The sequence below is a fragment of the Miniopterus natalensis genome, chromosome 15 (assembly GCF_054644295.1).
Source record: "Miniopterus natalensis isolate mMinNat1 chromosome 15, mMinNat1.hap1, whole genome shotgun sequence".
Classification (NCBI taxonomy): domain Eukaryota; kingdom Metazoa; phylum Chordata; class Mammalia; order Chiroptera; family Miniopteridae; genus Miniopterus; species Miniopterus natalensis.
In genome coordinates, this window is record NC_142095.1 from 33,109,072 (window position 1) to 33,682,084 (window position 573,013).

At 42.5% G+C, this 573,013-nt stretch overlaps 4 protein-coding genes, 1 long non-coding RNA gene and 3 pseudogenes across 32 annotated transcripts; 3 read left to right on the top strand and 5 right to left on the bottom strand.

Annotated features, from left to right (window-relative positions):
* Window positions 1–14,691: 14,691 nt before the first annotated feature.
* SETD5 (SET domain containing 5) lies at window positions 14,692–93,293 on the bottom strand. Of its 20 annotated transcripts, none has more exons than XM_087824996.1 (26): window positions 93,130–93,293; window positions 62,503–62,560; window positions 59,556–59,742; window positions 55,064–58,741; window positions 54,677–54,782; window positions 54,142–54,293; window positions 53,748–53,806; window positions 53,069–53,247; window positions 52,094–52,132; window positions 48,623–48,865; window positions 47,473–47,621; window positions 46,974–47,091; window positions 46,152–46,261; window positions 45,011–45,260; window positions 44,331–44,414; window positions 43,325–43,582; window positions 42,381–42,701; window positions 41,731–41,973; window positions 36,961–37,090; window positions 27,973–28,217; window positions 24,706–24,762; window positions 22,322–22,792; window positions 19,416–19,714; window positions 18,220–18,353; window positions 17,655–17,743; window positions 14,692–17,344 (listed from the first exon to the last, which is right to left on the bottom strand). In XM_087824996.1, the coding sequence occupies exons 4-26, from the start codon at window positions 55,153–55,155 to the stop codon at window positions 16,736–16,738; spliced, it is 4,437 nt and encodes a 1,478-aa protein (XP_087681122.1). In that variant the 5' UTR covers window positions 55,156–58,741; window positions 59,556–59,742; window positions 62,503–62,560; window positions 93,130–93,293; the 3' UTR covers window positions 14,692–16,735. The 20 variants fall into 20 exon arrangements, with proteins under 20 accessions (XP_087681122.1, XP_087681115.1, XP_087681117.1 ...); XM_087824989.1 differs by having other exon boundaries at window positions 54,142–54,350; XM_087824991.1 differs by lacking the exon at window positions 93,130–93,293 and adding an exon at window positions 92,346–92,713 and having other exon boundaries at window positions 54,142–54,350.
* A 10,121-nt stretch (window positions 93,294–103,414) lies between these two features.
* On the bottom strand, window positions 103,415–124,578 carry THUMPD3 (THUMP domain 3 tRNA guanosine methyltransferase). The gene is given in 10 exon segments (XM_016210008.2): window positions 103,415–104,255; window positions 104,258–104,384; window positions 104,577–104,700; window positions 105,533–105,643; window positions 107,748–107,863; window positions 111,166–111,235; window positions 113,754–113,884; window positions 115,931–116,404; window positions 121,622–121,699; window positions 123,585–124,578. Coding segments are annotated over 10 exon segments (1,518 nt in total). The 5' UTR covers window positions 123,840–124,578; the 3' UTR covers window positions 103,415–104,223.
* Window positions 124,579–125,777: 1,199 nt separating this feature from the next.
* Window positions 125,778–196,158, top strand: LOC107534789 (uncharacterized). The gene is made up of 4 exons (XR_015715716.1): window positions 125,778–125,981; window positions 132,653–132,780; window positions 145,648–145,702; window positions 196,044–196,158. It is a non-coding gene; the product is annotated as an uncharacterized LOC107534789 (long non-coding RNA).
* LOC107534788 (small ribosomal subunit protein uS12 pseudogene) lies at window positions 167,352–167,779 on the bottom strand (annotated as a pseudogene).
* Window positions 196,159–199,807: 3,649 nt separating the features above from the next.
* On the top strand, window positions 199,808–415,827 carry SRGAP3 (SLIT-ROBO Rho GTPase activating protein 3). 2 transcript variants are annotated; one of them, XM_087825009.1, is made up of 23 exons: window positions 199,808–200,578; window positions 309,368–309,560; window positions 329,491–329,653; window positions 346,834–346,896; window positions 355,184–355,369; window positions 359,216–359,344; window positions 361,108–361,329; window positions 362,969–363,070; window positions 365,325–365,522; window positions 367,831–367,915; window positions 374,357–374,384; window positions 376,867–376,953; window positions 383,504–383,534; window positions 384,636–384,696; window positions 386,382–386,459; window positions 391,902–392,036; window positions 394,934–395,039; window positions 395,241–395,468; window positions 398,595–398,674; window positions 406,538–406,718; window positions 408,369–408,518; window positions 410,495–410,822; window positions 415,037–415,827. In XM_087825009.1, exons 1-23 carry the CDS (start codon window positions 200,512–200,514, stop codon window positions 415,448–415,450), a joined length of 3,315 nt encoding a protein of 1,104 aa, XP_087681135.1. In that variant the 5' UTR covers window positions 199,808–200,511; the 3' UTR covers window positions 415,451–415,827. The 2 variants fall into 2 exon arrangements, with proteins under 2 accessions (XP_087681135.1, XP_016065491.1); XM_016210005.2 differs by lacking the exons at window positions 376,867–376,953; window positions 383,504–383,534 and adding an exon at window positions 379,342–379,444.
* Window positions 415,828–427,977: 12,150 nt separating this feature from the next.
* RAD18 (RAD18 E3 ubiquitin protein ligase) lies at window positions 427,978–504,500 on the top strand. 8 transcript variants are annotated; one of them, XR_001602968.2, is made up of 14 exons: window positions 427,978–428,077; window positions 432,137–432,218; window positions 437,763–437,824; window positions 439,040–439,110; window positions 444,885–445,225; window positions 447,431–447,530; window positions 452,288–452,472; window positions 461,801–461,877; window positions 463,141–463,201; window positions 472,116–472,253; window positions 476,978–477,134; window positions 487,018–487,156; window positions 490,717–490,829; window positions 490,952–491,014. XR_001602968.2 is itself a non-coding variant. In XM_016210013.2 (13 exons), the coding sequence occupies exons 1-13, from the start codon at window positions 428,027–428,029 to the stop codon at window positions 504,076–504,078; spliced, it is 1,488 nt and encodes a 495-aa protein (XP_016065499.2). In that variant the 5' UTR covers window positions 427,978–428,026; the 3' UTR covers window positions 504,079–504,500. The 8 variants fall into 8 exon arrangements, 6 of the variants coding, with proteins under 6 accessions (XP_016065499.2, XP_016065500.2, XP_016065501.2 ...); XR_001602969.2 differs by lacking the exon at window positions 490,717–490,829; XM_016210013.2 differs by lacking the exons at window positions 487,018–487,156; window positions 490,717–490,829 and adding an exon at window positions 503,979–504,500.
* A 9,581-nt stretch (window positions 504,501–514,081) lies between these two features.
* On the bottom strand, window positions 514,082–514,455 carry LOC107534689 (small ribosomal subunit protein uS8 pseudogene; annotated as a pseudogene).
* Window positions 514,456–541,922: 27,467 nt separating this feature from the next.
* LOC148091447 (E3 SUMO-protein ligase PIAS2 pseudogene) lies at window positions 541,923–545,032 on the bottom strand (annotated as a pseudogene).
* Between the last annotated feature and the right edge of the window lie 27,981 nt (window positions 545,033–573,013).

The following is a 573,013-nucleotide window of genomic DNA, read 5'->3' on the forward strand; positions in this document are numbered from 1 at the left end:
TCACCCCCTCCTCCTGGGCAAACACCTTCCCCCAGTGCTCTGCCCAGCACTGTGCCCCCCTCTCTCTGGCTCCTACCAAGCCCTGCACTGCAGCCCCCCGCTGGCACCTTCCTCAGCAGGCTGCCTGCAGGTGGGGCTGAATACAAGGGTCCCAGGTGGAAGAGGAGGGTGAGGGGAGCCTTGTGGGAGGGAGGGAGGGGGGGCAGATCCAAACCAAAGCCCAGTGTTGGAAGGCTGCAGAGGGAATGGCCCCGTGAGCAAGTGATTAGGAATGGGGAGAAGACAGGTGGGAGAGAGTGGGACAGGAGAGGGACATGGAGAGGCAGAGACAGAGTGAGGAAGGGGGGATTCAGAGAGGCACAGAAATGGACAGAGAGGGAGAGTGAACAGAGAGGGGACCCAGAGGGACAGGGTGCCTGGGATGGGGAGGGGAGGGGCCTGGAAAGAGGAGGGGACTGGGAAGGAAGCAGATGGAGAGAGGGTTATGGGAGACCAGACTGGGATGCAGGGAGAAACGGAGGGGGAAGGGGGGATAACGGTGGCAGGAAGATGAGGACTGAGGGAGCAAATGTGTGTGTGAAGGGGGCCATCAGACCTGTGGCCTTGTGCAGAGGTTAGAACCTACCCTCTCAGGCCAAGGACAGGGGCCCAGGTGGCCTCGCATCAGGAACAGTCCAGGTGATTGCTGAGGGGGTTAGTGTCACTAGAGTGGGTGAGTGGTAGAGAAGAGAGGTTAATTCCCTTTGGGGCCATGTGACAGTGCGTCCATGTCACCGTCCACTCAGCCAGCTGCCGCCCTGGCCGAAGAATTTGGGGTTAGGAAAGCAGGGGTGGGTGGGCTGAAGGGACACCGGAGTAACAGGGAAAGAGGGAGGAGTGGGGACCAAACCATAGCTCTGTCCCTGAGGCTTCAGCAGAGGTGGGAGCAGAGCGGGAACAGGTGCTTCAGCCAGGGGCCCCAGGGGAAGCCGAAGTGTGGCCCAGATGGCTCCTGGGGCAAGGAAGCCATCATGGCCGGGGGGCGTTTGTGGAATGCCCTTAGGCCAGGCATTGGGATTTAGCCTTCAGGAGCAGAGGGAAGCAGAGATGTCCCTTGTACTCTTGGTCCCTGGAAGCTGAGCTTTGAGCAGGTCTCTGAGTTGGTCCTCCCAACTGGGACTGGATCAGAGGGGTCTGGCACGGCCCAGCTTTCTCTGCCCTGGTTTAGGGATTCCTTCAGCATAGGCCAACGTGGCCACAACCTAGCCGTGGTTCAGAGTGCCGGTTGGTCAAGTCCTTCTGGGTCCCTGGGATGTGAAAACTTTCCTCTTTGGGGACCAGTACTCATGGAGGAAAACACTGTTTTCCTGAGGGTGTGAGGACCATGGGTAGAATCAAGATTCTTGTCGTGCCTGGAACAGCGAAAAGGGGAGCTTACGGACAAGGCTGTGGGGGGAAACTCCTTGGACTTCTTTTGGGATTCCTGCTTGGGCCCAGGGCATTCCCCCTTCTCCAGCTTCCCGTGTGAACTGAGAAAGGGAGACCCTTTCTTTGGAGAAGCTGGGATGTTCCCAGCACAAGAAACTTCCACCGGCCTCTGCCAGGCTCAGGGTTAGCCTTTGGGTGGGATTTCGGTTTCCTGAGAAAGGAACAAGGGAGCCACAGTCCTTCCCAGAGCTCTGACCGGCGGACCTCAGAGGGCCTGTGCTGTGTGATGTTAGGGTAGCTTGGTGTTGTCTACGCCCCATTAGTAAGTTCTGTCTGACTGTGTCCTCACTGTTCTTTGTCCAATTTGGTAACACTTACTTCGGTCCAGACCCCTTCTGCTGCTGCTGGATTTGAGCTTCAGTACAGGTGGAGTGACGTTCAAATAAAGAGACACTTTGTATCACCCACGCTGGCCTCTCCTTCTCTGAGTCGCCCCCGGGGATGGGGGGGGGGGGCGGTCAGCCTGACTCTGTACCAGGTTTGGTGCGGACTAACACAGCCCTGCTGTTGTGGCTTGACAGGATAGCTGCTTTTCCCATTGCAGGAAGTCTGGAAGTAACCCAACCATGACCAGCGTGGCCCACAGTGTGATCAGAAACCCAGGCTCCTGTCATCCTCAAGGACACCTCAAGGCCCTAAATGGCCGCTTGGCCCCTAGTCACGTGGTCCACATTTCATTTGAGGACGTCTGGGAATCCCATAGGGCTGAGTCACACAGCACACCTAGCTGAAATGTAGTCTGTGAACTGGGCGCATTGCCACCCCAAGTAAAACTGAGGTTTTGTTACCAAGGGGAAGGAGAGAATAGACGGAGTGGGTGCCTGGTGTGGTTTGCCAGTAGTTAGCTGACTTACATGGATTTGAAAGCTGGCAGTCTCTGCACACGCCTGATGGCATAGGCTTGACTTTGGACTTAGGACTCTGACTAGAGCAGACAAGACTCTACTCTTTTCTGCCTGTGTTGACCTGGACAAGCCTCTTCACCTCTTTCTAAATCCCCATTGAATGAATGTGGGTGACGACAGTGATCTTGAGGAAGCTGTAAGGAACGAGGGAATGTATGTGGATTGCTTTGTAGTGTCTGCCACATTGTAACATGCTCCACATGGCAGCTATGTCGATTATCATTTTTGCGCTTGGGAACCGCGGGCACTCAGTGTAGACTAAGCACTTACGGAACAAGAGCTGACTTAATGGCCAATCTGGTTGGGGAGGTCACATGTACAAATGTAAAATGTGCTAGGTGCAGGGTATTGTGGGTGCCCCGAGTGGGGATGCCTTCCACGGCTTTTGGTGGCGTGGGTAGAGCTGGGGAGAGGTTCACCGTAGGATGACTAGGACTCAGGCAGGCACGGGTCAGGAAAGCCGTTCAAGGAAGAGAAGGTGGCTTGAGGAGAGACTGAGGTAAAAAACTGAATGGTCTGCGCAGAGAACTAAATGCTGAACTGTAAAGCGTGAGGCAGGGAGGGTCAGAGGTTAATGTGGAGGGCAGGCAAAGGCCACATGAGGACAAAACTCCAGGCCTGAGAGCAATGGGGAACCACGGAAGGATTTTAAGCAGCAAAAGGACACAATTAGATTTGCTTTTCAGAAAAATCAATCTGCTCGCAGTGTTAGGGGTGCTGGATCAGAGGGAGACAATGTTAATGAAAGGGGAATCAGAAGTCTGGTCTCAAGCAAAGTGGTGGCAGTGTCCCTGAGAGTTAAGGAATTCAATATTTAGGAAGTAGAATTGAGGACACTTGGGAACAGATTGATTGTGAGGGTAAGGAGTAGAGAGTGGGATCAGGACAACACTTAAAAAGAAAATTTGCCAGTAGAGCAGGGGAGCAAGATGAGACATGCTAAGTTTGAGATGCATGTGGGGCAACCTGGTGCCATTTTCCAGTAGTTAGCTGACTTACATGGATTTGAGAGCTCAAGAGAAAGATCTTGGAGAAAGTTTTCCAAGAAACATGAGCATGCAGGTAATGGTTGAAGTATAAAGCACAGATGAGCTTGCTCAGGTGATTGTGTAGTGTGAAAAGACCATGGGCTATGGGATTCTGGAAAACACCAGCACTGAAAGGTCAGAGGGATGGATGTCCAAAGGGAGAGAACAATGACCGAGTGATGAGAACTGTGCGAATGTGCTGTTTTCGAAAGCAAGGCTTTAGAGTTCAAGGGGAAGGTCAACTGGTCAGGTGGTACAGAGAGGTCCAAAATTCGGGACTGAAAAATGCGTCCACTGGATTTGGGAACAAGCAGACCACTGCCGAAGAGCATGTTCAGAGGAGTGTGGGGAGAGGCAAACTGAGGTCTGCTCAGGGAGACCATGGGAGGTGACAGAGTGAGGACCACTTTTTGGAGAAGTGCAGAATAGAAGGGGAAATAGTTGGAATTCATTCAGGAAATATTAAGAACACACAGTGAACCAGCAGTGGACAAGGACCAGCATGTCATCTAGAGAAGCATGTGGAGTTTCTTCCTTTGGCTGTGGAAGAGTTCTGAGTGTTCCTAGGTCGTGGCCAGGAGTTTAAAGAGAGGATGATTAATGGAAGAGGAGGGAAGCCTCTTTTTTGGAGAACAGGGAAGTGCAAGGTTTAGGGAGCCCTTGCCTGATGGCATCCTTTTTTCTCAGTGAAGCAGGAGGCAAAATTGGGTACTCAGAGAGAAGGGGATGGGCAAGGGGTTCGAGAAGAGTGGTGAAAGCTTGGAACAGTTGCTAAAGGAGCTGTCAAAGGATAAAGGGCTGATGGATGACTATGAATTTGTGGTGGCACCAACAGATATGTGGGCAGGCACAGAGGTTGAAGGTAGTTTGAGAGGTTGATGCAAGGCAAGCTGAGTGTCTTGAGAGTGTTTCAGAGATTCCCCGTGAGATCTAGGTTGGGTATTGAAAAAGAAGAGCCCAGAACGAGACAGCTAGATGGAGGAGATGGAGGAACTTAAGGGATTTGAGGTTGAGTGAAAGGGGTGGAAGGCCCAGGAGACTGTGGTTAGAAAGCTGAGTGTTTGACCTGAATATTCTGGGTAATTCTTTAAGACTTTGAGATGTGAAGCGTCCTGCTTAGGATGTCCACCCAAATGACAGAAATTGGACGGAAGAGGAGTTAAAGTTCTCCAAGAATCGAATCAGAGTAACTGGAAGGATGAAAGATGACAGCAATGAAGAGGTCTTTTCAAAGTGCAACAACCAGACGTTGTGTGCTTCAGGAGCAGCAGGGATTTTTATCTGAGGGACAAGATGTATTTATCTGGAAACATTTGGGGAGAACCTCCATGCAATGGGATGAGAGAGAAGGAGCAGCCTCCACTTAAAAGGACTGCAAAGGAGGTGGTGTCCTAAGGAGAGGACCACATTTCAGTAGAAGGCCAATAGGCAACATGGAGGTTTGTCAATGAAAAGAAGCGTGACCCAAGATTTCGCGTGTAGGCTTTGCTAATGTGACAGCAGGTGTCTGTGTCTAGTGTCTTATCATCAGATTGCATCAGACTTGAAGTGTCCTTTACTTGAACTTTTGGTAATAAAATACTTTGTCTCCTTTCCTAAAAAAAAAGATGTCCAGAGAGCATGGCAGAAAGGAAGGATGGGACAGAGAAAGGGAACCACATTTTAAGAGTAAAGAGCATTGTGCAGTCAGATGACAAACTCTCATTTGGGGAAGTGACTGAAGGCAACAGGAGCACGAAGTCGGTAGAATTCACCAGACTCACAGTTTCCAATAGAGTTCTAGTTTGGAACCGCGCTCAAGCCCACTTAGGCAGTGCAAAAAACTGGAAGCCGAGCTGCTGTCCTTCAGACAGGTCTGGAGGTGCTGGAAAATGCCTCAGACTTAAGCACATTTCCTGTATTTGGTTCCATGAAATTAACTCCTAATTAATGCTTAAAATGTCCCATCATTGGTCAGTAGAAGCCACTTAAGTTGGTATATCTTTTAAACTTAACCATAATTATCTGATAATATCCTTGCTCTCTGGTATAACAAGAGGTCCTAGGCCGATCTTGTACACTTCCTCCCTCGAAATCAGCCATCTCTCTAAGAAGCCCCGTTTCTAAGCCTTTCCAGCTGACAGAGCTAAGACACAGATACATGAAACTTACATATCTATGTGACCTATCTATCATAAAACATACTGCATGAGCTACTCAGGATACATAGGCGGCTTTGGCTTAACATCTTCTATCTTAACATGTATAACCCTTTCTCCCCTACACTGAGAATCCTGCTTCTCAAGGACGTCGGATTCTTTTGCTTTCCCCCACATTAAAGCCCTGAGATATACTATCACCAATATGATTACTAAAAGCGCATTCTCTGCTTGCTCTTGGCTCAGTCTCTATATTAATCCATTTTCTTTGGCCATAAAGTGTTTCTATCAATGCTTACTTTCCTTTCCATTATAAGTAATTTTTGTGGGGGCCTGGGCACTCCAAAATTTTTCCTTTTCGTTAAATTCCAACAATTTCACTAGGATGTCTTGGTATTGGTCATGCTGGGTAGAATTTACTAGGCATGCAATATGCTTTTTCAATTTGTAGTTTAAAATATTTCAGGAAAGTTTTCTTGAATTGGAACTTTTGGTATCTGTTCTGTTTCCTTGTATTTTTGTCTTTTATACACATGCTGTGTCTTTTTATTTTTGCCTGTCTCTATATTTGTCACTTTCTTTATAGAGCAGTTTTAGGTTCACAGCAAAATTGAGGAGAAAGTACAGAGATTTCCCATATTCTCCCTGCCTCACACATGCAGTCTCCCACATGATTAATAACCCCCAGGGAAGTGGCACATTTGTTACAACTGGTGAACAACTGGTGATTAAAAACCCCACATCATTTTCACCCAAAACCCAGTTTGAACAAATGTATAATGACATGATCCCTCTTGACAGTATCATACAAAACAGTTTCACCATCTGAAAAATCCTGTGCTCTTCCCATTTGTTTCTCTTTCCCAACCCCTGGCAACCAGTCTTTTACTGTCCCAATAGTTCTGCCTTTTCCAGAATGTCCTCTACAGTCATGCACCGCCTAAGGACAGCAGTTGAGCAATTCTGTCCTTGTGTGAGCATCGCAGACTGCACAAACCGAGACGGTACAGCCTACTGCTCCTAGGCTGCAAGTCACTGCACAAAACAACAACACAACAGTAAACACAAGAGAAAAGACAATCGAAAGATGCAGTGAACACTAGACGTATGAGGGTGCTGCTGGCATGAGGAACGTTTTCCAGCAAACTTCATCTTTAAAAGTGGAAAGAGTACACACTAAAATAACAATAAACATACAGTACAGTAAATACATAGACCAGTGCCAGGCGTTTATTGTCCTCGGGTACTGTGCATACAGTGGTATGCGCTATACTTTACACAACTGGCAGCGCAGCGGGCCTGTTAACACCAGCATCAGCACAAGCACACCAGTAATGCGCTGCTTTACAATGTTGGGAAGCCGCCATGTCACTAGGCAGTAAAAAAAGGTCAGCTTCATTAGAATCTTCTGGGACCGCTGTTGTATATGTGGTCCATCATTAAAATGTGATGTGATGTATGACTGTGACTGGAACCATAAATACTGGCTTCTTTTACTACTAATAATATTCATTAGATGTTCTAACGTGGTTTGTTTTTTTTGTTTTTCTTTCTCATGGCTTGATGGCCTCATTTCGTTTTAGCACTGAATACTCCATTTTCTGGATGTACCGGTTTATTTATGCATTCACCTACTGAAGGACTCCTTGGTTGCTTTCCAGTTTTGGCAGTTATTAATAAATTACTGTAATCATCCATGTGCAGGCTTTTGTGTGAACATACGTTTTCAACTTCTGTGGGTAAATACTGAGAAATGCGATGCCTAGATCGTATGGTAAGAGTATACTTAGTTTTGTAAGAAACGTCACGCTGCCCGGCCGGGCGTGGCTCAGCGGTTGAGCGTCGACCTAGGACCCAGGGGATCGGGGTTCGATTCCTGGTCAGGGCACATGCCCGGGTTGCAGGCTGCAGCCGATCAATGACTCTCTCATCATTGATGTTTCTATCTCTCTCTCTCCCTCTCCTTTCCTCTCTCTGAAATCAATAAAGATGTATTTAAAAAAATAAAAATAAACTTTGAAAAAAAAAAAAAAGAAACGCCAAGCTGTCTTCCAAAGCATCTGTACCATTTTGTATTCCTGTTGTTCCATGTTTAGTGGTATGAGTGTTTTGGATTTTGGCCATTCTAACATGTATGTAGTGACATCTCAGCAACACCCTAACGACATATGAGGGGTATCTTTTTAAATTGAAGTGTCTGTTTAGCTCTCTAGTCCATTAAAAAAAAAAAATCAGGTTTTCTTTTTTGCCAAGGATATGACAGAATTCTGCATTTAACCACAAATAAGGCTTTATTTGAAGAACTCTAGTAGGTTTACACCTACTGGTAGGTATTAATACCATTGGAGCTTACATTTATGTGTATCTTGAAGTAGAGCCTTTAAAAACCAATGTGCCCCTGATTTACTGAACATTTTGTTAGTAAATTAAACACAGATCGTTCTCCTCACCCTTGTTTCCACTTCATGCTTCTCCAGGCAGACATTTTCCTTAACTTGTACTTTATGATATCAACTTTATCTACTGGATCTTCTAAGATATTAGGAAAATCAATTTATTTCTCCAGGAGGTTATATATTTCCTTTCCTTCTCACCTCCCTTCTGTCAGTTTCTCAAAGAATGAAGAATGATCTGTATGCAAAACTGAGAAGAATGAACAGAAAAGCTTGACCTTAAGGAAACTATAATCACGTTGGGAGACATAAAAGATTCAAGTAGAGGAAATAAGTGTAGGCTAGACTTAAAGTGAGACGGCCATGTATGTCTGCTGTTGCATTCTTTATTTATTTATTTATTTATTTATTTATTTATTTATTTATTTATTTATTTATTAAAATATATCTTTACTGATTTCAGAGAGAGGAAAGGAGAGAGCAAGAGCTGGAAACGTCAATGATGAGAGAGTCATTGATCAGCTGCAGCCCGCAACCCAGGCACGTGCCCTGACCGGGAATCGAACCCTGATCGCCTGGATCCTAGGTCGATGCTTAACCGCTGAGCCACGCCCGGCTGGTGCATTCTTCATTTTTTAAAACTGAGATATAATTGACATATATCATTAGTTTCAGGTGTACAACATGATTCAATATATGCACATGCTGTGAAATGATCACCCAGATATCTAATATCCATCACCATAATTACAAAATACGTGGTGAGAACTTTAAGATGTACTCTTTTAGCAACTTGCAAATATAATTACAGTATTATTAACTACAGTCACCATGCTGTACACCACTAGGACTTCTAACTGCAAGTTTGACTTTTTAATCACATTAATCCATTTTGCCACTCCAGCCCCCATCCCAGGAACCAAGGTATTTTCTGTAGTCATGAGTTTATTGTGTTTTTGTTTTGAAGGTGCCACATTTGAGACCATATGGTATTTTTCTTTCTCTGACTTATGTATTTAGAATAATGCCCTCAAGGTCCACCCATGTTGTGGCAAACGCCAGGATTCTTTCTCTTTAATGGTTGAGTAACACTGCATTGTGTGTATGTATATGTACACAGTTTTTTTTTTTGTTTGTTTGTTTGTTTTTAATCCATTTATCCATCAATGAATACTCAGATTGTTCCCATATCTTGGCTACTGTAAGTAATGTTGCTATGAACATGGGGGTGCAGGTACTTTTTTGAGTTAGTGTTTTTGTTTCCTTTGGATTAATACCCAGAAGTGGGATTGCTGGATCATATGGTAGTTTTATTTTTAATTTTTTGAGGAACCTTCATACTGTTTTCCATAGTTGCAGCAATTTACATTCCCACCGACAGCGAGCAGGTTGCCTTTCTCACCACATCCTCTCCAACACCTGCTAATTCACGATGTGGTCACCAGCACTGATGTCCCAGAGCTTACCATCCAAGCTTTCCTCAGGAGTTTTATGGTTTCAGTCTTACATTTGTCTTTAATCCATTTTGAGTTAATTTTTGTGTTTGGTGTTAGGGGTCCAGTTTCCCCAGGACCGTTGTATACTCTTGGAAGCTTTGTCGAAAATTAATTGACCATACATGCCCGCATTTATTTCTGGGCTCTGTATTCTGTTCTATTGTTTTGTGTGTCTGGTTTAAAGCCAATGCTATACTGTTTTGATTATAGCTTTGTAATATAGCCTGCTTTTGTTATAATTCTGTAAACAAAAAAAGACAAATTTTGATAGGATTGCGTTGAATCTGTAGATCGCTGTTTTTTTATTGTTGAGTTTTAAGAGTCCTTTATCAGATATATCTTTTGCAAATATTTTCTTTCAGTCTATGGTTTGTCATTTTCTTTATAGTGCCTTTTGCATAAGTTAATTTTAACCAAGTCCAGCTTACCAATTATTTCTTTCATGGATGGTGACTTTGGCATTGCAACTAAAAAGTCATTGCCGAACTCAAGGTTTTCTAGATTTTCTCCTGTTTCGTTTTTTACACTTAGGTCTGTGATCCATTTTGAGTTAAATTTTGTGGATGTCAGGTCTTTGTCTAGATTAATTTTTTTGCATGTGGATGTCTAGTTGTTCCAGTGCCATTTGTTGAAAACTTATCATATTGGCTCTGCTTGTGAAATGCCAGTTGACTATGTTTGTATGGGTCTGTTTTCAGGCACTGTATCCTGTTCCATTGATCTCTCTGTTCTTATTTCAGTAGTACACTGTCTTGATTACTGTAGCTTTATATTAATTCTTAAAGTCAGGTAGTGTTAGTCCTGACTTTGTTTTTCTCTTTCAATATTGTGTTGGTTATTCTGGGTCTTTTGCTTCTGCATGTAAACTTTATAATTAGTTATTTGATATCTACAAAATAATTTCCTGGAATTTTGTTTGGGTTATGAATCTATAGATCAAGTTGAAAACTGATATCCTGAAAATGAGTTTTCCTATCCATGACCATGGAATATTCATTTTAGTTCTTCTTTCACCAGTTTTGTAGTTTTTCCCATAGAGTTCTTGTACATGTTCTGCTAGACTTCATTCCTTCAGGTGTTAACGTAAATGATGTAATTTTCAAATTCCAATTTTTTGTTGTTGGTATACACAAAGGTGATTGACATTTGTGTATTAACCTTGCATCCTGCAACCCTGCTAATTAGCACATTAATTCTATAAGTTTTTTGTTGTTGATTCTTTTGGATTTTCTACAGGATGATTATGTCATTTGTGAACAAAGAGTTTTATTTCTTCCTTCCCAATCTGTGTACATACTTCCCTTTCTTGCCCTATTGCATTAGCTAGGACTTCCAGCATGAATGTTGTAAGAGTGAACATGTGTCTCATTCCTGATCTTTGTGTCAGAGGTCCTCGTCTCTCTTGACTAAGTAGGACGTTAGCTGTAAGTTTTTGTAGCTATTCTTTATCAAGTTGAGGAAGTGCCCCTCCTCCCTAGTTCTTGGAGATGCCACTTTATCTGCATGCCTCTAGCATGTCTTTACTCTGTGGGGATATTATCCTGTTTTCATTGGCATTTCACTTTGATCCTTTCTGTTCTGCATATTTGAGTTAGTTTTTCTGCAATTTTAAGGAGACAGGATTTATGAGTTTTCCTAGTTTCAAGTTTCTGCAGTACTTTTTGTATGTAAAACATTAAAATATGAAATGTGCAAACCACCACTGTTTGAACTCAGCACAGAATATGCCAGGACTTTATAACTGTTTCTCTCAGGAGTTAACAAGGTAAGTTGTTCAATATATTGCCCCTAGAAGGACAATACATCTTGGATTTAATGGGTCAATCCTAGTTTCACTTTTATTCAAAATACTTCACTGAATGTGATCTCCCAACCTCATCTCTCTTTTGATTGTCCTGATAAATTTGGATTCTATTAGGAGTATCTTTTCAACATCGAGCTCTGTCCTGGGGGCGTTGCTGGTTGTAAGTTTTTTGGGCGCAGACTGCTCCAGCCCTTTGGCTTAACCAAACATCCTTGGTACCCAATGCAAACCTCTCCCAAATTTTGGTTATAGTTCTCAAATTGGCTCATTGAACTTTCAAGTGAGAACTTGTTTTGGAGTTGAGATTCATCAGATGCTCCATTGCTTCTTCTGGAACAGGAGATACCATGAAGGTCTTGTGGCTCTTGGTAGTTTATTTCTACATACCTTATTTTGGTGCTCATGGGGATACCTAGTTTTCCTGTAATGTTGCCTAAGGTTTTGTTTTGCTATCATGACCACTCTTCTGTGCACTTTTATGAGGGATTTGAGACATATTCAAAGAATATCTCTGCCTGGTTAAGTTTTGAATATAGAACAGGTAAAAGTTATAGGGGAACACCACCTCCTTCAACAGCTATGCTTTTCTCCAAGCTGTTGCCTTTATCAATCTTGAGCACAGGGTATATATATTGAGAACCTTGGCAAAAAATCCTCTTATCTCTTTGAGCCTCACAGAAGGTTATAGGGGTTGTCCCAGTTCTGGTTGATGAGTTGATAATCTATGTACTTTCAAAGAAAATGGCCTACTTCATTTAGACAATGGTGCACTTTTTTCTTCAGGGTGACTTCTGCTAAACAGAGAACTCTGTACCATCACACTGATGTCCGAGGGCCAAAAAGGCCTGACTGCTGTTTACAAGGTAGAAAAAGGTATGACATTTTTTTCAGCTAGTTAAGCGATTTCTAGTCATAGTTTCACAGCAACTCTAGCTTTCTCTATTTTTTCCTGGATAAACCGCAAAATTTCCAAAACTCAGTTTGGGCCTGCCATTTAGAAGAGAGAAATCTTTGTAAGTTGTATCCTCTAAAATTCATTGAAAAATTATAAATAAAAAATAATACCTTCCTTATGCATTGTTAAGTGTGAATCAGCTAGCTGATGGCATAAATGGAAGAATCTGGTAAACTGGAAAGTCATAAATAAGATGCATGATCGCACTAGTTTAATACTGTTCAGCTTCTTACATTTATTTATTTATTTATTTATAAAATGTATCTTTATTGATTTCAGAGAGAGGAAGAAAGAGGGAGAGAGAGAAACATCAGTGATGAACGAGTCATTGATCAGCTGCCTCCTGCAGCACCTGACTGGGGATCGAGCCCACAACCTGGGCATGTGCCCTGACCGGGAATCGAACCCCGATCGCCTGGATCCTAGGTTGGCGCTCAACCGCTGAGCCATGCCCGGCCAGGCCAGCTTCTTACATTTAGAGTATAAATATAAGTATATAAATGTACCTAGTAATAGAGTAGGTACTTGATAACAATAGCAAATATACTAATTCCTAATAGCCAGATGGCTCTTACCTTCACATTCCTAGCACCTTACATATAGCCCAGCACACAGCAGGTATTTAGTAAATGATTATGGAACAGCATCTTCCAATTCTGGCAATAATCAGATGAGCTTATTCATAATCAGAAGCCCTAGGGTACAGCTGGAACACTGCACCAGGCCTCAATTTCTTATGTTTAAGCATCTGACTTGCTTTCAGCACAGAATTATGAGACCAAGTAAGACACTACATATGGAAATGCTTTTTAAAGACGACTATGTACCTATTTTCCTTTTACCCCAGGCAGAATTCAGTTGTGGCTGTTGTAAGGTTACCTAAGTATTCCTATAGGCATTTGGGAAAGGTCTTCTAAAAAGACAATCATTTTTATTATGTCTCTAATTGGTTATTTTCTAAGCTCCTTTAAGAAATGGGCAGCATTTTCTCCATCTTTGAATCCCTTATATGCTTAGCAAAATGTAGTCTATTGTAGGTCTCAGTCAATATTTGTCAAATGTTAGAGCAAAACACTTTCATAGCAAACCATCAGCAAGCACTGCTGTTTAGCTGCAAAACATGCCAATTCCAAGTCCTTCTCCTTACCCATTATTATTGTCTTAATAGAAGTCACCACTGTATTGCTGCTTGCCTGAAACACTGCTATAGCTTCCAAACTGGTTTCCCGGCATCTATTTCTCTCCCAATAGGATCAAAACAATCAGAGTAATTTTAAAAAACTACCCAACCAACAAAACATAAATTAGACCATGTCACTTCTCTGCTTAATATTCTGCAATGACTTTCCCACTGTACTTAGAATCCAGATTCTTTAAACTAAGCCCACAGGCTGTACCTTAAATCTGGACCAGCAAATCTGACTAGTCACATATTTCTGTAAATATAGCTTTACTGGAGCACAGCCACATACTGCCTACGGCTACTTTTGTATTGCAACGGCAGAGTTGAATAGTTGTAACAGAGACCATATGGCTTGCAAAGCCTAAATATTACGTGGCCCTTCATAAACAGTTTGCTGACCCCTGTGCCACATGATCCAACCCCTATCTTCCTGTCCTACTGGATATCTACCACACCCTGCCCTGGTCATTCACTATATCCTAACCATACCATTCTTGCTTTGCACCTGCTGTTCTAACTCCCCAGGAATGATCTTTATTCATATCATCCCATGAGAACCTCCTTATTGCTGAGGCCTCAGCTTAAATGTCACCTTCTTACCCTGATCAATCATTTTGGAGTGGCCTCTTAACCTCCCTAGTTACATAACAGCTATGAAACAATAACATGGTAATGGCTACTTGAAATTATGGACTGGTTTAGTTCTCACCCTGCTTCAGATTGTAAGCACTAGGAAAGCTGAGATTTTATCTGCCTGCCTCATGCCCCATTTTAATCACATAAACCCAACAAAAACAATGCCTGGAACTGTTTGAGAAGAAAAAGGCCAATTAATAGATGCTGAATGAATAAGGTTAAGGTCAAGGTCGGGAACTCTAGTCTGGTTCAAGTCAGTTTGCAATGTTCAGTCCCACTGCTGCAGGCTGACCTGCCCTTAGTCACCTTAAAAGGCAGAAGGAAGATCAATCCATATTCTTGGCCCCACTATGGGCACAACTACATCAAAAGCACATTCTCCTGAACGTGGGTATACCTTGCTCTCCTCAGGTAAGGAAATAGTTAGGAGCCAGGCTGGGCGTGGCTCAGCGGTTGAGCACTGATCTAGTATTTAGGAGATGGTGGTTCGATTCCCGGTCAGGGCACATGCCTGGGTTGCAGGAGGCAGCCAATCAGTGATGGCTCTCTCATCACTGATGTTTCTCTCTCTCTTTCTCTCTCCCTTTTCCTTCCTCTCTCTGAAATCAATAAAGATATATTACAAAAAAAAAAAAAAAAAGTTAGGAAAACACTGCAAGGCAAGGTCACAGAACTGGACAAAGAAGTTCTCAACTTTATGATTATTATGGTTAAGAATTTTATTATCAAAATTATTACATCTCTTGTGAAAGTTCAAATGTTACATCAAGGTGTAAACACTCCACTTGAGAAAGAAGTGATACTTCTTCCCTTCCAAGAGTTCCCCCCACCCCCCGCCCCCATCCCCCCCCAGAGGTCTGGTCTTGACAGCACCCTGCCCACACAGAGTGGCTGGGGTCTCTGCACGTGCCAGGCAGGGTGAGGGCCGCCTGCCTGCTGGCCTCTCCCCTCGGTTAACAGCCAAGGGGAGAATGCAAACCCCAGCCCAAATGGAGAGACATTTACATACGTTTTATATAATATACAAAGAAACCAGCATCCCAGGCAACATGATTTCCACTCCCAAGGCTCTCCCAGACTGATGGGTTTGTGGGGGAAACAACAAAAAGAAAAGTATTCTGCTGAGGTCTCAGCATTAAAAAAAAGAAAAAAGAAAAAAAAATCTCCCCTCATTTGAGCAAACACCTGATTTCAATTTTGAAAAAGTGAAATTTTGTAACAGTCACACACAAAGAGAGAAGACTGTGCATATGATAGTTGTAGGAAAGGTAGAAGGAAGGGGATGCAAGAGGTGGGGGAAAAAAGAAAACTGGAGGGAAGGAAGGAGGGAGACTCACAGTATTATCTTGTCCAAAAGAAAAGAAGTAAGGTCCACTGCAGCACCAGGGATTACACCTGTCATAGATCTGCTACCCCTACCATGGTTATAACTGAATACAAAATTAGATAAATAAAAACACGCCGGATATTACAGTAAACAAGTGAAAGAAATAAGCTGGCAACCGTATGGAATTTAAAAAGATTGTGTACCCCACCTGGGCTGGCTCCAGGGCTCCTCCAGGGGTGTACAACAGGCACAATGCACTGATGGGGAGAAGCCAGTCTGCTCTTGTCTCTCATCCAGAACAGTGTTAGGTGTGTGGGTGGCTTTCTCACTGTCTCACCCATGCCACTCTCAAATAAGCATCCCCCAAAGAAATGTGGAACACGCCCACACACAATCACAGTCCTGTCGGCACCACTCCACACATCTTTCCACTCTTACCCTGCAGTCACGAGTGCATGCTCCCCAATCATGGAGGCGGTCCTACTCATGGGATCATCAACTCCTGATTAATTGGGAGTAGAAAAAATAAAATTCAAAGAATTCCCAAACCACCTGGGATCCTTCCTAATCAAATTTATTGCCAACAGCTGTTAAGTAGCAAGTGGCCCATCTCACTCTTTACCTACCTACTTCAAGGGTTACTGAGCTGTGAAATAGCTTGGGGAAGGGGAGTGGGATGGTAACAGATGGGGGCTCAGACAATCTACTAGGTTAATCTGCTCCTGAATAATCAAGAGTTGACCACAAGCTTTTCTTCAGAGAGCCAGGCACCCCTTAGTCAGAGCACATTCCAAGCTTCACTATCCCTGCCTATTTCTCAGTGATTCAAAGACAAAGGTAGGGAACATTCTTGGTGGACACATCTTAGCTGGATATCTGCTTTTGGAATGGTTGTCTTACGGTGAACATTTATATACCTACCTTTTTTCTTAAGTGCATAAAACCCTAACACTACTCAGATGGCTTGGGGCTTTGAGATTGGCTGTTTTCATGTTTGTTTTTTCCCTTTGAAAACTTTTTTTTTTTTTTTTTTTTTTGGATTTTAAAAAGATGTCCTCACTGCACAAGTGACTACAGGCTACAGGCAAGGATGGGAGACGGAGGCTTCAACACAACTCATTGCACTTAGAACCGTTACTAACCGAAACACCATTTGCTTGTCAACAATGTACCCTTAACAGCAGGGAGAAACTTCTTTATAGTCTCTGCTTCAGACAAGATTTACATCTTTCTCCAAGGCCAGAGCCAGCTGTGACCACAAGTCTTGTTTCTTGTCGACCAGACCCAATCCTCTGGCACCTTGTACCCCCTTCCCCAGCAATCTGCTTGGCCTAGGTTCCAGAGGCAGCTGGAAGGAAGCAGCTATGGGCTCATTCAGTTTTGTTTGCCCAAATCCAGAAGCCCTAGGAAAGTCCTGTCTGAGTCTTGACTCCCGACCCTTGCAACGGCTGGAGTCGGTACTGGTGCACACCCCCACTTCCACGGTGCGGGTAATGCTGTGAATTGGAAACCGCAGATACCCTGGAGGCCTGGTAGGCAGTGGACTGCCCAGCACTGGGCAGACTGATAGTCCGTAAGTCTGATGGCAATGACGACCTAGAGTTCTGAGGAAAGGAGGTGGAACTCAGAGTTCCTGTGCTGGATTGGGAAACCGAGTCTGAGGTCGGTGAGTCTGAGGGGCCCTGCGGGGTAGGGCTAGCAGCGCTAGAAGGGCAGCTCCTCCTTGGAAGATTGCTGCCCGTGCTGTTTCCAGAATGTGGCTGGCTGCTATAATACCCTGGTGTCCCCGTAAATGAAGCCAATGAGTCTGTGGACACAGGGTGGGCGGGGCTGGAATAGGACGTAGAAGAGAGGGAAGATTCTGAAGAACCGTGAGAGGGGGGATTTCCAGGTCTCAGTGCAGTAGTTCGGTAACTGTATCCTGGAGATTGGGTTGGATGTCCTCGAAAGGGGGAGGAACTTTGTTGAAGGAGGCTTTGTGATTCTGTCCGTGGACTATCACACTGCAGGAGCTAGAAAGAGTTGAGAAGAAAAGCATAAAGTGGTGAAAAAGTCCCTATTTAAGCTGTTTAGGTTTGTGAATATTTAAAACACCCTACTTTTTCTTTATTTGCTTAATCATTTGTTCTTTTTAGAATACCAAAGACAGTAAAATGGCTATTTCTGATCACTTTATTTTTCTAGCATGATTGATTACCTGAAGGTGAGTAGACGATGGCTTATTTCTAAGGCTGCTGAAACTATATGCAAAGATGACATCTCAAAACATTTGGAACCCAGAACACACTCCAATGCCCATAGATGAGCAATTTCTTGTCTCACCTGGTAGCTGTATCGGGAAGGGCTGTAAACGGCTGCTCCTTTTGAGAGTGCTAAGCTCAGTGTCTCTGGGCCTTCTCCATCTGCGGGGTCTGGAATATAATACAAAATCAACTTGGCTTCTTAGAAGTGAGAAATAGCCACTGTTTATTCCAATCACTAATGCCATCACTAACCCATGCTGCTCTCTTTCTGACAAATCACGTGAGTGCAGCACGCCAGAAGGGCAAAAGGAGTGGTTAATTATGGGCTATGTCTTAAATGCCTGATCTGTTTCCTGTCTCCTTTCTCTTCATCCTTCAACAAGGTGGATTTCAGACCGTTGGAGAGATGAGTTACAAAAAAGTATTCCTTGGGGGAAAAAAAGCACACAGAGAAAAAGCAATGCTACATCTTAAGAATGCTTTAGCCCAAAAGAGTAAAAGCAAACTAAGCTGGAACCTTGCAAACAATGAAGCCCAACCACATAAGAAGCTGACTCACCTCAGCCTAGTATCTGTTGTAAAATGTGTGGAGCCTGGGTCACATGCCCCCGAACCTGGTAGACAGCACAAAGCCATAGGTTTACCTGAGTCTTTCTCTGTGATGTTACTCTCCCACGTGGGAGAAGGCTCTCCTTTTTGGGCCACCCTCACACTGCTTCGGAGGACTTTGGGGATGCTTCCTCCTTCTCGGAGTCGTTCTACTGATGTGGGAACCATCCTGTGAAGGCAACAGGGTGCAAGTTTATGCCACAGGGTTTCTGAATCAAGAGGGTGGAACAACTGAATCTCTGACAAAGATTGTACAACATATTCTCTTAAACACACCTTCTTAGACATTATTTTCTTCAGGATCAATTTAAAACGAGGTTATTTTCTCTGCCTCAAACTATGTTAGGCACAAAAGAAAAAACACTTTTAAAGAAAAAGCAATGAAGGAAAAAGTAAATTTAAAGATGTCTACTTTTTTAAACCTCCATCTCCACCCCAAATTATAAGAGAAAGTTTAGTTACAGAAGTAGTAAAAGTGAGCCACAGAAGAAATGGGCTCAGGGAACAAGTTACAGAGGCAAAAGAAGGGCCCATGGAACTTAGGAGAAAGGCAGAGGTAATGCACCTGGGGGCAGAGGGGAAAGATGTGGACATGCTCCTGAGAGGGAGCGTGTGCTTAACTCCCACTTTGAAATGCTAAGTTTTCTCTTCTGTGAAGTCATGTGCCTGGCACATAGTACTTAATACGTTTCATAGATTAATAAACATTATTTGTTTGAGCCCCATCTCTTTCGCAGGCTTCATTTCTTCCGTTCAAGATCCCTGAACTGCGTCTTCTTCTATTTCGCTCATCTGATACTCAGTACTTGCCACCAGTATTATGTGTGGTCTCCCTTAAGCCAGACAAATTCTTTCAGAATACATCTTCTCTCTCTGTATATGCTGGCTGTGTGGAATTGAGACATCTGTTGTCAATTTAAGTGGAACTGACCTGAACTCCTAAATTACCTTTCATACAAAATAGGAAAATAGAAGAGGCAGTGTTAGGGCCCAGCAAATACTATATAGCTTATCTGTGTCCACAATTGTATGCAGTCCAAAGTGGTGTCCCACAGGATTGGTAGCAAATGTTTGCTTCTGTAAGGCTGGGAGGTTCTGGCTGATATTATTTAATCAGCTGAACAGGAAAGAGGGAGCTGTTGTCTGGCTTTCTCAGGTAAATGTTCACATATGTTTTAGGTAAAACTGGGAATGATCCATTTAGTTATTAAAGCATCAAATATCAACTCACCACCTACTGCTGATATTCTCTTGAGGTCTGCAGTGAGATGAAGTGCCTCTGGAATCGGATGGGCTTACCGCCTCCAAATGGGACAAAGAGGAATGAGATGGGGAGAACTTTTTGTGAGGGGAAGATGGGGTTCGGGCTGAGGATCCCTGCACACCATGGGCACCAGTGTCAGAAAGTGAGTTACTGCTGCCTTGCCCAGCTCCTGCAGATTTGCTTTTGCTCTGTGCAGAGTCACCTCCCCCACCAGCAGAATTCTCCTTGGCTTCCTGTTTCCGTTTGCGGTACTCCAGCAGGGATACCTACAAAGGAAGTAACAAACAGGACTCTAGAAACTGGTAGTGGATCAGTAGCAATGGGGAAAGATGAACCCTAGTACACCATTAGCAAGCCATGCAAACAAAGCAGACACCAATATTGGCGACTTTTTTTCAGGTGTGACAAAGATCTCAGCACAGCTACCTATTTACATCAGTCAGATATTGGGAAGGAGAAGAGAAGACACCAGGAGATAACATTTTTGAAGACTGGTGTTCACCAGTAGATTTCAACCCTTTTTCTGCCTTCAAAAAAAAAACCTGTGAGATTACAGTTACCCCACAACAGAAGCGTGCTATCATAGTTATCTGCAACAATGGTAGCTCCTAGAAAAGGGAGCTTATGTAGTTTGAAAAAGCCTCCCAGGTGATTCTGATAGCTCTTTCTCACTTCCTAGAAATCCCTAGAGATAGCTGTTAAAAAAAAAAGAGAGGTAAAACACCCCAAAACAAAAGAAAAAGCCAATTCTTTAGGGTTCTTAAATGTGCTTAATTTTCCAAGATACACGAGATTCATTAGTGTTTCTTTCTTACACATAGAGAAACTAATGTAAAAGGAGAAAGGAAATAATTTCGGTTCTTATTTTAGCAAGCCAGCTCTATTAACCCTATACATACTTGGAAATTTCTCCCCAGCTCGTCGATCACCTGCCTCATTCTTTCTGATTGCTACAACAGAATCCTCTCCCTGCCCTGCTTGGCAAACCTCCTCTGTGGCGTTACAGTGCATTGAGCTTACACCATTAGCAGCCTGTTAAAACATCTTGCTTGTTTCCCCACTAAACTGTACGTTCTACAGGGCAAAGTTTATTTGTTTTTTTTTTAATCTTTAATATCCAGCACAGAACTTGGCCAATAGCAGGTGCTCAGCAATAGTTCTGAAATAAATCATGATTTCAATCACTTTTGCACATAATAAAAGCAGAAATCCAAAGACTATTTCCATTTTTGTTCCTGATAGTCAATGCTGTTCATGCAACAGTCTTCAAAATTCATTGCTGTTTTATCCCAAATTATCCTGTTAGGGCTCTCAATATAAAATATAACAAAACTCAAAATAAGACAATTTTATATACGCATTTTTCATACACAATCTGGGAAAGGAGTTAATAATAATGATTTTTGGTAATGTATTTTATTGTAATGTAAATGTAAAAAAAGCCACTAGGCTACATTTTACCACGAGTACTACAGATATTTTGCAATTATGTGAGAATCACACACACATAATATTTAGCTTCTCTAGCCCTGCCCAATAAATAAAAGTTGCTATGCCAACCCTCAAATACTCCCATGCATATACAAGTGCACCTAGTTGAAAACCACTGGTATAAAAAGCAGACTTTTGGCTTCATAATTTCTAGAACATGCATTGCTTAAAAGCCAAGTCCCAAACCACTAGCCAAGCTCTGTATGGCTTGGCCTTGCTCATCTCTCTTTATTCTCCTTATTCCCCCCACCCTTCCTCTGACACCACAGCAACACTCAACTGTTTGCAATCACATCACATCCCTGCTGCCCATCCAATGGAGTGTCACATAATTACTTGTTCTGCTCCCTCTTCTGTAACATCCCCATTTGCTGGCTGATGGATTTCTACTTTTTGTCTAAGATTAACTAAATCGGTGACCTGTCATCTCTCACTCCACCACCCCTCAAACTGGCTAAGAGCCTCTTGTTTGTTCTTTTGATAAATCTTTTTTTTCTTTTTTAATCTTTATTGATTTGAGAGAGGAAGGGAGAGGAAGAGAGAGAAATATCAATGATGAGAGAATCATTGATCAGCTGCCCCCTGCATGCCCCCTACTGGGGACTGAGCCCACAACCCGGGCAAGTGCCCTGACAGGGAACTGAACTGCGATCTCCTGGATCAGAGGTCAATGCTCAACCACTAGCAATGCCGGCTGGGTGTCTTGTTTGTTCTTAAAGCACCGTCCACATATCTGACTAGCCAGGTTCTCCTGTTAAGATGTTCTAACCACATCTGAATAACTCCTTTGGAGCATCCATCACCATTAAAATTAATAACTTATTAATATAATTATCTGCTAAACTCAGTTTCACTTGCTATAAGCTCCATTAGGGCAGAACCTAGGAGGCAATATAGCATGGTGGCAATAAGAGCGCGCAATCTAGAATCAAACAGACCTGGGTACTGTCCTGGCTCTTCCATTTACTAGCTGTGTGACCATGTGCAAGTCACTCAACTTGCCTTAATTTTGCCATCTGCAAAGTGGGAAATTACCTATCTACAGGATTATTTTGAGGATTAAGTGCATAAGAAGAGCTTAACAGTGCCTAGAACATAGGGAGTGCTAAGTAATACAAGTAATCAATAATATTCTTATCCACTGCTCTAGTCTTTGAACTGCCTGTGTGCTGTACATACATGATAGGCATTTAAATATGCTAATTATTTACAACATTCATCAAATTGTATTAAAACAGCCTGACTTTTATTGGACATGGCAGACCACGTCTTACTTATCTTTGTTTTCTTCACACTGAGAACAGTGCTGAACACATAGCAGTAACTTCATAAATATCTATTGTTAGTGCTCTTCAAAAGGGCCTGTGTCATGTGAAACTTACCTTTTTCCTCTGTGGTGGGTTCTGGGGGGCAGATGGGACTCCTTCACAAGCCCTTTCACCACCAGGTGACATGGATCCACGAGAGACATCTTTCATAAAACCATGTTCATATCTGCTGGGAAACCCTTCTGCAGGGGAACAATATCCCCCGTCCAAATGTAAAGGCTTCCTATCCCCTACCAGGGGAGACCCTCGATATAATCCATCTGCTCGAGGCATAGCGTTCAATGGGGAATAGGCATACATTAAGTTAAACTCTGTCCGAAATGCCTGGTCCGAGTTTCTCATGAGGGTCTGATGTCCATCCCCACTCCTGCTGGGAAAGCCAGTCTCAGAGGTGGGCCCGATGGAGGGATGAGGAGTCAGGTCAGAATGAGCCGAGTTGATGAGGGAAGGTCTGTCAGCACAGCTGTTAGTGTTGGAGTCAAGGTAGCCTACTTTTGTCAAGTCCAGGTCTTTTCGGTGGCAAAGCTGAAAGAATAAAAATCAATGGAGACATGGGGTAGGGAAGAAAGAAAAAAGTCAAAGGGCAGAAAAGAAGGGGGTAAGAGAGACACAAGTGAACAGCAAAGACAAGAGGGATGGAAGCAGAAGAGAGAATGCCATTAACATCTGTAAGAGTCCCATGTAGCAACAGTGTATACAGGCCATATCACTAAACCACCCCCACCTTTCCCAAATTACTTTCAAGTCTTTCTGGAAGGGAATACTGGAAAAATCAGAATTAGATAATTGGACAAATGTGACTACTTTGCCTGCTTAGCCTTTCATCAGGTTTGCTGAATCACCTTGCACTACATTAAGGGATTGGCAGTATAATTTGGGATTTATCTGAGCCCCATGTATGATACAGCAGTGAGACCAGCTGGTGTCTTAAGATAACTGGCTTCTGGTGTTATTCATTTCTAAGTTAATATTGATGGAGGGTGGAAGGAGGGAAAAGTCGAAAGAAAGTAGAAAGCAGATGGAAAGTTAAGTATTTAAGGTACTGGTTCAGTAAAGGAAAAAGGCATCAAAGACATCAACCAACCAGCTCTCCATTCACTTTCACTACTAAACAGATATATTTCTCGTAAAACCTCCTGGCCACTCAGTTCTTCCTCACCTTCTAATCTATGTCAACATACCACAGCGCCACTAACGCCCCTCACTGCAGAGTATCAGAAATGCTGAAATGTATAAAAAATAAACCCCATCTACTGTTTGGTTATCTTTACCTCCTAACACCAAGATTTTCCACCACTAGGTCAACTAACTCACTCTAGAAAGAATGGTTCCAGAAACCCAGATACCACACCATGTCAGCCTCCAAAATATGCTATCTTAGAGCCTTTAGCACCTGAGGAGAGAACACTATACTTTCCTTAAGACAGCAAAAACCACCCAGAAAACCTTTAGTACACTGGAGTACAACCTTTCTCAGATTCACACTGATCTATAAAATCCTACTAATTGAGAGTTTGGTCAACCGTCAATGTGTTTAATACTAATTTTTTATTAGAAGGAGGGGGATTAACAGTTTAGTTAATTTCTAAAAGGTCATTAGGGACTATAATTTTCTCTTCAAGAGGAAAAAGACTCCATGTGGATTCATGGAATTATTCATTACTACCTCTGTCCAAATTTTCTAATAGTTAAGAAATGCTAGCACTAAAATCTGAATTTTACATCTCCAGAGCAGCAGGTTTCTGAGCAAAGCACTCAACTGATATCCTAAGAGATACCACTTGTATGGCAACCATATCCCAACCACTGCAGAATGGAGGCCTGTGCCACAGAAACCATGGGCTGCGTAGTTTCCTTGTGTACCCAATGAGGAGCTACAAAAGTACAGAAAGTCAAGAGGCTTAACTGTCCCGTTTTAAAGAAGCTACTCAATCTACCAACCAAAACCCCAAACATGCAGTTAAACAGAGCTCTCATATTAACCCAGGAAAAAGGCATATATCACTGCTTAACTTTTCCAACAAGTTGCTCCTTTATCAGCCTAAGATAGTATCAAAAGAGCTCCTACCAACTTTTGATTCAACTTTTCTTATTTAACAAACACACATTATTTGTTAAGACTTTAACAAGGCTCCTACATCTTCAGCCTCCTTTAAACTTTTCTTCTAGATACTACCCTTCTTTTAAAGTAACTCTTTAGTCACTCCCTCCCCCAAACAACAACAGAAAGAACCCCCCCCATAGCTACTTTATTTTCCTCCACCTACATTGACAGTTCTGAGTAACCAGTCATACATGGGAAGATTCATTCACCTTAGTGACCAACTGGCCACCCTCCAGCCCATCACCCCATTCACTTGGATACCCCAGCCCTTCCCACACACTCATGCACACTCACTCTCAGCCTCCAAGTGTGATTGAGATGGTGTGATAACTACCTCGGGTGACAGGGACTCGGGCCTATTCGCAGGGTAACTCTCAGGGGAGGATATGTTCTAGAGGAGGGAAAAGCATCTTGTTATTCATCTACTTGAAGTCAAGAAGCAAAACAAAACAAAAAATAAATTAAAAGCAAGCACAGATAGTTAGCAACAACTTTTTTGGGTAGGGTGGGGTGGGAGGGACAAGAATGCACAGGAGAAATGCTTAACTGCAGAATTCATCTCAATGAACAGAATGACTTGTTAAAAATGCTTCCTGGTGCCTTTGAAAGCATTTAAGAATAAATTGGTTATAATGTTTCATGCTATAAGAAAACATCTCAAGCAGTATCAGGAAAGAGGTGAAATTTCACACTATTATAGTTGACCCTTGAATAACACTGGTTTGAACTGTTTAGGTTCACTTATACATGGATTTTCCCCCCAATAAATATAGTACTGTAAATGTATTTTCTCTTTCTTATGATTTTCTTAACATTTTTTTCTCTAGCTTATTTTATTGTAAGAATATACAATACATATAACATACAAAATATGTATTAATTGACTTATCATTAAGATGTCTAATCAACAGTAGTTAGTTATTAGTAAAGTTTTTTGGGTGGGGGTGTCAAAAGTTGTATGTGAATTTTTAAATGAGCATGAGTTGGTACTTCCAACTCCTGTGTTATTCAAGGGTCAATGTCTATTTCTTTCTACGTCAGATGAGAGTTTAGCAACCTATAGTATTTGTTATTGGGCACCCCAACCACTTATTCCTCCTTAGGGGAACCTTTTTCCTTCACCCCACACCCGCCCCTGAACATTACATTTCTTCATTCTCCTATGTGACTCTGGCCAACCATCGTTTTCCGGGGAAACCATTTAGCATGCTGGAGGATGACAGGACTAGGGAGATGGTGAGTTCCTCTTGAATATCAGTTCTGAAGATAAGACTGATGGACTCTCTAGCTCACAGACTACATAGTTCTTTTCATAAGCTAATTGGTTCTGACCACACCTACCAACATCCTCTGATGTTAAAATCCATTGTACTTTTGAGAACAGAGGGGGGGAAAAAGCAGATGTGTATATCCTGACCCCTGCTTCCTAAACAGGTTTACCCTTAGGGCTTTCACCTGAGGCATCACTCTCCTAACAAACAGAAAATGGATAGTGAACTCTGATGGGAAGATCTGAATGGTAAAAGTGGAAAGAATGATGGTGGTAACAAGAATTCAGGGTGACACGAGTAAGGTAAGGGGGGGGAGGTTCCTAATGTTGTATACTATGCACAACTGAGTCTGTGGTAGGGGAAATAAGGCTGCTTCAGCAGAGCAGGGTATTGATTGGCTGTTAATTTTACTTGGTGGGATAGGTAGTGTGTGTGAAATGGACAGTAAAGAGATCACAAGGCAGAGAGAGAAGAGTTATTGTGGTGGAAAGGGGAAGCGAATTAAGTGTGCCTCCTCAATCTTGCTTTGTCTCTTTTCTTGATGCTTTCCCCTCATGATCTTGTTCTCTTCCACTAGTGTCTCCTCAACTCCTTCACTTGGAGTTGGAAAAATGTCTCACTTTTCTCCTGAAATGTTTATTTTTCTTTTCAAAAACATTTCCCCCCCAACCAAGCTGATCTTTACTTGTGACACCTTTTGGTATTTCTCTGTGTCAGTCTTGGGTGGAAATAAGGCTCCTTACACCTCCTTATACTAGGAAATAGGAAAGAGTACGGCAATGAGAATGATAAGCATGGTCAGAATGGTGAGGTTTGTCTTTTAATTGATCAGAAAGGCTAAATTTCCTCAGTTAAATAATGAGATTAAAACAGAAACATACACTGAGCTTTTATATTTCCCCCCCCCCTCCTGGTATTCTAATATGCTTTGACTATGCACCAATAAAAGGATCTTGATTAAAAAAAATATATATATATGTAACACCTTACACTTTCATAGTATTTCATAGTTATCCAAAATGCTACAAGGGGGTAGGAAAATGCACTGAGTACTAAACTTAGCTGTTTGGGAAGGTGACTTACCTTCTAATTTCACCTTTAATTATAATAAAACCTACAGACAAAGTATGAATCCCTTTTCCTATAATATACTGCCCTCCAGGGAGAATGTCCTCTCATAAAATTTTATTAGCAAACTCTAGTTGCTAACGAAGTCAACTGCAATTAGACCAGGTAAACTTTGTAAGGCCTGAATTAGCTGCTTTACTATCTGGCTAAAAAGACCACCACGAGGAATTAGAAATCAGATATAACAAGGAAAGTTTTTTACCCACTAAAAAGAGGTTTGCTCCAAAAGTCAAGTTAATAGCTTAGGTATAGCTGCTATCTACCTCTTTCTGAGTTAGCCATTTACAAGTCCAGGTATTTTTAATCCCCATGCTCTCATAAAAGCTCAACAGAGAGGATGACATTGGTTAGGATATTCATGTGGAGAAGTGCAAACTAGGGGCAGAGCTGAGTTTGTTTAGTGATCAGAACAACATTTTCTGAGAAGGAAAAGATAGTGTATGTCTAATTTAATTATAAATCAAAGCAACATGCGATAGATGAGGTATTTTTTATACACATGGAATCTACTAGGCAAATCTGCTGTCACCCAAGCTTGAATACTAAACTGATTCAGAATTAATGTTTTGAAACAGCTGAGATATACAATTCTAACTTAATCCAGAGAGTGAATGTAATCAATGTCTTTATAAATGTGTTGCTAGTTTCTGTCTCACTCCTAACACATTGTAACAAAAAGGGAAAAGAACCTGGAGTAGGAAAAAAGCCCTCATTTGCCATAAACCATATGCTTTCTCAATCCCTTTTCACTAAGGCCATACATGAGAATACAAAACAGGGAAAGATACTTTACTGATTTAAAGGCCTAGAAACAAAGATACAAACAGTATAATCAGAGCTCTCAGGCTGGTGTCATTAATGATTACTAGGCAGCTAGAGGCCTGTTTTAACCAAGTAGAGAGAAAAGACAAAGATGGAGATCTAGCATGCTTATTATCTGAAGTTAAAGAGACAAATGGACTGCATGCAAAAGGCAAATGAATGTCATCTGTGGTACAACTTTTCCAATTTTGGGAAGTATGTGGACTGCCAAGATGAGAGGCTACCAGGTAATAGGTCACACTGACCATGAGGTTTCCCATTCTCTTGCTAAAACAGGCAAGGAACATGGTAAAGAAGCATTTGGAATGCTATTATATTTGAAATGAGGAGGTGCAAATGATGACTCTATTCAGCACTCCCCCAAACCAAACCCAAATCACCTCAAACTGCAGAGGAGTATTGCAGCGACTAGCAGTAGTAAGAGACGTGATTGGTGAGAACATGAGGCTGTATCCATTTCGACATTCTTCTTCTGGATGAGATGGGCCAGGTGTGGTCAGCTGAGGGCTCTTTGAGCCTGGATTGGGAGGGGGTGGTGTGACTGGAGATAGAGGCCGAAGTAACTTAGTGACGTTCTGCTCCATCAGATAGCGAGACTTCCATTTCTTTAATGGGCTCAACAAGTCTGTGAAATACAAAGCTCTGATGAGAGGCTGAAACTACAGTTTAAATGGAGTAAAGCCATTAATTTGTAGCCCACAATGGCTCTCAACTCCTCTTTTGCCTCATCCAATAGTTATCTCCTGAAATCAACCTAAAAGCCCAAAGAAACTCTTTAATTGACACTCTTAATTTTCAAAACTATCTCCCAGAGAATTTCCAGATGAATCTGACACTTCTGGAGCTAATTAATCTCTTCCAGTGGAAAATATAAAGTAACTTTTACACTGAGTTTCCAAGAATCCCAAATTTGTGTTACTCTGTTAAAATCATCCTCTACTTAACATGTCACCAGCTCAAGCTTCCAGAATGCGAACTACATACTTCTTTTATCTTCTCTTACACATTTTTGCCATTTTTCAGCTGCATCTATGACATTCTTCTTTAGTAGGAATGAGGTACACATGAATACCTGATCCATATCTAGCCACTAGCTTTAGAGCGCTTCAAAGTGTGAAACAACTTCTATGAAAACCCCTAACCATTTAAAAAAACTAGGCTGGAACTTTTTATCATTAGAATATCCAATTTTCTATACCTTTTAGGTCCACTTAAAAAGTAAGTTACTATTGTATATATTTTAGTGACTACACCGGCCAAAGTACCTATATCCTACTTTCTCTGAGGAAAAAATCTACTTATTCATCTACAACAGTTAAAAGGCATTTGTTTACTTAATATCTACTATATGAAAACCACTGAACTAGGTTTAAGGGGGGATAGAAAATGGTCATTATATAATCTATTTAAAAGGTACTTACAAATTTTTTAAGAAACAGAAAACATGTAAAACATGTTTAGTATAAATTAAAAATATCAACAGAGGTGATCATACTGCTGTTAGTAAAATATAATTATACTTTTAACTGCTTATTACATACTTGGCACTATATTACATGCTTTGTGTGAATTAATCAGATTTAATTTGAACAACTCTATAAATTCAGCACTATTATCATCATCCCCATTTTAAAGATAAGGAATTCTGTGTGTAGAGAGATAAAGTCTAGGTGATCTGGTTTCCATCTACATTCTATTTTATTTATTTACTGTTTATTTAAAAAAAAAATTTTATTGATTTTATTTGGGGAGAGAGAAACATCTACTTGTCGTTTCACTTACTTATGCATTTCTTGACTGATTCTTGTATGTGCCCTGACCAGGATAGAAACTGCAACCTTGGTGTATCAGGATGATGCTCTAACCAACTGAGCAACCAGGCCACGGCCCCATCTACATTCTTAATCACTAGATTAAATTATATCCCCAGGGCTTGGTGAATGGAGTAACATTTACCCCAGGCCCTTAAGAAAAAGTTCTGGGACAGAAGGTCATGATCAGAGCTATGCACCAGGAATATTATTCTAGTAGTAATGGTTAGGATGAGATTAGAAGTGGGAAACTATTTCAATTAATGGAATAGTTAATAAAAAGAATTATGAGTCACTGAACTAGAGCAGATTTTAGACACAGAGGAAGAATAAGTGCAAAAAATACTGGAGATGCATATTTTCCTTTCTGATATCTGAGAATTAATTTTCCTAGATTGGAAGTATATTTGTAGTTTCCTTTTGTTCCAGATACTAAGTTTTCTTTCTTATTTCTCTTTTCTCCTTTTGAAAAGTGCCTAGGTATAAAAACACAAGTGATTTGTGACTTATATTTAGAATACCTTTTCTATATTTCAAGAGTCTTAAACAGTGAATTTTTTATTTTATTTTTGTTAATCCTCACCTGAGGATATTTTTTTCCATTGCTTTTTCAGAGAGTGGAAGGGAGGGAAGGAGTGGGGAGAGAGGGCGAGAGACAAACATTGACTGGTTGCCTCCCACAGGCACCCTCTCTGAGGACAGGGAGCAAACCTGCAACCCAGGTATGTGCCCTTGACTGGGAACTGAACCCGAGACTTCGGTGCACTGGCCAATGCTCTAACCACCAGCCAAGGCAAAGAGTGAATCTTTTAAAAGACTGCTATATAGCTAGGTACAACCCTGTAACTACTAATTATATAAGTGATAAAGTTCATTGCAGAAAGCTGGAAAGTTCAGGCGAACCCACCCCCAAATCAATTTACAGATCATTTAAGACATATTTACTGAGTACTTACTATGATATCACAGTCAACAAAACAGACCTGATGAAGTTTATGGGCCAGTGGTCAATTGCATTTTTTCTAGTTTCATTTTTCCTTTGCAGTATATAGCTTTCAAGTTTTATGTAGTTAAATCTACCCATCTTTTATGTTTTTCTTTTACCTTTACTCAAATACTTCCCAACATTATATAAACAAATATCAACATATGGAAACACAATTTAAAATCACAACCTCAAATTAATGTACTGCTAATATCCTGGTGTATTTTCTTTTTTAAAAAAATATGTTTTTACTGATTTTTTAGAGAAGAGAGGAAGGGAGAGGGAGACAGAAATACTGATGGGTTGCCTCCTACACGCCCCCTACTGGGGATTGAGCCAGCATGGGGGGGGGGGGGGGGGGGAGAAGAAAGTGCCCTGATTGGTAATCGAACCTGTGGCCTCTTGGTTCATGGGTGGAAGTGCAATCACTGAACCACACCGACTGGGCTATCCTGGTGTATTTTCTTTCTTTCTTTCTTTTTAAAAATATATCTTTATTGATTTCAGAGAGAGGAGAGGAGAGGGAGAGAGAGAGATAGAAACATCAATGATGAGAGTCATTGATAGGCTGCAGCCCGCAACCCGGGCATGTGCCCTGACCGGGAATCGAACCCTGATCGCCTGGATCCTAGGTTGACACTTAACCACTGAGCCACGTCCGGCCGGGCTATACTGGTTTATTTTCACGGTCTTATTGACTGGACTAAAATCACACTGCACCTGGCTGGGCATGGCTGAGCAGTTGAGTTATCGACCTAGGATCCAGGCAATCGGGGTTCGATTCTCAGTCAAGGCACTTGCCCAGGTTGCAGGCTCGATCCCCAGTAGGGGGAATGCAGGAGGAAGCTGATCAATGACTCTCTCATCATTGATGTTTCTATCTCTATCTCTCTCTCTCCCCCTCTCCTTTCCTCTCTCTGAAATCAATAAAGATATATTTAAAAAAAAAAAATCTAAACTAAAATTTTAATGGCTGTAGTATGACATCCATATTGTCAAAATTTAACCCACTTAAGTATTTTTCATGTTTTTTTTTTCCTCCTCAATGAGCAATAATTTTGCTCTTACATATTTCTGCACTTGTTTACTTTTTAGGACAAATGTCTAGATACAGAATTGTTAAATCAAAAGAATATTTCTATAGGCTCACTGGCTTTAGATTTATTCTTGTGTGAATTGTCCATTCATGTCTTTTAGACTGCATTCTATAGGGTGCTGATCTTGATCTTCATTTGTAAGGGCTCTTTAAGTAATAAGAATGTTGACCCTTTGACAAAAATGTTACAGTGTCCTGGGTGGTGTGGCTCAGTTGGTTGAGTGTTGTTCTGTGCACTGAGAGGTAGCTGGTTCCATTCCTGGCTTTCAGGCTCGAGCCCCAGGTAAGGGGTGCACAGGAGGGAGTCAATCATTTTCTTTCACTCAAATCAATCAAAAAAAAAAATTAGCTATATTCTCCCAGTTTGCTATCCGCCTTTTAATTTTATTAATAGGCTTTTTTTGCCTATACAATGTTTTATCTCTATATTTAATTTTAAAGTTTAACTCAAATAGAGTGTAAGGGAGTGATCATCCTTTAACATGCCAAATGGCTAGCATGTTTTTCCAAAATCTTTTGTAATTATAGAATAATTATAATTTCTCCACTGATTTGAAATATGACATTTATCCTATTAGAGTCTTACATATATACTGGGTTTAGTTCTGAATGTTATTCTGTACACTTGATGTCCAAATGGCATCAATACTGACATAACATTTTAAGTAAAATTGTTTGGGCAATACCAGCAATTCTCCAGCTTTCCAAAATATTTTGGCTATTCTAGCATACTTGTTCATGTCAATGAGCTATAGAAACCATTTATTAAACATGTTGATCTATTAAAAAAACAAAACCAAAAGTAGTTAGAATTCTGATTGGAGTTGTATTAAATTCACAAGTAATTTGGGGAGAATTCTCAGCACCATGGCATGATCTTTCAGCTACTCATACCTTCACTTATATCTCTTTTCAAACAGATCCGTCACATCTTTAATTAACTTTACTCTTTAGTGTTCTCTATTTTTTGCTACTACTATAAACTGCATGTATTTCTCTGTTATCTAAATGGTATTGTTAGCATATTGATCTCAACCAGTTTTTCAGTTGAATTTTTTTCACCATGAAGCACAACTATCAACTGTTTTGAGATAAATGTAAGAAAATTAAGTATATTATTTTATTATATTTATCATTAAATTCATTTACAGTGCTATTACTTTCCCTCCTCCATTTGGTCTCCTAATAAATTAATTATATATATAAATTTCCAAATACGGAACTAACCATATATTCCTAGGAGAAATTTTATTTAGTCATAGTATACTACTCTCTTAATATTCTTAAGAGATTCAAGACTCAGACCACTAACATCTAATTCAGCCCGGCTGGAATGGCTCAGTTGGCTGAGCACTGTCCTGTGTACCAAAGCGTTGCTGGTTCAATGGTTGCTGGTTCAATTCATGGTCACAGCACATGCCTGGGCTGCGAGGGTTTGATCCATAGTCAGGGCATGAACTGAAGGCAACCTATCCATCTTTCCCTCTCCCTCTCCCTCTCCCTCTCCCTCCCCCCCTCCCTCCCTTTCTCTCTCTCACCGAGCATGTCCTTGGGTGAGCTTGGGTAAGGATTAAGAAAAAAAAAAATCTAATTCAAAAGTAGTATTCTGGCCTTTGGCTGGGTGGCTCAGTTGGTTAGAGCATCACCCTGATATGCCAATGTTGCGGGTTCAATCCTAGTCAGGGCACATACAAGGAACAACCAATGAATGCATAAGTAAGTGGAACAACAAATCGATGCATCTCTCTCTAAAAATCAATCAATAAAATAATTAAAAAAAAAAAAAGCAGTATTATGCTTTTGATTCATTTTATCAGATTAACTTAATCTGATAAACCAACCAAACAAAATTCTAACATTTCCTTATTGACTGAAATCCAGGTTGTTTTTATCCTATAAAATTTTGCAATTATTAATAATTCTATGACTAATGCTTTGTATAAAAATTTTGGTCCACACCTACTTCTATAGAACAGATACCTAACAGAACTACTACTAGGTTAAGGAGTATGAATATTTTTAATGCCTATGGTAAATCTTACCAAATTGCTAGTAGGGATAATACTGTCATTTTTATTACAAATCATTTCTCCCAATATATTTGTCCCTGTTAATTCAGAGGAAATATGGAAAGACACATTGTTTATACAAGTTTGATTAAAAAAAAAAGTCAATGTGCCCAAATTTGCTTTGTCAAGAATCTAATTCTTTTCAATCCCCCCAAATTCCAGAATAATTTACATCTTTCATTTATATAAGGCCTGTTTCTGACTATTCTGTTCTATATCTATACACAGATCTATCATTCTGTCATCTATCATCTATCTATCCATCCATCATCTATCCATCCATCATCTATCTATCTATCTATCTATCTATCTATCTATCTATCTATCTATCTATCTATCTATCTACCTACCTACCTACCTACCTACCTACCTACCTACCTACCTACCTATCAATCATCTATCATCTATCTATCATCTTTATTAATTCTTGGACCAGCACTGTACTAATTTAATTACTAGCATCCAGCTTCATATTAGAAGCTGGTTTCATGCTTCTAAGGAAAGTATGTCTTATCATTATTCTTTTTCGATTTTTTTTCTTGGTTGTTTCATGTTTATTTTTTAGATAAACATCAATTTAATTTAATCAAATTCCACAAACCAGCTAGTTTGATAGGAACTCTATGAAGTCAGAGAAAGAAAGAATATTGATTATATTTATTCTTTCCATTAAGGAATATGAAATTTCTCTCCATTGCCTCAAGACTTTAAAAATATTTCTCAAGCCTTGGCCAGTGCAGCTAAGTGGTTAGAGCATTGGCCCACACACCAAAGGGTTGCTGGCTCTATACCTGACCCTGTGGGTGTATCTCATGGGAAGCAACCAATCAATGTGTCTCTCTCACATCAATGTTTCTCCCTCCCCCACAATTTCCTCCCCCTTCCATTCTCTCTAAAAACCAATGGAAAAAATATCCTCAGGTGAGGATTAATAACAAAAATTACAGTAATGGGCCCCGCTGGTGTGGCTCAGTGGTTGAGTGTCGACCTATGCACCAGGAGGTCACAGTCGATTCCCTGATTCCTGATCAGGGCACATGCCCAGGTTTCGAGCTCAATCCCCAGTGGGGGTAGGAGCTGGGGGGAGGGTTGGGTTGTGCAGCTGACTGATGTTGATGCATTGATGTTTCTCTCTCTCTAAAATCAACAAAAACATATTAAAAAAAAGTCTCAGTAATAGTTTGCTCCATATGCTGCTACACTAATATATTCCTAGGCAGTTTCTTAGTTCATAAATAATGAACGTTACACTTCCCCCTAAGCTGACTAATAATAACTTTCATTTCTATACAAATTTAGCTTTTAGGAATTTAGAATTTTTAATGTATTGTAGTATCTAATTTCTGTAAATGTTCCATAAGAACAAGTATTTTGTGAAGAATAATGACAGTAATTATTATTCTGACATAATAATAATAGGGTCTGATACTGCACTAATAAGTACTTTATACATATAATTTAATCTCCTATCAGTTCTATAAAGCAGATATTACTATTCCCATTTTATAGATGAGGCTAAGAGATGTTTAGTAACGTGCCCAATATCACATAGTAAAGGGTAGAGCTGGTCTTCAAATTCAGGTCTGTTGGGAGTCTTTCTACTACACCAAACTGTTTCCCTTTCTTGATTAATATCTCCCTGGTCTTTTTGGGAAACAAACATACAAATCCGAAAACAACAAATAAAAATAATTCCTCAGGATTTACACTAACTTGTAGCAATATACAAAGTAACCCATCTGACTAGTGCTTGGTTTTAATTAAATTATTTTCCTTTTGTTTATGTTGCTCCTTACTAAGGCAAGGTGTGTCTTTTGCATGTTCCTCACTGCTAGAGGCAGGATCAGAAGTTCAATAAAGGTTGGTGACTAAGAGTTTTAATTCCATTCCAAATAAGACACATAGTAACAAAGGCACTTTCCCTATGTCTTTGCCAGTCAGGACAAGAACTGCTATACAACTGCCTTTTCTCAGCCTCAAATATGTACACACTTAACACACAAACCATACACAAATACAAATGGGCATTATATAGATTTGAAATGTATACCAGATAGAAGATTTCAGTTAAATTATATTCTCACTCTACTGTAAAAGCTACCACAAATTGATAGTGATGGAAATCTGGTTACTGGTATTTTTTTTACATTAATCTGGTTTGAATAAATCTTCATGATACATGATAAGAGAGTAAAATATTTTAAACACATGTATCATTTATCTTCCACACTGGGATTTTATTATCCTGGGGTTATACACATGATAATTTATAAGGCATAATCCAATCTAGAGACAAAAGAATAAACAAAGCCAATAATTTAAAAAAATATATAATTTTAGCAGCCTATTCTTTCCCAAATACACTATACAAAATTTAAACACAAAGCAGATTATTAGCAGACAAATGTATTTATTTAATTCAATTTTATATTTACTCAGCAGGTTAATGAATAGAAACAATGAATTTTTATGAAAATCTCAAATATCATCATGTTAGCTGTAGGCTTAGATGGCTTTTAGCATCTATTTATCTTGGTATTTTGTTTTGATTGTATCCTATCCATACAACTGATTTAGAGATAAACTTACTGAAATCACAGAGAACTTTTCAATTAAGCTGATCTTGGCAGGAGAAACTTTGGTAAAAAGTTTGTCCCCAAATAAGTTGGTATCACAAGTACATGCCCCAGTGGTTTCAACTGCAACTCAATTATACCCCCAGTAAGAGTAACTGTAAAAACCAGTGAACTGTATGATTTTTCATGGCTCTATAGTTTAAAACCTAATGAATACTTTAAATTGGATTCAAGGTTGTGTCTTCTAAAAACTTTTACGCTAACAGTGCAAGCCCTTTTTAAAACAAACAATTCCTAATAATTTCTCGTTTACTTCTTTCATCCACTGACCCTTCAACCAAGCCACACCCAACTCTATTACCTACAATCGTGATTCATTCCTGAACAGTGTCCCACATATTTTTTATTTCCCCTTTTATAAATATGAATAAAGTTTTCCTAAGCTTACTACCTGAAATGTATCTAACCTTTTTATAACCATTTCTGCTGTTATCTGTATACTGTCTAGTTCCTTCTTTGTCGTCCTAGAAAAATGATCCCTGACTTGAGATCGCTCTCTTTCTCTGTTGTAAAGACAGATGTAAACTATTTAGAGAACAATGCTATTTCTTTTTTTTGAAATCACCTTTTCAGTACTCATACTGAATTTTTTTATGTGGACCTGAAATAATCATTGCTCACTTCCTCTGTTGTAAAGACAGATGTAAACTATTTAGAGAACAATGCTTTTTCTCTTTTTTGAAATCACCTTTTCAGTACTCATACTGAATTTTTTTATGTGGACCTGAAATAATCATTGCTCATACATTCAGAAAGGTTTGAGACACGTACCTGCATTGTCTTTGCAGATACTAGAAGAGTTACTATTCTCATTGCTTTGGTATAGGTGCTGAGTTCTAGTCTCTTGGGGTACAGATGATGTTTGAGTCATCCCTTCTTCCAAGGCTTGCTTTATCCAGCGCTATAATGGGGGAAAAAACCAGGGAATTATCAATAATAATTTAAAACTATTCAGTATATCTATTTAAAATGCATTAACCAGATCATTATATATCAACTGGCGAGAGATGCAATCCAACACACTCATTCAGTTCCACAATTATTTTTTTTTTGTGTTTCAGCATACTGGAATATTACCCATCAATTCCTCTACTGGGCAAAACTGAGAAAACCTAGATTACACATAATGAGATCCTATTAAAAAACTGAAAAGAATAAAAAATGATTACTCAGCTTTTCATACTGCTTAGAATGGGGGAAATGGAAAGAGATAGGAAGAAACCTTAGCACTTATTTAAGAGAGACTAATAACACAGGATAAAACTAGCACGTAAAGTAAGTGCCAAGAAGTAAGATAAAAGATCTTGAGCTGTCTATCCCATGGTGGGAACATCTGAGATAAAAGAAGAGATTCACAGAAAGACTTTGGATGAGAACAAACATCTCTTCACTACAGGTCCCAAAATACTTCTAAAAGGTCTACTCTCAGATGGAATATCCTGTCAGTTTTTTCTCCCTATCAAGTAGTTTGTTAAATTATGCATAAATAATGCAAATCACCAAAATAAATGATCTTCTGTAGAAATCAAAAAGGGGAAAAGTCACATTTTTTGTAGTGAATATTGGAATCTAAATGATGAGAAGTAAGTTTAGGTCAGAAAGTAAGCCTATAAAGATCAGGATAGTAAGACTGTGCATCCTGTGGAAGAGAGAAAATTTCTTACCTGTAATTGTGTTCTCTTAAGATACACAGTTGTAGGTTGCTCACCACTCTGTGGCTCTCTTGCCCCAACATAAGACAGATCGAATTTTGATAAACATCAATTTCTGAGTCAGACCCTCCCCCAAATAGGAAGAGCAAAGGTGCTTATAATTTCACACCGTTAGAGAACAAGTATTACAGGTAAGTAAATATTCTCTTCACTAAAGAGAGCAATTCTAATAGATATACTCTCTTAGAAACTTAGAAATAATGTGGGAAACATTTCACCAAGAAAAATGTTACATCATGTAAATGGCATTATGGACTGCCAAATGAAAGCAAAAATAAAGTTGCAAACATGAGGAGAAAACAGTGAATAAGTATATAAAAGAGATCTCAACAATCAATTGAATCACACCAGCACTGTGGGATATGACCAGGTCTCTAAAAAGCCCAAACAAGACCAGGAATGAACTCTCTTAAACACAGAATATTGATGTAAAGATGAACTGTCAGAGCCACAGCCCCGTATGACTTAGAAAAGATATTAGATGTCAAGCTGTCCAAAACACTCAGTGTACAGATGAAGAAAATTTGGGTCAGAAGGAAATGAGTGTAAAATCCTTCATTACAGATACCTTTAGTATAGGTTTTTCTTTCCAGAGCAGATGACAGGACTTACTTGGGGTTACCATGCTTTCCTCCAAGAGAAAAGCAGATGAGCCCACAAAAGAATTTATATTCTGGATCTGACGACTACAAAAAGGAAAAACAAAACCAGGACAGGGTATTCTAAGGAATAAGATGCTGCCATGGTTAGATATAAGATCAAACACAGCAAACATGATCTAACCTATTCCTCCTGGACCTACTATATGTCTACACAATTACTTTAGGGTCCATAAAAAAGGAACATGAACATCTGTATCTAACAAGTTTGAATCACCCCTATAGATAATAAATTAACATTAATTAGACACCCCCATCTCCAGGTCCCAGCTATGGTTATTAAGGCCAAAAGAACATTTCTTCCTTCTCTGAAACTATGTATTAAAAGAGCTTTTTAGGAAGCTCAAAGATGGAAGAAAGAAATGTTTTAAAGAATTAAGAGCAAGAAAGTAATTTGGGTTTTAGAGTTCGAAGATCTGTCTTGAAACTTCGCCATGCCTTTTACTAGCTGCCTAACTCTGGGCAAGTTACTGAACCCTTCTAAGTCAAAGCTTCTGATCTGTACATTCACGCCAATAATCCCAACTTCACAGCATTGTCATGTAGGCAAAGCGAGATAATGCATGTGAAGAAAGTTTCTAGCAGAGTACTTAGCATACCTGTTCAGTGAGGACTCATTCAGCTTAATTTCAATGCTATGTATAGAGATACAGAGATTAATAACCTTCCACCAGTGTATACAATGAAATACCAATGCAAAGCACAGTGTTTCATTTTCAGTCAGGATGGTTTTCTAAGAAATCTGGGAGATCAAATGCCCCACACGTATTATGCCTTCAAGGTCCTAAGTTTAGAGAAGATTTAGAGAGAACAAGGAGGGATACTACTGAAAGATTTGTTAGCCACTTATAAATGCTTCCATTCTAAAATAAGAAGTGAAGCAAGATCCAACAAAAGATAGACATACCATAACATGCTTTTGAAGAACTATGATTCAATTTACTTTAGAAATTCCAGGGCGATCATAAAATGTTCTGCCAAATATTCTAACAATCTAGGTGTAAATACACATAGGAAATTTTACACTGCTTTTTACTTATGAGGCCTGTACCTCCTTTACTTAGATAGAAAACAGTAGGCCTATTAAGAATATACACTGGTTCTAACTAATCTCATGGAGGATGGTTTTTCTCATCTAACTGTTTAAACTTACATTCTTCTCTAAGGGATCTTCAGAAATTTATTACAATTTTGTTTAATCACAGGTCCTGCACTAGATGAATATTTTCTAACCAATCTACAAATAACTTTTCTCCATTTCCACTTAGGGTAAAGCTGAGTTTGAGTGCTGGATAAGAGACCCAATTTCATTATTTTTCCCCATAGAAAGCTATATTCTGGTTTTGTAATATAATGTTGATATGTTAACAGCAAATACTAAAGCTGTGATTGAAACTTAATTCAGACCTATACTTAAAGACCCAATTTAAGTAAGGTAATTCTGCTATGATAATTCAGAGTACATAGCCTGAACCGAAGACTGGTTATAACACATATAGATGAAAGTGCCTGAGCAGAGCCTATATAAAACAAGACTAAGGATGGACAAACACATTTGGAGAATATAACATGAACATAAGTTAAATGGGATTTCTATCTATTGCCAGTAGAGATATAAAGATGAGTCATAGATACAAGCTCTAAACCATAACTAGGTAAAAAGACCTCTAAGAAGTGGATTTTCTATGAAATTTTAAGTCATATTTCTACATGTTTTTTGTTTTCACAGGACACTGCTAGTTGGAAAAGCAAGATGGAAATAGAAAGACCATAACCCAGCATCAGAATAATCAAGGCATCATTTCAAGAATCTAGTCCATACTATTTACAATTCAGACTTCACTATTAATCTGTACTAATTAACTGTCTACCCTTCATAAAGGACCAAAATAGGAGATTCTACAATCTGGCTTGATAAGATGCTTCAACAGTTAACATCCTCACAAGTCTAGTAGTCTGTTATTGCATTATCTCATGGTCAAATTGCTCTTTAGGAGTTCTAGGAATTTCCCCCAAATAAACCAGTAAGTGACTCAAATACTTAGTTGGTAAGATGTGCGATTAGGAAAAGACTTTCTTCAGTGTATGTTGCTCATTCAGTGGTAGGGCCCTTCCTTTGTGCACAGATCCCTGTTGCCCTCCTCCCCTCCATATCCCACACCACTCTGGCTCATCTTTTATGCCCCCCTCCCCCCAAGAAATAATTTCTGCTCTTTGGGGAAAGAGAAAAGCTTTAAGTTTGGAGGAGTCAGGGAAGACCTGCCTGGAGTTGGAGACTTCATCACATCAAATAATCTACATGCAGCATCCTCATGTACGTGATGCCAGTGGAGGAGGGCAATGGCAGACACTGAGGAAGGCAGCCTGAATCCAGATCTGAGGATAAGAGAAAAGGGTGTTCCAGGGAACAGACTACCTCAAAGGAAGACCAAATGAAAGGGTGTCCTATACTTCTAGAAACACAAAAACGACATTATAGTCTGAGGGAGCGATCTATTCCTGAGAGACACCTTTGGAAAATATTCAGGGCTTCTGGGAATTAAGAAAGAGCATTCCAAAAACAACTCAAACACTACTGCCACTAGATCCAAAAACAGTATGTAACTAGAGAGAGTAGAGACAGGAAGAGAAAGAGAGAGAGAGAGAGAGAGAGAGAGAGAGAATGAATTTTATAGTAGGTTCCATATTCGCTAGGGATAAAAAATCCAACTTGTCATTTGATCAAGGAACAGGAATTATGCCAATTGTAACAGGACATTTCCTCTACTTGAATTCAAATGATAATAGTGACTGAATTAATTTAAAACACAATTCGATCATTTTTTAACTTATGCAACAGTACTCTAGAGTACCTGGGGCCCAATCTCACTCAAAATCACAAATGGACATGTTAACCAATACCACAAGAGCACACACAGAACATCCCTCCCTACCCAGGCATCAAATGCTGTGCGCTCTCAACTCAGTAACCTCAAGGGCTCTCTGAAAAGACAACAGTGAATACTCACAAACTGAGCACCAAAAATGCAGTATGCATCCCATCTGCATCAGTATTCATGGCTGAACAACTAACTCATAATGAACTCACATGGGCAGAGTGGCTATCTGGAGAACATGTTAGGTATGTTATGATCGCAGGCAACCTAGGTTAAAAATAAACATTGACATACCTTTTTACAGGAGCTGAATGTGCCATCAAGCAGAAGGGGCCTTCGACGCCTCTCAGGGACAAAGGGTGAGCCAAAGCGAATGTAGTGTTTGGGGGTGGTGCAAATTAACGGGGAATGGATAAGACCAGGTAACATGTTCAGGGTCGTTGCCAGTACAGTTGGGTCCGTGGTGATACGTAAAGGGCACTCAACAGGGCATTCTTGCTTCTCTGCTTTGTCATTCAACCATTCTGTAACTAGATACTAAGGCAAAAAGAGATTGTTAGTTGATGCTGCAGATGAAAAAGCCAGAGGCAGCAGTGCTAGATGATAAAGACAAACCTCATCTAGAAACTAGGACACAGGTAGATACAGCAGCTGCAGAGTATGAATTGGGCATTCAAAATGCAAGGATATCTTCCCTTCACCCTCTCTGTGAGCACAAAGGGAAGAATAATTCCAGGCATCAGCATTTAATTCTGGCTAAAAATTGTAGGAACAAAAGAACTATAGTAGGACAGCTTTAGCCCTCTGTGTCAAAGCATTTTATCTACAACTTTCAATTAATAATACTGAAGTATTTGTTTCTTCTGGAGAACTACAGATCCTCTAACTTTACTGAGACACAGCCCTTGCCAGACTAGACTTATGAAGATGTTTTTGTGACTTACCTTTTTGGTTTTGGGGTATTTAGATGCTGCACGGTTGACATGGGATCCAGCTACTGATGCCACAGTTGGGTCAGATCCTGTTAATTGCCTGTTTTCTCCTGAACTGTCTATACTTCCAGCTTCAGTAGGAGTTACTGAGCTGTTATTTCCTCCCTCTTCCAAGGCAGCTTGTGACAACTCTGCTTGCTGTGCAATGGCCTGCTTCTGACGCTTTAGTCTTTGGGCTGAACTGGTCCGGTACCGAGAAATTCGACTCTTCGGTCGGGGCCTAGAAGGCTTTGCCGGAGGTGGTTTGGGGACTGGTTTTTCTGCAGCAACATCCTGTAACAGCAGCAGAGTAAATGCTTACCATAAATTTTTTACCAGCAAACATTCTATCTTGTCTCTTATTCACTTTAAGCATTCTGAATGTTTACTGGTGAAAAAGTAAGCATTTAGAAACACCAATTTCAAATGTAATCCTTATAAAAACTTATACATTTAAATTCAATTAACTAAAATAGGTAAAAAATCAGTTGAAGCCACCTAATTTTAGGGTTCTTAGCAAAGAATACAATTCTTCCCTTTGTTTCTTCCCCAGACACTGAAGTTTTAGCTTAAGGCTTAGAATTCAGGGCTGGGGTAGGGAAGGGAAACATGAGTTTATCCTGAGAATCCTATGAAAGGGCAGCTGCATAACTGTGCTTTACAGAAGGGCCAAAATAAAAACCAAATGATTTTTATGAACTCACCACCAAGAATTCATAAACAGTATCATGTTCCATTCTAAAGTGTCTAGTCATTCCAATTCTGTCCCCCTGCATCCCAAAGCTGATTAAAAGGCCTTATTTATTGCAATATGAGATAAAGCTGAAAATGTGAATTTTAACACCATTCCCCAAAACAGGTAATTGACATTAGTAAAAGCAAGGATGTCAAAGGCCTGGAGTATTTTCTTCTCTTACCCCAGCTTGGGAAGACCTTCGGGTGTTCACCCCAATACTCTGTGGGGTGCTTTGAATGGCCACATTCGAAGCTGAGTTGCTAACTTCAGATTCAGGGGCTTCAGTTTTTGTTTCTTCCCCTACAGGTGTCTCTGAGGCGGTGGTAGTAACCTCTATGTCAGAGTTGCTTTGTTCTAAGGACTGATCCCGTCGCTTCTTCCTTTTCTCTAAGTTTTCAAAAGCATGCATGATGGCTTCAACCTTCCTATCTTCCCGGGTCTAGAAAAAAATAGCAGTAGCATAGAAGGAGGTCTCAACCAAAAGGAGGGAAGAGCTTTTCAGAAATATTAATTATGAAAAGTCATAGACATTTACAAAAACTAGCAGTATATATATCTTGTAGAACAAAAGATAAAAACGAAAATTAAATATTTCAACTAAGTGCTAAGAGTTGTAAAGGAAAGTCAAACTGTAACTTTTCAAAGAAGGCCAGCTATTCTGAAACTTTAATATAACAGAAAAATAGCCATCAAAATCAGTATTTCTCTGCATTTTCAGAGTTCAAAAATAACCAAGTAGATTTTCCTGAACTTCTTCTCAGGGAAAGAAATAAACATGGATAGTTTCAGCAAAAAAGTAGACTTTAGAATCCATATGACTGACAAGGATTTTTAAATGTCAAAACTTGTACAAACTTAGGAAAATTCCTAAGTCAGAGTAAGTAGTCCAACAGACACGTTTTGTACTGACCAGGCAGTTTTTGGAAAATGAGATTGTTAATAAGAGGCTTCTAAAGACCATCATCAGATAATAGTCATTAGACAACTACTATGTGTGTCTGTGTATAAAAATAAATGTAAAAAATCCTTAATGGAACTGACTTTATAGAAAAGGCCCAAATTATAACCTACAGATGCTGGTATAGCATGCCGTGGAAGAAATGAGATGATACAAACTCAGAAGAGAAGGGCTTCATACACTGTAGGTAGGAGTCAGCACGAACAAAAGGATGTTATAAGGTACCCACCCTCCTGCTATGAGCTGGGTTCTCTTGGTCATCTGTAACCTCTTCTTTCTCTTCTTCTGCCTTTTCTTCTGGATTGTCTGTTTCCTTTAAGATAGATGCAATATTCAGCTGTACTCCTAAGTTCTAGGAAAAATCAATCTTTTTTTCTCCCCTGGCAGCTTAAAACTCTAAAAACAATTTCTAATGCTTGACAGTGTTACTCATGTGAGGCCACATGGTAAACACAAGATGATTAGCCCCATTCTCTGGACTAAAACCTAGAAAGTAGCTGAAATGTTCTTGACATTATTTCAAAAAAAAAAAGAGCCCCTAGCCAGTGTGGCTTAGTTGGTTGGGTGTAGTCCCATGACCTGAAAGGGTGCCGGTTCAATTCCTGGTCAGGGCACATGCCCAGGTTCTGAGCTCAATTCCCAGTAGGAGGCATACAGGGGGCAGCCAATGTTTCACTCTCACATCAATTGTTTCTTTCTCTTCTCTCCCTTCCGCTCCCTCTAAAAATCAATAAAGATTTTTTTTAAAAGAAGAGAGAATGGAATGAATGAACATGCATGCACCTTGATATGAAGGGCATTAAATGTTACCATAGATTCCCTTCATAAAACAACATGTGGTAACCTGGGATCCTCTTCATTTGGATATAATCAATACCATGGCAACAGCCTCTGGCCAAGGAACATTACCTCATGGTCACTGGATACAGTCACTTTCTCAGGAACTTGTTCTGCTTGTGGGTTGCTTTCCTCCTCTACAGCCTCATTCTGCTGCTCCATCTCTAGTTCTTTCCGCCGTGCTTTTCTCCGTCTTGTCTCGGCTCCAATGATGGGTAGGCTTGGAGGAGGTGGGAGTGGCAGTTCTGTAGCATTGGGATTCCTTTTCTGTATAGGGCAATTCCGGTTCCCCTTGTGACATGCACAGTCCACTTTATAATTACTGCTCCAAAGAAAAAAACAAAAATGCCTATCTCAGTACCCTTGAAAATCAGTTATATTACCCATTCACTCTCTTAAAATATTAGTAATTTCTTCTGGTATTATCTTTGAATAAGTTAAACAGAGACATTAGAGGGTCCTATGAGTACTTTCAATATGCCGTGCTTCTATATAACCCAACTCTTCCCACTGACATATGGTCAGTGGAAAGAAAAGAAAGCCTCCACTAAATTCAATTCTCCCAACTGTCTTTATGCTACTTATTGGGCAGTGAATCAGTGACAGAGACTAAAGTTTTACTCTCACATTGATAAGTGGCCATACTTATCTTCTGTCTACATTCACCACTAACTTTTACCCACTAATTCCCTACTTATTAACCATAACCTTTTTTGCCTATAAGAGCCAAGTAAGAAAAAATCTGTCACATATTTATCTGTGATTTGCATCTCTGTTTTTCTGCACTGTCATACATAACTAGATTACGTGAGTTGAGTGGATGGGGTGAATCTTTAAATTCTCATTTTATATGACCCTGGCACAAGTGCAGTGTGCACAGCAACTGATGCTACTGCAATTTCTAGGAATGTTATACATACCCGTTTTTGCTATTCTTGCTATGAAAGTGTAAACCAAAATACATTTGGTTAGCAGACTTTTGAGCAGTATTATACTATGTACCTATGTCTCATAAAAAAACAAAACAAACAAAACCGAAACCCAAAAAAACCACCCTAAGTCTGTCTTTCTCTCCACAATTTCTAGGCAGAAAATGCAATATGCAGAAAAGATTAGTTAAAAAAGATGAAAATGGCAAGAAACAAAAGTAGAGTTAATAGTTTAATATATAAAACAAGGTTATTCATGTTAGGAAAGATTTTAGAGGTCTTACCAGTTACTGTACTCATAATCAAATGCTATGGTGACCTCAGCATCCTTGGTGATGGCAGACACAGCATAGATACACAGGTGAATCATCCCATCTGCAATCATGTGTCGAACCTGTGTGAATAAGGCTTATGGTTGATGATTTATCACAGAAACCAAAAAACTCTCCAAAAGAAGAAAAAACCCTTTTTATCCAAATAATTTCTCCCCACTTAAGAGTTACAGTGGTCTGTTATTTAAATCCATCATTTCATTTGAAACTATTATAAAGTAACTGAAAAGTTATGATACTTTAATAAACCCTGAGATGTTAGCAATCAAGGTAGGGTCACTATTCTATATCTTAAAGCTGTTTTCAGAGAATTAAAATTCCTTAGCCTGTAAGAAAAGCTCTGTGGATTTTCTTGTTTTATTATGATATGGCTGCACTTGAATAATCAATTCTAAAAATGTCTAGAAACTCTTTTAAAGCACTATTAACTAAAATCTAAAAAAACTGCAACCATACGGCTTAGTTTGGGGCCAATGACATTTTTTATTATATGGCAACTTCTTTAGTATAGACTCTTTAACTTCTTATCCAGTCTAGCTCTTTCTCTTTAGCAAATGCTTTCCTCACTTCTTCCTCTCTAAAATAAATCCATTCCTTGCTCCCATCCTGTCAGAATAAAAGCATCATTACTTTTGTTTTTTGTCTCTCTCTTACAATGAAAGATCATAACCATTATCTACAGACCTTAATCTGGGTGAAGTTTTCAGATTGTTTCTTCAGTAGATTTATTCTTTGGTGATTCCATTCAAAGAGAAGTTGCTACAGAAATCTTACCTCTGCATTTGGTGTACATGATCTTCTGATGAACCGAGCATCATTACCGAAAGTACGTGCATCCACACACATCTCTACACCATTGAATTTTGAGTAGAAGAGCACAAAGGGGTATGGTCTAGGAATATAATTAAAATTCCTGTAATTCTCAACACAAATAGAAAGGCCACCCCATGACTTCAAATATAAAGCACATGCTGACAGAAGAAGCAGTAGTCTTTTGCAATGCTTAAACTTGCAAAATATCACACGCTTGTCTGCTTTTGATTAAAGAATAAGTACAAAGCAAGGAATGTTTGGCTTGGAGTCATTACCACTTATACATTAAACAATGTGCAGACTTATTCCCACTTCTCTAGCAATGGCAGACAGGCATGACATTATTTGAGCTGTAATCTTTTCCCCAAGAGAGTATCCTATCAACCAGAATTGTTTTTATAGACATACTGCTCAGCCAGGCCCACTTTAGCCCTCACTGCTCAATAAATGATATTCTTACTTTTTGAAGAAATGCCCATTGACCTCAAATTGTTGTCGTAACATGACTTTCCCTCGATACTCTATTATAAGAGTGTCCAAAGCCAAATCTCTTGCAGCCCTCAGGATCTTCCGGTGCTTTTGAACACGAGTGACTCTTCCCAACTGTAGCTGAATAAAAGCAGAGTATTAACATTAGACAATAGCAACAGCAGCTTAATAGACAATAAAAATATTTTCTAATTGAGGGAAAAACACCAATATTTTTAGGATGTATTTGTATATATTATTTAGCTCAATGATCAGAAATTTTAGATTTGATAAAAGGTAGTGAACCTGTCACCACCCCCCCCCCTCACAGCTAAGTATGGGCACAATGACATCAAGAAAAGATCTAAGCACAGCCAGTATGGCTCAGAGGTTGAGTGTCGACCCATGAACCTGGAGATCATGATTTGATTCCTGGTCAGGGCACATGCCTGGGTTGTGGGCTCGATCCCCAGTGGGAGGTGGGTAGGAGGCAGCCAACTGATGTGTCTTTCTCATCATTAATGTTTTTTTCTCTCTCTCCCTCTCTCTGAAATCAATTAAAAAAAAAAAAATCCAAGAAAAACATAGGATTATTTTAGTGGTCGATGTCTAATGTAAGAATGAGGGGGGAAAAAGCTTAGCTTTCTCTTAATCTTAATAATGCCTACTGAGGCCGAATAAAATTTCCTATCTTCATTTAACTATTTTTTTTTTTTAACATATCTTTATTGATTTCAGAGAGAGGAGAGGAGAGAGGGAGAGAGAGATAGAAACATCAATGATGAGAGAGTCACTGATTAGCTGCCTCTTGCACGCCCCCGACTGGGGATCGAGCCCGCAACCCGGGCATGTGCCCTGACCGGGAATTGAACCCCGATCGCCTGGATCCTAGGTCGACGCTTAACCGCTGAGCCACACCCAGCCAGGCGAACTATTTTTAATTAATAAAGATAGTTTAAAAATATGTACCTGGATAGTTTCCAGTTACTAGAACCTGCTTTTTGTTAAAGAAGCTCAGTAGCTAGCTAATCTGTTATTCTAAGTCCTTGGACATTTGAAAGATATGGTAATTCCAATATATACCCTCTTCCTGGGTTCTTAAAAATCAACTACTTAAGAGTCATTAATCCTTTGATCCTTACCTGCATTTGGGAACCAATTACTGTATTATTACAGGCCAATTCAGTCTTATTGATAGTGTCTAAAATAGCAGGTTTGCCCACAAATTCCTTGCTAGAATGTAGATGTTGTTCAAGGGCGTTCTGTACATCTGCACTGTACTGATTAGTGAAAGCTTCTTCATACTGATCAGTCCATAGTCTTATCCGATTTTCCCATCCCTCAGTTGTATTCTCATCTAAATTCTGTGCTTCAGAAGGAGAATTCTGTAGAGAACAAAGGTCAGGTAGGTTAGCAGAGTCCATGAATAAAAATGGGAGGGGGGGGAAAGGTTGAGTCTCAGAAAATTTGTTTTCGCCTGGCAGTTGGTGTGGCATAAAAGAATAATGCCTGGGAGTCAAGGGATCTGGCTTCTACCACGGTTTCATTACCAATGAGCAGAGAAGCATTAAACAACTTAGAAAAGCTCCGTTTCCTCATTTCAAAAGTGAGAAATTAATCTGGATCATAGTTCCATCCCATTACTGGTTTTATGACCATTTTTAAGTCATAAAAATCAATTTTGTTATCAGAAGAATGATACCAAGTTAACAAGAAAACTTTCATGAAAATGAATAAGAGACTCCTCAAATATTAAATCACTTAAATTTCAATACTTCTTGATCATCTCCATTAGTGTGCCAGCCCAAACTATTTTACTTCTCTTCAGGAGAATGTTTTTGTGAGACTTATTTTCATTATACAATTAATACATGTTCATTCGGAATATACATGTGACCCAAATAAATAAATAACTCATCATCTCACCTCCCAAAGAAAAAGTTACCATTCTGGAGTGTATCTTTCTAACACTCTATTTTCGACAGTTTAAATAGCCACACTCTGAAGAGGTGAGGTGAGGAGAGGGGGTGGGTAGGTGGAGTCTGGAAAATGCTGAGAGGTACTTTGCTATACTTCTCTAGGAAAACCAATGCCCTCTATGGTGACAGTACTGAGAAAAGATTATTATATTACATAAACATTTTAACCAAACAGTTTTTTATGTGCCTGAACTAAAGGCAGAACTTAAGTCTGACACATGTTCTCCTCCCTGGTGCTCAAGAGTTAAGGTGCCATCAGAAAACAAAACAAACACCGACTGTGATGATGTCATATTAGTGATGACTAGAAGGAAAAGACAGTAAACAAAGTTACTTATAAATCATGTCCAAACTAATCTTGCAAAAATAGGCTTAAGAAAATTAAATATATTTTCCATGAATGATACAGAAAACATTTATGTCTATTGTAATAATTGCTTTCTTTCATTTTTGTGTTACTGTTTTAACTGACTGTTGTCTAACATCCTTTCCCCATGAAACAGGAAAATATTAATACCATTGTTTTTTCTATATACTAAAGTCCAAAAGACCGAACAACAAACAAAGGATATAAGAAACATCTAAGGCCAACACACTGAGAACAGAATATCATCTGCTTGAGATGTCAGTTAACAGCTGAGCAAAAGAAAAGTGCAAAACCTAAGACTTAAGGGTGCTTGCTTATAAGACTGAGGATTATGGATACCCAAACAGTATTCCCAAGTTTAAGGACCCAGTAGGGATCACTAAACTTTTGTCTTGTTAAACTTAATGTATACTGGAAGCCTTTGCCACAGTATCGTATGTTATTGATGAATACAACTCTGTTTATTCTGCTGTCCCATTCTTCTGGGTACTGAACACTCCATCTCAGTAGATTTAGAACAGTGGTTCTCAACCAAAGGTAATTTGCCCATAAGGAGACATTTGGTGATATCTGAAGTCTTTTTTTATTGTCACACCTGTGTGTTACTGGTACCTAGTGGGTAGATGCCAAGAATGCTGCTAAACAGCCTACAATGCAAAAAACAGCTTCCCCCAACTGCCCCAAAATTTCTTGGTTCAAAAAGTCAATAGTGTCAAGGTTGAGAAATTCTGAGTCGTCTCCAAGTAGAGAAGTATCTGACTTTGGGATTAAAAATCCAAATGATAAATTCTTCCAATTCTTATATCTCTCACTCAGACCTTTGGCGAAGTTCTTATTAATAATGAATTCTGAGTACAAAATTTGCAACTCCAGTTAAAATCCTGGTATGAGAATTAAAATAAACCTACTAGTATTTTTTTATTGTCTAAATTTTAGCACGTTTATGGGACTGTCAACATTTAGAAATAGCAAGCAATATTTGGGATTTATGTGTAGTTTTCTGGGAGAGTTGGTCAATAGCTTTCAAAACATTTCAAACTTCTAAAAACAAGTTACAATAGCTGATAAAACAAAAAAGGGCTTGAAAGCTAGGATCAGGGCTTTGTCTGTTCCATAGGTCTACTTAAGGTCCCCTGCAAGCAAAGGAGACAAAAATACAGAGGCAGTTAAAGCAAACTTGGCCCCTTGCAGGAGATAATAATTAAGTGGTGTTCTAAGATACCTCACGACTCTGATTCTCTTGGGCTCTAAGTCTTCTTCTCATCTCTTTTACAGATATGTGTAAGTCTATTTAAAGGTATATACAAGGCAAGACCTTCAAATTTTAGATAAAGTGCCACCTGTAATCTTTGTTAACATCAGTCATGTTGGTGGCTCCATATACATATCCTAATAAAAGCTTATCCTTACTAGAAGATTTTAATGTTTTCCCCATATAACAGTCAACAGGAAAGATTCTGCTTTTATGTCATTTACACATTTAGGGATATGAATACTTATAGAATTAAAATAGATCTTAATTACAATTAAATGCTTTGAAGTCCTAAGTAATGGTTTGGGAGGTATGATGCTCTCCTATATATATATATAAATAAAGGAAGATACCAGACAGTATAATCAAATCTCCTTTGGGCAAATTCTGTTTTTGTCACCCAGTACCTCAAAGTCCATTGTACATAATTTCTCTATTTTCCAACTGCTATCCAAAAATTATGCCTCACAAGCTCTTTTATTTGTTAACTGAAGAGACAAAACACATGATCATCATCAGAATCTTCCACACCACGTAAATATGCCAGGAGACACGGTTCAAATATAAGTAATACCAATAAGAGTAATTCCTATCAATAAATACTACTTTCCTACTGATGAAAATTATCCTTCCAACTGGTGATTAAAACCCACATGGTGCTAGTGTAGAGATGTAGCCTATATCACCAGAAAAACCTCAGTCCTGAGGCTGAGGCCAATCACAATAACAGAACACATCACCCTCATTTTACTTGGCAAAATGTCACTTACCCCCAGAAAAGCAGCTAATGAAAAACCAACAAATGAAGGCTAATTACAGAAAGAGAAAATATTTCAGAAAATGGCCAAGAAAATCTACTTTGGAGAAAGGCTCTATGAAAACCAAATGGCAACAATTACAAACTAACAAAAAGCAGAATCCAAGATTCCCAGACCATCAATGTCAGGAAAGAAGCTGACCAAAATGCAAGATCACAGTGAAGTAAAACACAGCATCAGGGAAGAATACCCCTTACCTTCATCCGCAAGGACTTCCGGGATCCCTCTCGAAATGCCTATCCCAAAGAGGAAAACAAGTAGAACAAAACAAAACTTGGTACCAAGAATGACAGTTATACCTATCTGAGACTAAAACTAACGCAAGAACTAGTGTTCTAGTCTGTCCCCTTTTCCCTAGGTAACAAATACACTTGAATTCCCCGCACTATTATCAAGAATAGGGGTAGCTCAAGGCGAGTGAACTCTGTGGCTAACTCCAGTACTTATCATTGTGAACCTAGGTAATTAACAGGGAAGAGCATGCACCACTTAAATCCTATATGCACCTGTGACACTAAAAGAAAAAGTAAATTAAAATGTTAAGTAAGGTGGCAGATTTACCAGTTTTGAAATTAAGAAGGAAACAAAGACCAATCCCCTTAAACAAGGGATGGACAAGTCACCTAGGAGCAACAAAGTTGCTGTGATGGGGAAGAAAGAACACAAAACAGAAGAGGTTTCTCCTGGAGACTTTTTAGTTGAGAATACAGGAAAGTGACCACAACACTGAGGAAGCCTAGACCATTCAAGAGACATTTCCTGATTTTTTTGAAACAAGGAAATAAATCAACCCAATCACATGAAGTAGGCATGTACCAGGACAAGAATCTCAGACTGCTTTGGGCCGAGGAGGCAGGGAGATACTGTAAGGATTGTGGAAGCCTAGGCTGGAGGCTGTAGCACATATGGGCTTGTGCCAGGTGGGGCTGGGGTTTCATACCTGGGATGGGACTTGGAGAAGAAACTTTGTGCCAGTTGTGATGGTATGGAGTGGCAGAAGAGAGGTTGGTCTACATGTTCACAACACAGATTAGCCGATTTTTGCAAGTAGAGCAAAAGTGGCCCTTCAAACATCTGGATCAAACTTCTTAAAAGAATTTTCGTGCATTCTTGGTCCAAAATTTGAGCTATTTTAGATATATTTCTATTTAAGATACTTTTACCCTCCATACCTTGATTTTCTTTGTCTTTGGTGCTGCACGACCCTTTTCTGGACTCTTTTTCCGCTTCTTGGGTTTGGTTCTTCTAACAGTTAAGGTGATGCTTGTAGGTGTGTGCTGTGTTGCTGTATACAACACAGTGGAAGGAGAAAGCTCCTCATCCCAGCTTTCTGTTGCACTGCTATCCCCACCTGGAAGTGTTATTTCATAGTTCACAATGTATAAAGAGTCAAAAGCGCATTAAAGCAGCTTATTCTGTTAGATTTTTCCCATATCCAATAAGTCATTACTTCTACTATTAACTATCTGTAGAACAACATAAATACCCACCTTCCATTTGAAAACAAGACTCTTTCTGTATCATTGGCAATAAACATATAAACTGTGTTTTACATTGTATATATTTGTCCCCTTATAATCAGTCCCAAAGTTCCACTGCCTCAATATGTAACACAGAAAAAGGATCTGATTTTTTGTGCTCACAAGGAATATTTTGATTGCTACAGGGCTAAAATGTCATTTATGGATACATTTAATTCACACTAAGAGGATTACATGGTAGTCTTAAGAGGACTTCAATCTTTTCCATAGAAACAGCTAGGGATCATGAAAACTTTAGAAGAAGCTGAGACAAATATTTAAAATACAAAATATTATGTCAAAATATGGGCATAACCCATCTTCTGCTCACCTGATATGTTGTCCTGCTTCCGCCGATGAAGTCTAATAACCTTCCCCCTGCTCATTCCCCTAAAGAGGGAAAATAAACTTAAAGTAGTCCTTCCAACACCATGCAGAACATCATTGCACACATGGGAGATGTGTCTCTGCATACACTACCCCCTTCCTCCCACCTACCAAAAGTTTCCAGGACATTAAATTTCATATCAAATTCAATAGCTTTAACATCAATTTCTCATTCCTTGTTGACAGCAATTCTCACCTAGTGCAGAGAATTCGAGCCAAGGAGCACTAAGGAATCATCTACATTAACAAACACAAGAAAGAATACTTTGAGCTTTTCCCTACTAAGAAACCCTAATCCCAGCAACCCAGGCTTGAATTTAGATGGAACATGATCTTACCTGCACTTGTCACAGTTGAGAAGGAAGCCATCCTGAGAAAGACCACAAGGACACCAGGTAGGAACAGTCTCTCCTTCAGAGTTCGGGCTGTCTCCACAGCGTTCCTCTACGGGCGACGGCAGGCCATTCAGGTCAGAACGAGGGATGATCGTCTGGACAGGGGGAGAAGCAGGAGGTGTCGGAGGAGGAGGGGCTCCGTAATTATGATCCTGAAAATAAGATTTTTTAAATCAACAGTGTCCAAACACTGGCCCCTCTCTCCCCTAAAGTATGGTACATATGGAAAGAAAGAAGAAAGTAGTACCCTTCGTTTTTTGGCTTCAACCAGGAAAGTGATAAAACAAAATGCCAAGGTCAACTGGGACATAAAAACAAGAACAATGATGCAGGGCTAGACGTCCGCTGGAGGCAGGGAAGTGCAAAAGGGGCAACTTCGTCATGCTGCATATAAACATTGCAAGAAAGTCACAATGTATAAGAATGGATTACACTCCAGGAAGATCACTGCTTTGGAGAGAAACAAATGCATACTCACAGCATAAGGCAGTCCTCGACACCCATGCCTCTGAGTGGTCCCATAATTATGAGTGGAATACACGCTCTTCTCATTAACTGCTGGACTAGCCTCCACAGATTCAGGGCTGCACAAAGGCGAAAAGCAATGCATGATAGCATAACACCTAATCTTTCCTTAAACTATGACTTAACTTCCCATTCTAACCCCTCCTCTTTCCACAACCACCAGCTACTAGAATAAAGAAAGAACTCAGTGAAAAAATCTGATTAACATAACTATGCCTATAAATAACACTAGGAGTGTTATTAAATGTGGATTTGTGTGTAACATGAAGCCAGTACAGGCAGATGTCTCAAGGCAGGCACCTGGGATACAAGGTGTCCCTAATGACAAACACAAACGTACCAGCTGAGCAGGGAGTTTCCCCTAGAGAAGCCACTCTGGGCTGCTTTAGACTCAGAACTATTCTTCTTAATTGGATCTCTTAATACTTCCATGAAACCTCACATGACATTTGCAGTGAGTGAGATGATGAAAGTGCCTTCTGCACTGCCCCAGGGACCAGGCCCTCTTCCATTCACTACCAAGACAGGATACCCTGAAGAAAGTACAGGTAAAAACAATGGCATCTTATATTTATACCTCTCATCTTGATGAACCCCCAAACACCTTTCAAATATTAGAGTAATAACTTCTCATCCACCAATGACATGCAAGCATATCAAGGACACAATTATTTTACAGCTGCATAATACAACAGAACTTTAAAATAATGTTTTGTTAGTCTAATGACAAAGAGCAGTAGTGACTACCACTTTGAATTTCCCACTATTTTCTAGGTATTTTATATATATTAATTCATTTACTTTACAACTACTAAACATGGTAAATATCACCCCATATTTACAGAAGGGTAAAACTAAGGTGGTGAGTTTACAGAGAGCCAAGATTTGAAACAATGTCTGACTCCAAAGCCTGTGCTCTCTCCACTCTGCCTAAATGGTTTGTAAACCAGGATAAGATTCTACCTTTAAAGAAAATTACATGAGATCTTAAGTAACCAGGCTTAGTAAGAAGCTTGGTTAAGTACCTTTAGTATCCTCCTTGAGTGGAAAATAAACAGTTCAGGCACAATTTATTGATATAAAAGAATTATAAATGTGTTCAAATTTAGGAATTCAATGTAATCCGTTACTTAGTAATAAAAAGGCACAGGTGGCAAAGGATAAAATTTAAGTTTTAGGGTAAAAAAAGAACTTTAAGTGGTTAGGTTTGGAGGAATTTTGAAAGATATTAAAGAATGCAAATGCATGACTGCAGACCTGAATAACAGGCTGAATAATAGATTATCTGTCATTTAAATTAACCAGAACAGACTTACAAATTAGAAACTCCAATGACACCACTCATAATTCAGCCTTAGAGATCAAAGGGTCTTTTAGGAAATCAAACAATGCATACTGTTTGCCTCAGGTAATGTATGTTTTTCCTGCTTGAAACATACAATATATAGTACTACTTGGCAGGAATAAGGTGTGAGGTTCAACATGGCACAATGTCAGCCGAAAAGTGAGGGATAAAAAAAAAAATTCTGATATATATATATCCAACTCACCCAGTCATATGCTCCAAAACTGTGAGAAGGGATCTTATTAATAACAGCAAAGGTAATTTCTAGGTGAAGAAGAACTTTAGACATAGGAAAGTATCCTCTGTTAGTGAAGTGCATGCATTTTATTACTTTTAATTTTTAAAGGAGTGTCTGCAAGATGGAAACTGTGGGGAATACATCAAGAATGTAGGTCAGTATTCTTGAGAAAAAGATGATCTGAACATGGCTCACTGAGAGGCAATCAATTCTGAGGTATTAGGAAACAGGTGGGGTTTCCTGAATGAAACCAAAGGCAAACAAGCATTAATAAAATGAAGGTAGAATTTAGTTTCTATGATGGACAGTCAAGAGAAAGTAACAGTTAATTTACTTGGTAAACAAGTATTCCAAAGAGCTGTACATATTTTATATAAGAGATTTTGTACCACTGAACACATAGGGTGAAACATGACAGCTGTTTATTAAGAATGGCTTGTTTGTTGTTGCTGTGTGTTTTTTTTTGGACAGGGGTAAAAAGGAAAGTGATATGAAATAAAAGATGGCCATGGAGATGTAGCTATGTTGGTTGTATCTTACCCATCTCCAAACTGGGTAAATATGAACATATGCAATTCATGTGCAAGTCTAGGGAATAAAAATAAAATGTATGTTTTGGAGGTTAAAAGGCCATCCCACTGCACAATACTTTCTAGTCAAGCACAGCATTTGATATATTGCTATGCATGCCAAATACTAAAATTTAAGCTCATATCTTTTGATGAGGAAACTTTACAATTTCCATACTGATTACTGATTCAATACACAGTTATATGTTGACAGGTAAATACAGGATATTTCTTAGGATATGCCTTGACATATATATCAGCTCTTATGTTTATTTTAAATAGACTAAAACTTAAAAGTGCTAGGATTGCATCTCTTTATTAGTCAACCATTTAACGCAAATGTAACTATAGCCTTTCTTCCCCTATGTTTGAACTATGACAGTTGGACACATACATAGAACCCATGCTTACAACAGATACACTCCATCAACTGTGTTCTAAGTACAATATGCAACCTGCTGCTATAATGCTATCTCTTGGGAAATGTCTGAAGTTCATTTACAGCAAGATTGTAAAATCAGAAAAACCTTTGCTTCCATTGTTATATCTATCTAGAGTTTTTCCCTACAAATAAATAGATCTAGGTCTTTTTTTTTGGTTGAATTATCTTGCCCTTCATACCAGATTTACTCTTCATACTAGTGCCTAGAATAGTGGAATATGCATGACAGTAAAATATGCATGATGAAGCATAAAAATATATCATCAATAATTTAACAGAATGGTACATAAGCTAATTGCTGACATTCTCTTGCTTTGTAGAAATATTAACAAATAACTGTGTAATTAGTTATGACCACAGTATCAAAAATCTGCCTGGAGATTGTGAATGAAATGTCTCAGAAAATAGAAACATTGCAGGCAAATTTTTATGCCAGAAGTATTTTTTCTTTCTGCAATTACTTCTGGACTTCCTAGCAACATTTATGGGCAGTCATCTGTTTACTCTGGGAAACATACCAGTTTTAAGAATAATTGCTTTCAGTCTTTTTCTTATCTACTTACCCCAAACTCACTGATTTAATCTGTTTATTGAAATTTCTCACAAATGTTAATGCTGTTTATCTATATAGTTTGCTAGTCAATCCATATAGGAGGCTAGTGGCTAACTTTATAAAAATCTATTAACACTATACAACTAGTTACCTACTAATGCACGAATATTTAAGTACTTTACTTGGGAAATAGTTATAAAACTGGAAACCTCAGCTATTGGCATAACTAAATCTCTTCGGCATGCAAAAATATAAAAACAAAACAGGGAGGGGAAAAAAAGAAAAAGAAAAAAAGCCCTGGAAGAAACACAATCCCCCCTCCCAACTTCCTTTTTATATGGGAATAAGGCCAAAACTGCTTTAAACTCTAGACTACCCCAGAATATAGTACACTGCTACTTAGAGTAGCTTCATTTTAAGCCTTCCTCTTCAAGGAAGTTAGTAAACAGTTATCCTAGGTGGCTTTATGAAGAAATATACATGCTCTTTACTAATATTCTCAGTTTTAAGGAAGAAAACCACTATCAATCAGGGACGCAGTTGAACCCAGAGTTCTGGTACAGTTGCTTTTCTTTGCTGAAGGGGGAAGAATCCCCAGGGACTGTGAAAATGGCAAGAGAAACAGGGGAATTAGAGCAACACCCACCTCACTCAAGAAGTGGCTGTGGGATCAAGAGTCTGAACTGGACCTGAACATATTCAAAACACCAGGATTTTTCCAGCCCAGACCCTAATCCCTGGTACTGCCTGGAAAAGACTTGGCTTCTGGGGGTGTGCTGCCCCCTAGGCCCCTTGGGTCTCTTTCGCTGGACTTTCACATCCTTGTGTAGTGCCACTTCGTCTTGAAAGGTAGGGGGCTTCCACTTCCTTTCTGTAAGCAAGGAAGATTGGGTACAAGGGAGGTAAAAGGACAAGAGGGGGAATCTGTGAGCAGGGGGAATCTCGGACACTTAAAAGAGAAGGGGTACAAAAGGCTAAAATTTTTAAAACTGTGAATAATATATAAAGTTTTATAACAAAGGCCTACCTTCATTGCCATTTGGCATTTAAATTCTTCAAGAATTGAGAGTCTATTTTAGGGATTGGACTTTTCGACAAACTCTGAATTCCTAAAGCTGCTCTTAGCTGAAAAAAAAGTTTGGTACCACTGATTTTGAAGGTCCTCTTTCTAGGCAATGAATATTATCAAAAACAGATGACACTATCTTTCCACAATTTCTACCCCAAAATGTCAGAAGGTTTAAGTAACCTGCCCATATAAAGTTTCAGCCCCTTTACTCTACCACGAGATGTACATAGGAAGAGGCCTTCAAGGAAAATCAGTTGGAGAGAACTCCTCTTTATCTCCATCCATCAGAATAATCATTAATTCTACAGAAGCAGGTAGTGACATCTACTTTATTTCAATCTTCCCCACCCATCAAAACAAATGAAAATGTAGTCACTACTTTGCAAATTTCATTACATTATTTACTTAGAGACCCCCTCCCCAATTCTTTCCCTCCCCTTTCTAACTCTTTTTTCCCCCATCCAGCTTCTATGGGAGATAGGGAAAGGTCTAATGTCATTTACAGTGGGCTAGGCTTGGGTTTAAAAAATACTACATATTTATTATTAGATACCCATAAGAAAGCTGTCTCCACACAAACTGGTAATTCACCTACTACCTAGGAAGTAGCACTTACTCTGATCCAGCAGCCATATCTGAGTAGGATGTATCTGGTGTGGTGACTCCCAGAGGGATTGCAATGCTCATGACGTCCAACACAGCAGAAAGTGGAAATCACGGGGTCCAATTAATGGAGACTGGCCACTCTGAGAGTGGGGGTGAGCTGTAGAGCCTCAACCAACATGTTATGGACATGAGGAATTCTGCCATAGAAAAGGAAAATATCTAGTAACCAGATAGTTCTTTAAATTTATCCTAAATGCTACTAAATATTTTTCCATTTTTTGAATAAGGCCTTTAAAGGGCTAAATACAAGGGATCTACACATTGTCCCATGTTTACTATGTAATGCATTAATGAGGTGGCAAAAGTTATGCCTTTTCTTCATTTCTATTTTATTCCCTCCTTTCAGATAAAGAGAAAGTAATAGTCTGCCCAGCTCACTAATAAGCACATTTCCCCCATTCTATAACTGCTCATCAAACAAAAATGTCCAGTAGCCTAGGACCTAACCAACAACTTTAAAGATATAGGCTGATTAATAGAAATATCCTAGTTTAATTTTTGACAATTCAAGATCTTCATTTAAACCCTGCCCCCCTACCCCTGCTACAAATTGTTTTTCCAAGCAGCCAATGTTGTTTCTTTCAAATGAAATATGATAAAGTGGATCAATTTGTTTCTAACTGATTGGACACAGATGTTTCTTGCCTTCATCACAGAACACTCTATTCCTTTTTAAAAACCATTTTAATTTTAACTGTGATTTTGGGAGAAGATACAATTATTTTAACAGTATTTGTGAGGTAATATCCATCGCTAGATATGAATAAAAACAAACCACGAAGAGTACAGTTTCATGATAAATATCAGAAAATTCTGTATGGAAAAGCAGTGAGGATACCTTGATTTGGCGACCATAACCAATGGAATATGGGAACAGAAAGACTCACAAACTACTGAAGTATAAAAATACAACAGCAGATTAAGAGATTTAGAGGTACAGTAAAAAGGGAAAAAAGTTTCCTTTGAATGATTTTACATTGGTGGTTTTATACTGTAAAAAAGACACATTAAAAGGATGAAATAAGAAGCATTTTATGTGGGAAGAAAGTCAATGTTAAAGACCTGGATTAATAAAGATTTCTATACACACACATACACACGACTTAAAAGTGTCATGAATATACTGACTCATGATAAAATAAGATGGTAGAAAAGTCAAATAAATAAAATAAGATTATTTATACCAAAAAAAAATCACATGGTGTGAAATGTATATGATATTTTAAATGGTAGACAATCTGAGATGCTTGAATCTTATTTTGACATCTCTAAGCAAATTAATGCAGATAAAAATCCCAATTGTGATCAGTGAATCAAGCCAAGACTGTTAAGAATGCATAAAGATAATATTCCTCTTTTGTGTCATTGTTTTAGAATGCTAGAACAGCTATAAACTGAGCAGTCCTCTCTGGCATCTACACTTTGCAAGAGCTTGATCTCACCAATGGATCTAGGACTTTCCAAATATGGGTGTGGCAACAGATCTGTTCCTACTCAACGGAAGGTGACATGTTGCTAAGACTTGGGACTAAAATGAAAGGGCAAATCTTATCTATTTATTGCTCCTTCACAGCTCATAAAAGTGAGTAATCTAACCTTCTGCCTTTGAGACCATCTTACACATAAATGTTTCCTTTCCCTAACAATATATCCAAAGATTTAAGCAGTACAGTCTTAAAGTCTCTGGAAAATTGAAATAAAATCTACAAATGATAGAAGACAGAACACATCAAATAAGTGCAAAGGGCATAACATTAAATATTGAGGATTGTTGGTTCAACTTTCTTTAATTTTAGAATCACTGTATAATTTGAATTACAAAGAAGAAAAATTGAAAAGCCCCCAAACGGCCTGGTTTGATAATCAAAAGAGCCTGATAAAAACTATACTTTCCCTGACCAATGCAGGAATCTGAATCATGTATTATATTTTCAGTAAAGAACAAAAAGAAGTTGCTCAGCACCATTAAAAATCCTCAGTCACAGCATTATAATCCTTTAAAAAAAGTAGGCTTCTAGATAAAAAACAACTTAAAAACCTATGCTGTTATTTTTCTCAGAATAATTTTTTAAATATATACTAAAAAGAAAAGATGGAAAAATTACTTCAGATAATACCTCCTAAATAAATGAATAATTAATATTCCTTAATAAAACCCCAACTCAGTTAATTCTGACAGCTGAGAAATAACTTTAAGAAATATTTAGTTAACTATGAATTTCTCTTTTCATTAATTGCTAGACTTTCCATTTGTCTAGTTTTGCATGGCTCTTCCACTCTTCTGATGAAAGCAATCACAGGTTAGCTTGGCCATCTTGTTCTAAATGCTTTTACAATACTGGGGCTTCTTAATTCAAAAAAATGGTAACAAAACCAAATTTCTCATATAATCCTGAGGATAATTCCTTCCTTAAGTAACACTCTTCAAAATGTAGCTACTCAAATGTTAACTATAAAGAACTTTTAATAGATCATCTATATGCAGTATTTTCTTATCATAATGACACTAGTTTTATAAGCTAAGACACCAGATTCCTAGTATAGTTTACTAAGCCTAGGAGTTACAGCAGCTATTAATCCATCACACAGAGATGTGCCCTAGAGAGACTGAGAAGAATTAACACTGACTCTGAGTGAAACAATTTCAGGACATGTTTTACTCACTTGTCAATCTGTCCCTCTCTTACTACTAGAGTATAAACTCTGGGAGGACAGGGATTTTGTGCTTTAACCTCTGCTGTAGTTCCATGTCCAGAACAGGTGCCTAGCACATACAGGGTTTCTGAGAAATATCTGTTGAGTGAATTTTGATTCTTCTTATTCTCAATATATGATTTTACCATTCATCAAAATATAAAAATTAAAACAAATTAAAATAATTTATTTGGCTCAGTCACCTTTTTATAGACCTCTGAATATGAAGTCCCAAAAAATTATGTCAGTAGCTCTGAAGACCTAGAAAAAGTTGAGACACAAATTAGTATAGAAAGAAATAACACTGATGAACTTACAGAATAGAATTCTACAGAAATAATATTTTAATGGCAACTGTGTTTCATCTCTGTATACTGTGTTATTTACAATCCTATGTTCCACCTAGTAATATACACACACACAGATATATATATATTTTTTATTTATTTATTTTTTTAATCCTCACCTGAGGATATGTTTATTGATTTGAGAGAGGAAGGAGAGTAAGACAGAGTAACAGAAAGAGGAAACATCAAAATAAGAGAGAAACATTGACTGGTTGCCTCTTGTACATGCCCCGACCAGGAAGCAAACCTGCAACCTTTATGGCGTATGGGACGATGCTCCAACCGACTCACCCGGCTGGGGCTTTAGTAGTCTATTTTTTATTCTTTAACTTTTACATCCTATTTTCCCATAAAATCAGATGTAAATAAAGGGTGGAAAGGGAAATTATCTTTTTATTTTTTACTTAAGTAGTAAATAGTTTATTATGTCACTGGATATTCCTTTTCTTTCCTTCAAATTAGAATTCTCTCCCATTTCACAAGGGATTCCTTCTTTTCTCCACTGACCCCTTCCCAAATTCAGAGGCTTTTCTTTAATCAAATGTTAAATTTACTCTCTAGTCAGACAAGGACCTACCATGATCCAATAAGTTCATATTACTACTTTCCCCACCCCACTCCATCCCACTTATATCCTCTTGTCCTACTACAGAAAAAGATTGACAAAAGAGATCATTTCTATTTGTGGTCAACTCCATAATAGAAACACATGGAAAAATAAAGCCTTAATCAACTTTCTACCCTCCAAAAAAGAAAAGGAAAATAGGCAAGATCTAGGAATTTTGGGGGGAAAAAGTGAAATTTAACATTAGCCAGAATGAGGTATTAACAGCTGAAATGTTAATATATCATATATGTGAAAGAGCTGTTGATGGTATTTCAGTTACCAAGGAGAGGAAATGTACTTTATATTATTTTATGAATTTCTAACTTATTAAAAATTGGAAAATAAACTATTCTTTAGAAATTATTCACAGAGCATATTAGGAATTATAAAAATAAATGGATGAAGGTAACAGTAAAAGGAACAACAAAATAAACTAAGGTGTAGACTTATAGCAGCAACAAATAAGATAAGAAATGACAAGGCAAAAGAGAAATAAGTATGAGTGGTGTACAGTAGGGGGGAAATGAATGGCATCAGAATTTCAATTTCATTTCAATTGAAGTATTTCCAGAACAATCCATCAGAATCCACAAAAACACTAGTACGTTCTTTGATTCAGAAGCAGAGCTGGTCTGTCTCCCAGTACTGAGCACTCTTTTGAGTAGTAACCATTTACATACAGGTTCTTAGGAAAGGCTGTTACATAGAACATGCCAGAAATAGTTTATAATTACCCCTATCTTTTTAATTGTGTTCTGAAATGGTCAGTGGTTTTTGTACTTGTCATTCTGACAGTCTCTTCTCTATATATGACTTGCTGAAAGCCAAGACCCATGTAATTTATCTGGTCACTCTCAGAAGACAGTGTTTTAAAAATAATTCCAACAGAGATTTCAGAAAAAGAAATTGCATCAGCCAGGTGAGCCGGAAGCAGCTGGGAGACAAGAGCCCAATAAACAGCCAATTCAATGAAAGAAATTCAGAACAAGTCTGCTTCAGTAACCCTGTGAAGAGGACTGGCAGGAAGAGGAGTGCCGTTTTAGAAAGAGAACAGGCCTCATATGCTTCAGACAGTCTTTGTACTGAGGCTGTGGACCTTGGCCATTCTCCCAGAAATGATGCAATCCTGATGAACAAGATCTGCTGCCAGAGAAACAATTGTTAACAGCCTATGCAGAAAGCAAGACAGCCAAGGAGCAATCTCTGATCAACTTCACAAACCAACAGAAAGCCAAATCTCTTCCCTCAGTTTTGGTCTCTAACAAAACATGTAAGTAAATATATATTTAGATATATATGAACAGACCATTTTCTCAAAACGTCCCTTGTCTTTTAATTCCTTTGGCTTTACAACATCTATCATCCATCATTAAATTTTAACTAGAACAGTGAGACCAGTTTCACTATGAATATAATTCTCCAAGCATATTAACAACAAGGTATTTACATTGAAATTTTACAGTTATTTTCCTCACTCTCATAAGAAAATCTTTTGGGAAGTAATGACTTTCCTAAATATGAAAATCACTCTGGAATCTAGGGCCCAATTATGAGACTTAAAGTAAGGACAAATATGCACATGCACAAAGGGGTATTTTATAGACATCTTTGAAATTACATGAAACTCTATGTTAAAAATAGGCATGTTTTAAAGAAAGAGAAAATTTCTTCTTGCTTAGATTGACATAAAAAGTAGATTGAATATTATTATACAGGAATACCTACTTTTCTCAAGGGCAACAATATTACTTCAGATCATACAGAAGGGTTAATAACTATTTTCATCCTATTAGCCACAACTTATCTAGCTTAAAAATATCCTAAGTTTAAAATCCTCTCTAGACTCATCTCCTAGGCCTCGTTTCTTTTTCAGAGCTTTGGTATCAGGTTGTTCACATAGTATTGTTATAAAAATTATGAGGATTTTTTTCTCACTAAATAAATGACTCTGCATACAACACACTTCAGTTCTTTAAATTCCAACTAGCCACAATTAACCAAATTTCTTCCCTTACGCAATAATTCTCAAAACTGAGATTCACTAAAAACAAGCATCTAAAATATATCCTGCCTGGCAGGGCGTGGCTCAGCGGTTGAGCACTGACCTAGGATCCAGGCGATCGGGGTTCGATTCCTGGTCAGGGCACATGCCCGGGTTGCGGGCTCGATCAATGACTCTCACCATTGATGTTTCTACCTTGCTCTCTCTCCCTCTCCTTTCCTCTCTCTGAAATCAATAAAGATATATTTAAAAAAAATAAAATAAAATAAACCCTGAAATCAATATATTCAGACCAACCTATCTCTATATTTAAACTATTAAATAATGAAAAGTAACAGCTGATATTCAGAATAACAGATATACAGAAGCCATAAAAAATCTTTAATTTAACTTGGTTAAGGAGAAGAAAAAAACATGTCAGAAAAATTTTCAATTAGGGTTAAAAGAAAATAGTCATTAATTTTAAGATTCAATTTCTGAACTTATGGATTAAATTTTATTATATATGTAAGCTGAATTTATTCTTAAATACTTCTATAATTTCCTTCTTTTGAATGACTTTACAAAATGATAAAAAGGAGATGGGGAAAGAATACTAGAAGGTTTTTTGGTATGATTATTACCCTCAGCTTAATTTTTAAATCACAGAAAAAAATGCAATAAATATACGAATGTATTTTATTTACATGACCAACAAGTTTTAGAACTAATGTGGCAGCTGCATTATATGCTTATCTTCTGTCTCCAATCCAAATTAAAATACTGAGGCAGAACACTGCCGTTGTACTGTAACATAGCTTTTTACCTTGGGAAAAGAAAAAATTATATTAGGGGTTAGAAAATTTGAGTTGTAGCCTGCAACTTAATTAGTTTGGTGATCTCAGAAAAATAACATTTTATAGATGAATCTTAAATTCTTCAAAGTAAAATTTTCATTAGGCTTTTTCCTGCTCCAAATTTCTATGAATCCTGGCACTCACTTATGCAATTCATGCAATATCTCAAGTCTCAGTTTTCTTATCTGTATAACAGAAAGAATAATACCTGTCCTGCTGACCAGTGTTTGTAGCAAATAAATGGCTCTTTGGAATCTTTAAATATATGTGAAGAAAGAGAAGCTGCTACTAACAACATGAATGTGGCTAAAAATGACTTTCACTCATTCTCAACAATGTGTATTTCAATCTTGCTACAGTAAATAATGTGAGAAGGCAATAAGTGAAAAACATGAAAAAAACCCAGAACAAAACAGTATGGGAGAGAGAAGTGATAAACATTAGAAAAAATAAATCCAGTGAAAAGTTCGTATAATTGGGATAGTATAAATTCTAAGTTAGGCTTATAATCTGAAGCAAGTTAATGCAGACAAAGAGTCTAAGAGAAGTTCAGCGCTGAAGAGAAAAAAGAAAAGAGACATTGGGGTAAACAATTAAGAGACTAAAGTTTTCCTTTTCTCCCACCTCTTCTCCTGCAACACTTGTTTATCCCTTGGCACTTTGCCTAAATTTATACACCTTCTAGGGACTACTGGGCTTGGTACAACAAACCAATGACTAGAATAGGAGGCAATTAAAACACAGTTTTAAAAAAATCCCATTTTAGTCCATAGTAAAAACTTCTTTCATCATGAAAAATTTCATTAATGGCAATATTATGGAGGCAAAGACATACTTACTTAGTTGTACTTGGAGGGGAGGGGGGAGTGGTGGTAGGATAAGAGTACATGCCATAAATAATGAAACTAAATACATACTACAATTTTAAATTTTTAGGTTGACATTATAGAAAAATATTTTACTTATAACTCATTTAACAATGATAAATAAGTATTTACTGCTAAACTAACCAAGGATACAGACTATTCTTTTTAAAAAATTTTAAAATGTTTTTATTGATTTCAGAGAGAAGAAGGGAGAGGGCGAGATAGAAACATCAATGATGCGAGAGTCATTGATTGGCTGCTTCCTGTATGCCCTCTACTGGGGATTGAGCCCACAACCCCAGCATGTGTCCTGCCAGGGAATTCAACAGCAATCTCCTGGTTCATGGGTCGACACTCAATCACTGAGCCACACTGGCTGGACCAGACTATTTTTAATAAGAATCAATTAGAAAAATTTTAGGCTTCTAATTATCAAATAAAGACAACATGAACTTTGATTTACCTTTTTTTTTTGGTTAATCCTCACCTGAGGATATTTTTCCCATTGATTTTTTTAGAGAGAATGGAAGGGAGGGGGAGAGACAAAGAAACATCCATGTCGATTGGCTGCCTCCTGCACGCACCACAACCGGGACTGGGGATCAAGCCTGCAACCGAGGTAGGTGCCCTTGACCAGAATCGAACCTGTGACCCTTCAGTCTGCAGGCCGGAAGCTCTAACCACTGAGCAAACTGGCCAGGGCTGATTTACCTCTTTAAAGGGTGATATTCTCAAGACTTTATGAAGGTTCTGTCCTACTATGTTTGGAGTCTTAGCACATGCTTTAGAAACATGTACCAGACCAGATAGGAAAAGAACCTCTCATACCTCTACGTTTGCCTCCTCTGTCCAAACCTTTTTCATTTTCAAACACTGAAATGGGAACCAGGTTTACTTACTCCAGAAGTTGGTTCTATAAATTTATAAGGCATTATCTGTTATACTTTCTGTAGTTTAGGTAAAATTTCTCCAGTTGATAAAAAATTTAGTTTTAGGATTGAAATCTAATTCATTATTTTATAGATGAAGAAACAGACTAAAAATATATTAACTGTAAGAAGGCATATACATACAGTGGTGGAGAATTCAGAAAAAATTAGGATTTAATGTATAGCTTCTATTTATTAAAGTAACTAATACTTTAGAGAGCAACATCTGAATTAAAAAAAAAAAAAAAACCTCTAAAATTAAGCAGCAATTATTGGTGCTATGTTAGACAAACAAGTACAGATTTAAATTCCTGACTCTCTTGGAATTTATATTACCTAGATTTGCCACTTTTTCTTCATTCATTCAACAAACATGAAGTAACTACTATATATAAAAGCTATGTTACATGCTATTTTAAGATGTTTTTCTTATCCAAAGAAAGGGGAAGCAATTTAAAAACTCTTTAGGTTTACCCATGTTCCAAGTATTGCATTTTCACAACCATGACTGAAAAAAAAATTCCTAAAGTGTGCCTTTACATTTAATGAGTCATTCTGAAGGGAAAATACCACCCTCCCCTCAAAGAAAGAAAACCCCCAAACCATTCCCTCATTTACCAGTGACAGAGGAGTCTCTTATGGAAACACATTCTTTTATAAATCTCTTAAACTGTTTAGATAGCCCGGCCGGCCGTGGCTCAGCGGTTGAGCATCCACCTGGGATCCAGGTGATTGGGGTTCGATTGCCGGTCAGGGCACATGCCCAGGTTGCGGGCTCGATCCCCAGTAGGAGGTGTGCAGGAGGCAGCCAATGACTCTCTCATCATTGGCGTTTCTATCTCTCTCTCCCCCTCTCCTTTCCTCTCTCTGAAATCAATAAAGATATATTTAAAAAACAAAACAAAAAACAAACAACAACAAACTGTTTAGACAAAACTTACTGACTGGTCTCATGAAAAATTCTATTAAGAGTGAAGGACAATGGACAGCAAGAACCTGCAAAACACAGATGAACAGAACCTGACCATACACGTTCTGTGATTATTTGGAAGACCAGGTATTTAAGTATACAGCAGTAAAGGAATTTGAAGCTTAATAATTCTGATATGCACAATAGGATTCCCCACACCTCCAATAGCTGTATCAGTATTTTTATTATTTAAAAAATGCTTGCAAAAATTATGCAAATATAATTCTTACAATTCCATTTCCCAAAGATATTCCAAAGATAAAGAAACAATGCTACTGTTCTATAATCTGCTTTGTTCATTTAGCAGTAAGTTTTAGAACTATTTCTATATGCAAAGGAGATGTACAAACTTAACTTCTTTAAATGATGGCACAGTATTCTATCCCAAGGATCTACTATAATTTAAGTCAGTCTTCTGCAGGTGGATGTTTAGATTGTTGCTAGTTTTCCACTACATATGCAATGCTGCACTGAATGGTATGTACATATGCCTTTGTTTATACATGTGCACAACCATTTCCTTAGGACACATTCCTAAGTGTGGAACTGCTAGAATGGCATGAGCGTATTTATTAGTGATGCCGAACCACCTCCCAGAAAGTAAAAACCATTTTACACTTCCACAAACATAGTGGGAAGCCTACATTTTCTCATAACTTTTAAAACTAAATTCTCACCAATTCTGTGATACACTTTTAAGACTATGGATTTGATTGATATGCTGTTGTCCTCTAATATTCTATAAATAGGAAATCTCAGTTGCTTTGTCACTAAATTTGGGCTGGGATCTTCAAAATAAAACCTAGATAAAGCACTGTTTCAGAACCAAAGTATTTTCTTACAGTTGTCCCACGAGATAACATTTAATTCTTTTTTGTTTGTTTTTGTTAATCCTCACCCAAGGATATTTTTTCCATTGATTTTTAGAGAGAGTGGAAGGGAGGGAGGGAGGCGGAGAGAGAAAAACATGATCTGAGAGAAATACACTGACTGGTTGCCTCCGGCGCATGCTCCACCGCTGGGTATCAAACCTGCAACCCAAGTACCTATCCTTCACTGGGAGTCAAACCCAAGACCCTTTGGGTGTAGGGGCTGACACTGAAACCACTGAGCACCACCGGCCAGGACAACATTTAATTCTTTTAGTAGCATGCACTAAGCTCTAAATTTCTTCTTCCAGTAATTAAGAACAAATTATGCTAGCCATCTATACTCTCGCTGGCACCTGTATGGTTCTGACCGAAAAATCAAGTAACCTAGATGATCTGAGCTTTTTGGTTTCAAACAGGTTATCAAAACTGTTCTAAGCAGTTGTGTCTCAGTAGTGTAAAATAATGCCTTGATTTTTAATTACTCTTGGAAAAAGAAAAAACTGAAATTGTAAGAGGATTGTCAATACTGATTTTCTAAAAGATAGAGCCAAAATATTGACTAAATTAGTATCGTAGCTACAAATTCATTTGGTATATTCCATGATGAAACCAGATGAAAACATGTTCCAAATATAAGTCCTGTAGAAATGAGGCAAAAACCTCTCCTTTTCGCTGTGCTGGGACTAGCACTTGACTAAGAGCCTAGATGCAGAGCCATTCTTTCCCCTTTAAAATGTTTCACATACGATTTTTTACCCATCCATTCACGATCTTTTATCCATTCATTCACCAACACTACATACTTGAAGATTTCATGGTTGCATTATAGCAATGAACTGTTCTCCCTCACCCTGAGATCTCAATCCTCCAATCTATTCTTCATTCTTCCATGACATTTACTTTTCTGAAATAGAACTTCTCTACTATCAGAAATCTATATTGGCTCCCTAATGCCTACTGGGTTAGTTCAAACTCCTTTGTCTAAATGGAATACGACTTTCCTTGTTAATTAGCTATTAAATGGTTTCTTCTTCAAAAATTTGTTCACACTATTTATTTATCCTGTATGATATGCTATTTTTGTATCTTTAAAAAAACTATTGTGAAAAATTTTCAAACAAATAAAAAAACCCTGTAATTAACTCATGGACCCTACCCAGCTTTAATCAACAATCAACTCAAGCCTATTTTATTTGTAACTTCTCTTCTTCCACAGGATTACATTACAGCAAATTTCAGAAATATTGGTTGTTCATATCACAACTGCTGAGTGACACTGTTCCTTTTTTATCATAAAAATGGGTGACTGGTTTACTTATAATGATAGGTGGTGGTGATAGGAAAAGAAAGGCCATTATTCTTTTGCAAAATTTAAGATGAAAAAAGAGGTTAATGCCGCATGTTTACAGTTTACAATTATATGCTTATGGTTATAAAAAAATGTCTGAATCTTTTTTGTTTTGTTGACCCTCACCTGAGGATATTTTTTCCACTGATTTTTAGAGAGCGTGGAAGAGTGGGAGCAGGAGTGGGAGTGGGTGACCCAAGGGAGCAACCCAAGACTCTTTGGTGTGCTGGAAGATGCTCTAACCATGGAGACACACCGGCTAGGGCTCAAACATTTTTTAAGAAAAAAAATCATTGGAAGCAATTACTTTTTAGACATGAGTTTGATGACGATAAAATTTCTTGTGTTCTTGGGAATGCAAATATTTCCTTATATAGCAGAGCTAACTGTAAGTACACCCATGACCCACAGCTGTGACATAGCAGTCCTATGTATGCTATATGTCAATAAATAAAAATAGATAAAGCACAGGAGAAACACTCCAAAGCAGGTAGAGTATGATATTCTATTAAACCTGTGTATTAAAGATAAGGACAGATCACATCATAGAACCAAAAGCTCATATTTCAGGTAGTAACCAGCTGGTCTCATTTTTAGTGAGCATCTTCTTAGCATGCTAGGGGAGTCTTAGAATGATAACAGTGTAAAAAGGTTCATCCTATTTGAATGAGGCACATTTTCCAGTTAAAAAATAACTCAGTGATAAAGGTGAGCATCGCAGAACAAAAACATTTGGGATGTATATGGATGATTCCAATGTGTACCAAAAAGCACATGCATCTTAAGGTTCAATTAGTGAAAAATAGGCACAAATCAATGTCAATGCAAATATAAACCACTACAACATTCTATTACCAAACCACTCACCAGAAGCTATATTGTTAACAACAGAATTAAATTTAGAATAATTTGTAATTTAAAAAGTAACAGTAATGAAAGACATCAACTAAAAACAAAACACTGACATACATGGGTGGGCAAAAGTAGGTTTACAGTTGTTTGTATGGGAAGACATGCAGGTTATGATTATTACAATAGCTTTATTAAACTCAAAAGAATGTCATAATGGCACAATGCATTTATGTACAATCTCATAAATGCTCAAATTGCTGGTCTTCATTATTTACATATTCTTGTAGTCTACTTGCTATATTCGAGGACACTTTGACACAGAATTCTTTACTGCCATCAATAACTCTCCTTTTGCCCACCCCTGTACAGTGTTTAGCCTATGCATAAAACTAGCCTATGTTTACTCATATAGTAGGTTACTGAGCAAAATGAAATCTTTGGAATGATAAGTACATTTTTTCCCTGGAGGATGAACGTCTATGGTAGTTTGTTATGAGACCCAAGAACTTCAAGAGTTCCCATCATACAAAACATCAAAATACTGCAAAACTTTTCTCTGGAGATCTTTAATATAAAAAATGATTTACAAGCCCTGACATGGATGCTCATCCTTGATCCAGTTTAAGTAAACATTTCAGCTGTATTTAGGCCAAAATTCTCATTAATTAATTAATACTTATAAATTAGCCCCAGGACACTGACAAAATAGTACTTTTTAGTTAATGAATACAACTGGCTGCTCCAAATCCTTATGCAAAAAATAATCAAAATCATATACTATGCTAAATTTTCCCAGTTATTTTATTCTCCTTTAATCACCTCTGTGGGGTTTCCTGTCATATCAGAGTTTGACCCTAAATAAAGCCCAGAATTCTAGCACTGAATAAAGTAGAGTAAAACAGTAAGTGTCTTAGGATTTACCTGTTATTTTCCCTTTTTGTTAAGAAACCTATTTACGAACTTATTTTCCTGAGTAAAATATTTCTAAGTGCTGAATCTTACTGTTTTTGAATATTGTATTTCATTTTCCAGTATTTGGTAACCAAGTACTTAGTAAGCAATATAAAAACTAAGACATCTTAAAAAAAAATCCTATACCCCAGGTTATGACAAATCTCTTGTAGACCACCATTAATAACTTTAGAGTAGTGGTTCCCAATCTTTTGGAGGAAAAGGATAGTTTTTTTAAAGTGTAAAAATCTGGGGGTGGCTGGGGTAGGAGAAATTGGGGGAGGGGATCAAAAGGTAGAAACTTCCAGTTATAAAGTAAACAAGTCATGGGAATACAACATACAGCATGGTGACTAGAGTTAATAACACTGTATTGCATATTTGAAAGTTGCTGAGATTAGATCTTAAAAAGTTTTCATCACAAGAAAAATATTTTTGGTAACCATGTAAGGTGAAGAATGTTAACTAGACTACTGTGATCATTTCATAATGTATACATACTGAATCATTATGTTGTATACCTGAAACCAGTATGTCAATTACACCTACCTCAATTAAAAAAATTTTTAGGGCCACTCAGTGGGCCCTAATCCAATATGATCAGTGTCCTTATATGAAAAGAGAATTTGGACACAAAAAGAGATGTTAAGGATGCATGCACACAGAGAAAAGATGATGTGAAGAGGCAAGAGGGCAGTCACCTGCAAAGCAAGGAGAGAAGCCTCAAGAGAAACCAATCCTGACGTTCTTGCCCACAAATAATAGACAACTGACCATACTTCTGTGCAAGATCCTTTCATCTTATATCCTTAAGAACCATTATTTATTTAGCCATTACAGGACTATACAATGTATACTTTGGTAAATACATCAGATGATGCTTGGGTGACCAAAAAAAAAAAAAGGAAACAAAGACTTCTACCTAAAAAGGTACCCTCTTTGACCTAATGGGCCAAATCACCAGAAAGCCCCTAATAAGCAATGATGTCTTCATGCTCATCTCTGAATTCTAAAAAAATTCACATGACCCATGGCTCTTCAATTAACTTAGGATTTCTTAAGAATCTATGAAGAGTCAATATTGTTTCATGTTTAAATTCTAACTCTTCCCCTATCTGTATATTAAAGCAAGAAGGAAACTCACTAGGCTTCCATTTGCTCTAGTATCAATATTCAAAACCTGATTCTGAGTATTACTTTTTTTCTAGCAGATTTCAAACTTTGTACACGCATACTTATATGAATTCCTACCAACCCTTCTTTGGTGAACTGCTCAAAGGAGACAGTATTTGCCTAATCTTTTCTTTGAGGAGATCTACAATGAACGTTTATTTGGCTATTAGCTTATTACAGTACAAAAACACGAATTTACAGGACAATGTTTGGAAGCTCCTTGTTACCATTCCTTATTCTACCAAAACACAAATTCCTTTAGGAAGTCTTATCTGACTTGTAGACCTATTATTAATTAATGCCTTCCTTTCTAAAAAGTATTTTCTTTTGGAAAAAATTACTGAGTTTACCAAAGCACAGCTGAGTGTGCATCTTTGTCAAGTTAATACAAATAAAACTAGGCTTCAATCTTTAGCAGCAAAAATGTTTGAATTTTCAACTGAAATCACAGGTCCTTCCTTTATAAGAAAACAAGTATGCTCACAGTGGGCTTTGTGGTGGTGTTCAACTTGGCCCAATAGGTCAAAGGGAGGCACCTTCCCAGGCCCAAGAAGAATTAACAGAGTCTAGTGTATTCTTGCTTTCTCAGGAAGCAAATCCTAGGGTATCTCTATTTCTTAACCTTTTTGAAGAATGCTCACAGATTTTTGTTAGATTCTGATAAGGACTATGAACATTTTCCTCAGAAAAACACAGACAAAACTTGTAAAACTTCTAGGGATTCACAGGCCTTTGCTCTATACCCCTTCCTGAATTGCAGCCAGGCTGATATAAGAAGCCTGTAACTGACTGACTTATAAGAAAGGTATGGGTGTGATTGGAAGAGGCTCATTAACTTTTTTTTTTTTTTTAATACCAAGAAAGACAGTTTATAATCACTCTAGTAGAGGACAATGCCCAATAAAAACCCATCTATTTTTCTTTTTTTTAAAAAAGTATATCTTTATTGATTTCAGAGAGAGGAAGGGAGAGGGAGAGAGACAGAGAGAAACATCAATGATGAGATTCATTGGTAGGCTGCCTCCTGCACACCCCCAACTGGGGATCAAGCTGACAACCTAGGCATGTGCCCTGACCGGGAATCAAACCCTGATCGCCTGGATCCTAGGTCGATGGCTCAACCGCTGAGCCATGCCCGGCAGGGCTATTTTTCCTTTCTTAATCCAGATCCAGGAACCCCATCCAATTTCAGGCAAAGAATCCTAAAGAAAAAAACCATCAAAACTATAGATGGGTAGCAGTACCCAAAGACAGGAGGAGAGAAAAGGGCAAGATTATACTGGTGAAGGTGGAAGGCTTTAAAAAAAAAAAAAGGTAATATGGTACAATAAAAAGATTCTGGAGTCATAAGGAGTTGACTCACCCTATTACTAGCTGTGTCATCACTCTTGGTTCAGTTTGTTCATTTGTAAACCATCCCACAGCACTATTTTGAGAATTAAGTGACATAACATTCATAAGAGAATTTAGCAAGATATCTGACACATTGCAAGGACCCAACTCTTGGTATGCAGGGTTACAATATTAAAGAAGTCAATAGAAGAAATAAGGAATGCAAATAAGAACCACTTTCCTGCTTCCAAGCCAACAGTATGAAGTGGAGGAGGAATTTACAGTTTGAGTCCTGTTGGTAATTTGCCAAATCCACTAATACTAAGATTTGCTAATAGTTACAGAATAATCTTCACCCTTAGTCAAATATCCTATTAACTTTCTTAGAGAAATCTCGACTGTTTCGCACTGATCTATTAAACACATTGTTAATTTACCCATTTGCTTCTTCAATCTTCCTGTCAGGAATACTTCCAGAATCTATATAGACTTCTTTAAAATATTAACATTGCCTTTTAGTAAAAAGTCATTATAGCTATGTAGCAACTCTATTTTCCTGTTAATTGAAAATACGTGATAGTCACAAGAGACACTGGGTTCAGAGGACAAGTAGCACTGATGGGGAGAGACTGAAAAATCTGAGTATGTTTACCAGCCTGCTGTAACAAGATCCAAAGTCAAGTCTATAGATACTTTTAAATTTTGAAACTTTTCATTGTGAAAAATTTCAAACAAATATAAAAGTAAAATTTTATAAAGAACTTCATTTAACTTATCATTAATCAACAATTATCAACTCATTCCATCTTGTTTATCTGTTACCTCTCCTCCATTCTAAAGCAAACACCAAACAACGCATTTCATCCATAAGTATTTTAGCATGTATCGCTGAAGAGGTGTACATTTTAGTTCCTGTTTTGCTTCGTGGGGAAGGGAAAAGATAACTTTAGCCCACCATTTTGTTCTTCCCTATAACTCTCCATATCTAAAATAATAAGATAGGGCCCTGGTCAGGTAACTTTGTTGGTTAGAGCATCGTCCCAATATGCTAAGGTTGCAGATTTGATCCCTGGTCTGGTCACATAGAAGAAGTAACCAATGAATGTATAAATAAGTGGAATAATGAATAGGTGTTTCTCTCCCCCTTCCTTCTTCTCTCTCTCAAATCAATCCATAAAAAAAAAAAAAAAAAAAAAAAAAGATAGGTAATAAGGTATAATGAAAAGATTCTAGCTGGAATCCTAAGGATTTATAATCCAATCAGAATCCATTTTTAGCATTCTTCAATCTCACTCTAATCCTAATGTATTAAAAACAAACAAAACTGCCCTGGCTGGTGTGGCTCAACTAGTTGGTTGGAGCTTTGTCCCACACACCAAAAGGTTGCAGATTCAATTTCCAGTCAGGGCACATACCTAGGTCTTCGGTTTGACCCCTGGTCGGGGCAGGTTGGACAGTTGATGCCCCCCCCCCCCAAAATCAACAAACATATCCTCGGGTGAGGATTAAAACAAACAAACAAACAAACAAAACTTCCAAAACATCAAAGAGGGAACACTTCCAAACTCATTCCATATGATCATCTGAGTAGATGCAGAAAATGTATTTGATAAAATTCAACATTTTTTTTGATAAAAACTCTCAACAAATTAGGTTCAGATGGAATGTACATCAACATAATAAACGCCATATATAACAAACCCACAGCTAGCATCATACTCAATGGTGAATAGCTGAAAACTTCTAAGATCAGGAACAAGACTAAGATGCCCACTCTTACCACTTTTATTCAAAATAGTACTGAAAGTCCTCACCAGAGCAATTAGCAAGAAAAACGAGACCTCCAAATCAGAAAAAATAAAATTCTGCTTGCAGATGACATGGTACTACATCTAGAAAACTCTAAAGATTCCACCAAAAAACTGTTAAGACTAAACAAATTCAGTAAAGCTGCAGGATGGAAATCAATATACAAAAATCAGTTGCATTTTATACACTAACAGTGAACTACAGGAAAGAGAAATTAAGCTTTTACAATAGCATCACAAAGAATAAAGTACTTAAGACACAAATGAATGGGAAGATTTTCTGTGCCCGTGGATTGAAAAGTATTAATATTTTAAAAATGTCCATACTATCCAAAGTGATCTATAGATTCAGTGTAATCCCTATCAGAATTCCAATGGCATTTTTCATAGAAACAGAAACATCCTAAAATTCCTTTTATGGAACCACAAAAGACCCTAAATAGCGAAAGCAATGTGGAGAAAGAACAAAGCTGGTACATCACACTTTCTGATTTTAACCTATATTACAAAGCTATAGTAATCAAAACAGTATGGTACTGGCATGACAACAGACATCAATAGAACAGACTAGAGAGCTCCAAAATAAATCCATACTATATAGTCAATTAATTTTTGACAAAGGTGCCAAGAATATACAATGGAGAAATGATAGTCTCTTCAATAAATGGTGCTGGGGAAACTGAATATCCACACGCAAAAGAATGAAACCAGAGTACTATCTTATACCACACAAAAATAAACCCAAAATGGATTAAAGATTTGAATGGTAAGACTTAAAACCATACAACTCCTAGAAGAAAACAATAGGGGATAAGGTCCTTGATACTGATCTTGTTAATATTTTGGATTTGCAAGTGGGACTACATCAAACTAAAAGCTTTTGCACAGCAAAAGAAACCATCAACAAAATAAGGCAACCTATGGAATGGGAGAAAATATTTGCAAACCACATATCCAATAAGGGGTTAAGATCAAAAAGTATACAAGAAACTAATACAACTCAATAGCAAAAAACAAAAGAACAAAACAAAAAAATTTTTTATGGGTAAATGACCCAAATAAATATTTTCCCAAAGAAGACATAAAAAAGACCAATAGGTCCTTGAAAAGGTACTCAACATCACTAATCATCAGGGAAATGCAAGTCAAAACCATAATGAATCCTGGTTGGGTAGCTCAGTTGGTTAGATCATCGTCCTGATACACCAAGGTTGCAGGTTCAGTTCCCAGTGAGGACACATATAAGAATTAACCAATGAATGCATAAACAAATTGAACAACAGACTGATGTTTCTCCTTAAAAAAATTAAAACAGACAAACAAACAAATGAGATATCACCTCACACCTAGTAGGATGGCTATTACCAAAAAGACAACAGATAAAATGCTAGTGAGCGTGTGGATAAAGGGAACCCTTGTAGGTGGGAATGTAAACTGGTACAGTTACTATGAAAAACAGTATGGAGGTTCTTAAAGAAATTAAAAACAGAACTACCATATGATCCAGCAATTTCAGTTTGGGAAATATATCCAAAGGGGAAAAGAAATCACCATCTTGAAGAGATACCTATACTCCCATTTGTTCACTGCAGCAATATTCACAATAGCTGAGGTACGGAAACAACTTAAGTGTCTGTCAAAGAATGAATGGATTAAGAAAATGTGATATCTAGCTATCTAGTAATTTACCTACAACAAAATATTATTCAGCCATAAAAAGGAAATTCCGCCACCTGTGACAACATGGATGAACCTCGAGGGCATTGTGCTAAGTAGAGTAAACCAGAGAAAGATAAATACTGCTGGTATCATTTATATGTGTAATTAAAAAAAAAAATCAAATTTATAGAAACAGTAGAATGGTGGTTGCCAGGGGCTGGGGTGTAGGAGAAATAAGGAAACATTGGTAAACAGGTACAAACTTTCAGTTATAAAGACTAATAAGGTATGGAATCTAACGTATAACACAGTGACTCTCATTGATAATACTGTATTTATTTGTATAACTGAAATTTGCCAAGAGATCAGAACTTAAGGATTCTTACCCCTCCACCCAAGAAAGGGTAAATATGTAACAGATTAATGTGTTAATTAACTAAATTGTTGGGATCCTTTCACAATGTATATCAAATCATCATGTTGTACACTGTAAATATATTACAATTTTATTTTTCAATTCTACCTCAATAAAGCTAAAACAAACGACAACACCTGAACTAAAGAGCAATCTAATGTTAAGAAAATGTTTCCTTAAAGCTCCCATACCTATTATGTGTTTGAATGTGATTATATTTACATAGTAAGTGCTGGCACATTATAAAGTTAGAAGCCTCAAACAAATTTTAGTTAGACCCTGATTATTCCTTTGCTAGCAGTTGGTTCTTTTCATATAACTAATGGAGTCGTGAAAATAAGGTGGTATATTTACAGCATGTAATAAGCATTACTTACCCTAAGTAAGGTGCATATACAGTTTAAAGAATTGATCAAATATTCATAACAATAACAACTTTCAAATAAAAGCTAACATTTACTGGATGCTTATTTTGTACCAACCAATGTGTCTTCAATCACTTTACATGCAATGCCCACATCATCTTTAAGAGGAAGGTATTATTCCTATTTAGCCAAAGAATTCAACTCACAAGTTAAGAAACTTGTCCAAGGCCAGAGTACGAAAACCGCAAACTAAAATCTGAACCAAGTTCTATACAATTTCAGAACCCTTACACTTTGAAACACTATTGCTTCACCATTTGAATAGCCTGATTTAATATTTTTTAGCCTATAATACAAATACATCATATTAGAATGTGACATATATTGAACTATGATACTGCAACTTCTTTCAGCTATTAGAATAAAATAGATTTAATATTTAACAGGTTTAAGATTTAATTTAAAACTTATAAAATTAAGCACTTTGAATTTTAAATGACTAAGTTAAAAAGTACATGACATCCTTTCTTTTTTTTTTTTTTAAATTAAATTAAAATTTTTTTTAATCTTTATTGATTTCAGAGAGAGGAAAGGAGACAGACAGAAACATCAATGATGAGAGAGTCATTGGGGATCAAGCCCGCAACCCGGGCATGTGCCCTGACCGGGTATTGAACCCCGATCGCCTGGATCCTAGGTTGACGCTCAACCGCTGAGCCACGCCCGGCTGGGCAGATGACATCCTTTCTAAGATGGTATATAAATTTCAGATTAAGGGTGAACCATTTAAGAAATGTTAACTGATGAGCTTTCTATTGCAAGTAGAACCAGTGTCCCAAGTGTTAGTCGGATTTAGTATCTGAAATCATCACAAATGGAAAGTAATCTAGTGTTCCAAGAGAGATAATTTTTATTTGAGAAAGGAAGTTTCTTATCTTAACTAGTTATATTAAAGCAAAAACTGTGGTCACCAGAAAAACAGAAAAGTCCATGTTCCTCTTCCATGGCCTAAAAATACTTATTAGTTATTGAAAAATCTAAAAGCGGATACTTTCAGTAAATAAACTAACTTAAATGCTTCTTTTATTACAATAAAAGTACCATGATAAAAAACCACACACTTTAAATAATCATGAATTATCTGTCATAACTTATATATAGGGACAGAAAAGGAACAGGGTATAAAAACTAGAAGCCAGATTTCTCTGACTATATACAGATGTAAATTTCACTTAGTAACCATGTTTTATGTAATTATAAAACAAAAAGCAGTCCCTAAAAAATCTGAAAGTGAAATAAAAAAAATTAACCTCACTGTGTATCAAGTTGGTGGCATAACCACATAGAGAACTATTCCAAGTGATTTTAAAATATTATAATTTGACCGTGTATTTTTAGAGGGACATATCCTAAGGACAAAAATAAACAACTCTATTTTCCAGTAATCATATTGTTCTGAGATTCTAAAACTGCCGTATATGTACTGTGGGACAAATCTAAGAGTAATTACATTGGTGTTACCGAAAATTGGAATTTTGGGTGTGGGGAAAGATTAGGTTTGCTTAAATATCATGTAGTGCTGAATTCAAAATAAAATTTATCAAACACCAACAACTGACATTTAAAAAAAGAAACAAAGAGGGCAGAAATCACTTTTCAGTTCTGTCCACTGAAAAGGTCTAGAAATAAGGACCAAACCAAGAGCAATGACTGTGGTACCATTTCCCATTAAAAGAAACCAGAGTTTTGCAAATATGACTAGTTGCAGGTTTGGGGCAGGGAATGTAAAAAATGATCCTGGAACATCTTGTTACACGAGAAGGCAAAGAACCAATTAAAAAAAAAAAAAAAAAAGGCCAGGAAGCAATTGAGAATGAGGAAAGAGGACTTAGGAGCCAAGAGCCAATTGTAGGACAATCTGAATGTCAGAAACAATAACTGCGAGGGACTGAAACACATAAATATATTTAAAACCACAAGTACACAATAATGCCCTGGCTAGTGTGGTTCAGTTGGCTGGAGCATCATCCCATACACCAAAATGCTGTGGGTTCGATTCCTGGTCAGGGAACATGTGGGAGGCAACCGATCAATGTTTCTCTCTCATATAAATGTCTCTCACTCTCCCCTTCTCCCTTCCTCTCTTTAAAATCAATAGAAACATATCCTGGTGTGAGGATTAAAAAAAAAAAGTACACAATAGTAACACTTCATTGATCACCTTTGGAGGTTGCTAGGTTACCAGCCTATTATTTAGAAAACTAGTAAAAGGACAAAATAGGCACCAATCTTGCCTTTATATTCAAACTGCATCTTAGGGTAAGCAAATAATTACAGAAAATATCACTTCACAACCATAAAGGAAATAAAGGATCTAGGCCTGCTCTCAAAGTGTGGTTTGAGAACTCCTGAAGTTCCCGAGACTCTTTCAGGAAGTATGTGAGGTCTTTCCCTTTTCAACTACTTATCTGTGTGAAGACAGATTTTCTTCATACTCTTCAATCAAAACAAACACAAATTAAATGCAGAAGCAGCTGTGAGAAAGCAGTTGTCTTCTATTGAGCCAGACACCAAAGAGATTTGCAAAAACGGAAAGCAATGCCACTTTAAAAAAATCATTTTTCATAAAAATCATGTTACTTAGGTCAGCAGGATTTGTTACTGTTATTTTTAAATTGATAAATAATTAAAAAATTTGTTTTAATTTCTAATCTGGTAAATCTTGATATAACCCACACAAACAAAAGGTCTTTGGGGCCTTTCATTTTTAGAGTGTACAGTTTAAGAATAGCTGACCTAGGCAATAAATATCAACAGCTGCTTAACATCACAAAGACAGGTAGATGTTAAGTAATTCTCAATGGAAGTACACAGTACTCTTATAAAAGTATACCTGCAACTGATCTAATCATTGTTTACATAAAATATGGGTGTGTGGAGGGTATGTTAAGTGACACCATGTAGATGCAACCTCCAATATCCAAAGAATGAGAACTTTAAAGGATGATAAATTCCTTTAATAAGTATATTATATGCAAATGAAAGGGAGAACCTATAAATGAGTCAAATTTATCAACCAAGTGCAATATATGGACTTTATCTTGATCAAATGGAATGGTTTAAATAAAATCAAAAGGGAGTCCCTTTTTCTATTCCATTTTGTTGTATTTGACTTTTTCATAATAAAAAAATTAATCAAATATATACTTATCCCCTCCCTCACCAACTACAAGGAAAAGAAAAAGGCATTCTAAAAACTGCTCATGTAAAAAATGGGGTTCACTGAAGAGAGGCCAAAGATAAATCCTAGCAGAGAGGAGAATCAGAACTGTATGAAAGACACATAAATGGGTTACTATGTAGTGACAAAAAGTCCCATGATCCTCTATAATTAGGTAGAGCATATAACTTATGGTCCAAATTGGGACATTTTTGACAAAGAAGTGCTATTACTAATTATGCAGTAGGCATAAACCAGGACTGTTCCAGGGAAACCAAGACATATGGTCACTCAATTTTAAAGATTCAATTTGAAATCATTTTCACAAAAGATATTTAATTCAATCCTTTGGGTAACTATTTTCCACAGAAACACATTCCTAATACTAAGTTTTCAGAAAAACTAAGATATTTTACACAAAAAACTTTTCAACTCTCTTGCCTGGCACATAGTTGTTTCATAAAGAGAGATATGTCCGCTACTCTTATTGCTCAGTGTACTCTGAAAAATTCCACCAATTCCTTTTCATGATAAACTACAAGAACCTTACTTCTCTAAAAATACATGTCTGCCCATGGGTCTTCACACATGGCCCAGTCAGATTCCTACTCAATTTATGAACAGATACTTTATTCCAAGCAACACTTCCAATCTTAATAGCCCAGGGGTTAAATAAGGAAGAGATGTAAAAACATCTGGGTCAGGTCAACCAGCCTAGGCTCCAAAGCAAGAAGAGCCTTGGAGCTGGTATTATTACTTATTTGGTCTAAGTGGTAGAGCCAGAGTAACTTCAGAGCTTCATATATGATGTCAGCATAATTTCCATTTTTTGGATTTTTAGTAAATACCTGATTTAAAAAATCTGATTACTGTTTATATAATGTGCCATCAATAAGGTAAATACCTGTTCAATCTGTGAATACTTTATGCCACTTCATAAGTTTAAAAATTTTTGTCCTGGCCCACATGGTCAGCGGTTACAGAATCAGCTGGCACACCAAAGGGTCTTGGGTTGCATTCCCAGTCAAGGGCATGTAACTCAGTTGCGGGTGGGTTCAATCCCTAGGCCAGGTGGGGCCGAGTATAGGAGACAGCTGATCAGTGTTTCTCTCCCCCTTCCCTACTCTCTAAATATCAATGGAAAAAATATATTCAGGCAAGGATTAACAAAAAAACAACAAAAAGTTAAACTTTTAAAATAAAAGTAGTCTAATTATGTAACAATTTGGTACAATTTTAGCCTCATCCTAAAATGTGCATTGGCACCATGTCAATCTATCCTTATTTTGTTCTATTACTAATCTATGACAAAGTTCTAATTGCCATAAATAAAACTAAATTTGTCTAGCAACAACAAAAACAACTAAAAGGGGACTTCAAAAATTTGGACTACAGCCTTGGCCAGGTGGCTCAGTTGGAGTGTTGCCCTGTACCCCAAAAGGTTGGGGATTCGATTCCGATCAGGACACATTCCTAGGTTTCGGGGTCCATTCCCAGTCAGGGCGAGTATGGGAAGCTTTTCTCCTGACATCAAAGTCCCCCCATCTCTTGCTCTGAACATATTCTCAGGTGAGGATTAAAAAAATTTTTTGGACTAGCTTCTATATTTCCCTCAGATTTGTTATTTATTATTTATTTACTTACTTATTTAAAGTCATTCCACCTAAAATTTTTCAGGCTGTGGGAAAAGACAGCCTGAAAGACATTTAATTTGCACGGTTACAGTAGTCTGCACCATAGAAACTGAGAAAATAAAAATTTATGCATTCATGCAATAATCCAATGCTACGTTGAACATGCGATCAATCATACTGCCACAATAATTCTTTGTTCTATTTAGGAATTTAAACTCTTTCGTCTTTAGAACTAAATAAAGTTTTTAAAAAATGTGCCCTATGTTTCTATCCCAAATGTTATCATAATAAACATTTTTTAAACAACCATATCTAACTGTGGCTTTACCCTTTCTGTCTGGTTTCTTATAAAACAAGTTAACTCTCAACAGACTACGTTAATAAAGGAGAAGGTAACATAAATGCAGAGGCAGGCAGTCTAACTGCCAACAGGTCCTTCCAGGTTCTTCCTCATAAATAAAACCGTCCTTGGATACCAAGAATGCCCAGACAGTTGATTATTAACTTCAGATCATCCTCCTTCACAGAGCTGTGAAAGTAAAAACTGTATGTGTTGTGGCATGCAGAGGTTGGTGGGAGGAAACAGAATTTTTTCAACACAGGCCAAAGATCATATAACAGGACAGAGATACAAAACCATGGAGATGGGGGGGTGGGGGGGGTGGGGGGGTGGGGGGGGTGGGGGGGGGTGGGGGGGTGGGGGGGGTGGGGGGGTGGGTGAGGAGGGGGAATGGTGGGGAGACAACATCATATAAAATAACAATGGGCGCAAATCTAAAACAATGAGATACATCTGTACATATATTAAAATTAACATGTCAACATTATTAAATACGCTAACATGATACTGAAACAGCCTAATCAGATCACAATTTCTAAGAATTATAAAATAATCTTCTTACTGTGTTCAGCAATGCACACATTATTAGAATCCTGGATTTTTTAAGTCTTCACATTTCAGGAGTGGGGAGGAGAAAATCTCAGCAACAGAAGACAATAAAAATGATAAAAATAAAATTTGGCTTTTTTTGGGGGGTGGGATGGTGGTGTGGGAAAAAGGAGCTCTGAAGAACATTAATTATGCAGTTTGAAGAAACAACTCTGACCAATGAAAAATTTATATTCTAACGATTTCAGCTCCAAGATAGAGGTAAGCACAAGGTTTGACTTTTTAAATCGTATTTTGGTTATAAATCTGAGTTACACAAATCAGTAATTCTCAATACAAATTGTAAGTATTACCTACAGAAGAGTCTCTCCCTTTCTTCAAGCTAATAATACAGCAGCATCTGGCACTAATAATGATTGTGTGAACAGCCAAAGAAAATTAAGTATACTTAAAAACATTTTTTCTGTAAAGCTGAGAATCTGAAATGGTTTATCAAGAAAGAAAGCAGAAGATACTTAAGTTATAAAATCTCTTTCACTACTGACTTTTAAGAATAGGACAAATGAGCTTTGTATTTCAGTACATATAAACAAACCTATAACCATAGTAAAAATCATATTAGCCCATCCAATTTTTCCCTTTCGTCCTAGTTTCTTTTTTGATGGGGACAGGGGTTGTGGGGTAATAACAGCAGAAAATAAGGTGGAGCAGCTGCAATGGCAAGATGTGGTCCAGTGCTACATTTTACCTCCATTCTAGCCTACTGCTGGCTGGGTATTACTGAAAATTAGATTAGTTGTTTGGGGAGCCAAAACAGTTATCAATACCTTTGGGATCAAAATGTGCTCCCCCTCCCCACCTTACTTTTGCCAGGAACTTTTTAGGGCCTCTGGCAAGATTCAGGTAATAGGAGCAGAAGTTACAATGAAGAAATTTCTAATTATCTGGGAAGTGGGGTATATGTATGTGCTCGGAGACAATGTTTTCCTTAGAGCTAGCAATGTGGGTCTTAGAACATGTAGAGAAATCTGGAATGGAGGCAGGGATTGAACTAGATGGCTTCTATTTTAGTCCCACAAATCTATGGAAAAAATGCATGTGAATGGATTATAAAGAAACCACTACCCTAAATTTCTATAGTAATAGAAAATATAGCCTACTACCTTTCATGTTAACATTATTTAACTGATAAAAGTTCTAAATGACAATAATTAAGTCATTCAAATTTCCCCTTTCAGACAAAATATATCATTGCTGCCAAGACCAATACACACAGAAACTTAATGTTAAGTAGGTAACACATGTATCTTTTTTTTACAGAGGGAAATGACACAAAATTTGGTCAGGCTTGCTTAATATTACAATGTGCACCAAAGGTAGCTTTTAGTTATTTTATTAAGTTAAAACAAACACTTCTTCTTTGCTAACAGTCACAGGCTCTGGATGCATAAATTAAAATTAGCATTCCAGTTTCCTTAGTCTTCTGCAGTCTGGATAAAAGGAAAAACTTTAAGGCTAGTTTAATAACACTGCAATACAGGTGGCATCTCAATTTAAGCAACGGATTTACTCTTGGAAAACTGAGTTCTGACCAATTATTTCTAAAAGTCAAAATCTCTTAAAATATATTAAACATTTAAAAAAACACACAGCATACACTCCTTTATTAAGGAGGAATCCTTTTGCAATCCAAATAATTGCTATCTAACTTGTCTATGAATGCAATTCTTTAATATCTTGGTTTAAAAAAACCCACAGCTAGCACACATGCATTGTCTGATATTTATTTTAAAAATAACTAAAAATACTGTTCGGTACACTCTTTTAACATATTAATGAAAACTTCCATAGGGGTCCAAACTTTGAAATATTTCATTGTAATTTTGCTTTAAGCGCCAGATAAACCACAGATCTCTTCCAACTCTAAGATTCATATTAATTCTAATAACATGAATGCAATCGCCCCACTTTTAGTTAGTTGGGAGTTGAGCACAAATGTATCAAACAAGGTTGTGCCAACACTAGAGTGTGGGAGGGAGAAATCTCCCGGGAATATCAGGTTCTCCAGGAAGTAGGGTGAGAATGAAACAGTAAGTAGCTTTCCTCCAGTTAGCATTTTACATGATGGTGAGCCAAAAATCTAAATGCTGGAGGGTGCTCTCTATATCACTGTCAGGCAACTTATTTCACAAAGGGAAACAAATTATTTTACCCTAGGTTGGTCTAATCCCAACCCAAATAAAGACAATGTGTATGTTGAAATATAAGTTTTACTCCGATAGAATATTCTTTTCCATTTCTTAATGAGAATTCTGCTCTAGATGCTCTAGAACTGGTCTACTCAGGAGGTGACTTGTATTTAGGAGGGTGGAGTACATGGAATTTATTTTCTTCTCACCTACACAAAGCTTTAATTTTTATTTTCCCTTGGAGGAGAGGATGGGTCCCCACCAGATATTCAGGGATATACTAAATTTCAAGTTAACAGTATATAGTTGGCACAAATTCAGTGCTTCAGTAGGAATTACAAATAATTTCTTTAATTGTATGCTAAAGTGAATAATCTCCCAGGGAAAAGAACCTCCCCCCTCCTGTCTTTCCTACCTCCTCCCCCTCCCCCACCAACATTGCCTCCCTGCTGTGCAAAGAGCCCTTTGTCCTGCCCCACACTTATCTAGCTGTTTGGCCATATTGACAGACCAACTAAAGGCATAATAAGGGAGTCAGTATGACATAAGCAGCTGGCAATTTGAAAAAAAAATCTTCCTTTCTACTCAGACCAAATCCTGCAGCAGAGGTCTCAGGCTCCTCCCATGCTTCCATCTTTTTTCAAACAGAGTAGCAAGGAATTCGGCATTTTTCCCTCAATTAGGTAGCACAACAAAAATTTGTTCCCCAGACAGAAACAAATTCTGTATAAATTCCTATATCCTCTGCTTTTCTGTGATTCATAACACAGGTCAAGAAGTATTCCCAGCTCTGGGTGTGTATACATAACTAACATGGCCAAGGAAATGGTTCTTATTACTTGACTTCAGTTTGCCATCAAAACTCTGAGAATTCTTATGGTATGAAGATGGAAGAGCACAGAAGAGAAAGCAGTCAGACCAAACCAACAGTCGAATGCATGAGGCAAAACTGGCCAATAATCTTAATGTTTTAAAAATACTAAGTCATATTCCAATAAGCAGAAAATTCCGATCCCCTGTCTTTATATCAAAGATAGTTAATGTGACCCTTACATTTCTCCCTGAGGTATTCAGCAAACAAAATCAATATGATGGAAAAACTGAGCGAGGCAGGATGGGATTACAAATTCCTAGCTCAGTGAGGGTTCATACAAAGTAGACTGAGATTTAGCTTCATTGTTCCTTTATTAGATTTCAAATTTGCTTCATAAAGTGTTAAGAGAGTTTGAATATATTTTGTTAGAATAAGAGAATTCTCTAAAGTGATGTTTTCTAACAGCCTCCCCCTCTCCCAAGTTACTGGGTATCTTTTACTCAATTTTGACGAATATACAATAGGATATTTTTCATAAGAATCCGATTTAACAAAATATGTATTGATAAATGAAAGAAATGATATTTTCTCACCTTTCTTGAACTTCCCTGAATCTTTACAAGGGAAATCAATCACTGCATCAAGTGAAAGGTTAAAAATGCCACTTTACCACATATGTTTGAGTTTTTGGCTGTAAAAAAATGGTACCAATCACTGCTTTCATTGGTACATTACACTTATTTTTTAAGGAGTGTCTCTGAAAGGATGTTTTAGGTCAAATTGCAAATAACCACCAGTTCTATTAAAATATACATCACCTCACACATTTTGCAGAGTAAATTCTGTTTGTCTTAAAATATTCCTATCAAGAAGTTTTAGTTTCCAATACCTGAACATTTTTTATAAACAAAATTCACTGCTAGGCCTTTTAGTTTCAAATTAAACTGACAAATCACTAGAGTGGAGCCAGAAGTTATAAGAAAATTGTATTTCTATTCATGATCCAATTTCTCACTGAAAAGATGTACCCAATAATCACTGCCTGTCCTTAACTATGGCCTAACGTTTCATAAGTAATTTCAATATGAAAAGGACAAAGTAAAAGTGGTTTTCTGCATATCTGCATTTTACCCTATGTTATTTTCCTGTCTAAAGGCAAAATTAAATAGCCACTCTTCCTCAGAAAGGCCAGAACAACTTCAGACAGTATGTAAGTTCCTGGACACCAAACAGTATCAGAAGATATACAATTTTTCAAGCATACTGGTTAAATAAATCCTATGAAAAAGGCCTCCTAAGATCTTTCAGAAAATGATCGCATCAAGATCACAAAGGGTTCCAAACAACAGGAAATACAAGTGAAAAAGCGATTTTATAAGGTAACTTTAACATACAACTAAAAAAAACATATCTAAAATGTTAAATAGCTACTATGAGTGAAACCATATTTATCTGATATGGCATCTTTTATATATGATAGTAAAAAGGATTAGAACCACCTAAAAATATCCATGAAAGGTTCTGTTTCATTAGTCAGTGTGTATCACTGAGAGACAATGCAAGCCGCATTTGTGAATGACACAACTCATTTCCATTCTATTTGGTTCCCTGCCACAAATGCCACAGTCATGCTATACATTCTAGATGACTGGGATTTAAGTATATTTACACAAAGCTAAACATATCAAAATCCTGAAGGGAAAAAATACAGCATGCAATAGTCTTGCAGGGTGGGGGTGGGGTGGGGAAGAGACAACCCATCTGTTAAGTACTGTAAAAAATTGGTGGTATATTTGCATGGTGGCTCTCCTTCAAGTGCTTCCATACTCAACAAACTGTTCTATTTAATCAGAGATCTTCCTAATGTGGAGGAACTGTGGCGGAGGGGAGACCACATAAGGGACTAAGAGGCCATCTTCTCAAGTATCCTATACACTACTTATTTGATTTCTAATATTCCTTCTGGTCTGTCCTATGTTTCAGATGGATCACAGCCAAACATACAACCTTGTGGTCTTAGAAGACTACATCCAACACACAGATAATGAATCCATTTTAAAGGTCAAATTCCAAAGAAATAATTTAATCTGGAGAAGTCTATTACTGATACAGAAATTAAGAAAATACTTCTGAGATTTTTATTTACAAATCATTCTGAAAAGGGCACTTCTTTTTAGAGTTTAAGATTCCAAATTTAGTGAAATGTTTAGCAAACATCTATTCAATAAGGTAAATATGGCCTAACAACTGAAAGGAAGGAGATAACACAAAAAACTATTAAAACTGAATTAATGATTAGAGTTGGAGGAAAACATGTCAGTTACAGAAAAAAAGAACTGATATTTTCCCCATTCTGGTTCTAAGGAAAATCCTTACATTTTTATTACTTTGGTTTCAAATGGATTGAAAAAAATTAAATGGAACTTTCACTCCTATTCAAGCACAAATCTACAAATAAAAACCAAAAATCTGCCCAAAAACAAACAAAAAAGAAAAAAGTCTCTAACTATGATCCAGCTTCCAGAGGCTGACATCCATAAATGGGTAGAAGGTTATGCACTCTCATCTCCCCACCAATAAAATGCAAACCAGCTCAGCAATGAAAATTCCCAGGAAAGCAAGGTTTCTTCTTAGTCCTAAAGCAGCTATTGCCTAAGTGTAGCTCCCTGCAGCCAACAGCATTAATGGACGCTGCACTGCTGTCCTTCCCTGGAGACAGCAGCCAGCACTACTCAAGCTTCTCACGTAGCAACCAGAGCTCCAGAGCCAGCAGCTGCTGCTGCCTTGTATACTCACCCCTGTGATCCAACCCAAAGGAACCACCTTCTCCTTACCCCACCCCCACTCCTTACATACCTTTTTTTTTTTTTTTGGACCAATGCTCCATGCCAGAAGGGCTGGAATTATGTTTTTAGAAAGAAACAATCCTAAGGTCACCCTTTTAGTTTTACACTAAGGGCCTTTTATTAGAAAAACCAATATTTACCAAATTCCAGATATCCATTTTAATTAAGCCAGCAATTTGGGAGTGAAGATTAAGCTTTAGTCTTTAAAAGGTCAGTTTTCCAAACACTCTCTTTACAGTCAAATTTAAATTTGCAGCTAGAGACAGAGCCTTGTGTCATGCCCTACCAAAGGACATAATTCATTTTTGAATCTTAATGACAGTCTGAGTAAACCTTAAAGACTCTAATCCCAAACTGACCAGAATTTTTGGTTATAAAAGAAAACGAATGATCCTCCTGAGAAAACTGGAAGAAATCCAATAATAAAAATTTCCTGTGTTCTCCAAGAGGCCCAGAAACCTCTATGTGAATATTTTCTGCTTTAGTCCTAGCTCAGATTCCACACATCTAAAATTACAACTTATAACTTTTTTTCTGAGTGACCTAAAAGCATCAGTGATATAAAATTAACCACCAAGAAATTTTCCCAAATAGGGGGTACACAAACATTCTCCTGAAAAGCCCATGATGCTCAACTCAGCTGGATCTTACCCAATCAAAAGATAGCTATGTAACATCTGCCGCCGCCCCCCCCAATTTAAGTATGACCTTTGTAAAAAATAATTCATTTAAAAGTAACTCCTTTAGTCAAATGAAGAAAGAAATTAGCAGAGAACCTGGGGATTCTTTTTGTGCTATGAGCACGGGGAAAATGGGAGAAATGAACTAAAGTATAGACAAAGCTCAATGGAACCCAGAGATCTGGGCACGAAACGAGTTACTGGTGAACACATTGCACAAGTAACATGAGAAAGCAGAAAATGCAGGTCATACATGCACCCCTGACCCAGACCAGCAGAGCTGGCTGCAGCATCCGTATCCAAGGGAAAGATCAGTTATTCCTAAGAAGTGAGACAAGCAGAAGAGCTCTATAGAATAAATTAGCATAGAGGGGGCTTTCCCAACAGTTCAACTTTCCCTCTCACGCGATTCACCTACTTAAAAACCAGGGCTTTTTCTCACCGTCATTCGCTTCGCATCCCTTAGCTTCCACGCAGGGGGAATGGGAATTCATAAAGGGTAAATTTTTCTGCCTTTAAAGATATTCTCAAATGATCGCTCTCCACGCCCAAGGCTGGGAGAACGACACAATCTGGCACAACTCCAAGCTCGAGCCCTACAAATTCAATAGGACTATTTCAGAGATACTGGGGGCAGACGCCACTGAGAACCCAAGAATGTGAAGTGGGGGTGGCGAAGGTAATGTCTTTAGTGTGGGAAAGGAAGCAATCATCTGAGATGGGGACCCGAGAAAGAGAGGGAAGGCGTCCAGAAACATTATGAAGAGGAGACAGAGGCCCCCATAACGACTGGAGTTGTCACCAGGCCGCGAGAACCGGGTTAGGGGTGGGGTGGGGGCTTGGGGAGGGGGGGAAAAGTATGCCTGTGTATTTAAGAGTACAGCGAAAGGCCTAGCCTCAAATCAAAGGTAAACGTGGACTAGGCAGTTCCCAGGAAAAGGGGTGAAGAGACGTTGGGGGAGGGGAAGCGTCCTGACCCAGGAAAGACATGAAAAGGGTAGCGGGGTCGACTAGATTACGAAGGGGGACTCTCTCCCTGGGAAAGAGGGATGCAACGGCGTATAAGGGAGTGACGAGGGGGGTGAGAAGGGGCAGCATCCTCCTAAGAGCCTGGGAGGGCCAGGCCCAAGTCCCGAAAGCGAGCGCGGGGAGACGGAGGAGGTGACCCTTCCCTCCCCCGGGGCCCGGTCGTGAGGGTAGGTCCCTCTTTTCTGTCGGACCCTTACCTTGTCCCAGGCGCTGCCGGGGCCTGGGCCCAGGCTGCGGCGCACGGCACTCCCGGGAGGCAGTAGGACTCGAGTTAGGCCCAACGCGGCGCCACGGCGTTTCCTGGCCGGGAATGGCCCTTGCCCGTGAGGTGGGGGTGGGGGCAGAAAGGCGGAGCGAGCAAAGGCGGGGTGGGGGAAGGGCCAGGGGAAGAGGGGGGGCGGCACTACAATGTTGGCGGACTGGCGGGACTGGGGCTGCGTGAGTCTCTGAGCGCAAGCGGGCGGCGGCCGCCCCTCCCCCGGCGGCGGCTGCGGCGGCGGCGGCGGCGGCAGCAGCTCACTCAGCCGCTGCCCGAGCGGAAACGCCACTGACCGCACGGGGATTACCAGCGCCGGCGCCAGGGGCACCTGGGACACGCCCCCTCCCGCCGCGCCATTGGCCTCTCCGCCCATCGCCCTACACCCATTGGCTAACTTGTCGCCAATCAGCGGAAGCCGCCGGGGCTGCCTAGAGAAGAGGCTGTGCTCTGGGGCTCCGGCTCCTCAGAGAGCCTCGGCTAGGTAGGGGAGCGGAATTCTGGTGGGAGGGTGGTCCGGTGGATACGGCGGGGGAAATGGGCGGCTGAGGTGGTCTGACCGGTACTTGGGGGTTGCCTTCTCCCGCGGGAACTCGGCAGTATGTTTGTTACGCTGGAAGGAAAAGGGATCAGAGGCAGGCGGGAATGCGGCCCGCCCGGCGGCAACCGGAGGGGGAGGGAGAAGGAATGGAAAAGGCTGGAATCCGGACGGAGCCATTGCTACTGCAAAGGGAGGAGAGCTTTCGGCTCAGCTCTTGTCACTGATTGGCCGCTTCTTCTCCCGCCGTGTGTGAAAACACAAATGGCGTGTTCTGGTTGGAGTAAAGGGCCTGTCAGTTACAGGCTCGGGAGTGCGCAGCCGCTTAGGGACTCTCGCATTGCTCTCTGGGTTGGGTGGGTAGGTAGGTGGGGAAGAGTTGGACCTACGGGCGCGGTCGGCCTCCCGCGGGGTGTATGCGGGGGGCAGGGACGAGGGTCAGCGAAAGTGGCTCCTGCGCGGGTTCCGCCACCCTCCCGTTCGGGGGAGTCGGTTCACCCGCCGCCTGCCCGGTCCCGACATCTGATTGGTTGCTGAGTCCCGGGGAATGGCCCCTTGCTATTGGCTCAGGTCCGAAATGAGCGAAACCACTGCGCGGGTCGGCGGGGGTGGCGGGGAGGCTGCCGTTGGTATGTTCCTCGTCGAGGCCCAGCGCCGCAGTGTCTGGCCCCGCGCCGCTGCGCAACGTGGCAGGAAGCGGGCGCTGGAGTTAGGGGGGGGCGGGGGGTTTGCCTGGCTGAGGCCTCTGGGTGGTGGCGACCGCGGCTCCGCCCCGGGCTCCCGCCGCCTGAAAATTTATTCGAGCCCCATCTGCTCCAGGAGCCGTGCGGGTGGGGAAAGGAGCGGAGGTCGGTCCTGCTGGCTTGCGGGTGGGAGGCGCATACTTTAGGAAAATCGGCTCGAGCTGTTACCCTGAAGGAGCTGCAGTGGAGGAGGCGGAGAGAAGGCCGCACCCTTCGAGGCTGGGGGAGGGGAGTGCCGCAATACCTTTATGGGAGTTCTCTGTTGTCTCCTGTTTAAGGACCGCCCTGGGCCTAGAAGAATCCCTCCCTCCCCGGCGATCTCGTCATCGCCTCCATGTCGAGTCGCTCCTTCTAGATTATGGGCAAGATTCTTTTGCCCAGGCTTAACCTGGTGCCTGGGTGTTGTCCCGAAGGGGTTTGAGCAGGTGTAAGATTTTGAGGGTGAGCCCAATTTCTGTCTTCCCAAAGACTCGAGTTAGTGTAACAGTAATGGTAGGAGTGGAGGAGGGAAATGGAGTCCAGGCATTCACCTGGGACTGATTTTACAGCAAGACTGCGTGTTACTACTACTTAAAATCCTTCTAGCTTTTTCCTGGGGATAAAGTGAGAGACTAAATGCAGACTGAGTTTTATGCTCACCTCATTTAAGACCCTTACTAACCCCCCAAAGTATAGCACCCGTGGTTAAGTCTTAATCTTAAAATTTTAGGCTCCTTTCCTTGCATCCCCGGGATCAGGCACCTTACCAACTCTCACTCTTTCTTTGAGCCCACTTTCTGTTTGTTTTACTTGCTCATCCAGTCTGCAGACAAGCCATTGGCTTTCTCCTCTCCTGTTTTTGGTAGCCTGGTGAGTCATGAAACCAGACAGATTGGTTCCACCGCCAATTAAGGCCACCCAACCTGAACAGAGGCCTTACTCTTACCCAGTATTGTCTTTTCCTCTGCTGGGATTCTACCCCTGACCCTCTTCACAATACAGGTGATCTTGACTACTGCTTTACAGAGAATTGGACATGAGGTTCAGCAACATCTCCCTTTTACCTCCTTTGAATAACCTCTCAGTCCATCCCATGATTTCTGTTCTCATCAGTTATTAACTGAGTTCAGTTGCCATAATGCTAATAGCCTTCAAACCAGTGTCTCTGCCTTCTGTTTCCTCTTTTGATCCATCTTACATGTTGCCAGGACAATTGTTCTAACATACAGCTAGAGCATGCAGATGACTGATTTAACTCTTTCACTGTCTCCTAACTACTTACATGATGAATTCTATCATCACTAATGTGATAAACAAGGTCCCTCAATGGGCTAACCTCATCTGTTCTTAACAGCTTTTTCATTTGCTGCAATTTTTCACATATACACACCAACACTACCTCTGCTCAACTCACGCTGAATTTGTTTACTGTTTACCCAAGTCACAGTTACATAGTCATACCATTTTGTAGGGTCCTTCCTGCTGGAATGCTACCCTTGATACTCTTTACCCTTCAAGACTTAAAACTCAAATATCATCTCTCCTACGATCTTGCCGTCTGTGATCTGTTCTAATAGCTAGACTCCCCTAAAAAGTTAGCGATGCTTTCTCCTGATCCCATAACAAGCATGTTGAATCATAGCACTTCTCAGGTTGTTGTCATTGCTTGTTTAAATTCTCTTAAACTACTCTGAGCAGTCTCTTGTTGAGTCTTGTACCACTAAGCTCCTAGTATATTCCTTCATATGTAGCCAATCCTAAATAAAGTGGAGTGACATGTAGATGTCAGTAAAGTTTGATAGATTATCGACCCCTTAAACAGTTCTTTGTATGTTTGCTAGTGCTCTAGGTTAGCACTATCCAATAGAACCTTCTGCAATAATGGATATGTTCTTCATCTGTGCTGACCAATATGGTGACCACTAACCATATATTAATATTGAGCACTGGAAATGTGGCTAATATGACTAAGGAACTGAATTTTTAGTTTTATGTAATTTAAATTGTTGCTATAGGCAGTGTAGCTATAGCCACAAACTTGTGGATTGCAGGATACTTAATATGGAAGTTGATAATTTTCTCTTCATACTGAGCAGTAAGGAAATAAAAGTTGGACCTCTCTGACTCATTTTGGACCCCCCCCCCGCTTGCTTTATTTTACCTATTTCTATACTTAAGCTGAACCTAGCTGTGAGCTAAATCCAACAAGCCCATATTAAAGATAAATCTTCTTTGGACAGTGTGTTGAAAGCAAGTATTGACTAGTTTATTTCAAAAGAGAATGCATAATGAATTTTAGGAAAGTGGGATTTCATGAGATGATAATGGTGATAGGACTATCTCTGATGTTAATGAAAAACAGCCCTAAATTTCAGGCCCCCAAGTTTTCATTTTTGGAAAAACATCAGAGGAGGCCCTAAGTATCACATCCTGAGTTACAGGAAACCATCACAAAGTTAAGTTTTATATTGATGAAGTATAAACTAATAGACATTTTAACACTTAAATACTTTTTATGTGCTAATATAGCATCTTACAGATTTCAATTATATTTTTAAAAGTTGTTTAAAATTTTTCCATAGAATATGAGGCCCTTCCTTAGGTTAGGGGTCTTCAAACCTTCAGTGCACACAATTGATTTGTTTTGTAGTGCAGATTCTCACTCAGTCCCAAATGAATTCAAACTTCAACAGAGGGGAGGTGGGCACTAAAATTACATTCTTTTTCAAGTTCCTTATCTGCTTCTGATGTTGGCAGCCCTGAAACCACACTGCAAAAGCAGCCTGGGACTATGGTATGCCTATTTATCTGACACAAATGATTACAACTTGAGAAACACTTCTGGGCCAGTGTGTCCCCTCTACTTTGTCCCTAACTTATTCCTCAACTGAGCTGGGGTTTTTTGTTTTGTTTTTCTTCTTCCAAAAAACTGAACTTGAAAACATTTGGAAAGGGAAAGAGTAGTGATAGTTAATAGTTTGGAAACTTGCAGGTTAGATTTTTTTTTAAACAGGATGTTAAAATATTCCAAAGTACTGTTTTTTGAACATGAAAGTTAACTTTTTTTGGTTTGTTTTCTGCTAAATGTATTCCTCAAGGATACAGATTTATTTTTTGATTCCCCAGTGCCTGAACACGAAGTTGGTACTCAATAAATGCTGGTTTTATTAATTTGTGAAAATTTTTTTCAAATAATAGTTTAAGACCACAAAACACAGAAACAAGACTCCTTTTATGGAGAAACTTTAGGGTCATACTTAATCCAAGTCTCCTCATATCCTATTCATAAAGGAAACTGATGCCTCATGGTCTGAATACATCTGTCCACTGTTCAGCCCCTCCGGGGATTTCCTGTGTGACCCACTGCACTTATCCTCTTCCTGTGCTTTACTTCCGTGGGCTTTATAACTTTTTAATAAACCAGCAACCTATCTCCTTTTGAAGTAGATTCATATTATTTCTTCTAGGACAAAAACTAATTGTAGCACTTGTACTTGCATGAGAGAGTTGAAGGTTTTATAAGGGCTTTTAATTTTTTTAGATTTGCAAAATTTGAAGTACATAATGTTGCTTTCATATATGTTGCTTTTATGCGTGGAGGAGGTTTGGTACAATTATGGTTTGCAACTGTTGATCCAGAATATGATAGGGATCAGCATCACAAGATTAAGACTGGTTTGACTGTTTTATGCCACTCTTATTTGTAGAGTGCCTTGTTAGGTCACTTCTAGAAGTCTGATACTTTACTTTGCATGCTGGAAATTCTTGCTTTTATTACTTTACCTAGTGGCGTTCTATTTTATATTGGAGGACATACTTCTACATAGCTTTTTCTTACTTATTTATGACTCCTCACTCTTGGTGGGAGTGGGTGAGAAACTGGATTGTTTCAGAACTGTGTTACTAGCATACAATCAAATATTTAGGTTTATCTAGGCCAGGGTTAAACCTGTTGAATTATTCCTGGTATCTATACCTTCATGGTGACTAGAGAGACTATTTCTGCCTCTCTGATTATATCTCAAAAGACATGGTTACATGTAATAATACAACTTTCCAGTTTTTCTCCTAGAATTTAGTCATCACAGATCTTTAGTTTGTCCTGGTACTTAGTCACCCTTTGTTTTCTAATCTTTTTTTCCTTTTTTTAAATATATCTTTATTGATTTCAGAGAGAGGAAAGGAGAGGGAGAGAGAGGGATAGAAACATCAATGATGAGAGAGTCATTGATTGGCTGCAGCCCGAAACCGGGGCATGTGCCCTGACCGGGAATCGAACCCTGATTGCCTGGATCCTAGGTCGATGTTTAACCACTGAGCCACGCCTGGCCGGGCTCTAATTGTTTTTTAGCATGTTTAAGATTGGCTTTTCCTGCTGACATTTTCAGATCATGTATATAGAATTGGTTATTTTACCAGCTAACTAACCCCACCTCTATCTAGCATATGAATTCCTGTTGATTCAGTCAACACTCCTTACAGCCTTTCCTCTTTTTACTGACCTTTGGTTAAAATCTCACCCCACACTTTTTATTATAACAAATAATGGCAACATATGCTAGTGCACACTATAGGCAAAAACTAATTGGAAGCATAGTTAAGTTGAAGAAATTAATATTTATTGAGTGCCAATTGTGTACCAGATAGTGGGCCTCTGTTCTTGTAGTGTGGTGCTGATGCATATAAACCCGAGTTACAGAATAGGAAACTAAAAGTTGAACAACTTTCCTGTAGATATAGACACACCAACAAATAAATTAAGGACCAGGGATTCACTCTGGTCTGAATTGCATAAGTCTGTATTCCTTACCAGCTTATGGTACTACCTTTCTGACAGTCTTAAGAAATTGAATCTGGTTGCAGGATACAGGATGGATTTTAAGAGTGGAGAAATTTGAAGGCAGAGAGGCCGATGAGTTTCTTTCGCAGTAGTACAGACAAAGTGATGAGGTCTGGTATAGTGATGGCAATCAAAATGGAAAAGTTGTTCAAGGACTCAATAATTGACCAAATGTCGGTCACTGAGAGGGAGGACAGTCAACAAATCACGTTAGGAAGCCTTCCTTGATGTCGTCAACTCTGCTATTTTGGGTCCCTACTTGAATATTGTCATAGCAGCTCTCACAATTGTAATTAAATTAGTGGTTGGGTGATTGGGGGGGGAGGGAGGGTTGTTTTTACATTTTTAGGCTGCTCCTTAAGGGCAGGACCATACTTGTTTTATGGCTGTTTCGTTGCCTAAGAGGTCTTCCAAGGTGAAACAATATTCATAATACTAAGCTATTACCTTCTTGGAATTGTGTAAAGGCTACCAGATGGGTGATGAGATAGATTATTACTGATGTTAATTGAACGGAGCTGAATGTTCTTGAATTTTCTATGGCGGTAGGTTTAAAGTATGACTGTTTGTTTTTAGGAATTAACTTTTTAGATTATACCTTCTGTAATCCCAGCAACCCTCAATATTATGTAATTGTTAATATAAAATTGTGTCATTTTCTTTGTGCCTAAATATAACCATTAAGTTCATCCTGTTGTCTTGTTATGCAGTGCTTTAAATACTTGCTCAAAACTTCTAAAGTTTTAAATATAACTACGACTTATTTTACAATTTAATAACACAAAATAAATCAATTTGTATTATTTAAGAATGGATCATTGGCTTAAAAATTATAGGATTACTAGCTTCTGTCTAAAAATGCTAAAAGGATGAATTTAAGATGTTGCAGAGCTCTCTTACAAGAATCAACTTCAAAGAAACTATAAGAAAAAGCTACTGAAATAAGTTACTGTATGACATTGGCTGGAGAAACAAACACAATAGCTGAGAAACAAAAAGCCATATACATTTGACACTACTGACTGCTGGATGAAAAGTAAAAAATCATGGTAGTGCTACTTTTTAACAATACAGTATATTGTATATTAAAGATTTGTGTGCAAACATAAAATCTGTGTTAATATCTTTGTAGAAGTGTACTTAAGCCTTAAAAATGGCTGAATCTACAAACATGGCTAGGCTTGTTATTGTACTGATACAAGGTGGGGCAAAAGTAGGTTTACCGTTCATATGGAAAATAATACAATAATAAATAATAATACAAGAATAAATCTGTGTACTACGTGCACTCATAACTGTAAACCTACTTTAGCCCCACCCTGTATTTGTCCAGCATCAGCTAGTCAGAGACTCTTAAGTGAAAGCTTGGCAACATACAAAACATGTCCTGAAATAGTCAAAATGTTGAATAACTTTAAAATCTCATGGTTATCCAGATATTTTCACTAGTAGTAAAAAGGTGAAGGTGGGTAAAACTGTCAGTATTTTGCATTAATCAAGGCAGTGATACCAGACTGTAGTGGTTATTCTTCCCTGCCATGCATTTGCAGTATACACCCAGGGGATAAGAAGCTGGCAGTATCACTTCATTTCCTTGTGAAAACAGTAAATTTTATTATATCTGGATCCTGAGTATATAGCTTTAATGAGTGATGAAATGGAAAATTTGCATATAGTATTTCTGCTTGCTAAAGTACAGTGGTTTAAAGGAAAAGCACTTATGCAATTGAGTTGCAAGTTGAATTAGGTACTATTTTCTTGGTACACCATTTTTACTTGGAGAGAATGACTGTCCAATTTTGGTTGTTAGAGTTAGCTATTTGGCAGACATATTTTGGAATTTAAAGGAAGTGATCCTTTCAAGGAAAACGGTTGACTGCGGTTGTCAATGATAAAATTCAACTTTGAGGTGAAAATTAGAATTTTGGGAAAATGTGTATGTACTGTCAGGGAGCTTGACATCTTTCCTGTACTTAGTTTTTTGTGTTTTTTAAATTTTTCATGAGATAATATGATTTTAAGATATACAATGAACTGGGTCAACATTTGGGAGACTTGTATTACTAAGTGAACCAATATTTTCCAAATTACCAATACATGAAATAACCAAAAGAATAAAAGAAAATGCAAAATAATTACTTCTATGAAAATGTTAATGTAATAGTGCATTTGTTACTAACTTAAATTTTTTGTTTCAGTTTCTAGTATGGTAAAATAATAGTAATCAAAGCAATTTGGGGCCCTTAGTTTTTAAAAAGGGGTTCTAAGACCAAAAAGTGTGAAAAACAGCTGCTCTCCCACAATGTAAACACTCAGATGCCTATTGAATAACTAGATGGAGTTTTAAAAAATGACTCCCATATTAAGGTTGGATGACTGGGAGAATTGGGTATGCTAGAACATAGAGCAGGTTTTAGTGGAGAAAGGTATGTTCTTGTTGAGTTTGAGGTGGGACACACAAGGATAACTATAGTGGGCAGTTGGAAATTTAGAATTCAATCTTGAGAAAAACTAAAATACTATTTTCCTTTCCAGTGAAAATTGCTTTTATCATTGTATATATTGAATATCTACAACTTCACAACTCATTAGCAAACGTTAGCTTTGGTGCAAAGGTTATAAGGGTGACAGAGTAGGCCTCTTTAAACAGTGACACTTTTTCCCCCACATTGTGCACATTTTAAAAATTTGGTATAGGTTTCTCTTTAAAAAATGTTCCAGAGTACAATAATTAAATGTGATTTTTTTTTTTTTTTTTTTCTCCTCATAGAATTTTCAAACTTTTACCATATCCCCACTAAAATTCCCACATAACCTCACCTGAAATTTTTGGAAAAGGCTATGCTGAGAATTAAGGATGTTTTACTTTTTCTATGCCTATCCCACTGCTTTGTTTTACTTTAGGTACTCTACAAGCCTTTTAAAATACCTCCTTTTTTTCAGTCTTCAACTTATCTTTTTGTTCTTGCAGTGGAGACCTGAGCTATATCTGACACTGAATATGCCCAGAATATACAGCTCTGGCAGTTTCCAGAAAGTCTTACTACCATTTTTAAAGAAGTGTCTAATGTTTCCTTTTCTTGCCACTAGTATTGCCAGTCTTTGGGAGATAACCATCTTCCTTTAATTTATAAAAATCTGTCTCAATGTTTATATTGGTATTTTTCCCTCTAAAATATATTGACTCTCTGAGTAACAAAATGTCTAGATTATAACTCATTTTGTGTTCAGATTAAGATTACTTTCCCATTTTTTCACATTTCCATGGTGTGAGACACAATTCAAAGGTTCAAAACCAAGGTCACAGAACGAGTTAGGTGGCAGTGTAATAACTCAATCCCAGCTCTTCTGAATCCTGATAGCCCATTTCCTGCTCCTGCCACCAGATTACAAAACATAATACTAGGGAGGAAATATTTCAAACTATTGCAGATAATGTTCTACATATTTGCATCATCTTAAATCAGTCTGGCCATGTTTTAATGGTGGTACTTAATAAGACTACAGCTATGAAGGATCAGGCACAAATCTGATATTTAAAAAATAAAACTATGCAAAAAATACTCATTTGTTTATCAAATATTAAATGTCTACTCTAGGAGGTACTGTGCTGAGCACTTGGTAAACGGTGTACATGGATGTGGTCCCTGTACTTTCCATTTCTGACCGACACTTAGTTTAAATGGTTTCTTTTATCAGAGGTGAAAAGTTGTTTTATCTTGAACCCATAATACAACTACGTTCTGATGATGGCACTCATTCTTAAGTGTGAGATAGTGTATCAGAAAGAAAACCTGACTAGGAATGTTGGCTGTGCTACTAATGTGAACTGTTCTTTCAAAGAAGTACTGTGTCCTTTTATTCTAAATGTGAGACATCAAAAGTAATTAGTATTTAATATGACATTGAAAATCTAAGCTCAGTGTAGCCAGAATCTATAAAATAAACTGAGTACTATAAAGAATTTCACATAAAGCCCAAGTACTGTGTCCCAGGGAAGTGCTGTTTTTCACAAGGACTTAATAATGTTGAGGTCATTTAATTTTCCACTATCTCAGGAAGGCCATTCTGCAACTGGAAAAGCATCTAAATATGAATAGTAACCCAAGAGAAAACAACAAAGAACTAAGGTGAAGTTTTTAATTCAAAGATACACCAGTCTGTCCTTTTAAGAAACCAAAAATATTTTGACAGGTTTATGTTTGACTTTGAAAAGTAACACCACTTTTGTGCACTGAAAAATAAAATTTCTTTAAAAATTTGACTTGTTGGTCCCATACATCACCTACCAATGTATTTGCTGCTATTTACAAATAAAAATGTATCTTTGTAATTCCTCTGCTAAATCCTAGTCCTCTATTCTATATATTAACCTGAATAACATGCATATTTTAATTTTTAAGGCTGATGGTAAACTTTCCTATAGGTCTTGTGAGATTTCATCTTGTCATGGGGCAAAGACTATTTCACAAAATGTAATGCTTCATCTTTTTAAGGTTGAAGTAAAAAGAACTTGAGCAACTAAACAGCAAAACTACATAGGCAATATCTTTGTTGCCTAAGATGCTATGATTATGTTCTCTGCCTTTCCATTAGGCCAGGTAGCTACAATGGAAAACAGGAACTGGTATAAAGCCTGAAAATAAAATGTAAACCCAAATCCCAGAGCATATTAGTAGGCTTGGCATCTTTAAAGCATTTCAGGAAAAGTACCAATTGCCCAGCTACCTCTTCACAACAGCTCCAAAGAGAGAAATATTCTTCTCCTATAAGGCTTTCAATTCCATGATGTTACATTCACACCTTTTGCTAACCAGGGTGAAGAGCTTTAGACCAATTTAAACTGTGAACTGCTCTCTTGTTAATACTATTTTTCTCTCAAAGCAAGATCATTCTGGCATTTCCAGTGTTGGGAAGCACAAATACTATTAATCTTCATTCTTTGCATTGCCAAGAAGTTCCTCTTTATCTTGTTCTGAAGGATGAACAAAAGCTTGAGGTGTTCGGTTCAGAAGGTAAACTGCAGCATGAAGACCACCTATGTTCACCCAGACAGTGTGCACCTTCCGCCATACATGTTCCATTCCAGATAATGCCTGTGCACACACAAAAAAAGGCATAAAAGTAATTAGTTTCAATGACCTACCTGCTTCTAGACCAACCAGGGGTCTTAGTTGCCAATAAGAAACAATGGGGGAGGGAACACGAATCCTGCTCAAACTAATATCCCCAGGTCTACTTAAGATCCTAAAGTTGCCACAGGCTGTTCTTAAGTTACTGTACAGCACCTTGGTAAAGCATTTCTTGTCCTGAGTAAGTAGTGCAGCTCGGCCTGTCCCTGGTTTACATACACGGCTCATCTCCCATAGGCAAGCTGGATAAAGGTTCCAGTTTCTTTTCTTGGAGCCCATCCTATAAAAGAAGGTCCCATGAGTCAAATGTGCAAAAAAATATCTAGGACTATGTGAGAAGTTATTAAAAACTGCATGCTTTTGGCTGGTGTGGCACAGTGGAGTGTTGGCCTGTGCACCAAAGGGTTGTGGGTTCGATTTCTGGTCAAGGGCATGTAAGGGTTGCAGGTTCCATCCCCACCCCAATTGATGTGTCTCTGGAGTCGTTTCTCCATTCCCCTGTCTACCCTCCCCCTTCCATTCTCTCTAAAAATCAATGGAAAAAATATCCTTGGGTGAGGATTAACAACAACAACAAAAAACAACACAAAAATCTCATTTCAATAAGATCCTGAGCAGTTGCCATTAAGAAGCCAGAGCTTTGCCATCATACGTCAATGAAATGAGTGGTCAGACTTAAATTGCAGAGAATTTTGAATTGGACAAATTAGTTTAGAAAAAAACACTGAGAACTGTTAAGTATATAAATTGCCCTTATTGAGCATGAGCAGTCAAATTTTAGAATCCAAATCAGTGATTACAAATAATTTATACTGAGAAATGTACCCAAGTTTTCCTCAACCTTTCTGTGTGAAGTTTGTAATTCAACAATGGACTAGAGAGAAGATGAACTTACTGTGATGGTCAGGAATAAAATGTAACACATTCCTCAGTTTTCAAAAGAAAAAAATGAGTGAATACATTATCATATAATGCTTTAGTGAAAATTGCTGTGCTGACAGTCTGCTAAAGGAAAGAATTCTGACAAAAAGAAAATACAACAGGTTTAGAAGACACAGGTATTAGTATAACAAGTGAAAGTAAAACTCATATTTTAAAAAAGTAAGTCCCACCTTTTTCCAAATGGCATGTCTGTTACAATAATGTCCACAGAGCCAGTTCTCAATGGCAGATTGCAGATATCCCACTGAATAGCATCTATGGGCAAGCCCCAGGACAGTTTGCTGTGGGGACAAAGGAAACGTGCTTCAACACATGAAATTTAAAATAAACTTTTTCTGAAGAGACTGCTATAAAGCACAAAATGCTACTAAAATATCAGTTGATATTGACAATAAGCAAAATTTTAAAAGTAGAATGTAGAGAAAGCATAAGTTTATAAGATAAAGCCAAATCTGTAAGAATGACAACATTTTTTTAATGGTTAGGATTAGCTTGCAAAAGATTACATCTGCTTCATTTATGATTTAAGAAAAAGGATTAAGGGGAAAAACAAGATTGCAACACAACTGTAATAGACAACTATGAAAACGATTGCAACAGTAAATTATGTAACTGGTGATGTAAGACACTGATAAAAGACAGTGGATTAGCGCTTAAGAGGAAAAAAAGGTGAGGTGACACACATCTAAAGGATAAAGTTTGTTAAAGCTACTTAGTAATAACAGGAGACCTGAAAACACATGTAAAATTAGTAAATATGGAGGTACTTGATGATTAAAAATATATATATACACACATACCATACTATTAAGCAGCAAAGAAAGTTAAGATTAAAAAAAAAGGACAGGCTCAGGTCAGGTAGTTTAATTGGTTAGAGCGTTGGTCCCACTGCGCCAAGGTTGTGGGTTTTTTGATCTCTGTTCAGGGCACATAACAAGAACCAACCAATGAATGCATAAATAAGTGGAACAACAAATCGATGTTTCTCTCCCCCTCCCTTCTTTCTAAAATCAATTTAAAAAAGTAAATGACAGAAGACAGTAAAAACATAATTTAAATCCCATTAAGGCAAAGCTATTGGTTTAAGAAATAAAATAGAACAGGCAATGATACACAGGCTAAGAATCAAAGGAAAATCAATTATGAGCAGAAATGAAGGGTTATACTATTGATATTTAATAATGAAGAGTTAAAAAAATGCAGTGAAGCAATCACGATATAATGAAGGGTGGGGAGAAACATACTGAAAATAGAGTTTCACAATCACAAACACCAATAACTACAACAAAACAATATACGCCAAAAAACATTAAAAATCTACATAAGTAGTAGTACAGTTAGAACAGACAAAAAGTGAAGGTGCAGAGGGTCTGAAAAACAAAAATATTCAGAAAGTAGAAAAATGTTTTAAAATGGCTATCAGATTTCAAAAAAGCCTGGTCATGTACTAAGTCTCAAGAAAATCTCATATGAAACAAAACATACCATAAAAATTCATAATAAAATATAAGTAATCAAAAATAAATTAAAACTATCCTTGCTACTCAAAGCTGAGCCACAGACCAGCACCATCAACATTGTCCAGAAGCTTGCTAGGAAATACAGAGTCCTAGGTCCCATTCTAAACCTAGTGAATCAGAATCTGTATGTTAATAGGGTCCCAGGTAATTCATAGGCACATTAAAGTTTGAAAAGCATCATTCTAAACAACTGATCAGAGAGACCATCAAGTATACAACTAACTGTAGAAAGTAACCAAAATAGAGAATTATCAAAATCTATAGAATATGGTCATCAACAGGAGTACTTTGCATAAAAGTCAGCTGTAATAAAAAAAAAGTTTCCTCATTAAAAAGATATTTATAGCCCTGCCCAGCATGGCTCAGTGGTTAGAGTGTCATCCCAACATGCCAAGGTTGCAGGTTTGATTCCTGATCGGGGCACATATAGAAATCAACTAATGAATGCATAAATAAGTGGGACAAAAAACTGATGTTTCTCTCTCTCCCCCTCTCTAAAATCAATCAATAAAAAATAATCTTTTAAAGTTGAAATGGAGTCTTGATATGTTCATTTTGGTTAAATGATGTCACAATGCACTGGAGGTATTCATAAAGTCAGTGTCTAAGCCGAAGCGATGCTATAGAAACTTTAAAATGTTTACCCTTCTTTGCCCTGGCCGGTGTGGCTCAGTTGGTTGGAGCATTGACCCGTATACAGAAAGGTTGTGGTTTGAGTCTCAGGGCACATACCTAGGTTGTGAGTTTGATCCTGGGTTGGGGCACATACCGAAAGCAACTGATGTTTTTCAGTCTCTCTCCCGTCCCCTCTCTCTAAAAATCAGTAAGCATATCCTCAGGTGAGGATTAAAAAAACAAAATTTACCCTTCTTTAATCTGGCTCTTGGTCAGTAAAGATGAGATGTTATTTGCTGCTCTATTCACAGCCAATGGGTTATTATCACCAGCGATATGAAAACAGTTAGACCATTCCGTAGCCCCCTAAAAGACAAGAGTATATATTGAAACAGAAGTCACAAACTGCAAAAAAATAAAGAAAAAAAATCATTTTAATCAACTGTCAATAAACAAAGACATCCAATCCAATAGTCCAGTGCTTTTCAAAAGTGGCAAAACACTTCATATTGTCAACTTTGCTATTCCCCCTGCTTGAAATGCCCTCCTGTTCTTTCTCTGCTTGCTGAACTACTCATCTTTCAAGACCTAGCTGTGTGACATAAACCCCAACTCTAAGCTGCCTCATTTGCCCCTCCCCAAGGCACTGTGTACATATCTCTGTCATTGCACTCGTTCTCTTTTAAATTACTTCTATACCTGTCTGATTCAACAAATCAGAGAACTCAGGTCTGGAATTTTATTCAGTCTCTCACCCAGCAGTATCTGGCACATAATAGGCCTCACAGACCTTAAAATACAAATGTAGTTTGAAAAAACCACCAAATCAAACTGAACAACTTATGTCCTTTTGTGAGTATGGGATTTTACATAATCTGACATGCTGGAATATTTGAGAATTTCAAAATAAAATGTAATCTCCATTGTATAGGGTTTTGAATGATAACCACCATATCCCTGAAAGGAATTTATAATTTTAAGTCAAAAACATGTCAGCAGAATGTAAATACACAGCTGTTACATATCATTTGTGGAATGAGGTGACATACTACCCTAGGCCTGAACAATGTTCTATGCAGATTAACAGGCTTCTGAAATGAAGGCAGTGAAAGTTCTGTGCTCTGTTTAGGGATGAGTAACGAGCACCTCTTCCTTTTTAAATGGTCATACACTCTCATCTGTGAACACAGTGCTTCACAGCTTTTTCTCTTGTCCAGACACTTGAGGGCGATGTAGGGGGGTGGTGTACAGGGGATGTGGCAGAGACCTAGAGAGTTTGATGAAAGCCTCTCAGGTGATACTGATTCCCCAACATTCATTTTTTCCTTCAACACCTATTTAGATGTCCAGTCTCTAAAAGAGATGAGTTTTGTAATACTTCCAAGTTTTAAGAGGAGTATTCTAAATCAAGTATTTTATACTTTGATGAACAAATCTATACATACACCTTGTCAATTCCTTTGATAATTTCATTCATTTTGATCATATATCAGCTTAGGTTTTTCTGTATTTACATCCTCATGTCTACCCTTACATGGAAATGCCTTAATGTTGTTTTTTTTTTAGGGGGAGGGCCTTTTTTGGACTTTCTAACTCTGTTGTGTATGTGTGTGTGTGTATATGTACACACACATATATATTTTTTTGTTAATCCTCACCTGAGTTATTTTTTCCATTGCTTTTCAAAAAGAGTGGGAGAGAGGAGGGGGAAAGGGAAAGGGAGAAAGGGAGAGAGAGAAAGAGAGAGAGAAACATCAATGCAAGAAAGACACATCAACTGGCTGTCTCCGGCACGTGCCGACCAGGGTTGGGGAGCAAACCTGCAACCCAGGTCCGTGCTCTTGACTGGGAATTGAACCCCTGACACTTTGGTGCACTGGCCGACACTCTTAACCACTAAGCCATGCTGGCCAGGGTTGTTGTATATATTTTGATGTGTAGTGACCTTCCCTGCAATTTCATAGAAACATCATGGTTTAATGCTAAAGAAAAACTCTGCTTTGTTCCCAGAATTATTCTTGACAACTGAGTTTTCAATGTGTGGGTCTCTTAAGCCACAGTAAATTTCTCTAGCAGACATGAGCAGAAAACAGTAGTCACCTAGACTACTGTGATTTCCTTCTGGAATTTTAACTCCCAAATGACAGATGTCATTTCCTAATTGCAGTCTGGATTACTTTTCCCTTTGTGGGTTGCTTTGGACTTGCTCATCTATTCGTTTTCTGCCCACTCAAAGAATCTATGGCAGCGATTTTCAACCTTTTTCATCTCATGGCATGCATAAACTAATTACTAAAACTGTGCTGCACACCAAAATATATATTTTTTTATTTGATTGATTTCAATAATAATAATAATAATAATAATAATAATAATAGTAACTATCTACCCTTTTTGCTCCAAAATGACTTAAAAAAAAGTCAGGTGCCTATACCTGCATATAAGGATTTCTGATACCAAGAATTAACCAATCAGATGCAACATTATGTGATGTGACCAATAAGATGCAACTCTATTATTATATGACCTACATATTTATGGTTCACACCAGACGGGTATTGTTGTGTTGGCTGTTATAATTTTTTTATTTGACAATCTAAGGGAAATGAGGTCAGTGCCCCTGACCAAATAGTCAGGTATTGCATGTTTTAAAAATTCTTTTGGCATACTGGTTGAAAATCGCTGATCTATGGTGTCTCTCCCATTGGCTTTAGGTGTACTACATGTAAGAATTTACAATGTTTCACAAATTTAAGCAATTTTACTGGGAGTTCTCTTTTCCAAATTTATTTATAAAAGTATACATAACATTGCCCTGGCTGGTGTTGCTCAGTGGTTATAGCATCGGCCCATGTACCAAAGGGTCGAGGGTTTGGTTCCTGGTCAAGGGCACATACCTGGGTTGCAGTCTTGATCTCCAGCCTTGGATGGGGCATGTGTGGGAGGCAACCAGTTGATTCGTCTCTTTCACATTGATGTTTCTCTCTCTTTCCTCCCACCTTCCTCTCTCTAAAAGCCAACAGAGAAAATATCCTTGGGTAAAGATTAAACAAACAAAAATATACATAACATTGATTCAAGAAGACTCTTCTGTTAATTGTTCTCCACTCAGAAAATGCCTTTCCATGTCTTGCTTTACTTTAGGCTATTTTTGAGTCCTCTCAATGTCACAGTAATTTTGAAAACTACTTAAGAACATTTGGTATGTAACCTTGATAGACTTCCTAAAAAAAAAATCTAAATATTGTCCATAGGTTTCCCCTTTTTACAACTACATTTACTCCAAGAACCTAAGTGGATTAAGAAACATAATTTTATAAAGATGAAATGCCTTCCTTCAGTTTATGCTTATGCCTTCAATGATCTTTTCCATTCAATTCTACCTGCTTGTCTATTACAGAAAAGGGACTCATCAGTTTGTAATTCTCGGCCTCCTCTTTAATCCACTGAATAAATATAATTTACAATCTACCTAGTTCTTGGCTATTTGTAATAAGTGGTTACATCCTTTACACAAAAGTTCCAGCTTTACTAGAGTAATTCTTTCAAACCCTTGGGTCCACTTACCCAATCTTGGTGATCTCATTCATTTTGTCTAACGTGCCCATGGGTTCTAGGACATTCCAGATGTAACATTTGTTTATTATAAGCTAAAGAAAAGTTATTACCTCTATTGGTATTGCCCCTGTTCCACACATCGGATCAACTATTATATCAGAAGGTTGAGGAGCACAGAGCCTAGGGAAAAGAACACAACCTATGTGAATAGACTTCAGCCAACATCTGAGGCTTCTACAGTGACTATTTCTGAAGCTATAAAATCAAGGACCTGTTTATATTAGCATGAAGAAACACCAACCAGTATTCATTTAAAAAATCAATTTGTAATTACATGTTGACTCTATATCTTAGCAGTTAAAAAAAAGCATTACATATAACTAAAAGTACCCTCTTACTATTATACAAAATCCCATTTCATTCCAGATGGAACTTAGTTTCTAGATCTTTTAATATACATGTATGGCTTTAGAAAGCACATTATTTTGCATATAAACCTGTATTTTACATTTTTAAAAAACCCCGAACATGTTTCAAGTAGAACATGTACAATGTAAGCTGAGTGGCAATTAGACATTCAGTATTCATTTCCTTATAAATTTTAAAGATAATAACCTTGCTATAAAAATATTTGTTGTACTTAGTACAGCAATTCCTCACTTGATGTCATTAATGCGACATTAAGCGAAATGACATAATGGAACCAATTTTACCACAGGCTAATGGCTATAAACAAGAGATAAGTTCCTACAGCATGTCTGGCATCTCATCAGTGCTACAAAGAAACAATGCTATTTGAAGACCTGCTGTATTTGCCAGGCATGGATTTAACTCTTTGCTCACATCATCTCATTTAATCCTTTAATAATCCTATTAGGTAGGTCACTATTATTATTTTCATTTTACAGATAAGCTGATGCAAAACCTGTCCATAGACATAAAACTAACAGGTGATAGAGTAAGGATTAGCGACATTACTGTTAGTGGCTAAAATGTCACCTCCTCTGTGAAGCACCCCGTCCTCTGACAGGTCATTAGGTTTCTCCTTTTATCCTGCTAGTCCTTTCACATTCTATTATGGTATTTATTACAAGTAAGATAATTATTTATCTCCCTCACAAGACTTCAGATTCTTGGGAATAACACTGGATTCTTATTTTAATACCTGTCTAGCTCTACCTCCCTGTTCCTGCCCCTCAACACATGGCAACAAAATCGTTGGCAACCCTGTTGGCAGTAAGCAACCCTCTACTCCCAGCCACTGCTGCCAGGGTCTGGGTGAACACTTGACTAAGACTATGTCAATCAGATTCTCTCTTCCAAGAACTGGGAATAAAGAATTAGAAGCCCTAGGCACTATGGAGCTAGTCATTTGAAATTGGAAATACATAAATGTAGATGAGGGGCAGCCATTTGCACACATGAGCAGAGAAAAGAGCACACAAACTCCCAGGAGAGACAAAAATGACTGCCTAAGTTTAAATGGTAGTTTTCCTCTTGAGTAGGAACCAGATCTTGGCTTTCAGTTTTTCTGTGGATTTCCAAAGATTTCTCAGTATTTTTCCAATAAATCTCCTTCCCATGCCATCATTACTTTTTTTTTTTTTAATCTTAAACTAGCTTACATAGGTTTTTAATAGTTGCACACAAAATAACTATCCATATCCCTGGCTCCTACACCAAATAGTACATGCTTGTTAAGTAAAGGAAGAATTAATCAAATGGCCCCAGTTTTCTATTATTGTCATCAAATTGATGGGTTCTGTGTTGAACTGTGATATGCCAGACACTGTATTCAGGAGGTATTTTGCATATGTTTTTGCACTGACTCCTCACTAATACCCCTTTAAGTCTCACAGCAAATTCATTTTGCACTCTAAAAAACAGAAACCTAGAGAAGACAACTTGTCTGACTGGTGGAAAGAAGCACCTAATATAAAAGGGAACAGGGAAAAGGAGAAAGCAAGCTGGGTCTTGCATTTGGAAAAGTGGAAAATTCCAGGATGATTCCTGGGCTGCAGTGATTATAAAATTTAAAAATATAAGTAAAAGCTGTGTTCATTTACACATTAGACACTTAAAAAAAATCTCTGCTTTCATCTGCTTCACTGACAGAAATGAAACAAAGTAAAATTTTCTCTATTTCTCAACATACAGTATATTCTTTCTAAACAGAAAAGTGGCAACCCCATTCAATAGGTTGATGAAAACTATCGTTCCCATTTTTAAATCAAGAAAACTGAGACAGGCCCAGCCGGCATGGCTCAGAGGTTGAGCATTTACTTATAATCCAGAGATCGAGGTTCAATTCCCAGTCAAGGCACATGTCTGGGTTGTGGGCTCGATCCCCAGTGGGGGTGTGTGCAGGAGGCAGCCAATCAATGACTCTCTCAGCACTGATGTTTCTCTCTCTCTCCCTCTCCCTTCCTCTCTCTGAAATCAATAAAGAGATATTAAAAAAAGAAAAAAAAAAAATTATACAAAAAAAAAAACACCCTGAGACAGTAATTAAGTGATATTTTCAGGATCACAAAGAATCAACACTGGATACAAGGGAAAGGAACAGATCATTAGCTTTTTATCCTATTCTTTATCCACTAAATCCCAACATAGTACCTCACAAGAAATTAAAGTGTTTTGAAGGGAAACTTGAAACCAAATTGTCACTTTAAGCTAGACTGCAAACCCACTCTCTTACCTTAGCATCCCATAAGCGAGAGTAGATCTAAGAGTTGTAGGTCCAAAATGTGTGATATTTCTTCGGTGGAGACTCTCTTCTGTCAATGCAATGCCCACAATGACTTCATTATCATGGATATTCAAAAGCACCTAAAATAAAACAAGGTAAAATAGTTTTAGAATTGTTCAAACTGCACTTATTACTAGGATTTTTAAATTTCAGGCTTTATTAATTTTTTAATTTTATTATTGAGGTATACTTCACATACAGTAAAGTACACAAATCTTAAGTATGCAGCACAGTGAGTTTTTACCTATATATACACTGTAACTGCCACTCAGATAAAGATATACAATATTTCCAGCACACCAAAAGGCTCCCCTTTGCCCTTCCCAGTAATTATTAACCTGAGCACTTCCACCATATATTAGTTTTATCTAGTTTTGAACTTCATATAAATGAAATAGTATATATAACTTTTAAATTTTAACATCTATTTTATTCTTTTATTTTCATTCATTGTATTTGTAAGTTAGTTAATATGTCCCCTGAATTTTATAATATAAACGTATTTTGAAAGTCTAGGGGTTTCTTAATATATGTTTTTTAAAATTTTAACTTTTAACTAATTGTTAATATACATTTGCTTTATCACCTATTATTTTCTTACTAGTATTTTCAAAAACTTGACTCAATGTGAAATGTTTTCTGTCCTAGTTATAGCTTTTCTAACACAACAACATATAAACTATTCAAATAAAAATAAAAGTAAAATTTCCTCATCTTAGCAGCAGCAGCTGATATTTATCTAGCCATATGCAAGCCAGTGTTCTACACACTTTACATTCATTATCTCATTTCATAGCCACATCCTCTGAGCTAGGTACTATTACCCTCCTTTTTTAGATGAGGAAGTTGAGGCACAAAGATGTCAGCTTATTTGCCTAAAGTCATACAGCTCGTATTTTGGGATCTGAACCCAGGTAGTATGGCTCCAGTATCTGTCCTCTGAACCTCCTTGCTAACTTTGAACATTACAGTTCTAGTTAGCCTATTCATTCTCATAACAGTTGTTATGAGGAAAAAAGGAATGGAGAATTCTTATTCTAATTTGATATGCAATAAAATTAAAAGTTACAGAGAGAATAAATGGCTTGTCCCAGATTCAAGTGTCCCAGAAGCAACAGAAAACGACTTCTCGGTAAAAACATCAGCTGCTAGGGACCTTTTAAGCTGTCAGAGATTTAAAAACAATTTAGTATGGTTCACATGTGAATCACCTGTGTAGTAGAAGACTGAGATTAAGGAAGAGTAAGCATGCTAAAATGAAATATCTGGGTTTGAGAATCAAGCCGAATTTAAGAAAGAGGAGAGTTGGCTCTAGAATGAGTATTAATACTGATGTACTTAGTATTTTAAACAAAAAAAAAAAAAAAAAAAAAAATGATGTACTGATTTTAGGAGGTCAAGGTTTGTTTTCAAAATGTACTCCAGGAGCATTTGAGATCTTGCTCCCAGCATGTGTTGTCAGTTTGGCTGAAATAAACTCTTATAAAAATTCTCTAGCCCTGGCCAGTGTGGCTCCATTGGTTGGAACATCATCCCATACACCAAAAGGTGGCAAGTTCAATTCCTGGCCAGGGCACATACCCAAATTGCAGGTTCAATCCCTGGTGGGGGCATGTGCGGAGGCAATCGATTGATGTTTTTCTTTCTTTCTCCTTCTTTCCCTCTCTTTCCCTTCCTCTCTCTAGAATCAATAAAGAAAAAATTTTTTCTCTAAAAAAAAAAGTACTCTAGTTGAATTTTATAATCTGAAAGTCAATGTAATATAAAAGTACTAGATTAGAAATTACAAACTCAAGTTTTAATAGTTCCCCTTTACTGAGCACATACTATACCAGGCATTGCAACAAATACTTAAAATGTATTATCTCATTTAACCTTCAGGACACACTTAGAGGTATATACTACTACTGGCTCTATTTGAAACACAGGCTCAGAGAGATTATCTTGTCCAAAGTTATATAGTACAAAACCTAAATTTGGATCTCGATCTGTCTCCATAGCCCATGCACTTGTTAGCCACACCCTATAGCTCTGTGGCATCAGTTTAATTGTCCATAGATTCAGTCTGAAAATTCTACAAATCTATGATGATGGCCTTCTTAAATCATTATAGAGCCTGTACCTACCTCCACATCAAAGTTGGTCATGTCAGCCTTCCATTTAAAATAATCTTGAACAGCGCCCCCAAAATCTCTTGCAGCCTCATTTGAGGAAAAGCAATGTTTCTCTCCTGCCCTGTTGCATGTGACTCTAAACTTTAGCACTTCAGGATCAGTTTCTTCTTTTGAGCTCTCATCAGTCTCATTTTTGCAAGATGCCAAATCATCACCAACTAGTGTTGATATCTCTTCTTTGATGGCTGGCTTTTCATAGTAGTCTAAAATATGTGAATCTAAGGCATTGTTAGTCAACTCTTTTTTAATCTCTCTCTCATCTCTTTTGTCTCGTCCATTATCAGTCTTCTCTTTACTTGAATTCTGATTTATCTTTTTGCGCTTTGTCTTTTTTTTCTTGAAATTGGTGTTGATTTTCCATACTTTTAAAGGGTCTGACCATGGAAGCTTCCCAGCCAATTCTTCGAAATCCTTTAGGACTTCTTCCTATAAGGGACAGAGAATGAAATCCATTCTTTTCTCACCAAGTAATAATGGTTGTAATTGAGGAAATAAAAATCTCATTGAAAATTAAGATATATACAAATTAAGCCACTAAAGAATAATACAAGACAGAATAGTAGATCGGAAATTGGACTTCAAGATTAATTAAAATGTAAGCAATAAGAAACTACTAACAGTGGTTACCTCCAGGGAGGGGAAGTGGGTGGATGAAAGACAAATAGGAAGGGCAACTTACCTCTCTCTCACTGACTACCTTTTCAATTTTGTGCTGTGTATACATATTAATTATTATTGTTAATCCTCACTCAAGGATATTTTTTCTATTGATTTTTTTTTAGAGAGTGTGGAAAGGAGGGAGGGAGAGGGACAAACATTGATTTGAGAGAGACACATAGATTGGCTGCCTCCTGCACACCCCGACCAGGGCCGGTGATCCAGCCTGCAACCTGGGTCCGTGTCCTTGACTGGGAATCGAACCAGAAACCCTTCTGTGCACGGGCCGATGCTCAAACCACTAAGCAACACTGGCCAGGGACATATTAACTATTTTTTAAAATAATATTTTTTAAAAGAAAAAAATCTTAAGCAGTTTAAAATGCATCTATCCAATTTCTAAATAGTATGGAGAGTCATTTTTAAAAAAAGTAAATCTGATCATGCCCCTCCCTTGCTTAGAGTCTCTCAACAGCTTCCCAATGCACATAAAAAAACTTAAATTCCTTAAAAAGCCCAACATAATCTGGCTCCTGCCTACTTCTCATACATCACTTTAGGATCATTCTCTCCCTCACTACCTCTGCTTGGAAGACATTTTGTTCACACAGTCTCTTTGCACTGCTGGCTCCCTTCTCATTATTTAATAGCAATTTAAAACGCATATCCTCTGAGAGACCTGCTCTACTTACAGTAGTTCTCTTAAGTAATTTTCTTTTCTTTACAGAGCTTAGCATTATCTAAGGTTACTAGGTTTATATATTGTTCACCATCAAGGCTCCTCCTAGAAGGTAAGTACAGGGTGGGAGGGACTTTGCCTGTCTTGACCATTGCTATAAGCCACATGCCTAGAAAAGTGCCTGGTACACAAAAGGTACTCAAGAAACAGCTGTTGGATTAAACATGTGATTAAATGTTAAAATGGGTGGTACAGAGCCATGCTGTCCAATTCAGCAGCTATCAGCCACATATAGCCATTGATATTAAATGATTTAAAATTAAAAACTCAGCTTATCAGTCACATTAGCTACATTTCACACACTGGTGGCCACTGTCTACCATGCTGGACAGCATAGACACAGAACATTTCCATTACAAAGCTCTCCTGTAGAGTGCTGGTAGACAGTACATGTTATTGAATATCAAAGCAGAACAAAATCAGTGCTGGCTGATGGAAGTGAGACTTGAAATGGAAATGAGTGAAGGCTTTGATGCTACTTGAAACCTGATAAAATAATGGTAAATTTCAGGTTTGGCAAATCAAATTCTATTTACAAATAATTTTCCTATAAAGGGCATCTAGATTTAACACAGTGGAATAACACTGATACAGCCCATTTCTTTCCTCAGAAACCATTCTAAAAGAAAAAACAACAGAAATACCAACTTTATCTTAACAGGATCTGCATGATATCCATAACCTTGAAGCACAACATGGGCATTCTAATGTAAGAATTCTCAAGTGCACTGAAGGTGAAACAGGTGCAGGAAGACAGAAAGGAAGAATGCCTATAGATCTCAAATAAAGGGTAGAGCAGTCTGTATAGTAGTCACATATAAACTCATCTTTGGAACAACAGGAAAGAAGTAGGTATACTGGACTTTGTTTGTACCAAGAAGCAGGGGAGAGAAATGGAGACTGAACAAGGAACCTCACGGACAAGTTCTATTTGCTGGAAACAGTCCATTGGTGAGGCAGAATTGGGGGGAGTACTCAATATAGTAAATAACCCCAAAGCTGCTAATCTCTTTAGCCTAGGGAGAAGTAATGGTTAAAAGAACTCATTTAATAGTATGGAAATTATCTCAGTAAAGCTATTTACAAAAACAAAGAAAGAAGAAGAGAAGAACTCATTCACCCATGGCCCTTTGTCAGAAGGAACGTCACACACAAACACCACAAAAGGAACTTCACAGTAAACCAGAGGGATTTTTTGCTGACCTGGTGTTAACAGTTTCTGGCTTCTCCCAGGAGAACCTCCTCTAAATAGTAGGTCCAAGAGGAACTCTCTCATTCAAAGATAAGCAATTGTCAAACGTTATCAGCACATGATTTACAGGAACATAAAAAAGGAAAAAGGAAGAAAGGAACAGAAAAACAAATAGATTAAAAAAAAAAAACTGACCAGAAAGACAATGCCAAAGAGCAGCTGAAAGCTATAATCAAACATATTGGCATAGATATACCTTTGTAAAAATAAGAGCTCAAGACAGAGATAGGAAAGAGAAGGTGAGCCACCAGAAGAAGAAACAGGAGCTTGTACAATTCAAAGAAAAATAAATCACAGAGGCTAGCCTTTAAAGAAAAACAGGCTAAAAATTCATGATATCATATGAATACCCATTAAAATACTTAAACTAATAGACTTTTTATAAGACAGGGGGAAGTATAATGCTACAAAGAATAAAACTGATGGTCAACAGAATAAAAGCTAGAAGCAAGTGTTTAAAGGCAATGTTTTACTGGATATGCTGCAATTGAAGTCCATAAAGTGAAGGACTTAATAGTTTTTCATGGTCATACACAACAGAAGTTGCCCATGCACAGATCTGAAAATCTACTTTAATACTTGCTGCTCTTCTTTTGGGACTTCCATCGGCAACCTCTTTTGTAGTTACTTACAAAGCAACCCTGAAAAGCTGGCTCACATAGAACCATTACATAATATCAAATTTACCTCCATTTAGAGATCAAAAACACCAAAATAATACAAACTCTAAGATGGAAAAAAACACCATAGGTATTGAAAAGAGTATTAATAATGCCCTAGCAAGTTAGAGGCAAGAATTTAAAACTCAAAAAAACCCCCTTAATTTTAAATACTCTTAACATTTATTCATGGCTATTAAAATTTTGAAATACTTGGAAGCAAAAATGTTCAGTTGCCTGCCTATTTTTTACTAGTTTCACAGATATGATTCAGTTGGCAATGACCATCAGAAATGTGAAGGGTTATACTAGTATTGAAAGTTACATTTTTGGTTATTAAATTTTTTATCTATTTTCAGTCTGAATTCCTTTAGGTCTAGTTTTATTTTTTCTAAGCTGGGGGTTTATACCACTTTTGGTTTTTTTGCATATATATTTTTTAATCCTCACTCAAGGATATGTTTTGTATTGATTTGGGGGGGGCGGAGAACATTGATATGAGAGAAACATTACATCGGTTGGCTCTCGTAGGTGCCCTGAATGGGGATCGAACCCACAACTGACTGGGAACGAACCTGCATCCTTTTGGTAGATGGGGTGATGCTCAAACTGAGCCACCCAGCCAGGGCGGATTGATTTTTTTTTTTAAATCCTCATCCAAAGATATTTTTCCCATTGCTTTTCAGAGAGAGTGGGGGCGGGGGAGAGAAAAAGAGATATCAATGTGCCCCTGTAGGGGCCAAGGATTGAGCCTGCAACTAAGGTACGTGCCCATGTTCGGAATCGAACCCAGGATCCTTCAGTCCAAGGGCCAACGCTCTAACCACTGAGCCAAGCCAGCTAGGGCAGGGCTGATTGATTTTTGAATGATATTTTGGAAATCAGCCTGTTGCCAATAAATAAAAATTAGAGGATTAAACAGCATATCATAGTTTTTAAAAACAGGTTATTTCTCATATACGCAATAAAACTAACAGAAAAAAGTTTTCAAGCATCTGATTCTAGAAACCTGACCAAAAAGCAGTGTGGAAAAATACTAAAGCCTTACTGAGATCTATTTTCAACCTTCAGCTTAGGCAGCATCTCAACATTTACAAATCAGATGCTAAATACAAGTTGGAGACAAAGCTGTTGTCCTAACAACTAACGTAGTATTTGGATATTTCTTTGGATTTCAAAAAATGGAGTCAGAGAAAAAAGCTGGGCAAAAGCAGAATGGTGAGGGAAAGTGTTACTTGTAGATGATACAAACTGTCATTTGCTCTTTGGTACACAGTCAGGAAGCAATTCTATTTTGAAACCATATATATCAGCAAAGCTAATCTAAGGTCTATATCTTTTATAAGAAAGTCAATTTGTTTTATTTCTTATAAATTTTGATGTTTTCAATGTTGATTTTTATTTATTGATTTTTAAATTTTCTTATTCTTTCATCTTTTAAAAAAATAACTGACACATAACATTTAGTTTTAGGTGTACAATATTTGTATATATTGTGAAATGATCATCACAATAAGTCTAGTTAACACCTGCCACCATACATAGTTAAAAAAAATTTTTTTCTATGATGAGAACTTTTAAGATCTATCTCTTAGCAACTTGCAAATATGCTATACAATAATAACTACAGTTACCATGTTTTAAATTGCATCCCCATGACTGACTTATTTTATACCTGAAATCTGTACCTTTTGAGCCCCTCCACTCATTTTGCCCACTCTCCACCCCCTCCAATACTGATTTTTAAAAATAACTTTTGGACCCTGGCCAAACAGCTCAGTTGGTTAGAGCATTGTCCTGATACGCCAAGGTTGAGGGTTCAATCCCTAGACAGGGCACATATAAGAATCGATCAATGAATGCATAAGTAAGTGCAACAAAGAATCGATGTTTTTTTCTCTCTCTAGTCAATTAAAAAACCCCCACAAAACTTAGACATAACTTTTGGAATGGACTGTTAACAAATCTCTGGATTTTCTTGTCAAAAGTTTCCCAGTGCCCAGCCAGCGTGGCTCAGCGGTTGAGCATTGATCTATGATCCAGGAGATCAAGGTTTGATTCCTGATCTGGGCACATGCTCAGGTGGCGGGCTCGATCGTGGAGGACGAGCAGGAGGCAGCCGACCAATGACTCTCTCATCATTGATGTTTTCATCTCTCTCTCTCTCTCTCCCTTCCTCTCTGAAATAAGTAAGACATATTAAAAAAAAAAGTTTACCAGTATTTTATATTATAAAAGCAGCAGTAATGCTAAATGATAGAATGTGAAAAGTAGAAATAATCTCTTTGGGTAATGATGGCTGAAAATCAACTACCATGCTGGCTGGGATAGCTTACCTTTGTTTCTTTGAACTGGTAATCTTTAAGCTCCTGAACAACCACAAATAAATTATCAACTGATCTCAGACGATGAACCTGGTAAGGAAAAAAAATGTTAGGAACAAATTTCTGAGAAAGCTTCTGAATCATACAAACTACTGACATTTAAATATAAAAATTATGTACAAGACTTTAAAGCAGCTAATACGGTCTAGTCCCTTCTCATCTGTGGTTTTAGTTTACTGTCCAAAAATATTACATAGAAAATTCCAGAAATAAAGAATTCTTAAGTTTTACATTGCATGCTGTTCTGGGTAGCTTGATGAAATCTCATGCCATCCCACTCAAGACATGAATCATCCCTTTGTCCAGTGTATCCATGATATATATGCTAAATGCCCATTAGTCACTTAGTAGCCATGTCATAGTATCACAGTGCTTGTGTTCACCTAACCATTATTTTCCTTAAGAATGGCCCTAGCCCAGCCAGGTGTGGCTCAGAGGTTGAGCATTGACCTAGGATCCAGGAGATCTCAGTTCGATTCCCAGTCAGGACACGTGCCCAGGTTGCCAGCTTGATCAGCGGCGGGGGCCGTGCAGGAGGCAGCTGATCAATGACGACTCTCTCATCATTGATGTTTCTATCTCTCTCTCTCTCCATCTATCTCCCTTCTTCTCTCTGAAATCAATAAAGATATTAAAAAAAATAAATAAATAAATGGCCCTAAAGTGCAAGAGTGGTGATGTTGGCAATTTGGATATGCCCAAGAGAAGCCATAAAGTGCTTCTTTTAAGTGAAAAGGTTAAAGTTATTGACTGAATAAGGAAAGAAAAAACTGTATGCTGAGGTTGCTAGGATATACAGCAAAAATCAATCTTATATCCATGAAATCATCTAATTCATAAATTAAACTTTATCACAAGTATGTATATATAGAAAAAACATAGTACATATAGGGTACTCGGGTTCTTGGAACTTGTCTCCATGTGTTTGGAGTGGGGGGGGTCTACTGTACCTATAATTTTTTAAAATTCTCAACCAAGGATATTTTTTTCATTGCTTTTCAGAGTAGAAGGGAGACACACACATTGATTGGTTGCCTCCCACACATGCCTCAAAGGGGGTCAGGGATTGAGCTTGCAACCAAGGTATGTGCCCTTGGCTGGAATCCAACCCAGAACCATTCAATCCAAGGGCCGACGATCTAACCACTGAACCAAACAAGCTAGGGCCTATAATTTGTATTTAAATTTTTTTCCATTTCCCCAGTTTCCCATCTTTTTAGTTATCTATCAGTTTCTATTCCTCTAGAGAAAAGGAAGGAGGACAGATGGAAGAACAGAAGCTTAGGGTGTTATGTGGGAAACAAAGATTTGGGGGAGAAGGTAAAGACAAAGACAGTCAAGTGAGGCTTTATCATTATTTCCCTCATAGCTCTCTGGAGTATACTCTATACTGCAGTTGTTAAGGAGATAGGGCTTGAGCTCTACACACACACACACACAGTCTACTATATGCCAGACACTAAGAGCTTGGGAGACATTAAATAAAAAGATAACCCCTGTCTCATGTTGCTTAAGTGGTAATGAGATATAGCTTAGCTTTTTTATACTAGTGGGATGGCAGTTTGCTGACCTTCACTTCTCACCTGCAGTGATTCCTAATTACTTCTGAGCAAGTATTTTTTGATACAGATTAAAAAAAAAAAATCTCTCCTTTTATGCTTCACTCCCAAAGTCTAAACTTCAGCTAGATGCTGAAGAAAATAAATTCAAACTTGTGTAGCAGATACCCAGAGTTTCTTCATACACACAGAATTTTTCTGGTGAATTCATCCTCAGGAAATACTAGGATCACTTCTAAAAACAGAACAAACCTACCAGTCAAAGTTATAAATCAGTACCCAATACAAGATTAAATTGAAAATATCCATAAAATGAGCTATTTAGAAAACTATTTTAAATATTGCTTCATTCAAACCTGAGCCAGACTTTCCACTGAAATGTCAAAATATATCTTGCCACGATCTTTGCTGATTTTGCATGATGACCTCAATTTCTCTCTCACTTCATCTGTAGCTGCTTGCTCAAAACCAGTAGGTACAGTGGCTCCAATAGTGACTTGAAGATGCTTGGACTCACTTCTGGGGCCACTTTCTGTCACATGTATAGACCTCTGGTTCTCATAAAGGTTCACATGCAGAAGTTGGTTAGTGGCTTCTTGAACATCAGACATGCTGGCAGTGCTTCCAAGATCCTTGATATAGTCCCTTCGAAAGCAGTACAGAAAAGAAAAAAACGAATAATCTCCAAACTTTATCACCTCATATTTCAATTATAAGTAAAATCATCTGCTTTGGAGGGATAGAACAGGCAACACATCTGATATAGCCATATTCAGTCAACACACTTGAATCAGTATTCACTAAAAAAAAAGGATTGAGTAACATGGGCATAAATGTAAAATATATGATTAAACAAGCAATATAGACACTATGGAAGAAAAAGAGAAAGACAAATAAGAGAATTTCCATGGCACACGATGTTTGGTTTGGGATCATATGTTGGTAATAGCCATCTCATAACTACAATAGTTAACAATCCAAAAACAGAGGCTACTAGAGCACATTCAAATATATTTCTGCATCTTTTCCTTTTTTAGCTAGCAGTCAAGAACATGGGAATTGGAACTTCAGGCATGGACTTGAGTTCTTGTCCCCACCATTCATAGGTTGAATGACCTAAAACAAGTTTATTCTACCATGCCACAATTTCCTCATCTGCAAAATGGGAACTAAATAATACCTCTCTCCTAGAGTTGTTGGGAGACTTTAATGAGAATAGCATATTGCCAGGCCCATGATTAAAAAAACTTGGTAATAGGATACTGGTCTTCCTCCTGTGAAGGACATAGTGATTCATGCGTTAAAAAATGATAAACTGAACATCTACTGACTAGAAATACTTGAAAGCCTATTACTGGCCAGGCTCTGGGATCCATGGCTGGGCATCAAGAGAGATCTGTGAAAGAGCTGAAATAATAAGCCAAATTTCCAGTACCTGAGCATGGATGGGGCTGGGATTAGAAAGGCGGGAAGTGGGGATCACTCTCTCCAGATTTTCAAAGGTTTTGCAACCTAAAACACCTTAAGTAGGCACCAAGTACCTACATGGTCCTTATTCTGTAACCCGGGAGAAGCGACAGTGTTTAACATTAATAAAAAATAAATTCCTGCCCTTAATGAGCTCACAGTCTGTACTGTGAATAATACCTCCAGCTTCTAAATCAGGAGGCCGAAGCTCGTAAAAGGACGTATCCTGCCCAAGGTCAGAGAGCCAAACAGTGGCGCAGGCTGGAATGAAAATCACGTCGCCGGGCACCCACCCGCAGGGCCCTCGTCACAGGAATCCCGGGAGGCGGTCAAGGACAGGGAGAGGCAGCGAGAAGGGCTCCACAATGACACGAGGCTGAAGTCCAGCCGGTCCCTAGCTCGAGTATCAAGACGAAGGTCGCCCCTCCCTTCCAAGGGTTAGCGATTCCACACCCAGCCACTCCCACCCGCCTCCCGTTTACCGGCCAGCGGCGCAGACCCTTCCGGCTTCGACCAGCCGCCGACCCAGCGCTCAGGTCACGCAGCCGGAAGCCGCCTCGATAGCCCCGGAAACGGAAGTCAGGCGGCGAGGTCACAGCGGCTCCGAGCGGGGGGGCCGGCGCCGGCGCAAGGTCGAGATGAGAGGAACATGCGCATAAAGGTCTGTGCCCGGTGGCGGCTAATACGGAGCAGTCCGCTCCTGCAGTTGGGGACAGTATCCTCCGCACGCTGGACCTGCAGAGTTGCGGGCCTCGTCGCCTGTCATGTAATGGCTGTCATTTATAGAGTGCTTATCCGTGCCAAGCACTGAGTAAGTGCTTCACATGCGTCATTTCATTTGTTTCAACAACTGCTTGATGTGGCCTGGGCCTGTGTTAAAACAGGAGAAACTTAGTGTCAAAGAAGTTAAATATCTTGACTAAAATGTCAGTCACAGCACTTTCCAGAAAGAGCTGGGGGAAAGCTTGAGAGTCAGAAAAGAAAAAAAAAAAAGGGCGAAGGCTTGAATATTTCTCCAAATGGAGATACACTAACAATCACATGAAAAGATGGTCAGCGTCACTAGGCATCAGGGAAATGCAAATTAAAACCACAATGAATTACCTGTTTGAGTGGCTATGTTTTTTGAAAAATGGACATTTCCAAGTTCCAGTGAGGATGTGGAATGATGGAACACTTACGCGTTGCCGGTGGGAGTGCCTTTAAAACTGTACAGCCACTTTGGAAAACAGTTTGGCCTTTCTCAAAAACATGGAATTGCCCTATGACCCAGCGGTTCTACTCAGGTATATACCCAAGAGAATTGAAAACAGACGTTAAAGCAAGTGCTTATACAGGAATGTGTCTAACAGCATTTTTCATAATGGTTCCAAAGTGGAGACAACCTAAATGTCCATCAGCAGATGAATACGTAAGAAAATGTGATTTATCCATACAATGGAATGTTACTAGGTCATAAGGACTAAAGGGCTGATACATGCTACCACATGGAGGAACCTTGAAAATACTAGGTTAAGTACAAAAAGCTAGACCCAAAACACCATATGTATGATTCCATTTGTATGTTATATCCAGAGTAAGCAAAATTATAGAGACAGAAAGTGGATTAGTGGTTGCTTGGGACTAGGAAGAATGAGGAGATTGGGGATGATAGCTAAAGATTTTGGGAGTTTCTTTTTGGTGTGATGAGAACATTCAGGAATTAGACAGTAGTTATAGTACCACAACATTGTGAATAGACTAAGGAACAGTGAATTGTACACTTTAAAATAATGGAAATGGTGAGTTTTATGTTAATGTGAATTTTGTCTCAAAGGAAACTCATCTGCAGTCTCCTCATATGCAAAATGCTACTTCTCTCATAAGAGTTGTTGCAAAATTTAAATGAGATTAACATGTTCACAGGCACATAATTGAAATAGATGGTGCCCTCAAAAGTAAATACAACGAAAACAAAACAAAGTTATTAAATTTTAGCCAGATCATGTTCCCTACAAAAGGCTCTTAGTAGGCTCTAAATGTAAGGTCCATTCTCTATTCTTTAAAGGGATAAGTTATCAAGCATTAGCGACAAACTTGCACTAAATGAGACTTTCTTGACAAAAGAAGAGGGATTAAAACAATCTTCAAAATTCTCTTTACCTGATTCAGTGTTATTTAATACATACCTTTATACTATTTAAAATCATCTCCATAAACAGGTCTCACACTTAGGGAAACATTGTTCTAAAGACACATTATCTATCAGTAGTATCACATTAGATCTGTTATTTAGCAGAATTTATTGATCATCTCTGGAAACAGCCCAAGTGCCCATCAGTAGATGAGTAGATAAAAAAGCTATGGTACATTTACACAATGGAATACTTCTCAGCTATAAAAGTGAAGGAACTCTTACCTTTTCAGACAGCATGCTTGGACCTGGAGATTATTATGCTAAGTGAAATAAGCCAGTCAGAGAAAGACAAATATCCCATCTCATTTATTTGTGGACTCTAATGAACAGTATAAACTGACAAAACAGAACCAGAGGCATGGATACACAGGTTGGGCAGGGGTGAGGGGGACTGAATGAAAGAAGGTGAAGAGATTAGCCAAAGAACATATATGCATAGCCCAAGGATACAGACAACAGTGTGGCAGTGGCCAGAGGAAGGGGGATTGGGGCTCACTGGAGGTGGTTAAAGGAAGGGTGGTGGTGAATGAGGAACATCTGTAATAGTGTCAACAATAGATTTTTTAAAAAGATTTTATTGACCAGCTATTACATGTGAGGCACTCTTTTAGGCACTGGGGATACAGCAGTGAATAAAAAAAGTTTCTAAATCTCTGACCTCCTACCTAGAACTTATATTCTAATTAAAAAAACAACCCAGACAATAAAGAAAATATATGCATAACATTCCTGTGATGTTCAGTATTATGGGGGGGAAAACTAAGCAAGATGGGAGGATAGTGCTGAAGGGATGGAGAGAATGCCTGTATTATGTCAGGTGGTTAGGAAAGTCATCTTTTTAAGGTGACAAAGCAGAGCCTGAGGGAAATGAGAGAGCAACCCATTGGATATCTGGGAGAAGAGCATTCTAGGCAGAGAGCAGGAACATGTTCAACAGGGTCTAGGAAGAGCCAGGAGGCCAGTGTGGCTGGGGAGCAGTGCATGAAGGAGAGAGGTTAAAGGTAAGATGGGGTGAGTACATCATAGGCCAATGTTCTACACATTATCACTATGAGTTACTTTTATAAAGGATCCCTCTGGCTGCTGTGTGGAGAATGGTAGTGGGCAGGAATGGAAGCAGTTACCAGGCTATTTCAATGGTCCAAATGAGAGATGATGATGTCTCAAACTAGGGTATTAGGGGTGAGTGTGGTGAGAATTGTTAAATTCTAGTGTATTTTGAAGGATGACTTGTCTATTGGTGATGGGTTGGATTTAGGTTTGAAAAGCAGGTAAAGAACAGAGTTTGAGGTTCAGATCCAGCAGATTTGCTGGTCTAGAGTGCTCTGTTTTGCTGGGTGATGCATGCTCAAGAACCTGGCCTAAAGTGTAACAAAGGAAGTAAAAATAGACACATTTGCTCTTTAGAGTTCTGGTTCTGGTTTATTGCAGAGTAATAGTATTTTAGCTTACATCAGAAAAACCCTGATGATCTGCTGTGAAAATATTGACTACAGTGGATCCTTGCTTGGAAATGCCAGTTTTGGATAAGTAACATATACATGTGGAAATTGAAGCCTCTAATTTCTTTCTATTTAAATTTTTTTTTTAAATCCTCACCAGAGGATATTTTTTTCCATTGATTTTTTTTTTTTTTTAGAGAGAGTGGAAAGGGGGGAGGGGGAGAGAGAAAGAGAAACATTGATGTGAGAAACATCAATTGGTTGCTTCTTGCAGGCGCACTGACCACTGAGGTCAGGGATCAAACCTGCAACCCAGGCATGTGCCCCTGACTGGGAATCAAACCTGAGACTCTTCAGTGTGCGGGCCGATGCTCTTAACCACTGAGCCACACTGGCCAGGGCTAATTTTTAAAAAAAATTATTGATTTTGGAGAGAGAAACAGACATTCATTTGTTGTTCCACTTATTTATGCATTCATTGGTTCAATATTGTATGTGTTTTGACTGGGGATTGAACCCACAACCTTGGTGTATTGGTGTAACACAGTAATCAACTGAGCTACCTGGCCAGGGCCTAATCTGTTTCTAATTGGCAGTAGTGTTATATAAACAAGCAAATAATTGAATTTTATAATTCCTGTCAGAGGTAGTGACACAAATTAGGAACTTAGTGGTAGTTGTGCCCACGAACCCAGATAATCTATTTTACCCTAATAGTTTTTTATACTTGCCTGTTCTTAAGGATAAAACAGTCATGGTTAGAAAATCCAACAGTGCGACCATTCCTCATCCCTCCCTCTCCCTGACTCTTCTGTAGAAGTGAGGACTATTAACCACTTTTGCCTTTCTCTCACCTGGTGATTTACTCTCTCTCTAAATAACAAGCTTGTAGTGCTGTTTCTTGCTTTTTTAATTTTAGGGATTATTTACAGACTCTCTATGGTACTTGAGATTTGGCCTATAGTATCACCACCATCCTATTTCCCTCTCCTTTCTCTTCCCATTAAAGTTATAATCCAGTATAACTTATTCCTCTTTGTTAAATTGATATATTAAACATCTCCTAGTTCTATCAACTCTAGACAGCATCTCTTGATCCCCCACACTTTAAGATGAGGGTTTTATCAGCACTCCTGGCCTTTCTCCTACCTCTCTGCCCTTCTGTGTACCTCCTAATCTGTTTTGTTAAGAGAGCATTCCACTTGGTAGGCTGGATTTCTGTGGGGATGTAATTGAAAGAAGGGATGCCTCTACATTTGCTTCTCACTCAAGAAGCTACTGAAATTCCATCTCCTCCAAGAAAACCTTTTGGGACCTCCTTGCGGAATGAGAGATGTGTCTACAGTCCCATTAAAGAAATGATAGCCTATGAGTCCATGAACTCTTAACCCAATCAACCTTTGGCCTATTGGGAGTTAACAGCTAGAAGAGGGAACAATCAGCTTTGGCCATGCCCTAAACTAGCTGAGGTTTATTTACTTTTCCCATGCCCTTTCAAGCCAAAGGTTATAAAACTGCTTTAGTAATATAACTCCTGTGAGAGCTTTCCCATGGAATTAGTGACATCACAACGAATTTTCAAGAGAATGTACATGAAATTTATTGTTCACCTTGAACTTCATGTGAATAGCTAAGTTGATTTAAAAGCAACTCATTCCTTTTGAAAGGAACTGTATCTTGAACGTAATTGAGATTACAAAGGGGAAGAAGGAAGTGAGCTGAGGAGTGAAACATCCCTGCCACCTAGTGGTTACTCATTCTGAAACACTGTAGTTCTTTCAAAGCACAGACAACAAAAAAGGAACTGAAACATCCAGGCGAAGTCCTGAAACTGGGAAACTTCCATTTCCTCCACCCATGTTAGAAAGGGATGTTAGTGAACCTTTTGTAAGTAGTCAAGGACAGAACAAGGTATTCATGGTATTAGCCTCTGAGGGCTGCTCTCCCTTGTGTAATCAGAAGAATTAACCGAGTATTGACAAGGGAGAATGTTGAAGGTAAACGTGGATAGCCGCCAGATCTCTAGCATGAAGTGACAACTACAGAAGGAAGCAGGAAGTGCAACAAATGAGCAAAGAGGGACCACAGTGAGGCAGGACCCTTAGCAGTGGTCAGTGTAGCAGCAGCATGGATCCAGAAGCAAAGCAGAATCAGAAGCAAGGCCAGCAGGGACAATGATGATTAAGTCATATAGACTTATGATCATTGGTCAGCAACAGCCCTGGAGACCATTGTCTTGGGACTGCAGTACTGCTTGCTTGAGGGTAAACTAATCAGGACACATAATTAACATTTAGGGAGCATATACTCTATCCAGGCAGTGCTTGACCTGCATTATCTCATCCTGTTCTACAGATGATGAACTTGAGGCTAACTAGTCCAAAGTCACAGAGCTAATGAGATTTAAGGCCAAGATTGGAACCAAGGTGGTTTGACCCCAGGGTCTGAGTTCTTAACTACAGGGAGAGGGAACAGGAGGTTCAACCACGCTAACTCTACTGACCCTCATGGTTGTGAATTGGAACTTTAAGGTGATTAAGATCTGCTTCTAGATCTGTCACCTACTTGCAGTAGGTTATTTAACATTTTAGAAACCACACTTCCTTAATTGTAAAGCAGGGATAAAATGGAGACTATTGATTGAGTTGCTGTGAAGATTCATTGAGATAACGTATACTGCCTGGCACATGGCAAATGAGATGTGCCAAGTGGTTGCCAACAGTTTTTCTCATCCTTCTCAAGTACCACTACTCCTCCCAAAAAGAGGTGGGATCTATTTCCCCTAGAATCTGGGCTGGGCTTATGCCTTCCTTTGACATCTCAGTAATGTAGCAAATGTGTCACTGGCCAGTTCCAAGCCTAGGTCTTAAGCAGCCTGGCAGTTTCCATTTTTGCTCCCTTGGACCACTCATCAGTATAAAGAAACCCAGCCTGGACTCTGATATGGTAAGAGACTGCATGGAGAAAGAGGCACCAGGGAACCAGTGATCCCGCAGAGTTCATCATCTGAATGCAGCTGTGTGAGTGAGCCTAGCAAGACCAGAACCCACAGAATCACAAGAAGTGAATAATTTCTGTTAAAATACTAAGTTTTGAGATAGTTTGTTATGCAGCAAATAGAAAGGCCTCAATAAATGGTATTTATTAGTATTATAATTGGTGTTGGTGAGGGATTCAACTAAATACCTGGATCATCTTTTCTTAGGTCACTGACCTTTTCCCTGCAGTAGGCTGGGAGAAACAAGGCTTACATGAGCAGATGTTACAAACATGTCTTTTTATTAAGACAGAATATTGCTGGATATCTACTCAGGAAGATTTTGTTAGCATTTCAAATTGCCATATACATTTGAAATAATGTAGAAACATATTTCTTCAAACATTTACAATTCAGACTTTTCAGTAAATTGGTTATGGTGGGACCTTCCAAAGCCTTTATGTTGGAGGATTTGAGGCCTCAGCAGAGACTTATCCTTCTAATCTAGCATGTCAAAGCCCAGAGAATGACACTTTAACTTTTACTTCCTTTATGTCTTCTTTCCTAAATCCTTTCTTTTTCTGTCCACATATATATGCCTTCCCTTCTCACCATGCCTTTCTTATCTCTTTTCCTTATTGTGATGAATAAATAAGATCTTCCCTACTGAAACGTAAGCTCCAGGAAGGAGGAGATGTTTCGTCTACTCTCTGAGGAACATTCTTTGCTTAGAACAGTGCCTGGCATACAGAAGATATGCAATGAATGTGTGTTGAATGAATTAAGTAATGCATGCAAAAGCACTTAGAACATGTCTGGCATAGGGTAGGCGGTGCTCAATAAATATAACCTATGACAGTGAAGGCTGTAATAAATGAGACCATTCATATTTATCTTTAAAGTATTCTCTTACATTCAGTCTTTCTCCCTTTCCTTTCCAGTCTTTGTTCCTTTCTTTTTTCTTTCTGTCATTGCATCTTCTCTCCTACTCTTACCCGTGGTCTTCCAGGGACCCACACAGATGTTGTTTTGTCTTACCTCAGAGGATGTGCAGAAAGTGATTCTGGAACTGGATGAAATGGAACCATTTGTGATTTATAGCTGACTTAGGTGTTCACATAAAATTCTGCCATTGAGGTGAGTCCAATTCTCATGCACTGAATATTTTAACTAGCGCCTAGATTATGGAAAATAGCAAACTTACTGAGTTATAGCCTAAGAAATGCCTGACTGTTCATGTTTCTGTGCATGTGGGTGTTTCTAGCGCCTGTTGGTGAGTAGCCATGCTGTTCTTGGCAGTAGAAATGTGAGCGGAAAAGATAGAACTGATTTAGCCAATTTTCTCTTCCCCCTTTTCTCCAGAAGTGGATGGAAATGTACTATGACACAGTGGACCAGTTCTTCCTCAGGCTGGTAACATTATGAAATCCCTGATGAAATGCAAACTGGATTGGTGGAAATCAGATTCCCATATCCTCTCATTTTTCAAGGTAAATCCCCTATGTTTTAAAATCATGACTTCCTAGGGCTAGATGGGAAAATAAAGAGCTTTGGACCTATCACCAGAAACAATTATCTAGATGTCTCAATTTCCTCAGATAGTCACTCATGTAGGAAGATCTCTCTTCTCTTTCTGGCTAGTCTTTCAGATTCAAATCAGGAGTGTTTCATGAGTCTACAGGCCAGTGACTGGGTAGCTTGGGCTGAGTACAAAACAGTATTGATGCAGTTCTCAACACAGCCTTTTTATGTTTCAATTAGCCTAATAGGTAACTCAGACTTCTTAGCCCTGCTAATGTTCCATCGAGTACTGTTATTTAGTCATATAACATATATTCCTGCATATATTCTTCTGTCACATGATACCAGTATTTGAAAACCTGAGAGTTGGGAGTAGAAAGGGTGAGCCTGTGAGCCTCCTGTCACCTTTTCTCAAAATTGCTTACAGCCACTCTATTTTTTTTTCCTTCCTCCAACCATCTGATCATTGTATAGATAATAATTTACCAGGCCTCTTAACTAGTTAACCAATCTAGTAAAGCAACCTAGACTCAGGGTAGGAAGATTTTGAGGCATTCAGACCATCAATTCTCAAACATGTTAACTTAATTGGCATAAAGGACACCACAATACATCTAATATACCCCCATCCATTCCAGTTCTGGTAGGAAAAGATTTTGATGATAACAAAGAATTAGGAGCAAAACAGGAATCTAAAATGGCAGCATCATAACATTTATGCATGAACAAAGTCATCAAAAACAGAAATAACACATACCAGGAGGGCTATATTTGAAACTCAAGACATTCTGGAGTCCTAAAAAAAAAAAGCATCCTTCTTGAAAATTGTGGAAATTCCAGCAATCTATGTTGTTACATGTGCAGCAGGAAATTTGCATCATTGCCAAACTTTCTGTGGCAGCCAAATTGAGAGTACTGCACTTTTTTGGAGGGGGTGAATATAAAATTTTAATCACTCTTAATACTTAATGAAGGAAGCTATTAACTACTTAGTCATATATAAAAATGAAGGTCCCTGGTCTTGCATGGCATTTGCTCTAAGAGTTGAAGAAAGAACTTGCATATTTTGATCTTTTCATGGTTTGTTAGGAAGACTAGTGGGCCAAAACTGTACTTGGAAACATGCTGGTGTAAACGACTATGACAGTCTTATTTATGAGCCTTCTCTGGTCTTGTGTTCTTAAACCTGCAACTTTCCTCCAAGTCATTGAGTAACAGTCTGATTTCTACATTAAAATGATCATTCTACTAGCAAAAGTATAATAAATAGCTAAAATCTTTTCCAGGGACTATTTGGCAACAGGTTTAAAGTCTTAAAAATAAGTATCCCTGTTGACCCAGCAATTCTACTCCTAAAGAAATAATTATTAATATGAACAAAGATGCATGGACAAAGATATTTATTACAGCATATTTTGAAATATTTGATTTGTATCTATTCATTAGAAAATGACTGGAAGTATATATTATGCTACGTTAATAGTGATTATCTTTTTACAGTATTATGGACTTATCTCAAATATCTACAGTAAACACGTATTACTTCTGGACTAAGAAAAAAGGTATTTAAGTATACTTGAAACAAAAAGATGATTTTGGCAGCAGTGGTTAGAAGAATATGAATGAGGGAGATTGGATGAAAGGTTATTGAAGTGGTTCAGGCAAAAACACAATGCAAGTAGGAACCAAGGATTGGCAATGTGGATAGTGAAGGAAAAACTGAATGAAGACATCTTCAGTAGTCCTGTGAGAACTATTATCATAGACCACATTTATATTCCTATAGTACCTTTAAATATACATTGAAAGAAACTCTGAGCCAACTCTGATGATAGAATTTTGGTTTTCTGGCTTGGTCAGTGAAGTTAATGGAGGTCCAGTTAACCGAGAAAGAGAAAGTAAGAGGACTGGGTTGTGGAGGGAGAGAATCAATTCAGTTTGGACATGTGGAGTTTGAGAGGTATGTACTAAGTGTGGTATATGAGTCTGAAGTTCAGGTGTGGTCACCAGATACAGAATTAAAGATCATCAATATATGAGCAATTGTTGAAACTGGGTGGTTTTTAAGGTTGCCTAGAGAGTGAACAGTGAGAAAAAGACTGGGCAGGGACCCCTGTGGAACCACAAAACTTCAGGGCAGGACAAGGAGTCACTGAGAAGATTGAGGAGTGGTGAGCTAGGCCAGCCTGTAGTATGTTAATCCGGGTTCAAAGCTTGGCAAGAATGACCAGTTGGACAAGTTCAAGCTTGCTTTCATTTTAGCTTACTTCCAAACCTGCAAGCAAGCACTGAACCAGGCACAGGAAATGAGAATGAAAGTGAGTGTTGGACTTTGGAGTTTCTTCTGCTCCTTATGGGCATGTGACGAAAATTCAGGGGTCAGCACAGTCCCTCTCAAGTCTGATCTGTCACTCACCACTATTCAGGCTGGGGAAGGCCTGGTAGCCCTCAATGGTCTAGTTGCTACCGCTTAAGGCAATTCCTTGCTGCTCCAAAGTCACATCCCTGTGTATTCTCTCCTTACTGCCTCTTCACTGCACCAGGATCAGCCATGACATACCAACAGTGGTCCCAGGGAGTCAGAGGGAAAGGAATTTAAGGGAGAAGAGAATTTCAAGGAAGGAATTGTCAACAATATCAGATGCCAGATAATATATATGCTCGATAGTTCTCACTACATTAGGCAATTTAGAGGCTATTGCAACCACACATAAAGGGTACTACCATGCTCAGATTCCCAAGAAAGTTATTTTATTTTCATGAAATATAATAAAAGTATTTTAGCTATGGTATTTTGTTATGGCAGCCTGAGCTGACTAAGTCATTCACCCTGTCAGACTCCTTCATTTATGGTGATTTTTTTCTTAGCGGCCCTATTGTCTCTTCTAATAGTCCAGTCTTTTTTAACAGTTACCTGTCATACAGGGTTGTAGTATATCCCAGTTGTGGGCTCTATTCAACATCTCTTCCATAGGGCTCTTGTGTCCCATATACATCAAGGAATGTGGCCGGGTACCAATTGCACTGTCACCAAATTTTTCCAATAAGTAAGAAGACTATTGGATGTTGGTCTTCCCAGACTTGGACTTCTAAGATGACTCAGGTCTGTTAGAGTCATTTCTGACTCATGATTGCTCAGTTACCCTTAAGTGGCAAAATAAAAGAAACTCAGTAAGGGGGGAAGTGTGGGCGTCTAGCACAGAATTATAATTACTGGGTTTTATAAACAAGGTGAATGTCAGTCAACCATACTTATACTCTTCTGGTAGGGATGAGGCAGCTCCAACCTTGCGTCTGTTAAGTCAACTTCATCGGGGCACCAAACTGAAGCAACATACATTTCCATATCTTTTTACATCTGTCATTGTTTATTATTGGTTTTCCATCTGCCCTGCTCTGAAGCAGGAGGGGGAAGAGAAGACAGAGGGAAACTGTGAGCTCTTTAGAGGAATAGTGCCAGATATTAAATCTATAAACAAAATAGATTGAACCAGAAAGAATGAGTCAGAGACAAAGGAAGCGTTAAAGCCGTGTCACACTGGGAAAATATCACCTGAAAGTGCTGACTGAATGTTCCCTGTGTGCTTATGATTGGCCCTTTAAGTCCCATCAGCACAATTTGGTTCCTGAACTGCTTGTGCCTCACTGCTCTGTTGAGTGCTTTTTCATTGTTTCCTCATATGGGGCCCTTAGATTCATTTATATAATGCAAACTGATGACCCGTAGTGAGATTGTCCCTTCCTCTGGTGATAATGATCCTGTCACACCAGGTTGCTGTTTCATTGGAGCGTGAAGAGAGTTAGGCTGATTGATTGAGCCTGAGCTGGAGTGAAATAAGGATTTTACTGGAGGTCCCTTAGTCTGCCTGCATAATGTCTCAGAGGGTGCTTAAAATGGAGTTACCTGAATGCCCTGCCTTCTTGGGATTAGTTTGTAAAGGAAGCTGCAAATGGGCAGCCCCCGGACTAGATGTATTTATTTGCTCTACCCAGGGTTAGGAATTTAGTGGCCGACTTTGTTTCTCTTTAAAACCAGAAGATCTGTAACATTGGACCTGCATCCCCTCCTGGAAATGATTGGCTAATGCTAAGTGGATCACATCAAGGCACTTGAGTTTGTGTCCCATGGTCTATATAGGAAGGAGGTGTAGGGGAGGAAAAACCATTTTTCCGTTACCCTCTTAGATTCACTGGCTGGGCCCTCGAATCAAACTGATAATAGATTAACAAGAGAAAAAAGACAGTTTTAATTACATAGGTACACATGGGAGTTTCACAAAGAAATAAGACTCAAGGAGGTGGCCAGATGCTTGAGGAAAAGGGGTTTGGGACTTCTGGGTGGGGGAAGCAAGTTTTGGGAAGGTATAAGAGGAGAGAATATATGGTAAAGATGGGTTGTCTGGGTATGCAGGTGATAAAAGTTGTCTCTCTTCCTGATTCAGAGACACCTTTATAAATGAAAATTTCCTTTATAAATGTAAACTTCCTTACAAAAGGGGAAATTTATACTCTATATTTAGGCAGTTAGGGGTAGGTAAAGAGCTTTCCTTGCTTTTGCTGGTTCTCAGTTGACTTTAGCTCAAAATGATCCATTTGCAAAAGAGGCATATTTTGGGGTGACTTATCCAGTACCCTTCAGAAGGAAACTAGCATTTACTTTATGCATTCCTTCTATGCAGGAACCACTATGTCTTATAATTCGCACATACGATTTCATTTGATTTTCCAAACAACCCAGTAAGACTTCAGCTCCAATGCTATAGAGGCCATGCTCCGGGTAAACTGGCTTTTCATTATTTATAAACACCTCTTAAAGAATTCACCTCCAACCTTTGTCCAGACTGTTTCTTTTGCTTAGAACATAGCCCTCCCTTTTCCTATACGTTCACATTCCACCCAGCTCTCTCTCTTTATCTCTCCGTCCCTCCCTTCCTTTTTAATGTTTTAAAAAAATAACCCCCCCCAAAAGTCCAGAAAGGCATTGAACTGTGTTCATCCCTGAGCACTGTGCTCTGTGGTAAGTGATTGGAATGCTAATCTGCTAGAAGTTAAGGAAGGAAGACCTGGAGGAAGTGTCCACTATAAAAGAGAATTTAAGAAAGTGAAACTTTCCCAGTCTTTTCATTCCCCAATGCTCTCCCCCAGAGACTTCTACAGTTACCAGTTTCTTTCCTCCCTTGTTTTGAGGCCCAAGTGAAATCCCATAGCTGCAAATTAGAGTCACTTGCAGAGCATTTAAAAATCCTGATGGCCAGCCTGCACCTCAGACCATTTAAATCCCGAATTGTTGGGGGTGGGATCCTGGCATCAATATTTTGGGAAGTTCACGTGACTCACAGCCGGGAATGAGAACTGCTGTAAAGACTTCCTGATCAGAAGCACTGAGCTCTCCTATGGCCCTTTTGGTCTGTATCACACAATCTGGCTTGTTGTGATCTCATCTTATTAAAAGTGGGAGCCTGGCCCGGCCGGGCGTGGCTCAGCGGTTGAGCGTTGACCTAGGATCCAGGAGATCGGGGTTCAATTCCCGGTCAGGGCACATGCCTGGGTTGCGGGCTTGATCAATGACTCTCTCGTCATTGATGTTTCTATCTCTCTCTCTCCCTCTCCTTTCCTCTCTCTGAAATCAATAAAGATATTAAAAAAAATAAAATAAAATAAGTGAGAGCCTGTGGCTTGCCTGGTGGTGCTCAAGGAAGAGAATTTCTCTAGTTCTGAAAGGTAGTCTGTGTATCCTTTCCACCCTTTCTCTTCCCAGCTATGAAGAGTATTAGTTCTCTAGTGTACATCAGATTCACCTGGAGGGCTTGTTAGATCACAGATTACTGGGCTGCACCCCAAGTATCTAAATCAGTAGGTCTGGGGTGGAGCCTTTCGAGGTAAGAAATGTCCAAACCTGTAGAGAATTTGAGTTTATTTGAATTAAACTGATGACATATTCCAGGGAGCAAGGTCTCAAATGCTCCAGAGAATAGGTTTTGCAGCTTTTTTAATGCATTTGAAATGAAGGAGGGATTACATGGAGGTAGGAGAAAGCAAGGTAGGGTTTGGATTACAAGATTATGTGCTCTCTTGAGGGTGGTTATTTCAAAGGTGTGTTAACCTAGATGCACAGAAACAATGGACAGAACTTGCTTAAAGCAAACACATAAACCTTTTACTAAAAAGTTATATGCCTGGGGTGTGACTATCCACCATGACCTGCCCAGCTGTGAATTTATGATAAGATCATCCTGTGAGGTTCCTTTCTATAAAGCCCTTTTTACATCCACAGGCCCAAGAATCTTCATTTCTAACAAATTCTCAAATGATGCTCACACTGTTAATCCATGGATCACATCTTGAGAATCATTGACCAAGAGGACCTGGACTAAGGAGATAACTCAGATGGGCCTGATATGGCCCTTTGGGACTGAAGAAAACAAGGGAATGGACACTTAAGTAAAGGCCAGTTGGAAACATTACTTTACATGGGGGTTACCAATTGACCCAAACTCTAAAGCCAGTCCACAGATGTGTTTTCTAGGGTCACACAATGTTTTTCATTAAAAAATTAGTTAATATTATTTAAGAGTCAGGGACTTACACACATTTACACACACACACACACACACACACACACATATTACAATTTTTCAACAACAATAGGTTGGCAGCAAGGGGCCCAATTTCCTACATGGCAACATTGAACATTAACTAACACGAAGTAGCTGCCCTAGTATGCCAAATGAGCCAAGCCTCCATCCAATCATCCAAATGAACTTAGCTATATCAGTGAGCCCAGTCAAAACCAGCAGAAAAATTACCCATCAAACCTATAAAACAGTGAACAGTAATAAACTGTTTTTGGTTTAAACCACTAAGGTATAGGGTGATTTGTTAATGCAGCAATAGCTTACTGATACCATAGTTGGCAGAGTTCCCACAGCCCCACTTTGCTAAATTATGTTACCTCCCTGACCCTTGTAGGCAAGTGAATGCCAGCCTGAGCATTACCCTGAAGAACACTCAACAACTTGAAAGCCTTTTGCATATCCATTATCCCAACAACCTTACACAGTCAGTTGGTATTAAATCTCCGTTTTGTAGATGAGGAAACTGAGGACTAGCAAGCTAAGGGACATCCCTAGAGCCACACAGCAACAGAGCAGGATGAGAACCCATCACTTTCCACTTCGACTTCAGTGCTTTTTTCCCTGCCTTCCATCTGGGCAATCGACTTTTATTCTTTCCAGGCTAATACACTTGATAGCCACTGTAATGCCAAACTCTGTAAGCAGGGTACAATGTTTTCAAGAAGGGGAACCCTTTATCTAGTCTTTATTTATTGAGAATATTGTCTGTAAAGTACCTAACATAGTGACTAGTACATAGAAGGGGCTTAATGAGAGATAGTTACTGATATATTAGCTTTTGTTGTTGTTTTTTTAAAAAAATATGTCTTTATTGATTTCAGAGAGAGGAAGGGAAAGAGAGAGAGAGAAACATCAATGATCAGAGAGTCATTGATTGGCTGCCTCCTGCACACTCCTGACTGGAGATTGAGCCCGCAACCAGGGCATGTGCCCTGACCAGGAATTGAACTGATCTCCTGGATTCTAGGTTGACGCTCAACTGCTGAGCTACGCCCAGCCGGGCAGTATTTCTGTTTTATAGCATTCCTTGATGTCCTTTTCCTTTTTTCCCTACTCTCCATACCCCTGGCTGGATAATTTCATCTCTCCTCTAAGATCTGGTACATTTTCTGTATCTCTATTACAGCATATAATCACACTGAATTATATCTGTATTATATATTTTTACATGTCTCTCTACTCTCTCACACCTTGGGTGCTTTAGTTTCAAGGGATTATAGATTCCGTTTTATTTTCAATCTCTAGCACAAGGTAGGTGCTGAATAAATGCTCACTGAATGTAATTGAAATTCATTTGCACAGTTGCAAGATACATTAAATCATATTCTAATTTGATGCGTAATCACCCTGTGAAACAAGTATTATTGTTAATATCATTATACCCATATTAAAAATGGGGAAACGGAAGCTCAGAAGCATCTGAGAATTTCTTTTCAATTGGTGATACTCAGGGGTTATTTACCAGGTTTTCCATCAAACAGTTGACTGTTGTTCCTCTTTGTTTTTCTTTATAATTTCTGCAAAGTTTTCACCTTAATGGCAGAGCCTTATGTGGGTCTCTATCCCTAGCATGAGGTTTGTCAGGCGTAGATGCTTGTAATTGTTGATTTGAATTTAATCTCCACTTCTATATGTAGAAGCTACGTCTGTTACTACTCTAGGGAAGTATTTGAAAGATTTGCTTAAAAGTTGCTTATGATTAAGTCTACTTTCAATCTGTCTGAATATCACCCAAATATACTCTCATTTTTTTATTACTGGTGGGATGCCTTGGAGAGACAGAGACAGAGACAGGTGCAGAGACAGAGACAGGGACAGAGAGACTTGTATCTTTGAGAAAAGAAGGACATGGGAAGTAGCAGGGTAACAGGACCCTGCCTGAGAGAGAATTCTTTCTTTGTACTGACACCAGAGAAATGCAGGGCTGTCATGTGAGGAGCGGTTATACTCTGTGTATCAGGTAAGGCAGAAAAGAACGGACTAAGGTTCAAGGAAAGGAGGAATTAGAAGGGGCCAAGTGATTGAAATCAACAAAGTGAACAGGCCAAGAAATATGAGAAATGGAGAGGAAGGAAAGGCTGAGAGGGTGCTCTGTTGATAGCATTTAAAAGAGAGTAAGGAATGCAAAGTGACCTGCTGTGAAGGAGCCACAAGATACCATCTGTATTCTTTTTCCTGTGAGACACTTTCTTCTGAAAAGGATTGTCATCATTAAACCCCAAATGCCACTGCAGGATTTTTTTGGTGGTATTGCTTTTAAAATGTAGACTAGAATTTTATTTTCAGAATTTGATTAATTTGTGATAACATTCTGGTATTTTGTAAAACTGAAAAATGCCAAGTCATCCTGTCAAGAGAGAGAATAAGTCAAGAAGCTCGAGTGTTTTTCCCTATCACCACGGTTGCTGATTTCAATAGAGAATCACCCACATCCAAGAAACATTTCCTGGTATTAGGAGTGGGTTTCATATCATGTTTTGAGCTAATACAGTTTTCTGGTCAAGAGTGATATGCGTCTGATAAAAATGACAGCTGTCGTAACAATTTGTCGTATTCTCCTTGCAGCAAGTTCCTTTCACTCATGAGTCTGTTATTATTGAAGAAGAATTTAGTTGTAGGTAAATGACCCTTACCTTCTGTCTTTAATTGAAACGCAGACTGCCACAGTTAATATGTTTTGTGACTCAATAAATCTTGGAAGAAAAACCTAATGTGCTGTAAAAGCAAAGAAAAAAAATTAATTGGTTTCAGCACACATTTTCCTATGCAAACAATTCCTTGCTTTCATATAGAAAGAGCTCTCTTGACTTTTTTTGTTTATTTGGAAGGGAGTGTGAGATTTATAATCACTCTATGGACATGGAGTGTGGACTTGATGTATGTTATTAGGAAAAGAAGTGCAAGAGGAACTCACTGAAAGGGCTAGTTTTGTTTGTTTTATAAGTAATTCACATTCCTTGCAGGAAAATCTGAAAATCTAAAAAAGCAAGAATAGGAAAAAATATTTCAATTTACCCACTATCTTACCACCCAGATTTAGCCACTATCAATCTTTTGGTGAAATTCATCTGGAGTCTAGACTTTGTTTTTCAATGTATATACATATATGAATAACAATATGTTAGAAAGAGAGAGAGAGACAGAGAGAGAGACAACACAGAGAGACAGAGATTTGTGTGTATTATTAGTTAGATACATAAAAAATTTAAAACCACAGAAATACCAATTTTTATTAATTGTAACCTTGGCAACTGGCATTTGTAGAAGGTGTTGAGACTGCAGTGTTAAGTAATAAAATAGTCCCCCTTTATCTGCAGTTTTGCTTTCCCAGGTTTCAGTTACTTATAGTCAACCACTGTACAAAAATATTAAGTGGAAAATTACAGGCATAAACAATGCATAAGTTTTAAATTGCACGTTGTTCTCAGTAGTGTGATGACATCTCACAGCATCACGACTAGGACATGCCATATTCCTTTGTCCAACCTATCCATGCTGTAGACGCTCCCTCCTAGCTCCTTAGTCATTTAGTAACCATCTTGGTCATGAGATGGACTGTAGCAGTAACACAGAGCTTGTGTTCAAATAACCCTATTTTACTTAATAGTGGCCCCAAAGCGCAAGAGTAGTGATGCTGACAATTTGGGTATTCCAAAGAGAAGCCATAAAGTGCTTGTTATGTGTAGTATGGTCAGAAGGTCAATAGTAACCTAATACTACGTTGCTCACCTCACTTCATCTCATCATGTGGGCATTGTATCATCTCACATCATCTAAAGGAAGGGTTAGTACAGCCTGGCCGGGCGTGGCTCAGCGGCTGAGCATCGACCTTGGATCTAGGCAATCAGGGTTCGATTCCTGGTCAGGGCACATGCCCAGGCTGTGGGCTGCAGCCGATCAATGACTATCATCATTGATGTTTCTATCTCTCTCTCCCTCTCCTTTCCTATCCCTGAAGTCAATAAAGATATATTTTAAAATAATAATAATAATAAATAAATAAAGGAAGGGTTAGTACAGTACAATAAGATATTTTGAGCACTGGCTGGTGTTGCTCAGTGGTTAGAGCATTGGCCCACACTCAGAGGGTTCGAGGGCTCCATTCTTGGTCAAAGGCATGGCAGTAGGGGCACATGCGGGGTGGGGGTGTGTGCACAAGGCAGCCAGTCGATGTGTCTCTTTTACATCGATGTTTCTCTCTCTCTCTCATTCTCTCTCTCTCTCTCCCTCTTCTTTCCCCCTTCCTCCCTTCCACTCCCTCTAAAAATCAATGGAAAAAATATCCTCATGCGAGGATTAACAACAGCAAAAAGATATTTTGAGAGAGACCACATTCACATAGTTTTCATTACAGTATATTGTATTGATGTTTCTATTGTATTAGTAGTTATTATTGTTAATCTCTCACTGTACCTAGTTTATAAATTAAACTTTATCAAAGGTATGTATGTATAGGAAAAAGCATAATATATATATAGGGTTGGGCACTATCCACGGTTTCAGGCACCCACTGGGTGTGTGTCTAGGAACGTATCCCCATGGATAAGGGAGTACTACTGTACCTGATTCCTACTGCCATTTTAGTCTTTTCTAGATCCCAGATATCAGGGCACCAGCTCATACCTGTAACCAGATCTGAATTTCCCAGAGCGAATCTAGGAAACACCAGGTTCCCGAGATGCTCTGAGAAAAAAAGATTCCTTGGTCATTAAGTTAGGGAAATGCTGCATATTCTCTCCAGTCTTTGAGAATCACAGATGGTCATTTGGGATTAAAGAAATATTAAATTAATTAATACATATTAAATATGTGATTAAAGCATGTAAAGGCTCTGAGAAGTCCTATTGTAAAGTACCCTATTTCACTTTCACCCCAAATTTAACTGAACTCTTTGTTATTTTATTAAAAAAATACATATTGCCCTGGCTGTGTGGCTCAGTTGGTTGAGCGTTGTCCCTTGCACCAAAAGAATGCAGGCTTGATTCCCAATCAGGGCACATGCTCAGGTTGCGGGTTCAGTCCCTGGTCTGGGTATATGCAGAGGCAACTGATCAATGTTTTTCTCTCTCGTCAATGTTCCTCTCTCTCTCTCTCTCTCTCCCCCCCTCTCCCTTCCTCTTTCTCTAAAAATCAATAAAATATATTTTAAAAAATTAAAATAAAAAAATAATACATAGTGACAGTTCTATGAAAATTTTACACATATATATAGATTCATGTAACCACCACCACAATCAGGATGTAGAACAGTTTCATCACACCCCAAAACTCCCTCATACTAACTCTTTATAGTCACATCCCCTACTCCCCAACCCTTGGGAACTATCAACCTATTTTCCACCTAAACGGTTTTATTTTTTACAAGAATGTTATATAAATTGAATTATGTACTGTGTAACTTTTGAGACTATCTTCTTTCACTCAGGTAATACCTTTGAGACTCATCCATGTTGTTGCATGTATCAGCAATTAGGTCTTTGTTATTGCTGAGTAGTATTGCATGGTATGGGCATACCACAATTTATCTGTTGAAGGATATTTGGGTTGTTTCCAGTCTTTGGTGATTATGAATAGAGTTGCTGCATACAGATTTTTGTGTGAACATAAATTTTCACTTCTCCAAAATGAAGCAAACTCTTTTTTTCTTTTTTTTTGTTAATCTTCACCTGAGGATATTTTTTTCCGTTGATTTTTTTTCTTTTTTTAGAGAGAGTGGGAGAAAGGGAAGGAAGGAATGTGAGAGATACACATCTGTTGGTTGCCTCCTGCACACACTCTGACTGGGGCTGGGGATTGAACCTGCAACCCAGGTACATGCCCTTCACCCTTCCGTGTGAAGGCTGATGATCTATCCACTGAGTCACACCAGCCAAGGCTGAAGCAAAATCTTTTTATTTGTTTAACACCTAGTAAGATCCCACATGACCAATATTTCCAGAACATACTATTAGCATCCTCTAGACCTAGTATTCCACAGAATGCACTTTGGGAACTAAAGCTTCAGGAAGGCCTTGAATGCTGGGACTCAACTCAGTGCTGTTTTTGAAAATCAAATCCATCTCAAATTCGTCCCACACACCCAAAGTTTACTTAGGCTCAGCCAGGACTCCCACCACACTCCCATTTGTTGAGAACCTACCTTCAGACATTTGTGTTATGATCTCATTTAATTTAACCCTCACAACAATCCTGATTTTGCAGATGAGGAAATCGAGGCCCAGAGAGGTTAAATGACGTGCTGAAGTTCCCACAGCTGGTAAGTAGCTGAGATTTGAACCTTTATGTCTTATCTCCAAGTTCAGTGCTTTTTCTGCTACATCCTCTACCTGCCTTTCCCTCTTTGAATGTTTTTAAAATTTCTTTCTGGGTCTGTAGTCAGTTGCCTTAGACCAGGATTGGCAAATAAGAAACACAAGTGCTGTCACTTCCTGTTTCCACGCTCATGGCAGATGTCACTGATTTAATTCCATTTTCTCTTCCTTGCTCAGCCTCATGCAGCTTTCTCCAGACAACTGTCAGTTGACTAGAGTTAGCATTTGAGCTAATAGCCATTTGTTACTTTGTTCTTAGACTTTGTATTAGTTATCTATTGCTGTGTAACAAACTATCCCAAGACACAGTGGCTTAAAATGGTAAAAATTATTTATGATCACTCATAATTTATATGGGTCCAGAATTCATATAAGGCTCAGCAGAATGGCTGTCCCTGCTCCCCCATGTCTCAGGGCATATTCAGTTGAAAGACTTGGACTGAGGCTGGACTGAGTCATCTGAAGGCTTGTGTCTAGTGGTTGATTCTGGTTGTTGGCTGAGGGCCTAACTGGGTCTATAGTCTGAATATCCTCATGTGTCCTCACTATGTGACCTGGGCTTCCTCACAATGTGATGCCTTGGTTCCAAAGGCTAGAATCTTGAGAGAGTGCATACCATCACAGAGCATCCCTTCTACCACATTCTGTTTCTTAGAAATGAGTCACTAAGTGTTGGCCATTTTCAAGGAGCAGTAAATTACTCTACCTTTTTAAAGGGAGGAGCATTAAATAATTTGTAGACATATTTTAATACTACCGGATTTAAGCATATATTGGACATAGCTGGTGTTTGTGCAATATTCTTTGCGTGGTCCTCATATAGCACTATGAATAACTATGTGTTGGAATTAAGGTTTTTGTCGGTACCTTTGGGAGCTAATATTATTCAGAGCCTTATACACAGCAAACCCACACTAAACAGGTGCTGAGTTGGAGAGGATTACCTTGGGATCTTAACCTCTCTGCCCTTCCTTGGGCCTTAAAGACAACTTCCCCTAGTCAATGAGAGGTTTGGCTAGACCCAGAGATAAGACCTCTGACAGAAAAAGCTGAGGAAAGTACATTTAGGGCTTGTTCCTTGTGTGTAATCCCACAAAACAATGCTGTGCCTTTAGCACTTCTGTCTGTATTTTCATTATTCAGTGCAATTTTTGTGCACAGTGAATTAATAAGAACTCTTTCAGAAAGTAAGAGATAACCAAAAGAGATTTATTGGTTCACTTAACTAAGAAGTTCAAGGGGATGAATTTGTCATGACAGGATCCAGGGCCTCGAAGAATGTTCTTGGAATACAGTTTCTTTCTCTTCTGGTCTGCTTCTGTATTTTAGCCCTACTTCCTGCTCTGTTGGCTTTAGTTTCAGGTGAGCTGTCCCCAGGAGGCAGTCCAGATGGGCAGCACCATTCCCAAACTTACATTCTACTGGCTTCATAAGCCCAGTAGACCAAATTGTGTCTTTTTCTATAGTTCCAGAAAGCGCCAAGGTTGACGCTTGTCACAGTCTGTTTGAGGTACTATAACAAAATACCACAGAAAGGGCAGCTTATAAACAACAGAAATTTATTTCTTACAGCTCTGGTAGCTGGAAGTCCAAGATCAGAGTGCTCGCAGATTTGGTGTGGTAGCTGGTGAGGGCCTGCTTTTTGGTTTATGAATGGCCCCTTCTTGCTGTGTCTTCACATGGTGGAAGGGGCAAGTGATCTCTGTGTGGTCTTTTTAAAAAGGATACTCATCTCATTCATGAAGTCTCCACCCTCATGATCTAAGTACCTCCCAAAAGTCCCACCTGCTAATACCATCTATGGAGGTTAGGATTTTAACATATGAATTTGGGGGGACACACAAACATTTAGACCATAGCAACGCTGATTGACCTATGCTGGGTCACGAATTCACCTCTAATCCAATCACTGTGACATGGAATCCTGGCCTGGCTTATAGACAGTTAGTCCCTCTTGAGCCCATGAACTAATATTGGGGTAATTTGTTCCTCAAAAGAATGAGATGGATTTTGTTATCAGAAGAGGGCATGCCAGGTGGAGGTAACAAATGACTTGCCTTTTACCCTGAGGACATGCTCTCCCATTCTCGTCCTCGCTTTCCATTCAGCTATGTTTTGACTCCTCTGCTTGTAAGCTCTGAGTTTCCCAGAACAACTGAAAGGCAAATACACCTTTTCATAGTCTTAAGGTCTAGCTCCTGACTGCTGATGCCTTAGTTTACTACCATGACTCCCTGCATTCCTGATTCCTAGTCTGCTCAGGATTTGAGGGGCACAGAACATTTTGATTTTGGTCTTAACTTTCTGGACTCCTAACCTGTTTTTCATAGGCAGGATATGATTATTCCTTGACCTGTGGCCTTGAGTTTGGGCCTCTTGACTCCTTGTCTCTGGTGTTTATAAACCTACTGACCCCTCACTTCCCTTGCATCCTGTCTTGGTTTATTTTAGCACTCTGCCTTGTTACTGTACATGTCTTGGTTTAATAGTATCTTTTGGGCCAAGTAATTTCCTAACACACATCCACTGATCCATGTAATGGGCTATGCTTTCTCCATTGACAGGCCACCTTCTCTCCCTTCTTTTTTTGGAGGACAACCTGAGATACAGTGTATGGGAGTCAGAACCAGAAGTCCTGAATTCAAAACCTCGCATATGTGACTTTAGGCAAGGATTCTAATCTCTTTGAGCCCCAGTGTTCTCATCTTTAAAATGTGTAGAATAATGTCTGCTTCACAGGATTGCATTGAAGACTATATAGGAGAATGTAGGTATTGCAAGATAATAATAGGTAATTCTAAAATGCTAATATGTGTGTATTTATTTAAAATTAATTTATTTTTTCTTTCTTCTAAGCATCTTCCCTTTATGTAGTTTTCCCCATTCAAGTAGGTAGTCCATTCTGTGCTCATTAACTTAGGGAAGGAAATGTCAGAGCAGAAAAAACAAATAGGAATCTTTCTGGCTTTGGTTTTCAAAAGCCTAAAGCCCTTAGGGGGATATTGAGAGCCCTGAACATGGCCAAAATGAGTGAGAGCAAGGGGTTTGAAGAGAGACATGCCCCTTCCGACTGGCAAAGATTCCACTGTTTTGGGTAGAGGAGAGGGATAGGATGAGGAGGAGAGACAGAGAGGTGTGATGAAAGCAGATATGCATTACATCCCCGAGCGAGAGGGGCCTTGTGTCCTGCTTTCTGGATACAGCACTGGGAGCAGAAAGGACATGGCCTGCAGATTCCATGTTTCCAAGTGTGACCCAGAAATGGTGCCAGCTGGAAGGGATCATACAGTCTAGGGGTGAGGGACATGTCAGTGATGATCAGTGAGGATTTAAGCATATGGGCCAGACAAGGTAGTGATGATTTCAATGGATAACTACATGGATAGATGACAGCAAGCACAGGAATCTACCCTCCACACCTCTCCCCCACCATGATTCTCTGTAAACTCCCAGACTTAGTGGCATTCCCTGAAAGTGGGAGGAAGACTTTGAATTAGCTGAGGTTATATTTTTTGCCACTCTAGTGGAATAGGGTGCTGAAGATGAAGTTGAGTTATAAAAATATTATTTTGTATGTAAGTGTGTGGTAGACTCACAGCCATAACCACTACCATAAAAAGCACTCAGCCTGTGTCTGTATGTAAGTACCAAAATATGTTTATGGAGTCTGAATCCAGAAATTATTGAGCCTTTGACTATATCTAATGTCCTGCTTGGTGTCTGAAGCCTGGGACAGCCACTTGCTACAGCAGGGGTTCTCAAAAGATGGTCCCTGGACCAGGGGCATCAGCACCATTGGGCATTTGTGAGAAATGCACATTCTCAGGGCCTCCCCCAGAATTACTGAATTAGGAACTCTTCCAGGCCATTCTAATGCATGCTAGAGTTTGAGAGGCACATCTCTACATCATTTCTGTTACCTCATCTTACTTACATCCTCAGTTTCTCAGGCTTATTCCAACACAGTCATCAGCTTTGGGCCAGCCAGATATTTTAAGTTTCTCATATGAGGGCAGGAGAGCTTCTCATTTCCCCCAGAGTTTTCCTCACAACCATCCCAGTTTTATTTCACTTCATTGAGGATCCAGTTCCTGGGAAGGAAAATACAGGGGAGATGGGGAGGAGATCCTTTAAGTAAATGGAGAGAGGGAGTCATAGGCAAACACAGTCTAAACCTTTACTAAATCTGAAGGAGCTGGTGAACTTCAGAGGGAATGATTCTGTGGCCAGGCAAGGTCCTAGGGAAATTTATGGCAGAAACATTTCCTTGTTTCTGGGTCAGGAAATGATAGCACACAGATGGAATTTACAATGGGAGTATAATGGAGTGGCCCCACCCAGGGGCTCAGCAAAGGCTCCTTTCACTGGCTCTGTTCAAATATAATGAGTGCTCCCCAGGCTCTTCTGGCTGGCTGCTTTTTCTTTTTCCTCGACTGCTTTCACTTTTTCACAGAGGACTGCCCCGATTGCTGGCCACTTGGGACTGGGGTGAGCCTTGATTTGGCAGGAGAAAGGAAGAAGTACACGGTGGCCTACTAAATTGAATCACTCTGCTTCCCTGGCCCTTTCCTTGAATAATAGGCCTTTGTGCTTCGAAATGTAGGGAAGTCCCAGTTTCCCAGGCTTTTAAAAAACCAAAACCTTCCTCCAACCTCCTCTCTGCCTTTAAGATGCTTAGCAGGGAGTAGTTAAGGGACAGAACAATTATTAAATCAAATGTTTATTGAATAATTTTTGAAATTGCTTGGACTGTTGACTTCTCAGCAAATATATTTGATGCATTCCTTCAGATGGACAGAAGTATTGGATCAGCTTAAAAATCCTGCGTAAAAAAATCACATGGGACAAATCACTACATTAAAAAACCCCAACAAAACAGAGCCTTTTTCCTCCCTCTAAATTGCATTACCAGAGAGGAATTCAGACAGTGTTTGGAGTCTGTTGTAATGGGTTTTTGATAATAGACATTCATTTCTGTTTTCCTTTCCCTAATTTCATCCTGCTTTTTCTGTTCTTTTAAAGGTGTATATTAATAGCATTACATTTCTTTTTTAATCCCAAAAGCAAATTATATTGAAAAAAGGGACATTTATTCTCAAGGTTATCTGCAGTACATGAAGCAAACGGGGAAAAAAGGTAGTGGAGCTGACAGAGAAATAGGGATCAGAGGCTATTTCAGTTATTTACCTCTGCATAAAGAACCACTTTAAAGAAAGTGCTTGGACTATTAAATCAAATGTTTATTGAATAATTTTAGAAATTGCTTAGGTTTTTAAAAAACCAAAACAACAACAGTTTATTATTTCTCATGATTCTGTGGTTTGACAAAGCAATTCTTCTGCTGGTCTCACCTACAGTACCTCTCGTGTGGCTGCTCAGGCAGGACACTTGGATGGCTGGGCCTCTCTCTCTGTGTGATTTCTCATTATTCACTTGTCTCGTCTAACCTTCCTGTGCAGCAACTGGGTCCCAAAAGGGAGCATTTCAGGATGATGAGCTCCAGGGTGCAAGTGCTTATCTAGCCTCCATTTGCATCACACTTGCTAATTTCCATTGGCCAAAGCAAGCCATATGGCCAAGCCCAGAGTCAGCGTAGGACCATATACAAGGATTTGAATATCAGGATGTGAGGCTCCTTGGGGGCCACCTATAGAGGCTCAGGGATCCTGGTTTCTAAACCTGTTGAAAGAGTGGAGCAAAGTTGTATGTGATTATGGATTGTGGAGTTGGGCTGGAGTGGAGAGAGGCCAGGTCAAGAATGTTCACCACATTCCTGTGATCTATTTGGGTCCTCTCTCTCTGTTTCTTGATGAGCCTGGCTAAAGGTTCATCAATCTTGTTTATGTTTTCAAAGAACTAGCTCTTAGTTTCACCGATCTTTTGTATTGTTTTTTCAGTCTCAATGTCATTTATTTCTGCTCTGATCTTTATTATTTCCTTCCTTCTACTTACTCTGGGATTTTCTTGTTCTCTTTCTAAGTCTTTAAGTTGTAGGCTTAGAGAGTCTATTAGAAGTTTTTCACATTCCTATGATCTAGTTGACAAGCTTTGTCGTTTGGTAGAGAGCAAAAGGGTCACTTGAGAAAATGATAGTTCTCCATCATTTCCATTAGCCTCTGCTTCCTTTGATATGAATAATCAGCATCATCTCAGTCTTATTTAAGGTCCTTTGCAAGCACAGCTTCAGAACAAGCCCCAAAGCTGAATCCCCAACTAGACTGCTGCCTTTAAGCTTCATCTAGGTGTAAATTGTGGAGTTACCGCTGACCCTGTAAATAAAAGGAAATGCCATCTAGTGAATGTATCAGGTGAACCAGTGCCATTCACCTGTATTTGAAAGGAGTTGAGATGAGACCACAGGAATTGGTATTCTGCGAACACAATCGTTTATTGATTCATGCAACAAATATTTGCTGAGCACCTATTATGTGCCAAGCAAATGATGTTACAGTCATTAAAAACATTCTAGAGAGGACTCTGAAATCTATTTGTTGAGTCTCTAACAATTGGCTCCCAGTGATAATTGCTTCTTTGTTAAATGTTTAGAAAAAATAGTTTAGACAGTCTTCCTTCTTTTGGGTCATTTCAGTGCTTTTTTGGTTATTTTGTTTTTCAAGGTAAAAATAACTTTATCCACCCTTTTTCTTGAGTTTATAAATGATATATGCTTGTTTTAAAATACCCAAGGAGTATCCTCTCCCTCTTGGGAGCGCACTCACACTTTTCTCCCCTCTCAGGTGCGTACCTAAACTCTAAGGGTCCCCACAAGAGTTGCAACCAGGGAAGCAATGGGCAGCGGCATCTCGTCCCCGGCTAACCCCCTGAACCTGTCTTCATGGCCCCCTTTCTCTGACTTTCTGGTGAGCCAAAGCGGTCCTGTCTAGGCCCATTTTTCCCCCCTATAACATTTCTAAAGAGCCGAAGCAGCCTGGTCTAGTCTGTCTACTGCTGCTTCTTCTATCCTAAGCCCTTCACTGTTTCCAGCTTTAATAAACGTACTCTCAAAGTCACACAAAAATTAAAATACCCAAACACACAGACAAGTGTAAAGAATAGTGTAACAGTATCTTTAAATTCCACCACCCAGAGGACACCACTGTTAACATTAGTGAACAGCCTTTAGTCATCCCTCAAAGAGTACATGCGAGATACAATGAAAAGGATAGCACTATAAACTGATTTTTAAAAATCTCAAATTGTGAACATGCATGTTCAATCCCACATTGATGGGTATTTAGGTTGTTTCCAATTTTTGTAATGAGGATTAAGTAATTTTTTGATTCTCTGATTTCAAATCTTTCCTGTTTTCTCTGTTAGGGACATTTTGCTGAAGATATCATCTGTGTAGACCCTTTTTTTTGTCTTGCTGTTTTGATCACTGACATACATTTTGTTTAGGGCCTGTAATAGAAATTTCTAAATGGCTGTCAAGTAATATACAATAGACTTTTAAAGTCTTCTTTCAATCTCTTCCTTAAATGTAGCGTACACTTAGTTGACTAAAAAGTTGTGTGGTACTAGCTGTGTGGTAGGTTCCGAGGCTGGCCATGTCCTCCACATTGTTGAGTTGAATTGTGTGTAACCATGGTTACCAGGCTTGCTACCATTACCTCCTTAAAGTGATTTCATATAATCAGCATTTCCAGCCCCCTTGTTCCCTAGCTGGTCTGTGTGTTCAGAGGTTAAATTCCCTCCAGAAGTTTGGTGCTCTGGCTGAGGGAGGGGGGTGAGGTGGGTAATGACAAAAGCTAGCTGGAACTCTGTGGGCTTTTGCCCCACTTTTTGGCCCTCCTTACCCCTGAGACTTAATTCTAACAGTGCCCTACCACTGTATCACTTGTCTAATCCTTTGTGATGTGACCGCCTCCCTGACCCAGGTTTTGAGCTTCTCAAAGAGTGAGACTTTTTTTATTGGCCTGTTACCCAGATATCCTGTGTAGTACCTGGAAAATATTTGCTGAATGAATGAATGAATGAATGAGTGAGTGAGTGGCTGAAGAGTGAAAAAATAGTCCTGTTATGACAGCAGGCAATATTTGGGTGCCCAGTGCAGGAATGAGGAGGCAGGCAAGAAGCCAGGGCAGAGAGGAACACAGCCTGATGAAGTACATGGGCTTTGAAGTTAGAAAACCAGGTCTTAAATCTGGAGCTTCCAGAATCTTATGATTCTAGGAAGGTCTGAGTATGGAGGAGGAGAAGCCTGAAAGGCAGGCCTCGAGCACTGTCTCTCAGTGACAGTAGCACTAGCCACTCACTGAAGCTTGGAGGAAAGAGCCAAGGGCAGCAGAACATGGTTGTGAGATTTAAGATGATAGAGTGTTCAGCACAAAGTAAGTGAAAACTGTTAGTTTTCCTTCCTTCCCCCACAACATTTTCATTCTGTTGTATTTGGAATAGTTAACATTAGTGTAACTTCTCTGGGTTGGAGAATTATAGCTGGGGCCTGGCCTAAAGAGCCACTGCCCTGATCTCTGTGGATTGTTGAGGAGAAGAAAGTCTGTGGAAACAGAGAAGGGAGGGCACTGGGCCACAGAAGAGGGCTTTCTTTGGACAAACAGTATTTATGAGCAGCCACCATGTGCCAGCCCCTCTGCTGGGGGCTGGGTTTATGAAGGTGATTAGGACACAGGCACCACTCTTAAGGAGCTCAGATGCTAATGCCAATGCTGGGGGTGAACTAACAGGTCTGTAATTAGTGTGCTGCGTCCTAGGATGAGGCAGACACACAAAGCTTGGGAGCATGTGCCCAGGGCTTAGAAATAATTTGAGGCATTTCTCCGCTCCCAGACTGAGTGAAGCTCCTGTGGCTCCTAGGTTTTTCCATAGCTCACACTCATCCCGTGGGCATTCACTTGTGTCTTCCTTTCCTGCCAGATAGAGGACTCCAAGAGGATGCGGACCCGAGTGCCCAGCTCCCATGCACCCTCAGGGCTGGGCACACACAGGCAAATATGTGTTGACTGAATGGTCTTCCGTCTCCCTACTGTAAAACGAGGGTAACAACATTGATACATGAGTAGCTGTGTGGATTTCATGGGCTCATGTGTATTGAATGTAAATCACCTTACAAATGTCATTATTGTATTTTTCTAATTGGTGCAATGTCTTGTGGATTAATGTAGTGAGCTGTGTGGTCTTTCTGTACCTGTCTCATGTGGTTATTTGGAGGATTAAATAAGTTAATATTCGTAATGTTAGAACAGAGCCTATCATGTAATAAATACTCAGTGTTAGCTAAATCAACAGGTATAAAGTATCAGTTGTGCAAAATGAATGAGTTATAGAGATCTGCTCTATAGCATAGTGCAGTATAGTTAACAGTACTATATACATTTAAAAATTTATTAAGAGAATAGATCTTATGTTACATGTTCTTACCACAATTAAAAAAAAATGCCCCTAGACAAAAAAAAAGTGAAGGAAAAAATATATATAGGAAAAAAATAGAGGCAATGTTACACAATTTATCAGTGTCCAGAACAAATGGTTTATAACCCATTATTTATTTATTTCAAAATAAAGTGGTAAAATAATGTGGGGGGAAAGGTGTTTGCTATTATAATATTATTATTTCTAGTTTTTTGGTGTCATTTTACCGATCAGAATTCTGAGATTCAGAGAGTAAAGCATCTTGCCAGAGACGACATAGTTATATATGAGCAGAGCAGTAGGAACTAGGTCTGAGTCCCTGCCCAATGCTCTGGGACATTCTTGGAGTGGCTCGCTAGGTGGCACTCTTCTCCCGGTGTGGGATCTGACCAAAGCCCCAGCAGCTAGCTAGCCTTTTCTCACATGGAGAACCTAGCATTCTAGAGATAGCAGGGATTTGGGGCGTGCCTAAATTGTTGTTTTAGAGGGAGAGAAATAAAGCTCCGAGAAAGTATGTCTCTGGGCCCATATTTACCCATGGTCACGAGGTGGTGCTGGGGTAGAGTCCCAGTTTGCCCACTTCTGAATTTCATTTGCTTCTTACCTCCATGTGGCACCCTTTGCCCACTCGCCACAGCCACTTTTGGATCCTTCTTTGCAGAGCTAGGTGCTTCCCTGCTGGGTGGTTGTAATGTCTGCTATATGGAGGTGGAGAAGGTGTTTGGGAGCAGGGCAGGGGTTTGAGGCAGGCTGGGGAGGCCCCCTTCCTTCCATGTCTTACCCTTCTCCAGAGTTTTTCAGGGGCAGTGTGTATACTGCTAAGGGTGGGGATCCTGGAGCCAAAGCGCCTTTGTCCAAACCCTCATTCTTCCCTTACCAGTGGTGTGCTTTGGGCAATTAGTGAACCTCTCTGTCTCATTTTCTCACCTATAGAATGGGAATAATAAAAACCTCAAACCTTGCAAAGGATTGAGTTAATATACGTAAAGTACTTGGAACAGTTGTAAGCATGTAGGAAGAGCTGTAAAAATGTTAGCTCTCAGTATTTTAACTCACCAGCATCCTACCTCCAGGGTATAGGAGTTTATGTGAGAGTTTCAGTATGATTCATCATATTCCTCTCTTACTCACCCCATAACTTCCTCTCATGATAATCACTGTTGTTTATTTGCAGTTTGCTGTGCAATATGCTAAACTATGATTTGATTACCTCAGTTAATCCATAGAACAGCCCTATGATGTAGGTATTGTCACTGTTCACATATCAGGGTTGAGGGTCATACGGTCTAAGTCATTTCTGTGGAATCATGCAGTACATGACAGAACTGCGACTCACACTCAGGCTTGTCTGCTGAGACTTTTACTACTACACTGACCTCTTTTTGAAGTCAATTAAAAACAACTGACACAAGCACCTGGCATCAGCTATGCTCCCTGCATCTCTGCAGGACCTCTCTCTCATGGAAGCCATCCTTCTGTAGGATGAGGTTTTCTTCCACTCTTATCCTGGGGAGTAAAGGAACAGATTTCACAGGAAAGAGACGCAACATGCTTTTGATGGACAAACAAAGAGGCCTCTTCAGATTAGAGCTCAGTTAGCCACGCAGCCTTCAAGGGCTACGTTCCCCCATCTTGTTTCTTTTGCAGCTTGCAGACCTCCTACCTGGCAGGCGAGGTGCTTGCTTCCGGGACACGTGAGTTCACTTGAGTTCTGGGCAGTCCAGGATGTCACGCAAGCTCTCAGTAATTCAGGCCAGCCTATCTGGGATTTTTCCTTTCTTGGCACATGAGAGAGCCTGTGCGGCACTGACATCTTTTAGCCAAGGAAGAAACAGCAGGCACCAGTCTGCAATTGCAAAATTATAGAATGTCAGTCAGGGCTGGAAGGGACTGTAGGATGTGGAAAATAGGACCCTGAGGGGGGAAGAATCTTGATCAGCATCACATGGAGCGGGAAAGAAGGCGACCAGATTTAAGCCTTTACTTGTCCTCAGTACCCTTCGTGGTAGTCTCAGCATCCGGAAGTGCTAGGAAGAGGGCTGAGCTGGGTAGCGTGGGGATGTGCATATAAACCACTGAGCATATGTGCATACAGCCAGTTGGTCCTCTCCTGAGAGCATATGCAATGAGCCTGTAAAACAGAGTTTCTCGGCCTCAGCATTATTGGCATTTGGAACCAGATAATTTCTTGTTGTGGAAGCTGTCCTGTGCATTGTCATTGTCCGACATTTAGCAGTGTTTTTGGCCTCTACTCACTAGATGCCAGTAGCATATCCCGAGTTGTGTGACAACCAAAAACGTGTCCAGGCATTGCCAAGTGTCCCCTGGAGGACAAAGTTGCCTCCCTGCATGTTCCCCATGCCTGTTGAGAAGCAGTGCTCTAAACGCAGCTCCTTCTCTTCCAGGAACAGGTACTAAGAGCTTGCTATGAGCCGTGCTCTGTTGACATGTGAATCAAGCATGGGCTCTGACCTTAAAGGATTCAGAGTCTAGCTAGGGAGACAGACAAGGCCACACAGGAGGCAAAGTATGGGAAGCCCCTCCATAGAGACAAGAGCTAGATGCTCTTAGGAGCACAGAGGCAGACATTGCATTGAGTAGGGAGATCCAAGAATGCTTCACAGAAGGACAGGGCCAATTTTCAGGCAGACAGGGTGGGTGAAGGACATTCCAGGCAGAAGGAATGGAATGTACAAAGGTAAAGAATTGTGAAGTGTGACATGTTGGTGGGAAAATGTATGTTAGTATGACTGTACCCCGGAGTGCACATGTTTGGGGAGGAGAGAGAGAGACAGAGACAGACAGAGACAGGGCGAGAATGATGATGATGATAATGGTTAACACATATTAAACACTTACTTTATGTCAGACACTGTTCCAAGGGTCTTATGTATATTATTTCTTAATCTTCACGGCAGTCCTTTGAGGAAGGTACTATTATTACTGCTACTTTACAGATGGGAAAAATGATGCATAGATAAATTAGGTAACTTGGCTAAGTCACATAGACTGTGAAGGTTAAGGAAACTTGGTTTTGGAGAGCCAAGGGTTTTAAGTAGAACAGCGTCAGAGTCAGTGTCTCAGTTATCTTTTGCTGCGTAATAAACCATCCCAAACTTATTGGTTATACCAACATCATTTTATTATATCTCATGATTCCATGGATTGGCTGGGGCTCAGTTGTGTGGTTCCTATATTGGTCTGGCTTGAGGTCTCTCATGCAGTAAGGTGGTGGCTGGGGTGGAACCTTGGGGCTGGATGTCTACACGTTGGTGTTCCTTCATGTTGCTTCCCTCTCTCTCCATCCCTCTTGGCCTTTTCCCATAACTACTCACTCTAGCAGAGTAGCCTGTTTTTCTTGGCGACTCAGAAGCTGCTAGACCTTCTTAATGCCTGTACTCAGAAGTCCCAGGATGTAATTTCCTCTATATTGCACTGGTCAAAGCAGTCATAGACACAGTGCAGATTCACATGGGGTCCATCTCTAGTGGGAGGAGCAGTATGTTTGTACAGGGAGGGGTAGAATTGTTTGAAATCATCTTTGGATACTAGAATCACAGCCAGATTTTTATTCTAGAAATAATGTTCTGGTAGCATTGTGGAGGTGGATTGAAGAGGGCAAGAATGAAGACTTGAAGATGAATTACGAAGTCATTGTTATTGCTCCGAGAATTTTGGTTAAATAGTCACTCAGCTTCTCCCTTTTATTCTGTTGCTGTGGAAAGACCAGAGCAATTATGTAATAATAACAAAATCATCATACTAGCCTACATTTATTGAGCATATACTATGTGCCAAGTACTGTAATAAGTACTTTTCTACACAATTTAATCTTCACAATGATCTCATGAGGTATGTATATTCCTATTTTATGTTTCAGAAAACTGAGATCAAGTGTATTAGTTTCCTGTGGCTACCATAACAAAGTATCACAGACTGGTTGGCTTCAGCAACAGATAGTTATTTCCTCATAATTCCGGAGGCTAGAAGTCTGGGATAAGGTGTTGGCAGGGTTGGTTTCTTCTGAGGCCTCTCTTTTTGGTATGCAGATGGTCATCTTTTCCTCTGTTTTCACATGGTCTTTTCTTTGTGTGTGTTCGTGTCCTAATCTCTTCTTATAGGGACATCTTGTTGGATTAAGGACCATATGACTCATTTTACCTTAATTACCTCTTTAAAGACCCTATCTCCAAATAGTCTTATTCTGAGGTACTGAGGATTAAACTGCAATTTTGAGGGGACACAATTCAGCCCATAGAATCAAATAATTAGCTTATGCTCATGTAGTTAATAGGTGGGAAGCCATAATTTGACCTGAGTCCGACCTCAGGCTCGTGTATTAATAACTGTATTAATAACTCCTTAAAATATTACCAAAAATTGTCTTTAGTTCTTGTCCCAAGCAGAAGAATAGCAAGGTGGAGGAAGATAGCAAGTCCGCATCGCTTTGCATAAATAGCTAAAAAGCTATTTATAACTTGAGGAGCAGGGATTGAATTCCACTTGCTTGTTCTGTGTCCTTCACCTGTAACTCTATCAGAATGATCTTTCTGAAAGGACATTGAAAGGTGGCAGGCATGGTATACACTGACAGGACTGTACCTGGGAATGATATTAATGATCACTAATGATTATGAATGTTTACCGTATGCCAGGCAGAATGCTAAGTACTTTTCATGCATTATTTAATTCTCACAATAATCTTACTAGGGAGGTACTGTTATGTTTTCTATTTTACATATAGGGAAACTGAGGCAGACTGATGAATTAGCCTGTTCAAATTCACCCTGCTAATAAGAAGTATCAGAGTCAAGCTGAGCACTCAGGAAGTCTGAATCCAGAACCTGTACTCTTGACTATTATGCTTCCATATTGCCTCTGGGAACCTGGGGAAGAATGAATCTATGCCATTTCCACAAAAATAATCCTAAGTCAAAGGAGACTCCTTAGTCCATCATTTTTCAAAAAGTTCTCAGGTGCAGCCATCAAGGTATTTATTGTTGCGTGTCAGAATAATATACTGATACTGCTGTTTCTGATTTATCAGTTTTGGAACTCACTATCTTGCTGTTATTTGAGATAAAAATGTCTGTCTGTTACTTACCACCTACCCTTTCTTGCAAGCTCCTATAATCAAAGAATTATTTTTTGTTAAATCAATATTGATTATTATATTTATATAATTATTATCTATTTCCAAGCCAAAAAGTGTACTATGATTATATTTCCTTCTTAGTATAACTTTTTTTTAAAAAAAATTTCTGTATTGATTTCAGGGAGAGGAAAGGAGAAGGAGAGAGAGAGAGATAGAAACATCAATGATGAGAGAGTTACTGGTCGGCTGCTGCCTGCATGCCCTCAACTGGGGATTGAGCCCGCAACCCGGGCATGTGCCCTGACCGGGAATCAAACCCCGACTGCCTGGATCCTAGGTTGAAGCTCAACTGCTAAGCCACGCCTGGCCGGGCCCTTCTTAGTATAACTTTTTGTTTTTCCTGGAGTTGATAATGCTTTTTTGTTAGTTTATTTTACTTGCATTACTTTCCCTGTACCTGTTCTTTTCTTTCTTTCCCGTTAGAACTCTCATGACCTGTCAGTAGTTTTCACACTAAATTGTATACTCTATGTGATTGTTCCTTCTTGAAGCCCTCTTGCTCCGGTACAGACAGGTTTTTCCTTAGGCCTTTCCTAGTTGTTATTCTGGGAGTTCTCTTTGCTTCCCTTTTTATGTTGGAACCTCTGTTTCTACCCTTACTCTGAATTTGCAGTTTGACTATACTGTATAGAATTCAGATGGCGAATTATTTTCCCTTGAAGGCATTGTTCCATTGTCTTCTCAGCTTCCAGGGTCATTTTTGAGAAGTCCGATACCATTTTAAATCCTATTATTTTGTTTGTAACTTATCTATCTGGACACTTCTGGTTCTTTTCTGTATCATTCATAATCTGACACTTCACATTGGTATTTTTCATTTATTGTGCTTTCAACTGGAGACTCATGTCCTTCAGTTCCAGGAAAGTTTTCATAAATTATTTCTCGATAATTTTCTCCTTCTCTGTCTTCTTATTTGGACATTGAATTCAATCTATTCCCTAAGTCTTTTATCTTACCCCTGTTATTTTCCATCATTTTGCTTTTTTATTACTTCCAACTTATTAACTTTATAATATTGACTATCATTTTTAATTTCCAAGGGCTCTTTTTATTTTTCATAATATCCTGTTTGGTTTTTTAAAAATTGATGGATGCGCTATCTTCTCAACTTTCTGGGGGGTATTAATTGTAGTTTTTATTTGAAGCTTTCTTCTGTTCTTAACACCATCTGTTTCTCTTTCTTTTTGTTTGTCTTGGTCTCTTTCTTTCATGATGGAGGCTTTCCTCAAATGTCTGGTGATCCTTAGTTGTCACTTTATATTTTGGAGTAATGCACAAAACTTGTTGGAAGGCCTGTGTGCGTAGACAGAGATTATCAAGTGGAGGCCTTAACTACTGGGTTTCTGATGGGAATTTTTGCTTTCCCTGGGGAGGTTTAGTTTCTTATGAGAAGAATCCTCTCATGTTCTGCCTAGGAGTAAGACGCATTGCCTGCATTTGGGAATAGAATCAAGGAAGAGGACTGGGGGTCTTCCCATTTCTAGACCTTCTCTCACTCGTGCTGGCTACTGTGCTAGTTGTGCTGGAAGCTAGGGCCTCATCAGTTCAGATTCCCCAGGGGGTAAGCATCCCTTCTCCTGTTTGGGTGAGGAGTGACTGCTTGGCTTTTGGGGCAAAGGATGTTTTCAGCCCTGATCCTCAACCTGGTTCATTTTTCCATCACAGTCTGAATCTTTCAGAGCTTTTGTGGGGGCAAATCAGTTTGCTTCTTATCTGTAAACCCCTGCCCCTTGCTCTGCTGATTACCATTCCGCCGTCTGCTTTCCATCTTTTAAAAAAGAATAGAACAAATGCCAATAAGCACATGAAAAGCTGCTCCGCATCACTAATCATTAGTGAAATATAAATAAAAACCACAGTGAGATAACACTTCACACTCATTAGGATTGCTGTTATCACCCTCCCCCCCAAATGTGTTGGGGCAGACATGGAGAAATTGGAACCCTTTTGCACATTGTTGGTGGGAATGTAAAAAATGGTACAGCTGCTATGGAAAGTAGTCGATGGTTAAACAGAATTACTGCTTGATGCAGCGACTTCACTGCTGGGTATATACGCAAAAGTTTTGAAAGCAGGGACTTTAATAAATATGCAAACACCAATGTTCATGGCTGCATTTTTCACAGTAGCTAAAAGGTGGAAACAACCAAAATGTCCATTGATGGATGAATGGATAAACAAAGTGTGATATATCTGTACAGTGGAATATTATTCAGTCTCAAAAAGGAATGAAATTCTGTTGATTGTATCCCAATAAAGCTGAAAATAAAATACAATCTGATTTAGTAGGGGGAAAAAGAAGGAATGAAATTCTAACACATGCTACAACATGAAGTTATGTTAAGTGAAATAAGCCAGACACAATAGGACAAATATTATATGATTCCACTTATATGAGGTCCTAGAGTAGTCAAATACATAGACAGAAAGTGGAATAGTGGTTACCACGGGCTGAGGGGAGGGGGAATGGGGAGTTACTGTTTAATGGGGACAGAGTTTCAGCTGGAGAAATAAAAAAGTTCTGGAGATGAGTGGAGGTGATGGTTGTCCAACAATGTAAATTAGTGCCACTGAACTGTACCCTTAATAATGGTTAAAATGGTAAATTTTATGTTATGTATATTTTACCATAAGAAAAAAAAACTAAAGAAAATGGAAATCTCTTGCCTACTGTGGTATCATTTCCTGTTCTTTGTCTATGTGAACATATTCCTTTTTTATTCTTTTATTGTCATTTTAGTAGGGTCTCAGGAAAAATAGGCAATAAATATGTGTGGTCAATCCACCACATATAACGAACTCTCCTCAAATATTTTTTCAATGCCTGCTACATGGATGGCACTGTGCTAGAGAATATAAATATAATTGGTTTCTATGTAAAAAAAAGTAGCAAGCACAACACTCCTTCTAAACTTGTGTGCTAGCAAACACAGTTTTGGTTCTGAGGTCACTAAAGCATGGAGAAAATGTATTTGCTGCAATATTTAATATATTTGCTGTCATCTACAGCCCTAAGTTGCTGTAGCAACGGACCAGAGCAGGAACTTCATTAGAGGAAGAGCTCCTTGGACTTTAACAGTGTTATTCAATCAGGCATGAGTGATTAGGGGGTAAACCATCACATGGCACCCATGAGATCTTTTACTCTCATAAGCTGTATAATTAGCTAAGTCTAATAAGTCTTTGGAATGAGTGAAACAACAACCTAAAATCTTGCTCTTTGCATCCATTTTGAGTCATGCACGGTCAAAAGATTTTCTTGGCATTGCCGTGGTGGGACTATTCAAGGCAGTACTGGCAATAACATTTGAGCATCCCGTTCATCAGCAAAGGGCAGGAAAGGCACCAACAGATTAATGATGGATAACAACTTACTGTTATTGGCATTTTGATAGAAGATGACTGGCACAAGCATGTGATCAAATAAAGAAATCATAATAGTTAAGTTTTAGGTCTTTGTCACCAGTGGATGGGGAGCTATTTCTTGGAAGAAAGGCACTTTCCCAAATGGGTGCACACACACACATACACACACACACTCTCACACATATACTCACACACACACACACTCACACTCACTCACCCTTGAGAAAGCTTCAATAGCAGTTCCAATGCCACATGAATGAGTCCATATTGCTGAAGGAATTCAGAATAAAATGTGACCAGAATCAGGTGAGGTTGGGGTGGTGGTAATCAACAGCAGGGATGGCTTCCAGGAGGACAGGAGTTTTAAGTAGAGTTTTGGAAAAAGGAAGAGCCACATACTCTTGAGGAAGGCAACGATATTTCTGATTCATTAAGGCCTTACCATCACCCCAAATCCTCAGTTTGCTTTTGATTCAGTCTGACACATTTCAAACATTTTCCTCTTACCAGCCTCCCACGAGGCACCAGGCAGAGCAGTCCAGTGGAATCATATCATAGTGAACTAAGTACTTATTTTCAAGTCTTTTTACCAACCCTGGAAATCAATTGTTTTGTTGACTTATTTTCCTCTTCCAAAGGGTAACTTTGGAGTTTAACTCACCTATTTACAATCCTGGTCTATTTTACTGCAAATGTTCTTTTTGTGTTGCTTTCCCCTGGAGACCATTGTGGAATAGTCACATATAAATGAAATAAATTTTTTGGGAGAGGCGGAAGCAGTTGCTAATTCTAAAACCCTGAGCATGGTACTGTACAATGAACAAGGAAGGTTCAGATGCAGCTCCTTGTGTGCTTAAAGAACAATAATAGAAGAAATGACAGAAGCCTATCAGTGATGAATTGCCAAATGGGTGATAGATACTGGTGGTCCCAACCTGAGCTTCCCAGCCCCCCAAGGGCCTTAGATAGCAGTAATGGGGGGAGACAGGAGGGGTGCCTGTGAGCTATTTTCAGTACTTCAAAAAGACTAACCAAAAGAGCTCATATTTACCAAAGATCAGATGCACGGGCTAATTAAACGAAAACATCAGGTTTCTTTGCTCTGGGCTAGAATTATATCAACTCAGTCTAGAGACACCAGTTACCCCATGCTGACTGGAAGCTCTGATTGGCAGTTACCCTTCTCTTTGATTAATAAAACATGAGAAAGTGAACGATTACTTGGTACGTGTGTTTAGTTTGATAGACAAAAAGTATTTCAAAGGATGAGACTCGTGAAGGGAGAATAAGGACATGTTTGGTTTGGGTGAAAAGAGTGGAAATCAGTGAGACGGGCAAGAAGTGACTAGGAGAAGTGTAATGCGGATAGAGAGGGCGGAGAAGGCTTCCTGGAGGGCAGAGAAGGACGACTCCCCTAATCAGACTGTGAAAGATGTGTGGCGTTGATCTACATAGTAGTTTCCAAAGTTGAGTCTGCACCAACAGCATCAGCACCACCTGGAAACTCACTAGAAATGCAAATTCTTGGGCCTCACCTGCTGAATCAGAAACTCTGGGAATGAGGCCTAACCATCTGTTCTAACAGGACTTCCAGGGGATTCTGATGCACACTATAGTTTGAGAACCACAGATCTATATAGTCATTTCCCAAAGTTTCAGATACTAATGAAACAGGAGGTGATTCTAAGAGGTACCTGTGCAGCCTTAAGACAAAATGAACTCACCATCGAGAATGTTATTTCCTTTTCCAATCTTTCATGCCTTTTGAAAACATCATGGAAAAAGACTTAATTTGATCCTAGTAGGTCTTTAATGAGAAACACTCAAGTCTCTCTTTTTTTAAACAAAGAGAACAGACTTCATTTGGATTCAGAGCCTTGGCAGGTAACAGAATTTAACTTGAGTGTGATAATTTGGTTCTACTTCCCTAACATTTATTTTTACAGTTACCTTTTCTTTTGGCAAGTGATACTAGTTTTCCATTTATAGAAGAGATATATAAAGTATTCTTTATGAAAACTTTTAAAATATTAAAATATGATTAGATTGAAATAAAAAAGATAGATAATAGTACCAGAGGTATGTGGAAATTGAAAACATAAATGCATTTTGTGAATGATTGAAATTCGTGAAATATTATTTAAGGTGTGTGTGTGTGTGTGTGTGTGTGTGGTATTGATGCTTGAATGTATGGATTTGTATTTATCCTTGCGTATTGTTTTCTTTTTGGGAGACTATGCCACAGATATAGACCCATTGAAGTAAGTACAAGTGCAAGGAAAAAAGTATCCAAATAGCAAAAGATGTTTGTTTCAGGCTACAACCTAAGATCACTGTGGGAGCAATATTCAATACAACAAAATCCTACACAGCAAAGGGACCCACTCAGTCTTTGGAGTTAGTTGTGCCCAGATTTTGTGATACTTCATCTCCGTAAGTGTAGGGTTGCTGAGGTATAATGAGAGCTGGAACATAGGCTTTGTAATCTCTTGAGGAAAAAAAGGAAACAGTTCTTGAATAGGTGACAATTAACAGCATGTTTCCACCCATACCAGGTTCATAGAGATGCTTTTTCATCACTTCATTTGGAGTCAAGAGGTGCCAAAATTAATTGATTTATGTACAAACATAGCTGTGTCCCAGCATGCTATGGGCAGGGTTAGTCAAGGGGAGATTATACTGAATTCCTTTCCCTCACAACATTTTAATTACAGATAAAGTCTGATTAAAAACAATATAAAGCGCTTCCTCAAAGGTAATGCTTCTTTAACCTCAACACAGGAAACATATTTTGCGGCTTGGCCCACTGAATGTACTCGCACAAACACACACACTTTATAATACTTAAACAGAGGTTTAATGCAATAATACTTATCTTTATAGCAAGGGACACAATGTGAGGTCTTACTCTATCTCATTGATAAATGATTTCCTAGTCCACCAGTGGTCTCATTAGCAGATTGAAAAGCACTGCTCTAACCCAGAGTTTAATGTGCATAAGGTTCACCTGCAAGCTTGTTAAACTTCAGATTCCCCGGTTTTGCTTGTCCCCCCTTCGTTACCCCTCCTCTCTGGGGAGACTTATTTAGTAGGTCTGGGCTGGGACTTGGGAATCTGCAAGATTTGATAAGTGAATCAGATGATGCTGATGCAGGTGAAACTTGGCTACACTTAAGGGAAACAATAATAGAATCCTAAAGTGTTAGTATATGAAAAAATTTATGAATCTTGTGGTCCAAATTTGGAAATACTTCCATTACCTGCTGGATAAAGTTCAAATGCACATTGTCATTCAAGGCCCTTCCTTCATTGGTCAGTCCCTACTGAGCTTTTGGGTATATCCCCAGCTGCAATCATGTTGCCCTCCCTCACTCCAGTTCCATATAACCAAACCATATCAGACAATCCATCATTTACACACCGCATGCTTTTTTTTTTTCTTCCAATATATCTTTATTGATTTAAGAGAGAGGAAGGAAGAGGGAGAGATAGAAACATCAATGATGAGAGAGTCATTGATCAGCCACCCCTGCACGCCCCTGACTGGGGATCGAGCCCAAAACCCTGCATATGCCCTGACTGGGAATTGAACCAGGATCCCCTGGATCCTAGGTCAATGCTCAACCCCTGAGCCACACCCGGCTGGGCCGCATGCTTTTTAAGCATGTGAAAATTTATTACTACTTTGTTTTCACCATCAAGACTTAAGATCTTGGTCTTTCCTTCGTGCATTTGTGTAAAGCCAAAAGAAAGACATTGGCTACTTTGACAACCTTAAAGTGGGCACCAGGAATATCACCAACAGCGTGAACTTTGCAACCAAGTCCAGCAACCAGAACTTCTTCATTTTCCTCAGTAAAATTCAAACAACCATCATTGGTACAAAGGCTGTGATATTTTTTGCTGTTCTTGATCAGCTGGACCCTGACACACTTCCCAATGGCAGAATCTGGCTGTTTGGCTTTAACCCCTGCTTTTTCCAGCACAATTCCCTTTGCATGGGAAGCGCCTCCAAAAGGGTTGGCCTTCAGGGCTCTATCCAAATGGACTTGTATTGTTTATCATGACACTTTTGATCTCATTGATGGCTCCAGATCTTTCTGGCAGTGTGGGAACTGTGACACTTGCCCATCTTTCTGGGGCCATGGCCTGACCAAAAGAGCCACACTGCATGCTTTCATGTGAACTTTCATGTCATGCTGGAGGGTGGAATGGCTGTCTTGACCGATCCTCCTGCTGGAAAGAATTTCGTGTGCTCGGTAACATCAAAAGCCTTTTAAAGAAATGTGTTCATGATCCAGTAAGTTATCAAGGAATCCTCGGAGGCAAAAAACTAGGTTAGAAAGGTAAGCAGCTGCCTCTTGCCTCATGCACACTTGCTGAATTGGGTGATTTTTCAGCTTTGGTTTTTCATGGCCTCAGTCATAGGGACAGGAGATGAAACCTAGAACCTTCTCAAGATAAGGGTCTAATAGGACCCAGCCCATAAAGTTAGGATCTCGATGGCCATACCTCAGTGTAAAGGTGATTCAGTGCAAGGGTGATTTAAAAACCCACTTATCACTTGAGGGATTAAAAACAATTGCTTGTCTTGAACATTGAGCTGAGGAGAGTTTTTAAAAGTCTTCCCTGAGAATTTATAACCACAGTTCAACCCTTACAAGGCTCTATAACATGAATTCACCCAACTAAAGTGATGCTAGATTGGTAGAGTCCCTGAGATGCCTCGTAGAAACAAATACACCTCCCCTTAGAGGAACTTGTCTTCCCCCAGGCCTCAAGGAATCCTTCATGATAGAGATTTAAGAAAATTTAGCTCATTACCAAAATTATGAAGTAAATAAGGAAGCAAGGCAACATGAGTATTGAGCCAGCAGAAATAACAGCAGAATCAGACCCATGAAGACTGTAGATAGTGGAATTATCAATCACAGAATAGAAAAGAAGTATTTTAATATAATTAAATAAAATTATGAATAAAGAATCAGAATATAAAAGTTACAAAGAATATTTTTTTCAAAAGAATTTCTAGAAATGAAACATAATGGATTCAACAGTTAGACACAGCTCAGGAGAGAATTAGTAAGCTAGGAACAGTTCTGGGAAAAAAATTCAGTATGCAGCACAAAGAGATGGAAAATACGAAAGAGAGGATAAGAGATCTGGGAAATAGAATGCAACAATCAAATACATGTATAATTGGTGTTTTAGAAGAAGAGGAGAGAAAGAATGACGCAGAGACGATATTTAAACAGGTAATGCTTGAGAATTTTTCAGTATTGGTGGAAGACACCTGTTCACAGATTCAGGAAACCCAGTGAATCTTAAGTAAGAAATCCACACTTGCATATATCATAAATGTAACTGTAGAACATGAAGACAAAGAGAAGATCTTAAAGCAACCAGAGGTAAAATGGATTATCTTTAAAGAATGGCGATTACAGTTATCCTCTCAACAGCAATAATAGAAACCACTGAAATATCTTAAAAGTGCTGAGAGAAAATTTCTATGAACCTAGGATTGTATTACAGCAAAAATATTTTTTAAAGGAGGAGGAACTAGTCATGGCTGGTGTGGCTCAGTTGGCTGGAGCATTGTCCTGTACACTGAAAGGTTCCAGGTTCCATTCCTGGTCAGGGCACATACCTAGGTTATTGGTCTGATCTCTGATTGGGGCACATATGGGAGGCAACAGATCGATGTTTCTCTCTCATATGGATGATTCTATCTCTTTCTCTCTTTTCCCTTTCTCTCTCTCTCAAATCAATAAACATATCCTCGGGCGAGGATAAAAAACATAATAATAAAAATAAATGAGGAGGGAATAAAGACATTAGCAGACAAAATCTGAGCTAAGTCATCTCCAGTAGACTATCACCAAAGGAAATTCTAAAAAATGTACTTTAGGCAGAAGGAAGGTCTGAGATGCAAGAAGGAATAAGGAACAAAGAAAGTGCTAAATACATGGATGAGTAAAAAATCAACTCTATAAGACAACAGTGTTTTTTGTTGTTGTTCTCAACCGAGGATATCTCTTCCATTGATTTTTAGAGAGAATGGAAGGGAGGGAGGGAAGGAGGGAGAGAGAGAAGGAGAGAGGAGGGAGGGAGGGAGGAAGGGAAACATTGATGTGAGAGAGACACATTGATTGGTTGCTTCCCACACTCACCCTGACTGGGGCCAGGAATCAAACCTGCAGCCCAGGTGTGTGCCCTTGACCGGGAATTGAACCCACCCATGACCTTCGGTGTGCAGGCCAACACTAACCACTGAGTCACACTGGCCAGGGCTACAATGTCTTGTAAGGTTAAAAAGAATGAAGATAAAGCCAAAGTATATGAAAACAGTGGTTCAAAGTTTGGAGGAGAAAGTGACTCAGGTTGAAGAGTTATAATCCTTATTTTTTGGGGCAGAGGAGGATTCAGATACTGATTAATTTTGGATTTGGACAAGCACCCATGCTAACATTTCTAAGATAGTCACTAAATGAACAGAAATAGAATGGTTGCCATCTCTTCCTTATACAATCTGTGGCTCTAATGCTCGTAGGCTCCTGTGTCGTACTTGGATCTGTACTTCTGGACCATGGTGTACAAGTGGGTATCCATGGGAAGGGTCTGCCCATGTAGGGAGGAATATTTTATCAGTGACATTGTTTGGAATTTCCAGTCCATAGTAAAAACAAAGCATACCAATTTTTCGTGGGTTTTATTATTGTGTTTAAATCATTAACTCCCCCAACTTCATGGCACTGTTTCTAGATTCTCGTTGATAACTTTTCCCTCCCCATTAGAGGTCTGATTACTCAATTTGCAGATGCCTGGCTCTTTGCTTCTCTTCACTCGTTCTTCCTTGGGTTATTTCCTTGATCAGCGGCATACTGTAGGACAGTGGTTTTAAAAGTATGGTCCACAGACCTCTAGGGTTCCCCAAGACCCTGCCAGGGGATTCTCAAGGTCAAAACTATTTTTAGGTTAATACAAAGACCATCATTTTCCATTTCACTGTGTTGATGGTTGAACTAATGGTGCAAAAGCAATGGTAGCTAAAGCAGCTGGCACCTTAGCAGAAATCAAGGCTTTATTTGTGTTACCTGTGTTGCCTACCAAAGCAAGATGATCGTCTCAGGAAGTGCACTTGTGCAGCTGTTGAGTTGTGAGCTAAACCAGCTGCTTTTTTCACAAAACACCATTTTTTACAAAAGAATGAGTGACAGAAGACTATAGGGAAGATTTGTGCTTAAAGGAAAACTGTGCCTTGTCTATAGCCCATGCTTAGCTGATTCTGATTCTAAGGAGCTATTTTACAACTCCATAAATTGTAGATAACTGACAGCAATGCAAAATCGTTCATGTCTATAGATATGCAAATGAATTCTGCTGGGTGAGGTATGCCCCTTCCCCCACTATAAAAAACACAACAGTTTTGTGCTATTTGCACATTCATTTCGACATTCTTTTTATCCATTATAAATTTGTGCACCTTTGACTTCTCCTTTGAACTGATGAAAACATCTGCCTGGCTCCCTCATTATGAGTTAAATAAAATTTTTAACATGTTCATTTTATATCTGTATGAAAGTTATGATTTTATCTTTTTTGAAAAAATTATCTTTTAACAAAAACAATAGTTACTCCAGTTGGAGTATGTGGCAGAGACTTTCTCAAAAATAATTGAAATGAGCTTGTCAAGGAAAATACTAACAGTATTTGTTACCAAAGATAAAATCCAAGCTTTCAAGTGAAAATTAGAATATCTGCTACTATGAACTTTACAGTTTCCCAATACTTAAAGACTTACCTCATGTGACTTGTAGGAATGTTAATGAATATGATCTTGTATAATAACAACATTTGAAATATCTGAATAACTCAGTCAGCCAGTATTCTCCAAAAGACCAATACATGATGTTAAAAGATCATGCATAGTTAAAAAATCCATTCAAAGTGCGTTATATGCCAATCGATTTTAATGTAACAAGTATGAAAAGTTCATTGATATGGTTTCAGATTCTACATGCATCTGATATTTAAGAAACTACCATTTGCTGAGTTTTGATGTAATATCAAAGAAGAAAATTCAAAATGATCTGAACAGTCTATTAAAATATTTTTTCCATGTTCTGACTAGTACGTATCTTTGTGAGACTATTTTCTTCATATACTTCAAACAACAAATCATAGTAGATTGAATGCAAAAGAAGACAGAAGAAACTAGATCTTTTCTATCAAGCCAGACATAAGGAGATTTGCATAAATGTAAAACAATGCCACTCTTCTTGAAAGGTTTACATGGTGGTTTGAGGGCAGGCTAAATAGCCATCTCACACAGGTGAATAAAGAAAAATTAAATTTATTAAAAGGTGATGGGGATATCCAAAGGGAAGGGCTGCATAGCACTGAGCCAAAGGGTACTGGATCCATGATGGCAGCAAAAATATACTTGGAACAGTGAAACGATAAAGAGTATAGAAGAAACAGGAGAGCCTAGGCAGGCTGCTTTGGTTCACTGAGAAGTCAGAGAGAGAGAAGGGGGCCTTGGAGACAGGTTCAGGGACCTTGGAAACAGGTTCAGGGGGTAAGCCTGGGATGAGCTGCTGAAGCCCATTGCTCCCCTGGTTGCAAGTGTCGTGGAGTCCCCTCTGAGGGAAGAGGGGGATGGAGATAGCGCTGGTGTGCTCCTCTGGTGGGGATTGCACACTGGATCCTTTGTCCTGAGCATATTTCTCTTTCTTGCAGGTGGAAATCTTAGAGGAGGTCTCAGGGGAGTGTCTCAATAGAATATTCATCAGCTTTCCAGGTGTGCTTTTCCAGGGTTGTGATCTCTACTGAATGTCAGTGACAGGGTAGGGGGTTATTCGTCAATGTATCTGGTCTTAAGGCATCTGTGGTGCCACTTGTCTGGTTTCGCTGCTTTTCTGGGCCTGCAGCTGAAATACAACTGAGGCCTAGATGTTATCTTTAGGGAGGAATGCTCAGGAGTTCAAAACTGAATGACCAGCGATATGCTAGGGGAGGATAGATTACCCTGGGGACAAAGTTCTTGTTTTCGCAGTTTCACCCCTTTCTAGGCATCCGGAGCTTCCTGCCCTGGTGAGTCTCTATACCCTAGTTTCTGTACCTGGCCCATCTAACACTTCTCATTAATTTTTTTGACCTAACTTTTTCAAACTATTCCAAAAGAATTGAAGAGGAAGGAAGGCTCCCAAGCTCATTTTGTTATTGGTGGAAAACGTGCCTTGTCTTCCTCCATTGTTAGTGCGAGTGGGGTTCTAAGGGTACCACTGGAAGAAGCATTTCTGGAGGGCCCCCACAGGAGGATAAGTGATTTTTATTTGTGTGGAATTAAATCCTATGTTTCCAAAGTCCCATTTCCCTTAGTCCAGTTATAGAAGAAATATAGCAGGAGTTTCAGTAAAGCTAAAAGCAAAGCCAGTGTCCAGAGATTCCTTTCCATGTTGGAACGGGGTCCAGTTCAGCATCAGGCTAGTTACAGTCCATTAGTCCATTGTATGTGCAGTCCACATAGCTGTGGGCCATGTGGGTGAATGTAGGGAGGCAGGAGCAAAAGAGCCCCACAAGTTCAGATTCACAGGAATCCCAAGAGAGCAAAGAACATAAGAGCACAAGAGAATGAACTCCTTTGTTTAAGGGGTTAAGTATCCTAAATCTTTGCAGGCTTGCATTGGCCACCTCAGTCTGGCCAATGACCTCTGTTTTCAGGTGTGACTAACAGCAAGCACCTTCCCTATATCACCCAGCTTTACTGGGCATATGTCTATCTTCCCTTTGTCCAGTCCCCTTCCCCCACTGTTTAACAGGGAACATGCCTATAATGTCTGGGCTTCCCTTTGTGCCTTTCCTGTTATTAATAACTAGCTAATTACAAAAGTATTATTTTTATGAGGCCAGAATTACCCTGATTCCAAAACCAGACAAAGACACACAAAAAACAATGATAGACCAATATCCCTGGTGAACATACATGCAAAAATCCTCAACAAAATAGTAGCAAACTGAATTCAGCAGTACATTAAAAAGATCATACACCATTATCAAACGGAATTTATATAATTATGATGCAAGGTTGGTTCAATACTACAAATCAATTAACGTGATACACCACATAAACAAAATGAAGGATGAAAATCATATGATCATATCAATAGATGCAGAAAATCCCAGCATCCATTTATGATAAAAACTCTCAGCAAAGTGGGAATAGAGGGAATATACCTCAACACACTAAAGGCTATGTGTAACAAAACCACAGCTAACATCAGACACATGGTAAAAAGCTAAAAGCGTTTTTGTTAAGATCAGGAACAAGACAAGAATGTCCACTTTCACCACTTAAAAAAAAAAAAAGTTTTTGGTGATTTCAGAGAGAGGAAGGGAGAGGGAGAGAGAGATAGAAACATTGATTAGCTGCATTGAGCCTGCAACCCAGGCATGTGTGCTGATCAGGAATTGAACCAAGGAACCTCCTGGTGCATGATACTCAACCAAGTGAGCCACACTGGCCAGACACACTTTCACCACTTTTGTTCAACATAGTATTGGAGGTCTTAACCACAGCAATTAGACAAGAAAAAGAAATAAAAGGCATTCAAATTGGAAAGGAAGAAATAAAACTCTCATTATTTGCAAATGACATGATAATATATATAAAGAACCCTAAAGAGTCCACCAAAATACTGTTAGAACTGGTAAATGAATTTAGTAAAGTAGCAGGATACAAAATTAATATACACCAGTAACAAACTAGCAGAAAGAGAAATTAAGAAAACAGTCCCATTTACAACTGCATAAAAAACAACAACCTAGGGCTAAATTTAATCAAGGAGGTAAAAGACCTGTACTCAGAAGAAAACTGAAGAAGATACAAATAAATGGAAGCATGTACCATGCTCATGGATAGGAAAAATTAACATCATTAAGATGTCTGTACTACCCAAAGCAATCTATAGATTCAATGAAATCCCTATTAAAATACCAATGGTATTTTCTACAGAAATAGAATAAATAATTCTAAAATTTATATGAAACCACAGAAGACTCCAAATAGCCAAAGCAATCTTGACAAAGATGAACAAAGTTGGAGGTATCACATGACCTGACATCAAACTAAACTACAAAGCTAAAGTAATCAAAACAGTGTTGTGCTAGCATAAAAACAGACACATAGATCAATGGAACAGAATAAAGAGCCCAGAAATTAAACCCACACCTATATGGTCAATTAATCTATGACAAAGGAGGTAAGTTTATATAATGAGGTAAAGACTATCTCTTTAATAAATGGTGCTGGGAAAACTGGACAGATACATGCAAAAAAATGAAACTAGACCATCTTCTTACACCATATGTAAGAATAAACTCAAAATGGATTGAAGACTTATGTGTAAGACCTGAAACCATAGAACTCCTAGAAGAAAACATAAGCAGTAAACTCTTTGACATCACTCTTGGCAATATTTTTTTCTGATACATATCCTCAGGCAAGGGAAAAAAAAGAAAAAATAAACAAATGGAACTACATCAAACTAAAAAGGTTTTGCGTAGCAAAGGAAACCATCAAGAAAATACAAAAAGACAACCTACCAATTGGGAGAGATATTCTCCAGTGATACATTTGATAAGGGATGAATGTCCAGAATATATAAAGTACTCACACAACTTAACACCAAAAAACCCCCCAAACAATATGATTAAAAAATGGGCAGAGGGCCTAAATAGACATTTCTCCGAAGAGGACATACAGATGGTCAATAGATATATGTAAAGATGCTCCATGTCACTAATCATTAGGGAAATGCAAGTCAAACCCACAATGAGATATCACCTCACATCAGTCAGAATGGCTATCATCAATAAATCAACAAACAGGTATTGGCGAGAATGTAGAAAAAAGGGACTCCTTATGCACTGTTGGTGGGATTGCAAATTTGTGCAGCTATTATGGAAAACAGTATGGAGGTTCCTCAAAAAATTAAAAATAGAACTACCATATGACTCTACCCCTGAGTATTTATCCAAAGAAATCTAAACCACTAATTTGAAAAGATATATGCATCCATGTGTTCACTGCAGCGTTATTTACAGTAGCTAAGATATGAAAGCAACTTAAGTGTCCATTAATAAATGAATGGATAAATAAGTGGTGCATACATACAATGGAATAATACTCGGTCATAAAAAGGAATGAAATCTTACCATTTGACACAACATGGATGGACCTAGAGTGAAATAAGTCAGACAGAGAAAGACAAATACCTTATGATTTCACTTATACATGGAATCTAAAAACCAAAATAAATGAATAAACAAAACAAACAGACTCATAGATACAGAGAACAAACTGATGGTTGCAAGATGGGAGGTGGGTTGGGGGCTGGGTGAAAAAGGTGAAGGGATTAAGTACAAACTGGCAATTACAGACTATTCACGGGGATATAAAGTACAGCATAGGGAATATAGTCAATAATACTGTAATAACTATGTATGGTGCCAGGTGAGTACTAGATTTATCAGGGTGATCACTTCATAAGTTATATAAAAGTCTAACCACTATGTTCTACATCTGAAACTAAAGTAATATTGAATATTAACTGTACTTTAAAAAATTAAGAGGTAGCCAAAAAGTTTGGTTTTGTTTTGTAAAATAGTTATATTTCATAAAAATATGTAATTAATGTTAAAAGGTAATGTTTATTATTGTTATTAAAAAATAAACTAAAAATTATTTAGAAAACCCATATAAAGAAAAGCTCATTGGGAATCTTTAATAATTTTTAAGTGTGGAAAGGGATACTGAGACCAAAATGTTTGAGAATCACTGCCTTAAAGAAAAAGATTATTAAAATAATCTTTTAATAATCAGAGGATGGGGTATGGAAAGAAGTGGGACTATGGGTTAAGATGAAATTGAATTTCCTGTTGCATTGTGCAGAAGTTTTCTGTGGAGTAATTGGTCTAGTTCTGGCTTTGCCAATAATAATAATAGTATCAATAATTTTGGGGTCACTTATTCTATGCTAAATATACTATGTGGATTATTTATTCCTACAACAATCTTAAAAGGTAGTCTCTTTTCTTATTCTTATTACTATTATCATAATTATTCTTATTCTTAAGTTAACCCAGGTTCAAAGGTTAAGTGACTTGCCCAGAGTCTATAATTGCTAGGATGCAAACCCCATTCTGTCCTGCTTCATAATCAGAGGCCTTAGCTGGGAGCTCATGTCATCTCTTGATTTTGAGGGACAATGCTCAAGTCTCCTAATTTTCCTGGGTCAGTTTCCCCATCTATAAAAACAGACGAGGTTAGATGGAGCTTCACCCGCCATGGTCAGGTCCTCAGCCCTATGGAGAACATTCTTCTGCCTTCAAGAGGCCTCCAGTCTGGGCGATCCCTAATGTCTGGTCAAGCTACCTGTTTCTGTCATTTTCACAACCCATATTCTCAGTACTGTCACTGTGAGTCCTGGGGTTTGAATAGCTTTGTGGTTGGAAGTAAAGAAGCCCAAGCAAAGGATGAGAGGCTGCCAGTTCATTAGTGTGGAGAGGCAAGATATTAATCCAGTAGTTAATTCATCCTGCCATTGAATCGTAGAGGCCTAAAATATAAGCTTGAAGCTTCCACTGCCAGAGGAATTTTATCCTCCCTCCCCAATTCAGGAATTGCTTTCAGCTAACATTACCTCTGCTTTCTGAGCACAAGCCAGGCTATTGTGCTGGAAATAATGTGTTAGTCTTATTGGAGTGGCTTGTGTTGCCATAGTTACTGTTTGGGTTCTGTGCACCTAAAATTTCAAGTATATATCAGGCAAAAAGAGTTTCCTGATTTTTCTGTTTTCTCTTTGGAAAATCAGATTGGAAAGGAAGCAGATTTTATATCTTGTTAAATGTGTCTGTTCTGGGTGGGTACTGTCATACCCAGTACTGAAGAGTAATGGTTAACTCTCCAGTGGTGAAAAGTGGGCTTGGCCACAACCTTGAAAAATGCAGTTATCAGCATCCTGCTGAGGACCCACAATCACTGCCTGGTGATGGATGGAAAGGCAGGGTTGTCATTGCCAGTTGTGCAGCTCAGGAAATTACACGACACAGCTGGTTATTTATGACCGAGCAACACAGAGCTCCTTAGTATGTTTCCCAGTTGCTGCCACTCTGTACATGGTCACTTGTCATCCAGCGCTGAGGCTGGGTCAGAAGTTTGCACAGAGATGGGGAGGGGAGGTGGACGTAAACTAGTATGGGCAGAAAGAGGAAACCTGGCCACCTGGCACACGTGAGCAACTAGAAGTACAACACATGAAGATTCGGCTTTTACAGCCATGTCTGTTTGTACTGCCTATTTGCCTGTCTGGTTTTTCAGACTCTGCATCGGCCCACATTTGAGCCCAGAAATAGTCCCCTTTGCTTGGTCGTCATGAGCCAGACTGGTCTTTATGTGGCTGTCTCCTAGGAGTCCAAAGCTATGCCACATGGCTGGAAGCTGTGTTTACAAGCTTTTCATCCGTCTTCCTTAACTTGTGGTTGCTATGGTTTCCTTTGCCTGCTGGGCCTGGCCTTTTTAAGGGGACAAGCTGTCCACTCATCCAAAAGCCAGAGGCACAGCTCTGCCAGCATTGGCCTTTTGGCCACAGTCCCAGTCATATCTCACCACCTGCACACACCGAGCCCTAAACCTCCTTCCTCTTGGGGCTGACTTTGATTTTTGCCCCAGCACCAGAACAGTGTGGGGTCCACTACCTTACAGGACCTGTTGCATTTGCCCCAATCAGGGTGCTCATTTTGCTTCTTGTTTCACTGAGTTCTCAGTAGCTCGAACTCTGCTTTGCAGAGCTCTGTTCTCCTCTAAAAGCATCAGTTACTTACTTATATACAAGGCTCATTTCAAGTTGGAGACAACTCCACCTGGAGACGTGTTGCTGCTGGCCCAGCATCCATTCTCCCCCTTTCAGGTAATAGCACTTTGTCTTTTGGGGAACCACTCCACTGACCCATTTTCAGCTTATAGGTTTCTAACAGGGCTCATTCCAGCCCTCTTATTCCAGGGCCTGGCCAATCTAAATATTATCTCTCACCTTCAATGATTGGTCCAGCGATGGACACATGGTCCAAGCCCGGTAAATGAAAATTAATTTTGGAAAATTTGCAGGAAAGATGTTTTTTGCTCTGTGGTTGTTCAGGGGGTTGGATGTAATCCTGATGTGCTGAGGAGGAGGCTTCTATTTAAAGAGAATGAAACAATGCAGCGGAGAACAGAATTAAGAGGTCAAGAGAGCCTGTGGTGACTGGGTGACATTGTTTGCATGCCTTAACTGTAGTCCAAATACTTGAGTGAGAATAAACTCCCTGTTTATGCAAATACCTGTTTGAGTTGTGTTTTCTGTCACTAGCAACTGAAAGAGTCTGATATATCACCATTCATGAGGACACTGAGGCTCCAAAAAGTGAAATAACCTACCCAGGATACCCAGCTACTGCAATTTGACCCCATTTCTCATGGCTCCAAAGACTCTCTTTCACCATCCCATGCTGACTTTAAAAAGTAACCTTACTATTTGTGACACATTTCACAATAGGCAGAGTACTTTTACATGGCTTACATCACACAACAATTCACTGCTCTCACCATGTGTTCCCAGCACAGGACTATTATTGTTATGAACAGCATTATCATTCCCATTTTCCAGATGAGGGTGTTGAGGATCGGTTACATGTGCACTTAGGTAGTGAGTGGCAAAATGGAGCCGCTTCTTTTAAGTCTGGTTTTATGTTCATTCCATTCTTCTCCATTGCTTCCTGAACATGCCACGAAGAGAGATTGCCTCAGCTGGAGGGCTCTTGTCCATTACTTTTTCCCAAGGAGCCTTGACCACTCCATACCTTGGAGGTAGTTGCCTTTAGAGGAGGCCTGACATGATGGAAATGGTGTGGGATCTGAAGATCAAACAGACCCACATTTAGATCTTGCTTCCGCCACTCACTGGCTCTGTAACCATGGTCAAGTTACTCGCATTATCCTAACTCTAGTTCCTTTTCTGTAAAACCTGTGAGTCAGGAAGAATATTTACCTTGCAATATTTTTGTGAGAATTAAATAAAGTCAGTGCACATGAGCAGTAATAATAATAATATCAACAATGAATTGAGCATTTACTATCTATATTATTTACTATTATTATCTGTATATTCCATATGGGGAAACTGAGGCACAGAAAGGTCAAGTGACTAGCCCAAGGAAGAGCAGTATTTAACCCAAACATGCTCGTTAGGAGCCCTTAATCACAGGGCTTAGCACAGAATAAGTGTTTAAATAACAGGAGGCTCTTTCTTCATCTCACTCCCATTTCTTTGGAAAGCTCAGCATCCAGTGTTCATGACAGAACTGAAATAGTAGAACTAGGGTAAAGGAGGGTTATGTCCGGGTGGCACAGATCAGAGTGGGGCTTGAGGCCATATCAGACAGATAGTAATGCTCAAAGCACTTTCGTGGACTGGAGACCCAGAAGACAGATGGGGCCTAGATGCCAATGAAGGAGGGCCCAGCAAGACAGGTGGGCTCAGGAATTAGAGATGTACAGGACCAGAAAAAACACACCAGGGGACAACTTAGTGACTCAGAAGGCTCTGTGTCTCAGTCCCAGAGCTTTGCTATGGTTTCTGTTAAGCCAGAAACCCACTGAAGAGTGGTTGGTTGGGACCCTGCAGAAGAAGGGGTTAGGATTAGGGGAAATGGCAGCGTCTGGCAGGCATCTGTGTCTTGACATTGAGTAAGTCTTCATAGTGATGATCTCAATTCATTCATTCAATATATCTTTGTAACCTGATGGAGAAGTCTTATTTTCTTAGCAGTGGATTCTCCTGTCTCTTAGCACCCTACCCTCCTGCCTCCGTTTCAGGAGATCCACGTAGATGGGTGAGCACTGACCGGCTGCTTGGGGTAGGGGTAAAGATGAGCTTCTAAGCATTAAGCTTGAGGAACAATAGCTAGATGGTTCTACTCCATTAACCAACCACCAGGCTGCTATTTGGCTGAGTGGGTTGGCACTCTGAGGCTGAGAACTGAATAGCTTTGGAACAACAGAATATAGTTTTTAGAGGCTGAGATAAAGGAAGAGGAAGAGAAGGAAGAAAAACGAAGTAGCCTGTAGGGGAGAGGACTTTGAAGGAAAAGAAGAGAAATATTTAAAAGAACTTTTATGAAATATTGCCATATTATATTTAATGTAAGCTTTCCTTTCTGTGTCCTCAAGAATTTTTTAGTAAAATAGACATTCCTTATTAATGTGTTGTGGAGTTTAGTTGCTTTTGAGAATGCATTGAAACGCTGAGTCTCAGTTCAAGGTGGGCATGTGATGAGCAAAAGTTGCTCACCAGGATCTTGCCACATCTGGGTCACATTTTTGGAGCATGTACTATGTGCTAGACCCAATGCCAGCCACTAAGGTTACTAAGACAACCAGACATGGTCTCAGCTCTTAAGGAGCATGCAGTGTTTTGGCAGAGCATTTGAAAACAGATTACAGTGGAAGACCTTTAATTTGGGAGGCCAAACATCAAAGTTGTTTTAAAAGGATATTAAAAGTTATCACTCACTTAAAGATAGACATATAGACTAATGGAATAAAGAACAGAAAGAAACTCAAAAATATATGATCAAATGACTTCCAATTAGAGTGCTGATACCATTCATTGGGAAAAGGGCAGTCTTTTAACAAATAGTTTTGAGAAAACTGGTTATCGACATGCAAAGGAATGAAATTGGACTCTTACCTTACACCATATACAAAAATTACCTCAAAATGGATCAAAAGTCTAAATATAAGAGCTAAAACTATAAAACTCTTAGAAGAAAACATAGGGGAAGACCTTCATGACATTGGATTGGATTTGGCAATGATTTCTTGGATATGACACCAAAAGCCCAGGCAACAAAAGAAAAAAATAGATAAATTGAACTACATAAAAATAAAAAACCTCTGTGCATCGAAGGACACAATTAGCAGAGTGAGAAGGCAACCAACTGAATGAGAGAGAATATTTGCAAATTATATACCTAATAAAGAGTTAATACCCAGAATACATAAAGAACTCCTACAACTCAACAGCAGCAGCAACAACAAAACGATCTGATTAAAAAATGAGCTATGCCCGGCCAAGTGTGCTCAGCGGTTGAGCATCAACCTAGGATCCAGGAGATCGAGGTTTGATTCCCTGTCAGGGCACATGCTCAGGTTGCGGGCTCGAACCCCAGTCAGGGGTGTGCAGGAGGCAGCCGATCAATGACTCATCATTGATGTTTCTATCTCTCTCCCTCTCCCTTCCTGTCTCTGAAATTAATAAAAACACGTGTAAAAAAAAAAAAGAGCAATGGACTTGATAGACATTTCTGCAAAGACGAAAAACAAATGGCTAATAAGTACATGGAAAGATTCTCAACATCACAAATCACTGGAGAAATGCCGATCAAAACTGATAAGATATCACTTGACACTCATTAGGATGACTACTATCAAAAAGAAAATAACAATGTTGACAAGAATGTGGAGAAGTTGGAACCTTTGTACACTGTTGGTGGAAATGTGAAATGGTGAAGCCACTGTGAGAAACAGTACGGCAGCTCCTCAAAAAAGTAAACATAGAATTACCATTTCATCTAGCAATTACATTTCTAGCTATATACACACAAGAATTGAAAGCAGGGACTTGAACAAATATTTATGCACCAATATTCATAGCTGCATTACTTGCAATAGCCAAAAGATGGAAGCAACCTAAATGTCCATTGATAGATGAATGGATAAACAAAATGTGGTTTATACATACACTGGATTATTATTTATGCTTTAAAAAGAAAGAATGAAATTCTGACACATGCTACTATATGGATGAAACTTGAGGATATTATGCTAAGTAAAATGTACTAGTCATAAAAGGACTGTATGATTCCACTTATATGAGAGAACTATAGTAGTCAAAATTAGAGACTGAAAGTAGAATAGAGGTTACCAGGAGCTGGGGAATTTAATGGGTATAAAGTTTCAGTTTGGGATATGAAAATGTTCCTGAGATAGATGATGGTAATGGTTGAACAACAGTGTTAATATAGTTAATGTCACTGAATGGTACACTTAAAAATGGTTAAGATGGTAAATCTTATGTGTATTTTATCACAATTTTTTTAAATTTAAAAAGTTATTATTCAATTAAAAATCATATCACTGTAAAGACTGAGAACATTTTGGACTGTGAAGAGTTGGTGTGATCTAGTGGATTATATGAATGAGCGGTGGGTAAGGTGATTGCTGTCTAAATAATGCAGATTGGACAATGGCTATGATATTGCAGTGGACTCTTGGCAACAGAAATTGTGAAAGTTTTTAGACAAAAACTGTTTGGCAGGGAGCAATGCCTTTAGTTGGATCATTGTTAAACTAAACAAATTTTGGCATTAAGATATCCAAACTCTGGAACTATCATGATTTCTTAATGGAGCAGGTCTCAGACCTTACGTGCAAATGATCTTCTGTTGCGATTACAATGTAAGTGTTGTAGAGATATGAGTACAGTACCTATTTGTTCATTCATTCTTGAGACATTTCCTATGGATTTAATATGTTCCAGGAGACAAGACAGAGGAGTAAGTTCCTAATTCTCTCTACCCTCTGATGTTCTGTGCGTTCTTCTATGGGCATCATGCTTTGGTTGTAGGGTTTATTGTCTTTGATAGCAAGGCTGATATAATGGAAATCCAAGCCTACAAAATGGCACCTTTTGTTCAGTGGGGAAAACAGTTTGTGTGCAGGTTTATGGGACTGCTGTCAGCAACACCACCTGTGAGGGAGTGAGGGCAGCAGGATTAGCTCAATAGGAAACTCTGAAACTGGGATGGTCTTTTAGAGTTGTCCAAAGTGAGGCACGTGGGTAGAGCCACCTGTCCTATAGTCACTGGTGCAGGTGCCCAGGGAAGGGGACATAACCTGGAATGAGTAGCTCTCCTTGTGAAGAGCCCTGCAGGGGATCTGAGTGGAGGGCACCCTCATAGACACTACACCAATTCTCTGCTTTTGTCCTCAGGAATTACTGGAACAAGAAGTTGGCCATTTCCTAGAAATACTATCAGCATGAACAAAACAGGAGTTGAGGTTTTGTCTATTTTTTAAAATCTCTTGCTCAAACAATATAGCAGCAGATACAATTTTATTAGATTTTTACCTTCCTGCTGAATTACTTGTTTTTCTTTGCTGTGCTATTATCTGGTCAGTATCCTTATGCACATACCAATTTTATATAGTTATGATTATAGGTATTACATCTATTTGTATATATATAATATTTGTATTATATGTACATAAAAATACAATTTTTCTTGATCACAGTGTTCTTTTTTAAAGTTAAATTTCACACAGAGAAATATACAGATCTTAAATGTATAATTAGATTAATTTGGATAAATGTATACACCTGGGTAACTACCACTCCAGTCAAAGTAAACATTTCCATCACTCTAAAAAGTTCCCCAGTGACCCCTCTGTCAATCCCCACCCCCATAGGCAACTGCTGTTCTGATACACTTTTTTTTAAAAAAAAATATATTTTTATTGATTTCAGAGTAAGGAAAGGAGAGGGATAGAGAGAGATAGAAACATCAATGATGAGAGAGTCATTGATCGAGCCCACAACCCGGGCATGTGCCCTGACCGGGAATCGAACCCTGATCGCCTGGATCCTAGGTCGATGCTCAACCACTGAGCCACGCCCGGCCGGGCCTGATACACTTTTTTAAAAAAACTGATTTTTGAGAGGGAAGGAGGAAGAGAGAGAGGGAGAGAGAAACATCAATGTGAGAGAAATACATTGATCTGTTGCCTCCCATACACATTCTGACCAGGGATGGAACCGACAGCCTGGGTAGGTGCCCTGACTAGGAATCAAATCCACAGCCTTTTTAGTGTACAGACAATGCTCCAACCAACTAAGCCACACTGGCCAAGGCTGTTATGCTAGCATTAAATTTTTTCTCTCTGGTTTTGTTAAGATATAATTGACACAAAGCACTGTATAAGTTTAAGGTGTACAGCGTAGTGACCTGATCTATATATTTTTGAAATGATTACCACAGTAAGTTTAGTTAACATCCATCATTCTATATAGATACAAAAAACTGTTAGGATTTACTTTCTTAACAGCTTTCAAATATAACAGCAGTGTTTGCTATCAGCCTGCTATACCTTATGTCCCCCAGTAGTTATTTATTTTATAACTGGAAGTTTGTACCTTTTGACTACCTTTCTCCAATTTCACTGACCGCCCTCCCTGAAGGTCCATCCATGTTGTTATAAATGGCAGGGTTTCCTTTTTATTGCTGAATAATATTCCATTGCATGTAAATAACACAACTTCTTTAGTCATCTGTCAATGGACATTAGGCTATTTCCACGTCTTGGCTATTGTAAACAATGCTGCTGTGAACTTGGGAGTGGAGAGCATATATCTCTTCGACATAGTGTTTTCGTTTCCTTCAGATATATTCCCAGAAGTGAAATTGTTGGATCTTATGGTAGTTCTGTTTTTGACTTTTTTAGGGAACCTTCATACTGTTGGCATCATGGTTGTACTATTTCACAGTTCCATCAACATGGCACAAGGATTCCATTTTTTCCACATCTTCCCCAACATTTGTTATCTTTTGTCTTTCTGATAACAGCCATTGTAGTAGGCACGAGGTGATATCTTGTGGTTTTGATTTGCATTTCCCTGATGATTAGTGATGCTGTGCACCTTTTCTTGTACCTGTTGGCCATTGGCATATGCATCTTCTTTGGAAAAATGTTTATTCAAGTTACTTGCCTATTTTTAAATTGGATTGCTTGTTGTTGTTTTTTTGCTTTTGAGTTGTATGAGTTCTTTATATTTTTTGGCTATTAACCCCTTATCAAATATTTTTTCCCATTCAGTAGGTTGCCTTTTCACTTTGTTGATGGTTTCCTTTGCTGTGCAGACTTTTTTTTAGTTTAGTGCCATCCCATTAGTTAATTTATTATTTAGTTACTTTTTCTTTAGGAGTCATATCCAAAAAAACCATTGCCAAGACTCTGATTTCTATCGCCATGGATTAGGTTTGTCTGATTTTGAATTTTACATGGAAGAGAACATAGAAAATTGACACTTTTGACTCACACATATTTAAAAATTTACTACTCATGAATTTTTTTTTGATTATAAAAAAAGATGCCCTTTATCATCAACATTCACTAATATAGTATAATATTGTGTAGCATTAAAAATGATTGTTTTTAGATCCACTTCCTATAGGTAACCAATGAATCTTGGCATATTTTATTCTAATAGTTGTTCTCAAAGTTTGGTGTCCACACTAACAACATCAGAGAACTTGTTAAAAGTGCAAAATTTCTGTCCTCATCACAAGCCTACTGAATCAGAAACCCTAGGGGTAGGGCCCAGCATTGTGTTTAAAAAGTCCTCCTGCCCAGCCTGGCGTGGCTCAGCGGTTGAGCGTCGACCTGGGATCCAGGCGATCAGGGTTCGATTCCCGGTCAGGGCACATGCCCGGTTGTGGGCTTGATCAGTGACTCTCTCATCATTGATGTTTCTATCTCTCTCTCTCCCTCTCCCTTCCTCTCTCTGAAATCAATAAAGATATATTAAAAAAAAAAAAAAAAAGTCCTCCTGGTGTCTCTAATACATATACATGTATTGGAGAACCATTTCCTTAGAATGTTTTTCTTTCCTTTCCTTTTTCTTTCCTAGATGAGATCATGCTATATTCACATTTTTACATTCTGTCATTTCATGTAACAATTTATCAGGAGCAGTACCATGTCATGATAGGTAAAAAAATTTTATGTGGTCTGTAAGTATGGTAATGATGCTAAATGTGACCTGTTTTCACTTTTGCCTTCTCTTGGGATAATTATTTCCCAGCATGACCACATTCATGGACTGCTTCCTTTACTTGCTGTCATCACCATATAGCATGATGATACTGGAAATGTGTTTGGGTACAATGATTCCAGTTGTACTTGGGAAGATTTACAAGCAGATTTTGTCTCATGTAGAACTGGCAAGTAACAATTTTATCCAGGCAAATAACACAGCAGGCTGACATTTGTGGTTTTCAAATAAGAATCAGTCTCAAGGAGTCTAGGTAGGCAGACACAGCCATGCCTATGGGAGAGGCGACCTCTTGAAGGAAAGATAACTATGTGGCTCTTTGGAGGACACTGTCTGGGTCCTTCGTTCTGGTTGAACAATAACCCTCTCTCTTGCTTCATGACATAGCACTACTGAGGAGCACTGCATCCATTGGTAGACTCAGTTTGGCAGGTTTAACTTTGGTCCACCTTGGAGAATGCCCATTGACTTTTCTTGTCTTGAGATAATATTTATAAGGCTGAAAGAGGAGGGCAAGGAACCTTATCCACAATTGTTCCCAGAGTATAGCCCTCCACATAAAGGCTTTCCTAGTCATCTTACAAGAAACAATCTTTCAAGAGATGGCCTGTGAGGACTCAAATTTGGGAAGTGACTTGCCCAAGGTCACATAGTTGTTGTATGCGAGCCATGCTGTGATTCTAATCCAATCACCTAATTCCAGATTCTGCCTGCTTTCCACTCTGTGTTGCTGCCTCCTGAAGTGTGCATGGTCCTGTTCTTATCCCTGGTGGACAGGGCAGCAGGAAAAGGAGCAGCATCAGACTGTTTCTGAGCAGTAGGTTCCTGTATTGGTGCTTCTGGAGAAAGAGAAGGAAGAAAATGTGAAAGGCAGTGTGAAGGAGTGCAAAAATAAGTGGATTCTGGGACCAGGTTGACCTGATTTAGAATCAGAGCTGAAGCACTTATGGGTTGTGTGACTGTGTTAGTTTTTTATTGCTGAGTAAAAAATTACCCCCAAAATGTGGCATAAGAACATACACATTTAGCTCACTTTCTGAGGATCAAGAATCCAGGTACAGCTCCTCAGGGTCCTCTGCTTTAGGGTCTTTCACAAGGTTGCAGTTGATGTGCCACCTGGTGTTGAGGTCTCATATGAAGACTCAACTGGGGAATGGTATTATATTAGTCAGCTTGGGCTGCCAAAACAAAGTACCAGAGACTGGTTGGCTTAAACAGCACACATTTATGTCTTCACAGTTGTAGAGGCTGGAAGTCTGAGATCAGGGTGCTAGTATGGTGGGCTCTGGTGAGAGCTCTCTTCCTGGCTTGTAGACAGCTACCTTCTTGCTGTGCCCTCACACGGATGGAGAGAGAGCGAGAGCAAGCTCTCTGGTCTCTCCTTATAAAGACACTAATCCCATCATGGGGCCCTGCCCTCATGATCTCATCTAAATTTAATTACATCCCAAAGGCCCCATCTACAAATAATAGCACTTTGGTGTGTAGGGCTGCAACATATGAGTTTTGGGAGAACACAATGCAGTCCATGGCATATCTGATTCTAAGCTGATTTATGTGGTTGTTGACAGGATTCACGGGTTGTTGGACTGAGAGTCTCAGTTCCTTGCAGCCTGTTAGTCAGAGGTCACCCTCAGTTTCTTCTGTGTGGGCCTCTCCAGGAAGGCAGATGACTTAACTTCTCTGAATCCTCCTCTTTTTCACCCTATAAAATGGGGAGAGCTGTAGTTTTTTTAGAGTTGTTATGGGAATTCACTGAAATTTTGTAGAAAATGGCTTTGCGCAGAGTCTGACACATTGTCAGGGCTTCCTATATGCAACTATTGTTACTATTATTATAATTTTTAGAGCATCTGATACTCTGGAACCTAGCTGTTGTCCAGATAGCACTTGGGGATATGCTCCCTGTCCCCTACTATCACATAGAGGCTTCTCAGGTAAAGAATGATTTCTAAACTACAGAGAAAATACAGCTCTTTTCCTGAAGCATCTCCGATGATGTGACTGGTCGTGCTGAGAGATGCGCCAGGGAGCGTAAAGTGGTCAAGTTTTTTGTTGTCCCTCCATATCAGCCTTGCAGAGCAGGTGCATGAGTTTCTCACCAATGGAAACCAGACCCCTTATAGCATCCATTGCCTGTGCATGACATGGATTCTCCAGGAAGTTCAACTGGAGCCTCCTTTGTGCAGTTGATCTGTTTGTCTTGTCTCTGAAACCATTGTCTGTTCTGTCTCATATTTGTTACTATCTCAAAGCATCTGTGTCTGCTCCTTTCCTATTTGATCCTGAACACAGTTAACAAGGTGAAGCAATGTTTCTCAGAGGCCTTAGGAGCCATATCTTTCTCAGTCATTGTTTGGGGCTATTACAAGGGGAAGTATAACTTTATTTTATTGCCATGGGATTATGTAGATGTCCTAATCCTCGCTGGGTAAAAATAAGACCAGACTGAATGTCTGTTCTGAATTATCTTTCTGCCTAAATGGAGCCCAGGAGGAACCCGAACTTGCAAAAAATATATTATTCAGCCCGATGTTGATTTCATTTCCTAAAAGAGATTGGGTCCAAATAAGACTTTAATTGAATTCAGCCTCTTGACCCGACACTGACTCGATTCTCCCTCCTAGTGCCTTCCAACATTAGACAGGGGAGGAGGAGGAATAGACAAATAAAGTGACCCACGTGGGTTTATAGGCCGAGCCACTTCCACATTCCATAAAGCCCAAATGACTGTATAGGAAACAGCTGCAGTATTTACTGGGGCCTGGTAAGGCCTCATTACCATCCCACCTCCTCACAGGGGGTGTTCGGCTCCAAATGGAGTGCAGTGGAGGGAGTAATTGTCTCTGCTGCCCTGGCACCTGGTGTTTCTGCCAAATGCCTGAGGTCACTATAGCAAACAACTTCCCCCTCCCCTCTGGGTGGAGGGAGGCCTCAGGCCTGCAGCAAGAGGGGGAGAGCAGTGCCAAGAGGAGGTCAGAAGGGATTTCCTTGTTCATTTGTTCGTATCTTTGTCCATTTACGCAAGAATCATTTATTGCCCACTTACTACCAGGTACTGTTGTAGGCATGTGGGACAAGGTGACAGACGTGGTCCCTGCCTTCTTAGAGCTTACACTCTAGAGCTTCTCTATCCAGTACAACAACCACTACATTTAAATTTAAACTCGTTAAAATAAAGTCGAATACAAAATTCAGTTCTTCAGTCACACTTGCCACATTTCAAGTGCTCAATAAGCTGGTGGCTATTGTGTGGGACAGCACAGGTACAGAACACTTCCACTATCATAGAAAGTGCTATCAGACACACTAGTCTACTGTGGGCGGGGTGTGGAGGGTCTGGAAAGAGTCATTAACTGAACAAACATATACATAAATACGATCACTTTGGATGTGGTGGTACTGTGAAGAAACTAAACTAGAGGAAGGGGTAGAGTTGCCCTTTGAACAGCGTGGTCTGGATGGGTTTCTCTGAGAAGGTGACACATTGGCAAAGGTCCTGGAAGATGCTGAGTGACAGGAAGTCCTTGGAGCCTCCAAGAAGTACAAGAAAGCTACTGTGGCTTGGAGTAGAGAGCCATAGGGAGAGCAGTATGAAATGGGGTCAGAAGCAGGGTAGCGGCCTAATGGTCTGGGGTCATGGGAAAGACTAAGCATATAACTCTTAAGTGGTGGAAAACCATTGCAGGAGTTTTACCAGGGGAGGGGTCATGTGATCTGATTTCCATGTTAAAAGCTTACTGCGGCTCCTGGGTTGATTATGGATGGTAGGGAGGCAGAGGTCCAGGAAGGAGGCTGTTAAAGTTGTCCAGATGAGAGAAGCTGGGGTCTGGTCATCAGGGACAAAGAGAGAGTAGCTAACCCCAGATGGGCAGCTCTGCAGTAGATAATTCCTCATCTGAAAATGTAGGGACAGTAATAGTACCCAGTGTGTGCCATTGCTGATACAAGGATACAGTCAACCAATGTTTGTGAAGTACCCAGTCTTCACAGTACAGCAGTACATGGCATTATCTTGTGTAACTTACCTTTGTGTCTCCCCTAAATGATGCTAACAGCCTCTCCTCTGCTTTCTAGTCCTGTCTTGCCTAGTCTAGTCCAGTTTCCACATTGCTTGCTGGGGTTACCTTTTTTGAAAGGCAAATCTGATGAGGTTAGTTCCTTTCAGGGGCTCCCGACTGAACCCAAGCTAAAATTCAAACTTGTTAGCATGTCGCAGGAGGCTCTTCACACCCTGGCCTATGTCTCTCTCCAGCATCATCTCCTCCATTCTCCACAGGAAGCTTGGGTTTCAGCTACACCCATCATCACGTCTCAGCTCATGCTACTTCCTCGTCTCAGCTCATGCTACTTCCTCTGTCCAGAACACTTTTCTCGGACTTGCTGTCTCCAGCTCTCTGTCTTTCTAGGCTCAGCTTAGAAATTTCCACCTGCAAGAAGCTGTCTCTGGCTCTCCAAGTCCAGATCAAGTGCTCTTACCATGAAATCCCATGGAACCCTATACTTCTCCATCACATTGATTTATAATTGCTTGTTTACCTGTCTCCTCCATTAAACTAAGATCTCCATGACAGTTGGACTACGTCTGTTTGGTTCATGATTGTGTCTCGCTCTTTGCATGCTTAGCCCATTCGAAGTACTTAAGATACATATGTTGAATGAGTAAGTAAATGAGTTAATAAAAATCTATTTATATTCTTTGGTATAGTTATTTTCTTTCCCTATGCCATTCCTTTTTCCATTATTATTATTTTGAATCTAATAATAGTTGATTTGGGTTTCTTAACCTGAGTGCCTTACCTCAGGCTGCCATAACAAAATACCACAGACTTGGTGGCTTAAACAATAATAATTTGTGTTCCCACAGTTTTGGAGGCTGGAACTCTGAAATTAGGGTATCAGCATGGTTGAGATCTGGTGAGGGCCCTCTTCCTGGATTGCAGATGGCCACCTTCTTGTTGTGTCCTCACATGGCAGAGGAGGGGGGGTGGAGAGAAAGAGCAAGCTCTCTGGTGTCTGTTTTTGAAAGGGCACTAATCCCACCATGAAGCTCCACTCTCAGGACCTCATCTAACCCTAAATACCTCCCAAAGGCCCCACCTTTAAATACCATCACATTGGTTGTTAGGGCTTCAACATATGAATTTAGGGAGGGACACAAACCTTCAGTCCATAACACTGAGACAAGGTGAAAATTTAACATGAGTTCCCTGTTTCTTATTCTGATTTCCTCTAGATCTCTTATGAATCTACTGGCAGTTGATGGCCTGCATGATGTAGTAGAATCAGATGACCAAGTTTAGAGCCCAGCTTCCACATTTATGAATTATAAGACCTTGACCAAGTCACATCATCTCTTGTTTCTTGTTTAGACTCCATAGATGGCATCTAAGGTGACCAGGACACACTTGTTAACTGCATACACAGGCTCTGTGGGCACTTTAATAATTTCTCATATCTACGAGATAAGACCTCTCATTCACTATCTCATGTACTCCTTCCAAGAACCTTAAGAAGTCATATTATCCTTCCAGTGCAGAGATGAGGATGCTGAGACTCTGGGAGTCTCTGGTCAGTCTCTTTGTCCTGATCCTGGAACATCCTCCCTATGAGCTTGTTTTGTGGTCTCTTTCACTTCCTTACCCGTCTTATCTTGAGGATTTATTACCTGGGCAGGCATCTACTGGTCTGCAGGCTTTGGCTTGAATCCTTATACTGTGGTGTTGTAGTCTGAATGGTTTTGCCCTCCCCTCCCAAAATTCACATGTTGGAATCCTAACACCCAAAGTGATGATGTTAGGAGGTGAGGCCTTTGGGAGATGATTGGGTCATGAGAGTGGAGCCCTTAGAAATGGGATTAGGCCCGGCGGGGCGTGGCTCAGCGGTTGAGCATCGACCTAGGATCCAGGCAATCAGGGTTCGATTCCTGGTCAGGGCACATGCCCAGGTTGCGGGCTCGACCAATGACTCTCTCATCATTGATGTTTCTATCTCTCTCTCTCCCTCTCCTTTCCTCTCTCTGAAATCAATAAAGATATATTAAAAAAAAAAAAAAAGAAAAAAAAAGAAATGGAATTAGTACCCATATAAAAGAGACTCCTGATAGCTCTTTACTTCCTTCTGCCTTGTGAGGATACCAGAAGTCAGTGACCCGGAAGAAGTCAATGACCCACCTGACCATGGTGGCATCCACATCTTGAACGTCCAGCCTCCAGAACTGTGAGAAATAAATGTTTGTTGTTTATAAGCCACCCAGTCTGTGCTATCTTGTTATAGCAGCTGGGATGAACTAAGACCTCTTGGCCACCTGACAAAACACCCACGACTATGCATTGCTGTGATTACCTCATGCCTCACAATTAAAAACCTTAAAAAGCTGTAAGTTTTAAAAAATTTGTATTTTTCCACTACAGTTTACATTCAATATTATTTTGTATTAATTTGATGTGTACAGCATAGTGGTTAGACAAATAAGGCAGAAGTTCTTTAGTGTTGGACTTTTGTAGGGTGAGCATGTCATACTTTTCTTCCCTTCCTTTCCAACTGACTGAGAGTAGATAAAGGAGACAGACAGATGAAGATTTTTTATTTATTGAAGAAACACGCATGTGGTACTTACTGGGTGCCAGCCAGCAACTTGCTCAAGGTCATGCAGCTAGTAGGTGGCAGAGCCAGACTTCCAAACCAGCTCCAGAAATTTCTTGTTATTCTGCTTCTCAAAATGTAACCTTTATTCATGATAAAACTAGACCAAAGGACATGGTTTAGGTCTGTGTCCAAAAGGGCCGGCGAGTTAACTTTTCATCCATGAATGAGACAGACTCTCCCAGCTAGTTGGGGCCACCACAGGTGTTCTCCACAGGGGCAGAGCTGGCTGTGCTCCTCCTGCAAGGTGGAGAGAGCACAGCAGAAAACACCCTTCCTGTAAGCAGACAGATCCAAAAAGAGAGGCTAAGGAGTGAAATCAGTCTCTCCTCCCTGATTCACCAATTGGCTAAGTCATTTTCCTCCTCTGGGGAGGAGTGAGTGACAGATGGGGAGAGTGGCCAGTGCTCATCTAGCAAAGGTCTCACCAGATGGAATAAGTGTTCCCTTGAACCTTACGGAGGCTGAGAGCCAAAGGCCTCACCATCCTTGAAGTGAGCAACTCTGTTGGTGATGGAGTCAAGGGCTTGGATATTTTAAGGTTCCTCTTTCTGTTTTTTTCAGGATTAGGATTCTGAGGCCTGGCTGTGACTCATGATCCCTGTGGATGGGCAAGGGGACAATTGGGCTGTATAACTGGAAGCGCAGTTCTTGAAAAGCTAGAGGACTTCTGCTGCATCAGCTGGCAACTCTCCTCAGGCTTAGTGACAGGTTATGATTACTAAGAGACTGACTTCCTTCCTTTTCCTAACAGAGCCAAGTAGGCAGGTACCTGAGACCTGTGAGTTCCTATGTGCACCACAGTGTCTCTCAGTAAAATGTGGCACCTACATGGTTAGGGCAAAGAACACCAGATACAGGGTCAGGTGCCCTGGTTCCTTGCCTGACTTTCCCGTTGGGAAAGTCCTTCAGCTTCCCCATGCCTTCATTTACTCATCTGTAAAATGGGAGTAATATTACCTATCTTAAAGGGCTATGTGAGGATCAAGATGATGGATGAGAAGGTGCTTTATAAACATCAAAGCTGGATATATTTAAGCTGCTTTATTACATTTTCCATGGATCTCTTCTGTGAATTTCCCTTCTTTCCCACATTAAAATTTTTTATTTATTTATTGATTCAAGAGAGAGAGAGAGAGAAACATTGACTTGTTCCATTTATTTATGCATTCATTGGTTAATTCTTGTATGTGCCCTGACCTGGGATTGAACCTGAAACCTTGGTTCATTGGGACAATGCTCTAACCAACTGAGCTACTTGGCCAGGGCTTTCCCACATCCTTTACATAGCAGATACACGTTGATTTTGCCTATCTAGCATCCATTCTTTCTCCTTCTGCAATAGCGCCCTGATCCTCTTTTGGGAATCTCTCTGGCCATGTGGATTGTTTGGAACTGACCCTATCCCATAGCTTCAGGAGCAAATCCATGATCCAGGTCTCACCAAGACATTCTATTCCCCTGGTCACAGTGATTGGTTCAGGGATAGCTGTTCACTCTAGCCTGGGCCAGTTGACCATTCCTGGGACGTTTTCTGGAATTACTGGGAAAGACTCTGCTTTCCTTGCTGGAATTGCCAAGCTGGGGGAATGCAAGCCTGGAGCTGTTGGGGGCCACATTTGCCATCTTACAGGAAGAGCCTGCCACCATACAGGAAAGCAGAACGGAGAGCTGGAGGAAGACACATAGTATCCTGTCCACATGGTTAGAGTCCCTAGATTCAGCCATGCCTGATTCATGTTCATTAGGAATGAGGTTGATTAACATTTCATATGTATTTCCCTTTCTTTGAAGTGTTATTCATATTCTTTACTAATTTTTCTACTGGGCTGTTGTTCTTATAGATTTGAAGGAACATTTTTTAATATTTAATTTTTATTGAGGTAAAAGTTACGTAACATAAAATTAACCATTCACAATTAGCAATTTGTTAACAATTCAGTGGCATTTAGTACATTCACAATGTTGTACAACCATCACCTCTATCTAGTTCCAGAACATCATCATCACCAAAGAGACCCCATATCCATTAAGCAGTCACTCCCCATTTCCCACCTCTTCCATTCTTCTGCTCTCTGTCTCTATGGGATTATCTATTCTGAATATTTTAAATAATTGGACTCAAACAATATGTGACATTTTATGCCTGTCTTCTTTCACTTAGCATAATGTTTTCAAGGTTCATCCATGTTGTAGCATCATCAGCCTTCATTCTTTTTTTATGGCTGAATAATATTCCATTGTATGGATTAAACCATTTTTTAAAATCTATTCATTTGTTGATGGACATTTGGGTTGTTTCTACTTTTTTGGCTATCATGAACAGTTCTGCTATGAACATTCATGTACAAATATTTGTTTGACTTGTATATCAGGGAAATTAGTATGTCTTTGTATATCAGAGAAATTAGTCCTTGGCCTATGATAGGTGTTGCAAATATTATATTTCAGTTTGCCATTTGTCTTTGACTTGGCTTATGGTGGCTTTTGCCAGGCAGAGTTCTGAAAAAATTGTTATGTAATTGAATCTGTCAGGTGGGTTTTGTGACACAGTTAGGAAGGTCATCCTTATACTTGAGGTTATAAAATAATTCTCCCATCAAAGCTTCCATTTATCCACTCATTTCCTTATCAGTCAGACAGGGATTAAAAACAGCCCCACTTGTCCCCCAGGGTTACTGTGAGTATCAAATAAGAGAAATGATATGAAAGGGCTTTTAAAATAGCAATATATACAAATAAGCATGTTGTAATCATCATTATTAATTGGATCAAATTCTGGCACTAACTAGCTGAGTTCTGTTTTTTTCTTTCATTTTGTAGAGCAGAGATTGAAGGACAGGATTATTCACTGAGCCGGCCAAGGATACTTCAGTTGGTAGCAACATGGAGAATGTCACAAAAGATGTCAACTCTTATTAGTCATCTTAGGAGGGTTTCATATTTGACCAGAAAAATAAAATTGCCTTAAGCCAAAAACTATTCTGGTCCTCTTCCTTCAAATAGTCTTTTTTTTTTTTTTTTCCCTACCAAGAAAAGAAACCAGTTCAGTGGATTTTGTGTAATTCAGCTGTACTTGTAATTTAAACCTCATCAATGGCCACTTGTGACATGCTTTCCTTGTATTTTTAACCCAAATTCTTTAAAAATATATATTTTGTTAATTTTTAGAGAGAGAAGAAGGGAGAGAGAAGAAAGAAACATCAATGTGAGAGCATAACATCAACTGGCGGCCTTCTGCATGCTCTCTACTGGGTATTAAACCTGCAACCTGGGCATGTGCCCTGACTGGGAATTGAACTAGCAAGTTTTTGGTGCACGGAACAATGCCCAACCAACTGAACCACAGCAGCAAGGGCCCAAATTCTTTTTTGTAAATAGCAAACTTTAGGTGGAACATTATCGATTGAAAAAAAATCTCAATATTTAACAGCCATTATTCGTATGACAATGGCTCTGAGGTAGAATCATGTACTGGTTAAGTCCTTGGGCTCTGATGTTGGTCAGGCCTGGGCTTGAATGTGACTCAGTATCTAGGTGTGTGATCTTGGGCAGATTGCTTTACTGCTCTGTGCCTCTGTTTCCCCACCTGTAAAGCAAGGATGATTATAGCACCTGACCTATTGGGCTGCAGCAGAAGTCAGTGATAAAATCTATATAGAGTGCTTGGCCTAGTGCCTGTATGAAACAAAGGCTCCATAAATACTAGCTATTAGTATAATTCAGGAATATCTAAAAGAATTCAGGAAATGAGCCCAAGGAAAATGGAATGTACCCCCCATCCTGTGAGGTTGGCACACATCAATGGTAGAGCCCCTTTTCCTGCTGCATATCTCATTTATTTTGGGGAGAAATCTGGTTTCTGTTACTGTCATGTGGGGGATGAACATCAGGAATGGCAGTTGGTTCTCATATAGCAAGGAAGAAGTGGCCACATAGAGGGGAGTGTCACAGAAGGGCAGCTGGGAGACTGGAGTAAGCTGTGGGAAGGACTGGAAGGAAAAGGGTGAGGACACTGTGCCAGGGGACCTGCCCAGGTCACATCACCTGTTCTTGGGCAGAAGATTCCCAATGATGTGATTCACTGTGTGCGTTGATATATTTGCCAGGGAAAAACAATTTTCTTTCTTTCCCTTTTTCTTCTTTCCTCTCTTCCTGCTTTTAACCCAGATATCTGTGGGGCCCCCAACTCTTGCCCTAGGTCCAGCATGGTTGAGCCCTAAAAAAGAAATAACATCTGTGGGATTTCTGCTATATGCCAGGCACTTTAAATCCCCGATCACATTAGGTCCTGTGCAATGAGTGAGATCATCATCATTTTATAGATGAGGAGACTGAGTCTCAGAGAAGGCACAGGAGCTACCTAAGGCCTTCTACAAGCTGGTAAGCGGCAGAGCCAGAATTTAAATCGCCATCTGTCTTACTCCACAATCCAACTTCTCCTGCCATTTAGCACATAACTCTATACCATACTTTGCTTCGAACTCATATGGATTTTTGTGACATTCCTGTGGCTCAGTGCCCTACACATGCGTCTCCCAGAGATATTTGTGGATTTGAAATTTTAGTAATGAAGAGAATAGCTGACATTTACTTGTTCCTGCCTCAAATGGGCAAAAAGCAGGTTAAGTCACTTGCCCTAGTTCTCAGAGCAGATCAGTGGCAGAGCCAGGTAGGGGATCCAGTCTGCTACATGCCGAGGTGTGCAGTGCTAACTCCTACTTTTCTTTGAGAGTCTAGGCTTGAGGCAGGAATGGTAATCTTTGAGCTCATCTTTCTTAGGTAACATGTGTGGTATTCTCTGCTTTAAACCAGTCCAAAGGGGAACCTAAGAGGGCCTGAGTGTGCCCATGGGAAGGGTGAGGTGGGGGGGGGGGGTGATGGCAATGACTGTGGGCCAGTTGTGACGTATGAACTTTGTGACCTCCTGTCTCTGGGCACAAAGCTGGAATAAGCCCTGTGATTCAACAGCTGGACTCCTCCCTGTGCTTTCTCCAAGCAGGTCCTGTACGTTCCCATCTGTAGACCTTAGCTCATACTGTTTGCTCCACAGGAATGCCCTGCTGCCCACAACCCCCTAGCCATGCCTGTCTGGGGAAACCCATTACAACTGCCACCCTCTCTAGGAAGCCTCAATGGATTGGCATGGATAATCTATTCATTTCTGAACTTGAGTCAAGTAATTTATTATATATTCAGAAAAGGCAAAGGGAAGACTATTCTGGGAAATTTGTGAAACTACCATTCTCAGGATAATGCATGTTAATGATAATCTTAATATGTGAAATTCCAATGGTCAGTGACCCTATATGGTGCTTGATTTCATTTTCTAATCTTATTCCACCTTAATGGCACGTGAAATGGGTTTCAGCTCTCCAGTAGAATGCAGGAGACTTTGAGCATTTGCATGGGCAGAATCTGGTGTCAGACAGCCTAGGGTTGCATGCTGGTGAACTTATCTGTGCCTCTATTCCTTCATCTGTGAAAGAGGGATACTTATGCTATGTTGTTAGGTTGTTGGGGGATATCATGGGGCAGTAACAATTGCTATCTCTTATTGAGTTCTTCCTATGTGCCAGGCACTGTGCTAAACTTGGCTTTATATTTTTGTTGGCTCCCAAGAGCTCCATCATTCCTGCATCACTCCTCCATCATTCCTCCATCCCCTACCCTGCAATATTTTCTTCCCCATAGCATTTATCATCTTCTGCCATACTAATAATTTTCTTACTCTGTTTATTTTTCATCTGCCCCTTCCAGGGCTTCTTGCCTTGCACAACTCCAGGAGGCACCATTCGCACTGTATTCCGAGTTCTGCACTGGGCTGCTTTTATTAATGTGGTGAATTCTTGGAGTTGTGTGATGTGGAGACCTTGGAGCTCTAGGAGGGCAAAGATTTTTTTTTTCTATTTTGATCATTGCTGTATCCCTGTACCTGGAACAATGCCTGACTTATAGTAAGCTTTCAATAAATATTTGTTGAAAGACAGAATGAAAAAGCTCCCAGAGAGCCCATTTTATTGGTGAGAAAACTGAGGCTCAATGAGTAATTAATTTGCCTAAAGCCCAGCAAGAGACGGAGGCAGCTGGGTGTTTCCAGCGTCCCTGCCCTCAGTGGGTTTGCAAAGCTGCATGTTTGAAATGCCTGACATTGTCCCTGCCACCCTGCAATTGCTCAACAAATATTAATGAGCTTGCCTACATGGGCCAGCCCCTTGACTCTGCTAGACAATCTCCACAGAGTGACAAATTGTCACATAGCTGTTGCTTTGAGAAATAGGATAAATTGCATGGTGCAAAGAAAAGGTGGACCTTTTAGAGATTTTGGAATAAAATTCCCTAATCCTACTGCTAATGGTAGGAGTTTACAGGGACCGCTCTGACCTTCCTAGCCCTATTCTTTTTCCTGCTGCCTTCCCTTTTGTGAGCGTCTCTTCCCCTTTTTTGCTTGCAGTGAGTTCTGCTCTCCTGTAGGCTACAATGTGTCAGTTGTTATAAAATCCGGGAGGTGGAGCTTAGTGACGAGGGCGAGGTTGGTGGGGGAGTGCTCAGCCAGCCCTGCAGGGCGAGCAGTCCAGCTCCGGGTTCACCAGAGCTTAAGCCTTGCAGCAGGAGAACTTCCTTCTCGCTCTTCTGGCTTTGATCCTCACTGTACATCAGACCAGAGGCGCTGAAGGGAGGGAGGATGCGAGATGACCGGCCCTTTGGCAACCTGACCATCTCTTTAGCAGAGCCTTGGAAAGCCAGCCAGGGGCTGACTGCACGACCGAGGAGGCGCCGCACCTCTCCTGGATGTGTATTTGTGTGTGTGTGTGAGCGGGTGAGTGGGTGTGAGTGAGGGTGGGTGTGTGTGTGTGTGTGTGTGCGTGTGTGTGCGCGCGCGTGTGCCTTGTGACTTTGTGTATGTGTGTGTCCAGATGAGTGTGCGAGTGCACGCGTGAGAGTGTGTGTGTGTGTGTGTATGTGAGCGAGTGCTCTTGATTATTATTTTTTGTAAGAAAAATCTTGAAAATCTGGGGCAGGTTACCGTGCTCCTTGGTTGGTGATTCTTCTTTTGCAAGAGGAGGTGACCAGACCAAGTGACTAGAGACATTTTTCGGCGAGTAAAGAGAATTTTCCTTCCAGAAGGAGAGGGATTTTTCTCCTGGCTCTGCAGCCAAGTAAAAGAGATTAGCCCCTAAACCTGTGAAATCGATCAGAGCCGTGTGATTACCAAGGCTTGAGAGAGAATACGGGAAGAAAAGGAGAAATAAATTAAATAGCCTGCCAGTGCCTTTGGCCACGTTGGAAGATGTCATCTCAAACTAAGTTCAAGAAAGACAAAGAGATCATTGCTGAGTATGAAGCCCAAATAAAAGGTGAGATGCGGGCTGGGGAGTCATGCCTCCCCCCCCCTTTCCTTATTCCCTTGCTTTGGCTCCCCCCCTTCCTCCCTGCCATGATGAAATGTTGTTATGCATCAATAATCTTATTGTGAGGAGAAACAGTGGCAGCTGTACAAGTCCAGACTGGTTTCAACTGCAGAGAGCGCTGGTGCTGGGTGTATGGATTATGGAGCGGCAGCGATCACTGCATTGCAGGTGTGCGAGGAGAATCCGACCCCGGCTTTAGGAGTGTCTTGGATACTCCATCATCTTGGCTGTGACATGTCACTCTAAGGCCATTTTGACAGTCACACCTTCCCCCTCCTAAAAGTCCCTTAACATGGTTTCTATTTTTTATGGTCTGCTATGTTTTTTCTTTCTCCTTTATGTTGTTGCTTTGCCTCTGCGCCTTTCTCTGGGCTGGAATTCACATGCATGTGCATAGGGAAGTAGCTCAGGGAGGCTGCACTGCTTTGTCGGAGTCTCTTGGCTGGCCTGGGTTGCAATGGATTAGCTGTTATGGTGCATATTGATCCAAACTAATGCAGGCATCTAGGTATAAAGAGGGAGCTTGGTGCAGAAAATGTATTCTCTTGCAGTGTGCAGCCCCAGTCACCTTTCATGCACTAGTGTTTAGGGTCATCAGCTTTCATTCAAAGGCAACAGCTCAGTGCGCTGTGTAGGCTGGTAGGCGCTGCCTGGCTTTCGTGGTGCCAGGGGAGACCTGCTAGGCGGGTGAGATGACCTCTGGCTGCTTGTTCCAGCTTTGGTGCCACTGGGCACACACCCCTCTCAGAAGCCGCTTCCTAAATCCACACTAGCAAGGCAAAATAGGACACTGGACACAATCGCCTAGACAGATGCAGGCGGAACCCTCATTCAGGCCAGGCTTCTCCCACCCTCAGGAGCTCTAGGCTTAGCTTTGGCAAGGAAAACCTAAAAGCACCATTCACCATGCTCACCCTTTCTCTGAGGTTGTACCCACCCTTAGGGAAGCCAGGGCTTGCCCCTTTTAGCAACTGTTTTCTTTCTGGTCACAGTTCTTGCTGCGACACAGGGTGTGTTGTGGCCTGTCATAGAAAGAGTAAAGACAGAATACATCTTCAGTGAATGTTGATGCCTCCCCTTGAGGTGATGAGTGGACTATTGAGCAAGTTGGTTATTTGGAGCTCAGGCGATCTGAGGTTGCCACACCTTCTAGGTGCTGCTGCAGCTAAAGACTCAGTGACCCAGGAAGGCGATCACCTCCCCAGGAACAGTGGGAGGCTGGGCAGTCACAGCTGCTGTACACGCTTCAGATGCTTGGGAAACTTTGGGAGGGGAGCAGTCATCAGGGGAGAGCTTTGGTTTTTTTCCAGTCTCGCCAACTGTCTTGTTCCTTTTAGTTCTGGTCGACCCTCGCATGCTAATCACCTCTGGGTAGACCCCAGGGTGAAATAAGCAGAAAACCCTCTGGTCTCCCTTTTAGTTTTCAGTTCAGTGTAGAAAACAGTGACGTATGATGTTTCAGCCTTGCTGAAAATTTAGAAACAAGCCCTGGTCAGAGATTTGAATTCACCTGACTACTCAGTACAAAAGCCCAGTTATGGAGTTTATGTTTTCTAAGACTAATTGGTCTGATTTTTTTTTTTAAAACTGAGGTTCCAATGAAAAATGCCATAATAGAGAAGAGGATGCTGAGTTTTGGACAGGCTGGGGTTTTTATAAGCATTGTCTTGGTAGGAAATGTGCTGATAACTTTGAAGGATTGCTACCACTGGGCCCGTGAACTTTGCTGGAAGATCTGTTAAGCATTTATTGCTCTGGCTGATTCTTTTACTCTTTACATTTCACCTTTTATTTTAACAACTAATTTGCAAGTACAAGGTAATGCATTTCAGCAGGAAATTTGCCCAAATGATCTTGTCTCTTTAGACTCTAAACGCCTCTGCATTCTAGTTACAGGAGTTTAAATTTATTCCTATAGCTTTGACACCCACACGATTAAGGCCAGGATGCTGCTGTGCCCCAAACCATCTGGAATCTTTTCTTTCAATAATTCTGTGTTCATCATCATTATAATTATTGTGTGTACAGGGCTCTCCAGTTTCTGTGGCTCACTACCAGACATCACTAATCTTGGTCTACACAGGTACAGAAAGTGTTCATATGCACTCAGTTTTAAAGATGAGGAAACTGAGGCTTCATAATGTTTAATGACTAGCCCAAGGTCACAAGACTGGAAATGTGAAGGCAACTGGTTTTCTGCCAGGCCCAGTATTCCCTGGTACGTAGTTTGCCGGCAACTGCCCCTGGAAGGGTTGATGTCAGTAGCAGATGGCAGTTTTGTGGTGGGGCTGGCTGCCTCTTGATGGCATTCCATTGTCTTCCCTCTTTGATCCCTTGCCTTTGTTGCTTGCCTTTGAAGAATGTTTGACCAATCACTAAAAATAATGCCTGATGCCAGTTACCTTTTTCCCTGGGTAGCATTTGACCAATTTGTTGCAAATACCCCATCTAGTTAGACATATTTTTTACTCTGTGAATTCTGTGAGGGGAACTTTTGATTTTTAAATATGATACTGAGTTCTTTGTAAATGTACTCTCTTTTATCTCTTTGTGAAGAATTAATTAACCTAACAAAGGGAATGTTTTAAAGCAGTTTTCCTTCCTGTTGTAAAAAATTTCAGACTCATGCCTTCTCTTGCTTCATCAGATACTTGAATTCCTTTGATTAAATACCTGCAATGCAGTAGTATACCATATGTTTGCTCATTTCCAGTGATGGGGAACTCACCACCTCCAAAGCCCACATACTCTATCTTTGGACCGCTCTGGCTGTTTTAAGTGGTTAGGTTAAATAAGTCTCTCATCCATTTATTGGTTCTACAATATCTGCCTCTTGGGGCTTCATAGGACAAGAAAGATGCTTCTTCCCCACCACTGCCCATTGGATGTTTGGAGACTCTGATCATAGCCCCTGGACTATGATTATCCTCCTTTGCTGATTTACAGTATTTCACTGCTGCTTATCTTCACTCTCCTTTGAATCTTCTGTATCCTGGGTTGCAAACTCCAGTGCCGCTGGGTGGTTGGCAGGTAGAATAAATGAGTGATGATGGACAAGGAAGATGATTTGTGGCAACTGGTCCACTACCTCAGCGAGGGCAACATAAGAAGGGGTGGTGGTGATTATGATGGGCCAGAGAGCACAGGTCCTTTACTCTCATGTCAACTACCTGGATTCAACCAGTTGACCATTTAAAAATGTAAGCCAGCCAGGTCTTTCCATTTTTCAACAGATGCCAGAAATCTGGATGAGAGCTTTATGCTTTTAAAGAGGTTTTGCCAAATAGACTTCCAAAAGAGGATATTATCAAAAGCGTTCTTCAAGAGTGGTACTGAGTTCTAAATGAGATCCTCTAGATGTGATCAGAGAAAGAGAACAACTATTCACGTCTCTTATGCTGTATGTAATGCTTTTATTAATATAGCTCAAGGGTTGAATTAGCCTTTCTACTGCCCACCCGTCACTGCACTATATATATTTATATCTGCTATATTTCTTCAATCCACTAGGCTAGGATCCTTGTCAGAGAGAAGGAAAATGAAATGAATTTAATATGATTTGTTCTTAGTGACCCTGTGCTGGCTCCAAATGGACAGTACTTCCTGTCTGAGGTGCTCACAAATGTCCCTTTACAAATCTGTTCAAGAACCTTGCCTGAGAGTGACATCATATTCTCTAGCCGGGAACTGGCAAGTTATAACTTGTTCCCCTTTTGAAATTAGAACATTTGCCCATCTACAGCTTTTTGGCACCTGTCCTATTTTTCACAATTCCCTCAAAGACCACTGATAGTATTTGGTAATCTTATTTGCATGCGTTTTCAGTATCTTGGGCTCTAATTCATCTTGCTGTCAGACATAATGGTCTGTTCTACATTTATTCAGAATTCCCATTTCCATTTCAACCTAATGGAAAATTGAAATAGAAATGCAGTGATTGACTTTAGTGTTTTATTTTTTATTACATACCTTTAATCATTTTAGTCTATCTTAATAGCAAAACTCTAATTTTGGGGAAGAAAAGCAGGTATTGAAGAATATTACAGAGAATGCATTCATTTATGCATTCATTCAGTAAACATTGAGTATCTACTTTGTTCTTAGATTTGTGCTGGGTGTTGCGAGAGATGCAAAGTATATGATACATTCTTGGCTTCCTAAGAATTTTCTTGGAATATGGTGATAAAATCAGTGAAGAAAATAAAAACAACACAAAACACAAAAAACTTCTGATTGAGCACCAGATGGCTCAGTTTTAAAGAGTGTGCAGTAGAGTGATTGGACAACCTCCTTCAGAACCCTTAGATGCTTTCAACAGGATTCAATGGGAATGCAGCCTGGGTTGGGGAAGCAATGGGGAGTCATGGGGACTGTGGCTGATTAGGAAGCTCACCTAGAGGAGGCAGCCATTGCTCAGCTTCAGTCTGTTATGGCCATGAAATGTGAGCCCAGAATGGTCAGTTCTTTCAGTGTTTCAAGGGAATCTTCATTATCATTCATTCATTCACTTTCCCATTCATTTAGTGATTTTAAAACAAAATTACCTGATTTTTATTTTAAAAAATTCTTATTAAAATTAAACTGTAAGCATTCTTTATATGTTCTTCATACAAGTCCTTTTTCAGACGTATATGATTTGCAAATATTTTCTCCCATTCTGTGGGTTGTCTTTACACTTTTTCAATGGTGTTCTTTGAAGCACAAAAGTTTTTCATTTTTGTGAAGTTCAGATTATTCATTTTTAAAATTTTTCCTCATACTTTTGGTGTCACATCTAAGAATTCTTTGCCAAATCCAAGGCCATGAAGACAATCTCCTGATTTTTAAATGGCAGCTCAGATAAAAAACAACAACAACACACACACACAACACTGCAGTGTCTGAACAAACTTGTCAGCAGGACAGTTTGAGCTCATGGCTCACCAGTTTGCAACTTCTGGCCTACAAGGTGAAGTCTGTATAAAGTCTTGGTGATGGGGCCTCAGCCAGTTTTCCTGTTTCATTTTCAGGTGTTTTCTCTATAATAGGCCTATGCTCTTATAACCACATTAGATCAATCCATTGTCTCTGAATTTTACATATCCTCTTCTACCTCCCAATCTTTCCCTGTTTGTGCCTTTGTTCTGCTTAAAATGTTTCCCTCTCATCCCTCCTCTTTTTGTCTCACCAACTCCTAACCATCCTTTAATGCCAGCTCCAATGATACCCTCTTTCATGATGTCTTCCTAACTCTCCTAGGTAGAATTAGTGGTTCCCGCACATCTGGCCTTCTATTCTGAGCCTTACTATCCTTTATTACAATCTTGTGTTTAGTCCTTTGCCTGTGAACTCTTGAGGGGCAGAAATACTTATGTTGATCTTTGTTTCCCAATGTGCTTAACACACGATTGGTTGAGGGAATGGCTGATAAGAAGTTTTACTCTTATAACTCGTGGCTCAAGCAGTTATTTTCTTTGTAGCTTGTCTTAGCTCCAGCTGCTATAACAAAATACCATGGACTGAGTGGCTTAAACAACAGACATTTATTTATCACAATTCTGGAGGCTGGGAAGTCAAAGATCAAGGTGCCAGCAGACACAATTCCTAGTGAGAGCTCACTTCCTGGCTTGTAGATGGTTGCCTTCTTGCTGTGTGCTCACATGGTCTTTCCTTGGTGTGTGATGAGAGAGCTCTAGTTCTCTGTCTTTCTCTTCTTATAAGGGCACTAATCCCACTGGGAGGGCATCACCCTCGTGATCTCGTCTAATCCTAATCACCTTTCAAGGCCCCACCTACCCCAAAATACCATCGTACTGGGGGTTAGAGCTTTGACATTTGGATTTGGGGAGGGGGGACACAAACATTTATCTTATGATAACACCCATACCTTCTGTACAACTGAAAACAGGGGTTTTATTGGTAAAAGAAACATTCTTCATGATTTGCTGAATTTCCTTCTTTGTCCCTGATAGGGGAGATGTTTATTAGTAGGGATTTGGTGAAGGCTGATATGTTGAAAGCCAAGGGAATGTTTGATGAGCTGATGTTTGTCAAAGTCAGGGTGGGGTGTGGCTGAGGAGCACTGTATTTCAGGTGCCTCCCACTCTGGGGGAATCATTGGACCTGGTGTTCTACATTGGCCATTTCTGGAGTTTTCCCCACTAACATTTATATGTTAGGGATGACCTTTCCTTTCCAGAAATCTCTATCATTCATTCATTCATTCATTCACTCACTCTCCCATTCATTTAGTGATTGTTATAAGACATGCTTCAGGCTATATAGCTTTATTTAGCAGTGGGAGGTAATTATTTTTTATTTAGCTCTAGGTCTCAGTCATGTAGCCAGTATCTCATTTTGTGATCTCAATAATTCTGAGAGATAGTCATTATTAGTCCCATTTTATAGATTAAAGGCTAAAGTTTGGGGAAACAAAGTAAATTCATAAGATTACACAGCAAACAGTGGCAGAGCTAGTGTAAACCAGAGTCTTCTTGACTTCTGGGAGGCACAATGCACACACCAAGGCAATGTGGCTCTGAAACCCCGGGGTTTCTTCCTTGGGGAGCCAGTCTGGGATGGGTCTTAATCTTTGACTTCCTAAACTTTCTAACAATTTCACACTCCTTCTTATCCAACCTCTCCTAGTCCCCACTTGATGTCCCCTAGTTGTGTCAGGTCCCTTCACTCCTACCCCAGGGAGTCATCTTTGGAGAACTAGCCGACTGGAAAAACCCCTGTAGACTTGACAGAGGCTGATAAATCTACCTCCACCAACCTGGAAATATAGAAACAGAAATCTTAGGTGTCTTCTAATCCAACTCTCCTACTTTTTTTCCCCAGATGTGGAAACTGATGTTCAGAGAAGGGCTCTGGCTAGCAGACACTTCTAGACCATATTTCCACGAGGGCAAAAGCTCAATCTGCTTGGTTTATTGCTGTGGCCTCCTATCTGGCATCTGATTGGCGATCAATAAATGTATGAAGTTGAATTGCTCCGGTGGGTGGGGCAAGCCCTGATGGTGGTTTCACCTGTAGATGCTTCATTCCTGATGGCTTGTTGGTGTTTATAAAATATTTTGGCCCACTAGGACATGTTGCCGGGAGGCAGAACTGAGTGGTACCTTGGAAAACAGAATGAGGCAAGTATATGACGGGGTAAGGATTGGAGAGATCAGGAGGAGAAGAGGTTAGACTGGTTCAGAAACTGGTCCCTTCCTTGTAGGTGACAGGGGTTGACCTTTTTTTTTTTTTTATCCTCACCTGAGGATATTTTTTTTTCATTTTATGTTTGGAGTAGTGTCCTCTGAGATGTATTCTGTGAGACTGGATTTAAAGAAGCTTTGGGTGAAAAAAAATAGTTTTGTGGTCAAATAGGTTTTGGACGTTTTAGCATAAATTGAATGAAATAAGTTTGTTTCCCACAGGACTTCTGGGAACCTTGAATGTGTTAAGTGAATCTCCAAGAAGGGATCATGGGCTTTCTTCAAACTTATTTCATCTTATAGACCCTTTTCATGGAACATCTCTGAAGACTCTGTTCCTAAGATTACATTTTGGAAAATGTCAAGCTACATGGTTTGCGGATTATCCAGATTCTTTCTCTTTTTGCCCATTTCCCTAATTTTTATACTTCTTTCAGAGGACAGTTTGAAGAGGGGAAGAGGTAAAACAAATGCGTATGCAGCTCAGCTAAGTGATATCAGTGTGCTGTTTTAAGGTCACATAGAAAATGTGGGTTTTGACATTTCCAATTACAGAGCGCTCAACCATTGATTTAAATGGTAATTTGGTGACAGCTCACCCCTGATCAATATGCGTGGCATGCACACATGTACCCATCTGTGCGTGACAGTTAAGGGGGTGCACTAGGCTGTGGGCAGTGTTCAAGGGGGCCTTGAATGGACCTTGGTGCTGCCCCTGGGATTGCACAGTTGGTGCGAGAAGATAATGGTGCAGATGAACACAGAAACCCATGGCCCGTTGCACCTCCGAGTGAGCAGATCTCAGTCACTAATCCAGGTGCACAAGAAATATGTTTTTCTTTATATTTTGTAACTTGATTTCCATTTCACATCTCTATTCTGTTGGAGGTGGCAGCAACAAATCTGAATCAATTGGGGATTTCCTATCTGGTTCTCTTCAGTGTTGTGTCCCAAATGCAGATTGATGGCGGCAGCACCGAGGACATTTGTTTGGTTTGGCACTACTGATCTATTCTCTGTGACAGCAATCCTCCTTTTCCAAATCCCGAGGCTCCTCTGCAAGTCCCCTCTTCAGCTCCTTCCATGTGATTTGCAGGCACCAGGGGTCATCCTGGGGCTCGCATGGCCTGCTGGCAATGAGGGACTGGACATTTGTCTCAGGCCTTTCATGCCATGCCCAGCACTCACTTCTCCTTCAGTCCTCCCTGGGGTCTGCCTGGGGAAGTGGCCCAGCTCCTCTCTGTTCTCACATTCTGCAAATCTATAAGGGGTTCCCTTACTACCCTCTTGCCCTGGGCTTGTTTGGGGTGACCAGGGTGCAGGTTATTTTCTTATAGATGCATAAAATCTACATACACGGGACTCCCTGAAATCTTTATTCATGTGTGAGGCAGGAAGGGGAAAGGGGGATGAGAGGGCTGATAACCCGGCACTTAGTCATTCAACATTCTCTCACAGCTTTTGTCCACAGTCCACATTTCATTTTATTCTCCCTGAGGGCTAGGCTCTGGAAAGTCAAAAGCCAAGAATTGAGTTTTTCTATTATTGTCCCTGAGGCAATGAACGTAGAATGCCCTCCCTGTCTAAGAAAATATGGAAGAAAACCTCCAATATTTCAAAATATTAATTGCAGTGTGTTTCTTCCCTTCTCCATCTACACCATCCTGGCCCAGGTCACTATCACCTCTTATTGGAACCATAGCAACATCCTCCTAACTCAGAATTTCTTAAACTCCACACTCCTGACGTTCTGGGCTGGATCATTTTTTGTTGTGGGGGGAGTGTCCCGCACAATGTGGGATGTTGAGCAGCATTCCTGGCCTCTGCCCATTAGATATCAGTAGCTCCCCTTCCCCAAATTGTGACAACCAAAAATGTCTCCAGATATTGCCAGATGTCCCCTGGGTGTGTGTGTGCAAAATAGACCCCAATTGAAAGACACTGTCCTACATGGTCTCCCTGCTTCTTCTCTTGTCCTCATAGTCTGTTCTCCCCACAGCAACCAGCAGTAATCCTTACACAGTTTAAATCTAATCATGGCACTCCTGGGTTCCAAACCCTCCAGTAGCCGCTCACTGCATGAGAACCAAATCCAAAACCCTAGCTCGGCTTACAAAACCGTGCTCCGCTTACCTTGGCCACCTTACCTGTCCACTTTCCTGATTCCTTGAATTCTCCAAACTTGGACCTGCTTTGAGCCTTTGCACTTAGCTTTTCCTTCTTTCTGGAATCTTCTTCTTCTGAATTGTCACATGACTGCTCCTTTTTGGTATTTAGCTCTCAGCTTGCATGTCAGCTCCTGACCACTCAGTCTTAAGTAGCTGTGGAGTAACTACGGGGTCTGCTGACATGAATTCTCAGCAGAGCACTTATAGCTATATATTTTCCCTTCTTTGTTTATTTCTTCTTTTTACTAGAATTGAAAGTCTGTAAGAATAAGACTTTAGTTTCTCATCTTCATTTGTGTTTTGCTAGCACCTGGAATAGCACTTGGTATATAACAGGTGATCCTAATATTTGTTGAATGAATGAATGAGCATAGATATCCTTGTGATGGACTTTGCACACAAGCAGTGGTAGATATTTTGGTTTGGGGTGCATGAGATTGGACTAGGAACTGCAGCCTAGAGGCACATAATGAAGCAGATCTAGGCTTTCCCCAAACCATGACTAAGAAATAATTCAGGAAGATGAATCCACAGAAGGGACAATTGCATCTATGCAGAGCCATCCAGTTGATGGCTTAGAGGGGAATGAGATAGAGAGACCAGGTGTCACTTGCAGGGATACTGCAGGGAATCCATTATTTTTTGTTAGTTGAGTATGTGTCTGATACGGGGACACAAGAACGGGTAAAATATAGTCTTCATCCCTGTCTTTGATAGACTAATAGTTTTCTGGGAAAGATAGTTACCGAAAGAGATTAATCAATTACAATCAGTAAGTACTGGAATAGCATACTGCAACCATACACTATGGACAGCTTTGCCTGGGAGAGCTGGAGAAGTTCTTATAGAAAAAAGGACTTTTGAGTAGGATTTGGAAGGATGGGTAGAAGCTCTCAAGGTGGTAAAAGGCATTTCCAGAAGAGGAAGCAGCATGTACAAAGGCATGGGGGCCTTGAAAGGGCCTTGGGAAATGGTGAGAAGTTTGATGTGACTGAAATTCAGAGTAGGTAGAATGGAGTGAGGATGGGAGATGAGATTTGAAATGAGAGGAGCTTGAAGGTCTTTTCTAACCATTGGATCCTATGAGTCTTTGGATGAGTGTGTTTTTTTAAAAAAACTTTTTTTTTCCTGATTATGGCTGTTTACATGCTCATTATTATTAAAGTTTCAAAAGTACAGAAAAATATAAAAAAAAGAATCTAGAAGCCACTACCTGAGATAACCACAATAAACATTCAATATATTACCTTCCAGATTCCATCTCTCTATTAAATCTGTTTTATATCTTTGTGTAACAAAAAATGGGATCATAGATCTTTTATGGAAAGTTATAAAAATAAAGCTGATAAATCATCATAGGCCTGTAGACCTAGGCCTTGAAAGAGACAGAGTATGGCCTAAAAATAAACAGATGTTGTCAAGTAAGAACATCAGTAAATAAGCATTATCTTCCATGTGTTTGGATGGTCCTTTAGGGTGGGGGATTGTGGTGACTGGCTTGTGTTGGCCACTTCTGTCCTCACAAATTTGTATAAAATTGGGGGAAACTGAGCTCACTCATCAAGAACTTCCCCCAGTCCCACATCTGTTCCAGCCACTTTCAGCTAAAATTTTTCCCCTTCTCAGTCCCTTATAGTCTCATTTCCCTGTTGGTATCCAGGCAATAGTTGCTGCCTTTGACAGGAAGTACTAAAAAGAGAGTCTTGTCACCCGGCCTGTGTGGCTCAGCGGTTGAGCATCAACCTATGATCCAGGAAATCACGGTCTGATTCCTGGTCAGGGCACATGCCTGGGTTGCAGGCTCGATCCTCAGCAGGAGGCATGCAGGAGGTGTGCAGGAGGTATGCAGGAGGCAGCGGATCAATAACTCTCTGATGACTCTCAAATCATTGATGTTTCTATCTCTCTCTCCCTCTTCCTTCCTCTCTCTCTGAAATCAATAAGAATATATATATATAAAAAGAGAGTCTTGTCTAAAGCAAAGAATTTAGCCTCAGCAACAGGTTACCCTCTCTGCTGGCACCTTTCCTCTGGTTTACCTTTCTTTGCTGTTCTCTGCCGGAGTTCCTGGTCATCAGTGGTACTTTTGGGATTCTTGATTGCTAATCTGTTTCCAGCAGTGGTAACCTGTTCTCCCCTGGCTTATAATGGTTGGTGAGGGTATTTTCAGAATACCATTTACTATAGATCAGCATGTTTTCCAATTTTTTGTCAGACAGAAAGCCCTGAAGGCATGCAAAGTTCTTAATGAAAGATTGGAGAGTAGAGGGAGGAGATAGTGCTGTAGGGGGACCTTCCATAGCTTAGAGTGCCTTAAAAGGAACCAGAGAGAGAGATGACATGACAGGCACATACCAATGAAACACTTTTGCCACCTTCAAGGACACAAAAGAGTGGATGTCGCCTCTTTGATTTTATTTGTACTAAAGAATGCAGACTGGCTGAGCAGCGTGACTGCTCTCCAACTGTTGTCCCAGTAGGACATTTCCAAACAGAGTTGGCCAGTATGTTACTTTTTATTTTACACGGTCTTTATTTTGATCAGTGGCCTCTCCAGACAGTATTTTTGGATCTCCTGAAGATATATAATCTTAGGGAAACTGAGGCAGAAAAAGTCTGTCCCTGGTTTCTGACACCTGGTAACTGATTGCTCCTTGACCTCCTCCCCTGACCACTTGGACTTCTGACGTTTTGCTTGGTTGTGGTCTTTTGAGTTTGTCTATTGACCCTCAGCTCATCTAGGGCTTTAGTTGTGGCCCAATCCTCCTCCTTCAGGCCCCACCCTGAGTATACTGTCTTGCTGGATCTTATACTTGGCATAATATTGTCATTGAAACTCTGTGCCAAAAATGACAAAGGCCCCACTGCTCTCTGCCAGAAACACAGAATTGTTATGCTATTGGGAAGAGTGGGAAAGAAATGTTGAGAACGTGGTGGGCCAGTGTACTTCGATTTAGTTTAACAAATATTTATTAGTTCCTGCTATGTTCCCTGACTCCAAAGAAGGAAGACAAATTTTAACTTGTAATTACAAAAATGTTTAGTGTTATGAAAGGGTGGTACAGAGTTCTTGGAGGAACTTATAGCAAATGGATATAAATAGTTGAAAATGCTGTAGGCAATTTCTGATATTGATCTGTAAAGCTGAGTTGGCCAAGATTATTCCACTACCATTATTTCCTGAGCTATTTAGGACCAAGACAGAACCATCTTTTCATTTAGAGAGGGGTCGGAAGCCATCAAAATATTTAAGGGGTCAGGAAGATTGGTACTTCTAAGAGAAACACACAACTCCTGGTATAAAAGATTGAAATGGTTTCAGAAAAGGAATTTTATAATAGTTTTACTCAAGACGGTAAATACAGTCATGGGATAAGTGCTTTTCAGGTGAAATTAAAGCCAGGGATCAACTGAAGAGGATAGAAATCCATCCTGGTTGGATAGAGTTATGCTAAAGTCACAGAAAGTAAGTGAGACAAGAATATGGATTGTTAAAGGAGGCAGCTGTGATATGGCAGGGGGCGGGGTATCCTCTGGATGGAATTGCACAGACCTGGGTTTGAGTCTTGGCTTATCAGCTGAATAACCTTGGATAAGTCTTTTCTTATCTAAGAAAGATAAGAAAAATAAGGATAATACCTCATCAGTTTCCTTATTTGAAAAAATGGGATAAAAATAGCTCACTTTGTGTGTGTGTGTGTGCACGCGCGCGCGTGTATAAATTAGTTGAAATAACACACATCAGAATTTCCAGCACATTGCTTGGCATATAGGAGCCTTCACTGAACAATGAAAATGTTAGTTAAACCAGTAAGAGAGTGAGTCACCAGCATTCAGAGTCCTGGACAGTGAGCCTGAGCTTACAGGTGAAGCATTAGAAGTGTACCTGGTTGGAAAGGAGAGGAAGATGGGCAGTACTAAAAAACCATCAGTAGAAGTGGAGTTGCCAGTATGGGCAGCTGGGAAAGGAAGGTTCTACTAAGTCTTAGGCACGATGCTTTCTTTGTTTGCTTCAGGGTTTTTCCCAGTGTGGCTGCTGGGACACCAGCATCAAAATCACAGAGAAGGAATTTATAATAAATTCAGATTCTGGGGCATCACCCCGGACCTGTTGAATCAGAGTTTCTGGGAGTGGAACCTGGAAACCTGTATTTTACAAGTGCCCCAGGTTTCATGAACTTGAAATATTTGGGCTTGGACTATAGTAAACACTCCCCAACTTGACTGTATATCCTTTTTGAATGCAAAAGAACACTTAGTAATCATGTAGACTACTGATGAATGAGGGAACAAAACCCTGAACTCTCAGTGTATGTGTGTGTGTATCTGTGTTACAATCCTGTTTTTTTAAAATAAAAAAATGTGTGTCTTTATGTACTTGGGTGTGTATAAAAAAGAGTCTGATAGTTCTTACTGATTGATAATGATGCTTTCTCTTGGGGACTAGGAATGGGGTAGAGTCAGTTGGGGGCAGGATGGTAGTGACAGGAAACAGTGGAAAGACCTTTCCCCTTATATTTTTCCATTTTGATTGACTTCTAAAATAATGAGTGTGATTACTTTTCTAACTTAAAAACCCACCAAGTTGACAATAAAAGTAAAGAATTTGTTGACAGATTTTTCTGCTATGGAGGATGCTCAGACATCAGCTGAACTATAGGAGAAAAGAAAGAAAAAAAAGGAAGGAAGGGAGGGAGGGAGGGAGGGAGGGAGGGAGGGAGGGAGGGAGATATTAGCAAGAGATTTTTAAGTTTTGCTTAACATCTTGTGGTGTTCATTATGTATTGTAAGAATGATTGCTGATATTAACTGTATTACTTTACTGGATTATCCCCCCATGCAGCGTGGAAGGTGTTTTTTTTCCTTTGCTCTTTTAAAATTCTAAGAGGTGGGTATAGGGGTGGAATAGTCAAGCCCAACCATTTAAGTTATTGGGCTTAAATCAGGAGCCATTGTGGTGCTGTGTCCAGAGTCTGGGATTTAGAGTCATAAGACCTGCTTTTCCATCTCTGATCTGTCTTTTGAGTGAGGCACGTCTCCATTCTGCATCCTTGCATCCTCATCTGTAAAATGAGGCATTATCTACCCTAAAGGCTAGTTGCCATGATGATCAAATGAGGTGGTGTGTGAGAAAGTAAACTCTAGAGTTGTGCGGAAATGTTAATTATTTCTATTTTTGCCTAGCTCCTCCCCAGGCATGCTGCTATTACCGTGGGGTTGTTTATGTGTCTGTCTCCCTGCGAGTTCCTTAAGTGCAGGGGCCTTTTTTTTCCCATTTGAACTCTTGTGCCCAGTGCCTGCCACACAGGAGGCATTCAAAGCAAGTTCTGGAATAGCTATCAAGCATAGAAAAATACATGCACAGTTAGGTTTAGGTTTATGAAAATATTAAGGTGCTCTTCCAGGAAATAGTGCCTTCTAGTTCTACTTAAAGAAATTAAAAAAAAAAAATCAGCTAACTCCAAAACAGAAATGATATTGTTGGGAGAAAGTAAAGAACTTCATTAAGGAAAATTTAATTGCCCAGTTTCCTAAAGAGGCAGAGCCACATCTCTCCATTCTCATTACTGTCAAAGGCTGGATGGCTGATTCCAGGAGGGCAAGATGAATGAAAAGGGATTGAGAAAAGACAAATCCTGATATTCCTGGAGAAAAGTCTTCCAAGAAACAGGAATGCCCCCTGGATCACCAGTTTCCTTTATTTGTCAGAACCCTGGAATAAGCCTTCTCCAGTCTCCTCAGACAGAGACCCTCTTTGGCCTCTACCCCAGACTGTGGTCGGTAAACCACAAAGTCCCTTATTTCCCCTGGAAGTGGGAAAATGGCCAGTTGCTTGATAAAACTGGAAGGATTATCTGAATGAGGCTCAATCTGGGGGCTCCTGTACCTCTAAGACCCAAATAATTATCCTCTGAGCGGGTGGGGGAAGGACTGGGGCCAAGCCTAGAAACAGCCTTGGTGTAGTCCTGCAGTTTGGAAGGAGGGAACCAATCTCAGCGCTGGGCCTCTGGGCCCTTCTCTAGTACTGCCATGTAGCTGCACTTTCCTCTCCCTCTCCTGCATGAGTTCCCTAAGCACAGGTCAGCCCAGGGGCATCATTAGATGGGTTCATAATTGTTGAAACAAGTGGTGATTGTTGCATGGACTGCTGTTAGCATAGGTGAAGCCTTTATTGGCCTGCACAGAGGCTCAGCTCTGTTCAGTGTTTCAGCTGAATATTTGGATGAGGACATGAGCATGCCCATCCAGTTTGAGAATGTCAGAAAACCAAGCAGGCAGGCTTAGTAATTGGGAACATGGTTGTTAATATCAAACTGCCCCAGGTTTGCAGCCCAGTGCTGCTACTTTCTAGCTATGTGACTTTAGTCAAGTCTTTTAATCTCTGTGAGCCTCAGTTTCCCCAACTGTAAAGTGAAGATAATAATCCAGTCTCAAAGAGTTATCTAGGTAGTTAAATGAGATAATGCACGTAAAGCCATCTGCACAGGGCCAGGCACTTAGTAAGGACTCAGTCAGTGTTAGTTATCATTATTAATAATCACAATTATAAGAAATACTGCAGGCTCTGGAGTCCAGTAGATCTGGGCTCAGATTACAGCTGGGCCACTTACTAGTTGTGGACAAATTGTTTAACTTCTCTGAAGCTCAGCTCTCTGTACCTCTGTAAAACAGGAACAATATACCTCCCTTAGGCATTTTTGTAAAGCATTCAGGTCAGAACAGACACATGGTAGGTGCTCCATAAACAGTGATTACCATTAAGAGAAACAGCACATTCTGTGCCAAACAGGACCAGGAAGCAGAGAGATCTTAACAGAATGGGATAAGGCACTGACTCTAAAAATGTAAAGTTTAATAGTATCTTTAAGAGAACACTTCCAACTCTTCAATAGAAGCTAAACTTTTTTGGATATTGAGCCCTGAGAGGAATTTCTCCCATGACTGGATAGAAATGTAAATGGGGTAGTAACAAATTGGGTCTTTGGTTAGGATATCAGATCTTGGATCCTGACCCCAGCCTTTTCCCTTGTCCAGGTGGTGCTTGGCACTTTCCTAAGAGGGTCCAGAGGGAAATAGATGATAGAGGCCACTCGCTGGGAAATGAATACCTGTCCTGAAGCTGCGGCTCAATACCCTAATGTAGAAGTCTGATGAGCTAATCTCCACGTGGAAAACTTCTTTGGCCTAGGTGGGTTGGGTACACAGGCCTCCCCTCCAAGCCCATATCTGAGTCTCTGCTCTATTGCTCCAGGGTAACCAAAGCTAGTTTGGAGCTCAAATTCCTGTAGGGACCAGCTTGAATAACTGCCCTGACTTCTCTTGAGATGCTACCAAGTCTAACCAGCCACAGGGAGAAAAGAGAGTTAGACGTCTGGACCCACCCAGACTTGACTTTTAACTTCCTTGGAAGTATAACGTCTAGGAATTTTGGTCCAGGAATGTGCTCTAGAACCTGGCTAGTCCATGGTATCATTTCCTTCCAACTGGTGTATTTCCATGCCCTTAATCGCGACCCTGACTTGGGTGGAATGAATAGAGTTGGCCTTCAGCTCAGTAGAGGTCAACATCCCTGTCCCTCCCCATTTTTGTTGATCTTTCTTCTAATGCCCCCACGAGCTTAACAGCCAGGCCTATGATCAACTCAGGGTGTGACTATCTCCCTCTGTGGAAGAAGTCAGTAGAGAATCAATGATGTTCAGCCTTCAGCCTCACCACTGCTCCATAGTTTGTCTGCCATGAAGTCAGGATTTGGGTAGTTTAGGCCCCAAGGATTTAAGAATGCCTATTTGATGTCCTTCTCCTTCTCCAGATGTTCAAAGGAGCTCAAGACTAAATTGAAAAATTCAACTGTTTTCTTCCAGACCAACACTGATCACCAAGCAAGTGGTGGTCTGCATGCCAATGATGTATTTTGTTGAGATGTACAGCAAAATTAGGCAACTTCATAGAAAAATATGCATTTTTGACTCTTTGAAAACAAATTGGACAATCTGGCTGCACTGGGCCCTCATTCCCGCATGGTCACCCATCAGCCAGAGCTGAGTAGAAGCTGCCATTTTTAGATGGGGCATGCACTTTTCAGTCTCTTCCACTCCTGGGCAGGAGCTCTTGAGGCCCCACATCTCCTTACCTCACACTCACTGCTTCACTCATTTACCTAAACTTCCTGGTTTCTATAGGCAGCTGGGTTATATTCCATCTTTTGTTTCAAATTATGCTCCTCAGAGGGTGGTTCTATGAGAATTGCATGACAGTATAGCAGATGCTTCAATGTCTATGATATAATAATGCCGCTAACTTGCCATCCTGCTTTCAAAGTTGACAATGGAGACTCACTGGCATTATTTTAAGCAAAATACTTAAGGATAAGTATGAGGCTGGAGTCAAGGGCAAGACAGTCTCCCCCAAAGAGAAGTGCTGTGACATTTGCCTCTGACCCCTTCTTGAGGAGAACCAGGGGAGTGTGGGCAGGAGGGCCCGGGCCCTTCAGCTGCTGGATGCTATAAGGACCCTGTGCTGTAGTAGGTGTGGCCTTAGTCACCAATCGTAGTCACCACAACACATTTTTAGTAGTTAAAAATCCCTCATTGTAAGTTGATAGCTTGAACAATTCACTGACAGCAATTCTGCTCAGTGTGCTCCAATAACTCTGCATTGGACTCTGAAGTCAGACAGACCCAGGGTCGAATGCCAGCTTCATCACTTACTAAGTTTCCACCTCTGTAAAATGGGCACTTCACTGGACTCGTGTGAGGATTAAATGAGATAGTCTATAGTTTTTAGCCCAGTGTCTGGAACATGGGCAACACTTAATAAGTGCTCTCTATTATTATTCCTACCCGGATTTAAAAGGCTTGGTTCAATCCAAGAGTGAAATTTAGAACATCTACAGCTGAACAGCGGCATGCAGGCAAATGTAGCCCCACTGGTGTGTTTTGTTTGGCTTTTGGAACATTTAAAAAAGTAAATTAGTTTCCAACATTAAAAAATCAAGAAAGTTTTCAAGAAAATCAGAAGAGTTCAAATAAAAATCCAGATTTCTGGCATTTCTTAAGAAGTAGGAAGATCTAGAAACACTAGGCCCTCATTCTCAGACAGAGGCCAAAATTGGCTGCCCCCTTCCAGCACGGCATAGGCTCTGCTTTGCTCTCGGGCCCACCTGGTCCACTTCACTCTTCTGTTGCCTGCTTAGCTCCTGTGGGTGTTTGAGTTTTTTGATCTGGAGGAATGGATCAACTTTCATTCAATCCTTCATAAATATTTCCAGCAAGCAGGCTTTGGAGAAGGTAGACAGTAGATTATTTTAGTGGCAAATGCCCCGGTGCCTTCTGTGTTATCAATTACATGCAGAGTTCTCAGCTTCAGCAATCCGTGGGGAAGAGGTGGGTCAAGGTCCTTATGCTAAGCAAAATAAACCAGTCAGAGAAATACAAGTATCACATGATCTCACTCATATGTGGAATCTAATGAACAAAATAAACTGATGAACAAAATAGATCCGGAGACATAGAAGCATGGAACAGACTGAGGGATCTCAGAGGGAAAGCTGGGGTGGGGAGAGATTAACCAAAGAACTAATATGCATATATGCATAACCCATGGACACAGACAATAGTGTGGTGAAGGCCTGGGGAGGGGGTGGATGCAGGGTGGAGGGGGTCAGTGGGGAAAAAGGGGACATCTGTAATCCTTTAATAATAAAGATAAACAAAAAAAAGAATGTGGCAAACTAACAAAGATTTGTACCTGTGAATGGATGGCCTCCTCATTGCAGCACAGAGGTGGGCTAAAATTTAGTAAGAAAAAAATGTAAAGTCTTGCCCTTATGTCTAAAAACCCAGCTGGCCAAGTACAGACTAGGGAGAATTATGCTTTAGCAGCAGCACTTGTGAAAAAGACTGAAGTGTCTCATGGACAATAAATTTGTTGTGAGTCACAGGGAGACAGCTGCCAAAAAAAACCTAATCTGATTTTGGGCTGGGTCTATAGAAGTCTAATGTCTGGAAGACCTTTCTAACAGTTAGAGCTGTTTTAAAGGGACAAGAAGGCAGCCTCAGGAAGCCTTGAGGTCCCTGACAGTGGTTGAGGCTGGGCGATATGTCCCTGGAAAAGACTGTCAGAGTGGGGGTTTAGGCAACAGAGGGTGATTTGCTTTAGGTGACATACAAAGTCTCTACTAACACTAAGATTCTGTTTTCTGTATCCCGGTGAAAGAAGATAATTTTCGTAACAAAAGTAAAAATCTTGCTTTCTGATGAAGGGAAGCAGGACATGTTGAAGAGGCTGATTGGATGCAGCTGTTTTGATCAGACTCTGTCAAAATGGAAATGTAAGCTTCCAGTTCTTACTTAGTAATTTGGACAACAGATAGCACCAGCCGTACCTCATCCCAGAACCTCTTTTCACCTGCAACAGCATCCCTGATCCCCTGGCTGCATTTCTCAGAGGTGGATGGGGTGAGGGGGAAGGATCTGTTTTGTGCATTACTGGTGATAATTTGTTTAAGCTGAACTTTTATGCAGAGCTTGCAAACTGACGGCACACGGGACAAATCCAGCCCTCAGATGTGTTTAATTTGGCCTGTACTGTGTCTTTGAAAAATGTGAATTAGATGCCAGTATGTAAAAATGAGGAGATTTCATGTAAAATCTGGATTTTTAGCACCTTTTTAAAAAATCAGAAGGTCTGGCAGCTCTGGGCCTGCGTTCCCATGTGGCAGCGCAGGCCGGGGCTGAGCCCATTGCCTTTCTTTGACAGGATTTGAGGTCATTTGGCCACTGTCCTCATTCCCCTAACCCTACCTGCTCTATTAGTTCACCTGACTTTCCAGTTCTCTATAGGCATTGGAGATAGTGACCCCTGGTGTGGTGGTGGTGTTTTTTTTTTTTTTTTTTTTTAAATCAAAATGTCATTGAACTTTATTTTCATTATATAAAAGTGACTGATGAATTTTTTCTGCTAATTAATTTGGAAGAACTACCATGTTGGAAATCGTCTGACTTCAAGTATAGCCTTTGTGGTATACCTGGAATTTACTTTCCAGGAGGCAGGTCAGTTGGGGCACCTCAAAGAGAAGTAGGTGCCTTCAGAGCAACTGGAACTAAGATAAAATCTGTATCTCTGGTAAGACTTGCTATAGGTGTCAAGACAGTGCAGACCAAGAATGCAGACAGCACCAGCATGAGCATCAAATTGAAAACTTCCTCCCAGGGCTAGCTCTACATCGCATGTTTCGCTCTAAGGAGCAGAAGAGAGCTATGTGTTTATTTAAGCATGAACAATTCATTAGATACTGATTTGCTTTTAAAGCTACATCAAAATGCCTTGCATGGTCAGAGTCATCCTTAAGGTGCAGTTCTGGACTCTGCTCACTCATCTCTCCAATAGTTAGGTGGGTAGCTGGGGGTCGACAGGGGAGGGGTGGGGGAGCAGAGATGCTTCTAAGAAGTACCCATGGATCATATACCACCAGCCCCAATCTTGCACCCCAGTGAACACCCCCAGTTCTTTTGAACTACTCCCAAGACTCCCCATGGTTTTCCTTATACTGACCCAAATGTTAATCCTTGTAACTCTCCACTCTGAGCAAGTTCTAGAGCCGTGCATAACAATGGCTTCCTCTTCCACAGCACAACCTACAGATATTTGCAGACACTGGGCTCACCTCTGAGCTGGCTGCCAATCCTTGCCCTGAGGAGGTAGAATGGGAGGTCAGGCCATAGAGAGACCAGGTGCATTTGATGGAGGTGGTCGAGAAATCTTGCCCTCAAGTGGGTCATGAGCTGGGTGGCTTCAGCTTGGAAGCCTAAGTTTCCAAAGGCCCTTTTGCCAGCCTCAGAACCTTTCTCTCAGCTGTTGGGGCCTGGGGGAGACCAAGAAGTGAATCTTCTTATGAAGCTTTGGGATTGGTTGTAGAAATTGCAGGAACTTCACCAGAAGCAGGGATCATCAAGGCCTGTTAGCTTAATGTCTGATGGCTGCTAGGAGTTGAGGGGAGTGAGTTCTACCTGAAGGCCTATTGGTGGGCTTCCCCACTCCATGGGAGAATTTGCTAGACCCTCACCTTGCTTGAGTCTGTCTCTCTGCTCTTAGGTTCTCAGACTGAAATTGGCCAACCTGGGACTTCAGAACCCTTAGGGCCACTCTCCAGTACCGCTGCCTTGTAGAGTGGGCCCCTACCTGCTTGGGACCTCAGGCTTATTACTTAGGAAATGCCCTGCTGATCTGGGTTACTTCAGTGTAAACAAAGGTCTTGTTTGTCTCTGCATGGTACAGCCATCTGGTAGCAATTTTGTATTTTTACTATAGTTGCCTCTGTGAATCCTTTTATTGAGTCATCCTTTGAGTGTTATTTCCCTGTCACCTTTCCCTAAAGGGGAAAGTGACACCTTTTTTCTTTTTCTTTTTCTTTTTCTTTTTTTTTAAAAAAAGGACCTGCCCTTACTTAGGGCCTTTTTTTCCCCACAGATAGAAATGGTGTTAGTGAATTGTGGGAATTCCAGGAGAGTGTTATTTATTTATTGTTAATCCTCACCTGAGGATATTTTTTCCATTGATTTTGAGAGAGAGTGGAAGCTAGGGAGCGAGGAAGAGATAGAGAGAGAAAGAGGGAGTGAGGGAGAGAGAAACATTGATGTCAGAGAGACACATGGATTGGTTGCCTCCTGCACTGGCCCCCACCGGGGCCAGTGATCGAACTTGCAACCCAGTTATGTGCCCTTGACTGGGAATCGAAGCCAAGACCCTTCGGTGCATAGGCCAATGCTCTAACCACTGGGAACACTGGCCAGGGCAGGAGAGTGTTATCTCTTGAGAATGGCAGGAACTCCCTGTAATTATATTTGGCATCTGGAAAAGCTTGAGTCTGTATGGGGTAGGGGGGAAGATGGCCCCACCATCTTCACTGCGTGGAGAGGGTGGGGGCTGAGGGATGGTGTGTGGGTGGGTGGTGTTTCCACATGTCATCTCCATGCCTCCTTTCTTCCCTCTATTCTCTTCCTCACAGTCCACACTTCTTGTTTTGGAAAAGCAAATGGTGGCATGCATGTGTAAATGGGATGACATCTGGGCACAATGTCACTGCTGCTTCCTACTCATTGCTGGATGCTTTCCATTTCCTCCCTGACCTACTCAGCCTTCCCTGGGTGCTTCCATGGGTCTGAGTCAGAAACAGAGAGATCTTGTGTCTCAGTGATTGCTTTATTAACTGGGCTTGTCTGACACTCTGTGACAAAATCCGGTTGGTACCGTAGGAGTTATGTGGAAGGGGTAAGGGGCTTGTATGTGTGGAGCATGAGGAGGGCTCTGGGGGCAAGGTCAGATGTTTCTTCTGCAGGAGCATCTGTCCCATTCAGAACCCCATGGCTTTGAAATGGCTTTGCGCAAGCAGTCTATCTGGAGCCCATGCCGCTCCAGTGTAGTGTGGGGAGCTAATCAAAACTTCAAGAGAAGTGCCTATCTTCCATCCAGAATCAAGATTAATTGATGTTCTTTAATGGAAACAAATTGAATCTCTCAGCAACCCTTCCCATTTAGCTTACAGTCATGCACTTTTCTATGAAGACCTGGTGAGTTCTTCAGAATCAGCAGGTTCTTGGAAACAGTTGATCCCTTGAAGCCATTTGTGTCTTTCCTCTGAGTGGCTATTGGGAAATGGAGAGAAAAATGCCTTCAAGTTACTGGGCTGAAGGTATAATTCTCATTTGTCACGGTTTACACAACCGACTCATGTTGTTGCATTTGACCTCACTAACGGCCCTGTGATACAGGTGGAGTTAGGGTTATTATTATCTCTGTTTTACAGGTGAGGAAGTCCTCTAGACTTTGGAACACGAGTCCCTCAAGATGCCTGCTGTAAAAAGAGCTCTCCATTCAAATAAGTGTGGGAAGCTTCCTAGTGTGTGCTCAGAAATTCATAGCACACTTCCATATATTAAAGGCTCTGATATGTCCTGTAGAAAAGAAATCTATTTAACCCATTGTTTTCTGACCTCATTAACCTGGGTACTGTTTTTTCTTTAAGGTACACATAATTGGCATCTTCTAGATGTACAAACTTTTTCTGTAAAAGGCCAGCTAATAAGCATTTCAGGGTTTGTGGGCCATATGGTCTCTGTTACAACTACTCACCTCTGCTGTTGAATGCAAAAGCAGTCAGTGATGATCGAGAAATGAATGGGTGTGGCTGTGCTCCAGGAAAACTTTATTTACAAAAATAGGCTGTGGACCAGAGTTGACTGACTCATGGGCTGTAGTTTACCTACCCTATTCTAGAACAAGCATCCTGCAGAACAATCTTTGGTAGATGCTGCTCGAAGTGTCCAGAGAGTCTTAGGTAGGGACTGTATTCTTAGCCGTCAGAACAGTTGGCATGGGTGGCAGTGACTTACAGAGTGTGGCTCAGAGGTTGAATGTCTTGCTTAGGGTGTATGACTGCTAAGTGCTATCACAGAGATATCAGCCAGGCTCTTGCCTATAAATTCTTCTTTTTTAAAAATTTATTGTTGGGGGCAGAATGCACTGCATGCTGCTATGTGCAGTTGAAACAATGTGCATGTTGGTGCACATGCAAATTGGTCTGAGTGTGACCATGGTATTTGCGTTATTAAGCATGAATGTGGCTAATAGGTTAGTTACCCAGCTAGAGGTCTTTGTTTCAGAGCACCCAATGGAAGATGCTAAAGAGATTCACTAGTGCTATTTGAATTGAAGTCTGTGGCAAGAAATCAGGAATATACTCAATGTGCAAGAATTTACTAAATACCTAGCATGTGCCCTTGCTTTAATTAGAACTTTTAGTTGCAAGCAACAGAAACCAGCTGAAGCAGGTGGCAGTGAAAATGGAGTTTATTAGAAGCACCCAAGGTGTTCTGTGGAACCCAGATGCGGAAATGCAGGTGGCCTCAGAATGGCCTGGGACCAGAAGCAGGAGTGCTAGGGAGCCCTGCTCTGTTCTAGATGCCAACTGGTGTACTTTCTCTCATTTTGGCTTCTCTCTGCACATCTGCTTCACTCTTCCTTCTCATCAAACCGGCTATTTCTGATACTTCTACATGACAGGTATACAGTGGTTGCCCAAAGTTTCTAAGTTCATGTTTCAGTTGGAGGCGATCACATGGAAAGACTTCCTCCTCCTCCTCCTCCTTCCTCTCCCCTCCTTCCTCACTTCAGTATTGCTGGGGAAGGGACTCTGATTGGCCCAGCCTAGGTGGCCCCTGAACCACAGTCGTCGTGGTCAGGGAGGTAGGATGAACACACAGCTGTGCCAGGCAGGATCCTACCCCTGTCGGTGGGGGAGGCACTTTCCAAACAAGAGGATCTACTACAGCCCTTCCCTGGCTAGGCGCCTGCCAAGCAGGTGCAAAGTGAAGTAGAATATTTTTATCCACTGATATTTATAAACTAGTTGGAAAGTAAAACAAATACATAGTAGTGATGAGAATGTGAATGTCAGATGTGCTAAATTGTTTCATTAGACAGTGAAGAAGATACTAGTATAAAAAGGAACTAATTTTGCTGTCCAGACATTGAGACTAAAAAGAGACAGGAAAGGCTTGTGTGGGCTGACATCACCAGGAGAGCCTTCCAGCAGCAGGTGGGAAGCAAAACAGTTATTTGAGATTCCTGGGGATTCTGTCTTGTACCCCAACCCCCGTTCTCTCAAGTCCTGCCTTGTCCCAGCCCTCCTGCAGCAGTATCTGTCTTATTCCCCAGTGCCTGGATCTTGCCCCTGAATTACCCAGCCTCATGACCAGACCCTGTTTTTTGCTCTATCTTGCCAGGCCTGGGGAATACCCCCATCTCAGACACCCGACAGTCACTTGTAGAGACCTAAAACTGCCAGCTTGAACTTCCTTTTACCTGTGTGGAGCTGGGCGTCTTTCCCTAGCACACTCCCTCCCCCAGGGGGTGTAGTTCTAGCTTCCAGCCCTTCCCATTACAGCCTCACCTGCCCCCTCCTGCTACAGTTAGCCAGACCACAGTGAACTATGTCCCTAGCAATGTTTGTATTTCCTACTGCTCTCTAAAGTTACCTCCCTGATCTCGTTAAGGAACCAGACCACATTTACATCTATCATTCTGTGTCGTTATCCATCTCCCTCCCAAAGCTCAGGTCCTCGCAGCCAATGATAAGCTAATCATCTGAGGAGTCAGTGATTGATGCGGCTTTTGGTGTCACCTCATTTTAGGGACTTTTGCATTGGAAAAGAATGACAGTGTCTGGGATTTTAGGACAAAGAAAGTAAGCAAAACATCAAAGATTCCATCTGTGCTCCTTTGCCGAGAGCACTCTTGCTTGGGGATAGAATGAGCGAACAAGGTAGCTGCCATCCAGCAGTGAGGAGCTTTGGCCCTGGACCTGAACCCTTACAGAGCAGCAGATATGGAGCCATCAAATAACTACTAGACAGCATCTCTAGGGAGGAAAAGCAGCTAGAATAGGCACCATCTGAGGACCAGTTAGCTTTAGGGGAGGCCTCATCTTGGTGTTTGTTTGCAGCTAATAGAGGCTGGTGGAAAACATGCAGTGCTTGGAGTCTCAAGGTCAGGATTTGAATTCTTGACCCACCACTCTCGCCCTGTGCGAAGTAACTCAATCCCCCTGAGCTGTAGTGTCCTCCTCTGTAAATGGAGGTCCCAGTATCCACCGTGATAGCTTGTATGCCCATCCCTGCCACATATTAAGTGCCTAGTACAGAGGTATTACATCTGAACCTCAAGTCTTACTTAGAATCACAGAATTTGCCCAAATGCCCACCCTTCACAGGAACCCCTGACAGCTGTGGAGCTTCTGATAGGAACTTCCAGTGGCACGAGACTGACCACCTCAGAAATCCAACTGTCCCATTGTTGGAAAGGCTACTAGACAGGTCTTCCTTGAATAGAATTGCAGACACCTCTGTCCTTTAGAACAACCCGAAATAAGTCTAAGCTGGCTGACTCATAACATTTTCATTGTTTGAAAACTGCTTTCACGTACTCCTAAGTCAGGGATGGGGAATAGCTCATATCTGATGTGCCAGCTGTGGTAGATTATTAGTGGCTGCTGGAGGGCTGTGTTGAGAAGGCTTCTGAGGCTGTGCTCCAGGATTGGACCGGAACAACAGCAGATCTGCCATGGGCAGGGGGGTGAGTCGTGGTCATTATACATGTGAGGCTTTTTTCCCCTCTGCAAAGCATTCTCAGGCTTAGATTCTTTTGTGCTTTAGATGACTTGTTCTCACCCTCTGGTCTCTTTTTCCTGCCACATTTCAGCTTATCAACATTTTAAAGAGCCATCTGGCTGCCACATCTTCCGCTTAATTCATTTCTAGGGTGGTTTTAACCAGTCTAGCTAGCGGGCTGGGATCTCTCCTAGAGCAGTGTTTTCTGGGAAATCTTCCCAAATATCCAAGGATCATTTTTGAGTCTGCAGTCCACTGATAAACCTTCCAAGTTATTACTATCCCTTAAAATGTGGAGCCCAAGTTAAGCACCATCTTTCAGAAGTACTCTGGACAATATGGAGGCCGTTGAGACTAATCATACATCTTTTGATCCTGTTAATGCAGCTTAAAGTTGCGTTAGCTTTTCCCTGTGTTGGTAAAGCTGTAGGTCAGAGATTCTGCTCCTGATTCTGAGGAATACGGGGAGCGGGAGAATGGAGGAGGGGGCCGGGAGGGAGAGCCAGAGCGAGTTGGGGCAACATCTCCTCCTGCCCCTACTGTGCCAGCCTCCTGTGCTCTGTTCCCTTTTTGCATGGGTAATTACCACTGGCACATGGCTTATGGGGGGGGAAGAACTTCAGCTTAGGCTGGGTGACCACCCACCTGCCTCCTTTCTGCTATCATGATTCTCTGAGCCCCCTGTCCCCTCCCCACCTCTGTAAGGTGAGGCCTATCAGGACTTTGTATGCCTCCTGGGTGGGTCTGGAAGACACAGTCTGGCACTGAGGCCCAGGATTGGGCCATGGGTGACTTTTTTTAGTAGTTTAAATTTCCCACAGCCCAATTTATTTTAAAGGTGGTGTTGTTTTCATTTATGTCCTAAGTCTAGGGTATAATTTAAGGAAAGTAAATTTTGGATTTGGGAGACTCAGTTGACCAGAGCCTGCTTTGTCAATTTTTAGCTTGGCTCTGGCAAGTGACTGAGCCCCTTAGTGCCTCAATTTCTTTGTCTGTTAAATGGGAACAGCTGTGTCCTTTTCCTTGGGTTGTTGTAAATCTTGTTTATGACAGTGTTTAGCTACAAGGATCCATCAAAGCTGGGTTATTGTAGCTTCTTCTGATAACATTCAGCCAGTGTTTACCAAGGTTTCTACTCTGCGGACAGTCACATTTTGAAGGGTTGGAGAAGATTCAGAGAGGCGATGCAGAGGTGACTAGGTGGGGGTGTTGCACCCCTTGCCCCTCCCTACTAAATGCTGGTAGTGCTCCCCAGTTACTGTGACACCCCCCCAAGTTTTGCATTCCCCTTGGGGGATGGTCCTGCTTCCAGGGGAGAGCCATCTGCTGAGTTTGTTGGAATGGTCTAAGGCATTAGGGAGACGAAGTACGGAAAAGAGAAGGCTGTAGAGAATGGCCTGGTGGGCTAAACTGTGCATATTAACAGTTGGGTACAGGTCCTCTGAGTATCGAACAGAGAAGGAGCTTGGTGTCACAGGACGGGCACAGCACTGCAGGCAGGGGCCCTGCACTCAAGCTCCAGCTTTGCTAGTAACTAGCTGGGGGATCTTGAGAAAATCTCTTCCCTTCTCTGGGTCTCATGTGTAAAATGAAGGATTTGGAGAGGATGGTTCTTTTCAGCTCTGTGGTTTCAGGATTTGAAGGGGGAAATGGCTTAGATATGAGTGAGACCAAAGGAAGAGCCTTCTACCTGTCATGTTGCGAAGAGGGAGAAATAGACCTGCTTACCTTTGCTTGGTTTGGGAAAGATGAGATCTGGTAAGGAGGCCAGATTGGAAGAGCAGACCTGTTGAAATTGTTTCCTGTACCTTCTTGTTCTCTCTGATTTATTTGTTTGGTTAAGTTTAGCTCATTTTTCAAATATGGAATCTAGACACACATATAAAGCACTTTAAATACAGTAGAAAGCATGCTTCCCTGCCACCCACCCAGCTCCCTTCCCCAGAGGCACTTCAGTCTACCCTTCTGGGGAAATTTCACTCTTACTTTCTTCCACCCAGGACGGAGAAGAAAGTTTTAAACATGCCTGCGCTGTTATGCTTTCTGGTCTGAAGGGTGAGAAATTCAATCCTCCTGTAGCATGTGGTTGGTTTCCTGTGATGAGTTTTCCCCTATTAGTCATAGTTTCTTTTTGCCACTCTTGGGTAGAAACACAGTCTTTTTCATCTCCCTTAATATTCCTCTACTCCCAAGTTCCCTGTGCTTCATTTGAATCAGGGAATTCTATAAGAACAGAGCAGGCTTGAGGTATGGCATCTGGGCACCTTGCAACTTCTCCATCTGTGCATTTTGGTTGGAGAGGGCTCATTTTCCATAATTGTCTATTTTGATGATTTCCAAAATGGTTTCATAGCCTTATATTTTCTTTGTCTTGGAGCTTAACAATCTTAGTGTTGTAAAGCTTTTGCTTAGTGGGTGGGAACCACTGTTGGATGTTAACTGCATATTGAAGGAAGAACTCTGAACGTGGAGGGAGAAAACTGGACTTGAATGCAAATTGAACTTCTCCCTTGCTGTGTGATCTTTGGCAAGCTGCTCAGCCTCTCTGGACCTCTTGTTTTCCTCATCTGTAAAATGAAGGATGTGCTATTTGCCCTATAGGGCTGTTTTTAAGGTCAAGTAAGGCAATGAATGCAAGTATAGTTTGCAAACTAAGAGCCTTACAATGATAATTATTCTAATTCTTTACAAAAGTATTTTACTAAGCTTCTGTTGTGTTCTAGATACCAGAGATAGAGAGGGAAATGAGCTTATATTCTGGTGTGTGTGTGTGTGTGTGTGTGTGTACGGGAGAGTTGAGGTAGTGTAGGGGAATAAGAGAAGGCAGGGAGACTTGCAATAAAAAGATTAATAAGCAAAATAAATTCAGATAGTGATAATCATTACAAAGAAAGTAAAGCAGAGTAATGGAATAGAAAATAAGGGGTTGGTGGGAGGCTGGAGTTTCTGATAAAATATCAGGAAAAGCCACTCTAAGTTGTCATCTGAATGTCATCTAAAAAACTGGAGAAGAGAATCCAGAACTGGGAAGCAGCAAGTGCAAAGGCCCTGGGGCATAAACAGCAAGCTTGGAGATTCAAAAAAAGAAAAAAGGGGAAGGAACTGTAAGAAAGTAGATATGGCAGGAACAGAGTACGACAGAATGTCACAAGAACTGGTTGGAGGCGTTGGCCAGAACAGAGTCATAGAGGGCCTTGTGGACCATGTTAAGAGCTTTTATTTTATTCTCTGTGCCATTAGAGATGTTAAGCAATGAATGACATGATCAATTTTCTCCTTTAGAAAGATCCTTCCTCCTAGAATGTGGAAAATGAATTGTTGGTAGGCAAGGAGAAAGCAGTGGGATCAGTTAGGGGCTGTTGCAGCAGTCTAGGGAGGAGATGATGCTTGCTCACCAGAAAATGTACAGATAAAATCATCCTTGAGGTATTTGGATATGAAATTCATGTAACTGTTTTCATATGAAAAGGGCAGTCTCCTGGTATAAAGTAGGATGTTCTCGCTTTTGCTTTCTCCCATCTGCTTTGCTCTCTCTTAGGAGTATGGAGGGAGCTGAAGTGGGCAGGGGGAAATTCTGCACTTTGTTTTCAGATGCTGAGGGTTTGGGATTACGTGGTCCTATAATGAGTCAATAAGCATTTACTGACTATCGGAAGACTTTTCTAGGCCTGTGGTTTTCACTTCAGGTCAGCCTTTCCTGTGGACAAACTGAGCATTTGCACATAAGCCTGGCAAGGAATAGTCTACACGATTTGTATTTTCAGTGGGCACAAGAAGCAGCAGTGATACCAACACAGGGCCACCAATATGGCAGGTGCAGATTGTCGCTTATGCCAGGGCACCTGGCTGAGAGGTGGCACCTGAAACCCAGTCCAAGCTCTGCTCACTAAGCAATCTGTCCTGGTGTGGAGCTTTATCAGCAGGGAGAAAGGTCTGTCTTTTTTCTAACTGGCACAAAGGCATCATCTGGGTTAGCAGTAGCCCTTTCCAAACCCTTGGGGTTTCTGCTCTGTGGCCTAGTTTCCAGGGTCTGCCTTCTCCTTCTCTGTTCCAGTCAATCAGCATTTGTTTTAACAAATATTTAATAGTACCTACTTTGTATCAGCACTGGGTTTACACTGATGAACAGACAGGCACGCTTCTTGCTCTCAAGAAGCTTGTAGTCTACTGGAGGTCATTCCATCTTTCTTTCTTCATGGTAGCTGGAGAGCTTTCTTTTGGGGAAGCCTGAGCTGATCTCAGCCCCTGTTCTCTGAGACATGAGATATTGACACCTGACCTGGAAAGCACCTCTTGGGATTGGGAAGTAATGACCACCACCCACAACACACATGTATCTTATTCCAGACTTTCAGGGAGATGGGACCATTGAGGCTATGGACTCTTATTAGCTCAGCTCCTTCATTTATCTCTGATTAAGAGAAGGAAAAAAAAAGTGGCACTATGGTTTCCATTGGAAAAGGGTAAGATTTATCCTTGAGACTTAGAGTTTTTATAAAAATGCTATTTAAAAAAATACACATTTTTGTATGTTTATTACACTTCAATAAATAGTTAAAAAAATACTACTGAAGTTTGCTGAGCTGCCAGGATCTGAGCTTAGAGAAATCAAAACAGGGAGGTGGGTTGGGCATATAGGGTAGGCCTTCCTTGGGTCTCTGTATCTTGACAGGGTCCTTGGGCCCTTGACCCCATTCTTTAGCTTACTGAATAATCAGATTATCTTATTAGCCTTTGAAGAATACATTAAAAAAGAAATTTTTTTTGCCAGCGAAACTCACAAGAAATTGCTTTATAAGCTATGGTATTCATAGGTAGGCTAACACTGAGGGATACACCTCTCTAGGACATTCACTCTCCCCAGCTCCAAGGTGGCTGGGAAACAGAATTAGTCATAGTTTGCTTGGGGAACTTGGAATGAGAGAAAGACAGAGCTGGGTGGTTTTCAGATTTTTTTCCCCAGGCTGTGGTGGAGCCAGGAGAATGAGAGATTCCATACATCTTGTGACCAGATGTGGCAACTTGAACTGAGCAGTATCAACAAAACAGAGTCAATTTTAAACAACACTCCTTGACCTATTTAATATTTGCATTGTGTTTTTTTAGATTGTAAAAGTAATGCCCACTTTCCCCTCAGCGTTTTGTATATATTCCTTCAGAGTTTTTCTTTATGTATATATTAACATATATTATTATTTTTGCTTTAATAACCATATAATGTTATTCATACTATTTTTCTTTTTTTTTAAAAAAATTAACAGTTTATCTTGGACACTTTTGCATGTGAGAATTTATTGATCACATTCTATTTTAAAGATAGTTTTACTGAGGTATAAATTATGTACACTAACATTCACCTGATTTTTTAGTAAACTTTCAGAATTGTGCAGCTAACACCGTAGTCCAATTTTAGAACAGTTTCATCACCCCTGAAAGATTCCTTTTGCCCATGGTAGTCACCCCCATCCTCATCCCTGTCACCAGGCAACCACTTAATCTATTTTCTGTCTATGTAAATTTGCTTTTATGAGCTTGCGTATAAATGAAATCATAACTACTTTGTGTGTGTGTCTACCTTCTTTTAATGAGTATAATGTTTTTGAATTTCATTTATGTCGTAGTATGTGACAAACCTTTGTTCCTTTTTAATAATATTCTATTGTATGATATACCCCATTCTGCTTATTTACCAGCTGGTGGATATTCGGGTTGTTTCTAGTTTTTGGATGTTATGAATAATGCTGCTACAAACATTCGTGTACAAATCTCTGTGTGGATACATATTTCATTCTTTTTGAGTGCCTGTATAGAGCTCCATTTTATGGCTGACCCCACTGGTGGCTATTTACTTGGTTTCTGATTTTTTTTATTTTTTATGAATGAATGATACTATATTGGACAGCCTTGTACATATAGCTACTCCTTGTGTTATGATGGGGTTTTGTCATGAAAATCCATTGTAAATTGAAAATATCCTAAGTTGAAAATGCATTTAATACACCTAACCTACAAAACATCATAGCTTAGCTTAGCCCAGCCTCCCTTAAACATGCTCAGAACACATATATTAGTTCAAATTTAGGTAAAATCATCTTGCTGCTGCTGCCCACTATAATGAGAAAGTATCACACCTCATATCATTAGCTTGGGAAAAGATCAAAATTCAATATCTGAAGTATGATTTCTGCTGAATGCGTACCACTTTTGCACCATCATAAAGTAGAAAAATAGTTAAGTTGAATCATTGTAAGTCAGAACTGTCTGTATATATTTGTGTGTATGGGTGTATGTTTTTGAAGGATATATATTTAGAAGGGGAAGTTCTGAGCCAACTAATGTGAACATTTGAAATTTCAATAGCTAGTGTCAAATTATCTTCTGAGAGAAGCTGTACTAGTTTATACCTCCCACCCCCAGCAGCGCAGGAGAGGGACTGTTTTCCCATGTACTCATCAATGTAACAAGAATTAATATTTTCTCTTCTCACAAGTGAAGAATGTCTCATTGTCATTTTAATTGCTATTTCTTTCATTATTAGGTTGTTGACCACTTGTATGTCCATTTCTTAATTTTCTATTGGTCTGTTTATCTTTTCCTATGGCTTTGAAATAACTCCTTGTATTTTGGGAAATTAGCTCTTTGCTTATGAAATATACTGCAAATTTTGCATTTCTCAGCTTATCCTTTTTTCCCCTTTAAAAACTCCACTCGTGGTAGTTGTGCTAAACAGATGTTTTATATTTTAAGTAATCATAAATGTCAGGGGGGAAAAAAAATCTGTGAACATTTTATAAGTATCACTTAGATATTTATTATAGCCCCACAAGGAGGTGAGGGGGTAAAATATTGATGGGGAAAAAAGCCCAAGGAATGTTATTTGTGCTTTATCTACCAAACATCTGGAAGGTCAAGAGATTTTTTTCAACCTTTTATTTAGTTGTTTTTGGTGTCATATAAGCACAGCCTCCATATATTAGTGCAAAACCTGAGAACTAGATATTTTTTTGCCTCTCAGCTTCTTGCTAGTAATAATTATGACAACTGACATTAATTGAGTGCATACTGTATGCCATTTGTTCCCATTAATCCTTGCAATCACTCTATGAGATAAGTACAGTTATTTCCCTATGGGAAAATACCAGGATCTTCAAGTAACTTGCTCAAAGTCATACAGCTGGCAGATGCTGTGGCTGGGACTCACCCTTCCTTCCTAAAGTAGTCAATGAGTTGTCCAATAAGGGGATGCTTCAGGAGGGCTTGAGAAAGGGATGGAGATCCTCAGGAAGGTGACAGGACTTATAATGAGAAGGCCACTGACTTGAGCATGGGTGGCAAGATCTGTGGGTTCTAATCTTAACTCCCCCAAACTCTTTTCTTTTAATGAGGAGAGAAGGCATGCTTTTGCAGCAAAGTCTGGGGAGTGAGAGAAGGAAGAGTGGAAGAGTCCCTAAAACCCTTCTGGGTTTTCTGTTTGCTACATGGCAGAAATGAGCTGGCTGTTGGCAATTAGAACTTGGCCTAACAAAGAGAGATTGGGGTAGTTGGAGAAGAGAGGTGCTTCAAGCCCCAACTCTGAAGTCAAAATGATTTCTAGGTGAGTATTGTTCTGCCTGGGCTATTTTGACATGGGTAGACTAACCTGGATAGGACTGGGGCTATTAAAGGTCTAGCAAGGATATGGTCAAAACCCATAAACATCTTGGGGATCCAGGAGAGGGTGGACATACTCTTGCTCGGTTAGTTGCCCAGGAAACCTAGGTTGCCAGGGGCAACTACCGGAGGGGAACGAAGATGAATCAGCTGTGGTGCCTGCTCTCAGGGGACTCACTGTCTAGGTAGGGAAATGGGATCTGTTCAGACATCATTTGAAATAAGGTAGAGGTGGTAACATGAGAGGTTCAGACAAAGAACTGGGAGGCAGAGCAGAACGACCTCAGACTTTGCAGCAAGGTAGACCTGGTCTTGAATTGTGTCCTGTGAATATGACAGCAACAGTATCATTTGTTGAGCATTTACCATGAGTGTTGCTTGGTGTGGTAGACAAGGACGTCTCCTTCAGGGTTGAAGGATTTATCCCTAGTCCTGGGGGACTGTTGGATGCAGAGAGCAGCCTGGCCCAAGATTACAGCCCCAGGTATAAAGGCCCAGCTCCTTCCCCCAAACCTGGGATAATTGTGAAGGGCTCACTCAGCTTTAGCACCTCCACTGGGACTGCACTGTGGCTGGCACCTCACCCTAAAAAACCCCTGTGTGATCATCTCCATCTCAGAGTTTGCTTCCCAGGGAGCCCAATTCATGACATACAGATGGTCTGACTGTGACCTCATGTTAGATCCCTGGGCTGGGATTACTTTATTTTATAGGTGGAGTGATTGAGATTTAGGGAGGTTGAATGGCTTACCCATTGGCAGTATGTGGCAGATCTCAGGTTCAAACCAACTCTAGGTGTACCCAAAGCACAACCTTTCTATATTGCTACCCTGTAGGAGTGTGGCTTTGAGCAACAGAAACCATGGGGTTATAAAATCAGATTGCTGGAAGGGAACTCAAAGTTCATGTAGCTGCAGCTCCCATTCCTTAATCTCTGGATCTGAGTTTCTTAGATCCAGCACTGGAAGTCTTACATCCCAGAGACCCCTTTACTCCCTGGTGAACCAGGTGGTTGGTCACCCTATGTGAGGGTTGACTGAAGCACTCAATGAATCCATCCATTCAGTTACTCATTCAACAAACGTTCGTTGAGTGTCTGCTCTGTGCCAGGTACCACTTTAGGGACCAGTGTCGTGTCGCCTCTTAGCAGGGAGAAGCAACAGCAATGAAATAGACAAATAAGTACATACTATAGTCAAACAGTGGGAGTGGCTGTGATGGAAAAAGAAGAGCATAGGGGAATGGGCTGAGGGTGAGGAAGCGTAGAGACGGGGGAACAAAGAACCCTTCTGAGGTAAGGCACCTTTGGCTAAAGACCTGAATGAAAGGAGGAACTGGCCACACAGATATCAGTGGCAGTGCATTCTAAGAGGAAAGAACAGCATGTGCCAAGGCCCTGGCCATTGGCAGGTTTAAGAAAGATGAAGGAGGTGGGTGGCAGGGGCATGATGAACCAAGGGAAGGATGAGATTGGAGAGGCATCGAGGGGCCATATCCTGCAGGGCCCCGGGGGCTGGGAATAGAGAACTTGGGTTTTATTGCAAGTTAGTTTGGAGAAGGCGAGTGGCATGCTCAAGTTTATGTTTCAAAGGAGGTTTTGTGACTGTTGTCCTGAGAATAGATTGTAACAAATGTTATTTCCATTTCTTTTCTGGATTATTCCTATTTTTATTTCAACTTCTATTTCCATTTCCATTTCTATTTGAGAACACCAGAGAGGTTTCATGGAGGACATCATGTTTAAGAGTACAGTCTTGGGGATCAGACTCCCCGAGTTCAAATCCTGGTTCTGTCACTCCCTGGCCGTGGGACCTTGAACTATTTGCTTAATGTGTTTAAGCCTTGGCTTCCCCATCAATAAAACAGATAATAATAGTACCTACTTCATGTTGTAATGATGAAATATGATGATGCTCATAGTTTAGGATAATACCTGCCTTTTTATGGATTTTTTATTGTAGTAAAATATAATATAAAATTTACCATTTTAACTATTTCTAAGTGTACAGTTCAGTGGCATTAAGTACATTTACACTGTTGTGCAACCGTCACCACCACCCACCTCCAGAGCTTTTTCATTTTCCTAAACTGAAGCTCTGTGTCCTTTAAATACTAACTCCCCATTCCTCCTCTCCCAGCCCCTGGCAACCACCATTCTACTTTCTGTCTCTATGAGTCTAACTACCCTGGGGACCTCATATAAGTGAAATCATACAGTGTTTGTCTTTTTGTGACTGCCTTCACTTAACATAGTGTCCTCAAGGTTCATTCATATTGTAGCATATATCAGAATTTCCTTCCTTTCAAAGGTTGAATAATATTCCATTGTATATATACACCACATTTCCTTTATGCATTCATCCCTGATGGACATTTGAGTTTCTGTCACCTCTGGCTATTGTGAATCATGCCCAACATTTTGTCAGCACTGGATTTATCTTTGCCATAATTTTTATCCTGGCTTGCGTAAGTATGGGGAAATGATAGGTGCTTAGGACTGGGAGGCAGGAGATGGCCAACTCTTTTATTCAGTATGAGCCTCAACTCTCTCATCTATGAAATGGTGATGCTAACTCCTATTTCAGAGGGCTTGTTGAAAATATCATATTAGATACATTCTGCAAATTTTAGAGCTATGCTGTCCAATAATGTAGCCACACCCACATGTGACCACTGAGCATTTGAAGTGTGGTTAGTCTGAGAAATAACAAATGTTGAAGAGGATGTGGAGAAAAGGGAACCCTTGTGCACTGTTGGTGGAAATGCCGATTGGTGCAGCAGCTATGGAAAACAGTATTGAGGTTCCTCAAAAAATTAAAAAGAGAACTACCATATGATCCAGTAATTCTCCTTCTAGGTATATATCTGAACTATAAATGAATGAATACACTAATTCATAAAGATATATGTACCCCTGTGTTCACTGTAGCATTGTTTACAATAGTCAAAACACAGAAATTGACAGATGAATGGAAAAAGAAGGTGTGGCATATATATTTACAATGGTATGCTACTCAGCCATAAAAAGATGAAATATTGCCATTTTGTGACAATATCCATGGATGGATATTGAGAGTATGATGTTAAGTGAAATAAGTCAGACTGAAAGGATAAAACCTGTATGATTTCACTCATATGTGGAAAATAAAACAAAACAAACTCATAGACATGTAACAACAGAATGGTGGTTACCAGAGGGGAAGGTGGGTGGAGGAATGCCAGTTGGATAAAGGGGGTCAAATATACGGTAAGGGAGGGAAACTAGACTTTGGGTGGTGTGTACATAACAGAGTATACTGCTATTGAATTATGATGTCATACACCTCAAATTTATGCTATTACCTCAATAAATTTAATTTAAAAACATCTGTGAAGCACAATAAAGCAAAGTGCAATTAAAGAAAAAAAATCAGTGGGGTTAGTCTGAATTGTGACCTGCTGTAAATGTAAAATACATACGCATTTTGAAATCTTAGTACAAAATAAAGAGAATGTGAAATATCTCAGTACTAATTTTTTATATTGATTACATGTTGAAGTAATAATATTTTGAATATATTATTGGGTTAAAGAAAATATATTATTAAGATTAATTTTACCTCCTTTTATTCTTTAATGTGGCTACTAGAAAATTTAAAATGACAGGGGCAGCTTGCTTCATATTTGGATTGGATAGTTCTGGTCTAGAGCTCACCACGTTTTTGGGTCACAATCAGCAGTTTTCTGGATGTTCCTTCCTGGGTCGGTTGGGGTCTGGACGGAGATTCTCTCCCAGAGCTTCAGGCGGACAAATGATTTACATCACTGAGGTGCTGCAGTCTAAGTGGTGATCGATGTTTATGGCTCAGGGAAGCTTAAACAAGCCGAGAGAATAGGCCCCACACTGCTGCAAATAACGTCCAGCCATTACCGCGCAGCCTCCTGGCTCCCTCCACAAAGGGAGGCTTCAGCATCACCACTCTGCTGGGATTTGTGATTTAGCTCCGTGTTCCCCAGCGACAATAGATTTCTTCATTTCAAAGCCCAACTCCTACGAGACCGGGCTAGGGGGTGGGGAGGGCCGGCAGTTTCCCAGCTAAGGCCTCTATGTATCGCTAATTGTATTATCACAGTTTCTTTAGGGAAAAAAACCATGCATTCGTTTAGGACTTTAAAAAAAAAAACCCCAAAAAACCCTAGGGAGAATTAAGGTCTATTTGGTAGTGTTTGGTGTAGAATTTTTTTCTTCTATGGGGCAGAAGAGAAAAGAATTTCTATTTTGCAGCTAGAAGAGAGCTTTTGTGTGCAGGCTCCTCCCTCTTCCCTCATTTTATCTCCCGACCGACAGGATATTCAGGGAGCTGGGACAGTGAGTGTTCAACACAGAAATAGAGATAAATTCAGAGCCAAGCCAGTGGAAGCAGAGGCACTAATCTGGCGCTGGGAACTGGATGGGCCTCGGGGCGTGGCTCTGCTCAGCAATAAAACTCTCCCGGTTCTCTGCTCGGTCAATTCTAGGGCCACTTCCAGGCTTAATGCCCCTGCCCAGAGCTGAGGCCTTTCCTGAGGCTTTCACTCTTCGCCATTTCAGTAAGCCCCTCTGCCTTCTCCAGCTTTCCTGACTGTCACCTACGGCCCTGCTCCCTTGGATTTTTGTCACATGTGATATTCTGACTTGGGATCTGTCAATGTAAGAAACATTCAAACCTGTAAAGAATTTTTGTGAGTTTATTTGAGCCAAATTGTCAACAATTGCCCTGAAGCAAAATCTCAATGCAGTGAGATAATGCTTCAGAGAATGGCAGTTTTGCACCTTATTTTATACATTATTACAATCAAAGTAGAAGATGTAAGTGGGTTACATGAAATTCATTGGTGATAGATTAGGGAGACTGGAGAAAGGAAGCAGGGAAACCTCTGGGGTTAGATGGAAGGTAAAATGATACATCTTTCACATAGGTGGGTACAGGATAGTTAATAGTCAACAATTAACATGATAAAAATAACAATGAGAAGATTTGTAGGCTCTGCTCCAGTGCATTGGTTGTGCCTGGGTGGAGGGGTGAGGGGGTGGGTCTGGAAAAAGGGAAGTTAGCCCAACATTCCAAAGGTATGTTATCTTAGATGCAAAAGACAATAGACAGGCTCAGTTAAGGTAAAGATTGACTTTTGTCAAGGAAGATTCTAGCCTAGGACATGACTACCTCCCATAAACGGCTTTTAGTTAAAAAGTTTTAATTTCAGACCATCCTTTGTGGTTACTTTAGGTCTCTGAGTTTGCAAGGCCTTCACGCAGGCCTTCCCTGAGCTTGTCAGGTTAGCATGTGGCCACTTTTCATCCACAGGTCTAAACAGTTTCCAAGTTAGGGCCCAGATGGATGGATACATCATGGCTTTGTTCATTCACTGTTAGAGTGATGGTCTCCAGTGAGGGAAGTCATAGATCCAAAGAGTGGGCTGGGGTTGGTGGATGTCAAACTGTGTATGTGAGGTCTGCTTCTTCCTGTTTTGATGATGGAGCGGGATGGAAGGGAGATCCTCACTGAGCAGTCAGGAGACCTGGCTCCAGCAGGGTGCAAGACCTTGGTCTTTGTCTCTTCATCTGCAGAATGGGACCATGGTTCCAGCTCTGCCTACCACGTAAGGTTATTATGAAGACCAAATGGACTGGGTATGACAGCAATTTGCATTTTGTAAAGGGCTGTATGGATGTGGGATATTATCTTTGCTTTTCCTGCAGCACCTAGAAGTCCAGTTTACAAATATTTTTATATCCTTAACCATGGGCCAGGCCCTGAACTAGGCATAGAGGGTATAAAGGTGAATGAACACATTCTCTGCCCTGTTGGAGCTCACGGTCCCCTGGAAAGGAAAGGCGAAAGGCAGGTTATTACAATCCAGGGATAAGAGCTACAGGAAGGGTAAAGTCAGGGGCTGCAGGAACATAGAAGAAGTGACCTACCCTACCTTTGGGGGGGGGGGGGGGCAGAAGGGCTTCCTGGAGGAAGTGACATCAGATGGAGTTGGAGGGATGAAAACATGTAGTCAGTTCTCAATTAGGGTTTGTTGAGTAAATAAGATAATTAAAATTGCTATGAGCTACAAGGCTAACTGCCCCAGTGTTCATTTATCAATGTATAGATAGGAAACTGACTTGGAGGGGATAAATAATTCCCTCTGGTGCCCAGCAGTATGTAGTGGAGTTAGGATAAGCATCAGGGTGATTCTCCTGAGCTTGGGAGAGTGGCTGATTGTTCCTGTATAGGGATAAGCTGCAGCTGCAGGAACAAGGGATATGGTGCCCTCCAGTTAATGACCAAAAATGTCATTATGAGGTTGGAGTCCCTGGGAAACAGTCTCTGAGTTTGGAGACTTCTGTGCAGCAAGTTTACTGGGGATTGCTCTCAGGATCAGTGTCTGTACAGAAAGTTGGGAAGCAAGACTAGGCAGAAGAGGAGAGAAGCTCAGCTGTGATGTGGTCACATCAAAAGCTTCTGCTGATCTCATGGGAAGTGCTGAGGCTGGCTTGGCCTTCAGAGTTGTCCCAAATTGAGGGAGGCTGCTGAATTTATACTCTCACATCAACCTACCCCCTGGAGTTGGTCCCCCCAAAAGGGGTTGTGACCTTTGGAGAGGCCTAGAGCATGTCTGGAGAGGGACTTAGCTAAGGGCTGTGTGACACCAACCCTGTGGGCAGCTGGGGAATGGTACCATGGTCCTGGCATGGGGAATGGATGCTGGCAGGAGAAACAATAGAGGGCTAGGCTGTGAAGCACAAAGTCAAAGGCCTGCAGGCTCAGTGGAAAATCAGGCTGAATGTCAGCTTGGGGGATTCCCACTGAGTTAAAGAAGGGTTTCTATGGGGTGGACAGAGCTGAGGCAATTTCCACCTGGAGGTCTGAGCAGGGTAGTAAAACCTCCTCTCCAGACAAGAGTTCCTGGGTAGGGCCCCGGTCTTAGCTAGAACGGGGGGTGGAGGGGCATGTAGGTCAGCTAGTGAAAGCCAGAGTGGTTTTCAGCCCCCTGGAATTGAGTGCTCAGAGGCTGATTATTGCTCGGCTTCTCAGAAAGCCTGGTGTTTGGATTGGCTAGTGTCTTGGGCGGAGACTGAGCCTTCAGGTGGTCCAGCTGTGGGTACAGGGAGGCAGGGGCTGAAAAATGAAGTGGGAGTTGACACTACTCTCTCCATCAAGGAACCGTCTCCAGAATCCCCAATCCAACTGCCTCAAGGGTGAGCTAATTTGGCCACAGCTCCCACCATAGCTGTTTCCATGGATACATTTCAAGCTTCAGTCTGGTCATCTTCAAAAGCATCAAAGGCAGCAAATCTCATCCATGCATAATCTTTTGTTACAGCCCCACAAATAGCTTTTGTTATAGCCCTTCCCCCATCCCTCCCATCCATCCTCCAAACCAAAGAAACTGGCTTAATTATGGCACAGTCATCTCTCAAAGAAGCATTGGATTTTTTCTAGAAGTTTAGAAAACCTGAGTTTGAATCTCAGCCTTATCATATGTAAAATGCAAATAATGATACCTAGGGTATAGAGCTGTTACAAGGATTAAATGAGATAAATGTATTTTAAAATGCCAAGCACATTGCCAGGCTCATGGTGGATCCTCATTAAATGTTAGTTTCTTTCCTCTTAAGTTGTCAGTTGTGCCACTTAGAAATTACATTTGTCCAGTAGTATCCACCTTGAGTGTCACATGCACTTGATACAGAATAAGTTGTCCTTGATGTCAGTTTACTTCCCCTGATGGCAAACATCAAGTCCTATGACTGCAGCCTTTTAGGGTGTCTCTTGACCATTCTGTTTGCTGGCCCTCAAGTTTGGGAGGAATCAGTTATAGGGCCCTGAATGCAAATGGACCTGTGTCTTTCTCTCCCTTCTTAAGGCCAGGCCTTTTGCTGGGAGCATGCGGAGGCGCACAGAGGTGGGGGAAGCCCCCTACCTCCAGAGATTCTATTCCAGCAGATGGATCTGCTGCAGCTCTGCTTAGGAGGTTAATGGACACCAGATGTCTCGGCAGGCAAGCTTTTGTTTTCTCCTGGAACCGCTTAATTTGGTTGAACATCTGCCTTGGCTTCCGGGCTTTTCCATCACCTGAGCTTCCACACTGGTTCAGTCACCAGTGGGTGTTGGAGGAACTCTCTCTCCTTTCCTCATTCAAGGTCTCGGGGTATACCAGTCTGATTTGTGGGAGTTAGAGGTGGTGGTGGAGAGGGGACAAGAGTGGGACATGGTTGGCTCCTGTCACTGTCCTTGGTGTCTGGTTTGTTGTCACTGAGCTTTCCTGTTGGAAAACCAATTTTAATCAACAAAATGATGTTTGCCTGATTAGGGGATATATCCATCTGGACCAACATTGGCTGCCTGTCAAGGGTGGATGGGGGGTTAGGGGTGAAACATTGTAAGTGATTTGAAGGAGGTACCTACGTGTTCACCCCTCTCCTTCCCCATGACCTCTGTTGGTGCATTTCCAGATCATTCACAGCTCAGGGGGCAGTTGTGACTTGATTTGTGCTTGGGAAGTGCCATTTTGTTGTTGGTACCATTGATTTTTTTTTTAAATATATCTTTATTGATTTCAGAGAGAGGAAGGAAGAAGGAGAGGGAGAGAGAGAGATAGAAACATCAATGATGAGAGAGTCATCATTGATCAGCTGCCTCCTGCACGCCCCTAACTGGGGATCGAGTCCTAAATCCAGACATGTGCCCTGACCCAGAATCGAACTGTGATCTCCTGTATCCTAGGTTGATGCTTAACCGCTGAGCCTCACCCTGCCGGGCAGTACCGTTGATTTTTAAACGTTGGCCTGTGTCAGAGTAACCTGAGTAGTTTAGTAAGGGGCAAACTGCTGGACCCCAGATGGGCCTCAATAGGTCCGTTGTGGAGACAGAATCTCTATTTGAAACAAGCACCCCAGGTAATGCTGATGCAGGTAACTTTAGATTACTAGGAATAATGTGGGCTGGAACCCTGTCTTTTTGGGGATCTGGAGTTTCTTCTGCTTTCTGTCCCAGGGATGTCACACATGTTCATGTTCTTTCTGCTTTGCCTGGGAAACTACTAATCCAATAAGATCTAGATCGAAAGTGGCTTCAACTGTGAAGCCTTTTCTGAACACACCTTTATTGGGTAGAATTACTCGATTCTTCCTTTTGTTTCCACAGCACTTTGCAGGTACTTGAATGCTTTCATGAGGCAGCACAATGCACGTTTATCATGGGCTTCTGTGTGCTCCTTGAGGGCAGGGAACTCATCATCTTCATCTTTCTGTTCATCCTAGAATATAGCAGAATAGCATGTCATAGGCACAAATAAATATTTATTGACTCAACAAGAGAATCCTTGTCAACCCCTTTAATAACATACTCTTTCTATATATATGGTCTTCATAAGGTATACTCAAATAAATAATTTAGTTTTGATAATATAGCTTATTCATCTTAAATATGTTTTTTAAAAATTGATTTTAAAGAGAGAGGAAGGAAGAGGGAGAGAGAGAGAAACATCAATGTGAGATTGAACCTGCAACCAGGGATCGAACCCACAGCCTGGGTATGTGCCCTGACTGGGAATCAAACCAGTGACCTTTCAGTGCATGGGACGACGCACCAACCAACTGAGCCACACTGGCCAGGGCATGATAATATAGCTTATTTATCTTAAAATATATAGATGACATTTAAAGGACAAATACATTTTCTTTCCATGACTCATGGCCCTAATCCCCATAGGACACAGTTTACTATCTTCCTAGCTGTGGCTTTCCCCTCAAGTACACAACCGATGTCTTGCTTATAACTGCCACACTATCAACCTCTACATTAATCAGTTTGCTTTTAAATGCTATTTTTCTGGTTACTAGTCAACCTACTACCTATGTGGCATTTTGTAATTCTTAAGGCCTTTTAGAAAACTTGATTTTTTTCCTTAAACATTTATACTTTGTTGACTGGGGTGATATTCGTCTCCCACTTCTTTGTCATAGTTCCTCTAATAGCTCAACTTGGTATCTGTCTAAGTGGCAGGTTTCTAGTGGACAGGGACCCTGTGTTTGCAAATTTTTTTTGGACAAAGCTTAGCATGTCCAGTCATAATGAAATTTGTAGAGTGCCATATAGTGTATATAGCACTTTCCCATCAGCAATGCTTTGAGTCAGAGAATACTATTATTTTCCCTCTAGGGTCTCCCTAGCTAGTAAGAAACATAGCCAAAATTTGAATGCAGTTCTGGTGTCTCAAAATCCCTCTCAAAAGTGATCATTGCAGTACTATTTATAATAACAAACTAAAGCACAATCTATGTAATGTCAAATAGGATAATAGCTAAGTATTGGATAGCATCTTGGTCAGCTTGGGCTTTGATTTTAAAAAATCAGCGGTTAAAGCGTTGGCCCTGGGACTTAAGGGTCCCGGGTTCGATTATGGCCAAGGGCATGTACAGGCTAGGTAGCAGGCTAGATCCCTAGCCCCGGTCTGGGCAAGTGCAGGAGGCAAACATTCTTACATCGATGTTTCCCTCTTTCTCTCTCCCTTCCACTCTCTCTGAAGAGCAATGGAAAAAATATCCTCGGGTGAGGAACCTCCCCCCGCAAAAACCATACATTTATTTCTCACAGTTCTGGAGTCTGGGAAGTTCAAGATGAAGATGTCAACGTGGTCAGGTTCTTGGTGAGGGCTCTCTTCCCGGCTTCCATAGCTGCCTTCTTGCTATGTCCTTATATAGCACAACAGAAAGGGAGATTCAGAGACAGATAAACACTAATCCCATCATGGGCTACACCCTCATGACCTATCTAAATCTAAATACCTCCCAAAGGCCTCACCTCCAAATACATTGGGGATTAAGGCTTTACACATATGAGTTTGGGGCAGACACACATGTAGTCCCTAACAGATGATCACAACCATTTGATGGAATATTAAAAACAAGGCCTCTGAAGGCGATGTAGCAACATTAAGAATTATTTATTGCCATGGCAATGATATAAAATGAATAAGGAAGGAAACATGGTAAAATGAATACCATCTAACTGGTGGTTGGGGTGAAAAGCCATGACTTTTTAAAAATTTCTGTCAATGTTGCTAGAACATCAGTGTTATTGAAAACAAAAACACAAAACTGGACACCCTCCCCTCCCTCGCCTTTGTCACTAAACATTTGCATTTTATTAATGCTTCTGAGGTGCTGATGAAGTGAGAACAACTTTCAGCTCCCGAGAGCCAGTGTGTGTGCATGAGTCACAGGAGTGTGGCCTGATGCAGATGATTAAGCCCATGGCAAATGCAGAATTAAGTAACTCTGATAACAGAACCCTGGAGCATCCTTCTTAGAGATTAAACCTTTCAGACTGTTAGCAGCTGAGAGGTTCTGGGGATGGGAGATAGCTGGCTTAGGAAGGAGAGGAAGGGGGGTAGATGCTGGATGGGGATGGGAAGGAAAATGCATCACATTCTTGTTAGGGCTCTCGTTTCTGAAACCTGCTGTCACCTGAAGAAGCGGTGGAAAACGTACCATTATCTGGGGAGAGGATGGGTGTCTGCCTGCTTCTTATCTTTCGCTTGTTTGCATTCCTACAGGCTGGGTTTTAATTTCATGACTGGCCTATTCTTCCAGCTGGTTTGTGTGTGAGTGATCCTGACTTCAAAATTCAAGGGTGGTCTTAAGCCTTTCTGGGAAGAGGAGGGACCAGACTTCACCTTTTTGCAGGCCTTTCCTTGTACCTGATTGTTCAGTACGTACGTAGTTTGCCCCTTTCTGGTGCTGGACACAATGCTAGGTGCTGGGAGTAGACAGATAAGGCCTTTTATGGAGCTTTCAATTAAACACTAGTTGCTCAGGACTGGCTACATAATTTTCAGGGCCTGGTACAGAGAATGAAAATGCAGGACCCCTTACTTAAAAACTATTAAGAATTTAAGACATTGCTGGCAGAGCAACATGCTATGCACCCTTCTGAGAGATGGGTGCCATGTTGCTTGTATGTGTACAGGTTGCACACCCAGGAAGCTGGCCCTGGGGTTGTTTCTCGAGAGCACCTTATTGTGATTTTTTCCTTCCTTATTGCCCTAATCCTCCTTATCACTGTGTGTGGGATTCAGAAGAAGAGGGTAACTTCTTTGACTCAGTGGTCCTTCATAGAGACAACAGAACACAGATAAAAGGCAAGATAAATAAGTATTGCTGGCTTGAGACATGCAGGTAGGCCACATGGATGTATAGAGGATGCTCAACTTCTCTGAAAACAACTGAACATAATCAAATATGATAGCTTTTCCACCTGAAGTTTTGCCCTGTGGAGCAAATACATAAATTGTGATCTAATTATTATAGACATGAAAGACAGCCTTTATAAGAAAGGCTTGTTCTCTGTATGGTAACACAGAGTAGAGAGTTTAGCATTTCTATAAAGCAATAGACACCTAACAAAGTAATAAATAGAACTAAGAGTAACTACAATAGGATAGTTTCAGATTTCCCAAAATGTCCTCTAGAATATTAATTTTAATGACCCTAGCTCAATTGGGTAATTTGACAAATCAGTTTTAGAAATGCTTCAAACTTTATTCCCTCTAAGAGATTCACAATTCACATGGAAATCCCACAGCAGCAAAGAAGCCCTGAATACTCCTGACACAGCAGTATTTGATTACTCTTTTACAAAGTGATAACTAGCAACTCTATAGATATCTATACCTATCTACAGGATACATGTAGTTATATATATAAAACTACAGTAGCCCTATCTATCTATATCTGAGATTCTGAAGAATATGCTTTGGGAAACATTGGTGATATACTTCTGAACTTTAAGGTGGGTGGTCTGGGGTCACAGGATCTGGTTTTGAGACCCAGTCACAATCATGAACAAGTTACATGGCCTCTTTCAGAAAGTCTCCCCATTTGTTAAATAATAACACCCACATCATGCAATTGTACAGATTAAGTGAGACTAGGTCTGAAAAAGCATTTTGTGAATTGTTAAGTTGTTCTGCAAAACATTTAGTGGTCATTGAGATGATATTGAAATAAATAAGAACTATTATCTCTATTTTAGAGGTAAACTGAGGCCTGGATAGGTTAAGAAGGGAGTCTGTTGTTCAGAGACATTAAATGGCAAAGGCAAGCTCCTGATTTACAATTCTTATCAAGAAGCATTTTAGACCAACTCTGCTAATAGATTTTAGTTTATAAAACAGATAGGCTACCTCTCTGACAGGCGTGCCCCATGGAATAGCTGGAGGCGGACGCTGGCATCAAAATGCCAACTTTCCTTTCTAGCTTTGACATCTAATGTTAGCAGAATGATGAAATCAGAGGTGACAGATTTCAAGAGGATTTGTGTCCCCGGCAGGCAGCCACACCCAGTTATCTATATGAATCCCTTCTCTGCTCTGAAAACCATCAGTGAGGTTGATTTAAAAGGCAGAGTGACTTTTTTCTGCCATGAATGAGAAAGAACCTGGAAGGTTCTCTGTTATTATCTCTTATGGGAAGGACAGAAACTGCGTTTTCCTTCTTTCTTTAAGGAGAAGCAGGGCACAGTGGAAAATGTGGAAGCCAGAATTTGAAGATCTGGGCTCTAGTCCTGTTTCTTTATTTAACTAGTCACGCGATCTTTGGCAGTACCCTTCCCCTTTCTGGGTTCAAATTAGAGTATGGGCTAGTTTGAAAAATGTAGGTTGTTTTTTTTTTTTTTTGTCTGTATGTTTTACCTTTGTGAATTTTCCATATGGGTATCACCTTTTAGTTATTTTCTGCATATTTTTCCTTAAATAGATCTATTCTGTGCAAGTTATTTTAAAGGGAAGCATTACATAGTTCTGCAAATGAAAAGTTAGCATTGTTGCTATATAGTGAAGGTGACTTTAAAAACAAAAGCAAGGAATTGTTTAGATGATAAATTTTATGCTAATGTGTATTTTACCACAATTCAAAAAATTTAAAGTTCCAAAGCAAAGAAAATATAACTACTAAAATAAATAATGTTTTCCTTGTACTGCTTCAAATCTTTCATCCATCAGTGGCACTAGATGATCCAAAAAGCACCTTCTAGTTCCAAAGATTTCAGTATGCACGATGTTTCTAGTGCAAACCAGGATGCCATAATGTCCTTACCAGAGAGCCACACATCTTGATGGACCAACAGTTTAACTTTCTCCATCATGCTGTAGCCATGGAAACACCCCCGCCTTCAACTTTGGCAGTCCCTAATGGGTGGCCCCAGGGCCCATGCCTTGTCCCTGTGAGAACCCTGCTCAGCCTGGTATTTGGATGTATCATCTGCATGGTGGTTGGTGTAACCTGAACTCAACCACTCTCTCCATCTGGAGTATCCTGTGGCCTTTTTTCCCCAAACCTAAATCCACCCACCTTTTGGATCCCACCTTCTTCAGAGAGCCTCCTGGGATCCTTCCAAAGCCACTTTCTCCCTAAGTTTTTACTCTGCACAAACATTTTAGGTTGGATTTCTTAGAAGCAGAGCCTGAGACCAGGCCTTGGGTGCATGTGACTTGTTAAAGGAGTGTCCTTCGGGAAGAACCTGTAAGGGGTGAGGGGATCTGGATAGGGAAGGGAGGAGTCGAGGGGGAAAGTAGCCCCATGTCAAGTCTGGCCTTGGTTTGACACACTGTTGGCTCCGGAGTTTGTCTTACTGCAGAGTTGTTCCCTAGATGAGATGCGGGGCAGCCTTCGTCCTCCTGTCAGGCACTGGCCTCAGGCTGTTGGGAGTGGGGTAGAGAGCAAAGCAGGGATGTGCGGGATCTGGGCCCTACGGCCTTGCAGGAGCCAGCTGTCATAGTTTTAGGAATTCTGTGAGCCTCTAAACTCATAATTAAATAAATAGTATTAAAAACAGTGGTAATAAATGGCCAAAGCTCACCACTTCCTAATAATTTTACTGAAGTTTTCTTTTATCAGTACTCTTGTGGTTATTTTTTGTCTGTTAGAGTCTTGTGGTAGAAGTCCCATGTGATGAAGAGCTACTCGTGTATCCTCGTAGCTCCACATTCAGCGATGTTGTGTTGACAGCTTGAAATCAGCCATGGTGGGAGTATTTACAGCATGGAAAGTGGCAAACACTCAAACCAGGGCTCCCCCTTCCCACTACCAGAAAGCTGGTTGTTAAACACTTGCCAGCCCGGCACTGGGTGTAATCTCCTGGGTGAGGCAGCTTCCATCAGCTGGGCAGGAGGGATGGAATTGTCCAGGGTAGGGGGCAGCTGCGAACCACTGGCAGCCAACACTCACAGCAGCAAAGGGTTTGGGGAAAGGGATCTGGACAGGGCACCAACAGTTTCCTCTGTACTACAGCAAGTCACTTGCTGTTTCATCCGTGTCCTGACTCGTGGCATCCTCTCTTTTTGTTTTTGTAAGTTTCCATGAAGAGGAAAGAACAAGGAAACAGAAATCTGAAGCCCTGGGTTCTGGTCTTGGCTTTGCCATTACCTTGCTCTGTGACCTTGGGACAGCTATGTGACATCTCTGTTTCCTCACCCATGAAAGAGGGAATCAAATGGTCTCTCAGGAGGCATCCAGCTCTGCACAGCCTCAGACTATGTGATCCTCTTAGCCACTTGGGCCTTAGTTGCGAGTGTTACAGTAGCCTGGTCTTACTGTATTTTCTACAGTACTTAACACTCAAAAGTTTCCTTTCTGATCCCCAAGCTTAGAAAGACAACAGTAAAATTAGGTAACATTTATTGAGCACTTAGTATATACAAGGCATTTTAGGTCTTAGCTCATCTAATTAATATATATCCTATAGGGTTTGTTTTCTTATTCTATTTTACAGATGAGAAAACTGAGGCTCTAAAATATTAACTAACTTGCCTAGTCACAGAGCTAATAAATGTTCACTTTGGGATTCCAACTCCAGTCTGCTTGATTCCAGAGCCTGTGCTTTCAGCCATTCCCCGTTTCCCCTTATTGGGAAAGAATTTGTCAGAGGCTTTTGTTATGTCAGGGTCCCATTCCCCCTCCCCCTGCTCCCTGCCTTTCTCATTCTGGGCCCTCTCCTGGGTAGAATGGGTTGTAAGCCCCTTTGCAGCTCAGGCTTTTGTAACTGTTGAATAAGCAAATGAAGGAGAAAGGCCAGGGGGATGGAATCCACCTGTACACTTAGCCATTTGTCTGGGATGCACAATGATGGGGCATAAAGAGCAAAGAAGGCCTGTAAAGAGCATTTCCCGGTAATGCCTTGGACAGGGTGCTGCAGGCTCAGAGCTGCTGTTTGGGGCTGTTGCAGCTGTCAGAACACAGTCAGGAGATGTCGCATTTGCCCTTGGACTTACCAAAGGGTCAGATCACCTTCACCCAGAAGGCCCAGCTACTCTTTTGTGAGGTCTGGTCCTGGGGCCAAGTGAGGAGGGATCACAGCTCACACTGACTTCTTGCCACCTGGAAACCCATAAAGTATAGCTTAGCACCCGGCCAAGGAAGACTTTCTGTGCAGACCAAAGAGCCTTTATTTCTCACTGTTTCCTTCATCCTTCACCCCCATTCCAGTGTAACAGGGATCTGAGTCTCACCTCATGAGTGTCTGGCCCAGGACTACATCTTGGTGTTTGAAATCTCACATATTCATTGTCTCTTTAGGCTTCTGCCACCCAACCTGGGTGTCTCCTCTGCCTAGCTCCCCATTTCGCAGAAGGTGCTAATGCCTTTCTTGTGATTCTGCCAGCAGGGAAATCGAGGTCAGGGAGATCTGCCAAGAACATCTTTCCGTGGTTTTTAAGGAGGAGCGATCTGTAAACGATCACTGAAGGCAGAGGGCTGAAGGGATGGTTTCAAAAAGAGAAAAAACAATGGCTGAAGCAACCTGTTTACTCCTGGATTATAGAAATGAAGAAAGCGAAAGAAGCTAGACTGGGTTTGGGAGTCAGGACATCCCCAAACTTCTCCCCTCAAGATTTCCCATTTAGTCAGCCATATCATCATCCATCCAATTGCTCAGGCCAAAAACCTGGGCATTACCCTTGACTTTCCTCCCTCACCGCAGACCTAATTTGTTACCAAGCCTTGTTTCTTCTACTTCCTGAATATCTCTTATTTCCGTTCTTCTCCATGGGCACTGCCCACTACCAAGGGTTCCCCAGCTCTTACCTGGACTGGTTTAGCAGGCTTCTCCCTGGTCTTCCCACTTCCAGCCTTGTCTCCTCCTCCCATCCATTCCTACCTGCAGCCTACAATATCTCCCAGAAAGGGCTGACCTTGTCTTCACCACCCCACATGTTAGAAACCTTCAGTTTCATAACGACTGCCTCCAGGGTAAAGTTCAAACTCATTAGCCTTGGGCAAAGTTCTTCTTGCTCTGCTCCTGCTGAACCCTCTGTGATGCGGGGAGGAGATCCCCAAGACCATCCTTAGTTTGATGACTGACTAGAAGGACTCAGGAGAACTCAAAAGACCTGTTGCACTCATAGTTACAGTTTATCATAGCAAAAGGATACGGATTAAAATCATCAAAGGCAAAAGTGCATAGGGTGGAATCCAGGGGATACCAGGTATAAGCTGCCAGTTATCCTCTCCCAGTGGAGTCATATGGACAGTGCCTAATTCTCCGAGCAATGAAGTGTGACAACACATTGAAATATTGCCAACTAGGAAAGCGCACCCAACTCTCATTGTCTAGGGTTTTTATTTGGTATCAGTCACGTAGGCATGGATCACCTGTGTTACTGACCTTAGCTTCTCAGCCTTTAGTTCCCAAAGAGTTCCCCAAGCAAACAAACACAGGCCTTCACCATAAACCACATTGTTAGCATAAACTCCGGTGTGGCCCAGAGCCCAACATATACAAAGACACTATCAGGCAGGATATTTCAAGACCTCAGAGGTTATCTCCTAGGAGCTGGTCAAGGACCAATCTTTTATTTGGAATGTGCAGGGTTTGAACACTCCAGGCCTGCTGAGTTAACCCTTTCTCACACACCCTTGAGCCTCACATCCACCACTGTCTCCCATGCACCCCACACTCCAGCCATATCATTTAACCTGTACTCTGATTCCTCTGTGCCTCTGCATGTACTGTTCCTTTTGCCTGGAATTCCCTTCCACCTCTCCTGCCCTAGTTTACCCACGGAGCTCTCACTCATCCTTAAGTCTCTGGGCAAGCACCCCTCATGTGAGAGGCCTTCTTGGATGCCCCCAGGCAGGCTGAGCCCCGTTCTGTGAACTCAAAGCACTCTATACACCCCTAGGTCATTCAGTGTCTGTTTTCCACACAGTAGGAAACACTGTTAGTGCCTTTAGAGTGGGGAATGAGGGTGGCCCACACTCATGTTCTCTCCCATCCTCCTTCCCCCTTCATTCCAGAAACGTGTGGAATGGGCTGAGAGCTAAGGACATAGAGTTGAAGAAAACGCCCTGGCCCTGAGGTGCTCACTGTGGTGAGGGAGACAGACTAGACAGATTGCTGTGGTGTGAGAAAGTACCACGAATAAAGGTGTTGGCAGCTCTGGCCAGTGTTACTTAGTGGTTAGAGTGTCAGCCCCCACACGGAAGGGTCTCGGGTTTGATTCCAAGTCAAGGGCATGTACCAGGGTTGCAGGTTCCATCCCTGCCCTGGTTGGGGCACGTGTGGAAGGCAACTAATCGATGTGTCTCTATGACATCCTATGTTTCTCTCTCTCTCTCCCTCCCTCCTTTCTACTCTCTCTAAAAATTAATGGAAAAAAATACCCTCAGGTGAGGATTAACCAAAACAAGCAAACACATACAGAGGTGCTGGCAGTGTGGAGAAGGAAGAGTAACTTTTTAAAAAATTTTTTATGCAAGAAGTAGAGATGAAGTAGGGATGGAGTGAGGGGAAACTTCCCAAAGAAGTTGACATTTAGGTTAGGCCTAAAAGGTTTTGCTTAGGGAAGGAAGAGGTTTCCAGGCCAAGGTCTTGGAACAAAGGGGAGTGACTGGCAGTGTGGGGCCTGGGCTGGCTGAGCTCAAGGCTGTGGGGCTCTCTTCCCTCAGAGTCCTCAGCCCTCAGATGTGTCACACCACTTGGATGCCTTTGATCCCAGGCAGGGGTTGCTCCCAGAGGCCTGCCCTTGCCAAGCTGCTGGCCTCAAGTTCTGTTTTGGCCATGGGCTTCTTTATCTTTGTTTTATTGTCATTTGGCTCTAGATATGTGTGAAATTGTAATTCAGGCTCAAAATAGCTGGCTGATTAAAACCCAATGAAACAAAAAATTGGGAGAAATGTGCACTAAAACAGATGTCGAACAACCCAGGTAGCTTAACTGCATGCCAGCTTTAAGCCTATAAATACATCTTTTGGCACATCTTTCTGGTCTGAAACAGCAAGCCCTGGGGATCAGAGCCAGCCGGTGCTATTCCATTATACCACATTTTTAGTTTGGAGGAGTCTTTTGAGCAAAATAGGACCTTTAGGGGCCGACCTGTCATGCCTGAGATCATGATGAGACCTGTATGTTCATGCCAAGAGCTCAGTGTCCTCTCTGAGTCCTTCTGATTCACCTGTTCTCATCTCCTGTCTTCTAAACCACTCACTGCTGCTCCCTGCCCCTGTAACCAGGACCTTTCACTCCCTATTCTGTAGCTTTTAGGCTTTGAAAAAATCACTAGGCCCCATGGGGTATTTTTCCAGTGAGTAAGTTTTGTATGTGTTGGTGAAATGACCAGAATCTTCAACTGATTATATGAGGATGTTTCTAATCCTGTTTTTTCTATCATCCTATCCTATCCTGTCCTGTCCTGTCCTGTCCTGTCCTGTCCTGTCCTGTCCTGTCCTATCCTATCCTATCCTATCCTATCCTATCCTATCTTATCCTATCCTATCCTATCCTATCCTATCCTATCCTATCCTATCCTATCCTATCCTATCCTCTTTTAGAATTTCCCCTTCTCTCTGTGTTTAAATCCCTTCATTGCTACTTACTGGTCCGGGATTGTGGGCAGGTAACTTAACCTCTCTTGTGTCTCAATTTCATCTGTAAAGTGGGGATGATTATAGCACCTTTGTCACTGTGCTGGCAGGATGAAATGGGATTTTTTGAAAAGGACTTAAAACAGTGCTTGGCACACAGTAAGCACTACTCACTGGTTTTGAATATTATGATGATCCATATCTCCAAACTATACTCTCAGGTTCATCTCCTATCTTAAAATCTGGAATAAAAGGAAAATAGGAAATACAGGGAGACCTGGGTTTGAGTCCTGGTTCCCACCTGTGTCTTACTCAGCGTCACAGAGTAAATTAGCACTTCCTCTTAGAGCTTCATTTGGTCATAGTAAAATGACAAGGGCGGATTAGATCAGGAATGACAGATATAGGAGGGCTGTAGAACTTATGGGATTTTCTCACTCATTTTCTACTGGTCTCAGATATGATCTCAGAATCTTCTGAATATAGCTCAGCTCTCCAGGGCAGCCATTAAATATTGATTAGAGGGCACCTAATTTGAAATCTGTTTTCTGTCCTTGGGCTAGATGATATTCCAGCTCTGATCATCTATAATATTAAAAAAGAGGTAGGTGGAGCCCAATTTTTAGGCTCCACAGGTAGCTGATCTCCCTCCCGTATAACTCTACCCATTAAGTATGACAATAGATAAAAACTGACTTTCAAAAAGGATTCCTGAACCATTTAGCTGAGGATAAGCAGGGGCTTGCCTTATTGGCTGCAGCATTTTGTAAACTTTAGTTTTCTTGACATGATATTCAAGACAGTCCTACTGAAGGTCTGAACACACTTTATTTCTACCTTTAAATTTGGCTTTAAGTCAACTGATTAAGTATTTGCATCTATATGCTCTCTTTTAGGTGGATGTGGACAGGGCTTGGACTCTGTCCCCAAGGAGTTTTAACTTTATAGGATGGGATTGAGGAACACAGAGCAATGAAAGAACAGTACAGGGTTGCATATAATCAGTTGCTAAGTTAAGTACTAAAACATATGTTATAAATCAGAGACAGGAAAACACAGCCCATGGCAGACATAACTAATCAATTGCTATGGTCTTTCCTAGTAACCTCAGGTGCTGCCTAATAATCCTTCTCAAGATGGAATTCCAAGCAGCCACTACCATAGGTCAGAGTTGGCACATGAAGTAAAATCTATATGCCAATCTCTGTTAGTTGTAGCTGCTATAACAAATAAATCTCAAAATCTCAGTGGTTTAGCACAATAATAGTTTATTTCAAACTTATTTTAAATTGGTAGGGAAGTCTGCTCCACACAGTCATTCAGGAACCCAGGCTTCTTCCATGAGGCCTGTGGAATCTTTCCTATTAAGCCATAGTCAGGGAAAGAGAGAGTGAGGACCATGTCTGAGGTTTCTTTATGGTCTAGGCCTGGAAGGGGCATGCACTACTGAACTCACCTTTCATTGACCAGAACTCAGGCACATGGGCACACCTGACTGCGAGGAAGCCTAGGAAATGTAGTCTAGTTGTGTGCCCAGAAAATAGGAAAGAAATGCAGATATTGATGAGCACTAACAATTTCTGCCACACACCCTGGAACAGCAAGAGACTTCCAAAAGGAGTGGAGTTGTCAGAAAAGGCTTTGAGAAGGGCTCTGGAAAATGTATAAGATGTGACTATGTCATGGAGTAGGGAGAAGGGAGGGCATTCCAGGTGGGGCAAAGCAGGAGTTAAAGATTAGGGGTGAGAATCATTGGCTTTATGCAAAGATGCAAAGGAGACAAGATTGGCTGGAATTAAAGGTTTGTGGGAGGAAATCCTGTATGGATGGGATTAAGTGATGGTGAATCCCTGATTGTGATGCTGTTTCCTATCTAAATGGCAGAAATTTGGACAAATGTTTTGTCTCTGGCTGAAGCTACAAAAAAGGAAAAGACCCGTAGCAGTCACTGGTCTGATTCTTTCAGCTTCTGTTTTCCCTTTTGCTGTCCTTCAGTGAACCCAACAGCCTATTTAGAAATACCACCCATTCTCAAGTTTCCTCAAAACCCTTTTTTTAAAATGGTATAAAGAGAATTCCCAATGAGAAGAGAGCAAATGGGGTCAGGGAGCTGGGAGCACTAGTTCTTAGCCCAACTTTGCATCTTTCCCTATTTGCATGTATTATTGTGCACTAATTGTTCATAGAGAGCCTTGCCCTTTGTGAGTCCGCATTAATTTAGATTGTTTTTGAAAAGCAATCAAGGAGGGAATTAAGTGATCATACATTAAAGGGAAAAAAGACTTGGCGCTAAAGCCAGGGAATGTGTTTTGCTGTAACTGACCACATCAGGCCCTCAGGCCGTTGTGAGCTATCCTCTAGCCCAGGAAATGCCAGCAGGTGCACCTTTGTGGCCCTGTTTGTCACACTTTTGATCGATATCTCAGTGGATCAGAAAGTAGAGGAGGCGTATGTAGCAGTGATCCCTGGACTGAGGCAAGACTCTTTCCCTCCCTGAGCCTTATCTATAAAATGAAAAGGCAGGTTAGTTAATCTTTTATGTCCCCCCCCCCCCAGGTCTACAACTCTCTGTCAAAGTCTTTTTGAAGACTTATAATTGTGTAACATTACACATGGACACACTAATTACCTGCTCATAAGCCATAAAGTTTTCCATGCTCAGTCTTCCCACGGGCATCATTAGGAACAGGAAAGTGAACTAATATTTCTATATCTCTCTCCTGCATCAACTGAAACATGGACTTTTCAGCTGTTTGCCTTTTGTCTTATTTGGGTCTTTTAACACCTGTGTTTGTAAAGTAGTATAATACACATACAGAAAAGTGCACATTTGATCAATATTTAGCTTGATCCTTGCTTTTTGTAATTATTTTCTTGTATTCTCTTCTCCTCCCCCACCCTCTTCTACTTTGGGATGGACACTGAAAGGAACTGGGACAAGAGTCCCAAATCTCTTGCTACCATAGGCCTCTGGCACAGGGGGTGGTTTGCTGAATGAGGGGGACTTGCTGTGGACCTGGTTTGTTGCTCTAATCACCATTACAGTGAATGCAAAGGTGTGCAGGGGTCCTAAGGTCATCACTGATTGGTATAAGCCACATCTCACACAGGCTCAGATGAGATCCTCAGGGAGCAGCCATCCAGTGAAATGAGACAGAGGCTGAGCATAGGGCCTTGATTGAAGAGGTTGGCGGAGGAGAAGGAGATGGGAGGAGGAGAGTGAGGCTGAATGGAGCACATGCTGTCAAAAGGAACAACAAAGGGAAAGAAGCAGCAGAAACTAGATTCGTACAAGTCAAGGGGATCAAGGGTGGGGGCATGGAGGTGGCAAGTTCAGGAAAGGAAGAGAGAGGATGAGGAGGACCAGGACTGAGACAGGCCTCTGGATTTATGATTAGGTGGTTGGAAAAGATGATACTTCTTTAAAGAGGTGAAAAGGAGGTAATCTGTGGAGAGAGAACGGGTGTGAAGCACTTAGCATAGTATGTGGTTCCAGTGTAGTTCTCTCCTGAATTATCTCCCACTGCTGAGCTTAATGATTAAATTCTGCATGTCTCCTTCCTCAGTTAATCCACCAAATGGGCCACCTCTCTTCCACTTTTTATCTTGGAGGCACATTGCCTTTTAGAGAGATAGCCACTAAAGATCTTTTTGCAGAAGAAATAGTAAGATACAGGGAGAATTTAGTACCCACCTGCTATTGAAAGGTCTAATTAGCCGTGCTCTGGGGCTGTCCAAATGACAAGCTGCCCCTTTGTAGAATAACAGATGCCCCTGATGTTTATTAAAGAGCAGCCTATCGACTGGACGGACTCAAATGGAGTAGATTTCAATAACTGGAGACAAGCGTCTATTTGGGCTACCTGAGGAGATGGCATAATTATTCCCAGGGTCATATGTATGTGCTGGGGTTTAGAGAGAGGTAGAGTTCACCTGGTCAAGGTGTTCCATGCTTTCACCTGACATTTAGCTGAGGTTGTCCAAGGGACAGTCTCCTTATCTGTAAAATGGGGCGATACTTAGCTTGCAGAGTTATATGAGAATTAGATGAGATTTCCTATCTCATGTACCTGGCAAGTAGTAGACATTCGATAAAAGGTGGTATTAATAGCATTTATTGAGCATCCCAGGTGATGTTATAGAGTGAATAATACAAGACTCCTGTTCTTAAGGAGCTGGCAATATAGCAATAAAGAGAGATTCATAACACAGTCAATGTGGTAAATATTGTAATAGAGGGGCACTCAGAGTTCTTTGAGAACATGGAGGGGAGCACAAGGGATTCTCTCTGGGAGAGGCAGACAGGCTTGGCATCCAAGGCTCATTTGTTTCTAATCTTTTCCCTCCTCTATTATCGGACATCAGTATTTCTCAACTTTTGCCCAGCGACTGTCTTACAAATGAAGTGCCATTGGTATGCCCTCCCCTCCTACAATCAACCCAGTTCACAGATGGCTCCTTCCCCTGAGCCTCCCTCTTTGGCAATCCAGACTTGATCCTCTCTGCCCTCTCTTGGAACAAAGGGTAGTTAGTGAGAGGGGCTGGAATCTGGCCTAGATGAGGTAGGCATCTGGGGGATAGAGGGGCACCACCTGGTGGAAGAGGCATGGCATGGTGTCCAGTGGGAGATTGGCATCCAGGCAGGCAAAGGGATTTGCAGTGTTTCTGAAACCACAGACTCCAGGCCCCCCCCCCCCCCCCCAAGTAGGTGGATGGAATACTGCAAAGGGTAGTCTGGGCCTGGGACCCTTGGGAACCCAGGGTGGGGCCTCATAGAGGAATACCCCAGTCTGGGAAGGGAGGATGGTAAGGGCAGGATACATCAGGCAGGTGACTGCAGCAAGACCCACATCAGGGCCTGGGAACAAAGTGGGTCTTGGCTGTCTGGGATGCATGGTGTGGGAGCCAAAGGGTGGGGCCTGAGCTAATTCATACCTCTGTCCAGTAGGGATCCTTCAGTGCTAGAGGAAGGAGCCAAGTTGGCTGGACAACCTCCCTCTTCTAACTTCTCTTGTAAAGCAACTAACTAGATGTTTACTATTTGTTTGATCCTTAGCCTCCAAATGTCTTTCATATTGTAGCCCAGTCCTCATTGAATTTTCACGTGGCTCTGTCTAGCTCCCATCTAGACCATAAATGCTTGGAGGGCAGAATCTGTGCCTGCATTTCTAATAGTAATAATGACATAAAAAAAAAACCATTTATTGAGCACTTTCTCTAGGTGCTGGGAGATTTACATGTATAAGTCATCCAACCTAATATTAAAACCTCGAGGCAGACTTATCGCCATTTGACAGATGAAGAAACTGAGACTCAGAGAACTAAAAACCTGGTGTTGAAGATCACAGAGCTAGTAACTAGCAGTTCAGTTTCAAATCAAGTCTGACGCAAAGCCTGCACTTTAACTCCCTGTGCTATTCTGTGAAACAAAATCATTTCAGCTCATTGAAACAGGTCTTTGTTAAAGGACATGACTGTGCAGTGCATTACCATGTGCCTACCTCACCTGGGCCTCTGGCATCCCCTTGCTCAGTAATCTCTATACGTGAATTAATTGACTGAATTGAGGTGGAGATTTAGAGGTTGTGCAACTGAGAGGCACCTGGACTAGTGCCCTTTGCTTCCTTGAGCCCCCCAGTGTGGGGACCCCTGGGAGCAGATGGAAGTGTCTGCAGAGAGTGTTTTTCAAACAGCCCCCCAACGCGGTCTGCCTAGCAACAAAGAGCCTTTCAGAACCCAGCTCCTGGAAGAGGAGGAGGAGGAGGAGCTCACAGCAGTGGGGTGGGGGTGGGGGGCGGGGGGGGTAGCTTGCTGGAGTCACTGCTGCCTCTGGCTCCACAAAAGAAACAAGCCACAGAGGATTGAGTTTCATCTGGGGGTACAGCTGCGGAGACTGAGGGGCTGGGGCTGGGGCTGGGGGTTAAGGCTGATGAGAGTGAGAATGGCTTTAGGGAACATTCTCGTGTATGTGTGTGTGTGTGTGTGTGTGTGTGTGTGATAGCATATTTGTGTTTCAGGATTAGAGCACAACTATGTGGGTGTGGAAGGACGTGCTTAACTAGTTTCCCAGGGAGGTATGTGTTTTTAATTAAGAATAGTTTTAAATGATAAAAGTAATATATGCTTGCTGAAAAAATTGAAATATAGAAACATATAAACCTCTAAATAAAACATTGAAATCTCTTGCCACTCACCATAAGTAATCACAGTTAACAATGTGGAGTGTTTTCCCTCAGACTTGTGTGCCTGTGTGTGTGTGCATGTGCATGTGTGCATGTGCATGTGTACTGTGCTCTGTATATACATAATTAAACATCTGTACAATAGATATGTAATTATAATGACTTACGATATGCTAGGCTGTATAATAAGTATAAGGTATTCTTTATTTTCATTACCTCATTTAAGTCTTACATTTCTATGAAGTTAGATATTAATGTAATCCCCATTGAAATGGTAGGAAAGTGAGACAGTAAGGTGCAAAGGGGTGGAAGTGTGCTGCAAGCCATGCTTCCCTGCTAGCCATGTATATGTTGATAACAAAGCGGGATCATATTAGCTCTCTTTGCATTTTGGCTCCTGCTCTGGGCCACTTTCTAGGCTCCTTCACCTTCTCCTCCTCCTCCTTTCCAGGTTCCCAGTCACTCAGGGCCCAAGGATGTCTGTGCCTCGATTCCCCGGGAACTTGTGAATGTAACTTTACATGGCAAAGGCTCTTTGCAGATGTAACCAAGGTTAAGACCGTTGTATAAGTTTCTCAGGGCTATTGTAACAAAGCACCAAAAACTAGGTGGTTTAAAGCAACAGAAATTTTTTGTCTTACAGTTCTGGGAGGCTCTAGTCTGAAATCAAGATGTCATTGGGGCCATGCTCTCTTTGCAAGCTCTGGGGAGGATTCTTCCTGGCCCCTTCTAGCTTCTAGTGTTTGTTGGCCCCCCTTGGCATTCCTTGGCTTATAGCTGCATCACTCCAGTTACATGGCCATCTTCCCTCTGTGCACCTCTGTGCCTGTCTGTCTCTGTGTCCAAATTTCCACTTTTATGAGGACACCAGACACATTGGATCAGGACCCACCGGAATGACCTCATTTTAACTTTGTTAGCTCTGTAAGACCCTATTTCCAACTAAGGTCATATTCTTTTTTTTTTTTTTTTAAATATGTCTTTATTGATTTCAGAGAGAGGAAGGGAGAGGGGGAGAGAGAGATAGAAAACATCAATGATGAGAGAGTCGTCATTGATCAGTTGCTTCCTGCACCCCCCTGACTGGGGATCGAGCCCACAACCTGGGCATGTGCCCTGACTGGAAATTGAACTGAGATCTCCTGGATCCTGGGTTGATGCTCAACTGCTGAGCCACACCTGGCCAGGCTAAGGTCATATTCTGAGATATTTGGGGCTTAGGGCTTCAACATATCTTTGTGGGGGGGTGGGCACAATTCAAACCATAACTATCTTAAAATATGGAGATTATTGTGGATTATCTAGTGAGCCCAATCTAATCACATGAGCCCGTAAAAGCTGAGTACTTTCTCCAGCTGGAGGCAGAAGAGAAGTGCAGCAGACGGAAAGTCAGAAGGACATGACACACTGCACAGGCCCTGGCTCTGAGATATAAGGGCCTGTCCAAGTGCAAAGGTTGCAGACAGGACTGTAGGAGCTAAGCATCCCTCCACCCCCACCCAACACACACACACACCCAGAGCTGACAGCTAGCCAGGAAGTTGTGACCTCCTTCCTACAATTGTAAAGAACTAGATTCTGCTACAACCACAATCCATGAAGAAGTGGATTCTTCTCAGAATCTTCTTGTAAGAGCTCAGCTAGCCGACAGCTTGATTTCATCCTTGTAAGATCCTAAGCAGGAAACTAGCTGAGTCAACCTGTACTTCTTATCTACAGAACTGTGAGATAGTAAATTTGTGCTATATAAAGTTGCTAAGTTTGTGGAAATTTCTTGTAGCAGCAATAGAAAAGGAATATAGTTACCTTTCCATTTCACTGGCCCTTCACTGCCTTAAGCTAAAGAAATGGCCAACGCTAGGAATTCCTTGGGGCCTTATGTTTACTTTCATGGATAGTTAAATAATACCATCCCCCTGTGCAGAACATGGTATTTCCCAGCATATTTCACACAAAATTTCATTTACTTCTCTCCACAACCCTGCGAGATGTAGGGAGATTATTCTCTCCAGTTTCAGAGGAAAAAAACAGATTTCAAAGAAGTGATTTTCCTAAGGCCTCAGAACTGGGGTTGCAAGCCAGGTTTCCTGCTTCCCAATCACATGTGCTTCTTGCCACAGCCCACTGCTGCTCTGTTTCCCAAAACATCTGTTGTCTGAATACAATTAGGGCTGCCCAGTGGGCTTAGCCCCCTTGTGAGGCTGTCAGCTTCCTTTTGCTGAGAAATGGTCAAGGAGAAGCTGTGGAGAATTTACTTGGGATGCTGAGGAAGGAATCCCTGCCATTTGTGGGAGGATGTTGGCAGGTGCCTCCTAATGCCTTTTTCAATTCAGTGTCTACAGTGGGAAGTGGGATAAGCTTTTGGTACTTCAGTTTAGACAAGGGAACGCTCACTGGGAGTCACATTGGCCAGGAAAAGGGCTCACAGAAGAGGTGAGATCTGCCCTAGGATGTGGAGAAGGAGCAGGGCTTAGAGAGGATGGCTGTGTTTGTGTTTCTGGTGTGACTGCAGGGTATGTCTTTGGCCCATGCCTTCTAACTCCAGTTGCTTTGGGGAAACTTGCAGGCAGGAACTGGGTCAAACAAACCTGAAGTGAGCATGAGCGTGCCCCATGTCTCTGGCCTGCTCTCCCCGCCCCACCTCCAAGTCCATTGCGGTGGCTGAGAGCACACCATGCGGTTGACTGCTTCTGCAGCCAGAACAGTGGTGGGAGAGCAGAAGGGTAGGGGAAATAGAGGCCAAGAAGAACTTCCTGCTAGGCCTCACTTCCTGTGGCTTCTCTGCTAACCCATTGTAACTCTTAACTCTCTGGCTTTCTGTGGGTGGAAACCAAGTGGCCTGTTTTTTGAGGTTATCTGTCCTCCTATTAAAGGTTCCTTAGCAATTTCCACTTGTCCTTCTTGAACCTGGGCTGTCCCCTCCTCAGTATGTTCCCTGCATGGCTGAGGTGACTTAACAATGTGTCTTTCCCAAGCCAAAACTCTCCTGGGAGCTCCAGTCCTTTCCCCCGCATGTCCTGGAGTGCTGTTCAGTTCGGGAGTTCTCTCTAACACCCATGCCAGGCACTGTGGGCATGCCCTGGAAATACTGGCCTAGAGGCTTCAGCCAGGGAGGCAGCATGGCACTGTGGAGAGAACTCAAGTACTTATTAAATACCTGTTGTGTGCCTGGCCTTGTGCTCACCCTCAGGGACACAGCACTGAGTAAGACAACTGGAGGACCATGTGCGTGTCTTGCTTGCACCCCTTGCTAGCTTTGTGACCCCAAGCTAGTCACTTCACCTCTGTGACTCAGTCATGTCTTGCAAAGACTGACATGGCCCTTTAAAGTGTGTTGTAAACTGTAAAGCTCTGTGGAGGCGATATTGCTCATTATTATTCTCTCACTTGTCCTCTCAGTTACCTCGTGAGATTGCACAGCAGCCTTTTGTAAACCCATTTCACAGATGAGAAAGCAAAGCCTCAGAGAGGTTGAAGAGCGAGAACAGGAACAGGAACTAACCCTTCTTGGTTGTTGGCTTCTTCCATTTTACTGTGTAGCTGTAGCCCAGGAGTGACAGTGTTTAACGACATTTTCAACAACAGCAGCATTAATAACCAACATTCATCAAACGCTTACTATGTGCCAAGTCCTAGGCTATAAACATGCCTATTATTATCATCACCATTTTCCACGTGAGAACATTGAGGCTCAGCTGGGATAATTCATTTGTCCAGGGTCACTTTTCTAAGGAAGAGGCAGACGCAGGATTCAAACAGGGTGTATCTGACTCCAGAGCCTAGACCTAACCTCTGTGCCATCTGCTTATACAGTTGGGCATCCCAACCTGACATGTCCAAAATAACCAGAAAGCATACCAGAGAGTAGGAAGGGCTGTACTGTGCCTTACACCCACACACAGAGGTGTGACCCAGGCGGCAGAACAGTGGGCATCAAAAAGGGGTGGCTGCCTGCAGCCTGGAATTATTGGGAAAGTGGATCTTGAAGCTGAGAAGGGCAGAGGCTGGGGGAGGAAGGGAGGAGATGTGGGGGAGGAAGGGAGCCGAGGAGGGGGCTCTGGCTTGTGGGTGCATTTGGGGGAGCAGTGGAGACAAGATGGGCTTTAAATGCAGCAGGGGAGCTAAATGGTTCCAGCAACTGTTACAGCTATGGCCTGAGGGTTAGAACAGCTGCCCACACCCCGGCCACCAAAGGAAATTAGTACCCAGAGATGTCTTCGGGTCTGGAGTGGAACGAAGATCATGTACTTTTTGTTGTTTCTCTTTTTGGGGCCTTGAGGTCAGGAAAGAAGGGCAGGGCTGCTTCACCCTAGAGCCAGGCGGAGGAGGAAGGAGGATGGAGGGATCCGGGCCAGGGAGGCATGGGGGAGGGTCGGCATGCCAACAGGAGGGCCTGTGCCAGACAGCTGCAGGAGCACTGGGCTGGGGGTCCAGAGACCCAGGTGCTCCGCTCCTATGTAGCTTTGTGCAGTTGCAACATTGATTCTTCTTTGGGCCTCAGTTTTCAAAACTGACTTAAGAGATGTATCAGTAAGAACTGGTTGCAAGTGGGCTGAGAACAAAGATTTTTTGACTCATGTGATTGGAAAGTCCAATTCTGATTCTAGGAAAGGTTGGATCTGGAGGTTCAAATGGTATCATCGGGTGTCTGTTTCTTTTCACCTTTTGGCTCTGCTGTCCTCTATAATGCTTTCTGTCACAAGTTCACCATTTGAGATCTCAAGGTGACTGCCATCTGCTCCAGGCTTGCCTCCTACTAGGTGTACAGCCCATAGGAGAGCATCTGTTATCAACTCCTGAAGAAGTTCTAGGGCAGCTGCTCAGTGGTCCTACCCCCATCTCTGTGTCTATTCCTGTGGCCAGAGTTGCCTGCCTCTTATTGATCAGACTGTAGTCACATGATCTTCCCTATAGTTAGTCCCACAGAGACCACATGGAGTGAAAATGGGAAGGAAGGGATGATTCCTCCAAAGGAACATAGAAGTAGTGCTGATCCCAGAACGTGCAGACAAAATCTGCAGATGTCCTCCTCGACATCCAAGGGCTGGTCTGACTGTATTTATTTATTTATTCATTTATTTATTTATTTATTTATTTATTTAAAATATATATATATCTTTATTGATTTCAGAGAGAGGAAAGGAGATGGAGAGAGAGATATAGAAACATCAATGATGAGAGTCATTGACTGGCTGCAGCACGCAACCCGGGCATGTGCCCTGACCAGGAATCGAACCCCGATCGCCTGGATCCTAGGTCGACACTCAACCGCTGAGCCACGCCCGACTGGGCATGACTGTCTTTAAATGAAGCCACTGACAATGGGACTTCTCTAAATTGTGTTAAGGTCACAGACCCTTTGAAAATGCAGTGAAAGCCATGAGCCCCCTCCTCAGAAAGATACATAAGTCAGGACTCCCTAGCATGGCCCCTGAGGCACTGCACTGTCTCTCCTGCCTCCCCTTTCCCTCTCCCACCCAGCCTCCTAGCTGTTCCTTGTGTTCACCATGCTGCCTCCTTTCAAAAGGCCTTGAACTTGCTATCTGTTCCTTCTGACCTAGTTAATGAGTCCTCTGTGTACGTTCTCATTGCACTGTGAACCTCTCCTTGGTCCCTATTTCAGTGGCAATTTTAACTGATTATTTTGTTAATATGTCTACCACCAGAATGGAGGTTCTGTGGAGGAGGGCATTGGTTTTGCTCCCCTTCATATCTTTAGCACCCAGTGGAGTGTCTGGCACATAGTTGTTGCTCAGTAGTAGATGAGTGAATGTTTGCCCTCAAATACACAGTTTTCTCTGAAATTTTTAGTGGCAATATAGCTCCCTAGGGTCAGTCTCTGTACCTGAGGTCAAGAACCACAGAATAAAAAATGGGAAAATCAAGGCATTGGTGGTCAGCTCACTTAAAATGGGGCCATGCAAATGAGGATCCCCCCCCCCCCCCCCAACCCTGCCTGGTTTTTCTGATAATCTTTTTTTTTCTACTTAAACTCCTGTCTCCCAAGTGGAGTCCCATGGATGATGAGTTCTGGGTAAAATCTGTGGTCAAATGAAGTTACCAAAAACTGTCTAATCTAATATATCCTCCTCTTGGACATTCAAACTTACATTAATAAAAATAATATATCTTTCAAGATTATCAGTATAACTACCATTTATTGAGGGCTTACTATGTGCCAAGTACCTTAATAGGTTCTTCGAATGCATTTTCACATTATGTCATAACAGTCTTGTGTGATAGATGCCATCGTCACCCCTTGTTGCAGAAGAGAAATGAATGATTTGGGAGGATTATGAATCCCAAGCTATCTTCTAGGAAGTGGTAGATTTGGAACTCAAACCCTGGCAATCTGATATGTGTCCAATCTCCTTAATCACTGAAGGTGTGAGAAATCCTATGGCGGAACCAGTTTATCTTCACTTAACTCGTATTTATTGATAATGGAACCTCTTTTCTCTCCAAACACTGAGAAGATCCCAAGGATCACAGCAAGTTAGGGACACGCTGGTAAAGTGTTGATTCATGTTGAGTAGGACTAAGACCAGAAGAATGTGGGCCTGGCACAGACTCAATTCCACAAGTATTTAAGGAGTACCCCCTGTGCCAGACGTGGTGCTGGGAGTGCCAGGAGTGTGGGTTTAAAGCCACATCCTCATTGCCCAAGGGTGTTCAGTGCCCAACTTATCCTCATGACAGGCCAGTCTTGCTCCTGGGCTGCCCCACCCAGGGCCCGCCCATCTCCAGGTCATCCTAAGACCATTCAGTTGTCTCTCCCCTCAGTGGAGTGTGGCTCTGAGTCATGTCTACGAATTAGTTCAGAGCAAAATGCACATTCATTCTGTAAATGTTTATTGAGGACCTTCTGTGCTCCAGAACCTGTGCAAGGGATTGGGGATATGGAGGCAAATAAAATAATGTCTCTTTCCCCAAGATATCCATTGTCTAGTGGGGGAGGCAGATTAGTGTATAGGAAACTATAATAAATCAGAGAACCTGATAGACTGAGATGTGTCCCATTAGAAACATATACCAGTGTACCATGGGAATTCTGAGATATGAGTGGTTGCTTTTCTGTGTTTTTTTTTTAGTTAACCAAATTAATTTTGTTTTGGGATTGATGCTTATGCCTAAATGATGCCAGAACATCTGTATGAAGAGCAAGGCCAGATGTTGGCTGACAGCAGTGAGCAGCCATGTGTTTTGACGTGTGTTCCAAAGCATCCCGGGGAATTCTTGCCCACCTGCCCCATGGGCAGGGAGAGACATGTGAATGAGGTGCTGCCTCACAAGGCTCCCTTGGGCTATGCCGTGGATCACTCGAAGGCAGCACCTGCACACACAGAATGCCATTGCCCACTGCCCTGCATACAGTCCTTCCAGTCCACAGAAGGATGCCTTCCTGGTGTCCAGTGTTGCCAGATCACTCCCATTTCCCTAGATTACTCACCTGAGCCCCCAGGGACAAGCATGGACTTTTCATTGCACTGACCTCAGTTTTCTTATCCATCAAATGGGAGTAAAGATTCCTCCTCCCAAGGTGGTTGGGAGGATCAAATTAGGTGAAGTAATTGGAGGAGCTCTTCAGATGTCACATATTGTTAAAGACCTGTCAGGAGTCCCACTGGAGAAGCAGAGGATTATGGCCCCTTTAGCCCCCTACTTTGTTCTAAAGCATGCGGGCAAGGTCAGGAGGGGCCTTAATTCTTTCATCGCCCTGAAGCCTTCACCTCTAGGTCTTTGCGGTTACATTTGCTGAGATTGATCAACATGAAGATTTAGTGTGGTGCCTGCATGCAGAGGAGCTTATTGCATGGGGCTGGTTGTTGCTCCTGCTGCTCTTGTTCTGTTCCCTTCTCTTTTTTTCCCACTCCCTCCACTTGGCTCCCTCCCTCTTGCCCTCCCTCCTCCCTTTCATCCTCACTTCCTCATTTATTTATTTAACAAACACTTTTTTCTTTTTTTATTATTTTAATTGTGGTAAAATATACATAACATAAGTTTACCATCTTAGTCATTTTTAAGTGCACGTTCCAATGGCATCAAGTACATTCACGCTGTTGTGCCACCATCTCCAGAACTTTTCCATCTTCCCAAAATGAAACTCTGTCCTCATTAAACACTACTCCCCATTCCTCCTTCCCCAGCCCCTGGCAACCACCATCCTACTTTCTGTCTCTGAATCTGACTCCTCTAGGGACCTCAGATAAGTGGACTTGTACAGTATTTGTCTTTTTGTGACTGGCTTTTTCACTAAGCCTAATGTCCTCAAGGTTAATCCATGATGTAGCATGTGTCAGGATTTTCTTCTTTTTTAAAGCTGAATAGTATTCCATTGTATATACATATCACATTTTGTTCATCTGTTGATGGACACTTGTGTCATTGCCACCTTTTGGCTCTTGTGAATCATGCTGCTGTGGACATGAACATGAGTATGCTAATAGCATTTTTTGAGCGTTACCACATACCTGGCGCTCTGCTGGGGCTGCGGTGGGGAATGAACTTGGTACCACCACTCAACGGAGCTTATAGACTCCTGGGCAACATAATAAAACAGAGAGACAAACGGTGAGCGTGCAGGTGGAGGTGGGTGGCTGCGGTGATGAAGAGGTCTCAGGAAGTGGCCTGAAGGATGAGGAGGAGAAGAGGGGAGAGAGGGAGGAGAGGAAGGGAAGGTAGGGGAAGGGAGGGGGATGATCAAGGCAAAAGGAACAGCCTGTGTGAAGCCCCCAAAGAGTGACAGAGTTGGCAATTGGAGGAGCTGAAAGAAGTTAAGTCCTTCAATTGTCACTTTGTAAGTTATGCTCTCCTCCAGGAGCATCCTGCCAACCCCCAGGCCCAGCTGCTTACTTCTCCCTCATCACTTTCTCCACCCTGGCAGTTATTCCAGTTCATTCAAACTGCCCCTTTGTTCAGCTGTTTCAGCCAGTGAGCTATACTTCAGTGCAGAAACTATGATTTTATTTTATTTGGGGGGCTTGCTTGCATATCTTGGTAGGTGTCAACAACTCTCAGACACTCCCCTGAAGGAGATCAGCTGTTTCCCTGGCAAAGACCCAAGAGCATCTAAACGAGGAGCCTTATACCATCTGGGGTCTGCCAGAGCTGGACATAGAAGCAGCGTTAGTGTTTGGCACAACATGGAAGCTCTTCCTCTGTGCTTTTGCCCACGATGCGCAGTGCACTTGGACACATCAATGTGCAGTAGGCCTGTTTCAGCTGCTGGAGCTTTTCTGCACTGTTGCCTCCTAAGCAGGGAATGTGGGAAGCATCCTGCCTAGGGCTGGGCCAGATTGGCCAAACCTTTCCAGCGGTGTTTGCCTCTGTCTGCAGATGTCCAAAGTCACTGTGCCAGCCCAGCTGACTTGGCCGGGCCACAGTGCACACTGCTCAGGGGTTGGTGGCTGTGAGCCATGCCCCGCCACCTCTCCTGTTGGTGTTGGTAGCTTCCCAACTTCCTCTCACATGACTATCTCTGTTTACTTCTCTCTTGGGCCTCCCTGCCTGTGGCGTCCCCATGCCACCTCTAGTTTAAGATGCTGCACTATACACAGTCCCTGTAATGGCCCCTTTCAGGCAGCCTCATTCCAGAGCATGTGCTGTCTTTGGCTAACCCCCTAGCCCAGACTCCTCATCCCCACCCCAGATCTCTCTGCCACCATGAAGGAGGATCTGTGCATTTTTTCATTTTAAACCTGTGATGTTGTACCTCGGGCTCCTCCATCAAGTGCTCAGGAGGTAACTGGCTCCTGGGGGTGGGGTGGGGGGAGGCAGAAACAGGTTAATCTTGAAGTCATGGGATGAACATTGCACGGTGAGCAGCGTAGCCCAGAACTTGACTGAAAACAGATGAGCGAGGTAATCAGTGGGGACGCAGACAGGAGCTGGGGATCCAGGCTCTGAGCACCCTAGGGAGCTGTGGGAAGGTGTTGGCTATGGGTTGATTTGTGTCCCTACAAAAGATGAAGTCCTGATTCTTTAGTACCTGTGAATGAGACCTTATTTGGAGATAGGGTATTTACAGATGATCAAATTTAGATGAAGTCATTAGGGTAGGCACTCCTCCAATATGACTGGTGTCCTTATTTAGAGGGGGAGTTTGGACACAGACACACATACAGGGAGGATGCCATGTGAAGATGAAGGCAGAAATGGGGTGATGCATGTATAAACCAAAGAATGCCAAAGATGGCCAGCCAACCACCAGGAGCTAGGTGAGAGGCATGGAACCAATTCTCCCCTAAAGCTGCCAAAAGCACAAACCCTGCCCACACCTTGATCTCAGACTTCTAGCCTCAAGGACAGAGACAGTATATTTTTGTTATTTAACCCACCCAGTCTGTGGTCCTTTGTTGTGGCAGCCCCAGGAAACGAATATAATATTTGAGCATCTTCAGACCTCTCACCTCTGATTATGGATCAGTGTGCTTTAGCTGTTGGGTTTCTTCACATCTTATTTAGTTTGGAGACATAGGGGCTATTTTTAGATATCCAGGCAAATATTTTTAATAATAAAAATAATAAAAACTTTTGATAAGATTCTAACTAGAATTGTAATAAGATTCTAATAAGGAACTTTTTGCTATCCTTCCAATGGATGTGGAGCTGGGCAAGGCATAGTAAGACCAACTGTCCCCATATACTTTTCTAGGGCTTTCCAGTTGATAAAGGCTTTCTTATTTGTTATCCCAGGTGAGGTTAAGCTCACTGCAAAGTGGCAGAGCTGGGATTTAGATATCGGTCTTCTGACTTCAATCTCATGTTCTTTCCATGCTTCACAGCTGCCCCTGAACTTGGAGCAGGTATGACAATTTGAGGGCAGTGGAGCCCTTCCCTGGTGATCCTTTCTCAGGAGCAAGGAAGAGGAGACATCAGCCAGCCAGGACCTTTTCATGTTCTTGTAGGGCTCCATGGTGGCCACGGGGGCCTCGGGGTTCTTGTGATGGTGCTAGAGCAATGTCCAGTTGAGAGTGGGCCCTGATGGGGTCGTTTATAGTGGTGCGTAGCAGGCGGGAGAGAGGCTCCAGGCAGGAACTGACTGCCCAGGGTAGGATTAGCACCCATCAGATGTCCAGCCATCCTCCTGCAAAGGGACTGAGCAGAACCAAGTCACAAGGCCCTGACCCTTTGCAAGCTGGAGAATGATGATGCTGTGTGGTCCCAGGCCACTTCATAGCCCTCCTCACAACTATAAAAGTGCTTGTTACCCTCCAGGAATTGGAGGACTGAGTTCAGGCCTCTGCAGGGTGTAACATCAGGCCAGTGCCTTAACCTCACTGAGAGTCAGGGCTCACACCTGTGAACCGGCTGGATGAGTGCATCCACCTAACTGGGCAGAGGCCAGGAGGACAGGATATGGTGGGAGCACTTTGTAATGGTTCACAATAATAACAGTGAATGCCCTTGCATCTTTGGGAGGAATGCCCTAAATCCTTCTGTCCATGAGGAGCATCAAGAACCACGGTGACTTCCTAAAGAGGAGGCCCTCCCTGCCCGCTTTGCCTCCCTCTTATTGTGTCAGGGTGTGACTCAAATTCTTTTGCAGTTTCTATCACCAGAGAGTTTCTTTCCACTCTGTCACACCCTGCCCCCTCCCCGCCACCATGCTCTGAGGTTGTCATGTGAGTGTTTTCCATGTAAAAAATCTGGAAAACTCATTCAAGCCAAACAGAAAGACAGTATTACTTAGTCTGCAGTCGATCGAGTTTGTCTCACTGCCCTGGCGCAGGACTTGTGCAGGCTTGAAAACTTCTCCAGTGTCAGAAGGTTTGTCAACTCGAAGGGGTAAGACTGAGGGGCTGTTCGTTCTGAAGCATTTATGGACACAGCCCACATACCAGTGCTGTTTCAGTGGCAGTGATCAAACCTCCCTATCCTCACTTCAGTGCTTCCTGTAGGTCTGCCACTGTGTGAGGTGATTAATATATATTAAAATCCCCATTTTGCCTTCTTAAACATCAGACAGGCCCCTCTGACTCTAAAGTCCAGGCTCTAAACAGTTATGGTATACTGTCTCTGAAGAAACTCTAGCCCAGCCCCTTCATCTGGTAGGTGAGGAAGCTGAGGCGCAGGAAGGAGGGCGGTGACTTGTCTAGAAGGAGGGGCTGGACCCCAGGTGTCCTGACTTCCTGGGTTTTTTCTGCTGCCCTGTCCTCCCCTTTAGGGAAACACTGAATTGCTGCGAGTAGTTGGCTACTGAGTACCAGCAGGAGCCCTGATTCAGCGATGCTCTAGCAGTTACATCCCAGGTTCCAGTTACACCGGGCAAAATGGTAATGGTTCATTCAAGCCCTTGGTTATTTCCAAAGGCTTTGGTCTCATTGACCCAAAGTACAGCTACTTTGAGTTTCAAAGTCAAGAGTCTGGGCCCATAAGTTTGGCACCTAGAGCGAGTTATTTGCTGAGTTACTGTGCACCTGATCTCAACAAAAAAATTCATAATTAGTAGTTAATAGTGTGGGAACTTCTCAGTGTTTCTTGAACATGCAATGGCATGTAATGACGTGTAACCCTCATTTCCTTTGTACACACTGTTCTCAAAGCCCTGTGTGCTCTCCTTCCCGCTCCTTACCCCTTATTCTCAGCTTGGTTAACTCCTACTTGTCCTTTAAGAGCAGCGTATTGATTGACTCATGTCCTGCCACTCCTCTCCCTCAATCCTAGGCATAAACAGGTATAATACTTCCACAGTCTGCCTCTCTCACCAGACTAAACTCTGTGAGGACAGGAACTATGTCTTATACACAATGACAATAATGGTACTTACAAAGTGCTTCCCGGCAGCCAGGCTCTCTGCTCACCATGTTCCATGTATTATTTCATCGTCCATGACATTATAAGATAGATGCTACTACTATCCTTATTTCCTAGATGAAGCTATAGATTCATAGAGAGGCTCAGAAGCTTGCCTGAGGTTACACAGTAGATGGCAGAGTCGGGATTGAGATCAGTGCTGCCATGTACAGTTGGGCTGGCTGTGCACTGCACCCAGCATCTTGGGGAGGGGCCAGGAAGGCTGAAATCTTACTCTCACCTTGGTGCAGAGCTGTGACTGTTGGGAGGAAGGGCACACAGGCACCGTGTGGTCTGGATCTAGGGTTCAAGCTCTTAACCACTGCAACACACTGGAAATATAAATATGCAGATTCACATTGCCAGCATCTGACACAGAATAGGTGCCCAAACATGGGTGAAAAGGGAGATTATAAACCAATAGGCTTTCCCTTTTTCGCCCTTCCCTTTTTACTCATATCTGCAAAAACCTGTTATCACTTAACATGTCACTTGGTTTAAGAAGCACATCTTTTAGTTGACTTGCCCCTTGGAAAGTAAAAAGAAATGGCTGAAAATCCAGAAAGCCGTCTGCATTTGGAGCTCTAAGAGTTACACAGGAGTCTCCTTTTCTAAGTAAATTCATTCTGCCCCCTTTGGACCTTTGGAAGTTGTTTAAATAGTTGTTCAGAAGCCACAGGTGAGCTGAAACAAAGGCTTGATTTTGAGGCCAGCTGCAAGAACTGTGTATTCTGCTCACGAACAGCGTGCTGGGTCCTGGTTCTAGTTCTGGTGCACGAGCACTGGTTTCTCCAGCAGGGTCCCAGTGCGGGTCCTCAATGGGAAGGACTTCCTGCTGCCCAACCAGGTGACTTTCACAGCATAAGTGCAGCAGCTGGGAACAGCAGAGCTGATGGTTGGGCCTCTGTCATAGACAAAAATGGGGCCTTAGGATGTAATGTCCACAGAAATGTCTGAGTTTGTCCAGATCAAAGCAAGGAACTAGGGAGGCCTGGGGACAAAATTCTCTTTGATGGGCCTTTGGGCTGAAAAGTCAAGCTGTGCGTTTTGGTCCTGGCTTCTGTCTTTGTAACATCTGTTGACACAGAGGCCTGCCACTTGCTAGTTGCATCCTCAGACAGGTCTCAGCCTCACTGGACGTCTGTTTACTTCCCAGCAATAGGAGGAGAAAGCCATGTACTGCAGAGGATCGTGGTGGGGAGTCAAGGAGCTAATATTTATGAAAAAAGTACTTTGTGAATTGGAAGGGGCAATAACTACCATTATTTGTCATTAGGAAGTTTTTCTTACCATTCTCTGGGGGCATTTTTGTTCCCAGTGGCATCTGCTGAGTGGGCTTGGAGGTGGTGTTGAGGGAGGAGTAGGGTGGAAAGAAAGGCTTGCTGAGGACTAGAGGATTTTTAGGGTGGGGCTCTTGTTTAGAGATGGAGAGAATGGTTTTTGCCTTTTTCAGCCTCAAGTGGGAAAGTTAATGGTTGGTCTTTAACAGATGCTTTGAAGTTGAGTTCGGGAGCTGGAATCTCCTTCCTTACATTGCTTCCTGGATGTCTGGGGATGTTTCTTTTTTTCTTTTATTTTTTAAAAATTTTTTATTGATTTCAGAGAGAGGAAGGGAGAGGTTGAAAGAGAGATAGAAACATCAATGATGAGAGAGTCATTGATTGGCTGCCTCCTGCATGGCCCCTGCTGGGGACTGAGCCCACAACCGGGCATGTGCCCTGACCTGGAATGAAACGGCAATCTCCTGGATCATAGGTCGATGCTCATCCACTGAGCCACGCCGGCTGGGCTAGGGATATTTCTTAAAACCAGCACATCCCAAAGATGGAGCCAGCCCAAATCCAGCTTCTCCTTTCTCTAGGCTGTTCCCTTTGCTCTCTGCCAGTTGCTACACTCTCACACCCAACTCCGCATTCTGGCTCCGATGTTCCCTCCACCAAGCCCATCCTTCTCATGCCTGTCCAAGTCAAATTGTGCTGCAGAACTATTCACATCTCCATTCATCCCACAAATATGTGTTGAGTGCCATGTAAAGGAATGAGAGAAAGGGCAGTTCCTGGGAGTTGACAAGGTCAGGGTGGGGCGATGTGAATGGAATCTGAGGAGGGGTGGAACGTAAGACTTAGATTAGTGAAGATCAAAAAACGAAGTCAGGGTGATAATTGGTTAGTCAGCAGCATGGATGCTGAAATGGCCCCAGACAATGGCAAGAGTATGTGTCATGAGTTAGCTGTGTACCGGTAGTCAAATCCACATTTGCTCTTGTGGGTGTGGCTTGGAGTTATGTAAATGACGACATGGTAGGGTAGAGACACCCAAATATACTGGGCTTAAATACTATAGATGTTGATTTCTCTTTCATGTAACAGGCCCACTGGCTCCAGAGAGGCCCTGATTGAAGTCATTCATTATGGCTCTGCCATTTCCTAGGGTGTTGTGAATATGGGTCCTATGAAGTGGACCCATATTCCATTGGAAATCACTTAGTCACAGAGTCATCCTTAGCTGCAAGAGAGGCTGGGAAATTTCTGTCTGGGGCAGCTAGGAGCCTGGTTAACATTCTATCCCCACAGCCAAAGGAAAGAACAGAGTTTGTGTGACCATCTAGCAATCTGTCACAGATGGCTTTAAGGACAGGAACTCATTCATTCAACAAATATTTATTGAAGACCTCTTACATACTAGGTACTAGGGTTGCAGAGCTGAAGGAGACAGGCATGATGCTGCCCTCATGAAGCTCACAGCCTATTGAGTGGTATGGTCTTTACAGAAGGAAAATAGGGCTATTGGGTGACAGCTGTAGGTGAATCATGTGAGAGCCTGGAGATGGGCAGCTTCATAAGAGTGGGCTGTGAAGGGAAAGGCTGTGAGAGGAAGATTCACTCATTCATTCACTCATTGTTTATTCACTAAGCACTTAATGATGGGGATAGTGATAAGTGAAAACAGGTACAGTGCCCACTCTCGTGGGGTTTTCTTCCTCATTAATCAGTTAATCACATTATGGGATGGATAATTACAACCTGAGATAAGGCTTTGAAGGAACTGAATTTAGATCTGTGAGAGCATTTAACCAAGGGATCTGACCCAGATGGAGGGTTCAGGGAGGGAGTAACGACAATTTCAAAGATGAATGGATATTAACTAGATGGGAGCATGCCAGACCAAGGGAACAGCATATACAAAGGCCCTGGGGATAGAGGGACTGAAAAATGGCTCGTGTGACTGAAGCAGAGTAGGAGTGGTGGGGAGGAGGTGCATTGGAAAGGTTATCAGGGGTAAGCACACACAGGGCCTGAAGTTTCTGTTGGAATTTTGGCCTTTATTCTAAGAAGTAAGGGAAGCCACAGATGAGTTTTAAGTAGGAGGAGTGACATGATCAGAACCCTAAAAAGGGTAAATCCATGAGGCATTGTCTTTGTAGAAAAATAGAAGATACAGGACAAAAATCAGAAAGGGGTCAGAAAGACTGAGACGACAGGGTGGACAGAGGGATGCCTTGGTAGGTAGGGTTTATGGCTCATAGGGACAGTGAGGGTGAGGAGTTGAGCAGATGGAGGGACAGAGAAGGGACTCATTAACCTCAGGGTTCCATCTGGAGCTGGGGTGTGAAGCTGCATGTCAGAGCCTTCCCCAGGATGGGATCCATGGCTAACTGTTGTGCTGGCTATCACGGTGGGCACCTTGCCCCAGCATGGCCCCTTCCCAGATGGTATGACCCTCCCTTCCTGGCAGGAGAAGACCATGGAAAGATGCACTTCTGCTTTGACCCTTTCTCCCTCTGAATAAGGCATTGGTGACTGGCAAGAACCCAGGCCCTGGGGGCTTCTCCGGGTCCAAAGGCCTGGCCTTCCACCCTCACTGACCCCAGTTTGTCTCCAGATCTCCTGAGGAGAACCACAGGGCTAGTTCCCAAACTGATAGGATCATGGGACTCCACTCACTGGAAGGCCAGGCTGGTGAGCACAGTGACCTACTGGGAAGGAAATGAGCTGGACCGAGTGCTGCATTTGGAACCACAAGGGAACCTCCATCTGGGTTACTTATCAAGCCTGGTACTTTCCCTCTTTTTCTCTCTGTAAAAAGAGGGTTTCTATGAGGATAAAAGGGAAGATGAACTAACAGTAAGGTGCAGCATGAACATTGTGGATACTGATGATAATATAGACTATCTGGAGTAGAAGTGGCTCTGACACTCACCCGAAATGCCTACATTGTTGTGGCAATGAAGATGGTGGTGTTCACCACACCTGATGTTACCATTAGAGATGATTTTTGTAATACCTGTGTGTGTGTGTGTGTGTGTGTGTGTGTGTGTGTGTGTGTGTAAATGATCTGGATGTCAGGAGATTTGGGGTCCAAGATCAGTAGCAGCAGTAGTTGCTGGGTGATCTTAAGCAATTCAGTTCCCCAATTTATATGGTAGATTACAGTGTTTAAATGCACAATCCTGAACAAGATTAGCCTAGTTTCAAATCCTGCTGAGCCATCTATTAGCTATGTAGTTTATAATAACATAAAAATAACAGTTGCTGCTGGGAATTAAAGGAGATGCCATATCTAAGGAACTTCATACAATCCTGGCACAGTGGGTATGCATTAAATGGAAACAAACAATGGGCCTCAACTTCCTCATTTGCGGAGTTGAACTGAGTCTATCCCAGTGGTGACAATGACAAGGGTTTCCAGTGGGAATGTCAGAGTTTCCTATGAGTGTTTCTCACTGGTGGGATCCCGGGATCTCTGACTCACCCCAGCATGGCTTGTGCTCAGGCCCCAGTTCCACAGCACATCTCCTTGTGGGAGCCCTGGGGCACTCCCTGTAGTGGTCCAGGCCAAGCCTGATCCCAGCAGTGTCCAGAAGCCCTTTAGTGGGTTCTGCCTCATTTTTCCTATGCTACCCCTGGCCCCCACCTCCCCTGCCCTCTGCTCTGAAAGCAGCAGCCTTCCAGCTGGGCCCAAGAAGCAGAGTGGCCTAAATTTAGCCCCCTGGGTTTAGCGGTGAGCCACAGGTGAAGACCAAGGGGAAAGCAAAGAGGCAGTCACATTTTCAAAATACCTTTTGCTCAGGACCATAAACAGAGCAAATGTTAGCCCACAGATGGGCCCACACCCTCTGCTTGTTTTTGAGGGAAGATTAGCAACAATCTTCATTCTTTCTCCTCTGCTTCCTCAGTGGACCCACCCTCGCCCTCAAGAGCCTTGGCTTGGAGCAGCCTGTTGGAAGTGTTCTGTACCCTGGAAGTGGGGTGCTGGGCTGTGGGAGCAGGCCCCTGCAGCCTGTGTTTGGTTTGGCCAGGTCTAATTTGGGTTTGACTCAGACAGACCAGCCTCATTATGGGGGCTCCATCTCCCTCAGTCTCAGACAGGGCTTCTGCCTTAGGAAGCCTGCTCAGACAGGCCTGGGGCAGATGAACACTTGCTAAGTACCAGGCCTTGTTCTAACAACCTTACCTCCATCAACCTACTTAGTCTTCCTAATAACCTAAGAAGTGAGTACGAGGATCACTCTCTTTTTATAGATGAGAAAAGCAAAGCACAGACAGGGTAAGTAACTTTCTCAAAATCCCACAGCTAGTAAGTGGCAGAGCTGGTATTGAAATTCATTCAGCCCGCCTCCAAAGCCTGACCTTGGACCACTACAAGACATTGCCTCTCTCATGTAGCATCCCCTTTTTTGAGTCATTTACTGTGCCAGGCACTTTTAATGCTCAGAGATGTCAATCAACTTGCCCAGGGTCTGGACAGGAAGCTGTGGGGTAACGAGTTCAGCTCATTTCACTAGGTTGTAGAGCTCATGCTTCCTAGTCTTTCCCACCCCAAACCAGCTTCCTCATGTGTGCTCCCATGGGCCAGAACATCCTGGAACCCTTGTCCCCATGTTGGAAGGGTTGTCCTCACTGTGCATTATCCCGTGGGCTTTGTCACAGCAGCCTGCAAGTGCAAAAGAGGGAGCAGGGACTGCCCAGGATGTGAAATTGTAGACAGGAAACTCCCTGAATGGACGCTGCTCCCAGAGCTACAAATATTGGGATTGAAATGGTCCATGTGTTCCCCAGGCGTAGGGATTCTTTGCAGTCATCTTGGGGGGAGGTGTTCAGGGGAATCTTAATATCCCAATCCCTATTTTTGCTTCATCTGTTGCATATACTGAGGTACTTATTTATTTAATTGTGGCAAAATGCACATAACATAAAATTTATACTTTCACCATTTTCAAACATACAGTTCAGTGTCATTAACAATATTCATATTGTTGTACGGCCATCACCATTGTACGGCCATCACCACTGTCCATCTCTGGAACTTTTTAGTCTTCCCAAACTGAAACTTAGTACCCATTAAACACTAACTCTCCACTTCCTCTCCCCCAGCTCATGGCAACTACCACTCTACTTTCTGTCTATGAATTTGACTCCTCTAGGGGGCTCAGATAAGTGGAATTGTACAGTATTTGTCTTTTTGTGACTGGCTTATTTCACTTAGTAAAATGTTTTCAAGGTGCCTTCATGTTGTAGAAGGTGTTAGAATTTCCTTCCTCTTCAAGTCTGAATAATACTCATTGTATGCATGTACTACATTTTGTTTATCCACTCATCCATCTATAGACACGTGGGTTGTTTTCACCTTTTGGCTATTGCCAATAGCACTGCTATCATATATTGAGGTTTTGTGGGAAAGTTCACGTGAAAAAAAGTTGGCTGCTAAAAGAAGTTTGAAAACCACTGCTCTGTCTAAAGTTGGGAGAAATGAAGACTCAACAAGTATAAGGTACCTGCTACACATGAGGGCAAGAGCTAAAAGTACAGCCTGTAGACTCTACATGCAGCACTTTTTCTTCCTCTGACATTAGAGGAAGGAAGGAGAATGCAGCTCTGTTTGCAGGCAATTGTCAGAAACCTCCTAGAGCTGCAGGAAGGACTGGATTCCACATTATTAACAAGTGCCTGAGGGAGCCAGCCCAATGTGGAGGTAGGCAGAGCAGGGGTTGTGTCCTACCTCTGTCTCTTGCTGATGGATTGTGTGACCTTGGGCAAGGTGTTTCACTTCTCAGAGCCTAAGGGCATTGTGGGGATCAAATGAGACAATACGTGTCCAGTGCTTCTTGGTGCGTGTCTGGAACACAGTACCCAGGAAACAGGAGCCACCCTTCTGCAAGGCACTGCTGGGATAGAGATGAACAAGACAGGCTCTGGCCCACGGGAGGTCTCAGTGTGTGATATCAAGAGGCACATGGCCTTGATTTGTCCCATTACTGGTGCACTGACATTTATCAGTTGATTAAAATGGTATTTGCCAGGTTTCTGCATTGCAGTTAATTAACAAGTGTTTTGTACTCATTAATTAATTAGTATTTAATAAGCATTTGGGGGGAGCTACTTTAAGACTATGTAAATATTCTATTCCTCATCAAACTTTCACCTGTAGTTTCAGCATCATGTTTAGCCAGATGATGATTTTATAATTCCATCATTCCTTCTGCATTTATTATTTGGAATTCTACTGCAAGATAGAGATTTTCTCCATTATTTATTTATTTATTTATTATTTATTTATTCATTCATTCATTCATTCATTCATTCATTTATATCAGTACAGCCTCATGAATTTCTATTTTATTCAGTGGGTTATAATCTGTAACGATCGTTATTTATTTTGATGCTTAAATTATTTTTCTCTAACTTAAAATACCTGATAAGCTTGGAGAATAGTAAATAGTCTTGTGTGGTTATAACATAAAATAATAATAATATAGAGCCCTTTCCAAGTGCCAGGCACTAAGTCTCTTTATTAACTCTTTACATATATTAATTCTTCACATACGTAACTGTTATTTAATGCTATGAAACAAATTGTCCCAAAATGTAGCAGTTTAAAACAATAAACATTTATTTATCTCCCAAAGTTTTTGTGGGTCAGGAATCATGAGTGGCTTAGCTGGGTGGTTCTGGCTCAGTGTCCTTCATGGACTTATAGTTGAGACCTTGGCTAGGGCTGGAGCCAGCTCAGGGCTTAACTGGGGCTACAGAATCCTCTTTGAAAATATCTAACTCACATGGCTGTTGGCAGGAGGCCTCAGTTCCTCTCCAAACGAGCCTCTCCATGTGGCTGCTTGAGTCTCCTCACAACACGGCAGCCGACTTCCAGAATGACTGATCCCACATAGAAGAGTAAGGAGGAAACCACAATGCCTGTGTGGCCTAGTCTTGGAAGACATACACTATTACTTTTGCCACATTTTAATCATTTGAAACAAGTCACTGAGTATATCCCACACTTAGATGCTCGTAGGCCTCTTGAAGAAAGGAAGCCAAAGAATTTGTGGTAGTACTATAAACCTACCATAAAATATATGAACTCTTAACTCTTTCATCTGTACCATAACCCCATAAGGCTGGCATTACTCTGAACAGTTGTCTTACCCCAGCTCACATAACCAGCCATTGATAAAGCTGGGATTTGAACCCAGGCAGCCTGGCTCCAGGGCCCATGTTCTCAGCCACTACCTGATCTCACAGGCCCTTGAATACTTTGCTAAGCTGAACCAAGGAAATAGAGAATTCCTAAAGGTATTTGAGGAGAAACAAATATGATCCAACTCAGTTTTTGAAGGTAACACACAGCAGAGTGGAGGGTGATAGGATAGGGGAGTGTCCAGCTGCCTTTCAGGGAGGGCTTTCAAACAGATCCATTGTCTTCCTCTGTAGCCAGGAGGCCTGTCTTTCCTCCTAGTGCTTTCTGTCTGTTCATTTAGCAGGCAGACATTTAGAGAAAAGCAGTGGAAATCCTAATTTTAAAAAATGGGCAGGATGGTGGTGCTGGCCTTTATTTCCTGGCAAACACTGGGGGAAGGCTTGGTGTGGAGCACCTATACGGGGGACGGGGTAGGAGAAAAAGATGGGACAATATGGTCTTTACCCTAGGGAGCATGTTGCCTACAGAGTAAGACCAGCATATAATCATGAAATTATGTACGGCTCTGGTTATATGTAATGCACTGTTAAACAGTAGGGCCCAGGGTTGTGTCTTGGACGCCTTTATATCTCATCACAGTGCATAGCAGGGTATCCCACCTTCCTTATTGATTATTAAGTGAACAAAAGACAAATGAATACTATGATGGTGTCCTACCATGGCACTGGTGGCAGAGACAGGAAGGAGGTGGGTGGTAAAGCCAGGAGAGCCTGCCAGAGGAGGTGAATGTTATGAAGCATCTGGCCCCAAGAAGAAGGATTGGGTAGAAGTTAGCAGGGATTAACAGCTGAGGAGGTATCATAAGGGTCTACAAAGATTGACAAGCACCAAAAATGGCTTGAGAACTCCAGGACAGGAAGACACCAGCAGCCTGGAGGGATCTGGCAGGGCGAATCTTGGGGTAGGCAGGTGTCAGCACCGGGAATCTAGGTGAGCAGGCAAAGACAATTAGTTATAGCCCTAGGACCAGAGCTCAGAACATGGGCTGGAGTCCAGGGAAGACATACTTTGCTTTTTAGTGCCCTTTGTCCTTGTTTGGGCCCGAACTGGTGTCAGATTGGAGTGAGGGTGAACCTGCTCTCAAGGTATTTTTAGTGTTGAATTTCTTAGGAGGCACTCAGAACCTACACTGCAAATGAGACCCAAACAGCATGGCCACTGTGGAAGCCTGTCTGCAATTCTGTCTCTTCCTGCTGTGCAGAGAGATAGACTAGCACCTTAAATTCTCTACAGGGAAGGTTTCAGCTTGTGATTTGAGCCCTAGCTTTGCTACTTCCTTCTGTGGAATCTTAGACAGGTGACATGGGCTAATTCCTCATCAGGGACATGAGGATAATTAATACCTACCTCCTGGGGTTTTGGGGAGAATAAATTCAATCACACATGTGAATATAATTGTTCGAAAAGCAAAGTGCTATGTGAACCTAAGGGAATAGTACTGTGAAATAAACTCTACAAATACTGTCAGTGGAACTGTCTTTACATAGGAACCTGGATGTCCTAGTCACATTCACAGAGGGGCTACAGAAATGATGTGCTGCCCTTCTCTGGCTCATGGAACAAAAACTCAAGGAGAACCTGGTTAAGAAAATCTTTCAATTTGACTAGAATTCTTCCCCACCCGCAACTTTTTATAAAGGCCATTATCTTCTGTGAGGGTCTCATAAAGAGCCCTCCTGGTTTGAGCAGACAAGAGAGCCAGACAGAATCCTGGGTGGGCCACCTGGTGTCACTTCTGCTAGGAAATGACTTTGTACTCACACAGCCCTGGTGTCCAGACAGGTTTCTTACTTCTTGAAAATACCTGAGAGAGTTATTTTAGTTGGACTTCCGTAGAGATAACAAAAGGATTAGGTGAAAATAATGACTGTTATTCACTGAATGGTGCTAGAGCAATCTGAATCTGAGTTTCCTGTGAAGAATCTTCCCTCAAGCCTAAAAATACTCCTCGAGGATTACAGTAGAACCTTGATTCTTGAACTTAATTAGTTCTGGAAGGCTTTTCAAAAACCGAATCATCCCCCCACCAAGAAATAATGTAAATTGAGTTAATCCATTCCAGGCCCCAAAATGATTCCCTGTTTTAACCTTTCTTATATGCAGTACATGTCTAATGTACTATTTAATCTATAAATAAACACTTTAAAAACAAAAGGACATGAAATGTAAATGAAAATTTAACAAAAAGGAAATGAAATGTACAGTAAAAAATAAAAATTTAATAATGATAAGCAGCAACAAAAGCAAAAAAATGCAAAAATATTCACAGCACAATTTCCTGAGATGTTGACAATGTGAGGTTAAGCAGTAAACTGACTCATACTCCCGCATTCTCTCCTTTGTCTTCTGAGAGACGTGTGACTGATCACACACATATCAACATGAAAAGGTTGTCAGGTTGAGAAGCAAATTGTTCGAGATGGGAGATGTTTGGGAACCGAGGCTTGACTGTACTTCCTGTGTTACTTCTTGTGTAACAGGAAGTTGTCCCCCCTGTCTTAGAAGTGTGTATTTTAAATGACTCCATATGTGTGAGCTATAGATGTATAACTCTTTTGCCTGGGTTTCATTTTCCTCTTTTGATTCTCTTACTTTAATTCCTAGTGTCCCCCAGTGTAACTTAGAGAAGGCTCACTGTGTAATGGCCAAACTTCCGTTTCCCCTCTCATAAAATGAGGATAACAGTATCTGCCTCATGGGTTGTTTTGAGGCTAAGAGGTGCTAATGTGTGTAAAGTACTTAGATGGTACCTAGTGCATACTGAACACTCAATAAGTGTCAGTTATTGTTTTTTTTTCCAAGTAGCACATATGGTATTGCTTATCCTCAAGAAAAATATACCTCCTAGAAATATAAACATCTTGAAAGATTCAGCTAAATCCATGGATCCATACTTGGAATATTTAAGAAAACTAGGGTGCTTGGGAATATGGAGTAGGGTCCTGATAAATATTTTTATTTATTTGGAAATAAAGGATAGGGGCGATGCCCCTTTGAGGTGCTATCTCCTGTTATGCTTGGCTGCCTCCTGTCTGTTGAAATACTCATCCAGGTTTTTCCCTGCTATTATCATTTTTGCAGAACTAGTCAAAGGCCCCTGGGAAATATGTTAATAATCTTGTTCCCCAACCGCCAGTGGAGTTCTTCTCCACTCCTGGGCTGGAGCCTCAATGCTCTAGTGACAATATCAAGTGGCAGCTTGCCCTGCAATACATTATGTGGAGGGAAATGGGTACTTAAAGTTCCCCGTGAGGGTCAGGGTTCTAGAGCCAGGTTTATTGCTTGAAATCTGGGGCTAGAGTAGGATTCCTTCACCTGGGAAAGAAGGTTGGAAAAAAGCTTCTCTTTCTTTTTTCTTGCTCTTAGAGAGAGGAAGGGAGGGAGAAAGAGAAAGAAATATCTGTGTGAGAGAAACATCCACTGGTTGCCGTCTGCACAAGCCCTACAGGGGATTGAACCTGAAACCTGCGTATGTGCCCTGACCAGGAATTGAACACAACCTTCTGGTGTATGGGATGATGCTCCAACCAACTGAGCCACACCAGCTAGGGCAAAAAGTGTCTCTTGATTGCTGCGTAAGGCTATGACAAATAAAAGGGCTGTAACAACATGTCATTGCAGACGGTACCTGGTAAGTCACCCAGCAACTCAGTAGAAAGACTCAAAATGTCCCCCAGTATAACTATGTTAATTAAGCTCTGCTACTGGGGCCTGGTTCTACACTAGGGACTCTGGTGGGCCAAGAAAAGCCAACTGCAAAACTCACAGTGGGGAGAGGTTTTAGGAAGAGAGACGGAAGAAGAGAGAGAGAGAATATGCAACAACACAGTACAAACCTCCCACTCAAGATGAGCCTGCAACTCCAAATTCTAAAGCACTTTGGAGGAAAACTATTGCTAAGGCAAAGGAAGGGAGGGAGGGAGGGAGGGAGGGAGGGAGGGAGGGAGGGAGGGAGGGAGGGAGGGAGGGAGGGAGGGAGGGAGGAAGGAAGGAAGGGAGGAAGGAAGGAAGGAAGAAAAGAGGGGAGGGAGGAAGGAGGGGAGGGAGGAAATAGCCAGTACCATCAACAAGAAGATGAATTTACTTTAGACTACAAGAAATAAGAGCAAAAGATGAGGATCCTCAAAGGGCTGAAGAAAGGAGTAGAATTTGTAAGAAAGAATAAGAAATAATGGAATAAAAAGTAAGCAGAAATGAAACAAGAACACAGGCATATTAAAAGCAACAATTAGAAATCAGGAAAAATATCGTTTTGAATTTCTTAACAGAACCTCAGTAGAAAGGATAGACTCAATACTAGACATAACTGAAGAAAGAATTTGTGAATTAAAGGTCAGTACTGTGGAGTCCATCAGACACCCAACCCAAAGTGATACATTTAAAATATGGAGGAGCAGTGAAGAAACATCAAGAATAAATAAAAGGATTCCAGTGTATGTCAGAGTTCCAGAAGAAAATAGAGGGAATGGACAAGAAGCAATATTTGATAAGATAGTGAGTGAATGCACCTTTCCCCGTAACTGAAGAGACATGAGTTCTGGGATTGAATAAAGTACCATGAGTGACAAATAAAAATAAATCCACACTTAGACATATTCTTAGGACATAGACAAACTGTTAAAAGCTCCACAGAGAAAAGACAAATTACCTACCAAGGAACAACTAGCCTGACGACAAACTTCTCATCAGCAACAGCAGCTGCCAGAGACAATGAAGAAGTACCTTGAAAGTGCTGAGGAGGAATAATTGTCAGCCAAGAAGTCTATACCAGCCAAACTAGCTCTTAAGAGCAAGGATGGTATAAAGGCACCGAATATACAAAAAGAAGAAAGTTTAGTACACACCGACCCTTGCTGAAAGAAATACGAAAGGATGAACTTTATCCTGAAGAAAAGTGAGTATCAAGATGAAAAGATGAAAAAAACAAAAGACCGAGCCTAACAATTGGTGAAATATGTTGGTTGCAAATTTACATAACCATTGATTGTTTTTTTAAAAAATAAGTAAAACCAGAACTTTTGTGGAGAAGAAAAAAAAAAGTGCAGAGAGGGCAGTTTCTACTTTTCATCTGATTGTTGCCATATACGAAGTAAGCCCAGTGTTTCCAGCACTGATCTTTCAAGACAAGCCACAAAGCCAGAATTTTATGTGAAATCTCTTGATTTTAAGGGTTTGCAACAAATCCAGAAATTTTTAGCATGCCAGGCTCTTCAATACAGGCTCCTCAACATTTTGTAGATCAAATAAAACTTTCGCCAGCTATTCAGCCTGTAGCTGATGACTTCAGGCGTAGGCAGTACTCAAATGTCCCTTTGGCCCTCTGGTTTCTGTCACAGGAGCAGGGAAGCCTTCTTAGAGGAGGTGATACTTGGACTGGGAATTGAAGGAAGGATGGAATTTATGTAACTGGAGGAGACACTTGAGACCTAGAATAGGAAAGCATTTGGAGCGGCTCAGGAAATAAGGAATTTGATGGGAGTGGCTTTGGAAGGAGGAGGTGAGGTTGGTTGGAGCCAGAGATGTTTGGATATTGTCCTGTATCCTTGTGTCCTCCTTAAAATCTGAAAGCTGGTCTATTTTGAATCACATTGTTTAGGGTCTTACATCATTCCCCAGGGATGGCGGTGGTGAATAAATGAACACTACTTGGTGATGAGGGTGAGAATGCCAATGAAAAAGGCAAGAAGGAGAAATCCAGGGACATCTGGGGGAATGTGTGGTGTGATGGTATCCTTCCCAAGGCGCTACGTAATGTGTCAGCCAGTCCTTTAATTAGAAACAGCGATCTCGAGAGCATGGCTGCAGTGTGGCAATTCACATGGATTTCTCAATAGCTTGAATTTTTCTAAAGGGCACTGTTGCAGTGCTCTGAATCAGCTTGGTTTCTTTGAAATAAAACCAGATAAACAAATGGAGGCAACATAGGTGGAAGAAGTGGAGGGAAGCTGGATCAGGAGCTGACCCAGATTCCAGTTCTCTCCCTGCTGTCAGCTCCTTCAGAGGCAGAACTTGTCTCACAGGGGTTTAGATCCCCAAGTCAGCATGCCAGTCCTTGAAATTTCTCCTCAAAAATAATGTACATGGTGGAGAGTATATACCATTATGCAGTAATATTTATATATGTATAAGGTATATAGTAAAGCATACATATAAGAAGATAATTTATTGTGGAGAAAGTTATATTATTTAAATGGTTTTTATCACTTTTTTTTTTCCACATATATATTTTGATTTTGTAAAAGTTAAATGCTCATATATTGCAACTGGACAGTATGACCTTGAGCATAAAAAAGTCATCCGTTTGGGCCTCAGTAAAATAATATGACTGACCTAGATAATTTATAGGACCCATCTAGCTCAAAATCATTGACTCTTTCTTTGACACTGTAATTGAGTGATTCAGGAGGCAGGGTTGAATGTAGTTAAGGACACAGGTTCTGGGTGTTCATATTGTTCATATTGACTTTACCCCTGCTTAATTGTGAGGCTATGCGAAAGTGTGCCTCAGTTGTTTTCTTTTTAAATCTGCAAAATGGGGATAATAGTATCTGCCTCACAGGGATGCTGTAAGAATTAGATGATCTTTGTGAAATAATTAGAACAATGCCTGGCACATAATATTTATTCAATAAATGTTACCTATTATTATCCTTATTGCCATTGTTTGCAAAACATCATGGTATGTGCTCTTGGAAATATAGAAAAAGGAGTCACCACAATTGAAATGGATTTTTATTAATTAATTAATTAATTAATTAATTAATTTTTTATTTTGTGTTTATTTTTGTTTAAAATATTACAAATGTCCCTTTTTCTTGAAATGGATTTTTAAAAAATGGGTACCATCAGTCTAGTCAAGACTCTCTCAGGCTGGCTGATATATAAAAAGTTTATTGTAAGGATTTAATAGATAACGTTATGGCTGTCTCAGGTGGGGTTTCTTGGGAAATAAGTGCTAAGATGGAGTTTAGGTTGCGGGGCATTATTGGGGAGTTACATTGGAATCAGCGCCTATGGAAGCGAGGCAAAGGCAGTGGTATTGGGCCGAAGGAGCAGTTGAGCTCTGATGCAGTCCCAGTGAAGGGTCAGCTGACTCCGTGGGACATTCTGGAACTTGGGGAGGTTCTTCAGAGTTGTCCTGAGTTGGAGCAAGGGTCCAGGCCTTTCGGCCCCCATGCTGAGCAGTCATGGCTGTGGGCCACCTCTGGAAGGCAGCATGACCCAGGTCGAGGCAGTTTTCTTTAGTCTTCATAGAGGACAGTCTTCCAGCAGCACTTCCAGAGCCGGGGGAATGAGGCCTTCCTTCCTGAAGGGAAATCTAGTGGCTCTTCCCTGTACCTCCACAATGCCCAGGGACTGAGAACAAAGTTAAGCCAGTCCTGCCAGGGTTAGAACTGGGGGGTTAGGAATAGACGCCACTCTGCTCACCTCTCAGAGGTTGTGTGGGATTTGTCTTTGCTTCTCTCTGCTCCATTCTCCTAAACACCAGCTTCCTCCACCTGCTCACTTTGCAAATAGCCCAAGATGGCTACCAGCCCAGAGTCTGCATGGCTTTAAGTCTCCAGTGTCCATCACCACTGACCTTAACCATTGTGTCTTAGTTCAAATGTCTGAGAGAGACACACAGAGAGACAGAGAGACTGGCTGGCTTTGACCAGTCTATGAGTGGACATCCTCTCTCTACCTCCAACTTGGATCACTGTTCATTCAGTTGAGTTTCTCGGGGTGGGAGGGGGATCATGTTGTACCTTCATTTTCCAGGGGTTGTGGCCAGGTCCGGAACTGTAAAGATATGTCTGTGGGACACTTAACATGGATTTACTTAGCACCTCTGCAGGGCCAGTTAGTATTCGGGATATGGGGGATACTGCAACAAATCCAGCAGACAACGGGTCCCTGTCCTCAGAGAGCACATTCTGTTCGGGGAGATTAGCTGTGAAGAAATCAATACGACCTGATCAAGGCAGAGGTGGAGGGGTCTAGAAACAGCATTTTCTTAGGGCACATGTGAAGATGTGGAGGAAGGCGTGGGAAGGGCTCCTCTTAGAACCCGGTTCTGTCATTATCTTCTCTCTCGCAGCTTAGTTTCCTTTCAACTGCCCCCCTCCCATTGCTTCCTTCTCCTTCCAAACCTGTCCTGTCTTTCAAGAACAGCAATACTTTTCTTACCTTTGCTCTCCTTGCTGATGCCCCTCAGACAGTTCCACCTGACCATGTCTGACAGCCACCCCCTCCTTTCCTACTGCAGTGGACTTCACAGTGACCCTCACAGATGTGGAATCTGGGGATGACCCGCGGCTCTGCTCTTTCCATCCAGCCAATTGTCAAGTCATTTGGAGTCTGTTTCTCACATCTGTCTCCTCTTCTCCGACCAGTTCTGGCAGGATCTTCTTAATTGCTCCTTCTTGGCTTCAGTCTCTCCTTTCCGACCCATTTCATTAGTCAGCTAGATTAATATTCCTGAAATGCACTCCCGTTGTCACATCCTTTGACTCAATATTATCTTTTTGATAAAGTTCAACCTCCTTTTCTTGGCCTCTAAGGACTTCTTTAATCTGGCTCCAACTTGCCTTTCCAGCTGACGTTCCACCTTTTCCATATTGTTGATCCAAGTATCCAGAATGTGTCCCCAGGTAGGTTCCAGTCTTCCTTCCTCCATGCCTTTCAGCGATTTCCTTCCCCCAAAAGACCTTTCCCCTAGTTTCCTCAGTCCTTGACTCATCTTTCTTCGAAGAAGTCTTGCCAGATTCACTCAGCCAGATATGGCCATCTAGCCCTTATCTGAACTCCTCAAATTCCATGGTATGGGGTTGGGGACTTGCAGAATGTGGCCAGTTAGGGAGTGCTTGCTGGCTGAACAAATGAATGGAATGAGTGAGTGCCACTAACATATAGCCTCCCCTGGGATTTTCTCTTTCCTTTTTGTCTCCATAGAGGTGAGGCATACAGGGTTAGGCAGAAGTAGGTTAATAATAATAATAATAAATAATACAATAATGAATAAATAAGTAATAATACAAGAGTAAACTCTGTTTCGCATAGTCGCAGCTGTAAACCGACTTTTGCCCACGCTTGTACTTTCCCCACCTCCAGTTGGCTGTTTTAGCCAGTGTTGTAGATTCCAGTGGTAAGCTTTCATTTCCTGACTCAGGTCCTATGGTAGGTAGCAAATGTCCTTTACAGTTGAAATGTAAGAACTCCTCCTGCTGCCCCCAGAAAGCTGTCCCCAGGCACTGCTCCATCTGAGTGTGCACTGGAAATGTTTTGTGGCCTTTGCCTTCATTTCTCCAGCTGGGCATGGAAAGGGTTCCTATTTCCTCTTCTGGATTCACTTGGCTTTGAAAAGAAATATGGAAAAAGTACCTGGGGTGATGATTGGATCCTCATGGTGCTAGCTTCTCTGGACTCACTTTTCCTATCCCACCTTCTTACTTCTGGCCTCCAGCCAGCCAGTCCCCTACCTCATCAGGTCTTTGCCAGGCCGTGGTTTCTGCTGGGAATATTCTCCCTGACACCACTTTCCTAACCCCGCAGGCTCCACTTCGGCCTTTAAATTTCCACTTAGATGTCATTGCTTCCAGGACGCCCTCCTGACTGCCTGTCACCTACCCTCATCTCAGTCAGTTTCATCTGCCCTGTCCCCCCACTGCACCCTGTACTTGCCCTATGCCTACCCCAGTGTTCATCTCAGTTGTTCATCTTCCTCCTGGTCTGCACACTCCATGTAGGCAGGGAAGGGTCTGTCTTGCTCACCATTGTGTCCCCAGTGCCTGGCACAGTGCTGGACACACAGTAGGTACTTGGCAAATATATTGAATCAGTGGATGGAGGCATAAGTGGATGGATAGGTGGATGAATAGATGAAAATAGGTGCCATGTTTTCGTTAGCCACTGCCATAGAATTATGCATGACAAACAACGCCATAACCTTAGGGGCACTGAGTAACAAGTGTTAATTGGTCAAGCATCTGGAGTTATCTGGAGGTCAGCTGTGCAGCTCTCTTGATCTTCGCTAGGTGCATTCACATGTCTGAGGTTGGCTGTTTTGGCTGGGGTGACTAGGGCAAGTAGAGCAACGCAGCTCCTCTCCTTGTGTCTCTTATCCTCCCACAGGCTAGATCAGACATGTGCTCCTGCTGATGGCAAGGGCGTAAGAGCAGGTGGGAATACTCAAGGTCTTTTGGGGCCCAGGCTGGAACCAGCACACCACCTTCGCTTGGCCAGAGCAAGTCATAGGCCAGCCCAGATTCAAGGGGTGGGGAAATAGATTTCTTCTCTTCAGTGGGAAAGGAACTGTAAAGTCACATGGCAAAGATTGTGGGTACAAGGAGGGATTGAAGAAGTTTGGGGTTCTTAATGCAATTAATCCGCCACACTGTGCATCAAAAATCCTGGGCTGTAGTTCACAACTCACTGGGACCTTAGGGAAGACACACATGTCAAATGGGTTTATGAGCTTCAGTTTCCTCACCTGGTAAACAGAAATGATAATTTCTATCTGCTCATCTCACATAATTACAAGGAATTTTTTCATTTTTTTCTTCAGCCCACACTCAGAATTTGGGAAGGATTATAAACTGTAGAGTGCTGTGATGTGGGAAGCAGGACTGCTCTTTCGTGGGCACCCACCCAACAGAACTGGCAAGGAGTGTGGAGAAGTGGGGAGACAGGGAGATGGAAAGACAGAAACCCATCTGCCAACCCCACATACTAGGCTTCCAGCATCTCAGGTTCTCCATTGTGAATTAGAAGCCGTTGTGAGGTCTAATAAATAATGGATGTAAACAGGTTTTGAAAAGTACCAAGGATTATGTGGTCATCAGGTATTATTAGGTATGGGACCACCTTTGCCAGAGCAGCTATATGACAAGTCTGGATTTACCACATGGCACTTCCTCAGTCTCCCCAGGAGATGAGATAGTCAGGAGCAAATTATTCTGTAAAGATGTTCTTATAGTCCAAGAAAATCACAAGCAAGACTTATTCCGTACTCTTCTGCATGAGCACCATGAAGCTTGCCTGGAGAATTGCTGGTGATTGTACCCAATGTTCTCCTGTTGTCTGCTCAGGGTAGAGAAATGCTAGGGGTTGTGCTTTCCCTGGGGTGTCTTCTTTTTCCAGTCCTACGTGGTCATCCCCTCAGATAAAAGTCTGTGTTTCTGGAAGTGAAGCCGGCATCTCGATGATTCTGAAATGATTCTGCTAATGGGTAGTTCACTTGGGCCCTTCAGCTAAACTGGATCTGGGGGCGTTTCTCCCACTGGCTTTCTAGGAAAACACCCAACAGAACAACAGCCCCTCTCTGGCTCTGGAGACAGTAACGAGTGGAGGGTTGGGCCTGAGGTCTTTCATTACCAAACTCAGAGAGAGAGGAGAGGTGGTTTGAAAGTTAGATCTGCAGGGTGGGAAAGAGAGGCCAGAGAATGGTAATAAATTCTCAGGGTCTGGGCTCCCATCTGAGCCTGCGCAGACACTGGCTTGCACTTTGTCGTCTGTTTTTGTGGCTCAAGTGCAGGCTGCATTCCTTTCTCTCTGAGGCTACACATCTCTCCTGAGGCCTTCACTCTGGCTGGCTGTGTGGAAACACCTGGCTCAGAGTGCGTCCAATTCCCAAATTGTAGAAGGAAGTGCTCGAATGCTTCTCGCTGACAGTACGTTGTTCTTTCCTTTCTCTCATGAATCACTGCCTGTAATCTTCCCGGGAAGGGTTTATCTGGCTAATGATTCTGTCCCCAGAATTGGGGACTCTGGCTCACTGGTGAGCGACAAGTCAAGGAGGCTGAGATTCATGGGGAACAAGCCTTATTGGGCTCACACAGTCCTGGCTCGGGTTGTGGCTGCAGGACATGCCAGCAGCGTGGCCTTGGGGAGCTCATTAACTGAGCCTGTTTTCTCACCCACAAGCTCCTCTAGGTTTGTGGTCTGCGTTAGGTGAGATCTGGTGTGTGAAATTGCCGTGCACAAGTGGGTTTTGAGTCTGACTTAAGGGATCAACCCTTGATCCCTCACCCCACTTCTTTGGTGCCTACCCATGTTCATATCCTCTATGGAAGGGGAAATACAGTTGGGGGCCCAGCAAGGGCCAACTTCCAGAAGGTATCGCCTGTGTGCCCTGAACAAGTCTGCTTGTGCAGTGGTTAATGTCTGCTTCCTGCCAGACACCTATAAGTGAAGCATTGTCTCCTTGCCCCTGCTGGGGGCACCCTCATGGGGTTACTGCTTCTGTTCCAGCACCTGGTCCTGGTGCTCTTTAAGCTGCATCCTTCCAGGTGCCAGTGTGTCCCTCTGGTCTGCGTTGCCCCAGAGCCATCAGTGTTCTAAGCCAAAGTGTGGAAGAAACCCTTCTTTTCCACTTTGCCAAGCTTTGTCACAAAATCTCATGGTGTCTCCCATGGCACATCTGAATTGGGCCTTAATGTATGAGTAGGAGTTTACCAGGTGAGGGTAAGTGTAACACTCATATTTTACGTTGAAGCTACCTCTTCTCCCAGATTGACTTCCTTTTCATAGGCTCATGAAATCGGTTATACAAATCAATGCTGGCTTGTCTGCCTTATTCCTCTAATCTCATTTTAGGCTAGGAGCTACTTGTGTTGTGACAGCACCAGCACATCACTGCCTTTATCCCACCAGCCACAGCTAGAGCAGGATGCTGAGCTGCACCTCATGTGACATTTATTGACTACTCAGGCACTGTGCCAAGCACTTGATATGCATTATCTCATTTAATGCCCTTACCAACACCGAGAGGTAGTCATTCAGTTTCTCTAAATCCAATACCTAAAGGTAAATAGGAGTCAGATGGGATAGGAGGGAGAGTAGAGAGAAGAGAAGGGCATTTCAAGTAAAAGAATAGCAAGTGCAAAGGCCCTGAGGCAGGAAAGAACTTGATATGTTCAAGCACCAGAGAAAAGACTGGGGTGGGGGTGGGGCTGAGCAATAATAAGCAGGGGGCAGATAAGACCATGGAGGCATTAAGAGACCACATCATGTAGAGTCTTGTAGGTCACATTAAGGCTTGGTCTGTTATCCTAAAAGCATGTTAATATTTTGGCCTTTATACTAAAAGGAATGACAATCCACCAAAGGATTTTAAACTGGAGGTTCAGAGTGGGGAGGATAGGGAATTGTTGGTGGCATGAATTAGATTTTTAGTTTCCAAAGAAAGATTGATTTGAAAATATTGGAAGGGGGGCCAAAAGTGATGTGGGTACTGGTTTAGGAGGCTGTTGCAGTTGTCCAGGTCAGAGATGATGGGGACCTTCGCTAGGGTGATGGTAGTGGACATGAAGAGAAATGGATGCATCTAGAAATGCTGGGGCAGGAGAATGGAAAGGACTTGGTGATGGATGGGATGGAGGCGTGGAGGTAAGGGAGAGAGGTAAGGCAATGGCCAGTTTCTGTGTCAAGCAAGTAGGGGAGTAGAGGTGCCATTTCCTCACATAAGGAATATTCGGTGGCGGGGAGGCAAGTTTCAGGGTAGAAATGGGAACATCTCATGGGCTCAGGGGCCTGTGAAACTCCCTGGGATAAATGCTGGCTTTGATGATCACTAAGATTCCTAGAATTTCTGAAATTAGGACCCGATCCAGACCACCACTCTCCCTAATGGTGCTTATAGGTCCATTATGCCCCTTTCCTATGGGAAGCGGGAGATTCAGCCTCAAGATGATTGTAGTTTTGCCCATAGCTCCTCGCCCTTTGAAAAGACAGACACTGAAAAGGAATCAGCATTGCTGACATCAGCTACATTCCTTTTAGTATTTTTATATTCCTTACTATGAACTACTTTCAGGATCCTAAATGCCTGGTCCTGGAAACTGGAATGCAAAATTAGATGGCATTTTATTCATTCATTTTCCCCATAAGCTGACCCACAGCAACCTCCTTCATGAAGGAGGGAGAGTGTAAGAGAGTTGAAAAGATGGGACCAGGCAGTGCTTCAGATGTTAGAATCTGTTATTGTTGTGTTCTTGCCAGAGCAGACTGCACCGACAACTCACCTTCGTGTTAGGGAAAAATTATTGGCGGCCAAGGGTAGAGGAAGGGGAAGGGTTAGGGGCTGGAGTTCATTTTCATGCAGTTGGCGCAGGTGGTGGGCACCTTGGCTGGGAGGTGATTCCCATGGGACTGTTGAGCATATAACCTGATTTATGTCCAGACAGGGCACAGAAGTGTGTTAGACTAAGAAATTGCCCATTTGGTTGACATCCAATAACCTCTTAATGCTGAAACAGACCTTAATCCCACAACCCCACTTTCTGCAGAATTTGAGGCCCAGAGCTCAGTTCACAGTAGGACAACAACAGCAATCCACTGACTGACTAACCAAGAGTAGTGAAGCTATTTGCTCCAAGCCTCGTGAACCCAATAAAGTCAATAAAAATATATATAAAAGAATTATTGCCTGAGCAGGGCACAGAACCCCCCCCCCCCCCCCCCACTACTACACTATGCTGCCAGTGGCAAGATAATAAACATGAGGTTTTTTTCCTCTTTGGTAATAGGACCCAAGACATGAAATATGAGCTTGGCAGAGAGTCCCATATTAAGTTAAACGGACAAGTAGATTTATACTGGGGTAGTAAGTGCTCACTCTGGACCCAACTGTGAATGATTGGATTCCAGCCTGAGCTTTAAAATTCGCTACCACACTGGGAGACCTGTTGGGTCTGCTAAGGGAGCTGCAATCTTTTCCTCTTTGGTTAATTTTTTGTCACTGTTGCAGTCAGCGATGTGCAAGCAACACTTTGTACTAATTTGCAGGTGATGGATAATAATTATACCACAACAAAGAATCACACCCATTTGTAAAATGGTTTACCGTTTATAGAACTCTTTCATAGATGTATGTATTTCCTAATTAGATTTTACCACAATTCTTAGGTAGGTATCTTTAATCCCAGGTTACAGATGAGGTTAATGCCTTGAAGCAGAGCTGGGATGAACCTAGAACTTTTTTTTACCAAGTCAGTGTTTGAGTATGAAATAGTTACCAGACCATAGCACATACATTATGGGCACATAGGCTTGTAACCCTTTACTAAGACATTAGGCAACTGTAACGATTTTGTGTTTTTTTGTTTTTTGAGGCTTTTCCTAAAAGTTTGCTGGATGCAACATTTGAGAAGGTACTTCTCTGGATTCTTTTTCTTATGTCTTGCTGCACCTAGTCTGTTTCAAAGGCATGGAGGGTCCCCTGAAGAGTGTCTCTTGAAGGTTCACCTATTGACAACAGAATTCATAACCGTAATTATAAGGACTTGCTTGACGTGCACTGTAAAAACAAAACTATTTCAAATAACCAGGCGCCACTCACTGACCTTGAAAATTTAAACACACACACACACACACACCCTGAAATCAGACCCTTTTTGTTTCCCCTTCTTTCCTTTCCAAAATCAGTTGGCAATAATTTGCAAATTTGCCGGGATGAGGTAATGGGCAATAACTCACATGGCTTTCAGAAAAATAAATCACTTTGCCTGAGGTAGTGCCTTTCCATCCCGTGGCAGGCCTTCTGAGCAGTAGTTGCAATGTGCATAAAATATTTGGGCCTCACTGTGGCCTTGGATATTCTTTCATGTGGCATTCTCATCAGAAGGTCAAGGAAATTCATCCTGCATCCTGTTACTGTCAGGTGAATGTACACATGGCCGGAGGCAACTTCTCAATAAAGATTAGCAGGTCTTGCCTGGGCTGGACATTTCAGCTCAAGTTAATGGGGTCAAGGTGGGGACAGCTGAGGCAGAGTGAGTGGGGGCCTCCCTGCTCTGTGTTTGAATCCAGTAGGACTGGCACTAGCTAAAGTGACATTTGATAGGAGGGTTTTCTGGAGTCATAAGCTTGAGGTTTATATATTGTTTAGCAGATACAGCATTAACATTAAAGAGTGAATTTGAATATATTTGGTCAGATCTGTGCTCTCTGAATTGTTTTATTTCAGGCCTCTAATCACATTTTGGTACCTGCCTAACCCCCAGGGATATGTGAGGTTATCACCCCTACAGGAGATGTTACCTTACTGTGACCCAACCATGGTCTTCCCAGGGCCACTGATACTGGGCATTTAAAAGAATTTCTTGCCCCTCTCCATATTAGAAAAGAACTGTCTGTCAAAAAGAAAGCAGATCTCAGGCTACAGAATCTAGGTAGAATTTAATAACATTATTTTGTGTTCATTGTATTTATTATTACAGTGACCTTCCATTAATGGCGAGTGATTAAGGTTTTTCTAGTGATGGCAATACTATGAATCATCTGATATAAAAAGCAAGGTGATTTAAAGAAGTATATTAAATAAATATAGAACAGATGGTTTTTAGAGAGGACTCGTTATGAAAATGGCTCTAAAGTTTGAGGAACACTTAGATGTTTCCAGAGCATGGTAGGATTGAAAACATAAAAAAAAGCATTGCCGTCAGAGGACGCAGCTGGAAATTCAGCATTAATGAATCCTGATCTCTTCCCATTTAAATGCATCTGGTCCTTCAGGGACCATTGGGCAGCAAAGCCGTGAATATTAATATCGTGTTGAAATTGATCATGGCCCTTTATAACTCAGAGCTTCTGGTAGGAGGAGGCATAGCCTTATTATGACCCTTCTTTGCATCTGAGCAAACATCAGGAAGACAGGAAGGGAACCTCTGACTCCTATTTGAGAGGGAATGGCTATTACTTGGACATGGCACAGATGCTGTGGGAAAACCCTCTCACCAACCCACTCTACTTTTCTCTTTCTGCTCAAGGGAACTGGTTGAGCAGTCCAGGTGGGGTGCTCAAGGGGCTGCGGAGCTGGGTCTCTGCTTTTGGACCATAGTGGGAAGTGGGAATCTCCTGTCTCCCATTTCTTCAACTACAAATGTATATCCAGTGCTAATTTCCTAGTGTGTTTGGAATAATATAATTTCTTCTTACTTAGAGGAAGATTTTTCTGGTTGACAGGTAGCATCGTCATCACCATTATTAAATCAGTCTTATTTTTTCAAAACACGGGCCCATATACTGTGCTTTCTTTTGCGGTGAGGGAGTGGTGGTGAGGAGTGGAAGGGGAAGTGCCAATCATTTCACCCAGCTTCTTCCCAGCATATGTGTTTCCCCAGCCCCTAAGAAAGTTGGAAGCACTTATAATCTCCTTTAAGGAAGCCTCAGGAGTTGATGTGCTTTGATTATCTTTGCTAAGCCTGGCCTTTGCTGCTCTGAGTAATAATGAGATGGTTAAAGACATATTGTAAAAACTTGGCTGACTTGGTCTAGTACATATGGCAAGTGCATAGGGACCATTCCTGGCAAGAGGAACAAGATTTGGAGCCCAAAGACTTCTTAATGTTCAGGTGAAATTAGGCAAGTCACTTCATCTCTCTGCCTCAGTGTCTGACTCCGCAAAATGGGATAACAGTGTAGCTCCTCTCAAGGTTGTAGTATAATATTCACAGCTCTGCTTAACAAGGAGACGGTTTGTGGAAACACGCAGTGCCATAAATGTCTGCTGTTATTCCCTGCATTTTACAGATGAGAAAGCCAAGGCCCAGAGAGGTTACTGACTTGCTGAAGGTCAAGCTTCAAGGCTAGGCTCTGAACTCTGCAAGTCTGTTTTTTTGGTACTGCATCAACCAGCCACCCATTTAACAGTCTCATGCTGAGGCTTATTCCCTCTGGTCCATGGGATCAGAGCTAGACCAGGGCAGTGCCTGGCAGAGTCAGGGCAGCTGGAGTTGGAATCCCGTGATTAAAGCATGTCCTTTCTTTTCTCTTGGGCTTCAAGTTCCCCATCTGTATAATGGTATGATACCCACCCCCTTTCTGCAGCCCTCTTCTGAGGTGAGAAGTAATGATGGATGTGAATGGGCTTGGTCAAGATTAATAAAAGACAGACCAATGTCATTGGTAGGGGTCTTTAGCCTTATGGGGGAGACCATACAAGACTCCAGGAACCACTGGCATCTGCAGAAAGAATGCACAGAGGAGCTTACTCCCAGTTACCAGGCTGACTCCACCCAGTGTGGAGGCAGCAGGGACAGTGACTGGCATGACTGGGTGGGAAATGGTTGCCGGGGAAACGGCATGTGGCGGCTATGTCTGGCCCGGCAGCTGGTGCCCTCTAAGGCGTGGAGTCCAGGAGCCCTCTGGGGCACAGGGCCCCCACCACAAACCACCTCTTCACATGCAGGAGGCTGGGAGAATGGGCGGGGATGCGTAGCCTTTTGTGTAGGTCCCAGAGAAAGAATGGAATGTGGGCCCAGGCTTGCTTGGAGGGCAGGGAAGGAGGAGGGGATCCAGCCAGAGGCCAGGGGTAGGGATGGTCCCAAGTAAGTCAACCCTCCTCCGGGGTTGTGGAGGGAGGACAGGAGAGGGGCCTGGGCAACACCCAGCAGGCTACATGTTCAGTCCGGGTGGCTACAGCAGCAGTGATGGCTCGTTCCTGCTATTTATTGCTTATCTACTCTGCACCAGGCACTATGCCAGCTACTTAGTAAGCATACCATCTCTCTTGACAAACCCACCAGGAAGATATTATTATTCCCCATTTTATAGGTGAGAAAACAGACTCAGAGAGCTGACGCTACTTCTACAAAGCAGATAAAACTAGGTTTGAAGCCCAGGCTGGCTGTCCCCAAAGCCTGTGAGTGTGTGCCACCTCTCTGTGGAGGCTGTTTGCAGAGGGTCTCCTAGGTGCCTGGCACATTACTTGCATTATTGTTAGTCTGATCCTTGCAGCACCCTGCAAGATGAGCATATTTACCTGCCTTTCACAGGTGAGAAAACAGGTCAGAGAAAATGACTTGCCTGACTAAGACTTGACCTGGCAGAGGTAATACTTCACCTCATGTCAGCAGCTGGAGTCTAGGCTCTGGGTCTATCCACTCTGCTACACAACTCCCGTCCCCTACGGCTGGAGCTGGGCAGCAATGGACTCCTTCAGGAACCCCTTCAGGATGCTGGGTGTTGGGCTGGTGGCAATGAGAGCGAGTCTGCATCACTGTGCTGTTCTGAGGGCCTCACAGACTACATTATGCTGCTTTTGTCAGGGAGGTTGTGCACGAATTCTTAGTACTAAAACAGGTGGGTCATCTCTGCTTCTCAGGATCTTATTTTCCACCTGAGAAGATGAAAAATGGTCACAAAAAGCAATAACTAAATGATAATTACAGCTAATCTATGTTATTAAGCCTCTCATACAAGTGCTGTCCAATAGAAATTTCTGCAGTGATGGAAATATTCTGCAATACAGTAGCCACTAGCCACATGTGCTTTTGAGCACTTGAAATGAGGCAACTGTGATTTAGGAATGCATTTTAAAATTTTTAATCAATTTAAATAGCCACATTTGGCTAGTGGCCACTGTGTTGGACAGTGCAGTATTAAAATAGATGAAGTGCCCCGCCAGTGAGGCTCAACAGTTGAGCATCAACCTATGGATGATCCAGGAGATCGTGGTTCGATTCCCAGTCGGGGCACATGCCTGGGTTGTGGTCTCGACCCCCAGTGGGGGGCATGCAGGAGGCTGCGGATCAATGACTCTCTCATCATTGATATTTTTATCTCTCTCTTCCTCTCCCTTCCTCTCTCTGAAATCAATAAAGATATGCATATAAAAATAGATGAAGTGCTGTGCTAAGAGCTTTATCGAATGATTACTTGTCATCCTTACAATAACAATATGAGATAGATTATTATCACTGCCATTTTACAGAGGAAACTGAGTCCCAGGGAAATGAGGAAACAAGTTTGCCCGGCTGAACATGTGGAAGGACCAGGATTTGAACCCCCTGGGCAGGTAAACCCAGAGCCTGCTACATTATGTTACCAAGCAGATGTTTTCCTCCATCACAGGAGGGCTTGAGGTCAAGGCCAGGTAGCACTGGGACGGATATACGATGAAAGCTGGGACCGGTGAGAATGGCACCAAGGTGACAGATGGAGTGCAGGGTGGAGATAGGAGGTGGAGTGGGACATTGGATCCCCGGGGAAAGCACCTTGACTTGGAGACTGGGTAACCTTCGTTTCTGTCTGCCCCTTACTCTGGATTTGAGCCCCTGAATCCACCACTTTCTGGGTGATCCTGTGCAAATTACTATGACAAGACCAGTATAATTGATATACTGCATCCTCCTTGAGTCTCAATTGCTTCATCTGCAAACTAGGAATGATAGTAGTCCCAGCCCCGCTGGATGTGGTGATCATCAGGCAGGATTGTACACAGATGTGACGAGGCTCTGCCAGCTGTAACATACCATACAGTTCGCCTTCCTCTTTAGCTCCTGAAACTACACTGAGGGGGATATATGAGGGACCAAACGCTCACGTAGTCTTGATTTTCAGGACGAATATGGACTGCAAAAGCAGGGCCTCACCATCTCAGGAGCTGTCAGAAAAGTTACGTCATTCTTAGGACAGGGTCCGAGAATTAGAATTGGGTGGGGCCTGGGAAATTGCATTTAAAATTGCTCTTCTGGTCACACTCTGGCCCCTCTTACTAACCCAGGACAGCCTTCCGCAGGCTGGGGCCAGAGGCCTCTGGGGACAATTACTGGCATTCCTAACTGGTCAGACCTGCTAACCAGAGCCGCGGGCTTTGTATCAGGTTTCTGGCTTTGTCTGCCTTTCTTTTTTCTCTTTTTTATTATGAAAAATTTCAGACGTTACGAAAGTAGAGAGAATAGCATAGCAGGCCCTTTCCAGTGTTCATTACTACAACTGAAGTTCAAGGATTAAGGCCAACTCTGTGTTACCTGTAACCCTACCACTCCCAGTCCCCCACCCAAGGTTATTTTGAAGCAAATCCCAGCATGCCTTTCTTTTAAATAGTCCCTGTGACTCTCATAAATTTCTGGTGGGAGTCAAATCGGTACCATTTCAGAAGAGGGCAGTTTGGCAGCTTCAAAATCCTACTGCAGGTGCCTTTTGGCCTGGCACTTCCCCTTTTCACAGGTGATATACCTGCACATGTGTGGAATGAAGCTTGTATGTGGTTGTTCGTTCTAGCAGTGTGATGATAGTAAAAGATTATAAAAAAGAACATTCAGAAAAGGGGACTGGTTAAGATTTTTTACAGTGGAATTCTATAGTGCTGTAAGAAGGAATGAGGAAGTTCTTTACGAAATGATCTGGGCTAATCTCCCCGATGTAGTCTTAAAAAGGTAAGGTACAGAACGCTAGGAATGCTATGCTATAATACGTATAAAAAGAGGAGAAATGATATACTTGAAATATGCCACTATTTCTGGAAGGAAGCAAATGAGCCTGATGATTGGGTTGCCTTGCTACAGGGGAACTAGGGGGCTGGTGGACAGGGGTGGGAGAAGGACTTTTCACTTTATACCCTTTCTACCTTTTGAATTTTGTACTAATTTTTTAAATTCCTGTATTTCCTATCTAAAAATAAAATTCTCTTCTTTTCTGTAAACCTAAAACTACTCTTAAGTGTAGTTTATTAATTAATACACAGGTATTTGTCCAAATGAGTTGGAAACTTCTGTCCACACAAAAACTTGCACGAAATATTCATAAGTGCCCCAAATTGGAAGCAACCAACATGTCCTTCAATGGGTGAATAGATAAGCTGAATATTATTCCAAACAATGGAATATTATTCAGCGATAAAAATAAAGGAGCTATCAAGCCATAAAAAGACATGGAGGAACCCAAATGCTATTGCTAACTAAAAGAAGCCACCTTAAAAAGCCTATATAATGTATGATTCCAACTGTATGATGTTCTGGGAAAGGCAAAATTATAAAGATGGAGTAGAAAGATGAGTAGTTGCCAGGGGCTGGGGAGAGGAGGAAGGGAAGGATGAATAGGTGGAGCATTGGAGATTTTTAGGGCAGTGAAAATACACCGTATGCAACTATAATGATGGATATGTGTCATGCATTTGTTCAAACCATAGACCGGAAAACAAAAAGAGTAAGCCCTAATGTAAACTATGGACTTTAGTTAATAATATGTATCAGTATTGTCCATCGTTTGTAATAGATGTACCACACCAATGCAAGATGTTAACAATAGGGAAATGTGCAAGGGAAGGAGAAGGGGTATATGGAACTCTGTACATCTGGTGAACCTAAAACTGCTCTAAAAATGGACTATTAACTAAAAATACAATTCCTAATTACCTGGGTTCTGAAAAATCTTCCTGTGCCCTCTGCCAGTGAGGTTGTGATTGTGAGTGGGGAGTGTAAGGAAACTTGTCTTCCCATAACGTGGGTCGCCCTGGGTATTGCCATGAGTGGCAGAGTTGACACAGGCACAGTGGGCTTTGTTGAGACTGTTGCTTAGAGAGGAAGCAGGAGTATTATTAGGGATGTCAGAGGAGTTTGGCCTTGATTCTATAAACAATGGGGAGCCACAGCTAATTTTATCAGGAGAGTGACACTGGGAGAGCTGTGCTTCAGGATACCTGGACTGCAGAATTAGTTTTGCCTCTTCTCTGGGCTTCATGCCTCTGTCTATAACCCAGGAGTCTGCACTAGGCCATCAAGAAAGTCATCTTCAGCTCTAAGGTTCTGAGATCCAAGCTTTTCTTGACTTTCCAAGACCCTTTTCCTCCCTGCCCCACCCCCTTTTCATTTTTCTGCCACCCATGGTTGTGCTGTGACTGGAACAGCCCCCTAGGGGAACGTGTGCTGAACGAAGTCTGTGCCTTGGGAGCAATTCTGTTTTATTTTCTTGCTCCTTTTGAAATCTTCAAGGAGAAATACCAAATCTGTGCCTGCCCCAAGGAGGAGCAACTTGGAAGGGAATTAGAAAGAAAGAAACGGGTAATCAAACCCTCTCAGGGTTCCAGGGCAGTCGGTGCTCCTGCCAGGGCCGCTTCCTGCTAGAAAGACTTGACTCTGAGGAGTCCAAGCTGTGAGGAGTCCCGCGCGCAGCCCAGCCTGGAAGGCTCCGGCTGGTTGTGTGAATTGGGGGAGGTTTCTCTGCTCCTTCCAAATCAGCTGCTGTCATCACAATTTGATTTATGAGCTTTTCCTCTAACTATGAGAACATTGGCTGCTGACTATGTCCTGTAATGATGGAAGTCAGTGGCTGCAGCATTCTTGATAAAGGCTGTCTCTCTAGACCACCATCTTGTTACCTAAAAGGCGCAAGAAGTTGAATACAGATGGGTTAAAGTCTTTTTTTTTTTTTTTTAATAACACGGCCTCAGTCTAATGGGGTGTCAGGAGGGTTATTGCTCCCATCTAAAGGCTCTGGGCTTGATTTCTAGCTTAATTGCCACATACCAGCTGTTGAAACCAGAGGCTACTGCCCAGCCGGGCGCGGCTCAGCGGCTGAGCATCGAACTAGGATCCAGACGATCGGGGCTCGATTCCCTATCAGGGCACATGCCCGGATTGCGGGCTCAATCCCCAATGACTCTCTCCTCATTGATGTTTCTGTCTGTCTGTCTGTCTCTCTCCTTTCCTCTCTCTGAGATCAATAAAGATATATTAAAAAAAAAAAAAAAAAAAGAAACCAGAGGCTACTTACCTCTGAGCCTCCACTTCTTCATCTATGGGGAGAAAGCGGGGGAACACTAGTAGTTCACACCTTATAGGGGATGCTGTGCAGATTATGTGAGATAAACATCTGAGGAATTCAGCACAGGCCTGGAACAGATGATGGGCTCTGGAAGTGCTGGGATTATTGGGATTATTCTGAGTCCCAAAGAGTGGATGGTCCCAAAGTAATTTGAAAAATATTTGAAAAGCATTTTTATAATTATGTGTTGATATGAAAGGGCTTGCACTTGGAATGACGGCATCTCAATCCAGTTCAACAAGTAGGCCGTGTCGTATGTGTACCTGTATGGTTTGTTACAATTCATAGAACAAAATGTGACCCTGGACAAGTTCCTGATCTTGGTTTACACAGAACCTTGGCGTCTTCATCTGCACAAATGTATAATAACAATACCCATGTCTTGTGTGCGCTTCGTGTGTGTGTGTGATGTGCGGGGTATGTGTAGTATATGTGTGCTGTGTGTGTATGGTGTGTATGTGTGTGGTGTGTGGCATGTGGTGTGTACGGTGTATATGTGGTATGTGTGAGTGATGTGTGGTGTGTGGTATGTATGTGTGTGGTATGTGGGGTGTATGAGTGTGTGGTGTGTGTTTACGGTGTATGAGTGTGTGTGGTGTGTGTTATATGGTGTATGTGGTGTGTATATGTGTGGTGTGTGTGTTATATGGGGTGTGTGTGGTGTGAGGTGTGGTATGTGAGTGTGGTGTGTATGGTGTGTGGAGAGACTCCCATAATCACAGCGCTTAATGTCCTTGGGGAAAAGCAGTTGGTAAAAGTAAATAATAACTTGCTATACAGATATTTATATCCTGATGACCCATATGTGCCAGGAGAATCCACCCTTTGAGCTTAAATTTCATTTGAGGAGCTAAGGCAGATAAGAAACATGTACATGAACGAAGTAAAAAACAACAGGAGGTGGTCTGAGACTAACTTAAGTACCATGGAGTTCAGAGGAGGGTCATGAGGGCTGCGCAGTCTAGACTTCCTGGGAGGAGCAGTGCTTGACATGGGCTCTAAAGCAGTGGTTTTGGTTTTAAAATGTTTTTGCTTGCCTACCCTCTACATGAACTTCGGGAGAAAAAAGTCTCTGCTTCACACATTTTAACTCAACATCTGAAAAGTTTCTTTTTAAGTTTAAGTAGTTACAAAGGATATAATTTCTGCCATATTGTAAATATTAACCTTGTAGAATAAAATTACACTACTCTCTTAAATGTACCAAATTGAAGCTAAATAACAGCAATTTTTAGTTTTGCTTTTTTATTGAAGTATCGTTTATATACAATAGAATGCACAGATCTTAAGCATGGAGCTCAATTAATTTTTACCAGTGTACTGACCACCTTATAGAAGTGAGGTATATATATCCAGCATTCCTGATGGCACCTTTGTGCTCCCTCTTAGTCAATATCCCTCCAAAGGTGACCATTTCTCTGACCTCTGTCATCACCATATCATCATATATACCACCATAAACTACTTTGCATAATTTCCATTTTTCTGGCCTCTTTCAATCAACATGAGGTCTGTGAGAATCAAGCATGTCATGCTGCAAGTAGCAGCAGTTCATTTTTCATTGTTGTATAGTATTCCATTGAATGAATATTTCACATTTAAAAAAATCTTATACACTCTTAGTGGACATTTTGGGTTGTTTCTAACATTTGGCTATAAAGCTACTATGAGTTTTCTTCTCTCTATATACTTTGTGGACATAAACACTGATTTCTTTTGGGTATGTATCCATGAGTGTAATTGACAGGTCATAGGATAAATATGGTAATACATTGGTTTCCACCACCATTCATCAAAAATTACCTGCACAAGTCATAAATTTTACATTGTTCCTTTCTTTACCTTCTTGAACTCACATAATTCCTTTCTACTTCCTTCAAAGAATTTTATCTTAATATATTTTTACACTTGAAAAACTTCTTTATTGATTACCCTATCATATTTCTTTTTACCCAAAATATGTATGTGAATGGAAATGGATGTTTAAAAAATGTTCTTTGACCATAAATCTCTAAGTATCTTTCTTTTGGATTGATTTATCACATAGCTCTTCAAAATAATATCAATATTTCATAATTTGATAAACAATTACTAAACATAAAAAGTAAGATAGTATGGGAAAAACTTCTCCTAATGTGGTGAACAGGGTAGTTGATGGCAGTGCTTCTCGTATGTTAAGGTGTATAAGGACCATCCGGGGATCCTGCTAAAATGCAGATCCTGATTCAGAAGGTCTAGGTTGTACCCTGAGGTTCGGCATTTCTAATACACCCACCAGCTGTGCCAATGCTGCCAGCCCATGGGTCATATAGATTTGCCAACACTAACATTCTCCAGTGTCCATTTTTTTGGCACCCAGATATCTTGACACTTAGGGACACTGCACCATAGTCAGTTCTGGATAAGGGAAGAGTTGGTCTTCTGCAAATAGGGAGAAGGGCTACTGTGGAGAGGGAGGCGGGAAGAGAGACAGGTCATGCCATCTAGACTGAGACACATTAGGGAGAGCGGGAGAGTGGGAATGGAAGTAGGATCTCTAGCTGCTTCCCTCATAGCTCTTCCTGCCTGTGAGCCCTGGGGGAGTGTCTGTGTACCCCAGAGTAGGGCTGCCCACTCTGAAGACCACTTCTCTGAAGGATGTTAAGATGGTGCCACCACCACTTTAGACAGGGTGCCCATGAATGCAGGTGGGACTGGGCACTTCAAGGACCAGTTTGGATGGTTTTACAGCGTATTAGGGGTAAATCCTGAGAAAGTAAGTTTGGGGCCGGGTAGTAGATGGCCTTGAATTCCATGCTAAGGAGTTGGACCTAATTCTTAGGCAGAGGGGACCATGGGATGATTCGAGCAGGGTGCTGGCATGAACAGACTGCTGTGGGGAGACTGCTGTAGAGCAGCTTGTGGGACGGGCAGGAAAGAGTTAATGCAATGACAACACTGTGGGCTTGATGATAAGGTTGGTTGTGGTTACTGGGATTTGCTGGCTGTGATTTTTATCTCCACCACCCACTCACCCCCAACTTTCGATCTTGTGCCCTGGTTGCACAGACCCAGTTTGCTCTGTTGGTATTTCCTGAAGTGTGGGCTGCATTCCGCTAGTGGTACCTGAGACGTTTATGCACGGAGCTCAAGATAATTCAGAGTGGAACACTGGCACGGCCTTAAATAACACTGAAACCCAAGAGCGAGTGGCATCCCCTCTTGGCCTTCTGAGTCACAATGACATCTTTCTTTCACAACGTTCATGTTGTCATTTTTCTTTTGTTGATAGACAGTGAGCAGTCTAGGCTAAGGGCCTTTGATAAGCAATAGTCTCTAGAGAGAATTTTACAAAATTTTTGTTTTCATTGAATTGATTTTCTGTGTAGCAGGATGGCGAGCGGTCCTAGTTTCCCCTTACTGTAGTGATATGAAACTATTCATTTTAAATAAGCTCATTTCAATAAGAAAAGTGAGCCAATTTACTAGAAGAAGTAGTAATGCTGGAGGCGTGCAGATATGGCAGAAGCTGTGGTGGTGATATGAAGCGGTTCAACTTTGGGAAACATTGGGTTAGAACGTGTGGCAAAAACTGGCACGTGCCAGATCCTTGCGCCAATGACTGAAGAGGCTCTGGGTGGTGGGAGCCGGGGAGGGGGCAGCCACTGGGTCAGCTGGGCCGGTCCCACTATTGTCCCACCACCAGCCTGATGTCCCATTCCTTGCCTCTGCCTGCAGAGATCCGCACGCAGCTGGTGGAGCAGTTCAAATGCCTGGAGCAGCAATCGGAGTCTCGGCTGCAGCTGCTACAGGACCTCCAGGAGTTCTTCCGCAGGAAAGCTGAGATTGAGCTCGAGTACTCCCGCAGCCTGGAGAAGCTGGCCGAGCGCTTCTCCTCCAAGATCCGCAGCTCCCGGGAGCACCAGTTCAAGTGAGAAGGGCCAAGGGGTCTGGGGATGGGAGGCGGCGCTGCAGTGGGAGGTGGTTGGCCACAAAGGTAAAAGGAGGCAAGGACTCATTGGAGGTAGACAGCTGCCTCTGAGGTCCTGGGTTTGCAGGACAGTACCCCTCTAAGCCTCAGTCTTCCTTAGTGGAAAGTGAAGATAGAATAGTTCCTCTGCATAAGGATGCTGCAGGGGATAAATGCGTAACCGGAGGAGACTGCTTGTCACAGACAGTAAGTGCTCAATTAATTGTTGCTGTCATTCTCATCCGACCAGGCACTGTGCTAGTGAGCCTCCATTCGGGCCAAGGTGACACCCCATCTCCTTTCAGGGCATCCTGGCCCTATCCAGTTCTCTTGTATTTCGGGGCTGGCCAGCCCACTTCCGAATTCCTTCAGCACAAGGACCTCAGAATTTCTTCTCCATGGAACTCATGCTCGAAGCATTCTTCTTCCTTACTCCCCTGGAGGACCCTTGTCAGGGCTCTTTCCCTGCCCCGTTACTTATTTGCGACACACAAACCCTCTGTGTGCTAATTTCTCACACTCCAAGTGCTGAGTTTCTGAAGGCACTTAGGTATGTGGGGACTCTGAGTCTTCCAGCTACAAAACCTTCTATGCTCACAATCTCCTGAGTTTAGGCAGAAGCTACAGCCTCACTGGGACACATCCACCCCCTGGGCAGCAACACTTTGCAGCCTTTTCATCTCCGCAGAAGAAAAGATGTTTCCCCTCCTCGGAGCATCTCTCCAGCAAATGACCCTCAACCTCAGGAGGCCAGAGACTTGCTTCAACCCACCTGACCTGATCCTCCGTCCTCTGTGTTCAATCTTTTCCTCCCTTTCTACATATTTTAAAATTGTGATAAAATACACATAACATGAAATTTACCATCTTAACCATTTTTCAGTGTACAGCTTAGTGGAGTTACACACATTCAGCTGTCGTGCAACCATCAGCACCATCCATCCCCAGAACTTTTTTCATCTTCCCAAACTGAAACTCTGTGCCCATTTAACATTAACTGCCCCTAGCTCCTGGCAATCACCATCCTACTTTCTGTCTCTATGAATCTGACTACCCTAGGGGCCTCGTGTAAGTGGAATCACGCAGTATGTGTCCTTTGTGACTGGCTTATTTCGCTTAGCATAATACCCTCAAGGTTCATCCATGTTGCAGCATGAGACATATTTCCTTCCTTTTCAAGACGGAATAGTATTCCATTTATGTACAGACCACATTTTGTTATTCAGTCATCTGTCAATGGACTCTTGGGTTGCTGCCACCTTCCTCTCTGTAATTTTGCATTCCACTCTGGCCAGGGAGCACACTTCCTCTAAACTCCCCTAAACATCTTCCTCACTCACTTTTGTGCCTTCTTCTTTGACATTTGGGAATAAGAAATTGCTATATTAAAGGGCAAAATTCATTACTCCCTTGCAAATACCATGCTTGTTTTTCTACCCAGTCGCATCTCTTTAAACTCGCTGCAGAAGGAAGCTTCTATTAATAACTTCCTCCCAGGCACTGTCTAGGTCCTTTCACATTATTAATCTCATTTTTCTGATACACTTTTTGGAGAAATTTTGTGTGTTTTTTCCAAGTGACAAGAGTAAAATGCTCATTGTATACAATTTAGAAAGTACAGAAAAGTAGGAGGAAAAAAATGCATAGTCCTGCTGCTCAGAAGCAACTGCTGCTCATGTTTTGGTGCCTTTTCCCCTGTCTTTTCATCTTAGCAACAGCAATGATAATTTATTGAGTGTGTTAACTGAGCGCTTATTTGTGCCAGGTGGATGTTGCTACCCCATCTTAAAGATGAAAACAGTGAAATTCTGAGAGAGCAGATTGTCTGAACATGTCTGTGGACCAGTTGTTGGAGGCAGAATTGAACCATCACGCTGGTTCTGCCTCCTTGGCCTGAAATAGGAAGGGGTCTGGATGCATCGTGGGAGCAGCCATAGAATCTGAATATTCCCCTAAAACCACAGACACAGACACACACTGGGAAACCCAGGTCTCGGGCTGAGTTGTCACTGGAGCCAGCCAGGGCTGTGCGGTTGGGCTGGAGCATCAGCTCCTGTTCCTCTCCTTCTTCTTGGTTTGGAATCATCTCCCTTCCCATTCTCAATGTGAACATGGAGGAGAGGGGAAAGGCAGGGTCCCCTGTTCCCTTGCATCGCCTGTAATGAGCTTGGCCAGCCCCTCATGGGTTCATTAACCGGAGCCACCAGACGGAACGGGAGCCCCAGCTGGCAGTCGGGATAAGCAGGCAGCTTGACACAGTATGAAAGTCTAATTAGGGAGTGGGCCAGGCCAGTGCAGCTGGTGTGGGCCCTCCGCACGATGCTAATGTGGTGGTAGAGCCCCCAATGGCTTTTGGAAGCGGAAATCTCTAGAGGATGTCTGGACTTGCCCTTTGACCCCATGGCCAACCAGCACTGACCCCTGGCTGCCTCTTCTTTGGATCTCAGCACACAGGGTCTTCATCCTTACTGTCCAGAGAAGCCTTGTCCTGCTGTCTTACAGACACTTCATTTAAGAGTGTCTATCTCTGTTCTAGGTAGCCTCTCGGGGCCTTGAGGGCAGGGTCCCGGTCTTGTCATTTTATTCCCACTGCAGTCAGCCCAGTGCTGGGCAGAGATGGGGTGTTTGCCAATGAGTGGGAGAAAGGGAGGGAGGGGATTTACTCAGTCTATAAAATTCACTCTGGCTGAAAGATTTGGTTTAGAGAGGGAATTGATTTGTTCAAGATCTCACAGCAAATTAGTTGCAGAACTGGGATGGGAACCATCTTAGTCTATTTGGCTGCTATAACAAAGCACCATAGACTGGGTGGCTTATAAACAGAAATCTGTTTCTCACAATTCTGGAGGTTAGAAGTCTGAGATCAGGGTGCCAGCATGGCTGGGTTCTGGTGAGAGCCCTTTTTCGGCTTACAGACTGCTGATTCTCCTTGTATTCTGCTGTGGCAGAGAGCAGAGCGATGAAGCAAACTCTGGTGACTCTTATAAGGGCACTAATCCCGTTTGTGGGGACTTCACCCTAGGATTTCATCTAATCCTAATTACCTACAGAGACCTCACCTCCTCGTACCATCAGATTGGGGATAAGGTTTAATATAAGATTTTGGGAGGACACACACTCAGTCTATAACAAGAACTCAGGTCTCTTGGCTTTAAGTGCAGTATTCTTCCTTTCGCAGTGGGCCCCAGCTGCTCCCTACACACCTAGACAATAAAACATCTTACAGTTGCCCAGGAGGCTCTGTGTCCAAAGCTAGACTTACCTGTGTGGCACATGATTCAAAGAAAGGCAGGTTGAATATTGAGAGAATAATACCATCACATGTTTCTTTTCTACCATTACATATTTCTAGTCTAATCACACCCTTTTCAAACACTCTGCCATCTTTGCTGTCTTATAATCCTGATGATAAGCCAGGAGCATAGAGAGGAGCCAGTGGTTTTTATCTCAAGCCAGCAGAGAGCCAGACAAGCCGAATGGCTTATTTTACAAAGGAACCCCAGCAAGCTGTTGAGTGGGAAACCCCACAGTTCCTGACTTCCAGCTTGGTCTCCTCTCTCCAGGAAGCCACGTCAGTCATTTATTTGAAATGCATGTAATGAGGACCTCTTATTTTCTTGGACTGTGCTCTGTGCTGAAGACACAAAGATTAACAAGACAGAGTCGCTGCTCTCAGACATGCTCTCCTCTCTTGAGAGATGGAGCACATGGCTTGGGTGATGCCCGTGGTTGGTATGATTGGGGTAGGCACCCAATCCCTATGGTTCTCCTCTTTGAGCCCTGCCACCTGCTTGCTCTGCAGGCCTCAGCGTTTAGATGTCACTTTCTCCGGAAACCTATCTTGAGCCTGAGTCTGACCTGGTGCTTCCTCTGTGTGCCCATGATATTTTGTACCTGTGGATTTGCTTATTCAGCTAATATTATTGAGCCCATGCCATGTGCCAGGCCCTGGTTTACGGCGGTGAAGAAGACAGACTTGGTTCCTGCCGTGGTGGTTTAGCACCTAGTGGAGGAGCGAAAGAAGGACTCAAACACAAACAATAGAAAAGAAAGATGACACATCGTCAAATGATTGCTAGGATGGAAGTAAACGTAATAGGCCGTGTTCTGGTGATCTAGTCTATGTAACAGCAGTACCCCCCAAACTTAATGTATCTCATGATTTGGTGGGTCAGGAATTTGGACAGTGCTCAGCTGGGTGATTTTTTTGCTTTATGTGGCATCAACTTGGATCACTTGGCGATATTCAGCTGGCGGCTGCTCTGGGCTGGAAGGTCCAAGATGGCTTCACCCATGTACTTGGCGCTTTGGTGGGGACAGCGGGAAGGCTGTGCTCAGCTGGTGGGCTGTCTCCTTCTCCATGTGGTGTCTGGGCCTCTCTGCCTGGTACTTCAGCCAGGTGTTGGACTTCAGGCATGGTATCTCAGGGCTCCAAGAAAGCAGTGGGGAAGCTGCAGTCCTCTTCGAGGTGGCGCTTGGAATGGGCATAGCATCATCATCAGCCCAGGCTCAGCATCAAGGGGATAGGAAATAAAGCCCTCCTCTAGTTGGAGGACTGTCAAAGGATTTGCAGCCCCCCTTAATCCTCCACACTGAGCTAGGATGGCAGTCGGGGAAGACTTCTGGAGGCAGTGGCATTTAAGCAGAGACCTGAAGGATGAGAAGGAATAGCCATGGGACAGTGTGAGCGGGAGAGAGGCCAGTGGAACTGCTGTTGAGGGTCGAGTGAGAGGTCACTGAGGCATCATAGTAGGGAGTAGCATGATCCAATTTCTATTTTTAAAAGATCACCCTGAATTGAAGGGGGCAAGAGTGGAGCTGGGGAGACTAGTGGGGTGGGTGGGAGTATCGCTTTCCAAGCAGCTGGCAGTGATCGCCTGGGTAACAGCAGAGCAGATGAGAAGTGGACAGATGCTGGGAAATCTTCCAGAGGTAGAATTGGGGAAAAGAGGACTCAAAGATATCTCCCATTTCTGAGTTGAGCAATGGAAGGACTTGAGGAGGGGGGTGAGGCAAAAGCTGCCACCCCTTTTTGTAATTATCCTTTTTCTTGGCTGTCCCCTTTTTGACAACCACTGGGCTACAAGCTTTGAAGTAGCAGAAAGGGTGGCTGTTGACCTGGGGTCCCTCGCATCTTGCATCAGGTTTGGCATATGGTTGGCTCTCACTAAATGTTTGTTGAATTAATCAATAAAGGTCAAGTGATCATTAGAGTTGCTCTGGGGTGGGGGTGGGGAGGTAGGGAAAAGGACATTTACCTTCTGGCTGCCTCAGGAGCTTGGTGAGTCCATTTGGGCTACGGGCCATCCACTTCTATACCTGGAGCCTGGCTCAGTGTTGCTGAGAGGATAGAGTGTGGATTCCCTGATGGGGGCATTGGGACCACAGAGGCTGGAGCACTATTTTACAAAGTATGGTTCTGACCAGCAGTATTAGCATCTTGTGGTGCTTGTCAGAAATGCAAAACCTGCCCTGCTCCCTCCTCCCCCAGACCTGCTGAATGAGAAACTCTGGGGGTGTGGCCCAGCAGTCTGTATTTTAACAAGTCCTCCAGGGTATTCTGATGACTATTCATGTTTAAGAGTCACCTAGTATGATGATTTTCTAGATAATAAATTGTTTACAGCTGACTTTCAGGCCGTGCTGGCCTTCGTGACCCCTCCTCTTCCCCAGTGTAAATCCATATTCCCCTGCCCTTTTCCAGCCAGGCCTGGCCTGAGCTTGGCTTGTCCTTCTTAAGGCCTGGAACTGGGACCCCTTCCTGAGCAGGAGTATGGTGTAGAGTGACACAGGGGTCCCAAAACCTGCCTCTTGGGGAAGGTAGATGTTCGCCATCAAGTTGGATAGTTCTAGGAAGCCAGAGGTTTCCTGGGACTAAGGAAGGGAGAGGAGAGGGAGGAGAGGGAGAGACACAGAGAGGGAGAGAGAAGGAGAATGAATATGAGTGGAGTTGGGAACAACTCCCACTCTCTACATTAGGATCTGGAAGGCTCTGAGAAGTTTTGCAATAAATAAGCCTGTTGACCTCTTTCTGAATGCTATTTGACCACAGAATTCTCCCTCCCCTATAGTATCAATTAATATTTCCCCAAACTAGCACTCCTTGTTTGAAAAGATCTGTTCTAGACAAATGCCAGATTCCCTCTGGAATACTGCATGCAAACAGTGCTCTGTAGGTGAGGTGACAGAGCCTCTGCTATTCTGACTCCTCAGTTTTGATATCCCTCAGCTTTCAGGGGACATACCTGATAAAAAAATGCTCTCTCAGGCAGTGTAGGTTGCTGCTATTTGGACAGTTGTAAAAAAAAAAAGCAACAGGGAATTCTATTCAAATATGTTTAAAATAAGGGAAGTCAGAATTTGGAAAGATCTGGGAGATGCTTGGCTAGTTAATGCATAATGCTTACTATTCTATGCAAAGGAGGGTTGCTGTATCTCTCAGCTTCTGGAGCAGTTGGGAGGGAGGGTTCCAGTGAGTGACTACTTTGATTGCCAAGAATGTGCTTTTGGGGGAGGGGCGTGTAAAGCTTCTCAGACTTTTTTTTACAGAGGTAGCATTTCCCTAAAAAGATGCTATAATTTAGACATAGCCCTTCAGGTGAATCCTAAGCAGAGAAGCACTTTCATAGCTGGTAAATTGAACCTATAAAAGTGCAAAGGATTCAGAATGAAAAGGTTTACTCAGAATGAGGTGGGGATAATGGGGCAGGCCCTCCAAATGGGGTTCATGTCTCTATTCATAGCTACTACTGTTACTTTCCAGAGCTGCTATTCTATTAGTACGGTGTGCAGTACGGATTTTTCCTGGCCGCTTGGTGTCTGTGCGTTGAAGGTGTTTAGTCTTCCAAACACCTCCACATCCACATTACCACATGCCAATGGCTCTACTACGTGCTTTTCGTGCATTCTCATTTTCACAGTAAATGGTATGACCTTTGAGGCAGGTGCTCTCTCTGTATTTCTGGTTGAAAACATTGAGTAATGTGTCCAGAGGGACACAGCTAGAGCAGGTTAAGCAGCATAGCTAAGATTCTAATCTTGGGTCATCTTGCTCCAGAATGCAAAACTGCTTCCAGCTGCATGACTTTGGGTATGTCCTCTCACCTCTCTGGGCTGGTTTAGTGTTTCCTGACAATCACCCATTAGTCCAGGCCACACCGTCCTTGTCTGGGCATCAGGGGTTCCCTCCTTTCCTGCTTGTCAGCTCCTACTCATCCTATCAGGGCCAGCTCAGAGTTCGCCTCTGGGAAGCCCCTGCTATTGATCCCAGACACATAGTGATTTGTGTGTTGCTCTTACGGGGCTTGGGGTAGATTATCAAGGAATGTTCCAGTTTGTAGGTCTGGTTCTTCCACTTCAGTCTGCCAGCTGCTTGAAGGCAAAGGACCATTTCTAGTTTCTCTCTCTCATTTAATAGAAGCTCTATCAAAGTTTTTAAAAACCTTTTAAACATTTTTAGTTATATCATTTTTTATTTTTCAAGTACTGTTGACATACAGTATTATAATAGTTTCAGGTTCACACCCCAGTTGATTAGACACTATATAACTCACTAAATGATCATCCCAACAAATGTAGTATCCATCTGACACCATACATAGTTATTAGAATATTACTATCGTCCCTATGCTGTACTTTACATCCCATTACTGTTCTGCAGCTACTAATTTGTACTTCTTAATCCCTTCACCTTTTTCATCCAACTCCACCCAACCCTCCCCCCCTAATCTGGCAATCATCAAAATGTTCTCTATATCTATAAGTCTGTTTCTGTTCTGCTTGTTTGTTTATTTTGTTTTTTAGATTCAATTGTTAATAGATATGTATTTATTGCCATTTTATTGTTCATATTTTTTATCTTTTTTTTTTTCTTCCTCTTAAAGAAGACCCTTTAACATTTCCTGTAATACTGGTTTGGTGGTGATGAACTCCTTTAGCTACTTCTTGTCTGGGAAGCTCTTTATCTGTCTTTCGATTCTAAATGATATCTTTTCTGGGTAAAGTAATCTTGGTTTTAGGTCCTTGATTTTCATCACTTTGAATATTTCTTGCCACTACCTTCTGGCCTGCAAAGTTTCTGTTGAAAAATCAGCTGGTTGTCTTATGGGAGCTCCCTTGTAGGTAACTAACTGCATTTCTCTTGCTGCTTTTAAGATTCTCTCTTTACCTTTAACCTTTGGCATTTTAATTATGATGTGTCTTGGTGTGGGTCTCTTTGGGTTCCTCTTGTTTGGAACTCTCTGCACTTTCTGGACTTGTACGTCTATTTTATTCACCAGGTTAGGGATTTTTTTCTGTCATTATTTTTTCAAATAGGTTTTTCAATTTTTTGCTCTCTCTCTTCTCCTTCTGGTACCCCCATTATGCAAATGTTGGTATGCTTGAAGTTGTCCCAGAGGCTCCTTACACTATTCTCATTTTTTTGGATTCTTTTTTCTTTTTGCTCTTCTGATTGGGTGTTTTTTGCTTCCTTATCTTCCAAATTACTGTTTTGATTCTTGGCTTTATCTACTCTACTGTTGATTCCCTGTAAATTATTCTTCATTTCAGTTAGTGTATCCTTTATTTGCAACTGATTCTTTTTTATGGTTTCCATGTTCGTTTTTTATGCTGTTGAAGTTCTCACTAAGTTCGTTGAGCATCCTTATAACCAGTGTTATGAACTCTGCATCTAGTAGATTGCTTGTCTCCATTTCGTTTCTTTTTCTGGAGTTTTATATGGTCCTTTTGTTTGGGACATGTTTCTTTGTCTCTTCATTCTGGCAGCCTCCCTGTGTTTTTTTCTATGTATTAGGTTGAGCTACTACATCTCCCAGGCTTGATAGAGTGGCCTTATATAGTAGGTGTCCTGTAAGGTCCAGTGGCACAGCCTCCCTTATTACCCAAGTTGGGCACTCCAGGTGTACCCTGATGTGTGGGCTGTGTACACCCTCCTGTTGTGGTTGAGCCTTGATTGCAGTTGGCAAGTCAGTGGGAGGGATTAACACCCAGGCAGATTGGCTGCAATGACTGGTTTTGACCACTGACCACCGTGGAAGATCAGCTGTTCAGGGCCCCACCCCATGGAGCAGGACTTACTTCAGGGGCCTCTGGTGCCCGCTGAGTCTGCCCCTTGAGTGTGTAGCTTGTGGATATGGTTGAGTGGTGCTTCAAAATGGTCTGAAGCTGTCTACCAAGTGCTCTGGCTCTGGGGCTTCTTGGGAGTTGCAGGCCAAGGTCAGCTGCCACTTGTGTTCTGCCCAGGGCCACCTGGAATGAGCTATAAAGTGATCTGAAGACGTCTGCTGCTTGTGCTGGGCTTGGAGGTGTCCAGGCAAGGCCAAGCTGGGAACCAAGGCTGACTGCTGCTAGTCCTGGGCCTGCAGCCACTTGGTGAGTGGTGTAGGATATGCTGAGGCCAGATTTTGCTTGTTTGAGAGATTTTAGGAAAGTCTGAAGCATGAGCCAAGACAGGCCATTCTATGGAAAAGACACTGGAAACAGCTTGGGTGGGCCTGCAAGTTGGGTGGGGCAGGGTCTCAGGGACTCACCAGGGTGGGCTAACAGATTTAGCCAGGTTGATGGAGACTCAGAAATGGTGCTGGCCTGCTGGCTCTGTGGGGGGGGGGGGGGGGGGAGGAGGGTGGTCTCAGAAAAGGAACAATGGCCTCAGCCAGCACTTCTGTCAGGGAGAAAGCTGCCCCTTCAGTTCTTGTCCTGATGCCAATTCAGTTCCTCCCTGTTTGCCCCTGGTGCCTTTCAAGCTGCTTCCCCAGCGCTGGAGCTCAGGGGGAGTGAGTCTGTGTGCTGGCCATTTAAGAGGAATGCCTAGGACTCCAGAAGCCTCCATTTCCCTCAGCCACAGTCCCTGCTGGTTTGTACAGCCAGAAGTAATGGGGACTTCTCTTCCTAGCACTGGAACCCTGGGATGGGGAGGGTGTCTGGTGTGGGGATGGGACCCCTCACTCCTCAGTGGGGACCTCCATAACTGAGCTATCCTTCCCAAATTTTATCCTGCTGATGCAGGACCAGCCCATTCTGCATCTCTGCCCCTCCTACCAGTCTCAATGTGGCTTCTTTAAATTCCTATTTGTAGGACTTTCATTCAGCTTGATTTCAGGTGGTTCTGAAAGGTGGTTGTTCTGTAGTTAAGTTCTAATTTTGATGTCTCAATCAAAGTTTTTTTAATAACTTAAAAGTCCAAATTACGACAAAAAAGCTTTCTTCAAATACATGAAGAAAAATAGGCTTATTTTGTGCAGCTGCAGGAGAGAAGTGAGGTCCAAAATAGCATTTTCAGAGAAGCCAACTCCAACCTAACCTTGAGAACATTCCAGGAGCTAGAGCTGCCCAGCACACAAAGGGCTGCCTTGGAAGGTGTGAGTTGCTAATCTGTGGAGGTGTATACTCAAAGGCTGGGTATTATCGGGGCACATTTCTGTAAGGTGATGGATGGTCAGACTGGATCAATGCTCCTCAAAATGAGGGAGGGATCATTAATAGCACATGAACCATAAATATTGAATTATCTTTTCAGTTCCCTTTCCATCTTTGTGGTTGCCTCCAAGAGAAAGTCTCAGTTTGGTACTAGTGTGTTGCTAATGCCGCTCTACTCTCCCTTTCTACAAATTGAGGACAGACCTCTGACATCAGCATCTGCCTGGGACTAGTGATGCAGTTTTGTTTTCCTTAAACTTACTTTTTCAGTCACCTTTTATTTATGCCAAGGGAAGCTGGGTTTTTAAAAAATGTTATTTTAACTAATACCAGGGAAAGTCCTTTAAAAATATGCTCAGTTAAGTAAAAAAGGTCAGCCAACAGAGAGGTATTGAGTATGGTGGTGTGTGGGAATGGCAAAAGCCCTGAAGCCAGCAGGACGCCCCTGGGACCCCTCCTGGAAAGTGAACATTGTTCATCGCAACCCCCTGCATCCTCCAACTTCCTCTTTTCATTTCTGGGAGGGGTTTTGAGGCGGGAGGCTCAGCCTAAAGAGTGGTCTTTGCAGTGGCTACAGCCCCTTTTGTTCCTTCCAGTTTTTTCTTCTGGTCCTTCCCCAGATGCCACCCCAGGTTTCCTGGGATCCTCAGAGACTATAATCAGCGACTTCCAAAGTATTATCTAGACTTGATTTATTTATGTATGATATGCTTGATACACGTGACACAAGCATATCATTTAAATTTTATTCTAAAATGGAAAGTAGATGTTGTAATAAAGGAGATTTTACCAAGCTGTAATAAGCAAGGATTTAAATTTGACTCGATTCCATTAAGCAAATAGGATAATCATGACCTTTGACGATTATACAGTACACTTTGCATAGTGCCTCCCAGACGTTAGCTGCTTAAATCCTCCCAATATCCTGTTGGGGTTTGGGGGTATCAGGGAAGATGTCATCATCCCCACCCGACTGGCAGGGGAGAAGGCCAGACAGGCTGATCCTGGCTTAAGATCCTCAGCTAACCAGTGAAAGAACTAGGCAGAGGAGCCATGGGCCAGGGCCCTTCCTCTGCCTAGCACTGTACTCACTACATGGTACACCCATTTTGCAGGAGAATAAACCAAGGCAAAGAGGGCTTCGGAAGGAAAGAGAAGATGAGGTTGACCAGGCATTGCCTGGAGGCAGGGATTTTCATTCTGGTACCAAGAATACATTTAGCAAGTCCAAGGGGAACTCAGAGGTAATACACTAGACCCAGTGTGCCATCCCTTTGAGGTACAAGGGAATAATTCTGCCCCAGGGTAGAGGGGGACTCACAGGACCATTTGTACTGGGCATTGCAGTACATGTAAGAGTTTGCAAGGGGGAAGGTAGTAATGAGAGGAAGAAAATCAACATTTGTAGAGAACCTACCATGGGCCATACATCTACCTGTATACAGCAGTCATTGGATTTTCCCAACAGCCTAGTGAGGTGCTGGTGGTAACAATAGTGATGATAATAATTATTTTTATATGCGGGGTTCAGTGCTAATAGCATCCCACGAATTACCTCATTTAATCCTTAAAATGCCACTGTGAGGTAAGTGTTATCAACCCATTTTGTAGATAAGGAAAGAAAAGGCTTAACTAAGTTGCCAAGTTCATGCAACTGTAGAAGGACAGAACTGGTATTTGAACTCCAGCTTTGACTTCATAGCACCCCAGCATGGTAAGCAGAACCTGCTTCAGCCAGGTGACCTAATGGATGTCCTTCTGCTTCTGAATTACTCTGTCTCAGGGCTGGCATCAGCGAAAGGCAACTTTTAAGTCAGTGTATTTCAACTGGCATGAAAGGGGCACCCCTGCCTGGAAACCTCATGCCTACTGTCTCGCACGAAGTAGCTCTGAGGCAGAGCCCCACATCAAACTCTTCCCCATCACCCAGACTGCTGCTCTGCTTCCCACCTGGCCTTCCTGCCCCTGTGACCACATCACTGGCCCACTTAACACCTTCATTCAGCCTTGACCTGTGAGGCCCTTGGTGATCCGGCACAGCTAGTTGCCTCTGTTTCCACTGTGCCCTGCTTCACCCATCCTACTCAGATAGCCTCAGAAAAACCCACGCCTGACTTCATAGCTTCACACCCACATTTCCCTCTGCCTGCAGGATGCTCTTATCTCTCTTTGCCCTTTTCACCTGGCAAACTCTTATGTGTACTTCAAGGCCCAGTGCAGATGTTCCTGTGACTCTCCCTCCACCCTGAGGCAGAATTAACCACTACCCCCCCCCCCCCCCACTTATTCCTCTGCTATCTAATTCTTCACAGAGCATAACATAGTAGACATCTGTTACTCTCCCCTGCAGCATCTTTCCCCCCTTCTTTTGATAACAACATCTAGATTTTCCTCTGGGGAATCATCCCTGAGCAGTGGTGAGCCTGTGACCAGCATTGCATCATCTTGGCCACAGAGCTTTAATCTAGGGACATGCATTTCCAGGCTTTTTCGTGGAACACTTGGGGAAAAGCTCTCTCTCTGTGGGGATTACTAGCAGTTAGGGTCTTTTTGTTCTGGAGAGGGCCTACCTAAGAGTGAAGCCAACAGAGAGAGGAAAGCAGAACCAAGAGATGGAGAGAGTAAGACTAGGTCCTGATGACATCCTTTGAGCCCCTGGATCCAGCTATGCCTGAAGCCAACCACCTCCTATTTCTTTATATTTTTTTATTAAAATTTTTGATCCTTTACATTTTCCCTCTTCCCATTACTATCATTTTTGCTTAAACCAGTCTGAAGTATTTCTGTCACTTCAACTAAAGGCTTTCTGACCAGTAGCCATAATTCTTGGTTGGTGTTAATCGCCTCTAATAGATTGTGAGCCTTCTCAAGGCATATCTAATCATCTTTTTAATCCTCTGTGACTAGCACAGTGCCTAGCACATAGCAGACACTAAAAATATTAGAAGAGTGAATGAATGAATGAGTGAATTGGATTCTGCCAAGGGCTCTGGAAGGATACAAGGAAATATAAGAGATTGTTGCTGCCTTTAAGGGGCTTATAGAATAGAAGTAACTGAGTAAAAATGAGCTCTTTAGTGTGGGCCCTAATGCAACATGACTAATGTCCTTATAACAAGGGAACATGTGGACATACACAAATGTACAGGGAGAATGCTATATGAATATGAAAGCAGAGATCAGGGTGATGTGTCTACAAGTCAAGGAACACCACAGATTTCCAGCAAACTACCAGAATCCAAGGAAAAGCCATGAACAGTCTCCTTCACAGCCCTCAGAAGGAACCAACCTTACCAACGTCTTGATCTCAGACTTCTGGCCTCCAGAACTGTGAGACATTGCATTTCTGCTGTTTAAGCCACCCAGTTGTGACACTTGTTACAACAGCCCTGTGTACAGCAGGACCAGCCCAGGTGGCCATCCTGTCCTTTAAGGACTGGCTCCTGCAACCTCTGGGGCCTGTCTTCAGCCCTCCCCCTCCCCTCTACCCTCAGGCCACACTTACCTCCTCTCAGTTCTAGAACATACCCATGCTCACGGAGCCTTCACACTTACTGCTGGGAATGTTCTCCCTATCCCTGTGTTGTGTTGAAACCTACCCAAGCTTCTGGTCCTAGCTCATCCTCTAGGCACTTTTCACCTATTCAGCCAACTGTGTGCCCAGCCCTGTGTGGCCCCAGAGACCCAGTGGTGAACAGGACATATGTAAGCTAGAGAGGAGTCAAATACCAGAAACAATGTAAATGAATAAGACAAAGTTCAGGCATGGTAGTGCTGTAATGACAATAGAATAGGGTGGTGTGCTAGAGATGGGGGGTACTGCTGGGGGTCAAGGAAGGCCTTGACTAGAAACATCTCAGTAAGGTCTCAGTGACAAGAAGGACCAGCATGGTTAACTGACACCCACCTCTACCTTCCCCGGGTAGACTCTCAAGGCACCAGGCATTTTCTTTCAAAGCCCCTCTGCACCTCTGTTGCAATTTCCTCTCTATTTATGTGACTATTTGATTGACACCTGAGGCCTGCAGTGGATTATAAACTCCATCTCCATGCATCAGGGAGCATGCTCACTGCCTGGCACAAAAGATGGCACTCAGTTAATACTTGCAGAATTAATGATTCATGCTCCAAGATAGGGTAATTAATTCTATTTCCTGCTTGGGGCAGCTTAAGTAGCAAGAGGTTAACCACACTTTTTTGGCCCTATATATAAGGGAGCACTTTTCAGAGGCAGCTTTGCTGGCAAATGCCCAAGCAAGCCCAATGTAAAGCCCAAGACTGTTCTGGAAGGGAGCAGAAAGCCAGAGCCAGGGACTTGGTGTCTAGGGGATGGTGTCAGCTGTAGGAGCTCACATTCCTCCCTGAGGGACCACGGTCCTGGGGCAGTAGATTTGGACCCATCTGCAACATGGGATTCTGCAGGTCTGGAAATGGGTTCTGTTTACTAAGCAGAATTTTCCAGCCCCCAGCTGAGAAGCCGGAGAAGCTGGCTCACTGCTAATTTCATTTTTCTAGCTCACCAGTTTGGCAAGGCCTCCCTCCTCTAGCTGCATCTTGTGGAGCCTCAGACCCAGCTCCCCTAGCCAAGAGAGAAAGCTGTGACTCACCAGAAATTTTCATTGCGATTTTCTGGCAAAAACGAAAGAAAGAAAAAATATATATACATATATATGAAAGTTCTCGCATTATGCCTTAGCTCAGCAGCTTCCACCTGCTGTGTAGATGTGCAGATGCTAGATTGGAAAAGTAGAAAGGCTGCTCAAGATGCACCTCAGATGAGAGAGCACAGGTCCAGTTTTTTTCATTTTGACATCCTCCAAAAGTGTGGCTGCAGCAGGCAAAAATGGCTCTCAGGTCCAAGGGGTCCCACTTCCAAAAAGGACAAGTAACCCCTGAAAAGGGAAGGACAAAACTGAAGGTCCTCAAAGGCCAGTGTCCAGCTCTGCCATCTGTGGCTTGAGTGCTTTGTTCTGCTGTCCCTGAACAATCCAGAAGGCCGATCCATGTGCTGGTCCTGCAGGTGGAAGATCTTGCACCTACCCCCTTCTCTGCTTTGTTTTCTGGGCTCCAGCCACATTGGCCTTTATTCGGTTCCTTACGTTTACCGAGTTCCCTGCCCCTTAGTGAGCCTTTGTCCATTCTGTTCGCCCTGCCTGGGACTCTCTCCCCCATGTCCACACTCCTGATCCCCTTCACCTTGCTCTTTCCAACTCTCCCTTTAGAGTCCAGCCGAAAGACTCCTTCCTCAGGGACACTTCAGTGACCCCTGAGGTCTGGCCAGGCCCCCTTGTTATGGGGTCTCATGGCACCATGCTCTCTTCTCTAGCACTTTCTGCAGTTTAACTTCACACACATTTGCTGAACTCTCTGAGGCTTATCGCCTCCCCCGCTAGACTGTGAGTTCCATGGTGGCTCCCGTGCTTGTCTTTCTAGCCCAGGTGTTTCCATGTGGATGTTCCACAAGCCCTTGAGACACGTTGTGTTCAAATAAAACTCATCATCTTCCCTCCCTGCCCCTCCGCTCACCTGCTCCTCTTCTTCTCAGCAAATGCACCTCTGATCTCCCTGGGGCCCAACCTGGAAAACTGGGGAGTTGTCTTGAACATCTTTTTCTCCCTCCCAGCTCCAACCCTAACCCCGTTCAGTCTCCAAGTGCCATCAGTTTACCACCTAAGTATTTCGTGGACCCCTCACCTTCTCTCTTGGCTCCTGCGAGCCCATCTTCCTCATGGTAGCCAGAACGAGAGTTTGAAAATTCAGTTTTACTCTTTCACTCCCCTGCGCCAAACCCTTCTGTGGCTCCCCGCTGACCTCAGGACAAAGCTCAAACTCTCTAACGGGACTTAAAGGCCCTCGGCTTTGTGGCCTCTGCCTAATTCTCTAACCTCGTTTATCATTCCCCCCAAACCCCAGAACACCATGCTGAAGCCCCCCTCAGCTATGTTCAGCTCACCAACATGCTCTCTCTGGCCTCCACCTGAGCCTTTGTTCATTATATTTCTCTACCCTGAAAACTGCCCTGTAAAACTATTCCAGCCTTTAGTTCTCAGGCTAGAATCTGCTTCCTCCAGGAAGCAATCCATGTCCACCTCACCACCACCTCCTTTGCTCCACAGCCTCCTTCTCATCATTTATGAGGCTGTATCATGGTCTTGTTTCCTTGTGTGTGCCCCCCCCAGAGGAAGGCTTGTGGGATCAGGGTTTTGCCTGTTCTGGCGTCTGCTGCATCCACAGCATCCAGCTGTGCCTAGTGCATGTATGCAGACAGACAGTGCAGAAATGAAAGCCCGAATGAACCAGGACTTCATCTTCCCAGCAGCTGCTTACTTGGGCAAGTGCTTGGTTGCTTTTGGGTAGCTTCCTCCTCTGTGCCTCCACTCATTCTGCCTCCCCTGGCAATTCCATCTAAGGCTGTGTTGCCTCCTGCCCACAGCTTCTCATAGGGAAAGTGCTGTCCTTTCTGCTCTTTCTCTTATACAATCTTTCTGACCAGGTGGCCTAATTAATGGCCCCTCAGCACTTCTGTACCCTTTCAAGATCTCCCCCCCCTTCCCAAAACTCACCTCTGGTTGTGACTGCCATAAATTTTGCACATTTAATTCCCTGGTGCTGTTCAATTCTCGCATCCTAGGCTGAGATAAGCCACCAAAGTAATTTAGGTAACAGCTTAATTATCTCATCTCTCCTTTACTCTAATCTTTCTATTTCCTTCATCGCCTAGGAAGCAGTGAAAAATGGGATCTGTAAAGTATTTTCTGCCCAAACCTGTCTCTCCCCTTGCAGTTCTTATCTTGCTTCATGCCATCAGCATCCACCCAGTTGCCTGAGATCTGAGCCTCAGAATCACCATTACCCCTCCTTCCTCTTCTCTGTCCAGGATATCTGCAAGATCATCTGCTCTCCTATTGAGGAGTCTCAAGTCCAGCCTTCTCTGGCCACCACTCAGGCCCTCATTATCTCTATTCTCCTGGACTAAGCTCACCTCCTGATTGGTCCTCTTGTCTCCAGCCCCATGCCTATGCCCACACCCATCCACCCATCCACCATCTACTCATTTATTCACCCACCCATCCACCCATTTACTTACTCTTCCATCCACCCATCAATCCATTCATTCACAACCCACCCATCCTCCCATCCATCCATCCATCCATCCATCCATCCATCCATCCATCCATCCATCCATCATCTTTCCATCTTTCAATCTGCCCTCAAGGATCTTTCTAAGACACACATTGGTTGGATCATACATCCACTTAAATAACTCCCATGACTCCCCATTGCCCACAGCAGGCATTTTTAACCCTGGATACACATTAGAATCTCCTAGAGAATGTTTCAAAAAATACCAATATCAAGGCTCTACCTCGAGAGATTCTGTCTTAATTGGTCTTGGATGGGACCTGGGTCTCGGTGTTTTTAAAAGCTCCTCCAGGTGATTCTAGTATAACTCAGGTTGAGAACCATGTGGCCTAGAGGATCAAGTCCCAGCTCATTAGCTTGGTGTTCAGTGCCCCCAGCGCCCAGTCAACCCCCCTTAACCTTTCTCCCAGCCCCATGTCCTACCAGTCCTCTCCTACCACATTTGGAATTCTTGCTTTGCTGAACTACTTCTCTTTATATCCTCAGTTCCCTCTGCCCACAATTCCATCTTTCTCTGCCTCTCTATTTGGAAAACTCTCACACATCCTTCAAGACCCAGCATGAATGTGACCTTTTTTATGGGTCTCTCTTTCATAGCACCTCCTCTGTGTCAGGCACGTTGCTGGGCACTGGATGTGGTCACTAAAACAGAAACAAGCCCTAGTCTGAAAGAATTTATAGGTGCCTCCACCACTTGACAAGGCAGGTCTGTGTCAGGTTCCTCCAGAGCCCACCTGAGACCCGACAGAAAGTAAATGCTGAGGGATTTGGGTGGAGTGGTTGAATTTTAGTGTTCTGGCTTTTCCTCTAGGCTATAAGCAAAGGAAAAATCTGTTTGTTTCTCCTAAGCAGCATGTCTCCTCCCTTTTTGTTAGAGTGTCCAATATATCTATCCTCTATCTAAACCAACTTCCCTTCTCCCAAATTCCTGCTACCTACACAGGTTTTTAGCCCATTTTGTGACGGAAAGAAAATACCTCTAAGTCAAACGGTAGGGGCTCCACCTACCCTTCCCAAGCCCAGGGTTGGGCAGGGGAGGGGATGGGGGTGCTGCGGGAGCATGTGGCTTTGAGAGGATGATGCAGTCATAGTACGAGTCAGCAGACTTCCCTTCCTCAGAAACGCTGAGAGTGGGAGGCTGAGAGCACAACATGGCCAGCCCTCATAGGTGCCCACCCTTAGGGCACGGGTGGAGCAGGGCAGGCCTGGGGGACCCTGAGCTGACCACCCTCAGGTGGAGGATGAGCCTCTCCCCCACATCCTGCCTTTCCAACATCTCCTTCCCACCCTGGAAAGCAGAGGAAGGGAAGAGGCAGGGTCAGAGGGCAAGATGGTCACATGGGACCATGGGTTTGATTTTGATTTCTAATTGCCCTTCCCTCTTTCTGCCTGGAGGATAATATATACATATATATATGTATATATACACCCTTTACTGAGGCTAACAGGGAGGTCTTTGAGAGAGATATTCCCCAGTTTCATTTTTTGGAAGTATACTATTTCCCAAGCTCTGGGAAACAATGGTATATAGATCTGTGATTCCCTGACTTGAGTATGAATCAGCATCCCCTGGAGGGTTTGTTAAAACCCACATTGCTGGGTCTACCCTCAGAGTCTCTGATTCAGTAGGTGTAGAGTAGGGCTCGGGAATCTGCATTTCTAACAAGACCCCAGGTGCTGTTGCTGTTGGTGGTCTCAGGACCACACTTTGAGAAACCCTGTTTTATCATAATGCTCAGCCAGAAGATGCTAAGAATCTACCCATCATTACAGGACAAAGATTCACTTGCCTTATGTGTACTTGACTCAAAGCAGCTTTCCTTACCCCCTGCCTCAAATACAGAACCTGAAAGCCTTTAGGCCCATAGTCCTGGGGGAGGGCAGAACAGTTAAGAGCCTGAGGGGACCCCGGGGTTGGGGGAGACAGGAAAGGGAAAGGCAAGTGTCCACATTTTGTTCTTCCAACTGCATAGTTCTAGAACTCATACAAGTATTTCAAACACAGCTGGTTTAGTGTTGCTTAGCCCGGGGAAAGGCAGCTTCTTCCCAGAAGGGAGAGATGCATGTAGCAAATGCCATATGCAACGGGAGAGTAGATGGGGTAGGACTTAGAGTCAAAGACCTGAGTTTGAGCCCCCAGCACTGCTCTGTGACCTTGGGAAGATTGCTTCAGCTTTTGTAGTACCCGTTTCCCCAACTATGAGTGTGTTAGAGTAAAACTGAACTTGAAGGGGCCCCGTGAGGGTCAGAAAACCACAGTGAATGACACTGTAGAACACTGTCTGGATGACAGTTCCAACGAAGCCAACCCAGGCTGTCTTGGTCTCCACAGGAAGGACCAGTACCTCCTCTCGCCGGTGAACTGCTGGTATCTGGTTCTGCATCAGACCAGGCGGGAGAGCCGAGACCATGCGACCCTCAATGACATCTTCATGAACAACGTCATTGTCCGCCTCTCACAGATCAGTGAGGATGTCATCAGACTCTTCAAAAAGGTGGGCAAGCAGGCCACCTGACCTGCGTGGGTCTTTGCCCCTAGGCTGGCTGTGGCAACACTGTGCCAGCCAGGGTGGAATGTGGTTTGGGGATATGAGACCAGGAGGGCAGGCGTGTTGAACGGTGCAAGGGGCTGAGGCTGGACTTGGCATCCCATATCCTGAGTTTGAATCCTGGATATGGCTGGTGGCTCAGCCACTTTAGCATCTACCCCCAAAATATAAACCTTTTCAGGGTAAAGTAAGTGGTACATGTTTGTTGTAGGAAATTTGGAAAAATGGAGATGGGTACAAAACAAAAGTTAAAATTACCTACAATGTTATCACTCAGCAGTAGTCACTTTGGTGTCACAGGTATTTCTTTATGCAAATACATTTTCTATGAGTGCTCATATTTATACATTTTCCAGTATACATATGCATTTTCCCCAATGATCAGACTGCATATGATTTTGCAGTCGGCTTGTGTCACCTAAAATATTATAGAACACTTTATTACAGAATTTCCCCATGTCAATAAATATATTCCTATAACCTTTTTGAATGATTAATAATATTTTATTATATAACGCACCCTAATTTATTAACCAATCAATGTCTTATTGTTGAACACAAGTTATTCTATTCTCTTACTCTTAGAAACAGTGCTTCTGTGAGCAATGTTTTTATATATATATATATATATATATATATATACCTTTGTATATTCACTCCTGTTTCCTAGGATCAGTTTCTACAATGAGAATTTTGGGGTCAAAAGTTTACTTATTTTTAAGTCTTTCAACAGACTGCTCTGTTGCTTTCAGAAAGGTTTTACCCACAGGAAGCGGGGGTGAGGTGGGGGGGGAGCAGTCACGATTTATGCCCCCGAGGCCTCTGTATTCCAAGCTTCTTGCACAGTGCCGAGCAGTCACCAGGTGCTGTGTAAATGTCTGTGGAACTGAACTCACATCTGTGAACTTCAGTTTTCTCATCTGTAAAGTGGGCAAATCAATTAGTCTTCGTGAGCCTTATCCTCTTTGTTTCACAAACGGGGTTAAGATTGCTACTTCCCAGCGGCAGTGTGAGGGTTAAAGGAACAGAGAAAAAGGAAGGTATTGAGAAGTGGTTCAGGGTATGGTCTTTGGGTCTATAATTCTTGAAATTCCCAGGGTCATAATCCTGGTTCCATCATTAGCTTTCCATCATTAGTCTTTGGGTTTGTTCCTTCTACTCTCTGTGCCTGTTTCCTCATTTGTGGGATAGGGATAGAAATACCCACTGGGCAGTTGGGTGGCTAAGTGCTCAGGAAAGCAGGCTATTGTCATACGAATGTAAGAGGCTGTTACTGCTAAAATAATCCAGCTCATTGCTAGGTGCCAATTTTAGGCATTAGGTGACCTGGGATTTCTAGAAGCACAAGGAATAGGCCAAGTTGGTTTGAAATATAATAATCTCTGCATGGTCTGTATTAGGATTGTCCACTCTGAGGATGACTTCTATGGCAAAACTGTAATCACAAGCTAGTTGTGTCCTGCCACACAGTATGCTCTGGTGTCCTCCTGGGGCTGTGTTAATGAAACATAGTCTAACTTTAATATTTGCATAAGCAAACATAATTAGGAAGGTAAATACAGTGCAATAAAAGAAACTCACACAGCGCTTTGCAAAGCCACACTGAAGTGATTCAGGTCACTTGGTCCCATCACAAGCCTCTGCCTGCTGCCACTGTCACATCTTTTTTCCTGGGTAGGAGTGACTCAAAGAGAAAGGGTCATCAGGGCCTTTAGGAAACGAAGGGTCTTTTTCCTGAGCTGAGCCTGGGGACAAGTGAGATAAATCTTTTCAGTTCTCATTTAGGCTGACAGCAGCCTCACTTGTGATGGAGGTTAACAGGGTGGAAAATAATGAAAAAATGTCTACAGCTGAGCTCCTGGCTGCCTTGTTACCAGGCCTGTGCCTGTGGAACAAAGGAAACGCCCCAGCCCCTGTGGGCTGGGAGAGAGACGGGGACAGGGCCTCGCTGGCTGAGTTAGCACAGCATGGCCCCTTTGTGTCACATCAGTTATAGATAATCTCGGCACTGAGCCTGTGCTCCTTACATAATAACTGTTCCTGCAGGCCTCATAATGACTGCAGGGCCGATGTCTGGTCAGACTGGGGAAGAGGCTCGGCCCTCACCCATTTTGTAGATGAGGAGGTGAAGCCTGAGAAGCTGCAAGGGGATCCCAGACTTGGTAACTTTGGGCCTGTTGTCATCATGGGCAGGAGGCAGCGTGGCTAGGCTTTGGAGTCGCAGAACTATCTCTCACTGACTGTGTGACCCTGGGCAGGTCTCCCTGAGGGTCAGTCTTCTCATCTGGGAGGTGGAGATGGTGACAATGTCTCCGTCAGGGGCCTGTTTCGAAGAGTTGATATAGGCCAGGTATCCTTCCTGGGCTTGGGCCTGGGGCAGCTGCCTTGATTACCAGCTTCTCAATGATGCAAGATGCTATTTGACTTAATAGCTACCTTTTCATGATTCTCCATTTTCCCTTTTGTACTGGAATCTATTCTTATGACCATAGGAAGCACTTCAAATTCCAGAAGCCATTATAGGATTCATCTGGTCAAATGGACTTATGCATGTGGATGGCCCTTGCTTTAAGCGTGAGGTGTGGGTCCACCATAGCAGAATGGAACTGACGAGATCTTAGAGGTCATTGTAGGGGTCAGGACTGTTACAATTACAAACAACAGAAACCCAGTTCAGCCTGCTTGAAGGAAGAAAAGGAATTTACCAGTTCTCTAGAGCCAAGCTTGGCTTCAGGCATGGGGGACTTTGAGGGCGCAAAGGAAATCAGGCTCTCTGCAGCTATGCTCCCAATTCCCTGTCTCCCTTTTAGGGGGGACAGTGAAAGGCTCTTTTGTAGTCAATTTCTCTCCATGTGATGACCAGATGTTCCCTGGCAGTTCCAGGTTTACATTCTACGTGCTCCAAATTCATTTGAAAATGAGATCTCCTTTTTCCTAGAATTGGGTCTTGTGGGCACTGATTGGCTCAGTGTGGGTCCCATGAGCACTCCTGTTGCTGTACCTGTGGCTGGGGGTTGCAGTGTGGACTGACCAGGCCTGAGAAACACACTCACACCTGAAGCCAAATGTACACTCAACTTCACCTGATGCATGGGACAGAGAATGGGTGAGGGGTGGTTCTCCAGGAAACACTGATGTGCAATAAATCAATAGATGTCTACTAGGCTTTCTGTTCCAGTCCTTTTATCATCCTCTATGAGAGTGATCATCCTCCCTCTGCTAGATCTCCCTCAATAAAGGGCATTCATTACCTCTTAGGACAGCCCATTCCATTTGGGGATAGCTGTGATCAATCGAAAATTCTCCCCAATGTTGAGATGAAATCTTACAGAGTTTCCACTCACAGCGCCTGGTCATACCCTTGAGAGCTTCATAGGTCAAATTCACATGGAAACCTGTCAGTTGCTCGAAGACAGAAATCACGATCACCTATCCAGGACTTTCCCATCTCTGAGTAAGCATTCCAGCTCCTTCACTCATGCCTCTGTGATTTGGCTTTGTTCCCTCCCCACTTGGGATACTCTCCCTGGGTCACTCTCCAGGTCTTCTCTGACCCACAGAAGTTAATATTCAGGACCATTCAGAATACTCCAGAGAGGTCTGGCCAGCTAAGATTAGAGCAGGGCTGTGTTGACTCTTCATTTCTAATAAGGAGATCTATGAAGGCGGTTTGCCTTTTTCATGACAGTCTCATCACATGGTTGACTCACTGAACTCTCAGCTCAAATCCCAAGGTATTTTTGTCCAACTGTTTTTTAATCTAGCCTATGAATTCTGCACTTAGGTTTTTCTATATTTGCCCTTTTAAAACTTTATTATATTAGATTCTGGTCAAATGGGATCAGTGTCTTTATTTAAGTGATTTTTCAAGCAGCAATGGGATAACTTTTCCAAGAGATCCTAATTCCTCCTCTGTGGGAAAAGCTTGTTTGTGGGAAAAGCTTGTTTTATAACTTCTCCATATCTTTCTTCTTGGTGGTACCTTCTTTTATGTGTCAATTCTTTGGCCCTGTGTTTGATTCTTATTTACCTTCTTAGCAGAGGGGTGGGACATGGGACAGAGAGTTGAGAATGAGATACAGTTAAGGTGACTTTTGAGTTGAGTACTGAAAGATAAATAGGAGTCTGCCAAATAAGGAAAGGAAGTTGAGAGTTCAGTGTTAGGAGAAAGGCAAGAGCACAGTGGGTACAGTATATCATGTTGGCGGTCCAAGGCAGCTCGGAATGGAGTCTGCAGAATGGTGGTCCACAGCTGAATTTGGTTCTCCAGGGTAATCTGCTTGGCCCTCACTATGTTAAGAAAATGAAATCAACATTTAAAAATTGTGGGGTTTTATATAAAAATCAGGATTTTGTATTTCTCTTAAAAAATCAGAAGCTCTGCCAATACCAGATCCATGAGAGTTCATACTTGGCGATACTTGGCTGGTACTGAGTAGCTGCTGGCCCTTTTAGTCAGGGCACACTCTCTTCCACTGCACCAGGGGCCCTGCTGTTGTCCAGTGTAGGACACCTTCCTGGCTCCTTTATTTTGCCTCCCTGGCCCTTTATGCATTTGAATTTGTGGCCTCATCTTTAAACATTATCTACCAGTGGTTGGTTTGTCAAGTTTAGCTTCAGAGTCACCTGGGGGACTTGTTAAACATAGATTGCTGGGCTCCACCCCCACAGTTTCTGATTCAGTAGGACTGAGAGAAGCCTGAGAATCTGCATTTCTAACAAGTTCCCAGGTGATGTTGATGCTGCTGGTCTGGGGACCACACATGGAGAATGACTTACCTAGTCCAACCTCCTTGTTTTCCAGGTAATGAAACTGAGTGCCCCTCCCCCCTCTGGTAAGCTCAGAATCTGGCCCCAAAGGCAGGTTTTGAACTCCAGGTCTGGTACTGAACCCATTACCCCCTGTGGCACAGCAGTGGGAGGTTCCATCTGCATCCTGCTTACTCTCCCTTCCCGCCCCAACCATTTCTGAGAATGGGCACTGAAGCCCATTTCATTTCCAGTCTCAGCTTCCTTAACAATAGCCACCCATTATTCTATGCTCTGACGCTTGCAGAATTTAATTACTTGCTGGGCAGTGAAGTGAATTTGATTGTTGGAAGCTGCTGTGTTCTGGAGGAAGCACTAATGAGGAAAGACTCTTAGCAGAGAAGAGGGGGCATTTGGGGGGCTTGTGTTTGAAAGCAGCCATTCACTGTGTGTCAATAAGGGCTTGGTCTTCAGTGAGCTTTTTCGTTCCCACCTCGAAGATGTCTGTCGCATTTCATAAATAAATCAGGGCTTTTGTGTGCAATAATTGCTTTGCTTTGTAACCAAGATCAAAAGCACCAATGGCCTTGAATTCAAAGCCAAGTTTATTTTTTATTATTGGGTTGAAGGAGAGAGTGAGGGTTTGCATGCTGGAGGGTCCAACTATGAGGTCTGCAAGGAGAAAGAGAGAGAGAAAGTGGGCAAACTGCCAAGGCATGAGGGACCTTCAACCAGTCTCTTCCATATCCCAGGGAGATGAAGTCGTGAAGTGCTCACTCTGCTAGTACAGCCTGCTGAGCTGGTCACCATCAGGCATTCCAAACTCATTCAATAAACATATATTAGTACTATCATGACAGTAGGTGAACAGTAATTATAGATAACAAACAATTAGTGAGTGCTTACTGTGTGCCAGGCTCTGGGCTAAGCATTCTATAGACATTTAATTCTTAAAGGAGAGTAAGATGCTGTCATCACTTAATTTTATAGATGAGAATGCTGATGCTAGTGTAGGTGGAGCTGGAATTGCAATCTAGATTTGTCTGACTCCAGTGCCCAGTGGTAAAGGCAGGTGCTAAAGAAGACAGAGAAGCCAGTCAGACATGATGCCCTCTCTCAAGGAGCTCACAGTGTAGAGTGGAAATGAGACACTGTTTGAGTGCCATTGGATTGGTAAAGCAATCCTAGGTGCTGGCAAGAATGTGGAGCAGCAGGGGCTCTCGTGTCCTCCTAATAAACCTCTAAATTCATCTAGCCCTTTTGAGAACAGTTACTAGATACTTCTAGTAACAGTGAAGTGAAGGCAGAGATGCATACCCTGTTACCCAACAATTCCACTTCTAAGTGTAACCTAAAGATGCTTTAGTATATCTGTGTGCACACATGCAAAGCCCCGTACAAGGATATTTGCTGCAGTAGTGTTTGTAATAAAGAAGCAAAGAGAAATCACCTAGATGTCCTCCATGAAGGGAATGGTTGAGTAAGCTATGAATAGTCATACAATGGAATGTTATGCAATAGTTCAGATGAAGGAACTAGATCTACATGTATCAATGTGGGTAAAACTTGAAAACACAATGTTGGATGAAAAAAACAAGGATCACCATGATATTTTTATACAATTTAAAACATAGCCCGGCCGGGCGTGGCTCAGCGGTTGAGCGTCGACCTAGGATCCAGGCGATCGGGGTTCGATTCCCGGTCAGGGCACATGCCCGGGTTGCGGGCTCGATCAATGACTCTCTCATCATTGATGTTTCTTTCTCTCTCTCTCTCTCTCTCTCTCTCTCTCCCTCTCCTTTCCTCTCTCTGAAATCAATAAAGATATATTTAAAATAAAATAAATAAAACATGAATTAATAGTTTATATTGTTCATATTGTTAGACACCTGTCTGACATAAAGCTATCCAAATGTTGACTGTGTAAGAATACATACCAGCTTCAGAATAGTAATTGAGGTGTGGGGGAGTAAGAAAGGCGATGAAGAACACTTCAGCTATGTCTATAACATTTTGCTTCCTAAGAGTAATTTGGAAGCAAAAATGGGAAAATATTAATAGGTATCTAATTTGGGTGGCATGTTCTTGGTTGTTTGTTATTGTGTCCTCAACTCTGCAGCATGTTTCAAATATTGGGGATATTTAATATTTAGATATTTAAATACCAGAGAACTGAAATTAAGAGGGAGGGGAGTGAAGACAGATTAAGGAGGCCCTTGTGTGCCAGAATGAGAATCTGGGCTTTATTTTCTAGACATTGGAGAACCATTGCAGGTTCTTGAATAGGGAGCGACATGATCAAAGCCAAGTTTAAGGATGATTAATTTGGTGTATTTGATGGCTTTGAAAAGAGAGATGCTCGACTCAGGGAGAGTAGTTACATGTTATTAATACATATATATGAATATACAGATTAGTGGTGGAAGGTAATAGGAGCCTGGGTCAGGGAGGTTGATATGGGAATATAAAGGGAGGAAGGGATAGATGCGTGGTGGTTAGGCGAGTGGATGAATGAGTGGATGGGTAGATGCATGGGTGGGTGGGTGGACTGATGGATGGATGAGTAGATGGGCTAATGGGTGGAAAGGTGGGGAATAGATAGGGGGATACATGGCCGCAGACATTTTTGAAATGCCAGTGCAATCTTCATTACATCTTATTCACAAACAATGCAAATGAAATTGAAGATAAGGTTATAAAATGACAAGGAGTTTTAAGAGATGTCTCAGGTGAGTGATTCAGCAATGTGATCAGTAATGTTTTAATCCAACAAATGAGCCAGACAACAACCAGATTCACGTTGAAGATTGTGTAGAGAGGGAGAAAAAGCTCAAAACTGAGTGGCCTCAGGTTTTCGTGGATATTGATTTCTCAGGAAGACGGCTTTGTCGTGTTCCTCAGGACACAGACTCTCCACTGCCGCATGAACCTTTCACTCCTTATCTGTAAGAGATTCGTGGCAAAATAAACAAACAAAAAAACCCCACCCAAAACCCCCAAAACATAGGCCAACATGAGGGGCATAGTCAGGCAAGATTACTCCTGAGTATGTTCTGCCTCTGCAGAGACTCAGCCCAGCAGTTCAGACCATCTCTCCTTCTGCCTTAACCTGGAGGCCGGGCTGGAATTTGGTCACAAATAACAGGAGATTATTGGCACTGAGCACTGCATGTTATTTGATATTTACGATGATCTAAAGCAGAGCCTTGTAAATATCAGTATGCTTTTTATGCTAAGGCAGAGGAGTATCCATGTTTTATAATTATCTTGGAATGTTGGCGGGGGGGATTCTAAAGTCATGTAGAATGCTAGCTCTCCCAATGGAGGAAGCAGAGTGGAATGGTTGAGGGAATGACATTTACTAGCTCTGTGATCCCGGGCAACTAACTCACTCACCCCCCTGAGCCCTGGTGTCCTGATCTTTAAAGTGGGGTTAATGATAGTGCCTCCTATGAAGGGGCTGATATTAGGCTTATGTGAGGTATTACCTGTAAAGAAGTTATCATTGTGCCTGGCACATGCTAAGATACCAAGAAACAATAGCCATTATTGTTATTATTAACTATAATGATAAGTATTATTATTAGTAATAGTACCCAGCACTATTATTAACAATGATAACTATTATTATTAATAATGTCTAGTATTAGTAGAGATCTAAAACACCCAGCCTGACCACATCAGGTCACCTGTTCATAGCCATCCCAAGGTATCTTCGGACTTCCTCAGGCCTGTTACTTGAAGCATTTCTGAAACTGAAGGCTTTCAGTGCGAACAGAATCCCAGAGAGATGCTGGGTTGCAGGCACGATGCTAGGCTTCTTGCCTCAGCTCATTGCTGGGCTTCAGTGGGGCCCACCACTGCCAAGAACCTATGATGAGTGGTTCCAGGACCTTCCTATTTCCTTGCAGCCAGGTATCTCAGCCCCAGCAACACGGGGGAGAGTTCAAGGCTCAAATCTGCATTCCAGCTTCTTGCAGAAATAACATGTAGATGACAGCATTTGGAGTGGCAGCAACAGGAGACGTAAATCGGTTTGGAAAGGGGAGGAACAGAAGGGAGGTGTCCAGGAGCAGGGAAGGGAAGAAGGTGGGGCGGGGGAGAGGAGTAACAAGGGTCCAAGTGGAAGGTGGGGCAGAGCGTAGGCTAAGGATGGTGTTGGGAGGCAGAGTGCTGACATGACAGAGTGCAGGCAGCCCAGTTATTGGCAAGCTAGGACACAGCCAGGAGAAACAGCCAGCTAGCTGTCCAGGCTGCCATGCTCAGCGATAAGCTGACCTTCCAGGAACAACTGGAGAAGCCCCATTCCACTGAGACACGCCTTTCAAGCCTTTGCTTTGGAAATGAAAACACAATCGCTTTGGGAGATGGCCAGTGCTTACATATACCAGATACTTAAATAGGGAACATCTGTGGGTCTCAAGTTTTGCTATTTGATGAGAAAACAAGCTGGAGTGTGGAAAAGCAGTGGGATTTACAACTACAAGAGAAAGAAGTTTTTGTTTTTATTCAGTTTTGTTCGTTTATGGTTTGCTTGGAGCCCCAGAACTAGGAAAACCATGGAATGTCCCCAAAGGTAACCCTACATGAGAACATCTAGGCAAGCAAGAGTGAGAAGAGAGACGGGCCTTGCTGTAGCAGGGTCTGGTGAGATGGAGGAGAGGCCTGGATGCCCCATGGTAACTGGGGGTTGAGGAAGGCACCACCTTATTTCCTGCATTTAAATTTTCTAAAGGATTGTTTGGAATGGTCTCCATTGGAGAAATGAATGGGGAGTCTTTTTGTTAAAACACAACATTTTAACATGGCATTATTTTCTAAATGTAAAGAGTGACTTTAGCCAAAGGAATGACCCACTTTTGAGTTCATTTGAGGGAGACAGAGACATGCCCTTTAATAACAGCACATTTCAAATGCAGCTCATAAAGCTCTAGGACCTATAGTAATAGTTTTGAGGGTTTTCCATAAAAGCATGATTAACCATGTATTAAAAACTAAATCAAGCAACCCATCGCAAGATTTTCATGGTGAAGAAATTTAACTCAGGAAACACCATGTCAAAAAAATTTAGTCAGCTGGTCCCATCTTGACATGACCCTGTGGGGGTTTTGTGTACAGGCATTTATAGAGCTCCTTGTGTATGCCAATCTTTGTGGTCTGCATTCTGGGAAGCCAGAGTGCCAGCCTTCAAGGAGCTTATGCACCCTCTGATCGGTTGGAACTTGGTTCTTTTGCAGGAACTGGGTGAAAACTGGTGCTTGGTGGAGGGTTTGCAGAAGGCTGTCCCACTCCGTCGTCATTTTGTCACTTTCACACTGACATAAGCACATGTTACGTCAGTATTCTTTCACAGAAGCAAAAATGAAAATTCTCTGGATCCTGTAAGCTGGAAAAGTCCAGAGGTCAATCTTACCTAGGAATCTCTAGATGGGGACTCTAATGCTGTGATCAAGGTCCTGATTCTCCTCTTGATGAATAGCCCAAGACCCCTGACATCCTAGCTCGGTGACTTCAGAGGAGAGATTGTCTGAGAATGTGGTTATTAGAAAGCTCCCAGGGAAGATTTGTACTGACTCAGCCTGGAATACATTTCCATCTCTGACCCAATCACTAGACACAAGGAGCCTGGCCACACTGGGTCCCATGCCTGATGGACCATCTTACATGACCAGGCACACAGGGGTCAGTCCCATCACATCTCATCACCCATTATCAGAAGGAGGAAAGGAGAAGCCAGGATGGCCAGCATGGCTAATTTATTCTTAACAGGGCAGGTGGGCCAAGAAGGACCAGGCAAAGGACAACTAGACATGCCTGCAAGTGGGGGCAAGGATGCTGATTTCTGCACAGGTGGTGAGAAAGTGACTTGGACAGGCAGGTGGTGTCCAGAGGGTATGCTTTCCTTCATACCTTTCTTGTGGCCTGAACTCATCTCTATTACAGCATTTCAAGGGCTTCTTTTCATTTGTGTGCCTACAGAGGAAGCAGACAACAGAAAGTCATTACAAGTGCCAGCTTTGGAGTCAGACCAACTAACAGCTGATTGCTGGCTCTGCTACTTCCTAGCTGTGCAACTTGGGCTAGTTGCTCAACCCTTCTGAGCCTGCAGCTATCATCTGTCAAGCGGACATAATGTTATTACTTACCTTAAAGGTTTAAATTAGAAAATGTATGGAAGTGACTTTGGACAGTATTCAGCAAATGGAAAGTGCTCCATAAATGCCAGCTGCCATCAGTAGAACTGGGGCTGCGTCTCATTCAGCTTTGTAGTTGATATCTAGTTGGAGCTGGTATCTAGTAGGTTTCAGTAAGTGCTGGTGTAAATCGAATCAAAGCTAGGTGAAGAATTGGCCACAGAGGTACAAGAGGAGGTAGTGTCAGTAGGAGGATGGGCTCAGGGGTCACTAGGATTCTACACAGGCTTGCTGTTGGGGTCCACAGGGGAACCAGGAGGTTTGGTCTCAGGAAGCGGACTCTTCAGTGACTCTCAAAGTTGGAATATAAGGACGTTGGTTAAAAAGGCACTCTTACAGGTTCCAATTTGGCAGGTTAGCCATGGCTGTCCTTGATGAGTGCCAGGGGATTCAGATGGTCACTCTCTGTGAGACCCTACTGGTCTCTGAGTCAAACGCCCGCATGGGCCAGATGAATGATGTGGACGAGCGGAGAGAGATTCTGGGCACTTGGCCAACTCGAGAGTACAAACCTCATGCAAAGGGGCCACCATGCTCAAAGTGGGGGCCCAAGATTGCTGGATCTTCTAGTTTTCCAAGAGAAGCCAAAAATCTGGATATGTAAGGGAAACTTTCTGGTTTTTAAAAGCTGGGAAAAGAACCAGATGATCTGAAAACACTAAATGGCCAAATAAAACACGTCTACAGGCCAGAGAAGCTGCCACTTGGAGCCCTTGGTCTAGGGCAGTGATTCTCTGCCAGGGCGAGTTTGTCCCCCAGGGGACATTTGGCCATGTCTGGAGATAATTTTTGTTGTCACAACTTGGGGTGGGGTGGGGATGGGGAATGCTCCTGGCAACTAGTGGTTAGAGGCCAGGGATGATGCTAAACACCTTACAATGCCCAGGACAGCACCCGCCCCCATGAAAGAGTTATCTGTCCCTATGGGAGTTTAACTGGCATTAGCTGTGGGCAGAAGAAAGACGCAGGGCCGGGGCCACCTGCCATCTGATTTTACAGACAGTGCTGTACCCGTTCAACCCCAAAGAACCACGGTTGCCATGGCTGAGCCCAATGTAATCATTTTCCACAGTCCACACACTTCCTGTGCATGAAGGAAGCAGCCTGCCACCCCCGACCTCTGCAGGCATGAAAGTCATGTGAGAAATGTGCACGAAGAGTGCTAATGTATTGCCACTTGGGTCCCCAAGGGCTGGGTGTGATGGTCTGCTAGAGATTATCAGGGTTTTGGCCTCCTGTTCCTGGTGGAATGTTTGGTTTGGGCTCCTCATTCAGTAGTTTCTGGAACTGTGGTTGAGAATATTTCCCTTCCCAACCAACCCCAACCATAGAAAAATAAAATTCCTTTGAGTCCTGTACACTTTAGTAACTATTTGCTGAGCACTCACTCTGTGGCCAGCCCTGTACTTGGTGCTGAGAGGGAAATGAGCAGAGACTGAGCAGGTTCCACCTGGTGACTTACTGTGCCGTTGAGGAAACACAAGAACCAGACCTCCAGCTGCTCCCCACCTGTCCGCCCTCCATGCACGCCGTCTTCATCTTCCCAGAGAAGCACAGCTCTGGCCATCACCTGCTGCTGCTCACAGCCTTCAGAGGCTCTGGGGTCCACTCTGAATGAAGCCTGCAGTCCACGAGCCCACGCGACCGGCCCCGCCTCTGTTTCGAGCTTATCATCTGCTCTTCTGTGGCTGTGCTTGTCTCTTTGCAAACCAAGCTTTTCCTTGTCCCAGCCTCTGTGCCTTTGCTCAGGCTGTGCCCCTTCCCCGAGTGCCACCTCCGTCTCTGTCCATTCATGCAGGTGAGCTGGCTCTGGTGGTTGTCCCTGCATCCTCTTCATCACTTCAGCCCATGTCACCTTGTCTGTCACTCTTGTGGCCTTTTCCACCACCTGCCTTAAAATTATTTGGTTCTTGACTCTCGATCCTGCCAAACTGGGAGATTCTTAAGGGACAACTTAAATAAAAAATTCAACTTGTATTTCCTTTTCTGGACAACTTCCTAGCCTTGTCCCTGGCATCAGGGGGCACCAATTCAACCTGCACTACTATTCCCCAAGCTCTCCATTGATGCGAAGTGCTGCCATTTGGGTTATCTCCTTTCATCCGTACAGGGATTCCATGACACCTGTGACATCACCCCACTTTTACAGATAAGGAAACTAAGGCTTAGAGGAACTCTCCCTTCATACTTTCGTAGATTTATTCAACAAATGAGCACTCACTATGTGACAGGCTCTGTGGCATTGCACGGAGGATAGGGGAAGCTAGATATTGCAGGTTGGGTACCCTGGGAAGCCAGCTCTGACATCTGAATTCAGCATCTAACAGAATAATTAGGGAGAATTCTTGGGATCCACACCAGGGGAGGGGAAGGGAGGGGAGGGGAGGGGAGGGGAGGGGAGGGGAGGGGAGGGGAGGGGAGGGGAGGGGAGGGGAGGGGAGGGGAGGGGAGGGGAGGGGAGGGGAGGGGAGGGGAGGGGAGGGGAGGGAGCATGGTGAAGACGAGCCATGATGCAGGCAGCCTTACTGGAAGTCTTAGCCAGCCCGGCAGGGAGTTCTACAGATGGAGTGACACTCAGTGCTGTCCAGGTTGATACAGAGAGGCAGGCCTCTCATCTTTGGATGAGGTGTCAGTCTTTGGAAGGTGCGTCACCTTGTCCTCTGAGGCTATCCGTGAAGGGTGCTCTTGGCTAGGGGCTGTTTGCTGCCAGCCCTCCTAGCAACTGTGGGAGTTGAGCATGTACCACCAAAAAGAAAGTCTCTTTCCTTTCATGGGGTTTACATTCAAGTGGGGGGAACAAATGACAAATGAATAAATAAATAAACAAGCCAGATCATTACACTTCGCTTTATAAGTGCAAAGAAGGACAGTGACAGGTACTATTTTACAGATAGGGGAGCTGAGGTGCTGAGAGGCTAAATGGCTTAAAGCCCTATCTCCAGTTCCCATCTCTGTGGCCCCAAAATACAGCCCTCTCTACTGTCTAACCAAGCCAGTGCTAGTAGCCTAGAGCCTCACAGTCCAGCTGAAGAGCTGGATCTTGATCCTGTCTGTAGACATCGAGGAGGCTTTGGAGGCACACAGCGAAATACATTTCTAGGAAATTATACTGGCACAGGCATGCAGAATTGGGGACAAGAGTCGAGGACTTTGCTAGAGGGCAGCTTTAGTAATCTGGATCCCGCAATGATGACATGCTTGCTCTGGGATTGGTGGTGGGAAACCTATCTTTTAGGATGCTTTTGGCTGCAAGTAACAACCCCAACTTAAAGTGGCTTAACCAATAAAGCCACAGAAGTGGAAGTTCACTGGGAGGCAGGCTTTTGATAAGGACCCAGAATTCTTTTGTTCTATCACCCAAGACTGCTTCCTCTTATGGTCCTAAGATGTCTGCTGGTAGCAGCTGGGATTCTATGGGTGTTTTTGTTTTTGTTTTTGTTTTTGCTGGCACTCAATAGAAAAGCTAAAACCTTTCTCTTAACCATCTAAGTCATCCTCTTCCATCCAGTTAAGTCACACCCTTGGGCTAACAACATTCCAGAATCCATTATCTCAGGTTGAGATGGGGTCATTGTCCTTGGAAGAACTGAGCTGGAGGGTTGAATGCAGGGCCAAATTCAGGGCTATATTAGGAAGGAAGAAGGGCAAGAATGGATGTTGGGGAGGGAACTAGCATCACCTGCTACTGAATACAAACGATTGGACAGTTAGAAGGCAGGAGGCAGTGACAGATTAGATTGAGGAGGAAGGGTGTTTTTTTTAAAGTGTCAATAACTCTAAATTTTCCAGTTGCCATCTCTGGGAAGATATTATCCCATTGACCAAACTCAAGGAGGTGGAGGGAAGTTTAGGAGTTTGCTTTTGGATAATTTGAGTTTGGTGTGATGAGGAGACATCCAGACCATACTCTTTTACAACAGCTGAAGATATAGGTCTCTGAGTTTGGGCTCAAGGTCATGCAGGACAGAGCCCAGGAGAGAGGACCATGGAGATGGTGACATGGCTGCCGATCACCAAGAAGTGGGAGCTGAAGTCAGTAGTGTGTGGGGAACCGGCTGGGGCAGAGACTGAGAAGCCAATGCTGGTGGGAGTTTTGAAGGAAGGACTCTTCCCAGCACGGCCGCTTCTAAGAATTTACTTGACAGGGATCTCTGCCGATGTGCACAGTGATAGAGTACAAGGATGTTCACTGCATCATTGTCTAAAATATTGGGAGACTGGAGACGACCCAAATGTCCATCACTATGCAGCTGGTTAATGAATTATGATACATCTGGTATGTGGAACCCCAAGCAGCTGTCAAAAAGGGGGATGCAAGAGCTACATGGGCTGTGAAGGAAAAATCTCCCATATATTGTTAGGTGGGAAAAGCGAGATGCAAAGGTGTCAGTAGAATACCTCCATTTGTGTTTAAAAGAGAAGATACACTACCCAAATGCGTGCTTGTATATCCATAGACTGTTTCTGGATGGCGTCAGAAGAAACTTTGACTAGTAGTTGACTCTGGGCAAGGTCTGGGAGCCTGAGAGGCTTCTCTTCACTTTTACTGTGCTGGCTTGTAGGGCCCTGTAACCATGTATATTTAGTACCTTCAGAAAGTGAGCTCATACAAATAAATACAGAAGAAACTGGGTCTTGGGTGTCAAAGATGTTGGTGAGAGTGAGCACCGAGGGGAGCCACTGTGGGTGTCAGAGTCCAGGGTCAGCAGTGGGGCAAACATTGGGGGGAGGGGTCATAGGAGAAACTGAGGCACAGATTGAAAATCAGGGGGAGACTAGAAGGAAATGGGGATAGCTAGCTGGATTCATCACACACCAGTGTAGATGCATGGGATGGAACTGAAGGTTCCCTGTGAGCTCTGCACCTGAAGTCCTGCTGTGACTCTGCTGTGCTGTTGCATTGGGTCCCTTTTCTTTAGTCACAGAGCTGGAGCGAGGTCTGAGGAGATCCCTGGAATTGCCCCAGAGCTTTTGCTGTCTCTTAAGAGAACTGATATATGCAAGGGCTGCCTTCAGACATGTGATTCTTGGCAAGTCCAGGCCCAGAAGCTGAGAGAAAAGCTGTGGGTGAGGAGAAGGAGCCTGGTACTGAGCCTCCCCCAGCTACCATTGAGCCCAGGGGCTGCTGACCTGCACAGGGCAGGATGGAGGGAGGCTGGTTTCTGCCAGTCAGCTGCCTGTCATGCCTGAGGCTGAGGATGCTGAAAGGGAGAGCAGGGACCCTGCCCAGTTGTCAGGGAGCAGGGACCAGGACTCCCATTTTCAACACAGAAATTTCACACGCTGGTCCAGGCATCAGAATATTTACAATGATAATAATAATAATAATAATAATAATAATAAAAGTGACAGAATCCTAGACTCCTCAGGCTGGAAGGAATTTGGAGATAATTTGTTCATTGTTTTCTGAATTATGTCCCTCAATAAACTGAACATTTAAGTCACCTTGCAGAAAAAGGATTGAGGTCAACTAAACTACACTCTGCAGTCCACCTTAGAAAGTCCATGCATGTGAGGGTATAAAAGCCCCTGAAAAGTTCTGCAGTGAGAAAACCTGTCTCACTTTAACTTTTCCCAAATGTATTTGGTCACAGAAACTTCTGTCCCCTTTTTTAGTGTGGCACCCCCAGAGCATGCTTTGGGAAGTGTTTCTTTAGTTTGTTTTTTATTTTATAGATATGGTAACTATGTCTCCAAGAGTACATGGCCAGTTGGAGACACAGTGCAGGCGAGAACCTCAGTGTTCTGCCAGTGATCCAGAGGGCTATTTACCTGCACTGCTCTGATGAATTGAGATGCCAGAGCCTTATTTCTCAAACTGTGTTCTATGGAACTCTCATAAGATGTTAATGAGTGTTGAACTAGGGACACATATTCTAGTCACATAAACGTGGGACACACAGAATTAAAGAAAGATAAACAGGTTGATTGGCTGTGGGGTTTCTCAAAATCTTTAATACCGTGATGTCTCTGTGAATCACCAAGTAGGGTTCCCCAGTTTATATGGCCAGAGAAGGCTTTGTTTCATGGACACAAGTAGAGGAATTCAAGCTTAGATCAATAAGGTTTGTGTTGATTTCGGCAGTCTCCACCCCAAGCATTCCTGTCCTTACTGTGTCGAAAAGGAAATTTAATGCAACCAGTCACTTCTCTCCCTCTGACATTTGCTCTTTCATATTCCAGAGCAAGGAGATTGGCCTGCAGATGCACGAGGAGCTCCTGAAGGTCACTAATGAGCTCTACACAGTAAGTCCTGCTCAGCCTCTGCTGCCATTTGACATTGGGCCTCCTTTCTTCAGTGCCCAGGGCTGGAGGGAGGCTAACCGGAAGTCTGGAAGGACCCTGGGCCTTTTTGCTGTCGTGTGCCTGAGTGACAGTGAGTCATTATGGTGGAATGTAATGATTCACAACCCCAGCTCCTCATTCTCTACATATGGGGAGGGCCCTGGGCATGTTTACTTTGTAAAAGTTCCAGCTGTGGGAATGTGTTACCTACCAAAGCAGAAGACACAAAGTTGGGGTGGTGAGGGGCCATGGACACACAAGCTCCAGAGGAAGGAGTGGTGGATTTGGAGTCAGGTAGGACAGGCTGAAGTCAAGGCCTGCTCCTTGCTGACCGTGGGACCTTAGGCAGGCAGGTAGCTTGTGTGTGCTCAGTATTCTCATCTGCGAAATGGAGCACTGTTCTGAGAATCACATGAGGTGATGGGGGTGAGCATGCCTTGCCATCTCCAGGAAATAATTTCATAACATCACAATTTGTCCAAGAACTAACCTTGCTATCTGCTTGGAGGCAAACTCTAACTGGACTTGGGATGAATGTTAGAATCCAAGAAGGTGAGTGAATGGGGAACACAAGCACACTGGTTATGGTGCAGGAATTTCCTTGGAAGGTGATGCAGCAGGATTTCAAACCCAGATTTGTCTGTAATCAGTTTGTTCTGCTGGAATTCTACGTTACCTCTCCTGCTAAGAATTCCCTTTCTCTTCCTTTTTTCCCCTCTGCTTCTTGAATTCCTACCCATCCAAGCTCAAAACTCACCCTTGATCACAGAAGCTCAGCTGGAGCCATCACTTTTCTGAACTCTTAACCAATCTCTCATGCATGTGCACACTTCTCTCTCTCATTTCTTCTCTCAAATATGTTTTGATCGCCAGCCATGTACCAGCACTTCTGGAGGCTCTGGACACACTGTGAGAAAATGGCATAGCGCCCCCCACAGGCTTACCATCTAGACACCCTCCCTCCCAGGCCACATATCCAGCACATACTATGCTCTGTCTTGGGCTACTATATCATCCTTTCACATGCTTTACTCTTATCTCCCTGCCCAGATTCTAAACTCCTTGTGGGCAAACCAGTTTCTTTCATTTATTCATATATCCCTCTCTCCCTCCCTTCTCTGCTTCAGTAAGCACCCTGGGAACACCAGGGGTGTACAAAACACTTCAAAGACCAGCTCATGAAATGTTTGCAGCCTGCCGCTGTGCCTCTTGCAGCACTGAGTCCACAGCAGGCAGCTCCTGAATTTAAATGAATTTCTGGGCAACTACTGAAGACTCAGTGTGTAGTCAACAAGTGACCTAGGGAGAGGGTTGCTTTGCTGTTGGCACCCCAGTGTTCTCATTCTGTTGGTGGCGGTAACAAACATGGCACCAGGTGTTAGACTGATGGAATCAGACAAGACCTCCGTTCAGCCAGCTTGGTGCTTGAGTTCTGGCTAAGAAAGAATTCAGAGTCAAGACTCAAACTATAAGAGAAAGTTTATTTAGAAAGTAACAGAGGTAGAAGAAGTGAGTAGAAATGGGTAGGGAAGGTAGGGAAGAAATGGGCTCAGGAAAAAAGTTACAGAGGCAGAAGAAGGACTGTTGGAATTTGAGAAATGGTAAAGGTACAGGGCCTGGGGGGTGGGGGTAGGGAGGAGTGGAGGGGGAGGGGAAAGGCCCAGGCATGCTAGGGTGGAGATTTTAGAGGAGGTCCCGGGGGAGAGTCTCAATAGAATATTTAGCAGCTTTTCAGGGGTGTCCTTTAAGGGCTGTGGTCTCTACTGATTGGTTGACGCCAGGGGATCTTTAGCCAATGCAGCTGGTCCAGAGGTCAGCTGTGGCATCACTGGTCTGGTTTTGCTGCTTTTCTGGTTTTGTGGGTTTTCTGGGCCTGGAGCTGAAACACAACTGATGCCTAGATGTATTTGATGCAGGTCAGAACCTCATTGTCCTGGGGGCTTAATGCTTAAGAGCTATTCCCTAGCCCCCTTGTTTGTACTCCCTTTAAGGTGGTCTAACCTGCCTGACTAGCAACATGCCAGGGGAGGAGAGGTAAGGGGAGGGTCTGAACCTCATGACCAGCAATATGCTAGGGGAAGACAGGCCACTCTGGGGGTGAGGTTCTTGTTTTCCCAGTTTTGCCTTGGTGACCTTCTGTACCTGGCCCATTGTCCTTGCTCTGCTCATGCCCGTCTCACTGCCTACCACAACTCTTCTGCAGCAAGCAGCTCCTCCAAAATACTCACTAGATCAAAGGCAACAGAACACCACCTCCTCCATCTTATCCTATTTCCTCCCTCACTTTTCCTCCCTCCTTCCTTCCTCTCTCTCCTTTCCTCTTCCTTCCTTTCCATCTGTCTGTCCACCCATTTATCCATTCATCCATCCATCATCCATCATCCATCATCCATCCATCCGTCTGCCTTTAGAAATCAGCCTTTCTCCCTCTTTTGGTTTTGTTTTCCTCTGTGCTGCTTTCATGCTCAGGCAGGCTTCTCCTATGTGGCCACAAAGATGGTCTCCCCCACCCAACCCCACTGTAAGCTCATTTCCTATCAGCTTAGCGCCCCCTAGTGGAAAGAGAACAGTCCTTTCTAGTGTTTCCAGCAAAGTTTGGGGCTGTCTCTAATCTGCCTGGCTGGATCACGAGATCCATACACGGTGGTCAGATTAACATAATGTTACAAATTGGGCAGGCCTGGGTCTCATGCCCACCCTCAGGATTGGAGCCTGGTTTCAGTTTCTTATCAACCACATGGACTGAAAATGGGGAGGGGAATTCAGGGGATTTCCTCAAAGAAAATCGGGAAGTTGTTCTAGAAGAAGGAGGACTAGATGACCCTAGGCAGAGGAAAAACAACAGATGTCCACTGAGGAGTAGTTGGGGGGAAATAAGGAAGTAGCTCCATTGACTAGTGCTGAAACAAACCCTGCTTTCTCAAACCTGTTCAGCCCCTGCTCCTTTGGGACTTAATGCTCACACTGCTCCCTTTGTCTGGAATACTCCACCTCCCCACCCCCACTCCATGCGCTGTTCACCCAGCTAACGGCTACTTTTCTTCAAGGTTCAGTTTAGATGTCACTTCCTCCAGGAAGCCTTCTTTTAGTGCCTTGTACTTCCCTCATCATAGCACTTATCACACCATGTGTTAATCACTTATATAATTGTATTCCTACTAGAGAATGTATTCTCTGAGGGCAGAGACGCTATCTGTCTTCCACACTGGTATTTTCTAGTATAGTACCTAGCACATAATAACCTATTCAATAAAAATGCAATTATTGAAGGTATAGCTAGGCCCCACCACCATGTATATTTACCAGATCGAAGGCAGTAAAACTATACTTCCCCCATTTTATTCTCCCTCCTCCCCTCCCTCTCTCCCTTCCATTCACCTATCCATTCATTCACCCACCCACCTACCTATCCATCCATCCACCTATCCATCCATCCATCCACCCACCCACCCACCTGTTCATTCACCCTTCCCTTCATTTATCCATCCATCCATTCATCCATTATCCGTCCATCTATCCATCCACCTATCCATCTATTCAGCCATCAAACTCATTCATTCATTTATTCAAGCAAGCGTATGTTGATACTTGCTGGGCATCCATCTCTGCTTTAATACAGGGAATATGGCCATAAACGGGGCCCTGACCTTCATGGACTTTAACTTGAGTTGGGATGAGGCTGTTTATAAATATGCAAAATGAATAAATAAGATAGTGATGGTAACTTCTGTGGAAAACATAGGCCACACAGAGAGTGGGTGGTCAGACTGAAATTTAGGGACTTCTCTTTTCCTTTAAGGATGTCTTTGGTATGCATCAGCTCAGGGCCTCACCCACACACAACTCTTGGATGGCCCAGGGATGGCCCTGGGATATAGGAAGTGCACTTGGACTACACTGTTGAAACCTGTTTTCTGAACCTTATCGTGCCCCAGCGTGTCCCTTTATTGATATTGTCAACTTCCAGATTGCCTTTGACTTCTTTTGCATTTAAACAAGCATCTGAGGGGCTGTGCAGATAATACTTTCCTGTTTTCATGATCTGAGGATTTGGGAAGATGTAAAAGGCAAAGTGTACACAGCGGAAGGCAGTGTGATTACCAGAAAAGACAATGTCCACTGCTAAGAAGGCCTGCTGTCCCACTTGCTGTGTGGCTTTTGACAGTACACTTGCTATTTCTGGGCCCTAGTTTCCTTCAATGATAGGTTAATACACCAAGATTTCTGGAGGGTCTTTCAAGTACCTATGAAACTAATCTGGGTCCAAGAACAGTGTACTCAACTTCCATGTTCCTGTGCAGTGCTTCTCAGCCTTTGCTAGACTTGTTCTGAGGCACCCTCCTGGTAGGGTCTGGAGGTCTGGGAAGGGAACCCCCATCTGGCATGAAACCAGGTGGGTGTCTCTGAGGGGCCCTTTAGCCATCCCAGTTTGGAGACTGGGCATCAGCTAAACTCCTGCATCCACCTCTGCTCCCTTCCCAGCCCAATACTGCTCTCAGCCAGTCACTTTATAGTCACAATTTATGGGGCACCTTCCTATCCACCTCCCATCTGGTCTTCACCAGGCCGCACAGAGAGGCCAAGCCTCAGCCATTGTCACCCAGCAAGTGGTGGAAGTGTTGAGTCTCAAAACCAAGACTCCTGGGTGCCTGTGGGGCAGAGGGTCCTTTCATCACTGTATTGTGGTTTCCTCGTCTATAAAGCAGGGATCACATGGTACCCACCTCACAGGGTTTTTTTGTTTTTGTTTCCCAGTGAGAAATAAGTGCGTTCCTATATGTAAAGTCCTGGCAGGTCATAAGTGTTCAGTCAGTGTCAGCTGCTGTTGTCGTTGTTACTGTTAACACGTCGCCTCCCAGGATCGGACAGGGATGAACTGAAGTGAGACTTGGAGATAATAAAGGAGAGGCTTGCAAACTCTGAAGTAATAGATAAGTTTAAATATCAGTTAACATATCCTGGACTGGCAATATTGAGCAGACTATTCTAGGCTATTGAACTAAGGACCTTTCATGCTGACTCCTATGTTTCAGTTAATAAAAGAAATATATTTATCTAGAGGATTCTGGGTATAAGTAGTTAGTTGGGCTCATTTCAGAGAGGTCCCCAGGTAAACTCTTTTGTGACAGCTGTTGGACATAAGTCACCCTGGGCGTTCCAGTTCACTGATATTCTTAGGGTCAGGAATTACCTATTGGACCACATACCCTGTGGCCTCAGTGTGGTCAGGGCTGTGTTCTCCAAACATGGGATTTTTGCAACACAGTTCAGAGACTGCACTGGGAAGTTTGGCTTCTGGAAGAGCAGGAGGAGTGCTCTGTAGTTCAAGAATAGTAGAAAACTGGGCAAAGGAAACTATGAGAAGCTGAGAACACCCTGCTGGGATGCTGGCCTCGAGTGAGTAGAAGGACGCATGCATGGATGACTGGGCAGGAAGATCTAGCTGCAAATAGAAATGCTCTCTCTTCCTCTGAGCTACCCAACACAGATGATAGATTTAATGTTGAGATAAGCAGACCTCAGCAGCCGAAGTAGAAAAGTGAATGTAAGCAGGAATGATTGAACCCAGAAAGGGTGGAGTCCAGAAATGAACACCACCACTAGCATGGTGGAGAAGCAGAGGACCCAGTGGTGTCTGTGAATGTGGAGGGACAGAGAAAAGCTTCAAGAATGGGAAAGGCAGGCATCCTGGAGACAGACTTTAGCAGGCATTCCCAGCTCTTAGCCGCGTAGGGTCCTGGAGCCATGGCGTAAAGGAGATGGTTGAAAACAGGCAACTGCTTTGGTTATCCATAAGCCTGCAGACCTTCCTTTTGGCCACTAGATGTCAAGAACGCCTCAGTCCAGCACACTTTCTGGTGCCTTGAGTTTGAAAATAAAGCTTAGTGGAACGGGCATACGGAGTGGATGAAATCAGCAAGAAGAGAGTCTCTAGAGCTTTTAGGGCAATTGCAAATAGGCAAAAAATTGGGTGGAATGTAGACAAGGGGTCTTCTCACTAAGACCCACCTAGGAAAATGATTGCATTTTAAATTCATTTATTGTTTTGAAATTGAGGTTTTCAGGTTCAAAGAAGGAGGGAGAAACATGGTATAGAATATATATTTTTCCACAATAGTTAATGTGCTCTAGAATTTGCAAACATTTTCCTGAAGTCAAGTGAGTTCAGGGCTCTCAAACTGTCAGCCTAAACAGGGAGGCTGGTGATAATGGTCACTACAGTGGTGATAATGGTCACAAGCAGCTAATGCCTGCTTGGCTCTTACCTGTGTGACAGGTATTGTTCTCAGCACTCATCAAGTGCTCACAGCAAACCTATGAGGTAGGTACTATTATCGTCATTTTACAGATGAGGAAGGAGAGGTCAGAGAGGTTACGATTTGCCCAAGGTCACACAGCTTCTACAAGGCAGCATCAGGATTCAGCCCAGACATTTGGGCCCAGAGTCCATATTCTTACCTACCATGTTCTACAATAGATGTTGCTCCTGTTGACTCCTGACCCCTGGTAGAGGGAACTTTCTGAAATACAGATCAATGCTGTGATTTACTGAGAGTCACAGAAGAAATCCTCATTCTTATAAACTTACTCCACAAGAATTTAAATGAGAATAAATAAGGTTATAATGTTGGCCAGTATTTCATTCCAAGTTCCCTGACTTTTAAGGTCCTGGTTAGGCAGGAGCACATCCCATCCCCAGTGGAAGCCTCTGCTCTATTAGCTGCTGTAATTATCCAAACAACAGGAGAAAGGAATGAACAAGGCTGAGGAGCCATGGATTCCGGAAATTTCTTGTGTTTTTTAGCATAGAAAGATGATCATAAACTTGGCATTGCAAAGGAAAGTGTACTTTTAGTTGGGGACCAGGAGACAGGATATTGCTTTAAGGCTTCCAAGAGTATTCAGTTGCTGAGAAAGTTGGAATAAATTAAGGAAACAGTATGATATGTTAGAAAAATGGTGTATTAAAAGTCAGAAACCAGATTTCTAAATATGCACTTACTATATGACTCTCCACTCCACTCCTAGGTGTTTACCTAAGAGAAATGAAAACACATGTCCATGCGAAGAGTTGTACAGGAACATTCATAGCAGCTCTACAAAACTGTAGACAATTCATATAACTATCAACATATGAATAGATAAACAAATTGTGGTGTAGCCATAAAATGGGATACTACTCAGCATTAAAAAAGAACTTCAGATACATACAACACCATGGGAGAATCTAAAAAAAAAAAAAATGATGCTGAGTGAAAGAGGGCAGACCCAAAAGGGTTTATACTCTATGGTTTCATATATTTGAAGTTCTGCTGTGACAGGAAGCAAGTAGTGATTGCCTGGGGCTGGGGTAGGGGTGGGGATGGGCTATGGAGGGGCACGAGGATTTTTAGGTGTGATGTAAGTGTTCTATACCTTGATTGTGAGGTTGGCCACATGGATGTAAAGTCTGGAGACTGCTGATAATACTGTGCGATCTTGGGGAAGCCACTTTGCCCTTCTGGGCCTCAGTTTCCCTATTTATAAAATTTGGTGGTTGGATTAGATGGCATCTAGGATTTCCTCTGACTCAAAAATCCCCTTGTTATAACAATATCTTACTTTTATTATGGACACAGAGTAGCAACGGGCAATATGCTTTACAGAAAGTCAATGTATAGCCAAGGATGAGTTTAGTTCAGACAGCATAGAATATGTATTCGGTTACCCAACAGTGCTCCTTTTGGGAATTCATTTGTAGGCCAATTCTACTTTAGGAAACAGCTGAGAAAATAATTTTTATGTGAGTAAAAAGGATGTTCCCATGAAACTCCATAAGTACCAGAGGAGGGGCTTTCCTAGTGACTCTGGGGGAGGGGGCAGGGACATAAGAATAGTGGTGGGCAGACAAGAGAGGGCAGTCGAGGAAGAGCCAACTTTGCCATATCACCTCTGCGACCCCAAATGCTTGGGGACTGGTTGCCCTTTTAAATTTTCTATTTGTTAGTCCATTCCTGGCACTTAGTAAGGACTTAATCATGGTGGTGGTGGTGGTGATGATGATGATGAAGCTGCTACTGATGATCATCATCATTTCCAGTCCTCAGAGTGTTTGTGCAGAAGTAAAGAGCTGTGGGAGCTCAGAGTGTGTCGCAGGAAGAGGGCGGCCCGAGCCGACTGGACCCCAGAACTTAGGGGGCCAGGAGCACTAGAGCCTCCTGGGCTGGGCCCTCGCAGCCTGCTGATTCCTGCACTCGTGTGTCCCCAGGTCATGAAAACCTACCACATGTACCACGCAGAGAGCATCAGTGCGGAGAGCAAGCTGAAGGAGGCTGAGAAGCAGGAGGAGAAGCAGTTCAACAAGACAGGAGAGCTCAGCATGAACCTACTTCGGCACGAGGACCGGCCCCAGCGCCGCAGCTCCGTGAAGAAGATGGAGAAGATGAAGGAGAAGGCGAGTAAGGGCCCTGGGCAGGAGGCAGGCCGTGCTCCCTGGCAGCCTCGGCTCCCCTCTGCACCCAGAGGGCTGTGAGGGTAGAATAATGCTGCCTGCATCTGCTTTCTTAGAGGTCAGTGTCGAGGAGGAGGCCTGGCCTTGCGCCAGGGTCATCAGGCAGGGAGAGGCTCTCAGCTGACAAGAGAGATGAACTGTGAGGAGACTAACACCCTGCCAGCATCCTCCCCCTGGGGCAGGAGTCACCAGGCATTAGTGGGCCCAGGGGCTTGCTCTGGGGTCAGTTAGGTGGCTGGGGCTGGTTGGGACTAAGTGTGACCCAACAAGAGGGAACAGCACTGGGCTACCACCCAGGACCTGGGACCTTGGTAAAGAACCATCCCGAAACTGCCATTGCCAGAGCAGAGACGGGTGATTGGAATCACTGTGTATCAGTGCTGGGAAGTGCTTCAGTAGGACGTGGTGAAGGGAGTGCCGGTTGTGGAGTCAGATGCCACATCCATTACACCTCTCTGAACTTCAGTTTTAAAAGCTGACAGTGGTGGCAGATAAATTTCCCCTCTCATATCAACTCTGATGGATTGGTAGTGGCTGCCCAGAGCTCTGTATTGAGGGTCATGAGTCCTCTCCAGGCTTTAGCTAACAACAGTGCTGTGATCAATTAATAATGTCTGCCATGGCCAGAATTTAGAGGGGCAGTGCCCAGGTTGCTTTTTTGTCATCCTAGACTAGGTGACTTCTAAGGTTCTTTTCTTCTTAAAAGGCTATGATTTCTTGTTGAATTCTCTGCATTCATTCATTCCATGGAATCAGCAAACATTTCCTGAGCTCTTTCTATGTGCCAGACATTGTACCAGATGTTTATTTGGGCTTCAATGAGATGAATTCTATGATGATATGATCCTACAGCTCTTAAAAATTATAGGAGATTGAGTGGGAACAAGATCCAGCAGGACCTGGGTAAGCTGCAAAAGTAACCAGAGGCAAATAAAATAAGATTTCAGGGTGATTGCCAAAGGCAAAGAAAAATAGGCTCCACAGTATTCAGGCAGAGACTCAATTAAAAAAAATGGGCAAAGGATTTGAATAGACATTTCTCCAAAGAACATGTATGAGTGGCCAATAAGTACATGAAAAGATGCTCGGCATCATAAGTGATTAAGGAAATGCAAATCAAAATCACAGTGAGACACCACTTCACACCCATTAGGGTGGCTGCAATAAAAAGGCAATGACAAACATTGATGAGGATGTGGAGAAAGTGGAACCCCGGACACCGTGAGGGAGTGCTAGCATGGTCCAGCCACTTGGGAGAATATTTTGACAGTCCCACAAAATGTTAAACATAGGCCAAGTTACCGTATGACTCAACAATTCCACTCCTAGGTATCACTCAAGAGAAATTCAAATCTGTGCCCATACAAGGCAGATCAGGTCCTGACTTGCACATGAATGATCTTAGCAGCATTATTCATAATAGCCCCAAAGTAGCAGCAACGCAGATGTCTGTCAGCTGATGACTAGAAGAATAAAATGTGGCCTGTCCATGCAATGGAATATTATTTAGTTATAAAAAGGAACGGTGTACTGATTCATGCTACAACATAAATGAATTTTGGAAACAGTATGCTAAGTGAAAGAAGTGAGTCACAAAAGGCCACATATGTAGTATTCTATTTCTATGAAATGTCCAGAATAGACAAATCCATAGAGACAGAAAGTAGATTAGTGGTTGCCAGGGGTTGGGGAAGAGGAGAATTGGGAGCGACTGCTAATGGGTACAGGATTTCTTTTTGGGGTGATGAAAATATTCTAAATTTAGATAGTGGTGATGGCTGTATAACTGTGAATATACTAAAAGTAAAGAAATACTTTTAAAAGATAAGCATACAGAATTACAGAACCACAACATAGCGGAATATATAATGGGTTAGAGAGAATACTGGCTGGGAGTCTGGAGGCTAATTTATTGTTCGGAGTTGTGTGTTAATTAGCCCTTTAGCTCTTGGACAAGCTACTTCTCCCCTTCAATTCTCATTTCTTCACCTATAAATGGATGAATTAAACTAAGATACCTTTAATATCTTTTCCAGGTGTAAACTTTTGTAAGTCCATGAAGGGCTGAAAGTGGTCTCAGGGTCAGTGTAGCCCCTTGCAAATCTGTCAGGAGTATCAAAACTTTCTGTGAGGGTTGGGTACATAACTGGTACAGGATGCAACCACCAGAAGTCTGTTTCTGGAAACTTCCAGAATAAATGAACCCTGGAGAAAGGTCAGAGGAGATCTCTGGGGACACCTCTACTTAAAAGCTAGGAGAACGCAATCTGGAGTAAGGAAGGTTTAGGAATGTCTAGGCGAAGGAGGAAACCCTGTTCCTTTAAAGAGAGCTGTTATTTTACCCAGCAGTGGGACTCATTATTCTGAAAGGGGCAAAGGGACAGCTCTCCAACCTATGCACTCTTTACTCCTTCCTGCCTGGCTGGCTCAGAAGAAAAGCAGCTTCACAGGCAGGCAGTCCATTCCTAGCCAACACTGTCCCTGGGGCTGCCCTACTCTGTCTCTCCCACCTCTCACATCCAGACAACCAGTGAAAATCATTGAATGACTGCCTTGTGCAGGGACTGTCTGGGTGCTACAAGTCCAGCAATGAACAAGGCAGATTAGGTCCCTGACTTCATAGTGCCTACTTTCTAGTGGGGGACACTGAAAATCAGCAAGTACACAAAGAAGTAAAAAATATAATTTTGAGTGGTAAAAAGTGCTTTTGAAGAAAAATAGGGCAATCACCTTCAGTAGATGTCCTTCAGTAGGTGAATGGATAAATACACTGTGGTAAATCCAGACAATGGAATATTGACTAAATATTCAAGATCCAAAAAGAAATGAGCTAGAAAGCCATGAAAAGATATGGAGGAACTTTTCCCAGCTGGCATGGCTCAGTGGTTGTGTGTCGACCCATGAACCAGGAGATCACAGTTCGATTCCCGGTCAGGGCACATGCCCTGGTTTTGGGCTCGACCCCTTTGGGTGTTGTGCAGGAGGCAGCCGATCAGTGATTCTCTCTCATCATTGATGTTTCTATTTCTGTATCCCTCTTGCTTCCTCTCTCTGAAATTAATAAGAACATTAAAAAATAAAAAAGACATGGAGGAACCTTAAAATGCATATGACTAAGTGAAAGAAGCCAATTTGAAAACGATACAAACTGTATGATTCCAACTATATGACATTTTGGAAAGGCAAAGCTATAGAGACCGTAAAAAGATGAGAGGTTGCCAGGAGTTGGAGGGCAGGAAGGATGGAAAGGCAGAGCCAGCAGGATTTTAGGGCAGAGAAACTACTCTATGATCCTATAATAGTGTCCAAACCCATAGAATGTACAACACCAAGAGTGAACCCTGGGGTAAACTATGGATTCTGGGTAATAATTATTAATGAATGTACCATTTTGGTGGGGATTGCTGATAATGGGTGAGGTTGCATGTATCTAAAGAAGGGCAGAGAAGGCTGGCGATGAGGGAGAGCGTGGAGGAAAAGAGGCTCGAGAGGTCACGGGGGCCATTTTCACAGTTTGGGGAGCCATCGGGGTCTGTTGAGTCTTATTGACAAGCTTTGGTAGAGGCCAGTAACAGGCTGCTGTTTACCCATAGTGCTATCACTGGTTGCATGTGGGCAATGGAAGGTCAGCTTTTTGAGCACAGGGTCCAAATCTTACTCACCTGGCATATGAAGTAAGGTATTGCAGCGGGGTTTGGTGGATTGAATCACTGGCAATGACCATGAAGAAAACCCCAGAAACCTGCCGTCAGTGGCTGAGCTCTCACACCTGCTCTTTCCTTCTTCCAGAGGCAGGCAAAGTATTCTGAGAACAAGCTGAAGTGCACAAAGGCCCGGAATGACTACTTGCTGAACCTGGCTGCCACCAATGCAGCTATAAGCAAATACTATATCCACGATGTCTCCGACCTAATCGACGTGAGCACCTGGAGTCTGGGACTGAAAGGACCCCACCCCTGGGCTGGCTCAAATCATCAGCTGAAGGAGGGGCTGGCCCCTGTCCTTAGCTGACATTCCAGGGTGGAGGGGAAGGGCAGGGAGTATGTGGGGCCTGGGAGATGAGTTTCTACTTCAGTGGGTGGGAGTGGGCCTGTGGCAGCCCCTACACGGTTAGGTCGGGCAGTCATATATTCAGCATGTACTTCCCAAGTACCCTCCTCTACACTAGGCTCTTGGCTGGGTTTTGGGGTACAGGAGTGATTGTCCACAGTTCATGCCCTAGGGATTTCCCAAGGTGGAACAGACATGTTCAGTACCCCCATGTCTAGTCTGCCAGATGTACACACACACATGAAAGAAAATAGTGAATGAGACAGAATTACCGTTGACCCTTGACTAACATGGGGATTGGGGTGCCAATCTCCTCCTTCAGTCGAAAATCCACATGTATCTTTTAACTCCCTCAAAACAACTACACTGGTCCTTCGGTATCTGCAGATGCTCAAGTCCCTTATATAAAATGGTGTAGAACAATGCATACAGTTGGCCCTCCAGCTGCACTGATTCCCAACCCTGGATTGAAAATACTGTCTTCAAGCCATGGATGGTGTAGTCTGAGGATGTGAACGCTGGGATACGGAGGGCCGACTGCATATGTAGTGGAAAAAATCCGGGTATTAGTGGGCCTGTGCAGTTCAAACCTGAGTTGTTCAAGGGTCCACTGTACACAGATCAACTTTACTTGAGGATGTTATATTGGAGAAATCAGGCAGTTTAAGTGAAGTGAGAATGGAATACTGACTCCGAGGGCCAGTTGCATAGGACAGGCTGGAGGGACAGCTGTGCTGGAGAGACAACCTTGTGAGCGTCGTCATCAGGGAGAGTCTCTGTCACCTATGTTGGAACTGAGGCTGCTTCTGATGTCTTCCCTCCCCCACAGATGGGGATCTGGTCTAGTAGATGCTCAGTAAGGATTCCATACTGGTGAATGGATCCTTTTCCTCTGGCCTTGGGGTATCCCATCGGGAAGTCAGGAAGGCTGTGGGGGGGACCTGTTATCACCATCCCCAGGAGAGGGATCTGCTGGGCCCTGCCTGTGCCTTCCAGTGCTTGAGGCCAGACTCCTCGTCTTTCTTACAACTCTCCTTTTCACTCTTTCCAGTCCTCTTATTTTTCTGTTTACCAAATTTTTATTGAGCAGCGACTAGCTCTAGGTCTTGAGGTGCTACAGTAGACAAAAGCCAGTGGTTCTGTCCTCATGAAGCTAACCCTGCGTAACCCTGACATGTTAACATGCAGTCAAAAAGCCACGAGTCAGGTGTCATAATGAGGGAAGTGGAGGGAGATGTGGACCCATAGCGGAGGGACATCTGATGTAAACTCTGAGTGGGGAGAACATCAAGGAAGACTTCCTAGAGGAAGTGACCTCCAAACTGAAACCTGAAGGAAGGGTGTTTAGGCAGGAGGAGAGAGACAGGGTATGCCAGGTAGAGGGAATGCATGTGCAAAGGCCTAGAGATGGGAAAGTTCCGCTCTTGCCCAAATTGCAGTCTCCAAGTCCCCCTGAAGGCTTTGGCATGATTTGTGAGGTAGGATTGCAAAATGCCCAGGGGCCCCCAGGATGAAAGATTTTGACTGTGGAATGAGAGTAAATCATCATGCTGAGATAGGAAATGCTGGTGGTCCCCACCTTCACATCATAGCCCTCACCTGCACCCTCCTGTTGTGTGCCTGTCTCCAAGTGCTGTGATTTGGGCTATCATGCCAGCCTGGCTCGCACCTTCCGGACCTACCTCTCAGCCGAATACAACCTGGAGACCTCTCGCCACGAGGGGCTGGATGTCATCGAGAATGCGGTGGACAACTTGGATTCCCGAAGTGACAAGCACACAGTCATGGACATGTACAACCAGGTCTTCTGTCCTCCACTCAAGTTTGAGTTCCAGCCCCACATGGGGGATGAGGTAGGTTCCTCCCAGAAGCCAATGCTTGAGGCTGCTTCTGCTGTTCTCCCATATGCTCCCAGAACACTGGTGGGAGGGGACCATCAGCCCCCGATCCACATGCAGGATGTTTATCTCAGAGGCCTGGCCTCAAGCTCCTGGTTCAAGGGCTTTCCCAGCCAAGGAGTTTACCACCAGTACTTTAACCTTGCTGGCTCAAGTTTCCCACCTGCAGAATTGCAGGACCTTAGTGCTCCCTGAAATCCCTCCCAGTTATGTCTAGAAGACCCCAAGAGAGCCCCACATCTGCATACATTCTTCCCTTGGATCACAGGAGTCTGGGCCTCATCACAGCCACTCTGACCAGCATCCTCCCCAGGGCACTGTCTGCCCTCCAATGCAGGAGGCATACCACCCACTGAATTTCCTTCAGTGCTTGTGCTGCTCAGATCCTTACTATATTCTGGGGGGGGGAAGAAAGGGATAACGCACTTGTCACTGGCCCCAAAGCAGCACACTAGTTACCCAAGTTTCACAAAATCCCTTATGCAAATAGTTTCTCCCTCTCTCTAGGGCTCAGTCTGGGAACTGATGGAGGGTAGCTACCAGACGTCATATCTGTCTCCCCATCTCCATTACCTCTACCCCAGGGATATGTGCACAGAACTTTCTCCTAGTGGCCCCTATTTCTCCATCTAGACATATCCCCCCATGCACATGGGAGTTCGGGGGACCCAAACCAATAGTGTACAAGACCCCAGCCTCTGGATCCTATGGGAGCTCAGTTGGGCCATCCACTGAACTTGCTTGGCAGGAAGCAACAAGGAGGTTCCTTAGCAGGTGGCATTTGCTGGACCCTCCAGATGGTTCTATCTACTTTCTTCATTTGCAAAAGAGAGGCCTCTGCAGGGCTTTCTGCAGCACCTGCCCCATCCCTCTGCTCTCATGTCCAACCCTTTTGGCCCATCATCTGGACCTGAAAATTCTGACCTCATGGTGACCACTGGTGACTGCAGAGTTTGGGTTGCCTAGTTAGTGGCAAATAACTAGTAAATAACAGAGCCCTACTGTCCCTTATGTTCTCAGCTGAGTCACCGTAGGCAGCCCAGTTTACAGGTGGTGACAGAGCCCTGGGTAGAATGGATGTAGGGAGAACAGTAGTTCTCTTAGCTCTTTTCTCCTCCACCTCTCACCCAATCACCCTGCAGGGGAAGATGGTCCATGAGGGGCAATGGCTTCACAGTTGCCTCTCTGAAGCACCTTCCTGCTGGGGAATAGGAGCATCCGGCTGATTGTTCCCCGGTCACTGTTCTTCTCATTGGCTTCTCTTGGGCATTTGCTTTCTTACTACAACTTCCTGACTGGAAATTAACTCAGTAGTCTCACTCAGTGAGATTATGTCAGAGCTCTTAGTAAACCCTCAAGAATGCAAAATGTAGAAGACAGTGACAGAGGCCACACCTTGCAGTTTGGTAGGGTGGCCTCTGGTTCCCATCCCATGTTACCAGGTGTAAGCTGCGTTACCATTGGTAGGTCACTTAAGCTCTCCAAGCCTGTTTCCTCAGCTTCTGATAGGAATGTTGGCGACAGCTCCGGCCCTAACCCCACATAGGTGATCAGGACACTGGGCAACCGCAGGTGGGGGCTGTTATTTCTACAGGTGTGCCAGGTCAGCGCTCAGCAGCCCGTCCAGACAGAGCTGCTCATGCGGTACCACCAGCTGCAGTCCAGACTGGCCACTCTCAAGATAGAGAATGAGGAGGTGAGTGAGCCCCTCCGCCCTGTAGGAGACTTCCTTACAAAGGCCTAGCTTGTCCTGGGGAGTCCACACTCGCTGAAAAACACAAGAAATTAGGGTTCATCTGCAAGGTGGACTTTTACACAGCCATTAAAAGCATGCATACCAAGAATCTTTCATGGTAAGGGGGAATGGTCATAAGATGTTAAGTTAAACACAAAGAGAAAGTAAAACTGTATGTCAGTGTTACCTTAACTTGGGTAAACTAGAGTATGTGCATATGTATCTGTGTGTATTCACAAGCATAGAAAAAAGACTGGAAGGAAATACTTCAAAATGTTAATAGGGGTTATGTCTGGGTTGTGGGTTATAGGTGACTTCTGTTTTCCTGTTTTCTTTTTTGTGCTTTTCTCTATTTTCTGTAATGTTATTTATGTTATTTTTATCAGCAGAAATAATAAAAGGTATTTTAATTTATGCAATTAAGTAAATAACCCCAGGCACACTAAATGTGTCATGGATTCTGAGCTCCAAGGAACTTCTGTCTTTCCATGGCCACCATGCCTCCCATGCAGCTGGTGGCGCAGGATTACCTGTGGGAGGCTTCAAGTGGAAACCCCAGCTGTGGTGGTTCCATTCTGATGTGGACCGATGAAGCCAGATGGGAAACATTCTATTTCAGCCTGGATGCCTCCATGCAGGGAGGATGTCAACCAACCGGCAGACACCAGGATGTGAGGAGTGTTACCCGAGATCATGGGCAGGTTGTCATTGAGAAGTGCACTCACAGCTGGAGATGGGGAGCTGTGGTCCTGTCTTCACATCTCAAGAGGGCTGTCCTGGGCAAAGAGGGTGGTTCACTCTGTGTCTCCACAAAGGACAGAGCTAGGACCAACGTGAGGCAGATTGTCACTCAGGCTGATGACGAATCAAAGCAGTCCCTGTGGGGAAATTAGTGGAGACAAACTATATATGTTTTCCCAACCTGGGAAGAGAGAGGTGATGAGCAGAGTATTTTCTTTCTTTATTCCTGCCCTACATCTTTCCCTGAGGCATTTTAAATTGTTTTCGTGGAACACTGTATGGGTAATGATGTTAATGGAACTGAAATTGGAAATCAGGGCCACAGAAAGAGTAAAGAAAGTGTTGCTCTGCAGAGGCTGTTCATGGTCATGGAACTTCTGGACTTGGCACCTGAGCTTCTATCAGGCTATGTTAGAAAAGACTGACTTGGTCATTCATTCATTCGACAAGTGTTTATTCAACAAATACTTACTCAAGTATTTCATAAGCACATACTATGTGCTAAACATTGTGCTAAATGCAGAGTAAAGTGAGTGAGCAAGATAACATAGTAGCCCCTCTCCTGGAGTTTATATTCTAGTGAGAAAAGACAGATAATAAAGCACAAAAGCAAGCAAACCAATAAGTGAATGAGTATGTAGAGTGTTAGACAGGGATAGGCACTAAATTAGAAAATAGTAGTCCAGGGGGCTGATGTCACCAGGAGGTGACATTTAAGTTGAGACCTGAGTGACAAGAAAGAGACTTTGAGCAACAGTAATGTAATGGTGAATGTAGGTGCAGTTTCTCCTGGAAGTGTTTTTTGGAATGACGTTCCATCAAAGTATAGGGTTCGCTGTTTAGGCTCAAATCAGCGACGGGATATTGTGAGGTGGGGGCTCATGGGCCCTGCAGGTGTAGCCTTCCAGGGGTCCCATCAATCCCAAGATGGAAGCTGGAATCCTGGAGAAATGACTAGACAGTGGTGTCTCAACATCTGTCTTCCCTGAGAGTCTCTTTTCTGTCAGGCTTTTGATTGGACTTAGGTGGCAGATAGCTGGAGAGTTCATTCATTGAGGATGGCCACTCACCTTATCCAGACTTTGTCCCCTCCCTGAAGAGAACTAAGAGTATTTCTAGTGTTGTCCCTCCTCAAGGGACCTGCCTCTCATTGGAGGGGCTAGTTTGGGGCTATATAACCAGGTAAAGAGAAACAAGCCTGGAAACCTGAGTTCCTTGTTCCCCACAGTATTCTTCAAGGTTCTCTCTCGCCCAAGCAATCCAGTAAAATGACTTTAGAGTAGACAACCTGGATTCTTACCCAGCCAGCTAACTGGCCTTACTTTGCTCATCAATATAATGGGAATGATCATCTTTGTCCTGCCTGCCTCCTAGAGGCTTTGTGTGGAAGAAATAAAATAACAGTTAGGAAAAGGACTTTGAGGTGTCAAAGGCATTCTGAGACTGAAGGATTCTTATTGACATGTTTTCTCAGGTGAGAAAAACCCTGGATGCCACCATGCAGACCTTACAGGACATGCTGACCGTAGAGGACTTTGATGTCTCTGACGCCTTCCAACACAGTCGGTCTACAGAGTCCGTAAAGTCTGCCGCCTCTGAGACCTACATGAGCAAGATCAACATCGCCAAAAGGAGAGCCAACCAGCAGGAAACAGAAATGTTTTATTTTACAGTAAGTAGACCCAGAACCCACTGTCATGACCACTGGCATTGACTTTCGGGGAGCAGCCCACGCTAGTGGAAGCCAGCGAAGACACGTGGGTCAGTTAACCCTACAGTCCTTCCAGCATGCTTCTCAAATTAAGTTGCCTGGCTTGGCTTTTTGAAATGCAGAGATTGAATTACAGAGTTGTTATGATTTGAACAGAGTTGTTCAAAACATGCCATAGTGATGGTATTGGCATTGATCTTGAATTGACAGTTTTTGCAACTTTCCTGTTCTAGGAAAAAAACAGAGTATGTTCAGTAGGGTGAGAAGAAAATGGTAATGGAGCTAAGTGCAAGCTCCAAGTAACAACCCTAAAGTTTAGTGGATGGTTGTCATGTTGCGTTGTCTTAAATTGGGGTGCGGGCTTTGGAAACAATGCCCTGCGTGATCCGTGCAAATTGCTGGTGAGTTGCCAGCCCTTCATGTAAAATCCCAGATGGCTAACATTCCACTCATCCAGGGACAAGGAGGAACAAGGATAAGGGGCATCAGGGCTTTAGTTCAACCTGGTTTAGTGAACATAGAACTTGGGGTTGTAAGGGACCTTAAACCCTCCATCTGATGCTTGATCCCAGAAGTATTCAGTAATCTGCCCAAGGTCATACACTGAGTGGCCATGGCTCTGAGCTCCAGTCTCCTCCTGGGTAGAATGGAAGTGACAGTGCTCCACCCATTTGCTATCCAAGATTGTGGTGAGGACCGAATGGATGTATTTGAAACTGTCAAGTGGTCTGTAGATACAAGGGAGAATGACTGCGAGCGACCAAGGGACAAGGTTCTAGGAGCTAAGAAGGTGAGGGGACACTACAGCTTTCCACCAGCCCAGCTATTGCAGAAACCCACTGAGGTGGGAGCAGGTTCAGGTGACCCCAGTCTTCCCTGTGCACCTGGCAGCCCCACCCCATGGCCTTGCCCCTACCACTGTATTCATAGGAGGATGGTGATGTTCCAGAAGCTTCTTTACAAGTCACATTGGGGCATCCTGAGCCTCCATGGCTCATTTCTCTGCTCCTCTGCACCCCTTCCTGACCATTCTGGCTGGGGCAATAGAATGAATTTCTTTGTGAGAACCTAGCTGGCAGAATTGGGGCAATCACAGTCATCCCCGTGCCTTCATTTTCGGGGCTTTTGCAATTGCTTAGAACACTCCTTCCCCAACATATTTACAGGGCCCTTTCCTCACCTCCTTCAGGCCTTGGCTTGCATGTCAGCTTTTCAGCGAGGTCTGCCCCAACTCCCAGTCCTCCATTTCTGCCTTATTTTCATTCATAGCATTCGCCACCATCTGACCAATTGTGTATTTTATTTACTTTTTTGGTTAGCTTATTGTTTCCTCACTCTGCTGCTTCAGCTCCACCAAGTCAGAGATTTAGCTAAATCTCTCAGCATATACTATATGCCGGCATATAGTAGTCACTGAATTGGGTGTGGACCACATCTTCAGTGGCTCACAGTCCAGCAAAGGCATACCCCAGCAGAGAGGGCTCCAGCCCTGTGATGTGAGTGGCCGGGGAGCCGAGGAAAGCTGGTACCTGTGTGGAGGTGTGGCTGAGACCCTGCTGAACTTGGGACAAGTAGATGCATTTCTATTCTGGGTGGGCCTGTCTCTCCCCACTGCTCAGAGTGCATTGTGCTTGGCCAGTCCCCTGAGCTAGAGGCAGCCTGGCAGTCCCAGGGACCTTGAGCACATCACTTCCCTGTGCCAGCCTCACCTGTCTCATCTGTAAAATGAAGAAAACCCCAGTGCAGTTGGGGCTATTTTGATAGGACCGTCTCTGGGGCCTGCAGAGCCCTTCCTCCAGAGTGGGCCAATTGAAAGAAAGACTTGTTCCGAAGCGCCTCTCTGACATGTCCGATAAAGCACTCCTGCCTCAGCTGTGTGCCCCAGGGATGGTTCCGTCTTTATTGCTCTTGGCCCAGAAGCACAGTGGAGCTTTGATGAGTAAAGAAGCCCTCTGCTCAGAGCTCCACAGTCCTCACCTGACAAAGGCACTTCTCACTGCTCCCATTCCCCCTGAGCTTTCTTTGTGTTCCCAGAACTGACCTGTAATGCCGGGACCCCTCATAGAACTGGGCAGCCGCACTCGGCAGAGCTGGGGATCTGATGGAGAAGAGCAAAGGAGCAGCCAAAGAGGCCCCTCTTTCCCCACTCAGGGTCCCTGGGGTGACGGAATCTCCCTTTGACCTCCCTGTCCCAGAGCACTATACCATAGCAGAGATTGTGGGACTTAGCCCTGCAGTCTGTAATGTCCTTGTGCCTTGTGTCTTACAGAAATTTAAAGAATATGTGAACGGCAGTAACCTCATCACTAAGCTGCAGGCCAAGCACGACTTACTCAAGCAGACCCTGGGTGAAGGTGAGTCAGATGGTGGAGGCCTTTGAGGAGGGGCTGCCTTCCCCAACTTGTGTTGTGACCCCTTGAGCTGTTTCAGCTTGAGATGCTGGCCACTTGGCAGAATGAGGCTTGGTACTGGGGGGCCACCTTCCAGGACTGGGAAGGCTGCTACAGTTTAGTCTATAGCCCTGGTACAGATGCTGAGAGGGGTCCAGTCTGGCTGCAGAAAATAGGGGGCAAGCACAAGTTTTGGTTTAGGTGATGGAGGAGGGTCTGCAGTAGAGAGGGTGTGGGAATTGAGAGACATGGAGGTCCACATTGATGCTTTTCAGCAGGTATTCTTTGCCAGGAATACTGTTGGAGTACCAGGATTCTGGGTTCAAAAAAGAAAAACCCATATGTGTAAGGCAGCGTTTGGTCCTTGAGGGGCCTGAGGACTAGGCTTAAAACTACCCAAAGGTTTCCACTGATAGTTGGAATAAAATCCCAATGGCTCTCATGGCACATGAGGCCTTGTATCATTTGACCTCTGCCTTCCTCCCTGACCTCATCTACCATTCTCTACTCCCTTACTGTTCTCTAGCCACACTCAGCTCCTTTCTGCCCTTCAAAATCCATTGAGCTTACTCCTGCCCCAGGGGCTTTGCATATGCTGTTCCCCCTGCCTGAAATGCCCTTACCCCAGATCTCAGTATGGATGGCTCCTTATCTTTCAGTTGACAGCACAGATGTCATGTCCTCAGTGAGACTCTTTGCCACCTGACCTCAAGGAATCACCACGTCTGTCCCAACATTCTATTTGGTTTTCTTCATCTCACTCACCATCATGTGGATCATCCTGTTTATTATTTGTTTGCTTGCTTATTGCCTTTTGTCATGCCCTACCCACTCCAGCAGTATCATATCTTAACCAGAGTAGGGACTTTTTTGCTTATTTTGTCCATCACTTTATCCTCAGTGCCTAGAACAGTACCTGACTCATAGTTCGCACTCAGTTAATAGTCACTGAATGAATGTTGAATGGAAAGGTCATTAGAACATGAACTAGGACCCAAGGTCAAGGATGGTTTACGGCAAGTCCTGGTGGCCCTAGAACCTGATGTGAGGCTCAGCTATGAGATGAGGAGCTGACCTGGGGTTTCTGAAGCTGCTGGGCCCTGCTTGAAGCACTGTGAGCCCCACACTCAGATATGTTCTGTGTTCTGTTTGGAGAGGGCTGTTGACTGAACAATGTACTCCACCAAAAGGAAAGGAAACATAGGGTCCAGGAACTGGGGAGCCAACACAAGAGAGATGAAGGGAATTTCCAAGGTAATGATGCCAGTACATCCTGAGACAACAGCTTGAAGCAGGCCTAGAGGTCACCCAGGAGTTTGAGGGGGCAGGGCAGGAAAAATATTATAAGATGAGAGTTGTGCTGGGGCACGGGGCTGGTGCTCATCAGCTGTCGGGTGTTTGCCATCCACAGCAGGTCTTTGCCCATCACTGGATCACTCTCTTCTTGTGGGTGCACATCCCAGTATCTGCTCTGGCCACACAAGACCTCCCTAACACTGTCCACTCAGCAACTCTCAAGTGGGCTGCTAGATCTGCAGATGCTTGGCATTTGTGAGCCCATGCTGTAGAGAAATTAAACCACTTCTCAGCCCCAAGGTACTTATAATGTAGCTGGGAGACAGCTCATGAATTCATAAAAAACTGAATAATGATAACGTTGTCGCACAGAAAGACTGGATGAATTGCGAAGTGAATAGTACAGACTCTGAAGGCTGTGAGTCAGGAGAGGAAGGGGTCACCATGGGCCCAGGAGAGCTGGAAATGATTCAAGAAGGATGAATAATTAGGGGTTGGAGGCATAACCATGGCTTTAAAACTAATACCAATGGAAAATTTTCAATCAACTTTATTGATAGATAACTTATATACAGTAAGATGCACCCATTTTATGTGTAGAAATCAGTCTCATGAACATATACACTCAGGTATAAGCACTCACATCAAGATACAGACCAGCTCCATCACCCCAAAATTTCCTTTATGCATCTTTTCAGTCAATCCCCCATCCTTCACCCAGAGCAACTACTGCTCTGATTTCTGTCACCATAGATTAGTGTAGTGTGTTCCAGCTGATAAGAGCTGGGGAATTTTGTGAGGTGATGGAAATGTTCTGTATCCTGATTTGGGTGGTGGTTATATACACAAGGGTATATACTTTTGTCAAAACTCATTGACTAGGGGAAGAGCAAGCTGCAATAGCCTCTTCTTCATTCTGCCCATCCTGACACTTCAGTGTTGGGCCAGGTGAGTGGGGCCATTGAGGAGTGTGGGTAACAAAGAGGGAAACACAACAGCAGGAGTGGAGTGAAAGGGAAGAGACAGGGAGGAGATTAGTGAGTGTATGATGGGGTAGCTTCCCCGACTGGTATGAAAGAGGAAGATTGGCCTTTATGGTCATGGGACTGAGGGCTGGGGGCTGTTTCTCATGTCATGTTTCTCGTGCTGTGTAACACGTGAGTTGGTGGCTTCTTATATTTTCGAAATCAGTTGCCCTGGATTTAGAAACCTAGGCATTTTTTGAAAAAATAAGATCTCAGATGAGAAAGTACTTCTCTCCAGCTCCCCTGTGAGTGCTCTCAGATGCCATATCTTATTACTGCCCTGGCCTGAATGGCCTTAATGAAATAATAATAATAATAGCTTTGGTTGGCATAGCTCCTGACCCATTTGGTCTTCCAAATTTATTGGGCCCTCCTCTACACCTTACTCTCAGATGTGGATTAACAGTCCTTTCTCTGAGTTTTGAGCTGAATAGCAACAAAAAATTGCAGGAAAATCCAATTTCAGAAGTATAAGCGTAGCTTAGAAAGAGTCATTTGGAAGACTCACCATAGTCCTGTTCCCTAATAAGCCAGCAGTGGAAAAGCCCACAGTGTTTCTTTTGATAACTGGGATGGGGAAGTTTTAATAGATTTTTTGTTTTAGACTAGTTTTAGATTTACAGAAAAGTTGCAAAGCTAGTGCAGAGTTCCCGTGTACTCCATGTCCAGTTTCCCGTTATTAATATCCTACATTAGCATGGTGTATTTGTCATAATTAATGAATATTGGTACATTATTATTAACTAAAGTTAATACATTTCAGAATTACTGAAAAAACTGAAGCAGAGACCAAATCTTGCTGTTGTTCATTGCATGATAAAGATATATGTGGATTCTTAGGGCATTGGGTGAAAACGGAGAATTTTCACCCAGGAGAATTTGCACCGACTTAGATTGATAAAGTTCTTGCCCATTGGGCAAGGGGAGGTATGAAATAAGCAGGCCAAAGAGCTCAGAATTTGGGCTAATTAATTTTTCCAAGTGTCAATAGATGGTTTACGCATTGACTTCCATTTATTAGAAAGCCCTTCTAAGAGTGGGGTAGGGTAGGGTTACACCTGCTTCAATGACCTTCTTATTTCATCTCTGAGCTGTTTTGTATGGGGAGGAACAATCTGGAAATTTTGAAAACAGGTGAGAAATGTAAGCCAAGTGGAATACTTTGACTGAAAAGATACAAGTTTTTTTTTTTAAATGAAATAAATTAAAGTATCATGTCTAATGCCTTGCCAGCATGGCCAAAAGAAATCATAAGTTAGAGGAAACATGAAGTCTTTTGGATCAACTTCCTTAGAAATGAATTTTTGAACATGATTGATCCCAGATACATAAGTAAAAAAGCTTCCATGTATGTGCCCCACAAATCAGCATTCCTTGTTTTAAATAATATCACTTTTACATGTTGGGAACAAGAGTACCCACCCTTTTGTGCCGTTGGCTGTAGCTATATTGTTTTATTGGCCAGAGAATTCTTCGTTTATCATCTCTGAGTCTTAGATTGCTCTGCATAGTCTGTAAGCTCCAGGGCTTACACCCGAGATACAGGTGGTTTTTCAATTTACCAAAGCCCCTCAAAGATGAATAGTGCATCATCTATAGAAGGGATGGGACATAACCTTTCAGGCCAAGATTTAATAGCCCATTACAGAACACAGTGTCCACCTGGACCAGACAGTCTGACCTTGTAGAAAATGACTGAGCCACCAACTATAAAATATTTCTTTTTAATCTGAACAGGTCTCAGAAGGTAAAGGGCAGAGCAATTTTGATTTCTGATATTTGTTAGAAATTGAGACAACAGATTCCAAAAGATGTTGGTGATGGGGCTCTTGAGAGCTGGGGGGGGGGGGGGGGGCATCTGAAGCTGAAGGAGTGTGTATTAGAGTCCTTGCCAGAGGAGAGTCTGCCCGAGTGTGTGCTGACATTCCACTGCAGGCCCTACATCTCTGATCCTTACCTCTCCACTTCTCCCCTCCCTGCCCTGTCTGTCCATTCATCTGTCCATCCTCTATGTATACAAGACAGACAAGGTTCCTACCCTTATGGGGAAGAGAGACCTCAAATGGTAAACAGACTATTAAGTAAAGAATTATGACTGTGATAAGTGCCATGAATGGAAAATTCAGGTTGAGATAGAGAGCAATTGTGTGTGTGTGGGAGGGAGGAACAATGGGGTGATCTTCTTTAGGCTGGGTGATCAGAGAAACCTCAAAGGTAAGGTGCTGTTTAAGCTGAGACCGAAAGAGGAGAAGGCATCAGCCACATGAAAAACTGGGGAAGGAGTGTCAGGGCAGAGGGAACAGCACATGCAAAGGTGGGGAGGAATGTGGTGGGTCAGAACTAAAAGAAGGGCAGCGTTGCTGGACCATCGTGAATATACTGAGGAGGTGAGGTACTGAATTATGCTACATGGGAGAACTTCAGAAGCGTTAGGCTAAGTGAAAGTTGACGAACGCAAAAGACCACATATTTCATGATTCCATTTGTAGGAAATGTCCAGAATAAGCAGATCTGTAGAGGCAGAGAGTGGATTAGTGGCTTCCAGGGGCTGGAGGTGAGAAGAAGGAGTGACTGCAAATTGGCACAAGGGATCTTTCTCATGTTGTGGAAATGCTGTAAAATCGAATTGTCGGTGATGGTGGCACAACTTTAAATAGGAACTAAAAATTATTGAATTTTACATTTCAAGTGGGTGAATTTTATGATATGTAAATTATACATCAGTAATACTGTTCAAAATTAAAGAGGGGGAAATCTGGAATTGCAGGGAGATGTGGGATCTGGGGATAAGATTAGGGAGTCCTCAATAAGCATTTGTGATCACCTGGAGAGGGTGCACAGAAAGGGAAGGGAGCGAGGTCTGGGTATGCCTCCTGGGGGCATTCCGACATTCAGAGGTTAGAGGTGGGCAGGTGAGGTGACAACTGGAGGAACAGCCCGTAGGGCAGGAAGGACACCTGGGAAATGTGGAGCCGTGGAAAACAAGAGGAGAAAGCTTTATAAGAAGAAGGGAACAATGAGCTGAGTTGAATGGTGCTGAGAAGTCAGATAAAGCAGAGGGGACATTGGATTCAGCCACAGAGAGCGGGGTCCGTGGAGTGGTGAGGACAGAAGCCAAGTGCAGTGGGGTGAGGGGAGGAAGGACAGAGTCCCTGGACAGCTCCACCAGGAAATTCTGCTATAAAGGAGAGCTGAGAAATGGGGGTGTAGTTAGAGGGAGAAATGGGGTCAAGGGGAGATTGAAAAGTAGCATACACATATCCAGAACATGTTTATATACTGATGGAATGATCCATAAGGGAGATTGGTGATGCTAGCTAGAGATAAGGGAAATACTTGCAGGAACAGAGCTCCCGAGAAGGGTAGAAGGATGGAACCCAGAGCACAGGGAGAAGGCCTGGGCTTTGGCAGAAGCTGGGTGCTTCCTCAGGAGTACCAGCAATAGCAGGTGAGTGGGTGGGTGCAGGTAGGTGGGTGGGTCTCTTGGAGGCAACACCAACCCCATCTTACTGATTTTTCTTTTCCACTGAAGGAAGTGAGCAGGTCCGGAGCTGTGAATGAAGGCAGCAGGGTGGGAGGAGGGTCACAGGGCTCAGGAACAACGACAAAGTATCTTGTGGCTGGTACACTTTAGGGCCAATGAATCTTTGTTGATATAAAGCAATGCATAGTCATCGGGCTTTAGCATGCATGGACAGACTCGCCTGGGGTGCGTTAAAATATAGATTCCTGGGTTCTTATCTCAGATTCTGATTCAGGAGGCCCATGGGAGAGCCCAGAAATCTGCATTTTTAACAAGGGTCCCAGGTGACTCTGATGCAGTCAGTAGACTATAGTTTGAGAATCACTGAAAAAATGTCTGTGAACAATAAAAAATGAAACGTATGTGAACATAGCCCTACGAATAGGAGGCACTTGGGATTTGATAAGAGGCAGTTCTTTCCAACAGAACATACCTTAGGCATGATTTTGCTCTTTATTTCACAAATAATTAAGACCAGTTGTTTTTAGTTTTTAGAAAAAGATGAATGTTTTCTGGTTAAAAAAACAACAACTAAACATCAACATATACTTTTGTTTCCAGGGGAGAGAGCAGAATGTGGCACAACCAGGTAAGAGCTGGGCATCTTGGTCTCTCTCACCTGTTGCCCTGAGGTGGGGAGTGGGAGGAGGTGGGAGGAGCAGGAGAGGAGGGGAAGGTGGAAAACAGACACTGCTGAGAGCTCAGACAGGCTGAGGTATTCTCAGAGGCAGCTCTTCACCATGGTCCCAAGGGGATGGTGTTTTGGAGCTGCTCTGCTGGTTCTAGCCTTACACTGAAGCCGTGCCCCCTCCAGCCTGGTGATGGGGAGGGGCTTTCAGAGCCCCTATGGGTCAGTGGCGTATTCCCCCCTTGATGGCACTGTCATCAGGTGGGATGGTAATATTTATTGCAGTGGCTGAGGGCAACCAGTAGAGGCCAGAGGCTATGGGGTAGCTGTTGACTTGTTTTCCCATCTGTTATATGGCTGTTGAGCAAACTGCCCAGCTGAAGCAGGGGTCCCAGCCTAGGGTCCCCATTTGCCAAGGCTTTGGATTTGGCTGGAATTGCACACATCCGGGCATATGCATGCGCATACCCACATACGCGTGCGCAGACGCCCCTTTTGCCCGCACCCTGGCTTTGGACCTCACCCGCACCTGGATGGGGAGTCCCTTGTTGGGAAATAACAAATGGGCAGCTCTGCTTCCTTCCAGCTTGCTCCACATTACCCTTTGCGCTTTTCCCTGAGCAGACCAGAGCCAGTGAACACTTTCCACTCAGCAGCTGGTAGCTGACGGCTGGCTTCAGCGACTGGACCTTTCCTCTTGTTTCAGAGAGTTTAGATCCATAAGCAGGCCTGTCATTGCCCAAGCTGTCCCTTAGAGCCCACCTGTTTCAGGTTCCCAGCAATTGCCATCCTACTGCCCACCATAAATTCAGCTGTGACTCAGGCCCGCAATTCTCCATCAGGTGGCTGAGAGTACCCTTTGCCTCATTCTGGGCCAGGCAACCTGATGACATCCTTTCCCCACAAATTTCTTCCCCGTGGCCCAGAATCCTGGAAAGCTATCATCCTTGGCAAAAGAGAGGATGAACCCTGAACTCTCTCCTCACCTGGAAGAGAGTTGGCTCGAAAGAGGCTTGGAAAGCCCTGGGGTTTTCAATTTGCCAGGTCCAGGATGCCAGAGACTGAGAGCTCTCCAGAAGCTTGGCCTGTGCAGCTGTTCCCCTGGGCCCGGAAGTCTGGGAACATCAGGATGATTCATAGTGCCAGGCGGGGACCTCCGGTACATGGGTCAGCAGATGTGCAGGGTCACTTTGTAAGAACCTCCTAGAAAGAAACCCCTATTTATTTATTTATTCTGGCAAGAGGGTGTTATCATAGTCCTAAAACAACAGAAGCCACATTTTATTTACAAATGGTGAAACAGATGGGGGATGCAGTGAGCTGTCCCTCACTTCCTATTAATTCCTAGAATTTATGTGGGAAAGATTGTTCCAGCAAGTCACAGGAGAGAGCTGTAATCAACTTGGCCAGGTCCCAGGGTCTACCTCAGAGAAAAGTTGAGGGTTTTGTTTTGTCTTGTTTTGTTTTGTTTTTTAATAAAGCCCACTGAGATGTTGTCTTCCACACTTTGACCTAGGGCCTAGGAAATCCAAGTTAGGATTATTAGGCCTCCCACTTAGACACATCGCACTAAGTTGAAAACCCAGCCGTCTGCACTCTGGTCCTTGGCCAAGTTCAAAGGCAACTTTGTTAGTAAACTAAAAGCTTCCCCTTACATCCACAAATCATTTTTTAACTTGTGCAATGAATTGTCAACTTGGTAATGGTTTTTAAGTTAATGTGAAAGGCCCTGGATGAAATGTTTCTATATGGTAGCTCTCTATATCTTCCATAGCTTCCTGTCAAGATCAGTGCCACTGTGGACGATCATTTGAGCAGGTCCCCTCAGCCAAGTCACTGCTAGTCTTACATAGATGAGCCAGTTTTTGCACATGGGCTGTGATACATTATATTTTTCTCACACTTAAGAACCTTATCTTATAACCCAAATTCATAATAACCCTGTAATTTAGGCTGAACAGATGCAGTAATGCATTTGAAAAGTGCATGGTCAATGTCAAAGCCAGATGAAAGTGTAAGGTTTGACAGTAGTTATTCAAACTAAAGACTGGCTTCCCTAACCCAGGTTGTTTGCCCCTGTGGTCTGGATTAGAGGTGAAATCACTGGAGATTTCTGTCCAAGCAGATACAACCCAGTGCACACCCATGCACAGCCTCCAAGAGCCTGACCACCATTGAACTGCAATATTGCCGCCATTGTGGACTTTGACACCCATGTGTATTGGGTTATCTAGGGAACACTCTAATCACCGTCCTTTTGGTCACAATAATTTTGAGGCCAAGTGCTGTGTTGCCAGCATACGCTAACTTTCATCTTGGTCGAAAGGCAGAAAGGGGACATTGGTCTCTGGTTTCTCTTTCTTCCTCTCCGTGGCTTTCTCTGTTCCTGTTTTCCCTGCCTCTCTCTCTCTCTTTCTCTCCTTTTTGCTCTGCAACTGAGCAGCAGAAGAGATGGAAGGCTTAGGCTGCCCCACTTTCCTTGGCTGAGCTGCCCCCCTGCTCCCCACTTTGTGCCCCACCCAGCATTTCAGTAAGTTGGTATCGATTTGATGTCATGCAAAGTTGGGATAGCTACGTTTCCTTGTCAGAGATTCCAGCCAGTGAACAGAGCACCACACAAAGCGAGAAATTCTGGTGTGATTCCAGCAGTCCTTTGCTTTCTGTATTGGATAGGAGAAATAGAGACAAGTATCCCATTTTCCCTTTATTCCATTTTATAAACTTAAAGGGAAAAAATCCTTAAGACTTCTTTTAAGGGAATCCACCAGCTGGGCACCAGGATTTTTTATATTCGGTGTCCAACACCTGCATTAAGAGCCTCTACTCTTGCTGACCATGGGAGTTTAATAGATAATTTAATGCTACTGCTGGATGTTCTGTGATAAAATCAATTTCCCAATTTCATATTCACACATGAACCTGGAGTAGGAAGAGCTGAATTCTATTCATTCCCATGACTGTGGGCAAGTTTCTTAATCTCTCATCAGCTCATTTGCCTTATGTCTAAAGTGGGTTTAATAATTTTTGCCTAATTCACAGAGTTGTTGTGAGTGTATCATACCATGTGAGATAAGGAAATGATCTGAGAATGTTCAAAAACAGAAACCCAAAACTGTGAGGACAAGGTAGCAAAGTTGCTATCCTCAAGTTATTCCTAATTCCAAGACTTGAAACCTATGGCCTTGTGTCACATTTTTGGCACTCTCTTTTGGAATTTGGAAATTCAGAAACAGATCTGTTGTGAGAAATAGCAGCCCCATATACCCACATCCCCAAAAGATAAGTAACTTACGAAAAAGAAATGACATGGACTTAGCTAACCAAATTGACAAAAGATCCAAGATGGGCTCAAAATAATCTTGCCTGTTGTTTCTTTTCAAAATTTTGGTCTGTGCTATATTATATTGGTTCCGATGTTTGGGTGGCATGATATCTGGACCCAACTGTGTCTTTGCCCATGCATGTCCTGGAGCTAGCCGCATTTGCTCAACACTCAAACGCCAAGGAGAAATTGGTTAGAGCTTCCAGGATGGCTGGGCCATTGAGGAGACATGCACAAGGCCCGTGGGCAGAGGCTGCATGACTCTCATTCACCTTGATTGGCTCCAAAGCCCATAGATTTCTTGCCATTTACAAAACTCAATCAAGACCTGTGGACCAGGTTTTGCTCGTCATGTGTGGACACTGTCTGTGCCTGGCTGGGTCCCCACTTGTTGTTTCCCAAATTGTGCACCAAGCCATTTGAAAATGAACTGCCTCTTTTGGTGAGGGACCCTCCTCCTAACCTCAGAGCCCTTTGCCCTGGAAGCCTGGCAGCATGAGTCAGGCCAGCTCGGGTGGTGACAGATGAGCAAATAAGCCAACACAGGCATATGCATGGCGAGCAGCTCTGGAAACTGGTCCAGTGTTTGTGGCTGTTTCACTGTTCCTGGTGAACTGTGGTGTGGTTTCCCCTCCCTGTGGCCTAGAGTGGAGCACAGGGAATGGAGATCCTAAAGCAAAGCAAGACACTTTCAACCTGACCCCATGGGTCCTCCACTGGCAAGGGTTAATGGGAAGGGCGAGTCCTGGGCTGGAAATAAAGTGCCCTAAGGCTCCATGACTGGCTCAGTGGGAAAAATCTTGGATTTGGAGCCAGAGAAGCCTTGGTTTGGGGCCTGGCTCTGCCAGTTCCCCTCTCTAGGTCTCAGTTTTTTGCCTCTTTAAAAGGAGGCCATACATCCAGGATTGAGCTGATGTTAAGTGTGGTAATGGATTTGAAAGCACTGTAATCAAAGTGTACTTAACTAAAGAATAGGATATAATCATCTTCCTGGGTGATCCCAGGACCCCAAAGAAGCTGCAGCCTCCCTCTTGGCATCAGTTTCTTCATCTCTACAATGAGAATAATAATTGCCTGGCTCTTAGATCACTGAAATAAAGATTAGTCGAGTGCATTTGAAATGCCAAGAGGCATTAGGAAGATCAGTGTCCTGGTACATTGGGAGTTGAGGCTTGGTGATAAATTTAAGCCAAAGTAATGAAAATTAACCCTTCCAATCTTCGTTGGAAGTCTCTTGCTTTCTCAGGCTACAGATTACATGTCTCTCCCCTGATTCCCCCTCCATCTGGTCAGCTTTGCAGGGTAACAGCCTCTGATAGGAGGTTCAGTGGTTCTCTGGACACGTATTATTTCCCTGCTATGATTTAGAATGCATCTGCGTTACATGGGTGTTGGTCCCACCTGACATGTGGATAAATTAAGATCCCCTGAACATCCAAAGGCCTTCAGATGGAGCATTGGACACCAATGTGCTGGGGGCTCAGGGGCTTCCATCTGCATTTTGTGTTCTCCGTTCGTAGGTTTTAAGAGCGTCATTCCCAGTTGTATATTTACATTGGTTGCTTTCTTGATTTCTTTTGTTCCATTTTCCCCTAGGCCCCCCTGTCTTCCCCCTAAACCACAGAAAATGAGGAGACCTAGGCCTCTCTCAGTGTGTAGCCATAAACTATTTAACGGCTGTATGGAAGCGTTCATTAAGGTACTTGCTGGGAGCCGCAGAGTCCGCGAATGCGCCCAATGTAATGGCAGCCTTTCTCCATCTGCTCCCCTCAGCCAGCAGCCCTGCCCCCATCTACCGGAACTTTCCATCTGTGCCCTTGGCCAGGCCCTATGGCGAACTAGTTCCTCCCTGCAGCCTGCGCTTAGCTTCAGTGAGGCTTCTAATCAGGGCTGCTTTTGTCTCTGACCAGTTGCTTTCCCTGATTCTCAGGGGCAAGATCATGCAGAAACCCAGTGAAGTCCAAGTGGCGCTGAGATGCCAGTGCAGTGGTCCCTGCCAGCCCCGCGTTGTTGCTTCAGGAACTGTGGTTCTCACTAGCTGAAGGGACAGACAGAGAAACCCCCTACCTGGCTTCATACCCACATCTCCAAGAGGTGTTGGGTTGGAAGCAACACGAAGAAAATCCCTTTGGGCAACAGCATGATTTTATTTTTTCAGTGAAGACTATACCAGCAAAGGAGACATAAAATTAGTATGACAGAATGCTCTCCCACCCAGTTTTGCTTCTTGTTAGGCGGTTTGGCGGACTCGGGAGAAGAGCTGAGACAGTCTCTTTAGAATTCCCAGTTAACTCTTTACACCTTAGAGGAAAGGCAAAAGCTGTTCAGCTAGGTGAGTTTCTCTTTTCTTGCTTCTTAGACACCAAGAGTACAGGATCAAGTTATCTCAGACAGAATGGCTCAGGCAAATTCAGATAGTGATGGAGTTGAAGAGGGCAGCAGGTGGGGAGAGACTGAGGAAGCGGAGATGCACTCTTTTTTTTTTTTTAAGACAAGTTATAAATACACATGACATTAAAAAAAAAAATGTCTTTGTTGATTTCAGAGAGAGGAAAGGGAGGGAGAGAGAGAGCTAGAAACATCAATGATGAGAGAGTCATTGATCGGCTGCCTCCTGCATGACCCCACTGGAGACCTAGCCCACAACCCTGACATGTGCCCCGACCAGGAATTGAACTGGGATCTCCTGGATCCTAGGGCGATGCTCAACCACTGAGCCACGCCGGCTGGGCAAAATGCACTCTTAACATTAGTCAGGGGGAGCAAGAGAAAAGGTCCCTGCCAGCGATTTCAGAACTCACCACCATCCAATGAAGACACTTTCTGCAGAAAAGCAGACTCTTGTCAGTCAGGGGGAAAGTAAGGGCTCTTGGGCTTTGCTAATGGTTTTGGAGCAGTGGGGGCTCCCGTGCCCTGCCCTCTATCTTCCATCTTCAAGGTGCACCCAGGACTTGCGGGGGTGGGGTGGGCAGGATGCCTGGACCTCAGGACTGTCTCTGTCCATGGGCTGAGTTCTGGGGAAAGGACAGTGCGGTGCAAGTGAGACCACCCAAATGAGAACAGCGGGAGCTGCTTCAGGATACCTCAGAGGAGTGAGGCATAGAGTCCCAAAAGGTGGGGTGCTGCTGGGTGCATCAGGAAACAGGTACTTTTTGGACGTGTCCCTGAGTGAGCACTTTGCCATCCCATAGCTCAGGGGAGGATGAGGCTGTGTTGAAAGAGTCCTTCTTTCTTCAGCCTCCCTCCTCTCTGGACCTCACACTGGGCTTGGAAAAGCTGCTCTCCATAACTGAGCAGGGGCTGCAAGGCGTGGAAGCTATTCTCCCTGCCCTCAAGGAGCTTTGTGTCAGTTGAAAGGATTTCGACTCAGAAAGCTGAAAGTGTAAGGTGACTCACATGAGCACTTGGTGACTTACGGGAACAAGTTCTGTGCGAGCTCAGAGCAGAAAGAGCTGTGAGCACTAGGGCACAGGGAGCTTCTGGGGGTAGGATAGGCTTTGAAGGAAGGGTAGGGATAAAGCAGAGAGTAGTAGGACAGAGGAGTCCCTGAAAGGAGGAACAGAATGAAAGAAGGCTCAGAGACAGGGACGCCTTCTCTACTTTGCTCAGCTCTTTGGAAATGGGTGATCTGTGAGAACACGCGGAAGGAGCTGACTCTTACCTGTTAGGACTGGAAAATTAGGTGTTCTGTCTAAGGAAATAGTCTCTTAGTAGACAGCTCCTACATAACATGCATGACTATCAAGTCACCTGACTTTCTCTTGAGAGTTTGCCCCTTGGAGATGGTCACCTTGGGCAGCTGCGTGCTTATTCTAAATATATAGCTATTGCTTCAGTTGGCCAGTCTTCCTTAGAGGCTGTAGCATGGCCTTTGTCAGTGGTGCCAAGCTTTGTATTAGAATGGACACCCTGGTCTTTCAGAGCTCAGCTTTGCAATGCCACCGGAGGCACAAAATGGCAAGAGGCACATGCTAGAGTGAGGCTGGTGGACTGGCTCTGAAAAGAGCCCCCAAAGAGGGACACTCCAGAGCAACAAGCCATGGCACAGCCCCCTCAGAGGACTATTTGACTGAGAAAAGAGATATTCAACAATTGCATTTCTGTATAGTTACACTGTGCTTATGTCACATACTGTCCGTGCAGCAAACTCTTTTGCACACCTGCTATGACCCAGGCAGTGTGTAGACATGGTCTTACTCTCAGGATTAGTAGCTTTCAGAGAATGAAAATGCAATGTGATATAGTCAATTCTTCAACCTCTGTGAACAGAATTTAACTTTCTCTTATGATTCACATGCTATCTGGAAGAACATTCTGCATGGACTAAGAATCCCCAGCTTTGAAATGCCAAACCTGTGAAAAGTTTTCCAATAAAATAACATCACAGGGACTCCATGATTATGATGGTTTAGAGGGACAAGAAAGCATCCCCAGGTTATGAAGAACAGATAAGTGTTGGAGATGCGTAATAAATTTCTAGAGCCCCACCTGAACTCGTCCTTCTCAAAATCCTTGATTTTTCTCTCCTCTCAGATAGAAAGAAACCCAATTTTTATTATAAATTTTGAAGCCTGGAAGGTCTTCCCCTGGGGCAGAGGGGAGTCCTCATCCTGTTTCTGTAAAACGAGAGTGGTTATTACTACCTAGTGAGTGTGGATACTGTTAGCACAGATGAGCCGATAGACGTCATGTTTCTGGAGCACTGCCTGGCACACAGTAAGCTCCATGGAAGTGCTGGCTGCTCCTGTTGCCATTAGCTGGTAGGAGATTGTGCACAGAGCCCCATCTGACGAGGCTGTCCGCTCAGCTGTAGGAGTTGGGTAGGTTTCGCCAACATATGATCATTCCCGTGGTTGAGATGCCTGCGAGTGGACAGATGACACCTGCTAGAAGGTGCATCTCCTCCATTTTCTCAGTTCAACCTCCTCAGAAGCCTGGATGAGACACAGCACCCACCCCTGGATGAGCCGCTGCACTAATGGGAAGAAAGCGTGCTCCCCTGACAATGGGCAGCTCAGTGGCTTTAATGAAAGCAAAGGCAGGATGGTGAAGGCCTTCTGACTCTGCCCTCCTTCCACCAGCCTTTCTCAGCTTTGGGTTCCCTGAGGTGGTCTCAGTGCTAGGGTGAGGGTTCAGAAGAAGAAGGAGAGCAAAGCCATGTAGATACCCAGGAAAAACTACCAAGCTGTCTGGTAGGAAAGCACTGGAAGCTTTTTGGAGTTTGAAATCAGGTGGAATCCTGTTGGGACCCATCCAGAGGGCACATGATAAACATGATCTTGGTAAAATTCGATTTTTACCAAGAATGAGGTTTCCTGAGCTGAATTCCAGGGACAGCGTTGCAGGTGTGTGTCCCTCCTTTTTGTGGGCAGCTGGGCTAACCTTAAGGGGGCTTAGGTGGGCTCCTGCCCACTGGCGAGTGAAGAACCCCTGTGTTGAGGAGAAGCCAGGTATGGGATGAGGGAAGGGCTCAGTGCACACTGTTCCTGCACTGTGACAAGGACTGAAAGAGGTCCCTGTGTTGCCTGGTGGTGTCCAGTCCTAGGCAGCCACACTGGAAAAAGCTCCCACGAGGCCCTGAGGTACAGGGAATCCCTCCCGCGCAGGCTGGCTGGCAGCCTCCCCAGGACCTTTGCTGGCTGCCATCGCATTTTGGCGTTCACGGACTCTGAAGGATCTGCTTACTCTAACTGATCTTACTCCTGCATAATCTTTTCTTTTTCTCCTGCTCTGCTGCCTGTTTATTTTTTGTTATCAGAGGAAGAAGAAATGCTCGAACCAGGAACCAGGTATTTACTAGAAAGGTCCGTTAGCCCCATTCAGCTGGATGAACCTGTCTTTAGTACTGACTTCTGAACAGGGCCCGCCTTGCCTGTTGCCGGTGGGTCTGGGTTATTCTTTCCCTGACCACAGTCAGTCAAGGAAAGAATTCCCAGGTGGGGTGTGGAGGAGCCCCGAAAATATCCGAATGCCCTTTACAAGAGCATATTGCATATGCCTTGCTGTTTCCTCACCTCCTGGGGAGGCTGGTAATTTAACCTGCTCCCCCCCCCAAAAAAGAAAGTTTTTAAAATATTTTGTGCTCTTTAGTGACCAGAAGTAGCAGAGAGGCCAACGAATCACAGAATTCCAAAGGAAATTGCCTCTTGCCCAGCCCTTGGTGGCATGGGCCAGCCTAGAAAGATATGATTGAAAGCACATTCACACCCTAGATGCCGGTGTTTAGAATTGTATTTTATTCTGCCTCTTGTACTAAGGTTGGCCACTCAGTTGTCAGGAGCTGACATTAGCTGTTTCTAGAACCGTCCTTCATAAGGTGTTTACTCTTAAATGAAGTATCTGTCTGGGCTGTGTAGGTTGTAACATTCTGAGTAGAATTGGTCTTCCCTTCTCAGAGCTCAAAAGGCCCCCAGGGCCAGCCTTGCTTCTCCCATGGTGTGTTCTTAATTCTGGCATCGGGCACTGCAGTCCTGGGAGGAGGCCTTGACCCAGCTTTTTTGTCCCTGAGCGCTGGGAGAACAGGCTTGAGCCAGGGCAAAATGGAGTGGGAGGCAGAGGACTCTCCCAGAGCCAGCTCCAGCGGCTACACGCAGGGGGTTCCCTCCCCTTCGGATTGCCTGTCAATCCTCCTGGGCCCTGAGTCCTTCCCAGCCGAGTAAGAAGACAGAGCATTTCTTTAAAATGATCATAGCTATGCCTTTTTCTGCACATAACTAAAGACTTTCTACTTTAACTGTTTGTGGAGACTTTAGGATTAGCAATTCCTTGCTTGTTTTCCTACTAACCGGATGGTACTAATATTCTGGCTTGAGTTTATAATCTGTGTTTAAAATGTTTGTTTTCCCATGGTGGTTGCCACGACCAATAAAACTCATAATTTTTTTCTTAAGGATTCGGGACAAGCTATACCGCTTGTAGTTGAGAGCTGCATCCGATACATCAATTTATACGGTAAGCTCAGGCGCGGGGCAGTGTTTTCAGCTCTCTCCAGAACAGGTGCTAGGCTGTTCTCATAGGAAATGAGATTCTAATTCATCAGGAAGACTTCCTGTCACCACTCTGCTTCCGAGAAGGAAACGTTTTGCAGGACAGCTGCTCTTCTGAGTGCTGTCTTTTGAGCCTTGTGTGACAGGGGATGGAAAGACCCAGAAACTAGGAAAACTGGGGAGCAGGGAGGACATGGGCAGGAGAACCATTTTAGCCCCTTCCTCCCTCCCTGCCAACCCCAGAACTCTGCTTTGTGCGCTGAATGCAGTTGGCCAGTCAGTTAATACTGCAAGTTTGTAGTAAGCTCCATGAAAGAAGTACAGTGTCTGAGATTTGCTAACCATGGTATCCTCAGCACTTAACTTGTGCTTTCATCAATTTATTTATTCATTCCTCCAAAAATATTTTTCAGAGTGCATAGCAGGCACTGTTTGGACAAGGGGAGTACAGGCTTGAACAAGTACCAGTAAGGTACCAGCCATAGGTAGCTTACATTACCAATTAGAAGGGCAAGGAAATAAACAAGCAGAGAAATAAATAATGTAATTTCAGGTAGTGATAATGCCAAAAAACTAATGCAGAGAGAATAGAGAATGACCGGAGGGGGGCAAGGCTGGATTAAGGCTCCAGGACCCTTTAGGACTCTAGGGAGTAGAGGAAACCAGCCACGTAGTCCAGGTGTAGAGAAGGGCAAGTGTAAAGGCCTAATATGGGACAAGGCCAGTGTGACTGGACAAAAATGGGCCAGGGACATAGGTGGTAGAAAGTCAATGTTGGTTAACGAAAGAAATAAAAAAGCATCTATTGAGCACATGCTATGTACAAACCAAACTTTGATGAAAGCCTGCCTTTTAAGAGTAAACACTTTCCTGAATTATAATGTGGAGAGTTGTCTTATATAGAAAAAACAAATCCCAGGAAAAGGATCAGAGTCTCCCCCTTTAATCCCCATTTAAAAGGAGGGAGGCCCTTCAATTCCCTCAACCCTATAGACTGCTGTATGTCATTGCTGTTGGGTCAGGTGTCAGGATCTCCTTTGTTCTGGCCTTGTATTGACACTTAAGAAACCAAGATTGTTTTTCTTTAATGATTTAATCTTTCCTAAACTCCTCGATCCCAGGCCAGCGTGTGCTTTAGAATCTAGCTTTTCTTGAAGGAAGACAATGTCAGTGTTAGGGGAGGGAGGGATGGGACAGTGGTACTGATCCTTTTTGTTCAAAATCTCTGAGGCCATTCCATTCAGATGGCATTTATAAACTCAGGCTAAGCTCCTTGGTGCCAATGCAACTAGTAAATTCGGTAGCAACAAGCATTAACCATTTATCTGCCTGAGCTGACTTATTAGTTAAATTGGAAGTTATCCACTGACCCAGTCTTGATATGTTTCTTGTGGCCTTTTTCTCCAAACCCAGACAAGAGACACAGACATATGAAGCAGGATGTGTCTGAGTATTTTGGCCAACCACAGTTCATTGCAAAGGCTATTTGGGGCTTCTACCAGGAGACCTTCATTGGGAATGACTCTCTTATAAAGGGTGGTGGGAGAAAGAGACAAGCAGTGGGGTGAGTCACCCAAGTCCCCAGTGGTCTGATGAGCTCAAGGCCTCATGGCATTTTTCTTTCTTTCCTTTTTTTGTTTTTTCTTATAGGACTCCAGCAGCAAGGGATCTTCAGAGTGCCAGGATCTCAGGTTGAAGTGAATGACATAAAAAATTCCTTTGAGAGAGGTAGGTGCAGAATGACCAATTCAAGCTTGTGGCCAGGGAAAGCCAAGGCAGGTGTTAACACATGTCTTAGAGCCAGTGGTGTGCAGTGACTTTATCTTGGTAGTTTCAAATCAACCGTGGTGGGAGTATTTACACCACAGAAATGGGAAAACACTAAGATCTTTTCTTTTTCTTTTTCCTCTCCAACAAATTAGCTGTTAAACATTTACCAACACACATGGGTGACTTTTTCTTGTGGGCTGTATAGTGGTTGCTGGGAAAGAGGGCCTTATAAAAGCACTCTGGAATGATTATACAAGTCTGCAAAGGCTACTGTGTTTTAGAAAAGTTGAAAGAACATAGATAACACTGAGTGGCTTTTAGAATATCCTAATTCTTCATTTCCTGTGTAGTATTTTTGGCAAAGCTACACATTAGGAGGAAGAGACCATACACTTTTTCCGCCCCCAGTGAGGTTACCTAGTTCTCACTTTAATTAACCAAAGGTATAGAAGCTTATTAGAAATGAAGCGACCACCAGAACAGGAGCACATGTGGCTTCTTTGGTGTAACCCTCCTTGGCCTCAGATTCCCTGATGGGGACAGATAGATGGAGAGTGACTGTGTCCATGCAAAGTAAGGACTCACTGCGTCAGGAAGAGTTCATTTCTTAATCCACCTCTGCCTTTTTATAGTAGGTGCTTATCTCACATTCTATAACATCTCTACTGTCAGTTTACCAGCATTTTAGAAGGATAACATTTCCACATTTACATAGGACCCAATCCCAAACCCATTTACCCACAGTATATCACATCCCATTTTTTTAAAATCCTTACCCGACGATATGTTTATTGATTTTTAGAGTGAGAGGAAGGGAAGGAGAGAGAGGAGGAGGAGGAGGAGGAGGAGGAGAGAGAGAGAGAGAGAGAGAGAGAGAGAGAGAGAGAGAGAGAGAGAACATCCATATGAGAGAGAAATATTGATTGGCTGCCTCCCTTACATACCCCAACCGGGGATCAAACCTGCAACCTTTTTGGTGTATGGGATGACACTCCAACTAACTGAGTCACCTGGTTGGGGCTATCACATCCCACTTTACAAAGCAATTTTTACCCATTGTTCTAACCATGGGAGGGAGGTATGTAGTTTTTCCTTGTTGGCTATGCTCCGAACAGGCCTCCCCCTGAGGTTCCAGCCCTAGAATTCTCCCTCCTTATTACAGGGCTTCCCCTGACAAGGCTGCCTCTTGTGCACATTCACCCCCTCCCTAACCTACCACTTCCATCCTGAGGTCTAGCTCAGAATGGAGGAAGCATTCTGCTAGCCCAAGGCGGTCACCACCACAGCCCCCAGCACAGACCTCTGAGGCCCTAAGGCACTGACTTGGAACCAGGTATAGAGAGCAGGATTTGGCTGGATGGGGTACTCAGTGGCCTCCTAGCGTCTGGGGAGCTTAAGTTCTGGAGTTCATTCCAGCATCTTGGGCACTTAGAACCAGAAAGCCCCAGAATTCCCCTGCTCCAAACTCTTACTCTTTATTCATCCACTTATTTACCCATTTAAGCAGAATGCATTGAGCCCTACACTGCACTAGGTACTGGACTAGGGCCTGAAAATACCACAGGATCAAAAGACCGTCATTGCTAGTGGGAGAGCAAAGACAGCATGATCAGTGGAAGGATGGAGGAAGCACTGGGCAGCATGCCCAGCTTGGATGGAGCGGGGAGGAATGGCAAAGCCCAGGAGACTTCCTGGAGGAGGAAATGCCTAAGCTAAGCTTAAAGAGTAAGAGCCAGGGAAAGGGGCTTCTATACCCAGGGAACAGCATGTGCAAAGGCCACAAAGCAAGAGGTAACTCATCAGCATCCCTGATGGAAGTGTCATTCATCCTTCCCTGAGCTTCCCTTGACCACACTGGACAGCCTAGTCTAGAGCTTTGTTTCTTCATTTTCCCAGCTCCTTAGCACCTTTGCTGCCCTCTGTTCTTTGTAAATGAACAGAAACATGGTCTGCAACCTTTGCTGGTTCCATCCTCCTGGGCTCATCCCATTATACAGAATTCCTTGAATCTCATGGGTAAACTCACTGCATGGTGCCTGCAGCCTGGCGAGCGCCCACCCTGGCATTTTCCTGCTTCCCCACATCCTATAAGTAACCTCACTGGGGGCGCCATCCCCACCCCAGAAGCACTGCTTTCTTTCCTTCTTGAATGTGGTTTTCTAAGTTTAGCACCTTCTGTCACTTGCGTGGGTGCCTTGCAGGTTGATATGAAATTTAAAAGAATTCTTTGCTCCTAATAAGCCTTGGACCACCCCAGGCAGAGCTCTGCTGGGCAGAGATCACCTGACCCAAATCTCAGCTGCAAAAAATATCTGCTTTTTCTTTGTGCTGTGTATGCAGTTGGCTCCTTTCCCTCTCCACCATTCCCAAATGACTCTCATTCTCTTGCCGGCCTGTCCTTCTGCTCCACCTGAGCATACAGTGAAGCATGGCTTATTCTAGAAGAATCGTTCCTGGTATGTCTTTTTTGAGAAAAGTCTGTTCCTGGCTTCTTTGGGCTGGCTAGGGCCCAGATTTCTCACTTATTCTTTTTCTGTTTCTTGACATTCACCAACCAGCTGCCCTGGGTTAGACTCCTCACCCAGCTGACCTGGGTCACCTCCTTCCACCTTTCCTGAAACTCACGGTGTTTCTCCACCCAACCCCCAGCCCCCAACAACAACCAGGTGGCCTGAGCTTATGCAGGGCTCAGCATTTCTCCTCGCCCACTCCTCACATCCCACATGCTCTAACGTGTGACAGAACTTTACAAAACCAGTACATTGTGTGTGTTTTTTTCTTTTATTTTCTAAAATTCAAATCCCCCAATCCCTGCAGGGTACCTGACCTTTTACCACTTGTTCAGAGAGCTGGGTCTTCTCCTTCTGCGGCCCCTTCTTCTCTGGAGCAGAGGTTCTTGCCCACATTTCCTGCATCCAATGGTTGAAAGAAGCACCGGTCTCTTTTCCGTAATTTTCTGGAAAGCCACTCTTGGCAAACACATCAGGGAAGGGCAGGATTCCGCAGCTGTGCCTTGGTGAGAGCCACTGCTTGCTGTCGTTTTCCAGGCCCGCTTTCCACCTCTCTGTATCCCCCACAAACCAACCCCCGTCCTCACTGTACATCAGGGTGAGGGAATAGCCAGTGGTCTCTCTTATTGGGAGTGTGGCTGGAAAGAGACCAAATGACCCTTTCCCCTCTGCACGGATCAAGACAGGGTTTGGATTTGGGGCTGAAGTGATGGCCTGTACCGACTGACACATCCTAGCCTCAACCTGGCCTTTCTGAGACTGTTTCCTGCCCCAGGAGGAGGGGTGTGGCCAGGAGCCATGGGAAGAGCTGTTATGTTGAAGAGCTTCAGGAGGGGCTCGAGTGGACCTGTAGCCACAGAGAACTGCCCTTGTGAGAGAGACTCCCTGCATCTTCCTGCCGTGCCCCAGTCCAGCAGCAGGTTCCCCTTAAGCATACACTGTGTTCACACTCTTCCCTGGACACAGCCCTGCCTAAGTCTCCGGCAGTGCCCAGGTGACCTGGCTGAAAGTTGTCTGTGGGAAGGGCTGTTTCGTAACAATTCTAGCTCCCCAGGACATTCGCTAGCAAAGTGCGAACACAGCTTTCTCTCAACTTGCCCGGCATTTTAGCTCTAATTGTCCTCCTGGAGGAAGCCATCTTTCACACGAACTATCCTGCTCATCTCGAGCTCTGGAATTCCATTCATTTCTGGAGCCAAAACTGACTAGTCTTGCAGAGAGCCAAAGGCCTGGGCTAGGAGGAAGGAATTTTTGGACAGCTCCTTTTACAGACTGTGTGTCTACTGAGAGGCAGAGCAAGAGTGAGAGGTGTGTGTGTATAAAGTCAATGTGTTAATCACACTTAACAAGGGGGGGGTTAATATGGAGACAAAAATCCATGCACTTTTGCATCATGAGAATACAGGAGTAATGTGTGGTAGTAACAAGGAAACAGCTTAATATAGTGCAGTTTTAGATCGCGTATGGTCCTTCAGAGGGGCCCGAGGACTGCTATAGGGATAGGGAGGCTGAGGGGATAGGGCTTGGGCCTCTCCTCTGAGTTCAGCTAAGACAGCTTTGTTCTATATGTTGAACATTCATAGGAACTGTTTTCTTGAAAAAGAAAAAAAGGTTGAGATTCTACTGTAAAGGAAGAAGGGAGGGAGGAATGGGAGGAAGGAAGGGAGGGAGGGAGGGAGGGAGGGAGATAGGATGCATGCAGGCAGGCAGACAGACAGAATTGAAAGGGTAGAAGAAGGGTGATCTCCCAGGTAGTATGAGATCCGGGAGTGGCTGGTGTCTGCTCCTGACTCTGTGAATGTGGATAAGTTGTTTCACTTGCTGGGGCCTCAGCTTTCTCACAGCAGAGAGTGGTGGTGTTGGAACCATGACTCCCTCAGTGCCTGCGATGCTGTTGTGAGGATTAAGAGAGATCACATATGTGAATGTACTATGTCAGCATAGGAAATTATTTTTTAAATGTTTTCTCTCTTTCTTCCCCATGAGAAAGTCTTGTGGGGGAAGCATTCTCTCTCTCCCCATGGGAACATCTGAGAGATCCTTCTATGGAGCACTGGTGTCCTGGCTGCCACATACAGTCATTCAGGTTGGGCACTGCACAAGGGCACTCAGCCAGGAGGGTAGGTGGGAGGTGGCTCTGGCCGATGCTCTGTACCCCACAGCCCAGCTCAGGAAGGAAGGGGGCTCTCTCTAATTAGCACCACAGCATGCTGGGGCTTGCCAAGGCCCTGGCAGTGACACACATTCTCCTCCTGTGGAGGCAGGGAAAAGAGCCAAGTATGGCCGTCCCGTTCTGCTCTTCATTGCTCACCTGCCTTAGCGCGCTCTGGGCTGTTCCAGGAGGAGGGCAAGAAGCCATTGTGCAGACTTCTCTCAGCACCTTCAGGGAGGTGGCAGGTTGCGCCCCGTTTCCTCTCACCTTCCCCACGGAAGCCATCCTGGTGGAGAACTAGCTCAGCAGCCCCTGCTGAAATTGAAAAGTGCTGTTCTCCTGAGGGATCATTTGCCCTGTCCGATTAAAATGCAGCAGGTTGTCAGCATTCCGTGGGCAGGGCTGTGGGAAAGAAGCGTCTTCCTGGGTTGCTAGGAGGAGTGTAAACCATGCGCCCCAGTAGAGAGAAAGCAGATGCAGCAGCGTGCGTGTCAGTGGATGAGCGTAAATTGATGAGTGTAAGTGAAGGGTGATGGGTGGTCATTATTTTGTTTTTACAACATTTCTATAGATTTGAGCATTTACAAAATCAGTTGGCAGGGAGAGCTCTAACCTTGCTGTGTTGAGGAGGTTGTCCCACTGCCTCCTCCAGCCCAGGCTGGCCTGGCCATCTCTTCCGCCGTCTGCACTCTCCCTGCCTCCTTACCAAGCTGGATCATCACCCCCATTTCCTCACAGGCGAAGACCCCCTTGTGGATGATCAAAACGAAAGAGACATCAACTCAGTCGCTGGTGTTTTAAAGCTGTATTTCCGAGGACTGGAAAACCCACTCTTTCCTAAGGAAAGGTTTCAAGACTTGATATCGACTATTAGTAAGTATTTCCCCCGTGGAATGATCATTTCCTTGATAAACCTTTAGTGAGGTTGCACGATGGGCTCATCACTGTGCTAGACACACAGGTGGGACAATGTGAAGGAAGCAGCATAGCCCTTGTCCTCATAGAACTTAAAACCTAGTTGTGGAAATATGGTGGTTTATCCTGGAAGAGCTTGTGGGCATGGTACACACCTGGGTATGGAAGGGGCTTCAGAAGAGAAGAGGAGAGAAAGACTTAGCTTCTCAGATCATAGCTGAGAGTGATGTGAGCTGAGTCTTCAGGAGGCATGGACAGAGGGGGATCCTGGGAAGGGTCGGGGACACACAGACCAGTGGACGGAGCGGGAGGGTGTCCCGCGTCCAGTGCATGGTGCAAGAGACTGGAAGGGTCCAATGGAGCAAGAGGGGGAAGACCTTGAATCCCTTGCAAGGACTCCAGAGATTTTCCCCTTGGGTAATGAGAAGCCATGGAGGGTTTGGGAGTCAGGTCAGCAAGATAACAAATAAGGGAAATGGTGAGAACAAGTTGACTTGGGGCTTCCTCTGATCACTAGCCATTGGAGTCCTTCTTGACTGGTATGTCTGTGGATGAAGGCAGGAGCCCAGTCGAGGCACCTTGACTGCAAGATGCCAAAATCCAAGGCAACCTTTTGGGAATGTTTTTAAAATAAACTTTTAATATTAGAATATGAGAATTTTAGTATTTTGGAATAAACTCTTTAATATGATTTACAGAAAATTAGCCCACACCCACTTTCACTAGGGATGCTCCTCACAGTGCTCTGAGAGAGATCAGCCATGAAAGTGCCCCAGGAAGCTGATGGGAGCCTAGGGAGGCTTCACCTCTCTCACCTGCCTGGTGTAAAAGACCCTTCCCCCACCCTCTGCCCTCCATACTATTTCCTGCTCATCTTTCCAGACCCACTTCAAGCTCCAGATCAGCTCTCAGAAATTCCAGGCCACAAAGGTCCAACCTTGTCTGAGCCCTGTGTCACTTGCTCAGCCAGTATTTCCAGTTCCCAAGCAGGGTCCTCAGCAGACAAGGTCGTTGACCTCTGGCACAAGCTCATAACATTGGGTAACTTGAATCACACCATGAGAAAGAATGTCCCTTCTCAGTTCCTTCCCAAACCCTGTGATTATTTACATCAAGGAGAAAACCTCATGCGTCAATCTCCCTTCTACAGGGAGAGATGGAATTCAGTCTCAGGAACTTCTGTATAGAACAATGTCTACCTAAACTTTAGTAACATTGTTTTCTTCGCATTGTATCTATTTTTATGTTACCTTCTAATATGGCAAATGATCCTGGTTTCTCATTTACAAAGTGAGGTCAAGCCTCCTTTTTAAAATGTTTTAAGAATAAATTAATAAATAATAGTGGAGGTGGTACTAGGTAGGGCACGATGACTGAAGCTGAGGACGTGGAGGGGCAATGGAATCAGTAAAGGTGCAAGAGCTTTAACTCTGTGGGAAGGCTTCGGCAAGGATCACTGGAGCCAGACCTTGAAGGTGTAGGCTGGAGTGTGCCCAACAGAGAAGAGATATCAATAGTGTGTGCAAAGGCCCAGGGGCAGCCAAATCCTTTGTGAGAGCAATGTGGTGGACAAAGTGGCCTGGCACAGAGTTTCTCAAGGGGGCACTATTGGCATTTAGAATGGGCAGTGCCTTGTTGTGTGTTACTTATACTCAGGACAGTTAGCACCTTGCCCCCCTGGATCCCAAATGCCAGTAGCACCCTCCAGTCACTATGATAACCTCAGACAATACCTCATATATTTGTAAATGCACTACTACTTCATTTGAGAAGCACGGCTCTAAATCATCTTCAGATACTTTGGGAAGGGGCCATGACTAGCAGATGGGGCATGCAAGGTTGGATGAAGCCCCATCATGAAGGGCCTTTGATGCAAAGGAGAAACAGAAGTGGTACATTAGAAGAAACATGTTTGACAGAATGTGGAGGCTGGAGGGAGGGGCTCTGTGAGAAAAAAACGTATTTTCTGAAAAAGAAACTGACATGGATTTGTGTATCAGCCCAGCATCAGCCCTGCAGCTAAACATCAGGGCTTCAACAGCTCATTCTTCTTAGCACCATCCTTTCCTCTCCACGAGGCAAAGCCCACAAAGCACTTTTCTCTCCTTATCAAGCCCAATTTGCTGCTCCCACCCCTAGCTTGACTGATAAAAATACCAGCGTGTCTAGGATTGACCTGAAAACGAGTCAGAGACGAGATCCCAAGCATCTGCCAGGCTCTTTATCCAATATATAGCTTGAGAGGCAGTTATTTATTCAACACTCTCTTCCTGAGTGCCTACAATGTGCCGGCCTGTCCTGTAGCTGGTATTTATAAAGAGTTTAATGAAACATGGGCAACCTGTATTCATCAGGACTCATAAGTTACAGGTGACAGAAACTCAACTTATACTAGTTTAATCCGTAAAAGTGAATGTATTGGCTCACATTCCTGAAAAGTTTAGGGCCCTGCTGACGCAGACTTCATGTGGCACCAGCAGGAATCTGTCCCCTCTATCTCTATGCTGTCGTCACTTTCAGGCAGGGTCTTTTTCCCTGGGATCCCCCAGCTGCTTCACACTTCCCCCTACCCAGTTTCAAGAGGGCGCCTCTCTCTAGATTTTTCCAACCCTAAGTCCCAAGGATCAACTGCGCTTGGTTCTCATTAGGACATGTACCCTTCCCTGGACCTACCCAGGGGCCAGGGCAATGTGATACTTTGACTGGGCAGGCCAGGGTCACATTTCAGTCCCCAGAACTGAGTACAACTGGCTCCCTTGAACTACATGGGCTGATCTAGGAGGTGGGACTTGCAAATGTTGGCTGCTTGACCCACTGAGGTGATGGGCAAGCCTGAAAGCCCCTTTATGTTGCAGAACTGGAGAGCCCAGCTGAGAGGGTGCACCAGATCCAACAAATCCTTGTCACCCTTCCTCGCGTGGTCATCGTGGTCATGAGATACCTCTTCGCTTTCCTCAACCAGTGAGTTGTCTAGCCAGGGGGCCCCCTCCTCTTTCACTCAGCCCTGGCCTCCTTTGGGAGGGGGGTCCTGAGACTTTTGCAGGTACAACTGTTCTTAGAACATGGAACCCTCCCGGATTTGAGTGGAGCCCCAAGAGAAAGAAACCACAGGGGGAGGCTTTGCCTTCCCCAGATGACCTGTGGGTGCCTCCTGTCTTGTAGCCTCTCTCAGTATAGTGACGAGAACATGATGGATCCCTACAACCTGGCCATCTGCTTCGGGCCCACCCTCATGCACATTCCTGATGGGCAGGACCCTGTGTCCTGCCAGGCACACGTCAACGAAGTCATCAAAACCATCATCATCCATCATGAAGCCATCTTTCCCAGCCCCCGGGAGCTAGAAGGACCTGTGTATGAAAAATGCATGGCTGGAGGGGAAGAGTATTGGTAAGATTCCATTCCTCTTAATGTTATTATTATCATCATCATTGTTATTATTGAACAGGAACAGTAAGAAACCCTTTAATTTTATCACTGCTTTATAGTCTGTACTGCCAGACACATTTTCTCATTTGAGCTTCACAGACACCTGACGTGAACTACATGCATCAGTCAAGACTATTAATTTATAAGGGACATAAATACAAGTCAAATTGTCTTAAGCTAAATGGGAATTTATTGGTTTACTTAAAAAGTCTGAATCATGGCTTCAGGGATAGCTGGATCCAGGGGTTCAGCTATCATCAGGACTCGGTCCTGCAGTCTCCAGCCTGTGGCTTTGCTTTCTTCCATGTTGGCTTCATTCTCATGCAGCCTCTTTCTTGGTTGTTTCAGGGCATCTGGTAACTCCAGATTTAGAGCCCATTCTCTCAGCATTCCCAGTGGAAAAAAAAGCTTCTCCTTCCCAAATGTTCCAACTCAAGCCCAAGAATGATGTCTCCTTGCTGGGGCTAGAGTCTGGTGAACTAATCATATCGGTTAGCAGATAAAATGCTGTCCTTGGCCAGGTGAGATATAAGCACATCTCAGGCAGCAGGAAAGTAGATAATCCCCACCTCAAACTCTTGAACTGAGAGTAACACTCCCTACCATTGTCCCCATCCACCCAGGAGTTCTGAGTTCTCTTTTCCAGCAAAGTGAAGTCACTGTCTTTGGGAGCTCCACACCAGGTCAGCAGTTGCTAGTTAGGCATCTACACGGGGTCTGGGGAGAAATATGTCAGAACCTTATCAAATACAGGGCTGACTGCCTTCCCCAGGCTAAGGCCTTAAATGTGGTAAGATAGAAAATTTTCTTCAAATGTGGAAAAGACAGGAGATTCAGAACACCAGCTGACAGAGACCAGTCAAAGGGTTCACACTCTTTCTTTATTCCCAATCCAGGATGAGATCCAGCTATATATTTAGGCATTACCCACACTGCTTTGAGCCAGGTGCCTGCAGGAGTGTGTCTTTTGATTGTCAAAGCATTCCTCGATTCTTGAATCGCTTTAGTTCTGAGGGCATATTTGGGCAACTGCTTCAAAGAAGAGAGATCTTTCAGCTCGTTTCTCCGCAACACTTCCCTGCACAGAAAGCCTAGGTCCTGGTGTTATCTAATCACAGCTCTCTAATCTCATGTGAGGCCCAAGGAGCAAGTCTGTCCCTGTTCTGTGACGGAAACATTGAACCACCAGCAAGCAGACTTTCTAGACAAAGGGAAGCTTTTCAAGTTTTTGTAATCATTACCAGTTCTCTGTTCTTTTTGCAATATATATATATATATATTTATATTTAGTGTTCTGAGAAGGGTCCTGCAGATCTTATTGTACTTATCAAAGAACAATACACAGTCACCACACTTTTCTCAGTCTCACTGGCATCCCATGAGAAAAGAAACTATCAATTACATGGTCATTTTGGAGACATTTTCAACGCCCAAAAGGGGAATATGGCTGAGGGTCTCATCATAATGGACAACATTCATTGATTCAACAAATGGTTACTGAGCATCTGTACTGGCTCAGGCCCTGGACTGGGGCAGGGGGGATGTACCCCAAACAGGATTAACCCCTGATGTAGGGAGCTCTGGCAGAGGAGGGAATAGTGGGGCCCCTGAGCCACGGAGGTCAGGAAAGGCTTCCTGAAGGAAATAGTGGCTTAATTGAGACCTACAGAATGAACTGGAATCGGCCAGATGGGGAGCAGGCAAAGAATGCTCTAAACTGGAGCATTCAATAATGTGGGGCCCAGCCGGGCGTGGCTCAGCGGTTGAGCATCGACCTAGGATCCAGGAGATCGGGGTTCAATTTCTGGTCAGGGCACATGCCCGGGTTGTGGGTTAGGCAGCCGATCAATGACTCTCTCATCATTGATGTTTCTATCTCTCTCTCTTCCCCTCCTTTCCTCTCTCTGAAATCAATAAAGATATGTTTTAAAATAATAATAATAATAATGTGGGAAGCATTTCTGCATGTCCGGAGTGTTTCATGTGACAAGGAAGTAGTGAGGGAAGACGCTCTGCAGGCCAGCAGGAGCCGAGTTATGAGAGGGCTTAAACAAGCCATCGTGCAGTCTGGACCTTATTCAGGAGGCAACAGAGAATTTTTTATAATAAAATCTATATTCCTTTAAATAGTGTTGCAAATGTCACTGAGATGCCTTCCCTGACCACTCTATGTAGGTCCCCTCTGCTGTTCTTGTCTCTGCTCATTTGTTCCTATATAAAACATTTCCGTTTGCAGTTTTATTTCCTGGCCCATGGGGGCAGGCCTGACCCATCAATACATCCCTCCTGCCTAGCACAATGTCCGGCATACATTAGGACTCAATCAATGGCTCAGTGAAAAAACAACTGACCGACTATGTGAATGAACCCCGGCCTCAAGAAGCATATAATCTTGCTAGAGGGTAGCTGTTGGTGAAATTATCCCAGTGCATTAATGACTCAATTTGACGGGCATGGATTCATTCTACCACCCTGTCCATCAGGGTTGCCGGCCTGCTGCACCATCTGGACTGATCTGGGCTTTTGCATACAGCATCATAAGGCAGCTCTGAGGACCCCTGCTCCTCGTGAGCTTCATTCCACTTTGCTGGGTGTGTCATCCCCCTTGTAAGACAGGGAGCAAGGCTAAATGACTCACAGCACTTCCAAACTTTCTTTCTTTTCTACCCTGTGGTTCTTCTAAGGATACAGGCCAGAGTTTTAGCACTGCCCTCTGGATATTACAGAACACTTTGGCCTTGCCAAGGTGCAGATAAGCAACCTGGATAATATGGGCCCAGGGCCCAGGGCCAGCATATCCATTAGGCATAGTAGGCACAGTGCCCAGGGCCCACAATACTTTGAAATTCCTGGGTTGGGGGCATCTGGGGGAGGTTATGCAGGGAGGCATCCTGACCAAGGGGTTGGAAGTGGTTTTCTCTTATGAAGGAGGTCCATGGATAGTCAGATGGAAAAGACTGGATCAAGTGGACCTGGTTCTGATCTGGGTCAAGGCCCAGAATAGATTGGGCTGGTGCCAAGGGAGGCTAAGGGCAGTGTGAGGGCACAAAGCACCCCAACGAGTTCCCTTCCCGTGTTTCTTTGCAGTGACAGCCCGCACAGTGAGCCGGGGACCATTGACGAAGTTGACCATGACAATGGCACTGAACCTCACACTAGTGATGAAGGTGAGTGAGGGAAAATCTGGAACCAAGAAACCCGCCCGGGTCCTCTCATGCTGACACAGGACTGCCCACTGCTGGGCTGGCCCACATAACCCCCTCCAGCTTTGCAAGTCAGCACATTGTCCCCCAGAATAGATGGGGACTCAGAAAGACCTCAGAGGCTTGTGCCCTCCTGTTTATCATGTTCCCACCTGGCAGCCTCATCCCTTTCTGTGTCCTGCTGGCCCAAGTGCAAATCCAAGTGACAGGAGTTTCCTAAGTGGGAAGCATGCTTTGTCCCTCCGTTCCTCCCCCACCAGGAATCTGTTCTGTGCCCAGCCTGTGCTGAGACCTTGGGACATATCTATGAACTAGACAGGGGTTGTCAGGGACCTCCAGTCTCATCATCTGACACGTTGGGAGCAGCTCCCCATGATCCTGGACTACAGCTGCACCCCCAGGGTGATGGGTGCTGGAATATGAAGCCTAACAGGGGTGACCCAAAGGAGAGGAGGGAGAGAGGGGAAGGCCAGCCTGGGTTCTGAGGGGCTCGACTGGCCCTCCCTCCTCTTCTATACAAGAAGAAAAGAGCCAGGTTAGTCTCGAGGGAGCCTGGACTGTGCAGATAAGAAACCTGGATAACATGGGCCCGGCGCCAACATATCCATTAGGCAGAATATAGACAGTGTCCAGGGCCTAAGCTACTTTAAAATGGTTTACTTTCTTTTAAAGTAAGAAGAAAATGAATATGATCCAGTCTGGATTATATTCATCTTTATGCCAATACGGTTGTCAAATTTAGTTTTTAATGTTTTTTTTTAATGGAGGAAGGAATCCATGCAAGCAAAGTGCAGAGTGCCTGAGAAAGTCATCATGCAGCCCAGTGTAGACTAAGCACAGCCCCTCTTCTCCCTACGATAGTTTTGCTCTTTATAAATCATTATTTAGTAATTCTTTCATTGACCTTTGTGTTTCTTTTGTGGGACGATCCCAGGCCCTGTTGGCCACCATATTTGTGAGGACAGCTGGGTATGTACTCAGATGTGGTTTCTGGGAGCTGGTGAAAGAAGCAAGACTGATAGGAGGGTTTTCACATTCCAGTAGGACTATTTTAATTGCTAATGACAGAACTTCCAACTCAAACTGACTGAAGCATAAAGAGATTCAGATCATATACCTGAAACTCCTGGGGTAGGCATGGCTTCAGGCATAGCTAGATCCAGGGGCTTAGTTGATCTTGTCAGGGATTTGTCTCCATCTTGCTTTTCTGGCTCCCTGTGTTGGCTTCATTCTCAAGGAGGATATCCCTGCATGATAGTCTCTGGCAGTTTCAGACTTTCACCATCTCTTTTACACCAAGTCCCACTGGAAAAGAGCTTCCTTTTCATAACCGTTCCAAGAAAGCCCGTGGGGTGGAGTTGCACTGGGCTGCCTTGGGTCACGCACCCAGGCAAGAACCAATCACTGTGGCCCTAGAAGGAACCATTGGGTCAGGCCTGGGTCACAGATGCAGAAAAGCAAATCTAGGTATAATGTTGAGCTCTGCCAGCACCCTTAGAGGCTAAAGTCATCCTGAGAAAACTGCCCTCAGAGCCCTTGTTTGGAGATGTGAAGGCTGTCCCCTTCTGCTTGTTTGTAGCGATTTGCTTTTCTCTCTCCTTCTTTCCCTCTCTCTCTCTCTCCTGCCTGCAATTCCCACTCGCCCCCTACCACTTTTAACACTCCCACCCTTCTTGTTCTCACCATGTGTCACTTGCTTTATTTCTCTGGGGGGGGGGTGTCTGCGCACGCGCGTGCACACATGCATGGGTACGTGCGTCTCCCTCTTGCTCCACTTCTTTCTCTCAGCCTCTCTTCTTCCACTGGGGGAAAACACCTTTTGTCCAGTGAGACAGACCAATTTTTCAGAAATGAGATGTGCTGGGACTGCTGCTGGTGGAGGCAGCTACGTACATCCCCAGGAGGGCGGGTCAGGTGCCCTTTGAAGACTCTTGCAGCCCACCTTCCTGGGGCCTGAGGGTGCTGTCAGTCATCCCGCACCTGTTCAGTTTCCCCGAGCTCCTCAGCATGGGGGTGGAGGCTGCTGTGGGAAACTGGACTGAGGAGGAGGGCCAGAGAGAATGAGTCTCGCTGTGTGAGGAGAGAAGCAGCCACAGTAGGCTTCACCCCCCCACACACACTGAAAATGCTGCCTCGCTTCTCAGAGCAGACGCATAGTACCGCTGGAATCGGATAAGTCAGAGCTGCGTGTCTACTTCCCCAGAAGATCTCTGCTCCTGTAGATCTTTGCCCAGCTGCTGGTTTCTGAAAAGACAAAGGCAGGAAGGATTATCCTGAAGAGCCACCCCTGGGAGAGCCAGTTTCCTGCTCCCTGAAGGTTCTTACTGTATCCTGTGGGTTGGTGGGAGATGCTGAATCAGAGACATTCTTTGGGGAAAATTAATTGCACTTTCTAAAGGTTTACATTCTGACCCCACCCAGAACAGTCACAGAAACACTGAGCTGCAGGAGCAGTCAAGGGACACTGGACTCTGAGAATGGAGATCTGGATGTGAAAGGCAGGGAGAGAACTTTATGGCCTTGCGATCTGTGGCAAGGGAATGATAAAGATTGGGGTAGAAGTTAATGAAATAGAGAAAGAAAAATTACAGAGAAAATAAATGAAACCAAAAGCTGCTGCTTTGGGGGGAAAAAAATCAATGAAAATGACAGGCTTTTAGCTACCCTAACCAAGAAAAAAAAAGAGAAGACAAATTACTAGAACCAGAAGTTATAAACCCAGCAATACATTGTTATAATTATTTCCTTACCATCTGTAGTCTTTCCCTTGGCCCAGCTCAGCTTTACTCTCGCCTCCTTTGTGCTCTATCCACATATTACAGTTCTATATGCTACAGGCCCCAAAATACGTTATATACATATTTTATATACTTGCTTTTTAAGTCAATTAGGAGAATAAAAGAGAATTAAGAGAATAAAAGAGAAAAGAGAATAAAAGAGAAAATCATAAGAGCTTTACTGTTATGATTACATAATTACATTTTACTGGTGCTCTTTGATTTTTTTTAACTTGATTTTTATTGTTGACACTATTACAGAGGTTCCTGTTCCCCTGCCTTTGCCTGCCTCCACCCAGTCCCCATTCCCTCCTACCCTCTGGCCATAACCACACTGTTCTCTGTGTCTAAGCATGCTGTCTGAGGTCAGTGTTTGCTCTTTTTTCTGATCCCAGGAGGGCTCCTCTCAGCTGTTTTAATTCCTGGTTATCTTTTGCAGACTATCTGGCCTACAGTCCAGGCTGTATCTTCATTAAATCCACGAACCTGCCCCCAATTGCCTTTCACCATAACCTCCACTACTCTTGAGAGCACCCTTAGGCTTGGACTTCTCCAAGCTCTGTTGGCAATGAAGTCAGTTCCTTTGGGAAGAGATTAGCAGTTGTTTTATAGCCTGCTTCTTCCCCCAGGAAACATCTCTGAGGTATAGCTCTGGGCCCCAGGTTATCAGGGCCCTAATAGTCTCTGTGGTGCTGTGCCCAGGGGAGACCTTTCGTTCCATGAGGGAGGGTTGGCGGAAGAAGGGAACCCTCACCTCACCACTGCACTCACCTGGGACTTAGCTGCAGCAGCAGGTAGCTGGTGCTGAATGAGAAACACTCACCTCCTGTTCTTCTAGAGAAGAAAGCCGTCCAACTGGAAACGGAGGGAGAGGAGCCCCACGTTTTGGGCTGCAGCAGTCTGGAGTGGAGTCTCTGCCTTCCCTAGCTTGGGGGAGGGGACTGGTAGCAGTCTTGCTTCAAATTGCACAGATTCTCTTCTTTCTTACTGAATTTTTATCGATTCTCTTGAATAGATGTTTCTTTCTTTCATATTTTCCCTCAGGACCGTTTCCAGGGCTTTCAGTATCTATTTGTTTGTTTGCTTGTTTTTTTGGTGTGTTTTTCACAAGTTTCAATGAGGAGTGGGTCAGCAGACCTCACACTGTCACACCAGGTTGACCTCTCTCCTTTCCCCTTAAACAAAATCTAAATCATAATACTAGCTGGTGCCAAAGCCCGAGGCAATGGAAGAACCCAAGGCCATGAGTGAGAGAGGAGAGCAGAGGGGCCCCCTGTGGACAGGCCCCAGGTTATTTCATTACTTTAGTTGTAGAGAAGATGAGAGAGAAGAGAAGGCACATCCACGTTCCTAAGTTTAACATGGTGACTGTGGCCTCTAATACACTAGCCTGATGAGATTAACATTCTCTGGGCAGAGACAGTGTAGGGGTGAGGGTGGGGTGGGCAGGGGGCAGTGAGGCCGTATTTTGAGAAGAATGGAGGCATCTGCTGTCCTATACGGGCAGAGTGTGTGACCTAAAACTGTGTTCTCTGATGTGGCATCATTGGACAGGGCCATTGGAGCTTCCTGTCGGGACAGGCAGAGGGTAACGAGTGTGGGACATGTGAAATGCCCAGCTGCTCATTCTGAAATTAAAGGGAAGCTCCAGTGTGTGTTCATCTCCATGGCAGGCACCTGGATTTTTAAAAATTTATCTTTATTGTTGAAAGTATTACAGATGTCCCTTTTTTACCCCCATTGACCCCTCCACCCTGTTCCTGTCCCTTCCCACTCCCCCTCCCTCTGTTTTCACCGCACTGGTGTGTGTGTCCCTGGGTTATGCAGATAAGCATACAAATTCTTTGGTTCATCTCTTCCCGCTGCCCCACTCCCTTCCCTCTGAAATGCATCAATCTGTTGCATGCTTCCATGTCTCTGGGTCTATTTTGTTCATCAGTTTATTGTGTTCATTAGGTTCCACATTAAGTGAGGTCATGTGATACTTGTCTTTCTCTGATTGGCTTATTTCACTTAGCATAATACTCTCCTGGTCTGGCTGCTGTGGGGAGAAATGGCTCACCAAGTAAGAATGAAAGCAAGGAGGCCAGGTGGAGGGACAGCAGTGGCAGTGGAGGTGACTCAGGGGTCAGCTGGAAGGGGTTGCTGATGGATTAGATGTGGGACGCTCAAGAGTAAGCACAAGGGCTTGGCTGGAGCCAGTGAACATGGTGGTTCTATTTCCTAATCTGAAAGCTGAGGGAATTAAGTAAGTTTGGGGAGGGGTGTGTGGGAGAGTGGTACAGGGGAGAATCACATGTTTTATTTTAGGTATGATAAACCCAAATAATGGATTTCTTACTAACTGGTAGCTATTATTACTCTTCCCACCACACACACTTACATAATGACATCTGCACACGTATTTGCTCTCTGCTATGGCTCAGCTCTGCTCCTCCCATTTTCTTATTTTCTTCCATTTTCCATTTTCTGTTCCTCCTCCACCTCCCCACCCCCAACCCCTAGCACCAGACTACCCCCAGTGACTGCTGGAGGCTCTGGAGATGGGAAAGGCAGGAACTAGAAACCTGAGGCAGCCCCTACGTGCTCTTCCAAAAGTGAGCAATCCTCTGCTCAGGTCAGCTGCTTTATCAGCCAGATCAGCTCAGAGGATGCCCCTGGAGTGAAAGCCAAGGGAGCTGCAGCCAGCCGGGTTCAGCGCCTGGTCTTGCAAACCCTCTGGCCTTCCTGTTCTGGGTAGCTAGGCTGGCAGGCAGAGCCAGCACATGGCTGGCGGCAGAGTCAAAGATGCCACAGAGACCAACGGAGATCTCCCGGCTTTTCTGAGAAGGTGACTGTGTCAAGATCTGAGTTATGCAACCCATTTAGCTGTGCTCTCATTTTGCATCAATTGCGTTAGGATAGCACTTAAAGATATTTGTCAGGGAGCCAGCTGGGAAAAGCCGACTTAATTGTCCAAGGCCCACTCCCCGCAAAATGCTGTCCCAGGCACCAAGGACTGGGTGCATCCAAAGATGACTGCATCGCATGGGGGCACCGACACAGTCATCCTGATCCAGCTGCTTACAGAGAGAGCCCAAGTGCACGCGCATGGTGGAGATTAGTGGGGGAGATGAACAAAGGGGTTTGCTCCCTCTGTTCTTTGATTTTCTATACTGCCCTGGCCCTTAAAAGTGTGTCAGTTCTGGTAACAACAACTAACTCTCATGTGAGTTAACTATATGCCTGCACCGTTGCAAGCACTTCATGTATAGTAGCTCATTTAATCCTCATAACAACCCTATAAGGTATAAGTACTATTATTATTCATTCCCATTTTACAAATGAGGAAACCGAGGCTTAGAAAGGAGATCTAAGTTGCCTAAGGTCACACAGCTAACAAGCAGCAAAGCCAGGTGTTCTGGACTCAGCTCCTTAATGAACAGGTAGATGGCTGGATGGACAGATAGAGATAATCCACCAGGAATGGAGCAGACAGGGGTTCCCAGGGATGCTCAGCATAGGGAAGGTATCTGCAGGCTAGAGGGAGCAAGGGTCACTTTTGTTACTCTTTTATTCTATTAGAATATAATATGTCTACATGTATCATTGATATAATGTTAAACATCTTTGTGCTTGTTTTAAAATATAAAACATTAATACCTATACACAGTTTTCTACCAAGTATGGGCACTTCTTAGGGTATAAGCTGTAACAAGGTTAAATCAATCGTAGGCATAACTTTCCTGCTCCCCATACAAACATCATCAGCTCTATGGTCATAGGAAAACCACTTAAACTCTCTGCAGCACAGATTTCCTATCTGGACCTACCCCATAGGCTCAATCCATTAGTAATTAAAACTACAATCATGAGAGCATTATCAACTGAACACCTAATGTATGCCATACTCTGCTGTCTTTCGTGCACTCTCTTAATCCTAACAGCCCGTACAGATAAGGCAGCTGAGGTGTTCAGAGGTGATGTAACCTGCCTGAGGTCCATACAGCAGGTGAGCCAGCTGAGCAGTAGGAATGCCTCAAGGGCAAGAGCCGTACCCACGTTGTTTGACCCAGTCAGGGCCTGTCACTGCCCAGAGAAGAGCAAATGTTTGGTGGGTAAATGCGTATGTGCAGAGAGATGTGCGTGAGCTGTGGCCCCAGTAAGAATTCTCCCTCCCCCAACGTTAAGTCCATGGATGAGTGTATTAGTCAGCTCCGGCTGCTGTAACAGACACCACAGACCAGGTAACTTAAACAACAGAAACTTGTTTTCTCACAGTTCTGGAGGCGGTAGAAGTTCAAGCTCAAGATACCATCAGGATTGGAAATCTCTCTTCATGACTTGTAGACGGCTGCCTTCTCTCTGTGTCCTCACATGGCCTTTCCTCTGTGTGCTTGTGGAGAGAGAGAGATCTATGGTGCCTCTTCCTCTTCCTAGGGGGACACCAGTTCTATTGGATTAGGGCCCTACCCTTTTGATCTCACTTAACTTCAATTACTTCCTGAAGTAATCTCCAAACACCATCACAGTGGGGGTTAGGGCTTCAACGTGTGGATTTGGGAGGGGTGCAGTTCAGTCCAAAATGGTGAGCTTCGAGGAACCCTTAAAGGGTTCTGGGAACCCTTAAAAATGTATACAACATTTTGCATAGATGGGAGTCCACATACACCACCTGTTTAACGTCCCAAAAGGTAAGAATCACTAAAAATATTGTATGTGGACAAAGAGGGAAACAGTTCATGGAAAAATGGAAACAGAATTTGTCTTAAGGGGTAGAAGAGAAATTTCTTATAATATTGTTTTAATAAGCACTTTGAAAATGGAGAATAAAAAGGGCAGTGGAAAATAAGGGTGTGGCGTGTCAGCCCCCACTTTCCATTCTGAGAAGTTAGATGGCCTGCCTGAGGCCACGGCGTGGGAGAGCAGGTCTGAGCCTTGAGCCCTGGTGTCCTGACCCCAGGGCTTGCAGTCTGTGCTGCCCCATAGAAGCCAGGGTCACCTGAGCAAGGCTCCCGGGCTGCCGTTCTGCTGACCTTATGGATGATCTTCTTTCTTCCTTTCCCTGCAGAAGTGGAACAGATTGAGGCCATCGCCAAGTTTGACTACGTGGGGCGCTCCCCACGTGAGCTGTCCTTCAAGAAGGGGGCCTCGCTGCTATTGTACCACCGCGCCTCTGAGGACTGGTGGGAAGGTCGTCACAACGGCGTGGATGGACTCATCCCACATCAGTACATAGTCGTGCAGGACATGTGAGTGGGAGCTGGGCCTGACTGTGAAGAATACCACAATCGAGCTCTAGAATGTGCACAGGAAGGGCAGTGCTAGGTCATATGCCGGGGATGTTTTCTTGCTGATATTATACCCTTGGCCTTCTGTAAGAACAGATCCCCTGAAATGCTGATCTGTGAACAAACAAGCACATTGCTCATGCTTCAGAGCACACGGAGATAGTGTTTGGTGCCCTTGGTCCCCATCCTGACCCCCCCTGACAGCTTCCAGAGCTTTCATCACCCACCATGGTCCTCAGCATCCAGTGGATCGTGCCACATGCCTTCACCTTTCTGGCTTTCCCTGCAGCCAGTGGCCAGCCCACCATCCCCTTAACTGCCCTCCATTCTCCACCCCCAAGGTGGTGCTCTTGGGATGGGCAGGAACAGTCATCCCCTCATTTCGAGTTAATAGGGCACTATTTTTTTTATTGAGGTATAATTGACATATAATGTTATATTAATTTCAGGTACACAACATAATGATTTGATATTTTTATATATTGCAAAATGATCACCACAATGAGTCTAGTTAACATCCATCACCACACAGTTACAATTTTCTCATATGTGATGAGAACTTTAAGATCTACTCTCTTGGCAACTTTTAAATATGTGATATGGTATTATTATCTATAGTCACCATGCTGTACATTACATCCCTTGAACTCATTTAATTTATAACTGAAAGTTCGTACCTTTTGACTGTCTTCACCCATATCACTCCTCCCCCCCCAGCCCACCTCTGGCAGCCACCCATCTATTCTCTGTATCTGTGGGTACTATTTTCTTTTAAACAATTTTAGGCATTTAAAAAAAAGCCCTGCATCCAAAATACTAGGCCTACCAGAGGGCCCAGAAAGTCTACACCTTCCATTCTCTGACAGCCATTGAGGATGTCACGCACGCTCCCTTGGAGCTCTGGTCAGGCTCAGGTGGAAATGATCTGTCAAGGAGGCAGCCACAAGCTAGACCTCAATGGAAGGGGACCAAAGGCAAAGTTTTGATGGCAGAGGGAACAGTCTGAAGCCAGAGATGTCCAGGAACAGGCATACCCCACAAGGAATGCCACAGGGCAGGGCTATCGATAGGCCTCTGTGGACAGAGACTGGGCACTGGAAGGGAGAGGGGAGTGGGAAGAGACTGGCAGGGAACTCCCAGCTAGCTCAAGCCACCCTGAAGTTGTCACAAGCCTTGGGTGAGGAGGGGAGGGATGGCGGCATCTTCTTCCTGCCTTGCTTAGCCCTAAACCACTTCTCATGGAGCCACGTGGAGACTCAGCATGCGGTGCCTAGTGTGCAGGGCCCTCCCTCCATTTCTCCAACACACCCTCCAGCATTTAGCTTGTCCTCACCCCCGGGAGAGAAGAAGAACCTAGAGGAGGGGAGAGGAGAGGGTAGGCATGGGGTGGTGGGTCAGAGGAGGAAGTTCTGCTGGAGAAACTGACTTAGGAGCATAGTCGTGGGCATGCATGGTGGGGAAAGGGGGAGTGGGAGGTGGCTCACCCTGAGCTGCGGGCATAACTTAACCATGAGGCATATGCTGATCCAGCCCCTCAGACAGGTCTCGCGGACCCCTGTGCGTCCTGGGTCCTCTGGAGCACTCCCAGTTCACACCTGTCCTTCTCCCCAGGGATGATGCCTTCTCGGACAGCCTGAGCCAAAAGGCGGACAGCGAGGCCAGCAGTGGGCCACTGCTGGATGACAAGGCCTCCTCCAAAAACGACCTCCAGTCCCCCACGGAGCACATCTCGGATTACGGCTTTGGGGGGGTGATGGGCCGGTAGGAAACACAGATTCATTTTTTTCTGCTAGTGCCAGGCCCCTTGGTATCTGATTGGGAAGAAACAAGGGGGCAGATGGGACAGAAGTAGGCTGTTGTGGCCCCTGATCCCCTTGGGTGATAGTGAGTCACCTGGGTGGGCTGGCTGGCCCTGGCCTAAGAATGCCAGGTGTGAAACATTCTAGCTTGGGTGGTGGGGTGTAGAGAAGAAGGAAGGAAGACATATTGGCAAATCAGTGCTTTTTATTTAAAATAATAATAATAAGTGAGGGAGAGAGAGAGTTACAAATTGGCAAGTATTTTTCCAACCTCCCCCACTTTCTGTTGAGTAGTTATATTTAAAATTTTAAAGCTCATGTACTCCCTGAAGTGTGCTGCATAAACAGAAAACTCACGCCCCCTCAAGTGTGGGGAAAATTGACACTCGACTCCACCCACTTCTCTGGTGGGAGCACATTTGTCCATTTCTTGCCTCCTCGTGTGTGGGCCAGCCTGTGTCACGTGACCTTTCTGCCAAAAAGGGAGCTGTGCCTATTCTGCACACAGGTGTAGTCCAAAGTATGTGGTGGTTTAAAAGATAATAATAATAAGGAAAAGAGAAGAAAAGACCCAAAACCCCACAGTTTCTCACTGCTTTCTTAATCACATTCTCAAAATGTAATTTTCTTTGTTTTCTCGGTGGAGAGGTCATGGGACCAACCCACACATATGGGTACTTGCAAATAGAGCCCAAAATATCCTTCACAATGGGAACATACATTTATGAATTTATTTCAGAAGTCCCAATGCCTCCTTTCAGCATTTTCTATTCCATTACGCAAACAGTTCGGGTCCTGTGGTAGATAATAGAATTGGGGGGGGGGGCATGGAAAGCTAGGGTAGGTAGATGACAAAGTCATGGTCCCTTGACTTCTAGGGGGCCATATCTCCTCCTGCCTCGATTTTCCCTCTCTCCTCCCTCATCTCCTTCCCTCTTGTTCTTTCTTTCTCAACACCTCTTCCTCTCCAGCACCTCTGCTTTGGTCCTGTTGGGGTACCTACAGGCGATGCTTAGCTTGGCTGGTGGCAATAAGACCTAAAGCGCTGCTGACCACACTGAACTTGGTCCCCTGGTCACAATCCATCCCAGCACTTTGTTCCTCCTCCCCACCCCTCGATACTGCAGCCTTCCCTCCCCTCAGCAGTGTCTTAGAATTTTGGGTGACCTCCATGAGATGTAGCAACACCTCCAGTGGGTGGAGCCTTTTATCCTCAAAGTGCTTTCACACCCACCGAACCTCCCTCAAAGGTGGGCAAGGAATATTATGCCCATTTAACAGATTAATAAAACGGGTCTCAAAGAGGACACAGGAGAGTCTGTGACAGACAGGGCAAGGACACCCTCCCGATAGACACTCTAGTCCCCTTTCGATCAAATGCATGGAAGGCATGTTCAATGGTGCACTTTTCCCTTTTGAATGACTAGTTTCCCAAGATCTGGAAAAGCGCCCTAGAAGGAGCCCTTGGCTGGGGAGGCTGGGATGGGTAACCATGTTGGACTGTGTTCGGTCCCCAGGGGAGGGGCTCCTGTGCTTGCAGGAGCTGGTAACTTTTGGTACAGTCAAGCCTCAATGCCTCAGACCAATTGTCTGAATTGCTTAAGAACGTTATCAGAGCCCCACTAACCCTCCCCAAAGCGGTCCCAGATTGAAATCTTCCTGGCCTTAACAGGTTGCCAAGCTTCATTGCGTAATTACCACCCCCTCTGCGGCTGGGAAACGGAAAGCGGGATCCTTCCCGCGTGCAGATTACGCCTGCCCCCTGCCGGCGAGGCCCGTGCGCGGCCGCGCTCTGGCGGTGGAACCGCGGTGTGGCTGAGCGAGGCTTTACTATACCACCCCCTAGACTAGCGTGTAGTGCGTAGCCGGGGCGGCCCGGCCCGTCCTGATGGCCGGGTTGACCTCTGCCCCATGCCCCGCCCCCTGGCTCCTTTGCAGGGTGCGGTTACGGTCTGATGGAGCAGCCATCCCCAGGCGCCGAAGCGGGGGCGACACGCACAGCCCGCCCCGGGGCCTGGGCCCCAGCATAGACACGCCGCCCCGGGCCGCCGCCTGCCCCAGCAGCCCCCACAAAATCCCCCTCACCCGGGGCAGGATCGAGAGCCCCGAGAAGCGGAGGATGGCGACGTTCGGGAGCGCCGGCAGCATCAACTACCCTGACAAGAAGGCGCTCTCCGAAGGGCACTCGATGAGGTCGACATGCGGCTCCACCAGGCACAGCAGCCTGGGGGACCACAAGTCCCTGGAGGCCGAGGCCCTGGCAGAAGTAAGGCCCGGCGGGAAGGCAGGCTGAGCCAGCGGAGGCCCCCAGAGGGCAGCAGGGTGGGGGCTTGTGGACTGGGGAGCCACTTTGCCCTTTATGCCAGGCTCAAGGCTAAGTCAGAACACAAGATACATAGGGAGCTGGCTTCCCCTCTGCCTGCTGGCCTCCCCTGGGAGTGGAAGCTGGATGGGTGCAGCTGCTGGCTAGGGATCCTGTGAGGACTGAAGACACCCTGAGCCACCCAGCCTCCAGGGCTGGAGGGGGGATTCCTGTACAGGGGCAAGGCCCGCTGATGGAGATGTAGTAATGGCAGGTGTCTCCACAAGATGGCATAACTGAGTTATTCATTCATTCATTCATTCTTTCTTTCATTCATTCATTCACCTTTTCATTCGTTGGCAAATATTGATTGAGCACTGGTTGTGTGATAATCACTGTGCTAGGCACTGAGAGTACAATGATGACCTAGAATGAACTCAGGCCCTGCCCACCTGGAGCTTATAATTTAGAGAAGAGAGAGCTCAACCAATAACGCAGCTGTGAAATGGTAGCTGGGTCAGGAGCTTTGAATGAGCGGTACTGTACATGGTATTTTGAGAGCCTAGAATGTGGGGATTGCTCCTAGGGGGAGAGACTTCCCTGGGGGCTGGAGGGATGCTATGACCTGAGATACAAAGGGTAGGTGGAATAAATAGCTGAAGCTGGAAGGGAAGAATGTTCCAGGCTCTTCCAAAGTGATGACTGTCTTTGGGGTTTTTTTCCTTAAGTTTTTAAAAATTTCGATAGAAAGCTGTGTGATTTTAATACTTAACCAAACAAACTTGTTTAACACATTTTTTGAAACAACTTGTTTATATTGTTTAATAATTTGCACATCTGTTTTCACGTGTTTTTGACAGTTCTGTCATATTTACAAAAGTTCCCATTTTTTTCTCTCTGGAATTTGGCATGGGTGCCATTATGTGTCCCCTCCCCAGTGTTACCTCTCACTTAAGGTAAGAGATACAGCTAGGACCTTCTTGGCTGTGAGAATTGCTCTTTAGTGAGCAGCATTTGAATCCCCAGAACAGGGGAAAGGGAAAGTTGTGGGCTTGGGGTCTGTGTTCTAGAGAAGGCCAGGGAAGGTTCCAGGGGGAAACCAACGCAGAAACAGCTCACTCAGCAACTCGAACTCCTGTTCACACCCACAGGGTCTAGCTTGGCCCCATGTCCTGATGCCCAGTCCCTGAAGATCAGCACCTTGGCATGGTCCTGCAGAGGAGGACCTACTGGTCCTTCCATTTTTGAAGGCCGTCCTCATGGGGAGCATCACCGTAGCATTCACCATCACCTGAAGTTCTACCAAGAGCCATGATGGGGAGTGGGTTCCCCAAGGCCTGGCCTAGAAGCCTTTTACATCAAGAATCAAATGCAGTCTAGGCCAGTGTTTCCAAAGTAGCTCCCACAGTAGACTAGTTTACAGGATATTAAAGGGGGAAAATGTATTTTGTGGTCAACAAAATTTGGGGAATACTGGTCTGACAAAGTCAAATGGCTTGTCTACAAGACTTTTTAGAGCCTTTAAGTATGTTGATGTGCATTGTGAATCCCTAGGGAAGAGAACAGGGCACGCCCCATCACCCAGACCTCTGAGTTTTATTCATAGACCATTCACAAGACCAGCCTAAAGAACACACTTGGGGAATGCTGCATACATTTTCCTCCGTTCCCCAACTTATCTGCACTCTCTAATTTGATAGCTGCCGTTCAAGAGCTCCTTTCATGGACAGAGGTAAAATAAGTAGATGATATGTAAATAGCCCAAAGGGGATGCTAGATGGCCTCCAGCCTGCTTAGCATTGACACTGACTTCGCAGGCTACAAAGAGGAGCTGTGAAACACCAAGTAGTCGGTGGAGTTACCCAAAATTCTCTGGTCTCAAAATATCCCTTAGGACTTAGGCTTGAACCCAGCGAAGAGGCCGTTTGGGGAACTTGCCACACTGCCATCCACAGCGGGAAAATATAATTTGGGAGGAGGTGAAAAGTGCTCACTTTCCCCTGCAGTCTGTCACCCCCCAGCACCTCTCTGCAGCTCCACTCTGGAGATCATGGCCTCACCTCTCAGACTAATGCAAGGCTCCTGCCTAACTACTCAGCTGATCTTTCTCCGAGCTTTCTGTCTTTCTGGCTCACACTCTGCCAGGGTAGAGTGGTGGTGGTGGGAGGAGTGGTGGTGGAGGGGGATAATTGCATTTTATTTGTTGAAGTTTTACCTTTCAGCTCACACTGGAGTAGAGCAAACAAAGAGTAGTGATGTCAGTAGAGGAATTAATTTAAGCAGAGCAGGGCTTTGAAAGCAGGCTTTATCACTGCAGGATAGGGGGATGGCAAAGATGGGGAGACAACTGCCATTTCTCCCATCATGCAGAAAATCCTCCACAGCTAATCCTTTTGGATAAAGGCCCAAAGACCCTTTCTTAAAGGAGCCAGTAGTAGGGGCAAAGGACAAATGTCATGGGGAAGCATAAAAGTTAATATTAGCTTTATGTTAATATCAGCCATTAGCTGATTATCAACAGTCTCTTAATGGGGCAAAAAGGATAGGCTGGGACCTTGACTGTGGCCAGATTGGAGCCTGTCATGGGGCCCAGGACAGGCATTAGGCCACCTGCTAACAGGAGGAGAGGAGGTAGAAGAGGTGGGTATGGAGAGGGGCAGCCAGGACATCTCCAGGCTTCAACTCCATCAGTCTGACCAGACTTGTAGATTTTCCAGATTTGCCCTGGAGCAGAAGAGCAGCATGTTTTAATAATCATCATTGTCACTGAGGCTGTGCACAGACCTTCCAACAGTGGTTTTAACAGTATCCCTATTTGTCCCCTCAATGGCCAAGCCTGTGGGACTCTGGCCTAGCTCAGCCTGAGTAGCTCTCTTAATGTGTTTGATGTGGAGGTGTCCTTGTAAACCCTGTGTGGACCAAGGACTCTGGCTAAAGGGACTTTAAAAACCACTGTCTGGTGGTTTACAAAGCTTCATCACATCCATTATCTCATTCCATCCTCACAGTAAACTTGTGGGCTTTCAACAGGTGAACTAAGTATGGTGCTGATCGACTGAGGCTCGCAAGTGGCAGAGGGGTCTTTGCTCAAAAGTCGCAGCCCTATACCCTAGCCCAGGGCTCCTAGGTTAAATACTGACTTCTAGCTCCAGCGCCCCCTCCTGGCTGGAGGGGGAGGGAGGCCTTGGGAAGAGAGAAAGATGAGCCCAAGTTGACGAAGAGCCCCTCTGCTCACCAGGAGGGTCCTGGGTGTGCCATAATCTCTCTCTGTGTTATTTGAAGCACTCTCATCCTCATGAGATTAATTATTAAAACTTCCCTAGGACTTATGTAGGCAGATAAGGGTTTTTGATGCTTTGTAAGACTTCCATTATTTAAAAATCAAAATTTTCTGATTATAACACACAGAAGAAATTAACAGTCCCATCATTTTGAGGTGAACATTTTGATATAATCTCCAGAGAATTTTTCTGTGGGCAAGGATTTTTAAAAATAATAATAGTTAGTGGCAAGGACTTTGGAGACAGATTGCCTGGGTTGAGACTTGGACTGTTTTATTATAACTAGCTGTGTGACCTTGGGCAAGTTACTTAACCAGCCTGAGCTTCCATTTCCTAATGTGTGCACTAAGCTTGATGGTAGTTTTTACCTTATAAGTGTGGGGATTGAGTGAATAATTCATGGAGAGAGGTGGGATTGGTACTCAGTGTTAGCACTTCCTGCCCTTGTGATTATCATGATTTGTGAGTGCTTTTTGTGTGCCAGGGGTCATGCCAAGCTCTTCACAAGGAACATACCATTTTATATTCTTGTCGAGCCCCTGAGGTCTGTATTCTAATGATCTGTAATCTGAGAACTCAGAGAGGTAAGGTAACTTGCCCAAGTCATGTAGCAAGGAAGGGGCAGAGCCAGAATTTGAAGCCATGTCTTTCTGGCTCCAGAGCTTGCCTTTCTTAACCAGTAGTCTGACTTGTCGTCTTTAAGTCGGCTTCTTGCTCAGGCAGTGTGCGGGTCCCAACCGTGGGGATTCCCCAGTTGGTGACACCCTGGGGATTTAATCTCCATCCCAGCTATCAGGCCCCTGGGGAAACCTCCCTCAGAAGCCCACAAGCTGCCGAGGAAAGATTGGACTCCAGGCCTCCAGACTTGGTGCTGACCAGGGATTTCTCTGCCCCCAGGACATAGAGAAGACCATGAGCACAGCTCTGCACGAGTTGCGGGAACTCGAGAGGCAGAACACGGTCAAGCAGGCGCCAGATGTGGTGCTGGACACCCTGGAGCCCCTGAAGAACCCACCAGGCCCCATCAGCTCCGAGCCCGCCAGCCCCCTGCACACCATTGTCATCCGAGACCCCGATGCCGCCATGCGCCGCAGCAGCAGCTCCTCCACGGAGATGATGACCACCTTCAAGCCAGCCTTGTCTGCCCGCCTGGCCGGCGCCCAGCTGCGCCCGCCCCCCATGCGGCCCGTGCGGCCCGTGGTCCAGCACCGGTCCAGCAGCAGCAGCAGCTCGGGTGTGGGCAGCCCGGCCGTGACGCCCACCGAGAAGATGTTCCCCAACAGCTCAGCGGACAAGTCAGGCACCATGTGACCCACGGGATGGGGTGGCACTGCCCTGGCCCACTGTGGCACGCCATGGCCAAGGGTGCCTCTGTGACTTCCACATCCTTCCCAGTGCTCCTGGCCTTGGCTGGCGGGGCCCAGAAGGTCAGCCTGAAAGAATGTCTATGCAGAGCTGAGGCCTCGGCGCCGGCCGCAGCTCGCATCCAGGCCCCTGGGTGTAAACAGGCCCAGAGGAGAGCAGGAGCGGGAGCAGGGCCAACCAGAGCATTTCCTTAGGTTGTGGCAAAATGTTAAATGGCTTCGCCTGCATATCATCACTGGAAAATGATTCTCTCGACATTCTCTACATACATAAATATGTGTGTATATATGTGTGTGCATATATACACCTATATATGTATGTATGTGTCTGTAGGTGTGTGTATATATATATATTTATGCATCTATATACATATACTAGATCTGGAAACACATACTAAATGTATATAGGATCTCCTTTTTCTTTTTATGAAACTTAGATTTACCTCAGACCCATGCCACCAAACATCTCCCGCTGTTATTTGGTGGGATTTGCAGGGACTTTTCTGGGAGAATTTAGAGGCCCATAGTAACTGCGAATGAAGCAATATATCACTAATTTGCAGAAAAACAAAAACTAGTCTCCTACCGTCTCCAGAAGTTGTGGCCTTCCAGAACAGTCTGCCCCTAAATGAAGGGTGGGGCAGGCAATACCCCAAGCAGGCTGCTCCCAGAGGTGGGGAACCCCCCTTGTCCACCCCAGAGACCCTGCCTTTCCACCTGAAGGCCAAGGGCCAACTGTACCCCCAAAGGCACGGGAGGGCATTGGCGAGAAGTCCCCTGACCACAGCATCCTTGTATTTGCACGTAGGAGAGGGGACAGTGAGAACCTAAGCCCCACCGTAGCGCAGCATTGTGTGTGCCTGGGAGTAAGGAAAAACAGACAAGACCACAGTGGTGCGGAGCCCCTCAAAACCTAGAAGCGCTGTAGGAATTGTTCTGGTAACCGTAGAGGTTTAACTTACACAATTTTCAAAATATTTAATTTTATCTCTTCCTCTTTCTACTAATTATACTGTGTCAAATGTGGAACTAAACAGGCAAGGAGGTTTTAAGTCGCATCGTTTTCATTTAAAATCAGGCCATGATGCACTTTGGCTGGTGCCCTCTTGCACGAAGTGCATGAACCATAAGTGCCCGGCTCAGACCAGGGGCTGAGGAGGGGCAATCCTTGGCACTGTCTGCCCTAGAGAATGCTTCCGTTGAGGTTATGCAAGTGAAATAGCTTCCCTTTCTCACTTCCCTTCCCTTCTCTTCCCTTCCCTTCCACCCACCCCCTCCAGAGCATTTGATGTAATTGAAAATACGGTGAAAGAATTGGGGGGTTGATCGTTAAGTATCATGAGTAAGGCTTTCACCCCTTGGCTGGGAAAAGGCCTCCAGAGCACCCTCATTTGATTCTGTTTTACTTCCTCTTGGGACGGCCTCGTTTCCCAGAGATGGCTGTTTCCGGGTAGTGGAACGCAGGCAAATTAGATTCTAATGGGACCACTTTTACTCACCGCCCTCATTCCAAGCCAAGGGTTTCCTCCCTACTGTTCTCAAGCCTCATCGCTCTCTTTCTCAAGGCCTCCGAGTGTGTCCATGGCTGTGGTTTAGAGTGAGCAGTCCTGTGTTTGTGTCCCAGCCACCCCTGGGGAGCTATGGCACTCTGGGCACCTCCCTGCACCTCATTGAGCCTCCGTTTCCTGGTCCATAAAGTGAAGACAGTAAAAATAAAATGAAAGCAAATAAGCTGTTTAAACTAGAAAGCACCGTGCTGGCACCATTATTCTTTTTATTGTCATTAGTAAGGTAAATATTTTAGCTCAAAAACCATCCAAGACCTTCCTTTTGAAACCGCCTAATGGCATTTGAGAAGTAGGCAGTGGAATTTTCCTACCAGCTTCACCAGATCCCCAAAGCACGGCCCTACAGATAATCACCTATCGATGCTTGAAATTCCATCAATACCGTTTCACCCTGTTGGATGAATTTTGCCTTGTCCTCTGGTCTTCCATAAAAAGGCAAATACACCGTAGAGGGAGGAACCCACGGAGTCGCTAAGACCTGGGTGTGTGGCAGTGGTAAGCCATTCTGCCTCCCCTGAGGACTGACGTGGAGAGCACACAGTGGAAGGAGGAATCAAGAAAGGGCACGAACAGAGCATGCCGGCGAGGGGCCAGGGGCAAACTCCACCTTCCCTGTTTTGCCCAGAGCCAACCATTCTCTCTTAGCTCCTGCATGTGAAAGCACCTCAGAACCAGCTAGGAGCCCTCCACCTCTGTGAGGAGTGTGAAGATATCCCCATTTTATAGCTTAGGAAAGAAAGCAAGGCCTTGGGAAATGCTTTGACTTGCCCACGATTTAATAGATGTCCGTGTCAGGTGCGGAAAGTCATTTATTTGCAAGGATGCTATGCTGTCCAGCCAGGATGCAAGACACCCATTCCTTCCCCACAGGTACTCCCCGACCTTAAATGTAGTAGCCTCCTGGGCCAACTGTATCATTCTCTGTCATGACTACCAAACGGAAGGAGAAAATTTGAATTGACAGACCTGTTGCCTGATATACATAACACCAGTCAGACCATGTGGCTTTTCCTCTGAATTGACTAACTTCATTTTTCTTTCCTGAAAATGGACCTGCCTTTTACCGAATTACCTGAAGGCAGAGCTGTAGCTGTTTTGTTTAAGCACCTGTTTTTCCATTGGGAAGAGGCTGATGAGTTCACATTTAGAGAAGCTCACACCTCACTCATCCAGCCCCAAATCTGAGCCTTGACACAGAACCAAATGGAAAAATACTTTCCTGCCCCCACCCCCACTTCCTCATCTGGCACTCTGCATGTCTCCGTCCCCTCCACGGGCACCCAGTCCCACCCACGGTCACTGAGCATTGGCATTCTCTTCCTGACTCCTGCCTGTGTTAGTCCACTATATATTGCTGTATTTGCTTAAATGCTGGAAAGTAACTGTTAAAATGTGAAATTGTAATTTTTAAAAAGGTGACAATTAAATTATAGCCAATGCCACTCACCAAATCTTTGCACCTAGTAGATAGTTCAATGTAAAAAAAACAAATACCAGAAACCTAACTGTACAGTGAGTGTGGGGGAAATGTAGTAACCTAGTTCGTAGTCCTCAATATAACCAATTGTACAGGGGAAGTGGTGTTTACCTGCGTGTTCATCACCATTACTGAGAGCTGTACTGATCAGTTCGTCAATAACGGGCATTTTTTTAAAATTCTTTTTTGCTTCACATAATTTCTTTTCTTAACCTTCTACTTACCCTGAGGTCAAGCCTTTTGTCTTTATGTGTAACCAATGTTCAGTCTATTTTAGGAATGAACCAGCAAGTTGTTCATTTAAAACTGACCAAAGACAATTCCTTCCTGGTCTAGTTTCCTGGGCCTCGGGGCCCAGCTGCCGCTAAAGACCTTTCTCGGATAAAATTGAGAACACGCCGTGCTTCCTACCCCACTTGCCCTCTCTCCCTTTATTCCCCCTTCCTCTTATAGAGCTGCTCTGAGCTGTGGGATTCTATGAAAAATTCTTGCCTTTCCTTGTTTTCAGTGCTAATGATTTCTCACCTTGAAGCGCCTTTGAACCCGGACAGAGCGCCAATGGGAGGGACCCCTAAGCTTGGGCTTTAGACTTGGGAGTCTGTCCTCTGAGGTCACCAGGCTAAAGGACAGGAAAGAAGTGTCTTCCCAAGGGATAATAGGTTTCTATTCAATGAAGAAATCAGAGTGGGAAGAGACACAGGGAAATGGAGCTATCCTTTGGCCACCAGCTGGAACCAGCAGTTCAGAGACCTGCCTTATAAACCCTTCAGAATTGGTTTGTGGCACACAGAGGGAGCCAGTGTGGGGAGGGGCCTTGACCTGGGGCTGGCTTCCCTGTTGGAGGCCCTCGAGTGCCTTGTGGGGTATATTTCTTTCTCATTCAGGAGGCTTGAGTGCAGAGGACTTCCTGGGACCTGGTTGTTACTTGGCACTCAGCGCACGTCCACGGCTGATGGAAAACCACAAGGACTAATGTAATGGTTCTTCCTCTCGATCTTTCTATTCCTAACTTTTCACACATCCAGAAGGTTCCACACTAGAGCAAATGCCTCAGTCTCCTGAGAAACCCAGACAGAAGAGTGGCTGGCTCACAGCCATGGTGGGGGGCCCTGTTGGGCTTGGGGGCATGGCGGGGAGGAAAAGGCAGGCAGGGGTGAGCCGAGGTGTTGCTTAGCTGATTTTCTGCTATGCAGAGCTAATGCTGACGTTTCATGTCAACTTCCCCGGTTCTCTGGGGTCTCCTCTCTCCTGGCAGCCATGTAGAGAATTCCCCACATACCCAAAGCTGCCCAGGGGAGCTGAGAGAAGGGACTTGCTGTCAGGTCGGAGTGCTCCTGGCCTCTCCGAGGTTGATCTGCCAGTGTCCCGCTGTCCTGTCCTCTGGGACTGGCCGAATGGCCAGCGCTGCCCCTTGCTGACACCTCCTTTCTGTGTGAACTGTCCCAAGCAAATAACAAAGCTGTTTCTTGAACCAGAACAACCAGAGCGCACTTTGCCTTCCTGAGACGGAAGATTCTGCTCGAGTTTCTGCTCACGCTCTATCCAGTTCCCGGCAGTGTGACTGTTCACACGGTTTGGCAATAGGTTTGGTTCTGATTGCTTCAGAGTGGCTGGTCTATTTTGTTTCCTTTGTTTTCCTCTTCCCCAAACTGTGTCAGGAAAAAAAATGAACCCACCCTCGGAAATTGCTGGTTGCCTGTCCCCATGTGATGAGAAGTGCTGCCCTCTTCCGATGTCGTTTCTCTACCTTACAACCAAACGCCCGTCCTATAGAGTGTCCGACTGGGTCCTCTGTCGCATATTCCGATGGTGCCTGCTGGTTTGATGTGGAGCTATCCTGTGAAATAAAACAGCTTAACTTTTCTCAAACACGTGCTTCGGTGGCTTTTTGAAAGGGCGAGGTGGCCCATGGCGGGAGGTCCCAGGAGGGTGTTCCTGCCCTCCAGTCCACACTGTCTTTATGCTTCACCCAGGAAGCGTCCCTGAGAGTCCTTTAGCTCAGACCCTACAGGGGGAAGGGCAGGGTTTCAGGGAGGAGGGCCTCCACCTTGGGGCTCACTGAAGGAGGTAACTGGGGCGCACCGGCAAGCAGGAGCCTGAAGTGCCAAAGCAAAGGCAAGTGGGAGGAGCTGTCTGCAAAGTGCCTTCAAAAGTTTAAAACACCACCACAGTCCACAGGACATTGACTTCCAGTGTGAAGGCAAATGCGACATTTTAGCACTTGTTGTCTAGTTTCTGTGTGTGTGTGCATGCGAGCGTGAGAAGTGTTTCCTGATCACTCGTTTCTGTCCCAAGTCCTAGATTAAGCCCTTTACATGCATTTTCTCATCAAATTCTCAAAACAGCTATTGAAGGTAAATACTGTTCTTAAACCCCATTCTGCAAATGAGGAAACTGAGGCTCTGAGAGGTTAAGTGGCTCACCCAAGGTTAGGCTAGGAAGTGAAGGAGCCAGAACTGGAGCCTAGTCTATCTGACCCCAAAGTCATGCTCTTTACAAATTCACTGTCCTGCCTGTCACTGAGCATGCTCATTACCCCCGGATTGGCCGCAGGATCTCGTGATTAAGGTAGCTTGCTTGCTGCCTGCCACAATCAAGGAAAACTCCAGGGCCCTTCCTTTCTGATGAACCCTCTGGTGGATCTTCATGCAGGGGCCCCTTTGCAGAACAGAGTGAGGCCTTCTGCCAGCCTCAGGGAATCCTTTATTCCCACCGTAGCCACTTGATGCTGAGTGGAGGCCTCTTGCTAGTTCCAGGTCCAGTACTGTGTACCTGTGCTAGTGCCTCTTCCTCTTTAGGGGGCCTTACATTCAATGCCCTTATTTGGTGCCAACTGAGTGGGTTTCTATTTCTTGCAATCAAGTGGAAAAAGAGGAAGCAATATTAATAGCCAACATGTTTTGAGTGATTACTATGTTTCAAGCATTCTTTTGAGCCCTTTCACAAGTAAAAGCCAACTCACCAATACTCTTGACCACCCTACAAAGTGGATCTTCCCAGTTTATGTATGAGGAAATAGCACAGAGAGGTCAAGTAACTTGCCAAAGGACACACTGCCAGAAGTTGGAGCTGGGGTCCCACTTAGTCTCCATCTGGAGCAGGTCTTCGCCACTCTCTCCCTGGCCCGAGGACTATACAGGTCCCCAGGCATGATTTGGAACAGAGAACAGTGTTGAACTGTGAGCTTCACTAGGCTGGGTTTGTTTGCCCCAAGACACCTCCCTCAGGGGGGCCTTGTGCCAGGCACAGGGCAGCTGTGGTGGGACAGGTGGTCTGCTGCTATTCGCTCTGCTCAGACAGCCTCAAAAGAAGGAGCCGCGGTAGATTCAGTGTTCTCCCAGGCCATCCTGCCTCTGACACGAGCGAGCATTTTATATTGATTCCCCAGAGAAAGGAGTGGGCAGGGGGAGAAGCCTAGAAATGGCCCTGCTACTGTCTCCATGCACAGCCACAGGGGACTTGCCCCTGGAGAGGCCGTAAGAAGAGCTTTCCCAGTGAAGGTTGTGGAAAAGATGAGGGCGGGGGCAGAGTAAAGACCAGCAGCAGCAGCAGCAGAAGTGACAGCTTTCCTTTTGGCAGTGAGGGGAGGTCATGTTTAAATAAAGGGCTGTAAGAAGAGGCAGAAGAGGGGATGAGAATTCCTCACTCCTTTTCTTGAACGATTATTAGCCTCACGAGGTTCAGAGAGGTAAAGTGACTTTTCCAAGGTCATACAATTGATAAGTGCAAATCTGAATGCACATAGGAGAGGTCAACTGCACAAGTGGCAGCTCCCCCACGCCCCGCCCCGGGGAGGCCAGCCTGGGGTTCAGGAAGCAGATGATAAAGGAAGGATGTCTTACAGAACCAGCGCTGGGCCTCACCTGCAACCTTCCTCAGCAGCCCCGCGGGGCCTGGAACCAGATCTCTGAACCCCTCCCTGCGGCCCACAAAGCCCCCTCCAGGACCCAGCCCCTGCCCATCTCACCCAGCTTATCTCCTCTCCCTCCTCCTCGTTGCCCACCTGAGCCCTCCTCTCCTGGGTCCCACTGAGGGCTTCCTACCTCAGGGCCTTGGTCCTCAGTCCTCCACCCGCGAGGCTCTTCCCAGCCTCTTCTCCTTTGCCGCCTCCTTCGCTCCCTTGCAGCGTCTGCTCAAACGTTACGGCTTCAGAGGGGCCTCCTCTGACTGACTTGTTTAGAGCTGCCCCCTCCCCGCGTCGCCTCTGGGTTTAATTTTATTTTCCTCATCGCGTGGATCACCATTGACTTTGTTCATTTGTTTACTTACGCGTCTTCAGCAAGCTTCTGTCTCTCCACCTCCCATCCTTCTTCAACAGAAAAGCTATAAGCCATGAACTGTTATTAGCCCCATGAGGTTCAGAGAGGTAAAGTGACTTAGGTCACACAGTTGATAAGTGCAAATCTGAATGCACGTGGGAGAGGTCAACTCACACAAGCGGCAGCTCCCCCACGCCCCCCACCGGCCCCTCCTATTAATTTCTTTGTTTCCGATATGCCCAGCCAAGGTCTCCAGTCCAGGGACATCAAACATCGACACCCGTGTCTGCAGGGACCCACGCAGACAGGCTCCTGGTGACTGCCCCTTCTCGACCCCCAGGCACACCGTTTACACAGGTGGCTGCAGGAGGGCAGGGGCAGGGGTCACCTTGACGCTTTGTCCTCAGTAAACCCAACTCAGGGCCCTTCAGGAAGTCAAGCACAAGGACGGGAGGAAACAAATGAGTGAAGAAGGAATGGGGGTGATTGCTCTTCCTCTTTTCTTCCTCAAAGCTTGAGCCCACAGCCAGCTCGATGCTCTACTGTCCCCATGTGGCCATCTGTCAAATGGCAGGCGGGACGAGTTCTCTGCAGTTTTTATTGTGAACATTTTCAAACTTACAGAACACAGAGAACAGTGTAATTAACCCATCACGTCTATTGTCTAGATTTAACAATTATTTACACTTTTCCAAATTTGCTTTATCTATTTAAAATTTCAAATAAATCGCCGACGTCATGACATTTTACCCTGAAATACGTCAGCACACATGACGTTTTTCTACATGACAATCCCCTTATGACACCCAGTAGGAATAGTAATATTTTGTCAGTGCAATGTCATACCTAATTCATACTCAAATCTCACTGGTTGTTCCCAAAAGTGTGTTTTTAAAGGTTGGCTTGTTCAAATCAGGATCCAAACAAGGCTATAACAAGGTCATCTTTTAATTCTTTTTATTCCAGAACAGTGACCTCATGTCCTGTTGCGGAACCCTGGTTCATTTTCTGGTACAGTGCCCCAGGATCTGGGCTTGACTGCTTGCTTCCTTGAGCTGTCAGCTCCCTGGTTGCTGTTCTCCATCATGTCTTGTAAACTGAAGTTGGATCTAAACATTTGATAAGATTCCGTTGCACCATTTTGGGCAAGAATGCTCCCTGCATGATGTGTCCTTCAGATTACATCAGCACAGGAGTTATACGCTGTTTGGTGCCCACTTTTCTAATTTTATCATTTCTTCTACATTTGTAAGTTTGAATTCTCATCAACAAAGGCCAGTATTTCCCTGAAGTATAGTTCCTTTTGGAAGGGAAGACTAAATGGTTAATTCCTTCCCCTTTATCAGCTCTTAGAGTGAGAAGTTGATACGATCACTACCACCTTTCTTCTGCTGAGACTCATAAATTCCTGGATTTTAAAATAGTCCATGTGGTCCAATCAGGCTAGTGCAGTCAATAGTCTTTTAGATGCTGAAGTCAGTGGGGGCAACTGCAAGCTGGCTCCTGTGTTTTTTACATTAGTTTTTGACAACTTCCTTATTTTGGGCACAATAAGATGCTCCAGGTTCATCTTGCACCTACTCTGCTCTGGGCTTAAAATCCGCCTTGTCTCTAAGAGCCCTGGCTCCTTTTCGTGGGGCCCACAATTCATGCACTAGTAAGTGGTGGAGCTGAGATTTGAACGCAGGCAGCCTGACTTCAGAGCTAGAGCTCTTAACCTCCATGCCCTCTGGTTAATAATGTGTTTTAGTGATAACAACAGTAACGATTATAACGTTTACTCCAGCTGCCATAGCCAGCCACTCGTTATGTGTCAGACACCCTGAGAGGTGCTTCCCAACGTCTGAAGTTGTATTTATTATAACACCCCTCCGCGGTGGGCTTTATTATTCTCATCTTACAGAAGCAGAAATTGAGGCTCTGAAAGGTAAGGGTCTTATCCCAGATCACATGGGAAGTGGAAGAGCCTGGATACCAGTTGAAGTCTCTGTGACTTTAAACCCTGTTCCCTGAGTCCCTACAGACCACAGCGGTTGGGGAGAATTCTGACTTTGGTGATTTCCACTCTGTCTCCTTTAAAGGTTTGCTTTATTCCCTTAGCCCCAGGCACTCCCTGTATCCCAGGACCCCAGAGCCCCAGGCCAGACATCATCTGGTATCTTCCCAGGTGATCTACCCAATGAGCATTTGTTGGGCCCCTGCTACACTCACAGCTGTGCTAGGACACAGAGGGTCAAGTCGGGGAGACTAAGCAATTGCCATACATCGTGTTTGTGCTGTAAAGTAAGAGGTGCCACCTGCTTTAGCAACCCCAGAGGAGCATTCAACTCTCCCAGGGGGCTCTAGGGATCTGAACAGCCTTTAAGAGCCAAAGAATTGGAGCCTGAATGGGGAAGCGGTGCCCAGACACCATGACAGATGGCAGAGACTTCCCGGCACAGGACTCAGCTGTGCACCCTCCAGTTTGTTCCAGGTAGATGGCTGCATTCTTGTAAGGAGAAATGCCTGGGAGCCTACAGAGACAAGGAGAGTTGCATAGGAGTTGCTCCTGTGCTTATAGCAATATAATAACAATGACAGCTGACACTGTGCTTGTTAGGTGCCAGGCACTGTTCTAGGAACTTTATTTACAATAACTCATTTAATTCTCACAACATCCCTACAAGATAAATACTATTATCATACCCATTTTACAGATGAGAAAACTGAGGCACAGAGGTTCAGTAAATTGCCAGGGTCAACATGGATTAAAATCCAAATTCTTTATCATCACCAGGTCCTTGCCTGGCTGCCTCTATCTTAGCTATTGGGTCCTAGCACAAATGTCACCTTTTCAGAGAGGACTTCCCAGACCACCCAGTTGATAATGTCTCCCCATTCTCTATTACAACATCTTCTGTTTTCACATCACTTAACGTTTTCTTAAATTATCTGTTCATTTGCTTATATCCCCGCAGGGGGTCAGCTCCTTGTGAGCAGAGAGCATGACTCTTGTTCACCTTTGTAGCCCAGCACCTGGCACTGGTGGATAGCAGCTCAATCAACATTTGTTAAAATGGAAGCAAGAGCAGAGGCAAGAGGAATAAGGCCTGAGCCTCCCTGCCATGTAGAATGGGAGTGGGTCCCGGAGGAGGAGAAATGGAGGCTAGAGAGGAAAGGGGGGCCTGGAGAGGAGCGCAGGGCCCTGGAACTAACCCCTCAAGGTGCTGCCAGGCCAGGCCCCTCACTCAGCTGGGAGAATGGGCCCTCAATTAGGGTTGTCAGATTTGGAAAACAAAAGCTCAGTTAAATTTGAATTTCAGATAAACAGGGAATAATTTTTAATATAAGTGTGTCATGTGCAATATTCAGGATGTACTTATATGAAAAAGCTGTTTGCTATTTATCTGAAATCACATTTGCTTGGCATCCTGGATTTTATCGGGCGGCCCGATCGCAGGTCCTCACTTTGTGCTGACTGTTGTGGGAGGTTCCACTGAGCGCTAGCTTGCTTTTTTATGTGGAACATTTTGTTTTTACTCCTGAATAAGGAAGTACAATCTCTTTATTGCTTTAACAGAAGGAGGATATCTGTGGAAACAGCAGCATGTTAGAGGAGACTGGTTCCCGGGGTGGGTAAATATCAGGGGCAAGGCAAGACTGATGCCTTGTGCTGACTCGAGGTGGCCTTCAGAGCTGCTTGTGTCCTGGGACTTTGCTTCCCAGGTCCAAGGTGGGCTTTAGGGGGTGCTGTTGGAGAGAGCAGGCACAGGACTGCTCAGCCTGGGTGGAAAGGATTTATGGGGATGTGAGCTTATTCCGGTGATTCACTCGTTCATTCCGTCTCACTGAGCAGCTGGTGGCAGGAGCCCAGAGATGAACAGTGCTGAGTGCTGCCCTGGAGGCTCCCCACACTCAGGAAGATGGATCTGGACCCCAGGACCAACAAATGATGCCTCCCAAATCTGTCTTCACGGCTGAGCGGAAATCATGGATTTCTTTCCCTTCTCTCTCCTTCCTTTTCCATTATTTTTTCTTTTCTTTTCTCATGTCCTCTTCTCTCACATTCCAGGCCTTTGTCACCTAATTAGGAACCTAATTACTTTGTAACCAACTAGTACCAGAAAGGGACAATTACTGGTGCACTCAGGTGGGGACCTGGCCTTTGTCTGAATTCCCGGGCCTCTTCAAGCCCTCTCCACTCTCCCAGCGCCCAGGCCTAGGACGGCAAAACCACCTCGCTCAGCCTGGGGCTCATTTGCAGGCCCTTTTCTGATTGGCTGATTTATATAGTGTTTTCGTTGGCAGTAGTGAAAAATTGGAAACAACCTAAATGTTCCTCAGTATCAGAGTAGATAAATGGCAGAGTATCTACATTATGGACTATGCAGCTATTAAAAAGGAGGTAAAGAAAGCTATGTGTATTAACATCCAGAGGTCTCAAGATCTATGGTTATATAAACAAACAAAAACTGAAGTTGACAGAGCTATGCATTTAATGCAATAACATTTGTGTGTGTGTTGGGGGGAACATATCTATGTACCTGCATAGGAAATATCTGGAAAGATACCTAAAGTTAAGGTGGTTAAGAAAAAGAATAACTTAAAATTGAAAATTTAATTGCTAAAAGAGCACCCATTTAAAGTCCAGAGGTCTTGTTTGTATAATCTGGGCAATGACACCATGTGACTCAAGAAAACGCTATTCAATTTATTGAGCGGAAGCTTCCTTTTGTGTAAACTGGCAATGATAATGCTTACCTCCCAGGACCGTGATCAGGTTATATGAAATAATAGATGTGAAAGCCCCTGCTCAGAGCGGGGACGGATAATGACAGCAATCAGGGAGGGCAACCTGAAGGAGAAGGCATTAGCCTACACCTTGAAAGATTTGGTAAGGTCTGGATTTGGTTTGATTCCTGGCTGTCTTTCCCCAACATTCAGCAGGCATTTATTTATTAAGGGTCTAATACAAAAGCGGATGTGGTACTTTTTATCCATTTACCGCCTGCAGGCTGCGAAGGGGCGGGGGGGGGGGGGGGCTGTCTGGCGCGTGCGCAGTAACAGCATCTCCCGCCGTACTCCGCCCACGTACTACAACTCCCGGCAGGCTCCGCGCAGGCCGCGGCCGGCGTCGTCGCGGTCTGCTGTCGTGGCGCAGCAGCGCGGGGAATTTCGAGTGGCGGTGGAGCGCGGGAGGCCAGTGGGCTGAGGAGCCCCCAGCGTCCTTTGGAGAGGCCATGGACTCCCTAGTCGAGCCTCGGTGGCCTCCGGGCCTGGAAGTCATGAAGGTGAGAGCTTCGGGGAGGTTGGGGGCGCCCGGGTGTCAGCCGGCGGCCAGCCCCGTCGTGAGAGGACCAGGCGCGAGCGGCCAACTTGGGCCGGGTGCCCGGCTCCGCTCTGCCATTTGCCCTCTGCGGGGCTCTGGGCCTCAGTTTCCTGGGGACAGGCCTCGGCCCCTTTTGGTGAGCTGAGGTTGGCGGTCTCAAGGAACCGGGCATGCTGCCTGCAGTTCAGCCACAGCAATAGCTGTGACCTCCAGAAAATGGTTACGCTCAACAGCGAAAACCACCGCGACCGCTCACGCTTCGCGGGGGTTTGCTATGTGCTCAGCATTATGTAAACTCTCGCAGGATCTTAGTTGAGAATTTCCCAAGTGACACTCGACATGATTTTGGGTAGACCTTGCATCAAGAACCATTTACTTAATCACGTAGCGAAGCAGCTGGCCCCTTTTACATTCTCTTTAATTTGTTCTAATTACCCTCAAGAAGCCTAGTTCTGGTTTACCCTGACTCCTTCCTCATGCGTCTTAACTCCTAACAGTTGTGCACGTCTCTCTTTTCAACAGAGAGATCGGGACTCAGGCTCGGTACCAGCCAGCCTTTCATTTAATTGAATTATTTCGCTTAAATGGCATTGATTTTGTGGCTACCTGGTTTTTGCCAAGGCGTTTCAGTCTCTACTTACAGTAGTGGTGAGCCCAGGATTCCTGATGTATTTGGTCAAGAGCAAATACATTTTGCTGTGCTAACTAAGAATCTGTCACTTGGTTTTTCTGTTTGTGGGCAAGGTCACTTTCTCATGCTCTTCCTCAGCTTTATAAACTTGGGGATTACGGTATCTGCCCCCCTGACTCTTAAGGCTGACTCTGAGAATTACTCGAAGGGACTTGTGGGAGGTTAAAGTAAGTGTGAGCCTTATTCTTCCTGTCATCATCTGTGTCATCCCCATGGTGAATGCTGGCATTGTGGAAAGGACCCAGGAAGCTGTGGTTTTGAAGTTGTGGTGGCCTTGGCACCAGGGTACAGTGGAGAAGAGCATAGATTTGAATTCCGATGATCTTGGGTCAAATCTGGCCTCTGCTTCTCATTTAACTGTGTGACCTTGAGTTAGTTACTAAAAACTCTGAGCCTGAACTTCCTCAACTATAAACTGGAGGCAAAAACAGTTTATAAGGTTGGTTAAATGAGTTGATGTGTGTGATAGGGATCCTGTCTGACTTACTCACTGTACTTAATGTGTGGTGCATAGTGGGTGCTCAAAATTATTTGCCAGTTGATTGAAGGTATCTGGAAGTTTAGCATTCAGTTGATTATCTTATTATTAGCACTTAACGTATGTTAACTTTTCAACCCCTTTTTATTTATTGTTGTGAAGATTGAATTAGATAAAGGAAGTGAAAGCTCTGTAATTTGCAAAGCTACCTGTTTGTAGATTTAAGCATATTTTATATATTACTACAACTTCCACAGTGTTCTTTAGAGGCAGGTTCCCTGTCTTCTGTGGCTTTGCTGTTGAACCACAGCACTGAATTGAGGGTGTTCAGTGATAGACTTGATTGAGCCCGTGTTAGAGTCGTGAAATCTTAAGGTTGGGAATCCCTATTTTAATCCCTTTTATAATGTATTCTGCCAATTTCTTATCTCGTTTTTGCTTGAACTCCTCCAGGGACAAAGAATGAGCTGCTCCCAGAAGTAGCTCTTTTTGAAGTTCTTTCTTATATTGAATCTAGGATCCATGGAAAGACTTTGGTAACTGGATTATTTATAAAATTTTTGTCCGTATGTGTTCTTTTCTGAGAAGAGAGCCCATGGTTTTAATATATTCTTCAAAGGGATCTGCGACCCCAAAAAGTTAAGAACCTTTGCTCTGATTATTGTCTTTTCACCAATTCTCTAATTCCCCCTTCTACTTTCACTAAGTTAAAGAAATCCTGGGATATCCATTTGACTATTCTCTATTTGGGTCAAGGCACATGTGGTGTGCATGCTACTCACTTGAAATGGCATGACTGGAAATTCATACAAGAATGTTACAGTTTGTTTGATGTGGTGTCACCTTTCACAGATCTTGCTCAGCAGACCTGTCCGAACAACAACTCCACTAAAAGAGGCTGGTTATATAGAAGAAAGTACAGTAGACTAGATGCCAGGGCTCTGTCTTCCAGTTCTGCCTCTGCTCTTAATCCATTTTCAACACAATCCTTTTTTGTGTCAGTGGTAGCTTACCATAAAAAAATAATGGAAGATTTTGGTATCTTAATGTTTATTTCCCTGGTTTAACCATAACAAGAATTTCTGGCTTTAACAGGTTATAAATGTATATGTATACAGTAGAAAAAAAAAGTCAGGGTAAGAGAAAGGAGTAAATAAGAGTTACCCATCATCCTATCATCTGACAATAACTACTGTTTTACCTTTTCTCTTATTTTCCTTCAGTTACCTTGTGTGTGCTCATGCCCACACATGCCCACAGTGTGTATATGTATTTAAAATTTGGGATCACTTTGGAGTCAACTTCTTGGGTTTGATCCAACCACTTTTTAGGCTTTATAGTCTTAGTCTGCAAAACGGGGATACATATGCTATAGACTTCCTAGGATTGCTATGGAGATTAAACTACATGGTTCTGTTATTACATAGTATTGTTGTAGGTTTGTTCTCTGATTTTTTTTTTAAAGTTTCCATTAAAAAACGAACACTTTCCTATGGCATTTTTCTTTGGAAGCAGGTTTTTTTGTGTGTGTTTTTTTTAATGACTACATAACATTTCATCATACGGACTATTAGTGACAGTCTTTTTTTGTTTATGTTTTAAAAATTTAGGTAATATGCTTACATGGTTCAAAAAATACATGAAGTGAAAAGTCAAAGTCCGCCTCCCGCTTTGCCCCTCTTTTATCCAGTTTCCTAACCTCTGCGGGCACTATTTACTCCTTTCTTGCGTGTCTTTCTATAATTTCCTCATGCCTATCTACAGGGTGAAAATAGGGTGGTTTTGCTCTCTCTCAAGCAGAAGGGAGCGTGCCGCTTGCACTGTCTCACTTCGCTTCTCTTGGCAACCTTTCCTTACCAGGGCATAGCAGCGCTCCCTCTTTTTTGTCTTCTCTTAACTATCTTCTCAGTGTTTTATTGAAAGGAATAACATTTTATTTTAAATGATGTCAAGATTTTGGGTTGCAAGAATAGGTCATTTCCTGTTCGCTTGCATTCCGACTCTTCACCCCCCTCTGCTGTCCCTGGCCCCAGTCTTCCCAGGGCTCCCTCATTTTGCTGCACTGTAGAACCCTGCGGAAGCCAGCAGGAGACAGGAAGCTTAGCCCTGGCTGGACTCATGCCCCATATGTGTTCCTGCCCTGGGTACAAGTTTCCTCACTTGTGAAGTAAGGGGTTTAACTAGATAATTTCTGGTGTTTGGCTTTTATATTCTCTGATTTGTTTTTTAACCTGTGTGCTGACTGGCTACTGGTACCTTTCCCCTGGCAGTGACTGTAGGCCAGGAGATGGGGCCTGAAGAGGAGGCGGTTTGGAGTACAAACGGGAAGCACTTGGGAAGTGGAGCAGGAGTAGAGTAGTCCTTTTGTGAAAGGGTGACGATATTGCATAGGAATCTGTACACTGTTAGCTTTATTTGTCTAAAGTGTCTTGGGGCCCGGCCGGGCATGGCTCAGCGGTTGAGCGTCGACCTAGGATCCAGGCGATGGGGGTTTGATTCCCGCTCAGGGCACATGCCTGGTTGTGGGCTTGATCAGTGACTTTCTTATCTTTGATGTTTCTGTCTCTCTCTCCCCCTCCTTTCCTCTCTCTGAAATCAATAAAGATATATTTTAAAGTGTCTTGGGTAACCTGAGATTTGAATATGTGAGTCACTTGGGGGAAGTTTTTCTGTTTGTTAAGATCCCCTGCAGTTTGTTTATGTGGAGTTTGCATATTTGACAAAGAAGTATTATTAAATTATTTTTTTAGGGGATGGAGAAAGAGTTCTGTGCCAGACTTCCCAGTCTTGGTGTCTCTCTGAGATATATATATATATATATATGTGTGTGTGTGTGTTTTTTTGCATTGCAGACAGTAGATGACTTGCTGCGGTGTGGCATTTGCTTTGAGTATTTCAACATTGCCATGATGATTCCTCAGTGTTCACATAACTGTAAGTATGCACTGCTTCTTCGAATTAGTAAAAATGTGATTTTTATATAAGGTAGTATTAATTTAACACACATTTATTTCTCACTTTTAGCTCCATCTTTAAGTTTTCAGAAGGTCTTTTTCTACCGCTTCCTCTTGAGTATTGAAGGATTTACAAAGCCGCCTATATTTTCTACCACCTCCCTCTTGGATGTTTTTATGCTTTTTATGACATTTATGGCAATAAAGATTTTGGTCACAATATATGTATGGTTCTTTATTTGCCAAGCACTTTTAGGTGTTAAATTTCAGAATTTTTGTTTTTAGCACGATAGCAGATAGGTGGTTCAACTAAGTAGTAGTTTGTGTAGAGTTTCAAAGTTTAAAAATCCCAGTGAGAGAATTCTGCCACTGAAGAGGTATTACAGCTTTACCACTTGCTTTGTGATGCTGGACAGACTCTTATATTGGAATCTGCTTGCACTTCTCTTTATGAGTCTAGTAAGTATTTTTTATACTTGAGGCATTTAACACATAGGGGTGAGCCTGGACTGTTCAGAAGCTGGCTATCCAGTTTATGGATTACCTAAGTTTGTTATTTTTCCTCTATTTTCAAGTTGATTTGTCTTGGAAAGTTAAAAAAAAAACCAAACCAGCAAGTTTGATTTTAAAAAATGATTTTAGTGGATAGTAAGCTTTGGTGGAAACATTTCTATGGAGAAGACAGGGAATGGTCGTGGTAGCATCACGGGCATTAGAGATATACTTAGGCTTGACTCTTGACTCCCACTTACTAGGTTGATGAGTTTGCAAATGCCCAACATTTCTTCAAAGGTAAAAGTCTGGTGAGCATTTTCTACCTTAGAAGATGGTTGTGAGAATTAAATTTGCAGAGCCCAGTGTCTGGCACATTATAGGCCCTTATTAAATGTTAGTTCCCTTTCCTAGGCCAGATTCACATTAATAACCAAGATAAGATTTGGGGATTATTTCTAAATATGTGTCTTTATTTAGGTATAATTTACATAAAATAAAATACATCCATTTTAAGTGCATAGTAAAGCGTACAGGTGTTAGTGAGTTTTGACAAATGCGTATACCGTGTAACCACTACATTAAGCTGCTGAACATTTCTATCACCTGATTGAGTTTTCCTCATCTTAGTCAGTAGGGCTGCAGGCAATCATGTGTGGGCCTGTTTCTGGACTCTTCTATTCCATTGATCTACATGTCTGTTTTTGTGCCAATACCACCTTATCTTAATTTTTGTAACTTTTAGTAAGCCTTGAAGTCAGGCATTGTAAGTATTCCAGCTTTGTTTTTCTTTATTCAAATTATTTGGGTTTCTAGTATCTTTGCATTTTATTTATTATTATTTTTTTTTGATCCTCACTTGAGGATATTTTTTTCATTGCTTTTCAGAGAGAGTGGAAGGAAGAGAGGGAGAGAAACATCAGTGTAAGAGAGACACATTGATTGGTTGCCTCCTGCAGTCGCCCCAGCCAGGGCCAGGGATTGAACCTGTAACCCAGGTATGTTCCCTTTACCAGGAATCGAACCGCAGTGCTCAGGTTGATGCTCTAACCATTGAGTCGCACCAGCCAAGGCTAATTACCACTGTTTTAAAGAGGGACCAACAATCATTTTTATTTTCCTTTTGTGGATTTTGACTCACAAAATTAATTGAGGCCTGTGTTGAAATATAAAGCACCTTAATTTCATTTTTAAAAGTGAGATAGATATGAAGTTTTCCATTTAGTGACCTTTGCTAAATTAAGAGACGGTATACTATTCTTTTAGGCAAATAATGTGTTTTTCTCTTATATGCTCAGGAGGCAGCAGTGTGGAACAAGGCAGGGAAGAGAGATAGCTATACACACAGAAGGGACATAGAATTATTCAGAGCTGCACTGTGGAAGTGCTGGAGTGCTGGTTGTTGGAAGGATAGTCTCCTCTTCTCAGCTAACTGGTCACTTAGCACTGGAACCAGAGGTAGAGGCCAGCCTTCTGAGCTTTCCAGGACCTGGATTTTTTGCTTTAGCTGGACACTTCAGAATTATTTTTGAAATGATTGACTTTCTCATAAAATCCTTAAAATCACACATAAAAAGGGTTGGTTTAAGTTTTAGAAATTTGCTTTTTTACTGCTAGGATACTGGGCTCTTGATATTTGAAAGCCAGCAGGTAGCTGTACCCTGTTTATGATTAGAAATGCCTCCTCCCTCAAGGCTTGGATATTTCTGTGAAGCTACCCTTTTTGTCATTGTTTAATCATTGTTTAATTCTACCCTCCCTCCTCACACTGCTCATATTTGGGCTCTTGGGTGGAAAAACAAATTTCATAGGCAATTTAAATAAAGCCACCTAGGAATACATGGGTCTAGAGCTCTTTTAACTGCTCTGATTGAATGGAATAATATGGTTGCTTACTAGGGAATAAATTATGTTGGTCTGCAGTTCCCGGTACATATTTGGTAGTAGACTGAAATTAAGCCAAGGGCTTGATCTACTTTGGATTAACATCTGGTTCTTCATATTTCAAAACAAAACACTCAAGATTATACAAAAGAGAGAGCATTAGCCTCATTATACATACTCTGGTACCTATGATCATATTAATTACATATTAAGTAACTATAATAAACACATTTTATAAATAAATTATAAATATTTAGAATAATTAATTAGAATTATGTTAAGAACATGAGCTCTGTTACTTGCCTTTGTTACTTATTAGCTCTGTGATCTTGGGCAAGTTGGCCAACTCCTGGGCAGTATTTTCCTTCTTGTAAAATGGAACTAATATTAATAACAACCTGAGGGGTGCTGTAAGGATCAAAAGAGTTAATACATGTAATGTGCTTAAAACAGCACACAGTAAGTATACAGTATTATGTTAAGCACGAGAAATTGCCAGTGTTTGTCTTTTCTTTTACATTTCCAAAATGATTTTCATATGGTTTAACCTAATAGCAAAAACATACTAAGTTTTTTAAAAGAACAGTAATATTGTTGTTCAGTCAGAATCACATATGAATGTGATTTACTGACCAAAATCCAATGAATCAGTATGACTTGGGTTAGGGCCTTGGAAACTATATTAAAATCAACAGTAATCTGCCCAGGTGACTCAGATGAGCAGCCAGGTTTGGGAATTCTTGACTTATGCTAATGCTCAGGAGACTTCTTGTTGTTTGAAGAGAGTAACTGATAGTCAAGCGCATGAGTCTGGAGTGGAATTTTGCCTCAGAATGAATCAGGATGCTGGGCTCTTTTGGTATTTGAAAGCCAGCAGGTAGCTGTATCCTGTTTGAGATTAGAAATTCCTCCTCCCCCCAAGGCTTGGATGTTTCTGTGAAGCTGCTCTTTTTGTCATTGTTTTAGTCTACCCTCCCCTCCTCACACTGCTCATAGTTGAGCACTTGGGTGGAAAAGCAAACTTAAGGCGATTTAAATAAAGCCACCTAAGGATACACGTTTCATCCATATCTGATTTTGGTGATATATAGATGGGACTTTGGACTTTAGAGTTGATGCTGGAATGAGTTGAGACTTTTGGGGCTGGTGAGATGGGATGGGTGTGTTTTCCATGGGAGGACATGGATTTTTGAGGGCAAGTGGTGGAATGTATGGACTGAATTGTATTTCCCCCAAATTCGTATGTTGAAGCTGTAATTCCCACAGTGATGGTATTTGGAGATGGGACTTTTGGGAGATAATGTGCTTACATTACCCATCTGTTCTTGGCTGCCTGTCTGCTTTGTTCATTGAAGCCTTTAGCATATTAATCACAGTTGCTTTAAATTCCTGGTCTGATAATCCCAATATCCCTGCTGTATTTGACTCTGACTCTCATGCTTTCTTCAGACTGTTTTTTGCCTTTTGGTATGCCTTACAATTTTTTCCTAATAGTGGGATATGGTGTACGAGGTAAAAGGAGCTGCAGTAAATAGGCCTTTAGTAATGTGGTGAGGTGTGGGGTGTGGTGAGGTTTGTTCTGTAGTCCTATGATTAGGTCTCAGCCTTTTTAGTTGGCCTGTGCCCTTGGACTGTGCCTTTTCAGGTCCACGCACCCCTCCCACCCCAACTTCCCCAGTTGGACAGAACAGCTAGAAGAAGCTGGAATTAGTTGTTTCCCTTCCCCCAGGTCAGCTGGGCTCTGATAAAACCCTAACAGAATAGGCCCTGGTAGAATAGTTTCTCTTGAGGGCAGGCTTTGTTAAGAAGAGCACAATGCTCCAGTGTATTTCAAAATTATTACTTTCCCCTCCTCCTGCAGAAGGACTGGGGGATTTTTGTCTGATAGTCACTTTGAGAACCTGGTAGAACTCATAGTTAAAACTCACACCCTGTGAGTGCCCCCGCCCCCACTCAATGTCTGTTGCCTTGGAGTTTTTAAACTCAGACTGTCCACGCTCAACCTCCAGCAATTTTTCAGTTACAGTCCAGGTTTTCCTGCCTCTGCTCTGGTTCCAGCGGAGGCTTCCCTGATTCCCATGCAAGGTTCTGGTCCTGGGTTTCTACTCTGGAAGCCGTGACTCCATATCCAGCCTGTCTGCCTCTCCAATTTGGGGGGCAGTGGTTTGCCCTCTGACTTCACTTCTCTGATGGATCTAAGAAGAGTTGTTGATTTTTTAGTTTGTATAGCCTTCTTCTTGTTGTTACGTAGAATGATGACTTCTAAGCTCCTTACATACCAGACCAGAAATCAGAAGTCCCTTTTGCTCGCAAAGAACTTAACTCTGCTGGTTTTATCTTTTTTATAAGTTCTTTTGTTTTTCCTCCTGGGTGCTCATACTGAGGGTGGCACAACTTGTTCATTTAATGGATATCAGTATCTGAAGTCATACTGTCTCCTCCTCCTTTCACTAAACTGAACCCTTTTTTTAATGAAGCCCCTTCACTGGCAGAATTTGGGCTAATAGCACATTGCCTACCAGTAAGGTACCATTCTATTAGTCATACCTATTTTTTCTTTGGGAGACCATTTTGCACCGTCGTGGGTGTGAAGAATTTAGTTAATGGTGATTTCCTGCTTAAGTGGTTGGGACTTACTGCACTGTAATTGCTTCACTATTTTGTTAGTTCCTTGAGGTCAAGAACTTTGCATTATATATTGTTCTGTTCTTAGTGTTTGCCACATAGTACTTGTTAAATGTGGGGTGATGGACATCATTTATAGAGTTAAAATTATTTCAAAATTTATATTTTAGAATGTTAGTAGAGATATCTGATGTGTTTATACAGTTTCCATCCTGGGCCTTGCATGTATGTTTCCTTCATTTTACAGATGGAGGATGTGGAGAGTGATGCATGTTGCTTAGGGAGGTGTGATGTCCTGGGGACCCAGGATTATTATTTGATATGTTTTTCTCTCCTAAAAATGCTATTTTGTCACATTTGCAAAAGTGCATAGGTAGAGTAGAGGTACTAGAATTTTGAAATTATAATGATATACTTTAGATGATGGAAATACCCTACAGCTTAAGTCACGTTCTATTAGAAGTCAGAGTCCTATATTATTAATGCAGCTTAACTGATTTATGTTGCATTCATGTTTTTGCAGATTGTTCTCTCTGTATAAGAAAATTTTTGTCCTATAAAACACAGTGTCCAACTTGTTGTGTGGTGAGTTCTTTCTTTTTTTGTTTTAAAAATACTTATTCTTTGGTGCAGATATTTCTGCTTCATGTGTACACAAAAGCCCCAAGGGAAGATGTGTAATTATTGAGTTAAGCTATATAAAACACATTTTCAGAAAGGACCTCTAAAACACATAATTGGAGAACTGGGCTTCGTTCACGTTTTTATGGGGATTTCTGATAACCTAAATGCATTTTAGGAGGAAAAACTAATTTTAAGATCAGAATGTAGTGCTCATAAAATCCTAAGACCCGTGTTTTTATGGTTTTTCGCTTTTTATTCTCACATTGGGTAGAAAATCTGATGGTAGGATTATTTACTTGCAAGTGCCTGGTGTAAGTATTTGTGCTGAAGGCAAAGATTCCTGGCCATTGGGCTGAACCCAGCCTAACTGATCCCTTACGTTTTTCCCAAAACAAGCCTTCAGGGACAGCACTAGGAAATTTGTTGTTAGTGGTTTCTGAAGCTTTTCAAGTAGTGGAAATAGATGAAAAGGTAGGTTAAAAGGGAAAGTAAACATACGTAGGAATAAAGAAAGAAGTAAAAGAGACAGTAAAGTAACAGAAAGGACACTTAGACTAGTTAAAGGGTTTGAGTTCTGATGCCTCTGGTAGGTGCATGGTATGAGGATGTCGTTGAACTTCTCTGAGCTATTATGTAAAAACCCTGTGTAAGAAATGATAGTTTGGTTCTTGAGTCTAAGCTCTTACAACTTCAGGCACACTGTCTTTGTCAAGGTGGTGTCTCCACGGAGATGAATTGTATACCATTTATGCTACATAACTACTGGATTTACCATGTTCCTATTGCATTCCTGAAAACCAATCTTGTTTTTAAGCTCTCTTTGGACACCTAATGCCTCTCCCAGTATTCACTTAAAGGAGCCTCTCTTCTGTCTTCAGGAGAAATTTTTGGCAAAGCTGAGTGCTGGCATTCTTGCTCATAATTAGGTTTTACCTTAGTACAGAGTATATATGATTTTACCACATGCTTTGGAAAGCTTTTCTCAGACTTCCAGTTGGCTGATAGTGATTCAGTGTCTTTAAATGCCATATTAGTATGAGACAAATAAACTTTATTTTGAGGCTTTCCTGGAAGACTAAATGGGATGGGGAGTCTTAAGAGGATGGGTCACACATTTGCAAAAACAAAACTATGACAAGTAAATTATTGTTTTCATCTGTTGTTTTTCTTTTCTAGACAGTCACAGAGCCAGACCTGAAAAATAACCGCGTATTAGATGAACTGGTAAAAAGCTTGAATTTTGCACGGTATGATTTAATTTTGTGACTAACCACTAACTACTTTTGTCTTTTATATGTGTCCCCTCTTTACTCTGCACTTTTGGGGATTAGGTAATGCAGGGTTGCATATTTGGGGTAAAGAAGGGAAGCAGCAACAGTTATTAATCACACATGGACAATTCAGTGGTAATGGGATTTTCTCCCTTTACTTAACAGAAATCTACCTGTTATGAAAAACAAGAGTTAAAATGCAGATTTGAGCATGTGCTTACTTTTGGGTACTACAAAGATACTCCAGCTTTAATTTTTATTTTTCCTGCCCTAGCTTTAGAGTCAACCATTTTCCCAAGAAGCCCTAGTTCCTTTTATTGGAAAATGGTGTTTAGAAATTAGGATCCAGAATGGGCTGTGTGCTTTGTTACTGGGGTATTATTGCTTCTAGGCCCTCTCTGTGGACAGAGATGGGGGACATGTGCATGTATATTTATGTGTTTACTAATCTATGTATACACATACATCTATAATTGTTTCTGTGTCCATTATGTATTAATCCATTCAGTCTTAACCTGATTTACCTAGCATGTATAAAAGACATGATGATGTACCACTTGAAATATGTAGTAGCCACTTTTTTAAACTCAGAAATGTAGCTTTTCTTTTTACCTGTCAAATGCATGATGGTGAAGGTTGAGTGGTCACCCAAAGGGATATAAAAAGTCATGTTTTACCAAACGGTATCTTGAATTATTTTTCATCATGCAAGTCAAGCAGGAATTTTTATTAGGAATATACTGTGTTTAGTTAATGGTTAGGTGTCCAGGTACTTAAGTGTATAACTTCCAGGCTTTTTGGAGCATTCTTGGAGGTACATTACATTGCTTCTAGAAGTGTAAAGAGACTTGTTCCAATAGAGCTGCACAGTTACTGATCCTAAAAAATGATCAAATGTAGTATTCTGAACTTACCTAATATGACATTCTATAAATTGGCTGGTCAGTTATTTCCTGATGTAAAGTCATAAAAAGTTGGTATGCTTTCCTAAATTAAGAAACTGAGATTCTCTGATTCTCATAATTAAATTTATTGCTTTTTTTATTTTAAAAGTCTTAACACCAGTTAGTCTTTCAGTCAGTTAGATTTTGAAGTCTTGAAAAAAGATGGGGTCATGTCTTTGGAAAGAAACAGTAAAACTGTATCTCAAGGCTTATTTTTTTTCTTCAGGTGGTACTGAAAACATAACCTCCCTGCTAGGAAAAAGGGAGTGTTACAAAGAATAGCATCTGTTTCTGGAAGAGAAGCAATCAGTATCTTTGGGTTCACTGACCTTTTGGTAACTTAAAGGGAGGCCTTGGAATGATTGAACTCTCCCCTTCCTCCCTCCCTCCTAAAAGGAATGGGCTATTTGATTGTTCATTACAGTGGGGGGTGGAGGGGTGGAGTGGGAAGTGTTCTCTGTATACTTGGGGTGGATTTTATCATTTGCTTCTCCCTTTGTTTGCCTTCTTGGAATTGCCTTATGGTAAACATGCCTTGACATTTGTTATGTCTAAAGTGCTGTGTTATCTCATTTGCAAAATTAGGAATGAAATTCAAGCTAATCAATTTCATTACTTGTTTAAAATCCAGTTTGAGATTGACGAGGGAAGAGTTTTAATTTTATGACAAAATGGAAGATATTTATATTGTTTGTTGATTTTGTTTCTTCCTGTCTTTTCATTGCCATTTTATGACATGATTTTTAAAACTTGAATACTCTAAATGGAATAACAAAAGGGTATTGGAAATAATTCTAGAGGTTTTCAGACATAGGCTGACATGCACGTCTTACATTTTCTTCTAACTTTTGCCTTTTGTTTTTAAAGAACAATGTTGTTTTTTTCTCGACTCAGTCTTTTTTAAAATAATGTTCGTAAGAAACTGTAGTGTCAAAACAAAGTTTAATTAAAATATGTTTGTCTTAGTGGATGTCATTCTTGATCTAAGTAAGAAAATATTGTTTCTGTATTTTTATAGCAGCCAGTCTACATCTCTGTCATTACTTTTATGACTTGAGAGTGCAGAGCATAATTTAATACTTTGGTTTGTTCACCATTGAAGTATGAATCTTTCTCCGTGTATTTATTCCACATTTAAGAAGTTAAACATTTTAGATCATTGTAATAGATAATTCCCTTAGTACTTCACAAGAGTATGGAGAATATAATTTCACCTTTTCTTATGGTATGGTTTAAAGCATACTGGCTTCAGATTCAGGCAGAAGTAGCTTCCAGTCTTGGCCCTCCTAGTTCTGATGTGAATGTGATCAAGATGTTAAACCTCTTTGGCCTCTGTTCCACATTTGAAAAATGGGAACAATATTGTTGATACATTGAGGGATTGTTGTAAGGATTAGAAATGAAGAGTTATACTAAAAGATACCCAGTATAATACCTGGAACAAAGGAACCTACAAACAGATCCCTATTATCATTATCATATATTTTATCTATATTTATATCTTGCTGCCCTATTATATGTTGATGCCCTAAGGTACTATAAGAATTTGTGCTTCGGTGGGCCTCTGCTGGTTTAACCAAATGTCCTAGGTTGCTGTTTGCATGTTTCAGATCAGAACAAGCACTTGCAGGGAGTTTCACTAGTTGCTGAAGTCCATGGACTTGAGGGCATGGATTTTAGGTCTGCCCCTGTCCACCCAGACACCTATTTTGACTCTTGAGTCTTCTTAGCTGCATTCTGAAGAGGTAAGGTTATTGTAGAGCTAACCAATGGGCAAGATTTAATGTTCTAAAGTCCATAATTTGCCCCCTAAAATATATGCATGTTTATGATGAATGCCTTTAGGCATTGTAATACCAACTCACTTTAATATACATTCATAGAGTGATGGAAATTATAGGAAAAATTACCAATTTAATTTAACTCTAAATATCAATTTTGGATTAATGTTTTTACATAACTCATTTAAAAATATTTTTAAAAGCTTTACTGAGATATAATTAACATACAATAAGCTGTACATATTTAAAGTGTACAATTGAGTAAGCCTTGACATGTGTTCATATGAAATTAACACAACCAAGGTAATGAACCTACCCATCACTCACAAGTTTCTTTGTGCCTCTTTGTGATCCCCTCTCCTGACCCTTACAACTCTGTCCCCAAGTAAACACTAATCTGCTGTAAACACTATAGTTTGCATTTTCTAGGGTTTTATAAAAATAGAATCACATATCATAATTTTGTATATGTTGCAAGGTATCTACTGTCCATTTGTTCTTTGTTTTGAAAATATTATTCCTCCTTTTCTGCCCTTTTGTTGATATTATTTTTATTATTTTATCTCCTTTGTTAGTATTTGCATTATACTTCTTAGTGTCACTTAAGTGATTGCCCAAGAAATTAACATATTATAGTGTACCACAAATTAGTACTCTTATCATGTCATGAACAATGTGAGAATATTACATTTGCGTGATTTAATCCCCCCTTTTTGCTATGTTGTGAGAGATCTTATTTCCATACATGTTAAAAATCCCACAAGACATTGTTAGTGTTGTTTTCAAAACAGTCAATAGTCTTGTACTTAGCCATATATTTACCTTTTCTGGAACTGTTGATTTTTGCTGATATGTTTGTGCTTTCATATAGAATTATTTTCCTCCATCCTGAAGATTTCTTGTGGTATTTCTTGCCTACTGGTGAGGAATTTTCTTAGCTCTTATTTGCTTTAAAATGTCTTTATTTCATTTTGGATGAATATTTGCAATGGAAATAGAATTCTTGGCAGTTTCATTTTTGTTCTGTACTTTAAAGATGCCATTCTATTATCTTTTTGCTTCCATAGTTCTATGAGTCTGTCTCTGTTTTGCTTGTTAGTTCATTTTGTTTATTAGATTCCACATATGAGTGAAATCATATGGTACTTCTCTTTCTCTGACTGGCTTATTTCACTTAGCATGATTCTCTTCAGGTCTATCCATGCTGTCTCAAAGGTTAAAATTTCCTTTTTTTTTGTTTTTTTTTACGGGCAAGTAGTATTCCATTGTGCAAATGTACCACAGCTTTTTTATCTACTCATCTATTGATGGGCACTTGGGCTGCTTCCAAATCTTGGCTATTGTAAATAATGCTGCAGTGAACTTAGATAGGGGTGCATGTATTCTTTTGAATTAGTGTTTTGGGTTTCTTGGGATATATTCCAGAACATTTGGGAATCACTGGGTCATAAGGCAGTTCCGTTTATTATTTTTTGAGGTAACTCCATACTGAGGAAGCAATGATATTTCTTACTGTTGTTCTCTTAGATCAGTGGTTCTTACCTGAGAGTGATTTTGCCTTCCTTTTAGCCCCTCCCCGAGGGAACGTTTGGTAATGTCTGCATGTATTTTGGTTTTCTCAACCTGTTTGGGAGGAAGGAATGCTACTGACATTTGGTGGGTGCTGTAGTTGCTCCTAAGCTTCTTACAATGCACAGAACAGTTCCTTTCAACAAGAAATTACCTGACTCGAAGTATCAATAGTGCCAAAATTGAGAAACTATGTTATTTTTTTGTAAGTTACTTGCAAGACTTACTCTTTATTTTTCATTTTTCAGCGGTTTGATTATGATAGGCCTTTGTCCTTCCTGGGGTGGATTTTAATTCCTTCTTACAGTACACTGTCTTTGTATCCATTTGTTTATGTTTTCATTTTTTTCCTTCAACACACTCGTCATGGTTACTTTGAAGCTGTTATCTTCTGATGCTCCTCTGGATGACTTCTGGGTCTGCTTCCATTGACAATTTTTTCCCTTGATTATTGGCTACTTTTCTTGCTTTGCATGTCTAGTAATTTTTAATTGTGTTAAACATTGTGGGTGAAAATATGATAGCGACTCTAAGTTACCTTTCTTTGAAAGATGCTGAATTTTGTTCTGATAGGCAGTTAAATTACCAGCTCTTCACTTTTATCTTGTCTGTGACTGGGTTAGTGTTTTGTTAGGTTTGGTCATTTTAGTTTTATTTATATTCCTAGGGAGTGGTCATTCTTCCTAAGGTGTGGCCTTTGTGGGCTTACAACTGAATGTCTGAGGTCTTGCACCAAGGTCTCTCAGCTTTGGCTGGGCTCAAACTCCCAACAGCTTTCTAGCACTGACCTTTGGAATCTCAGCTTCCCGGCATCTGTTTCCTGCCAGGTTTCCTGGTTTCGTCTTAGGCTTATGCAGCCTTGGAGATAATCAGGAATTGATAGATTTTCTAGGCAGACTTCTAGGGTTCCCTTTCCATGGCTGACCCCTATCCAGCATCCTGTCCCTCTAACCCTAGGCACCTTTTCCTAGAACTCTGGTCTCTGTTCCTTCTACCCAGTGAGATCACTGTTTTGATTTTAGGTTAATATACAACTCCCAGAAAATGCTTCTAGGGGAAATCCTTAGGGAAATATTGAATCACCTCATGTTTCTTTTCTCTCAGGGATCATAGCCTTATCTTGAGTATAGCTCATGCTTACAAACAGTTGTTTTATGTATTTTGTCCTGATTTTAAAATTATTTGTGATTGGAGATTAATTCTCAAACTAGCTATTTTCCATCACCAGAATCTGAAGTCTCAGTTTTTTTATAGACAGATTAACTGATTTTTAAAGTCAGATACATTGCTTTGTATTTATTTTATTCTAGAAGAAACATTTTGGTTTGGTTGTCATTATGGAGTAAGTACTATATTTCATAGAATTGAGTGTTAATTGGGAAGACAGCTTATGTTAGTTAAATTATTATACATTATTTGGTTTCTTAATTATCCATTGTGTTTTTTGTGCTTAAAGGAATCATTTGTTGCAGTTTGCCTTAGAGTCACCACCCATTTCTCCTGCTTCCTCCTCTTCAAGAAACCTTGCCGCCAAAGTACACACTCCTCAAAGTACACACAGACAGTCTTTAAAGCAAGGAAGCAGGTTAATGGAGAATTTCCTGATTAGAGAAGCTGGTGGTTCTACATCAGAGTTGTTGATAAATGAGAATGAAAGCAAACTCAGCCTTCAAAAAGAGGTGAGCACTTCTGCAAAGACCAAAGAGACACCTTCTTTAGAAAAGACACCTTCAGGCATCTCGGATGCTGATGTTCCTGAGGCACCCTCTACATCGACTTTGAAACAGGTTCCTAAAGGTAGGAAATTATTTTCACGTGTTTATTTTCTTACTTAGTGGGGATCTTCTCATCCCAAAGGACTTAAGAATAAATAAGCAGCATTTTTGAGGGGGGAAGAATTTGAGAAAGGGCAAACCAGATCTCACCTTATATTAATCTCAGAGATCGATGTAGGCAGTGCTTCAAGATGTGTGTGTTCTGTTTCTCACAGAATAGTAGTTCAGGCTGTTTGCTACAAAAAATGAAGCAGTTTTAATTCATACTTTGAGTATGGCAGTAGCTTTCTGTTTTTCAGCCTTTTATTTTTTAAATCCTCACCTGAGGATATGTTTTTTTTAATTGATTTTTAGAGAGAGACAGAAACATTGATTGTGAGAGAGAAACATTGATTGGTTGCCTCCTGTATGCGCTGACTGGGCATTGAACCTGCAACCTTTTGGTGTACAGGACAATGCTCCAACCAACTGAGCCACCCAGCCAGGGCTGTTTTTTAGCTTTTAATTCCTCCCCCTACCCCCAGCTGCCATCCTTCAAATTATTTCTGGTTTAATCTTTTTTTTTTTTTTTTTTTTTAAATCTTTATTGATTTCAGACAGAGGAAAGGGGAGGGAGAGAGAGAGAGAAACATCAATGATGAGAGAGTCATTGATCGGCTAGCCTGCAACCCGGGCATGTGCCCTGACCAGGAATCGAACCCCAATCACCTGGATCCTAGATCGACGCTCAGCCGCTGAGCCACGCCCGGCCGGGCTCTGGTTTAATCTTAAAGAGCGCTTTGTATCTTATTGTACCACTACTTCAACACTTCCAAGCTATTCTGACTGGCATTTATAGCCTGCAACAGTTTGACCTCTGCCCTTGCTGTCCGAACTTACTCTCACCTCTGTCTCAAAAGTCCCTCTCCTCTACCCAAGCTGATCTCCCCACTATTCCTTGAATGCGCCTAGGGATTGGCAGCCTACCACCTACAGGCCAAATTCGGCTTGTCGCACCTATTTTTGCCCCATCCATTTGTTTACATGTTGTCATGGTTGCTTTCATGCCACATGGCAGAGTTGAGTAGTTGTGACAAGGGACCACCTGGCTCACAAAGCCTGAAACCTTTACTACCTGGCCCTTTACTAATAATGTGCGCCTACCCCATTTTGTCTTTTAGACTCTATCCAGATCCTAACCACTTTGGTTTTGTTAGATAATATTGATAACTCATATCACTAAAGTATGTGTTACAGCACATGTTTTCTGGACTATGTGTATATAATTTGCTTAACTTTTTGATGAGTGGTCAGCTTGTTTAGCCTATTATTTTATGTCTGTTCTTGCCAGTGAGTTGTAGAAGACCCTTTATGCAGAAACTGTATCTTAGACATCTTTGGTACACTCATAGCACACACTGTGCAGGGCTATTGGTGGTTATTAAATTTAGATTGACGGTTTATTAGTACTCAGGTGTTTAAATTTCATAAGGATATGTGAATTTTACTTGCACTTCCTAGTGTACCTTATGTTTGGTCAATCTGTCAGTTCACAGTTCTTAGGGTAATCTTTTTAGTTTCATGGTTAGATTTTTTTCCTTTAGCAGAATCAATTTCTCAAATGAAATCTTTCAATGAACCATAACATACAAAAGAGATAAAATAGGCTCTGCTCCCTTAGAGATGTGCTGCTCCACCTAACCTCCCCTCCGTCCCTGTCTGTTACCCAGGGTTGCCTCTAGGCCCCCAGGTATTTCCACAGATCCCTGCAGACTATGAAACAGTTTGAGCATGATTGCATTTCCTAATTTTAATTTACAAGCCAGAGCTAAATTAACCACTTTGTAACCATTGATAATTGAGCAGTAATTGGCCTAAACCAGTAAATGCTTTGATCTAGCTACACCACCCTCACCCCCTTCACCCTGCCCCTAGCCAAGTATGTCTTACTCAGGTTGTTGTGATTGCTTCGAAATGGCTCGTAAGATTTGGGAAACCCTAAGATTAGTTTTATAGTTTGATTACACCTTGGTAGAAAAGACAACTAAAGCATCTTCTGATAAACAAATTTCCAAACTTCTCTGCAGTTTCTTCTTCTAGGGCCAGGATTTGAATTATGTGACTTCCCACAATTCAGTCATTATTCAGTAACCAGTCTTTTATCGTAATCTCAGAAAGATGCCATGTTCTCTTATTTTTGCCCATTCTACAAACAATAAAGTCTTTCTTTTTTAATAAAAAAATACAGTGGAATGTCCTGTTTGCGGGGTTAGTATTTTAGAAGATCACATCAATAAGCATTTGGACAACTGTTTATCACGTGAAGAGAAGAAGGAAAGCCTCAGAAGGTAAGAAACTTAAACATAACTGTTGAGCCACTTTAGCTAGGTGCCTCTTGTGGTTATAAACTTGGGCAAAAAATGTAATGTTCATTGTATCCTAGTGACCAATTGTCCAAGTCCCTCTCCCACTTGCTCTTTCCTTTACTCCTGTCAGTTGACTCTTCCATTCCCAAATATAATTAACTATTGAATTTACCTGCTAATAAAATTTGACTTAACAAGAAATTAGTGACTTAGGATTAATTTTTTTAAATTTGTTTTCTTTTCTTAGAACTACTAGAAAGCCCTTTAGCTGGAGAAAGCAAGGTTAGACTTTGAATATATAACATATACAGTCTCTTTGGTTCTTAGGATGCTGAGAAGTTTTACAATTTTAAATAAAGCTTTTTCAAAACAAAATTTTTTCCCAAATAGGCAATTATATTACATATATTAAAAGGTACAAAAGGGTATGTGTGAAATGGAATGCTCTCTTGCCCCAGCCCCAGCCCTCAGCCACCCAGGTGGCATAACTAATAAGTTGTCAGCTTAGTGTTTGCACCTAGAATTCTGTTTTGCCTCCCTTATACATCAGAGTCACAGTAATTTGTTTATGTAGGCCACTATTATGAATAGGAATGAAATTTGAGTCAGTTATATTGCAGGGTGTTAGGAATCAGTGGTTAATGAAGATAAGAAAGCAGAAGCTGCAAATTAGAGGAGTCTGGTGATGAAGGAAAGAAGATCGATGAGATGGTTGTTTGAGAAGGGAGTAAACATCAAGATCAAAGAAGATGCTATTTTTAAAACAAATTTGTTAAGCCTTCAGTCTCTCTCCTCTCACTGTCTCCAGGGAGGGAGCATAAGAGATGAAGAATCCAGGAATGAAGTTGTCCTTGACGAGGAGAAAGAACCCTTCCTCTGAAATGGGGGTGCAGAAGGGGAGAATAGGTGATAAATCAGAGAGATTCGGAAAAGGAGAGGAGGGGAACTGAGGAAATTAAGGCTACCTGGGAGCGGGGGCAAATAGAGTGATTGGCTCTGATATTTGGTTTGTTTTGAAGAACTTGCAAGAGTATTTTCCAAAAACCATGTTAATAAGGCAGGATGCCTGGCCAGGCGTGGCTCAGTGGTTGAACATTGACCTAGGATCCAGGTGATCGGGGTTCGATTCCTGGTCAGGGCACATGCCCAGGTTGCAGGCTTGATCCCCAGTCCCTCTCTCATCATTGATGTTTCTCTCTCTCTCTCTCCCTCTCCTTTCCTCTCTCTGAAATCAATAAAGATATATTTTTAAAAAATAATAAGGCAGGACCTTTTGTTATTATTATTGTTGTTATTTTTTAATTCTCACCCAAGGATATGTTTTTTAATTAATTTTTAGAGAGAGAGGAAGGGGGAGAGAGAGAAACATTGATGTGAGAGAAACGTCGGTTGCCTCTCTTACCCTGACCAGGGATGGAACCTGCCACCTTTTAGTGTGTATAGGATGACGCTCCAACCAACTGAACCACTCAGCCAGGGCCCTTTTATTATTTTTTGTGATTTAAAATGGTGTGACTTAATTTTTATGAGTAAATAGAGTGAATTCAGGTTCCAAGGGACAAGCTCATGCCATTACAACTTACAAAAGCTCACATATACAGCATGATACTTTATTTATTGGCAGTTCTTATTGTAGTGTTTTTAGCTTGATAGTTAATATTTTTCTACAGCAAAACCTTTTTTGAAGTGAAATTGTACAGTGAACTACTATATATAAAATAGGTAAAATTGGCCATGCTGCATTAAAGTAGAGATGGACAGCCTGGGGGTTGTGCTGCTCCACCTGACCTCTTCCTTCATCCCTGCCTCTTATGCACGGTGGCCTCTAGGCCCCCATATACCTACACAAATCCCTACGCAGTCTTTTGTTCACAGCACTCCCTTCTAGTGGGTAAATTTGTTGACGAGAATAAACTTTAGATTTTTTAGGTTACTCTGTTAGTTGAGATTTGGAATAAATGAAATGGATCATTGCAAGGATTATTTCCCATAAGCCATGAGGATCTGATGACCTGCACTTCTTTTTAGAAATGTTTCTTCCTGCCTGGCTCGTGTGGCTCGGTTGAGCGTTGTCTTCTGCACCTAAAGCTCTTTGGTTCGATTCCCGGTCAGGGCACATACCTGGGTTGCACGCTTGATCCCATCAGGGGCATGCAGGAGGCAGCTGATCAATGACTTTCATCATTGATGTTTCTATCTCTCCCTCTCCCTTCCTCTCTGAAATCAATAAAGATATATTTTTAAAAAAGAAAGAAAGAAAAGGAGAAGAAATGTTTCTTCCTAAAGAAAGGGTTGGCAATACAGAAGCTAGACTAAGGAATCAGCGCTGCTCCCTTGCTTGGGCTGCTGTTTTTCTAGATGCATCCATTATATTTCCTTTAACACATTTAACTCTTTCAGTTAATCCAAAGCATACTCATCCATGTATAATTAAGTTCAAGTTCCAATAGTGGTTCCAGATCCTGCTCCTTGGGATGCTGTAGTCCTGCCAGTTGCTCTGTTGTGCAACTGAGAAGCAATGCAAACTGAACCTCTCTCTTAGGTTCGTGTATGAAACTCTACAAGTTAGTGTATGAAAGGCTCTGAGAAGTCCTACATTAAAGGTAATTGTTGGATTTTCTTTAATCCAGTAATTCCTAAATTTATTTGACCCGCAAACCTCTCTGTCTTCATAACTCTTATGAAATTAGTGTTTGTGAAGATACATTTAGGGAAAACAATTGAGCCACATTTCTCTTTAAAGAACTTACATTTTGGTCCTGGGGTCTGGTCACATAAAAGAGTCTCTGACATTTAAAAAATTTTCTCCACAACACCCTGACAAGCCATATCCTCGATGTGGGTGACAACCTTTAACTCATTATATATAGATTCATATCAGAGTTGATTCAGAGAATGCTCTTTCTTTTGATGTCTTCAGATTCTGAGGACCCTTAAATGTATTATTCAGTTCCACTAAATCATGGAAGAAAGATCAGTGTCATTTTCATGTTTTGGGAAACATTTATCAGTCTTCATATTTTAACATTCTTGGTAGAAATTGTTGATTTTTGCTGGTGCTTTCATTGTAATGCCAGTAACCATTACAGTTTTCCATTAGGATTTCATAGTCATAAGTTTAATCATCTACCTTGATAAAATAAATGTTTAATGAATTGTTCCTCGAAATGTGCTTATATAAACTACAGAATGTTTCAGCTCTGGCTACCTACTGTGATTTTATTTAGCCATAATCTTATCAGTCTCATTGAGTTCAATAGGCCGTCTGCCATTATAAGAAGAGCAATTTTCAGAAAAATGTAATCTGTTGAGGGTTTATAGGTCTTTCTACAGTTAAATAGTTATCTCTGGCTTTTAAACTTTATTGACAGAGCACAAAAGAAGTAATTTAGCCAGGGAATGACACTGTTGATTAGTAGATAAATGTTCGGGTTTTTTTCATTCTATGTATAACTGTACCATTTCTCTCATTATGTTTTTTACTATTTGTATCAGATTTACTCTGTGGAGCCTTAGTAATATAGATTTTAGGTCTCCACTTCAGGACCAAGTGAGTTGGGGGATGGTGTGGAGAAGTGACTGAGAATCTACATTTTAAATAAACTCTCCAGGTGGTTCTGAGATACCCTAAAGTTTGGGTAACAGGGCCTCGTATGAACTAGTTATATGGAAGTCCTTTGTAAAATCTTGTGTTTATTTTTTTTTAATAAACTTACTGCTTTCAACTTCCTATTTTTTCCTGAACCTTTGATAGTCTCATTTAAAAATGATGACAATTTTAACAACTACCTTGAATACATATTTATTAAGCACCTAATTGCCATAGTGTTGAGTAAGGCGATATACTCAGAGAAACAGGTTATAATCAGGTTAAAACTCATTAACTAGTTCCTGTTTATAAAATTGTCTCAAGTCATTGAAACCGTTTCAATGACTTGAGACAATTTTATTCCATTTTAACAAATAATGTTCATTAACTGGTATCTTGGAGGGAGTAAAAGAAAGTCATTTGATAGGGCTTTGTTATATTTAAAATTGTAGCTTAGTGCTGATCAGTATGTTAATTATGAAAATAGAATGAAGAGCCAGGTGGTGATTTTGCTAATACACTTCTTGTAATGCCTTTTATATTTGTTAATATAATTAAGTTGAAGAGAACAAAACCTTGTTGTGTTTTTTGCTGTTGCTTTTAATTGTATTCTTTGCAAAATGATTGCCTTGGGTTTGAGGGGCAGTTTTGCCTATGGATCAGACTTTATGGTTAAGTCTATAGCTTAATATTCAATAGCATTTGTACTCTAATCATCTGATATAACAGGTTTTACAGAGATTTTTGCATGGAAGCCATAGGCGAATTTTAGGAAAAGGATGCTTTAAAGAGGTAGAGAATTTTGACTAAGTCTGTGTGATTCTCAGTGAAGTTCTCATAACATTTAATTCACAAGCCTTCCATGTGAGGCCCAAGTTTGCATCTTTAGGCCTGACCTCTTTCTGAGACCTAAGTCTCTCTCAAGTTTTGGCTGTCACTCCTCTATCTGAATGTCCCACTGGTACCTCAGATACATTTTGTTGAACACTGTCAACTTTGTAAATTTCATCTTTCTCGTTCCCATTTTTATCTTAATGATTGTGTTCTCCCAGTCACCCTGGTATTGAGTCAGAAGGTAAATTACTATTTTACATGAAAAGCATTTGATAATTCACAATAATCTTCAGTTATCTATTTTTTCCCCTTTTAGTTCTGTTCAGAAAAGGAAGCCGCTGCCCAAAACTGTATATAACTTGCTATCAGATCGCGATTTAAAGAAAAAGCTAAAAGAGCATGGATTATCTATTCAAGGAAATAAACAGCAGCTCATTAAAAGGCACCAAGAATTTGTACACATGTACAATGCCCAGTGTGATGCTCTGCATCCTAAATCAGGTAAAGCAATAAAACAGTGAGTTACGCTTGCCCTGGATAAAGCCGTTTATGTAACTCAGGGATTATAAACCATAGAAAAAATTTTAATAGATATATATTTGAAAATAGATACGACGTGCAAATGTATTCCTTCAGAAGGTACTAGAATGTACTATGATAAGCCAGCCTTTATCTGAGCCAGTCTCAGCCCCCATTCCCTTCTCAGAAGCAGTCACTGTGCCAGTTTCTTTTCTTTTCTTTTGTTTTTAAATATATCTTTATTGATTTCAGAGAGAGGAAAGGAGAGGGAGAGAGAGAGAAACATCAATGATGAGAAAGTCATTGATCGAGCCTGCAACCCGGGCGTGTACCCTGACCAGGAATCGAACCCGATCGCCTGGATCCCAGGTCAATGCTCAACCACTGAGCCACGCCCAGCCGGGCAAGTTACTGTGCCAGTTTCTTACGTGTCTTTCCAGAGATAGTGTGGGATAAAGAGTTGGTCTGGAGAGCCTCGGTTATACTCCCATCTTTGCAGCACTATGACTGGATGACTTTGGGCAAGTTCCTTAAGTTTCTTATTATCTCAGTTTTCTCATCCATAAAATAAGGGTTATGACACTACCTACTTTATAGTGTTTGAGAGGAATAAATTAAAAAACACGTATAAAATGCCTAGCATAGTACCTTAGCAAGTAGTATTCAATAAATGTTACCATTATGATTATTATACACAAACATATGTCCTTGATCACTTGTTTTATAAAATTGTTAGTTTACATAGTCATATGCCACATAACATTTTGGTTAACAATGGATCGCAGATAGGACATGGTTTCTTAATATTATGATAGAGGTGAAAAGTTTGATTGCCTAGTGATGTCGTTGTCGTAATGTCGTGTATCATAACCTCGTAGTGTAACCTCGTAGTGTAACGCATTACACAAATATCATTATGTTACAGTTACCTAGTAACATGCTTGTAGCCTAGGAGCAATAGGCTATACCATCTAGCCTAAGTGTGCAGTAGGCTATATCATCTTGGTTTGCATTAGTGCACTTGATGTTTGCACAACAGAATCACCTAGTTACATTTCTCACAGCGTATCCGTTAGGCAGTGCATAACTCTACTCATTGTTAAATCATTTGTTCTTTTTATTTAACCACGCACATATTTTCGAGTCCCTTCAATTATCAACCTATATAAAATTGCCAATTAAAAAAATTATAATATGCAAACAGAAAAGTACACAACTTAGGAGTGTATTGTTTGGGGAATTATCATGAAATAGGTTTCACATAGGGCAAATGTATTTGTAACCACTACTCAGATCATCACCAGCATCCCAGAAGCCCCTGTCCTCTCCCAGTCACTACCTCATTCATTCTCACAGATGTCTACCGTCTTGACCTCTAACACCGTTTATTAATTTGGCCTATTTTGGCCTATGTTTTGTCTTTATAAATGGAATAATAGATAGCTTATGTATATTATTTTGAGTCTATCTTTATTTGTGCAATGTTATATTTTTAAGATTCATCCATGTTTTTGTGAACATTTGTGATTTTGTTGTTGCTGTAGAGTATTCTGTGTACATATATCTCACTATCCATTCAATGGTTGATGGGCATTTGGATTTTTCCACTCTTTGGCTTATAAGAATTATTTTGCTCGGAATAATCTTTTCTGTGTCTTCTTTTTTTTAAATCCTCACCCGAGGATATTTTTTTGCATTGCTTTTCAGAGACTGTTGAAGGGAGGGGAAGAGAGAGAGAGAGAGAAACATCGATGTGAGAGAGACACATTGATTGGTTGCCTCCTGCACACTCCCCGACCTGGGCCAGGTATCGAGCCTGTACCCGAGGTACGTGCCCTTGGCTGGAATCAGACCTGGGACCCTTCAGTCAGCCGGCCAGTGCTCTAACCACTGAGCAAACCAGCTAGGTCTGGATTTGCTTTTTAAATTTAATTTGACAAGATACGCCATTAAATTGTAGGGTTTTTGTTTGTTTGTTTGTTTGTTTTTTAAATATATCTTTATTGATTTCAGAGAGAGGAAGGGAGAGGGAGAGAGAGAGATAGAAACATCAATGATGAGAGAGTCATTGATCGGCTAGCCCGCAACCCGGGCATGTGCCCTGACCGGGAATCGATCCCCGATTGCCTGGATTCCAGGTCGATGCTCAACTGCTGAGCCACGCCCGGCCAGGCAAATTGTAGGGTTTAAGCCATTATTTTATTTAATCTCTTTGGTTGGATGTAAGTCTGCCATCTTGCTCTTTGTTTTCTATTTATTCTACTCATTCATTGTTTTTTCTTTCTTTTGGATTGAGTGTTTTTTAGTTTTCCATTTTATTTCCACTATTGTCTTATTAGCTATACCTCTAATTTGTTTTAGTGATTCTGGAGTTTAGCATGTGTATCTTACCACAGTTTAACTTCAGATAATATGCTACGTAAGTAATGTAAGGACCTTCTGACTCCCATCCTTTGTTTTATTGCCGTCATAGATTTTTCTTCTGTGTATGTTATAAACCCTATAATACCGTGTTACTATTTTTGCTTTAAACTGTCGTTTTCTTTTAAATAAAATTAAAAAATGCAAAAATCTATAGTATGTGCCTACATATTTACTGTTTCTGGTGTTCTTTATTTCTTTGCTAAGATCCAGGTTTCCATCGGATGTCATTTTCTTTTGCTCTGAAAAAAACTTATTCAATATTTCTTGTAGTACAGATGTGCTGTTGAGACAAATTCTCTCAGCTTATATTTGTCTGAAAAAGTCTTAATTTTGCATTCTTAAAAAAATCTTTATTTGGAAATAATTTCTAACTTAAGGGAAAGTTGAGACACTGTTGTAAAGAACATATACATACCCTTTGCACAGATTCACCTATTAGCATTTGCCCCATTTGCTATATGAATTACTGTTTTTTCTCTCTGTGTATGAATGTATATGTGTTTGTGTGTGTGTATCTTTATACACACATATTTTTTTTAAATCTGAGAATAAGTTATATAATCTTCACTCTATTCCTAAATACTTTATTGTGTATTTCCTAAGAAAAAGGATATTCTTTTATTGCCACAGTATAGTTATCAACCTCAGTGAATTCAGCTTTGTTACAGTACTTTACCATCCCTGTTCTGGTTTCAGCAGTGGACCCAAAAATGGCCTTTGTAGATTTTTTTCCCCTCCTGTACGTGATCCGGTTTTGGATCACATACTGCATTTAGTTGTAATATCTTTTTAATCTCTTTTAACCTGGAACAGTTCCTCAGTCTTTCTTTGTCTTTTTATGACATTGGCATTTTAAAAGAATACGCTCTTTGTTTTTTCTCCCAAGTAGAATGTTTCTCATTTTGACTTTGTCTAATATTTTCTTATAATAGCATTCAGGTTGCGCATTCCTGAATGTCGATGAACTCCTGGGTTAGGCTTAGACGCCTTCCTGTATTTGGTTTCAATACTATATGAATACTCTGTAAGTAATGTCCTGTCCTTTTCAGAGTATCAGTCACATCCAGAGGTTTTTAACATCTTTGTGCACCTCATTTGTGATTGCAGGTATGATCACCTTGTCAGTTTCTCCATTATAAAGTTTCTCCTTTGCTACTTAGCTGTAGAGAGACATTTTAATACCATATAAATATTCTATACCTCATTAAAACTTTATCTCTATGTTTAGCCTTCTTTGGTAATTTTATCTTTTCTGTGATAGTTGCAAAATGATGATTTTGTAACTTCAGCACTCCTACATTTGCCAGTTTCCGCTTGCCATGATTCTGGAAACAAGAGCCCTGTTGTTTTGTTTTTTTTCTTTGTCTGGGGTCAATGTAGATTCACATATTTATAACTTATTGTCATCCTTAATTATTTTGGTTTTATGCTTTTCCAGATCTTGCCAGTGGGAGCTTCTTTATGCTAATTCCTGGTCCTCATGACATGCCCCATTGTGTGTGTGTGTGTGTGTGTGTATTTTTTATTTTTTTACTATTTCTAACATAATAATCCTGGAATCGGCCATTTCCCTGAGGAGCTCTTTGCTTCTTTTTTTGGGGAAACCAAGATATGGTGCCTTTGCTTCTAGGCTCTTTCAACAGATGGAGCTCAGGAATATATTCATACATAAATGTATGCATGCACATGTAAGTCCATTTACACTTGAAATCATGAGCACACACTAATACCTCTACTTTGAATCTAACCTCACAGGGCTCTTTGTTAACTTTCTCTAGTCCATATTTGTATTTCTCTTTTTCCACAGGGAGAATCTTCCCTCCCAACAGCATCAGCACGTTTATTAATTTGTTTAATTCTATAATCTAAAATACTTTCAGAATTGCTCCATCTGTACTACTACACCACTGCAAAACAGACCTACCTATGTGAAAGAATTCCGGGTTGTTGTAGTTTGTTTTTGTTTGTTTGTTTTACTATTCCCAGCCTTCCCTCCTCCCTCTTCCCTCCTCCCTGGCCTGGACCAAGGGTATATAGTCAGATACTGTGGTAATAAGTTCCTTTTTATCTCCTTTTATTGTGGTTATATTATTTTTTTGAAATATAGTGGGTCTCATTTATTTTACTTTGTTTCCAATTTCTGTTATTGTTATTTAGTAACCCTCTTTTCAGTACAAGAAATTAATAACTTAAATGTAACATTTAAAAAGATGTATTTTTGTAATGGATCTATTGCTGTCATAAAAGTATTACATATAATAGCAGTTCTGTTTGCTTTTGTTTCAAGAGTGTTCCTAATTGCTTGTTGAAGCATATTTGTGATGGTAGCTTTAAAATTCTTGTCAGATAATTCCAACATCTGAGTCATCTTTAGTGTTGGCATCTGTTGATTGTCTTCTCATTCAAGTTACGATTTTCTTGCTTCTTGCTACAAGTGTTTTTATTGTATCCTAGACAGTTTGAGTGTAATATTATGAGTTTCTAGATCCTATTTAAATATTCTGTTTTAGCAGGCAGTCGCCCTGTTTTGGTTTAGCACGCAGATCCCGGCCTACTTTTGTGGGTTGTGGTTCTAATGACAATTTCGTTTTCAGAGCCCATACAGTGTTGTTCTGGTGTCATTTACTTGCTACCTGGAGGCCACTCTGAAAACCTGGTATTCCATACTGTGGTTCAGTTCTCGGACCTTTTGCCATATTCTAGACATTTGGTCAGGGGTGTGTCCAGGATTTCCTGTGCAGGTATAAAGAATGCTTTTCTCTAGGTTTCTTCTTTTTCAGATCTTCCCTTTAAGCAGTAGTTGAGAGGTTGAGGGTGCCATCTGCCATCACTGGCTGAGGAGTAGAAGTCTAGGCTCCTCACTGGGTCTCCATTGACACTGTCTTGGCTGGAGAGGAAAGCCTGCCCCAGGCCTCTTGCTACTGCTGGGCAGTTATGGTGGGGAGGGGGTGGAAGTCCACACTCCCCACTTATTCTCTGATGATGCTGCCTGGGACTGGGAGCATCAGCAGTGCTCAGCTGAAGTTGATTGGATATTGTCAAAAGATTTCTCATCTCCCCCTTTCACAGTCCTTTGCTTAGAGAGAATAGGTTTTCCCATGGGGCTTTTCCCACCCCTGTGTGTGTTGGTGGTTCTGGGTCACATGCTTCACCAAAGCACAGTCTTGCATATATAGAAGATAAAATAAAATTTGGTGAACTCTCGGTGGTGTTCCTCAAATTATTAAGTCCTTAGTTCATTTTCCTCTTTCCACTTTCCACTTTCAGAGTTCTGTCATCATTGTCTGTTATATTATAGACAGGGTGTTTGGTTATTCTTATTGGGGAAGAATACTAGAAATGAGAAGAGAATGAGGCCAGTCCCTCTTGTTTAAAACCAGAAGTTCTTGTTTATGTATTTTAAATTTCTGTTTTAGGTGCAAACACATTTGGGATTATGTCTTCATGGTGAATTGAATGACCCTTTTGTATAATTTCCCTCTTTATTAACATTCATTGTTCTGAAATCTCTTGTGCCTCATAATAATATAGCTTTTTCAGGGTTTTTTTCTAAATTAGTATTTATATGATACATCTCTTTCCATACTTTATTTTGACCTATCTATGCCTTTTATTTAAAATGAGTTCTCTATTGAAAGAATATAGTGTGGTCTTTTTTTTATCCAGTCTTCATTTTCTGCTTTTATAATATTAGTGCTTTTATAATATTTGCATTTACTGTACTTATGATACAGTTGGCTTTAATCTTAGCACATTACTAGTTGTTTTCTGTTTGTTATATTTACTGTTGGCCTGTTATTTTACCTCTTTTTCAAAAAGTTTTAATGGTTGCCCTGTGGTTTGTAGTATGCACCTTTAATTATTCAGTCTATTTCCAAATAATATACTACTGCTTCATGTGTAGTGTAAGAACTTTACGACAGTGTACTCCCAACCCCTAATTCTGTGTGCTATTGTCATGAATTTTATATATTTACATAGGCTGGTAACATCACATTGCTATTGTGTTTTTTTAAACATATAATTAGTAGTTAAAAATAAGAATTCCCTTCGTTTTTACTATTTCTAGCACTCCTCATTTCTTGTTAGAGACAAGTTTCTGGTTTTATATTTTTTCTGCTTGAAGAACTTTCTTTAACACTTTTTGCAATACAAGTCTGCTAATAATACATTCTCTTCATTTTTGTTTGCCTCAGAAAATATTTCTCTTTTACTTTTGAAAAATATTTCCATCAGTATAGAATTCTGGATTGGCGAGGTTTTTATCCCAACACTTTAATTTGGTCACTCCATTGCCTTCTGGCTAGAATAGTTTTTGATGAAAAACATGATGAAATGCTTGAGAGAGAGAGAGAGTGTGTGTGTGTGTGTGGTATACCGCTTTTCTCTGTCTGGCTTTAGGGTTTTTTCTGTGTGTATGTATATTGTTGTCATTTTGTTTTGTATTTATCCTACTTGATGTTCTTTGAACTTCATGCATTTCTGGTTTGATTTCTTTGACTATATTTGGCAAATTCTAGCCATTAGGTCTCCAAATATTGTTCTCCCTTTTTTCTCATTCTGGGATGTCTATTACATGTATGTTAGACTTTTTGATATTGCCCCACAACTCTTATATGCTCTGTTCTGCTTTATTTGTGTGTTTTTTTCCCTTCCTGTTTCCATTTGGGTAATACCATTAATCCCATTTCAGGTTCACTGATTCTTTCCTTAGCTGGGTCAGGTTATCTCTGTAAATGTGCTTTTTTATGTCTAAAATTCCTATTTTATTATTATTGTCTCTCCTGTCATGTACCATCTATTCATGCATGTTGTTCATCTTTTCTACTAGATATTTTAGTGTAATAGTTATTTAAAACTCTAATGTGATAGTTCTAACATCTGGGTGATATCTGAGTTTGGTTTTGTTATGGTTGGTTATTTGTGTGATTGTTCATATATTTTGTAAATTTTGGTTGAAAGCCAGACTTTTTATGTGAAAATCTAAACACTGAAACAAATAGTATTTGTGTCTAAAAAAATGGACATGTCTCTTCTGCTAGGTCTTTATTATTATATGGGATTTACTTGCTTTGGGTTTTGTTGTTGCTGTGATTATCCTCAGTTTACCACCAGTTTCATATCCCTTGTGTTTTAGGTTGGTGTCTGAGTTACCGGAAGTTAGTTTGTTTTCAAGATGTTCCTGTATCGCTGGCACATAGGATTTCCTTGTGAGCCTGTGCCTCAGAGTCTCTCCGTGCTCACTTTTCTCCTGGTGGTAGATTATTGTTATTTGTCCTTGGCTTACTGGTAGGAACATGGGGTCATTCTCTGTTGTTCTATTTTAGCCTCATTCTCAGGCAGGCTCTTTGATTCTGGGTCTCAGGGGTGGGGCTCTGTGTGATCCTGTCCCTCCCCTAGTGGCTGGGGACCCCTAGTGGCCTGGGCCCATGGTGGTTTCCTGAACCTAGTTCAGGTTTTGTTTGTTTCCTTCTCCCAGCAACAGTGGGTCATTTACCTTTGCTCTGGGGACTACAGTGTTGCTGACCATCCTGCCGTGGCATAATGCTTTTGTTTCTTCAGGATTAAAGATCCGGTGGGGTTTCATGTGTTTTCTGCAGTGGGGGGCTGTCCTCCTTTCCCAGGCCTGGATCGGGAGGGATACCTTTTCTAATTTCCTGCCCTTCCCTTAGTAGTTCTTGTGAATATTCAGTCCAGTCTATAGACAGTAGCTTTGGAATAGTTGTGACTCCCCTTGAGTCTAAGCTTCCCAGGACTTTTATACTTTTGTGATGGTTCACCCTTGGCCTTTTGCAATTCACCAAAAAGTTTAGCTGAAATCTTCTTACCCAGAGGTAGGTGGTTCCCAGCCTTTCTCCTATGCACTGCTGTAAGTCAGCCAGTTTTCAAGACCTGCTCCGTCCTTGAAGGCACCTGTCTTTCCTTAGATTTCAGGCTAGTGGTTTGCCCTGTGACTTAGCTCTGATAGATGCAAGAATAAGTTACGGTTCTATAGATTGTCCAGTGTTTTCTACCGGGTGTATAATATCAGGGAGGCAAAAGGTACCTGGCCAGTGTGCCTTTTATTTAAAACAAACTTTAAATTGAGGTAATTGCATTCTTAAATGATCCTCTGGGGACTTGGTTTTGTAAAAAACTTTAAAATGGGGATTATATCAAATTTATATAAAAGTGTAGTGAAGAGTGTGATTCCCCTCATATACTTATTATGCCTAATGTCTGTCATCTGTCATTTACATTCCTCCTTCCCATGGATTATTTTGAGGCAAATTTCAGACATAGTATCATTTTGTGTATAAGGGATTGTAGATTTTTATTCTATACCATATATTTTTTCGTTTTAATATGTTGACTTTGGAGGCAGAGAGATAATGCTTGCAAATGCAATGCTATTTTCATTCCGAGGCATTTATATATGTGACAGTATATTCCAGATCTCTAATGTTTATGATTGGTAACTGCACCTGGAGGCAAGGCCGTTTTCTCTCTGGTATCCTGTAGACCTTTATCTCTCTTTGAAGAGTGGCCTGTTGTGTATTGGAGTTTAAGTGGATATCCCCTAAGAATTGAATTCACACTAATAAATTAATTTTCGTATTTCATTGAGACTGCTATTTATACCTATATACTCAAAGGAAAGAACACCGTGACTTTATTGTATTTTTCTGGTTATATTTTAAACTGTTTAAACTGCATATATAAGTTTTAACTTATTTTTTTAACTTTTTATTTTGAAATAACTTCAGACTTACAGAAAAATAATAAAAATGGGACAGAGTGTTTATGCATACCCGTCACCCAGCTTCATTGTTAACAACTTACATGACCATAGTACAATGAGCAAAACCATGCAATTAACATTGGCTGTATGTCTTTATTTTAACAGCTGCTGAAATAGTTCAAGAAATTGAAAATATGGAGAAGACTAGGATGCGTCTTGAAGCTAGTAAACTCAATGAAAGAGTATGTTACAGTCTATTTCAGTATCTGGGTAGGAATGAAGGAAAGTTGAATACCCTGCTAAAATTAAAACAAGCTGGAATATACTAGAATACATTTACATTATATATTATGATTTACCCGCAGTTCATCTTCAGCACAAAATTCTTATATATTTAGCAGTTTTCAGGCACAAAATGCAACCTTAAAATAGAATTTATTAATGAGTTATAATCCTTAGAAAAAGCATATGCCTATATATCAGGTAGCCTTTATATTGGTCCTTTCTCTGCTAGTTGCACTTGAGAAGCTATTTAACCTCTGGCCCTTACCATCTTCACCTGTAAAACTCAGGGGTTGAACTATATGATCTCTATGATCTCCTTTTAGCTCTAGCATTCTGCAATTCTATGATGGTACTGATTGAGAAATTAAGTAATTGTAGGAGTTTATGAGTACTGAATATCTGTTGAGCTTATTGAGGGAATCAGAGACCTATAATTTTCACTATTGCCTTCCTCTAGCTTGATGGCCCAAAACTTGAGGAAAGGATGCCAAAGAAAATAGTCCTGTTCTATGACACTGGAAGCAGTGTTTTGGGCTCTCCCAAGTAGACTTTTTCCCCTAGACCATCCATAATGTGTTTGTAAGGAAAACAGTGGCCTTAGAGAAGTGAGCTTATAATCAGTAGTAGAAAAAAATGAGATTTTCTTTGATTTTATTACTACCTGTGTGCTAACTGTAAGATGGAGACTAATGAATCATGTAAGTACACTTCTGATCTCAAGTCTGAGATTTTAAAAAGTGGAACTAGAAATTTAACATAAGTCTTGTATTTTCCCTATATATCACATTTCTTATAGATTTGGGGAAGTTAGATTGGAAAAGATCGAAGGCAAACAAGAAAATCTGCCTTAATTAATGATCCGCTAAGTGTCTCCAGTCTTGTAGTTTCAAGTGTCACCTGTTGTATTAATGAATGTGAAAAAATGAGAATTTAAAATAGGAAATATAATTGATTCTTGTATTAATACTTTATATATTTTAATGGAATCCATGTTGCATTTTCTACTGATGAGAAGTAAGTAATGAGTAATATGTATACTAATTATGATATTCAAGGGAAGTACATGGGAGTTATTTTTCCTAGGTCTGTATGAAACAGAGATGAGAGATTATTTTACTCTATTTTAAACATCCACATTTGAGAGTTTAAAGTTTATAGTAACTGTTTTCTATTTTTGTCATTTAATGAATTTTTAATTTAGAATTTTTGGATTATTTCAGATAATGGTTTTTACGAAAGACCAAACAGAAAAGGAAATAGACGAAATTCACAGTAAATATCGTAAGTTGTGTGATGCTTTCTTTATTTGCAAAGAATTTGGGTTACAGTTTTTCTATCTTAAGTAAAGTTTTAAAATAATTTTTTATATTAATGTTTGGTACAAACGTATCTTGTTAAGATAACTTAAGAGACTTAATTTTAGTTGTGTTTACTCAGACAGTGACCTTTTTTATAAGTCAGTGTGCCTGCTTTTTAATTTGTGTCTAACATTCTACTTTGAGCTTATCACTAAGCACTTTGCAAATATTAATTAGTTGCTCTCAGAGCATCTCTGTGAGTAGAAAATGGGATTAAAAAGGAAACATTTCTGCCCAGCCAGCATGGCTTAGCGGTTGAGCATTGACCAATGATCCTGGAGGTCACAGTTCGATTCCTGGTTGGGGCACATGCCCAGTTCCGGGCTCGATCCCTAGAAGGAGACGTGCAGGAGGCAGCCAATCAATGACTCTCTCATCATTGATGTTACTATCTATATCTCTTCCTCTCCCTTCTCTGAAATCAATAAAGACATTAAAAAAAAGGAAATATTTCTGACTTTCCATCCTGTCCTCAAGCCACTCAATGACAATAGTTCTGTAAAGAATTTCAGCACTTATAGCTTTCAAATTTGTGTCAAAAAGAGTTTTCATTTTATTAGGTATTAACAAAAATCCTAACTTTATTACTTCCTTTGCTTAAATGGCCTTTGTATATATCTTTCCTGGGGTTAGCACATTGCTGTTTTGTCTTTTAGGTAGCTATTATTCTTTGTTTGTTTGGTTTGTTTTTATTTTAAATTTAAATGTAAGTGCTTGGCAAACAGTAGCTAGTTAACAAATGTTTATTGAATGAGTATACCACACGAAGTGTTTTAGTTGTGCTGAGAGAATTTTATCTTCTTTCAGTTCTCAAGCTTTGAAGGGGCAGTCAGCAGTGATCTGTTTGGGGAGGCAGGATGAAGTGATAAGCAGGCTCTAAATGCAGGTGTGATGGCCTGTGACTTACAAAGAAGGAGCAGGAGCCTGGACTGTCCACGGACTGTAAGCTGTGCCACAAAAGTCATACCTCTGTTGCTAGAAAGATAAGGATGGTGTGGTTTATTTATTTTTTAATCAACTTTTGAGAAGCCAAAGTGATTTTTCTCGAGACAGGAGATAAAGACAATCAAGTGATCACTGAATTGGCAAAACTGAGGCCTGTAACAATAGGAAACCAGAAGATTTGCATGGAGAAAAAGTAATTTAGATCACTAAAAGAGTGGTAGCTTACAAATATGCCACACTAAGGTAGAAGTGGATTAGATGCAGGCAAGACAATATACAAATATCTATTGCCCACGATTTAAATATCTAAAAAAAAAGCTTTACTTTACTAAATAGTTCATGTTAAACTAATTGATTTAGCCAAAACAAACCTCAGTTTATACTTTAAAAACCCCCACAAAACTTTGAGGCACTTCTAAAGCTTAAGTGCGTTATAGTGCAGTCACACATTTTGATGTAGTGTCAGGCTCCAAATATACTATTGATTTCTTCTTTTAAACATTTTTATTAATGCTTTACATGCATGTAGTTTTGTTTTTAATTGATTTTTAAGAGGGAGGAAGGGGGAGGGGGTAGGAAAGAGGGGAGTAAGAGAGAGTGTGTCCTAGGAATCTGCAGAAGGTTCACCTTGTGTATTCATTGAGCATACAAAGTATGGTTTCTGACTTACTGTAGGAGGACTGGGACCAGGGTGGGTCTGCCCTGGCATGGTCTGTAAATAGGATTCTTCTGAGGTGTTACAGGAAAAGAATTTCCGGGACACATGCATAGGAATTAAGTGATAGCGGCAAAATCTATTAGAGTGAAAAGAGCAGAGAGCCGGTAGGCTACAGTAGCAGCTGGTTGCAAGTCTTGTGTGGATCCTTAGAGTTTAGGAAAACTTAGAGTTTAGGAGAAAAGAAGGCAAAAAGTACATGCCAGAAAGAAGGGCATGGGCGTGCTCCAAGGAGGGCTCTTGCTGGGGTTTTTCTCTGGCTCCTATATATTTCCTTGGGTTTGGAAAAGAGCAGGCTTTCTTTCAAAGTATTCCGTTTCCGATCTCTTTCCTGACTTTTTCCAAGGCTGTGCCTGCGTCCCCCATCCAGTCCCTTTTCTGGATCTTTCAGGGGTTTCGTGTCCTTACCCTATTCTGTCTTTTCCCCAGATTTCCCAAGCTAGTCCCCTCCCCCTTTGTAGTTGCCATTTTGGCTTCTACTGCGCATGCACCCAGTGAAAGGAATTTCCCTCCTCTGTTAATCTGGGGGACTGGTGCAGGCTGCTCCCTGGGGTGACTGAAAATCATCTGCCCGAGTGACTGAAACTGTCCTTCTCTAGTTTATTTGGCTTAATCAGATGTCTGATTCCGTTTGCTCCCTTCCTTTTTGTTAATGTCTAACCAACTGCCTACTGTAACATGACCACAATAGAATTAAATTGGAAATCAGTAACAAAGCCCCCTGGAATACTGCCAAATATTTGGAAACTAAGCAACACACTTCCAAATAACTAACTCATGGGTCAAAGGAAAATTAAAACCAAGAAATTTCAAAATTATTTATTAACTCATTTAAAAATAACAATCCATTACATATTAACATAACCAATATGTTAATTGGGAAAATAACTTTCCCAAAACAAACCAAAAAAATCAAAATAAATGGAAATTTCTACTAGCCCAGATAGCATAACAGGGACTGCATTTATTTTCCTTCATTAATAAACTAGAAAACCAGATTAAATGTATGAAACAATGGTTTTTTAGATATTGGGGAAAAGTAGCACAGGGCTGTGATTCCTGGGAGAAAGAAAACAAAGTGGTGAGCTCCCCAGTGCCAGAGCTTACTACCTGTTGGCAGTTTTCAGGCATTGGATGGAGGACCCCCAAAATAATCTGGTGGTATCACTGAGTAGGTAAAATAGAAATGAAAGGTGTGGGAGACCAAGGTGTCTAGAATTTGTGGGACAGTTTACCAGAGAGGAGAGAGCCTCAGAGAAAAGAGAGCTCTATAAAGATCTCTAGAAAGATCCTGTTAAGCTTTTGGCTGCGGAGCAATCTACACATGAATGAGAGGAAAGTGCCTGAGGCTCGGGAGAGACTACTTGAAAGGATTAGCTCCTGAACAATTTCTGGAGCTCACACTGTGCCTGGAACAGCTTGAATCCACCACAGACCCTAGTACAAAAAAACTCTTATAATATATAGGGACATCAAGCAGAATCCTCAGAAAGGTATTATTACTTTAGCAATAATCTACCTAAGGGCCAGATAATATTTTAGGCTTTGCAGGCTACATATGGTCTTTGTCAAATGTTCTTGCTTGTTAACAAATCTTTATAAAAATATAAAAAACATTCTTAGCTAGAGAGTCGTACAAAAATAGGCCATAGGTTGGATTTAGCCTTTGGGCTGTTATTTGCTGACTTCTTTAGACTAATGGTTGTATTAATTTTCCCTAACAAAAAGATTTTTTAAAAATAGACTTGGTTTATAGCAAAATTGAGGAGAAAATACAGAGTTCCTGTATCTCCCCTGATCCATAGATGCACAGTCTCTCCTACTATCAAGATCTCTCATGGGAATGGTACAATGACATGTCATTATCACAAAGTCCATAGTTTACATTAGGGTTCACTCTTGGTGTCACATATTCTCTGAGTTTTAACAAATATATAATGACATGTATCTACCATTATCATATCATATACAAAGTAGTCACTGCCCTAAAAATCCCCTGTATTTGCTTTATTGATCCCTCTTTTCTCCCTAGCCCCTGGCAACCACTTATCTGTTTACTGTCTTTATAGTTTTTTCTCTTCCAGAATGTCATATAATTGTAATTATACAGTATGTAACCTTTACAGATTGTTTTCTTTCTCAGTAATATGCATTCAGGTTACTCTATGTCTTTTCATGGTTGGAAAAGTTCATTTCTTTTTAGCTTTGAACAGTATTCCATTTTCTGAATGTACCATAGTTCATTTATCAATTTACCTACTGAAGGACACCTCGTTGCTTCTTCTGGCAATTATGAAAAAAGTTGCTTTATGTTTATGTGCAGGTTTTTTGTGAACATAAGTTTTCAGTTTATTTGGATAAATACTTAGGAGTGTGAGTGCTGGATCATAAAGTATCTTTAGTTTTGTAAGAAATTGCCTTTTAAAATCTTTATACCATTTTGCATTCCCACCAGCAATGAGTAAGAGAGTTCCTGTTGCCTTGCATACTCACTGGCGTATGTGTTAGTGATTTGGAAGTTTGCCATTCTGATAGGTGTGCAGTGGTATATTGTTTTTTAATATGCAATTATCTGATGACATAATGATGTTGAGCATTTTTTCATATGGTTATTTGTCATCTGTGTATCTTTTTAAAAAAATGTTTTTATTGATTTTAGAGAGAGGAAGGGAGAGGGAAGGGGAAAGATAAACATCCATGAGAGAGAAACATCCATCTGCTGCCTCCTGTATGCCCCCTACTGGGGAATGAGCCGGCAATTTAGGCATGTGCCCTGACTAGGAATCAAACTGGTGACCTGTTGGTGCATAGGATAACACTCAATCCACTGAGCCATACCAGCCAGGCTGTATATCTTTTTCCATGAAGTGTCTGTTCAGATCTTTTGCCCATGTTTTAATTGGGTCATTCATTTTCTTCTTGACTTTTAGAAGTTCTTTGTATATTTTGAATTATAGTCCTTTATCAGATATGTCTTTTGCAAATATTTCCTTCTGGTCTGTGGCTTGTCTTTTCATTATCTTGATAATCTGCCCTATTAAAATTTGAAAGCAAGCCTTGGAATGATTCAGTTGATTCCAAGTGGCTTGATATCCTTCAGAACAAAATACAATATAGTTGAAGGATAGAACAAAATCTAGCAACCAAGAGTATAAAATTAATAGTATTTAGTATCCTATTGAAATGATCAGGAATTCAGAGAAGCAGAAAAATAAGATCCATGGAAAGGAGAAACATTAATTAATAGAACCAGACCCAGAAATGACAGAGATGATGAAACTAGTAGACAGAAATGTTAAAACAGCATGTATAAATATTCTCCATATATCATGAAGGAAGCATAAAGTGGGGTCTTGCTGAGGTGAGAAATGGATGATATAAAAATGACTGAAGTGGAATTCCTTATATGACAAACATACCTGAATTGAAATATACACTGGATGAAGTAAAAACAGATTTAATTTGCATTCCCTGGAACAAAACTCCAGGCCCAAATGGCTTCACTGGTGAATTATATGAAACACATAAAGAAAGAAAGAATAGCAATTCTACACAAATTCTTCTAGAAAATTGAAAGGGAAGGAATACTTCTTATTCATTTTGTTGAATAAAATTTAGTTGGCTAAAGTTTCCATGAAACTAAATACCAGACGAAGACAGTATAATAAAAGTTCTGACCAGTATTCCTCATGAGCACAGATGCAAAATCCTTGACAAAATTTTAGTGAATGGAGTCTAGCAATACATAGAAAGGATAATACATCATAAACAAGTGAGATCCTAAGAGTACAAGATTGCTCTGGTCGGTGTGGTTCAGTTGGTTGAGTGTTGTCCCATGCACCAAAAGGTCACTGGTTCGATTTCCATCAGGGAACGTGCCAGGTTTGTGGGCTCGATTCCCAATAGGGGGCATGTAGGAGGCAGCCACTGTTTCTCTCCCTTTCCCTTCCTGTCTCTCTCAAATCAATAAAGACATTTAAATAAATAAATAAATACTTTCTCAATAAGTTTGATTTTAAAAATTTAGTGAGAAGAGTGGTACAGTGGTATCTCGGTTTTCGAATGTAATCCGTTCCGGAAGACCATTCGAGTTCGGAAACGTTCGGAAACTGAGGGATCACAGGTGGCAGCAAGGCCTCAGGATCTTGCCCTCAGCGGAAGCAGTGTAGCAAGTTCGACTTCCGAGGCGTGTTCGAAAACCGAATCATTTCCTTCCAGGTTTATGGCGTTCGTAACCTGAAATGTTCGTCAGCAGAGACATTCAAAAACCGAGGTACCACTGTATTTTCTATTTTTGTAAATCTCTTTAATGTCTTGCTTAATAAAAGACACCTCAATTCTTATACCAGCTTCTACATTTCAGCTGCCACCCTGTGTTATTTTGATCAAAGTGTATGAAAAATATCCAGCCTGTGAGATAGGTAATTGGAACTTACCATCATTTGTTGGTTATTTGGAAAATATTGGTTCATCGAAGTCCAAATGTTTGCATATTTCATTTATTATTGTAATACTAAAAACCAGCATTCCTAATATCACCATGCATCTCATCAGAAAAGTGTTGGGAAGCTGTCAAGCTCACAGAGCATCTCAGTGGTGTCACTGTAGAGGAGGGTGAGTCTGTCCACTCTTGGGAGAGCTTGGTTTTGGTCTTGTACCCCTGTGGGTTTACAGACAGACCCAGAAACACTGGCTATAAAAGATGGTCTGAAAAAGAGTAGTTAAGGTGGTCAGAGAGTGAAGGGCTTGACTTGGGACTAGAAAGATTGTGATATTTCAACTTGGAGAGGCAGAGAGTATCATACGATTCAAGTATTATAAATCTTGAAGAATATGAGTTGGTTGAATGTGGGCTTATTCATCAGCTCCCACAACTATCTGAGCCACTTAAAGCTTTTAAGAGGTAAATTCAGGGCTATTTAACCAGCAGAATTGAGAATTTAAAACTCTAAAGTACTCCTTGCCAAATGGCAGTACTCCTAGATGAGGTGAAGAGATGGGTATGAACAGGTTAGTCATAATCTTTTAGCAATGTTCTTTTTTTCCTTTTTAAATTAAAGTATAGTTGATGTACAATATTATATTAGTTTCAGATGTACAATCTAGTGATTTAACATTTATATGCCTTATGAAATTGCTTTTGGAGCAGGGATTATTGGACTTCTTGGGCCAAAGCCAGAGCAGTGGTTGCCATTTACTTTTTGGTTTCAAGCCTAGGTGTAGGAGTAATTAGATTTAAGAAAGAAAATCTTTTAATCCTGATTAAAAGGGATTTTATTGCTTCAGAAGATAAAGTCATTAAGCCTCCTTAACTGTTAATGAGATTACTTTAGCGCGTTTCTTGTGTAATTCTTAAATCTGCATCCAAAGGTACACTGTGGAGTGGCCTTAGGAAAACCGCTTACACTTGGTCTAAATAAATTCCAGAGACCCAGTAGTGCGGTGTTACCCTTGCCTAACAGAAGCTACCTTGGTGTGAGCCCATTTATATCTTTGATTCTGGGAAGCTGAAGAAGTATAAAGTAATTATCCCCAAAGGCATAGAGTTAAGTAGGACTTGAAAGAAATCACCTAGCTTGTAATCCTAGGATCTGTCTTATTTCTAAAGAGCTAACTTTCCAGTAATCTTTATGGCCAACTTATATTTCTTTGGCTGAAATTTTATTTTATTTCTTTTGTTAATCCTCACCTGAGGATAATTTTTCCGTTGATTTTTAGAGAGTGGAATGGCAGGGGTGGGGCATTGATGTGAAAGAGACACATTGATTGGTTGCCTCCTGCATGTGCCCGGACTAAGGCTGGGGATGAACCTGCAACCCAGGTACGTGCCCTTAACAGGGAATTGAACCCATGACCCTTTGGTGTGTGGGCCGATGCTGCAACCGCTCAGCCACACTGTCCAGGGCTCTTTTGCTGAAATTTAACCAGTATCTTATTTAAAATTTACCGGACACTTTATAACCCAACACCTTGGTTTTACTGGGAGTTTTTATAGACATACCATACACATAAATCTATTGAAATTAGGAGCAGTCTCTCCCTAGTGTCCAAAGAACAGTTATATTTATTGCTCAGGAATATTAAAATGAATGTGCAAATGGAAGTAAATCTGGCTTCTTCCATAGTGGGGAGGGAAGTCCGTTGAACCCTCACCAGCCAGGATTTTGCACGTCTAGACAAGAATTTTTCATTGCCATCAGTTATCTACAATTTACAGAGCTGTACCATCACTCAAAGGCAATGAATTACTGGAATCCTGGAAGGGTAGTTCTAGAAAATGCATAATTTTGTAAAGCACAAAATTTCCCCTCTACTCAGTTATTCTTAGTATTGTGCTACAGGGAAAGTATGGGTTACTGTATGAAAACAGTCTCAAAACTTTGTTTTAATCATTTGCAGTATGATTCTTTCTAAAGTGTATTTTTACAGGATTTATGTTATTTTGAACTATGGCTTCAGTGTTTAAGGGTGCTAGATAAGTAAAGTGCAACCTCAGTTATTTGAACTATGGTTCAGATCACAGATAGATGTCAAGTCATGTGCTAGCAATGACTGGCTACTCTTTATTGAGTGAATTAATGTACATTACTAATGGTGACCTAGAGGTGAGGCTTAAATTATCTTCAGAGGTGTTATGAGGTGGATTGGTGGAGGAGGTGTCTTAGATTGTTAAAGGGGTCCTGATGGGAAACAGGCAAGACGTGTGAAGGGGGAAAAGGGACTCAAAATGGATATTCTCTGTTTTTAGAATCCAACTTTCCTAGAGGCTTCTGCTTTTATATTTGATTAATAGTCTTCATCTTAGTATTCTTTTGTGCCTTAGAAATTAGAATGGTGTCTTAGGAATTAGAAGGTGTCTTTTGGAAAGCAGTATCTTTCATGCTCTATCAAAAGCCTTTCTAGAGTATGGGGTTTGGGAAGAAACCTACAGTAACAAACTGGGAATGTCATGTTTCCATGTTTGTGTCTGAGGAAGGGAGAAGATAGAAAGGAAAGGCTTCCACAGTCTCCCGGCCCCGTGTATTCTTATGCTTGCCAGCTTTTTAATTTATTGCAAGTGATTCCCAAGGTGCCACTCGTGAGCGAACTGTACACTTTTTGATACTCATTGTTTGTTGGTTAGCGATGAATAACTTCTATAGTACTTGCTTCACTGAGAAGATCATTTCAATTTTAGGTAAAAAACATCAGAGTGAATTTCAGCTTCTGGTGGATCAGGCCAAAAAAGGATACAAGAGAACTGTTGAAATGTCAAAAGAAAAAGTAACAAAAAAAGAAGATGAATCTACAGAAAAGCTCTTCTCTGTCTGCATGGGTAAGAGACTTTAGTTAAAAACAGAAGTAATGTTGAATTTTACTATTCATTTTAATATAAAAGGAAAATTAAACCAAAGGAATTTACTTTGTACTTAGTAGATATTTGAAATGGGAAAAAGCATTTTTAGGCATATAGCAACTATTGAATGCAAATTAGATTTATAACTCTGGAAAAAATTACTGGGAGTATGTCCTGAGACAGTTCCTCAAAAACCTGTCTTCCTTTCAGTTAATGATAAATCAGAAGTTTCTTAGTTCCTTAAATTTGAAGATGTTTTCTAGGTATAGGATTTATTGCTGCAGATCCTACAAAGAATACATTATTTTTGTTACAGGTCTCTGGTATTTATTTTGGATGGAGCCTTCTGCTAAAATATCGAAAGCCAATAGCACATTTCTTAATTTTGACCCACTTGAAAATTTCAGATTAATATTGTATTTCTATTGTCCAGTAAACAAAACAGAATCACAATGGAGGAAAGTGCACAAGAAAATTCCTTATTTTTTCTTTATCGTGGTAAAATATATATGACATACAACTTATTTATTCATTTAAATTTTTAAAAATTGATTTTTAGAGTGAGGAATGGTGGGGATGGGGTGGGAAGAAAGAGAGAAACATCGATCAGTTGCCTCCAGAACATGCCCTAACCAGGAATCAAACCCACAACCTTTCGATATATGGGACAACACTCCAGCCAACTGAGCCACACTGGCCAGGGCAGCATAAGATTTATTATTTTAACCGCTCTTAAATGTACAGTTCACTGGCATTAAATATATTCACAATGTTGTGTAACCATCACCACTTTCTATACTCAAAACCTTTTCCTCATCTCCAGTGAGAACTCTGTAACCATAATAGTAACTCTCTCTTCCCCCAGCCCCTGGTAATTCTACTTTCTGTGTATATGAATTTGCTCTTCTAGGTACCTCATATGGGTGGAATCATATATTTCTTCTTCTGTGTCAGTTTATTTCACTAAGCATGATATTTTCAAGGTCATCAAGTTGTAGCATATATCAAAATTTCAGTACTTTTTATGGCTGAATAATATTTCATTGTATGTATAGACCACATTTTGTTTATCCATTCATCTATAGTGGGTTATTTCACCTTTTGGCATTTGTTTATAATACTGCTATAAACATTGGTTTTCAAGTATTTCTTTAAGTTTCTGCTTTCCATTCTCTTGGATATATACCTAGAAGTGGAGTTTCTGGTTCATATGGTAATTCTGTGTTTACCTTTTGAAAAACCACCGAACTGATTTCCACAGGGCTGCATCATTTGCATTCCCACCAGCAGAGCTTGGGGATTCCAGATTCCCTATAACCTCACCAATGTTTGTTTTTTCTACATAGCCATTGTGGTAGGTATGAAGTAGTATCTCATTTTGATTTTGATTTGCATTTTCCTAATGCTTAGTGATGTTGAGTATCTTTTCATATGGTTATTGGCCTTTTGTTTGTCTTCTTTGGAGAATGTTGAAGTCCTTTGTCCACGTTTCAGTTGGGTTGTTTAGGATTTTTTTGTTCTTGAGTTTTAGGAATTCTTTATACTGGATATTAATGCCTTATTATATATGTGATTTGCAAATGTTTGTAAACCTTTTCATGGTAGTCATTTTGCTTTCTCAATAGTAGTATCTTTTGATGCATATAAGGTGCTTGATTTTGATGAAATCCATTTTATCAATTTTTTCTTTTGTTGCCTGTACTTTTGGTGTTACATCCTTGATGTTGTTTCCAAATCAGTGTCATGAAGATTTCCGTTATGTTTTTTCCTAAGAGTTTTATGGTTTTAGCTCTTACATTTACGCTATGGTCCATTTTGAGTTAATTTTTATGTATGATGTAAGGTAATGGTTCAACTTTATTCTTTTGGATATAGATAATTCAGTTTTCTGAGCAGTATTTGTTAAAAGACTGTCCAAAAGACTATCCTTTCCCCATTGAATGCTCTTGACGTCTTTGTTGAAAATCAGTTGATCACATATGTGAGAGTTTATTTCTGTTTTAATTATTGTAGCTTTGTAATAGATTTTTAAGTTGATACAAGTCCTCCAGCTTTATTCTTCCTTTTTCAAAATTATTTTGGCTAGTTGGGTCCCTTGAGATTCCATGTGAATTTTTGGGTGGATTTTTCTATTTCTGCAAAAAGTCCCATGAGATTGCATCGAACCTATATTGATTGCTTTGGTTAGTTTTGACAACTTAACAATATTGTCTTCCAATCATGAATGCAAGATAATCATTCATTTATGTATCTCTTCTTTAATTTCTTTCAACAATGTTTTGTATCTTTTCACCTCCTTAGTTAGGTTTATTCCCAGGTATTATATTTGTCCTAAATTCTGGAGTCATTTAGTAGGTTGTTGCCTGAATATATACCTCATGGCCTGAATATATACCTCATGGTCTTTCGAACAACTTGGATTTGTTCATGCGGTTGTTAAAGGATAGTCTTAGGAAGTAGTTTAGCTCCTGAGAAAATCTGGTTTACTGTCTCAGATTAGGAGGACATTTTTGTTTATTGGTTGAATCTCTTGAAAAGGATTAATTGCTTTACTCAGGGGTTATGTATTACACAGGGTGGGGCAAAAGGAGGCTTACAGTTGTTAAGTATGTGAGTTTATTCTTTTATTATGATGTATTCATTATTGTATTCACCATGCAAACAACTGTAAACCTCCTTTTGCCTCACCTGTCTGTGTATTGCATATAAATACTGCTCTCTCTGGGGTTCACAGATGAGTGCTGCTGGTAGATTGCTGTGCATGAACGCGCATATCTGAGAGAGGTAGGGAGTGTGAGAGAGAGAGGAAGACAGACTCACAGACTGGTTGAAAGACTGAGCTTTGTATGACATCACACAAATGTATGTACTGTGTAATTTTCGCTCTTTAGAATCAACTTGCTCATTGAAATGACAATATAAATTTTAAAAGATGTGTCAAGTAAAACCTTCATTTATTTTGTTGCATGTGTTTGGGGAAGTTTGATGTCAGAGCCTCATATTTTGAGACTAATTTGAAATCTTCTAACATCTGTGGACAGATATGAAGGACAACTGACTGGCCATGTCCACAAATTGTTGTATGATGTTTGTCCCCAAGAGGGAACTTATCTAATATAAGCTTATAAAAGAGGGGAAGGTTGTAAAACAGGTGCCAAAATAAAAGCTAGTCTTAAGTTGAATAGGATTCTGTTCCCTGGTTTGCCAGTGTGATTGCATTTTACTGGCCAGTTGAGTGATAGAGTTGCCTGGGTTTACTGAGTTCACTGGGTGATTGATTCCTCTTCACATGACCCTGCGTGTGTCTTTACAAGAGGAGATCCTGGGTGTTGTCCTGGTCACTTCTTTCTTCCTTTTCTCAGGTAAACATTAGAGGGTAATGATTAGGCTTATTGAAAGCCACACAACATCAGGAACTTAGTTTTAGAAATTGTACTCGTGTAATATATGCTGTTCTCCAGTATAACAAAAACTTCTATAATTGTTTCTGGAAAAATCCTGACTATATATGGACTTTAACAGCTTTGGAGAAGAATTTGTCTTATTCTTGTCCCATAATTTTTCTCTCTTTAGCAAAGCCCTTACATTTCTCTTTGTTTTGTTAATCCTCATCGAGGATACTTTTTCCATTGATATTTAGAGAAAGAGGGAGGGAGGGAGAGAGAGAGAGAGAGAAACATCAACGTGAGAGAGACACATCCATTGGTTGCCTCCAGCACGCTCCCAGTAGGAGTGGGGATCGAACCTACCACCCAGGTATGCGCCCTTCCTTGACTGGGAATCGAACCCTAGACCCTTTGGTCTAACCCCTGAGCTACACTGGCCAGGGTGATGATTCTTTTCCATGTCCTTTGTTTAAGGTCGATTGCCTTTGTAAGCACACTGCATGAGTGATGTGTGGAAACTGTGCCTCCCTGTGAAACTCATGAAAGGGGCTCTATCCTGTTAGCACTCATGAACTGACTCAGTTCCTAATCTAAAAGACGGCACAACTGAAATCCCAGCCAAGTTCTGAAACAGTTTGTGAGGGACAGTTCTGAGCACTGAAGATATTATTTCTGTACTCAAATCTGCAGATATTTGGTCATACCTGTATGTGACATTGTTGCAGCCTGTAACGTTAGCTGCAACAAGAGACTTCAGAAATGGTGAATATGACAAGGGGTGCATAGACATGTGACAAAAATATTGGATACGTCGGATTAGTTTTTCTTTGCCAAAGTGAATATTAGATTCATTGTAACAGATTTAGAAAAATGTCCAGATAGATTCACTCCATATAGTAATCAGTGACAAATATTGTGATCGTTTTATTAATTGAATCTTTAATCCCTTTTTGTTCTGCCTCTTATGTTTATCAGTGCTTTCTGACCTGTGAATATGCAGGAATTCTTTAGTAATACTATAAATAGAGGCCACATTAGAACTACAGGGTTCTCCCCACTCCTGTTTCAAGGGAAATTTTGTTTTTAAATTAATGAATCCAGAAATACATGGGGTGGACAATATAATTAGATGACACCATTGTAGTGTTGATTCTGATTCTCTGGCTGTCATTAGAGTTTTGGAATCAATGTTAAATAAACTTCTATTTTACTAAGTGCAAATAGCAATATTAAGTGTTGTGGAAATAAATACGCAGAGGTTGTAGGTTTTAAGGCACTCTTAAATGTTTCCTTTTTTTCTTCTTTTTTTCATTTTAGAACAAGAAGATGATAAAATGAAATTCTCAGCTGTGCCCTTGGTAATAAACCACCTCCCCCCGGAGAGACTGGAGCCCGATAGACCCGATGACTCTTCTAGTTGTACTGATATTCAGGAAGACGCTCTTTCTTCATCCGAATCCGATTCATTCAATAGGTAAGACACTCGTCTATTTCCTGTGCGTGCCAAGATGGATGCGCACAGATAATTAAAAAATAACTTTGAGGCATGATGCAGTACGTCGGTCTTCCATTTCCATCTCCTTTTACTGCTTGGTAACTTTCGCAATGATAGCAAGGCAGTGCGTGGGAAAGATTTTGCAGCAATCCTAGGGTGGCTTTGTTTTCTGCCCTGTAGCCTTTATATAGCTATTTTTCCTGCAGTGGAAATACTTCCAAGAGTAGGATAGGCAATGAAATTTTTTGCAAGACAGTGAATGAAGGAGATAAAGATAACTATACTAGACAATAGTGAGGACCAGAAAGGCAGTGCATAAGAGAGTAAAACAAAAACAAAAAGAATTTAATTGAGCAAGTAGAATCAGTAAGGAAACTTTAAAAATGAGAGATTTGGAGGTAAGTCATTTTCCAAATGATTTTTTAAAAGATATTTTAAAAAGATGAATTTTAACGGAGGACATAGTGTTAGATCATGACATATATGCCATTTTATGTTCTGGTATTTCACGTTGTATGAGAAATACTATTCATGTTTCTACCTCATCTTAACAACTGTTTTTTCTTAATGGATGCAATGTTTTGTTGTATTTCTGTGCCATAGTTGACCAAACTCTTCAATTTCTGTTGGATAGCTGCATTTTCTCTAGTGTTCTCCTTACATACTAGTGCTGTGGTAAAGCTCTCCCTACATACTCTTTGATACTTGTTTAATATTAAAATTGTTAACAGTGCTCTAGAACAGCGACTTTCAACCATTTTCATCTCATGGCACAGATAATCTAAGTGCTAAAATTCTGCGGCACACCAAAAAAATATATTTTTTGCCGATCTGACCAAAAAAAGTTGTAATGTAATTCATGCACACTGTACGGCTGTTGCTGTGTCAGCTGTTGTCATTTTTATGTTTGGCAGTCTAAGGCAAAAGAGGTCAGTGCCCCTGACTAAATAATCAGGTGTTACATGTTTTAAAAATTCTTGGAGTTGAAAATTACTGCTCTAGAATGATGGATTATGTCTAATCTGAATCATCAAATTAAGAAGAAATGTTTTATAAGAGGAGCATACCCAGGGACTCGATGCTTTCCTACGGGTCCTGGAAACAGTTTCCAATTGTTCAAAATCGAGTATTAGGAAGGGAAAATCTCTTCTCATCCCTAATGTTTCCAAGATCTAAAACATTATATATCAAGTGGGGTAAGGGAGAAACATGTGGTAGCCTGAGTGTTCTCCAGGAGGGTGGTAATGCTGCAGTTACTCTAGATAAGGATATTTTTGCTCATCCAGGGAGTAGTATGTATTTTTAAACACAAGTCTTATAGGGATGCCGGATAAAAATGGATGAATACCACGTCCCAGGAGAGTAAGAGTTAGTTTTTAACCATAGTCACGGGACGCCTGAATGTTTCGAATGCTGGGGTAAAACGGGACATTTTTATGAAGTTGGAGTGGGAATGGAGGAGAGTGAAAGGAGAAGCACATGGCAGCCAGGGAATTTTCTGCTGGGAAGTAGGATGAGCTTGTAGAAGGTCTTGCTTCAGACAGACTTATTGACATCATTGAACTGTGAGAGGATTATCAAACCATTAAAAAAATTTTTTTAATGTAAGCTTTTACATTTTATTTCACATTTTAATTCATTATGCTTACATATATGTTAGTACACCCCCACACACATGATCAGTAGAACTACCTACTAATTGCAAATTGTTAACAGCTTTTAAAAAATATATGTTTTTATTGATTTTTTTAGAGAGAGAGGAAGAGAGAGGGAGGGAGAGAGAGAAACATTGATAAGAAACATTGATTGGCTGCCTTCTGCATGCCCCCTTCTGGGCACCAATGGGAACTACCAAGGCAGAGATTCCAGCTGAAGAGAAGAACATGGTTTGGTTTTGCATATACTTTATTAATACAAATGGGGTGTTGTAGGCTTTTGCCTGTATCTCTTGCCCAGGAGAATTCATGAGTATATGCAGGCGTTCCAGAGCTCATTGCACCTCTGAGCACCTGCTTGCCAAGCACGCTGGCCTGTTGCTGCCAAGAAGGGAGAAGGTGAGGATGTCTGGGCTGTTGAAGTGATAGACAGTGTTGTGGGGGGAGAAAGGGACAGATTATCCAGAAAGCTCTGGGACAAATGGTCCACAAACTGGTGGGAGAAAATGTGCTTGTTGATTAGAAACAATTTACTTTTTTTCCTTGTGTGGTAATAACCAAAGTGCAAAGTAATTCATCGTCAAACTAAGTTTATCGACATACTAAATTAAAATATTGTACCCTTGGGCAGAAAATCTCAAGCACAGAACTACCCATAGTTCTTTGATGGTCAGTAATGTACTTTTATTACCCTGCTTTGTTTCTCCTTAACAGAGAAAAGAGCACTATTAGTGGGCCGTGTGTATGTGGACATCCTCTCCCACCTCTGGGGTTCCTCTGCTGGGTGTGGCAAAATAAGCCTGCTGGGGCTTTTTGTTTGTTTGTTTGTTTGTTTTTTGAAAGTCATTAGAAGTTCCTTATTAATAGGTGACAGTATTGTGTGACTTTTGATTCTCCTTGGACATCTTTTAAAAAAAATAGCCAACCTTCTATTTGGCACATCTAAATGTGTTTTTTTTTACATAGAATTGCTTCCTTATGCTTAAGAATTAGAAAATAGTATTTTGAAGTGTACTTACCTGTAGTGTTTGATTTATACTGATGTGTGGACCTTAAATATTTCTCTAATATATATTTGCTAAAGTTTCTCAGTGACTTATTTCAGATGACTTTTCTCTCTTCCTACACATGTATAGCATAGCATAATTTTGTCTGTCACATTAGTTATGTGTCCAGTCTGGCACATATGAATCAGGTTTCTCCCTGTTGCAGTGGGAGATTATAGGCAAGGCTGAAACTGTCTGTATGGTACTAGATTGGAGACCTTCATATGAACTGATGTTTAGCTTAATAGAGATTCAGATGGATACATATAGAGATGTTGATAGACCTGTGTGTATGAGTTAGCTAGTGTACACACATGTAGTTCCTTACTCCATCAGCTGCCAGGGCCAAGCAGCAAGGGCTCCACAGTTGCACGAGCACACCTGGTGCACTGATCTTGGCTCCTGACAGCTTTCTCCAGTATAAGGAGCCAGCACTTCTTGGAGAAATGGCTGATTCCATGGCTGGGGCAGGAAGTAAGGAAGTTCTAGAAAAAGTAAGAGAGACAGAGAGGGAGGGGAGAAGAGAAGGGAAGGGAAGTAAAAAGAGGAGAGAACAAAACCTGACAGCCACTATCTCAGCCAGGAGATAACTTCAACAGCAATGTTATGTTGTTGATGGCATGTTTTCTTTTTTTTTCTTTTTTAAATATGTTTTTTATTGATTTCAGGGAGAGGAAGGGAGAGGAAGAGAGAGAGATAGGAACATCAGTGATAAGACTTAAGAGTCATTGATTGGCTGCCTCCTGCACGCTCCCTGCTGGGGATGGAGCCTGCAACCTGGGCATGTGCCCTGACTGGGAATCGAACCAGTGATCTCCAGGTTCTTGGTTGAAGATCAACCACTGAGCCAGCCAGCCGGACTGATGGCATGTTTTCTTGATATTCTGGGATGGGAATGGCATTCTCCCTTTGTGGTTTTCCTCCCCCAAACTCAATAACCTCAGTCAAATTGTGAGAAAAACATCACACTCCCAGAGGGTCATTCTATAAAATATCTGACAAGCACTTCTCAAAACTGTCAGGATCATCAAAAACAAGGAATGTCTGAGAAGCTGTCACAGTCTAGAGGAGCCTAAGGAGATATGACAACTGAATGTACTGTATCCTGAATGGGATCCTGAGACAGAAAAAGGACATTAAGTAAATACTGAAGAAATGATAATAATGTATTACTGTTGCTTCATAGGTTGTAACTAATGTGTCAGACGTTAGTTTGATGAAGGATGTTAACAGTGGAAGAAACTGGGTGTGGGGCATATGGGTACTTTCTGTAATATCTTTGCCACTTTTCTGTAGTTTTATTTTAAAATAAAAAGTTTAATTTTAAAAAAGTATACTACAACATCAAAATAAAGAGGGATATTAGTGTGAAAATATTTAAAGAATGTGTTGAATGTTGGAAAGCAAAGTCATCAAAATGTTATTTTCTTAGGTAGTAAATTAGACACTGTTTCTGGGTTGTAGTAAGTTTAGTTATTAAATACTCCTTTTTCCTTTTATTTAATATTAGATGTTACATTTAGTCACATAGATTAACCACTAAACCCTGTTTTAATGCATTCTATAAGATGCATTATCTTATATATGTTAAAATTTAATCCAAAAATGTAGCATGAGAGAATTCTGTTTTCCTCCCTCTTTTCTTATTTTTTTAAAAATCAGTTTTGCTTTCTTTGCTAATATTTTTACTTTATAGAATGATTTCACCTCAGAGGATATGACCCAGCCTTTAAAATATACTTCATCCTCTTCAGCTAGCATGTTTTTATTAGTGAATATATACTTGCAAAAGTACTTTGAATAGTGAATCCTCCAAGAGCAATGCAAAAGCACAAGTAGTTTTATCTTTTCTCCAGTACTCATTGCCAAAGGATGTTTGCTGTTAATTAATAAGGTTTTCTTTTACTCTTGGGCAGCTCATGTTGGCACCTTTGGGTTTTCTTTTTATGACTTAGGTAATGTGATGATCTTTATAAAAGCTTTTTATTGGTGTTTTATAAATCTTGATTTTTCTATACTCTGAGTCAGTCCTAGGTGGCAAATATTTTTGTTTTTACCAAGTTGATGAACTGCCCATGATGTAAAAAGATCCTCTGTACAATTACTGTGAGCCCTTCAATTTTCTATATCAGGAAAGAGTTTTAAAATTTCACAGTGGGTTGTTATCTGTGTCTCTAAAGTGCCTGTAGAATCTGGAAATTCCTTCCAGGGTCCACACTTACCAAATGGTATCTTTGTGTCGTGGTTCGTAGCAGTGTCTGGCCATCGCCCAAGGTTTGGGTACGATTATGGTAGTGTTGAGAGTTTTGGTTGGCATGACATGGTAATACTTGCTTAAGGTTGAGTTTTTTAAGCTATGTTTTTTCCCTTTTTAGTTTTCAGACATTTTGTAAACTACATAGGAATTCTTGTTCCATATGCTTCTACATATATTTCGCTTGATTCATAAAACTGAAGTATAATCTTGACTGGTTCAGAATTCAGTTCTTCACTTAAAAAAAAAAAAGGAATAGCCAAGAGTTTATTTTTCAGAACGCTTTGAGAAGAGTAAGTATGAGACCTTGAAGGAACTACCAGTTCCTTCTAAACGTTAGACTTAAAATCAATAATTGTTTTGGATCAACACTCCCAGTCCCCCCCAAATGTGGGCAGCCAGTTAAGAGCTTTCTCTAGGTTTTGTTTTTTTGTGTTGTTTTTTTTTTAAGCCAAACCCAGAATTCTTTTGGCTTTGCTCTGGTGAATGAAATAGAAATGATATATAATTTATTTATCATACTATTGGAATTTTGTGTTTTTAATTAATTGATCAAGTTTATAATTTTTTATAGTCACCTTGGAAGTTAAAACCAGCTTTTTCCTGCCTTCTCACTTTGTGGTACCTTTGCTTTTAAATCAGAGGAACAGATGTTACGAGTTCTCCTTGGAGATATTTAGAACCTGGGGAAAAGGCACGTTAGGATACAAACATTTTCAAGTAAGAAGGTACCTCAGGAAGTCACTAAATATAGTAGCTTCATATCACAGGCAAGGAAATGGAGGCCTAGAGAGGTGATATGACTTATCCTAAGTCATTCGGTGAATAGAGTTGAAACCAATAAATCTCAACCCAGGTTTTTCCCTGTTCCAGTGTGAGTGACATCAGAATTCTTGTATTAGGCACCATTGCTTTCTTTATTAGTAACATTTTATTTTTATTATTTTACATTTTTAAAAATTTATCTTTATTGTTGAAAGTATTATAGATGCCCCTCTTTTTTCTCCCATTGATCCCCCTCCACCCTACTGGAGTTGTTAAAAATATCAGTTGGGCATGGACTTACCATATGCTTGGTTTCCCTGAGGTAGGCTGGCTTCCCCTTCTTGTCTTGTCTTGGCGCCGTCAGTCGCACCCTGCGTCACCGTCCCAAGTGCCGGGGTCAGCGATGGACGTTGTGGTTGCCTTGCTGGAAGGACAGGCAGTGTTAACTCGCACATCTTCTCTGTTCTCTTGCCTCCCACTCAGATGGTCCCATTCTGGAACATGGGTGCACATTAAATCGCTGACTTTGCTTGCTTCTATTGACTTTACCATATAACGTAGTGCACACTGTTCTTGTAGCTCAGAGAGATTCAAGTGTTAAAGCATGATAGGCCTCAAACGCAGAGGCTTGTTATTTTTTAAGGTAATTTTGCAGAAGTCAATTGAAGAAGCCTTTAAGATTTTTTTAATGCGTCTGACACGTTTCTCTTGCCCTAGTAAGTACATTTTATTAGCCGTTTAAAACCTGTTTGGGTAATTGCACAAATAAAAAATTAAAACTATTTATCAGAACATTAAAAGTTGGGGTGAATATAGTTTTGGAGGAATAATACACTGGAGCATTTAGTCAAACACTTCATTGTATGTGGAAACTGACTCCCAGGGAGGTTCAGGGCCCACTGCCTAAGATCCAGCAGTATAAGGTGGTTTTAAAATTCTTTTCCTCCCTGAACAGATCGCAAGACCGGCGTTTTATGGTCTGAACTTTGACTTGACGTTGGGTTTCTGTGGTTTGGGGGTTGGTATTGGCCAGCACCCACATTGGCAGAGTTGAATGTGCATTCTCAGGATGGGCAGCTGGGTAGATCGTATAGAAGTTGGCCTTGCTGTGTAGAAGACGTGCCAGTCTCATCATGAGCTTCATATTCAGCCTCTCAGTCCCTGTTATCAAAGAAAATCTTCATCACTGAGGTGTTTCTTTTAATTCATTTCTCATCATGGGGCTGCATATTGTAACCTGTTAATATGATCTCATTATCTTTTAGTATTTTTTTTTTTTATCAATCATTTATACTGCTGACAGTCTAAAGAACTAAACAAAATGAAGCATCATGGTTTTTGTGCCCCTGCCCATGTAACTTAAGAATTTGATTCAGTATCTGGTTTTAGCCTTGGAAATTTAGCTAATAAAGATAGCTTTTCCTTACATTACACTCTCAGAGTGGATGTCTTCTTTCGTTTCTCAAGTGTGTCAGTTAAACATAAGCACAAATGAGTAATGTCCTTTTATTTCTCTTTCTTAACCCCCTCCCCCCCCCACACACAGTACTTTTCTTTACCTTTTCTAAGACTTTAAAGTAATGGACCTGAAAGGTATGCTTCTCTCTAATACAGGGTTTCCCAACCCTTTTCCTTGGCACATGGAAAATGATAGTGTTGGTGTGTCATAAAGAGGTGATTTGGAGGCCAGAGACGCCTGCCTTGGCTTCTAAATTGTTTTGGCCATTCTTGGTCTTCTGTAACTCCATGTAGACTTCAAAATCAACTTGCCAATTGCTGAAAAAAAAAAAAAAAGTCTGCTGGAGTTTTGGTTGCAAGTACATTGAATTTATAAACCAATTTGGGGATCAACTGACTGGTCAATATTAATCTGATCCAATATTTGGTCTGGTTTATATGTTTTAAAGGGATGAGTCTAGGTGCTGTGAAAAATGAACGGAGGCCAGAAGTGAAGCAAGAGTGGAAGCAGCGGGACCAGTTAGGTTTTTGTAGTGATCCATTCCAGGGTTTGTGGTAGAGTGGATCAGGGTAATAATAGTGAAGATAGAAGTGGGGGATGGGGGTGGGGATATCTTTTGGAAATAGGATGGGCAGAACTTGTAGGTGGTTTGGAGATGGTGAGCAAGGAAAAGCTCAACTTCAAGGGTGAATCCTAAACGTTTGGTTTTAGTGGCTGGGCGAACGGTGGTTCTGCTTACTAGGTGGTGAGACGGGGAAATTAGAGAAGGGCAGTAGGAAGTTTGGCCAGGGGTTGGAGTGGGTCGTATTGATAATCAAGGGTTTGTTTTGAGCCTACGAGATAACCAAGTAAATGGTTTGTCTTGTTTCAGGTGGGAAGTTTTTTAGAGAAGATGTGGGAACATGGAATATTCTTCGATGTCTTTTGCATTTTCAAAAGAACTGAAAGTGTGTGGTAGATGAGATCTACTGTTCTTTGGATGAATGGGACATTGTTCTGGGGGAATGTATCTTCACCTAAGATGTTAGGACACCAGGTCCTTGAGATGGTATGTGCCGTCGAGATCCACATACCTCGCAGTCAGCCGTCTTTGTTCCACAGTGGGAGTTCAGTTCAGCCAGGCTTTGTGCTTGTTTGTGGAACTAATTTCCCTGGGCTGCAGTTTCATCATTGATAAAATACGATGATAGTGTTTTTGCTTTGTAACTTCCCTGGGTGATTCTAAAAAGCAGATGACATGAGCATATGTTGTTAATGAATCCAACTATAAACTAAGTTGGATTTTTGGTTTCATCTCTTTTTAAGGACTTAGCATGTATTACTTGATAAATAAGTTCTTTCTGGTATTATCTTTTTCTTGTATTTGAAGACTTCCTCATTTTATCTTTTTCTAGATCTAGTGGCGTGCAGGGAATCTCTTAGCCTGGCTTTATCCATGAACCTTTTCAATGTTGTCTGACATAACCTTACTGGTGAAGACATAGGAGGAGGTGGTATTCCTAACTCTTGCCGATTAATAGCATTTTCTGCTACGACTAGTTGAAGGACCATGATGCAGTAGAAAAAGACAAGCTTTGCATTCACTTCTGTTTTTTTACTTAAATTTCTTTTTTTTAAAAATATCTTTATTGATTTCAGAGAGAGGAAAGGAGAGGGAGAGAGAGAGAGAGAAACATCAATGACGAGAGAGTCATTGATCGGCTGCCTCCTGCATGCCCTCGACTGGGGATCAAGCCCTCAACCTGGGCATGTGCCCTGACCGGGAATCGAACCCCGATTGCCTGGATCCTAGGTCGATGCTCAACCGCTGAGCCACACCCGGCTGGGCTTTACTTAAATTTCTTGAAGCATTTGTTCATCTGTCAGGTGGGGATGAAACCTAGGGTCTTTATCTGAAGTAAAGGTAGTGTATGTAAGCTGATTATCACAATTTGTGGAAGTAGTTGCTCACAAAATGGTGATTTCTGTCATTGTCATCATTGAGTTATTTTATTTTATTTTATTTTAGCCTAGGATGTTTACTATTCTAGTTTGTTACTGTCAGCCTACTACTAAAATTTTGGTGTATAAGCTTTTGCTTACCCTGCAGAACAGATCACTAAAAAGGGGGGTTCGAGGAAGGATTCCTGGTAGCCAGCAGCATATATTTAAGTACCACTGTCTGGTGGGCATTGTGTGTACTCCCATCAGTTTTCCATTGAGCTATCCTGAAGGAGTTTTTTTTTTTAAGTTGAATATTCTCAACCATGTTCAAATTAATGCCACAATTCTGAGAAGAGATGGGGGTGGTAACTACTAGATAATAGAAAAATTTCACTTGTAAGTAATCTTTAATCCACAGGATTTTGTAGCAGATGTTTGCATTTTTCCTACCCCACAGTACCCTGTGTACCTGCGATGCTGGATAAATAACAAGTTCTGATGAATTTGCACCCTGGTGCCATAGAAACAGTGGAAATCAAAGATTAAAATAGAGCTCAATAGTGACCAGGTTTCCTAGGCCAAATTGAAGCATAGTGCTGAGGCAATTATTCCGGTAATTTAGACCATTTATGAAAATGGAGCTGACATTTATTGAACACTTACTATGTGCCAAGCTATATGCTAAACATTCTGTGTGTTCTATTGACTAATCTTAAAAGTATCCCTGTGAACCACATGTGTTATTATTCTCACTTTACAGGTGAGGCCATTGAGACTTGGAAAGATTAAGCAGTTTGCCCAAGATTATACAATAAGTGACAGAAACAGGACTGCAACCTTGACTTTGACACTAGAACTTGTGCTTTCTCCCTCTGAATAGTATTACCAATCATACTGAGGTATTTGGCATATTACCTTTCCGCTTTGTTGGTAAAATCTTGACTAATGGAATGAAATGAGATGCTACAAAAGAAATACGTAAAAAGTGTTTTTCTTTGTCTGATAAGATGTGCTATTTTGGTCAGAATGACAAAAGTAAAATATTTTAAGGAAGACCATTGAGGCCAAAGACCAACTGATTCAACCAACCAACAAAAACCAGTTTAGCTTATCTTCTGAAACCTTGAGCTGAAAATAGGTCTAATTGGTATGAAATATTAAGTGTGGTTGACCTCTAGAACCTTCCTTAACATAGGTTGGGAATTCTATAGACTTCAGGATTCATATTTATTTGCCAATGAGTCTTTCTCACATGTATTTAATCTGTATAATAATATCCACTGTAGCCTAGGGAGCATAATATGAACACCGTTCTGTAGGGAGCTGTAACTTCCATGTACCAGACCTCGGATTCATCTAGCTTCTTAAAGTCTGGTCTACCAGAATGTTCCAAACCAAAATACAGAAGCTACAATGTACTCTGAAAACAGTCCTTGTCCAAGACTTAAAAGCTGTGGCTATGTAGGTTTATGCATGCTCTGACCCTAGGTTGACCAGAGTGAGTATTTCCTCCTGTGGGGGACTTTTTAGATGTCTTATAAGTATATTAAAAGAATTACTTTATCTTCAAGGCATATTAAAATGACTAAGACTTCAAAAATACTAATCACTTCTGTACACAGGGGAGTGATCTGAGAGATAATGTTAGTACCACTGACTGTTAGGCCCCGTAGTCAAAGTCTCTTTGTAAAACCGTATTTATGAGAAACTATGTTTAATTTCAGTAATGTGGCTTTTGAGTAGAACATAGTAAGTACACACTTTAAAAAGGAACCATTCTGCTTGGTATTTTAATTGTATTGGTATCAGTGTTTCTCTTCTCAATGGTGACTAGAATTGGAGCAGCAGATACAGCAGATAATCCTGAAACTTCCTTTTGGGTGAGCTTCAAACCTCCCAGACCTTCAGGTTGGTGATGAGCTGGAGTAGAAGGGAGGATAATGAGGACTGAGGCAGTCAGGGAGCTGCACAGCCTGGCTGGTCAATGACGCTGGAGTCTCAGGAAGAGGAGCTTGCAGGCAACTTTTGAGATGTGTTTTTTGTCAACCTCCTGTACCATCTGTTTTCACTGAGGTAGCATAGCAAAAACCTCTTAGATTTATGTCATTAATGTACCGCAAATATTTTCCTTTAACAATCCAGTGATTTGTACTGGTGATTTGAAAGCCGCTAGGTAAATTGATCACAGATTACTAAGTTAGGCTTGGCCATTCTGCTTACTTAGCTGGAATAGTAGGGGTGCATTGTAACCTTCCTGTTAAAAAAAAAAAAAAAATGTATGCGTGCATTTGGGGGTTTCGGCAAGAAGCTGACTTTACTATTTCTCTAGCTGTGTGACACCTGCCAGGACAAAGAGCCACATGATCACCCCCTAATCCCAATTCTCCTAACTCATGGGCTCTCAGCAGGAGCAGTTTTGTCCCCTAGGGGGTAGAAATTGGTTCTTGGGGGCAGAAATGCCCCAAATACTTACTTTTTATGTATGAAGCACAGTATATATATCTATATATATAACATATAAGTAAGTATATATTTGTGGCATTAAAATTTCATGGAGGGGTAAAGGGAAAAGAGGTCAGTGCTCCTGATTAAGTAGTCAGGTATTGCATGTTTTAAAAATTCTTGTGGCACACCGGTTGAAAATCACTGCTCTGTCCAGGTTGGGATCAGAAAGGTTTAGACCACCTCTGTGAGAATAGGGGTGGCTGTCATCTAAGCCCTGTCTAGTGAGTGGCTGTCTGAGTCTGTCTCTTAGGAAAATAATAAAGTCGGTAAACTCTGCCTTGGATCTCCTTAAGGCCAACTTTTCCCTCTTCCCTGCTAATGAAAACTACATTTAGCCCGCTGTTTAATGGGAAAGCTTGTTATAAGCCAGTTTACACTAAGGTGAAAATGACTGATGATAACTTAATGTGTTATTATTTTCAGAAGCACTTGCATTTGAGCAGTGGGCCGTCCTCAGTGTAAGAGAGTAGTAGAGGCTTCGGTACTCTGACAGGCTTCACCAGTGGTTCCCAACTGGGGGCTTATGGGAAGCATTGGGTCTATGGAAGCACATGCCCAGCAAGAATCACCTGTAGACATAGTCAAGAATGTCTCACGAATGCATGCATACTGTTTTAAAAATGCATGCATGGACTGCTATAATGAGTAAAATATAAACTGAAAGTATTACTGAATTTATAATGCTTCATTGTTATTAAGTATTTTGTCAAGCCATAAATACTAAAAGTATTGCTGCTATCATATGAGAATCCTTATTCTGAAAAGCCAAAGAACTGTGGTGCTGACTCTGTCAGCGGGTCATCATACTTGAGGTGTGATAGGAATCCCCACACACAGGCCATTATACACATGGACTGCAGTCACAGGGGGCCCTACAAAGAACTCCTTGATAGTTTCAGGAACTTGGGCGGAAATCCCTGCAATAAAACATTTGGTGCAGAATTGTACTTATTGACTGTTATTGCCCGTTTTTTTCAGGCATCATAGGCAAACATTGCTTCAAAGTGATTTAGAAGTGGTTGAGAATGATTCATTGGCACTGTAAATCTTTATACTTTTTAGACTCTTTTATCTATTAGAGTATCATTAGAAATAGGATTGACGCTGACATTCCCAAACCTGTTTCTCACCTGAGAGTGAGCCCTTTATCTTAGCCTCTTCCACCCTGGGGCAGCAACTGCTCCTTCTTAGTTGTCCCATGCAGTGCCCATGACATTCTGTGTCTTTGGATGTCTAAAGAAATGCTTTTTTGATATTGATGTACATATCCTTTTTAAAAACATATTTATTTGGTAGGAATTTATTTGGATAAGAACAAGATGCTAAAACCTTAAAACAGTTTTTTCTTACAAAGTAATAGTGCATGCCCTCTATAATTTTATTTACCCTGCACAGGTAGGACAGAAATACATAATACTTTAAGCCAGGTTGCATTATAACAAATTCCATCATTAGCACAATTCAAATTAATTAAATTTTACTTTTATTACGGAGGGAGTAAAAGCCACTTTGGAACTTAGTATCTCTTGTGAATCTCATAACTAGAATGCAGTTTTTAAACATGATTTGAGCCCTGGCCAAGTGGCTGAGTTGGTTGGAGCATCATCCCATACACCGAAAGATTGTGCACTCGATTCCAGTCAGGGCACCTCCCCCTCCCCCTCCCCCCCTCCCCCTCCCCCTCCCCCTCTTTAAACACCTCCCCCCCAATAAAAACACCACATGATTAGATCTTGGGTTGCCATAAGAAATTGAAAAGGCCCATGACTGTATTCCATTTGAATGCAGGTTTTATGTAGAGGGATTTATTTAAGCTTTCATGGTGTTTTTCATTATTATTGCTAACTTAGAAAGGTTTTTAAAAAATATCTTTATTGAAATTACTGTATAATAAACTTCAAATATTTAAAGCACACAGTTCGATGTGTTTTCACACCCCCCCACAAAAACACAGACACAGCTATGAAACTATCCCCACAATCAAGATGGTGAACCTACCCCTTACTCTCCCAAAGTTTCCTGTTGCCACTGTGTAATCCTTCCTCGCCTGCCCCGGGTGCCTCACAGGTAATCACTGGTCTGCTGGTTTGCTTTCTGTTGTTATAGATTAGTTTGCCTTTTTAAGAATTTTATATAAATGGAATCATACCATCTTTTTATCATCTGACAATATTGATATATCCTTTTAGTTCCAGTTCGGACATCATAAGAGATCTTCTAGAAGAAGAGGAAGCCTGGGAAGCATCACAAAAGTGAGTTCTTGTAATAAAAATAAGCATGTACTTTGACCTGAGAAATTTTAATTCTATACAGTTGATTTTCAAACAAAAGAATATTTGTGCTTTCTGATTTAAGAAAGTAATAATTCACACACATCAAGGTAAAGATTTCCAGTTTACTACTTGTTTCTGTATATTTCTGCTGAGAAATGGAATCCCAGTATAAGAACTCTGAATACTTGTCAGAAGTTGTTTTTCTAAAGACAGATTGTTCCAATAGGCGATCAGTAGTTTGGCTTTAAGCCCTGGCTCCAGAGCCTTTAGAAAACGTTTACGCCTTCTCTAGATGTTCCCAGTCATGAGATGTGTTTAGAATAAATGCCGCTTTACTTCTGTACCACTATGGATCAGTCTGGAAATGAGACTTTGCAGTGGGGGTGCTATTCCAGGTCCCACTAGTAGATGAGCAGGAAAGGAACAGTGCCAAACAATAATACATTTCCATGCATCCCCACCCACAGGAGCGATCTGTAGTGTGGCAGGGCGAGCTTTCTCCAGTAACGTCGCTATCGCCTCTCCGTGGGCCTTGAGAACTGCCTGGCGGCAGCTTCACTGTCTCTGGTCATTTCTGTGACCTTTTCTTCACAAGGAGTTTTTGAAAGCTCAGCTCTTTTCAGTGGCTCCCCCACCAGCTGAAGACCGTGTTCTTTATAGAGAAAATAGAAGCCATGGTATAGGAATCCTCATCTTTCCAAACGTATAAACCTGCCTGCAGCTGTACTTATTAACCCTCATTTCCTCTTTTAGTAATAAAGGGATGTCCTGGCTCCTTTCTGAGGCTAATTCCTCCTCCCCATTCTCACTGTCTTGTGAGGAGCTTTGCTTTGTCCCTCCTCTCCTACAGGCAGCCTCTCTCAGCTGTGTTTTCTCATTGGGTTTCTAGCATGCTCCATGACTCTTTCCCATCGTAAGACCACCCAGCCACGCAACCAACAGACAAAAGCACTGCAGTCGGCCTCATTTCGCTCCTTCTCATTCTGTAGCTATTGTCTCTCCTTCCTTAATAGCTGACCTCCACTTGCGGTCTCCCTTTCCTTATCTCCTGCTTACTTGCTCTGCAGCACATTCTGCCGGTCCCATCATTCTCACACAGCTTTCACACAAGCCGTGGAAGACCTCCGTGTTGCTAAATCCAGAGCACCATTTTTAGACCTTATCTTTCTTCACTTCTTAGCAGTTTTTGATACCATTGATTTCTTTACCTTTCTTAAAAGCCTCTCTTCTTTGGCTTATGAGACAGAGTACCCTGTTTTCCTCTTGCTCAACCAGGTCATTAATTGTTGATGCTGGTCAAGATTAAGTTTATCTCCTAATAAACTTATCTCTCCTGCCAATACCTTTCCTGAGCCCCAGAATTATATATCTACCTACTTGATTTCTCTTCTTAGGTATTTTTAAGAAACCTCAAAACCAACGTGCATAGCTGAACACTTGACCTTATCTACTCTCCAGCGTGCCCTCCCCAAAGATTTTAATTTTTATTTTTGTTTAAAGTATTACAGATGTCCCTTTTTCTCCCCAGTGCCCCATTCCCCCCTTTTCTTCCCTCTCCCCAGTCACTCTCCCCACCATTGTCCATGTCCTTAGGTTGTGCATATATGCATATAAATTCTTTGGTTACTCTCTCCCTCCACCCCCCCCCCCCCCGCCTCCCTCCATCCCTCTGACATTTCGTCAGTCTCAGTTATGCTTCCATGTCATTGGATCTATTCTGCTCATCAGTTTATTAAGTTCTTTAGATTCCACGTATAAGCGAGATCATGTGATATTTTTCTTTCGCTGCCTGGCTTATTTCACTTAGCATAATATTCTCCAGGACCATCAACACTGTCCCAAAGGGTACGAGATTCTTCTTCTTTATAGCTGCATAGTATTCCATGGTATAAATGTCCCACAACTTTTTAATCCACTCGTCTACTGATGGGCACTTGGGCTGTTTCCAGATCTTAGCTATTGTAAACTGTGCTGCTATGAACATTGGGGTACATATATCCTTTCTGATGAATGTTTCAGGGTTCTTAGGATACATTCCTAGGAGTGGCTCCCCAAAGTTTTTAAAACAAAATAAAAACATGATCCTCTTCTAGTGTTCCTCTTCAGCCAGTTTCTCCCCACCACCCTCCCCCAAAGAAAAACAGAAGTCATTCTCGACGTCTTGTTCTCTAGAGCCTCTGTGACCAGTCTTACAGATTTTACTTCTGAAACATCTCTGGAATCCATAGATTTATTTCTACCCTTCTCATCACCCTAATTCATGCTACCGTTGTGTCTTGACTGGGCAATAAATTGTGTCTTAATATGTTTGTCTACATTTTCTGGCTTCTTTACAATCTAATCTTCATATTGCAGCTAGAGTGACCTTTTTAAAATGAAAATCTGATCAGTCACTCATCTCTCCACTTTAAAAATAGTCAATAGCTTCTTATTCTTTTTAGGATCAAGAGGGGGGATCTTTAATCTGCCTAAAAGGTCCTGTATGACCTGGTCCTCTCCAGTCTCGTGTCTTATTACACACCTATGCATTCTCTCTGCTCTACTGAAACAGACTTCTTAGATCGCCTCTTCATGCTACCTTCTTGCCTACCACAGGGCCTTTGAATAGGCTTGTCTCTCTACCCAGAATGATCTTCTCATCTTTCTTACCCCTACTCACCCTTCAGGTCTAAACTCAAGACCTGCTTCTCATGGAAGTCTTTTCTGGCCTTGCCTTCCGGATCGTGTCCTTCTATTACAGGCTCTTACGGCACAGTGTCCTCTTTCCAGTGCATTCATGGGACTATTTGCCCATCTCCCCTACCAGGCTCAATTTCTAACCCCAGTGTCAACACAGTTCTAACCCAGTTGATACTTTACATATGTGAACTCATTTAAATAGCATAGCAGTACTATAATGCATGATTATTCCTGTTTTATCATGAGGTAACTGAAGCGGAAAGGGTTAAGTCTCCATTCCAGCGTCACTTAGCAGTAAGTGATGTGTGATGAAGCTGAGAGTCTAGCCTAATGTGTCAAAGTCAACACTTTCAGCTGTTAAGCTATACTGTCTTTCCAAAGGAGAGGTTTGCTGTGCTGTTGACATTTTGTAGTTTCATAGCTGAATTGCTGGGAAAATGGAAAAGTGTGGTGTATCCAGGAAATGCGGTCTGAATAAGTTTATCAGGCTAGTGAGATATTTGTGGTTCAAACTATTGTTTTATGAAAGTTTGAAATTTTGACTGCATTACTTTCACCTAAGCATTATTTAACTTTGTATTCTCGGGGGGGTGGGGATGCCACTCCTTAGCTTACCTCGTATTGGAAATCATCTTGACACCAATGGCTATGACAAGCTGTAATCCACAATTCCTAAGCCCAGGTCCATTCTTGATAATGATGACCTCTTAACATCATTATTATAAAAAAGACACTTAGCAAACAAACCCCATCACTTGATAACAAATGTTAAATTGGGAAGAATGTAAATACTCATCTAGTCCAGTCCCTTCATTTTATAGAGCAGGAAGCTGGGCTCCAGAGAGGTAAATTGACTAGGTCAAGGTCCACAGCCAGAGAGTAGCACTGCCAGGATCAGAATCCAGGACTCCTGATTTCAGCTGAGTACTCAATAGTTTAAGTAAGCTTACACCATAATGTAGCTTTATGTATTTACTTTTTTATTTTTTGGGGGGGGGGGGAGAGAAACATCGATTTCTTGTTCCACGTATTTATGCCTTACATTGGTTGCTTCTTGTATGTGCCCTGACCAGGGATCAAACATGCAACCTTGGCGTATTGGGATGGCGCTCTAACCAGCTGAGCTACCTGGCCAGGACACCATAATGTAGCTTTAGAGGCAGAATCAGTAAAAGCTTCCACAGCTTTACTTTTCAACAAAGTGTGGCAGCTCTACAAGTGTCTGTCTTATGCCTATAGGCATATTTTTTTGGCGGGGGGGGGGAGGGGGGCATCTGTATAATACTTTCAACCAAAAAGATAAATTTTTAAAAATACTAGAAAAAAATACAAATGATTGAAAAAAACAAATTCTGGAGTTGAAAACCATAATAACTGAAATAAAAAATTCACTAAGGGGCTCAGTAGCAGATATGAATAGGTGGAAGAAAGAATCAGTGAATTTGAAGATAGATCAATTGAAATTATTTAGTCTGAAGAACAGAAGGATACAAGGATAAAGAATAACGAACATCCTCAGACCTGTGGGACACCAGCAAGCATACCATCGATGCATAATCTAAGTTCCATGAGGAGAGGAGAAAGAGAAAGGACCAGAAAGAATATGTAACAAAATAATGCCTGAAAACTTCCTAAATTTGATGAAAAACATTAATCTACACATGTGATATGTGCAATAGACTTGGTGAAAGAGAAAATTTTGAAAGAAGCATGAGACAGACAGCTCATCACATGAGATCTGGTAATTTCTCATCAGAAACCATAGAGACCAGACAGAGGCAGCAGGATAACATTTCAAAATGCTAAAAGAAAAATACTGTTGCCCTAGCCAGCTTTGCTCGGCAGTGTTGGCCCTTGGATGGAAGGGTCCCAGGTTCGATTCTGGCCAAGTGCACTTCCCTCGGTTGCTCAATCCCTGGACCCTGCTTGGGTGTGTGCAAGAGGCAACCTTCGATATGTCTCTCTCACATTGATGTCTCTCCCCGCACCCCCTCTCCCCCTCCCTCCCTCCTTCTCTCTCTCCCTCCAGGGCTCTCTGAAAAGCAATGGGAAAAATTTAATTCTTGGTGAGGATTAAAAAAAAAAAATACTGTCAACCAAGAATTCTCTATCTAGCAAACTATTAAAAAATGAAGGAGAAATTAAGACCTTCCCAAAGGGGAAAAATGGAGAATTGGTTACTAGGAAATCTGTCCTATATACTAAAGGGAGTCTTTCAGGCTGAAATGAAAGGACAGTAGACAGTAACTGGAATCCATATGAAGAAATAAGGAGCACCACTAAGGATGAATATAAAATATTGGTAAATACAAAAGATAGTATAGATGTACTTTTTATTGTAATTCTTCCCACCCCACATCTGATTTAAAAGACAACTTTACACGAAGCAATAATTATAAAATTATAAATCTGTGTTGATGGTCATATATAAAGACATAATTTCTACGACAGTAGCATAAAAGAAAGGAGCAAAGCGGTTTAGGAACAGGGCTTTTATATACTATTGAAATTAAGGTGGTGTTAATCTGAACTAGATTGTTAAAAATTAGTATGTTAATTATATTCCCCAGGGCAACCACTAAGGAAATAAAATTAAAAATATAGTAAAAGAAATGACAACGGGATTAAAGTGGTATATTAGAAAATATTTAATACCAAAGAAGGAGTGAATAGAGGAACAAAAAAATGACATAAGCACTACAGAGAACAAACAGTAAATGCCACTCATAAATCCTGCCTTATCAGCAAATACATTAAGCATAAACAGATTAAACACTATTAAAAGGCAGAGATTGGCTGAATGGGTTTTTTAAAAACACACACAAACAAAACATGATTCAACTATATGCTTTCTACAAGAGATGTGCTTTACATTCAAAGATAAATAACTGAAAGTAAAAGGATAGAAAAAGACATATACCATGTAACAATAACCAAAAGAGAGCTGGCATGGCTCTATTAATAGCAGACAAAATAGACTTAATACAAAAAATGTAACTAAAGACAAAGATATTTTATAATGCTAAAATGGTCAATCCCTAAAGAAGATATAGTAATTATAAGCATATATGCACCTCACAACAGAGCCCTAAAATACATGAAGCAAAAAAGATAAAAACAAACTCCAAGAAACCCTTACAAATTAGATGAGAAAAGTGATGGAAAGGGAAACCACGTAGGAGCAACAAGGAGCAAAAGCCCATCAAAAATTACTGCTGATGGGCCTGGCCTCTGCCTGTGAGTGGGCATAGAGCCAGGCAGGCTAAACACAGAGTGGCTTGCGGCCTCGCCTCCGGACAATTCATCAGTGGCCTGGCCTTTAATGGAAAGAAGGGTGATTTCTTGAGACAAAAGAACCTGGGGAGCTCCCTGGCTCCACAAGTCTCAGGCATGCTGTGCAGGCTCCAGTCTGCCTGTTCATGTTTCTTTTTAAGGTGCTGTGCCAAGAACTATAGGCAGTAAATGTGACAATGCAGAACTCAGCCAGGGTTATCACTCTGATTTTGTCTCGCTTATCTGACTTCACAAAATCTTAAATTTAATGTTTGTTTATTGACTACCTTTCACTGTCCATTCCTTCTGAACCCAGCACCCCTCTGCTGCCATTAAACTATGGCTTCCCATCCTGAATCTGGGAAATCATCTCTGGACACACTAACCTTCCTACTTTTCCTCTTCTGAGATTCACCTCATGCCTCTTGTCTGTGAAGAACTTTTTAGATACCAGTTCTGTCATAGTGCATATTGATTCTCCATTCTGTTTAATTAGAAAGAAACCAAAACATTTTCTATCATCTGATGACAAAACCAAAGAGACCCATCCGACTTAATAGACCTTTATCTAGAGACAGAAATAGGTTTATCCCAAGGAAGGCTGCATGTTGGCTGATATATTTTTCTTTCCTTTGTGCTATTATTTTCTAGAAAGTAAATACTAATAAGATCAGCAAAAATTACTGCTGGGTATTAGAGAAGACAAATGTCATTTAACATCTCTCAAATTCCTGATATGTGCTAGTCACCAAGTAGGTACTTTCATGTTCATTTTATTGTTTCATCCCTGTGATTACGGAGTAGGGAAGAAACTTGATTCACTTTGTTTTATGAGAAATCTAAGCCCAGAGAGATGGTGAATTGTCTTGACTCTCCTAATCCCAAGTCTAGGGCTTCTCCCACTGTGCCACGGCCGTGAGCTAGCACTACATGGTAATTCTCTGGACTGAGTTCTTCATCAGTTTTGACCCAGTAATAGGGAGTCTGATTCCATTATTTTGTTTGCTAATGGCTTTTAGGTCTAAACCCTCTCTCTCCCTCTTCTGTCCCACATCTGGGTATGCTGATAGGAAATCCTGGGTGCTCCCTCCTTTGGCCCTGGCAAACCATCCAAGTCCCTATCTGCATGGGAACCCTCACTCTGACACCGCGCCCCCCCCCCCCCGCCACCATAAAGAACCCAAGCCAGTTTCCATTTTCAGACCAACCTGTGAAGCCTTCCCTGCTCTCCCCAGAAAAGCCTCTTTATGTGAGTAGTAAACCTTTTCATACTATGTTTCTAATACTATTTCTGATTGGGTGGGGGGTTGTTTTCCCAAACCAACAAGCAATTCTAGTATACCACCTGGGTGTCCTATAATTCAACTCAATTTTGACACTATCTATGAGGAGATAGCGTCAGATCCCACAGGTTTAGAGCTCAGCCCTACAAGACTAACTCCACCTCCTCGTGTATCAATCGTACATCTAGATTGTCACCTGTGCTTCTGATCTATTGGGTGTAAATTGGAAGCTCCAACTCCCCCATCCTTGGATTCACATAATTCATTATAGCAGCTCACAGAACTCAGAGGAATATTTTACTTACTAGTTTACTGGTTTATTATAAAGGGATATAGTTCAGGAACAGCCAGATGAAAGAGATGTGTGGGGCAAGGTATGTGGAAAGGGCTTTGAGCTTTCATGCCCTCTTTGGGTGTGTCACTCTCCTCAAATCTCCACGTGTTCACCAACCCAGAAGCTCTCTGAACCGTCCTTTTGGATTTTCATAGAGGCTTCATTGCATAGGCATGATTGATTAAATCATTGACCATTGATGATTGAACTCCGTGTCTAGCTCCTCTTCCCTCCCTGAGGCAGAGCTGAAAGTTCCAACCCTTTAATCACCTGGTTGTTCCTCTGGCACCCACCCTCTTCCTCAACTGCTTTCTAAAAATCACCTCATAAACATGACAAAAGACACCTTTATTCCTTATCAAGAGATTCCGAGGGTTTTAGGAGCTCTGCGTCAGATAGGGACTTGCCTTTTCATATTCTCGATAGTGTTTTTCAAAGAGCAGCTTTTAATTTTAATGAAATCTAATTTATCATTTTTTTCTTTTGTAGTTTGCGCTTTTTGTGACCTAACTAGGAAATGTTTATCTAACCCAAGGTCACAAAGATTTTCTCTTATGTTCTAGAAATTTTATGTTTTTCATTTAGGTCTGTGACCTATTTAAGTTAATTTTTGTAATGGCACAAGATGTGGATTGAAGTTCATTTTTTATTTTTTACATATGGTTCTCCAGCTGTTCTGGCACTACTTATTGAAGAAACTATCCCCTTTACCTTGGTACCTTTATCGAAAATCAATTGAATATATATGTGTGGGTCTGTTCTGGAATCACTGTTCTGTCCCATTGATATCTATATGTCTGTCTTTTCACTGATATCATGTTGTTCACTACAGGTTTATAACAAGTCTTGAAATTAGCTAGTGTGAGGCCTGTAACTTTTCTTTTTCAGTTAACGTTAGGGTTTACTCTTTGTGTTGTGTATTTTATGGGTTTGGGCAAATATATAATGAATCCACTATTATAGGATCATACAGAATAGTTTCTCTGCCCTGTGCTCCGAACCCTCTGTGCTCCGCCTCTTCACCCCTCTCTATCCCCAAGCCCTTGATCTTTTACTGTCTCCATAGTTTTGCCTTTTCCACAGTGTTGCATAGTTGGAATTATACAGTATGAAGTCTTTTCAGATTGGCTTCTTTCACTTAGAAATGTTCTTGTAAGGTTTCCCTGTGTCCTTTTGTGGCTCAAGATCTCATTGTTTTAGTGCTATCTATATATTTCATTGTATGAATTAGTGCAGTTCGTTTACCCATTCACCTATTGAGGGATATCCTGGTCACTTCCAAATTTTGGCAACTATGAATAAAGCTGTTATATATAATTATATTATTATAATTATGATCCAAGTGCAGGATTTTGTGTGGATGTAAGTTCTCTATTAATTTAGGTAAACACCAAGGAGTACAGTTGCTGGACCATATGGTAAGAGCATGTTTAGTTTGGTAAGAAACTGTCAAACTTTCTTCCACAGTGGCTGTGCCATTCTGCGTCCCACCAGCAGTGAATGCGGGTTCCCCTGGCTCCCCATCCTCGCCAGCATTAGGTGTTATCAGTATCAATTTTTCTTTTTCAGAACTGTTTTGGGCATTCTAGCTTTGTTGCTTAGGTGTGTAGCTGAGGTCTCCTTGTCCCTAAGGGCCGTGAAAGGCTCTCTGCACCAGTCTGGGCATGCTATTGAACTTTGGGAAAGCTAGGGACTCAGACTTCCACGGCTCTGTTGGATATAGGTATTCAGTTCACCATCAACCCTGTCCTGTGGGGAAAGGAAGCACCTGAATTGATTTTTATGGGGTTTGGGCAGAGTTCACAGTGGGAAAGGGAAGCTTGTAGGTGGGGTCCTTTGGGTTAATTTAGTGTATTGTTGTTGCTTCTACATCTGAATGTATGTAGAAATTGATGTGTTGTATACTTATAATTCCCCATGCCATAGGTGCCAGAGCACATTCTCTGATAGGGAAGAAAAACAAGTAGAAAACTGCTAATACCTTTGAGTTCCCACACCCTAATGACCCCTTTGAGCTGCAAGTATTCATGATCAATGATTTTCCTGATTGGAGCCTCTGACAAAGGGAGGCACCCCATGGGGTTTTAGAGTTGTCTCCATCTAGCATAGCTACTAGGTATATCCCTTTTGAAAAACAGCTATTACCTTGCTACTAGGCTCTTGTCAAAACTGAATGCCTGAATCATGGAGGCTGTTATGGATTGAATTGTGCCCTAAAATTCACATGTTGAAGCTCTAATCCCAAATGTGACTATATTTGGAGACAGGGTCTTTAAGGAGGTGACTATGGTTTGATCAGGTCATAAGGGTGGTCAGAAAGGTCACAGTTTGGCAGATTAAAGTCACCCCCCTCCCACTGTGGGTCTGTAAACCTAGAGGGTGCTGATCAGACCATTTGGGTCACTCATGTGGATACCAATAGAGTAAGGTCCATTATCCAAAAAGATTGACTGGAATCAGCAAGGGGCTGATGACCAAGGGGTTTGGTGGACTTCATATTCTCTTCGAAATCAGTAGGCATCTAATATTATTGGATGTTAAAATGGCCTCTTTAAAAAAAAATCAACTCCCTCACCACCTCCTGGTTACATACCTTAGTAAGGCAGTTTGGTTACTGAATGCTGCTGTCCCCAGAAAGGAATCATCTCCTTTGGTCACTCTCTGGGGAATGATCAGGACAAAAAGGGTGTTGTGGTCAGATCGACCTTGTTTAAAAACTCAGGATTCCTTCATGACTTGTTGGGCATTATTCTTCTTTCTCATAACAGCAGCCCACACTCTCCTGTCCAGATTGGTACACCCTCTAGCTGGCAACTTAGCCAAGATGGGTCCTAGAAGAATCAAACTTAATTCTGGTTCATCCACCTGGATTCTCTTGTTGGAGTGACATGGTTCTAGGTCAGGGGTTGGCCAGCCATGGCCTGGGGACCAAATCTGGCCTGTTTTTGTTAATAGTTTTATTGGAACACAGCCACACACATTTGTTAGTCTACGTCTGTGGCTCCTTTTATGTTATAGCAGCAGAACTGAGTAGTTGCAGCAGGGACTGTATGACCCTCAAAGCCCCAAATACCTGGCCCTTATAAAAGAAAACGTTTGCCAACCCCTGTCATAGTTCAAAAGGCTAATTAATGATCACGAGGCTGAGTACACTGCTCGCTGACCATGGCCCACGTGGGTCAAAGTGGGGGGGACATGATGAGTCTCTGTAAGTTTTATAAAAATGCCCTTCTTCCTCTCCCCTGACCCTCTGGGTAAAAGAACTGGATGTGAGTTCCGGATGATTGAAGAGAAGGTGAAGTGATGGCTAATGGAAGCAAACACACTGCTTTTATGGAGGTGGAGAAAGCCCAACGCCGACCTCTGGGGAGGGGACCTCTAGGCTCTGGGAGGTGTGGAGAGAGGGGCAGGAATTATCTTTGTCAGAGCCACCCCTGCAGCGTGAATTCATGCAGGTTGTCCAGCTTTTCTCTAGAGCTTCTCACATATTCATCATGTTATTTAAGGTCCTGATCTTACCATTCTAGCATGTAGGTCATTCTGTCTGTATCATACATTTTGCTTGAATGCTAGACATACTGTGAAGGACCATAGGAACTGAGGTCAGTAGTGTTTATGCCTGGGAACAGACATGCTTCTGTCAGGCCATTGGTGTGGGGCATTGACCTAGGTCAGAGTTTTCTTGTTACCAGCTTGACCTTCAGTACATCCGAGGCATCAGGCTCCTCTAGCGTTGGCTGCGTTTACCTTGTGCTTAGTGTGGGGGCTGGGCTGTTGGAGGGTTTTACTCACTGATTTTGCACCCATTTACCTTTCAGCCATCTCTGCATGCTGGCATCCTAGAGGGGCATCTCTTCTTCTACCCGCACCTCTCCCTGCTCCTGCTCATTCCTTGGCACTGGACTCCTGGTGGGGGCAGGCTGGGGTCTCTCTTGTCTTGGGCCAGCCTCAGTCTTGGGCAGGCCCCGTGTGCCTGGTCTCATGGATGGGGCTTTCCCCACGCTCTCCCTCTTCCCAGTAGTCAGACTGCCACCATAGGACCTCTATCGGTATTGTGCAAGACCGTCGGCCCAAGATGGTTTTCTGCCCCTCCTCCAGAGGTAGAGGCATTTGTTCTGACTATTTGCCCAGTGGTAATGAATCTTTAACTGTGTTCTTGCAAATGATTTCCTGTCCTTCCCTCTCTGGCAGGCAGATTTTACCTGTGCTCTTTCCCCAGAGGCATTGATCTTGGCCTGCTCTTCCTTCAGCAACTTAAAGCTTCTGCTTCCCAGGAGAGAAGGGTCCAGGGAAGAGGCAGGGCTTTCTACCTGACCCCTGTCATCCCTAATCATCTGCTTTATACCTGTGCCACCAAAGTGGGCTCTCTTCGGTCTTCCTGCCCTGCTCTCGTTTTTCTCCTGAGCACCTTCAGAAGTGCCTGGATAAGAGCCTGCAAGTGCTTGTGGACTGTCCTGTGGCAGGGCCTTCACTACTAGCCCATGTTTCAGGATTCATCAAAAAGAACTAACAAGCAAAGTAGTGACGGACTCTATAGAGAGCAGGCTGACAGCTGTTGGGGTGGGGGCGGCGGCTGAGGGGTGGAGGGATAAGCAAAAAAAAAACCCCAGACCCCCAGAAAACTCATGGACATGGACAGCAGTGTAGTGATTGCCTGGGAAAGGGGGGTGATGGAGGGGTAAAGGGGAATAAATGGTGGTAGATGGAGACTTGACTTGGTGAACACGCATTACAATGTACAGATGAGGAGTTGTGGAATTGTGTACCTGAAACCTGTATAATTTTGTTAACCAGTGTCACCCCAATACATTCAATAAAGGGAAAAAATGTTAGCTGACAGCCACTCTTTCTCCAGTGCGCTAACAGTGAGCGAATTCATGTGGCCCATCTCTTTGGAGGGACTTACCTTTCTTTGAAAATGTGTTTTCTTGGTTCTCCTTACAGCCTCAGCTCTCTGATAGGATCAAGAAAAGTTATGATTATTTTAGACTATCTGGCTTTATCTTATTATTAGCATGGGGGCAGTTTTTTTGTTTTGTTTTGTTTTTGCAACTTTCTACATGTTAAGTAGAAACATAAAACTGTTAGATTTTGATTCAGAAGAAAGGGTACTGGCTCTGTCACTTACATCTGTGATCTTTGCTATAATCACTGTTTTCTCAGTTGTAAAGTGGGGATAATAATAATAATAAATTTATTATTATATTACTATAATATAAATATTATTATCATTTTGACAGGTTTGTCAGTGGAGTAGACGGCTGTTTGGAGGTTTAAAGGAAATGATGCCTGTGAAAGCACTTGTAAACCAGGAACTGCTGTAGAATAATAATCATTATTTCTAAGATGCCAATTCCTTTTTACTGTTTTTCAGAAATGATCTTCAAGACACAGAAATAAGTCCAAGACAGACTCGTCGGACAAGACCAGAAAGTGCTGAGATGGAGCCGAGAAATAAGCGGAATAGGAATTAATGTGGTTTTGGTGACTTTTCCAGTGCAGTGATCAGAATGTGGTACTTTTTGTTGCCATATAGATTTCATATTCATAAACGCCCAAGTAAGGGTGTTAAATTCTAACTATTATTTTTAACTGTTATTATTTTAAACTATTATTTCATTCTTTTCTGCCTTTCTGGGGGAAAACATAGTGACAAAACATCCTCACTTGGTCAGTCACTCTCTAAAAACACTGACTTTGCACTTTCACCAGCTTTGCACAGTACACAGACTTTTTCGCAAAAGTTTTTTTGTTTGGTTTTGTTTCTAAATTTCAGAATGTCCTTAGGCCCTTCTCCTCTTCCATGGAGAAACCAACTTCAGAAAAGGATTCTTCAGCCTTTCACCACAGGAGCAGTTGAGTTGAGGCCTCTAAAGATGTCATAACTCACATCCTTGGGGGGTGGGGTGGGGTGGGGTGTGTGTGTGTGTGTGTGTGTGTGTGTGTGTGTGTGTGTGTGTGTGTGTGTGTCTGTGTGTGTGTGTCTGTGTGTGTGTGTCTGTGTGTGTCTGTGTGTGTCTGTGTGTCTGTGTCTGTGTGTGTGTGTGTGTGTGTGTGTGTGTCAGCGTGCTAGCCTGAATGCCAGCATGCCCCTTATAGCAGTTAGTGATGGCTATTGCCCGAGTTTAAGGTAGTCATTTGTTAGATCCATGTCTTACACGTTACTCAGATGTTAGTCACAAGCAATAAATTAAAACATTGGGCATAGTCTTCGGAAATGGCAATGAAAAGTGATTATTGTTAGTCTTTTCACTTGGGTAAGTCAAATTTTTAACACTTTGAATCCTGGCTATTTAAAAAAATGCTGCAATAAATGGGTTTTGTAAATGAATAGACTATATTTAAAATCATGTGCTTGAAATAGTATCTTGTGAATGGTTGAGTATAAGCTACAAATCATCGAAGGGGTTGGTCAGAAATGATCTCTGTGCAAATTGTCTCTCGGGTCCCAGTTCCTTCCAGAGTTCCTCATGCCTCTGGTGTTTCAGTGTCAGTCCTCACCCTTTCCCACCACCCAGCCCAAACCCATCAGCTTTCCAGTAGCACAGTAGCGAAAGCAGCAATGTTAAGACAAAAAATTTATGAATGTGCTAGGGTGTTTGTGACTCTGCTTTCCAGAGATTATCTCCATGGACTAGGCATTTTGATATGCTCTCGGGTTTCTGGGTAATGTGTTATGACTTAGAGTTAAGTGTTTTAATACTTAAATGGCCATTTTTCTGTAAGAGCCCTGAGCTTTAAATGTTTACGTAAGAATTTGTCATAGTGATTTCCTCTCAAATCGCCAGCGGTGCATTAGGGGAACTAAAAGCAGCAGCACTCACAATGTATCAAAGGATCTAGGAGCGGTGAGTGAGCAACATCAGACAGCATGGGGTTTAACATCCATGTGATATTTAACATCTGAGTTGCCAGAAATTATGCTAAAATGAAAACTGTCTATTTCATTAAAAAGTGTTACACAGTCTGCTATAAAATAAACTGGAAATAATTACTACTTTGATTGCAGCAAAAGGAGTTTGCAAGGGAGCAGTGAGCCCCAAGACAGGGAAGTGAATTCACTCAGGTGATGTTTGATTATCTACATAGTTAGGTAGCAGTCACCGTGCTGAGCACTGGCAATGCAAGGTGACTGGAAGCATCTGAAACAGTGGCTCTAAGTGGGGAGGCGAGGAAGATTTTGTTCCCTAGGGGACATTTGGCGATGTGTGAAGACCTTTGGCCTGTCACAACTGTGGGGTTGGGGGATTGCTACTAGTATCAGTATATAGGCCAGGGATGCTGCTAAACATCCTGCAACACACAGGTCAAGCCTCATGGAGTGTCTGCTGGGCTGCCCTAACAAAGTTCCGCAGACTACGTGGCTTAAACAAGAGACATTTTTTATCTCCTCATAGTTCTGGAGGGTAGCAGTCCAAGATCAAGTTGTCAGTAGGGTTGGTTTCTTCGGAGAACTCTCTCCTTGGCTTGCAGATGTCCACCCTCTCACTGTATCCTCACATGGCCTTTCCTCTTTGTTCTCACATCTGTGTCCAAATCTCCTTTTATAAGGACATCAGTCATACTGGATCAGGGCCCATCCATATGGCCTCATTTTACCCCAATTACCACTTTAAAGAACCTGTCTCCAAATACAGTCACATCTTAGGTACTGTGGGTTAGAACTTCAACAAGTGAGTGGCATTGGGATGACCCACAACTTAGCCCACAACAAAGATTTATCCAGTTCATAAAAAAGTTGTGGTGCATACACACAATGGACTATTACTCAGCCATAAAAAAAGAATGAAATCTTACCATTTGCAGCAACATGGATGGACCTTACAGGGTGTTATGCTAAGTGAAGTAAGTCAGAGAAAGACAAATATATGATTTCACTTGCATGTGGAATCTAAATAATGAAAGAACAAACAAAACAGAAACAAACTCATAGATGCAGAGGACAAATTGATGGTGGCCAGAGAGAAGTGCGGAGAGGGAGCTAGGTGAAAAAGGCAAAGGGATTGAGAGGTACAAATTGGTGGTTACAAAATAGTCATGGGGATATAGTCAATAATACTGTAATAGCTACGTATGGTGTCAGATGGGCCCTTGAATTATTAGGGGATCACCTTGTAAATTATGTAGTTGTCTAACCAGTATGCTGTATATCTGAAATTAATGTAAAATAATATTGAATATCAACTGTAATAAAAAAAATTTTTTTAAAATTATCTGGTTCAAAATGTCATTGGTGCCGAGATTGAGAAACTCCCAGTGCAAAGGAACTCCCAAGTTTGCTTAAGAAATAAGGCCTGAAGGGCATTTATTGAGCTCTAGTTGTTAACACTTAGCATACATTTAACATTTATACATTGAAAGAAAGGTTTTTTATATTTATTTGAGAATAAAGAATTTAAGGTAAGTGTTAGATCCAGGATTGAAATTGCTAAGCTTCTGATTTTAAATTTCAGCTTTTAGTGAAAATATGATCCTCATCACTAGTTATTTATTTATTTTGCCTCCTGCACCCCCCTCCCACTGGGGTGTAACAGCTACATGGGTTATCACCTCACGATGACAGCGATGCCTATGGTTTGAGGGGGCGCAGGTAAGCTGCTGTATGTGATTTAGAAAGGACGTGTCTAGGTGGTTTGTGTCGGCTCATCCTTTCGTCTTCTGATCCCTTCTCCCTCTGTAGCCCTCGTTGAGAATCGCTGGTCTTGTTGAAAAAGTAATTCACCCACGTAAGACAATGTGGGCAATGTAGGGAGGGTGTATGCTTTTAAAAACCAACTCGTATGGTAAAGATTCCTGTCAACAGGGGTAGACAAAATAGGGAGTAGAGGATTTCCCCCCTTGTGGCCCTTAGCCGTGTAGAATGGGAAGAAAACAGCTGCCTAGACCACTACACTGATACAGCTCTTGTGGGTGAATTTCACTCTGAGTGTTCTTAGAAGTGGGGAAAAGCAGAAACAGTGGATTACAAAATTCTTAGCATCTGATAAAAAAGTAAGTCTTAAAATGAAACACATTTTCTTCTGTAAAAGTAATTATGAAATTAGAGGGGGAGCTATCACAGCCATTAAATTCATTACCATTTTGTTTGATTTTTGTCTTAGGGTGTTTCAGACATCTTTAGTGATAACCAGCTGAGGCTACAAACAGGTCACACTGGGGTTGACACCTCCACATTACTGGTTTCATGTCCCCACCTACACTTAGGCCCTACGGGGCATTTCCGCATCGCCTTCCTGATACGTCCGGTATCCCTGGCCTCAGACTCTACAGGAACAAATCCATGCCTGAGTGATGTTGCTCTCCTAACAGACCCTGCTGGGCTCCTGCCATCCTGGCCAGTGCTCTGTCACACAGCACTGCTGTCCTGCCTTGCCTGGGGTACCTTCTGATGCATCCCCGAGGTACAAACCTGCCAGGTGCCAGGGCATCCCGCCTTCAGTTGATTTCACTGATTGGCCTTACAGTGTTCCAAGGGAAACAATGAGACTGATTTCCCGGACTGATAGTGTACGGTCACCTGGACCCCTAGTGTCCCTCATCAGATTTACCCCTTCCTCTCTCCTTTCCCCCGTTTTAGCCCTCCCTGTTGCCTTCTTTCCTCTCTCTCCCCTGCCTTCTCTCAACTATCATGACTTCATGTCAAGCAGTGTGCAAAACTAGGATAAACCTTGCCCTAATGGAACTTGGATTTTTAGAAAACAAACAATCTAGTTTTATGCAGTTTATAGGACACATAATCACACAGACAGTAAAAAGGTAGGAATTCCCGCCAAAGCTAATTAACTGTAGCAGTGATTACAACAAATTAGCCATATGCATTTTTTTCATTTCACAACTGGTGAAAACCTGTTATGAGAAATGGGGTTGGTTTGGACTAGCTTTATAAGAAGGGATACAGTTTGCATGAACAGAAAGGAGTAGGGGAGATGCCCTCCTCAAAAACTCGCACAGCTTACCCCTGTGTCAGGAGGGTAAGGAGGGGCTTCCCTGGAGAGAACTGAAGGCCAGCTGTGCAGAAGTTGGCAGTCGGCGTTCTGTCACTTTTCCTACTGTTGCCTCTTACCTGCCACTTGCTCTGGCCTTTCCCCTCAGGGGCACAACACCAAACGCTGCCCTTCATTTGCCAGAGCTCTTCCTCACCTCATTTTCATCAGTATCCCCACTCAATAAAGGGAAATTCCTGTCATTAGAAGGTTACTCACACTATAAGGACATGGTGATGAAGGGTGATGTACAGGGAAGAAGCCTTCCTCACCCACATGGAGCTTCAGTCAATCACCCCAGCTCTCCTGGGAGTGGATCCCCCCCAGGCCTCTGCTTCCTTATCCGCAAAAGAGGGCATTTTAGCCAGAATCTAGAATGTCAGAGCTTCAGGGGACCTTAGCTATCATCCAGTCAAGTCCTGTTGTTTTACAGACTGGAAACCACTCAGTGAGGGCAGAAGACTTAAGGGTGCCTTCTGCCCAAGTGTCTGAGTTTCCGATGGAACTTCTGGCTGAGGCGGTTCTAGGCAGTGAGGTCAGTAGCAGTCCCCTCGGTGTACCCTGAGTGTGAGTGCACCCTGCACGTGGAGGGTGGCCCTGAACGCAGCCTTTGAAAGCCAGTTCTCCAGCAGAGGGCACAGGAAGAACATCCTTGGGTGGGTGGGTTTTTGAGGCTGCTTTGAATACTGACAAGACTCTAAATTCAGGTAAATCAAGGCCCCTGGTGATGTAGCTCCTGGCTGGTGGCTCTGCCGACTCCTGGGTTTGCAGCTGAGAGGGCTCCCTGAAGTTGCTGGGTAGCCCACCGGTCACCACAGGGGAAGAGGAGTTTCCTCCCATGCAGCTGTCAGCTGGGATGGAAGGACCTGTTCCAGATGCTTCAGAGGTAGGACAGAAAATACAGCCTCTGGGACTGTACAGATCAAAGGTGAGAAGTCTCCTGAGCTCTAACAGGGCTCACTGTGTCTATGGGGCTCAGCTAAGGTGGCACCAGCAGCTCTGGGGTGGCCTGTATCCTGGTGACTGCAGTGCCACTTCCTGGAGCCCAGGGAAGACCTTGATGTTGGTTACGAGGTGGAGGACATGGTCCTTCGAGCCGAGTGTCCTGGCCTGAGGGTAACCAGCCCCTGACTTCCTGCTGAGCTCCTGGGAGGGGGTGATAGCCAGAATCCTGCTGCCTAAGCAGCCCTCAAATTTGGGAGGTGTGCAGAAACAAGTTCTCCTCCATCAGCTCATAGATGGGCTGGCATTGCTCGACTTCTTTGCTCACCCAGGGGCAAGACGCTTGCCTGGAAGATTCCAGGCAGCCAAGGGGGTGAGTGGGCTGGCCTGTTCAGCTTCAAGGGAGCTGTCCTCCCATGGCTTCCTTAGAGCTAAAGTGAGATCTTTGCCCAGCAGCTCCTCATTCCCACAGTGGCTCTTGTGTGCCACCCCTTCATTTCGTAAAGGTACTGTGGGCCCCTCTCTGGGTGTTTGGCATGTTGGGGACAACACCCCTGCCCCGCACCCCCAGCTTCTACTCACAGTCCTATGATGCCCTACCCCCACCCTACCCCAGGCAGCCATGGGTCAGGCTGCGGCAGACAGGCTCCCCTGTGTGTAACTGGGGCAGGCACCCTTCCATGTAATGCTGGCAGCCGGCACGACTCGTCTTCCAGGCGGCTGGCCCGTGGGAAAGGAGATGCATGCAGTTTTCTTGGCCAGTGTGAGAATCCCGTTCTGTTGTCGTGTGGAGAGAAAGAGCTGCTGTCCTGCAAGAGCCTTCTTGGTAAGTTCCTTCAGGTTCCTTCAGCCTACTCATTATGACCGAAGGAGGATCTGAAGCTGCCATCCGCCTATTCGAGGGCTCAGGTGGTGGGTTACTAATGTCTAGACTTACGAGGCTTGCGGTGGAGGGAAGGAGAGGTTGAAAGGAGGAAACATCAACTGGGGCCCGTCCTTGGCTTCCATGGAGATCCATCCAAGGGCCAGGACCAATCCCTGGGGATCCTAACCCCTGGGGACCACACTGACTTTGCTTGTTTGCTTTAACAGGTTTATTGAAAGAGAATTCACTCAACCTACAGTTCAGCCATTTTAAACATACTGTTCAGTGGCTCTTAGTATATTCAGAGTTGTGTGACCATCATCATAATTAACTTTAGAACATTGTCATCGTCCCTTCACCCCCAACTCTCCCACCCCTTCCAGCCCTAGGAAACAGCTACCCTGCTTCCTGTTTCTATAGGTCCTTGTTCTGAGCACCTCATAGCAGTAGAGTCATAGATATGTGGTCCTCTGTGACTGGCTCCCTGCGCTCAGCACGACGTCTTCAGGGCTCGTCCATGTTGTAGCACGAACAGCACTTCATCTCCGTCTGTTGCAGAGTCATAGTCCCTTATGTGCAATAGACCACATTTAATTCTTCATCGGTAGATGGCTATTTGGGTAATTTCTCCTCATTGTGACTAGTTTGAATAATGCTTCTAAGCCTTTGTGTACAAGTTTGTGTGTGAACGTTATGTTTTTATCCCTCCTGGTTGTATACATAGGAGTGGAATTTGGGGATCATGTGGTAACTCTGTGTTTAATATTTTGAGGAACAGCCAAACTTTTCCAAAGCAGCCGCACAATTTAAATTTCCCACTAGCACTGTATTAGGGTTCCGATTTCGCCACATCCTTTCCAGCAATTGTGATTCATTGTGATTTATTTTTTTATTATAGCAATGCTAGTGAGTGTGAAGTGGTATCTCGTGGCTTCGACTTGCATTTTCCCGACAGCTAATGATACTGATTATCTTTTCATGAGTCTATCTGCCATTTCTATGTCTTCCTTGAAAAAAATGATTATTTATTTTCTTTGCCCATTTTTAAATTAGGTTATCTTTTTATTATTGAGTTCAAAATATTTTATAATTTCCCTTTTGATTTCTCATTTGAAACACAAGTTACATATAAATGTGTTTAGTTTCAAATAATTCTTTCCACAGCCTCCAGTAGTTTCCTCACACATGCTAATCAATATTCTGCTGGACACTCAAGACAGACCTGAAGGTCTCCAGGGTTTGCTGTCTGTGCAGAAATCTCCGTGTCTCTGTCTAACGGTCTCTCTGGACTTCCGGCTCCTTCTGCTCAGTTCCAGGAGCTCATCAAGCTCCACCTGGGCTCCCCGTCCCCCACCGTCACCTGGAAACTCTCTCAAGGCAGGAAGCTGGAGCTTTTCAAGGGCTCACTCACCTTAGTGGCTTTCCATCTCTCAGGGATCACTGCCCTTCATTGCCTGAGGAACAATTTCTTAAAAATTGCTGTTTTTAAAACCTTTTTTTTCCAGGCAGGGAGAGTCATTCCGATCCCTGTTTTGGCTGGAAGTGGAAGTTTCCCATTGCCTGGTTATTTAAATTGCAAAATAAAAACAATCTCAAGGTCATCCATAAGGGAATAGTTAAATAAATAATGGTACATTCATGTAATGTACTTTTTAAAAAATTATTATTCTTTTAAAATATATTTCTATTGATTTCAGAGAGAGGAAGGAAGAGAGAGAGAAACATCAATGAGAGAGAGTTACTGATCAGCTGCCTCCTGCATGACCCCTGCTGGGATGGAGCCTGCAACCGGGGCATGTGCCCTGACCAAGAGTCGAACTGGGATCTCCTGGATCCTAGGTCAATGCTCAACCGCTGAGCCACGCCAGCTGGGCAATGTACTTTAAAGCTATTAGATGTTTTAGAAGAATATTTGTAGACGTAACTCGATAATATGACAAAGAGATTGCAAATTTGTATCTATAGTAAATTCCAGTGTTTAAAATGTATTATTGTGTATTATTCATGTATTATGTGTATGCATAAAGAAATAAATGAAAATGCCCCAAAATATTACATAATTTGTGAATTTTGGTATTTTGGATAATTTTAATTTTCCTATTTTCTACATTTTCTAAATTGTCTCTGATGCATTCATTGAGAATCTTATATGTGTATGTATGTGTCTGTGTGCATATATTAGATATGTATGGGTGGGGTAAGGAAGAAACATGGAAGGTTTGATTATAGGAGGCAGAGGAGAGCTGGGCTGTAAGCCAGGCTCTGCTACACTTAGCCTGTGTGATTCAGGGAAAATCATTTCCTTCTCCTGGCCTCGGCCTTCTCAGTAAAGGCAAAGTGATCTTCAGAGGCCCCTCCTGCTAGGAGGCCTAGGAGCCCATAGCTGCTTTAAGGTGAACGTTGCCTTGCTCGTTCCGCCTTCTTTCTTTCTTTTCCCCCAGCTTCCTTAGAGCTAGACAAAGGGAGAGCTTTCCCGATGCTCTCTGGAACTCCAGATGGGGTGACAGTTCTCTGCTGGTCTGTTTTTCTAGGTCAAGGAGGTCTGGAGTAGGAAATTGTAGGGAATTTATAATTTTGAAGGAGCACTTCCTTCGGCTGCTTACTGCCCATCTGAAGTGAGCATTGGGTTGGAGAGGGGCCAAGGCACCATCCACGGTACGGCCGGCGGGGATCCCGGCCCTGACCGCTGCCCCTCGCCAGCTGGTGCCATTTCCCTGCTCACCTCCAGGATAGCTGTTCTCCGCTTCCCTGGACACCTTCGTGTTCCTGCCAGATGTGAAAGTACAGCTTGTCCCAGCTTCTCTAAGTATCCACAGTGTTACTTAGCCCTGGAAAGTAGAGGGAGACCGCAGGACAGCAGGAATAGGCAAGGATAGGGCAGGCCGCAGACAAGGTCAGTGCCCCTGCCCCGCTGGCTCGTAAACATTTTGAGTATCACCCTGGATTAGTTTTCTGTTGCTGCATAGAAAATTACCACACAGAGACTTACCACCTATTTCTGCAGGTCAGAAGTGTGGGGAGAGCATGCCTCGGTTTTCTGCTCCGGTGTCAGCCAGGGCTGCATTCTTACCTGGAGGTTGGGGTCCTCTTCCGAGCTCATTCAGGTGGTTGGAAGAATTCAGTTCCTGTGGCTCCAGGAGTCAGGCCTCTGTTTTGTTTTTCTTTTTTTACAGTTTTTAAAAGATGTTTCATTTTTCAAAATGACATTTTACGAACACGTATTGCCTAAAATGTTACTAACGCGCCACCCAAATTTTCTTTGAGAAGTGGTGGCGAGCTGTGGGCTCCAGCTGCCTGCTACCTGCCTGCTTCCTTATAAAGCACACAGGTAACTGTAACCATGGCACATTTTTAGGACAGTTAACAACAGTGCATGAAATGTGGATTGTCCAGCTAAAAACAGGAAAGGTACCACTCCTTCCAGGGTTAACATAAGACTCCAGGAAGGGACAGCTTCACGACCTCACCCAACCCAGATTCAACCGTCCTCTGCTGGGCCGTGGACATGATGGTTGAGTCATCGCAAGCCAAGGCTTTCTTGTTCACTTCAGGGAAACAGATTCACCAGTCAACGCAAAGGCTGTGCATTGCCACGGGCGCGCTTGCTGCTCTGCTATCAAGTTTAAAAAGCTGAGCGAAGCACCAGGGTCCTTTGAGGCATTCCATTTGCACTTAGGAATTACATCCCTAGAAGAATCCCAGGATTTTCTCTCCTGGGCGTACTCGTGTTGCTTCTTCATGGTCCATGATGCCCGCCGAGGTTGTCAGTACAGTGAGACCAAACTGATGGGACAGGAGCAGGTCCTGCCATTTTCCTAGATCTTTTGAATTGCATATCAAGTCGGGCTGATCGCTCCACACTTGTTTAACCTGCCCTTGAGGTTCATGACCATTTTCCCAGCTCTGGGATCATCACTGATTTGAAATTCGCCAATGTAACCATGCCTCATCACGTTAGAAACCGGACGGTGACTTTGGAGCACAGCCTAATAACCTGGCATTTGCCTCTTTTTGGCATTATTGATGCCCATGAGAGCACCAGCCAGGACATTCATGCGCACCGCTATCGTGATGTGGAAGGAGGTCTGTTTTCCTGCTGGTGAGCAGAGGTTTTTCTCAGCTCTTTAGAGGCCACATCGCCCTAGGTCCTGGCTGTGTGACCTTCTCATGACATGGTGGCTTAGTTCTTCAAAGCAAGCAGGGGCATCCCATTTGCTGCGACAGAGACCTATATAATGTAACCTACTCAGGGGAGCGATACCCCATTATCTTCACAGATCCTGCTCACACTTCAGGGGAGGGGACTTACGGAGGATGTACGCCAGGGGTTGGGAATTTAGGCCATCTTAGGGCCCTGTGCACCACAAATGCCATCCACCTCTCAGTGCTGTGAGTTAAATAAAACATGGACATGCCTAGCACAGGGCCGTGCATGTTGCTGGTCTCATATCTATTCAATAAATCTCTTTCTCTGACTTGTTTGTGATTTCGTGCCAGGAAAGGAGCCCACCTTAGTGTTTTCATCTTCAGCACCCAACATACGCAGGCTGAGAACACATGCTCTTCTGTTAAGAGGAAGGAAGACTACATGGAAAAGCAGGTTTTGGTGAGAGGGGAGGGAATCTGAGGAGAGCCGGAGAGCAGGGTAGGGGGAAGCTCTGAAATGAACGAGCGGAGGATGTCTGTGGGCCTCAAGGACAAGCTTTGCGGCCATCGCCTCTCTCAGGCCCTGTTTCACGGCCATCGTCTCTCTCAGGCCCTGTTTCACGGCCATCGTCTCTCTCAGGCCCTGTTTCACTCCCAGACTGCGGTTGCTGCTGCTGCTACAAATGAGTTGTTTATGCCGCCTCCACAGGAGCATCTGTGAGCGTTCCTGGAAGAGCTGCTTCAGAAACAAAGGGAGGTGCTGGGTGCCTTCCCAATTAGCTGGCTGGCCTCTCTGGGGCAGTGGCTGTGTTCTCTCGTCCTGATTTTTCCTCCAGAGGGGCCCAGTGGGACAGACCTGCAAATGCAGTTGAGAAATGCTGGCTGGGGTGCCTTCTGGAATTCAGGGCTCCAGCTCTGAATAGTCCAACAAGGGGGAGCATTGCACCAGGGCAGGGGGAAGGAAAAACAACAGGGCTGGTGTGAGAAATTAGGGCACGGGGATGACCAGATGCAAGGGGGTGCTGTATGCATACCTTTGCTCATGCCCTTCCCCCAAAGCACAGTTGCAGGCCCGCCTCCTCCATGAGGCTTTTCCCATCACTTTAATTTTTAAAAAATTGATTTTAGAGAGAGGGGGGAAGGGAGAAAGAGGAACACCGATCTGTTGTTCCACTTACTGATGCACTCATTGGTTGCTTCTTGCGTGTGCCCCAACCAGAGATCGTACCCGCAACCTTGGCGTATCTGGACAACGTTCCAGCCGAGTTAGAATGAGAGCAGCCAGCTCCTTCCTTCTTGCTCGTGGGCAGTAGGTTTCAGTAAAGGACCAGGAGTGAGGATACCGGGTCTCACTTTGTCAAGTAACGTGCTATGCGAACGGGCATGTTGGTTACCTCCTCTGGGAACCAGGTTTTCTTATACATTAAAGTGAGGAGGCCAAAGCACACGGTTTCCATCAACTTTTCATTTGGAGATGCTTCAGTTCCAATGGCTTTATTTTATTTTGATATTTTGCTCTTGGCCCTTCTATTGGCATTGAGTTTAGGGTTGTGTGTGGCCCCCAGGGCTTCCACATGGGCTAAAACACAGCTGGAAACCATGCCGTAATATTTGCTTTACGAACAGCATGCCTGGCACCACGGGTTCCATTTTTAGGAGTGTGCCTGAATGCCCAACAAGACGGTGGGCTTCTTGTCAGGTATTGGAGTGTCTCCCTTTCAGAGCCCAGAATTAGCTGAAAACAGACCCAGAGGGGTACTGGGGGAAAACACATACAATAAAACCCACCGTACAACATCAAGAAATAAAAGACTGGCTATTCTTTGGCTGTATTACCTTTCAAAATGCTAGTTACCTCGGGCACCAGTTATACACCCAGACCATGCTTCAGCAACCAAGCGGCTAAAGTGAGCCAATCAGCAACAGCTTCACTCCAGTTCCACCTCTCACATTCTGTGACCCCAGTAATCACCACCAGGGTGCTGGCACAGGGCAGAGGTGCAGGCTGTGGAAAACGACTTAGCAGTTCATGTTTTTAGTGGTAATAGGGGTCCTGGGTCCCATCAATTGAGCTCATATGCTACGTCTGGTTCTTCGAATGCACTCTCTTTAATTAAATCGTCACAGCAACCCTGTGAGATCAATATCACGATTACCATTTTAGAGATGAGGGAACTGAAACTCAGATGATTCGACCTGCTCCAGGTCACACAGCAAACTGATAAATGGGTAAGCTAGGACTTGAACCCACCTCTGTCTGACTTCAAAGTCGGTGCTCTTTTCAAACTGGCAGCTTCAACATAAGTGGCCTTTTAAAAACTTGCTTGGATAATTAATGCAATTTTGGGTGTATCTAGCATCTAATTAGGTGTAGGGAGAAGTCCTCCTCTTTTCTGCTTTGGCTACACACCATCACTAGAGTATTGAGTTTTGCTCTCTTATATTTGGAGAACACTGACAAGCTGGAGTGCTTTTGAATGAGTGAGGCTAGCCAGTCCCCATTGTCGCCCAGAGAACCATGAAGGAGTCACGGGCCTTTGCTTCAGCAGCAGAGCTGGGAGATAGGAGACCTGCCTTCAGAGCACCGACTTTGAAGTCAGACGGAGGTGGGTTCAAGTCCTAGCTTACCCTAGCTGTGTGCAAGAAGGGAGAACTCTGAAGCAAAGGGTCTGGCCATTTCGAAGACTGGCGGGATAGCACTCACAAACAGGAGTGAGCAGTAACCTGGCTTAAACTTAGTTTTAAAGACGGAGTTAATGCTAAGGAGCTGGCCCATTTTCTGCATGCTCAGTGTATTTCTGAGACATTTGCGGTGGGGTGACACTAGCCCTCTTTGCTTGGGGGCTTAGGGGAGAAGCTGCAGGGGATGCTCACTGTGGCCCTTGCGACTTCACCTGCTGCTCAGTAACATCTCAAGGACACATTCTTTCCACATGAGCTTGAAACTAGCGAGCAAATGGAGGGCACGGCCTCCTGCCTAGCTCCGCACTTGTTTTGTGTTTCCTTAGACAGTTTTTAACCAGGAGCCTAGGCATTGGCCTTGAGTAACAGGATGTAGATGTGCTAGATGGGAACTTGGAGCTCGGCTACTTGATGCAAAGCTCTGGAGGTTTCCGTGAACAAACACAGAGCACCAGGTAGAGAGCTGGACACTGGGCATCGAGCTAGGAACCGGGTATAGTGTCTGTCCCTGGGAAGCTCAAGGCCTAGTAAGTTACAGGGGAGACGGAAGCTGGCGGCCCTGTGAGAAGCGGCAGAGCGCCCCGCTCCCAGCCACGGACTCGATTTCCTCCTAAAATCCTACGGAGCCAGCTCGGAAAAACCAGAGAAACACACCTGAGTGGACGGAGCACGAGGGGGAGCACTGAAGACACATCAGAGTCCGGTAAGAGAGGGGGGCACGGGAAGGGGGATCCCCCTGAAGCCTGTGCTGGGCGCTGAGCCCCGAGGCCTGGAGGCTGCAAAGCTCCCTCCCCTGGGGAGTGCGGACTGGCCTCCAAAAGCGGGGACCCCACACCCGGAGCGACGAGAGGGGAAGGAGCGCCCCGTGCACAGGGCAGAGGGGCCCAGGGGAGCGGTGAGTCCCTGAGGGAACGGCGCCTTCCTGGGAAACAGCCTCTAATGGCGGCTGGGCCTTCCTAGGAAACAAAGCTTCTAGGGGCGGCTGCGACCGGCGTCTGGTGCTCAGGGTGCCGACCATAGGAAAGGCTGTCCCAAGGTGTGTGGCACCCGAGTGGTAAGGGCCCAGAGGACTGCGCTGAGCAGCCGCACACGGGGACCCTCTGCCTCCCTGTGGGACATTGTGTTGAGCCCCCAAAAGCGCTGCGTCTGTGGGGTGTGGGGGAGGGGAGGAGCCCTCCCGCCCTGAGCTCCCGGTGCTGAGAGGCTGGGATCTGTGACCAGCCCTGAGGGCGCCCTGGTGGCACTGAGCTCCCAGGGGGGAGAGTCTGGGATCTGTGACCAGCCCTGAGGGCGCCCTGGTCGCACTGAGCTCCCAGGGGGGAGAGTCTGGGATCCGTGACCAGCCCTGAGGGGCGCCCTGGTCGCACTGAGCTCCCAGGGGGGAGAGTCTGGGATCTGTGACCAGCCCTGAGGGGCGCCCTAGTGGCACTGAGCTCCCAGGGGGGAGAGTCTGGGATCTGTGACCAGCCCTGAGGGGCGCCCTGGTCGCACTGAGCCCCCAGGGGGGAGAGTCTGGGATCTGTGACCAGCCCTGAGGGGTGCCCTAGTGGCACTGAGCTCCCAGGGGGGAGAGTCTGGGATCTGTGACCAGCCCTGAGGGGGCCCTGGTGGCACTGAGCTCCCAGGGGGGAGAGTCTGGGATCTGTGACCAGCCCTGAGGGCGCCCTGGTGGCACTGAGCTCCCAGGGGGGAGAGTCTGGGATCTGTGACCAGCCCTGAGGGGGCCACGGTGGCACTGAGCTCCCTGTGGGGAGAATCTGGGATTGGTGACAGCCCTGAGGGGGCCACGGTGGCGCGTGAAGCTGCCCCAGCTTTGTGATCAGCGGTGCGGGGAGCTGTGTGGAGCTGACTTTGGATCCCCTCCCGCTGGGCGCCTTGGGGGTGGGGTGGGGTGGGGGTGGGGGTGGGGTGTGTGTGTGGGGGGGTGGGACCTTGCAGGGTGCACTCTCTGCCCGTGTGTTGCTTTGTGCATTTGTGAGTCTGACCGTGGAACTGGCTCCCACCTTCCCGGCGTGCACTGCGAGGACAGACCAGCCAAGGCTGGGGTTGGGGTCTGCACAGTAGACGGTCTGAGGGGCGGGCCTGGTGCGACCAGCCAATCAGAGCTGAGCAGGGAGGGGCGGAGCCCGCTGGCCTCTCTGCAGCCAGGAGCACCACCCCCAACAGGAAAGGGGCGGGTCCCGAGCACTGAGGCCCCAGACACCGCCATAGGGCACAGTCTTGAGGGGGAAGGGAGAGTTGCTCACAGTAGGACTTTAGGAGAATAAGACTCTCAGGGACTGTTGTTTGGGAGTTGGAGGAAACGCTGAAAACCCCTGCTGGGGGCTGGGCAGGCAAAGGGGTCACTGGAATGTTCTTTAATCAAACCCACTGAGCCCAGGCTGCTGAAACGGCCCACACAGAAAAGGCAACAGGCTGAAATCAATCTGAAGCTGCAGCAGGACAGAGCCTGGGGAGCTAGAATCAGGACAGGGTAGGGACTGAGGAGCTGGCGGTGGAGCAGAGACTAACTCCCGCACAGTGAGTGCCTGACAGCAACACCTCTAAGGGGAGTGATACCCTGAGCTACACTAGCCACCCTGCGCCCTAAAGACTCTACAGAAGACTCTGGAGCAAGACCAGGGAACTACAAGATTGCAAAATAGCTGACAAGAGGAGGTGGTCCACGGAGATCCTCAGATCAACCCTCTACCTAAGGACACCAGAGCCAAACCTAGACGGCTCCTCACATTGGGTGATACACAAGCACCTCCCAGGAGAACTGAAATCAGCACACAAAACAGTGAGCCTCAAACAACACAAGCGGCCCAGAAGAAACCCACCTGATTATCTTTTTTCTTCTGTTTTTGTTTTGGTTTTAGTTTTTTGTTTGTTTGTTTGTGTGTTTGTTTGTTTTTTCTCTTGTTCCCTTAGGAAGAAGAGAAAGGGGGAAAATTTATTTGTTTTGTCTTCTATTTAAATTTTATAATAATTAAAAAAAATGTTTTTTAAAACATTTTTTAACTAAAATTTTTTCCTTTTTTTTTCATAAAAGAATTTTGTCTTGCTTAGCTTGTTTTTAGTTTTGTTTCTCTGCTTTGTTTTGTTTTATCCTTGCTTCTACTATCAAGACTTTCTTGATATCCCTGCTTTACAACTGGGACTTTATCATTATAACCAAATTTACTGCTTTTCTCTATAGTTTCCCCCAAATCTCTTACCAGACTGCCCAGGCTTTATCTGTCTCTCCTCTCGATCCATTGGCATAACTTTTTTTTCTTTTTCTTCTTTTCTTTCATTCTTTTGTTTTCCTCCCTTCTGTCTTCCTGTCTTTTTGTTCGATTGCTAGTTTCTCTTATTCTCTTTATTGTATTTTTACTTTCTCATTTTCAACTATTATTCTATTCTCTCCCTTAATTGTTTGCTGGCCCTTCTTTCATAATCTTTTCTCTGCCTTGGTTATCTTTCAGTAGCTTCTCTATTTTTTGCATTTTAGTTTATTATTTTCTAAATTTTCATCACTATTAACAATATACATCTCTCTCTCTAATTGTTAGTTTTCTTTCTCTCTTTCTATTTTTTTTAAAGTTTTTTTGTGTGTGTTCTCCCTTCACTCTCCCAGTTCTGTTTTCACTTGGGCTGTTTTCATTACAACTGTCAAGATATTTTGTAAGATACACCTTGTTACCTGGAAATTTAGTTGCGTATTGTCCTGCCTTGCCAGCACCCATACTACAGCTTACACGATGAGGTTGGGGCTGAGACACAGTTCACCAACCTGAGAGGAGGGTCCTCCCAATGACTGATCAACGACAATCTAGACCCAACCACAACAGGAGAACATAAAGAAACCACAAAAGGGACACCCACAAGAGGGACACACCTAGAGCAAAGAGCTCAGAAGTATGAGGCAAACACACCTCTGGGCTCCACTGGACCCACAAGACAAAATCCCATCCCACAAGACTAGGAGACAGCAAATATATCTAATATATAGATACAAACACTAAGACCTACCAAAATGGGGAGACAAAGAAACAACCCCCAAATTAAAGAAAAGGAAACATCGTCAGAAAATGTCTTTGATGAGATGGCGTTAAGCAAGCTATCAGAAACAGAGTTCAGAGTATTGATGATGAAGATGTTGAAGGAACTTAAAGAGAAAAACAAGGCAATAGAGGATAAGATTGAGGACGTTAGGGAAAACATGAAAAAAGAGATACATAACATAAAAATCAGGCAGAAATAAAGAATGCTGTATCTGATATCAAGAATACACTGGGAGGAATTAAAAGCAGACTCAATGAAGCAGAGGATAGAATAAGTGACTTAGAAGACAAGGTAGAAAAAATCAATCAGGGCAGCAAAAAGAAAAAAACACTTAAAAAGCATGAGGACAGTCTAAGGGAGCTTTGGGACAACATGAAGTGAAACAACATTCGCATTATAGGAGTGCCAGAGGGGGAGGAAAGAGAGCAAGGGATAGAGAACTTCGTGGAGAAAACAATGACAGAAAACTTCCCTATGCTGGTGAGGGAGAAAGCCACACAAGTTCAGGAAGCAGAGAGGGTTCCAAACAAGAGGGACCCAAAGAGACCCACTCCAAGACACATCATAATTAAAATGGCAGATGTCAAGGACAAAGAGAAAATATTAAGGGCTGCAAGAGAGAGACAAGCAGTGACCTACAAGGAAACCCCCATAAGGGTGACAGCTGATTTCTCAACAGAAACTCTTCAGGCCAGAAGGGAGTGGCATGAAGTTCTCAAAGCAATGAAAAGCAAGAACATGCAACCAAGATTGCTTGATCCAGCAAGGCTATCATTTAAAATTGAAGATGAAATAAAGAGCTTCCCAGACAAAAAAAAAGGCTAAAGGAATTCAGTACCACCAAACCAGCATTGCAAGAAATACTAAAAGGACTGCTCTAAGAAAAAGAAAGAATAGTGAGAGAAAGGTACATCAGCATAAAGGGGAAAAATGGCATTAAATAAGTTTATATCAATAGTAACCTTAAATGTAAAGGGAATAAATGGTCCAATCAAAAGACATAGGGTAGCTGAATGGATAAGAAAACAGGACCCAAATATATGCTGTCTACAAGAGACCCACCTGAGAGCAAAAGACTCACAAAGGCTGAAAGTGAAGGGATGGAATAAAATATTTCATGCAAATGGAAAGGAAAAGAAAGCTGGAGTAGCAATTCTTATTTCTGACAAAATAGACTTCAAAATAAAGACCATGACAAGAGGCAAAGATGGTCACTACATAATACTAAAGGGATCAATCCAACAGGAGGAAATAACCCTTATAAATATTTATGCGCCCAATATAGGAGCACCTAAATATATAAAAAATTTCTTGGGGGACTTTAAGGGGGAGGTTGACAGCAACACAATCATAGTGGGGGACTTTAACAACCCACTGTCAGCATTGGACAGATCATCAAGACAAAAAATCAATAGGGAAACACATACCTTAAATGACTCACTAGACCTAATGGATTTAATTGACATTTACAGAACATTTCATCCCAAAGCAGCAGAATACACATTCTTCTCAAGTGCACATGGAAAATTCTCAAAAATAGACCACATGTTAGGGCACAAGGCAAGTCTACAAATACAAGAAGATTGAAATCATATCAAGCATCTTCTCGGATCACAATGCCATGAAACTAGAAATCAACCACTATAAAAAAAACTAAAAATATTCAAACACGTGGAGGCTAAATAGCATGTTATTAAACAATGAATGGGTTACCAATGAGATCAAGGAAGAAATCAAACACTATATGGAAAGTAACGAAAATGAACAGACAACAACCCAAAATCTATGGGACACAGCAAAAACAGTCCTGAGAGGAAAATTCATAGCATTACAGGCCTTTCTCAAGAAACAAGAAAAAGATCTAATGAACCATCTAACACAACAACTAAAAGAACTAGAAAGAGAGCAGCAAGAAAATCCCTGAGGAAGTAGAAGGAAGAAAATAATAAAGATCAGAGCAGAAATTAATGACATAGAGACTAAAAAAAAATACAAAAAAATCAATGAAACCAAAAACTGGTTCTTTGAAAAGATAAATAAGATTGATGCACCTTTAGCCAGACTCACCAAGAAACAAAGAGAGAGGACCCAAATAAATAAAATCAGAAATGAAAGAGGCAATATAACAACTGACCCAACAGAAATACAAAGGATTGTAAGAAAATACTATGAGCAACTATATACCAACAAATTGGACAACATGGAGGAAATGGACAAATTCCTAGAAGCATACAACCTTCCAAAGCTGAATCAAGAAGAGGCAGAAAACCTGAATAGGCTGGTAAAAATTAATGAAATTGAAGCAGTAATCAAAAAACTCCCAGCAAATAAAAGTCCTGGACCAGACGGATTTACAGGCGAGTTTTACCAAACATTCAAAGAATGATCACCTATTCTATTCAAACTATTCCAGAAAATACAAGAGGAGGAAAAACTCCTCATCCTAATCCCAAAACCAGATAAAGACACTACAAAGAAAGAAAATTACAGGTCAATATCCCTGATAAACATAGATGCTAAAATCCTCACTAAAATACTAGCAAACCTGATCCAGCAATACAGTAAAAAGATCATACACACCACGACCAAGTGGGATTTATTCCGGGGATGCAAGGCTGGTACATCTACAAATCAATAAATGTGATACATCATATAAACAAAATGAAGGGCAAAAATCACATGATCATATCAATAGATGCAGATAAAGCATTCAACAAAATCCAGCACCCATTTCTGATAAAAACTCTCAGCAAAGTGGAAAAAGAGGGATCATACCTCAACATAATAAAGGCCATAAATGACAAACCTACAGCCAACATCATACTCAATGGGCAAAAACTAAAACCATTTCCCTTAAAAACAAGAACCAGACAGGGGTGTCCACTTTCACCACTCTTATTCAACATAGTACTGGAAGCCCTAGCCACAGCCATCAGACAGGAAGAAAACATAAAAGGCATACAAATTGGAAAGGAGGAAGTAAAACTGTCAGTATTTGCAGATGACATGATATTGTACATAGAAAACCCTAAAGACTCCATCAAAGTACTACTAGATTTGATCAACGAATTTGGCAAGGTAGCTGGATGCAAAATCAACATCCGGAAGTCAATGGCATTCTTATACACCAACAATGAACTTTCAGAGAGAGAAACGAAAAAAAAAAAAAAATACCATTTACTATTGCAACTAAAAAAATAAGATACCTAGGAATAAACTTAACCAAGGATGTAAAAGACCTGTACTCAGGAAACTACGTGAAAGTGAAAAAAGAAATAGAGGAAGATTTAAGCAAGTGGAAGAATATACCATGTTCATGGATTGGAAGAATTAATATCATTAAAATGTCCATACTACCCAAAGCAATTTATAAATTCAATGCAATTCCTATTAAAATACCAACAGCATATTTCACAGACCTAGAGCAAACATTTCAAAAATTTATATGGAACCAAAAAAGACCCCAAATAGCTGCAGCCATCTTGAGAAAAAAGAACAGAGTGGGAGGGACCACATTACCAGATTTCAAACTGTATTACAAAGCCATTGTAATCAAAATGGCCTGGTATTGGTTCAACAAGACATATAGATCAATGGAACAGAACAGAGACCCCAGAAGTAGACCCACGCCATTATGGTCAGTTAATATTTGACAAAGGAGGCAAGAGCATCCAATGGAGTAAAGACAGTCTCTTCAATAAGTGGTGTTGGGAAAACTGGACAGATACATGCAAAAGAATGAAACTAGACCACCAACTTTCACCATACACAGAAATAAACTCAAAATGGATAAAAGACTTACATGTAAGTCACAAAACCATAAAAATCCTGGAAGAAAACATAGGCAGTAAATCTCAGACATCCCACGTATTGGAATTTTCACTGATACATCTCTTAGGGCAAGAGAAACAAAAGAAAAAATAAACACATGGGACTACATCAAACTGAAAAGCTTCTGCACAGCAAAAGAAAACAACCTCAAAATACAAAGGAACCCCACAGTTTGGGAAAACATATTTGCCAAGGATGTATTTGATAAGGGGCTAATTTCCAAAGTGTACAAAGAACTCATATTACTCAGCAAGAGGAAGACAAACAACCCAATTAAGAAATGGGCAAAGGACTTGAATAGACACTTCTCCAAAGAGGACATACAGATGGCCAAGAGACACATGAGAAAATGCTCAACGTCCTAATCATCAGAGAGATGCAAATTAAAACCACAATGAGGTATCACTTCACACCTGTCAGAATGGCTCCATCAACAAATCAACAAATGACATGTGCTGGCGAGGGTGTGGAGAAAGGGGAACCTAGTGCACTGCTGGTGGGAATGCGGACTGGTGCAGCCACTATGGAAAACTGTATGGAGGTTCCTCAAAAAATTAAAAATGTAGCTGCCTTTTGACACAGTGATCCCACTCCTAGGAATCCTGAAACACTAATCAGAAAGAATATATGCACCCCTGTGTTCATAGCAGCACAATTTATAATAGCTAAGATCTGGAAACAGCCCAAGTGCCCATCAGTAAATGAGTGGATAAAAAAGCTGTGGGACATTTACACCATGGAATACTACACAGCTATAAAGAAGAAGGTTCTTGTACCCTTTGAGACAGTATGGATGGACCTGGAGAAAATTATGCTAAGTGAAATAAGCCAGGCAGAGAAAGACAAACATCACATGATCTCACTTATATGTGGAATCTAAAGAACTTAATAAACTGATGAACAGAATAGATTCAATAACATGGAAGCACAGATCAGACTGACGAATGTCAGAGGGAGAAAGGGGGGCGGGTGGGTGGAGGCGGAGAGAGTAACCAAAGAATTTATATGCATATATGCACAACCCAAGGACACAGACAATGGTGGGGAGAGGGACTGGGGAGGGGGATGGGATGGGGTGGAACGGGTCATTAGGGAGAAAAAGGGACATCTGTAATATTTTAAACAAAAATAAAATTAAGAAAAAAGAAAAAAGAAAAAAAAGAAGTTACATAACTGACTAAAATAGGAGACTGACAATGTTGAGCATAAGGACAGTGATGTGGGAAGGGAGAGAAAGGAGTTCCGGTTGAGGGGACAAATAGTGGGTTAAAAAACCAACCTGGAATCTAAATAAAGCCTCAAGGGCAGATCCTTTGCATGTAGGTGCTGGTTCTCACTTGGGTAATTTTGTGTAGTGAGACCTCAGGGTGAGCGTCTCTTGGGTCTAACTCAGTGCCTCTCACATGTGGCTGCACGTTATAACGCCTCGAGAGTGTGAAATCCCAGATGCCGGCTGCACTTCAGGGGCGTTAAATCAGAGTCTCTGGCACTGGTGAGTCTTAGGCCTCAGAGGTGTAAGCTCTTTGGGTGAGTGCAGTGTAGGCCAGGTTTGAGAACCACCGAACTAACTTGGATAATAAGTCTCTGTAAGGTTTTTCTTGCTGAAGGGTTCCTGGGCATCTAGTGTTCTCTGCCTTTGGATAGTGTCCGACTCACCTGGAGAACTTGTTGAGCACACACAGGCCAAGCCTCTCTCTACATCCACAGGCTCCCCAGCTGATTCTGAGATGCACCAAAGTTGGGGAACCACTGGGGTCAGAGCATGTCCCAGTGGGAGAGAGTGGGAGGATTGGGGACCAAGGACAGCTCACAAATCCATGAGTCCTTGGGTCCAGAGCCAGAAAGGAAAGGAAAACAAATATTTCTGTATAGGTTCTGTGTCTTTGAAGCTCTACCTCCTGTATCACTCGGTTGGAACTTCACACCCCATAAGTTGTTATTGTCTCTGTTCTACAGTTGAGGAAGCATTCAAAGATAGGAAGCAGCTTGCTCAAGGCCACATGGGATTCGAACCCCAGATATGCTTGCCTCCAGAACCTGGGTGTGAGACAGAGGCATAGTTTTCTGCCTGTGGCCCAAACTCTGCTATAAAGAGCACCAGAGAGGTCTGTCTGTGTCTTAGCTCAGATGCTGCTCTCATTGTCTCTTAAAAGTGGCTCCAAAAGCCCACACTCAGAGACTCAGTCCTATGTTCACAAGAAAACACTCCCAGTTCATGATTCCTGCTCGCTTGCCTCTTGTTCAGTTGAAGGGAGGCTGCAGACCTTTCCTTTCTCCTGGAACCCTGTACATGTGATGAACAGAATCTTTAGTCCCACCATGCAGTTTGGTGGAACTATATACGCCTTCTTCAGACTGCACCCATTTCCCCCTTTTCCAGCAGCTTTGCAACTGCAAGAACCTTCCATTGACAACAGGGATCACATGTTTGCCTTTAATTTGAAATTCTATGTGATGGTTGCCTTTTCACAACCATCTATGAAAATCTAAACTAAAAAATGGGGTGAAAGAGTAGGAGATCGTCCTCATAAAAGAACATGTCTTCTGATTCAACATGGGCAAAACAAAAGGCTGTTTATTAGATTTTTAACACATATCTTCAGAGCCACATTTATTGTGTGCAGCAAAGTACGGCCCTGTTTTGTTCCTGCCCATATACGTATCTAAGAAAGAGATTCATTCCTAGTTCTTGACAAACATGAAATTGCTTTCAAGAAAACGCATGCAAAAGCAGTTAGGATTATGAATGGCTTTGACAGCTATGATCCTACATTATTAATTTTGTAATATAGTCAACCTCCTCTTCATTCATATTTGATGGGAACCCTGTATGGTCAGAGGGAAGCCCAGCCCAGTACTTGTGAAATTGTGTGCGAGGTTTCAGAGGTGGGTGGTACTTTGCCTGCATTCAGGGTTGTAGTCTTCCTTCCCTCAGAGACCTTGTTGTGCGCTGAAGTCTGCTCTAATCTTGCCTTTGAGATAGTGACTGCTCTTCGGGAAGCCTGCCATAGACCTGATAAGTAACCAGCAAGGTGTATAGGTTTCTGAAGGAAAGGAAATGAGCATCATTTGGAGCCTGCATGTTTCCCCAAGGTGCTTGGAGTCTGTGATGAATTAGTGGGAAAGGGTCCCTCTGGTCCTCTCTGAGAAGGACGAAGTGTGTTAGCTGCAATGCCCTGTGCTTGCTCCAAGCTTTACAGTTTGCAAAGCAATCTAAATTCCTAGTTTCATTTGAACTCATGATAACCCTTAAAGGAGACAGTACATGGCTAGAATTAGATCCTTGTGACCATTGGGGAAAGAGAACCTCGGAGAGGTTATATGATATTTAACCTCTTCTGGCCTCCTTTCCACAATCACCCCTTCACTCTCTCCCTCACTCCCAAGCAGCTCCTTGGCCCCCTGTGCCCCCCAGGCCCCTGCCTTGTATTGCATTTTCAAAGGCCCTGGCATTTGCCTGCTGCTGACTGGTACCTGCAAAAGTGTAACTCTGCAGTTCCCACACTGCACTGATGTGCTCAGGGTGTTGTCCTGGACTCACAGGAGTTCAGCTAGTTATCTTGAATTTTTGAAGGACACAGCAGTATCTGACCCCTTGTCAAAGGAATAAGGATCACTCTGCATCCCTTTCTTTAGATGATGTCATATCTTTGCAAAGTTGGGTTTTCAGTAATGGAAAGTGAGTGCCAGTGAAAACAAGTGTGGGACAAAGCTTGAAGGTGACAGTGTCCAGTTGGATCACAAGGTTTGAGAAGTTGAACAGTGTCCAACAGGCACACAAGTCTCATGAGGGAGTAATTGTAGTTCTTTAAGAATGAAATAAAAAAGATTATTTTTTTTCTTTTAATTTCTATGTATACTTATTTGTTGCTAGGACATAAATACTTATTCAGTTGCTTGGACCTAACGATGTAATAAAAGGGAATTAGGTATTTCTCTCAGCCTAGGGGCATCGTGGAAGAACTCTGGTGCTCGCCAAGGACATTGTGAAGCTAGAATGTTTGGAAACCTCTGGTGTCACTGAAAAGCATAAAGGTTTTGCTTTATGCTTTTTTTCTCAGAGGACTCTGAACATCTGAAAGGCTTTTAAACCCCAAGACTGGACACTGCCAGAGGGATTTCACTGCTCTGACAAGGTGCAGAGGAAACAACTTTAGGTGAGGGTCTTCCTAGCCCTGCTGTGCCACACGTGGTCATCTACGACGGGACCCATCCCAGAGTGTGCACAGGCTGGCCCAAACAATAGGATAGTTAGTTGCCCGGGAGTGGGTAGAGAGTGATTTAGATGTCCATCATCCTCAGGTGTTCCACAGTCAGTCTGTTTTCAGTGGAGAGCTCAGGGCATCAATCTCTGTCTGTACTTTTCCTCAGTGTCCCTTCACACTTTTCCCCAAAGGAAAAATGTGGGCAGCCTGGAATATAACAGCCTGGAATCTATGTCAGCTGTTTGCTGAGCCCTGGGTGACACAGAGCCCAGCTCCCTGTTGCTCCCAGCACCGCCCCAGCCAGCTTTGCCCCTGCCTCCCTCCCGGCTGGTTCCACACTATGAGATGAGAGGGCTGGAGACAACTGATGCTGCCTGATGTTAAAGAAACGTATGGAAGGCAGCAGCGGAACCAAGGGAGACGCTTCCCCTGAGGTGAAAAGCAACCGGGGAATTCTTAAGTACCTGTCATTGCTCCATTCCCACGGCAGCCTGTGAATGTTGCCTGATCCTGGCACCCAGGCCAGACTGGTGGGACCCATTATCAGCTAGTTTCTCGGGCCTCATGCTGGGCAGGACTAGAAGCCGCATCTTCCTTTGACCTTGAATTCTAAAACCAGACACTCCTGGTTCAAATCCTGACTCCACCACATACTAGCTCTGTGACTTTGGGAAAGTTATCTAACCTGTCAAAGATTTGATTTCCTCATCTGTAAAAATGGAAATAATACTAAAACACCCCCTAAGATTATTATGACGATTCATTTGAAACACCTTATGTTAAGGACTAAACATGGTGCCTGAAACAGAAGTCCTCAATGTATGGTAGCAATTTACCATCAGCACCACCCTCACCGTCTTCATTGTCACCGTCATCTCATTAGAAATAACAAACCTGTGAAGTGGGATATCTCCATTTTGCAGAGAGGGAAACAGGCTCCGAGAGGTTAAGTCTGGCTTGCCTCGGGATACACAAGTCCAGCAGGGACTCCACGTCCAGGCATGCCTGCTTCACCCGGCACTCCCTCTAGTGCACCCCATTGCCCCCTCCTGTGTCCAGCCCCCATCTCCTGCCCCACCCTGACCCAGGCTGCCCCGCACATTCACCTCCTGCTGCTCTCGCTTCCTGGATCCTGGCATCAGACAGCTGCTGGAGGGTGGGTCAGCTCTAGCAGAGCGAGGAACCCTTCTGGGCCTGGGAGTGTCTCCTGAGTGGGCACGTACTTGGCATCTCTGTGCATTTTGTGACCCCTGGCTGTCCTAGCAACATTGGTGGTTTTGTCTCAGAGACTCTGGAGCCCGCATTCTGAGGAGTGAGGCACAGGGAATCTGTCCCATGTAACCCCAAGGTGATGACCTTGCACAGCAGCACTTTATAGATATTTTGAGGTGGGGGGACTTCTCTTTCCCCTAAGTTTTCATAGGGCTATGATTCCAAATGCAAAAAGCTCCCCACTTCCATATGTCTGCCACCAGGCAGCATAGTCTATGATTTGGTAATCCCTTCTCTGTACCCAAAACTGTCCTACTTACCAGGAGGGGGTATGGAACATGCCAGGATTAGTCAGAGGTCAATTTTGGATCATCCTCTGTATCAGTTAGTTTTGTTGTGTAATAAACTACTCTCAAACTTTGCGGCTTAAAATGATTTATTATTTCTCACAATTCTTTGGGTTGGTTGGAGAGTGATTCCAGTCCCAGGTGGTGTGGCTGAGACTGGATCGTCTGAAGTGGCCTGACTCACGTATCTTTGTCTTCAGCTGGGGCAGTGTATTAATCATGCCTTTTTATTTTCTGTATTTTTGATGCTGTAACATGTTGGAGACTTGCAGACCCTGGAGGGACTGCCCCTGCGTGGGTTGGCTGGGTCCTAGAGACAGTAGATCAGTCTCCTTTCATGTGCAAACCAACCAACACAGGCTCCTTTATGGAGCTCTTGTACTCTGGGTCACTATTCCTCTGCCCTGATCACCCAGGGCAGGCACCAGATGACTGGCGACAGCCCTTATGCCCCACCTTCCCTTGGAAACCACAACAATGGCTCCTGCCCATGTTTTCCACCGGCTCCCTCTGCCTCCTGATTGACCCTGGTGCTTCCCCATGTGGCCCTCCCCGTGGTGTGCTGTGACCCCTCCTTTTGGAAATCGTAAGAAACTATCTTTGCAATGGCAGTTGTCTCTCCATCTGTTGGCCTCACCATACCTGAATCATAATAAAACCTACATTTTAAAACCTACATTTTAAAAGAGACAGCAGCTGACTTGGCTGGTTCTTTCTCTGTGGTCTCTCATCCCCCAGGAGGTTAGTCCAGGCTAATCCCATGGAATCACAGTCTTCCCAGCAGCAAGAGAAGGCAAACTTCAATGTGCAGGCACTTTCAGACTTCCGCCTGGGTCACGCTTGTTCATGTCCTATTGGAGAGAGCACATCACAGTCAAGCGCAGATTCAAAGGGTGGTAAGAAATAGACTCCATCTCTTAAAGGAAGGAGCGGCAAAGTCACATTGCAAGGGGTGTACATATAGGGATGGGAAGAATTTGTTGCCTTTGAAATCTACCATATGCTCTGCTCTCTGTGCCTTTGGGGACATGTCTTCTTTTAAAAAGGTTTGTTAACCCCTTTTAATGGGATATAAAGCCCTGTCTTTCACAGGGCTGCCGAGAGGATCAAACACCATAAATTATAGTGTGCCATGGAAATATAAGGGTTGTTGTTGTATGACATCCCTACCACGAGTGTCACATTTCTAGTTGAGAAAGATCCAGGTGTTTGGATTTTAAGAAATGATTTTGTTATCATACGGCTTGGACGGAAGGATAGTTTCCTGAGACTTAGGCTGGTGTGATCCTGACAGGTGCCTGACAAAATGCCACCCCATTCATTTTGTATAAAATAGATGCTATTTACAGACTTCATTGAGGTTCCTGGTTCCATCTATTAGGGTCCCAGTTCTGCATCCTGGGAGAGAAAATCTGGCTGACCAAGTTTGGATCAGGTGTCCACCTGTGGTCCAACCATGCCAGTCAAAGGAGCATGGTCATGTGCAGAATGCTGGTTTATGTCTGTCTTGACTCTAATCTTTTAAGCCAACCCGGCACCCTAATCCTTGACAACCAACACAACACAAAAGCAAGTTATGAACTCCCACCCACCAGGATTCTTGCCCAAACTTTTCTTGCTTGTTTTCCCAATTTGTTTCCACTTCCCTCTGGTTTCTGTTTAATTCCTGATTCTTGGCTCTATTGCATTTACTATCTTGTTCTTGTACTTTCCCATTTGGTGTTTTTCATCTGAAATTGTGAGCTCCTACACCTCAACTCTTAAAAAAGGCCTTTTGCTTAGATAGACGTTCTAATCCAGAGCAACAACCAAAAATGGATTTAATTGAGATTTAGCTCTTCTGGGTTGATTTGAGCCTTGGGTTGCAGTAGCCATCCTGGTGCACTCCCTGCGACTCAACTTTCAGCCTTGTTCACCCATTCCACTACAACATGTGTGAATTAGACAATTTATGTGTTTGTTTCTCTGTCTAGACCATAATCCCCTTGAAGGCACCGTGTTTCCATATGTTATTTGTGATTTTTGTCTCTACAGGGCTAAGGGAATTGAGTGGGGTGTAGAATCAGTATAGATTTGGGGCAGACCCTTGTAATGGACCTGGGTTGTTTTGTGGCTGCCAGTATCTAAAAGTCTTTCTTATTTGGGGGGAAATACTTCATTGGTGATAGGTATAGTTCTGTCTCCCTAGTCAGAGCATTAAGGGGACCAGACACTCCCTTTCCTCAGTCCCTGGCCTCTTGGGCATATGTGACCTAGGCTTGGCCAACTGAATACTTCCACCTGGAACTTTGAAACTTGAGGGAATCTCACAATGACAATGGTAACATGAGAAATAATTCTACAGGAAGAGGGGACAAGCTGAGAGCTTAGCAGAGAGTTCACAGCTGGTCTCCGGTGGCAGCTGTGCAGTGGACGTGGTATAAGTGGCCTTACCTGGGCTGTGTTTTGCCACCTGCCCTCCTGGTTTCTTCCTATTTTTTGAGCTTGGTTCTCCATTTTTGTGTTAGATTCAAAGAACTGTGCAATATTTCATCAGTAAATTCCTTCTTTGCTTTGGTGAATCAGAGTAAATTTAAAAAAATATTTTTATTGATCTCAGAGAGAGGAAAGGAGAGGGAGTGAGAGAGAAACATCAATGAAAAGAGAGAATCATCTATCGGCTGCCTCCTGCATGCCCCCACTGGAGATCGAGCCCACAGCCCGAGCATGTGCCTTGACCGGGAACTGATCCATGACCTCCTGGTTCATGGGTCGACACTCAACCACTGAGCCACACAGGCTGGGCCAGAGTAAATTTTTTAAAAATTGATTTGATAGAGGAAGGGGAAGAAAGGGAGAGAGGGAGACAGACACACAGAGAGAAACATCAATTTGTTGTTCCACTTATTTATGCATTCATTGGTTTACCCTTGTATGTGCCCTGACCCCGGATCCAACCTGCAACCTTGGTGTATCGATCGGAACAACACTCTAAACCAACTGAGTTACCCAGCCTGGGCCACAGTAAATTTTTGTGTTTTTGTTTCTGCAACTGAAAACCTGACTATGGCGCCTCAAAATAATCATAAACAATGGCTTCTATTTACCAAGTACATACCAGGTGCCAGGCGAGGCACTAAGCACTTTTACAGATGATATTTAATCCTTACCACAATCCTGGGGGGAGTTATTATTCTCATTTTGTGAATTAGACTCCTAGAGGCTGTATGAATAATGCTGCTGCAGACATTCTTGTGTATGTCTTCCTGGCGTTCATGCACACACATTTCTGTTAGGTATATATCTGGGAATGGAATTGCTGGGTCATGAGGTACAGGCATGTTTGTCTTCATTAAAGTGCTCTTACAAATTTATATTCCCACCAGCACTTGCAAGAGATTCTGGTTTCAATGTGTGACTGGATCTTGGCCAGCATTTGATATTATGTCTTTTTTATAGTAGTCCTTCTGGCGGATTTTTAGTGGTATCTCATCATAGCTTAATTTACGTTTCCATCATTCCCAGTGAGGTTGAGCATATTTTAAAAAGAATTTTTATTCTTTTAAAATATTGAGCAAATAGTGCAGAGTATCCGTATACCATTTCTTCCCCTGACACCACACACACAGTGTTTCCCCTATTAACATTTTGCATTATAGTGTGATATCTTCATTGCAACTCATGCACTAATATCAATGTGTTATTATTAACTAAAGTCCACAGTTTACATTAAGGTTCACTCTTTGTGTTGTAGAATTCTGGTGGTTTTGGCAAATGTGTAATGTCATGAATCCGCCATTACAGTGTCATGCAGAATAATTTCACTGTCCTAAAAATCTGTGCACCATCTACTTCTCTTTCCCCACTTCCTTGAACCTCTGGCAACCATTGATCTTTGACAGTCTCTATTGTTTTGCTTTTTTCAGAATGTATATAGTTGGAAGCATACAGTATATAGACTTTCAGATAGGCTTTTTTTTTTTAAAGTATATCTTTATTGATTTCAGACAAAGAAAGGGAGAAGGAGGGAGAGAGAGAAACATCAATGATGAGAGAGTCATTGATTGGCTGCCTCCTGCAGGCCCCCGACTGGGGATCGAGCTGCAACCTGAGCATGTGCCCTGACCGGGAATCGAACCCTGATCTCCTGGATCCTAGGTCGATGCTCAAACACTGAGCCACACCCAGCCGGGCCAGATTCGCTTCTTCACTTAGCAGTATGTATGTAGGATTCCTCTATGTCTTTTCGTGACTTCATAGCTAAATTTCTTTTTATCACTAAATAATATTCCATTGTTTGGATTAGTATCCAAAATATCCACAGTTTGTTTATCCATTCACATATTGAAGAGCATCTTGATTGCTTCCACATTTTATCCATTTGTGCATAAAACTTCTATATACATCCGTGTGCAGGTTTTTGTGTGGACATAAATTTTCAGTTAATGTGGGTAAACACCAAGAAGCATGATTGCTGGACTGTATATAAGAGTATATTTAATTTTATAAGAAACTGCCAAACTGTCTTCCAAAGTGGCCATTTTTCATTCCCACCAGCAATGAATGAGACTTCCTGCTGCTCACATCTTCATCAGCATTTAATATTGTCAGTTTTTGAATTTTAGACATTCTGATATGGGGGTACTGGTATCCCATTTTAATCAGCAGTTCTCTAATGATGTATAAATGTGAGCATCTTTTCATATGCTTACTTGCCATCTGTATATTTTCACTGATAATCGTCTGTTCAGATCTTTGCCTATATTTAAATTCGTTGTTTTCTTTTTGTTTAGTTTGAGTTCTTTGTGTATTTTGGGTACAGGTCCTTTATCAGACTGTTTTGCAAATACTTTTTTCCCCCAGTCTTGTGGCTCGTCTTTTTTTTAAATTATTAAATATGTCTTTATTGATTTCAGAGAGAGGAAGGGAGAGGGGGAGAGAGAGAGAAACATCAATGATGAGAGAGAGTCATTGATCGGCTGCCTCCTGCACACCCTCCACTGGGGGCTGAGCCTGCAACCCGGGCATGTGCCCTGACCAGGAATCGAACCTCAACCTCCTGGATCATAGGTCAATGCTCAACCTCTGAGCCATGCCGGCCAGGCTGTGGCTTGTCTTTTCATTCTCTTAACAGTGTCTTTCACAGAGCAGTAATTTTATTAATTTTAATGAAGTTCAATTTACCACTTTTTCTTTCATACATCAAGCTTTTGATGTATCTAAAAACTCATCACCAAACCTAGATTCTCTCTTACATTATCTTCTAGAAACTTTATAGCTTTGCATTCTACATTTAGGTCCAATTCATTTTGAGTTAAATTTTGTGAAAGGAACAGGTCTGCATCTAGACTGATTTGTGTTCTGCAGGTGATGTCCAGTTGTTTCGGCATCACTTGTTGAAAAGCTGTCCTTTCTCCATTGAATGGTCTTTGCTTCTTTGTCAAAGATTGGTTGACTACTTGTGTGTCTGTTTGGGGCTCTCTATGCCATTCCATTGATCTGTTTGGCTATTCTTTCACTGGTACCAAACTGTCTTGACTATTATAACTCTGTAGCGAGTCTTGAAGTTGGGTAGTGTGTCAGTCCTCTGACTGTTCTTTTTTAATATCGCGTTAGCTATTCCCGGTCTTTAGTCTCTCCATATGAACTTTAGAATCAGTTTATTGATACCACAGAAAAACTTGCTGGGAGTTTGATTGGGATTGAGTTGAAGCAATAGACTAAATTGGGAAGAATTGAAGTTGTATTGAATTTGTAGATCAAATTAAAAAAAATTGGCATACTGATAGTATTCAGTCTTCCAATCCAAGTACCTGGTATAACGCTCCATTTATTTAGATCTTCTTCAGTTTATAGCCATAATGTTTTATAATTTTCAGTGCAGAGGACTTCCACATTTTTCAGTAGATTTATCGTAGGTATTAAATATATATATTTTTGTTCAACCTCATCCGAGGATATTTTTTCCATTTGATTTTTTTTTAGAGAGAGTGGGTGGGAGGGTAAGAGACAGAGAGAGAAACATCGATGTGAGAGAGACACATAAACTGGTTGCCTCCCATATGCACCCAGACCGCAGCAGGGGATTGAGCCTGCAACCGAGGTATACGCCTTTGACTGGGAATTGAACCCTCAACCCTTTAGTCTGCTGGCTGACATTCTAACCCCTGAGCCAAACCAGCCAGGGCAGGTATTAAATATTTAAAAAAAATTTTTTTTAATCCTTACCTGAGGATATTTTTCCCATTGCTTTTCAGAGAGAGTGGAAGGGAGAGAGAGAGAGAGGGAGAGAGAGAGCGAGAGAGAGAAACATCGATGTGAGAGACACATCGATCAGTTGCCTCCCCTGTGTGCCCAGCCTCCCATACTGGGCTGGGGATTGAGCCTGCAACTGAGATACCTGCCCTTGGCTGGAATCAAACCCAGGACACTTAAGTCCACAGGCCTATCCTCTAACCACTGAACCAAACTGGCCATGGTGGTCTTAAATATTTTTTGATGCTATTTTAAGTGATATCGTTAAAAATATTTTGTAGCCTTGGTCGGTTTGGCTCAGTGGCTAGAGCTTCGGCCCACAGACTGAAGAGCTGCGGGTTTGATTCCCTGTCAAGGGCACATACCTGGGTTTCAGGTTCTCCTCCCCTTGCCTGGGGCACATGCAGGAGGCAACCAATCGATGTGTCTCTCTCACATAGGTGTTTCTCTCCCCCCCCCCCCCCCCCCTTTTTCTCTCTCTCTGAAAAGCAATGGAAAAAATTCTCTGGTGAAGATTAACAACAACAAAAAATTTTGTAATTGTTTGTATAATTTTATTTTTGTACATTGGCCTTGTGTTCATAGCCTTGCTTGGTTTATTAATTATAATAATTTATAGATTCATTTGGATTGTCTGCATAAAATGTAATTTGTGGATAAAGACATTGCTATTTCTTTTATCCTATTTTTCTTCTCTCTCTGTACTTTTCTTCTTTATTGTATTGTGAAGAATCTCTAGTAAATGTTGAATAGAAGTGGTGAGAGAAGAGCAGGCACTCTTATCTTATGTTCGTTCTCAGAGGGAAAACTTTAATCCTGTTTGTTCTGGGTTATTACTACATCTTAATTTACTGGTTTTCTAACATTAAACCATCCTTACATTCCTGGAATACTCAGATTGTGCTGTAGTCTTCCTTATCCTTAATATTATCACTGGATTAGTTTTGCTAAAATTTTTATTGTGATTTTGGCATCTAGATTAATGAGCAAGATTGGCCTGTCATTTTTTAAGTTATCTATAAAAACTTCATCTATAAAGTTCAAGCCTATTGCCAATTGGGTTTTGTTTTGTTTTTTAATCCTTACCTGAGGATATTTTTTCCATTGCTTTTCAGAGAGAGTGGAAGGGAGAGAGAGAGGGAGAAACATCAATATGAGAGAGACACATTGATTGGTTGCCCCCTGCACACACCCCTACTGGGGCTGCGATGGAGCCTGGAGCTGAGGTACGCGCCCCTGACCAGGAATGGAACCCAAGACCCTTCAGCCCATGGGCCAGTGCTCTAACCACTGAGCCAAACTGGCTAGGGCTTTTTTTTTTTTTTTTTTAATGACTTGTATAGGTTCTTTATACAAGGCTCTTTGGCTAAGAGTCTTGTGATTTTTACATGTATTGCAAATATCTTCTAATCTTGCCTTTTTCCTCCTTTTTGGTGTCTTTTGAACAGCAGTTCTTAATGTTAATATAGTTCATTTTACCTGTCTTTCCCTTCATTGTCGATGCTTTGAGTTTTCTGTTAATCAGTCTTTACCTATCTCAAGGTCAAGGATATATTATCCTGTATTATCATCTAGAAGCTTTTTGGCTTTACTTTTCCCATTTATTTATCTATATTTAGATTTTCAAATTTACTTTTCCCTTTTAAATCTACAGTACAGTTAGAGTTGATTTAATACAGGCTTTTTCAACCTCGGTACTATGGGCATTTTAGACCCGATGACTCACTGTTGTGAAGGGCTGTCCTGAGCATTGTTGGATATTTAGCAATGTACCTAGCCTCTGTTTCCTAGGTGCTAATTGCAAATCCCTCTCCAGTCATGACAATTAATGTCTCAAAAATTGCTAAATGTTCCATACAGGGGCAAAATCCTTCACTTGAGAACTACTGATTTAACATATAGTGTGAAATAGAGGTTAAATTTCATTTTACTTTTTCATATTCTGTTCCATTGATTTTATTTCGCCCTTTACAGTCTTTATACTTTTTATTTACTTTTCTTTCCTTGTTGTTCTGGCTTGAACCTAAAGTACAATGTTGAATAGAAATTAGGAGGGCAGGGGCAAACTTTCAGCATTTCACCACTGGTATAATTTTTATAGTAGCTTTGTTGAGAATATCTGTTACCTGATTCAGAAAGTTCCCTGTATTCTTAATTTATTAGGAGTTTTAAAAATTATTAATGGTTGGCCCAGCTGGCATGGCTCAGCAGTTGAACATCGACCTATGATCCAGGAGATGGCAGTTCGATTCCCAGTCAGGGCACATGCCCGGGTTGTGGGCTCGCTCCCCAACAGGGAACGTGCAGGAGGTAGCTGATCAATGACTCTCTCATCATTGATATTTCTATCTCTCTCTCCCTCTCCCTTCCTCTCTTTCTGAATATGTTAAAATAATTAATGGTTGTTAATGTTTTTATTAAATACATTTTTTGTATCTTTGTAGATGATACAAATTTCCCTTAATTACATAAGTGATCTTTCCAATGCGAAACCAATGTTGCATTTTTATTTATTTATTTATTGCATGAGATAAATTAAAAATTTACATATAATTTCAGCAGGAAGCACCAAAACGCACACTAAAACTGTTCACATAAAATATCAAAAAGGAGACAAATTACAACTATAAAAGCACAGAGTTATCCATTACAAGGACCAAGTGAAAAAACTAATTTCTATTAATATTTTCATTTGCCTTATTGGGGAGGGCAGTCTCTGAAAATCTAAAGGGTAGATAACAAATGATAACAAAATGATAACAAATATACATCATTTCTTTATTAACAAATTATACCACACAAATCAGGTTACTTTTTCTGTCGTGATTACAGAGGTAACAGAAATTGCATCTGTATTTAATGCAGCAACACAAAATTTTATTATGAAGAAATTCTGTATCTGGACCAAAGGACTGTAACATGGGCTGGAAATCTAATGATAAGACAGAGCTGGCAACTATGGCACAACTACTGCAAGAAGTTTATTTTCTACATTTTTAATAACAAGCAGCTCTCCCCAAAGGGTGATACATTAAGTAAGCAGATAATGTAGCCAAAGAAGGGATGATACAGAAAATCACGTGAACTGCAATCAGTACAAAAGGTGCACAGAGGCCACAGAAACTTGAGAAGGTGTAAAAACTGAGCACTGACACGTCGACTCCCGGAGCTGCCCCGACCCTGAAGTAATGCATTTCTGTTCTTGCTGAAATCGCTGCTCTTTATCTGGGCACTTCAGCTTGAGAATCAGATTAGTCATTTTACAAAAAGGATTTTATCTCTAAAGTAGAAATAGCTTAGGGAGAGAAAGTATTAACTCCTTGAGAACTTGAAATTTATTTAGGAAGCCAAATGAAGCGAAAGAAAATAGGTGTTCAGGCCCCTCCTCCTAATTTTCTTTGCTTAAATTCAAGCATTTCTAATTCTGTTTTGTCTTTTCGTGGTTCTTTTTGCCCTTTTAAAAAGTGAAAGATTTTCCTTTAAAACAAATGAAAAAGGCAATCTAAAGTCATCCCAATCTCTTGCTACATGCTTTTTTCTTTAAATATGATCAGAAATCTAAAACATACTTTCTTGGTCAGTGTTACTAAAATCCAAAAAGTTTCAACCAAGATTTAAATATCATTCTATAAAGTAGATGAGCAAAAGAAGGTCTCAGGAACAAATTAAACTTTGTTATCTCCACCTCCCCTAAATCTGTTTTCCCACTGCCTCCAGGCCCTCAACATTTCTTACTCCAAAAACACTTCCTTCAGTGGCTGCCTACAATTTCTTTTTTGAGAAGGCAAGCCCCAAATTTATAGAAATCTCTAGAATGAGAATGTTCAATGACCAGAAATAACGCACAGTGTGTCGGGTGGAATCTGCGCAGTGCGCTTCGACACGCTCGTGAATAAAGAGCAGCCAGGCCCTAGAACTTCCCTCGCTTTCAGCAGCAAACAAAGTCAAAGGGTGAATGACAACCAGGGACAATTACATAACACAAAGGCCATTTTTCTTGGATGGGGTCAGGAAGACAAGTGGAACCCAAACTTTGGCCACTTATCAAGACTTCATCAATTCAACAAAATAGAACAATTCTCTGTGGAAGGGAATCATTTGGCGAACGTAATTTCTTTCCATATATTTTTCCTTCACATCAGGTTAAACAGAAGTTCTGTCATTTCAGAATCACTGATTACATCTTTTTTTTTTAATTGGAAAAAAGTTTGCTTGAACATTTACATCATTTCATTGCTGTGCGCTACAACAACAACAAAATGTTTAACTGATTTGTAGAATCCATCCAGTAACGTGGAATGGCAACGCATCTCCCAAGAAGATACAGTAACGGGAACACATCTGATGCTCAGGGTACAGCCTGTGTAAGAAAAGTCCTGTGTAGCATTTGGTTCTCGCTGCAGTCGTCTGGGTTCATCTCTCAGAAAGCAAAAGAATCCATTTGATGTTTGAATAAATTTCAAAGTAATTGTTACAAAAAAAAAAAAAAAGCTTCCATGGGTAAGAGGTCTAAGAAAGAGCAGTTTGGACAATTGATTCCGAGAATCGAGTGAGTCCTTTAGTCCAATGAGACAATGTCAGGAACGTTACTTCCACTGCTGGCTGTGACCCCGTCTCAGTGCTGCTGCTGGTAACATGAGAGCCGCTTTCAGGGGGGTGACGGATGTACTGCTTGCTGTTGGGGGGAGGTGAGATTGGGGATCAACTGGAATAATGGGAAGAAAATCCAAACCTGGCAAACCTGATGACGTGCTTGATATTGGCAGGTGATGGGATGGTCCTGAGTGGTCCGTTAAGAAGGCGGGATAGCAGGGGGATCAACCGAAGTCACACTGGGCACCCTCACAGCGGATGGCTGGTGCGTGAGAACCCGTTCGGTTGGGCTGCCTTCTGTTTCTGACATAAAGACGCGCTTCCTTTAGGCGGGGGAGGGGGAGGGAAGTCTTCCTCTTTGTCAGAAGAGCTTTCTGTTGTTAGGCCAATAGCATCCACTTTCTTCTTGCCTCATTGTCTATAGTCCCTGAGCAAGGCCTACTGAGGGTGCTGGAACTTTCTATTTTTGTACACGGCTGGCTGGATACTTTCATAGCTTCTTTCTTTCGTCTCATTGGACACCAAGAGCCATCTTCTTGGAACGTAATCTCATCCACATCAGAAGAGTCATTGAGAGTTTCCATGAAAATCCCATCTAAAGTTAGATTTTCATAGGCAGCTTTTTTGACACACATAGGACAGATCTGGGTGGGCTTCTCATTCACTCACAGATAAAGAGCAGCGTCAAAACGCTGTAGATGTGTACAAGTCGCTGCTCAGCATGGGATTGTCAGCCTCATTTTCCCTAATGGGCACATCAAGGACACCCGAAGGCTAGTTGTAGCAATTTCACTATCAGGATCTGCAGTAAGTTTTTCTTTAACTTTCCAATTTCTGACGTCCAAGAAATGGAAACCTGGTTTGGCACAGCTGAAGACACCTAACTAAAGGTGTACTGTTTAAAGGGTGTCCAGGGCACTTCTGTTCACTCTCATTTTTAGGTGATGGTGCTTAGCCAAGCCAAGGAAAAAGCTTCCCATTTACTTTAATACATGGACTATTGGGATAGTTATCTTCTTGAGGGTACCTTGTTTCTGCCAAGCAAAGTCTCAGCTGAACTTGGAGTGAAGAATCTCTCCTACAACCTGGCAAAAAAAATCCCTGGATATGAATACCTCTCTAGCTTGTTGAGGCGTCAGAGCAAAAACAACAAAAACTTCTCTTGAAATTGTTGAATACTGCTTTGAACTAAACTCGTGGGCTTGATGAGAGCATCATAAAAGGGCAAGGTTTTTAACCGCACATCAGGATGGACAGGGAGAACGGGGGGAGATGGCCGCTGCCTCTGAAACGCGCTCAGTGCGTATCTGGAAGCAACACTGAGCCAACGGGAGGATGGTGAGTGGGGTGTAGCTGCAGCGGAAGGCAGGGGGTGGATTCCAGACACAGCCAGGTCAGGCTCCACAGGTGATGAGCTGCCATCCGAGCTGAAAACCGAGGATTTGATCGTGGGGAAATGGGAAAGGCCTTCAAGAGTCCGTGGGCGTCCGCGTCCATGCAGTTCTCGGATTTTAATCTGAACTGGAAGGCTGCAGCCACTCTTCAATAAATGCACGCCCTCATCAGGAGGTCATGCTTGTGTCCAGCTTTATTCCGTCCAGCAAAGCCTAGTAACACCTGTAGCCCCAGAATCCCTAAAACTAGAAACCGTATTCCTCAGTTCCTCGAAAGCCACCACTTTATTCCACCGTGGGTGCCACCGCCCGCAGCACCCAGTCCCGTTGCCGCCACAGATGCTGCTCCCCCCAGCCCCATCCCACCCTGGGCGCTGCCAAAGACGCTGCTGCAGGCCCTGTCCAGCTCTGCATTTCTGCAATAAATTCAATAGCATAGGCCTTGGATTATGTTATCTCCCTCCTCCAGGGAGCGTTCCCGTTTGCTCTTGGAAGGCATCAAGGGCATTACCCATTCAGGGTGAGCTTCACTGAGATGATTGGAAGTTGGGTTGCATGCCTTCCAGGGCTGCTCTACTTTCGGTTCACTCTGACTCTTAAGGCAGCCGGTCATGTTTCCAGGTCCACGCGGCAGGGGGAGTGACCAGGGCTCCTCCCCTGTGGTGTTCCCTGAACTTTAACTTTGGTCCATTGGCCTGCAAAGTGCCTGGAGCACTATTAAGACTCTTAGGTTCCCAGCTCTCTCTTCCAGAATCAGCAGAATGCTCAGCTTTCTGCATTATATTTTCTCCCAAATCATGACTTGGTCATTCTTTCCTGCTTTATTAATCCCCTGAGGGCTTCAGGGTTTTGTTTTGTTTTTTTAATAAAAATAACAATAGTTATTATTCTTGTTATCATCATTATTTTATTCAACTTTTGTAGCTGTTCTCACTGAGAAGGTTGGTCTGAATGACCCAATCAGTCATTACTAGAAGTAGTTCATATGGTCTCAATTAGAAAAATAAATATCAAGTATGGAAAGATAAAACTCATATGCATGTTAAAATAAAACAACCCATCGACCGCCACCTTGGTGAAGAAAGAAAGCATCAGTGTCTGAGAAACCCTGCGTGTCCTGCCTCAACCGCATTCTCTTCTCCCTCTGCCTAACTACCCCCTGCCTTGACTTTCGCGTTAGCCTGTGTTTGCTTTTCTTTAGGGTTAGCACCTATGTGTGCATTCCCAGTTTTCATGCTTAGCGTTGCCTGTTTTTAAATTTTATATAAACAAGAACTTATTTAACTTATTCTTTGGTGTCTCACTTCTTTTGCTCAAGGTTATGTTTTTGAAATTCATCCAAGATGATGATTTTCTCTGCTCCATAGTTTTCCATTGATACATAGTGTATATTCCTTGATTAGGTCTAGTTCTTGCCTAGGAGTAGCTCCCAAGTCTGTTTTTTTCTCTGGCTCTTGGGTCTACCATCTGGGACTCCCAAGAAATGGCCTGCATTTGCAGCTAGGTAGCTTTCTCAGTCTGCTTCCTTTCTATAGAAAATTGGGGACCTAAAGGATCTTTTATAATTTAAACAATTTCAGGTTCTGGTTCCTTTTAATCCAGGCTGGCATCACTTTTTCATGTTCAGTTCTCCTGACTGTATGGGCTTCCTATTAATAGGAAGGATTTTGCCCAATCCATTTGACAAAAGTCACACCCACAGTTGTTTCTGAGATATGACTCTCTCCTTTAGATTTATTCCCAGCTACTTTGGGCTTGTCAGGAGGCCATAGAACAATATCCTTAAAATTCCTAGGATTCCTTTTGTCTAGATGAAAGGGTCTACTAGGAGGCAACAACTTAATTCTCTCAGAAGTCTTAACAAAGAGTCTTTTAGTCACACCTGCACATCCGTAGTGAAAGTCGCCCAAAGCTTCCACTGGCTTGAAAACCTCCTGCCTGGACAAAGGCAGTTCCTCTGGTCATGGTGTTCAAAATAGGATCCTTCTATGGACAGGCAATATAAGTATTGCCTGCAAAGCGTGCTAAAAGAGGCACCAGGAAGATTCCATTCTCAGACTCAAAATCATTTCAATTTCTACCATGCTTGAATTCCTTCCACAGAGACTCATTGCTGTGGGTTAAGCATTAATCTGTCAAGGGGATCAGCCATGTGTGGCCATTGTCATGGATAATGTGAGTCAACCTAGCTCAGAGCCAGGCCCTCAGAAAGTGCTCAGAACATCTTAGGCCCCTCCTCCCAGTCCACTCCTTTCCCTAAGGATCCTCTCTTACAGTTTATATTACACCACTAGAGGGAACATGGTAAGGCTCTTTAACCTCAGTGTAAGTGAGTTTGTTGGTTGGTTCCTTGAACAAATATTTATTGAGCATGTGCTGTGTACCAGGCACTGTTCTAGGCACTGGGACATAGCCCTTTGTGGAATGTACCACCCAGTGGGAGCAGATAGATGGAAAATAAGTAAACAACCCGCCAAATAATGACAGATTGTAATGACCCCGTGATGGAAACAGGAGAGGGGGCTGAGATGAGGCTGCTAGGGAGCCCTGCTGTCTGCTGGGAGCAGAATGGGGAGGAGGGCAGGGGAGGCTGGAGAGGCTGGGGACAGTCCTGCGCCTCCTCCACAATTTTGCCTGATGACTGCAGAAAGGACACGTTAGTTCAAATAAACAAATAAATCTAGAGAAATATGATCTGTCATAGCAAACTCAACACCATTAGTCATGATTCCCTCAAGGATCAGAACAATGGACTTGGGTGTCAGGAGTCCTCAGTTGTAATGCCAGCATATCTCCCAACCCCCATCTGTCCTTGGTGAGTCCCCTCCTCTCCTGGACCCCTGGATACTGGGTCTAAAATGAAAGGGTGGGGTTCAGTGCTGTCTGGCCACTCATGACTTCATGAAATGGCCAACACCTTCCATGGGAGTTTGCCAGCACCAGAAAAGCAGATAGCCGATCTCCGCCCAGCTTCTAGCTATAAGAATTCCCTCTTGTCTGCCCAGCTGTGCAGTTCCTGCCTCAGTTCACTGGGTTCCAGCTCTAGGCCATCTTTCCTTTTAAGTGTTTAGTCATAACACAGACAGTTGGTAAGTCACAGTGTCCCTGGTGCAGTGATGAGCTGGCCTGGATGTCGTTCCAGAAAATCATGTCTCTCTATTGGTTCCATCCAAATGCTCAGGGAGTGCCTGCCATGTTCTGTGCTTTTAAAACTTCCCCTCTCCAAGATTAAGAGCAGATACTAATGAGAAAACATCACAATAAGGGCCACCGTTTATTTAGTACTTGGTGTGTCCTCAGTGATGGGGGTCATTACATTTAATCCTCATGTCAGGCCCTGAAATGGGCACTATCACCACAATCCCATAGACTAGGAAAGTTCAGCTCAGAGAGGCGAAGCTTGCCAGTGCTAAAGGTGTGACCTGATCCATCGCAAAGGACTCCAGACCAGTCTCTTTGCCCCAGGCTGTTTTGTAGCTCTTTCTGCTGACTGACTGTATGGAGAAGCAGCAGGTGGGCCAGGCGAAGGTAGGGTCCGCCTTGGCCCCTGTTGTCCACATCTCCTCCCCATACTCCTTGCCAGGGTCCACCAGCAAAGGACTGCTGCTGTTTTGAAGGGACTCACTTAAGCTACTCCATCAAGATGGTCCTGAGAAAGTACTGCCCAGCCATAGCTCAGGTCACAGTCTTGAAGCTCACGTCTCCTTTCCATTCCCCTAAAGTCACAGAATAAGTAGAGGCCTGCTGATCCCATGTCTGCCCGGAGGTGGTGACAGACTTTATTCTCTACTTCCCTTGTCAACAACGACGCAAAGCAGAGGCTGCTGCTGTCCATCCTGACCCGACACGCATACCCAGCTGGGCGCAGATGACACCCACCATCACACGTGTGATTGTGCCAGATCCTTCCAGAAATAAACATCCCAGGAGCAGGGAGGCTGGGCCAGGGATGTGGGCAACTGTTCCTGATTTTGCAGAACTCAAGCAACACTAGTTTATTCGGCTCTGTGTCTAGTCCTTCAGCTGGTCCAATTTCTAGGTCATGGAACAGGTCTCCAGGATGAGGCTCTTTCTGGCTGACGTGGTTGGTCCTCAGGATGTGTCAGTGACATGCAGCCGCATGTGAGGAAGTTGACGGGCAGTGAGGCTTTGGGATTGGCCCTTTTAGCAGCATAACCGTGTCTTCAAGACCCTGACTCTTTCCCTTATCCCAACGTCAGCTTCACCCAAGGCCGGTTCACTCCTGGTTGTGGGACAGCTGCCAGTAGCAGCAGGGACTGCACCCTGTGGAGGGGCACCGCTTTCCAAGGCTCTTCTAAGGGGAAAGAAGTCTTTCCCACAGAGACCCCCCAGGAAACCTTTCCTTGAACTCCAGTGGCTAGAAGGGGAATAGAATCCTCGTCGTGGGCTTAGATGGATCACGTTTTCTTTGAGTCATGTAGGAGTGGTGCTGAGGATAGGCGGAGAGCTGAACAAACATGGGTTTCTGTGAGGATGGATGAAAATGGTTGCCCGGAGAAACCAAAAGCATCCACTGTTCAATGTCCTGCTGCTGTAGCTATAGAAACCGTCCAAATTCCTGAACTTAGACCTCTTTGGGCCTTCAGATGAGCTTATTAATCTTGGACTCTGAGGGTGCAGTGCCTTGTTTCGAGATTCATGTGCAAGACCAGAAGGTCAGTTCTCTGCAGCCCAAGCCGACGGGAAGAAGCAGTGAGCTGGGGTTTGGGACAGGATCTTCGAGGGCAGCACAGGCACTGGGACATATTTTGCTCAAAGCTTAGTCCTTGCCACATCTGGATTGGAATCACCTGGCCGGGGGTGGGCTGAGTAGAGTTCACAAGTACAGATTCGTAAGGCATTTGGCTGAGAGCCTTTGGGGCTAGGGCCCAGAAACTGCACGTTTTTAACAACCCCCCAGGTGATTCTCATGCACACTGGACTGACTAGAGCTATGGCTGAGCTGCAGACACTGGCTCTAGAAATGTAACCAGGAGGCCAAGTCCCAGGGTGCAGTGTCTGCAAATAGTTGGCATTTGGGGTCCGAGGTGAGGCAGGTGGTCCCAGTATGGTGACAGTCCAAGCTGTGCTGGATTCTCATGGGTCAGGCCAGGCACTGGGGGATAACATTCATTTGTTCCTTTTCTCAACAAACATTTATTAAAGCCTCATAGGTGATCATCTCTAAAGAGAGAGGTAAAATAGTGCCCATCCTCAAAGTCACAATATAGCAGGTTGGGGAAACAGACATGAGGACGGGAATTGCAGCATGGCATGAGAGGTGTCACAGTGAACTTACGGGCTCTGGGAGCCTGTGGGAGTGGCCTTACCTGGTCTGGGGTCCGGGGCTGAATTAGTTTCCTAGGGCTGCTGTCACAGGTCACCACAAACTTGGTGGCATAAAGCAACAAAATTTATTCTCTTACCATTCTAGAGGCCAGAATCTGAAAACAGTTTCACTGAGCCAAAACCAAGGTGCCAGAAGGAGCCTCTGTTCCTTCCAGAGGCTCTAGGGGAAGATCCAGTCCTTGTCTCTTCCAGCTTTGGGGTGGCTGCTGGCATTCCTTGGCTTGTGGCAACATCACTCCAGTCTCTGCCTCTGTGGTCACATTGCATTCTTCTTCTCAGGTCAACTCTCTCTCTGTTTTCTTCTTTATAGGGGCACATGTGATGGCACTTAGGTTGCCCCAGGTAATCCAGGATAGCTTCCCCATCACAAGATCCCTAACTTAATGACATCTGCACAATCTTTTTTCGCCTTTTAAGAGAATATTTACATGTTGCAGGGATCGAGACACGTATATACCTTTGGGGGCCATTATTTAGCCTGCCAAAGGGGTTAAGAGAAAAGGAGATGCTTGACATGAGTCCATAAGGAGAAGTAGAGTCAACCAAATGAAGCAGACCAGGAAAAAGAAACACATCATGTACTTAAGCAACACTGGGCACTGCAGATGGTTGTTGGGGACTGAGGCTCCCAGCACAGGGAGAGGGAGCTGAGGTGGGAGAAGAGGCTGGAGGGACGTGGCTAGGGCCAGAGGATGAGGGTCCTAGGTCGTGGACTAGATTCCACAGCTAATGGGGAGCCATCAAAGGCTTTTGGGCACATGAGTGATTTCATCAGGGTTGCACTGGCTTGACTATGGAGAATGGGTTTCAGGGGGATCGCTAGGGGTGTGGGAACCATTTAGGAGGATTTTTCAGTAGTGCCAGGAGGAAAATGATTAGACCTGAACTAGGCAAGCGAATCATGATAAGCAGATGGATCTGCAGGCTGTTTATAAGGTAGAACTGACAGGAATCGACGAAGTAGAATTGGATGGGGAGAGTGAGAGCAACTGGAGAGTGAAACAAGACCGCCAGGTTTCTGGCATCATTGATAAAGGGACCATCTGAGGAAGGAGGGGACAGGTGAAGACTTGTCTATGGACTCCTTGATCTGAGGTGGTTATGGGTCACTCAGGTGTCTGGGAAGCAGTGGATTATCAGGGCCTCAAACAAGAAGAGGAACCTGGGCTGGTTTGGGACGCCCAAGCATGTAGGTAGTGGGTGAAGTGATGGGTGTGACCGTGTTCACCCCAGGAGACAGGGAGTGCAAGGAGAGTAGATGGACCAAGACAGAGCCTCCTCACGGGAGTCTGAGCTATAGCTGTACAAGTGGGAAAAGTCCCAGGACTTTGGGCTTAGTACTCCATGTTTGGTTGGGATCTTTGTATTTGAAAGAGAGAGAGAATGGGAACAGTATAGTGCTAACACCAAAGGAACAGCTTTCTGATGGGGACATCTGGGGACTCTGGGAGGAGATTTGGGGTGAGGGGCTCTCAAGCGGTGCTCTTAGACAAATACCTACTATCCTTCTTTGCTGGCCCCGCCATGGCTGTTGCCTGTCGGCAGCCACTGTGATAACCCGATCTCCTGTTTGGGATCCTGGGAAGCCCCAGGTAGTACCAGGAAACCAGCTGCCAGCTGCATTTGTTGTTGATTCTTGAAATACATTATGTACCAACAGCGTGGCTGAAGCAGAAATCAGGGATGCAGCCTGGGCAAGGATACAGCCATCTGTGCTTCTCAAATGACCCATTATATGTGGCCTGGTGAAATAAATGTCTCCCCAGAGTCACCTCCTGCTTCTGCCCTTCCTTCTCCTCCCCTCCACACAGAAGTTCTGAGAAATTCTGAAGACTGAGATTGTTAGAGCTGATACCTAGATGAGGAATCTGAGACCCAGAGGTTCTTCCTCTCAGAGGAGCTGGGGCAGATCCCTCCTCAGAGCCCCCCTGAGAGCCCACCACTGTCTTCCCCAGGGTCCGTGCTCCAGTGCTAAGATGACCGTCACAGCTGTCAGTAATAATATACCGTTTATATCTTAGGAAGCTCTTTGTACACTTGTTACTTGCTCAATCCCCAAACCCATCATAGAAGTAAGAAAAACCCTGTTAATCGTTGAGAAATCAGGGTCAGAGAGGACCAGGGATTTGCCTAAGTTTTAGGAGCAGAACTCAGGTCTCCTTGATTTTAAATCCCACTTCCTTCCCCCTCTCAACACTGTTACCGTCTCAGGGTGCTGGGCCTAGCACCGACACCACATGCGACCTGGAGGTGCCCAAGCCACAGGGTGTTAAGAGCTGCTGGGTGCTTGCCCTTTCAGAAAGGGAAACAAGCTTCCCAGAAGGAAAGGGAGGGGACAGCCCAGCACTTTCCCATTTTGCTCTGGGCTGACTCTGGGCCATCTGATGGAGTGTTTTGAAGCAGCTGAGGACTCATTTCTTGACCTTAAGAAATAAGCTCTCAGGCTTTCAGCTTTAAAAAAAGAAAATCAAGTAATGCATACAACAGACATCACCCCATCACTGAGGTCTTCCCTGTCCATCCTGAGTCTCAGACCATCCGTCTCTGAGCCTCCCAAGGGCCTGACCACCACCTCGCCCAAATCCTGAGCCTCTGCCTGGTACTTCCACACTATCTTCCCTTACCCCCAGCCAAAGACTGACGCTGTCTGGGGTTGTTTCCCATCCTTCACCCAGCCTCGAATCTGTCCCTCACCCAATTCCTGAGCCTTATCCCAGCCTTAATACTAACTCCATCCATCACCCAAGCACCTCATCCCATTTCAGACCCCATCTCACTCCTCACCCCATCTCCAAACCTACCCCCAGCTGCAACATAAACAATCCTTCCCTTACCCCACTGCATCCTTCACTTTATTCTTGAGCCTCGGGGCTTGGGGCAAAGGTGCCTCTTGCGCACATCACCAAGAAATTTCATAAATGTTCAATGGCTAACGGGTTCTTTTTTAGGCTAACAAAACAAGTGTGGCTGTCAGTTTGTCCACAGAGTCAAACTGGCTGCTTCAAAGTGGCGCTGACCACAGCCGAGGCCAGGCAGGAGGAGGTGTCGTGTAGAAGGTGACCTGCAGCCCTGCTGTTGCGCTTAGACCAGAAGGGGGAAGGTAAATGTTGCCGTCAGTGAGCTGAGCGGCCGTGCGAGTGCCGCAAACGGAGCCCGAGAAAAGTGCAGTAATTGCTTTATGTAATGACATGGTGGATGAGCCACCTCTGACATGGGAAACGCAAGTACGAGCCATCCATCTCTTCAAGGCGAGAAAGGTTCATTTTACAGATTGGTAGTGACCATTAGAGCGCAGTTTTCTCTGTCATTCCGATTGCTCATTGGTTTGCCCATTCCATGCCTTGCTTAATTAAAGGTGGCTCCCACAATGGATTGGAAAAAAAAAAAAAAGAACAGTATTTTTTTAATGAGATTTTTTTTTTGCTTCTGTCTCAAGTTAGATTTTTAATTTGGAGAAGTTCCCAAGAATTTTCAGCCAGTGTTATAGTTAGACCCATCTGGACTTCAGTTGGCACGTGAAAACCCCCTCCCTCCTGTTTTTAAAGGGTTGCCCACTATCCAAAGCCACCATCCTACCCATCTTTTGCAGTAGCCCTGTGCAGTAGCCCGGGAAGGCCTGGGTGAAGTGTCAGGGGTGACTTCCCTGGGAGAGGAGATGGGGTATTAGTGAGGACACCTATGAAACACAGACATGATTGCAAACTTGGAAATTCAGTTCCCTAAGTTAGTTCTAAACATCTAGAGGCTTCATGTGATGTCAACTGAATATCCAGATTTTTGACTGACTTGTTTTTCCTCTGGGTCACTGTTAATATTTGGTCTTTTGTAATAGAGAGCCCAGCGCATGGTATCAGTATCTCGTTTAATTCTTGAAATAGCGCTGAGGTGTGGCTGCTGTTATGCTCCCTCTACCAACGAGAAGTTAAATAACTTGCCTGGGGTCCCACAGCTTTAGGGCAGAGCTGAGCTTTGAACCAAGATCTGGATTACTCTCATCTACCATAGAAGCCCTCTTCTCTGTAAGTCAGAAAAAATGGAATTTTTAATCAGGCTTTTTCTTTTTTGCGTTCTGTGTCCTTGGACAAATTAACAAAATTCAGTGACTGCTTTACTGAGTATAAACTTTGGCCAGGCCATGTGCTAAGGGGAGTGGGGGCAGGGCAGGCAGTGCAAAGACTGAAAAAAAGTTGGTCTCTGTCCTTAGTTTTAACATTGATGGATGAGTAACTTCCATTCTCCCACGGATGAGAATGCATCCATAAATGAGCAAGTCAGGCTAGGTTTTCTGAGGTTCCTTTCCAAGTGCGTAGACTTTGATTCTGTGATATTGATATTCTGGAGCCATAAGAGAGCGGTGCCCAAATCTCCTAGATGTGTATCTGTGCTTTCACAGGGTCAAAGGTAACCTGTCCCATGAAAGCTCCTTTATCTCCTTTAAGCATTATTTTTTGTATATTAATCTGATTTAATCCATACAATTTGAGCTAGGTGTTACTGTTATTGCTATTTTAAAAACAAGAAAACTGTGGCTCAGTTATTTTAGCCACTTGCACAGTGTTATAGAACTAGTACAAGGCAAAGCTGGGACTTCCCACTAGGACAATCGATGCAACAGCTACTGCTTCGTAATATAGACCATGGGAGTAGCTCAGGCCCTGGGAGAAGCTGGCTTGTACTTAGAACAAAGCCAGACCCAGGGCTTCGGAAACACCATTTGAAGATCCTCAAGGGGGGGGTCACAGGTCGTCTGCTTCCCCACAGACCATTTGGTATTTGTCACACTAGATCTTCTTCGTTCTCCTTGTGACCTTGTCTGTGAGTCAGTCCTTGGCATATGGTAAGACAAACTGGCATGAAATGAAGTCTTTCGGGTGATCTTTTAGAACCTCTGAGACTCCTGTTCCATGACACAAGGATACTCAGTTGCTCTGAAGCCCGTTTGTCTTAGGCTGGGAAATGAGTGGAGCCTTTGGTACCATCTGCAGAAGACAAATGTCCTCATCACTTAGATGATGTCACTTGAATTTCCTGAACCTTTATAACCTCTTGCTCCTGAGAGGTGGTCATCACCTCTCAGTGGGCTATATGCCTCTTCTTGGGAAGAAATGAGATTGAGGCAAGACACTCTATTCCCTCGGCTAAAGAGCTTTAAGATGGCATCTTTGCATTAAAACAAACATCTGGGGGACCAAAGTAAGAGTCGGTTTATTACACAGTGAGCTACTGAAAAAAATAGTTAGTGGAATATATTACACTACTAGTTGGTAACCAATTCTAACTGGTCAATTAGATTAAGATGAAGTTTCTTCTTTGCAGCTGTGTGTGTAGACATTACATCATTCTCACATCTCTTGTACTTAGAGCCCCATAGGGAAGGCCCGGGGTCCAGGAAGCGAGTATGCTGGTCACCTTAGCACCACACAGAACGTAATAGAAAGATCTGGTGTTACTCTTACTGCTGACCCCTCTTGTCCTTCCTTTTACCCTTCCAACTGTCACCAGATTTCCTCAGAAAATATTTCTTTTTTGCTTCACTCTGGACCTAAAAGCAGTTGTTATCACGGTGAGGCATCTCCAGGGTGTACACGCTCATCAACTAAAGGAAGGTGGTGATTTCCAAGTGAAATCAGATAATTCTTGAAAGGTCCAGACATCCCCCTTAGAAACTGTGCCAAAAATCTCTCTCCATCCTGCTTTAGTTACATATATAAAACTGTTCCTCCCTAGGTGGGGAGTATAGGGGTTTTCAGTGTAAAATTCTTCCAAGTTTGTTGTATGTTTGAAACTCAAAAAAATGAAGTCTGGCAAGTCGAAGGTGCTACTTTCTTCCCTAATTCAGACTTGCAACTTAAAAAGTAATTATAAAAGAGTAAATTCTACTAATTGTAAATTCCATTTAAGAGAATTTTTATACTATTTATTTACTATTATTTATTTTATACTATTTTACTCAGTTAGCTTAGGCTGCTGCAACAAGAATATTACAGACTGGGTGGTTTAAACAACAGACACTTCTCACTGTTCTGAGGCTGTGAAGCCCAAGTTCAAGGTGCCCAGAGATTTGGTGTCTGGTGAGGCTCCACTTCCCTGTTTGTGGACATCTGCCTTCTCACTGTGTGCTCACTGTTTGAAACTTTTAAAAATAAAGTTTGAAAAACAAGATCACATTTAAGATTAAAAACATCTGTTTGAAAACCTAGTACCAACAAACTTCTAGAAGAAATATAGAGTATTTTCGCAACTTTGAGTAGCCAAGATTTATTTCGCACAAAAAACACTGGCCATAAAAGAAAAAAATTGTTAAGTTGGGCTCTTTCAAAATGATAATTTTCTGCTTTTTGAAAGATACCATTTATTTCTTTTTCTCGACCTATTGCCCTGACTCGGACCTCTACTACAATGCTGAATAAAGTTGGTGAGAGCATAAATCATTGCCTTACTACCAATCTTAGATGAAAAGGGTTTAATATTTTGTCATTACATGTGTTGTTATCTGTAGGTCCTTTATCATATTAAGTTACCCCCTACTCTGACTTGCTGAGAGTTGTGTTTTGTTTTGTTTTTTTAAATCAAGAGTGAATGTTGAGTTGTGTCAAATGTTATTTTTACATTTATTGAGTTGATTACTAGTATTTTGGGCCGGAATGCTCAAATGTAAGGGCACATTGTAGAATGCTTAGCCGCGTGTCTGGCAAGTATTGCTAGATACCGATAGTAATGACCCAGTTGTGAAAACCAAAAATACCTTGACATTGCTAAGTGCCCCTGAAGGACACAGTCACCCCTAGTTGAAATCATTGATCTAGTACATTACTGTGGTGGTTTAAAAATATGTTTATTTGATACTCCTCTTAAAGAGTTGAAGCCTAAGATTTAGAGCTTAATTTTCCTCATCTTGAGTGTGGACTAGACTTAGTGACTACTTCTAATTCATAGAATGTGGTGGAAATAACTGCGTGACCCTCCTAAGACTGGTTATAAAAGGCACGGGTTTCCTCCTTGCTCTTTCTCTGTAGGATCACTCACTCTGGGCGAAGGTAGATGCCATGTTGTAAGTATACTCCAGGAGCTCTAAGAAGAGATCCACATGGTGAGGGATGACGCCCTGTTTCCAATAACTAGCACGCACTTCCCAGGCTTGTGAGTGAGCCACTTCAGAAGCAGATCTTCCAAGCCCAGTTAAGAGTTTAGACATAGCACCTGCCAACATCTTGACTGCAACCTCATGAGAGATCCTGAGCCAGAAACACCCAGCTAAGCTACTTCGACCTAGATCCTGACCCACAGAAACTGTCTGAGATAACAAATGTTTATTGTTTTAAGTCATGAAATTTTAGGCCGATCTGTTATGCAGCATGAGATATTAATACACTTACAGTGATTGATTTTCAAATGTTAAGCCAATTTTGCATTTATGAGAAAAATCCCACTTAATCATGATGTAGTTTTAATCCATTTACACAAAATGTAATTATGATATGGTTGAATTTAAGTCTCCCTTATTGATATTTGTTTTCTTTTTATTTCATTTGTTCTGTTTTCCTCTATATCTCATTTCCTACTTTCTGTGTGTGTGTGTGTGTGTCTTGTATTTCATTTTACCTCCTATATTGACTTCTTAGCCACACCTCTTTGTTTAGTTTTTTAAATGGGTATTCTAGAGATTACAATATACAGGGTGTCCCCCAAAATGTGTATACACCTTAACAGCCGATAGCTCAATTTTGAAAATGAAATGTATTTTAATAAACACTGCCTTTATAATTATTCAAAGTATGTGTATACATTTTTTGAGACACCCTATACATCTTTAAGTTAGTATAGACTACTTTCAAACAATACTGTAGAAAATTGCAACAGTATCATTTTATGTATGCTTCTGCTGCTATTTGTGGTCTTAATTTTACTTTCATATATGCCTTAATCCTCATTGTACAGTACTGTCATGTTTAGGGTTTGTTTGTTTGTTTTGCTTTAAGTCAGTAGCCTTTTAAAGAAAAAAGTATAATTTTAAAAAGTCTTTTATATCTATCCAGATATTTACTTTTTCTAGTGCTCTTCATTTCTTTTTGATACCACCAGTTCTGACACTGTATCATGACATCAGGTCCCACAGGTTAAGGGTTCAGTCTTACAAAACTGCTCCAGACAACACTGATACAAACATCAGGAGGGGCCTAGAGATTACATAGTATAATCTGGCTCACCACTCCCATTCCCACCCGCCAATTTAGAAGGTGAATATACAAAACACAGGGAGGTCAAGGTTGGGTTGTGCCCTCCCTCTCTAGATGTGCATTTCAGGATACTAACACAAAGTCTCGGGTCATTCTACCCCAGTGTCTTCCAAGTCATTCTCATTTTGTTTTGAAGCAGATCTGTATCCACTGATCCTCTTTGAAACGTTGTCTGGTTGTGACAATAACCTATAACTTATGGATGCCCTGTGAGATAGATCTCTCCTTGGCGGAGTCCTCAGTGCTCAGTAAGAAACCCCCCCCCCCCATCTTTGAGGTTAAACCCAGGATAGCAAATATATCTAGTCCTTTGGACCAAATCTAATTGATTACCTGGTGCATTGTGTTGAGAAGGATTGGAAGAACTCATTCAGTTTCTACAGGAAAGAAGGCCAGGAGATGGATTAGCAATTTCTGTGTGGGCGTGTTGGGAAATGGGGGTAGAGAGGTAGAGTGCCAGAATGCCTCGCTGATGGAGGTGGCTCAGCGGATGGACCAGGGGCTATTTCACAGAATCCTCCATACCCAGTATGGTATGTAGCAAGCAGACAAGACTTCCAGGGCTCCAAGAGGGACATGGGAGGGCAGGTGGGCAGGTAGACCCAAGGAGCTTGGGCTTTGGACAAGAAGGACATGGTCATGTCCAAGGACAGTGGAGTCCAGTTCTAAGGCTCAGGGGCAGAGCATATATAAGCAGGGACAGAGGAGACCCTGGGACTCAATCCCCTTCCTCTAGGGCTTGAACTTGGGAACTTGGCACAACCCCTAAGGAAAAGGGGACAATCCCAAGTTAACTCAGCATTTATCTGGAAGGGACTGAGTTTGACATCAGACATGATTTGGACACTCTGAGTTGGAAAGTTTCAGTTTTTCTGCATCCAAGGAAATGATAGATGGAGACTTTTCAGTTTTTGAGAAAGGAATTTACGTTTTTACACTAATAAGTTTCTTGGACTCTTGGAACTAAAAAAGCTAATCTGCAGAAGTGGTGATGAGGCAGGGAGCTCACACTTGTGTATTGGCAGTGAATTCCTGTGGCTTGATTCCCAACAGCACTTTGACAATAAGCCTGGAGCTAAAGACAAAAAGGCAGACCGATAGGAACAGAAAGAAGAAAATGAAGGCAAGTGAAACATTCACACTCTGAACTAAAACTTCCATGCCTACGGGACCCTGCATGCTCTGGCCCTGCCCGCCACTCTTCCCTTCCCGCACTCTCTGCTCCGCTTACACTGGCCTCTTTACTCCGGCACTCCAAGCCCATCTCCCTTATTGTTATTTATTACTTCATCACAAACCACCCAGCATCTAGGGATTTAGAACAACAGCGCCCGAAAAATCTAAAAACAGGGAAGTAGTTATATAAATTATAGTACACTAAGTTGATAAAATATTATGCAGCAATAAAAATCATTATGAAGTAGATATAACATCCTAGAAAAAAGAAGGTTTATGTGATGTGTCAAGTTAAAAAAAAACACACTTAAAAATGAGATTTGCACTAAACACAACGATGCATAACTTAAGTTCATGGGGACAAGGGTTGCAAAGGACACATTAAACTGGAAAAACCTGACTTGTTGGGGAGCAGAACTCTGGATACACTTTTTCCTTTAAAATTTACGCTTGCACAGCAAATGATTCTAAGGGTAAGAAGCATCTGTCTCTTCCTGCTCAACTTTCAATAAGTTTGGTTTGACAGATAAAATGCTTATTCCTAGTTAAGCAGGCATTGTAATGGGAATGTATGTGCTAGTAAATGGGTTGCTTCTAGTTTTATGCTATTTTAAATAATATTTCAATAAATACTTTTCTTCATCCTTTCGGTGGCTCAGGTCAGAGACTTGGAAACCATCTCTGATTCTCCCCTCGCTTTCCCCAGCACATTCCATCCATCAGCAAGTCTTGTTGGTTCAACTTCAAAGCTGTCTCCAGTCTGCCTTTTCCTGCCATGCCCTTCACCTATCCGGGCCAAGTCACCTGCAGCTCATCAGCACTGCTGGCCCTCAGCCTCCTCCCCGGGTGCCCTGCTCCCAGCCTTGCCCTCTACACCACCCTCTCTCCACTCACTGGCTCTCGGAAGCTGGCTACAAGGTAAAGCACTGGATGATGGGAGGTCAGGTGGAGGGGCACAGAGGCCCCCTGACAGCTGACACTGAAACTCCAGGTGCCCATCTTGGATCCTCGCCTTGCCCAGCCCCCCCACCTGACACCCCAGGGAACAGAAATGAGCTGTCCCACTGAGACCTGCTAGGATTCCCCACCCACAGAATCATGAGCACCAAAATGGATACTGTTTCAAGCCACTTAGAAAATCCTGACTCTGTTCCTCAGACCTGTCATGTGCATGCCTGCCTCAGGGTCTTTGCACTTGCTGTGGCCTCAACCTTTCCTGCTGTACTCCGTGTGGCTGGATTCTTTCTATTTTTCAAGCCCCAACTCAGATGCCATTTCTTCAGAGAGGCTTTCTCTGGCCGCCCTCGTCACTCTGAAACAGCATCACCCTGCCTATTTTCTTCTTAGCACCTACCACAGCCTGGAGCAGTCTTATCCCTGGAATTTGTTTATCATCTGACAACCCTCAGTAGAATTAAGTTCTGTGACAGCAGATATTTGTGTCTCATTTACAGCTGCATCCTTAGGCCTTTAGTAAATGTTTCATAGATGAATGTTGATTAGAAACAACTCCAGTATTTAATAATAGGCAAACGAGTATGCATATTAGGTCAGTGTTTCTTAAGCTTCAATGTACATACAGCTCGCCCAACGATCTTGTTAGATACGGACTCTGATTCCATAATTCTGGCAATTCTGGGGTGAAGCCTGAGGCACGTTGCTTACAAGCTCCCAGGTGATGCTGATGTAGCTGGTTCACACAACACATTTGGTGAGCAAAGCATAGACACGTTTCTGCCCCCTGCAGTATTTAATGATCGTGTAGACATATTTGTTTTGGCGGGAAGCAAAAATGAGCACTCTCAAGCTTTACCCATTGTTTAAGTGTCTTTCTCGGCATTTTCAGTTGATAACTTTATCATGTTCAGCTCTGTCTTTTGGGCCTCTTGCTTTTCAAGTGAGCTGTGTTTTAAAGCTACAGTGACCTACTGCTTTCCATGCTTTCAGGGATGCAGCAGCTGTCCACGGAGCCGTAGCACAGGGAAGGGGCTGTGCCCGCCTGGGCACGTGGAGATGTCCTGAGCACCAGGTCAGCCTGGCACGGGAGATCCCAATTCCTGATTGCCTGTAATCACTTCAGCAATTAGCTAATGTCTCTGAGACTTTGAGTCACCAGTGCCTGGTGACTCAGAGCCCATCCATGTCCAGCCAGTTTCCTCAAGCAGCTTTGTTGTCTGGCCTTTGTCTCTTGCACCAGCATTCACCTGTCTCTTTCCTTGAGACACAGGAGGGATGCCCAGCAGACCCAGCACATCATGCCTTCCTTTGCCTCCAGGGTCAGGCACCGTGGCTTCGGCTGTTTGCACTCACCTCTATTTCTTGGCCTCTAGCCTCAGAGTTCATACATGCTCATTAGAACTGGAAGGATGGCTGGACCCCTAAAATGAGGCCTCAGAACCGGGGACTCAGGGCAAGGAAGGCACCGAGAAGATGGAGTTTGTCAGGGCATGTTCTGGAGTTTGTTGTCCCCAGGCCCCTCTCTGAGCACCCACTATCAGCCAGGCCCATGCTCAGCAGTTGTCCATCAGTTGTCTCCCCATCTCCTCCCAACAGTCCTGGGAGGAAGGTGACTGTGACTCAGGAGGAAGCTGCCAAGACACATGGGTGAATCACCCAGGTCCCACTGCTGGGAGGTGATTGAGCCAAGACTGCGGGACGTCGCCCCTGCCTGCAGTGCTGTTGCTGCTTGCTTTATGGTAGGTGTAATCACACAGGGTGCCCGGGAAGGAGTCCTGCCCAGCTCCTGCCCGGGAAGGAGTCCTGCTCATATCAGGGCTTAGTGCAGATGCAGAGACAGGCCAGCGGGGCCAGGGAAGAGGCTGCTCTGTGGGGAAGGCCCAGGATGGGGGCAGCTCTGTTGTGGGAGTTGCTTCCTCCCCAGGCCTGTGCTCTGGGGACCACACTCCTCAGGGCTCTGACCCAGAGTTGGTTTAGAGGACTCTGGCCAGCCTCACTTGGGGCTCTCCCATGGGGCAGCCTTTTGCAGAGGCTCCAGCGCCCACACTTACCCACAGCCAGTTCCCCCGAATCTGCCCTCGATGCTTCTTTCTGTAGGGTCAGCAGTTTCTGGGCCTGCGGGTCCTTCCCATTTAAAATTGCACAGAGATATTAAGTTGGTAGGATCTCCCTGCGAACAAATTGATCAGACCATTTCTGAGGCAGGAAATCTTGGTCAGAGGGGAAGGTGGAAGGTGGAAGGTGGAGAAGGAGGGAGGTTGTTCCTGAGTTATCCATCCCGTGGGGTGAGGCATGGTGGGGGAAACTGAGAAGAGGCAATGCTCAGAGAAAGGAGCCAAAGGTTGGCAGCTGGGCAAGGAACCAACCCAGGCTTCAAACGGAATGCAGAGTTAATTAAAGATAACACCGTTTGAGTTCTTACCATGTGCCTGGTATCATGCTGAGCACAGGGAATTGATTCTTTCCCTCCGCCCTCCCTTCCTTCCATCCACCCAGTCATATATCCTTTCATTTAACTAACATGTTTAAGATGAACTGGTTTAACATTAACCTACATGTCCACAGTGCTGAAATGTATAAGCAAAAAGCTGTAGCTTCCTTCCCACCCAACACCAATCCACCTCCCAGGGATGACCAAGCACTGTTAACAATTTGATATCTTTTCTATGATCATGAATGAATATAATTCACAGAATTTTATTTTTTTTTAAAAGCCATACCATCCTCTCCATGTCATTCTTCATTCTGCTTTTCTGCCTAACTGAAGAGCTTGGATAGTTTTCAGCCATCTGAATCTCTAAGGAGGCTAGACTCAGATGGGGATGGGTAGAGTGGATTGTTTGAGGGTCCTGGGAACAGGTAGGGAAAGTATCAAGGAAGCAGAATCAGGGGCACCAAGACTGGTTTCTGTCCACCCAGGAGAGTGCCTGACCACCCTAAATTTGGCAGTGGTCCTGCCTGGTAGGTGCAGGTGGAGTAGGTCACCTTGGAGTCCTTTTCTTGGGTTGCCACACCCAAACACCTTCCTCTCAGAAGTCCGTGCAGCCAGATGCCAGGGTGCTCTGAGCCCCTAGGTGAGCCAGTGCGCTGGATGCCAGTGTTCTAAAAGGTGAGGTGCAGTCGAGGGAGGCATTGCTTAGCAAACACATCTGCGTTGAGTAGGAGGGTTTCAGTGTTCAGTGAGCGACATGTGACGGGAGCTCACCATGGCAGGAGCTTCCAAGGAAGCTAGTTTGTTCTCCAGCTACATTAATGGAAGGATGGTATTTAGGACGAAAGAAGGGGCTGTCTCACCAGTCTCTGGGCTGAGCAGACATCAAGTGGCCTCATCTCTAGTTCATGCTTTCTGAGGTTCAAGGCAGAAAGATTTGGTAAGAAAAGGGTCTGTCCTGAGGATAGATCAAGGACAATGAAGATACGTAGCCTGAATGAGGGAGCTTTGTTGCAGATCGTGTAAAGGCATTGTAGTCAAGTCCACGGGTGTTGGGGTCAGGTAGAATGTATTGCCACTAACAGGGTGACCTTGGGCAAGTTACCCATCTTCTCTGAGCCACAATTTCCTTAGCTTTAACAGAAAGGACTTTGGAATGTGATTTCTAAGGCTAACCCTAGTTTGAGCATTGCAGATCTGACTTTATGCCTATTCTTTATTATCTCCTGGTGACAGCTCTAGAAGCACTGGGCACAGCCAAGCTAAATGATCTGGGGGCAGGGCAGGAAAATGCCCAGCCTGGGTTTTAGCAAGTTGCAAGACTTGGCTTTCTTCTTGATTACCTGTGGACTTCAAATCAGGGAGGAGCAATCAGAGAGGAATTATAGACTCTGTATCTTGTTCTAGAGGTTGGAGCAGAGCATAGGTTTCCTGAAGACATTTAGACCTTGATTTTACTGAGCAATAAGATTAAGTCTCAAACTGACTTTGTGAAGTTGTGTCCAACTTTTCTGGGCAATAACATGTGATTTTTTATTAAATAATTATAGCAATAATATGAAAGACTTACCTAGTGCTAACTGTGCCAGTCCCTCCTCCAAGTGCATATTATGAACTCAATTAGTCCTCAAAGGAAGTAGTAGTAGTATTGTTATCCTCACTTTACAGATGAAGAAACTGAGGTAGAGAGAGGTTCAGAACTTGTCTTAGATCATCTTGCTAGATTAACATCTCTTCTTGCAGATTGAATGCTGATGGAAAAGTCAAACAGAGCAAATCCCCATGAAATAGTATCAAAATTGAATTAATCTGGAAGCACCCGGTCCAACTCCACCCACCCTCCTCCCTCCAACCCAGCCAAATGGTAGCAGAACAAGAATGATCTCTGGGAAGTGTGGTTAGCTCCGTTAGAAATAACAAAAACACTTTCTGTAATTCAACAAAAGGATTAAAATTCTTTTCTGTAAGTGGCTTTATCGGTTTAAGGGCTAAGTCAAAGAGACAAGTCTCTTCTCTTAATCTTTCACCCTACTTTTAATAGGGTTAATATAAGTGGGTCTTTTACTGTAAATCTTGAATCCTTTTAGGAAGCTGACAGAATGTAAGTGATGAACAACTGGAGTATATTTCATGTGCCAGCCTCTGCTCCTGGTGCTTTGATCCTGACTAGAAATCTATGAGGTATTTTTTAAAATCATTCCCACTTGAGAGATAACAGTAACAGCCTTCATAGATCAAATGCTTACTAGAGTTGAGCTTTATATACATTATCTCATTTATCATATTAATACCATTTTACAGTTGAGGAAGTGCAGGTAGGGAGGGAAGAACTGACTTGCTGAAGTTCATACCCTGACCCAGTTGCTTTTGACCTCTCTCCAGTGTTACCCTCGTCCAAGGCATCATCCTTTCTCTCTAGCTGCTGCAGTCGCTCTTAGCTGGTCACTCCGCTTTCACTCTTGACTTGTGTAGAGATTGCATCCTTGGCCCCCATTCTTTACTGTTCCCTAAATTCTTGCCCTTTGCCTGGACTTTGCAGTTCTTCTCACTAAAGGAGTGGGGTATTTTTTTTCCCCTTGACTTTGGGTTTGGTCATGTGACTTACTTTGACCAGTGTAATAAGGCAGATCCTTAAATGAGCTGTCTCCACTTGACCTCTTGAGCTTCTGCTGTCACCAAGAGAAGGACATGTCTACACTAGTCTGCTGATTCCAGGAAAAGGATCCAGCCAGTTGCAGCCTAGATCCGTCTATTCCCAGATAATTCGCAGATGCATAAGCTAAATGTTTATTATTGCAGTGGTTCTCAAAGAGCTGACTACAGATCCTTTCAGGGGGTCTGTGAGTTAAATTAATTTTTATAAGAATGGAAGATATTACACGTCTTTCTCACAATGTTGATATATGCACTTATTTTTAAAAAGCAATGGCAGAATATGTAAGAAAAATGAGACCAACTACATACTGATTACAGGAGGCTTACTTTAGATTCAAAGATAAAATAAGTTGAAAGTAAAATGATATCAAAAATACATCAAGCAAACAGCAATATCAGACAAATAGCTTTTAAAACAAAAAGTTACTAGAGATAAAGATAGATATTCTATAATGATGATGGAGTAAATACATTAGGAAAATATAACTATTATAAACATATGTGCACTGAATGATAGAACCCCAAAATACATGAAGCAAAAACTGACAGAACTGAAGGGAGAAGTAGACCATTTAACAATGATAGTTGGTGACTTCAATCTTCTAGTTTCAACAATGGATAGAAAACTAAAGCAGAAGATCAACAAGGAAATAGAAGACTTGAGCAACATTATAAACAAACTAAACCTAGCAGATACCTGTAGAATAGTTTCCCTGACAACAGCAGACAACACATTCTCCTCAAGTACACGTGAAACATTCTCCAGAATAAATCATGGTAGGCTATAAAATAATTCTTGATAAATTTAAAAGGGTGGAAATAATACAATAGAATGAGATTAGAAATCAATAAAAAGGAAATTTTGAAAATTCACAAATATGTGAAAAGTAAATGACACTCTCAAATAACCAATGGGTCAAAGAGGAAGTCACAAGGACAAATAGAAGATACTTTGAAATGAATGAAAATGAAGACACAGCATACCAAAACTTATGGGATGCAGTGGTTTCAATAAAAAACTTTTAGAGTTCTGGTGAAGATGGCAGCATAAGTAAATGCGATACTCAGACCTTCCCATCCTCACATCAAAGCTACAACTAAATTACAGAACAACCATCATTCAGAATGCCTGAAATCTAGCTGAACAGAGGTCCTATAATTAAGGGTATAAAGAAGAAGCCACTTTGAGACTTAAAGCAGGAGGGATATCTCTGCTGCAGAGGTCCCCCCTAAGGAGTGAGGGCTCCCAGTCCCACATCAGATCCCCCAGGGTTCCAGCGCCAGGAAAAATTTCCTATAATTTCTAGCTATAAAAACCAGACTGTGATTGAGTGAGACAGAGGGCCCATGCCCAGACTTACTCGGATTCACTTATTCTGAGCTCCAGTCCTGGGGCAGCAGCTCAAAAGGCATGAAGCACACAAGGAGAGGAACTGAATTGTCTGGCTTCAGGGCAAGGGCTGGAGAGGCAGCTTTCTCCCAGACAGAAGTGTTGGCAGAGACCATTGTTACTTTGCTGAGTTTTCCCCTCACAGAGCTGGCAGGCAGGTGCCATATCTAGTCGCAATCAACCTGGCCAACACTGTTCACCCCACCCTGGTGATTTCCTGAGACTCTGCCCCACTCAACTTGTTGGACCCACAAGCGAGTTCCCGTGGCTTTTCCATACAAACGGCCTCTCCTGGCTCATGCTTTAGACTTTCCTAAAATCTTTCAAACAAGCTGCATCTGGCCTCTGTGTACTCGGTACCTCTTGCTAAGTGGCCCCAAGCCTCAGTTCTCAGCTTGGCTTCTCCTGGGTACCACCACACCTAGCATAAGTAGCAACCATTTGCAGATTGCTAATGTAGCTCATGCCTGGTGGCCCCAGGCAGGGAACAGCCAGTGGCTGACCTCCTGTGTCCCAGGAGGCCCCACTTCATGTCTCAGAGCCAGGACACCTGGTGCTCAGCTTCAGACCGCACCAATTACAACCCAGCCACTTCTGTGGCGTCTGCAGGCAGCAAACCACACTGATGCAAGTCCTGCTTCTTGGGGTCAGCCTCTGCATAGCAGCTCATCTGCTGTAGTCAAAGTCTGTCCTCACAGCTGAGTGGTCTGGGGTGGGGGGCCAATTCCTCCCAATGATGTGCCAACAGAAATCAAGGCTCAACTATAGCAGGACAGTCCACACAGTCCATACAGGGGGTGCACCTGGAGCACCCAGCGCCAGTACTGGGGAGGCTGTGCCACTGAACCCTACAGGACACCTACTATATAAGGCCACTCTTCCAAATCCGGGAGACATAGCAGCTTTACCAAATACATAGAAACAAACAGGAAAGCAGCCAAATGAGGAGACAACTATGTCTCAAGTGAAAGAACAGAAGAAATCTCCAGAAAAAGAACTAAATGAAATGGAGACAAGCAAGCTACCAGATAGAGTTCAAAACAATGGTTATAAGGATGCTTGAGGAACTTAGTGAGAATTTCAGCAGCATAAAAAAAAGGCATGGAAATCATAAAAAAGAACCAGTCAGAAATGGAAGATACACTAACTGAAATGAAGAATACATTACAAGGAATCAACAGTAGAGTAGATGAAGCAGACAGTCGAATCAGCGATTTATAATATATGGAAGCAGAAAACAATCAGAACAGCAAAAAGAAAAAAGGTAAAAATGAGAATAGTGTAAGGAGCCTCTGGGACAACTTCAAGTGTACCAACATTTACATCGTGGGGATGCCAGAAGGAAGAGAGATAGAGCAAGAAACTGAAAACCTATTTGATGGAAAACTTCCCTAACCTGGTTAAGGAAATAGACATACAAGTCCAGGAAGTGTAGAGTCCCAAATGAGATGTACCCAAAAAAGCCCACATCAAGACACATCACAGTTAAAATGCAAATGGTTAAAGACAAAGAATCTTAAAAGCAGCAAGAGAAATGCAGTTAGTTACCTTCAAGGGAGCTCCCATAAGACTGTCAGCTGATTTCTCAACAGAAACTTTGCAGGCCAGAAGGGATTGGCAAGAAATATTCAAAGTGATGAAAAGCAAGAACCTACAACCAAGATTACTGTACCCAGAAAAGCTATCATTTAGAATCTGGACAGATAAAGAGCTTCCCAGACAAGAAAAAGCTAAAGGAGTTCATCACCACCAAACCCATATTACATGGAATGTTAAAGGGTCTTATTTAAGAAAAAGAAAAGTATCAAAGATGTGAATAATAAAATGGCAATACGTACATTTCTATTAACAAACACTTTAAATGCAAATGGATTAAACGCTTCAATCAAAACACATATGACGGCTGAATGGATAACAAAACAAGACCCCTCCAGATGCTGTCTTTAAAAGACTCATTTCAGATCAAAATACACAGACTGAAAGTACAGGGATGGAAAAAGATATCTGATGAAAATGGAAACAAGACAAAACAAAAATGCTGGGGCAGCAATGCTTATCCCAGACAAGATAGACTTTAACACAAAGGCTACAACAAGAGACAAAGAAGGTCCCAGCAACTCCACTTCTAGATATTTATGCAAAGAAACGCAAACACTAAATCAAAAAGACATATGCACCCATATGTTTATTGCAGCACTATTTACAACAACCAAGATATGGAAGCAACCGAACGGTCTATCAATAGACAAATGGAAAAAGAAGTGGTGCTTATATACAATGGACTATGACTCAGCTGTAAAACACAATCAAATCTTGCCATCGGCCACAACATGGGTAGACCGAGAGGGTGTTACGGTAAGTGAAATAAGTCAGACAGAGTGAGACATGGCAGGTGATTTCACTTATATGTGGACTCTAACAAACAAAACAAACAAGCAGGATAGAAACAGACTCATAGCTACAGGGAACATTTTGAGGGTTGCCAGATGGGAGAGGGGTTGGGGTGCTGGTGAAAATGGTGAAGGGATTGAGAGGTACAAATTGGTATTAACAGAATAGTCATGGGGATGTGAAGTATAGCATAGGGGATATAAATCAATAATATTGTCATTACTACATATGGTGTCAAATTGGTACTAGATTCATTGAGGTGATTACTTCATAAGTTATATACATAAATGTCTAATCATTAGGTTGTATACCTGAAACTAATATAATATTGAATGTCAACTGTAATTTAAAAAGAAAAAAGTTTTCTGTGTTAACACGGAATTGGTTAATTATTGTTATTTTAAAAAGAATTAATAATTTTCTTAAATCACTCAAAGTTAAAAATTTTAATATAGTGTCAATGAAAATAATTGACATAAACAAAGTTCTTTGGGGTCCTCAGTAATTTTTATGAGTAGAAAGGTGTCCTGAGACTAAAATGTTTGAGAAGAGCTATATTATTACATGCCATTGAGGTTTTTATGGCCATTTGTTATGTAGCAATAGCAAACCCATATGCTGTCCTGTGTGTGTGTGTGTGTGTGTGTGTGTGTGATGGAGTGCTGTCCAGCCATATAAAGGAAGGAGATCTTGCCATTTGCGACAACATGGATGGACCTTGAGTGTAATATGCTAAGTGAAATAAGTCAGAGAAAGACAAATACTGTATGATCTTACTTATATGTGGAATCTAAAACAAACAAACTAAATTCATAGAAAAGAGATCAGATTTGTGGTTACCAGAGGCAGGGGCTGGGGGGCAGGGGATTATACGAAAGTTGTCAAGAGGTACAAACTTCCAGTTATAAGATAAATAGTGGAGATACTCTGTACAGCATAATGACAGTCATTAACATGACTGTATGGTGTATGTGAAAGTTGATAAGAGTAAATCCTAAATGTTCTCATCACAAGGAAAAAAAACATTTGTTTCCTCCCTCCCTCCCTCCCTCCCTCCCTCCCTCCCTCCCTTCTTTCCTTATATTGACAGAGATGATGGGTGTTAACCAAATTTACTGTGGTAATAATTTCACAATATATGTAAGTCAAGTCATTATGCTGTACACCTTAAACTTACAAAGTGCTCTCTGTTAATTATATCTCAATAAAACTGTAAGAAATAAACTCTGCCAATACCTTAATCTTGGATATATAGTATCCAGAACTGTGAGAGAACAAATTTCTCTGGTTTAAATTTGAAGATATGTGTGTGTGTATCCACCCATTGGATTATATCATTACCCTGTTCAGATTTCAGTGGCTTTCTCTTGCACTGAGAATGAAATCCAGACTCTTGCCCTGGCTGATGAGTCCCTGGGAGACCTGGCCTTTGTTGGCCTTCATGACCTCATCTCCCACCACTCTCCCCTCAGGTCACTCTACTCTGGCCACATTGTCCTTCATACGATACCAGATTGCCACTGCCTTTGCCTTTGCGGTTATCTCTGCGTAAAAGGTCCTTCTCCCAGCTCTTTCCATACCTTAATCTTTGTTCAGTCGAGTCCTTGCTCAATGTTGCCTCCTGAGATTCGCCTTCCCTGACCACCTCACCTTAAATAGCAGCCCAAGTCTCCTTCAATCTTCTTGCCTTGTTTGTTTTTTTCTTTTCTTTAGGGTCCTTATCTCACCTCCTGCTATTATATTAATGTCCTAAGTGTATATTTCTGTATGATCTGTCTCCCCCACTACAGTGTAAGCTCCGTGAGGGCAGGGACTTCTTCGTCTACCTTACTTATAGCTGAATCTCAAGGGCCGGGAACAGTGCCTGCAACATAGTGGGAGTTGTGTTAACATGTGTTACACAGATGTGTGCTTGGAGTTTAAATCCCTGGGAGTTATCACTAGGCTATAAATCCCTTGTAGCCAGGGTTGTATTTTATTAAACACCCCCGTGTTTATGGAGGAATGGGGATAGTGAGTTCTCTCTGTGTCTCTCACTGGGTTGTTTTGAAGCTCTAACAAGCTAATAGGCCATGGAATGTGCTCTGAGGAGGAACAAAAACAGGATGAGTACTGGGGGTTGTTCTGATTTGGCCTTCTTTATAAAGAATATTTGGCTCCCTGCAGACTCTGAATTATGCAGGCTCAGAGGAGCCTGGCTTTGATTCCAGGTTCGATCCCCCTGCCTACAGCCTCACTTGGTTGCCAGTGGTGGCCAAACCCCTCTCTGGATACCCTGGGAATCTGTTAGTGGGGGTCTCATATTGCCCGGCTACCGCCAGACAAGACCCGGGGTGCTGTAAACCCCACCTGGGAAGACGAACCAAAGGTAAGGCTGGATGAGACAGCAGCCCTCATGCTACTTCTGTCCCTGGTGGGTGGTCTGTCAGGGAGTGATAGCTCCCCTTCTGTTTGAGTTGACCAGGCCACTTGATAATCTTTTCATTGAGTCTGAACTTCAAGAAGCTTTCAGGAGCAAGAAAGCCGGACAAAGCCTGGGGCAGCTCTGTGTGTATGGGTGGGGTGGGTGTCTACCTTACTTTTCTCAACACTGAAAGCTAGATTAGAATTAGAGTTTAAGCTAAGCCTAATTTAGGCTGAAGTTAGCTAATTTAGATGAAACATTCTCCCCAAAGGCAACCTGGTATAGAAGAATGTGACCTGGGTTTGGAACTAACCCTGGCTGGATTTGAGCCACCCCTCCCCCACCCGCCTTAGGATGCCTGGCAGAAGGGTATTTTGCAACCCATCTTAAATCTCAAGGGCCTGAAACAGTGCCTGCAGCAGGGACCAGGACCCCTGAAAAGCTGTGTCTCCCGCGTGGCTGCCCAGCTCCGCTCAGCCAGAGCTGGCCGAGGGTGCTCAGGACACTTGCAGGACACGCCGACTTCTCCAGCGTGTCGGGGAAAACCCTTCCCACAGCCAAGGCAGAGCAGGAAGCGGAGGGTGGAGATATGCTGGTCTGTCACGAGGCTTTTTGGAAATAGATTCTCTACACATTGCAAAAATACTCCATATGCACCAGGAAAATCAGAAGGTACAGATAACGAAAATACTTAAGCCACCCACAACCCTACCGTTACTGAGCTCCAGGGGTTTGCCCGTTGGGGCGCTCTATTGGAAAACGAGACATGGCTGTTGCAAGGTAGTTTATTTACTTGCAGTAAGGGAAGGAGACGGGATTCACACCCAAAGCCCTGCCTCCCGTGAAGGGAGGCCTAGCCATTGCTTATGCACACTAAATTACAGGCTGATTTCTTCTTAGTCGGCTCCTTTCATTCTGTTCAGTTCTCCTCAGCTCATCCTGTTTACTGCTGTATCTGCAAAATACTATGCTATATTTTAACATTTAGCAAGAGATAACATTTAGAACTGCCCAGACCTTGAGACCCTTGTCCTGTCTAACACTACCACCCAGAGATGACTGCTGATTTGTTTGTAATATCCTTTATAGACCAGTCTCTCCTCCTTCCCCCCGTCTCCTCCCCTTCCCCATTTTCCCCTCCCCATCTTCTAATATCTCATACACCCCCCCCACCTTTCCATGCCAATTAACACACATACACCCTATGATTTTTCACCTCTATGTAGCCTTTTACTGGGTGCACACAGTAACAGTGTTGTTCCACTCACCGCTTTCCACTGTTAGCAACACTGCTTGATTAACACCCGTCTACCTCTCTTTGCTTATTTTGCCCGATTGTTTCCTTAAGTTACATCACTTAGAAGGGTTAATCGCTGTGTCAAAAAGGTATCCATGTTTTGAGGCTTTTGATAGATATTATCCAGTTTTCTCTTAAGGAGGCCATTCCAAAATACATTCCCTCCAGTCAGCAATCTTTGAGAGCATCAGATCCCCCCCGAGGTGTTTTCCTTTTTCATTTTCACCAGTCTGATAGGTGAAAAATGATATTTCAACTTGCTGGACTCACTCTTCCTGCAGAGCGTGTTAGCCTTTCCCATACGGCACGTACTCAGTCTTTCTGCTAGTGTTTATTGAGTACCTACTATGTGCCGGAGCCTTGTTGGTACTGAAGATGCTTCATCAGACAGTCTGTTTCGTGTTTGCTGCTTCCCTGTGTGTGATTTGCTGCCCAGACTTCGAGAACGATAGGAAGTGAGAGCTGTGAGGACCTTAGAGAGTGTCTCATTTTAAGATGAAACGAGGCCAGGCAGGCACAGGGGCCTGCCCACGGTCATATAGGGCGTCGCGTTCCTGGTGGAACTGTAACTGAATTCAGGCAGAGACTCTGGTCTCTCTGGTTGTCTTGATTTTCTCACCCAGCTTGGGAGCACTGGTCAGTGGGGTTCAACTCCGGACTCACAGCACTGCCTTTAGGTCTGTGATTCAGGGTCATTCCACTGGGCACCCAATAGGTGCTTAGAAAATTTGTATTGAATGAATGTTTGTGCAGAGCAGAGCACAAGAAATAGTACATTTTGTTAAAGTGTGGTCAGCATCCCAGGAAGAAAAGCAGACTTCTGTTGAAATGTCTTTTTTCTTTCTTTTTTTTTTAAATAAAGAAGAACAATGAGTGGGCTGTTGGAATTGGTGGAGGAGGAGAGATGGGGCTGCCTGAGGCTTGGGACACTTTTGTATTGATAGCTGTCAGGTCACTGGAATTTCCCTTCGGTCCTTCTCCGTCCTACCAGAGATGGACTGATAAAAGTGGGCAGGAGTGGAGGACGGGAGAAGAGAGCTTTGTTTTCTTTGCCTGTCCTGTGTGCCTCTAGACTGGCCCCGAGTGATTCCAGGGGACTGTCTCAAGTTATCTTGCTTATCCCCTTTGCTCAGCCCACACCTCTACTTCACCAAAAAGTCTTTCCAGTTTTTACCTCCAGAACCTTTTCAATGCTGCTCAGGCCTTTCATGACACAGGGGTGGCCGGGTCCGTGGACAAATGAGAGTTGTGGTCTGGTTTCACTTCTGATGGTAGTGGGACATTGGGCAAGTCCTTGCCATGTGGACCCGGGTACCACCCTGTTCAGGCTAGCTCCAGTCTCAACAGCCTCTGAACCGATGTGCCTGCTTCCAATCCATGCCCCCCAACCCCCCCCAATGTAAACGCTTATCACTGAGCACAGCTCCCCTTCATTAAAACCCCCAAAGCTTCCTGGCACTGAGAGAGAGGGAGAGCGAGCCAAGTCCCCACCATGGCTACCTGAGTGGGTGGTCTGGTTCCCCCACCTCTCCACATCTGCCTCGTGCTTCATGCAGCCCTGCCGGCCTTCTCTAACCAGCCGCGTGGCCGTGGGCAAGCCCCTCCCCCTCGGAACCTCAGTTTCCCTGTCTGTGCAATAGACATGAGAATCCCTACCAT

Coding starts and splice junctions, on each gene's coding strand:
- SRGAP3 (XM_087825009.1), top strand. CDS start 200,512: ATGTCATCTCAAACTAAGTTCAAGAAAGACAAAGAGATCATTGCTGAG. Junction 361,330..362,968: donor AGCCCCACATGGGGGATGAG/GTAGGTTCCTCC, acceptor TTATTTCTACAG/GTGTGCCAGGTCAGCGCTCA. Junction 386,460..391,901: donor AAAAAATTCCTTTGAGAGAG/GTAGGTGCAGAA, acceptor ATTTCCTCACAG/GCGAAGACCCCCTTGTGGAT.
- SETD5 (XM_087824993.1), bottom strand. CDS start 55,155: ATGGAAGTATTAAGAGATCCAATTAAGAAGAATAGTTCTGAGTCTAAA. Junction 47,622..48,622: donor TAATTGGTTCCCAAATGCAG/GTAAGGATCAAA, acceptor GCTTTTATTCAG/CTACAGTTGGGAAGAGTCAC. Junction 17,744..18,219: donor CATCACAGAGAAAGACTCAG/GTAAACCTATGG, acceptor ATTATATTCCAG/ACCCCGCAGATGGAGAAGGC.
- RAD18 (XM_016210013.2), top strand. CDS start 428,027: ATGGACTCCCTAGTCGAGCCTCGGTGGCCTCCGGGCCTGGAAGTCATG. Junction 432,219..437,762: donor TCCTCAGTGTTCACATAACT/GTAAGTATGCAC, acceptor ATGTTTTTGCAG/ATTGTTCTCTCTGTATAAGA. Junction 447,531..452,287: donor AAGAAGGAAAGCCTCAGAAG/GTAAGAAACTTA, acceptor TTCCCCTTTTAG/TTCTGTTCAGAAAAGGAAGC.